The sequence below is a fragment of the Rattus norvegicus genome, chromosome 11 (genome assembly GCF_021556685.1).
Source record: "Rattus norvegicus strain SHRSP/BbbUtx chromosome 11, alternate assembly SHRSP_T2T, whole genome shotgun sequence".
NCBI lineage: Eukaryota > Metazoa > Chordata > Mammalia > Rodentia > Muridae > Rattus > Rattus norvegicus.
Genome location: NC_141544.1, coordinates 22,130,476 through 22,662,839, shown reverse-complemented (window position 1 = coordinate 22,662,839; position 532,364 = coordinate 22,130,476). Strand labels below are relative to the sequence as shown.

Below are 532,364 nucleotides of genomic sequence, written 5' to 3'. Positions count from 1 at the left end.
GCATTCCTTATTCTTCCAGCTTGGTGACCTCTAAAATCATTATGGTTATCACACCCATACAGCTTACATGTTTCACCAGATTAACATCATTTGATCACATACGGTATATCATACCTGCTGTGATAGATAGATAGATAGATAGATAGATAGATAGATAGATAGATAGATAGGTAGGTAGATAGATAGATAGATAGATAGATAGATAGATAGATAGATAGATAGATAGATAGATAGATAGAGATAGAGATTTAGAAAACATCAATTTTCAGGACAATCCTGACTTTACATCTCAGAATTTGAATAACTCACAGTCACACATTTTACTATAACAGAAAGTCATTAAAGTATACACGAAAGCCAACTTTTAAATGAGTTTTAACTGCAGCCAACATTGTATATTAACTACCCTCCTAGCTATCCCACTAGTAAGGCCTCAAAGCCTTTTATTATGCAGGTCACAGGCTGATTTAAGGGATTCATGGATAGGGCCTAAAGGTGTTGCATACCAAGTGATGTAGATGGCTCTCATTCTGTCACGTTGAACAGACAACGTTTTGGCTTCTTGATTTAAAGAAATGTGCTGGGAAGAAGCAATTATTCACATTACAGAAAAGAACCCACAAGGATTCAAACTCCTTCACATAGATTCATAAGTCAATGACTGTATGAAAACTCATACATTTAACACACTATATAATACCTCCCAACCTCTGGGCAAACAACAAATGGGTTATTTAAACTCACCCTCTGCTTAAGGGAATACTTTCTTTTAAAGAACAGCTTTTACTGAGGGGGGGGCGGAGAGGTCATAACCTCACAGTCCTGAGGAACTTACAGCACTGCTGTGCTTGCTAGGGGCAGAATGCAGCTCCTAAGTGATGGAGAGAAACTCAGCAAAGAGCCTGAGTGGAGTAGCATGGCCCCAGAAGGAACTGATATGACAGTTATAAATTTGAGTTTTCTGCAGAAAACACTGAGTTATTGAGCTCTTGGTAATTCAGAGTACTAGTAAATTACTTAGTGTAAATATCCTTGAATTTTCTGAGGCAAAAATGCCCAGAAGATGACATCTGAACAAAGTCATTTTATATCATTATATACCAACACAACTAAGAAAAATATACATATTAAACTACTAAACTGCGAGGTCTTCAGTTGTCTGTGATTTTCTAATAGCCAACCTTTATTTCTCTCATTTACATGAAAGTTGCATAATGGTCCCAGTCAGCGTCATCCTTACATGCCCCCTGCACCCCATCACGCCACTGTTAATTGACTGAAAAGTAACAACAATGGGTACCACAGGCTCAAAACGCATAGAAGATTTTTCCTTTGTGAATCTCTTTGCAAGTTCTAGAGTATCCAGTCTCCTCAGCTGTTCATCCATGGAAAGAAATCTTGACTCCTGTTTCTAGACTTCTCTATATCATATCTCAAATGTGGGTTAAATTGATCACTGTCTAAATTAACTGTGTCTTCCATTTTAGTTCTGAAATTTCATTATTTGCCAAGTTTTCTTGGTGCTTCTTTCTATCTTCTCTGTTTGTTTTATTAAGTCGTTGCCTAATCAGAGCCCTCCCTATCTGATACTTGATGAGGACAGAAACATGTTGAGCGTTCACGCCTTATTTCCTTCTAAATTCTCACTCCGTAACACCTTACATGAATCTGCCTATTTTTTCTATCACTCAATTCTCCTCTTAAAAGGAAACAAATCAATCTGTTGATAACATCATTTATTAAAATGCCTTTTTTTGTTAGCCCATGTCTTCCATAATGTGTCCATACCTAACCTCAGAGTATCCCTTCTAATTTGCTTCGAAGTAACTGGGGGTTTTTAATGCGTGCATCGGCAAATTCAGCACAAATCACAGGTTAACCGCATTCTTATAAATTCTGGCCTGCGAACCAAGCCTGTCCCAATGCCTAATTCACTACATACTATGAGCTGAAGAAAAGCTGGAAAGTATAAAAATATGTTTAATATTCAAAGTTACATGAAGTTCAATTTTACACATCCATAAATAAGATTTATTTGACTGTAGCCATGCTTACTTGATTATTGATGTCCATGATTAACGTTATACCACAGTGACAACCAATACCAAGCAGTCTACTAACGTATTTCTCTGCTCTTGAGTTTGATCATGTGCTCTGCCATCTTTTATGGTCTTTTACCAAAGCAGCTGTACTAATCCATAGGATACCATAGAGGGGAGTGCCTGTTAGAATTCTCTTGGGAAGAACACGCTAAGGCTTACCAGTCCTTTCTCTTTTTAAAATTATAGAAAAGATAACTTAGTGAGTTAGATCTCTGTTGATGCAGCTTCTAAAATTGAACCATAATGTTCTTTAGTGATACTCCTTTTTATGAGTTGTTCATGCTGTGGAACACTTCAACAACGGTAACTTGCTTCAGGGACTCACTGGTGGTAAATCTGCCTTTGAGTCACCCATGAGTGTCTCTGCAAGTATGTCAACAAAGTTATCGAGCAGAAACCTCGTCTGTCCGTTGGTGCCCATCTATATGCAAATAAATATTTTCTCATATATCCTCAGAAAAAAATAAGAAAGTCTACAGTATTAAGGCATCCGTATCTGGCCTTTTACTGAAATTTTGATAGTTTCTGCTTTATATGAAACAAACTAATGGTGAACATTCACATAAATTAATAGAGGATAGATGGATGTGTGTGTGTGTGTAGATAGATGATGCATAGATAGATAGATGATAGATAGATAGATAAATGTTTTCTTCCAGTTATTCAGAATAAAAGATTCTAGTCACATTTTCTTAGTATACTTAATTATTAAAAATAAATATTGTTTTATTAAGCTTAGAAAAATTCTTCTAAAAACCTGTTTCTGCTTTGGATTTAGTGGGAAACAAAAGGGAAATATGAAGAGACAAAATGAGAATGTATAGCTCAGGAACAAAAGAGGAATTTAGCAGGCAGGGATATGATAGGGGCAGTGAGGAATCGTTTTTATAGAAATAGGTAGAAGGAAGCAGAATCAGACACTATATAAAAGTACGGGAGTGACCAGTGACACCTCTAGCCATTTTCTGCCTGCTGTCTCTCGTCTCATTAAAGAGAAGCAAAAATGCAATTATTGCCTCATACCTGTATGATTTAATTATATTAACAGAAAATCTGCATACCACCTCTAATTAAAGCAATAAAATTCTCCTAAGTTATAGCTGAGGAAAAAACCACCTCCCACCCCCCAAAAAATGTCTAAGTCCCAAATCTGCCATTGGTAAGAAGCATGACGCTGAAGCCCATAGTGTCAAGGCCATGCTGCCTACCATTGCTTTTCAACCATGTGCACTACATTCAAAAGAATCTCTTTGGGGCTTTAGGAAACCATGTGCTTTAAAAATTACTGTGTAATAGTGTCACATCAGAATGCAGATCACCTCTTAAAGGCCTCAAAAGCTTCTGATGAAATGCAGATGTTGATGTATACAGACGATTCTCTTGTCAGTAAGAGTAAAGGAGACTCTGCTGGCATGGGAAAATGTACCCGGCTGGCATTTATAAAGGCTGCGTATTGTGATTAAACATTAATAGTGACTGACTTATTAGATTCCTTCCTTTGGCATAACACTATAGTAAAGGTATACATAGCATCCTTATTGCTATCATAAACAATTGAAGTACAGACACATTTTAAGTAATGACCCAAGTTACAGCCTAGGCAAGGAGGAGTTCCAGAACATGGACAAAATGGTACAATTCTGCATCTGTTCTGTTAACTTCTTTGCTACAGTGACAAAATCTTTCTCCATGGAAATATACGAGTAACTCATTCTTCAAAGAAAATGAATTACTTTTCTTTGGTATAACAAGGGTTCGAATATATGAGAGGTGACTAAATTTGATTCTCAAAGACAAAGCCATGTACCATTCTACTTAAGAAGCACACAGGTGTGTGTGTGTGTGTGTGTGTGTGTGTGTGTGTGTGTGTGTGTGTGTGTGTGCATGACTACTCACTCACAGTCAAGGTGGGAAGAAGTGACTTTGTAGTCAGAAATATCCCCTGGAGGCTTCTCAACCTTCCAGTAAGTAGAAACCATCCCTGTGAGCAGCCTCCTGCTTTAAGCATAGAAGAATAGCTTGAGGTTCATAGAGTGTCTCTCCCTGAGCAACACTTCCATCCGTCCTTGTGTACACACAGATCATGGTACTGTTAACATAAAAGGTGTGCTATAGTTAATGTCCTGTCCATGGTGCTTAATGAACAAATACCCTCGAGTAGCCTTGGTTCGTGTAATCCCCAAGCACTGATGAACGCCGAGATTGAACTATCTCTTCAACCTTATTACTGTCTTTAAGTCGATTTCAAGATATGAGGTCTGTGGAATGAAGAAAAGAAACTTCACTGCTGCTGGCACGACATTTGTCAGTGACCTGCTGTGGATATATTATCCGGAGATGCACTGCTGTTCACAGAAGAAACACACTTCAAAAGACAAATGCTAGAATTACATTGTAATGTTTAGACACTCTTTTCTTGGAGGTCAGTGTAAGGACAGCAAGTAATTACACCATATCACGGGGCTCTTAATTACAGAGGTGCATATTATCTCTACTCAATAGGGTCATTTTTATATTACAGCAATTTCTCATCTCTAAGAAACACTTTGCCTTGCATCAGAATTCTGAAACCTGAAGTCGTTATGTAAATGTGTCCATTTAACAAGGTGATGCCCTCCCCTTAAATATTGCTCTTAACGCTAAAATACAATGCAAACATGAGGCTCCTTTTAAGGGGAAAAATTAGAGTGATTTTTTTTTTACCATGGCTTGGAGGAGCAACAGGAAGAATGATAATAATAATAAAATAACAATAAACCTTTTCTGTGTTTTCCACAGCTGTTAACATGAAACACATTTGCCCGGGTCGTTTGAGATGCCCGCCACACCTTCCTGACGAGTGAATGTGTTTCCTCTGAATGGCAGCAATCTGACATTCTGCCTCCCTACTGCCACACCCAGCACGCTGGGACTTAGCAAGCCCTTAAGATACACAACCTTCGACTCAGCTGCTTAGGAAGTTTTCCTTACAAGTAGCTTCTCTTGTGATCCCATAACTTACATTTCAAAGCTCATTTTCCCATGTTTTAGCAGCATCGGCGTGTGAAACACTCATGAAAACACAACCATGTTCTGGATAAATATTTCTACTGTGCCATCAGCTGTAGCAAGGAACATGACAGCGATGTATATTACAACTCCTTAATAAAGTATTAAAAGGACAAGCCTGTGTGTTTCCATAAGCACACACACGTGTGTGTGTGTGTGTGTGTGTGTGTGTGTGTGTGTGTGTGTGTGTGTGGTGTGCTCGCCTGCATGTTTGTGCAAATTATGAAATGGGATCTCAGCCCTCGTTTTAGATTGATGCCTTTTTCTTTCTTCACCGGGATAGTTTTCTTCCCATAGCCCTACATTGTTTAACATGAACATCTGCAGTACTCACCAGGAATACAGATAACCCCGACTGTCAGTCTTGATAGTCAAAAAATTGTTAATCATTAAAAGCACCATGGTACATTTACCAGTCTCTAATGTATTGTTTTTCTGTCTCTCATACAGTGTGGAGAAATTTGTAAACCAGCTTGCCTAAAAGACCTCTGAGGATGTCGCCACCAAAATGGCTGTCCACATAAAATTCGAAGCAACCTTGCCTGCACTTAGAATTAAATGCTCAAAATTGTAAAGTGCCATGTGTGCAGTCAGTAATCAGTGGAATATCCCTTTCTCCTGAGCCTCCATTTTATTTAATAAACAAAAATAATCTGTACTTTAGAGAAAAATCAATCTCAAAGTACTTTCCAAAAATATACTCCCATAGACCTCTAGATGGCGAACTTTAGCAAATTTTAAAGCTGGCCTGAATTCTCAGTTTCTTACTGATGCTGTGTGATCCACCTAGTGAAATGATTTCCGGTTTAATAAGCTACTCAATTGTATCTGTGCGTTTATGGAACAAAGCGTTAAAAAAAGAATTGTATTTTTTCTAAAAATTAATCTTTTTCTTTGTGTTTGCCTAATTGTGACAAGACGGTGCCCCATGTTCTCCATCCATGGCTCTTTGGTATGCTAGATGGCCTGGAAAACTTTTACACGAAAGGTAATTTCAACTGACTTCTTAAAATCAGCTATTCCCTTTAATTATAAAGATTAGTTCCAGCTTTTGTTAAAGGATTTTAGCGATCTCCAAGGATAAGCACAAAAAAATCCTTTGAGACATTTAAAGTAGTAGTGGTGTGTGTGTGTATGTGTGTATGTGTTCAAATGTGACAAGAATCCTCTTTAGATGCCTTTCACAGATCAATACCCAATGTGAAAAATCTCCAAAGAACATATAGATATATAAACTTTTTCCTTCGGCTCAGATCCAGCTGAAATCATCTGAGTCCTGTGTCCTAAATGAACGGTGTCTTCAGCCACAGGAAGCAGGGAAGAACTGCAGCCATTGTCCACACTATTTTGAGACTCACTTGGACTGTTCTGAACAACCATTAGATAGGAGATTCCTTGTGCCTGTTCTGTGTATTTTATTAGTCTATGGTTCTTGTGGGGAGCGTTCTCAGCCCTAGTGGCTTAACTTCCTTTAGGATGAATGTGTGTGTGTGTGTGTGTGTGTGTGTGTGTGTGTGTGTGTGTGTGTGTGTGAGAGAGAGAGAGAGAGAGAGAGAGCACACGGACGTGTTGTATAAAATTTCAGAATTTCAGGTAATTATAAAATACTATGGCTTCTGTAAGCTTTATCAAACAAATATGTTTGATTTGCCTCTTCTTACTCCTTTCTATCCTTACTGACTTTTCTCTCCTCTCACTGTTGGAGCCCAGTCTCTCTTTCTCTTTTTCCCATTTCATACCACCAGAGTTCTACTATTCCCCCCTCAAGGCAGACCATGCTCCTGCCCCACCTCTGCTACATGTGAGCCCTTTATATGTTCCTTGCTCCTGTGGTTAGTCCATGATATATACTCACATTTGAATATTTGGAGTTAGCACCTCAGATGAGGAAAAATATGGGACATAGTCCTTTTCTGTTTTTCTTTTCTCCATGGTGGGAGAAAATGGTATGCAGGCTGCAGAAGGAAGGGAGTAATTAAACAGTCCCTACCAGTGCACCTCTATGAGAACCAACAGTGACTGGTATGGTAAGCTGTCCCATCTGTACGGTACAATCAGTGACATTCACAACTGGGGAGCAGTGCATAACTGTCTCCTGGACTTAACACCCATTCACTGATAGGAAACCACACCTGGAGTTGAACGATTTAGTCATCTTCCTAAGAGTTTTGAAGTCATGGAGGCTAGAAAAGAATCTACTACTACCACTTTGATAGAGCACAATTCCCTGCTGCCTTCTAAATATTATCTTTATCCTCACGGATGAATGGAGCTGTGATGCCTCATCAAAAGGAAAAAGCTAGCTGTCTTTTTTGGAATACTCAGACCTAGTAGGGATATTTTCATCAAGCCCCTTCTCTTGAGGATCAGGGAACTGCCGAATAGGAGGTGCAAGGATTAGAGGGACCAGAATGTAATGCTTGCTTTCTAAAGATACAAAGGAAGAAGAGGAGGTAGGCTTGGAGTTGGGTGGGTGAGTAGGAAGGAAAGATCTGCAGGCATTTGGGGAGGGGAAACTGTTGGTTATTAGAATAATATTGTATAAAAAATGTTCAGTTAAAAAAAGCTTTCTTCACAGAGAATGAAGACCATCAGAGGGAACCACAACTAGACACAATGCAGAGGTCAGGAGATGGTGGGAGCCCAGCCCCAGCTGATACATCAACCCCACAGGTCCTACATCTATGGCTCAGGAAACATTACAGAAAAGGGGGCAGAAAGGTTGCATGACCCGGAAACCCAGTATATCTACAGTGAAACAGATTTTCTGAGAAAGTGGATTTATGAAAAACATTAAACCACTGGCATTTATCAACGTACACATAACCCAAGAAAGGGAAGTTATTATTTGAACCTACCATTAAATTAAAAACCATAGGCAATTATTGTCTATTGGGAAAGGAATTAACCTCTCCCAGGCATGAGCCTCCTTATTGTCCAAAATAGTCAACCTTGATACTATACACTCACAAGCAATGAAAAAACTCTCAGCACATTGTATTTATATATTTGTGCATATATTATTACTGTATACACTATAATGATAGCTTACATATAATATATATGCTACAATAATAATCAAAGGAAACTTGGTTATCAACTTGAGAGATGGGAAGACACGGGAAGGGGTTGAGGGAAGAGAATTTGGGAGGGAGAGCAGGGATCTAAATGTATTTTTAGTTAAAAGTATATCTAAAAAATAAAAATAAATGTTCATAAATTTTAAAATTTACATTTATTATTTTTTTAACTTTCATTTATCATTCAAAGTGTATGATATACATATAGGTAGATGTGCAACAGAGGTCTTAGACAGGTCAAAGGACAGTTTTCTGGTCAAAGCCAGGTTTTTCCTTGTACACTTATGTGCATTTGGGGGATTGAACTCTGACACTTAGACATGTATGGATAGTGCTTTTATTCACTGAGCCATCCTGTGACCCTGAATATATGTTTATAAAATTCTGACATGTCATTGGGCAGGGATGGTCCATGTCTCTAACCAACAGTCAGGAAACAGATGGCACTGGAGTCTCTGGTCTTCAGAGTTAGTTCCAGGATTGGTAGGGCTACACAAAGAAATATTGCCTCAAAAACAAACAAACAAACAAAAGAGATTAAAAAAACATTTTATTTATTTTATGTATGTGAGTACACTGTTGCTGTCTTCAGACACACCAGAAGAGGGCACCAGATCCCATTACACATGGTTGTGAGCCACCATGTGGTTGCTAGAAATTTAACTCAGGACCTCTGGAAGAACAGTCAGTGCTCTTAACTAATGAGCCATCTCTCCAGCCCCTAAAAAAGTTTCGTATATGTCTAACTCCACAGCTATAACTATTCCTTAAGTTCAAAAAAGTAAATTTGATTTTAGTATTACATAAGTAAGTATTATTGAATTTAACAAGTCCTGTTTTTGTTCATATTAACAATAATGTCAAAATAAAGGATGCAGATATAGGTAACAGAAACATACTATTTTCTCAATGAGTATTTGAATAATAACTCAAAAACTAGCAATGGATTCAATTGATCACTAGATGTATCAAATAGAGGAGAATTCAATTTTTCTCCCCTATATATTATAGTTATGAGAATGATATTTATGGGATGGATACTGATCACAGTTGGGCATCTGACTCAAATGTTGCAATAAGGCTTTTTTCAGATTACAACTTCTGATCACTAGACTGGGTCCCCATGGTGTTTATTCTTAGTGGCCAACTTGACTGGGCCTGTTGTCAAGTAGGAGACCTCTGGGAGGATCTGTAAAGGTACTTACAGGAAAGATTGGCTGAGAAAGGAAGACTGTCTCCAGGGATAGTGGCGACTTCACCATGGGGATACATGGGTCTTGGGAAATACCTCTGCTTTTTCCTGCCTGTTATGGTTGTTTGCCTCCTCTTGGTGAGTAGCTGTCCCCATCACTGCAAAAGACTGGGAAAGTGTAAAGGTGAAGAGGGGAGAAAAGGAAGGGTAGATAAGAAAGTGAGGAGAGAAGACTTCAGTGGTCAGTATGGTTGCCAGAGAACTGGATCTCTTTTCCACAATTTTGGTTTGGTTTGATTTCAGTGTTGAATATTGTACCCTCCGTCTACTACTGAGCTTCAAGTTTTGTTTTGTTTAAGTAAACCTTCTTTCCTTTCCATCAGTAAGACATTCTCAAAGCAATTCATTAAGTTGCCAACTGGCTTAAGCTTATTCAAAGTGTTTTGAAAACCAGATCAAGAGAACCTTAGCTAATAATATGTGTTCTTGTCATTATATCTGGGGACTAAAAGAAATATAAAATATATAAAATTTTAGAGTTAAAGTAAGTTGTTAGTTTTTATTTAAATGTTAGGTATTTACATAATCTTTAAAATGTCACAAAATATAATATGAATATAAGTAATATATAATCTTTTTACAATATCCAAGCACATTAATTTTTACTTACAATAATAAAATGGCAAGTTTAACTCAAGTGACTTCAATACAAAGAACTGTGATGATAAAGTGAACTAAAGATTTTCTTTCATTTACAGTTATAAGTATAAGCAATTTATTTTGGGGAAGTATATGTGTATTTACTCTCCACAACCACACTAACATGGAGATTACTTTTATAGTTCTTAAAAGATATTTTGATTAAATCATGCATATTATAGTGAAACGGGAAAGAAAGGTGAAGCCCTGCCCGAGGCTCAGCTCTCCTCACTCTGCTGCTTGACCTTTCAGAAAATGTACAACTCACTACCACATTCTTTTCTAACAATACACTTCCCTTTGTCAACACAAAACGTTGAAAAGTTCTCTATAAATGCTTTTAAGGTGGCTAGAGAACTTCGCTTAATTTTGCGTGATCCAAAATGATTTCCTCTAGGGGCTCCTAAAAGCCCGAAGCATGGAGGGACCAGCATGAGAATCCAGACAGCTCATTAGAGTCCCTAGCTGGTAACGAGAGAGGCATCCTTTTTTGAACTTGATCACTTTATTCGTTTACATTTCAAATAATACCCCCCTTCCTGATTACCCCTCTACAAGATCCCCATCCTATCCCTCCCCTTGGCCTCTATGAGGGTGATGCTCCACCCACCCACCCTCTCCAGCTTCCTCATTCTAGCATCCCCTATGCTGGGGCATCGATCCTCCACAGGACCGAGGGCCTCCTCTCCCACCGGTGTCAGATAAGGCCATCCTTTGCTACAGATGTATCTGAAGGCGTGAGTCCCTCCATGTGTACTCTTCTATTAGTGGTTTAGTCTCTGGGAGTTCTGGGTGGTCCGGTTAATTGATATTGTTCTTCCTATGGGGTTGCAATCCCCTTCAGTTCCTTCAGTCCTTCTCCTTGCTCTTCCAATGGGGTCCCTGGGCTCAGTCTGATGGTTGGCTGTGAGTATCTGCATCTGTATTGGTCAGGTGCTGGCAGAACCTCTCAGGGGGGCAGTCATACCAGGATCCTCTCAGCAAGTGCCTCTTGGCATCAGCAATAGTGTGGGGAAGAGAGATCCACTTATTAGTCACACCTAAACTCTGACCATACCTTATACTTTACATGTACATGATCTACTATTTCCCTATTTTTCCCAAACAAGTTTGAATATGGTTTTATTAAAATCCAAAGTCTTTAAAAATGTCAATCAATTCTCCTCATGTTTTTCAGCTATTCTCTTGTTCTTCATGGTAACAAAGGACACTGTCCCAGTTAGAGGGGAGCTATTTATGCGTTTCAATCACTCTCGATGTATATAGAATCCTTACCGTGGTACTATATGGGGAAATTACATATGTAGATACAGATTATATTTCCACCAGGAAAATGTACATTACACCAGAAAGTTTATTACCCAGGTGTTTTGTTCAGAATTATGCTGTTACATAAAGTGATTGACAGAGCTTTAGGAATTTTTAGAACCTTAAAGAAAGTGGGTCAAACTTTAAGATGTGAACTATCAAAGAGATTAATCTTTGAAACATAAGATTACTGCCTAATGCTCTTTCGATGGAAAACGTAGACAGTTTTCCCATTACTGCAGTGGTGTTCAGAATAATTTATGTGACTTAACTGAACTATACATTAATAGCACTAATGATACAAATTTTCCTGTTTCCCTGATTTTTGTTGCTCTTTCCTAGGCTGTTTTCTTTGTGGCAAAATATTCATAAAATAAATATTGGCAGAAAAGTGCCACCAGATCTTTGTACACAGAGGCACTTAGCTGAAAGCTGGAATTGTACAGGTTGAAAGAGTAAAAGACCATGGGAAGAAAATGAAAAGCACGCAGCCCAGATCTAATGTGCAGTTCTTGGACTGTCACTTGCAAGAAATCAGCTTGGAAACAACCTGATCACCTGAATTACAACTTCTTAGCCTAAGATTATACTGACAATACGTACTGTGGGGGTGTTGTCTGATTACCTTTGCTGAAAGGCATCTTATATGAACATGTGAGCAGCAGCATCTTGCCTTGCCTCACCTCTGGCAGCTGCAGGGAGAGGATTCTCATCTGTCTACCAAGGCTTTTTTTTTTTATTAGCAAACCCAGAAAGAACTCAGATGCTCTGAAATTGCCAAGGCTGATATATGACAGGTAAGAGGTTTCTGTTTATAATAATGTGTCATCAACAATGGCAGCCTGCAGCAAAGAAGAAACCGATAAATACAATTCAAAATTTCTGTGTCGTTGCATGTTCATCTGGGCTCTGCATTATGTGATGTTTGGAGACTCCCCCTCCCACTAGAATGACCCAGGGCATTCCTCTTTCTACCTCCCCTTTGAATGGAGCATCAATTCCTCACTAGCAAGAACACTGCTAATCAGATTTTCTAGTCTCATAAAACTTAGCAATATAGAATGTAGTAAAATTTTGGAGCCTTTAAGTCACTATCCAATCGTGTCTTTTACTATGATTTCAAATAGAAGACAGTTTACAACTGACTCATGATCATGTCTTTAACCAACTTCAATTGTTGTGGAACACAATATAAAAGAAAAAATTTGTATTTTCTAAGTAGGCTTACATGTCAGTGTCAGGTCACAGGTTTCATGAAATTCAAAGAAAAGAAATTTCGGTTGAGCATTAAAAAAATGAAGTTTAACACTGAATATTGCCTAGTTTGGGACTATATTGCTTTCAGCTCTATTTTTAATTTAAATTATTTTGTTTATTTACGTTCCAGTCATTGCTCCCCAACACAGTTCCTTATCCCCTTCCTCCACCTGCTTGGCTCTGAGAAGATGCTGTCCCCCTCAGCAAGCCTCCCCCTTCCCTGGGATCTCAAGGCTCTCTAGAGTTAAGTGTATCTCCTCCCACTGAGGCCAGCTGAGGCACACCTCTGCTGTATACCTGCCAGGGGCCTCGCTCAGACCAGCTTGTGCATGCTCCTGGTTGGTGGCCCAGTATCTTGGAGCTCCCTGGGGTCTGGGTGAGTTGAGACTGTTGGTCTCCCTATAGGGTTGCTGTCCCTTTCAACCTCTTCAACTCTTCCCCTAATTCAAACATATAGATTCCCAACTTGAGTTTAATGTATCTGCTTCTGTCTCAGTCAGCCGCTGGTAGGGCCTTACTGAGGACAGCCATGTGTAAGCGCATCCTATTTTTAGCTTTACTTTCTTCTTGTTCAGAGTCCCTCTCCATTTTTAAAGATAAAAATCACTTTATAATAATCAATTAACAAATAAAACTGTCCTAACAGCTAGATTAAGGTACCACTCACTTCTCCAGTCCCCAACTCTATGCATGGCAATGAATTTCTATTAGGTTCTGCTTTTCTCCCTTAACTCAATACTATCAGTGGGACATTCACACAATACTGATCAAGGTAAACTTCAAGAACCCTTCCGCAGTATATCTATTAAGTGAATATAGTAGAAAAATTATTTAAAGGATAGTTATTTTAAAAAATGAAAGAATAGAAAACAACTATCTGTATATTCTCTTTCCTGCTTCACGGATCATTTTTCCTATATTCTGCCCCTCCTCCTCACCTACCCTTGCCCTTTCTTGGTCACCTTACTAAATGTTATACTATACTGACACTTATTTCTATTTCTACACGTAAGTAGAGCTATGTGCCCGTCATATTTCACCCACCTAAGTATAAAATCAACCAAACTGTCTCCCTCCATCTCATAATCAATTTCCTATCTCCAGCCTTCACTTGTTTTTTAATAAACATTTACTATACTTTTGTTTCCCTTCATTATCCTATTATTACATTTATGAGATAAAACTAATTTTTAACATAAGCGCTAGAGAGATGGCTCCAGGGTAATGTTCTTCCTGAGCAAACCTACCATCCTGAGCTCTACACCCGGAACCCACATAGACGTAGAAGGAGACAATTGATCACAGAGTATTGTACTTATATCCTCACACCAAGGAATGGGCATGTGCAATTCATCTAACACTTGATAATGGATAGATTGGTAGAGAGATAGAGAGATAAAGAGAAAGACAGATAGAGTGATAAAACTTAACTGATAATTCTGAATTACTCAGATTGCCCTCTTAACTATCGCTTTATTTTAGCTCAATTGTCTATCAATAGACTCCTTTTACCCAAATACTGCCATAATGGATCGATTTGGGGAGTCAGTACATCAACAATGTTGAGACATTGAGCATTAGTGATCCTATGGCAGACCAGTAAGTTCATCTTATAATGCATTAATAATGTGAAGAATGGAGAGAAAGAAAGGAATGATTTTCCAACAGAATTTTTGAGAACCATAATTCGCACGGAGTTTCTGGAATCAGAGATGACGAGCTTAGTCATTGCTTGACCTACAAGCCTGTGTAGCCTCTTCAAGATAAAATATAACAGGTCCTGCTTAGAAGCCAAATATTAAAATAAAATATCAAAAATACAATTGTGATGAAAAAGGGCTTTTCAAGTAGGATTCTTGAATTGCTCACATCCAAATTATACAAAGGAAATTTGGGGAGCAGAGAGCCATCCCAACTAAATGCCTAACAAAACTTAAATCTGGAGGGCATTCGAGTTGGTACCGTGCTTCACCACCAACTAGAGCAATTACAGACCAGCAGAGCACCAAGGAACAGCAGTAGTTAATTGGGAAAAAGATAGCCAAGTAACCTTCAAAGCGGTAAGTATACCGAGCCCTAAATCCCTGTTGTCTCTGATACTTTCTTGTCAGTCTCCCTCCTTCTACGGTTCAACAAATCTGAAAGGAAAAATGTTCAGAGGGGAATGGATTTCAGGGATGTTACTGTAGTACAGAAACACTCTGAGAGGGATCGCTTTCTTATCACCATCTCAGAACACTGGTCCCAGTGAGAGCAAAACATGTAGAAACAAAAAATAATGGATCAAAAGCAGCCAGCTTGAATGTTGCATGAACCCACAAGCTAAATGTGAGCCTGGATCTCCAATGCGACTTCTGAAGAACTTTTACAAAGCTTTTGATTATCACTCAGATGTATTCTGAAAATATAGCCAGTAATCTTAACCATCGGTGTTTAGTTTTAGCATTCTCTAATAGGATATCACAGGGGCCAAAGGGCATGCTCTGTCTGACCTAGAAAAACACCAGAGAAGAGAGCGTTACTATTGAAGTCCAGCATCTTCCAGACATAACATTTCAATTATTCACCAAGGTGTATGGTTTTCTGGTAGACAGCTTTATTCCAGAAAATATAGACAACATTCATCCCTCCTGGCCTTTCAGGTCAGAGACTAGTAGCTAATAATAGAGGACTGGAGTGAATACTCAAAGTCCGTATGTTTTTTTAAAAGACCTGAATCATTTCTAACTAAGTAAACAGCTTGCAGAGTGGGCCTTTGAGTTTATGAAGAGGCCACTCTCTAATTGTAATATAACACACTAGGTAAATAAGCAAGATGTGTTTCAAAGAATCCAAACTGCTCAGGGTCTCCTCCTGCTGGTACACTTCTAACACCTTGGCATTAGCACACACCTTCCTCTGAATGGAAGAGAACAAAGAGAAAGAACAAACGAGATATGAGACAAAAAACAAAAATGCCCTAGGGTTGTTCTGAACTCCAGCAGCTCAGCATAGGTGAAGGATTAGCTTCATCAGCACAGTGGGAAGTTTGCAGGCGCACAGGTCTGTGCCCTAGAAAATGCCTCTGAAGTCTATTGCTAATCAGACTAAACAAAGAATTTTAAAGAGCAGATGACGTTTTGGTTTTTTTTTTTTTGTTTTTTGGTTTTTGTTTTTTTTTAAGTGGCATGTTCTGTGTGAAGAATATTACGTCACCTCACCTGCTCTGGAATCGGTATGCTGGCACCATGTACCTGTCTGGAGATTTCTCTCCCGGCAAAACAAGACTGGAATTATTTATGTTTTCATTGTGTCACATTACACGTAGCTACAACGCATAATAATTGGAAAAAAGAAGCCTCAGGTGACGCAGATGGTAGTGCCAATTGTTTAAGGGGGGAAAAATCCTGATCACAAGCTTTGCATTAAAACTACTCTGACAAATGAAATCATCATAGGGAGAAAATGGAACTGTGATTGAATAACAATTCCGGGTTCCTGTCACCTTCCTCCATATCGAGATTCATCTCTGCCATTAAAGTAGTTCCAGAGTAAAACAAGGACACTGTTTGTTTCACAGGAAAGAGATTAAGCACTGCCAGGGAAGAAAGGAGAATTCCCTGAACATTTATGAGGGATCTGGTTTAGAAAATGAAGATACACGCGTTCGCTGCCTCTAAGTACCCTTCTGTACCCATCATGCATGACCTGTCTCTGTGTTCTATCTCTCTGCTGTGTGGGAAGAGTAGCTGCAAGATAATAGAGGATCAGAAGAAAAAGGGTGGCTACTTTAAATGTTTTTCCATTTTCCCAAGGCCGCCATGGAAGTGTCAGCTTATATAAAAATAGCAGATACATAGAGCATTTAAACAACCTTTTCTGAAATGTTTATGGCTGTGATCTCATGTTGAGGGTGTCATTTGTATAACCTTAATATTTAAGATGTCTCTGCTGCTCTTTACTTCCTTGCCCTTTCTATTGAACAATGACACAGTTGACAAGGAGGGCATCAAATACAGCTGCCAAGTGTGATGCATAACCCAGAGGCTTTGCAAGCTGAGGGCTCGTGTGGTGCTCACCCTGCTGCTCATAGCTGCAGATACCCTGGGCAGTACGAGTCTCTGGGCTTGGCAATGTCTTTGCATTGCACACCTAAATCAGCCTCTATTATGTTTTTTTTTTCTCTTTTCTGCCTCTTGGCTTCTAGAGAGCTAAGCCAAAAATTTCCCTTTGTGAGTCTTTCGAGGTTTTATTGCCTGCCGCTCCCAGTCTGCCCCTTTCTCAATCTATCATGAGCTGCTTGGGCATCTTCCTGTCTCCTCTCCTCTGCACGTGACTTGCTTTAAGAGGTTCCTTACAGTTGCAAGCCTGCTATGCTGGCTGGCAGGCTGAGCAGCCGTAGGATTTCATTTTTAGGGAGTGTTTGGCTCTTGATGTCCCCTTTGATAGAAATAGAGCTCTGAAAAATTCCAGCCAAAAAGGGGAGCATTCCATGCAAAGCCTTCTGAGTAATGGAGAAGGCTCAAAGGAGATTAATGAACTAATCCTGCCAAGGAACTCTTCCCCAAGTGGACCCAGAGTGAAAAGTTGACATCGGTGACCTGCTCTAGTGCTTCATTTCTCACCATTTTGAAGGGTGGTCTTGGGAAAGGAGACCACACTTCATCACCTTTCAAATTTTTACAAACTATGGTAGAGCAAGAAGAAGGGCTCAGTGAATAAACAGATTTGCTTCGTTAGGCCTGGTGCCCTGAGTCTGATCCCCAAATCTCATGAGCGCACACACACACACACACACACACACACACACACACACACACATTTAAAAAAATATGCAGTTTCTTTTCTCAGCTTTTACTATTATTATCGTTTAGTTGTCAAAAAGCTCACAAGCTCTTAGAATATATTTCATAAAGACAACTTTTACTTGCACATCTCTAAGGATTGCCCACAACCATGTTGAGTGACTATTGCAGTGTACAGAGGGCAATATTTCAGTTCTGCTCCAGAAAAAGCCACCTGTCAGTAATTTTTGGTGTTCTGCTGGGTCCTTATTTCACCAAGTTATTGTATATGTGGAATATCTTCTGAAAGTTGTAAAGATCTCTACAATCTTTTGAGCTAAAACAGGTTCCCCAGAGGCCAAATTTGTATTCAAATAGCAGTCTTCATTTTCTCATTTCCCTAGGGCACCCTCAGGAAAAACATTACCTTTAAAGCTAACCTATAATCTATTCATGCCTTAGCATTAGAGAAATGTCTCTAACACATCTCCTCAGTTGTCACGCATATGGCAAATCCATTAATACTAACAGATCATAACTGTTTATACCCATTAATTTTGGCCTGCTAATTACTGAAAGCATAGCAATAGAAGGACCTGAGAGCTGTGTCTGAAAAGACTCCTGTTTGAGGTTGAAGAGGATCACTAGGATATAAGACATGTATTAAAATAGTTATCAATAACATAGGCAGATAGAAATCCAGCTGGTGAGACTATGAAGGGAATCCAGGTTTCAAAATTATGGATAAACAGATATCATGGTAAAGGCCCTGATGAGAGTTCAGGCCCACAAGGTATAGTGAAGGTGTGTTTTTATACATCTGTAAGGAAGAAGGAAGGCTACAAGTAGTCAAGGTATCCAGAATCCTCAGCCAGATTTTAAGGAGTACTCCAGTGTAGGAATGTACACTTCTGACCTTGAGGAGGAAGGATGATATCCAGTAAGTGTATCAACCATTCGGAGTTAGAAATGTGCAGCTACCAGCAACTGCCAGTCACCATTTGATGTCCCTTACTTGGGGCACTGAAAAGGATACATTCCATTCTCATGGAATCTGAGCATCCTGTGTTGGGAATTTACGTGCAGATTTGCGGTAGGAGGCATGTCGTTTTTCTGAAGTGGCTGTAGCTATAAGAAAGAGCCCGAGCTGCTGTCTGATCTGGAGTCTAACAGTGTTAAGACTATTCATACTCTCCCTGTAGTCCTAAGCATTGTTCTATATCATGTATGCTCAACATCGATATGTGCCTTATTTATCCAGGATCGTTGTTAGAAAGATCAATAGCATATGACATATGTATTAGGACCATAATATCACATCCAAAACTTCATACCATCAAGCAATGAACATAATCTGATTGAATGAGCAATGGTTCACCTGACCTATATGAGGCTTATATGGGATGTGGATGTATTCGTTCATTCTTCTGCAGTATGATTCTAATCCCTAAGTGTCATCATACATCCATCCCTGCATCTTTTTTTCTTTTTTGAAACACATGGTTACATAGGGTCCAAGAATCTGAGTTCAAAGACCCTCCTTAAGGTATGTGGCATGGCATATGAATTAAGAGAAAAATAAACAATAAGTTCTACAATAAGGGAAGTGCATTATGTTCAACACTCAATTCTATTATGTTGTAGTAAGTCAGTCATTGACCCATTATGTAAGCACTCATATTTTATATCAGAGGTCTTATGTTTATGACAGATCAATTCAATTTCTGTTTCAAAATGTCAGTAATTAATTATTTATGCTGACTAATTTTAACTGTTAACCTGACACCTTCTAAAATCACCTGGAAACAGTCTTACTAAAGAATTTCATAGATCAAATTGGCCAATGGCTACCTGAGTGGGATTGTCATGAATTGGATTGGGAAAACTCAGCCCATCGAGAGCTGCACCATTGCCTCCATAATATAGTCCTGGTTACTAAAGATAAAATATCTCATAGCTTCAAGAAAAGGTTTCAAATATTTTTTCTTTCTTTCTGCTCTTGACTGCAGAGCTGATGGGATAGCTGCTTGAGTTCTTATGTTGGCTTGTCTCAATGATGGGGTGTAAACAAACTCTCTCTCCCTTAATTTTCCCTTTTTGTCAGGATACTTCATCACATCAACAGAAATGACTCTAGAATGTCATGTTATTTTGAAAAATTATTTTGAAAGATCTCCAGAGTAGGTTTCTTGTTTTGCTTTGTTTTGTTTTACAGTTTTGACTTTTTGGTTGGTTGGTTGCATGCTTGATTGCTTGGTGTTTGGTTAGCCAGTTGACTGATTAGTTGGTTAGTTGGTTAGTTGGTTGGTTGATGAATTTTTTTGTTTATTTATTTTATGAGTGTGTATGTATACCTGTTTGTGAGGGTGCCATATTGTGTATGGGTGGCCACAGAGATGAGAATATGAAATCATATCTCCTAGAACTACAGTTATAGGTAGTTGAAGCCACCTTATGTGACTTTAGGGAAATGAAGGCAGGTCCTCAGAAAGATCAATAAGAGCTCTCAATCTCTGAGCCTTCTCCTTAGTATAGGTTTTAATTTCAGGCTAGTAAAAAAAGAACGATAATGATCACACCCATGAGCTAATGAAAGAAAGAGGTGTAGGATAAAAAGAGGAAGAAAGAAAGAGAGGAGACAGAGGGGAGAAAAGAGAGAGATGACTTAAACCTAGAAATGCATAGTGCCTGAAGATGTTTGATTAGTATTGCCTAATGTGAGATGGAGACTCTTATTTAAACAAAGGAAGTTTCCTTAACCGTAGATTCAGTTTGAAATTTCTAAGATTCTTTTTGTCCGTAGCACCAGATTTAGCACTTTCCTGTAGAAAAATCAGGAAGTGAAAGATTGTCAAACACTTACTAATTAAGATAGAGTTTGTTACATAGTTACTCACCACAGAAGACATCTCTCTTTGTGAACTCAGAAATAAATATCACACCAACTACAAACATAAGTGTCAACAATATTGACACCGTGTGTCCAAGTAGTACAACAATTGCTTACACAACAATCACAGGTGAAGTCTGTTTAGTTGATTTGCTGTGGAATATTATAATGATAAGGACCATAAAGCTGAAGCAGAAAGCCTAGGGAATCAGAATTCTTGAACAAGATTAATTCGACACTTAGTGGCCAAAGGCAATCATATCACGGCTTCCATTTCAGAATGGAACAGAAATACTGAGATCCAAACCCAAGATGGAGCTTTGTGAGTAGGATGTAAGTAACGTGATGTCTAATGACTAACCAGCTTGTGTTCATTGATTCTATGATCATTATCATTGAAGAAATGCATGACCCCTTTTTGTACTTCCGCAGATGACTGATGCTCAATGTGATACCTTTTTTGTATAAGATATTAATTCTTCAGTCAAAAGTCATTGGATCTTTGTAAGCTATCTATCAGTCAACTAATTTTGACCTCACCACTTATCTCTCTGAGTCAAGGATTTCCATCTTTATCAGTATTCACAGTATGTGTTCATATAGCCCTTAATACATTAAAACTAGACCTCCAGAATGTGAAGTCAATAGGCATATATACATATAGTTAAGTAAAAAGAAAATACTGTTTGATGTTTTTAATGACTGAGCTTCTCTGGTGAATTTTGATCTTAATAAAAACATGCAGGTTTTTATATAATATTAAATCCATATATTTAGGAAAACATATTTTTATTAACCAGAAATTTCAACTTCAAGTAATGTATCTTTCTAATTACATAGCATAGGTCAACAGATCCTCCAGGTAATCTTTGAAAAGAAGAAGAAACAATTTGTTTGTTCTCTGATCTCTCATTTATCTTTCTTATGTACTTTATTACTGTGGGGAAAATAGTTAAATGAGACAGAATTTTTGCTAAGATATCCATTTCTCTTAATGCTGAGAACAATCTTGACTTCTCACCAATACCTTGATTATATTAGGTATCTTCCTGACAGCAAATCACAGAAAGGGAGAAGAAGAAAACAGTAATCAAATTATACACTGATATTGAATTCATGTGGCTCCAACTATCCTGAAACAAGGTCATTAATTAAAATAAAATATTACATGCACCCACATTGTGCAAATTGACCACAAAATTAGAAAAAAAGCTTTTATCATTGTAAAAAATATTATTAATACTTGTTTTGGTTTTGACTTTTGTGGTTTTACATCTGAGAGATTGGAAATCAATGATATTGTGTTTATTATTATGATTTTATTTTCAGGTAATAGAAAACACGGCTCAAACAAGCTTGGCTAATCAACATAATTACACTTTTGGGACTAAGAAGTGTTTCAGATAGTTAACTGCAACTCAAAATATATTTCTCAACTCATCTCCCTTGGTGTTTATTTCATTCAATGGTAGCATCTCACCTCATGGTCAGCAATGTAACCCAATGGCTTGCAAGAAATCTTATATTCACAATCCTGTTCGACATAGAAGAACACTTCTACTACTGCCTACAAATAGATGACCTGAGACACAGATTGTGATTGGACTGGTTAACTCACTAGTTAATTTCTGCAAACTGCAGTTCCCTAGAGGTTGATTATATGCTATCTTTGTATCTTATAGTTGTGTCAGCTTTCTACAACACATGATAGACACAGATACATGAAGGAGTGCTCATTAAAACAGGAAAATGTGTAAATAGGAATGAAGAAATTTAGAAGTCAAGGAAATTTACATTTTGAGCTCAATGTCAAATGTATACACCAAACATATAAAGATATAAAGGAAATCTATATGACATATTGTAGCAAAAACATGTAAGCAAAAACAAAAAATAGATGAATAGGATCATTACAATTAATAGAAAAGCTATACAACACAGAGTGCAATAATAAGATGAAATCTTTGAAAATGATGACTCTAAGAGAAAGTTAATATTTAATACATATATGGTTTGCCACTAACTCAATAGACTAAACAAAGAATGGAAGAAAGAACAAAAGAAAAAAGAACTAATCTTATTTTAATATTGAGGACTTGGACAGATACTTCTCAAAAGAAGACATGCAAATACTCAATACATATATGAAATATGCTCATTATGACTAATTATGAAGGAACTGAAAATTAAATCCATAATGTGCTATCACTTCATGCCCATTAGAATGGCTATTATCCAATTGTGGAAAGATAAAAAGAACTGGTAAGGATTTAGAGAAAGGGAAGCTTTGAACACTGCTGGTGGGAATGCAAATTAGTGTGATCATTATGGAAAATAATATACACATTTCTCACAAAGTAAAAATAGAACTATGATATGATCCAATAATGCTGTTTTGGGGCATGTATCCAAAAATGAAATAAATTATTTTGGCTAACTGATCTAGTGCACTCCTGTGTTTTTTTGGAACATTATTTGTATGGAATCAGCCTAAATGTTTATCAGTGGATAACTGATAAGTTTATAAGGACCATCACACAAAGACACACACACACACATGCACACACGCACTCACACACACAAGCATGCACACATATGCACACACACACGCGTGTGTGCCCTACAAAACTATTCAGAGTAAGAAGTATGTCAGTCTGTGATGTATAATCCAAGGGAAATTATGTAAGGAAAAATAATGGGAGATATAAAAATGAGAGATATATTTTCTTCATATGTAGAATCTATAAAATTTAAGTTCATAGAACAGAAAACAGAATGAGTAACAAAGGCAGATGTTTGGCAGATAATAATTACAATTTTTAATAAATATGAGGAATACCTTCAAGCGCCTGCTTCATAGCATGGTTAATATAGTTATACTGCATTTTGAAAAAACTCTTGTAGATTTGAAGCACTCTCACCATCAAAAATTAGAATTATATGAAGCAGTGATTATGTTAATTACAGTACTGAGTTATAAACTGCTGCATAGATATTTCAAACTACTGCACTGAACATATATATACATATATATATATACATATAATTCTTAATTATCAATATAGTTTAACTTCTATTTGCTGCAATGTATTTGATAAATATGTGTAGGACACAGTAAGAAAGTTATTTTTTTTTGAGATTCTTCCGTATAAGAAAACTACCTAGATATAGTCAGCTAATATCTGTGCTAGATATCACCAAGTAAAATTCCATAGCACTTTTATCACAATGAGGAAATCCTGTGCTACCCTTACTGTCCCACAAGTCACAGCAAGCCGTTAAGTCCATCTTCCTCCTTTATCTCCTGTGGCGTCTGGATCCACTGTCTAATATTACTTAACATGTTCTGTCAACCCTCTTCTCTGCAGCACTAAGATATTAAATAATAGTATCTGGAGGAACCTGACTCCTCACTAACAAGAAACAAATGGTTGGCCCATCTGACAGTACTGAGGTTGTGATCCAGCTTGAAGAGCAGGACTAAAACTAGAAAGGAAATATCACAGGTTAGTGTATTTGTGCATCTGCATTGTAGTGTCCTGCTGCTTGTTGTCTGATCCACATCTTATTCCATTTTGAACTGAATTTATTGAGAGGTTTACACTTGGATTTGTTCTTAAAGACCTGCTGCTGATCCCCTAGTAGGGACTAACGTAAAAGTCTAGATGCCCTCTTCAGTGCATTTAAATGGCCTTGGAATGTTTTCATTTGTCTCCAAGTTCAGGGAGAAATTTGTTCTACTCTAGGTAGCACATAAAATTTACAGGCTTTTGAAGTATTTCCTTTGTTTTTTTTCCAATGTCACCTATAAATTAGGTAAAGTGATATAAGTTTCTTCTTGATCCCTTTTTCAAGATGGACTGGCATTTCCCGATATTAGCAACTCTGAGCTGAAATTTTTTTAAATGTTCACCTCATAGAATATAGACTTCACAAGCAAAACAGTCAAACTGTTCTGCACATTGAGTATGTTTTACATGGACACTAACTTATTCTCAAGCCAAGGTTGATATTATAAAGACATAAAATAAGGAAGCTCAGCAATAAAATATATGTATATAACCAACAGCCTTAGAAAAGAATTGGAGGAATGAGGGTTTAAAGTAAAGTTTTACACAATCTGTTAAATGTTTTTATGAATTACTAGGCATTCTAACCTAACAGAAACCTGGAATCTATGCTAAACAGCTAAAAAAAATACTGCGTTTAGATTAATATTTTATATTATGGAATTTAATTCACCTTCAGAACTACTCCTTTAATTATTACCAGTTTGTACATAATAAAAGTGAAAAATGTAATGTGAGTTACAGTTACCAGTTTGAACAGTGAAGTATTCCATTGCTTAATCACAATATAAAACTGTTTATTTATTTATGGTAAGTATGGTTGATTTCAGAAGAGTTGTTGATATTAAAGAACATTAAATTTTTTAAGGGGTTGAATACTTAGGTTAAAGAACAAGGCAGCAATGGATAAGAATAGTCCATAGTACACTTTTATAATTAATATTAATCTATTGGGGTCCTTCCTATTAAATTGCCCTTAATCCTATTAACTCACAGTGGAAGCCCATATAGTTGATCTAGGTATTTTGCTTTTGTTTACTGATGCAGTGTTCTGGTCCTTTGTTCCCTCATGTGACTGAAGCACTCTTGGTAGCATTACAGACAGTGACCCTCATTAAAAATTTACTGAAGCCAATGGACCTCCAGTTTTAATCTATAGTAGAACCACCGGAAGAACTGCTCAGTAAGTCTGCAGAGTGCCCAGTGGGTCTACAGTGTGCTTAGTATGTCTTCAGTGTACTCAGTGTTTTGCCTTTGTACTCAGGAGATTCTGCTGCTCTTATTTGGAGAACCATTGCCATGAGCTCATAGAAGGAGACATTTTTCATGTTGGAAATATTCTAGATCTCCACAGTATCTGAAATCAACACCTTCCTATATTAAACAGAGAAATCTATCAGGCCAACTCGGCTTCATCTTTCCTAGTGGGGTTCACTGAAACGTTTGTTTTCACCATATTGAATTTCAGCAATTCCCTTTATCCAATGCTATAATCTATCCCTTCTCTGTAGCTATTGATCCTGTGGGTGCTAAAAAACTATTGATCCCCTAAACATATCTACCTAACATACTTCCCAAAATCTCTCAAGTGCCATTCAAACTTGTATCAACTAATTTGCATTATCCCCAGACTAGATGAATAAAATTTCTTTCTTTTGCCTGCTGAATGCTACAAGAAGAAAAGGTACAGAGCATCATAATATCCTGCTTCCAACAAGTCCGTCATATTTTTCAACAGTACAAGAAGCTTATCTAAGCAGTTTCTCGCTTGGTCTCTGAATTAAAATATTCTGTATTTTTCCCTAGCCCTGCTTCATATCCTGGCATATTCAGGGAAGAAGGCCAGTTTATTGGATGGCTGTATATACCAGATGACAAAGCCATCTTCCACATTGTGCTTTTCCTTGTAATTTAAATCTCATTGATACCAAGTCCTATTGATTCTAGCTACAAAACATGTCTTCATCTTTCCACATCTCTCCTTCCCACAGAACCATTCATAAGAACATTCATAGGTACTAGAGGGTCAAAGAAATTTTGCATTTCTCACTCAGCTTCCTGACTCAACGACCCAGTTTATAAAACCTCAGAATCGTTTGGTGAGGCAGCATGATGGTATAGAATCACTGGTCCTGTTAGGCAGTTGCATGGGTAATGATCTCTTCATTCTCCAAAGCCAGAGAAAGTGGGATAAATAAATCCAAATACCTAAATATGATAGCTGAGGAGGTGCAAGTCTCATAGCTCTAAGACATAAATGTTGGAATCATGTAATATTGTGTACCTTGTATTAAAAAATACAGCACAATCCCCAGAAATTTCTTAATGCCAAAAGAAATCCTTCATACACTCCACAGAATATGGGGCATGTACAACAACCTGGCCTAAATATAGACAAAAAGATCTGTCATCCAAGATTTTGCTAAGAAAGAAAGAGATTTTGGTAGGAGGATAATGGAAACCAGTCCTAAATTTTTGATATGTGCCATGAATGTATAAAAATAGGTAGAAAGAAAATTTTTATTGAGCTAAAATGGCCTTTATATTTAATTACAAAGTTATTTTACTTAATATCTGACACTATTCTGCCTTTCATTTTCCACTCTCCGTTAAAATATTATGACTTGTCATTTTAACATAAGAGGATTATAAGGTGATTTCTAAAAATATACCATAGGTTATCATAAGAAGCTTGGGTCAAAAACAATGTGATTATGTGCTAATATTTTTAGAACAAAGTATTTAACTCCTCATTTCTCTTAGGCCAAAGATGATAGTAGATTGATCTGTGCTACTTGTCAATGTCACAAAGTAACAAAAAGAGTTCTCATTTAAATGTATTAAACTAGCGTTCTTGCATTTTTATATATTAAAATTATCTTACAGCTTTTCAAAATATGTAAAAATAAAATATTAACAAGGGATAAACATCTTCTAAACTGTGGTCCTTTCTGAAAGTGCAAATAAGAACTAAATAAACTCTGTGTGACTGTGGGTTCCTAAATTCCCCAGCCATTGTGCTATTGTTTTCTGTTATCAAAAATGGAAACATTAACTGTATGCATAACGTGTTTACTCCTTTGCTAAACATATGTTACAAACTGAAACTTGAACAAGATAGAATTCTTGCCATCTTATTAAAACTGGCTTCATAATCTAAGAGGAAACATTAAGCTATAAAATATTCATTGTGCAAGCTGTGATGTGTTCTTTATGTTTTGGAAGAGTAAGTCCTGTTTGCTGTAGTCGTGAAGGAGCCTGCACAGGAGAAATTGTGAAGGGTGCCTTCGTGAAGAAGTAACTGCAAGACCATACTCTGCCTTAGATTTGTCCCTCTTTTCTCCTTACAGATTTCAAAATGACTGTAGAACATGTGTGAGAAATAGAATGGGACTGACCAGTATGACTCAAGCTCTCTCTCAGGTCCTCTGTCCTAAGAAATTATATGTCCTTTAATGATTTATCAGAATGATTCAGACACTCCCTGAATGTAAAACTTAGCTACATTTCCGGGCACACCAAGGGAAAAAAGGCAACAAATTAGTCACAGGCTATACAACATCATCATTTACTACTTGTTGTAGTCATTGTACCTTAATGACTTCATTGAATGAAAATAATCAGTAGAATGTGAGTTGATCCTTATGCTTCTTTTCTATCCCTTATGTAGACAATTGTGCTAAAATTCGGGGTAATTTAAGCAGAATGACATGGTCCCATAGTTTTATGCATAATATTCAATATACGAAAAAGTTGTTCATTAAAATAATTTCCATGTTTATTATTTTGTTAGTAGAAAAGTTAAAATGGTGAAACTAATCTTTGAATATCGTTGAGATTATGATTATTTCCATCTGGAAGAGAGATTAAAAGAACAATATCTGAATAGCCATTTATTTCCAAATATTCCCATACACCGGGAGTCTGATTAGATTTTACTATAATTATCCAGATGTTGAATATATGTAAAATGAACTTTAAAAATAAAATTAGTGACTGACACTGAATGAGTCAGAGGTTAGGCCAGCAGTGGCAAAAGAAATGCCTTTGTAGAGACATTTGTGTGTTTAATGACACTGACTCTCATTATTGGTCACAGACTATCATGTACTGGTATAAAGTAACTGTATACTGGCTCTCTGCCACTGGCCTTTCTACGTTCCTTTTCTGATTAACTGTTCAAAAATTCTCTCACACAAAAGAGTTTGATCATGCTCAGAGTGAGCCCTCCCAAGAGAACTGTCATTTTAAGCCGTTAATTAAACAGAAGATCCTTTTACTTTAGGAGTTTGCAAATGTATTCAATAGAAAATGGAGGAAACCTTCCTGAGGAAGTGATTTTTCCAATATACCTCCATCAATGTAAACCTGTGAACCAATCTACTCTGTTTATTCTCCTAAACACATATGACCCCTTACTTTGCAAAACTGCATAATTCTAATCTTAATTCTTGCCATTGTAAGCACCATAACTGCCACTTTGTTACTTGGACATTTGTATTTTGTCATCCAAAGAACAAAGGAACAGGAGTAAACGTGTATGTGTTACTATGAACAAACCAAGGTGCATATATATATATATATATATATATATATATATATATATATATATATATATATGAAGTAATTATGTGAACAAATTATGTGTTATGATTTGAATGGTAAGTGTCTCTATACATTTATAAAGTACATTTTCTAGCTGTTGGAGTTTTGATAAATGTTTGGATTCTATAGTCTCTGACTTACTCATTGGATTAATCTCTGGACAGATTCATTAGATGATGACATTATTGGGAGGCTGAGTATGGTCCAAGAAGTACACGAATGAGCCGTGCAGCTACACAGCTGTGTGTAGTTTTATCCTTCCTGCTGCCATGAGGAAGCTGCTTTCCTCAGCAACACGGCGCTCATAGTGCTTCTCTGCCTCACCATGCACTCACAGCTCACTGAGGTGGACTGAAGCTAGGAACTGAAATGAACAGTTCTCTCTCTCTCTCTCTCTCTCTCTCTCTCTCTCTCTCTCTCTCTCTCCCTCCCTCCCTCCCTCCCTCCCTCCCTCCCCTCTTCCTTCCTTTCTTTCTTTCTTTCTTTCTTTTTTCTTTCTTTCTTTCTTGGCAATGTATGTCAGGTGTTGTGCCATGGAAAATAAGCATCTGGCTAACACCGTTCATGAAAGGAGACGGTTGTGGAAATATATTCTTTGCATTTTAGATATACTGCAAAATTCCATGTATACTCCCAATGCTTATAGCAAGTCATTCTGATAGAATGTGTGAGGTGGTAAGTGCTCCATCTGTCTGAAAGAGGATGGAAAACTCTAGCTCTCCCTGAGAATATTTACCTAGTGATTTAGTCCTACTAGCTATTGTTGAGAAAGTTAATTTCATGTGAGGCCTTCAGTAAGTACTATTTGATGTTTTGAATGAGCAACACTCTTCTACTGGGCCAGCAAGCTACTTGACTGACAGCTAACAAACTCTCTCTTTTCACTTGAGCCCTGAGCAGGAAGCTGTCAATTAGGCAATCTCTTCTTTGACAACCAGTTCAACTATTTACCATCATGGCAGCCTGGTTGTTCAGAACATTCCATAAAGTTTCTTAGGAAATGCCATGTCAATTGCATGAAACACTATGACTATGATTTCACTAAAGTCACAACTTCTACTTTATTAAACTACATTCAAGGCATGACCCTTATGACAACTTGCACCATCTCCTTGAGACTTTACATTGTATATGACAAGCCTCGGTTGACCACACTGCATCAACTCTCAGTCAGGACCCATTCATTTGAGGCTCAATAAAAAGTTTATGCTTAATGTATATATGGACTAGCCATTGATGTAATAAGAAGAAACTCACAAATTAGTGGGGGGGTGGTGGAATAGGAGGTATAACAGAATGGTATCTACTCTACTTCTGTAAGCAAGCTTTCTTTCTTTTGGTAGTTAGTCCAGGACAGCTTATTTCACCCTTTGCTGACCATACCTCCCCACATCACATCTCTAAATGATCTCTTAACACCTATAGGTGGCCTTTACCAAGGGCAGAGAGGATTTAAGGGCTGACAAACAAGACCCTTACTTTGCTCCTGTAGGCACTGGGTGTGAACAGCCAGAGGTTGGCTGGGGAGTTACTCTGGAAGTTATATAAACCTCTGCTCCACAGAGCTGCTGATGTCCTTGGTTCAAAAAGCTAAAGAGTTCCAGAAAGCAACTGAGAGAAAGGCTACAGAATCTGAGAAGGAATGAAGAATTGCTGAACAATGTGTTAGAGGCAGTGGAAAGCTAAATCTACAGAAAGCAAGTAGCTGTGAAGGTCAGAACTGCAGCTCTGACTCACTGGAAGAGCTCCAGAGATCCACCAAAGGTAAAATTGGAGGGTATTAACATTCAAACCCTGGAACTAGAATTCTACTTGTCAAGTCCAGGGTCTTTGGCATTTCCAACCTAGAACAATAAAAATCTAACGGAAACTGCTAGGGCTGTGTGTCTCTGTCCTTGAAAACCTGGCACAATGCACCCTTAGTTCTCAATGCCTAGACTCCAAATGGCTGTTTCTGTGCACTTGGAACTGTGAGTCTCTGGTTCTAGGACTTACAGATTTGACCTATAGGACAGTATTAACACCAAGTGCTACCCAGCTTGTTGCTGCAAAGCTGAATGGGACAATAATGGAGTGAGGACAGCAAAGAGAAAAGTTAGGATGATCGGTTGGGCTGGGCTTTCTCTGATGGAGCATCAGCCACTGTAGCACAGCAACCCAAAAGCTTAGCCAGTTTACCAGTCTACCGTGCAGCAGAGGGAGAGGGCTTAGCTAATGTAAGGTCTCTGTAGGGGACTACAGTCTCAGGTTCTGCTGATCCAGGGGAAAAAAGCTGCTATTGTGAGTTTTTACATACACTGTCAACACCTGCACAAGGACCAGATTTGTCTCTTCCCATGGGTCTGAGTCATTAGAGTCCTTGTCAACAATCCGCATTCATTCATTAGGACTTTTTCTACTTACAGACTGAAAATCAGTCCATAAATGTCAGAGCCCAAAGAAGTTTCTCCTTGTCTTTTTAAAGAACAAAAGAACCTACATTCATCTCTTTGTCCCAGTGGTATAGCTGAAGCAACTCATATTTCATGTTTATTATTTCTTAAAATAGATATGTTTGCAAGGTTGCCATGGAGATTAGCAAAAACTTAGTATTGTTAATATTACAACTGTAGAAATTACATTGGTTCATATATATTACTACAGTTTCCTTTGGAGAGAAAATATGATAAGCAAGACAAATAAGTGAGTCATTAATTCAAGGGAAGAATAAAAAAAAAAACAAGTTATCATAATGTTAGGACCTGATTTTAAAAAGCTGTTAAGAAAAGGCTGGGAGGTGCCTTTTGTTCAAACTGTCTCTAAAATCCTGGGTGAAAGAAACTGAGACAGTATTTCTAAATACTTCCTTCCAAACTCTACATGGAAATCATTATTAGGACATTTGTCAGTGGGAAAAATATCACTTCACAGCGACAAAACAAATGCTTCTCAAGAATTCTCACCTACAGCTTCATAGAACACATCTAAATAAGTCAGTAGTGTGGGTGGGTTGCTAGGAAATACTGCAGTTTAAAGTGCATATGTGATGGCTCAGAAAACTTGGATTCATCTAGAAAGTAAATTATAAAATTTAAATGGACAAACCCAGCCGTAAGCTTGCATTTTAAGACACTGAGAAATGTTATAGTTGTACAGAATAACACAGTAATAAACTTATAACAACCACATGCCTGTACTTAAACTGACAATAATAAAGCCAGGAAGATCTTTTCGCTCAACAAGAATATTCCTTGCCATCCCTTGATTTAGTTGCATTTTAAATATCCTTTAATTTAAGCAAAAAAGCAGAATGCTTCCAATGCTCTGAGCACCACAACTGTTTCAGGGATGCTAAGTTATAAATTAACTAAACTCAATTATTTTTATTCACTTTGCTAAGTATTTCAATTACTCCTCCTCCTCCTTGGGAATTTACTCTCTCCAAAATATTAATATAAAATAAGATTCACTTCAAATGTATGCATAGGAAAATAGAAATAGCTTCCTAGCTACCCATTTTGAACATACTCTAAACATGGGATGAGAAATCCAAAGGTACAGTTTGGATAAAATTAATTAGAATTTGGGGTGCTGGGAATGACACTTTGGTCAATGAAAGGCTTCACTTCCAAGCACAAAGAACTGAGTTCCTTCCCCAGAGTCCACAATAAGATAAATGCCAGAAGTGGTGGCATTTGCTTGTAATGCCAGCTCCTGGGAGGTCACATTAGTTGGGTCCCTGGGACTCACTGGCCAACCAGTGGGGCCTGCTTGATGACTTCCAGGTCAACCAGAAAAATTTGTCTTAAAGAAGCAAGGTGACAGCTACAGCGGGAAAAGCAAGACTGTCTTTTCTCATCCACGTGCACCTCCATACACATATATGCACAAGAGACACATATACATGTACTTGCAAGATGAACGTTCAAATGTGCACAAATAATTAGAGTTTTAGTAAATAGTATGTATTCCCTTCAACTATAAATGAATACAAGAACAGATGATTCTTTCTCATCGGATGGTTTAAATGTGATATTTTCCTTTTCATTCAAATTCCATTTTATGGCAAGGAATGAAGTATCCCTTCTACAGAAGACAGCACTGATTCCATGATTCCAGCCTCAATCACCTTAAGTCAATTGTCTTTTCAGTCTATAACAGGTTTCAATGAAGTTAACGGCTGAGGCCATTCAGAGTAAGGTGCATAAATCCATATGGAAACTGATCCAGTGAGCCTTTTCTAACTTACCTGGTAGAAAGCGACAAGATCGACAGACTTGCGCATGCGTACAAATTTGCGTGAGCTGTGCCTGTCAAGCTGGAAGTATTTTCACAAATACTGAGCTTCCCCTTAAGGCATTGACAGTTATTCCGTTTCCTTCTTAACTCAAAATAGTTAACCAAGTTATTTATTTCTCTAATTTAATATAAACATGCAAGAGAAAGAAGCTTTAAATTTTAAATTAATTTTATAGTGCTTCTATGACCTTAACATTACGTCAAGAGTACACAATTATGTTTGTTGAAGACATGGAAATAACACACTCTGGAAAACCATTCAAAAACAAAAAACACAGCATAACAAACAAACCCCAACTGTGCCTTAATGCTTTGTTGCTGGTATTTCATTGCTAATTTTGAAAACTGTGGTGAAGCCCTTTGGAAATCCAGACTTCTTTGGAACTCAAGAATAATTTTCAACCTCTACTTTTGTAGTTCATCAACCTCATCTGTCACGTATGTGTCACTGAAATCAGAAAAGCCTTAGAAGGCAGAAAAAAAATTAAAAACAAATTAATGTGGGAAGATGATATAAATCAAGTGGCAAAACCAGGAGTGAGTTATCAAAGGATCTTTCATCAGGAGGGAAAGCATTTGCCTTTCTCTCAAGAGGAGCCCATTATGTGTTTTTGTTTGCTCTATTATCCTTCAAGTGGCATATTAAAGAAATGGATTTGTTAGGATTTAGAATGTGTTTCACCCTGATAGGAAAAGTAGTGGGCACCTCAGATTTAATTTGAAAAGACATAAACTTTGAAAGACTATGCAGACCCTGGGTAGTAATGAATGTGAAGAAAAACAAATATTATTTTTAACTTAAGACATGAATGACTTTTCCCCATAGGAAAAATACGACCATGCTATATTTATTCTCTCTGCAGTCCTCAGAATTTATTTAGCTAAATATGGTGGTTTGATGTCTCTGTTTTATTTATGGATAATGCTTTGTTTATGGAGAGTGGAATCAAACAATTAAAATAAAAGGATTGCATGTGTTTCCTCTGCTTGCTTTCCTTGGGGCAAACCACATGGACATACCAATTGGTTTTAACAGACTCATCTGCTAAGCAATTGAAGGAGATCAAAGGTAGAAATTTAGGCATAAGGGATTACTTACATTATAACTTTCCAACCATTGTATCTGTTTTTCAGTAGAGAAATATAAACACCTATTTTATACTCTTCCAGGAAGAGAGTGATTGGGCATAAGTATGATATGTGTGTCATACAGTGATACAAGGCTTGGTTTTTTGCAAAAGGAATGTCTAGCTATTTAATTTATTGTAAGGTACCACAAGCAGTATAGACATAAAGTACTATAGCAATAGCATGAATGTCCCGGGCTTGAGCTCTCTCAGTGTCTCAAAACTTAGGCAAGAGAGGGCTGGAAACCATGGAGTTTGGGCAAGTAGAATAATGAGTCAGCAGGTAATGGATATCACAGGAAGTTTTACCCAGAGGTCAACTTATTTTTGGCAAGATCCTTAAGGATCTTTTCTAGTGGCTTAGGTTGAGGGGTAGTCAGAATTGGAGAGCTGGAGATAAGAGAAATTGGTCAATGGGTAATTTTCTCTGACTAATTAGTGGGTTGGGGTGTGTAGCTTATTATCCATGAGGTAACAAATGAAATTTTGGAGTGGCTATACCTCATGGGTAAATAAAAAGGGTCAAATAGGAACAGGTGGTTGTTTACAAGGAACCACTTCTGGAACACAACTTCCCCCCCAAAACTACAGGGCAAAGGTAAGATTCAACAGCATCAGGCATGACACCACCTCCCCAACTTCTGCTGTTAGTCATTCCTGTCTCTCCTACATAGATGCCAAGTAGAGTCAGATCTACCATAAAAAATGGAAGACAGACCAGGGGGTAGGATGGAGGGAGAATGACATTTTAAAGTCTTCAAGAAGCCCCACTTGGCACAACAGATTATGAACTGAGATTGAACATTTAAAGTTCAATCAGTTTGGGGCAGAGAATATGTTTCAGAAAGTAAGTATATTTTGTTCAAGCGAGAGAAACTGAGTTTGCATCCCTAACAACCGCATCAAAATGTAGGTGCAAAGAAACAACAGGCTTATGGCTGTTACTCCAGGGCTGAGTCAGGAGATAGGCCAAGCTCAAGAACTTGCTGACCCATTACCTGAGAGAGGAAGTTATGGGTTTAGTGGGGGAGCAGATCACACAAAAATAAGGTTTAAAGTCATAGCAGAAGCCAAATAGCAGACATTGACCCCTAGCCTCTCACGCTTCCTAGGGTAAGACACCAGCATACACACATGTGGTATCCCCCTCCCTCCCCTCCCTCTCCCCCTCCCCCTTCCTCCTCTCCTTCCATCCTCATATTATAAAAGTAACTTAGAGGGAAGTGTAGGACCAAGACTTCCCCTCAGCTGTGCAGAGTGTTATTCCTAGAGCATGACTGGTTTTTAAAACTCTGAATACTGGAGACACCTGAGGTACCCTGGCAGCAAGGTGTCTGGTAGGGAAAATATACAGACTGTTAAGTGTATGTTTGAACCTTTTTACAGCAGGTGTTCGCTGAGTTTCTCTGGCCTGAATAAGAACACAAAAGGCACATCTGACATGGCACTGAGCAAGCCCACGCCAATGGTTTTTATTATGTCTCAGCCGCTCAGGATGAGGAGGCATGTTAAATTAAGTAGGTGGTGATTTTTCCCTCCTGGGAAATGCTCCATAAATTTAAACTGTATAAACCTTTGAATTCTTTGTGGCTCATTGTCTTAATCAAGAGCACCACTTAACCATGTTATGACTGGGGAGATGGCTCAGTGGAAAAAGAGCTTAGGGCTCAAACTTCAGAACGTGAGTTCTGATCCCTGGTGCCATCTAAATGATGGTTATGGGGGTGTGATTCTGTAACTCGAAGTTGAACTGGTCAGCCCCAGGTTCAGGAAGAAATGCTTGCTTGAAAATCAGGTGAATAAAGCAAGACAGCTGACCATAGAACTCTGGTGTTCACACATGCACACCTTGGGCAAACAGGCACACAAAAATATATGTACATGTAGGCATGAAACACACACACACACACACACACACACACACACACATATGCACGCATAGTCATAAAGCACTATGTTGATGACTTGGAAGTTTATCCTGTGAGTTAATAAGCCAATAAGAGCTCAAGAAAATAGCTATTCAAAACAGAACAGCATGTATTATTCCTGTTATAGAACACCACTATCAAATATGGAAAAAATACATCATAAATTACATAATTAATTTTGTATGGCTGAGAAGAAAATGGTTCTGGTCCTAAGTAATACGATGCTGATAACTCTCATTCAATTTCATTGTTTAAGAAGAATGAGACCTTTTATCACCATTAGGATAAATTAGGAGTGGAATCGAGTCTGTGTCTTCTGTAATTTTGCAGTAATGGTGTCATTTCTGACACACTTTGTCTCTGTCATCAAGGTAATATGATTTGTTTCTTATTTACATTTCTGAGCGAAGGTAAAAATAACAAAGAACTGCAGTAGTAAATTCATCATCTTCCCACATTACAGTGAGCCTTGGTTAATGCTAAGGGGGACAGAGAAGAGAGGCTCTGCAAACCAGATAACTTTCGCCTTTCTTCTTCCTTGGCCTCATTTGCTGGGTGCTATTATTCTGCATTCCATAAATTAAATGTAATTACATTATCGTGTCATATCTATTTCTCAGAATGTTGAAGTAGGTATTGCAGTTTACCAAGAAGTCTACATTGGTCCATGGGAGGTGGGAATGAGCAAAATATATCCTGATTTCTAGATGCCATTATCAAGGCTCCATTTAAACACACAGTCTTAGAGAAGGGACAGTTATCCTTAAATTGCACCAGGAGCTAATGGAGACCACCACGGGGCCACCAAAAGGCTCACAGGCAGTGATATTTAGAACTTTCCCATTATCCTTTATTCAACAGTATTCACAATGTCCATTCTTTTTTTTTTTTATTAACTTGAGTATTTCTTATTTACATTTCGAGTGTTATTCCTTTTCCCGGTTTCCGGGCAAACATCCCCCTAATCCCTCCCCTCCCCTTCCTTATGGGTGTTCCCCTCCCAGCTCTCCCCCCATTGCCGCCCTCCCCCCAACAATCTAGTTCACTGGGGGTTCAGTCTTAGCAGGACCCAGGGCTTCCCCTTACACTGGTGATCCTACTAGGATATTCAATGCTACCTATGAGGTCAGAGTCCAGGGTCAGTCCATGTATAGTCTTTAGGTAGTGGCTTAGTCCCTGGAAGCTCTGGTTGCTTGGCATTGTTGTACATATGGGGTCTCGATCCCCTTCAAGCTCTTCCAGTTCTTTCTCTGATTCTTCAATGGGGGTCCTGTTCTCAGTTCAGTGGTTTGCTGCTGGCATTCGCCTCTGTATTTGCTGTATTCTGGCTGTGTCTCTCAGGAGCGATCTACATCCGGCTCCTATCGGCCTGCCCTTCTTTGCTTCATCCATCTTGTCTAATTGGATGGCTGTATATGTATGGGCCACATGTGGGGCAGGCTTGAATGGGTGTTCCTTCTGTGTCTGTTTTAATCTTTTCCTCTCTCTTCCCTGCCAAGGGTATTCTTGTTCCCCTTTTAAAGAAGGAGTGAAGCATTCACATTTTGATCACCCGTCTTGAGTTTCATTTGTCCATTCTAACCTTGGGTGAACGGTTCTGAGTCAGAAGCATCATTTTCTCTCTCCTCATGTAGCATCACTCTTGAAGATCCAATAAGCTCCGTCCTCCCTCAGGTCTCCTCTAAAAGCAGCCACCTCTTCGTACCACCTGCAGCATAGGCGAGCAAGTAACAGCCAAGCAAATGTTCTTTCTCCTCCTCCTCACTTCCAACCTGGCGAGTCAGCTGAGCACAATCTGGTGGATCAGGCTGACCTCAGCTGACACTCTCCAAACATTTATTTAGCACCATGCTAGATGCGAATAAAAATAAAAATAAATAAAAATAGAGCCCGAGGCCTCCCAACACTGACAATGTATTAATCCACTTGAGAAGACTCTCATAAGTGTATTCACACTGAACTGTTATTAGTTGGCAAGTGTTAGCTCCATAAGGTGTTATTACAACAGGTTCCTTAGCAACCCAGTTCCTCCTCCTTCCATGTTCTGCTTGTAGCTGAGGGAGAGTCTGACATCCTGGGGTATTGCTCTGCAGAAGGAGCTCTGGAGCAAATCTGTCAGAGAATTATAAAGTTGCCCAGCTGAAGCTCTGGAGAATCACCTGCCATCCTATTTCACTGTGGGCCTTTTAGAGAATGGGCTCCCAGAAATGTCCCTTAACAGATTTTCTGCCAACTGAGAGGGCAAGTGTGCACGTCTGACCTTGGAGCCCGAAGCTTCAAGAGACTCATTTTCTCATTAAGGGTTTTATTCCCTTTAAAAGCACCATAATGTGGCTTGAAAAACTGCTTTCCTTTAAGAGATTGTTTTTCAGCCTGATGTCCTCTGCAGAGTAATGGCCACAGAATTTAAGTTCAATGGACAATGATCCTAAAGGGCACCATTGCAAGTGTTCAAGAGAGAGGAATTTTAGGTTGGAAATTAAGTGGTCTACTGAGTGAGTTTCACCTTTCCCTGAGTACCTAGGTGAGAGAAATCCTGAGGAAAATCCATAGCAAGACCGCTTAGATAGGCTATTTATAGCATCTGTGCATTTCCAAACTATAGTAGTCTGCATATAAGAAAGTGCAAGTATATAATTTGTTTATTGGATCAGTGATATTTTTAACAATAAACTGTAAGAAATTAACACTGTCATCCTTAAACAACTACATTTCATTTAGCACAAAATCACCCATGACTAAAAATAAAATGCAGATTTTATTTACCATCAAAAGATTATGACCTACTCTATATTTCGGCAGGGTAATATTTATAAATTTGTGTTTAAGATATATGAAACCAGACTTCAGTTCTAGTTAATTTTTATTTGTGAAACTTAAGATTAGATCGATGGCCATTAAGTGTAAAGACCATTTTGTCTTCATTTGTTCTCGTCTCCAGAAAAGTAATGACTTAATGATAATGTCAAGAAAACAAGAACAAGCCATGTGCTAGACTGTCTTAATGTCATAAAATGTCTTGCATGCTGACTAGTATGGAAAATCCAGTACAAGGTTTGGGATGCCCTCATCTCCATCACTCAAATAGGTGAATGCAAATGCTCTAACTGGATGTCCATATGGCCCATATCACCGCAAGAACAAAAATGATGGGTAAGCCAGGCCCAGACGCCAGAAATAGTGGAGGTATTGATGGACTATAAGCCATGTTTTTCTGAGAAGGCCTTGGGGTGGCGTGAGGAATCATGGCAACACTCATAGCCATTTACAACAAAACTTGAAGCTTCTACCCCTCAGGGCTAGGAAAAAGAAAAAAAATGTATGGCTATATATGAATATAAATATATCCTGAAAAGTAAAAGGTATTAGACTGAAAACCATCTCTTTACTGACAGACGATTCAACTCACACTCTTACAAAACTATTGTTGATCATGTCCTGGGGAGGAAGAAGGACCTCAACTTTCACCAAGGGTTTTCCACCAAACAATAATGTATGTCAAGATTAATATTGTGTGGTCAGTATACAGTAATGTTTTTGTTAACTAGTAAGGTCACCGATCTTAGAGATGTGAAGGAGGAACCACATGTGCATTGAATACAGAGCTAAATACTTTATCCAGTCTGCTTCTAGCTCTCAAACTTTTATTGTTTCTAAACACCTGCAACAGGAAAACCCAATTTAGTCTGAACTCATCTGTTACGGTTTGTCCTGATGCTTTTTGAATTCTGATGTTAATTCTGCTTCTTGAAGAGAGGTGGCACCTAGACGAGCAGTTGATCGCAAACTCAGATGATCTCATGTAAACCTTCTGGTCCATAAAGGCTAGAGCTTATGATATTAGGCTGTGGAGGGGAAAGGTGGGACGGGAGGTTCTTTGAGAGAGGGGGCAGGTAGGGAGAGAAGTATGAGAAGGGAAGAAGAGAAGACAGAAAAGGAGGATGAACCACGCAGCCAGAAGAAAGTGTAAGTAGCAAAGGGTCTCATGGCTAGGGAATAAGTTAGTATGTGCTAGTTCTGACCAATCTAGGCATATTGATTATAAATATAATAACTAGATTGTGTATTTTTTGTACAAGATTATTGGGGTTGGAAATTACTGTAATATTCACCTAACATCATAACTTGATATGAATGCTGCATGGCCAGCAACTTTATTCAGCTTTTAGGGAGATGTGTGTGTGTGTGTGTGTGTGTGTGTGTGTGTGTGTGTGTGTGTCAGAGAGAGAGAGAGAGAGAGAGTCTCTTAAAAATCTAAAAGAAGTTCTTTGTCCTATCCTAAGTGACAACCTGACCAAGAAGTTTAAAAGAATGGTTTATAGATCAGAATCTCATTTGAAACTTTGAGTTAGAGTTGGTTTTGTGTTTAGGAGAGTGGAATACTGTGAAGTTAAGCAGCTTTGTGGTCTTACAATTGACATCAGTTAGGAGCACGACTTAATATTTTTACTGGTCGCCACTTAGGGATATAATCTTAACCTACCACAATGAGCTGCTTCTTATATAGATAATGAAAACGTATAGATAAATGATCAAGTTTACACTAACATATTAAAAACACCTATATGTAAAAATGAGCAAATATAACATTATGAGAAGCAAAACCACAGCCTGTTATATATTGACTGAGAACTATAAGCCCAGGAAACTATATTGGATAAAAAAGAAATCAAGCAAGGACTCCTTGTCTGTTGTAGGAGATACATAACCTGTGAGAAAAGAACCACTGAAAATATACACATCTGTGACATTATACAAACTCAAAAGGTAGTTAGAAATATTTGTGTATATACATATACATGCATACATATAATAACATTTTTTAAAAGAGGCTATAAATTTGAAGAGCATGGAGAGTATATGGGTAGGCTTAGAGCAGTGGTTCTCCACCTTCCTAATGCTGTGACACTTTAATAAAGTGTCTCTTGTTGTGGTAATGCCCAACCATAAAATTATTTTTCTTACCATATTAAAATTGTAATTTTGCTACTTTCTGAATCATAATGCAAAGTTATAATGGGTAGGAGACCCATGGGTTGGAGACTGCCAGGTTTAGAATGGGGAGAGGAAGGGGTAAATTGATGTAATTATATTATAGTCTCCGAATTATAAACGAAGTAATATGATATATTAAGTACATGAAAAGAAACACTGTCAGGAATGTATGTCTGGAATCTTTTTTGTCAGGTCCACTGTGGCAAAGACTTTGGCACGGAAGTAAAGAGAGCTAGAGTTCTTGTGGATCTCAAAGGGAAATGCAAATCTGCTTTCACAGCCTTCCACCTTGGAAATGCCTTTACACTGACAGACAAATCCAGTTGGCTGCTGGAGTTCCTTCCATTTTACAATTTTTTTCTGACTGTAATGCAAATTTTGGAGTTAAACACTATTTTTTCTTTTTTCTTTTCTACATAATATTGTTATTGATTATTTTGAGGAATATCACATCATGCATCCTGATCACAATCACTTCCAAGTCCTCCCAAGTCGACTCCCACCCTTGTGAACCCCCTCCCCCGAAAATACTCACATGCTCAAACTCCCAGTGACCAGACCCTTAAAGAAAACTGAATCCTTCCTCACCCATACGCCCCACCAGAAGCCATTAATTATGGAAAGCCAAACTTGAGCATCCTTATCACAATTCATAAAGACTATTATTAATGTAGAATGGCCATCATTCTCTGAAGATAAATGTCAGAACGTGTAAATGTCCTCACAGAAGTCATTGGAAGAGAGCATGGAAAAGAAAGCAGAATGCCAATGAAAGAAAAGAACAAAGGAAAAAAGAGTGGAAGAAGGAGGGGTTAAAGGAAGAAAGTTTGCTGCTAACTACTCTCCAGGCTTGATAACATACACTGAAAATATGCAGCCCAATAATTTATGAGAATTACAGTAATTTAAGACATTAAGAAAGAAAATAGAGGAAAGGGAAACATTTTTCAATGTGATAAGAGAAGCAAAGATCAGTTTTACACAATGATTTGTTATTAAGAAAGAAGCTGAAATAGTTACAGAGGCCAAACCACAGGCATATATATGGGAAAACAAAAACAGAAAGTAGATAGGTACTAATATCAAATGAGTTTTGTCATGATGTGTTCCACAGTGGGAAGGGGCTAAGGTAAAGTAACTATGTGTGAGGAGAGGATAATTAATCAAACATTTTAGTTTCTGAGATAAATGATGGTCAAGACAACTGATTATTTAACATACCTTCTAGAAATTGATATCCAAATTTTTCTGTGACTTTCAGACCCGAGCCGTCAAATTAGGAAGGAGAATTCTTAAAACTAAGCTGAGTTAGCTGTTGAAGTATGCAAGGGTGCATTTCAGTTGACTTTACACTGTTACGATACTAGAACTCAGGTTCCAGAACACTGATACACTGTCATGGTCAAACGTGTACAGAGAAATGTTAAATCTCTATATCCACAGACCAAGAGATGATCAAAAAAACAAGCTTGTTTAACCTTGAGGTGATGCTGGAGTTGATTTATAGGTAGACATTAGGTGATTTGCATCAGATAATAAAAATGAATTCAACAAGATTTAAGAGCTCCTCTCCCTTTAACTTATACAATGGCTCTTCTCCAAAGAGGGCTGATGAGATTCTAACAGCAAGTTCTTACAAGGCTTACAAATCAGCTAAATGGACTTTTTTAATCACTATAAAAATGAAGCATACTAATACAGATCAGAATACCAATTATTTGATCTGACAATTCTACCAAAGTACCTAGATCACAAACTAGCCAAATGCAGTGTAGAACTGTTGACAGCAGAAAAATGCCTTTGTGTCATGATCATTTGTGGCTTGTAAACATTATTAAGAAATCAAAACATACTCAGTGTTTAATATCCTACCCTACTTGCCAAAGGTTTTGATATTATAAACATGGTATGGCTTCATATGGCTTTGCAAGTTAACTCCATGGACCTATTTTACTGCAGGAAACTTTTAGGGTCACTCTGTTAGAAGACAAAGATGCGAGACTGGACCAAGTTTTCCAGGGAGAAGAACCAGCCCTCTAAACTGTTAATCTAACTTAACGCCTTGATATCTCCAGTGCAGTGATGACTTGCTCTCATCTACCTGGTTTCTATTACTTCTAATCATTGGAACTCTACTCTTCTCTTAAAGTAATTCTAGTAAAATTTGAACCAACCTCTATTGCTCTAAGGAATGAGAAGTAGGCTACACTCATTCAAACACATTTACAGTACGTGATTCAAGGACAGGCATTCGACATTATCTGAAGTAGGAAGGTGACCAGCAGACCCTTCCAAATCACTGGAAAAAGAAGCTCAATTGATAAAGTATAAACCAACAAATAAGTGACTCTAACCCCTGATAATGAGTTTGAGCCAAGAACTTCAAAGGTCTTAGATCTCAGTATTGAAAAAAAGTCAACCAAACAAACAAATAAACAAATAAACAAAAGCCAACCAAATGTAAGAGCTGGAAAAATATTGAAGGACACTTCCGAAAATAACTCAACAGGCAATAAAGCACATTAAAAATCATGTTCCACTCCTCCATTGTTGGTGGGATTGCAGACTGGTACAAGCATTCTGGAAATCAGTCTGGAGGTTCCTCAGAAAATTGGACATTGAACTGCCTGAGGATCCAACTATACCTCTCTTGGGCATATACCCAAAAGATGCCCCAACATATAAAAAAGACACGTGCTCCACTATGTTCATCGCAGCCTTATTCATAATAGCCAGAAACTGGAAAGAACCCAGATGCCCTTCAACAGAGGAATGGATACAGAAAATGTGGTACATCTACACAATGGAATATTACTCAGCTATCAAAAACAACGACTTTATGAAATTCGTAGGCAAATGGTTGGAACTGGAAAATATCATTCTGAGTGAGCTAACCCAATCACAGAAAGACATACATGGTATACACTCATTGATAAGTGGCTATTAGCCCAAATGCTTGAATTACGCTAGATCCCTAGAACAAACGAAACTCAAGACGGATGATCAAAATGTGAATGCTTCACTCCTTCTTTAAAAGGAGAACAAGAATACTCTTGGCAGGGAAGAGAGAGGCAAAGATTAAAACAGAGACTGAAGGAACACCCATTCAGAGCCTGCCCCACATGTGGCCCATACATATACAGCCACCCAATTAGACAAGATGGATGAAGCAAAGAAGTGCAGACCTACAGGAGCCGGATGTAGATCGCTCCTGAGAGACACAGCCAGAATACAGCAAATACAGAGGCGAATGCCAGCAGCAAACCACTGAACTGAGAATAGAACCCCCGTTGAAGGAATCAGAGAAAGAACTGGAAGAGCTTGAAGGGGCTCGAGACCCCATATGTACAACAATGCCAAGCAACCAGAGCTTCCAGGGACTAAGCCACTACCTAAAGACTATACATGGACTGACCCTGGACTCTGACCTCATAGGTAGCAATGAATATCCTAGTAAGAGCACCAGTGGAAGGGGAAGCCCTGGGTCCTGCTAAGACTGAACCCCCAGTGAACTAGACTGATGGGGGGAGGGTGGCAATGGGGGGAGGGCTGGGAGGGGAACACCCATAAGGAAGGGGAGGGGGGAGGGGGATGTTTGCCCGGAAACCGGGAAAGGGAATAACACTCGAAATGTATATAAGAAATACTCAAGTTAATAAAAAAAATCATGTTCCTCCTTATCATTTACTTTAACTCTACTCTCTAACATTGTTCTTAGGGAGAAGACAGACTTATGTGGTGGAGCTGAGAGAAGGAGGCCCTATACAACATTCCACATTCTGTTCCTATTTGTGCCACCTAACAGACTAGTGCAAAATCCCTGGCCCCAGTTTCAAGATAAGGCCTCAATCTTAAAATCAGAATGTCTTAACCTTGAGGCAATGTCATGTCCTGAGAGAAAGACAGTCAGGATATCAACCATAACTACATCTTCAAAGGACTTACCAAGTTTTGGTACAAATAAACATGGAAATTGGAGAAGAAACAAATTTTAAACTCAATAATTTAGTGGGCACAATGATGTGGGTAGGATAGAAGAAGGGTAGAAGCTGTGTTTCCCATGGATCATGACTTGCCCTTGGGAGGGTACTCTGTTTCATTCTTTTCATGCTAACTGTCTAGGGATTTTAGAATGTGTCCAAATTAAAATTCCCCCTTTTGTCTCCATTTTATCCACCTTCCCTCTTTCCTTACCTTAAGAGGGTAAATGAAAGGGAAACAGAGAGTATTAGTTTTGTGATTAAGAGTTTCTAAGATGAAAGTTGTCCTGGCTGGTTTTGTGTATCAACTGGACACTAGCAAGAGTCATCAAAAAGGAAAGAGCGTCAGGTAAGGAATGCCTTCCTTAGATACAGCTGGGAGGTCCTTTCTCAACTAGTGACCAATGGGGAAGGGCCCATCCTATTGTGAGTGGTGTCATCCCCAGGAGGTAGTCCTGGGTTCTACAAAAAAGCAGTCTGAGCCATGTAAAGCCAGACTCTAAGCAGTGCCCTTCTGTGGCCTCTGCATTAGCTCGTGCCCCAGGTTCCAGCCTTGCTTGGACTTCCTGTCCTGACTTACTCCAAAGATCAGGAAGTGTGGGCAGAATAGACCCTTCCATCCCCAACTTGTCTTTTGGTCTTGATGTTTTGTCAAAGCAACAGAAGCCCTAAATAAGAGAAAAGGCAACATGAATTTCATTCTGCACTAAATATTTTGATTCCTCTAACCCCCTAGGGATACAGAAATACTGTTATTATTGTTTTTTCGGATGATAGTAGAGGATGACTATCAAACCACTGTCATATGGTATTAAAATTAAAAAAAAAATTAAAAAACTCAATCACCTGTTTGGGTAAAAGGTAATTTAAAGAAAACTCATGGTAAGTTTTGTGGTAGATAGAAAGTCCTTAGACCTTGAGAAAATGTTAATACATAAGGACATATGTCTTTAAACATACTGGACACCTCAGACTTTTGTTTCCGAACATCTAATTTTCCCTCAGTGAAAAAAATGAAAACTGGTATACAAAATAAGGTTCTTTGAAGTGTGGGGAGAAAGAAAAATCGAGCAAATAACCAAAAGATCATAAGGCCTCTAGGTCTGAGGACAGAGCATTGTGGATAATATGCTTGTCACATGACCCATGACCAAGAACTGGATTTCAGGTCTAGCACCTTCTCATGAGTGCCTTGTTGACCGGGTACCACACTTATAATTCCAGTAAGTGGAAGGCAGAGTTTTTAACCATAGTAACGGTATCTCTAATGCCAGTTTCAACTGAAAGACCATGTGCAGTTAATATGTTTGAGAGCAACCAAGAAAGACTCCCAATATCAGTTTTGGCCCTCTAAAATACATCATTGCTAAGATTCGGATACACACACACACACACACACACACACACACACACACACACACACACGAAAACAATAAAATTAGACTATCTCATGAACTGTGCTAGTTTGGTAGAAAGCAAACTGAAATCTAGGGAACCACACTTCAATCCTCACATCCATTCCTACTACATATTTTCTATAAAAAAAAATCTTGAGATGTTTGTGTTCGCTGCTATAGAGAATTATCTCCATTTTTTGTTTAATTGAATAGGATCTGTCTAAATTAGTCAAACTGACTTTAAACTCACAGTTTAACACAAGCTAGACTTTAGCTCACTGCCTTCTGGCTTCACCCTACTGAGTATTGAAAGGATTTAAATTGGAGTGGTCTGAAAATAATTCCTGGAAGTTATCACGTTTTCCCCCACTGAAAATGACTTGAAAGAGGTAGGTGAAAATTTCTCAGAGTGGGTTTATAAAGCAAAGAGATTGCAATCACGTTTCCCTATTTCTTACTCCATTCAGGGTATCAAACAGCATATGCATAGTAACTAGCTAGTACTTGGTCATAACAGTGAACAATAAACTTTCCAGTTTCTATTTCTAAATCTTTCCTTAATTCTAATTTGTGACATATTATTAGTGTAAGAAAGACTGACAATAATTTTGAAGTATGTGCACATATGCTAAAGTTCTTTGGTATAGGTTAAACTATGCATTTATTTTATCATTTTTACGTGGTTTTGAAGTTAAAATACTGCACATTTTGAGGACACTGAATCTGACCTTCTTGTTTAACTTCTGGGTGTTAATTCTTGGATAATTGCATCAAATAAAATGACTCTTCCCCCATAGAATATATCTAAGTTCAGTACTATGCTTACCACAAAAGCAGATGGATGGATGAGTTATTAGTAGATATCGATAATCATTAGTAGGTATAAATAAACAGGTTTAATAGTATGCACAAAAACTTTCCATATTCACTATGTCATACAACACTGATGGTAAGCAATTGGAAGGTTTATTATAAAGATTTATTTAAATAATTTACTATATATTATCTACTAAATAGCTGCTTAGTCATTATGGTTTATTATTTTCGCAAAGAAAAATGTGCACTGTTATTTCCTATTTTAAAAGTAGAATGATTATTAGGGATTAGAAAACCTAAATTTTAGTTTGCCTTCTAAAATCAGTTAGTTTCATTCCTCTTAATAAAATGTTCCTCCTCTGCGGGCCACAGTTTCCTAACCAGAGAGTTGGAGCTCTGCTATACTGTTTTACTAAAACCTACTTTCATTTTAATCTTGCATGAGTTCATTTTCTTAAATTCATTTCTAACAAAAGAACATGTGTAAGGCTTTTAAAAAAAACTGAGGAGATAATTTATAGTCACCAACTCAGGTTAAGAAACAAATGTTTTCCTAGACATTGAGGTAATGAACTTGTGCAGAACAAGTTAAAACCAGTTGGGAGCAGTTACCACTACCAAAGCGTTGTTCAGTGTGTATTGCCACCAGTGCTGTTTAAATGAGTAGGCTCAATGCTGGGACACAAAGGAATTTCTGTAGACTTGCATGAGTTGCATCTCAAATAAAAATGATAATTATTAAAGCTATATCTACTGCGAGCTATCTGTTCCATGTGTAACTTTCTTGGTGTAACTGTACTTCCTGCCATTTTTACTGCTGAAGGAGGTAAAGCTGAATGTTAGAATGAGCGTCTTCCCTGTCATGCTCAGATCCAAGTCTTATTGTCGATGGCCAACGCTGCAGCGGCTGGAAAACCTCCTTGGGAATCCTGACAGCTCCTGCTTCTGGGCGGGTTTCTAACAGATGGCCTACGTTTGTGAATTCCCACTCTTTACTTTAGCTCTTGTCTTTTCCACGACCAAAAGGAATCGGGGAGGCTGTGTGAGGCCAGAATATCCAAAAGATGAAAATATATCTAGATTAAGATTGTCTTTCCCACTGACATATAAAACCTTAGTACCTCACCTCAGATTACAAAATGTTTCCCAGGTGGGTTCAAAAGACCAGATATTTTGACAGATTCAGTAGCATGGCACTCAGGTCCCAGGGCCAACGGAATGATATTAAGGCTTTGTTTGAGATACAGTAACAGTCCTTCACAATTGATCACACAATACATTTAAGTGAGATTAAAAACTGTCCAAGGAAACGGTAGGAAATATTAATTGATGTGTCCTTATGTCCTCTGTAATCATACACCTGCCACCATGACTGCCACCATGACTCTATATTTAGGACAGCTGCGTTAGCATTATTGTGAGCCATATAATTTAAGTAATGTATGCTTATTTCATACGTCACATTTTTGTCTGGTTAAAGCTGTATTTGCCTATAGCTATACAATAAGTACAAAGCTAAATAGAAGTGGAAATTATTTTGTGAGCTTCCCTCTAACTTAAAAAAAAAGTGAAAAAGATACCTTGGGACTTATTTTTGAGACACAGATTCTTGGAATTCTTTATTCTTTTATCAGTTCTGATGCCCAAGGGAAAATCTGTACAACAGTCTTCATACGTCTTTAATAATGAAGCAAACTACAGTAGCTTAGGTCTATGTAGCAGCTAAGAAACACAATTGAATGTAGGAAATGCCTGAAGAGTTTGTTTTACAGAGCTATAAATCTATCAACATCCAAGGGATAGGTTCATTGCTGTCAAAGACAGCAAGGTGACAAGAGATGGAAACCATTTCGAGATAATTCATAAGGAAATCTGGGGCAGATTTCCCATGAAGCAAATTACTTCCTTGTACCCTTGAGAGCTCTGGAATTCTCCCTTGCCATTTTTGTGTAGGGATTCATACGCTAGAGAACTTCTCCTAAATATCACTTTCACCCTTCTTGAAGAAAGAGAAAAGAAAAATGTGGAAACAATTCTTAGAAACTTTCTCCAAGTGAAAGGTCTCATCTATGACCCAGTTTACGAATAATCTCCATTTCAGACAGAAGACCATGAAGCTTGACTTAGCAAATTGGATCTTGAAGATTTTGCTTCTAATGACACTTTGCAACACCAGGCAGCACTTTATATGCCTTAGCCAGCAAAGAACAGTGACTAAAGGCTGCTATTAAGCCAGCAGACACATTAAAGATGACAATAAAAATAATTGTATCGAAAGCATCAAATAAACATTGCAAGCATAATTTCCATATGGTCCTGTTTGGGGAGTCTCAGATTGATATTTATGCACTATCCTTTGATACTTAAAATAATCTCAGTCCAAGAATGCAAAGGCTAGGTACTCAGATTTAAAGAGTTCTTTCCTGACTGATCTTTCAAAACATTCATCAGCTGAACAATGTGTAATTTCAGTAAAAGAAAAGTAGTTTTCTGCAGATTTCCCAATCAACAGAATAGGGCGCCGTGGAGTGTTGGACTAGTAGATCAGTTCTGTCCTTGGCTGGGGCAACTCAGGAAAGCTACTAGAACAGGATCCTTATGAAAGTCCTTAGCTAATGAGCTTTCTAGTTTATTTTGTCGATGTCGGGTTCAAAGTCAGGGCCTTGTGTATGCTAGGCAACTGCCTTTTCTCTGACCTAAGAACACTGCTACTGCTTTCCCTCTGACCTATAAACCCAGCTGCTGTCGTTCCCAGTTTTAGGACTCATTATAGATCTACAATTTACATATAAATTGGAACATGCCCATGTCAGAGCAAAATTCAATTGAAATTTATACAGATATTGCTCAGAACAATCAATCCTTATTTTTACTATGTTTAACTGAAAAAGTAGTTCATGCCCAAGTGACGTGAAGTAATTAGGCAATGAAGAAAAGAGTAGAGGATTCACTGTCTTACGTATTTGATTAGTTCAAATGAACTAGTTCTATATCCTTATTCCAGAACCTCAGCAGACACTGTTCTTAATAAAGGCACTCAACAGCCGTTGTTTTAAAGATATAGCACACATATTTGATTTTGTAATCTAGACCAGTGTAGAAGTAGAAAATTAGAAGGGACATGACTGTATTGACAGGCCATCAAAGAACAGCAAGAAATGACAGCCTGCCACGAGGGGCAAGAAGAGCCATAAAGTAGACAGTGTGATTGTAAGAAGTAAATACAACACACTGACCCAAGACTGAAATGCATAGCTGCTTGAGGCAAATGTCTTCCCAAATAATTACACTAGCAAACACAGTACAATAGATAGGAACAATAATATGACCCCATGTTATCCAATAAGCATTAAATTATAGACCTTGTTTCAATCAGGCCAGAAGTACTTAAAACACTTCAGATAAGTATTCCCACCCAAATTCATTATTTAGAGCATTAGCAATCCAGGTAATTCATTTCACAGAATATCTTATTCTCAGTCGTGCCAGAGCACTGAAACCCAGCAGCAGTAGCAACAAAATATGAGACTCAGTATCACTGATAGCTGCCGATGGATGATTCGGTTATCAGAAAGCCAAAGCAGATCACTTATCTGTAAACCTCAAAGTAACACACTTCCTCAAACTGCTCATAGCCACACTGTTCAATGTCCACACAGAATTTCCTGCATATCCGCCCCTCCTCGTCAGTTTTTCGATTATGGTGCTAGTCTAATTAAAATTCCATGTATCGAAATATTTGGTACTAGAAAGAAAAAAGCCACCAATGGCTCAGGAAAGATGTGTATTTCTTTAAGCAGTAGTATATACAGACAGACGGAGCACCATGCCTCCGTAACTCAGCGGCTGTGATCTTCAGCAGCTGCCTTCCTCCCCGACTAACTTCCCTTATGATTTCGGCTGTGCCAGGGCTTCTGTATCTACCAATGAGGGGGGCTAACAGCGGGAGGGAAGCGAGCCTTACTTTCCTCGATCCTTGCCTTAAGTCATAATCCCGGCTCTTCCAAGCACCATAATCCTGCTGCAACCAACCAGAATCTCACAGAATGCCATTCGGTTCTCCGCTTAGGTTTGGGGAATGGTATCAGTCGTTAGGTGACACAGGATGACGACGAGACAGTAGAGCAGATACTGAAGGATGCATGGAATGGTTTTGGGAGAATGAACAGATATAAAAATAATGAGGTTATATTAGGAGGATACACAGTAAAGGGAATGTTGAACAGCAAGAAATGTTTATTTATGTATGGAGGTGGACATCTATACACAAAAGGTTCTTCTTTCTTTAGATTCCTCCTTTACTATAGTCTTTCACATATAAAATTCACTGTATTTAATAATTTAAACTCCTTTGATCTCAGCAGTTGAAATCCAAAACAACCAAATGAGGAGCATCGGAATATTCGCTAAGTATTTACTACCTCATTTTCCAAGACAGTGCACTGTCCCCAAAGGGAAGTATATTTTTAAATATTTTTATTTATTCTTAAAGAATTTCAGGGTTGGTTATAGTATCCACCCTACAACTTCTCCCAGATTATGCCCAGTTTCCCTACCCATCAAACACCATGTTCTTTTTGGCTCTGAAAGGTGATGTGAACAAAGGCACTGACAACTTCGGCGTCTCGTTTATGTTGGCTGACTACTTCTGACATAGGACTTTACTCCATTCTGGGATATTTTCTGTCTAAGCTTGTACAAGTCACGTATACTGTCACAGATACATGTGTATCTGCCCTTTTGAGTTTGGAAAGGTGCATTTTCTTTGAAGTCACCCACTACCTCTAGCTCTTAAATATTTCTGCCTTCTCTTCTGCACAAAGTCGTGAGCCTTAAGGAGAGAAGTATGATGTAAACATCCTATTTATCACTTAACATTCCAGAGTGGGTTATTCTCAGCTAGATAACCAGCTGTAGATTTCTTTGTTAATTAGTATCTAGTGCAAGAAAGTTCTTTGATAAGGGTTGAACAATGTATTGATCTTTGGGTATAGTAATATGTTATTAGGAGAAACTTAATTTCTAGTTTCATTTAGTATAGTGATAATACTTACCTTAGGGTCTATGACCTACCTAGTTTCCAGTCCTTAGCCTCACTGGCAATGTCAGATAATAATTCCAACTCATTGCAGAGAGAGGCCTTAAGTCAAACTTTTAAAAGCAGTTGTTTGCTTCTGTAACATCTGTGCCACTACTGCACCATCAGTATATTTTGCAGGCTGGTTGTTATTATGATTTTTTAAAGTTCATAGCTAGATAAGACAAATGATTACTTTCTACATCAAGTAGCATACAGAATGCATTTCAGCATAATTGTTATTGACCAATAGGAGTGAAGCTTCCAATTTTATACCAGGTAGATTGTTTTTCTTGTTTGATGATGTAATGCTTTGAATATGCTTGGTTCAGGGAGGGCAAATTCGAAGGTGTGGCCCTGTTGGAGTAGGTGTGTCACTGTGGGCATGGGTCTTAAGACTTTCATCCTAGTTTCCTAAAAGAAATAAAATATTCTGCTAGCAGCCTCCAGATGAAGATGTAGAACTCTCAGCTCCTCCTGCACCATGCCTGCCTGGATGCTGCCATGTTCCCACCTTGATGATAATGGACTGAACCTCTGAACCTATAAGCCAACCACAATTAAATATTGTTCTTATAAAAGTTGCCTTGATCGTCGTGTCTGCTCACAGCAGTTAAACTCTAACTAAGACCTAACAAAGTTTGTACCAGGTACTGGAATATTGCTGTGATAGGCCTGACCAGGCTTTTGTTTGGAGGAATGTGGATTTTGGGACTTTGGAAGCAGCTTTAAGTGCGACTTAATGAGCTATCCTAGTCGGAATATGGAAGAAGGTTGTTGATGTGAATGGTTTGAACTATACAGACCTGGCCCAAGTGGTTTCAGTGAAGAATTTCAATATGTGTCCTAGAAACTGTTACTGCGGTATTTGGGTGAAGAATTTGGCTACTTTTGCCCTTGTCTGAAGAGTCTACCTGAGGCTAAGGTGAAGAGACTCAGATTAATTGCGTTGACAAGGGAAGTCTCTACAATGCTCAGCAGAGACTTTGTTCTCTGGTTAGGTCACAGGAAAACATTTTGAACAAGCACAGTAAGCTTAGAAAGTAAAAAATAAAAAAAAATTATGGTTTGAGTATTGAGGGCACCAGGAAGTGAAACGGAGCTGAGTCCTGTGTTCTGGGAGAGAGCAGATTAAGGCAATTGGACATAGGGGCAAGATCCCACCCAGCTAAATTTAGATCCAGGCATGGTGATACACAACTTTAATCCCAGGAGACAGGCATGCTGATCTCTGAGTTCAAGGTCAAACTACATAGCAAGACCGAGAACAACCAAGCTTAGTTGAAAAACAGAAAGTTGGTGATAATGTAATAGAACAAGAGAGTAATGTTCCAGCCCCAGCAAGCAGTAGAACTCAGCAGCTTCAGCCATGTGACTCTGGCTTTAGAGCAAAAAATCGAAAGGACTATGGGAATAATTGATGGTGGTTAACTGGAACGAAGAAATTAGCAGTGATTAAGAAGAGACCAGCATCACTGAGGTGAAATCTTCTGGGAAGTGTTTCCTGAGAGCACAAAGAGTCTGTGTTCCAGAGAAAGCCAAGGTTGCACCTCTTGCAGCAGATGTACTTGGCAAATGTAAGAGTCACTCGGGTGGTCCTAGTTTTGAAGCATAAAGGTTCATGAAGAGCAGCTTAGTCTTGCCACTGTGAGAGGCCATGAAAGGCCATTAGTGAAGGTGCAGCCTCAGTTGTAGTTGATGGCCCAGAACTGAAGGAGTCACACAAAAGAGTTAGGCTTGGCACCATGAAGAAAGGCTATTGGTGACACGCAGCAGAAGACCCCAACATATTGTAAATGCCAATACCATGGGATGATCACCAAGAACAGAAGCAGCAATGGAGTGGATTATCCTGAGCTTAGAATGCTACAGAGTACAGAGCTGGAGAAGTGATACAAGCCCTTCTGGGGAGCCTAGATGACCATATGTAGATCCCAGACATTGAAACAAGAAGCTGTAACATTCAAGTTGCCTTTGAGCCCCCAAGATGTTTGAGATGCCAGAGCCATGGGCTATCTGCTGAGGAAAGCTGGTACCAGGGAGTGGAACCAGCCCAGGAGAAAGAAGTTTGTTGTAGTCAACAAAGATGAAAAGGGAGATGGAGCTCTGAAGACTGCTTTGACATCAGCCATCGCTATGCCAAGTTTGGAGTGTGCCAGCTGGTTTCCTGTCTTGCCTTGGGAATTACAGTTAAGTGGATGAGTCTCAGAAGAGACTTTAAACTTTGGACTTTTAAAGTTGTTCAGACTGTTAGAGACTATGGGGACTTTTGAAGTTGGACTAAACGTATTTTGCATTATGCTAGGTTTAGGTGTGCTTCTCATAGATTCATGTATTTGAACAAGCCTATGGGGGCCAAGGGGTGGAATGTCATCCTTTGAATATTCTTGGCCCAGGGAGTGGCACTATTAGAAAGAAGGTGTGGCCTTGTTGGAGTAGATCACTGTAGGTGTGGCCCTTAAGACACTCGTCTTAGTTTCCTAGAAAAAATATTCTGCTAGCACCATTCCGATGATGATGTAGAACTCTCAGCTCCTCCTGCACCATGCCTGCCTGGATGCTGTCATGTTCCCACCTTGATGACAATGGACTGAACCTGTAAGCCAGCCCCAATTAAATGTTCTTTTAAGAGTTGCCTTGGTCATGGTGTCTGTTCACAGCAGTAAGACCTAACTAAGACAGATGACGCAAGTATTTGATGACATTGGTATTTTCACCAATAGGGTCTTACTGTCAAGTTGGATAGGGAAATAAATAGCATTGACAATATTTGGGGGATATATACAATCCCACTGGCAAAAATACTCAGAAAAAGATGTACAGCATTCCTGGTACCTGGAATCTCATTAGGTAGACTGCTGTCTAAGTGTGGAGTATTGTGCTCCTCATTATGTGGTAGCTCTATTTGAACTCCTTTTGCGTAGGTATATACTTTAGAATGCTTCTTTAAAAAAAGACATTTGTGTCAATTCTCCCCTCCACATTTTCCCCTCTACCCTTCCTTACCATCATGTTCCACATTTCAAATTCCTGCTTAATTCTATTCAATTCATATTTTACATCACATTCTACTTCCCAGAACATTTTTTAATGAGAGCACCCTTATTTGCTTTTCTTCTCTGTTTGCTCTTTTCACAGAAACTTACTTTTCTGAAGCAAGAAGGTGTTTAATGATAAGAGTGTGACTCATGCGCTGTCAGTCATAGTTCCTACACCCTTCCCTAAGTCATGATTGGTCCAGGTTGTGGCACCTGGCCAGAGGCAGAGCTCACTGCTTTCCGAAGAGTTTAATGAAGAATTTTGGGAAAGCATAGTGAGTGGTTGAAAGCTGGTTTAATTTCTTTATAAAAGATACTGTGCTTGTCCATGGTTTCATCTTGTGGCGAAAACAAGGTTCAAAAAATAAAGCCAGAATATGCACAGAAAGAACACAAAGATGTAACACACACACACACACACACACACACACACACACACACACACACACACAGCATTTTAGCACCTGAATCTGATTCTTGTTTTTTCCTACAAACATTATAGACCTTCCCCTTTACTTGGATATGAAGCTCCCAGAAAAAAAATCTGTATGGGCTAGGTACTGCCAACTTGCTTTTTCAAAATGACATACTAATTTATATTACTGCCATATTTCATCAAATATCAGCAAGCACTTCTTTGTTGAAAACTACATGATGGATAACTCAAAAATGCATATAGAAACACAGAAAAGTACTACTTGTAACAAAAGATCATCCGGTGGAAGAAATATAGTCTCTGGGGTCAGGTACAACTGAATTAAAAAAAAGAAAGAATGTCCTTCTCCTTCTTGCTAACTAGTCATTTAAATTTTGGACAGCTGCCTGAAAACCAATCCCATCCATTATACAAAAAGGCATATTAACACCTAGCCCGTGTCTTGTTAAAAAAAATAGCATTTAATTAACATCCTTCTACATAAAGAGGTCTGCTTTATTTACTTAAAATTTGAACAAAAATTGTGATAGCTACAAAACTCATATTCCTAAGTTGTCCCTTAAGAAACTCAATTTCTCCATAACTGATTTTAAATATCTCTTTAGCATCTAACTTTCTGATAATGTTCTCGAGGTCCAGACTTGTAAGCATCATTGTCTTTTAATCCAGTTAAAAGTGAAAACTTATTTCAATATGAAAAATGGGTAGCTCTTAATTTTAAAATTCAAACAGAAAATACAATAAATAGCACCTTAAAACAAGATAAGTAGTAATTTTGACATAATTCTATCAAATCTATCTTTACTTCAATGATATTACCAATGCATGTACAAAGTAACAGACCATCATAGGATTTTGGTATTCCAAGAAAACTAATCTAATTTTTATATTCCCCATGTTTCCTTTGGAAATGCTTTGCTGCAATAAATGTCATTTGGGAGAATTTAAGAGTACAGTTAGGAAAAAAATTCCACCAAATTGCTTTGCAAGTTTCGCAATTTTACATGTATTGTAATGTATACAGCCATTCCCATTTTATGCATTAATGAATTTTAATAGTATAATCAAGAATCTGTAAGACATCAGAATTCCTGTATTGATAGATATGGCTTTGAAGGTTTCTCCATTTAATTTGCAAGCTATATAGAAAATATTCATTAGTATATATTCTTGTGGTTTGAATTATTTTAAAGGCTTAATGAATCATTTCAGCAAGTTCACTTTAATTCAAAGTGAATACTTGATTGCTTTCCTTAACTTTTAAATTTATATGTATGCTCACATCAGGAAAGTACCTTAATTATTTAAAGCTTCTCTTAACATATGCAGATATAAAACAATAAAGTTTTGAAGGTGGAGACATTTTATAAATCAGAGGAGACTAGAATAAAGGGATAGGAGTGGCATCATGGCTGTCTTTCATTTTCTTCCATGCATCTGTCAGCTAAAGGTCACTTTTCTGGTCAAGAAAACTTGCTAATCCCTTCTGATGAGAGAATCAAGGGATCATGTTGAGACTTAGGCTTTCGTAAGGAAAAGAGTATTGCTGGTAGCACATGTAAATATGATGCTACATTCAATCTGGTGTTTCACACCATCCAGCAAACATATAGCCCACAAACATAGAATTTTAACAGTTGTCTTCAGTTTTCTCACTTATCTAATATTTTGTAAAAGAGGAGAGCAAAAGTCCTACATCCTAAATGCATTTGTAATTCATCCACAATAATCAACCAGAAAGTGCTGTAAATATTTATTATAGAAGAAAAAAAGATCATATTCTGCATAAAACTAGAAATATATTGGGAACAAAGAAATAAATGATATATAGAAAATTGAAAGGAATATTAGGACTGTGTGTGTGAAACTTGTTCTGGGGAGACATAAATATTTGTTTGTTTGTTTGATTGACTGATTGTTTTGTTTGTTTTTATTTCTTCCAGAATGGGAACCAATGAAAAATGAAAGTGATGATTTCACCATGCTCTAACTTGGAAAACTAGTAGCTTATTTGGGTTACTTACAGAAAGATGAAGAGAAGTTACTTGCAACAGATGTATGACAAAGACAGCTACATCATGGACCCAGAATACACAATGCCAATCTTCCTGGCATGATAGACATCAGTGCAACAGTGGTGTGATGGTTAGTTCAACTGAGTATACGATCTGCTCTGTAGAAGGGATTTCATACCAGGTACTGTGAACCTGATCAAAAGCCTACGACTGAGGATACTACAGGCTTTAAAGGGCCACCAACTGCTGCTGGTCAGTTAAATAGTAATACTGTTAAACTGCATTCTCAATATTTTTTTGCTCATCTTCATGAATTTATGCTGTTATCAACTTTGGTCAGAGAAGCTTAATGCTGAATTCTGGATATGACATATCCATTGGATATATGAACTCAAAACAGCTGTGGTTAACTGTCCAAACATGCACACAATACAGTCATTCAAAAATGGGGAAAAGCCACGAGGGCTGCCTCTGGCTGAGGGGCTATCAGTAGTCAATGACTACTGAGGGAAAACATTAATTCTCCTTTTGGGACGCAGCCACTGTTAAGCTGCTCACGATTTTGTGAATGGTCATACACTCATGTACATTTAGGTAGCACTAATTGAATTTAGAGGTTATTAAATACAACAAAAATGTATACAATAAATAAAGATGGGAGGAAAACAGGCTGAGAAGCACCCAGCGGTTGGAGGGAGGTAGTGATAGATGGATATGGTCAAAATACTCAAAGAATATATAAACTATATTGTCAAAAATTTTAAAATAAAGATCATTTTACATGGAAAAATGTTTATATCTCTTTGCATTTAAACCTTACTCTTTACTGTAAAAAGCACACACATGTGGGTGTCTCTGTAAGTGGAATCCTATCCATGAGGAAGCTTACTGTTTCTACAGCCACTGGGTAGGGACAGTTAGCGTTGATTTGCAGAACGCAGTCAGCTTGCCAGGTGTGCTTTGCACCACTCTCATACTGCATGTCAGATAGGTGGAGGAAGTCAGTAAATTATAGCATGTGTTTAAGAGTGGAGATCTGCTTTGTTGCTATGAGTACTGAAGTCATTTCTAAGTGGTTTCAGTGAAGGAAAAAGCCTCTAGTAGTCACTATGAAGTTATTGACATTAAAACAAATTTAAGTACAAGACAGCAATAATGGATTTGAGAATTTCAGAGGAGGATTTTAACATTTCCTTTCAGAAGTTTTTATGTAGAGGAAGCAACAATTGTGGTATCAATTCTTCACAGTATTTTTTCCTTTTATTTCCTCTCCCTCTACTCTTCCCAGTTCCTTCCCACTTCCCCTCCCATTCAGATAAACTCCTTTTCTGTTTCTCATTAAGAAACAGCTGTCAAAGAGATAATAATAAAATAAAACGTAATAAGACAAAAACCAACACATTGGAATAGGACAAAACAAACATAAGGAAAAGAGCTCAAGAAGGGCACAAGAAGCAGAGATGCAGAGACCCACTCGTTGACATGCTCAGAGATCCCATAAAAACACTGAACTGGAACCCATGCTGCATATACTGAAGAACTGTATGAAAGAAAGGAGAAAATATATAATAAAAATATAAGAATTAAACATAAAAATTAAGATAGAATTTTAAAAAAAGAAAAAGAAACAAAAGCCCTGACAAGTTATTATGAAACATGGAACCTTCAAATATCCTGTTGTCTTCATTTCTTGCTAGCTATCTACTGCTACCCATGCAGCCTACCCTTAAGAATAGCTTGTTTCTGCAGTAATACTGCCTTGAGGAAAACTAGATTTTCCTTTACAAGTGGTTATCAATCAATGAATGCTTCTACATTGGGAGTGGTGTGATGTGTCCTCTTCTCCTTTTATCTCTAAGACCACATCTGGGGCAGATATGTGCAGGCGTGTATATGGTGCTTCAGTCTCTGTGATTCAATATGTGCCTTGTTCCTTTTCATTTTGAGGTCCTTGTTTTCTTGGTGTCCTTCATCTCCTCCATCACTCTTTCTGCCTCATTTTCTACCAGGCTCCCTTATTACTGAGGGGAAGGATTTTATGAACACATCCTGTTCAGGTCCCAGTGTTTCCAGGTCCCAGTGTTCCAAGGTCCCTCATTCTTTGCATGATGCCTTGCTGTGGGTCTCTGTATTTTCTCACATGTGCTACAGAGTTAAGCTCCTTTGATGAAGGCTGAGGGAGGCACTGATCTGTGGAAATATCAGAATGCCATTGGGAGTCATTTGATTATATTTTTCTTTCTTTTTAATGATCAGTAGTGTTTGCATTACCCTAGATCCATGGTTTATTTACTCTCAGGTTGTAAATGTTCATTAATTCCAGAAAGCTCCACCAACTGGTGACAGTTTTCAAATACACGATATTTATTTATTTATTTACATAGCAAACACTGCTCACCTCCCAAACCCCCTCACAGAGTCCCTTCCTCCATCCTCCCTCCCCTTTTTCCTCTGCGAGGGTACCTCTCCCATGCAGGTATCCTCCCTCCCGGGCACAACAAATCTCTGTGGGGTTAGGTCAATCCTCTCCCACTAAGGCCAGACAAGGCTGCCCTGTTGGGGATTGGACTCCACAGCCAGACAACAGCTTTAGGGACAGCCTCGCACCAGTTGTTAGGGAGCCCACATGGAGACTGAGCTGCATGCCTACCATATATGTGCCAGAGCCTCAGTCCAGCCCATGTATGTTCTTCTGTCTGTGGCTCAGATTCTGAGAACTCTCAGGAGTCTAAGAAGTTGACTCTGTTAGTCTTCCTGTAGAGTTCCTATCCCCTTCAGGACCCTCAGTCCTTTCCTAGAGGATGGAGCCTCCCAGAGGACAATTATACTAGGCTCCTGTCTGCAAGCATAAGGAAATATCATTTATAATGTCAGAGATTGGTGTTTTCCCAATCTCTGTGTCTCAAGTTGGGCTGGTTATTGGTTGACCATTCCTTCAGTCTCTTTTCCATCATTGTCCCTGCATTTCTTTTAGACAGGACACATTTTCAGATGAAAGAATGAAATGTCCTACAGTGAGGAGAGGGAACTTGTAGCGCCCACCTCCAGTAGAAAGACTAGGAGGGATGGGGTTGCCATCCCACAATCAAAAACTCTGGCCCAGAATTGTTCCTGTCTGAAAGAACTGCTGGGACATAAATACAGAAGAGCCTGAGGAAAAGAAGGTCCAGTGACGGGCCTAAAGGGGGATCCAGCACAAGGGGAGGCCCCAAGGCCTGACACCATTACTGAGGCTATGGAGCACTCACAAAAGGAAACCTACCATGACTGCCCTCTGAAAGACCCAACAAGCAGCTGACAGAAGCTGTTGAACCTTGTGACTGAATTAGGGAAAAGCTGAAAGAAGCTGAGTAGAAGGATGTCCTCATAAGAAGACTAGCAGTCTCAACTAACCCCAATATCTCTCAGACACTGAGCCACCAACCAGGTACCATACATAAACTGAGATGAGGCCCCCAACACATACACAACAGAGGACTGCTAGGTATGGATTCAGTCAGAGAAGATGCACCTAACCCTCAAGAGACTGGAGGCCCCAGGGAGTGGGGAGGTCAGGTGGGGTGGGGTTGTGGGAGTGGGAACATCCTCTTGGAAATGCGAGGAGGAGGTATGAGATGTGGGAGGGGGATAAAGGGATAAAGTCTGGACGGTAAAAAATGATGAAAAAAAAAAAGAAAGAAATGTTCAACTGCCTTAGTCATCATGGAAATCAAATCAAAATGACCCTAGATTTCATCTTACACGAATCAGAATGACTAATATCAAAAACTCAAGCAAGAGCAAATGCTAGTGAGGGTGTAGAGAAAGTGGAACACTCCATTGCTGGTGGGACTGCAAATACATGATCTTCAAAGGACATATTTCATTCAAACCACCTCAGGGGAAAGTGAAGAAGCCATAGATTCTTTCCAAAACTTGCCAGAACTGGAAAATCAATTTTCAGTATGTTTATTAGCTATGGAATTTGATAATGACATTACTCTTCAGCAAAGATTGATTATATTGATTCTTTCAATTGATTAAAGTAAATGAGAGATGAGAACTGAAGAAAATAGCTAGAGATTTCCAACAGGACTATAACAGAGAAAAAAAGAAGCTAGAAGCGAGTGTGTAGGATAAAAGTCAACCCCAATTCAATGTTAGCCTTGGTCATGGTGTCTCATCACAGGAATGGAAACCCTGAGGCAGTCATAGTATTCTCTTACAGCAATGGAAGAGTAATCAATCCACTTCTTTACCACACTCTCCCATTCACAGTCATCTTAGATATGTTTAACTCTCTTTGTCCTCTGCCATGCTGTGTTCATGACTACATTTGTGTGCTTCCCAATGTTACTTCATCTGTTCTAATTCATGGTGATTTTTACATCCATGAATATAAGTTCTACTCTGTGTGGGGGCCAAATTGTAACTGTATCAACATACGGAAATACTCCTGTCTGTTGTGATGCTGCCTTTTCAGCTTTATACCTATAATCGTTTTCTTGTTTTGCCTTTTAAATTTTGGGCTATTTGAGGAATAATTTCATGCCATTAAGATATAACCCATTTCTTAATAAATTGATGCTGCATTTATCAAGGAGTTTTATCAAATCATCACTCTCTATGATATTCTTTAAATTGCTCAATGACTTCATGCCACATCTTCCACAACTCTGTTGTTTGCTAAATTCAGCTTATAATAATGACATCACTAATACCATCGAGGTCGAAGAATAAATGGACAATGATTACACGTGGACATTAACATCCAGACAGTAAGTTTAAATGCTTTGATTCATATATCTCCATTAAAAGATAACCCGAGTAATCTCAGCCTTAAGCCTCAGGAAAGTGAATTTAATTTATGGTTTATATGCAAGGAAAGACCAGAAACTAGTGTGTTCAAGTTTGTGGTAGAAGGCAATATTCCTAACCATCATCTGAAGGTCAATCATGAAAAAAACTGTAGCTCAATAAAAGAAATTTTAAAAATGAATAATTTTTAAAGTGGTGCATAACACACCGTTTCGTTGCAGTTAATTTTATTTTCCACCTCTTTCCTCTAAGACAGTCCAAACATAAGATATTTTAATTCTTTTCATACCCTGAAAAACACTTTTATGAAAAATTAAGTGTGAAAGTGACTTAGGTTCAAAAGATATGCAATTATCCCTATGCTTCCAACTCGTATTGTAGAAAAGCAGGACATACTGTGGAAGCAGCAACCTCTTTTAGGTGCACGACAGTACCACTGCCATGACGTCTGTTGCTATGTTTTACTTCCGTTGTCTTCAATGGACGAAAGTCTTCAGAGGGAGCGCTCTCTTCTTTCAACTGCAAAAGGAAATATCCAAATCTGTCCAACCCTCTGAGTTCAAGGCACTACACAGCTAAACCACACTTTGATCTCAGTATTTTGGGACCAGTGGTCTTCGCTGGAAGGACATGAAGAAACAGAGACGGCAAAAATCTGAAGAGGTAAATGATGTGTATAAGCAAACATCTACTGGGAATATCATAATTTTATCCAAATTAATTGAGACTGTTCTATGTATAATTGTTATAAAGTTCATTCTGCTTTGAAAAACAAAAGGCAAGATATGGCATATAATTCTCGAAGATTCAAGTTGTAAAGCTGTATAGTAGGGAATCAAAACATACATGTGTTATGGTAGCCTTCTAATCATGAAATAGTTTTAAATAAAGCTGTTTCTGAAGCATGTCACATGCTTTGAAGTCAGAGGAAGGGGAACCTAGAAACACGACTTGAGAAGTCCTTCACAATTGCATTAAGTCCGACCTACACAAATATGCTAGATACTTTCCAGAACCATCTTCTTCATGGTCATTTAAAGTGAGTTGTGAGTCAGAGACTTCTAGTGCAGAAGCAGATCTCAACTTCTAAAGTGGAGAATGTGAGCTGGTCAGCAGGTAACAGTGCCTAGAATTCAGTCGTCTCACAGGGGTTGCCTCGTATGTTTTAGTCCTTGAGTTCAGTCAACACACACACACACACACACACACACACACACACACACACACACACACACTTTCCTTTAAGTGATTCCAGAAGAATAGCAGATTAGAAATAGCAGATATGGAAATGATATGTGTATCACAGTGCTAAGCTAAGAAAACAAGGCGTAGAATCAACTCCCAGTTTGTGGTTCAGGAAGAACCATCTTGAACCAGTCAAGTTATGTGACAGAAGAGCCATCTTGATTAAGTTCAAGCTATATGACAGTAAACATATCTGCAATTTGTTTTAGTTCACTCAGCCAAAGTCCTCAACCTATTAGGCCTCACTGTCGTCTTTTGTCGACTTTGTTTTTTTTTTTTTGTTTTTTTTGTTTTTTTTTTTTTTTTTTTGTTTTTCCCTGTTAAGAGCCGATCTGTATTCTTACAATATCTAGATAGGAATTTTTCTATTTGATAAAAAAGAAAGAAAATCATGTAATAATAGTGACTGAAAAATCAGAAATAAAAAATCAGAATAATGTAGTGTGTATCTGGGGGTGGGGGAGCTTTCCACACACAAAGAGTAGACGATTCTGCAGCCTGACATAATTCTTTGAAAAAAAGATATAAATACATGCGAAACTGAAGAGGCACCCTACGGTTGTATGAATTTAATTACATGTTTGAACTGAAAGATAAAGTATTTGACATTGATGAACGTTTGTGGAGCACAGACATAGAAAATTTCTTTTTTGCACAAAGAATTGTTGCTACTCTTAGTAAACTTATTTTCTATCACTCTATCCATAGTAACTATTTTCAATTCGCTGAAATTTATTTTACTGTCCTGTCTCAGACAACTTCTTCAACAACGCTTTTTCTACCAAGAAAAGGTCACCTTCTTGATTTATGTCTTATGCAGCCCTATTATCTCCCCAGGAAAATTTCTTCTCTCCGTTTTAATTCTCAGGTAGCTAAGGAATATGATTTCTTTTTAAAAACTTCATGAAATTTGGCTCATCCGTAAGTCAAAATGATACGTTGTAATCCATTAGATGAGGCCAAACAACTTCTAAACAATGCTTTCAGACACATTCCCTCGTTTTCTGTAGAAGCTGTTATAAGCCACTCCCAGCCCTTCATGAGTGAGAATATTGACCTTCCCTATTCTTCTCTGTGGCGTGGTCTCTCCACTTTATTTCATGGTGAAGAGAGAAGGCTTCCGTCTCAGCACCCACCCCCACTCTCTGCTCTGTACTAGAGTCTGAGTCATATTTAGTCAGCTCTCTCCTCCTTTCTAGCTTCTCTTTCTGAGTGTATACAACCTCCCACTTTCTTTGGCAGTATCTTCTCTTCCACAGAACATACAGTTTTTTCTTAATAAGAGGGGACATGATTTTTTTTCCTCAAGGAGTTTAAACTTCATTAACAAACCTTAATACTATATCCACATTTGCTACCCATCAACTGTCAAGTGTCTAAGTCTTCTCATATCCCAGCACTCCAGTGTTACTTTTATTCCCAAAGATTTATTTGTCCTCTAAATGGAAAATATAATAACATTGCTTTTTGTGACAGAGTCTTCCTATGCAACCCAAGATTTCTACAAGCATTTATTTCCTAAGCTCATCTACCCAAAAGCTGGGATTAAAGGCATATACTGCCATACCTTACCTGCAAGTTGTCTTTACTTAGGATTTCTCTTATCTCTCAGCAACATTTTTTTCCATCTTTATTAACTTGATTATTTCTTATTTACATTTCGATTGTTATTCCCCTTCCTGGTTTCTGGCCCAACATCCCCCTAACCCCTCCCCCTCCCCTTCTCCATGGGTGTTCCCCTCCCCATCCTCCCCCCATTACCACCCTCCCCCCAACAATCACATTCACTGTTCACTGGGGATTCAGTCTTAGCAGGACCAAGGGCTTCCCTTCCCCTGGTGCTCTTACTAGGCCATTCATTGCTACCTATGAGGTTGGAGCCCAGAGTCAGTCTATGTATAGTCTTTGGGTAGTGGCTTAGTCCCTGGAAGCTATGGTTGCTTGGCATTGTTGTTCATATGGGGTCTCGAGCCCCTTCAAGCTCTTCCAGTCCTTTCTCTGATTCCTTCAATGGAGGTCCCATTCTCAGTTCAGTGGTTTGCTTCAGCCACATTTCTTACTATTGTATTATAGCTCTCCCAGATTCTGTTCTAAAGTCTCATTACCTTGTTACTGAACTACATGTTAGATAATTTATATGCTACTGTATGCTACCATGAAGGCTTCTCTTACTTGTTCATGGACGTATTTGGAAGAGTCTGAGTACAGAAATTTCTACTGTTAGTTTTATTTAGCTCTATTTTTGAGGACAGAACCCAAATTTCCATTGTATCTCTAAACCTCCTGAAAACCGATTAGCAGTTTTCCAGCCTTCTGAAGTCTTGTGCCTTTGAGGTCCACAGAGCTTACAGTAGTTCCATCTTGGCTTCTAATTTTTCTATTACTTCTAATCCTGAAAATTGTTAGCATCCTCACTTTTTACACTTTTTCTTTCTCAACCCTTATGTCCCACCCATTGAGGAGTCTAATTAATCAATGAGATTATCCCTCATAACAGGGCCTAATATCTGAGTTTCAGTTTTCATATTTTAGTTAAATAATACAAATTCTAAACAGCAACCTATTTCATATTTCATTTACCATGATGTATTAGATAGGTAGTACGCACAAATATTGACTAGCCACTAGCTATTTAATTGACAATTTATTATCTGAATGACAAGTGGGCATCATGATTAGCAACCAATACCATAACTTCCTTCAAAAAACATTGGTGGCTGTTCATGATGTCTGTATTTCAGTTTATGCACAGAATGTAGGACATGAATAACTACTTTGATTTGACCCCTATGTGACATTTTACAAAAGTAAATAACAAGAAAAGTCAACCATGAAAGTCAAGAACCATGAAAGTGTAGTAATGAAAAGTGCAATGGGATCATGCCGGAATTCAAATCCTATGCAAACGATACTATAGAAAACAAGTGTACCATGAAAAAGGTGTTACGCCCCATAGTTAAGAGACTTGCACCAGTCTCCCCCATGTGAGGTATATACACATAAAGAAAGTGAATAGTGAAAAATAATGTGTGATGAGGTAGAGAGGAAGCGATGCTAGGACAAAATGCTCCAGTAAAGGAATTCTGAGAGCTATCACACAGCACTACAACTTCATGATATAAAACAGCGATAGTTGTCTCCAACTAAGAAGCAATTGTGTAACTCACAGCGATATAGGGAAGACATTCTTTTGTCTGAATAAGCTATGTGATGAGAAGGCAAACGCTGTTCGGACTCCACCTGGCATACTTTACACAAAGGGGCAAATAGGTTAGCAGTAAATGGGTTTTGTGCAAAGAGGTAAACAGGTTAGCAGTACTTCCAATGTTTCAAATCACTGTGCTATACAGGAAAGAGATATCCGTGCAGCTGTTTTTCATTTGCTCATATGGCTACAAATGGCCAGGAGTTTACTTATTTGAAGAACTATCTTAAACGTTGTAAAACAATTCTTGTTTTTCTTGATTGCTACAATAGCTAAAACTGCTTTGCCTGGTTTTGCTCTCACAGAGTCATCTCTGTTTCTTTATTACTCTGCCAAGTGGAAAGTGGGTGTAGTGTCCACTCCTCAGCTGTCTGCACGTGTCTCATGCAGTACACTGGTTGCTTTCTCTCAGCAGCTTCCTTACTCTGCTTGGAGAAAGGGCATCAGCAGATGGCAGAGAGGGACTCTTGCCAGCAGCTTCTAGACATCCTCCTGAGAATTACCCATTTCTGTGCTGCAGGCAGCAGCAAGCATCAAGAACAACTTCCAGCAGTGTCTGGGCATCGGCCTGAGATCCACTGACTTTGGTGCCAGGAGTGAGTCCATGACCAGGAGATATCTCTAAGTCTGACATTTCCAGAACTTTGCAAAGCCACAAATAATCTTTTGACCTTTGCTTTGACAGTTCTTTAACATTTGTCTCTAGGTCCTTATCAAGTACCCTACGCTTGGAATATTCCTTGTGCTATCCGTTTCCTGATTGCTCCTGACCTAGAGGATTCGGAGTCAAAAGTACTTCATGGATGAAGAACTATGTAGGCATAAATTTTTGTGCTGTTCATATCATCTGGTTACATCGGAAGTCAGGAGCAGCCTCAGTGAAAAATGAAATGTTAGTCCCTAAGACAGAATGACTAATATTTATTTACCTTATCATTTACAGTCACCATTTACATAAAGCCTACTGAAAATATGGAAAACCAAATTGATCTTACGTGAATATCAAAGAGGTGGCAAGAGTAATTGTGGAGAAAGATGCTACATTGGGATTAATGAATGAACTTTCTCCATTCACAGAGTGATCAGAAGGGTGCAATGCCTATATTTAGACCGAAATAACAAGTTATCTCATGTAGCCTTCGGTTTCATGTACCCAAAATTCGGGCCCAAAACTTGAGTCTATACGTTACAACTTAAATTCACAGCTTTAATTATTTTCTTCAATAAGAAGTTACAGGGTATTGATCATGTATATATTCAAGATAAGTGGTGTATATATTTAAAAAAGTGGTCTGAGGATTTAAAGAACAAGGCCTAAGAGAAGATATTTAATTATGCAAACAAGGACTTAAGAGAAGTTTAATTATCCTATTGACAAAAGCAACTGTGGACCCTTTAGGAGTGACTAATTCATATCCTCACCTATGTAGTTCTGCTAAAACTTCCATGGCCTCAGGGTACCAGAATTACACTGCATAGCTAGTTGTTCAGAATCTGAAATGGTTCCCCTTTGAAGAACACGTAAGTGGAAGAAGAGGTTTAGAAGCACCACTCAGGTGTGCACCATTACATAATGGATAAAGCTGGACCATATCTCTTGACTTAAGTGTCAAGTCTTAATTCAAGATGGGATCATGGGCAAAGTACTCCTGAATCACAAGTTCCCCCTCCCCCAAAAAATTGCACAGAAAAATTAGCCTTGTATTGGGTAAAGGAAGCGCTAGTGAAGTAATAAGCAGGTGAAAGTGTGTGGGTGGGTGGGTGGGGGGATAAATGTTGAAATGTTTTGAAGGAGGATCTGGCAGTCCCTTTGAAAATTGGAAATAGTTCTTCCTGAAGACTCAGCTATAGTGCTCCTGGGCATAAACCCAAAAGATACCCAACTGTACCACAAAGACATGTGCTCCATGTTTATTGCAGCCTTATTTGTGATAGCCAGGAACTGGAAACAACCCAGATGTCCCTCAGCTGAAGAATGGATGTAGAAAATGTGGTTCATTTACACAAAGGAAAACTATTCCACTATTAAAAACAAGGACATTGTGTACTTCACAGGCAAATGGATGGAATTAGAAAATATTATCCTGAGTCAGGTAACCTTGACCCAAAAGAAGATGCATGGTATATACTCACTGATAGGTGGATATTAACCAAAAACGTACAGAATATCCATGATATACCCTACAGACCTTAAGAAGTTAGACAAGAAGGAATGTCCAAGTGACGATGTTTAATTCCCACTTAGAAAGGGGAACAAAATAATTATGGGGGGGTAGAGGAGGTGGAGAAGGGAGGGAGAGGGAAATAGCAGGGACAGGATCAGGTATGAGGGGAGACAACAGAGAGGCCCAGAGGGTCAGGAGAATGAATGGACATAGCCAGTTGCTGGGGATGGGCACCTCTAGGAAGTTGGGGACCTCTAGGAGTCCCAGAGACCTGAGATGGGAAATCTCTATGTGGATGCCTTAGCAGAAATGCCCAACAGTGGGGATATGAAACCCGAAGGGTCCACCTCCAGTAGTCAGACAGGACCTCTAGTGGAGAGATGGGAACACCAACCCACCAACAAAACTTTTGACCCAAAATTGCTCCTGTCTAAAAGAAATGCAGAGACAAAAATGGAACAGAGACTAAGAAATTGTCGACTAGTGACAGGCCCAACTTGGGATCCATCTCATGGGTGGGTGGGCACCAATCCCTGACTATTACTGGATCTATGTTGTGCTTGCAGACATGAGCCTAGCGTGACTGCTGTCTGCAAAGCTCTACCCAGCAGCTGACTGAGACAGATGCAGATTCTCACAGCCAGCCATTGGGCAGAGATTCAGTAACCCTGTAGAGGAAAAGTTAGGGGAAGGATTGAAGGAATTGAAGGGAATGGCAACTCTATAGGAAGACCAACATGAGTGCCCAGAAACAGCTACCAACTAAAGAGCATACATGGACTGGCCTAAGGGCCCTGGCTCCTTTTGCAAGTTAGCAGAGGACTACCTGGTCTGGCCTCAGGGGGAGAGTATATGCCTATCCTGTATAGACTTGATGCCCAAAGGGTGAGAGGATTCAGAGAACACCATCTCAGAGGCAAAGGAGAGGAGGGGTGGAAAGGGGGAACCAGGAAGGGGTAGCAACATTTGGACCTGACTCCAATCTCCTGACTCCAGCATCCTGCTCACTCTGTACTTCTTATGAGGATCTCCCAAGTCATGTGAGGATAGATCACTTCAAGTGTGATTTTTAAGGACAGTTCAGTTTAAAAAGATTTCTCTTATACTGCAACTATTTATTTTAATTTCATATATATATATATGTGTGTGTGTGTGCACGTACATATATATGTATATATGCATATATTTAGAATTTTGTATTTAAGTACATTGTATTGTATAATCTGTCAGAAATAAATCTAGTATCCTGAGATTAGTCTTTAAGGCCATTTTGCAGTGTAATGTCTAAATCATATACTAGCTCTATTTTTTTCTTGGTAGACCCATGAGCTTCAACTTCTCTGGAATACTAGTTTCTGTTGGATGAATCCTTATGTATTTAGGGAGTGTTCTACGTAATTTCCTACTCCTGCTATGCGACTGTGCTTGCTTCCTATCTGACCCCTTCACTCTTACTCTATTCTTGAACAGCCAGGTCTTCGATTTCTCTATTGAAATTATTCAGTTTCATCAGTAAGTGAATGATATATGTAGTGTTGGACTGACAATTCATAACAAAAATGTCTACATACATTAGTAAGTGTCTGAGTACTAGAAGTTTCTGACATGAAATAAATACAGAACATAGACAGTTTATAGATGTGTGACTGGGCTAACATTGTCAGAAGTTGAGTATCCCATTTTTCCCCCTCTAACCTTTACTATGTAAAGCCATGCTATGGTAAAGACAGGGATCTCCAGACATTTTGTCCATGTTCAAAGAAGCAAATGAGGTGGAAATTGACTGATATTGGTAAATGCCCCAGCTCTTTCCCTGTAAACGGCTTGAATAACAGTAAAAACTAACTTCCTTTTCGCATGGAATTTCATTGTGTGGCTGCAAACATGCTTTGCCACAAGAATAGTGGTTCTGTTCTTAAATGACAGAAGAATGGATATTAGACATATAATTTGTACATTTTTCCATGAACATAAATCTGCTTGCTTCATATCAACTGAGGTCAGGCCAGTACACTCTTTCATGTTTCTGTTACTGACACTAGTAACAAGAGTCTCAACACATTACGTTACACTACATATATCACTCACTTACTGATAAAACTGAATAATTTCAACTGATAAATAGAAGGTCTGGATGTGTAAAACTAGAGTAAGAGTAAAGGGGTCAGATAGAAAGCAAGTGCACTAGCATTAGCATATAGCAGATGAATGAATTATTATAGCAGTATATTTTATAAGTTTGATCAGGATATTGGAATATCGGGATAGGTCCTAACATTCTACAAGGACTGGTACAGTGAGAAGCATTGGGATTGGACAGGTGAAACAGGAAATGTTTTAATGGGGAAACAAAAGATAAAATGCTTGAATTACCCTAGATCCCTAGAACAAACGAAACTCAAGACGGATGATCAAAATGTGAATGCTTCACTCCTTCTTTAAATGAGGAAAAAGAATACCCTTGGCAGGGAAGGGAGAGGCAAAGATTAAAACAGAGACTGAAGGAACACCCATTCAGAGCCTGTCCCACATTTGGCCCATACATATACAGCCACCCAATTGGACTAGATGGATGAAGCAAAGAAGTGCAGACCGACAGGAGCCGGATGTAGATCGCTCCTGAGAGACACAGCCAGAATACAGCAAATACAGAGGCGAATGCCAGCAGCAAACCACTGAACTGAGAATAGGTCCCCTATTGAAGGAATCAGAGAAAGAACTGGAAGAGCTTGAAGGGGCTCGAGACCCCAAAAGTACAACAATGCCAAGCAACCAGAGCTTCCAGGGACTAAGCCACTACCTAAAGACTATACATGGACTGACCCTGGACTCTGACCCCATAGGTAGCAATGAATATCCTAGTAAGAGCACCAGTGGAAGGGGAAGCCCTGGGTCCTGCTAAGACTGAACCCCCAGTGAACTAGTCTATGGGGGGAGGGCGGCAATGGTGGGAGGGTTGGGAGGGGAACACCCATAAGGAAGGGGAGGGGGGAGGGGGATGTTTGCCCGGAAACCGGGAAAGGGAATAACACTCGAAATGTATATAAGAAATACTCAAGTTAATAAAAAAAAAAAAAAAAAAAAGATAAATGTAGGTCATTCCTAAATCCATTTCAATGGCTACCTATCAATAAATAACCATTCCTGTTCTCTTTAATGATATGGATACAAAAATAAGTGGAAATTAGATAAAGCCCAGATAAGTACTTGCTTTTGTCATGCATAGAAAATTCATCATTGTTTCTGACATATTTAATGTTTTACACATTACAAGGAGAGTAAATATCCTCCTTTTGTAATGGTGTGCAAAACAAAAACAAAAAAACTCATGAATCTTGCAAACCCTTGCTGTACACTAATGAAATATCAAGGGATATTCCAGGAGTCCTCATTACCTCTAAGTGGATCCTCAGCAACCAGTCCCCAAACAGAAAACACCTAACTGCAAGCTCTACTATTACAACCAGAGCCATCTGTAAAACATTCATTTATTATCTATATCTATCTAGTTATGTATCTATCCATCCATCATTCATTTACTACCTTACTCCAAAATTTATTTTTATGACTTACAAATACCCTATATTGATTCATATTATATTAAAATGTATAAGTATAGGCAATAGCAACAGGGCAGGGGAGATTAATCTAATAAGAAATAAGAATAAATAGATCAATCTATGTGATAGGTAACTAAATGAAAATCCACCATGACATCTCACTTTCTCCTTAGGAATACACTATTAGTTTGGTTATAAATTTTGATATAAGGCAGGGAAAATCATTCCTTGTAGAGATGTAATTAAATAGCAATCAGGGTAATTCTGTGCTTAGGGAAATAAAATTTGTCACAATGACTGTAAGTGCTGACTACTAGATTAGGTGACTTACAGGATACAATGAAATCACAGATACACACTCACTCAAACACACACACACACACACACACACACACACACACACACACACACACACCCCAAAAACCATACACACAAGAATTTTTTTGTAAAGGAGTTACAGGTCTCTTAAACATAGGATGAGATCAGTGTACCTTCAACTTCATGTATTCAAATCTTTTAGTCAAATACAATGTTTGTCAAGGAGTTATTAATGTTTTCAGTGGATCAGGATTAAGCTAAATAATATTTTAGAAGCTTGGCAAACGCCATGCTAAATGATGTTGTTATTAGCAGTGTCTTTAACTTGTATCTTGAGTCAGTGAAGTACAGCGCATGAGAGCTCCTGAACTTAGCTGACAATTTGGGATGGCAGCATGCTATGTTTTCATTACATCTTTATTATTTTATTACTCTTATGACTTCCCTGATGCAGCAAGGCCCATAGTCTCCCATTGTTAAAGTCATGACAGTGTTGGAGAGCTTTAGCTTGTCATGTGGGACACAAGGGAGAGTTTAAAGTACATAAACCAACTCCAAGCCCAAACTTTGTCTTCAAATTATTTTTATTCTTTCATGTGCTTGGCTCTGTATATTCCAGATAGCACAGCACGCTCCGCGATAGAGAGGGAATCCTGCTCCAGGTAGCAATGTGAATCAGAATGCGTTTTTAAATTGTTGCTCCATAATTTAATCTTCACTGCTACCTGAGTTAATTTTTAGAGAATACCTACAAATAATTTGTCATTTCAAACAACTCCTATTGGGTCAAGCTCTCATACTCCCAAACCATTTTGTTTTAGGGTTAGTTTGTTTTCCTGGAACAACAGATGTAGTTTATTTTGCATGTATTTGCTCTGTAAAGAACTGGACATTCAGGTATCTGAATATCTGTTTCATATTTTAAAAATGCCTGCATTGTGCACCTTTACTCATTTGCCACTGGTGCATACCTGATGTCTGCTTTCTCTTCTGGAATTGTATGTAGGGCGGATATTACATGCAGGGCGGATATTACATGCAGGGCGGATATTACATGCAGGGCGGATATTACATGCAGGGCAGATATTACATGCAGGGCGGATATTGCATGCAGGGTGGATATTGCATGTAGGGTGGATATTGCATGTAGGGTAGATATTGCATGTAGGGTAGATATTGCATGTAGGGTGTAGGATTAGCTGTAGTATTCATGTCCTTTGGTTTCTCCTCCTTCCCTCTCCCCCTCCTCTTTTTCTTTCCTGTGTCATTTTCTTGCCTAATCTAGTATTTTGCTGAATAGTTCTATAGTAATTACTCTTTGGTACCATTACCTAGATTTTAAATTACTTAGCTTTGAAATACATAGAAGTACATACTGCAAAAAAAAAAAAAAAGAATATGTAGTGATTACCATTTATAAAAAGTAAACTTTAAAATTACCTAGTATAATAGTGTGTGGATTTATCCAATCAAATTTAATACCTTAAGTGCAAGAACAAATTTCTGAGTAGAAGGAATTCTTCTTGAAAGTCATATCCATGCTTGCCCAAGCCTTCAGTATACCTCCCTGCTGCTCTGTGGGTTTGCGAGAAACATAATCACCCACATAAACACATCCATCTATAATCTTGTAATAGATTACATATTTCACCATAATCCCTCTAAAATGGTTGCACCAGAGAGCCATGATGGACATTGCTTCTCATTTTTACACATGGTTTTCTCAAGTCAGGTTAGTGGTATAGGACACAGTGGCTGTAGACCCATCATCAGCCTCATCAGCAACTTACCATGATGACAGTATGCACACTTAGCAAGCCAGGCAAGGGTTTTCTACTATGAATTCGCCCACTGAGGGTGCCACTCAGCTTGTCAGAAAGTAATCTTACACTCATACTGGTGCTGTTGGAGGAGGAGGGCAACATGATACTTTGTTCTTCTCTTTCTTCTTCTTCTCATGTTTTCAATTAACACTGCCTCCTAATTTCCACATTTCTTTTAGTATGGCTTTCTCTGTTTGTGGTGCTCAGCTTATGATGGAGATAAGGTGTGTGTGGTAAATGCATCAGGAGTTCACATCATTGAGAAGACTGACTCTCCCCTTCCTAGGAGCCATCAAAAACCAATAGCACCTCAGCTAGTGGTGAGATTCTATGACTGCCTTCCTTATTCTATCCTTGCATTTTGTCTGGTTGGAACATTCTCAGGTCTTGTACGTGCTTTCACATTGGTTGGAAGTTCCTATGGTCAACTACCCAGGTAATTTAGCTTTAGTGTTGGAAAACTTGGTAAGTGATATTTCTGGGTATCTCGACTACTTACAATGTTTCTTCTTTTTCTTTCATGAAGATCCTTGAGCCCTGGGAGGAGGAGTTGATATGTGTTTGACATTTAGGGCTGGAAGTGCTTCTCTCTTATAAGGAACAGGGAAAACCTCATTTAGCATTCATGTGCATGAAAGGCACATGAATGGATGATGTATTTTCTCCTGAATATACCTACTAAGTTAATAGCACCAGAAGGAAGTAATGCATATTTATTTGAGAATTTATGAAACACTCTCTCCTTTCATTCATTGTTCCCATTTTCCCAAGTGTGGCCATTGGATTCCAATCTGTATTCATTATAAGTAATTCATCCTCTTGTTTTTGGGACTCGTTTTCTGCTCCTGTGGAAGCAGAAGATTTACCTTGTACACTCTCACCCCAGCTCTCAAATTAGCCAGGTCTCAAAGGGGTGCTGGATGCTATGTCATTTAAAAAAAAAGTCTGTGATTTCAGAGTTAACAAACTAGGACTTAGCTCTTCTGACATTTTCATTTCTATGAACATATGTACAACAATCAAACAAACACCAAAAACCCAACAAATCAACAACATGGAGGCTGAACGTAAGGTAGAAATGGGGACAGCAGAATTCATGGACTACTCTTAAGTTCTTGAAGGAAACTGCTAGAGTAAGCTAACACTGTATGTAGCTAGTGGAATTTTATGTTGAGAAACAATCCACATTTTCAATGACATGCTCTCGGGACACTTCCCTGAGTCTCATCATAAGTGTGGAAATCAGAATCCTCATGGTTTCTGGGTAATGACAGGAGCGTCCATGTTATTCTGAAAGACAGCCATACCTAGGCATGAGAAAGCAAGGGCTGGGGCTCCCAATTGGCTGCTTTCTCCTCACCACTGCTGTGCCTGTGGCCATGCTGCTGGCCTGACATTTAAATGACAAAATCAATTGTACATGAAATAAACATTGAACAAGAGATATACTGTCTCTATCTCTCTTTTTCTAAACGAGGCAGTGATTAAAACAGAAATGTCAAGCAGCAATTAAATATGAAGCATGATACTAAAAGTAGATTAAAACAAAATAGGCTGAGCAATAAAGAAATTATCAGAGCTAAGGAACTAATGAAAAAGAACTACATTTTTTTTTTAAAATATTCTTGCAATGTTTTCCTATACAGAAAAGTATTGCAAATGCCTGTAGATCCACCAACCACTTCCACCAACCATAATAATTTACCTTTCCTCAGTTTTCCTCTGAAACATTTATACACTTCTGAGATATTGCATCATCCATTTATGAGTATGCAAATCTAAACCATACACGACTATCCTGGTTAACTATAAAGTACTTATCACATCATTAATTCTAATTCTTTATAATATCACAAATCTAACACTAATTTTCATTGTAAGACCTTCTTAATCAATATTTGTATTTTCTTGAATATCTAAAACCATCTCATTCATAGAATATTGTAGGATATTGTTTTACATTTAGGACTAAATGTGGTATATGGGAATTCCTCTTATGTAGCTTGTAATAGGTGGCATCTCACTCATTTTCCTGTCATATACTTGCTGACAACTTAGGTCAACTCATTACAGATTTTGCATGTGTCTGTTTTCTCATAGTGAAGTTTAATCTGTTCCTAACATCCTTATATATGTTTAGCATGAAGAGGAAATCCATCATAGTTTATGTAGCTTTTCTCCAACTTGCCTCACATCAAAAGAGGCAATATTTCTGTCCTGTTAGTTATGCTCAGAAAAGGAAGGGAGTGTTAAATTTTTTTCCACTGAAAGTTTCTCCACCTCCATTTGAAGATGGGCAAATTTTAAATGAGTGCAAACATTTACTGCCAAAATTTGGACCTCAGAAAAATATGAAGGTAACAGAAAAGCTCTCTAAATGAGTAAGATTAAGAGTTTAAGCAAAGGAAGAAAGACTGAATAGAAGTCAAGTGCATATCTTTAAATGATGAATGTAAGTAAGAAGCATAAACAATGACCCGGTATTCTCCTCATGGCAGAGACACAGGTAATAGTCGTGACAGTGACAGGCTGAGTCCACGAGAAAGCAACCTCAAAATGAGGCGACAGAGCAAAGGAGAAGGGGCAAGGTAAGCACATCTTGAGAAAACCCAAATCGTGTGTGGCTCTATTAGAAGATGGAGTTGAGGTAGACCCCACCCTGGGAACTGGAAACCTTTCTCAAGGCAGTGTGGCTTGCTGCCTCCAGTTTGAATTCAGATGCAGTGAAAGAACACTAATAGAAAGGAGAAAGGAAGCTTGTAATTTCTGATAAAAAAATCTGTCTAATTTAATGGGGGAAATGGCATGGAAGACCACAGAGCTAAAATGAGCAGCAGTCTTGGGTAAGAGGACAAAAATCGCCATTTTGCTATACTTGGAAGTACTCAGATTAAAAATACACAGAACACCTTGCTATAGGAAGTGATAAGAATCAATACATGCACAGTATACATTATGGCTAAAAATCTCTATCTGTATGAAAATAATAGATATTCTCATGAGCTTTTGTTTTTTGTTTTGAAAAATGATGCCCACTCGTGTTAAGAAGACAGGGGACTGAGTGTCACTCTGTGCACATATGTAGGAACCACATATCAGTTGGTCAGTTTTAGCCAGATAGTCACAGTATAGCTTGCGGTATATATGTAATAAAGTTGCACACACTGTTTCCTCATGCATCTCATTAGACTAGATGGGATATGACAGCAAGGACTCAGTAAAAGGAATTCCTAGTGGGTGGGAAAGAAGCAATACATATTTCAGTCCCCTTTGTCACTGTAAAAGAAAAGTAAGCACACATGTGGAGGTGAAGTTCTCCAGGGTATAAAGACTTTGAGACCTATCCTACACGATAGGAAACTTAAAACATCAATAAAACGACTCAATGAGATCTGATAGTTGCAATTAAACCAAAGATACATAAAGTGCAATTTGAATATCATACTTGAAATCAAATGATTTGTTAGTTCGATATGAATGCTGGAGCCAATGAGCTTATGTATGTTTGGTTGATTTCCTGATTCTATATGTCGCCCTATGTATATTAAACTATTCCTAGATATGGAATGGACACACATGTTGAAAAAGCCTATGGTTCGTATATATTCAGAATTTCTATGCATATTAGACAAGTCTGCACATATCATTTGAACCCTTACCAGTTGATTTACATTGCTCTATGGCCAAGTCAATCGGGATGATACCATGATACCTCTTGTTGAAGTTTGCTTTAAGTCTTGCTATAAATACTATATCACTGGCAAGATTGGGGAGCAAAACTTTATGTTCCAGCCTACCTTTAAGAACTTAATATTGGTATTTAAGGTTCAGTGTTTCTGAAGAAAGGGTGACTTTCCAGTCTAAAGCATGACAGAGCAAGCCTTCTGCGTGTGGCTTCTATAGATTTCTTAAGCTTCATTCTTCTCTAGTCTATTCTAGGCTGTGAGCAGACAGGCGGAAGGGAAAGATTACACTCAACAACTGGATGCTGTATCCCTCTGCAGGAGCCAAGCTATTTCCCTAGTATTCCGTTTATACTGACTATTGATTTCCCTAAACAGGCTGGGCAGGAATGCTTGGCTATACATATCTCTTGGCCCTTGGTTCGATTCTTTCTCTATTTAAACCTAGAGCTCAGGTCAGTCCACCAAAAATAGACTTGGGGTCACTGGAGACCTCCATCCATTCTGCACCGTGTGTCCAAATTGATTACACTTCTTCTCTCTGCTTATCAACAGCATTTGCCATTACTTTAGTTGGCATGTCAGGGTGAATCACTGATACTGGCCTGTCAGGGCTGCCAGGCCAGGGCATTTGTTCTAAATCTCTGGGCATACAAGAAGTCTATTACATGAGGGACCTGCAATTAATGGCTGGGAGTTGAATTCAGGTCTTTTGATCATTCTGACACACTGCTATAGGAAAATACAGTGCATGCTTCTCTGTATGAGAAACTGTGCATGGTGGCTAGCCTTCTCCCTGGGCCATCAGAAGTGACAAGAAACAGTGTGTCTTACAAGCAAACGCCCAGCATTGCATACTCTGTAACAAGAGCATGTGTATCATAAAGTGCCTTTTTCTTCATGTACATAAACGTTGTCTACATTGCATCCTTTGTGCCAAGTTCAGTCCAATGTAAACTTTTAAATTATAGAGGAAAAAAAGACCCCTTAAAGCTACTGTATCTAAATTTCTACACTACAATTAAGAATTTTTGCCCTAAAGTGTAAATGTTTTTCTGCAGTTCTCTGCAAACCAGCCTTAATAAGATAATAGAGCAGAAAAAAATTAGTAGGGAGTTCATTTGATTTTTCTTTTGCTCCTCAAAAGCCTGGCTTTAGTAGGAAAATTTATCTACATTTCAATTTTAATGCACAGTGAATGATACATGAACTGCACTGAATAAAGGACATGACATTGGCTGTGCCTTAGATTTCTATTTTCTTTCATCAGAATATTCTGCCTCACAAAGTTCATAGCTCAATGCCTGGTCCCTCATAAGGAATAGATAAATGAACCCCAACAGTCTGAAGAACTCAAGTTCAGGGCATGCCTCAAAGTAGGCAGAAAAAAAAAAAAAGCAATGATGTGCAAGGCGCAAGGCCAGCCAGAAGGCTGCTTTGCTGTTTTTCTTTCTATCAAGTTTATCTGCTCTGGTTCATTCTATACAGAAGAGCAATAGCAAAGCTATTTTACCTTGCTTTGATGGCCAGATTCAACGGCTGCAGGACCAGAAAGAGTGAAAAGAAATCTGCCCGAAAGCCGAGAACAGGAGAGAAAAACACATTACCCGTCACTGCTTCCTCCCTGATCTGTCTGCACTGGCCTGTGTACTGTTTAAAGAATAGGTTTCGGATTCAGACCACCTCCTGTATGATTCGCATAGCGATGCCTACAGCCTTGGTGGGTGACACATTTTGAATTGATACTACTAAGGAAGGGCTCGAATCAGAGCGGAGGGCGGGAGGGGAGGGCGGGAGGGGAGGGCGTGCATTCTTTGACAGTTGTCATAAAAAGTCAATTTGTTGCCACTGGTGCCTCTTTTGAACCAGAGGAACATGGCGACTAAATCCCTCATTTTATGTTAGAGATGAACACTTAGCCTAAAAAGAGGGCAGTGCGAGAGACAATGAATTTATGGAAAAGACAATATGAGCCGCATTGACTGTCAGCGGTCAAGTGGTACAGACTGAGAAACCCCGTGGAACGTACCGTGTCATTCTCATCTATTAAAACCATGGCTTTTCCTGAGCAGAAGAATATCAACCTAAAACATTAGTAGCATCAGGTATGCATTTTATTTTGGATAGTAGAGCCGTTGCTAGGGGACATCTGCTACTGTTAGGCTATGGTGCAAATAAATAGGAAGTTATCTCTGTTTTCTAGGACGTATGAAGTTAAAGGAGCAAGAAGATGCATTCTGGAAGATAATGAAGACAGGCTATTCTCATTTTTGATGTTGGGAATAAGAACATCATGGGAAAAGCATTACAAGGCACAAAGTGTGAAATTCTATACCTGTCGGTTGTGAATTTTGGAAACATTTAGCCAATAAAAAGAAAGATAGGGATGCCAGTTGCTCAATATAAAAGACTTACAGAGAAATATACTAGACAATTACCGGTTCTCTAAAACTGGTGTACCAAGACAGAGAAAGGGAAATTGTATTTAGTTTAAATGCTTAATATTTCATCTAGTTTTTTTATTTTTCATAATCCCCACCTATCCACATATCCACAGCTATTCTTGGTCTCCTGGAGCAGAGGGCAACGATGAATGGGTAAATAACTTAGACTGATAAAACCTAACTTCACACAGGGAGCCATACTGAATATAGAGAAACTTTAGCTATCATCACTGTGGTCATTTAAACTTTTCCACAAGCTCACGGGGAAAGAACAGTGTTTTTAAAACAAATGAAATGAAACAAATGAACAACACCTTCTGCAGACCCAAGGCCTGCAGCTAGGACTCAGTTGTTGATATCCCTGCTTTGCAAGCAGGAGGGGTCCCCAAAATTTATGGGTATGGTTGGGAAGGCAGAGACATTTAATTCCCTGGGGTAGGGTGGGGTCACTGGTCAACTTATCTTATAGATCCTGTAAATGGTGACTTCTGATGAAATACACCCCAGGCTGTACTCTAGCCATTCCATACATACATATGAAAGTGCACCCATACTGGAATATGTGCACATGTACATACAAAAGCACACACACATACAATTCCTGATGCAAAAAGGTCATCTTCCCTTATATACAACCAAGTCAATAGTCATGAATCTTATAGTAGTACAGGTCATGTCATAATTGCATATCATGTTATTATCCCTAGCAGCTAGCAGCTACAGAACACAAACTATGGCAGCACAGATCCTAATGCATTTATATAAAGGAAAAACACCAGACAACTTCAGTCAAGAAGTTGTGTGCACCACTATTAACTGTCCATGTCGAGTCTTAGGAAACCAAGCTATTAAATTTTTACAACTGCAGACAGGTAACATGTTTGAGACCTAGATCTCTGAGGTTTCACTCAAAGTTGTCTCAAAGAATAATGAACTAATGGCTAATGTACAGGTTTAGATGCAAAAGCAAGTCTATTGCATACATAGTCATTACTAAGTTTAAAAAAATTCTTAAATATAATAATGCTCATTTCTGTGAATGTCATCCATGCACAGGATATTTTGGTCCCATTTACTTCCCTTCCCCAACTTCCAAGCACTTCTTACTAGTTATGAATAATCAAGCTAAAACAAAATAGAAACCAAGAATTCATATTCATAAAAATATAAAAGGACTACACATTTCTCAGGAACGCATCATTACTTGTCATGCATAAATTACACATCAATTATTTGAGACTCAAAAGGCAAGTTTCAGAATTTGGACTGAGATAATGCAGCTTCTAAAGGTTCTGATTCAAAGCAGAATCGCTTAGATATCTAAATTCATTAATGTGGTTTTCGCTTCATAGTTGATAAATAGTGTATGTTTGAACGCTGTGTAGGGCTTTTTAGTGTATGTGACAGCATGTCCATTATCATGTTCCTAGAAGCCAGAAGAAAATGCTAGGGGCCTTCCTCTATCACCGTTCACCTTGTTTTTTAAGACCCGGCATCTCATTTATGAAGCCAACTCTTTGGCCAAAGGTTAGCCACCAACTTCCAGGGATTTGCCTGCCGTCTTTGCGTGAAGCGTGTGTTACCGGTGTACACAGTCACCTAGTTTTAATGGGGGTTCTAGGGATTTGAACTTTCACTGTCTCTTGTTAAAGGTTTTAATTTTTATTTTTAATTAGGTACATGTGCCTACATGTAGGTATATACATGTAGGTTGATTAGTCTTGGAGGCCAGGAAATGATATTGGAAACAGTGTAGCAGGAGTCACAGGCAGTTCTGATGTGGGTACTGCCAACTGAACTTAGGTCAGGTGTAGTACCCCATTAAATAATTGAACAGCCACTGAAGAATTCCCCCAACCTCTGAGCACAGATCTTCCCATTTCACAAGTGCTCTGGGCCACTGGGCCAGCTCCCAGGACCCTGGTTACTCTGATTTTAAGTTACACAATGCACCCACCAGAGAGAAAAGCTGCCTGATCCATTCTATATATGTGAATCTACATGGAGAACACATCAGGGCTGAAATAAAGCTCACTAGTATTTGTTGCAAATCATTCCTTATAATAGCACAATAAAAAGCACATTAGCCAATGCAATTTGGCATTTTTTTTTATTGACTGAAATGAAAGACATTTTCAGAAATGCTACAACGACCACTTCAAGCCTTCAGAAGATTGAAATATCAGCGTCTACTGGAACCGTTTATGAACAGGAGATTACAAGATAAAACTTAATGTAAAATGAGGCACAGATAAGAAATTTATATTCTCTTTTATGAGATTCTTATTTTCATATTAAAGCCACATATTTAATATAGCATTTCTAAACACAATTACAAAAGGTACAGCAGAGAAACAAGCTCAGTACCACATTGTTCATACCAGTAGATATTAGAACAAATAAGGCCACCAAATATCTACCTCAAAAAAACCGTTTTTACTACAGCCCAAATTATCATGCCTCATGAATAATTCAAATTTAAAATTAAAGAATCAAATACTTTGCCAGTAAAGTAATATTTAAAAATTATCATGTGTTACACTTCATTTGCAAATCCTAATTTCTCAAATGGCTCTGAAATAGACGTTGTTAATATTTAAAGCACATCCCCCCTTCTACTTCATAAGCAACTTATATGTTTACATATTCCAATGTTGAATTCCAGCCTGATGTTTTGGCTAGACAGCCGTGTTTTGCAAAGATCGCACATTATCAACACTGTGATGAGGCTCAGCTTCAACTCGTCCGGGAGAGATGGGCTGACTTCAGGTCTCTTCAGTTTGGCAGATCCACGTTCTGAAGGATGAGAGCCACTCGGCTTGGAATGTACACCTGTTAACACAGTCACAACGGTGTAATTAAAAGAAATGTGGAACACGCTGTCATAACGGCAAAGTGACATATGTACCATACAGTCTCTCATGCGATTAGGGTCACAGTAATTCATCTAATTCTACCAGCCATCCGAAGGCTCAAGTTCATAGTTGAAAGTTTTGGCAGCAAAGGCTATTACAACAGTAACCACTAGAGGGCTCCAAACTATTTACAAAAGATGAAGTTCCTTACAGAGATGAATAAATGGCTCTCTTAAACTACATTTCACTATTAGTTGGTGCACAAGGGCTGTGTGCAGTTCACAAGGTTGTTGTGATTGAAAGAATAAATACAAGAATTAGGCACTCAATAGGGTTAACCCAATTAAAAAAAAACGGAATAAGAAACAAATTACGGGACCCTTTCTTGAAGATAGGACAGCCCTTTACAGGTTGCTATCTTACTGCAATCTGCCCTTAAGGTCCCTATCACAGCCTCTTGCTACAAGGGGTCTACAGTCCTCTGAATCTTCCCTCCCCTCCTTCCTTCCTTTTTCTTTTTCTTTCCTCATATCTGTCCTCTTACCTGTCTAGGACTGTAGTCCATGCGTTAGGATCCTAATTACTGAGTTGGACTAGTAGGTAAGGCTCTGGCACAAACAATCTTATGTCAAAGAACAATCTAGATTTCGACCTAGCACCAGAAACCAGATAGTTTACACTCCTCTCCATTAAAATCATCCTGAGAAGATATTGTCCCATAATACAGGCGACAGGGACCTGCCAATTCATACTGGAGGAGTTGCCGTGGGACACATTAATCAGGCTGAGGACGAATAATGATCAGTTCTTGTCAGTGTATCGCACAGTGATACATCAGAAGAGTTTCGCTCAATCTCTTATTTGGATTCTAGGCAATTGTGGTAGCTACTGTTTGATTCATAGGTTCATAGCGATTTATTGATAGAATATCAATGATAAGTATCATTTGTAAGGAGGTTTTTTTTCTTTGGATCCTTTCATATTTTAGCTAGTTCAAATTTAAGAATCGAAAACAAGAGAATATAAGAACTTTAAGATTGCGATATATGCATTGACTTTTCCATTTTGGCATTAAATGATCAAAAATGAGAATTAAACAGTGATACTGAATGTTGTGTGTAAGGAAGTTTATGGCCGCCATTCTAGTTGCAATACTAACTGTTCAAAACCCTTCTGTTGGTAATCATATAATAATATTTTAACGGGGATATTATATAATTACACTTCTTGCTGCACTGTTGATTACCACAAATATGTTTATATTGCTTTGTGTTATATTGTTGTGTTATAAACAGCAGAAAAATTCTATAAGCAAGTGATTTTTCCCCCATTCTGGCTACTTAAGAATTTTTTGAGCTTTATTTTTTACTGGGTTTCTTTGTATGTAAATTGAGTTTCTTAGTCATTTGAAAATGACTGCCAATTATACTAAAGACTGAAGATAATCAGTGTTGGTCCTTATGAGATCATTAGAAATGTGAACAATTTGGGGCCTCTTGCTAAAACATAATGCCTAAGTACGGGCTCTGTAAGTCTCATCTCCCTATTTAAATTCCAATGTGTCTTTGATTTCTATTGCAAGAGGAGAGACACAGACAGAAGTGGGTTTAACCATAACTGTTTAAGTATGTTTAAATATAACTTACATCTTGGTATATATATATATATATATATATATATATGTATATGATTTATATGTTACAGACCATATGTGTTGTAAAACATATCTGATTAGACTTTCAACCTTACACATGTTACAGTGAAGGCAAAAAAGAGCAAATGAAACAATGTAATATAGGACTATGAACTTCAATGTCTAGCCTCAGTCAAAGTAAGTTTACTTTGTGTCATTTATGAAGTGTCAAGTACTTGCAACTCTACCAATGTTTGTGGCTAGCTCAAAAGTCTTAATTATTACAGTAACCCCTCCTGTGTCTCAAAACCACATGACCACATAGTGAGCCCTTAGGTCAGCCTGGTCATGTTATTTTTCTTTAGGATCATCAAGGAGTTACTTATATAATTTTGGAAAAGAAGGTGTCTAAAAGTTGCAATGACAACATTAAAAAAAAAGACATAATGCTACACAGGGCATTTTGAAAATATATTAGAGAGTGTCAAATTTAGTGACAGCCCATTCAGATATAATATTGACAGGATGAAAATATTCTTCACTGAAATATAGGCCAGACCTCTTAGTTAATATATTTCTTTTAAAAAGTATCTGTTAACATAATTTTAGTCTTCATATACGTGTGTTAGTTTACAAAGTACTTTCTAAGAAAAAAGTTTTAAGTAGGTCTCATTTTGTATTTAGAGCAAGGAGAAAACACACACATACCCATACGTTATAATTAACCCATATTTATCAATTTAAATTCTATACATTATATAATTTTATACAGGATTATAACAAGCACTTTACCCACTAAACCACTTCCAGTTCCTCTATAAAGGATCTATACAGGATTATACACAGGACACACTAATTTAGAAATATTAAGGAAACAAAACTCTAAGAATTTAAGTGCTTTTGTTTTTTAAAATAAGGAAATATTTCCATAGATCGTGCCAAAGACATGCTCCAGCTGTATTAAATTGTAGTTTTAATATTTATAGAAGAGTGAGAATACAAAATACATGCGAGATCTTCCATTTAAACTGAACCCTCAGTCTCATAAACTGAACCCTTATGAACCCCCAGATTTAGAATAGGTGTCAACAAACTCCTTGTTGGGAAGGAGCCAAGCTGACAAAGTAATTAATGCCCAGCATCCTCCTGAGGCCCATCCTCAGCATGACTGTTGTCTCTGTGGTTCTAAAGAAGCCTTGAGTCCTTGTGCTTTCCTTTACACTACGGAATTTGAACTTAGGAGTCAGAGAAGGAAAAGGGGGGTCTGTTCACCCAGCAAGGGACAGTTCACACACATAGTAGCAGCTTCTATGCCAGAAACTAGACTATGGAGAAATAATCACGCTAAATCATCGTGGAAGAAAAATGAAGCGTTCCCAAACCATCAGCTCGGCAGGGTGGAGGAGGTCCGCCCTACTACTTCAGTAGCTCTTCCGGTGCCCTGACTCTCCGATAGCGGTTCGGTGGTGGTGTGAATCCAGTTAGTTACCTCTGCTTTTCTGGTTCTCAGTGAGGAATCGCAGGCAGAGCCTGGGCAGTACCTGCTGATGCTGCAGGATGCAGGTGTATTTTAAGATGCCTCTGAGCTCTGTTTGTCGCTGTCTTTGAAAACAGATTTGACACCTACTCAGCAGATCCCGTGGATTACTGAGCTTGCACATTAAGCTTTGGCAAATGCTGTGAAGCAGTTATGATGGGCAGAAATTTCATGGGATGAGGGAAACTTATAGTTACTTTTCCTTTCATTATTCCAGGACTGCTGTACATAGAGCTGGTCTTATTGGTATGAGTCCTAGTGCACCGAGGGTCACTTGCAAGCACTTAATTGGATTCTAGCACACAGGAATCACGTTACAAAGGACTTCTGACTCTAATGAGGCATTCCTGTAACAGATGCTTTTGTTTGTGTAATTTCCTGTCCCTTGCCCTTTGCCCTCATTGCTTAATGGATAACTGGCAAGAAGGAACTTGTTTTCATATATATATATATGAAATCAAATGAATCATATATATATAATATATATATAATATATATATGTATATATATTTGGGTTTCTTCCAGTGATCACTTTATCTGGAACCTGATCTTATAGACAGATGCTTTCTCAAGCATCTCTAGTCTCTGAGAACCAGGCTCTGTGGTAAGAAAGGCAGGCTCTCCATCCCCTTCCCGACTGAGGTGGCTCACAGTTGTATTATACATGGTCCTTAGGACCTTTGGTATTTCTTCTGTGGTGGTGGTTGAATTACTAAACCTCCGTGTGTATGTGGGTGGGGGTCCCCATTCACCCTGACAACTCGGAAGCTGTGACACGTCTGCCCAATCACTTCAAGCAGTGCTTGGGAAGTAACCTGGTTGCCACCAACACTGGCTTGTTGACCAGATTTAATTATGTCAGAATTATTTTTCTCCCGAGAAATTGAATGAATGCCAAAGTGTTCTTTATCTACACCAAGAACAGTTGGGTGCTTATCCATGAAAATAATTCCTTCCAACTTGGGGAAGGTGTTTGTATCTAAACATTCTCAAGGCACTGACTGTCTTGATATGTTCAAGATATTAAAATGACGTAATGTGTCCGTACATGGCCATGAGGACTTAAAGACAGGGAGGAGGTCCTCTGGCAGTTGTTGCAAAGTCTGGCCACGCTAATGGGTTTGGCCTTCCTAAGAATCTCTTGTCACAGAGAGAACAGCACTCTATGCCCTCATTAACAATCGAGGAAAACATGGGGCAGGGGAGATGGCTCAGTGGTTAGAGCACTGGCTGCTCTTCCAAAGGTCCTGAGTTCAATCCCCAGCAACCACATGGTGGCTCACAACTGTCTGTAATGAGATCTGATGCCCTCTTCTGGTGTGTCTGAGAGCAACAGTGTACTCACATTTAATAAATCTTTAAAAAAAATGAGGAAAACAGGGGAGGATGTAGTAAATTACTAAGGTGGTCAAGTGGCAGCCAGAACACTGTATTCCAGGTCTCGTCCATGGGATTTTTTTTTCCTCATCATTTCCGCATAGCAACAAAGCCCTTGCCCTAGCAAAATTCTGTTCGGGAATGGGAATGTTTGATAAGTCTACCTATAAAAGACGTTTGTTAAATCTTTCAAACTCCTCCTGTCAAATTCCAGTGGATGAAGTTCCATTTCACTGGGACAGGCTGCAGCTTCTCGTGTTCCTCCCTGGGAGCTGAATCATCTCTCCCATGCCCTCGGGAGTCTTTTACCTTTTCGATTATTTCACATCTTTTAGGTAATTTCCTCACTCACTTATGGAACTATTTTTTATCAATCTTATTGCTCATGTCAAAATGGAATGCCCTGACAGGTTATAACAGTAGTTCTTCAAAAATGTAATGTGATAGTATGTGTGAGCCCTCTCTCTTAACCACAAGGAGACATTTTCCCTCTTTCCCCTACATCAGGGCTATCAACACACTCACACACACACACACAAGCACAACAGCTGGGTCTGCTGGCCAGTGAGCTAGCATCACTCCTCAACTTTCATCACTGCTGTCCTTTTATGTATTTTCTGGCTGACTGCTCTGCATAGGATAAAGTATTTTACTAAATTGGGGACTTGTGCTACTTCAAGTGGGAGGGTAGAATATGAATATGAAACCCAGGTTACCATACATATTTCAAGGCTTAGCTTATAAACTTTTTGAAAAATGAGTTAGAGAAAGGATTAAAGGAGCTGAAGGGGCTTGCAACCCCATAAGAACAACAATACCAACCAACCAGAGCTCCCAGGGACTGAACCATTACCTAAAGACTATACACGGGCAGACCCATGGCTCCAGCTGCATATGTAGCAGAGGATGGCCTTGTTGGGCACCAATGGGAGGAGAAGCCCTTGGTCCTGCCAAGGCTGGACCCCCAGTGTAGGGGAATATCAGGGTGGGAGGCAGGAGGCAGTGGGTGAGTGGGTGGGGGAACAGCCTCATACAAGAAGGGGGAGGGGGATTGGGATAAGGGGTTTATGGATGGGAAACCAGGAAAGGAGATAACATTTGAAATGTAAATTAAAAAATCCAATAAAAACTGAATAATTTATAAAAATGTGCTTATTTGATACGATATATCCACATGTTGGTCTGCTATTTCCTGATGGTGGGAGTGTAAGAAAGCAATGGAGGGGTGCATGTGTGTGTGTGTGTGTGTGTGTGTGTGTGTGTGTGTGTGTGTCTGTGTGTGGGGGAGGGGGAGGGAATGAGAGGGGAGAGGGGAGTGTAAGAGAACAATGGAGGGGGGTGTGTGTGTGGAGGGGGAGGGAAAGAGAGGGGGTGGGGAGGGAGAGAGGGGGGAGGGGAGGGGAGAGGCGGGGAGAGAGAGAGAGAGAGAGATGCAGAGAGAGGGCAGATAGAAAAACAGGCAAGATCAGCCAGAAAAAGGAAAAGGAAAGAAAATATGATTTATATGTAACCTAAGCCTACTATCTGGCCATAAATTAAATGCAAAATCTCCCCAGTCTAACATCTTGCTAAACTCTGCATCTTCTAAGAAGGGAAACAGTATTTGAAGGCAGCATCTTATCACCGACACTGCAGTGTAACAAAACTCAAATGATACAAAGCTTTTCTCAGGTGCATGAATAATTGAGAGAATTTATAACTACGAAGAATCCAGCTCTCAATTTACTAGTTGACAGAAAAGATATAAATCATGTATTTCTTCAAGATGTTTTAAATTAAACTTCATTACATAGACAATAATGTACAAATCCACTTAATGAAATATACTGCAGAGAAAGCAATAATTAAGTTGTTACATAAAGAATACACACGGTTGTAATAAAAAAATAAAGCAAATCTGTCCCCTCAAGCCCAGAGAAATAACCTTAAATTCTATCAGCATTTCTTCCAAATATACTGACATATCCTTCAGTCTTATTATTCCTAAGACCCAGTGTCTCTCACTACCTTTTCCTGATTTGCTTATCTTTTTGCTCCTGTCCCATTACTATTTAAAGAGTTGTTTCTTTGAACAAAACCATAACTACAAAATTAAAGAATTAAGTTAAAATGGAATGAATATAATCTAATGACTCTTACTTACCAAAAGGGAATAGGGGCGCCCATTATGTTCAAAAGCCTCGGCAAAGTAGTCGGTGCTGTGGTCCAGTCTCTGATGTCCTCCATATTCTGCTGCATCTGAATCTAATACAATTTTGAACGTATAGCCGTTAAGGAATTCACAACTGTATAAATGTGGAAGGAGACATCATAAACACACTCTAAATAACGTTAAATCATGATTTGTGCTGTGAACTTGTTCCTTCTCAAACACTGAGGAAGTTCTCCTGCTTGAAAGAGTTTCAAGATCTAGCATCCCGCCCCAGGTTTCATGTACCATTGAGAGATCACGCAGCCTGGAATCCCTACTGATGAGAATCTCCTTTGCTCTGGAAACAATCCATCCACTCTCTGATATTTTCCTCCTCTCTGAAGAGAAATGGGGCTCACTGGTAATATTTCTAGCTAGAAAAATCACAAAGAATACACTTACTAAATAGTTGTGATATGTAATCACTTGGTTAGTTACATCTGTTCATTAAATGCATTATAAAAGACACACATACATGCATAAACTGATCCTCATTTGGAAGACTTTTTTATTCCTTCCTTATTTTCGAATTCATTACTTTGTTTTTCAAAACATGACCATCAGAGGAACAAACAATGACATGAACAAAACATGGCTGGAAGATGTCTCAGTGCAGCCTTACCCCAACTTTCTGGTTCTAGACAGCACAGGCAGGTAAACTGATGGTTACTGCCACCGGTGGATTTGCGCACCAACCCTGGAATCTGGCATAAATTAATAGCCATTTCCCTCTTTACATTACTGAAGATTACATAGGATCTCCAACATATTATCCCAGTGTCCTCTCAGACTAACATGCATTGTTTCAGAGTGAGTTATCAGAGTGACTACACTTACAAAAGACAACTAAAGGCTATTTTATTAACTGGAAATATCTAGAAATAGTACTTGGCATTAAAGTCCACAAGTAAAAATTTCTCAGTACTTAGAGAGTCTGTTTTTTATCTAGCCTTATTCTGAATACAGATAGTACTAAGGCATTTCAGTTTTCTTTTCCTGGTATATAAATCTTCAGTACCAAGAATGCTTGTACATTTTTCATGCTGTAAAAAAGATTCTAATAATCGTGCATGTGAGAGATGATCAATGGGCCATCATTTTTATCCTTTTGAAACCTTGGTCTGGGTCAGAGATGCAGATGGACACACCACAGGAAATCTGCTGTAAGCGGTGACTCTGTCTAGATCAATCCAGGTCAGTCTCCTTGGATTCCCCCTGATGCTAACCATCAGGGTTCTAGTATGCTCAAAGAGGTGGGGTGGTGAGGATTCAAATGATGTTTTCCAGGCTAGAATGTACCAGCGCTAGAAAGTACCAGAATGACTTAAGTCTACTAGGAAGTGTTATGGGGAAATATCATTGATGAACATGACTGACTGTCAGCACAGTAAATCAGGGAAGCATCAAGGGATGACCAAAATAAAGTCTCCTTCTGTTCTCCATTCTAGTACACCGAAGAAGTTGCTCCATGTCTAAAGTCACAATTTTGAGAAGAATGCCCCAGAATATGTTTTTCATAACTATTGAATTAAATTACTAACAAATGACTGGTTAGCAAGAGGAATTTTGGTAAAGGCTATAGAAGGCAAGCATATCTTCACCATCGATAGCTCTCATCTCATGAAACTTCTGTGATTTTCTTACAAACTTTTCCACTATGGCTCCAAAATGGTAGCCACGATACAAGGGTTTCTCTGTGTGGACAGATGCATTATTTTAATGGACAGAGGATCCGTATGCGTCAGTCACTGTCTGAGCACAGACTTTTTGTTTTCGGTTGTTGTAATGCTAATCCACTGAAAAATTCAACAGTACACCTTTGCTTTTATATTTTCATAATCAGGGATACAGGAAGAACAGGCATATTTTTTTCTCTTGGAAACCGAAAGGAACTAGCATAATAAAATTGGTGTAGTCCACTTTATATCTGTGTAATTTGAGCCATAGTGGAACAGCTTGTAAAAAAAAGACAGAGACATTTCTAGATATCAACTTGCCTTTTTAAATTTTTTTCTCTTCTACAATTTTTAAGGAAAGACATCTGTATCCACTTTGGGAACTCCCCAGCTTGGTCTTTATCACCTGGGGAACAATTTAGCTTCCTTAAGGAACTATAGTGCTTAAATTCAGAAGTTTCTACAACCTGAAATACTAAGGATAAAGACAGGGAAGTCATTTTCTACTTGTTATTTGCTATGGCACGTTATTCAATCATCCAGAAACAGTCCCTGTACCAGGCTTAGCTGAAAACTTGGCCAAAGACCTTAAGAGGAGCTTATTAGAGCAAGTGACTTCATTTACTTACTTTAAATATTCTCACGTTCAGGAAGTCCCTTAATCTCTCTTAAAATCTCTCTCAAAACATATAAAAAGGATTTTTAAAAAAAAAATACAACTCAAGATAATTTTAACTTATTTTAAACTACCTTCTTAATGTGCTTTCAAATTGCACGAATGTAAACCTAATTCATCAGGGCATATCCTCAGTCTCCAACTGTCCACAACTACCACCCCACACCAGAAGAAGTCCCTTCCAAGATGTTCTACATAAACCATTTAAACTGATCCTCTATCAGATGCTAAACTGCTGATAGTAAGCGTTTGCCTTAGAAAAACAGGGAGTAAATTATTTTTACTATCTCATTCGTAGCTGTTTTTATAAAATCTACAAGACAGCAAGAACGATATACCAATCACTAAATACTCTTAGTTTTACACCATTCACACCCGGTTGTGGGGAGGACTAATCATGCATGTGAACATCTGTGACTAGAGACAAAAGACATGCAATGAGAGAGATTGGGGGAGTAAGAGAAAAGGGAGAGCTGCCAGTCTGTACATAAAGGGGGAAGGAAAGCAGGACAAGGCGTTAATATGTAATTTGCTGATTACGTCTGATGAACATTTTAAGCCAAACATGGTTTGACTATCAAGGAATTCAACCTAGAAGTCAGAACTCAAGTATAAAGGTCACCCCCCCTCCCAAAAAAAAAAGTCTGGGGAAATAATAAGGAGGTTAACTGTGGCCAAGGATAAGAAGGCTGGTGCACACTTTGTGAGAAGAAAGTGGAGGAGGACAAACTGGTGAGTGGTAGGGGTGGGTGTCAAGCAGGGTCAAAGGTGGTTCTGATGCTCCCATTCCCTGCAGCTGGTTATCCAATTCACGGGCGATCCAAGCCAAATAGTGATGAACGCCGTTTCTTGCTCAATTCTAAAGTTGGGTCCAAGCACAAATGAGCCGGAGTAAATACAGTATGAGGAAATTTAAAAAGTCATAAGTGGTGGCCCTGGAAGTTAGTACACTTGAATGTAAAAGATGGATGCTTTCAACATTGGGAACAGTTTACTGAGTTAGGTTAGATCCAATCTCATTCTCTTAACCCATCACTTGTGAACCATTTTCCCCCCTTGCTTAATTTTAGAAAATGCAATAAGAAGAGAATAATAGAATTTTAAATAGAGATTTCTCTTTTCTATGAAAAAGGGAGATGAAATAGGTTCCTACCAATTTGGATAGCATTTTAAAATATTATGACTTCTCATTTTAAATTCAAGAGCTTCCTAAGTATTTGATATATCTATCAACAGGTTGAAGTAGATAAGAAGTTTTAAGCATTATTTTATAATCTATGTCCTTAAATTTAAAGCAAGGAAGAGCCTATTCTGAAAGAGGCCTACACTAATAAGATTAAGGAACAGCGAAGGCACGAAGACTCTCAAATTGAATGGCTCTTCAAACACTTCAAAAGCTGCTGTGTTTGCTCAGGCACTTGATAAAGTGTCTGTTCCAAGTGTGAGCGTTTTGATGTAAGAAGAGCTATCATTTATATCATTCAGTGCCAAACTCACTTCACTCCCATTGATAGGGCTGAGGAAATTTATTTGTAAGGTACAGCCCCTGTGATTTCCAATTCAGTGACAGAAAGGGGGGAGGGGTCCGTCGATGATTTAATGACCATAAAGATGCCATAGCCAGTAACTTAGCATATATCTTCGAAAGTAAGAAATCTCATCTATTTAAGACAAAAATTTTATATATCTGTAGTAAAGAGAAACACATTACTGTGCTCTTCCTTGTAAGACATCCCAAATGAAGACGTAATAACATGTGAAAACATATAATAGGGCATTCATTTGAAATCATTTGTCTCATATCTAATTCATTAATGAACACACTCATTTGATGACCATTATAATTAACTCAAGTGAACTGAATGATATCAAGAAAGAGACTCTATACTCAAGAGAGAAAAACAGTGTCAAGACTCTAAGATCCACTCTAATTGAAGTAACCCTGAGTAATGAAATGTCTGGTAGAGTATAAACAGTTATTGGGAGGCAAGGAAGGTTGCAGGATCTCAGTAGTCTGAAGATAACCACCCAGGTTTCCCCATAATGTTCAAATACACTCTCCTGCTTTACATTTGTCAAGCTGAACTTTATCTGTTGACATGCACAACCCATAAAATCTAAGGTGATAGGTATATAAGGTCTTCATTTTATAATAAGTTACATTACAATTTATATGAAATAAAATCTGTATACATTGCATTAAAATGTTGTAGAAAGGACAACTTTACTTTTATTAAGCAGAGAGAGAGTAAAGGTTTGTGATGTGTTACTGGTATGTGTCACACATGTGTCTGTGTAGGGCGTGATGCATTTAGGCATTTCTATCTTTCTTTTTTAATATTTAACTCTTGCAACAGTGTTCTGATATTTTAACTACTTTTGAGACCTTTGATGACAATTGACAGGTATGATCTCATTTCCTTCTATAAAGTAAGCATTTACTATTCTCTCTCTTGGGCTTCAATGAAAAAAATCCTCCAGCATCCTACAATTTCTGCACTTTATCTTAGCCAAAAGACCGAGAGGCTATAGCATATCATTTCCAAAATGCTTGTAGAAGAGGAATGTGAAAACTAAATTGGAAATTTACCTCTAACTATGCTCAATGTTTTAAAAGATAATACATGTAAAGTGCAACTTTCCTTTGGGGGATACTTTCTTAGTCTTAATAGCGCCAACTAATTACGGAGTCCTAGCAAGAGAAAGAGCCTCGTGCATGAGCCACATAGACAATCACGTTTGAGAACGGCGTCTTTATCCAAAGTTTAAATGACAACTGACAGCCAGAGCTAATATGTGCCAAAGTGAAGCACAGTCCTAGTCTAAGCTGGGCTGTGCTTGCTTCATCAACAAAAATAAACTCCAATCCCTGTAAGATCGATGTCTTAGACATTTCTAGATACTGTGCAGTATGAATATCAATAAAACAAGCTCAAAGGACGTCTTGCTCAAATGTCATTATCTTCTGTGTTAATTAACGGATGAGTATGCTTTGTGAAATGCATTTTCATGCAGAATCTTAGTTTACTCTCGAGTATGCTTAAGGACGCACATCAGTAAATAGCAGATTGAAAGACAATACAAAATACGTAGGGCTACACAACTCTGTATAAAAACGGGGAAAATATTCTAAATACTCTACAGAATGTTTCTCAATAATCTATTTTCCAACGTTTCACTGTCGTGGAAGATTATGTAAGTTTTAATAAGGTCACCGCTTTTCAATAGCTCGAGAAAGGAGAAATGCAACAACAACAGCAGCAACCACAAGCGCCCACATTTCTAGCCCACATTCTCTCTGGAAATATGCCCTGTGATACCATCATTATCTGCATACTTATAGATCCAGCTACCTAATGAGCAATACCAATTATTTGGAAATGAAAAAGAAACATAAGTTATTCTTGCCTTCAAATCAGAAACCATATTATCAAGCCCAGTTTGTACCATGTACAGAAATTCTTAAAATACCAAATATATAGTGCCTCTGAACTAAAAACTAATTTTGATTTTGACCCCACGTTAAGAGTGGCTCAGTGGGAAAGCTTTCTAGGACAGCAAAAGGTATGAGATCGTATCCCTTGTATCTACTAGTCAACCTGGGTGTGGCAGCGTTCATCCATAATTCTAGTGTTATGGGGAGTCTCAGTGACCCAACCAGGGACTCCCTGATGGCACCTGGCCTAAAGGTCAAGCTCCAGGTTTAATGAGAGACCTTACAAAATGATGAGACAGGGAAATGGGCTGATGAAATTCCTGCAGGAACCTCTGGCTTCTAATGCACTTGCTCCAGTGCATGAATCAGATATGAATAGGCTTCCTGCTTATGAACTTCCCCGCAGCAAACTTACTCTAACCTTACATTGAAAAAGTCTGCAACAAAGTTGAATACATATGTACATAAATAGAAAAGATGCTTTGGCGCTTAAAAGTTTCTGAAAAAAAAAAGAAAAACGAAAAAAACAAAACCAGACAATTACAAGCACTAAGGTGTTATCACCACAGCCATTCAGACAGCCAAAGACAGGAGGCTATCTTTGCAAGCTCTCTGTGGGCTTTCTATCCGACAACCTGCTCTGAAATCAGTTCTGCCACCACTTCCTGCTTCTGAGCTTTACTTACCGGCATGAGCTTCCGGTTCTCTTTTGCAAATTAGGTAGGAAAGGAGACATGTTTGTCAGGGATTAACCTGGAGCAATCTACCCGAGTGCTTAGCACAGGGAAGCTGCTGAAGTAGCTCCCTGTGGTCGCTAAGGCTATCACACAGTGGGCAAGGCATACTGTTCTCTCAGAAGAGGGAAACGGTCAGCATAACCTACTTGTACTTTACCTGACACTCATCAGCAATTGAGCCAACTCTTTCCTCACAGGGGTGCGATTCTCTTCGATTTCTTCCTCTCTAACTAGAATGAGTCTAAGGTTTCTCTTCTCGTATACAAAACTTCTACAGTCAAGTTTTATCAACCAGCACACACAGATTTTTGAACATTAGATATTTAAAACTTTCACTTTTTTAAATTGGACAATGGTCTTCAACTTTCTGAAGACAGTGAATCATTTTAGAAAAGCCTATTCCAGCCACTCATATCCCAAACTAAACATGGCCCTACACTTTCTTGCTTTGATTTGTTTTAAGGATTTTCTATTGAAACTGTACTGATTTTTAAAGATAATATAAACTTTAGAATACTATGGATTTGTTATCTTTCTCATCATTTGACTCAGTCTCTGTGAGACGTTTCCATATTTCTTTCCTGGTTGTTGAGGATGGAGGTAATATTTATGAGCCCATCTTTTCCTTGCCTTCTTACCATTGCTCCCTGGATTCCCATTCTCAGTTAATGCTTGTAAAACTCCCCACTGCTTTTTCTACAAAACAACAGCCTGGCTTTTCTTCCCTCATGGTACTGAATTCAAATTTTGTATTTGTATAAAGAAGCTATCTACTCAAATGCTTGGCAAGTTTTATTTCATTATCTGTAAGGCTTAAATGTTTAAAAGTATTCTGTAACCTTTTAATAGATTTTTTTTAATAGATATCCTTTTGAGGTAACTCACCATAGTAAAACAAGTACATGTTAATGTGAAACTGTTAATTCTCAACAGAATAACTGAGTTGTATGAATCTTGGAAATAAGAGATTTTACATTATTCTTAGTTGATGGGGATAAATGTTAAGTTTATTAAAAATATGACAGGTGTAAAGAGCTTCACCAGCTTTGTTGGTTAGCTTTCTTAGTAAGTAATTAAACTTAAGCACAGAATTTCAAAAAGACTAGACAAAAATCACATTTTTTGACTAGGCAGAGTCAGAATATACATGCTGACTGTATATTTCTATCATTCTCCTTTAAAGTGTATAATCATCAAAATTCTTAAAAATGCTAAAATTCATTATTGCATCTATGGCATATAATGTTTTTTATTGTGTGAAGTAGCACAGAAATATATTAATCTTTTGTCTTCATGTTTCATTGCTCTAAAGAGACACCATGACCAAGGCAACTCTTATAAAAAAAAAAAAAAAACATTTCATCAGGGCTGGCTTACAGTTTCAGAGGCTCAGTCCATTATTATCATGGCAGGAAGAATGTGAACCTGCAGGCAGACATGTGCTAGAGAAGGAGCTGGGAGTCCTACATCATGATCCAAAGACAGCCGGAAGGAGATTCTCATTCCACACTGGGTGGAGCCTGAGCATAGGAGACTCAAAGCCCACCCCCACAGTGACGCAATTCCTCTAACGAGGCTCCACCTTCGCCAATAAGGCTCCATCTCCTGACAGAACCACTTCCATTGAGTCAACCTATTCAAATTAGTAACCACATTTCCATTAGTAATTTTCCAGAATATCACTATTTACTCTTACTCAGCATACTAGAAAGCTGATTGATTGAACCGGGGTTGAGCTAATAAACTATGGTGAAGAAATGTCTAGGTGTAATACGTGTGCTGGAGCAGGAGTGTGTACATGTCAATCATCACCCTAGTGATTACCGAGAACTTATGGGCATATAGCCCACACGTAGCGACCATCACACTAATTTGTGGAGTCAAAGTTCTTAATTACCAAGTGTGTATATTTTAAAAGTAAGACAGTTTAACTACATAAGTTTAAACAAACATACACTTGTGAGTTTTATAAAACATTTCCATGGGTATGGTACATTTGATACAGTAATGCTACCTTAAAAACAACCATAATTTTATTATATAGAAGTTGTAAAATAATACACATATCTGAGAAATACACATATCTGCTACATTACTTCTAAAAAATACATTCATTTGTCATTCATAATGACAATGTTTTAGCTATGATGGTCAAACACATGTTTACAACATTTTAAATCACCCAGAATTCTGGCATATTTTGAATCAAGATTTCCACACACATTTTAATCATCATTTTCATATTTACTTAATACACATGGGTCTTATTTAGACTTAATTATCATGATGTTTCAACCCCAGAAGTTTGTTACTACTTGTGTTATTCTTAAGGTAGGTTAAATGGAACAGCCAGCAGACAAGAATCATTATGAAAAAAATGTATACGGGCAAAGCTATTTAGGTCATAAAGTAAAGTATATGTCATTTAGTTCTCTTAAATTATATATATACTTACTATGTGAGGCTCTGAATCAGTAATGCATAAGCCAGTAAAGTGTGGGCAACATGGAGACCAAAACTTCTGCAGCTCATGGAAGAATATGAAAAAGAGCTAATAAAGAAAGCTTCTGAGACCAGAATTATTACATTTTACCTCTTCATAAAGAATCTTTGCGGGTTGGGGATTTAGCTCAGTGGTAGAGCGCTTGCCTAGGAAGTGCAAGGCCCTGGGTTCGGTCCCCAGCTCCGAAAAAAAAAAAGAATCTTTGCTGTATTTAACAGAACGTTGGACCCTAAACCCCTTTGCCCTCTAATAATAAATGGTGAGCTTGATTATTTGATGTCCATCTATGAAGCTGAAATAACCTTGGCTTTAATATAAAATTGAATATAATAATTATGCTCTTAAAATTATTAAATTATTTTAAAATATGTTTAACACTAGTTAACTTATTTCAAACTATCTCTCATTTTCTATTTTTTTAAAATAGCATGGTTTTCTTAAAACATTTCAAGACTACATTTCTCACATACAGCTGCAACTGACTTGTATGTAATTTTTCATAATGTAAATTTATAAAACTATGTTGTTGATTCCAATAGTTCTATTTTCTATCTACAATATCATGGCATTTATATACTTAATTGAATTCCTTGCGATAAAGTTCAACTCCAGTACACTTCACAATACATTTAGGTATCAAGATACCCACTCTAGATGATATTTACTTGTCTTTTCTAACAGCAAATTCTTTTACTAAATTACATATGGATAAGGGACAGTGGATATCCTTATATTGTTCTTAGAGGAAAATCTTAAATTAGTTTCTCTTTATCCTTTTTTTTTTCTTTTCTATGAGTTTTTCTATAATTTTGTTTTATGGTTACCATGACATTTGGAGAAAGCATAAGCACATATTTCAACTGTAAGCACAGCAGCCAAAAGTACTTACATAGTACGTTATGACATACTCAAGAAATAAAAAGAAATAAAGTGATTCCCACCAGAGAGATAGCCTATTTCCAGGAATTAGAACTAACACTCCCACAAGCCATTAACAGCTACCAAGCAATCCCTATCAATTGTCCTTTGACATTATCCATATAAATATAAAAAAAAAAATCTTAACACGTATATGAAACCACAGTATATCTGGAATAGACTACATCAACCTGAGAAAGAACAAAATTGAAGCCATTAAACTCTCCGGTTTCAAAGCTCATTATAAAATTGTAGTGATATTATTACAGCATGTTAATGGCATAAAAACAGATATATAATCCAAAGAGCCAGACCAGAAAGCCTGGGGACCAAATCACATAATTTATCAATCATTGACAGTGTGCCAAGAGTACCCAGTAGAGAAGAATTTATCCCCAGTCATCTGTGGTGGGGAAGCTGGGTGCCCTTTTTGAAAAGAATGAAACTAAATGTGTTCAACATCACGATTCGGGTAACGGTAAGCAACAGTGGTGCAGTAGCACACACGTCATCGAAATGCTATCACCGAAAGAGTCCAGTGATAACCATTGGCAAGGATTTGGAGCAAAGTGCTGTGGCTACAAGTTTTTATATCTAATGTGGAAAATGTAAATATGACTCAAAGCCACAATTTTACAATCTCACTTTTAGGTATATAGCCAAAGTAAATTAATTCAACAGTTTGAAGAATATGTAGATGCCAAGAACCCATGCAGAACTGTTCACAATAGCTAAGAACATGAAACAACTTCAGTGTCCGAAATGGAATGGATAAAAGACACGGCGTTTATCTCTAATGGAGTGTTTGACATAAGGAAACTCTTTGCAGTAACGTATTCCCAGGAGCTATCATGGGAAGGGAAAGGAGCCAGCCACAGCAGAGCAAACACTACATGATATCATTTACATAGAGAAGCTAAAGAGCTCAATTCCTAAGAAAGACAAACAGGGATTGCTGTGGGCTGCAGGGCAAGCGGGAAACAGGAAAAATGCAAGGCTTTTGGTCAACAAACTCCAGAGGCCTAAGGCACAGCATGAGGACTCCACTTAGTAAGGAGAGTTGAGAGTAAACCAACCATGGGTCTTCATTAGAGGCGCTCCCCTCACACAGGCACATGGACATGCAGCAGGTAACTGTGCAAGGTCAAGTCTATGTCAGCTGACTGAAGCAACTGTTTACCATATATTTGTGTATTAAAATAGCATTTTGCATACTTAAAATATATACAACATTAATTTATCAGTGATACTCCAATAAAGTGGGAAACACTTCCCCTTCATGCTGAAATGTCATACTAAACGTTGCAAACTAGGATAACTTAAGACAGCCAGCTTCCAACTCCCCCGCCCCAAAGAGAATTTAGTCAGAGGAACCATTAACTTTTACAAAGAGGGTTGGAGAACACAATATTATCATTCTAATTAGTGAGCCACACTCTATGTACAGTAACTGCATTTCTGTAAGGCAACAAAAAGATGATTTGTTATCCAAATACAAAACTGTGCTGAAATAGAGAAACTCCATTAAATTTCATATATTCACTTACCAAGACTTTGACCTTTAGAAAGTTATGAATCTTTCTGATCCTCATATGTAGATTAAGGATAAGAACAGCGGGCCTGACCAGCCTTACCGACACAATGTGAGGGTTGAGTGGGCCAATGTAAATGGAGCTCTAGGAAGTGTTATGGAAATTTAACGTCTGACACTAATTTAAAATAAGCACAGAGACTTCTTCACCAAGGTAAGTTCTATTTAATTTGAATAAGCTGCAAAGGTCATGTTTGAGTTCTATGTCTGAAAATCACAGTCCATGCTTCCCAAAATTCCTTAACATTCCTCCATCACCAGTCATCTGTACAGATGTGGGCTAGTAGAGCAGAGGGAATCCCATCATAGTGTGAACTGTTGAATCTATGAGGATCTATGATTTCTTCGGGGCAAGGATGGCAAAGAAGAGAATTAACGAGGACAGACTTGGGTAGAAGGGGCTATTTCATAAAGAAGTTGGGGAAGGGAAAGAAAGTCCACAATATGATGCTACAGTATAGAGGAAGGCATGCGATTAGAAGCAAAACTGTAAAAATAGCAAAGGAATAAAAAGGGGCTTGGGAGAGAGCAGACAAGATTCAGTTATAGTTCTGTAAAGGAAGGGAGAGGAATTGTTATGTGTTAATAAACTGGGGAATCGGGTATGGAAATAAAGAATTCAGTCCATAGTGAGGAAGACTACTAGTGAATCCAAATATTCTAATAAATACAACATAATACAATAAGTTCACTACTCCCAGGACCTCCTCAGAACATTGGTTTTTAAACATCACACCAGAACGAGTAGGTGCTTTGGTAATGAACATACTGACAAGAAAATCAATTTTTCTTAATCCAAACAGGGCAGATATAGACCAGAACCTCTTAGACACTCATATATGAGACGCTCTTCTAGCATAGAGATCAGATTTATTAATAACTAAGTTAACAAACCACACATCTGGAGGCTGTAACAGTTACACGTGCCTTGGGGACATCAGAGTGCATTTTCTGTTGGTTATGTACTGTGGGGTATGTAGATGATTCCTAAGAGTAGTTTGTTCTCTCTGTGAGCCTCCCTTTTAGAAGTTGGTGACAAGCACCTCCCTAAATCACTGATAGTATAACAAGAATAAATATGTATTGCTTTTAAAGGATATTATATTTCTAAACTAATTTTCATACAGAAAAGCATGAAGTTGAGCATAGGAATCTAGATGGAGCTCTTGTGTATGCATCTGTATGGCCAGGTGATATTCAGTGCATTAGAGACCCATCAGAGAACAGTTCTTGAGCATATCACAGCACTGCAGTAAATATTCAGAACAAAGCAACCCCTCACTCCCCTATTATCACACCAAACCACAATTTAAAAAAATGTATTTACCCATTAAGTCATGCTTATTCATTACTGCCTATAGTCACATGAATATATATTAAGCCAGCCTAAAAATGTTGCATTAGTTTGTGTCAGGACTGTTAAAAAGTGTTTAGCAAAAAACACTTAGACCCCTAAGAAAAATTTAAAAGTAATATTGTTATCTAAAGACTGAATAAGGGAATGTGGTCAACTCAAGCTGTGAGCATGTATTTAAAACTAAAGATGAGAAAGAACTGCATTAAATAGTAAATTTCTGTTTGCTTATGCTCTCCTGCTCATATAAAAAGCAAGATAAGGTGATATACAGCTACACAAGAGGAAAGATGTGTGCATATGTTCTTAGTCACTGTCATGCGTTTCAGCAGGAATCCTTGTCTGGATGTTTTGCATTTTACCCAAACATTTATAATCTGTAAAACAAAAATCTAAACTCTATTTCTTTAGAAATTATTCTTTACATATTCTGTATCGTCTTAATGCAATGCAGCGTGTAGGTAATCCTAAATTAACTCCTTCGCTTTTACTTGTTTCACGAAGTCCTGGTTCTATATCACAGTGTTACATAACCACACTTCAAAAGCTTCTCTAAATCAAGCAGCACAGCCCTTAGCAGTCACATTCCGGTCAGCCATCCAAATGACCTTATTTGCTCATTAGAAAAGGGATATACTGGTTGCAAATGTCATACTCTGAATTTACACTTTGAAAGGTACATATTGCAGCAGTTTAATAAAAATATTTCTAAGATCTCAGGTAAAACTCAAGTATTTACTCATCTGTTCTCTTAGCTGTAACAATTTTGATTTGTGCTCATATACGCCTCAGGAGCCACGACTGTGACGGCTCCCTTCAGCATCTGACCTTGAACAGTTGGAATGCCATTTGGATAGGGGGATGCTATGACAGAATCATGACTACCTCCACCCTAGCAGCATACTGACTTAAAACCCTGTGACTGTTCTGGTGGTTATGCTTTCAGTATGATATTCATTAGCAGGCGATATGCCTTAAAACAATCTTTGAGGTTCAAAGTTGGCATGCGCTATTATACAATAGACTTGGATGTAGTAGAGGGGTTGAAATATACAACCATGGTGCATCTATTCTACTGCAGAGTACAGAACAGTAATGGAAAATGACCTGAATTCCTATATTTTACTTTTAAAAATGTTTTGTTACTTTATGTAAACACAAAGAAAAAGGAAGAAGTCCTTGGAAAGAATATAGAGGGGAAGAGGGGAACATGACCAGGTATTAGGTGGGGGAACAGGACTGAAGTTCTGAGGGCCAGCAGAAAGAATGGAAACAGGCAACCTTGGAAGATAGAAGGTGGGGATGGGGGTGAGCTCCAGAATGTACCAGAGACCTGGAAGATAAGAGACTCTCAAGACTTCAAGACCTTAGGTGAAATGCCCTACAGTGGGAAGAGGGAACTTGTAGGACCCACTTCCAGTAAGAAGACAGGGCATCAAGTAAGGGATGGGGTTGTCATCCCACAGTCAAAAACTATGACCCATAATTATTCCTATCTGAAAGAACTGAAGGGATGGAAATGGAGAGGAGCCTGAGGGACAGGAGGTCCGGCAACAGGCCCAGAGTGGGATCCAGCTCAAGGGGAGGCCCCAAGGCCTGACACTCTTATTGAGACTATGGGGTACTCAGGAAAAGGGACCTATCATGACTGCCCTCTGAAAGACCCAACAAGCAGCTGAAAGAGACAGATGCAGATACTTACACCAACCAATGGACAAAGCTGCTGACCCCTTTGGTTGAATTAGGGATAAGCTAGAAGAAGCTGAGGAGGAGGGTGTCCCCATAGAAAGACCAGCAGTCTCAACTAACCTGGACCCCAAGATCTCTCAGGCACTGGGCCACCAATCAGGCAGCATAACCAGCTGATGTGTGATCCCCAAAACATATACAGCAGAGGACTGCTGGGTCTGGGTTCAGTCAGAGAAGATGCACCCAACCCTCAAGAGACTGGAGGCCCCAGGGAGTAGAGAGGTCTAGTGGGGTGAGGGGTGGAAGAGTGGGGACATCCTGGTGGAGACCGGGTTGGGGGTATGGGATGTGAAACAGCGAGAAGGTAGACCAGAAAGGGGATAAATTCTGAACTATAAATAAAGATAAAAAAACAAACAAACAGAAAACAAAACAACAAGAAAATGCTGGAGTTGATCGTGAGTTGGGAAAGGAGAGGACTGGGAAAGCATGTAGTATGTCACTCTTTATTGGTTCAGTTTTCTAATACAACTTGTTTTCTCCAGAAATGTAGGAATGTAATTTTTAATATTATAGAAATCAATAATCATCACCAATCTCACCATTGCTATCGTATCCAAACACATGTGGAAAACATAAAAATAAAAATATATGCACCATATGCACCATGAGACAACTAGACAAGCATGGCCTCCGTGGTTAAACATATTGCTTGGTTTTACCAGCACAGCCAGAGGAAAACCCTCAGGTCCTCACAGGCTTCTTTACTGGTCTGCTACATGCAGCCAATGCAATTTCTTTCACAAGGTACACAGGGACATACGGCTAAATACTTAAAAAATCAGTAGGCTCTTGGAAGATGTACCACAATATACAACTTTCTCTCATATTACTTAGAAAGTGTCCCCCCACCCCCATTTAAGTTATAGATTAGAAAGAACAGGTTTTCCTTCGGAGCTCACAAGTTTTAATTTTGATTTGATACTCACTTGATAATATTCTAGGTGAAGAAATGAAACAGGGATACAGAAAATACAAAGGGAATTGATTTTTCCTCTTTGTAGATGAACAAAGTGAAATCACAAGAAAAATATCACACACTGGGGAAAATATATCCTCCCTTTCTAAGCATGAAATGTGAAACGTGCCTGTTTACCGCGCATACTTAGGTCTCAGCTTTACATCACAACACTGCTACTCACTCTATTGAGGAACCCTAATTATTGGAACACTGGACATTAAGTGTAAAAGTGACAACCAGTGTGCATGCATAAGCAAAGGCTTTTGCTGATGTTTTTGTTATTCTTCTAGATAGAAGAAGTGTTCATCCTTTCATAATAACTATAAAGATCACATTGAAAATCTTATTGATACAAATAAGACTTACTTCCCAATTTTCCAAATCTTGTATTATTGTGAAAAATAGCTAAAAGCATACTTAAAGTTTTCTCCTCGCTTGCTCCTGGCATTATCTCTCAAATAGCTCCATTTACAGCTTCCTGGGAAGAACCCACAGTGAATTCTCCAAAGATTGAGCCAGGTTGATGCCTTGCTACATAATATGCAAGACATACAAGTTTAAACATTGACAGTGCTGGAGAATTCAAACATGTTACCTATAACATATTGGTACTTTGTAGTGACAGAATAAATTCAAGTGACTTTTCCAGAAATGGGATCAGGAATTCAGAATCTGAAGTTTCTTTACTTGATGAATACATCCAGTCTTGACACTGAAGAATCTTTACAGATTCAATTTACATGTAGAAAAACCAATTATCATAGACCATTTTGGTAAAGACAGAAATGTAATAACAGAATCTTAATTTATTCATACTTTCTATATCTAAAAGCATGTTGTAACAGTTTAAAGGTGAGTAAGTAAAAGTGAGGAAAGGTCAAAATCAAATGAGATTTGCAAAATGTGATGGATTATAAAGAGAACATTAAGCTTGGAACAATAAGAAATTTGAAGAAGAAATCTCTCTGTGCTTAAGGAACTTGGCAGAATCTTAACAGATTAGCAGTGGAGAACTGTGGAGGAATTTTAATCCAGGAACATGGCTACTCTGACAAGGGATCATACCAAAGACTGTCTACATCTGTGTGACCCAGCTGAAATACAGACATGCCTTTAGTTCCAAGAGACAGAGGCAAGCAGATATCTGAGTTCAAGGCCAGTCTTGTATAGAGCAAGTTTCGAAAAAGAAAAGCTTAGGTCCAAAAATGGTGGTGCATGCTTTTAATCCCAGCACTATGGCAACAGAATGATGCAGATCTCTGAGTTCTGGTCAGTCAGTTGGGAGTCACTGCAGTGAGTGCAGTGAAAAGAATTGAGTTTGTTCATGAGTTCAACAGAGACAATCGAAGCCGTCTTAGAAGAATCCAGAAGATTAGAACATATTGTCAGAGGTAGTTTGAGGTTAAGCACAGCAACACAGTCAGAAGATGAGAGAAGACAGTTTGAATCAGTCTGCTTGGAGAAGAGTTTAGGCCAGAATAGGTAAATTGAATCTGACAGCTAGAGTTCAGAAAGAGCTAGAAAGGATGATCTTAATGAAAAGCAAACATCTGAGACAAAAAGCACCCCAGGTAACTAAAAGTTACAAATACAGAGAAGCACCCACTGAAGAATTCCTTTACCATCTCTTTCAAAAGGTTAGAAGGCAAACACTAATACCCACTGTATGGTTTCGTGGTCAATGTCACATTTAGAATTTTGAGTTAAAATTATTTTCTAAATAAAGCTTAAGAGATAAGATATTACACTGGGGCATCTGAAGAAAATCTTTCATTGAATGAGAGAGTACAATGGGAGAATGTATGATGTGGTTGCTGTTCGTAGAGACTATGACACTATAACTCCATTCATCAAACATCATCAGTCAGCATGGTAACGTAACAGGTGTGGCACCTGGCCCCACTCGTGCCTGTCCACATTTGTAAAACTAAGCTGCTAAATCTGACAGCTTCAGATGATCAGAGTCAGGCTGATGCCTTAGTTTGGATGGAGATAAAATTTACTTTTTAAAAGTAAAACTGACTAGTTCATGTTGCTGAAGAATACTTTGTGTGCTACTGGAGGAGAAAAGTAACCATGGGTATCACCTAGCTTCGAACTCTGTGACCACCATAGCATTCTGCCTGCAAAATAAACTGGTGCAATGGTGGCACAAGTGTTATGAAGTAGACAACCAGGATTTATTGTCTATAAAGCTCACCGGATGAGATAAAACTCTTACCTGACACTTCTATAGTAAGCAATAACCTGAGACTAGATAGACAAGAGGACTAAGGCTTGTTCTGCTAAAGGAACATGGTGATGAATTGACGCATACTGAGATATTGCTTTACCAATCAACTGAGTATTGTTCAAGAATCATCAGAAAAGTTTATTGCAGTAGTTGGAACTTAGTACAGGAATGCACAACGAACAATATGCAGAGACTGAGAAACTTTGGAGCAGTAAGCCCTAAATGTTCATGGAGCGCTACATGAGATGTCTTATCAAACTCCTCTTCTCAAAGCACAGAAGATTCTGAGTTCCAGAAATGGTAGATAGCTCTAAGGAAATAGTATCTTCTAATCAAGAAGGACTGAAAACTCACAGAGGCTGTAACAGAACACAGAAGTCCTGCACAAGTTCACAAAAGACCACTACCACCACTCTGCATTGAGAGGGTAAACTAGACACAAAGTCCCACCCTTAGCTACAGAGGTATTTTCAATTGTTACCTGCTAGGAAAGGAAAAATCAGTCCCCTCCAGTGCATTGTCACCTGTTATAGAAGTCAATGTCTAGGGCAGGACTCATGCCCAGGGGAAGTTACCCAACAAAAAAAGTGGACTTGATAGTATTTTGTGAGGTTTTGTTTATTTGTTTCTTTTATTATTTTTGTCTTATTAGTTTTCTTGTTTATAGGTTATCTCTTTGGGCATTTTGTTTTGTTTTGTCTTGTTTTTTAAAGAGAAAGAGGAGATGAGAGAGAGAACATCAAGTTAGGTGGTAGGAAGATCTGGAGTGAATTAAAGGAGGGGAAAGAATATGATAAATATTTATTATGTAAATCATGTTAAGATAAAAACTCAAAAACATGAAACTTTAAAATTCCCCTTACAAACAGTCACAGAGTCCATTCTGCTTCAGAATGAGCTCCATGTACCGTTTTTTATTCTGTTTCCGGCACCTTAGTTCATGCCCTAGTTATACTTAAGGTATTCTGCAATAGCCCATGATTAACACCGGAACTGGAAATCTCTCTCTCCATTGAGACTCAAGCATGACAACTTGCCATAGTACATACATTCTTATCAAGTAAATTCCTAGTTCAGAAGCCTTTGACAATGTGTCATAAAAATGTCAAGAAAAATGCTTAAACTAATTAATATGGCTTTAAAACAATCTTCTATTGCATGATGTGGATGGTGCTGTTAGCTTTACCTCTTAGTACTTCTATTGTGGTCACCATTCTTCAATTACTCTTTAGGACTGCCTATTATCTAAGGATGGTCTATGCTCCAACCACTGGGCTGGCCTTCCTTATTTTACTTTCTTCTTCTTCCTAATGCCCTGGGTGTAGGCCTCTCATTCTTTCCTCCGCTGTTTTACCCTGTCCTTGTCTTGTTTTCCCACGAACACTTTTGCTTCTCTCCCATTTATTGATATAAATAAATATCTGTCCTATCACACTTTTGTTTTATATATCTCTGCTCCAGTGAGGGTTGGGCAGTATAGCAAAGGTATCAGAAAGGACTGAAGCAGAAGCCATGATAGCTGTGAATATAAATTAGGAGACAGCATCGGAAATATTCTCCTTGTTCTGTCTCTTGCTCATTGCTCTCCTCCTGCCTCGCTGACAATTAGGATCTAAAATGTGAGTCATGCCCTAAATTTTAGAAGAGACACTGAAAGAAGATGGGGCATTGAATTATATCCTCCCTAGACAGAGAAGTAGGGTAAAGAGATGATTATCAAGGCTGAAGAGATGGTTAAGAGCACTGACTCTTCTTCCAGAGGTCCTGAGTTCAAATCCCAGCAACCACAAATAACAAAAACATCTAAAATACACACACACACACACACACACACACGAGAGAGATGCTTATTAGCTGCAACTATGAAGGTTTTTATATAGAAAAATGAAGTGCTAATTAATTGCTTATTAGAACAAAAATTTCAAATTTTCAAAATTCAAAAATTCAAAAATTTTCAGAATCTCAATTTCAGAGACTAAGCAAAGATCATGAATTATTTAGCCCAAATATGCTAGGCAAAGTTAGTTACCACAAGTCCCTCACTTTTCAGGTGAGGAGGCTGAGTTCAAAGTGGTATTTGGTCTTTTCCCATATGCTTATATTAGGAAATATTACATTATAACAGGCATATTCACTGGCAGAGAAAAGGATATTTCCCTGGCATGGCTGTCCCGACTCGGTAGTCCGTATAGCTCTTGCTTGGGTGGAAGTTGAAAATAAAAAGAAGTCCTGCTCTCTCAAAGGTGATTGTCTTATTGCCTTCGTGCTTTTCACTCACGTAGGCCTGCAACGATATCACATTACATTCACGTCACTCTGAGATGCTACTGCAAGCAAACGGTTTCCGTCAGGCTTCTCTTGTCATTCTTAATATGCATTGCTCATTATTACGCCGAAAGGAAATCTCTCAGCTCTACGGTTTTTGAATGTTACAGTTTCGACAAACAATATTAAAAGCAGCTTCAAGAATATAAAAACTCCACTGTTCATGTTCTACCCCGAGAGCACAAACAGAGGATCCAGTCAGTGCTGTGGGTTACTTTGGAGTAGCAAACATAGCATTTGTAGGACATAGTGTTTGTGTATATCAGACATAAGGATAAAATGCATTTTCCAGAAGAGTTTGTTTTAGCAACCAGATTAGTGAAGTAAAGTAAATACAATTATTTTTTCAAAGTCACTATAGCATTACATCCAGTTTTGAAATTGTTGTTATTCTAAAAATCATACTTTTTTTTTACATAACTCTGCAGACTGTCCATCACAAGGTAAAGTCCACTGCGGAATATTTCTTAATAATATGAAAAGGTCTAAAAAGTAAATTACATTTGCACAGACCTGGATCCTTGTTGCTAGCTGTCTTTGAAAGCCCTTGCATCTTCTGCTCACTCTCACCTAAGTCTAGAACTGTGGATTTAGTGCCATGTTGACCAGCAGCATGCCATAGCAAGTTAGCAGTGAGAGCTATGGCTACAGAGCAAATACTTTGTTCCTACTGAAAAGAAGCATCCTGTGGCCCTTTGTATCTGGAAATGGCGTGGCTAATAAACATGATTAAAGCATACACATCATGTAGCCTGTCACACTGAATATACAAATACCTTTGTTCAGTCACTAAACGAACCATAGGTGCCAAAGAACAAATTTATCGACAGTAATTTCAAACAGGACCAGCAGGAAGTAAACGGATTTGAACTAGCACATACCTACAATATGCTAATTTTTGCAAGGAGGGGGAAAAGGCCCATGTAAAATTTGCACCTGTTAATTACATTTTTCTCAAATTATGGAAAACTGGGACTTTAATAACAGAGGAGAATTCAGACTTACGCAAAATACCAAGCAACATGCAGGTATAATGGCATCTATTGAAATGACAAGTTAGAGACTGGTAAAGAAGGGGAAACTGGAATTTAAAAAAAAATAAATAAAACCCTCCATGTTGTCAACGTAGTTTCTCTTCGACAGCATAATTATTTACACAAAGGAAAACCAGTCAAAACAATTAAGATGTTTCCACAGCAATTTCCAAAATGGGTTTCATGCAGAGTGTCTGGCATTTATTTTTAACCAATTGAAATGAAAATTACTAAATTTAAACAACAACAACCAACTAAACAGGAAAGTAAGCAGGGCCGGCTATACGCCTAAGACTTCCATTATCTACTGGGGAGAATCCTGTGACATGTTTTGACAACCTACAGTACATTACAGGGCACTACACACTTGACTAATGGAGTGCCGCGTAGAAGGTCTGCATGCAGATGTAAACCAGTTGCCATTCCGAGCACGCCCGGCCCTGGTGACTGAAACATCACATTAGAGTGAAGATCTTACCTGCGGAGCCGAGAGCCAACCACATGTTTCTTCCAGTCTGTTCATATCTCTGTCAAAGTTATTCAGGAACTTATAACGAAGAAGGTCGTCATCGGTTAAGTTAAACTGCCTTCTGGCATAATGGTAACTCTCATTATTTCCCTTCCTTGGGAAGTCCAACCATTCAGGATGCCCAAACTCATTCCCTGTATGAAAACAAATAAAACATTTCTCAAATGCAGAATAGAAACAGGAACATCTCTCACTAGTAGAACACTATGAGTCCATACTTCCAAACTTATTTAAAACTAAATCTAGAGTGTAACTCATTAGAGAGGCCTCTCTAAACAATGGAGGCATCTACTCTACAAACAGAACTTACCAAGCCTGGGGAGAGTCTCAGGGAGGAAGAGCACTTGCCGTGCAATCATGGGTATGTGAGCTCAATTCTCTAAACCTCAGGCATGGCTGCATGTGTTATAACCCTGGCATCACAGACGGGAAATGGGCAGATAATTAAAGTATACTGGCCTGCCAATGTAGCCAAATCAGAGTGCTACTGCTTGAGTGATAAGCATGACTCAAGGAAGTAAGGTTGAGAACAATAGAGGAGGACACAGATGTGCTCCTCCTGCCTCCATTTGTATGCACATACACCTATATACTCACATGCATTACACACACACACACACAACACACACACACACACACACCACACCATACCACCACCACCACTACCACCAGCACCAGTACCACTATCAGTACTACCACCATTACCACAAATACCACCACCACCACCACCACCACCACCACCACCACCACCACCACCATCACCACCACAACCAACAACAACAACAACAGCAGCAGCAGCAGCAGTAACAAAACCAAGAAGCATCACATTCCGACTCTGAAACCCCGTGGTTCAGCTTCAGCTGACTAAAGCATGAAGATCATTCTACCACACTACAGTCGGCACACATGTTGTAAATTTTTGTACGTATTCTTTTCTCAAGTTTCCTGGTCACTTTACACATGTATCTATAATTTGGTGCGTGTGGGTGTACAACTGTGACACATGGATAAGAATTAATTTAAACATTATTTCTTCCTATAGTGATGAGAGTCAGAAGACAAATGCGATTTAAAATGATCTATCAGGGAATTGCTTTGCATAGTGAACTTGGTTAAGAAATTGTGCAGTTTACATTGAACATTATAGGTTTAGAGTAATAAAAGTAATTCTGCAAAATTGTATTATTTTCCTCTAAATGAAAATACTTCACATGCTGTGTTCATAGAATACCAGAGGAAAGATATGTTTCTGTCCTTATGAGCCAACTCTAAGATGCTCATATAGACAAGAGGCCCCCTTTTGGTACACTCAGAATCCTTCTTCGGGAAGAATGCGTATCAGTTGAATACACAGACACAAGGGGACATCCACACCTCACCTCCCACCAAGGCTCAAGGATCATCTCAGAAGACAGGAGAGAAAAATTAAAATACCTGGGGAGAAACACTGTATTACAGACAGGGCTGGGGTACTGCACTCAAAGTCAAAGCCTGTTCGAGATCAAAATAGTAAGCTGGACTGGAGGGGCCTTCACCCTACAGCGGAGCTACAGAAAGGGGATGGCTCTCAGTGAGGGAGAACAAGTTCTTCTTCAAGGGTGTGGACTCGAGCTCCAGCGAATGGTCCCATATCCAAGCTACATGAGAGGCCTGACTAGACACATTGGGTTATTAAATTAAAATCCCAGTCAAATATTTAGGATCATGATTCAAATTAAAATTGTCTTATCCGTTGTAACTTTTATTTATTGTATGTTATCAGACATAAATTTGCTTATTTAAAATACAAACTAATAAACCAATAAGCATACTTATTTAATACAGAACATGGAATCAAATTTCAAATAAAGAAAAATAGAGCCCTTTTTAAAAATGTGGTGACATGATAAAACTCTGATTAAGTAATCACATATTGATCTCAATTAGAATTATATCTGGTTGTCAACCTTCCTAATGCAGCAACCGTTTAATATAGTTCTCATGTTGTGGTGATCCCCAAACATAAAGTCGTTTTTGTTGCTATGTCATAACAGTAATTTTGCTACTGTTATGAGTCAAAATCGAAACATCCGATATGCAAGATATCTGATATGTGACCTCTGAGTAAAAGTCATTCAACCACTAAAGGCTTGAGACCCACAGGTAGAGTCCTACTGATTCAGATCTTCTGGAAAATCTTCCCCGAAGAGGCTTTAAAACAAACAAACAAACAAACAAACAAACAACTGCAACCATCAGAAAGCTGTACAACAGGAAGAGCAGCAACAGCCAGAACAAAAACATTTTTAGAGAAACCTGTATCAGTGACTTGACACACAACGTACTCCACAGGGTGGGTTTGGATGTCATCACAGTTGTAAATGTGCCGACCTGCAGCAAATGAAGTTTGATGCAGACAAACCCAACATGAAATTTCATACTTCTTTTTTTATTTGGTTCAAAGTCATAGACACAAGTGCAAAATAAATGGAAGTAAATTATGTGGAGGCTCTGAAGGTGACCTTGGAAGAGCAGCAAAGCATTCTTAGGCTGCCCTGCCAAACCTGCAAAGTGCCTGTTAGGAGTCCCAGCTCACAGCCTTAATGAAGAAAAATACTATCATTACAGGAAGGTAAAAAAAATGTTTTCCTCAGTTGTGGTCTACAAATTATTTAGGAAATATGGCACTGCTCGAGACAGTACAGTGAAATATGAACATCGAAATGACCTGATAATGAGGGGCTGGTGTATATTAAAAATGATGAGGAACATAAATGTGTTTTTTGTGATGGCCAAGAAGGTGGTGAATTTATTTTAGAATAGACAATTCTACGGGCTGGGAACAGCATGGTCTTAATAAGCATTTGAAGTTTACTCAATGGAAAATGCTACCCTAAACCGCACAAGGATGCTGTGTCTGGGCGTCATGTGGCATGTGGTCACGCCCTGTTCAGTTCCACAGGTAGTCAGAACCTGGGCTCAGTAGGTGCTGGGGACGCCCGGTCTCCTAAGCAATACACCTCAGGTGCAGTCCTATATACACCGTTCTTCAGTGGAAATGTTTTCTCCATACTTTCTAGGCATTTTAGCCTTCAATGTATTTGAAAAAGAAAGATTCTATTTGAATCTTGGGAATTAGGAATATGGGACACATGGAAAATTTTTCTAAGCAACACGAGAAAAAGAAAATAAGACAGAAACATTTTTTAAAACTGCTGGCTGGTTCCTTCAACAGATAAGAGGCTTAGGAAAGTCACATTTGAAATTACTGTGGGACCCAGAGGCAATGACTGCGACACTTGAGAACAGTACTTTTAGTCCAAACACGCATTACAAGTAACCAGGCAGTCACCATCAAAGCATCTTTCAGCTCGTTAAGTTATGATTATGATCCGTAGTATAGCACACAGGATGTTACCAAATTCAAAATGAAGGCAAGAGAACAATTTTTGAGTTCTCACTGGGGACAATTTGTTAAAAAAAAATCGCAGTTCATGTCATGATTCACTGAGTTCAACGGCGCACCAGACTTGAGTGTTTTGAGAAAAGAGATGACTGACATATTTGGCGAAACAACTTTAGAACAAAATAGGCAAGCAGGTGACTAATGCTGCTACAGTTAATGATTCTAGAAAATTCAACAAAGTTCTTTCTCTTCTTTTCTGTTTCCTTGGTACACGTTCCCATTCATGTCTGGTTAATTGTGAAAAACCTCTAAGCACAAAATTCCTATTGGGATTCCTTTCCCTGTGATTAATTTTTTTTTTCTGTTTGATGTAAAGGTCTAAGCTATAAATTGACAAGAAGCCAGCTGGTAGAGTGATGGAATTCAAGACAATATAACTAATGAAAAGCCCCAGTTCTGTTAGCTGAACATTTTGATTAGCAGGCGTGTGTATTTTGTTTTTCTAAACTGCAATGCATACTAATTTTACCTAGGAATTAATTAACGTCTACAGTGGCCTCAGTGCTCTAGGATATATATATATATCCCCCTCCAATACACAATTCTTTGTTGTTCCCCAGTTTATGTACATATGAAAATAATACACAGTCCTAATGAGGGGAAAAATTCTTTCTACTTCTTTGCTTAACTCTACTGAAAACTATCTTTTAAAAGAGCCTTCTATTTTAAACTACTTTATACTTCTGGCCTGTAATGAGTGGGTTCTTTACAAAGGGAAAAAATACAGGATAAAAGTTTTCCAAACTGGGCGCTGACAGTTCCCTTTGTAAAAAAATAGACTTGCAATTCCTACCCTCCTTCCTGGACAGAGAGCTGTACGCTCATGTGTGCTTCCTACAGCCAATGGTTCCTTTTAGCTCTGCGCTGGCCATGTGCACGACTCTAATTGATGCTTATCTATTCAATACTGTTTGTAAGCACATGTAGCATGCACCAACGCCATCTCTCTCTTAGGCCTAGAAGCTAAGGAGTAGGAAAGACAAAGTGGCTGGTCAAAAAGATGTAAAGGATCAATGATAACTATAACAAAAACAGTGGGAGAGAATAGCAGACACCCTACCGTGAGCAGGGATTCGGTGGAGAGAGGCTGGTTTGCATATTGGGAGGAAAAGGAAGACTGTTCAGCATTACGTCTTACAGAGGAAGGCAGTCCTCAGAAGCACTCTCAGAATTGTAGGAAATTACCTTTCTTAAGCAGGGACCCAAGTCTCTGTGGTCTAGGCCCAGGAAAAGCATAGAGAAACAGAGGAATGGATACATAAATCAGAGACGGAAGAGGATATAATAAGGCAGGAATGAAGAAACTTGATTTCCTGGGCAGAAGAGGAAGACTTGGAATAGGAAGCTGAAGTCCAGAGGGACGGAAGCTAAGCCAGTGGAACTAGGAAACTGAAAGCTGAGCTCAGGGAAAGGGATATCCCACCAGTAAGGATGCCCACCATGCAAGCACTACAGTGGGCATCCAAGTTGAGTAAAGTCTCATGGATGAGAATAATTGATTAACAACAGCAGATACCAATGAATATATCTGAGAATACACCCACATTACTGAAGAGTGAATCAAGAGACATAGCCATGCTGAATTTTCTATTTCTTCATTCAAGATATTCCTACAAGGACTTAAATACATACCGGACAAGGGTGACTCCCAATGGCAGTCATAAATCACATGCCTTCTATTTTACTTTATTAAAATAAAAAGAAGACTAGTGCCCTACTTAGTATCCACAAAAATTGTAATGGTGACTATAAAACTAAAATGCTGTGCACAACAGATAATACATTCTAGCTCTTTGTCCACCTAAAAAGAGGGTGGGCATCTGGAACAAATGCTGGGCGATTCCCCTTACACTGTCTAAGGATGGAGTATTCATTCATTTCCATTAGCAGAGTGGGATCAAGAGCCTGTGGTGTAGTGCTGAATGCTAGGTGTGTAGTAGCAAGGTGGTTCCATTCTGTTCTTCTGCACTGGCTGATGCTCTCATACCCCTGATCAATTATGCACAAAAAGTCCAGAAGGGATTGTAAAATGGGCTGTAGGCATTTGTTACACTATTACCAATTCAAAATTATTTTTGGACTTGGTCAAACCTATGAGTTAGGCAGATGCCAGTAGACAAAGTAAACACTTAGGTTAAATGTCTGAGAACGAAGTTTGTCAAAATACAATGAACTAACCAACAGAAAACAAAAACATAGCAGCACCTGACCGATACAGATGCAGTTACTCACAGACAACCATCAGACTGAGCCTGAGGACCTCAATGGAAGAGCTAGGGGAAGGACTAAAGGAGCTGAAGGGTTGCAACCCCATAAGAACAACGATATCAATCAACTAGATTTCCCCAGAGCTCCCAGGGACTAAACCACCAACCACAGAGTACACATGGAGGGACCCATGGCTCCAGATACATATGTAGCAGAGGTTGGCCTTATCTGGCATCAATGAGAGGGGAGGCCTTTGGTCCTGTGGAGGCTCCATGCCCCAGTATAAGGGGATATTAGAGTGGTGAGGAAGGAGTGGATGAGTGGGTAGAGGAGCTCCCTCATAGAAGCAGGAGGGGGAGGGGAGGGGGGATTGTGGAGGAGAAACCAGGAAGGGGGATATCATTTGAAATTTAAACCAAGAAAATGATTAAAACAAAACAAAACAAAAAACAAAAACAAGAATACCTCACAACCAGTGCTCGTAAGTACAAAATCAGATTAACTTTGTATTATGTATCGCTACAGTAGAACGAGCACAGCCATGCCTGCAAGCAAGGAGTTTTCAAAATGCTACACTGCAGAACTATTAACAGTGAAGGGTTACTATACAGTAATGCTGTTTTACTCACCAAATGGAAAACAATTCTAATACATGAGATCTATGATAATTAAAAGATATTAAATAAAAGCAGTTAAAACTTCCCAAGGGCCTCCAACATATGCATGTGTTACAGCGGCAGTTACTTTAAGGCTAACAAAAGTTATTCAATACAAAATCCATTCCATTTACAAATATTTTCTTTACAAATATTTCAGAAAGGTAATTAATGGGACCTTCTGAAGCCATTCAGGCATAAAGCACGTGGGCTAGCATTCGACTTTGATGTCTGCGTTCCATTCACTGTATTCCACCCCCAGTATGTGTTTCAAACAATAGACACGTAAAGCTCCCATGAGTGTGCAAGTGCTAGGAAAGATTAGGGGACAAGAGCTGTAAATAAAGCATATGGATTACTGCCCTGTCCTTCCTCTGCACTTTGCCTGCTCTGGGGCTGTTGCTGTTAATAGTATATGTTACGGCTGGTTAGTCTCCAAAAACCTTCTATTTGCTTTGGTTTGGCAGTCCTGGGGGCTGTACCTCATGCTTTACACACAAGCAGGTACACAGGTCCCCTCACTCAGTATGTCTTTGTCAAAATCCTGCACAAGGCCTCACTGCCTCCCTTTGGCTCACACTGCCATTTGATTGATTTATCATTTATTTGGGTTTGGTTTGTTTTAGTTTTCGTTGTTTTTCCTTTACTAAAGCAATCATTTAAATAGCCATTGAGTTTTTTAAAAATATTTATTTATTTTTATTGGATATTTTATGTTTACATTCCCCCCTCTCCTTGCTTCTATAGAGATGCTCCCACTCCATTGTTTTCTTTTTAATACAAAGATTGGTAGCGATTGGAAAGGAATCCTCTGACATATTTTAAGTTTATTTTATATTGTATGAATCATAATACCACTGGAAAACAATAAACCATGCAAAGAATAACAAAGTGGTGGGAGAAGAGGACACTACGATACCCTTTGCTGAATTCAGAACGTTGGCAGGTGAGCAGAAAGTACCTCAGGAAAGCATTCCCAAATGGCTGTCTTGGAAGAAAGGGCTTTAAGTATCTTGCAATAAGGCATCTACTAAACGATTCTACCTACTCTTAGGTGGCACGGAATAGTAGGAAAAGGAGAATCATAAAATGAAGGCAAAATGCTTGACTGAAAGATACACACACACTCTCACACACACGCTCAGGGATGTGGGAAGACTGTGTTTTGTGGTTACTACCATTTTAAGTTTAGACTCAGAGGATTACTAGTGGAGTTATGCTGTGCATATCCGGGATGAAATGCTACCACTGCATCGCCATTACATCTTTGTGAACACGTTGTCATATACAGCAATGGAAATCCCCAGTCATCTAATCTTGCAGTGTTAAGCAATGCCATACAAAAGGAAGTGGTAAAATACTGGAGAGGGTGGGGAAGGCTGGAAAGAAAACATTTCTTTCAAAACCAATACCTATTTCTTTGAATACTCATTTCACTTCAAGGTAGAAGAGTGCTTCTCAAAGAATGTTAGGATTTTTCCTGCTCAAGCTTGGCTGGACTGTCCTCTTCCATGGCCTTTCATCAGTGGGCAGTAATTCTAATACAGACTTTCCTGTGTCATATATAATATTTTATACCACATGACATAATCGATTGACCTGCAGGGGTGTGCCATTCTTTGACATTTCTACTGTCCAGTGCATGTGTCATATATAATATTTTATACCACATGACGTAATCGATTGACCTGCAGGGGTGTGCCATTCTTTGACATTTCTACTGTCCAGTGCATGCTCCTGATCAGTGTTGGTTGGGGACTTGCATATCAGCTCTTGCTTCATTTTGGGTTAGCAATGCCAACAGAAATAAGAAAGTTCGAAAGCAGCAGGACATCTGTGAGCAACGCGACTCCTCTTCCCTTAGGAAGAAGGTCCTTACTTTAGACATTGCCCTTGACAAAATTCTCGTGAGATTTTTAACAAAATATGATCTATCAACCAGGCTTGAAGGCTATTAAGATGCTAGACTGAAAACAACATAAACACTCTTAATATTTTCAAGATAATTGCATTGAAATCATCATACATAAATCATACATAAGTCTCCCTGAGAGGTGAACACAGCATGAACAGAAAGAAATAGCACTATTCTCCATTTGAGAAAACCATAAAATCTCCAATAATGTATTTCCACAAGGGACAACATTATAAAAGAGAGAAGCTGTCAATGAGAAAACAGCTCCTATAATGAGTACTTTGCTTGGTGGTGGGTTTGGCTTTGCCACTGTCCAACCATTTCCTTCAAATGTATCTCTCACTTCTATTTGAATAACTGGGATTTCTTACTTGTCAATTCTTCTTTAACTCCTAGTACACAGGACCAGTGCCCATTAACCAACCAGATCCTGACCCAGGAACCTCCTTCTGTATCTGCCCCCAGTTCTTTGACTTGTGATTGCTAATCATACTGCCTAGATTTTTGTTCTATGTTCATCACTCGGGTTAGATATCATCTCCTGTGATGGAGATACAGTTCCTTTTCACTTAGAGAGACTTAATTTCCTTTTTCTAGTTTGAAAAATTACTTTCTTGACAAAGAGGTACTTTCCCTAGCCTGTAGTGTGGTTTCCAGTCTAATGGTGGGAATGTGGAATTGAATCTTCCAAGGAGAACCCCCCATTCCTTTTCTTTCCCCCTGAGCCCATGGATGTTTGGAAACTTAGACCTGATGATGTAAACAGGACTGTATCTCGGCTTTGTGTCTGGGATCCATGGATGTGAATTCATGAGAACTCATATCATTGAACTGACCACATACTGCTTAGAGACACATCTAAATATACTCTTACTCTTCTCATTATGAAGAGGAAAATTTGAAGGGAAATATGATAAGGATCATGAATCAGAATTAATATTAACTATAACTAACATTTATTTTATGTAAAAATCGATGTTAAAATTTAAACAACGTAAAGAAATATATTCAGAAATAAATGTAGTAGAATGCTTAAAGAGTAAGGAAATATCCAAGAGACTAATTAATTGAACTAAAAAGAAGAAATCAGCCTCCAGAATTGCACCACATTACAGTAGCTATCTGGGGTCCTTCAGAGACTGAAATATGAATGTATTTCTGGAAAAAAATGAACATTTTACTCAAAGTTTCCTCCAAACTTCTCAAAACTTTACAAAGGATCATTAAATGTATCATGTGTTTGGGAGTAGAAAGGAACTTTTAACATTCCAAGTGACAGATGTCAAGACTCATGAGTAGCTAAATATTCATAAATTGGCAGACATTCTAGACTATCATTAAGCAATATATACATAAATAACTTAATATTATTTCTGAGATCCATTAAAATTGACCCCTTATGTGATTAGTGGGAGGGCAGGGTAGGAACACTAAGTGTGATGTCTTCAATGAGATGTCCTCCATAGGTCCCAAGCACTTTAATAATGGTCCCTAGTTGGTAGCCACTTGGGAAGTATTAGAAGGTATAGTGTTGCTTGAGAAAGTTGTCACAAAAGGCAGGCTTTTAGGTTTCAAAGACTCATGTTATTCCCAATGTCCTTCCTATTTTCTGCTTACAGTCCAAGATATGAGCTCTCAGCTTTTGTCCCTGCTTGATGCTAGTTCCACACACCTGCCCTGATCCTAAGCTCCTGGGACTGTGAGACCCTTCTGTAACTTGCTTTGAACCAGGTGTTTTATCATATCATTAGTAGAGTGACAAGACACTAAGAAAGAACTTATTTACTGCCAATTCTACTGTACAATTTTATGCTGTTTAATACATTTCTAACATTACTGGTGTAGTCTCGAAAATTTGTCTACAAATTTAAAAAAGGAAAAATCAAGTATACAGTATGGGAGTTAAATATAGATATAAAAATAATAAATTTCATACTCAATAAAATTCTAATAAGTTCAGGCTGTATGATTTTTGTTGTTGTTGTCGTTGTTAGTGCTATAGGTACTATAATGGATTGAAGATTTTCTTTGTTGGTTGGTTGGTTGGCATTTTGAGACATGGTTTCTCTGTGAAGCCCTGCCTGTCCAGGAACTCAGGCTGACTTTGAACACAAAAGATTCACCTACTTCTGACTCCCGAGTGCTGGGACCAGTGTGGCACCAGCCACGACAACCTGGTAACTAGTTTTTGTTTTTGTTTTCTTAAGCATAAAGAGTTATCCCAAATTTATCACTTACTCAATACTGTAATTCATACAATTGCCTTCTAGTACAGCAGACACAGTGATCCACTCTTTACCAACGATGAATAAGAGTTAGTGTGTCAGAGCCAATACATCTAGGAAGGTAAGGACCCTGCCTAGTATCTGAACTCAGAAGGCAGAGGCAAGGGGATTGTTGCTTGCAGCCAGCTTGGTCTACACAGTGAGGTTAAGGTTAATATCAGACTTAGCTACAGGATGACACCCTCACTTTAAGTATTAGAAGGGAGAGTTAGGGGTAGACATCAGAGGTCAAATGCCTGCTGGAGAACTTCATCTTTGATAGCTGGATTCTAGCAACCCTAAAGGAGCACCAATATCCTTAAAGGAAAAGATGTCAGTTCTGGAACCAATCGCTATGTAGTCACTTCAGTATCCAGGTAAGAAGGTCAGGTAGGAAGTTATAAAGCTTATATTGACGATTTATAAATCAAGGTTACACTTTGAAATATTGACTTGGGAAGTACTTTAAAGAAATGATCAAAATCTAAAATAAGTGAACTTTCTCCAAAGGGGAGAGTAAGGTAGTCACAAAAGAGGCTGATGGTTCTGATGAAACAGGTACAGTGTGAGAGAAGCCAGAAAAGGAGGAAAAGGAGACTAGGCAGCCATAGCTAAGAAACAAAGTAAGTAAAAAGAAGAAGATGGGGTGTAATCAGCGAGACCAAGGGGTTCATGGACAGGCTGCAGAGGTTAGCAAGCAGTACAACCTTAGGAAGTAAAATGTCTGACATGTAGATGAGCAGAAGGAAACTTTCAAAAGTTAGAGAGGCGAACAGAGAACAGACAGTTGGTTCTGACACCTTTAACTACATAATGAAGAAGACCCAACGGAGGGGACACAGATAAATATTAACAAGTTCTAAGGATCAGAAAAGTGTGCATTCTCAAAAGAGATTATAGTATCTCTGGTAGTTTCTAAGATTAGTTTCCCAGTTTCTGTTTGTAATTTTCATAATAATTGAAACACATAATTATCAATTAAAACATATGAAGTGAAAAGAATCGATTCTAGCTTACTGCTCATAGTGCATCCTTTAACTGCATCGAGAGTAAATACATTTGTTGTTTCATTAAATTATGCCTTAAAAAATACCTTTATTATCTCCATCAAATTCAAAGAAAAGGCTGTGTGTTATTTAAAAAATATGGTGGCCCAGGTAAGAAAAGAGCAGCATTACCAAGTGTGGCATACTATAAAATATGCAATAGTCATAATTATCCCTTCTAAATTACAATAAAAAAATCTTTGTCTTCAGTGCGTTCCCTTTGATGTTATATCTCCTCAGGCAATCCTGGGCCTCATTTAGTCAATGGTAGCTTATATTGACAAGAGAAAAAGAAGAAAGCAAACAGAATAAAATAATTAAGTTGGAAGTAGGCTAGTATTCATTTCAAACTTGTTTTTAACTTTCAAAGTATTAAAACCTGTATTATTTAACTTTCAGCTACTTTAGAACTATTTTCAATAGAATATTTATGACACACAACGAAATGTTCATTCATTAGAAGTGTTCTCAAAGTCGGAAGTGGGCCTTCATGAAGTGATCAGGGTGATAACAGTATGTGCAGTAGGTTTCTCACACATGGGGTTTGGCCTTCTTCCTCCACCATTGGCCCGATATACTCTCTTGGCCTTCCTCTGTTGACCACTCAATCTACCACTGTGTTCTATCTCCACACAGTTCCTATGACCTGGTGTATCCCAGCTTTCAGTACCATAGGAAAATCAACTCTACCCTCAGAACCTAAAAGCAAACAATGCAAAATATGAAGATAAAGTTCTTATTTCATCTAATAGTTCACATCTGCACACAGAATAAGAAGACAAGGACAAAAGTCTAGGCCATGCTAAAAGAAATCTACCCAGCCACTAAGCTTAAAAGCTGAACAGTTATTCTTGTAGCAGACTTTTGTACACAGAATGTAACACCCAATCTGAGAAAAGGACAAGATGGTAAGTAAGAGCAATGTAGGGGCTTTATACTTTCTTATTCATTACACGTCCTTTTGGGATCCCCCAAATCCATGTGTAGTTCCAGACATTTTCAGCTCATTATTTCCACTCCATGAAATTGTACTATTACATATAAATTCCATATGTTTACATGTTAAGGATGTCTGAAGAAAGTACCCTCCTCCACCCAAGTGTAAAATGCTGTCTTCCTGGAGAGTTCTGTTACTTCTACTGAGCCTGAATCACTATGGCATGGTTTAGGAAACCATAAATAAATTCATGTGTTAGAATTAGCTGTGCACATCATGTAGCATTTGAAAAAGGGTCACTGCTTATATCTCTGTAGAAACACAACATCCAGCTCTCTGAAGCAGCTCCCAGGAAATCCTTGTTTGAGAATTCGTGAACTCTTAGCGTCCACAATGGGGACATCCTGATTATACAGACAGAAGAATAGATTCAAGTATTCTTATTTATCTTCTTGACATTTACTTGGCCTTTTTAAAGTAGGGGAGCACATACTTAGGAGGAAGGGGAAGAGGACCAACATGGGGTTTGGGAAAGATAGAGGAGACCAACTCATTCTCTTACATAATAAGCTTCAAGAAACCTTCAGATTTATCCTATGTTATGCCTTTACAAAGTCAATGCACTGATTTTTAAGATATTCGAGGGATAAATGATTTTTTTCCAGTGGGTAACCATGAAGTTTGTCCACTACATCTAAATTTTAAAATCTATAGTTAGTCATAAAACCAGCTGATCCTTAATCATGAAGTATACAGCGATTCTACAATAAAGTAAAAGGGTAAAAATACAGAATGTAAAGTTAATTGCAGTAAATTATCTCTTAAGTGACAGAAGTGCTATTTTTATAAATCTATAGATAATATGTTGGAGAAAACCAAGGATTCTATGTGGTCGGTTGATTGGAGGAACTGTCACATAGGCTGAGTCATCCAGTGAGAGGGAGAACCAACAAAGTAACTGGGGGAGGTGAGCTCATGATAAGTCACCCTGTGCCTTCTAAATACTGTGAAATTTTAACCCATGACTCTGGGAACTTCTTAAAATCTTTGTGCAGACTATGAACACTTTTTTAAAAGATCATAAACTTTATTTTCTCATCTTGCAATTTGATCATGGAAGAAGCTCAGTCAATCCCCGTAACCGACAGCGATTTCCAGTATGTTCATAAACTCGAACAATTGTCACATGGGCACTGTTAAAAACATCATAAGATTAGTGCTGTGTCTGTGCATGTGAGTGCAGGAATGGCTGTCCCACAGCTCTCCTGTGCAGGGCAGAGGACGACTTCAGTTTTGGCTCTCTGACTGCTGTGGGTTCTTTGTAATGAGTTCACGTTGTCCAGCTTGTGGAGAAGCAGGTTTACCCACTGAGCCACTGCAGTGGGCTTTACTAAAACCGTGTAAAATAGTGCTAGGTAAATGATGCACAAATAAAGTTGAAAAGATATTCCTGGGCTACATGTCAAAGCCAATACATTTGCCTAGGAAAATCTGAAGTGGACTTATATTTTAAGATTGCACGTATACGCTTTTAAGTTAATAGTTAGATATAATCTGCTAAATGCATTTTGAAGGACAGAAAATAATTGTATCACAGGCATTACAATAGTGCTGCTCATACTTTTAAAAGTTACAATTATTTCACTTTTGCATTTTGTATTTATGGTTTCTATGGGTACAACCTACTTTAAGAAACGTGACTTATATAAATTGTGTTTACAAAAAACAAGTTAGGATTTTTGCTCTACTACTGAATTCTTTAAAGAACAATACATTTTACCATTCAAATTAAAGACAATGTAATTTTTTTTTCAACAACCTAACAAAATACCTACTGGAAGCAAATCAGGTTCTAAGTATCTTATGTTGTTGACTGTGGTAGGCCCAGCTGTTCTCTGTGGTACTGGAACTAGGTATGCCTTGTACATTTCCAAGAATAAAAGGAACTCAGACAGGATTCAGGAGACTGTCCACGAAACCCACTTCCTCCACTACGGCCCTATCCCCTACTGGTTTTCCTAAAAGCTATCAGAACCAGCACTCCCAGCTGGGGTCAGGTAGTGCAGCACATACATTCGATGGGGACATTTCACATGCAAACCACATAGCAAAGCTTTGCAACAGCTACAGGACATTTTTTTGGTACATTTAGAAATAGAACTCTTACATGCATAGACAAGAAGTACTCCAAGATCTGGTTATTTTGGATATAAATGTGCAATGGAAGTCTTTTAAGCAACGTAGTCCAGCTTGTACAAGATACCTTAGATAGCATAAAACTATAAAAATCTCCCTCTCACTCGAGTCAAGAAATAAATAGTTGCTGGTAATTGCATGGTCCAGGAAAACAGAATCTTTTCTTCATAATATTTATGGATGTCTAAAATGAAGTGAGTATATAACTCATCTAGGGTGGTAGGATATGTCCTATCACTGATGTAAGGAAAGAACTTAGATATATACAGTTTTAACCAAATTTAAAATTATCCTGATGGTAAAATCTCTTGCAGCAATGCCTAGTTTGAGATGACTACTCTTTGAATTCATCTTTCAGGGTTTTAATCAAGTAACTTATCTAACCAGTCCATTTTTCTATGCTGACTTGCTGTGCAACCATTCCATAACTCCCCATGAACTAGCCTTTGTTTCTATGCTCAAGTTCAAAGTTGTTTATCACTGTTCACATTCTAAGACAATAAATACCTCACTCTTCTTTACCTACTTAATCCCATGTAGCCACTATGCCCATGCTTAGTGCACAGATTTGGCTAGGAGCTGAAAGAAATGACATGTTAAAATCAACCCCTCCTTGTCAAATTGATATTATCAAATTGAGATTCAAATCACTTTAATTGTCTCAGACTTCACAGGAAAATACATTCTGATGGAGAAACGTTTTCTCACTTTGTTAGGAATGAAAAAGAAAAATTACTCTGTCTCCCAAGGAACCCAGATAATCCTTCACTAGTCTTCGATGAGAAATATACCATGTCACTTTTACCTGCTTTTCTTTATTGGGTTGGAGGGTTGGAGGAAAGAGGAAAAGATATAGTATAACTATCTAGGATTTTAGAAGCAGAAGCTCACCTTCTAAACTCCTTGTTTGCTGTTGGTGAGTTACTCAGTAGAAAGATTTCTAGACCATAATATCTGTGTTCAGGACATGCTTCCCAGCATTCTGTAAGGTGACAGACTTACAGCCCAGTAGCATGAGCAACATGCAATTAGTCACACTGAGAAGCCTGTGCAGCATTACAACCTGACTGGCTAATACTAAAGAGCCAGGTATCGCCTTTCAGTTAAAACTTAGACTCCTTAGTCAATTCTCTTCAGACGGAGATCTATGTTATTTGATTCTCTTCCAGAAATCCATAGAAAGGGCTAGAGGGAAAAAGATGACTTATGAAGAGTAACACTGAGGGGAGAACAAAAACAAGTGAGAGATTGCAACGTCCAGTGCACACCAGACACATGGAACCTCGCCCAACAGAATGACCCGGAATTGGTGGAAATAGAAAGCATGTTCTACCAGTGAGATGAGGTCTTACTGAGGAGGGTTCTTGGTCTTAGATCAAGTGTTACTGACATTACAACACAGATCTAGGGATTCAGCACTAGTGATGATCACACAGTGGAGTAATTTATCTATTTTCATTTCTGTGGGTAGCATTGTCACCTGTCCTCAACACACAAACCTTCAGAAGAGTAAGGCACGAGGAAGACCACATGAGTTGTGGCAGAGCCTCTGCATTTGCAAGAATCTTCTACAGGATTCTGAACCTCAGGGTTTGCCAGCAAGGCTTTATGGCTCTTCTAAAATATTAATAAATAATAGAATGTTGTTAACATTTCTATATACAATAAAATACATAGTGCCTCTGACACTTTACATCACAGAAGTCTTGTTCATAAGTTCTTGGGCCCTAGAATATGTCTCTTGAGAGGTGATTCGACCATTAGGAGGTAGGAACGGTGAGCAGGCCCTAGGCACTGCTCTGTAGACATGCCTTTGGTGGAGAATGGGGACTTTGACCTACTCTACACTATTTATTTTTAGCAGTGAAGTGACTGGCTTTACTTTGCTATGGAGCCTCAATCATGATGTTTCTGTCTAAATGTAAACCAAAGAAATGGGCTCCCATTGATTATTAACCAAAACTTTTAACACTAGGAGACAAAATAAAATTTTGCTATTTATAAATTGCAAAATTTATAGATTTTGATATAGTTACTGAAATTTGACAGATAAAGACTCTTTTGGCAAATGCAATAACTGACAGAGGGAGATGAAAAGATAGTATGTCCGTTCTTTTAATCTAGGGCTGCAAGGATAGTGTACTCGCATTCATAGGCATATACAATACAATTAGCACTAGATATACAAAACGTGTAAAAAAATGTACAGTATGTCCTGTAAAAAAGGGATAGCCAGTGTGCATATGCACAAGCATGTCTAAAAGGACAAGATTGAGTTTTCTTTTTCTACTTCTCAAGGTGAAATAACTGGCCAGGGGGAAATACCACAGATTTAAATTGAGATGCAAGCATGCTCTTTACCTTAGAGCATATGCTGAGATCTACACCTATTTGACCACTTGGTTACATTAGGACATTTGCTGTGCCATCTCCAGAGTTAAACTTCAGTGTGCAGAGATCTCATTTTAAGGAGGGGAGGGGAAGCCAGCCCATGAAATGCTCCTGTGCTTGGGACTTTCCCTTCCTGAAACCTAAATGGTGATAAGATCATATCCTTTCTCAAGGACAGAGACAAACGTTCAACACAGTAGGTTTCAGGTTTTAAATCTACAGCATATGAAGAATAATAATACATTGCTTAGTACGTTGTGTAAGGAAAAGCAATTTTATTTCTAACAAATTCTGCACTGAAAATAAACTACTGAGGCAAAACTAATAATATCCCTTCGCTCCTGACTGGGTTTCTTTAGTGCTAAGTAAAGGAGGATTGTGTTCCTGAGACTAGGGACCAAGGAGTGGAATGTCCTCTCTCAATATCTAGATGATAACATTTTCATACTGGTAATGTGTTCAACGTGTGCTATTCGTTTTTAGGAATGAAGTAAAGAAAATATATGTACAACATGCTTTTCTAATAGCTGGAGTTAAGTTTCTTTTATTTTTCAAAAGTGGTTATCATCAGCAAGGAGTTAGAAATAGAATCTTATTTGGAATGTGTACCTAGCACATGGAGACTTTTCAGTACCGAGAAAGAGGAGAAAGAAGATATCCCATGAGCAGGTTTCTGCCTCTAGACCAACCTTCACATTTCTTTTTCCCTTGGTCAGCACCTCCACAAAAGAAGATCATTTGGTGGGCTTTGTGGATTCTGAGATATCAGGACCCCACTCACATGGACCCTGGATTTCAGTGGTTTCAAGCTCTACTGCTTCACTCTTAAAAGTACAATAATCATGGTAGGTTCTCATCAAATGCCCCCTGAAATGAGTTTTCGGTGTGCTGTGAATCAAATCTGGCCCATTTCTTTTAGGTCTCAGCTATTTAGAATATGTGCTATTTGTGTCTCTGAGCATTTTAATGGCGCTCCAAGTCATGTGCAACTGCTCACACTGAGAATTTTGCCATTTTTCACAGTTCAGCTTTATAGACTTCTAGGAGTCATGTTACGTTTAGTAATCTTGCCTCAACAAGCTAAGAGAAAATGCCAGAAATTAGCACTCCTACTGTTCAGGAGAGTGTATTTTCTCTTCCTATAACTGCTTCAATTCCAGCACTTAGCAGGGAGACATTTAAATTTTTATTGTATTCCCTTCTATCAGAAAAAAAAAGAAGAATTTATAAGTTTGGCACTAAACAATCACAGAGGGAAGATGTGAAGTAAGGGTCCCACATTTTATACTGATGTCTAATGCCGCCATCAATAAATGCAGCCTGACACTTAGGACAAAACCCATCTACTTTCCCTGTGGCTTTGGGAGAATGTAACATACTCATTAAAAAATGTCCCACAGAATTTTCAAATGTCAAAATACAATATAATCATACGGAGAAAATCCTTCAAATTTAGTAATGGAAATTTCATAATACTGCTGAGAGAGAAAATTGCCAGTTTGTAATTGTGCCTCTTTCTCCACAGGTATCACTCATTACAGAACAAGAATAACATCACGATAATGAAATTCCTAAACAAGAAACATAGGGACGCATATCAGATGACCCACATTATAAACAAAGCGCTCCTCTGTCAACATTATTCTACCTTATAAACAAACCAATTATATATACTCTTTACATAGAAATATACAAATGTTTTGTGAACAAATATAAGGGAAATGCAAAGCTTGAGATACAAATTTATATACCAATAAAGGTACGAAGACTCTCAATAATACTCGGGAGCAGTCCATCCCATGATGCCTCGCATACCAAGGGATGTCAAAGCTCCGCCCACTGGCTTGGACATTTACTCACAGCTGAAGTTTTTCTGTTCTCTGGTCTGTCCCAGGTTCCCTTTTCCTCACAGAAAGCCTTCCTATTTGACAGGTACCAGACAACTCTAATCTCTGATCAACTGAAGCCTTCTAAGGGGAAAGAAACATAAGCAATGCTGACTCTGTGTTGTCTGAATTAGTCATCAAGGGGATGTGCATGGCATACAACACACCCCCTCCCCCCACTCCCAGGCCTGTCTTCTGCTATTTTCACTTTTATAGATGTCTCTTTATGGTCTCTGTTCTTTTTCAGACATCTTTTGTCTTCTCTATCACACTCAAATGATGATTTCCCTGAGCTATGACCATGACCTCCACCTTCACAAAATTTCCCTCTTAGCTGCACCTGAACCCCTTTTCTTCATTGCTTCAGGTCAAAGTAGTACTTCTGTACGAATACTAAGATTTCTACACACATTTGTGTACAATGTTAATTATAGCCTTTTTCTTCTATGTTAATCTTTCATTCCAAAATACATACATACATACATATATACATACATACATACATATATACATACATACATACATACATATATACATACATACATACATACATACATACATACATACATACACACATAAGAAAGAAGAGAAAAGGAAAAAAAAGCAAGCCTCCTTGAGTCCCATTGGTTTACCACTTGCTAGAATGTGTTTTGAAGGAGCTGACTTTCGCTCTTACGCCCATTCCAGTGTCCCTGTTGCTCCTTACCTCTCAGAATCCCAGTTCAGCTGGGCAGAAGCAGCTGTTTTGACTGACTGCACATTTGAAATTTTGTCATTAGTGAACATGACACTACAGTTCAAGTGTCTTTTCTTCCTTTCTCCCAAATGCCTTCTGTTTCCCCCAATGGGTCCCTCATGTTTGGGCACTGTTGCTCCTTAGGATCTTGCTCTGTGCTGTCATTTACTCTTGGGCAATGGGTCTTAGTTTTCTGATCTTGCCTCATGGCTATATCATGGTTCTAGCTGTAACTAGATTACATCTCTTGGCCTTGGTATTCTCTGAATTCCATTTGCGTTTGAATGTGGCTTGGTGGTTGTGTGTCTAGAATTAACAGTCCTTGATTACACAATAATCTGACTCCCCAACACTTTTTCCCAGTTAGTAAGGGAGTTACTGGTTGCCTCAGGCCAAATCTTAATTGCTGTTAGTCATATTTCCAAGCAAGTAGCTAGGCTGACTGACTCATGGTTCCTCAAAACTCAGAAGTTCTATCTTTGCTCCGCTGTCTCTTCTGATCTCATCATTGCTCCTAACTCCTCCTCCAACCTCCTCAGCACTACCCGTGTTCTCTCTCGACTCATTCAGGCTACCTTCCCCAAACCCAAACTGGATCTCCAGTTTCTCAATGCAATTTAATTTTGAATATAACGCCTACTTCTGTAGTAGGACTTATATCATCTTTATAAATAAACTTCTGGTCACCTTCCCAACTAAATGCTTTTATCATATACATACTAAAGCTCCATCTTAAAATTATACTAATTTCTTTTTATGTCTAGTAACCACCCAAGAGCACTACCATTAGGCCTGTTATCTATCTGAAAAGAGGTGTTCTCTGGTTTTTGCTTCAAATGAGTTGGCTCCTTTTTCATCAGCTCTTCCCACAGTATCTTCTTCCACGAAAAGTGATGGTGTGTGTAAGTTGCTATTTCAAATGATGCCTGTGTTACTAAAACAGTCTATTCACACCCATTACTGCGACTTGGACTAAAACCTTGATTCTTCCTTTCTATATTTCGGTCTCACAGGCACTTTCTTCTGCAGCAGCTACCTGAACCATCTCTGCTTTGTAGCGCTGATCTATACTACCAGGCACAATCAGAAGGGACCACTTAAACATGTTAAAACAAAGGGCATTCTGTGATAGGTCTACAGCACTTGACTTTTAGAAAACCTATGTGTGGCATTTAAAAAAAAAATGTCTCCACTCCAAATAAATTACCTTTACAAGAAGAGTCCCCAGTACTATTTCTATTTGTCTCAAGTCCTGATGGTCTGTAGGTGACACAAGAATACTGGCTGGTTTTGTGGGTCAACTTGACACAAACTGAAGCTATCACAGAGAAAGGAGCCTCAGTCGAAGAAGTGCCTCCATGAAACCCAGTTGTAAGGCATTTTCACAACAGTTGTCTTTGACATCAAAGGGGTTGTCTTAGTCAGGGTTTCTATTCCTGCACAAATGTCATGACCAAGAAGCAAATTGGGGAGGAAAGGTTTTAGTCAGCTTATACTTCCACACTGCTGGTCATCACCAAAGAAAGTCAGGACTGGAACTCAAACAGGTCGGAAGCAGGAGGCCTTGCAGAGATGTTACTGGCTTGCTTCCCCTGGCTTGCAAAGCTTGCTCTCTTATAGAACCCAAGAGTACCAACCCAGGGACAGCACCCCAATGGGCTAGGTCCTCCCCCTTGATCACTAATTGAGAAAATGCCATACAGCTGGGTCTCATGGAGGCATTTCCACAACTGAGGCTCCTTTCTCTGTTGTAACTTCAGCTTGTGCCAAGTTGACACACACAAGCAGCCAGTGCACAGGTAAAATGGCAGCTGAGAGATCCAAAGGAACTGTCAACTTTGCTTGTGGTTTCCCTTCCTAAGAATCCTCAAATCAAATCATATGTGGAATCCCTTCATACTCAGAGTAACTCACGAAAGGAACCTGGCCACTGGATTTTAAGTTTCAACGAATAATAGTATGTAATGAAACTGGTAAGGGGCTATTCTGCAGCTGTGAACCTGAAAGTGTTACCCTTTGTGGTCTCTGCCCACCAAGGTGATTTGAGGAATTCTTGACATCTTTGATGTTTTCCTTGTACACCTCTCTGTAAGGCTGGCTTCCTCTATGTGATGGTGACTGGTCCTATTCACGCCAATGGTGAATGCACTGTCAGTACCGTGGCTCTCTGGAGGAGTTACCTCCAACGGCTGAGTCGTCAATGCCTCTCTTAGTAGTGCCTGCCACCTTGCCCTTCACTTTGAGGTACAGACTATATGGAGTGTCCTGAATGTATACATGTCACAGAATATGTCTGTGGGGGAGGAGGTCCTGGCAGGCTATCTGATTGTGATAGTGGCTCCAGGGACACCGAGGAACCGTGAGCCTAGGAGCTCTTGGACAGGGAGGTGAGTGGAAAATTAGAAAGCAGCTCTTTAATTCCATTCGTTTCACAAAGACGGTCAAACTTTGAAAGACCGACTTCTGATCACTTTAACTTTGTCTATTTTTAACACTTTTTGATACATTTTTAAGCTTATAAACTTGTGTGTGTGTATGTGTATGTGTGTATGTGTCTGTGTGTGTATGTTTTGTGGGCGTGTGCAGTACAGATCAGGCTTGTGGCAATCAGAAATCACTTTTTCTTCTTCTATTATGTGGGTTGTTGGAGTTAGGAGCCAGGTAACTGGGCTGTGGCAATCTCCTTTACTTGCTGAGTCATCATGCCAGTTTAAATTTTAACAAGTGTGTGTGTGTGTGTGTGTGTGTGTGTGTGTGTGTGTGTGTATGTGTGTGTGTGTGTGTGAAATTATTCATTCGCACTTTCATGTTCTGCATTAGTGATTGGCAATTTGCATCTGTTACTCCTAAAAGAAATTAATACTGGGATTTCTGACAAGTGTTGTGTCTCAAAAACATACTGGCTGGACATCCTAGTTTGCTACACCTTTAAATGTAGCACTTTGGAGGCACAGGCGGGATTTTGGTGAGATCAGTCAGGTCTATGTATTGAGTTCTATCATAGCCAGGCCGACTGAAAAATCTCTATCTCAAAAGAAAAACAAAATAAATAAACAAACAAACAAACAAACATATAATGAATTAAAGTGTCAGATCTAAAATAACGCTCACGGTCAGGGTTACTTAGCATTGCACATGAAAGAGTTTATTGGAGGCGGATTCTGAAAGGTTCTAGATGCTTTCAGGACTGTTTTCTGTTTTTCAAAAAGAAAGCCCTGCATTCCCAGGGAAGCTTTCCAGGGGAAGGTTAGGATTTAGTCTCCACAGCCAGAATTCCAGAGAGCCAGAGAAATGAACTCTGTGTCCACGTAAGGTCCTGGAGTGTAAGTGGAGCAGTCGCTCCTGGCCACAGCTCCCAGCTCCAGAGCATGGAAAGCTGTTCCACACAATAATTCTCATCTAGAAAACAATCGGCATTTTTGTTCATTACTTTTTTTTCATGAGACAAAAAGTAAATTTTGAACACTAAAATTCAAATGTTACTAGGCACTCCCTTTCAGTGGTAAATTCTAATTAAATTCAAGAATAAAGCATTCAATTGGAGAGAAATGTTAAAATATGGAACTGAGACTTACCCTACAAAATCTTCCATGTGGAAGATTTGTTCTTCTTGTTCAACACACCCCTGTGACCAGCAAACGAGGAGCCCACAGCAAACATTCGATTTTGTTCAAACAATAAACATTCCACACAAAATTGGGAGTCAAGTGTTATAACCCTCTGGTGTGGTTTGAATATAAACAGTTTCCCTTGGGTGTGTGTGTGTGTGTGTGTGTGTGTGTGTGTTTTGTTTTTGTTTTTGTTTGTTTGTTTGTTTGTTTTTTCTTTTTTCTTTTTCGGAGCTGGGGACCGAACCCAGGGCCTTGCGCTTCCTAGGCAAGCGCTCTACCACTGAGCTAAATCCCCAACCCCTGGGTGTGTGTTTTTGAGTACTTGGTCTCCAGGTGATCCCCATGCTGGTCATTGTGCTGGTCACTATGCTGGTCATTGTGCTGGTCACTATACTGGTCACTGTGCTGGTCACTGTGCTGGTCACTATGCTGGTCACTCTCCTGGTCACTGTGCTGGTCACTCTCCTGGTCACTGTGCTGGTCATTCTGCTGGTCAGTCATGAAGATTATAGAGCCTGTAGGAGGGGAAGCCTTGGACTTTGGGATTTTCTAGCTCACCCTATTTTCTCCTCCAACTCCTCCTTCTCCTCCTTCTCTTCCTCTAACTTGTTCTCTTCCTTCTCCTCCTCCAACTCCTTCTCCTACTCCTGTTGCCTCTCTCCCTCTCTCCTCTCCCCTCCTTTTGGTATGCAAGCCCTCTCTATTTCATGTGTGTGCTTGAAAATGTGATCAGCCAAGTTCTGGTTCCTAACACCATGCTTTCCTTGGCTGTTGCCAAGACATTCCATCCCGAGGATTGTCCCTCCAAGCCTGAGAGCTAAAATAAACCCTCTCTACTCTGAGATGCCTTGTATAGAGTATTCTATTACAGCAGCAGAAAAGCAACTAGACAGAAAAAGGGTGTTGAGGCAGTGTTTTTTAACACCTCTAATTCCTGAGTATAGGAGACTACCAACTGGACCAACACTAGATTTAACTTCGAACTTCAGTTAGGATGGCAACGGTAGGGGTTTCTAAAACACTATAAAAGCAACCCATAAAAACATAAAAGTAACTGGATATATCAACTTGTTTATATATGGGAAATTTTAAATGAAAAAAGAAAACGCACAACTCTATTTTGTTTTTTGGAATGCTCTGTGAAAATAAATGTTTTTAAAGGTAGGTATTAGACTTTTAAATTCAAAAGAGTATATAATCACGAAATCAACTATTTAACAGAAAAGCCATCCGGGAATTTTATACAAGGTAAAACAGAGGAAAGAAATGGTAAATTTCAGGGTAGGGTCACTGTCTTAGAGTTTTACTGCTGTGAACAGAAACCATGACCAAGGCAACTCTTATAAGGATTTAATTGGGGCTGGCTTACAGGTTCAGAGGTTCAGTCCATCATCATTAAGGCGAGAAAGCACGGCAGCATACTGGCTGACATGGGTCAAGGGAGCTGAAAGTTCAACCTCTTTTTCCTAAGAAAGCAGCTAGCTAACAGAAGACTAACTTCCAGGCAATTAGGACAAGGGTAGCAAGGCCCACACCCACAGTGACACACCTACTTCAACAAGGCTAAACCTTCTAATAGTGCCACTCCCTGGGCCAAGCAGGTACAAGGCATCACAATCATGGAAACAAAACAGAAATTTTGGAGTTGACAAATGCTGTTGTTGTTGTGGGTTTTTTTTTTTGTTTTGTTTTTTTTCCCCCAGAAGTTTTTGCACATGGGCTCCTTGGTTATATTTTTAACTTAATTTATTTCTTGTTTTCCTTTTCTACGTCAAAGAGGCAGAGATTGAACAATGAATGAACAAATGTAACTTTTTTGGATTAATTATGTGAGAAGGAAGAAGTCAATAGGCCCACTTGATCCCAGATTTTGTTGGGTTTCCCAATTATGCAAGAGTTACTCGGTATCCTGGGAAATGTGTGTTTAAGTGGACAGCACAAATTTTGAGCTTCCTGGATCACCTTGATATATTACAGTGGTAAATCCTGCTGACTCTGCTGATTTGACTTTGCCAGATCAGGTGTTTTGCAGTTGCTGGTGGTGGTGGTTTTGTTTTATGAAAAATTTGAATTATTTATGCTTTGAGGTAGATCCAGAGATCACACGCCCCATTAAAATTTCAAGTCAAATGAAGGTGTGCTCATTTAACAATCACTCTTCTGTAAGGCTAGACTCTCTGACAGGAGCCAGTGCCTCCTCAGATCAAAGGTTTCAGAACTAGTCAAACATGACAGTCTCTGTCACCCTGCATCTCTGTTTCCACAGATGGTGAAACTAAGGATGAAGCCAAACCAGGGGCAACGAAGGTAAGACCCTTTAAAGGCAAACTGACAAATATGTAGTTTCGACCCCCCCAAAATAACTGAAAAACAAAAATATAGTTTCCACCAAAATAAAAAAAAAACAAACAACAACAACAACAGAACAGACAAAAGCCAAACATTTTGCTGAAAAATAAAATAGGCTTTCATAAAGCTATGAGATGTTTGTTTAAATGAAGAAAATGTTTGGTAATACAACTATTTGGTATTAAAAACACATTTTAAATTAGAAAGTGTTTTTATATGAAAAACCACGGAGACAACAATAATATTTTTATCATAAAATTGACACTTAAAACAATAAATTTTCATTATTATTTCCCAATTAATGATTAAATATTTCTAATCTCTTCTAATGTCTTCCCCAGATTCTGTACAGATTCTGCAGATCAAAACTCAGTTCTCCTTCTAGCATAGTAAGCATTCTAAACTACTGCCTGATCTCTAGTCTCTACCTTGTTTTTTAACCATTAAATTTGGCTAAAAAAAAAAAAAATCAGACAAACAAAACCCCCAAACACTGTAAATCCTTTTGTCTAATAAGTTTTTTTGTTTCCTGTTTGTTTTACATTTAATGTTACCAATGAACTCTAATTTCAAAAGAACCTTCAACTGCCTTCAACATTTACTCTGACTTTAAACATGGCTTTCCTTAATCCTCCCAGTCCAAACTGTTTTGGTAGAAAAGGCTCAAAAACAAAGTCTCCTAACTCAGCTGGATGCTTGCTAAACACAGTGTCCTCGATTATTTACTGTCTCACTGCGTGTAGGGCATATCCACATATGAAGATACTTTGAAACATGAACCTGCAAAGAGCCAATTTGCCTTCTCATGTGTGCACATTTGAGTTCACGTATGTGTGTGTGTGTGTGTGTGTGTGTGTGTGTGTGTGTGTGTGTGTGCGCGCGCGCGCGCACGCTTGTGTAAGAGAGAAAGAGGAAGAGAGACAAAGAGGCAGAGAGTCACAGAGAGAGACAGAGACAGCACATAAATGATGTGGATACACTATAAAAACACATATGTTTTGGTGTTCTATATGATTGTATCCTACAGACACATAGATATCACCCAAAAGATACATAAGACATGTCAGCAGTTCAGCACAATCTGGCTTTGCCAGTAAATTTAAACAAGAAAGGCAAACTCTGACCTCCTTATACATAAATCTAAGGTTACCTTAGTAGAAATACTCATTATATATTGTATATGGGAAAGGTGATATTTAAACTTGATATTACTGACTACAGACATGTTCAAATATATTATACAATATAAACTGGGAAAAGATGAATGTCTTCTTAACAAATAATTATTACCATTTCTTTCTATGTAGACTTTCAGAAATTAGCAGTCTTAGAGACCACTGAAAGTATCTCCTTCATGATCAACTTTGGGCTGAACTTCTCGGTCTGATAACAAACTAAGTTTAAAGAAGAAAAACCTATCATCACTGCCCTCCTTATGATTTCAAATAGCATATGAGAGGAGGAAGTAGAGAAGCCCATTAAGGAAGCTTATCTCCTTTTGGGAATATGTGCTATTTTATAGATTTATTCATTTAATCTAGATGTATTGATTGATTGATGATTGATATTTTATGTGTATGTATGTGTGGAGAGGGTGCATCCATGTGTACCACATGTACACAGTTGCATAAGGAGATCAGAAGAGAACATGACCACAGTTACAGGCAATTTCAAACTGTGATTTGGTTTCTGAGAACAGAACCAAGTCTTCTGCAAGAGGTCCTAGGAACTGCTTTTAATGCTAGGTCATCTTTCTATTCTCTCTATTATTAATATTATTTTACATCTAGTGAGTTGGATGATTTTTTTTTCATTACACGAATATGGCCTGCATAGCCTCTCTGGCTCTGGATAGATAGGAGACATTCCTACCTGCCTCAGAGATTATATGATCACAAGGATATTCTACCCCAAATGAGCCTGTCAGTCACCTTGACAGGCAAATATTGCTCAGGAAAGCTGTCTATTATAGAGACTTCAAGTAACATGATATACCTGACTACATTAGAAAGACTGGCAGAGAACTTTCTCTTTTGCAAGATATGAATAGGTACCCCTACGATCCACTCCCTGGACTCGGCAGCTTGCAGATCCTTCTGGCTAAGTGTGGACTCAAAAAAGTATAAGGTTTTACTTTTCCTAAGACTGGCTAAAATGCTAAGGTTTTTTGCTTGGAATCTCAAGCATTCTTGTGCTCTCTGGATACACTCACACCCCCCCACCATGCAGTTACATATGGACCAGTTGAGTCGGCCTGCATTCATGACCTCTATTTCAGAAGTCATACCCTTTCATCCCATCCCTCTCCTCCTGCTGTGGCTAAGATCTCCAGTTCTTCTGTTCTTTTGCACTTATCTGTAAACTCTAAATTGTCCTTAAGCTTCCTTCTAAGTCTATTTTCAAATTTATCTGAGACTATGAACTGGCAAGAGTCCCTGTTCTCGGTGACAATCTGATATCTTGAAATATAAATGGATTGGATGGCTTAGAACAACTCATATTACTCAACGGACCTTTGAAAAAGATTCTGCAAAAAGTACCCTTATATGAAATTAAAACATTATGTAGGGCCCATACATTGACTAAAATAACTAATAATAGGTGAGTTGAATATGGTTGCATGTTTGGAGAGTTATGCATTAATTTTTCTCACCCCACTACACCCCAGGAAAACCCTGTGAGACAGGCACAATACATCCAGGAAGAACTGACAATACAGCATAAAGATTTCTCGTCCACAGTCATTCAACCAAACACCAAGAAGACTTGATTCAAAGTAGATCTTTTTTAACCCTCTAAGCTATTCCATCATTTGCCCCACATTTGCAGTTAATGTACAAATTGAGCAAAGTATAACTATTCTGTAATATTCTCAAGTTAAACACCATGAGAACGAACAAGGGCCCAGCTGCGGCCACTTCCTAGTTAGACACCATTAAAGCTTTACTGCAAGAGCTGGGATAACAGCAGCTGCAATTGGGGTGAAGCCTAATTTAGCATTCATCTAACCTCTGTCCCCAGACTGCTTGTGACCGAAGGTTTGGCAGAAAAAGAAAAGAAGGGAAAACAAAATAACATCAGAAAAAGTGAGATGCTTCTTTATTTTATCAACACTTGCTGGTGATTCTTTCATAATTGATAACACGATATTTTTTTTGGAACCCTAATCTAGAAACATTGTATCCAGAAAAACATGGAAAGCAAGTGGGCGGAAGTGGAATCTCCTAGGATCCTCAGACAGAGGTGGATGTGATGAAAAGCAGAGCACATATCCACATGCTCAAAGACCAGCGAATCATTGTACGGTTTTGTGTTCACTGGCTTTAATTGTTTTCCTAAGACTATATTTTGATCATACTCATGCTTCTGCCCAACTCCTCCCAGACGCTCCCCCCCACATCCCTACCCAGCCTAAGGTATGTACTTTGTTTTACTAAAACAAAATTAAATCAAAATCCAGTCAAAAAAATTGAAAGAAAAAAATTATCAAACTAAAATGAGACAAAAAACATACAAAGAACCTGGAATCATTCAAATTAAACGTACTATTTTCTAACTCTACCAGTGGAGAAATAAAAACAAAATGTGAATAAACAAGTGTATTCCTTCCAAATCTAACAGGTTTTCTATAACTGCTCCAACTAAATATTAATTTCTTAAATGTTTCAGAAATTCCTAGGTTTGTGCGAACAAGCTGTGTTTTCAGATCAAGAATCAACGCTGAACAAAACAAAGCAAGACTGAATCGCCATACAGAGTTCTGTCTTAGGACAGCGGGGAGAGCTCTGCAACCTGCTGCGTAGGCCCAGCTCACAGCTAGGCGAGTACGATGTGGATTCTATGTACATGTGCTGAGAACGAAGTTTATCAAAGACGCCACATAGTCAAAACGCACTTCTGTCAAGTCGCATGCAAGGAAATTAAGAAGAACTAGCATGGTGGGGCACTTAATAAACACAGTTACTAAGCAGAAAGACACAGAGGATAGAGTCTATTAGTGTAGTAATCCCAAGCAGAGAAAGAGCGAAAGTCTTAGGGTTCAGATGAGAAAGAGCCAGTGGCATTCAATAAACTGAAACGAAGTGTAGCTGGCAGAGCAGAGCAATCAGGCAAGAGACCCAGGGGTGGTGATGGGGTTCTGCTCTGTCACTCAAGGCTAACAGGTCCCCTAGAGGACACAGACACTGAAGGCTTTTGAAAGGTACAGGGACATGATGACAAAATAAAATAATAAAATATTTAAAATTATGACAGCAAGTAGGAAAATATTAACTTTTATAAATGTTTTTACTAATAGAATTTAAAAGAATTAAGAGATTATGGTTTAAAAGCAGAGGAATTCCATACTTAGATAAGGCACTAGATAGACTGATTCTTTTAATAGATTCATTAAAAGTAGAAGCTATCTGTTTTCAAAGAAAAAAGTTAGAATTAATTAAAATTAGAGAAGAGCTCTTGACCTTATATAAAAGAATAATTTCAAAGTTACATTTCCTATCACACGTATGACCAATTAATCAACCTTATAGAAAGGTACATGTTAGAAGCAATTAGTTGTTTATTTTGTTACAATTTACAATTTCATGAACAGGGTTTTTCCCAGAGGAAGAAACACTTGCCTGTCTTAGGTTGAGCACAATTAATGTGTTAAAATGACTGTTTTGGAAATATGATTAATAATCTAGGAACAGTAACCAATGTCCCATGTCTGCAGAAATTTCTCTACTCTGAAAAACAGTGAGAAACAGGGAGTGGTTAACCTTAGAAACCTTCTGGAGCCTATGTTCTAACTTACAGCTCTCAAATAAGAGAGGATATGGAATGTCCCGAGATTTCATGTAAAATTCTCAGAAAGACTGAATATCTCTAATGTGCAGAAGAGTATTTTTTGTGGAAAAACAAGTCAGGCTCCTAGACTTTTTTTGTAGTTTTATTGATTGCTCTACAAACAAGAAGCCTGACTCTCCTAAAACCCAAACTCCAAACACTCAGATGTTTGCAGTACAGCAAATGATATAGAAGCATATTAGTTAATTCTCTTGTTTTATTATTCAACATTCTTCAGGTAAATAACCTTATAACATCTTGTTGCTTTCAAAATTAAGTATTTTGCCCTTCACAAAGTCCCTTGGCCATGCCTTTCACTCTTGGGACAAAGAATGTTCTGAGCAACCAACTCAGAGGAAATCCAAACCACTTGCCTGACACATTGTTATTTGAAAACCACAGCTTTAGTACGCTTAATATTAAAATACAAAGATGAAAGAAGAATGAAGAAATTCAAGACTGTGGTTGAACTGGGGAAAAGGAGGAAGCTGAGGAGGAGGGCGACCTTATAGGAGGACCAGCAGTCTCAATCTGAACCCCAGAGATCTCTCAGACACTGGATCACCAACCAGGCAGCATACACCACCAGCTGATATGAGGCTCCCAACACATATACAGCAGAGGACAGCTGGGTTTGGGTTCAGTCAGAGAAGATGCACCTAACCCTCAAGAACCCTCAAGAGACTGGAGCTCCCGAGGAGTTTAGAGGGATGGGGATGTGGGACATCATCGTGGAGTCGGGGATGGGGGGGATGGGGAGGTGGGGGCAGTGTATGGGATGTGGAATATGAGGGTAGATCGGGAGGGGAATACAATCTAGAATGTAAAAAGAAAAAAAAAGAATAATAAAAAAATAAAATATTTTAGCATTCTGATTGACAAAAATATTTAATAAAATTCAAGGTTATATTTTTTAATCTGAAAAAACCAAATCACAATATTCTTCATCATTGATATTCGTTAACATTTTAAAGCACAGATTTAGTTTGTATATGAGTCACACTTACCCATAAAATTGAGATAGCCTTCTCCACCAAGCCCGTGAGTGATGAGTCGAATCATCTTGTGAAGCTGTATTCCTCGATCAATTACTGGGGTGAAAGGCGCCAGAACGCTCATGTTCGTGTACATCTCGGCGTCCATCAACCAAAATGCCAGTGTCTTGTCACCAACCAGTGCCTGCAAAACCAACTCACTGATGTAAATGTGGGGCACGGGCGGTGAGACTACGCGGTCATAACTAAGAGTAGCATAGGCGGGGTTACTCTTGATGTTTAGGACAAGTGACGCATTGATGCGCTAGGCTGCAGAAAAAGGGTTTCTGACAACACGAACTACTTAATACTAGAGGCTTTGTTTTTTAACTTTATCTGCATTTATTTTATGTTGAATTTAATCCCGTGCCATGAGTTTTTGTTTCTTTGGTTTCTTCTGGGATAGGGCTGGAGAGATGACTCAGTGGTTAAGAGTATGGGCTGCTCTTCCAGAGGTCCTGAGTTCAATTCCCAGCCACCACTTGGTGGCTCACAACCATCTGTAATGAGAGCTGATGCTCTCTTCTGGTGTGTCTAAAGACAGCTACAGTGTACTCATATAAAATGAATAAATAAATCTTAAAAAAAAAACAAAAAACTACAGACAGTTAACTAATGAAAGTGCTCATTAACGGCCATACTAGAGAAATCTGAAGTATGGGTCTCAGTCGCCGTACATTATAACAAGTTTCACGTTGGAATTACTCAAATGTCTAAACCTACTATGCCACTGAGCTATTTTATTTACATTGGTTTTTCTGAAAGATGAATACAAGATGTACAGAGATTCCTAAGCAACATGCCTTTCCTCCTCATGTCCTTACGTGTACCTGTCTGCTTTTGTAATCCCGATTCTGTGAAAGGGTTTTGATGACTGTAGTTTTTCACAGGGGAAGATTAGTTTCAAGTCAAGTGACCTTGTTACAATGCATACCACTGGGACAATCTCAGATACTGACCCTTGGGAATCGTTTACATACCCATACATACTTTAATATGTATGTTAATCTTCGTAGATGTTCTTAGATACTTAATAGTTAAGAATTTATGGAAATATCATCTAAAACCCTTTACCATGTATTGTATGTATTTGTACTTATCCACTGTATAAATATTTGTTTGAATGGCATTTTATAAAGTCATTGAATCAGAGCGCATTTGGTTCACTTTGACATGCCTGACCATTTGTACTCCTTAAAAGAATAAACAAATCCTTCAGAAAATCTACACCTCTTCCCAGACATGCTAAAAAGCTGACAAATCAAAAACTTTCATTTTCCCTTTTTAACTCTAGCCCAATGGCTTTTATTTATTCAAATGAATATTCCTGCTACATGTTGATAACTTGCAGTGTGCTGAGATTTCTACATGTCTGCAGTAGAATACCAATGAAATCAGTTTTAATTACACTGCTCTATAGTTGGTGAGAAGCTCCCACGCCCCGCTTCTCGCCCTCCACTCCTCAAGCTGTGGATCTTTCCTGGGCTGTGCTCTTACAGGTATGTATTCAATCTGTTACGTCCATCACAGAACTTACAACTTAAGCTGATAAGAAAGCAATGGCCAACTTGGAAGTTGCAAATTTAGTATAGGTAGGGCCTACTTTGCACTTCAACAAATTTCTACTTAAGGTTTTAAACAGTAAATATTTTTAGGTGCATAATATCACAAGTACTTAAATAAGTGACATTGGGATAAACATGAAATTCAGCAAGGTCAGCAGTGTTGAAGTTTAGTGTATGCACAGGCGACAGAAAGAGGTAGAGTGTGAGGCAGGAACTTTGTCAAAGGTCGATTTGCACATTCTTAACAAGAGGAGAAAACTGTGAAGCCATTATTTAGAAAACATGCCTAATTATACTACAATAACAAAGACATGTATTACCATAAGTTTCTTAATATAGAATTCTCCAAAATTTCAAGATATTTATTGCATCCATTTATAACCTATAAAATGGAATTTCTATATTTTTGATAAAATGGTAAAATTGATCCAGGCACAGTGATAAATGCCTTCAATTCCATTACTAGGGAGGCAGAGAAAGATAGAGCACTGTGAATTTCAGGCCAGCTTGGTCTACACAGTAAGTTCCAAGACAACTGGATCTGCATAGAAGAACCAGCCATGCAAACATAAAAGAAACTAAAATTGTTAAATGGTGTCTTCCACCCTGACTTCCTATAATTATTGAGAATTGTACGAGCAGTGACAGTATTCAAAGGTAGGGGTACAAGATGAATGGGAACATATTTTCTGCTTGCCCTAATGCTTGTCTGGAACATGGAGCACAAGGCAAGTAAGTCTTCCATGTTGAATTGTGGCTTCATAGAGAACATGATACTTGAGTGGGACCCTCTCAGGTGAAGCAGGTGAGAGGCAAGTGGAAGACTGAAAGAAATGGGCCTTTCCGAAACAGGCACAAGTTCTATAGTATGGGATAGAAGGCGTAGAGCTGGGTAAGGGAGGACATGGGTCCTGCATGGGTGCCTTTGATTGGCAAGCCTCAGCCAACAGTTCTTTGAAAATAGCGCATGCTACAACAGAGAGGATAGGCTAAAATGAGACAAGTACCATCTGGGTGATCAATGATGGGTGGAGACTTCTGTGTTTGAAGGAAAGGTGTGAAAGAAGAATAAGTTTAAGTAGAAACCTATCACATAGATTAAAACCACTATTCTTCTTATGACAAAAAATAGTTAATTCTTGCAACTTTAATGTGGCCAGCTGTACTGCAACTGAGAAGTGTAATTTATAGACCTGCAAAGCGATTTTAGGATGTTCTCCAAATGTGAATTTATGTATGTATACGCATGCCATGCACAAACATGCTCTAATACTCTACATAACTATAACTGTTGATAGTTAGAGATGCAACAGAATACAAAGAGTAAGAGGGAGATAAATATTGATGTGGAAGAATAATGACTTTACCCATAGACATTTACCTGATCATGGCTCTCTGCATAAGCCACGCATTTTTCAAGGTGGCGTCGATTGGTGAGCGTATACACTATATTGCCCATGTTCCAGTCTTCATCTTTGAATTCCTTAAGTAACTACATACAAGAGAGAAAACCAACTTCTAAGAAACACAGGTATCCATCCATACACATGAGCCTCAATCCGCAGGCATCCATATTAATCTAAACCATGTGACATAGAGATAGAGTGATGGCATCTTTGCTTGTAGTTGTACCAAAAGTAAAGCTTTATCTTCAAATGACATAAGCACCCAAGAGAAGTAAAGCAAATGGCAACTGGGCCAGGTAGTTATCTACCCATAAGGTATGAATAAATGCAAGGTTTCATTTGTGTTTGCTATATATCAGTCTATAAGGATTATCCATGTATTGAAAGAATATACCATGAATGTATTGTGCAAGAAATATGAGGATTTTTTACATATGTTTTAAATCATACTTTGCGATCAATACCACTTTTTTATTATCTGTGATACCTGCAGAACCATGATTGGCAGTCAGTTCTGGTCCACTTTACTGTTATGTCACACTAGGTTTTCCTATAATTTAACACACTAGAGATGCACTTGTTACATTTTTAGACTTGAATAAAAATGCCTTAGCAGGAACAGCATTGTATTACACTCATAAACAATGATAATTAAAACAATTATTCCAGAGTGGAAATGCTAATTATCCCAAAATAGTTATTATCTTAATAGAGCACACTGATTTTCTTTCCACTTCACTTTCTTCAGTGTGGCTTCTGCCCTTTGACCCTGCTGTGATGCCCCTGACCTACCGCAGACCTCAGACGGTCAGCTCTTGGGTCAGTAATTGCTCTTTTTAGATACATACTTCCTGTACATGACACTGCTGACCCTCTCCCTCGTATCAATTGCTCCCTAGTGGAGTCTACCACGGCGTACTTGATGTTTTATCTTTCCCAAACTCCATGGACATCATGCAAAACATTTCCCTGCCTAGCTTCCTCAAGGGAAGCTGCTTGAGCTTGTGTTCTAAATGTGCTTTCTCTATTATTCAATATATTCTTTCTGCTCAGGCCAACTCTCTGTTCAAAGGATCAAGAAAACTTGCTTCTAGGCAAAACTTCAAGAAGGCTGCCCGGTTCCCGTTGTCTCTGATTCGTGTCTTTGTGTCTGTCCTCATCTTGAGTGTTTTGGTATCTCAGAAGAGTGTGCTATGATGAATGCAGTCTGAGGATGAGATCATAACTGAGCAATGCAGCCAGTTTCCAAAACTGTGCCCAAATGGCATATAAATAGAAAACTAATGAAAATATGGGTAACAGAAAAATGTAGTGAAATCTCCAGAGGATTTTGTTATGAGAACGTGCTAATGCAGGAAATTACAAATTAAATCGTTCCATGTATACCACATTCTGTAAAATACACATAGAAGTAGAGACCACAGTAGTCATTGCTAGGGATTAAGGAGCGATTGGCAGTTGGAATAAAATGGATGTTTACAGAGACAGCATGGGCGTATTTCACAGCTGACCTGGACCAGTGCAGGTACATTCGTTATGGCATTGTACAAATTAGTAAATTTAGAGGAACTTATTACAAATCAAACATGAATTTATAGCTTTATCGGCACAAAAAAGCATAAGTAAGCAGAGGATGGCCTTGTTGGGCATCAATGGGAGGAGAAGCCCTTGGTTCTGCCAAAGTTCGATCCTCTATTGTAGGGAACAGGGTTGGGAGGCAGGAAAGGGGTGGGTGGCTGGGTGGGGGAACACCCTCATAGAAGCAGGGGAAGGGGGATGGGACTGGGGTTTCTGGTCAGGAAACCAGGAAAGGGGATAACATTTGAAATGTAAATAAAAAAATTCAATTAAAAAAAAGCGTAAGTAAAATCTATGTTTATATCACAAAAAAATGACACTGAATACACAAAGGATTTCTAGTAGGATGGGCAGAGAATAAGTTCCAGCAAATACATATGTCACCTTTATTTTTTATTGAATATTTTATGTATTTATATTTTAAATGTTATCTCCTTTCCCGGTTTCCCCCCCTCCCATCCCTCCTCTCCCTACTTCAGTGAAGATGCTCCCACTCCCTCCCCCACCTCACCACCCTGGTGTTCTCCTATACTGGGGAAACAAGCCTTCACAGGACTGTCACCTGTATCTGAGAACTTTGGTTATTTAATTCTGATCAGAACAAATCAAACCAGATATAATGAGTATTCCAAATACTTATAAATACTTAAGAAAATGGTTAAATTATGATATTTCAATAACTGAGTATTAAAGAACACAAAAGGAGCATCTTATCACACATATCTGTATGCATTATGTAAGGCGATCTAGCAGTGCTGTCTCATTCATATCGTTTGATCAGCTGATGGTAAAATCCACATGTATTCTGAAAAGACTTTTCCACTGCTCTAATATATTCCTCTGTGTCGCTGCTATTTGCAGACAATGACTGTCATCTGTTTATTTAAAAAGAAATGAAAACTATTTTTATGTGTTTGGTGTTTTGCAGGCAACACATGCCTGTGGACTGCATGAATGCACTGTCTGCAGGAGCCAGAAGAGGGTGTTGGATCTCTTGGGGCTGGAGTTGCAGACATTCACTCACGAGTCACCCTTCGGTATACGGAACTGTATGTATCCAGTCCTCTGGTAGACCAGCAAATACTCCTAAGGATTTAGCTTTTTCTCCAGGCCCTAATTAGGTTTTTAACAATGCAGCTCATAAAATCAGAGAAAAGTCACTGTATTCAAAGATTTAACGATATCTTAACTCTCTAGATTTATGAACTAAGGCCACAGATTTGGTGATGCAGAAGCACATTTGAGTAGCTGCATAAAATAGGAAATGTCATTTGCCTTCAGAGGGTTCCTGAGTTCAAGATGACCATATCTTAGGCCTTAGATGCTCTTCTTTCTATTTTCACAACACACTATTGTACAGAAGGTTCTAGAAGGTTTAGTAGACTAATTTTAAAGACTTAGAGAAAGAAAACACTGTCAACATTGTAACAAGATTATAAGCACTATGAGCTATGATTGACTGGGAAATAATTCCACGCCGATCAATATTTTTGATATATTCTTGAACCTAGACAAAGGATGGCGAAGAATTTAATAATAGGTTACAAAGTAGGATTTGGCGCTTAGGAAAGAAATATTTCTATACAAAAGACTAGAAGGCTTAAGAAGTTTGGGCTGACAACCTTATGCCAAAGGAAAGAATGTGAAAAGACAAACATTTTTTGTATAGTAACAAACTTAACTCATCTTTCAATGTCCTAAACCACAATAATCATGCAACCTAAGACACTTTGTGAAATACTTGTGTGTAGACCTGCTATAGTTTAAAGAATTATTAAGTGGCGCCAAGTTGGTATGACCTTAGTATTAGAGCTCAGGTTTACATAACCTGCCTAGAACAGAAAGGATAGCAAGTAATAATGCCAATAACATCCATCATGGATCCCACGAGTTCTTCAGCATCGCGAAACATTTATATTACTGTGGTCTCTTGGATGTAGTTCATATGCATTTAAGGGCTCATTGGGAAATTACAGTTGCTCATAGAGATGTCTTACTCCTTATTTTATTCAGACCATGATTATAGGCATTTGTTTTTCAATGTGTGCTTATCAAACCTAAGTTTATATAATGCCTTTAGTCCTTTAGGAAACTCATATAAATACACACACACACACACACACAGAGAGAGAGAGAGAGAGAGAGAGAGAGAGAGAGAGAGAGAGAGAGAGACAGAGAGAGAGAGACAGAGACAGAGACAGAGACAGAGACAGAGACAGAGAGGTACAGAAACATACAGAGAAAAAACAAAGAGAGAGACTGATACAGAGAGACACAGAGAGGGAATAAAGAGAGGGATGGAGGGAACCTAAATAGTTTCAATTTTTAGAATAAATAAAAGTATATTGAGAACAATATGTAGCTGCTATCTAGCTTATTCTATTTTACTGTTTAACATTTTGGTAAAGATTACTGAATAAAGGTATAAGTTGTCCCAGATCTGGTGAGTGAAAGAGCACATTCCACAGTAAGTATAAGAGATTAAGTAATTTCTACATCATTACAGGATTATGGATAGGAATAAGTGTTTTCATAAAGTTCAATGTGCTTTTAAGCACAGACTATTGCAGTTTCACTGATGTACACTTATAAAGCAAAATTCTACTCAATATTTTATTAATATTAATTTCTCTTGCCTGGATAATAGACATGTGAAAGCTTTGGAATATTCCTTCAAAATTTTGAGAACCATCTTACTAAAAAAAAAAAAACCCACAAAAATCATGCATATTCAGGAGAACTAATAGTTTACCTATGTCTACAATTAATGATCATGATTCATAAATAAACCAAACAACAAATAAATTTGTATATGATACATGGAGATGAGAAATCTTACTTGGATCCATTTATCCGGAATGGCCATTGCTAATCTGTAATCAAAACCACCTCCTCCCTGGGACGTTGGAGAACAGAGAGCCGGCATCCCTGATACATCCTGAAATAAAATACATTAGAATGATCAGTCTCCACACAACTGTCATGTCAGGAAAGCTTAGGGCAAAGAATTGAATATAAGAAACAGAGACATAGATTTCTGAGTCCTTTAATAAATATAAATATAAAAGTAGATATAGTGGTAAATTCATATCTTAGTTCCCAATAAGACTTCTGTCTAATGTTTACACTCCAGTACCACTTTCATCTAAAAGGCTTTTTGCTCCTTTCATTAGTATCATTCTGAGAACAGAAAATAGCAAAAGGCTTTTCAAAAACAGTTTAATGTTTAGGCTTAAGAGAAATGAATTTTTTTTCCTACAAGGTTTACCAAAAAACAAAATTCATATGCAATATATCTGATATAAATCTGTGTGTGTATGTGTGTGTGTGTGTGTGTGTGTGTGTGTGTGTGTGTTTGTGTGTATCCTTGTGAGTTCTACTTTCTTAAGAAATAGAAAACACAGCAAACATAGAATGAAGTAAGGCAGCTTCACTTCGGTGGGTTGTACTGGAAAGGGTCACTGAGATCAGCTCCTGGATGTTTTCATTAGCAGATACAGAAGCAAAGGCACACAGAGGTGAAGGAATCAAGAAAGATAGGGATTTATTAATAGTGGAGTCATGGTTCAGGCATCGAGCCTGTTGACAGAGTGTTTTCACCTGTCGTGATTCCCCTAGACTACCGATAAGCAAATATTAATCAAATAGACAACTGAGCTGAAAAATTGGATAGAAGGATACAGTTGTACCAGAAGATACTTTCGTGATAACTACAGCAAAATCCAGGCCAAATACTATCATTCTAACTCATTCTAGATTTCAAACAAATCCTTTTCATCTGTTCATTTCTGTGGCCAGGCTCATTAGCTCTTAACCACCTCTTCCTTAGACTGCATGCTTTCAAATGGACTTCATCTCCATTTACAACTGTTGGCACAATAACAAACAACATTCTATGAGTTCATTTTGCTTGTATTATATAAGATAATAAAGTTCAAAACACAATAGTAAAAATAGGATTATAATATTCGCTATTATGATTCGAATTCAATGATCTCATCAAGCTTTAAGCATTTGCTATACACCTTCCTACCCAGTGTTCTATTTTCCTACTGGATTTTGTAAGATCCAATAGTTGAAGAAGCTGCTTTTGCTAGCTAAGAATCTTGCTTCACAGATAGCACAAAAAAGATACTCAATAAATATTTGCTATGTGAGGGGCTTAAAGTTGCTTGGTGGTACAAGATAATGTATCTTTATCAAACTTATCTACATGCATAAATGAGGACATAAATAAACATACCTACACTTACCATGAAATGACAATAGGTACCAGCCCGTATATGACAATTGACAGAGACAGTAGAGAGAAAGACTTACACCTTCCCACCAGGGTCCCCTAAATCTTTAAACTCTATATATTTTGTCTCCTCTGAAATATGTATTCTCTAGGCTTGTGATAAGCTGTGTCATCGTTCAAATTCTTCAAATTTTATAAAATGATGTCATGCTCTGAAATCTGAGATAGCTAAAATACTATTGTTTTGATAATCTACTCACAGAAAAGCTTAGAGAAAGAAACAATTGAGTACTCTGGGCTCCTAACTAATGGATCTCTTAATTAGGATACCCCAATATAAATACATGTGTGATATGTTGAGAGACAGCCATGGGGAACTAGCATGCTCAACCATAACACTGGATTTCTTTGTAGTTGTTTAAAACTCAAGAGGGAAACATGAGGAACAAAGATCAACAAGGTAGACATTTTAAAAGTCATACTTAGCTAAACAGGAGTGATGGTTTTACAAATATTATGGGTGTTTAGTTCAATTTGCTGTTAAAAAAATGGGCTGTAAATCCATTAAATATCAAACTCCTTATTAGAAGCTGGAGTTACAGAAAAATACTTTGCAAAGAGTTACACTTTGATCGAATGACCTGTAAAGAATGATCTGGAAAGATTGCTAGCATCTAGGATTTAAATTCAAGTTAACTTTGCTTGAGAAAACAGTTGTAAATTTTGTATTAGATGTACCTTTTGAAGAAATAAGGTGTAAGGAAAACAAGGACATCGATTTGTCACAATCCCTAAGTCAGAATTCTAAAAAACTATCTGATAAGTTCATGAGTTATTCCAAGTTTTCTTTTGAAAGTGAAGTGCTAGTGCCCACTTTTTAAAATGTGAAATTATATATGTATGATATATATTCATAAATACATAATATATAATATACATATATAATTTCACATTTAAATATGTTCACACTATAAAAGATACATGTTCACTGATAAAGCATATAAGAAGAGTATGTGTTTTAAATTAATACAAATCTAATTCTTTAAAGATCTAAAAAGTACTATTCAGTTCTGACCAGGATATTAACCAATATAAAATATTTTAATTAATAAAATAACTGTACAATGGTGGGCCTTTACTTTTAACATTTTTATTATACTTGTTGTTAGTAATAAATTCATATTACTCGGGTAAATTTATATAAAGCTCCATCACTTACACATTGCACATTTCTTTAAAAAAAAAGTTCATGAAGATCAATTCTACATTTCGACGAGCCTCCCATTAGACAGAAAAGTCATGTATTGAAATTGAAGCAGTTTTCAATTTGAGTAGAGTAAATTGAAAGCACATCTTGTTTAAAAAAAAATCTAAAACCAAGTAATATAAAGTAGGCTAAAGTCTGAGAGTTTCATTGGTAGAAACACTGGTAATCAGGCAAGAGCTCCCTGGATGATGAAACTATTTTACCTGAAGTGAGTGGAAAGATCAATGTAACAATTTTACCTTTCATGTTCTGAATAATTGCTTCTTTTTCTTAGGTATTCACTTTTGATTTGTTCTGTCATTAATTGTTTGTAGTAATCTGTCACATATATTATCTCTGATTTGGATTGTCACAAATATAATTGACATAATATTTTTTGATGTTTGACAGATAAATTAAAATACTGTTTTTTAAGAAGTAAGGTGAAATTTAAAATGCCCTGCTGTGAAAAGGACTTGGAACACAGCAGAACCATCAGCTCTGAGCGGAGCCAGTGAAGTAGCCAGTGGGAAGAGCTCTGGGTGTTCTGTAGTTTTGAACTTGTGTATTAATTCTCTGTCACTCAGAAATATCTTCTGAGGCTATTCCCAAATGGCATTTAAAAGGCAAAAGGCCTGACAGAAATAGAAGAGTTTTCTATCTGTAGTCTAACAATAGAGTTACATGAACTGGCTGGATACTGTGGACCCGAGAAATGATGGACAGGAAGAGGGCTCTAGAAAAAATCCATGCTACAAGAAGGACACTCATCCCAGCAGATAGGAAGCCAGCAGGACAAGTGTACACCTTAATCCTGACTCTTCAACATCAGATTATTATCATATACGTCCACAGCTATGCTTTATATAGAAAAATGATCAACATGCTAAATTCAATTTTAATAGTAATTCCTACTTAGAAGACTCTGAAAACCAAGAGGGATTTTAATATTAAATCTAAATTAGCAGAAGCATTTAACAAACTTCTTAATTTATCACATTTATCACCAAGAAGGGAATCGCCAATTATGCCTAGACTGAATTATGTCGTTCCAGCACAGCTTTGGGACAGTTAATCATGGACTTTTAGTAATCACAAAGAACTAGGGAATATTTGGCAGCCTGAGAGCAGTAGCATAAACAGGGAAGGGAAACGCTCAGAAACGCGGGCAGGTGGTGACCCATGCCATCTCTAACGACTAAACCGGAAAATAAATAAATAAATAAATAAATAAATAAATAAATAGACAGATGCACATTAATATTTAATTCTTTTCACCACTGAAGGTCTCGGGGTGGGAGGACCTGAACGCTGATCAGGACATTTTACTTTCTAACCACTGGCATGTTCTTTCTAACAATGGAATAGTGACAAGCAATTAGTGTGGATTATCCCCTAACTAGGAAAACAGTGGATTCCAAATAATGTGTCATCCTTACAAGCCAGTTGGATCCTTGTCAGGGCATAAGTCCATTTTTGCAATTACTGATGACATGAGTCTAGCTATTCAAGTACTGTATGCTAACAAAGTATCCCGTATTAAAGGAGTCAGACAGGAGGACAGCGATAGAGACTTACCTCTGCTATAGTTATCGAGTCTGGGTACATCGTGTGCGTCAAATGATTTGCCAACATGAGGTAAACCAGAGCGTCTTCATCTACTTGGAGTCCAAAATATTCACTGTAGTCGCCTGAAAAACCTTGACCTGATACACGAGAAAAAAATGAAAATATATTATATAAATATGTAAATGTTTATCTGTGAAAACATGCCTCAGATAGGCAGGGAGGCATTACTCTAAGGAAGTGCAGTGAAGCTACCACAAAGAATGTAGTAACTCGGGATTTCAATGCCCAGAGATCAGAAAATCCTGCAAACCAGTTTCTGTTTGAAAGAAACAAAGCGAAGAGCACATTAAAGATGTGATTTAACTCTAACTAAATTCCACAGCAGTAAGTAAGGCGACACTGAACCTGACCGGTATACATCAGATTTACAATGTGTCTCTACCCTATCAGGAAACAGAAAAATAGTGGTCCCTGAAACAGTCAGCCATGGGTAGAGGAGGGCCTCAGCGGGCCTACCAGTCACTACTCAGCTACTCGCTGTGGGCAATCCAGAGAGGACTCATTCCCGGTAAGTCTGTGCCCGCACCGACAGGCTGCTAGCATGGGGAGGAGGTAAGAGAGCAGCCGAGGAGCTTGGTCAGAATGCACTCTAGACACAGCAAAGAACACATTTAGCTACAGATACTTTTTTGATAAAATGCCAATGTTAGGTTCTAGGTGGTCCCTCAGTGATAAATCAGAGGAAGTGTGAAAATCACATCGAAAACTAAGCATTATTGTTTACGTTAAAATGGCTGTGATTTGTACAATACCGATTTGCTGTGATGATGAATAAATTAGGCCTAAACTTCTTACTGCCTCCTCTGACCTACTTTTTATTTAGGTTAGCATGATTATACCATCCGCTATGTATTCACAATTACTCTTATCTTTGTACTAAATAAAATGAAAACTTAATACCCATCTTTCTCCCCTCCTCCCTCCCCCACCTCCACTCCTGGTTCCATTGTCCTAAGCACTGTGTTTTGATCCTTGTTTTGTCCTGTCCATCTGCTGGGTTGTGACATTTAAGGATAAGTTAACATGCGATTATAAAAGGTTATGCCTCAAGCTCTTCAACATAGACACCTTAATAATCATTCTCTGTCAAACTTCCGACTTACTGACAACATCATTCCTTCCTTTCCAGGACAAAATGGACAAAAAGTGTGTCAGCTTAAGTCAGCTGAAAACCTTTAAAAAGCTATTTATTATTACTGTGGTTGTTTCAGGGGGATCGTTAAGGGGAACAGAGGGGCAGAGGACAAGTCCACGCCATCGCTAACACAGGCCCATCAGACTTGCACCGGAAGCGCTTCTATCCGCTGACCCATCTCCCTGGCCCGAGATCACACTCCCATGTAGGTGTGCAGTGTTGCTCAGATCAATCCTGTGTGCGCTGTTAGTAGAATATGCCTGCGAGTTAGGAGTGCACGGACTGGGGGTGCTTTTCAAAAAATTCCTGAATTGAAAACCTTGACTTTCAATTAATTATATGGCAAAAATATAGTAGAGATCAGCACATCCGTCATCCTGGATGTTACACAGCTTCTTCAAATATATGTGCTCTAAGACTGAGAGTTCGCAGCCTTCAGCTAAAACCCCTATTTTCTCCAGCTCCCTGCCCCTGACGATCTTCAGCCATCAAAATCATAAGCTTCATTTTGTTTACCTGTGAATTCTGAATATATCGCTTTGCTTTGGGCAACAGAAGAACATAAATTCAGACCCTTTTTTTTTTATCCATAAAGCAACTTCCTTTTTCTTCCTAGATCTCCGGATGAATTTCTCCCTGTGTTTATAGATTAAATACTTCATTCATCCTTACACTAATGAGTTCATCACTTCTCTTTAGCATCTATCTGTCCACTTGCTTTGCATTAACATTCTTAAGGAAAAAATATAAAGTGACTCAGAGTTCTTTTCCTTATGATGTCGGAGGTTCCCAACTCATGGAACATATTTTACGTAACCCATCACTTTAGTGCATTTCCTCAATATCTCAGCCCTCCTGGGTCTCCCGGCCTTCAGTAGAAGCAGTTTTAAACTCTGAAAGGGTCTCTGCCTTTCGCCATGTTTGTCTTTGTCTCCTCAAAGACAGTTTCTCTCTAAAATGAGAGGCAGATATAGGGGAAGCCTGGAGTGTGATGTTGTAAAAGTTTTTCCTACTAGCTGTGGCAGTGTCATGACTGAGAGGAAGCAGCAGTGGTCTCCAGTTTCTGCCCTCTCCCCCACAGAAGACACCTGTCAAGACTGATTGTCCATACATTTTTCCTCATCTTTATTTTCTTCTTGGCAGTATAGATCCTCAAACTTTCTACTATTTTCATTTTCTTAAAAATAGGATTTTTTCATATGCTCTATTCTGATAATGGTATCCACAATCCCAACTCCTCTGGATCACTCCTACCCTCTCCTCCCATCCAGACCCACACCCTTCCTGTCACAGCTTAGAAAACAAACAGGGGAATCATTGTAAGATAAAAGAAAACGAAGTAAATTAGAATAGGACGAAGAGCAAAGGAACAACAAGAGGGAAAGAGCCAAAGATAAGCACAAGAAACTCACATACATGGATGCACATTCACATACACGGAGAGAAATCCATAAAAACACAGACTCCGAAATCATAACATACACACAAAGAACCTGTAATGTTAAAAAATGCTGTGAGAATACATTATAAGACAAAGAGCTTTTGAAGATGCCAAAGAGCTGTGTTGGGCATCCATCTTTAAGCTATAAGTCATCTCCAGTTAGTAATGACTTAAAAACGAAAAAATTCGTTTCCTCCAATGAAGTTCTACTGGGGAAACAAACCCCTCTAAACAAACATTCCAATGGCCAGTCCTAGATGAGCAGAATGTATTTTTAAAAGTGTACAGTAATGCTGGGTGTGGGAGCCCATAGCTGAAAATTTGTCACTCTGCAAAAGGCTGAGGGAGAAGATTTGTAGTTTGAGTTCAGTCCAGTATATCTAGCAAGACCCAGTCTTAAAAACAAAAACAAAGAAAAACAATATTAAAAAAAAAAACAATTGTCTCTAGATCATGTATTTGGGGGAATTGGGATTCTGAGTTTAATTTTGTGCAACATTCAAAATGATGGCCTGATCTGTCCTTCAGTTTAATTAAAATCAAATGAATGGTGTGTGTGCTTTCTCCATGTAAAAAGAACAGAATGTCCCCACTTATCTTTTTTGCATCTATTTTCATATAAATGCTAAATACATCCCAAATGTGCTGCAGTAAACAGTTCCTTTACATTTATTTTTAAAGCCATGTATTATTAATCCTTTATTCCTAAGAGAGATACGAAGATGGAAAGGCATCTGTTTGCTTTCCCTCCGACTAAATGGGAGCAAAATGACTCCCCATAACACATAAACATAAACACATAACACATAAACTCAACTAACGCCGAAGCTGCCAGCCACAGCCACAGCCGTCTCTGTCGGAGAACCACAAGGCAGCCCACAATTTAAGAAGGGAAAATAAACCCATCCTTTACACCTGCAGCAGGCACCTACCCATGCCATGGTGATGATACAGCATGGAGGTGACACCGTCAAAACGGAAGCCGTCAAAGCAGTATTCCTCCAACCACCATCTTATGTTCGACAGAAGGAACCTTAAGACTTCCCAGCTGAAATGTTAGAGAAAAACATAGTTAAGCATAACGCAAGCCAGGTTTTCCTCAGTTACACATCACTTGTTCAGATGGTGCGTTAGATTTAGTTATGTATCCCAAGTGTGATAGTCAAGAAACACATACTGCGTACACAAGAAAACGCCACGCCATTTGGATAATAGAAGTCGTTGTAAAATGAGAGATTGTTAAATGCCCTTTAGCTAGAAAATCATTCAAAATCTGAGGAAAAGAACATGGAAGAGGAAAGAATTACAAGTCATGTGCCTGCGTGGTCCCGTTCAGCGGTGTCCTCTTAGCAACCAGAACGGCTGCTAGAGCTGATACAGCTAAAAAGAAAATGTTACTTATAACTCAATTTTAATCAAGATTTTTTTCATCAATTACACCATAAGAATTAGAGGTGGTTACTTTTTCTATTCAAACAATTTTTTTATTACAGGTTGGAGAAATGACTTCAATGGCTACCTTTCCAAAATCCTTGGCTGAAACTTCAAGCAGCTATAATAACAAAGAAGAAATAAATGATAAAGAGAAGGACTTAATCACATGATAAATAATATTGCATTTACCAGACTGCTCTTTTATAAAGGGAAAGATGAAATATAATTATAAAAATATTCACATTTTAATAAAGTATACAATAAAGAGCTACACATCTATCGAAACGGAAGGAAAAAGAACTGTATTACTCAATTAAAAACTCCACATGAAGCAAATCTATTTCAGACAACTAAGGAGAGGGCAACATCAATTAGTATTTTCGTCAGATGCTCAGCCATGGTTGAGTTCTCTATCTTATTACAACTGAAGTTTTAAGACTTTAATACCTCATTTAGTTTAATGACAAAGCTGTAATTGTATATACAAGTCTTTAACACAGCTCAAATTTATGTAGTTTTAAACGTTCTTCATAGTAAAGCACGATCTGACAGAAGCAGAGATTAAGCCATCACAATCAACCCCAAAGGTAGAAAACTGACCTTGGGAAAAAATGAATGCTGATGCTAATACCCGAACTTTAAAAACTTACTGGATACTTGAAAAATATTTGGAAAGGAAAACCCAGAAGTATAAGCCATGATAGTTGCATGAAGGAAAACCTGGAAGTTCAGGAAGCTTAGGTTAAATATGTATAAAGGTAAATTTCAATCATATTTTATTAATCCATGTTCATTTATTTTGTGACTACATATACACATGTGGGCTTGGTGTGTAAATCCAAGAGGAATTCACATATGGGCATCATGTATAATACTCAATTGATTTTCCATCGTAAGTTTTTAGATCAGGTTTTGATTTGAGTGAGCATGGCTTCCATAGTCTCATATCAATGAATGCTTAGTCCCCAGGGCCTGAGAAGGCTTGAGACAGACTGGGATGTGTGGTCTTCAGAGGAGGGGTTTCACTGGAAGCAGGCTTAGTGATTTTAAACGCACTCAGCATTCCCAGTTAGCTCTGTCTGCTGCCTGCTTGTGATCTAAGCGTTGACTTAGTGGCATGCCTGTCCACCTGCTGCCATAGTCTTTGCCATGTTGGTCATGGACTCTACCCCTCTAGAACAAGGAGCCCCAGATTAAACACTTTCTTTTAGAAGTTCCCTTGGTCCTGTTGTTTGGTTATAGCAATTGAAAAGTTACTAAGACAAATAAGATAGATCACTGAACATGGAATTTCCTAGAATACTTAGCGAAGCAGCCAAGGGAGCCCTCCAATCTATGCCTCACTAGGGTTAGGATTACAGCCGCACATTCTGGATTGTTACTTGGGTGCTGGAGATTAACTCTGGTCCTCTTGCTTACAGAGCAAACGCCTGACTGACTATGCTCTCTCTCTAGCAGACACAAAGAGATAGTACAGCTCTGTAATGATCACATTATTTTATATAAGAATATATAGATCTACTTTTTGATGCTTTAAGTTAATTTAATAAGTTAGGTTTTTTATAGGTTTGGGATTTACAGCAAAGCTAGAACGGGGTCATGGAGACATTTCCTAGATACCTTTTTCCCCCATATGTGTCTATAGCTATTTGAAAAGAAGGTTCAGGGGCTGGGGATTTAGCTCAGTGGTAGAGCGCTTGCCTAGGAAGCGCAAGCGCAAGGCCCTGGGTTCGGTCCCCAGCTCCGAAAAAAAAAGAACCAAAAAAAAAAAAAATAAAAGAAAAGAAGGTTCAGTGCTGTATGAAAATTTCAAAAGATTTGAATAGGTTACAGTTTTGCATATTAATAAGTTTGAAAATGCAGTTTTCAAAGCACATATATGTTTAAAATAATGTCATTACTTTTACTTTGTTGAAAGATGTATTTATATGTAATTCTGTGTGTCAGAAAGTGTGTGTGAATGTGCATGTGAGTGTGCCTGTGTCTGTGTCTGTTGCTCTTGTCCTCCACAAAGAGGCTAGTAATGACTTCAGACCTCAAGGAGCCAGATTGTTGTAGAGTGTCAGACTTGCAATGTGGGATCCACAGGGTGGTGCTAATAATTGTAGAATGAGAATTTTTAGACACTGAGACATGTCTCCAGCCCACATTTTCTGTTTGAAACTAAACACATTTCTTTATTAAAAGATACCTCGGGGCAAATATTTATTTAAATGATAAATACCCTGACAGATGTACACAGATATAAAACCAAAAAAAAAGACAATACCAACTGTCCCTAGGCTTATCTGACATTCACTATTCTTTATGTGAGGTGGGGTACAGAGTACTTTATATTTTTTTACAAAAGTTTAATTTATGCAGAAAACAGTCAATGCCTTCTAGGTCTTCTTAGCTTTCATCACCCCACATTCCTTATGCTAAAGATTTCTACTTATTTACATGACTGGCTTATACTAATGGGCATTAACTTCATATAATGGAAAAATAGTGAACTGGGTAATTTCAAAGATAAAATAGATTCATAACAAATAAATGCATCATAACATCTAGGAAGATAAAAGAAAATGAAAACCTGATCATGTGATATTGTGTTTCAGAGGCAAGAAGAGGGAATGGATGTGAATTCAATCACTGAAAAGAAAGCAGTTCTCTAGCTCAGGGTTTTAACTAAGGGCAGAAGTAAGAAACGTCCCCTTGATTCCTATCTATACAGTAGTTCCCCATTCATCTCTTGACCAAAAACAACAATAAAATGCTTTAACATATGAAAAGGAATAGCTATGTCTGGGTGTGACAATGTGCATAGACACTGTATTCGCATGGATTAAAAAAGAAAAGAAAAGAAACTCTGTATTGTGATATTCAAAACTAAGCAAATGACAACTGGGTATCAAATTAGAAATCTTCAAAGGGTAAATTTTATTATTTAGGTTTCTAAAGTACAACTAAACCAAAGCAAAAGAATCATTATCTATCTGAAAAGAATAAATCAAATTTGTATTGGCTTCAAAATAATGTCATTATACTTTAAGAATCATTGATTAAAATGAATTTTTTCATCTTTTACAAAATGATAAACACAGAAAATAAGCTCAAAAGAAAAATCTCAAACAAATATTTAAAGTTAAGTACAGAAAGCAGAAAGCAAAAGTCAAAAAATCAAGTCTCTGGGGAGTACTGGATAGCTTTGTTGGTAAAGGGTTTGTGGTATAAGCAAGAAGAGCTGGGGTCAGTACCAGAGCCAATATAAAATACACAAGTCTCATTGCACTGATTATATCTTAGATGATGGGGCAAACACAGGAGATTCCTATGCCTTAGATTCTCTCTATATCAGGAGATACAGGCCAGGGAAATAGCCAGGCACAAAGACAAAGACAGAAGATAGCCAAGGAAGAATACCTGAGGGTTTTTTTTCTAACTTCAAAGTACATGAGAACATACATATGTAAAATCTTCATACTAGTGAATACACACACACACACACACACACACACACACAGGAAAGACAGACAGACACAAAGGACTGTTCAATTTCTATAAAACATGTTCAACAAGATTATCTTACTAATATTAGATTATTAAGACTAGATTGTTAATTATTGACACTATATTATTCGAAGCAGTTAAACGAACACTAATTGGTTTTATATGACTAAAATTTTACAAATAGCTGGCCACTGTTGCATGAGGAAAGAGGTGCAAAGACACTCGTATATAAAAAAAAAAGGCAAATCTTAAAGAATGTCCCATACTGTGGTCCAGATGTGTGTAGTATCTTACCCTGACACATTGAGACAATGTGCTTGACTATAAACTCACTGGCCTGGTGAAACTAATTTGAAATATATTGATTAAGCTCAAGTCAGTAAATCATGGAATTAGAGAACTTCACAGAGAGAATCAGGGGGAGTAACGAGTCTACAGAGCAAGTACCCAAGTCCATACATTTGTATGCACAGAGTGTAAGACTCAATGTGGAAACAGTCAGATCATGGAGTGTTACCATGGTACCAGGATGAAGATGTAGCTTTCTTGATGTTTGACTTTAACATGTAAACATTCAATTTGATATAGACAATGCATTTGCTTATTAGATAAATACATTTATCTCAATTCAGAGCCCAAATAACATTAGAACGGATCCAGGAGTTCTCAAGACTACCTGCTAAGATCAGAGAGTGACAAAAGAATTTCGGTAGCAGATTTGGAATAGAACTACACCTATGGATAGCCAAAAGTTTTGTATCATAAAAATATAAAACAGACTCAAGAGGGGAAATGGTTTGCATGGCATCATACAAGTTAAATCAATAATCAAATATGTGCAGGTTATCTGTAAGGACCCACTATTACAGTACATATCAAGTCTAGACTTTTATAAATAAAAAAAAGCAGGTTTTCAACATAACTACATTGTTGGAATATACAGACAGATTCTGTTACCAGTCCTAGAAACAGTAAAAGCCTTCCTAAAGTCTGAATTTCTAGCCACTAACCCGGGGCTAGTCTTGGCAGCAGGTGTCTCTCTGAAAACAATCCCAATTATGTATTATGTGATTTTCTTCTGTGTATGAGACCAGACCCTAACTTTGACTAGATCAGTATTAAATAATTAGCGATACTACTCTGTGTGGAAAAGCAAGCATAATTTAATATCAGTTTGAAGCTGCGAGATATCAAGAACAACCAAAGGGAGTTTAACTATCCAGGTGAGGTCCTGAATGCAACTTTTCAGTGTTCACATGGACAGTGAAAACATTAATGGCACACAGGAATGGACTAGTTTGTGAAATTTAAATTCTGCCTACTCAGTGGACCATTAGGACAAGTTGAAATGAATATGTGAGGACTGACAGTAAAGATTTATGAAGGATGACTTAAACTATGTGTCTAGGAATTTCAAATTTAGTAATGAGAATTTCTATTTTTCCCATCTTTTTGGCATAGATAGGCAGGGGTGGGGGGAGTCATGATGTATTCCAAACTCTTACCAAATGATAAATGCTTCGTTGTGTGCTTTCTGGCTACATAAATGGACTCACTCTTCTCAACTTAATGGTTACCTTGAGTCAAAGAATAAAAAGTGTCTGGCAAATGGTATGATGAAAAAATCCAATTAACTTTTTCTACCTCAAAATGTCATCAGACAGCTCGTAACTCAGTTGATATATCCAGCTGACTAGGATCCCATAAAAATATAAAGCAGAATTTCTCAGGCCAGTATTGTTTTCAACATATAAGGTCAAGTTTGATTCTTAGATTATTCTCATGACGTAATGCTTTTAACCCTGCACTGATAAGCCATGGTGATGAAACATAATGTCTGCACCATTGCAAGAACTAGATGGTGCTCTTTAGTCTGTGCCCAAGGTAGGCCACCATGAAAACACTAGAGAAGGAACCAAATTCAGTTATTGATCTCAAATACTACACTATTGATACATGAACTAGGAACTAATCTTACCTTCTCTCATTTGAGTGACTCCCCACCATTTCACTTAAATGAAGATTAAACATGGTTTTAGATGTTTGTTTTAAATATTTATCTTAAAAATCCAGAAAAATATACAGGAACAAAGCGGATATTCTTGTTACTCATCAGCTACTAAATGATTACATCATAGATGTCTCATATTTAAACTCAATACATAGATGATGATATATACATCTAAGAATTGCTAGCAATCAAAATAACCAGAATTCCAACTGGTTTAGATGGTTGCAACAGTCAGTCTCTAATCAAGTAATGAAACTTATTAAGGAACTTTTTGTCATGCATTGATAATTCCAATATTAAGATTTTTACAAAATATCTGTAAACTCAAAATTGTTGATTGTCTCGCAGTCTGCCAATAAACTTTCTAATGAAATAAAACACAGCCAATTTTTCTTGGCAAGCAAGTATAATCAGACATAATGACATTGATTTAATTAAATCACATTTTGTAAGTCAAATCTATTTGCCTAATGTCCTATTTATTTGTGGTCCAGAATAATGTATAATATTTTCAAAATAAGCAACTAGGGTCAACAGATGTTACTAAATGTACTAATATTACATACTAATAAATGTAAGATGTTATTAAACAGATGAATCACACAAAATAAACAAGGAAAAGCAATCCATTCATCTTAGCTGTTCTTCAGGTCGTATGCCTGCACAGCTATTAAAGAATAAATCATAATAACATGAAGCAAAATCCTTGATGTTCTGATTTGCATTTAAACTTCAAAACTGAGGGGAATGAGTGGACTTGAGGAGAAAAGGTTCTCTGAGATTGTTCTCTTTCTTCGTAGTATAATATTTTATTATTTGGGAATTTGATACATTCCCACAGAGTATTTTAATAGTATTGACCCAATATCACCCACATAGTTTTTCACAGATCTAATTACCACCCTCCAGCCCCCTCAACTTCCTGTCCTCTTTTATATTTTTATAATTGGCCACGTCTAATTGGAGCCACTCATGTACTCATGGCTGTGGGACCACCAGGGGAGCATGGTTCGTCTTCCAGGGACCACGCCCTGAATGAAAACTGACTGTTCCACAGAAGTCATAAACTGGGAGCAACTCCTCAGCTAGGGGTGTAAAGATTACTTTTTATTCATATGAAAGGTAATGCAGCCCCCAAAACAGCCAAATTATAATATGATATTACTGTAATAATACTCTTAATATACCACCCTTGACAAAGGTGTATCTAAAAGCATACCACTTTTTTTTAATTAAGAAAATACATTGATGTGATTTTCTTATGTTTTGTACGATCAACTCAGTAAGAAAGACAAAAAAATGACATGACTATGAAGTATTGATATACATGTATTACTAAAAATGTCTAATACATACTTTGGAAGAGAAAAACTCATACTAAATGATGACTGGACATTTCTAATTTGTATTTATCATCTGGTTGATAAAAACTACCAAAGAGGTTTGTAAGATTATATCCAGTGACCCCCAATGATGCAAATTTATATCTAAAAATAATAACTTTCACCATAGAACTAGGTTATACTTAGCTTATGATAAGTAGCACCGAAATTGTTTCTAACTAAGTGATCTGAAGTCAAGACAGGCATTCTCTTTTTGTTTGTCAGTTACCAAGACAGATTTACATTATATATGTTTGGCTGACCTAAAACTTCATATGTAGACCATTCTGGACTTGAACTCACAGAGATCTGTCTGCCTTTGCCTATATTACTGCTGGAGTTAATTATGTGTACCATCACAACAGGAATGCAGGTCTACTTTAACAAATAAATAAATAATATAGAATATCGTACTGTTTAATTTGTTTCCTAAATGTTTCCATCTAAACATATCATAAAAATACTCAAAATATTTTCAAGTTTTCTTTTTCTATAATATATATTATCTGCCCAAGAAAGATTTAGAAAAAGAAACTTGTAAGATGCTGCTTTTGTGTGTACATGTGTATGTTGTGCACACATAACTGTGTGAGCATGTTTGTGTATACATGCATATGTTGCATGCCCATATGTATATATGATAGAATTAACAATACATCAACAGGGGAAAAATAAGAGAAAGCTAATCTCCTGATAGAAAGAGGCATTGTGAGTCAAAAGCTATCCACTCTATTAATGAATGAGTGCCCAGGGTGATTAAGACATTAATATTTTTAAACACATGCATTTAAAATGAAATGCCCTACATTGGGGAGAGGGAATTTATTGAACCCACCACCAGCAAAAAGACAGTATATCAAGTGAGGGATGGGGTGGCTATCCCGCAGTCAAAGCTCTGACCCATAATTCTTCCTGTCTGAAAGAAATGCAGGAATGGAAATGGAGAAGAGCCTGATAAAAAGAAGGTCCAGTGAAAAATCCAAAGTGAGTTCCTTCTCAAGGGGAGGCCCCAAGACCTGACATCATTACTGAGGCTATGGGGCGTTCCTGAAAAGGAACCCATCATGACTGCCCTCCAAAGACCCAACAAGCAGCTGAAAGAGTCAGATGCAGATATGTGCACCCAACCAATGGAGAGAAGCTACTGACCCCTCTGGTTGAATTAGGGAAAAGCTGGAGGAAGCTGAGGAGGAGGACAACCCTGTAGGAGGACCAGCAGTCTCAATTAACCTGGACCCAGAGATCTCTCAGACATTGGATCACCAACCAGGCAGCACACACCAGCCGAGATAAGGCTCCCAACACATACACAGCCGAGGACTCCTGGGTCTGGGTTCATTCAGAGAAGATACACCTAATCTTCGAGAGACTGGAGGCCTCAGGAAGTTTGGAGGTCTGGTGGGGTAGGATGGGGTGGGGACATCCTCATGGACACTGGGAGTGGAGGGGTTGAGAGGAGGTATGGGATATGGAACAGTCAGGGGGTAGACCAGTAGGGGAATAAAATCTGGAGTGAAAAAATTAATTAATTAAAAATTTAAAAAGAAAAATAAATAAAATGATTCCTGTCATTTATATTCTGATCAAAGTTTGTTGCAAAAGGAACAAAACACAATATTTATTATGTGTATTTTTCAACACATATTTTTTAATACAATAGATTTAAGGAACTAGGTAGACAGCTTAGTTGGTAAAGTCCTTGCCAAGTAAACATGGAGTACTAAGTTCACATACCCAGCACCCGTGTACAGGGCCTGGCGCAAAGGCAGAGAGGTAATGGGTTACTGTCCTTACCCTTCACCCAACAAACTCTGAAGCCAGTCTCTAGCTTACTGCAAGAAAAAGACATGTACATAATATTGAAGATGCTGAGTATTTCATAAAAAAGCTGAATGCTGCTGTAAAGTGCTCTTTAAGTCTTTTTTAAAATCCCCTCTAATGAATGGAATAGGGGAATTTCAGGGGACAGAGATGGGATTTGTTGTATGATAAACCACATGTAGTTTAGTCTTTCTGTGGAGAGGAAGTGGTTGGGGCATTTTTAAATAGCTGGCTACACTTCTTTTTCCTCATGATAATTTGTTATAACTCAGTAGCATGACCTGTCCCTAGAAGGTAGTTAAAAAATTTTAAATGCTAAGGCATTGTCAAGGTTCCGATGATTCAGACCTGTACTATGGATTATTAAGCAGGACAGACTGAGCTTTCTGCAAATAGCTTGAAAGAGGAAGCAATTTCTGAGCACACAGCTAGTACCACGTCGCCTCTGTTTATCTTCACATTGATAAAAGACTTTATGTGGATCTTGTAAAACAGAACCAGATCTCCTTCTGGGGAAGGCCTGCCTCTAGGATGGGCAAGATCCTATAGGGATAGTGCCAGAGTATCACCACAAAATAGAGAATACATGTGGTTAGAAACTACTTAGTCAGAACGTGTAAGTCCAGGGGATGATGGGCACAGATGACGGTGCTTGGGGTGTGTTTCCAAGAGGGCTCACAGTATGTAAATAATTGACATTGGTGTTAACATGACTGTCTGGGATTGGCTGAAATCCACAGGGTTCAGATTCTCTGGATTACCTCAGTTGACCTTTGTGGAGGTTTTATCTGTAGAGTAGCTCTTTGCCTTGTCATAAACTTTATTAGGGTTTGGGGTTTTGTTGTTTTGTTGTTTCTCTCCCACTATTTAAAGCTGACTAGAAGGGTTAGTTGTGTGTTGAGGCTAAGTTCGTCGGTTGGGTTGGCTTCTTAACATTAAGATAGCTGAGTGGAGCTCCACACCTAGACCTCAATGATTTGGTTGGCTTCTCAGTGGAGTCCAACTGAAGTTGTCTAATCGCCTCTTCTCAAAAGTTCAGGAAAACAGCGGTGCCACTTGAGACCTCGTACAGGAGGTGTCCTCATGAGTCTGTTACTCATGATTATTTTATTAACTGGATTTTAAAAGACTTTTAGCATTTCACAACAAGGAAAAGCCACAGTTTGTGGCATCCTATAGTTTTACATTGTGTATTTCTTCCTTTTAGGGGAAAACCTACCTAGTACCAGCTACCATATGCACAAACTGCCCAATGAATGGGTCAATTCTCCATAACCCTGGTGTAGTACAGAATCCAGACATTACCACTCTCCTGTGTTACTTTGACATGGGATTGGTTTTGTTTTTGTTTTTTTTTTAATACATTTTGGCTGCAGTGTTGGTTGTATAATATACTTTGATGGATCATCTCTACTTCTGTATTTGTTTATTTGTTTGTTTATCTATTTATTACTAGACCTCAACCACAGTCTTCTCTCCCTCCACTCTCTTCCTATAGGATGTACTGTATGTAGTCATGCACTTTGTAATAATATATTAGAAATCTACTGATCTATTTTGTACTTTTTCTACTGTTGGATACTTGTAATCAAAACTTTACTGTAGGATATTGAATAAATGTAGTCTTATTAGAAAAAAAAAAAAGAGGGGAACAGAAGGATCCCCAGAGCTTACTGAACAGCAAATCTAACAGAACTGATCTTCGGGGTCTGTGAGAGAACCTGTCTCAAAAAAGAGGGAAGGGGGCACTGAAAGACAACTGGCATCATTCTGAGCCCTCTGCAGTTCTATAGATAAGAGCACATACGTAAGGACACAAGTACACATACATGCACACACATTCATACAAACACCTGTGCCTGCATATGTGTATGCATACACACACACACACACACACACACACACACACACACACATTCATGCACACAGGGACACTCACTTTTAAGTCTTGGGAGAACTTTGTCACCATCTTTTCCAAAGCAAGCCAAGCTCAGCTTCTATATTTCATTAAAGTTATAACATTTAATCAGACAGAGCTGAGGTGTTCTGTGGAACATTACAGGGGCACTGCTAAGAAAACATTGTTCTTCTTGGGATGAGTACTAGAGTAGTTAGGTACACACAGCCAACATGAAAATGTGTGCTTTTCCAATCACTATCAAAATCCTCAACTTTGTTGTAAATTGAAGTTGATTCTCACTTCATATAAAAATAGGAGAAAGTAACTTGATTATGTATGCAGAAAGACATATTTTTACCTAGTAATTAGCTTTTACAGGCTCATGTTAAAGGTAAAAGTTGGAGGAAATTAAATATTCATATACATTTTCACTTTTCATTTCACTTTACTTCTAAAAAGAATAACATATTTAAAAGAGCTTTTACAATATTTTCATTTTAGAAATTTCTCAACAGGGTAATTCCGTATTATCTTATTATGGTATAATTAAGTACAAAATGATTATTGACTTATATTTAAGGAATTCCACTTCAAAAGAAGGATTGGCAGAGATATATATGGGTCAAAACGGCATCCACCCATAAGACATAAGAATTTCTGCAGAACTCTTGCTCGCTCATTGGACTGGTCTGTTTCTAAGCTATTTTCCTTTCCTCTTTTCTTATCTATTTGTTTTATTTTTATTTTTGATCCCATTGAGTGAGTCAGTGAATGGGTGTGGGGGGTATCTGAGTGTGTGTGTGTGAGTGTGTGTGGGGGGGGTGTTAGTATGGAGCTGTAAAAATACAGATATTTGGGACCCTAGCTTGATGTTTTTCAAGAGAAAGTTATGCCTTATTTCCCTTTATGAAAATAATCTTAGTAGTTCTAATACACAAAGAAAAAATACTGAATTAAGAATACAAACCATATTCCAGCAATTTTAATGAAGTTCACAGGAAAAATTGACCTGTCTAAACCTCAGAGGCATGATTTTTGACAGAAAGTATGGAGTTCGGTTTCTCTATAATTTTGTATAATCTCTTGTAGTTAAATTTAGATGGAATTCAAACTCAGAAACAGTTTCAGAATACGGACTAAATAATATGACTTAACATGCACCCAGAGAATTGTAAACAAAAATATTATCATATAAGAGACAAACAGCAGGTTTCTCTTCTGCCTTTCTCCTACTGTGTATCTACCCATCCCTGAACACCAACATAAAGTTTTCCCAAGATTCTGGGCATCCTGCCACTTCAAGGCAACCTTTATGAGAGCGAGTCCCTGTTTCCTTCCTCATGAATGCTGTGTGATGGGAACTGGCTTCTGTGCCCCTTTTGTGTTAATTTAAGCCTAAATGATCTTCCGTAAATTAATAATGCACATGCAGTATTAAAAATAGATGCCAAACAAAGGCTCTTTGAAAACACAGCCTCAACCAAGAAACAGGGAAAAGAACTGAAATTACATTAATTACGATACTTTACAGAGACATAAGGAAAAGAAAAGAAAATTGCAATCAACAAAACTCCTTGGCTCCTGAACTAAATCAAACATGAATGTGAGCATCATGGGAGGGAAAGTGACAAGAGTGTCCCTGATTAGTCAATGTCGAGTTTAGAGTGCTAACCTCATGAAGAAAACTGAGTAAGAGATAAGTTAGAAATTTTGAGTCAAAATTATCTTCTTTACATTACAATCGGAATTAAGAATAAAAGCCACATTGTAGCAATTTTTGCCAAAGTTCACAGAAACATATAATCTGGCTAAATATCAGAAATTTGATTTTTGACAGGAGATGTGGAACTCGGTTTCTCTATAGCTTCGTATAGGCTCATGAAGCAAAAGGAAAATCATTAAACTCTTCCCTATCTTATTTTCCTACTGATGAACACATCTTTCTATTAGAAGTTTTAACACACATGGACATTCATGCAAATATACCTTGCAACTAAAAACACAGTAGTATGTCTACACCGTGGATAAAGTCCACACCGGCCTGCATATATAGCCTACACTGGGTGAGAATGTTTATGATCAAATATTGAACATTTCCCCAAATGTTTCCTTAAGTCTCTGGTGGAGAACAGAAGGACAGAGCCGTGAACATTCAGGGTCCTGGAGGAATCTCCGGCTTCTTTTTGTTTGTTCCATTTATAAATTTTGCATTTGCACATTGCTGCCTAGATTTTCAAACAGCTCTGCCATGATTAATTTTTAAAAAATCATCCATATTGATCAAATATAATCAAGAACATTTACATACATAGGATTTCTATATCAAGGATCTTTCCATGGGCAAAACAGAACTTCCAAAATCCTGGAATTACGTTAAGGTGGAACTGGACAGTGTCAACAGAATAAATACTACATCTAAAAAATAAAGCCATGAAGCTGGGTTCTTTTCTCAGTCAACATGTGAAGATGAATAGAAACGATAGTGTGTCTTTAACAACTAGTTTGATCTGATTGTGTGAAGTTAAAATAGTGATATATATAACAAACGCTCTGTAATGAGTGCTTTTGCATGGCTAATTATGTAATTCCCATGATGACTCTCACAAGCACAAATTATGATGAGGGCCAGTAAACTTCTCTTGTACAAGCAGTAAATAAACATCCTAGGTTTGGAGGACTACTGGACATCTTGACTTATACAATGACTCAGCTCTGTAGATATCGAGTAAAGGAAGTCACGAGCTAATATAAAGTAGCAAGTATTTACAAAAGCAAGTCACAGGCCAGACTTGGCACAAGGGTCATGTAATGTGCTCTCCAGGCAATACCAATTTATAAATTGTACCAGTTTCAATGTTTAGTTTTCACATGGTACATATATAGAATGTGATAAAAACTGAATTTGGAAAGCAGTTGACTAAAACACAAATCTACCAAGGCACACAGTTTAAAGAAACACAATAGTAAAAGGTGCAGAGGTATATTCTGGAATAAAAATAAACTATTATCAATAAATAAATCAATACATTAGAAACAAGATAACTTTAGAAATAATAATAGAGGCTTATGTTGTTCAGTACGCTGGGTCATAAGGTTAAAAATAGACAGTAAGTCCTAAACTGAACAGTCCTTACGGGTCTTGTTTCTTAGAGTTTCATGGTATGCTTAGCACATATGTGTGGGTGTGTATATATATATATATATATATATATATATATATATACACACATATATATACATGTTTATATATGTGTGTGTGTGCATGTTGTATATTATTATATGTGTATATATTATATATTAATAATATGAATTATATAAATAGTAATATATATATAAAATATTTACTATATATCATGAATTACCACAGCTACACAGAGGGTATTATATATAGTGATCTGTATCAGTCACCTTTCTAGTGCCATAAGCAAGATGACTTAGAGAAGGGATGGTTTATTTTGAACTCATAGATCCAGAGGGTAAGGGTCTATCCCTCTAACAACATGGACGTTTGGCATGGGTGGCAGGAACAAGTGACAGGTCACTTTTGTAACAAGAGACAGAGAAATCACACTGGAAAAGTGCACAGTTTTGAAACCTCCAAGCCAACCCCTAGTGGTATTACTCCAGACAGACCTCCCATCCGAAACCTACTCTTACAGTATCACCAGCTATAGATCAAGTATTAAGATGTCTGGGAATATATGAGAAACATCTCAACAAATTACCATGCTATCTATGCCCTGGATTCTTACAAAAGTGCAGTGCATGCCCTGGTTGTGAATAATGATCTCTACTTGGCGTGCTCTGAACTCACGACACACTCGCAATGGTATGCAATGCCTATCATGCTAAACAGTCACTTATCGTTTGCAATAGACTCCAGTTCACGGACTCACTAGCAGGGTCCATGCTGATCTGGTTTTCATAGAGTACTCTGAGAGTAACTTACCCACGAAGCGCGAGCCACAGTGTTTCCTTTCTGTGCCTGGAGCATGACGGAGCTCCTCCCACTTACCGAGTCTGACCAGCTATCACTTAGGCTAGAATTCTCTGTACTTAGAGCAGAGTCCCACTTTAATGTCAATCATATCTCATACCAACTCTATGTATACCTAGTTTTCTACTAACCCCAAGCTTTCACTCATGATTTATCATGTGCATATATTACAGTTACTTTCTGTTTATCAACATCTTCCTGTTTTACACATTGATACATTGCAGTCTTCTTTCAAGTAATAAATTTGTGCTAAGCAAACAATTATTTTAGTTTGTCAGTGACTTTATTCCCAGAGCGAACAGAGCACCTGTTACCGAGACAATACAGTAAATACCTGCAAAATGAAGAAATGACCAGAAGCTAGAAATAAGGCTTTTCACATTCTATCATAAAAGTTGCAACACTGATGTTTTCAGATTATACATTTTAGTTTGGAGAATGCTGTGCAAGTACACACACACACACACACACACACACACACACACACACACACACACACACACAGTACTTTACTGAAAAGGAAAGAAAGATGAGTTTTGTTTTGCTTGGTCTCTCTTTTCTTTTTATTGAGATCATTATCAACTATGGTTATCTAAATGTGGAGAAACGTCCTTTGCCTCTGAGGAAGATGGCATTTAAACAGTATTGTAATGCATACTAGAATTTTATTCACTTTTGCTTAATTTTCTTATTCTAACTTTAATTACTTAAACGTAAGTATTTTTATCTTTAGCTTACTTAATAAGTGAACACATGTTCATAGAACTTTGTTTTTCAAAGTGTGCACTCAGCTTAAAAATCACATCCATCGAATTAATTTTTTATTGGCTCCGCAATCCCCTTAGGAACGAAATCTGCTACTTTTTCCAACGTTAAGTCTTGTTCCTAAAATTTCAGCAAGTTCCAGTGGTTATTAGATATTACCATGTCCCTACACGAACAAGCATCCACAGGGTGTTCTGGTTCAGTTTATAGCATTCTTGGGTGAAACCACTGTTTCCACTAAGCAAGACACTGTCCAACTATTTGGCATCTAGTCCCAGAAGCACTGCTTGAGGCTAGGCAGGGCGCCCAGGGAAAGCCTAGAAATCCTTAAATTTCACAGCCTAAAGTCCACCTGTGCCTTTTTAACTTACAACTCCCCTTATAGGATACTGTATTTAAGCGTATACATTTCAGTGCATTTAAGGAGGCTGCCTATTTAGAGTGGAGAGATGGCTCAGCAGGTCAAGAAACATGCAATCCAGAGTGAAGAGAATTCAGCCCTGCAACCCACAAGGAGGAAGGAACAAACACCTCCCTGAAAGCAGTCCTCTGACCTCCACATGCCAGAGATGGTAACTGTGTACCTCGTCCATCCACACACATAAAATAAATCAATAAAATGATTGAAAAGGAAAAACTGCTTATCGAAAAAAACAGTGTCTTTCTCCCTTTCAGACTTGTTTTCCAAAACTATGCCTTCAATACTTTTTCTTCAAGCTTCTCTAAAGGTCAGTGGTCTGTCTTGTGATATTTTCTGGTTTTAACTGACATGTTGAACAATCAGTGTGAACATTTCAGACACCTCCACAGCATGAACTCCGAACAACACCCAGCATGAAAATAACTGTCAGTCACAGGACTTCTTAACTTGGTAATGTGACCGAAGGAAGAGGAGAAAACTCCCATTTTCAGAGGGCCCAGAACATAGTAGGTGCTTTTCCCATGAAGTTATACTTATTGGCCCACACCACCGTGATAGGAAGCAGGGAGAACAAGTATGTTCTCACCCCTTTAAGGTCTACTTGGACCAGAAAATTAATTTGAAATATGACATAGTAGATTACATTTAAATTTTGCATGAAACAAAAGTCTTCCCAATAGGATAAAGATCCAAAGAAGCAGCATGGAACCATGAACGAGTTGGGCTCAAAGAGATTGCGGGCTGTCAAACAGCATATATGAGCAACGGAGAAAGCAATGGAAAGTAAAAGGTATTTATGGTTGCATGAACATATTGTGAAGACCAGGGCTCAACCTTAGACACCATTCCTCTGTGTGTGTGTGTGTGTGTGTGTGTGTGTGTGTGTGTGTGTGTGTGTGTCTGTGTGTCTGTGTGTCTGTGTATGTATGTGTGTGTCTGTGTGTGTCTGTGTGTGTGTGTGTGTGTGTGTGTGAAAGTGTGAGCACACATTTGTAGCATGATAAACCTGCGTGCACATAGGCCGTAGATGCCAGAGACTGGCATGGGTGTCCTGTTATACTTTAACTTACTTGTTTGAAACAGGAGTTCTCACTAGACCTGACCAGGATGAAGCTAGGTTAGCTGACAACCCAGTTAAGAACCCGGATCCACCTGTCTCTGCCACCCGCCACTACAGATGGGCTTAGATTTATGCCCAAATACCCAGCCTTTACATGGTTTCTAGGATTCAAACTTAGGTCCTGATAGTTCTATACAAATGCTTTTTCACAAAATTTATATAAGTCATTTTTAGCATGGTACATTTTACACAATTCTCTAGCTCCCCCTCTCTGATAATAAACCAAGAACATTTTTTGCTTGTGGCATATGGAAAGCAATACTCTCTTGGGAGTTCTAAGTGGTGAAGAATCAGGGCCTTACTTGTGTCTGCTATTTTCCGGGTGTTCTTAAGCGTGAAGCCACTGCGTGACAAGATGGAACACTGTGGATTGGTAAGGCCTGGATGCCTTTAACAGAGTCATGTTGTCTAATTTTAGATTTTAAAAAAAAAGCTCGAACAAGAAATATTGGGTAAACAAAAATTTGTGTTTACCCAAAATGACGTGGACAAATAAGAAAGAGTTTGGGACAATGGTCGTGCTCTACCTGACTCCCGTTTCAAAACGTTGTTTGGTCTCAGACAGATCATAAACCACAAGTTCATACACCACTGGAATCATGTCTTCAATGTTACTTCCTAATTTTTTTCCTCTTTGGCCACTATTTTGCAAGTTGCATACACTTCAGTGAAATCAGTGAAGCTCTATACCACAGGAATCTCCTGGACCATACAGCAACCTCCCTCACTTTGCACTTTCTGGAAACTTCTTGCTTGCAAATGTTTGCTTTCAATTTATAAACTCTCTTTCCAATGCATCCATTGATACTGTGGGACGACTATGTTAAGCCTCCTTAGAAAAGATGTGGATTAATTTAAGTGTTGGAGACTGTGAACAAACACATTGAACACAGAACAGCATCCAATAGATCATGTTGGGCACTCCTCTGGTTACTCTCGTTTAAATCTGATCCTACTTCATTCCCAGTCAATTATGAAAGGAGTCCATGAGGAGAACGTAAGAGAAGGCGGGTTAGTAAAATGCTGTTCATGATACAAAGGTTAGAAGATTTGGAAATGGGCAAGTAAATAGAAATACTCAGAAAATTAGTATATTCTAGCATCTAAGTATACCATAAACAATAATTAAGATTGTGATATATATAAACTCCTCGCACAGTTGCCTGATGTTTCCAGATATTATAATGACATATGCTGCATTCCAAACCTCTTTCTTTAAAATTTAACTTCTCTGTAGAATAAGAGGAGTCTCACCCCAGCAGGAGAACTCTGCTCATGAAGCTAGCTAGCCCTTCCCACAACACCACACAAGCATAGAACATGTTGACCTTTCACCTTTCACTTACCATGTTAATCAAAGAATTATTTTCATACCCTTTGTTTTGTAGAACGTGTTAGTCTTTGGTAATAGTTTTTTAAAAAATGAACCAAAGTGTGCCTATTTTAAAGATGAAAGAGAAGAGTATCTATCTAAAGACAAATGTGTTCTTGTAAAAAAAAATTATATAGAAAAGGCCTGCATTTGTTTTTAATAATTTATAAACACTTCACAAGAAAAAATAATTCTTTGAAGCTTCATGATCTTATTAAAGCAAGAAAAAAATGATTTAGATAAACTGAAGGTTTTATGTCATTTTTTTTTTAAAAAAAAAAAGAGTGGTCTTTTTAGAGACAAATTTTTGGTTGTGACCCAGAGAACTCTGGAACATTGTCACATCACAGTGGTATTTAAGAGCAGGAGCCACGATGTCTCCAAAGCTCTGGGGGTTTGCTGATAACACCTGTGACTGCAATGGCTGCCCATGAGAAGATCCTTTCTCTTCAGTGGCTACCACTGAGTGCCCCAGGGGCCAGCGGTGACCAGATGGTTTTTGATACAGTGTGAACTGGACGCACTGGATGAAGAGCCCTGGCAGTTTCACAGCATCGCTTGTTAACAGCCTAAAAGTGGTGCGCCTCCCCCTCACCCGCTCTTGATGTCAAGGTGATATATGATTGGACGGTAGAGAGTGGGGCGGGGACAAAGATTCTGAAAGGAGGGAGGAGGAGGAGCAAGGCTGGAACTGATAGAAAATGTTCCCTTTTAATCTTACCACAACACCAATCTCATTCAGATTGGGGTGGGAGACAGAATCCAGTGACGGTCTCAAGGAATCAAGTTAAATTAAGTCATTCATTTAACAGAATCTAAGCATATACTGAGGTTTTGAAAAAATTGAAAAGTAGTCTTTACATTCCTTTCAATAATAATTACAATGTATCCCCACTGAAGAAGGACTTTTCCAATCCATTTGTACAACACTCTTCAGAAGACAGACCACCAGCAAATATAAGCATATGGCAAGTACTGTAATACAAATTGTATTTTAAGCATAAAATACAAAACCCAACATGATGATATGTCTCTACATGAGGCAGTGGCTAAGAAATTTCTGACTCAACCTATGAAAAGTTAGTACTTTCTGGTATATTGCACCCTGACATTGAACATTACATTGTATTCGAACCCTAACATTGAAAAAGGATAAAGGCCATTCAGAGACTGCCCCACTTTGGGATCCATCAATAAGCAGATAACAAACTCAGTCACTATGGCTGATGCCAAGAAGTGCTTGCCAACAGGAGCCTGATATGGATGTCTCCTGAGAGGCTCTTCTAAGCCTGACCAATACAGATGCAGAAGCTTGCAGACAACTATCAGACTGAGCACAGGGACCCCAGTGGAAGAGTTAGGGGAAGGAGCTGAAGGGGTTTGCAACCCCATAGGAAGAACAACAATATCAACCAACCAGATCCCCAGAGCTCCCACCAACAAAATAATATACATGGAGAGACCCCACGGCTCCAGCTGCATATGTAGTAGAGGATGGACTTATCTGGCATCAATGGGAGGAGAGGCCCTTGGTCCTGTGAAGGCTCAATGCCCCAGCATACAAGAATGCTAGAGTGGTGAGACAGGGGAATTGGGTGGGAAAGCACCCTCATAAAAGCTGTGGGGAGTGAGGAATGGGGTAAGAGATTTGTGGAGGGGAAACTGGGAAGTGTGGCAACATTTGAAATAAAATAACTAGTGTAAAAAAAAAAAAGGAGTTCTATCCCAAAAACATTCTGACAAAAATAGAGATAAAGTAAATAAGCAGACATTTATAGTCTACTACAAAAGCTGCTTTGAAATCTGTAAACAAAGCATCTAGTACAGATGCCAAAGACATTTAGATAAGGCAAAAAAGAAAAGAAATATAGATAATTTCAAATTTGTTATGAATAGAAAATTATAAACATCTATGGCAAAAAGAAAAACAATCGAGGGAAGATGGAAATTGTCTGAAAATGGAAGCAATCCTGCATAATAATTCTGGAAGACCCACTGGTGGGGGGAGTAGTCCTCATTACAGACTTCCACAGGTACCAAGCCGAGGGACCCTAAATGTAACACGGAATTTTATCATGGAGGGGCTTGCGCACACACATGAAGGACTAACTCCTGAGATCAGTTTCAATCTACTGAAATGTTCTTAGATGTGGTGAAATAGAGAGGATCAACAAAGGAATAGCCTCGGCTATGTCACTGAGGGCCTTCTGATGTCTTGAATCTGAATTTCCTAGGATGAGACAACACTTAGACTGGTAAAGATTGTGTCTCACAGAAAGAAGTAACATGGAGTAAGAAATGAGGGTGGCCGAAATATAAATAAGTAAGACACCATTTACAAATGCTATTTTGATGCAAAACAAATTTAAAAAGTCACACTTATCATTTTGTCATCTCACGCAAGGATCAGAAAAGTTCCATTTGTCTATTTTTCAGGAGGGGTTTCCTAACTTAGCAAACCAATAATGCTGAAGTCTGAAGCACTCCTTGTTACATTATTAAATACTCAATGAGAAACTGAATCTTAACAATGGCACAGCAACAGCTCACATGTACTTAAAGCATTCATTCCATAGAACCTGCATTCTTCATGTTATCTCAGTCTACATGAACTGGACCCAAATGGTCTTTAAACTGTATCTACAAATACATAAATTCTAGGAGAATGCTCTATTATTTTTCTACTTAAAACAAACACATTGGTACCAGGCCTTATGCTCAATCCACTTATTCTAAAAACAGAATAGAGGGATTTAAATTCCCATGTGCAGATGGTTCGATAATGTTATGGCTATCCTAATGAACTAAAGTAAACAATTAGATTATTTTAGAATTTAAATGTATCATTTGGTATTTTCATATTAACATAAATTGTAAATTAAATTAATTTTGGCACTTTTATATGTTAATCAATTTAAAAATATAATGATAAAATTTACAAATCACCAAATTCATCACTTCAAGTATAGGTAACATAAGTCAATAAACTAATGACAGTATATAAGACTAAATAAAATTTTAAAGGAGATAACTATAAACATAATTATTTAAAAATTATCCTCTAGGTTAGAGACAGTCACATTTAAAAATTCTTTAGAGACTAATTAAAGTAGAGTTATCATTTCTCAAACATGATCAAGAGAAGTAAATTTAGCATTGTCTGTTTATTTTGACATTTTAAAATGCATTTTAATATGAGAAAAGAAAACAGCATGTTGTATTCAAAATAAAGTTTTTTGTTATACTGCCTTTAAATGAGTCTCTCAGGGGAAAAAAAAACTTTTGCATGGTTAGTTAGAAAGCATAATAATAAAATGGCATCAACATGAAATGCTCTTAATTTATGAACTAAATGTCTTCATACTTTGGACAAACTAGACTATATTCTACAGTTGGTTATTAAAAATAAATATTTCTTATACTTAATTTTTACTTAGAAACTCAGGACTTGAATAAATTAAAACTGAATAATATGTAGCAATGATTTAATAGATTGTAATACTTATGACACCATAGAACTGTGAACATATTTTCAAAAAAACGAAAAAAAATTGACACCTAATCCTCCTTCCAGGCAGATATCTTCATCCAGGGCCCTGATCAATGTCTCCATGATCCACCCAAGGTACCTACACTGTTAGATACAGACAGGTCCCTCATTCAATTCCTAGGCTTTGTCTAGCCACCCCTGCCTATACCAAAACTAATTTCTAAGCCTCAGCAAGAATCGACTAAAAGAAAGCATGTTCAACCCCTTTTTACTGGGCAAACTGGATATCCATATGCAGAAGAATAAAATTAGATCTTTATCACCCTGCACAAAAACTAACTCCAAATGGATCAAAGGACCTAGACATGAAACCATAAGCTGCTAGAAGATAACATAGTATCCTCCATGATATAGGTAGAAGGAAGAACTTTTTCAATAGGATTGATTATATTTGTCCAAGACTTAAGGCCAATTAAGGTCAGTAGGACTTTATAAAACTGTAAAGCTGGGCCGGAGAGCTGGCCAAGCAATTAAGAGCACTGACTGTTCTTCCAGAGGTTCAATTCCCGCAACCATATAGTGGCTCACAACCAACTCTAATGGGAACTGATGCTCTATTCTGGCATCTAGATAGAACAATAATATACATAAAATAAATAAATCATTTTTAAAATCTGTAAAGCTTCTGAATATCTAAAAAAAATTATCTAGGTAAAGAAGAAACCTACAGGATAACAGGGAAACTTTGTCATCTCTAAATCTGCCAGAGGATTCCAGAATATATATAAAGAACTTAAGAAAAAAAAAAGAGTGGTCCACTTGAAAAATGAACGTGGGACCTGAAACAAGTTCTCAAAATTAACAGAAAAAAAAAAAGGAAGAAAAAATTCAAACAAACTAACAAAAAGAACCAATGCATATAAAATAACTAAAAATATTCATTATCCGTAAGCAATTAGGCAAGTACAAATTAAAATAAATTTACAATTTCATCTACTCTCAGAATGGCAAAGTCAACAAGTTAACCAACAAGCTGGAGGGGCATGTGGGGAATAGAAAGCCTCATTCCCTTAGATAGAACTTCGGTAAACTGGTAAGGCCACTATGGAAATTAACATGGAGAATTCTCAAAATGCTTAAAACAACAGCTAAAACCATTACAAAACTACCTATTGACCCAGCTCTAGGACTGCTTGGCATATGACAAAAGACTCTACAACCTGCTCCTCAGAAACTTCCTCAGCCAGTTTCATTGGTGCTCTATCACAAGAGCTAGGAAATGGGGAAAACTAAATACCCTTCCACTCTGAGAAATGAGAAAGAATTAAATATCCTTCCACTCACAAATTTCAAATGAAAATGTGATATATATACATTATGCAATACCATTCCACTGTTAACGAAAAGAAAGCCATGAACTTTGCAGGTAAATTAAAGGGACTAGAAGTATAGAAAAGATCATATTTAGTGAGATAACACAAACCCAGAAAGACAAATGTCATATAGTGTCTCTCATAGGATGCTCTTAACTCTAACCAATCTTCAGTTGTGAGTATGTACTCTGGAGTAACTGCACAAACCAGGAAAGAAAACAGGACCGTGGCAGGGAGGTAGGGATAGAGAAGCAGGAGAGATGGAAATAATAGAGTCTGGGTGATCTGATCAGAAAAAAAAAATGTGGAGGAGTTCTAACTAGAAAACAGGAACAACACTCAAACTAATAGAAGAAAAACTAGGGAAGCATCTGGAACACATGGGCACTGGAAAAAATTTCCTGAACAAAACACCAATGGCTTATGCTCTAAGATCAAGAATCGACAAATGGGATCTCATAAAACTGCAAAGCTTCTGTAAGGCAAAGGACACTGTGGTTAGGACAAAACGGCAACCAACAGATTGGGAAAAGATCTTTACCAATCCTACAACAGATAGAGGCCTTATTTCCAAAATATACAAAGAACTCAAGAAGTTAGACCGCAGGGAAACAAATAACCCTATTAAAAAATGGGGTTCAGAGCTAAACAAAGAATTCACAGCTGAGGAATGCCGAATGGCTGAGAAACACCTAAAGAAATGTTCAACATCTTTAGTCATAAGGGAAATGCAAATCAAAACAACCCTGAGATTTCACCTCACACCAGTGCGATTGGCTAAGATCAAAAACTCAGGTGACAGCAGATGCTGGCGAGGATGTGGAGAAAGAGGAACACTCCTCCATTTTTGGTGGGATTGCAGACTGGTAAAACCATTCTGGAAATCAGTCTGGAGGTTCCTCAGAAAATTGGACATTGAACTGCCTGATGATCCAGCTATACCTCTCTTGGGCATATACCCAAAAGATGCCTCAACATATAAAAGAGACACGTGCTCCACTATGTTCATCGCAGCCTTATTTATAATAGCCAGAAGCTGGAAAGAACCCAGATGCCCTTCAACAGAGGAATGGATACAGAAAATGTGGTACATCTACACAATGGAATATTACTCAGCTATCAAAAACAACGAGTTTATGAAATTCGTAGGCAAATGGTTGGAACTGGAAAATATCATCCTGAGTGAGCTAACCCAATCACAGAAAGACATACATGGTATGCACTCATTGATAAGTGGCTATTAGCCCAAATGCTTGAATTACCCTAGATCCCTAGAACAAACGAAACTCAAGACGGATGATCAAAATGTGAATGCTTCACTCCTTCTTTAAATGAGGAAAAAGAATACCCTTGGCAGGGAAGGGAGAGGCAAAGATTAAAACAGAGACTGAAGGAACACCCATTCAGAGCCTGCCCCACATGTGGCCCATACATATACAGCCACCCAATTAGACAAGATGGATGAAGCAAAGAAGTGCAGACCGACAGGAGCCGGATGTAGATCGCTCCTGAGAGACACAGCCAGAATACAGCAAATATAGAGGCGAATGCCAGCAGCAAACCACTGAACTGAGAATAGGTCCCCTATTGAAGGAATCAGAGAAAGAACTGGAAGAGCTTGAAGGGGCTCGAGACCCCAAAAGTACAACAATGCCAAGCAACCAGAGCTTCCAGGGACTAAGCCACTACCTAAAGACTATACATGGACTGACCCTGGACTCTGACCCCATAGGTAGCAATGAATATCCTAGTAAGAGCACCAGTGGAAGGGGAAGCCCTGGGTCCTGCTAAGACTGAACCCACAGTGAACTAGTCTATGGGGGGAGGGCGGCAATGGGGGGAGGGTTGGGAGGGGAACACCCATAAGGAAGTGGAGGGGGGAGGGGTATGTTTGCCCGGAAACCGGGAAAGGGAATAACACTCGAAATGTATATAAGAAATACTCAAGTTAATAAAAAAAAAAAAAAAAAAAAAAAAAAAAAAAAAAATAAAAGATTTGCAAACTCCAAAAAAAAAAAAAAAAAAAAAAACAGGAACAGATAAATTTAGAAGGAAGGTAAGAAGGATGTGTCTGAGTCATAAAGAGTCACACTATTAACTATCTACCTAAAAAAATTTAGTGCATACAAATTAATGTGTAAATATACATATATAGTTTAAGTAGGCTTTTCTTAGCTGCCCTGTGTTCTGCCAAGAACCAAAGACCATCTAATAAACATCCTTAAGAAGCATAAGAAGCTCTCTTTTGAGTTGTTGGTCAGGGTTGTCCAAGAGACTTCCAAGAATTGTACAGACTATTACTATTGGTCTTGGTTCCCATAAGAGATGTAAAGTAAGTTCTAATTTTGTATTGCTGAAGACGCCATGCACTTCAGAGGCACATTTAGAGACCCAGAGCTAGAACTGACCTAAAGGCCTCTTCCCTGAGGATTAGCTTTCATGGTTCCAGAAGGTACCACACAAGGTTCCAAAGCAGAGAAGTGATCAACAGATCCAGGCTGTTCTGAGACATGTGAACCACAACTATGATCAGAGTGGCCTGATAACCTAGAGGATACAGTAGTGACAGGCCTATTTTATAAGTGGCAGGCATCTCTCTAATTTGACATAAATCTCACTCAATAAAAGGATATCATGTCTGGTACTGAGATGCACGTCAACTGAAGCCATGGATCTTGAAGGAGAACTTATACTGCTTTATTAAAAAAATATCAACTCTGCAGGGGAGGGGGCAAAGATGAGGATTTCCTATAGTGTTGCTTTTGGCCCAAATTCAAACACATAGATTATCTTAGTTAGGGTTTTACTGCTTTGAACAGACACCATGACCAAGGCAATTCTTATAAAGATAAGATTTAATTGGGGTTGACTTACAGATTCAGAGGTTCAGTCCATTATCATCAAGGTAGGAACATGGCAGCATCCAGGCAGGTATAGTGTAGGAAGAGCTGAGACTTCCACATGTTCCAAAGGCAAACAGAAGACTGGCTTCCAGGGCAGCGAGGATGAGGGTCTTAAAGCCCATACCCACAGTGATACACCTACTCCAGCAAGACCACACCTTCTAATACTCCCACTCCCTGGGTCAAGCATATACAAGCTATCACACAGGGCATATGCACAAACACACACCCATTCATCTCCCGATAATGTACAACGCTCACTTAACTCACACATCCCCAGTTTTTTTCCCTTTGTTGCCAACAGTCTGTTTTAATGCACAACACCATGCAATCTTCTTTCTACACCATCCAAGCAACTGAAGCATTGGTCTTGGTCTACAAATAGTAAGAATAGCATTTTATCTCTAAAATACTGACTGTTTTCCACATGGAGGAATTGCCATGTGAAACTGTATTTGCATGACTTTGGAACCTATATTTGTCTCTGGCAGTAAAAACCAAAACCAAACACGAAAAAAGCTATCGAACTAGACACAGTGTGTAGAGGGAAGATAACCTGAAGGACAAGAGGACACAGCAGATGTCAGGCCATGTTTATCAGAGCTACACATGATTCTGCTTGGAAAACAACTGCCACAGGCCATAGTCTACCCTGAATGGTTCACACTTGTGAGATGCACATCAAATTCACATTTTAGAAAGCTCTAATCGGGCAACACTATGAAGAATTTGATGAAGTGAGTATGTTTGAACCAATTGTATTCCAGCCTTAGTTTTTAGTTAATTATACTTCTTGCTGTGGCTTATTAATTAATAGTATTTAACAGATTTGACCTGAAAACTTATGGTTGCTTTTGTTGCTATTTATTGGTATTGTATTTTATGAAACCTTAAGGGAAATGAGAAGCAGATGGCCATTGAAACATTTACTAAATGACTCCAAAAATTATCCTTCTCCTGGCTATAAAGAAGTCATGGGTGTGATTTATGCAAAGTAACAGCTTTGTGAATCTTTATGTAAGACTGCTCCAAACACCAAATTCCAACAAAACAACAGTCTACTGGAGCTTCCCGCCATCGGACATTCTCCTACTCCTACAGAAATCCCATTCACACACCACTAAATGCAATTTCCTTGGTCCCAATTCCTGAAAACCAATCAAGACTGTCACCTTATTCCTTCACTGAAACAAATTTCTACCCTATTGGAGGACAATTCTTCAGTCCCCCTCAACTGAGTGGACTTAGATTTTTTTCAACCCAAGTGCTTGCTTTTGTGCATTTTATTTATCAAACAAACAAACAAGAACAACAAAATCAGATGGAAGGGCAAATGACAGCCTTAATTTACTACCTGCTGTCATTTCTCCCCTCGTCTCATACATAAACAGTTATTCTGCAGGGTTCTCCAGACCACTTTTGAAATGTTTTGCAGTTTTTAATCAAATTCTTAACATAAATTGATGTTAATACACAGACTTAAGACACCAAAATGAAACGGGCAAATGAAAGTCTCTTTAACATGCTCATCTTTTCTATATCTACGCAATATTCCCCTGCCTCTTAATTTTTTACATAGTAAGCAGCAGTATCTTTTCAGTAAATTAACAACTTTCAAGCATTAAAAAAGCTGCTGAAACAGTTTGCCATCAAACAGATAAACAGTAAAACAGAAGATTACACAAACTCCTTCCAAGGGCCTATGGGGCTTCATGGTCTGACAATTGACAAGTGCTTTGGCAAAGAGAAATTCTTTCTTTACTTCTTCACATCTCCCTGGCTGTTTATACACACACACACACACACACACACACACACACACTATATGCTCTCTGGATAACACTCTCTTTGCTTGATAACAAAATCTTGCTGTGCCACCTACGAGTCTCAGCCTTCAAAGTCCTTCTGTTTCTGTCACCCAAGTCCTAAAACCCAAGACATGCACCACGATCCCGGCTAAAGCTGACAGTTTTAGTCCCTTCCTGATATTCATCTTCATGAGAGAGTTGGTTTCAAATTCACTATTTTTCTCATCCTCATCTGAAATTTGATTTCATAGTCTCTATTTTTCTCACTCGATCACAGGGATCTAAGGGTGGATGGCTTATCTGTTTTCTTTTGTTATAAAATTCAGTTTCTAGAAACTTCAAGTACACAATATTCAAATTTTGTTCACTAGTGCATCTGTTTATCTTTAATATATTATTATCATAAATAAACTTCTTTGGCATTAATATTTGTTCCTAAAACCCTGATCCTAAGATGCGCCTTCAAAAGGCAGACTACAGAGGATTTTTATACACATATATTTTCTATCCCTAATTCTTTCTTAAACTTTCCAATCCTGCAGATTTTACTGTTTTCATGTAATCATGTCCACTAGCTCCCATTCCACAACACCTTCTCCATAGTTCCCTTATTTACAAAGGCACTATAGATTAAGCACGCAAATCTAAAGGTGGATGTGAATATATATATACATATATATGTAAATATATGATTTTTACATTTGTTTGTTTGAGTAACTTTACTCAGTACCATTTTATTTTAGTTCCATTTATCTGCATATTTTATAACTGCATTGCTTACTACAGAATGAAATTTAGCTATGTATATATGTCTCATTTGATTATCCATTAATCAGTTCATGAATAATCAACTATTCTCTGATTGACTTTGAAGCCTGCTTCACAAGAAGGAATTCATACTTGGTATTTAAGCACTCATGGGTGACTAGTCTTAGATCTTAGTGACAAACTTTCTGCTGTGGTTTCGCTAAACTGCCATGCACCAAACAAAGGCATTTATGTTTACAATCGTTGAAGACTCCCCTAACTTTATTCATCAAAGAGGCCTCTCTTTGCAGTGATTATCAGAGACCACAGACATGACTGACTGCTTATCGCTCAGAGAATAAGTGACAGCTGAGGGCCAAGTCCAAAGTAGGACATACTATCACCACTAGGGTTTGGGAATCATTGCTGAAGAGAAGACAGAAAGAACATATGAAGCATGAGGAAAGGGCAGAGGCCATGAATACTGATTTGGGGGAATGGCAGACCCAAGGTACTCATAAGTTTAGCCACTGTGGCTGCCTACAATGGGCCAACACAGAACCAAGCCATTAATGCTTAAAATGGATTCTGGAGGGGCTCATGGGACCCTGCCTTCCCTTCCTTGCTAAAGTACTGTGTACTGGCGGTTCTTGGAATGGGACAGTCATTGCTTTAGTTGTGTTCTCACTGAAGAACCTATCAGACTCCGATAGATCATTTCCTACCCATACTAAGGCAGATGATCTGGGTCAAACTCAGTGACTACACACCTGAAAACAAGTGTGTATTAGCAAGCATGTATAAGCAAACTGTCAAAAAACAAACTTAATAAGTCATAAAATTTTAAATGTAAACTAACAAAATATTCTAAAACCTATTTCAGTGAAAAAGTGTAAAGATTTCTATAAATTCAAAGATATCTAAATTTCTCGGGGCACTGAAGATTCTTTGTGTGGACAGGATGATAAGCTTTTTTTTTTTTTCTTCTTGTGGAAGCCATTTTCTAAGCAGCTACATAGAACAAGGAGCTGTGATGAACCCAGATGCTATGGTTATGACACAAATGAGCTGGAGTTCCATTTTCTCTAACTGGAAAGAAAGAAACTCAGCTATTCAAGGAGTATCAAGTCATAGAAGTAATGAATTTCATGTATACTCAGATGAATACACATTGGAGAGGTACTTTCTGACAGACACTGAGAAGCTCCCTAAAAATAATACTGTAAGATTGCTAAGGTCTGGGCTGGGGATTTAGCTCAGTGGTAGAGCGCTTACCTAGGAAGCGCAAGGCCCTGGGTTCGGTCCCCAGCTCCGGAAAAAAAAAAAAAAAAAAAAAAAAAAGATTGCTAAGGTCTATATTCTAACTGGGAGGACTGGAGAGTGTAAATGTACCTACATATTTATTCATGCCTCAAATCTGTATATGAACATGCTAAGGCCTACCTGAGTCTGAGAGATAAAATAGGAAACAAGACAGATATGATACTTGCCTTGCTGAAGGCTACATTCTTATTTTGTGTACATGAGAAAAGTAAAGGAATTCGATTCAAAGTAACACAATCCAACTATTCACTAAATATATATGTGAATATATGAAACCAGAGAGTGGGGACAGCTTCAGCAGAAAACAAAGATGAAGTCCAGATATGAAAAATAAATTCTAGCATTCACCTCTGTATTTGACATGCTCTGGCAGAGCCTCTCATGAGATAGCCATATCAGGCTCCTGTCAGCAAGCACTTCTTGGCATCAGCAATATTGTCTGGGTTTGGTGGCTGTATGTATATGGGCTGTATACCCATGTGGGTGAGGATGGGATCCCCATTGGAGGAATTAGAGAAATGACTGAAAGAGCTCAAGGGGCTTGAGACCCCATATGAACAACAATGCCAACAAACCAGAGCTCCCAGGGACTAAACCACTACCCAAAGACTGATCCATGGCTCCAGCTGCATATGTAGCAGATGATGGCCTTGTTGGGCACCAATGGAAGGAGAAGATCTTGATCCTTCCAAGGATGAACCCCACCCCAGTATAGGGGAATGTCAGGAGGGTGGGAAGGGGTGGGTAGTTGGAGGGGGAACACCCTTATAGAAGAAGGGAAGGGGGATGGGATAGGGGACTTATGTCTGGGACACCGGGAAAGGGAATAACATTTGAAATAAAAATAAAAAAATCCAATAAAAAAATAAATAAATAAAAAGAATTAAATACTAAAGTAGAAAAAGTAGAAAAAATAACTTCAAAGTAAAATTATAATAATTGTTAACAGTGAAATGAATTTATGGTTATAGACTGTAAGAGAAACAGATTTGAGTTCACAGCAACAGCAATAAAGTCTAATTGTAAGAATTAAAATACAAGAAAGGACAAATTTTAAAGACTTCACAATAGTTCTATGTATGCACCATGTTAACCAGTATTTTAAGGAAAACATACACGTGCACAAGAATTCATGTCACTTTCGTCCTTAGGTCACAGATAGGCAGGGATTATCCTTGCAGAGATATCTAGTGACAATTCTATACATTCAGCTCAGACAGCTAATTACCTGTGTCTTCAGCTATCAGTAAGCCAACCTCCGCTACTTTATCCTGCATTTTGAGCATCAAACTCATCCGATTTTGATTTGCTGACGATGTGAGCCGTGTGTTTACCATCTAGATAATGGGGTCTATCACAGAGGGTTCGAACTTCTGTATGAATGAATTCGTTGCGGAGGAAGTGGTGGGTCCAAGAAGACAGAGCATATGAGAGATGTGGAGAGGGTGATGCCACACGGAACATTGTGGAATTCAACACAAATGCAAGAGCTCTGGAAAACCTGAAAACTTCTTAAGTCATATCACCATTTGGGAAGAAACTGAGGGAAAAAATACTAAGCAAATTACATGCCACATTAGTAATCTTTTCTCCATTACTGCCATCACAGTTTCCCTATGATTCTACCATATTTATAAAATGCAAATGCATAATAGGTCTTTAAAATTCATAAAAATCATTTTTCATTATTTATCTAGGCTATACATCCCCTCAATGAAATCCCGAACTTTTTAAATATGCACGAGGAAGAACAAGTGCTGTTATATTACTTGAAGCAGAGTGTGTTGGTAAATTATTTCCTGTTTAACCAGAATGACTGAATCATTCTTTCTGAATCACATATGTCTGGGTCATTTGCCAGAGAAAAATAGAATGCCAAAACAATTAAATTTATATGTTTGCTGACTGACAAATCGGTGTTTATTATACTGGCTGTTCCATAAAACTGCTGGAGGCTAAGGGTTAATAAATGTCAGTGGACATTTTTGCTCACGTTATATGTTTATCATCCATTTCCTGAGAAATTGAAATGTAGTGTTTTATAAAGCACACACTTTCGTGCTCTGAGTCCACTGCTAGTAAATTTATTGAAAAATAAAATGGCATTTCATTCAACTAGCTCAATAAATTGATGTGTATTTACCCAATCTAATCAATTACAAAGCCATTACCACAAAAGCCTTCAGGGTACTTGCTCAAACGTACTAATGTGTCACACAACACAATGCACACGGAGCTACTAAGCCCTTAGCAGGAGGTTAGGGTGACTACTGAAATGGATTCGTAAATGCTTTTTATATTACTATGAATTGAAATTCAAGGACTGACACCCAATTTCACTACTGCACAAGTTAAGCATGATTGGAACAACAAAAGTGTATAGATTCATATTTCCAGTGTAAATAATTTACTTTTAAATATACATATATACATGCATGTATATGTAAATATGAAAAAATAAGATATACAAATATATTTTTGTATAGCTTAAATATTGAAAAGAATTATTTGAGTAACCATAGTTGGTGAGGAAAATATAACTGTTCTGCTCACTTTACCCTTAACCTTATACCTTAACACAGCTACTAATTAATTTTTGTCATGCCACTTGCATATATTTATCTTAAGCAGTGTCACATCACTGCCTCAGCAGGACCAGTGGGTCTCCATTTTACACTAATTTCATGTAAACCTCACATACAATTTTCCTGAGCCTGCAGCCCAGCAGTGAAGCAACAGAACCATGTTCCATGCTGGGGGCCCTGTGAGCTTCTCTCACCCACTTTATGACATGGAGGGGTTTGCTGCATGAACTCATTGATTTCTCGGTGTGCTACAAGCTTTCATGAAAGTCCCTGAATTCTCTTGCCATAAGGTTTACTCCTGGAAAGGGTATTTCTAATAATCCTTCAGATATAACCACACGAATTAGGCAAACAACCGAGAGCAGATGATGGAAAGGAGAAACTACTGCTCTGTCAAATCAATGGTAAGGAATTACAAGGTAACTGCTAATAACATCTCATCAAATAGCAACACACAGCTCAGGAACGAGTGCTTTACTGGGTTAAAAAAAATGTATAATACACAGAAATACTTCGCAGTGTGGACGACAGCCATCATCAGAGAAATCCGGAAGAGCACCCCATAAGAATAAAGCAGACCCTAGCAAGCGCAAGGCCCTGGGAACGTTTGGTCCACAGCTCCAAAAATAAAAATAAAAATAAAAATAGAACAGACTTGTTTGTTGGTTTGTTTCGGTAAGAATCCCATCTTAAAGTTATCACCCAATCCCATTATTGGGAAGTCAGATTTTTTTTTATTTATAGTAAATGCTTTGACAATACAAAACATGCTTTCAATTAGAACAGAGAGAAATACTACAGCATTCTAAATCCAACCACAGTGATACACTCTTTTAATCTTGGGATTTGAAGGCTAAAGAAGAAATCCACTGAGTTTAGGTCATTAGAGGTGCATAGGAAATTCAGAGCTACCCTGGCATACATAGAAAGACCTTAATTCAAAGAAAATAGGATCCTAAAAAACATCTGACTTCCAGTGCAAAGTAAGAAACTAACTCAAAACTAACTCATAAAATGACTTCAAGACCTGAAAATATTTAAATATAGCACAAGGATGCCTCATTTATTCCACAATTCAGAATAAATTAGTCCAGGGAAATAAACCCTTTATAGAAATCCTTACTGAAACTGGATAGCAGAGTTGAAGATGCAGCTTGCTGGTAGAATGCTGGCCTAGCATGTCCTGCGTTTCGGGATAGAAAAAACGAGTGAGCAAACGCTGACTTTAGATCATTAACATCACACTTAAAACATTAAACAATCTAACTACAGGTGCTTTTAAATTGCATTTAATCTTTTCTTGGCACCTTATGTACAAATTTTGAAAACAATTTTGAGTTTTATAGTGACTCAGGTTCGTTATGATCAATTATTATCCAACGCTGTGGTCTAATGATGCCCAGAGGGACAATTGCAACCTGCAGAACTGTTTGCTGCAGCACCTAAGTGGCCTGGCTGTGCTGTGCTGTCAGTTCTGCTTTCTAACCTTGATAGGTTTTCCCTTTCCCACTGCTCTCAGAGGCCACTACTCAATACTATTAGCTGGGGGTCACAATCGGTCATTTCAACAACTGATTCTCACTTTGAGCCGCCACCTAGAAGAACTTCTCATACCTTAAAAGCATCAGACCTCCATGGACAAAGACCCACTGCCATTGTGTCGCAAGCTTTGATGTTATGAAAACATGCCATTTCTTGCATTTATAACTTTAATAATGCATCCCAGGACTAAGGTGGCTTATAAGTCTGACAACAGGATGATTTCCACGGTGACATCCTGAGCATAACTTAGAGTCTACGATATTTGTGTCAATGAATCTTTACAACATTATGAGGTACGAAAATGATCTAATTACAAATTAAAAAAAACCTATTTTGGTTGAATGGGGGCTGATGCTAACAGTAGACACTGTCTGCAAATCAATATCCACATTTAAAATAAAATAAAAGTTTTTCAACTTTGATGTACAGTACTGAAAGTTTCAAAGTGAATCAACGTTAACTGTAGATGTCTTGGACAGGCTCCTAGGTGGTTTCCGGTTGATGTAAAGAGAAAGTTCATTTACTCATTTACTAAAATCAAGCAGTATTGAGAGTTGGCTCAGCGATGAGGTTCTGCTAGTTTAGGTTTATAATATTTTCCTTCCTGACACAATGGAATTGAGCTACAATACTATAGTTAAGCCATAAATTATTATCAGCTTCACCACATTTGACTCCTTATAATTTAATTGGAAGTCTGGGAGAATCATATAATCCTGTGACCCAAAGCACACACTGGAGTCCAAAGATAGGCCTATTGTGCTGGGAATTTTATCAATTTTATACAAAAAAAATTCCTTTGTATTAATAATGATCTCAAAATTCTAAGTGTGTGACATTAAAAATGGAGGGAACTCATTTAAAGAGTGTGTTTTTGACTTTTCTTAAGTGAAAAGTGAGGCTAAATGAGACCATGTGTTCTCATGGAAAATCCTGACTGGCACTTGCTAGCAGCAAGGAACTCAAACCAGGACTGTTTGTCCCAAGTTGCGAAAAGGCAAGAGCTGGCCATGCTTCCCCACGCAACCTGCTGTGTTTAGCAAATGTCTGAAAGCACAACTCCACTATAATATATATATATATATATGTATATATATATATATATATTATTCCTTGGTTAGACATCTTAAGATACATTATTTTATGTAGTCCCATGGCACATAAAAAAATATCATCCTTATGATCTCTCACAGAGGAAACCAAGATTCAGGTGTAAACCATGCTTGGTTCAACCTGTGGGATAAAGATAACCAAACCAGCAGCCATAACATTACATTATGGTACATCTTTACCAAATTAATTGTTTTCATATATATTATTGCACTGTTCCTACTATTTGGAATAAAAGTCCCCTTTTCTTCTTTTCATTCATTCCAGCTGTAAAGAATAAATCAACCAAAGAAAGGATGGTGATATGACTTCGTGGGGAAGAACGCAAGCTCTGTAAGGAGAAGGACCTTAGTTGAGTCCCCAGAAGCCACACCAAAACTAAGCACAGTTACATGTACACAAGATCCCAGCACTGGCAGGTAGAGACACATCACTCCTGACAGCTCGCTAGCCAGGTAACCGAGGTGAAATAACAGGATCCCATCTCAGTGACAGACGTATCCCAGAGCAATAAGGAGAAACAAAGGAAAGTATGTGACATCCACCTTTGTCTTCAGCATGTGCACCGGGGCCCACATGGGAAATGCGTACACACACAAAAGATATCCTTACAAAGTTAATTCGTAACACCACCATAAGTCATGCTGGCAAAAACTATGCAAGAGAAGCAGAAAAAGAGAGTCAATAAAATATTATGTCCAACTTAAATGAAACATAAGCACTATGGACAAACCCTTAACCTTCAGGTTCAACATATATAGGCGCAAATGCTCTACTGAAAATATGAACAAAATCACCAATAATTATATGCCCATAGTCTTATACAGTTTTCATCACGATGTTAAAGAATCAGGAAGGGATAGGGAACAATAGGGGTCTGGAGAAGTTATCTTATATCAGATGGTCAGGGATATACAAAAACACCCAATAATACAAAGTTAAAAACACTCAAGCAATATGATTAGCTTCATCATGTCCAAGATGAGCCCACCTGGACAGCTAGCCAGTCTCCATTGCTAGCCCCAACACAATGCTAAAAAACAAGGCCTTGGTGTTTTGTCACCTGAAGTACTGAGAGAGGATGCTAGCTAGCTATAACAGGTCCCAAATTTTACTAGTACTTTTACATGCAGACTTTTTAAAAGGCTTTCTTAAGCAAACACCTACTTTTGTCAGGTACTTGGAGGAAGAAGGGTTGTAATATATAAAGGGGTAATGAAATGCATGGGAGGCTACTAGTTAAAGAAACTAAAGAAGCAAAGATAGGCCCAGGAATGAGTCAAGAGAAGGCCAATAAGATGTCTAAGGCATTGGAGAGGAAGAGTGAGGAGAAGAGGTACGGGAAGAAGCCTGTTGACCTAAGTCTGATCCCCAGAAAGCACATGGTAAAAGGACACAACTGTTATCTGATCTCCACACATGCCATGGCACATGTGTACACCTGTTCACATGTGTACCTTCAGCAACAAAATGAATAAAATAAAAATGAATATTAAAAAAAGATATACAGGGATGAATGAAAAAAAAAAAGTCCAGAGGTGCACACAACCTTCAACCTTACAAAATGTATCTAGGGAAGCCAGAGATTAGAGAAAAAATATTTCTGGTCACTAACCTAAATTAATGGAGGAGAAAGCACTCAAAATGAACAATTTCGTATTATTTATGAACCTTTTCAAATTTATGAGAAACCTATATTTTCTGAAAGTAAGCGACTCAGTACAACACAGTTTATTTATCTGCCTGGAACACTAAGGAAATCATTCAGCTAGAAAACCATGAAATATCTCTTTAGAGCTTCAAAGCTGCAATCCAGACTCCAGAAAATAGACATGCTTAAACAAGTTGTTCTGTTACACGCAGATAAAAACAGGGGAAAATTGATTTCTTTTCCTACTTTTTACCTGCTTGTTTAAAAAAAAAAGGTCACAAAAAACCCTAGATATCATTATTATTATATACTCCACAAAATTCCCTGACTTAAATGGATAATCACTTGAATACAGGCCTTGAAACTATTTTCACAAGCACATGCCTTGTCTTAAGCTGAAAGTTGCTTTCAGGACAGTGGGCAGCATTTTAGTTTTATGACACTGTCCTACTTTTGACAGAGTTCCTATTTGGGAAGGAGATATTACAGGTGAGTGAGCCTGAAAGGCTCATTTGCTCCCATGGTATCCCTGTGGACCTACGTTGGAGACGAGTGAGGAGTAAATGAGACATATAACACCAGGGAAAAGGTTAGCCCGACACGGTAAAGCTTCACCCTTTGCTGCCTCTGCATCAGTAGAGACCTTTCTGCTAGGCTGTGTAATCTCATGAAGCCTGGGAGAGACGCTGTATTTCTCCTATTCAAACACAATTCCAGACAGGTTAGCTTGATGGAGAAACTTTCTTAATCTTTTCTATGAAGAAGAATTAGTCTGTCTGAGTTTTGAAGGTAACTTGACTTTCTTTGAAAGAGTAGATTTAACTGTTTTCTTTAATCAAGCTCAAGTGAGGTTCAGACTTCAACAGGAATAAATAGTAAAGGAAAAGGGGCAGAAAAACACTAGATGTGAATCTTCTATACGGTGTAAAGTTATTTTTATCGGACACCAAATAGTCTCAAATGCTATTAATACTAGTGTAAAATGAATTTAACTAGCACTTTAATGAATTTCAATGAAAATTAAGCTATGAGTTACTGATATAAGTTAGTAGTTGTCTTAGTCCTTTGTGGGGCAGTTCGTTTGCTGAAACTACACTGAAAGCTAACTATGCGGAATCACAGGATTGTTCTGACCAGCAGGTGGAACAGAATCTGTCTGTCTAAAATATGCTACATCACATCGATTAAATATATCCAAGTTCTGGTTTATCCCAAGAAATTAAAAACAAATATTTTAGGATTTGGTGACAAATTCTAAACACCCTGAAAATTGCAACTTCTAAAGTGCACAGATTATGACAGATGCTGCGTAAATCTGTCAAGTAAACAAATGAGCAAATTAATGGACTGATCACAAAAGGGCTAATTCTAAAAATGCATATCTCTCTAGCTACTCCTTGTTTAATGTATAAAAGGTTTTTATGTGCGCTGTATCAGTCAGCTCCTTAGCATATTCCTCTCCAGAGCAGTAATTATGTGCCACTTTAGTAGTACGTTACCCACATTAGAAACAAATTTTTGTTTAATCTTCAGAAAGGCCAAAAACCAGGCCTTTGATGACAAAAGGAGTGAAAGATCCTTTGGAGATGGGATGAGGAAAACGGACAAAACCAAGATTCCTGTTACCTGACATGTGAACATCTCCAGTCACTATAAAATCTATGACCAACCCATTTCTTGACCTGAACTGATCAACAGTGGGCAAGTACATTATGGTTATAGGCTCATGATACATAAAAATAGGTTACCAGCCTTTTGCTTTGGGTGTTTATTCATTTTTTTTAATAGTGTAGTTTCTTCCAGGTCATATAGGCCCCATTCCCACCCAACCTTTAAGCTATGATTCTTCACACCTTCTCAGTAAACCGTTTCAGTCAGCTGAAATGGAATCACCCATATTGCATTCCCTGTCACAGTTGGTGTTTCTATTCTTCTGAGACAAAATGACCAGGACAACTGTTATAAAAGAAACCATTTAATTGGAGATCGCTAGGAGTTCAGATGTTGAATACATCACCATCATTACAGGAAGCACAGCAGCACTCTGGCAGACATGGTTTGCAAGTTGGTTTCCAGCCTATGTCTCCATCCACCAAAGATGGAGAAACCAAGATATTACACGACAAAACAAAATTTACACAATATCTTTCCAAAAATCCAACCACACAAAGGATAATAGATGGAAAACTACAACAAAAGGAGGAAAACTGCACCCTATAAAAAGAATGACAAATACTCTTCTTGCAACAAACCCAAAAGATAGCCACACAAACAGAAATCTAACAACAAAATTAAGAAGAAAGAACAATCATTGGTCCACAGTATCTGGCAATATCAATGAACTCAATTCCTCAATAAAAAGATATAGACAGACTGGGTATGTGAACAGGACCCAGCATTTTGCTGCCTACAAGAAACACACCTCAATGACAAAAGACAGACATTACCACAGAGTAAAAGCCTGGTAAACAATTTTACAAGCAAATGGTCCAAAGAAACAATTTGGAATGGCCATTCTACTATTGAATAAAATCAACTTTCAACCAAAAGTTATCAAAACAGACAAGGAAGGACACTTCATACTCAACAAAAGAAAAATTCACCAAGATGAACTCTCAATTCTGAATATCTATGCTCCAAATGCAAGGGCACCTACATACATAAAAGAAACTATACTAACGCGAAAGGAACACACTGCACCTCACACATTAATAGTGGTAGAATTCAATGACCCAATCTCATCAATGGACAGAGCATGGAAACAGAGACTAAACAAGGACATAGAGAAACTAACAGAAGTTATGAAACAAATGGATTTAACAGGTCTCTATTGAACATCTCATCCTAAAACAAACAACATATATATATATATATATATATATATATATATATATATATATATATCTTCTTCTCAATACCTCACGGTACCCTCTCCAAAACTGACAATATAATTGGTTACAAAACAGGCCTCAACAGATACAAGAAGACTGAAATAATCCCATGTATCTTATCAGATCACCACAGACTACGGCTGGTCTTCAATAACAACAACGAAAGAAAGTCCACATACACATGGAAGTTGAACAATGCTCTACTCAATGATAACCTGGTCAAGGAGGAAATAATGAAAGAAATTAAAGACTTTCTAGAATTTAATGAAAATGAAGGCACAAAATACCCAAACTCAATGGGACTCAATGACAGCAGTGCTAAGAGGAAAACTCATAGCTCTGAATGTCTCCAAAATGAAACCTGGCATAGCATACAATAGCAGCTTGACAAAACATCTAAAAGCACTAGAACAGAAAGAAGCAAATACACCCAAGAAGAGCATCCTGCAGGAAATAATCAAACTTAGGACTGAAATCCACCAAGTAAAAACAAAAAGAACTATACAAAGAATCAACAAAACCAGGAGCTGGTTCTTTGAGAATATCAACAAGATAAATAAACCCTTAGCCAGACTAACCAGAGGGCACAGAGACAATATCTAAATTTACAAAATCAAAAATGAAAATGAAGACATAACAAGAGAATCTTAGGAAATTCAAAAAATCATCAGAGCCTACCTAAAAAGCCTATATTCAACAAAACTGTAAAATCTGGAAGAAATGGACAATTTTCTAGACAGATACCAGGTACCAAAGTTAAATTAGGATCAGATAAACCATTTAAAAAGTTCCATATGCCCTAAAGAAACGGAAGCAGTGATTAAAATCTCACAACCAAAAAAGCCCAGGAACAAATGGGGTTAATACCAATACTGTCTAAACTATTCCACAAAATAGAAACAGAAGGAACATTACCCAACTGGTTCCATGAAGCCACAATTACACTTATACCCAAACCACACAAAGATCCATCAAAGAAAGAGCACTTCAGACCAATTTCCCTTATAAATATCAACGCCAAATTACTAAACAAAATTCTCACAAACCAAATCCAAGAACACATCAAAACGATCATCTATTCTGACAAAGGAGGCTTCATCCCAGAGATACAGGGATGGTCAAAATACACAGAAATCCATCAATGTAATGCACTACATAAACAATGTCAAATAAGAAAACCACATGATCATCTCATTCGATGCTGAGAAAGCATTTGACAAAATTTAACACGTCTTCAGGTTAAAAGTCTTGGAAAGATAAGGAATTCAAGGTCCATACTTAAAATGGTAAAAGCGATATACAGCAAACCAGTTTCCATCATCAAATTAAAAGGAGAGAAACTAGAAGCAAGCCCACTAAATCAGTGACTAGGAAAGACTGCCTACCTATTCATTATAGAATGCAAAGTTCTAGCCAGATCAATTTAACCACAGAAAGAGGCCAAACGGATGCAAATTGAAAAGGAAGAAGTCAAAATATCACTCTTTGCAGATGAAATGATAGTATATTAAGTGGCCCTTAAAATTCCACCTTAGAATTCCTACAGTTTATAACAACTTCAGCAAAGTGGCTGATATAAAATTGACTCAAACCAATCAGTAGCCTTCCTCTAATCAAAGAATAAACAGACTGAGAAAGGAATTAGGTAAATGGCACATTAGTCACAAACAATCTAAAATATGTTGGCCTGACTTTAACCAAGCAAGTGAAAGATTTGTAGGACAAGAACTTCGAATCACTGAAGAAAGAAATCAAAGATCTCAAAAGATGTAAAGAACTCCCATGCTTATGGATTGACAGGATTAATATAATAAAAATGACCATTTTGCCAAAAGCAATCTACAGATTCAATTCAATTCCCATTGAAATTCCAACTCAATTTTTCATAGAGTTAGAAGAGCAATTTGCAAATTCATTTGGAATAACAAAAATTTCACATTAGAGAAAATTATTCTCAAAAATAAAACAACTTCTGGGGGAATTACCATCCCTGACCTCAAGCTGTATTACAGAGCAAAGGTGATAAAAACTGTATAGTATTGGTACAGAGATAGGAAGGTAAATCAATAGAATAGAATTGAAGACAAAGAAATGAAGCCACACACCTATGGTCTCTTGACCTTTGACAATGGAGCTAAAACCATCTAATGGAAAAAAGATAGCATTTTCAACAAATGGTGCTGGTTCAAGTGGAGGTCAGCATGTAGAAGAATGCAAGTTGATCCATTCTTATGTCCTTGTACAAAGTTTAAGTCCAATTGGATCGAGGACCTCCACATAATACCAGCTACACTGAAAGTAATAGAAAAAAAGTGAGGAAGAACCTCAAATACATGGGCACAGGAGAAAATTTCCTGAACAGCACATGAACAGCTTATGCTCTAAGATCAAGAATCGACAAATGGCACCTCATAAAATTACAAAACTTCTGTAAGACAAAGGACACTGTCTTTAGGAAAAAATGGCAACCAAAAGATTTAGAAAAGATCTTTACCAATCCTCCATCTGATAGTGGGCTAATATCCAAAATATACCAGAGAATCAAATAACTCCATTAAAAAATGGGGGAAATGAGCTGGAGAGATGTCTCAGTAGTTAAGAGCATTGACTGTTCTTCCAGAGGTCCCAATTCAAATCCCAGCAACCACATGGTGGCTCATAATCATCTGTAATGATATCTGATGCCCTCTTCTAGTGTCTTTGAAGACAGCTACAGTGTACTTATATATAATAAATCTTTTTTAAATATGGGGGACAGAGCTAAACAAAGAATTCTCAACTAAGGAATATTGAGTAGCAGAGAAACCCCTACAGAAATATTCAAGATCCTTAGTCATCACGGAAATGCAAATCAAAACAACCCTGAAATTCCATTTCATACCAGTCAGAATGGCTAAGATCAAAAGCTCAGGTGACAGCAGATGCTGGCGAGGATGTGGAGAAAGAGGAACACTTCTCCATTGCTGGTGGGATTGCAGACTGGTACAACCATTCTGGAAATCAGTCTGGAGGTTCCTCAGAAAATTGGACATTGAACTACCTGTGGACCCAGCTATACCTCTCTTGGGCATATACCCAAAAGAGATGCTCCAACATACAAGAAGGATACATGCTCCACTATGTTCATAGCAGCCTTATTTATAATAGCCAGAAGGTGGAAAGAACCCAGATGTCCTTCATCAGAGGAATGGATCCAGAAAACGTGGTACATTTACACAATGGAGTACTACTCAGCTATTGAAAACAATGACTGTATGAAATTCTTAGGCTAATGGATGGAACTAGAAAATATCATCCTGAACACAAATGGTATGCACTCACTGATAAGTGGATATTAGCCCAAAATCTCAGATTACCCAACATATAATCCGCGGACTACATGAAGCGCAAGAAGAAGGAAGACGAAAGTGTGGATGCATCAGTCCTTCTTAGAAGGGGGAACAAAATACTCACAGAAAGAAATATAGAGACAAAGTGTGGAGCAGAGATTAAGGAAAGGCCATCCAGAGACTGACACACCTGGGGATCCAGCCCATATGCAGCCACCAAATCCAAACAGAATTCTGGATACCAAGCAGTACATGCTGACAGGAGCCTGATATAGATGTCTCCTGAGAGGGTCTCCCAAAGCCTGACACATACAGAGGCCAATGGTAGCAGCCAACCATTAGACTGAGTACAGGGTCTCCAAGGAGAGGTTAAAGAAAGAACTGAAGGAGCTGGTGGGTTTGCAACCCCACAGGAAGAACAACAGTATCAACCAACCAGATTCCCTAGAGCTTCAAGGGATTAAATCAACATCCCAAGAGTACATAGGGATGGACTCATGGCTCCAGCTGCATATGTGGCAGAGGATGGCTTCGTCTGGCATAAATGGGAGGAGAGGACATTGATCCTGTCAAGGCTAGATGCCCCAGTGTAGGATAATGTTAGGGTGAGGGTGTGGGGAGGTAGGACCAAGTGCATGGGTGGGTCGGGAAGTGCCCTTATAGAAGCAGGGGGAGGAGGAAATGGGATAGTGTGTTTTTGGAGAGGAAACTGGGAAAGGAGATAACATTTGAAATGTAAATCAAAAAATATCCAATAAAAAGAAAAAAGAAAAGAGTTTTACATCTTGATTGGTAGACTGCAGGAAAATAAAATGAGACACAGGACCTTGTTGAATAGAATAACAGGAGATTTACTCTCTCTTTCTTTCTTTGGGATTATAATATAATTACATCAATTCTCCCTTCCTTTTCTTCTTTGAAAACCCTTGCATATATCTCTCATTGCTCTCAAACTCAAGGGAGCTTCCTAATCAAATATATTTTGCAGCATGTCCTAACATGCACCTCTCTCTAAGTGAGCCATGAAGTATCACCTTGTTACTTGAGTATATAAGTTAATTCTGCCATTCTCCTTACAAAATGGTGAGTCCCCATCCGAAAATTCAAAATGGAAAGACTCTCTTAATGTGAACTGTTGAAAGTGTCAATGTGTTGTCACGAGTGGAAAAGTTGACATGTGACATATGATACAACCACAGTTAACAATGTGTCAAATCTAAGCATCCAGAGATGAGAAGGGAATAGGAGATGGGGAGGGCCATGTGAGTGGGGACTGCCGGGCGGGGTGGAGGGACGGACGTGCCATCAGGATATAAACTAAGGAAATAAATTGATGGGGACAAAATTGGTTACATTCCAAAGACATACCATAAAATATTTACAGATATTTTTTAAATTTTTAAACCTAAAAATAAGAGAGCCAAATGCCCTAAATCATCTCAAAGAAGGATATTCATATGTCCTAAATAAAAATAGTTTCCTTAATAATAGAACACAAACTTTGGGTTCACCTGTATGTTACATATAACATTAGGCGTTTTAATCCATGTCCTGGATGCTTAGTTTTTAAACATACTGCTTATTATGGTTGTGTCTTATGCTTATTAAGTAATACATCAATGTATAATAACCATTTAAGATTTATCATTATGCACTGTTTTAGTTATGATCTTACTGCTTATGTACATATATGCTAAAATTATGTTAAGAATACTTGCATTTATATTTATATCAGCTTATGTTATGAATGCAAGATTGCTTTGACATCAAAGATAATCAACATAATTCATCATATTAATGAATAGGAAGAAAAACCATACGTTATATTATCATTGACCAACTTTGAAAACTAAAAAATACTGTAAACAAAGACCTTCTGCATTTTCTTCCACACCAACCTTATAGAAGAGGAATCATTAGGTTAACAAGACCTAAATCTTACACTGTCTGATCTAAGGGGCATTTTATTATACATAATCATGATTATAGAAGAAGAAAATTAATTTCTATTTGCTTTTTCTTCTCGAGGAAGCCCAATAACTTAGGATACACTTAGAATATCATTAGTAGTGGTCACACTATGAACCCGTTATGATAGAATGTAGTTATACTAATTTCGCATCCACAAGGAACTGTAAGAGGTTAATGATCATTAGCTTGACTGTGACAGCCACTCAGAGATGCAGAATCTTTTCTATGTAAATGATATTTAGCAAGAAGGGCAGCCGTTTGACAATTTGATAATGACAGTTAAGGCTCAGTAGGTACTTAACTTCAACCAATCTTACATGGCTCTCTCCAGTGAGTTCGCAGGATTCCAGAGGAGCGTGTAAGCAGAATACAGAATTGAACTTCCCACGGTACAGTCACTGGTTTTCATTTCTGGGTACTCTTGGAACTTGTGGGTGACCGATCTATCAAAAAGTTCTCTGTACCAACCATAAACGGACAGCCATTTCCCTGCTATGAACTGTCATTTGTAATTTAGCAGAGTTACAAGGCAGATCCATGGAGTAGACAGTAAATTAAAACATGGGCAGCTCCTGATTGGAAATTTATTCATAGCAGGTAATAGTACAGTCAGGATTCTCTGGCATTACTCAGAGACAGATTTAATTCGGATAAGTTAGCTGATGGCACTTGAATCAGAGATTATAAATGGTGACAGGTTGTGACATATAGATGAGATGAAGATGAGCAACATCGCTCTGCAGAAGTGACTCAATATAGATGAGTTTCTTGAGCAGTCACATAATCATTTTAAAATTCATTTTAAAGTCTTTAGAGAACAAGACTACACTTTAATTGGGCCACATGCCACTTATATATCTATTTGTCAATAGATTGTAACATTAACCAACTGATCAGAGAAAAAGAGTAGAAAATAAATTATATTTAAAATATGGAATGGAAATTGTCATTTCTGATTTCATCTGAATAAGGCATAGACACAAAATCATAGACAGACTAGTTATCATATGAAGAGAGCAAATGTGTGGTATTGAGTTTTATACAGCTATATGCATGAGAGGGATATGCACTTATAGAGCAAGTTATGCATATTTATAAAAGATTCTCTTTATTTTGGATTTGTATGCCTTTTGCATTTTCTAATGTAGAAGTGCATTATTACATTGCCTTTTTTAGATATCATTATCTATACTGCAGAAACACGGTAGAGATAAACAATTTTCCACATGGGTGGGTATCTTAATTACCTCTTTTGAATTTGTGAAGTAGTCTATTAATTGTGATCAAATCTTGTTATATGCGGAGATTTCATAACACGGGTTTTAAAATTCCCTGGTGTTTCCCACTGAATAAGCGGACCACCACCCTCACCCCGTGAATCTGACAGACCAACCATTCACAGCAGAAGTGATCCTGGGCTAACCACTGGAGCCAAACTATATGAAAAACCTTTATGAACATTCTGTCTCTTAAGAAAGGCCCAAGGAGTACACGGGGTGGCTCATGGTCATGGCTGATGCCTAGCATCAACTGTCAGTTATGGGAGAAAAATCACACTGAACATAGATGTTCTACTTATAATGACAATGTCGCATGGGATACAACAGGAAAAGTTTGTTAAGTTAAAAGCACGTGGTATCTTAAGTGGCAAATTTGCAGACGGTTCATCAAATTGCAAAAAATAAACTAAAGGAAAACACAGCAGAGTAGACTTATGAATGTTAAATGTATACAAGTGGATTTAGAGTAGTGATAAACTATATAAGCAAGAATTAATAGAAGGTAGTAAATGTTTGTGTAGCAATTTCCTCTTTTATGTTAAAACATTCCATCTTGGAAGGAAACATCTTAAGATATACAGGACACAAAAGGAAAGTGAATCCACTGGATATTTGGGGGCAGAATATTTACAAGAAGGTGAAACTACAGGATAGTGTAAGTGGAAGGGAAAGATTCCATCTAACAGAGAAGCTGGTAAGTCAGGAAAGAAATAGCTCAAAATAGCTTCAGGAAGTACCTGAAACTGACAAGATTCATGAGGTTCCTTCATTCACAAATAATATATAAGCTGAGAATCACTGTCAGACAAGCTGAGCTGCTCAGAAGAAGCTTAAAACAAAAAGCCTGAAGGAGCAGGAACCAGGCAAATCACCCAGAGAAACAAAGAACACCTGAGCTGTCAGGAAATGATGCTCTCCACAACTGTGAACATTTCAGCTGATTACATTTAAATAGCATAATTGGATAAAAATAGAAAACTCATAATGTTTTCAATTGATATTCATTACTTACCATAAGTGGAAATATAAATACTTGATATCATTTATTTTGAAAGTAGCAAAGATTCTGGTATCTAATATTCAGGTTGAGTCTCCCTAGTGTAAGTTGTTGACACCCAACAATCTGAAATTCTTTGAATTTTGATGCTACAAATTGAAAATTACACACCCAGTCTCATGAGATAGGTTAAAATCAAAATGCATCCATGCTAAGATACTCTACACAATATCTGAATCCTTAATCAGATAAAAAAAATAAAATTTAATATGTGTGTATGTGTATGGTAGAAAAAAAATTAATATTTTAAACACTAAAACTTAGTTTATTCATTCCTGAAATGGGATATGTACAAAATAATCTCACTTTTGCCTAGTAATGTAGCCATAAACAAAACCACGGAAGTACTGCTGACATCTAAAGACAGAAAGTGTGAGTTTCAAGTGGCCTACTTAAAACAATAAATATTTCTTTAATAATAGATTTTTCTCTGTTCGATCCAATGAGATAGTTATTATTTAATGTTAATGATAAATGTCTCAATTAAAAGTTTTACTGCCAATATCATCAAAGTATTTTAAAAAGACATATGACAAAGTTGAAAGTTAACGTAATATGCCGTAAATAGGTGTACTGTGCAGTAGCTACAACTTCTCACATAATGTTTAGGAATCAAAGTGAAAGCATGAAAAACAGTTACAGAACACACACAAAATTGGTTATTGAAAATAATTGAAATTGACTGTAGACAACAACGATGAATTTCATGTTATATGCACTTACCTGGAATAGATAAATAATCTACTGTCCCAAAGATCATGGGTTCCTCTGGGTCCAGAATGAAAGTAACAGGAATCGGTCCCATCAAACATGTTTAACCCGTCTTCTGAGTTTTTAGAAGCATGGCTGTGTACCACGTCCAAGAGGACGACAATGCCCATCGAATGTGCTGTGTCGACAAGTTCTTTCAGCTCTTCAGGAGTTCCATAACGGCTGAAGGCCAAGGGTGCAGAGAAGTATTACATGACATTGAAACCAACATAATTGCACATCAATGCCTATGTCACAATGTTAAATATTTTAGACACACAAATGCTGTACGATGCTACTTATACATACTTGAAGGTATAAAGTACATTAAAAATATTAAATAAAAAATTAATGAACCAAAGCTATTAAATGGAACTGAAATGCTAAACGGAAGTTGCATTTTGGATTAAGAAAATAATAAAACTCTATGTGTTCATCTTTTTGGCTTGTGACGTCTATAACTAAACCTAGCGAGTCATGGTCACTGATGTTTTCCAGCTGCTCATCCCTTTGACGGCATACAACTGAACTGGTGCTAATGGAACCTTAGAGTTCCTCTTTCATCAAAGAGGTATGTCCAATCTGCGCTTGTTTCTAAGCCAAAATGTCCCTAGAATTAGAGGGCTAAGAGAATGAGCCACATTTGACCATGCAGAAGAAACAGGTATTTTGTAAGTAGTCTCCATATCCTGATCTATCTGTAGTAGAAAACAAATATCATTTCCGGAACACTTTCCTTCTTCTCAGGACAATCTCACAGTACTATTTTCTCAACGTTGCCCTCTACACACATAACTGCCCTTGATATTGTTACAATCTCTCCTGCCCATGAGAGGACATAGAAATATGTAGCAGAGGCTGTGAACATATGCTGTTCTGTGACACAGGGCAATGCTTAACATACAGCAAATCTCACCATGAACAACTCAACTGGCCAATTAAGAGCTGCCACTTTATTTTTTCTTTTTTTATTTATTATTTTATTTATTTACATTTCAAATGCTATCCCCCTTCCCAGTTTCTCCTCCACAAACACCCTATCCCTTTGTCCCCCCTGCTTCTATGAGGGTGCTAGCCCACCCAACCCTCCATTCCCACCTTAGTGCCAAGCATTCCCCTGTGCTGAAGAAATGAGCCTCCACAGGACCCCGGGCCTTCCTCACATTGATGCCAGACAAGGTCATCCTCTGCTACAAAAGCAGCTGGAGGCATGGCTCCCTCCCACATGTACTCTTTGGATGGTGGTTTAGTGCTGAGAGCTTTGGGAAGGTCTGGTTGGTGATATTGTTGCTGAAGGGGGTTGCAACCCCATAGGAAGAACAATAAAATCAACCAACCAGAACCCCCACCCCCAGAGCTGTCACTTTAAAAGGTAAAACAGATCCTGTTACCCTCTAAAAAAACAAAAACCCTAAGGTTATAAAGATGAAGGAAGACTGGGGTCAGAAGGATCTTTCTCACAGCATTAGGTTCGCCTGCGGCATGCTCCCCATTGCTTTTTTTTTTTTTTTTTTTTTAACGATAGCCACATTGAGCTGGTTCTTCTCATTGAACAACATTCTCAATAATGTGCAGCCTCGCATTTCATTCACGTTTCTTTCATTCTGTCTTTGCTCATCAAATATGGATTAAAGTGTCTATCATTAGCCATGAGAATGATATTATAATATTCTCCATAGGATAGAGACTGCATATTGAAGATTATGAACATCACTGTTTTGGAATATACATTAGAACGGGGAGAGAAACATCAACAAAATATGGAGAATAACATAGCGAATCGTTTTTCCATGGCAAAATGAAAAAAAATCAAAAGCAGTCATCTATGAATGGTTCTCACAGGTGATACTGAGCAACAAGGGAGCGAGGGGAAAGACGGCATATCTACCAGGAGAGTGTTCAGCAAAGTGTGTGTGGATGCAGGAGCAGACAGGATGGAGGGGGCTAAGAGGATACGAAGACGAAACTTGACATGAAGTGGCATTGTCCAGGGAGAGAAGGGAAGGGAGGAGGGAGGGAGGGAGGGGAAGAGGGAAGGACAGAGACAGGTAAGGAAGGAAGAAAGGAAGGGGGAGGAATGGAGGGAGGGGGTGAGGGAGAGAGAGAGAGAGAGAGAGAGAGAGAGAGAGAGAGAGAGCGCAAGCCCGCCTGATCAATGCTATCCTATGACCAATTGAAAATCTGTGGTTTTCTGGAAGAGAATCACTGATGGAGAACCTGAGCAGGGGATTCATAAGATTTAACATTTTTCTTCAAATGCTTTACTTAGGCTACCATGCAGAAAATGGATATTTGAATCAAGGCAAATTTAATGAAGACAAAAGATTTCAAATGACCAGTGAAGAACTACGGAAATAAACCAAGTGAAAGACTGGCAATGTGGACCAGAGGAGGAGGACTGGGGCAGGTGAGCAGCCAGATTTAGGATACCATATGAAGTGGCAGACGGCTAAGGTTTAGAATAAGCAGAGTACAGAAACGGACATAAGCGAAATAGAAAAGTATAATGCGAAGATCTAGGCTTGAACAATTAGGAAATGGAAATGTCACTTACTGAATAAGAAAAGTGAGGGGGAAGGAGCACAGAGGATATGGTGGGACATTTACTCAGTTAACATTAAAGACGCCGTGTATGAGACATATACAGCACGGAGGAACATAACCTACATGAACTACAAACATCAGCTTGGGAGTTTGCACAGAAATGCACTAAAGTCAAAGGAAGGGATAGAAACTGAATGGAACAGAATTAAAATGTTTCCTGTTCCATAGAGAGAAGCAGGTGGAGGACCAGAAGGAAGGAACAAAGGAGCGTAGGCAAACAGTGAGGAGAGAGGCAAAAGGACTTGGCTGGGTCAAGTGATTCTGACTATTAGAGTAACCAAGAAAAGTTGCCATGTGTCAGGTATGAAGGTCACCAGTAGCTTTAACAAAAACACTTTTTAGTAGGGAGTGAGAGCTTACTGGATAAGTTCAGAAAATAACAGTTACAAAGCACTTAGAGACAATATACATGTGTATGAACGTGTGTGTGTGTGTGTATGTGTGTGTGTGTGTGTGAATGAGTGTGTATGTGTGTATATGTGTGTGAATGTGTATGTGTGTGAATGTGTGTGTATATGTGTATGTGTGTGTGAATGTGTGTGTGTGGATGTGTGAGTGAATGCATGTGAATGTGCATGTATGTATGAGTGTGTGTGTGAGTGTGGGGGGGGGGTCTTATGCAAAGCGAACTACAGGGAGATGTAAGAAAATTCGTTATTATCTCCTTCTAGACTCTTATATATTTAAAGCCACTTCTAACTTTATGTCTTCAGCTACACTATTAATACAATTTCAGTCCACTTCAAGTATCACATCACACTGAACCTACAGTCAATCTGGGGGTATTAAAACAACAATTTATTGTTCGCTGTTACTGAAAGTAGAAAACATTGTATTTGGGTACTAAATTTATGTCTATTTCCCCACACTGTAAGCTGCATGCAGTAGAATTAATGTTGGGTTTAGACAATTCGTGGGATTCAAACTAGTGGCACATGGGACCACTTAGTATAGTCTTTCTCCCTCTAGACCCATATTCTGGGAGATGTAAGTGTGAGATGAGCAGTGTGTCTGTGCAGTCTTTGGGCTTCTACCTTATATCAATTCCGTCCTACCAAAAAGGTGTGAGTTCTTTAGTACTGGCTTAGACAGGACCCAGTTTCTGACAAAGTGCATCCAAAGGTATAAGTTTCAGTGTCTAAGGAGAGACTCATCAGCTGACATCATTCCATGGAATGTCACATTAAATCTAGGCCAAACGAGGCTTTGTGCTTCTGAAGAAAGTCAATGACCTCATGCAAGAAGACATTCACCTTCTATTAACCACTATCCCTAAATGAGGTTACAGAACAAAACTAGGTTAAATGTTAAAGTTCAATTTGATTACATTGACTGGAATACACATGAAGATGAAATATTCGTTTTACCTTGAAGCTGCAAAAAAGCTGGTGACTTGGTACCCAAAGCTGGCATAGTAGGCGTGTTCCATGATCGCCATCAACTGAATGCAGTTGTACCCTAGATGCACAAACCCCAAAGAAAGTCAAGACTACATACGTTTTTAAAAGAATAAAAAAGGAATTCTTTTTCTGAACACGTAACTTTACAAAGAATCTGGGAGCTCTAATCCTCATGCAAAGTCCTACCACTTTGACACAATTTACTTGTCTGACCTTCTAACACAATCGGACTTCTGTCTCTTAGAGTCACATTCTGCCTACTTATTTGAAATGTCTTCATTTTAATAAGCAACAAATGATATGCAAATGTACACATAATTTTGCCTTAGAATATTAAACACGGTAATCTGCATATGCTAAACTTCGGTTTTACTTGTAATATCCATACGGAAGATTATGGGGCTAAATAAAAGTGACTGATTGCGAGACACATGCTTTTCCTTTGCCTCTTTTCATTAGGATTCAGACATTTTAACATATAGCTTGAGAAATATTACCAAGTTCCCTTTTTTTTCAACAAAGTAGCTCTTTTGAAGTCAGGGCTAATGTCAGTGTAGGATTAAGCTAAAGTACCAGTATGTTTCATGTGTACACCTAAACACTGGCCAGACACACAGCCTTTCTTTCTCCATCGGAATCCGTTTTTCTCTTGGTAAATGATGTCACTCGGAAAGTAGGGATTGTCCTTTAAATATTCATAACAGAAGTAGAATTAGCCACAAGTAAATAATTAGAGAAAAGATAGAACCTCTTTGATCTTATAATGAAAATACAAAACAGAAAAATGAGAAAAATCGGGTTTTTTTTTCTTCCAAGTACAGTTTGATCGTTTTTCACATATGATCTGGTTGCTTGGAAAATTACATTCCTATAACACACGTCCTCAATATTCTTATTATTTTCTTAATGTCTAATTCGTATGAACTTCGCAATTTTCTTAAGAAGAACATAAGAGAAGATTCACGAACAAACCATTTAAAAGTATAACTGAACTTCTGCGAAAACAAAATCTAAATTAATTTCCCTCTCTTCAGTCACCGTGTCGCTGATTCTCATGACGGTATTTAGCACATAAAGTATTCTCCATCGGTTACACATGCATGTTTGAGATTAGGAACTTATATATTTAAAGTATTCTCACCACTGGCATGTTGTTGAAAACGGAAAATGATTTGATTCTGTCAAACGTGACAGAAACCCAGGTATTGATTCCTGCTCAGATGCTGGGCACAACTATCATACGACTTAGACAACGAGTTTTCCATTAAATACCCACTGTATACCAGGTACGATTCTTACAGAGCAACACCTCACATTTCCATTGTTGATCTGAATAGCGCTAATCATGCCTTGCTTCCTGTCCCCTCTGTGTGCCCTGCTAGGCAGTGTAAGCAACATTGCAGAGGAGTATCCTGGGCTGCTGAGCCCATATTAAAAGATAGGTATAAATAATTTATTATTCTCTCATAAGGAAAGAACTTCAGTAAGTATTTGTAACATCTTGCCTATCCACCAAAGCTAACAATAAATTTAGTTAATTTTGGTTTCTGAAATTATACTTCAAAATCACAGATAATCAGGACCTATAAATTAAGTGAAACCTTTAACCCTGACTTGCATTTAAATCTTTCCTACAGCTAAAAATTTAACTCCCTGGCAGAAGTGTTACAATTAACTGTACTTTGTCTTCCGTCTAGCTCTTGCAGCAGGTACCAAATATGCTGCAATTTCTTTATGAACGGCATTATCCATAAAAAGAAAAATAATGGATACAAAATCTATTGAAGCAAGTAGTCACCCAAATACTATTCACTCTGCTGCTCTCTGAGGTCAGACTATGTCATGGGAGTCTGATACAAGAACATCTCAACATGTTTCCAATGAGGTCTGAAATGTTTGTGAAAAAACGTCATCCAGGCATGGACACTATGTAATAACTGAGCCAAAACGAATTCCAGACACCTTACAAATACAAGATATTTTTCTCCCTAAAATACGGAAATGGACAAATACAAGATATTTTTCTCCCTAAAATACTGAAATGGACAGGCTATAATCAATGGCCACGGCAAATGATAAAGGTTATCTTCTGTTGGAAAGTAATTACACTTGCATATTTATCTACCATTCGGAAGCCATCAGTTCACATTACTTTAAATTGAAATTGGAATAATATCTTAAATGCTTATGCTCTATCTTATTCCAATTCTCTTTTCTATGCTATCACTATTACAGAGCAATTGGAGAAGCCTGAAATAAAATGCATTTCTATTACATATTTAATCTCGTAACTCAAAAAAAGAGACACTTGTAATTAGCTTTTCTAATAAGAGAACAGTCTCATTAAAATTTTATCTGAATAAAAATCACAATTATTACTTACCAAGGTCTTTGATTCTTGGTAGTACATTGCTGGTAAAATGTTTATAAGAAGCTATCTTTCCTTCATGGGAAGAAATTCCCACATGAGATTCATAAATTCTTAGGCTTCTGGGTTTCTTAGGTCTGGAATGCCTGAACTACAGAAGAAGAAGTTACAAGTGGAATTAAGATGAGAGTTCAGTTGTGACATTACCTACTCAGACATGGGAAACTAAACAGTGGAGAAACTCGGGAAACACTTGTGACTATCCTTCCACACAAAGGCAAGGGACGCATGCACTGTGTTTCTTAATCATCGCCAGGATTGTATCAAGAAACCCATTTGTTCAAAAATAATCCCGAATGGACTCATGCAGCATCACTGACTGGAGAGATTCTCTTTCCTATTTTATTTACCTTATGCCTTAGGAAAAATATAGAATCTTGAGAGGTGCATAAAATTTAATTATTCAATATATATCATTCATTAGCAAGACTGAGTACTACAAAAGCCTGGAAGATTAGTTCTAATATATATATAAAACAGGTGTGAAACATACAACCAAAAAAAATCCCTACCTAATACATTTATTAGTCTGCCATCCCAATGCCCCTGTCATAACTGCACTAATCCATCTTCACATCTCTGATAGTAAAAATATTACATTACTTAAATCTTTGTAAGTTAGAAATTATACCTCAAATACTAATATTTCTTGTTCATGAATAGTAATATTAATTATTAATTAATAATCAATTCATATTAATATTTCTTCTTTAGGGAAATTTACTGGTTTGACTAACTTCAAAAGGGGCAGAAAGAAAATTTGCCTCTATGCCTCATTGCAACATGACAGACTTTGATAAGTGAGATGCCTAATACAGGGACACTACCCTGTAGAGCACTAAGCAAGAGCTGAAGAAAGAATTTGACCATTGTCATAAAAGCAGGTATTTACAATCTGCTGCTCTCACTTTGTAGGGGTTTTCTGGATCCCAGTGTATCCAATCGTAGTTCACGTTGTTGTTCTCGCGAACCACATACTTTGCCCACGGGGAGATGCGGTACAGAATCTCACCACTCTTACTGGTAATAACTACCTAAAAAGAAGAGGAGGCAGTACTGATTTAGAAAAGGCCCGTAAGTCTAAACGAGTCCGCAACCCTTAATGAGCACTGCTTTACACAGGAGCAGAATGAGCTAAGAATTTAGGTGAGTTCCCAGGTGTATAGCCACAAAAATATATTTAAATCCTTTGCTCATCTGCTATTACAATAGGATCCTTAAAGATGTATGTAGATTGTATATTTTATGACCCTCCTGCAATTTCTATGATTGCAAACCAACTATTATAGTAGTCAATTAAACATACAGCATATACTAAAATGACAAGATCATTTGGAAATTGCTATCAGTAAGTCAATCACACAGAGAAAATATTCCTGGTTTGGGACCGAGAAAAAGGATTTATACAGGCATCACCTTTTTTACTCCTTTGTGGGAATAAGTTATAATAATTCAGATGCTGAATGAGTAGGATTGTTTAGTACTTGAAATGTATACACATACAAACACAATTTTAAAATGTTGTTCAACCACAATAAAATACTATAACCAGTAAATACAGTAGTTCTCGACCTTCCAAATTTCACATTACTTTAATGTATTTCCTCATTTTGTGGTTACCTCCCAACCATAAAATTATTTCCTTGGTACTTCATAATTGTAATTTTGCTGCTGTTATGAATTATAAGGTAACTATCTTAAATCTAGCATATCTGATGTACAAACCTTGTGAAAAGATACTTTGATACTCAATGACTCACGGGATGAAAAACACTTCTTTTTTCTCTTCTTTTTTTTTTTTTTTGGTTCTTTTTTTTCGGAGCCGGGGATCGAACCCAGGGCCTTGCGCTTCCTAGGCAAACGCTCTACCACTGAGCTAAATCCCCAACCCCTTTTCTCTTCTTTTATTGGACATTTTTTACTTATATTTTAAATGTTAGCCCCTTTCCCAGTTTTCACTCCAGAAACCCTCTCTATCTAGCCCTGCTTCTATGAGTATACTCCCCAACCGACTCATTCCTTCTCACCTCCCCACCCTGACATTCCCTACACTGGGGCATTGAGTCTTGACAGAACCAAGAGCATCTGCTCCCACTGATGCCCAAGAAGACAGGCCTCTGCTACATATGCAGCTGAAGCCATAGGTCCATCCTTGCATACTCTTGGGATTGTGGTTTAGCCCCTGAGAGCTGTGGAGGGTCTAGTATTATTTTTCTTCTTCTTCTTCTTCTTCTTCTTCTTCTTCTTCTTCTTCTTCTTCTTCTTCTTCTTCTTCTTCTTCTTCTTCTTCTTCTTCTTCTTCAGTTGTAAATTATAAACAACAAAAGAACATCTGGAGGAATCACCATCCCTAAAGTCAAGCTGTATTACAGAGCAATAGTGTTTAAAAAAAATATATAGTACTGGTACAGGGACAGGCAGGTAGATCAACAGAAAAGAATTGAAGACACAGAAATGAACCCACACACCTATGGTCACTTGATCTTTGACAAAGGAGCTAAAACCATCCAGTGGGGGAAAGATAGCATTTTCAGCAAATGGTGCTGATTCAACTGGAGGTCGACATGTAGAAGAATGCAGATCGATCCATGCCTATCACCCTGTACAAAGCTTAAGTCCAAGTGGATCAAGGACCTCCACATCAAACCAGACACACTCAAACTAATAGAAGAAAAACTAGGGAAGCATCTGGAACACATGGGCACTGGAAAAAATTTCCTGAACAAAACACCAATGGCTTACGCTCTAAGATCAAGAATCGACAAATGGGATCTCATAAAACTGCAAAGCTTCTGTAAGGCAAAGGACACTGTGGTTAGGACAAAACGGCAACCAACAGATTGGGAAAAGATCTTTACCAATCCTACATCTGATAGAGGGCTTATATCCAAAATATACAAAGAACTCAAGAAGTTAGACCTCAGGGAAACAAATAACCCTATTAAAAAATGGGGCTCAGAGCTAAACAAAGAATTCTCAGCTGAGGAATATCAAATGGCTGAGAAACACCTAAAGAAATGTTCAACATCCTTAGTCATCAGTGAAATGCAAATCAAAACAACCCTGAGATTCTACCTCTCACCAGTCAGAATGGCTAAGATCAAAAACTCAGGTAACAACAAATGTTGGCCAGGATGTGGAGAAAGAGGAACACTCCTCCATTGTTGGTGGGATTGCAGACTGGTACAACCATTCTGGAAATCAGTCTGGAGGTGCCTCAGAAAATTGGACATTGAACTACCTCTGTTGGCATATATCCAAAAGATGCCCCAACATATAACAAAGACACATGCTCCACTATGTTCATAGCAGCCTTATTTATAATAGCCAGAAGCTGGAAAGAACCTGGATGCCCTTCAACAGAGGAATGGATATAGAAAATGTGGTACATCTACACAATGAAGTAGTATTCGTCTATTAAAAACAATGACTACATGAAATTCTCAGGCAAATGGGTGGAACTAGAAAATATCATCCTGAATGAGGTAACCCAATCACAAAACAACACACATGGTATGTACTCACTGATAAGTGGATAATAGCCCAAAATCTCAGAATACCCAAGATACAATTCAGAGACCAAATTAAGTTCAAGAAGAAAAACCAAAATGTAGATGCTTCAGTCCTACTTAGAAGGGAAACAAAAGGACTCACAGGTGGAAATATGGAGACAAAGAGTGGAGCAGAGACTGAAAAAAGGCCATCTAGAGACTGTCCCACCTGAGGATGCATCCCATATACAGTCATGAAACCCAGACAATATTGTGTATGCCAAGAAGGGCATGCTAACAGGAGTCTGATATAGCTGTCTCCTGAGAGGCTCTGCCAGAACCTGACAAATACAAAGGTAGATGAGTGAAAATCACTTCTAATATATCTCGCTATCTTTTCTGTTTTGGGAACAGAACAAAATAGCATGTTGGAACAATATTTTGCTGCCTGTCCTGTACATTTTGATATCATCATATTTCAATTAGTTATAAGTAGCAGAAGGAACAGACCCAGTATTAGCATCCAGACTCCTACCTTGTGGTCAGTTAACAAAAGAATCTAATGCTTTTGCTGGGGATGCTAACACCACTTCTTAAGGTCAGGCTTTGTGAAAACTACAAAGCAGACAAACTTACTGACTGCTACATAAAAATGGATCTTTCCAAACTCATCAGCCCACTACAATGATGCAAGTCCACTGAGTAGGCTAGAGTCAACTGAGTCTACAGTTTCATGGGGGGGGGGGGGTTGAAAATTATGAGAAAACATAGGTTTTGACTTATTTGGTGCTCTAAGCAATAAATTATTTGTCTTCAACCTGGAAGTCCAAACTTTCTACCAGAATTTTTGAAGTAGTAACAGAAAAACTCACAAGCTTGTCATTAAGATATAATCAAAGGACATCATACCAGACAAAAAGTCACCGAATGCATCATTTGCCCACCTGTTCTGCTTCTCCTTTCTCTAACATATATACCTAGGGACACATATTACTGCAAAGAATGTCAACTTTCATTTTCATTCTCCTTTCATAGAAAAGTCCACGTGATGTGTAGAGAAATCTTTGCACCAAATGGAAAATTATATGATTGTTACATAATAGCTTTCTAATGACTTACCTCCTGGGTGTTCCTCACTAACACAACTTGACCAGGATAAACACTTTATGTTCACTACCTCTTCACAATGTCATTATTCTTAGAAACCAATTAATAGTACTATGATAAATCCAACCAGGAGACAGACTAATAAGGGAAAAGATATATTTTATATATACTGTTGTTTATAGATCCTTTTTGGAGGGAGGACTTGGCTTCCTGAATACTTCCTGTGTTCTAGTAACTTCTGCTCCCTTTTAGCACATTTCAGAGGCTAGTATTCCTGGATGCTGCAGTAAGTTGCCCTTTTCAAGTTTACTAATGCATAGGTACAAAGCTCCACTTGATACTTTCATAGTGAAAATCTCACTCCCAGCTATTGACTATAAAATCTCTAAAGATAATTTACCAGAGTAGAAGTCCAATAAAAAATAATCTTGAGGTTTGTGCAATTTTAAGTATGTAATTAGTTTCATGGAAGCAATCACAGTGTAGCTACAAAGACGATCTGCCTGTCTAATAAGCATTTAATGTTTTTATTAATAAAAAACAATGGATAAGGTCTAAATGTTAAAAACACACTATTGATCCTTAATAGAGAAATATTCTTTCAAATTATGAAAAAATGTTTTCAACTTCACAAAATTAAATGCATAGACTGGGGGACAGCATATTTTACTGTCCATTTGTAGTTTAATTATCACTTTATCCCTTGTATTGATTCTAAATGTAGAAATATCATTAAAGATTACAAATATGTGACCTGTGTAATCACACAATTCCAGGGGTCCCTGCTACTATTGTTTTAAATTTTTTATACATTACCCTGTTGATAACCATTTATGCAATAAAATGTCAAATTAATCTATTACACTAATAGGCATGATAGCATAATAATATTTATATGGCCAATAATTTGTGAAATCATAACTTACAACACTGTTATAAATGTTAATTATTTTAGAGGAACATTTTATTATATCAAACTTCTTATATACCTTATGTAAAGGTCATATTAAAAGTATATTATCAGGATAAAGAAAGGAGTCAATAAAAGAAACCTCTAGATATATAAAAGTCCAATCGACTTAAATAAACTGTGTGGAGTCAAATTCTATGTAGAGAATGTCTGTGGGCTGGAACTCAAATATACAATATAAAAAAGATTAGTGAATGGCCAATATCTATAAATAAATAAATCAAAGATCTGTCATGGAGGGAATATCTTTTGAAATCTTTCTTGCAAAAGAATGTCTTTGATGCACTGGAAAATTGCTGAAATAAGGATTCTCTTCAGGTGGCCAGAAATTCTGTATAAAAACAGACACATGCTCGGCTAGTTATAACAAGCCAAGCGTTATCATATTCTGGAAGATGGTGCTAAAAGTAACTTCAATTTCATGACTGAATATACAGCACATACACAGAAAAAAGCAGATATTAAATAATACTCGGTTTGCCCAAATTAGTCCACAAAAGTCCATGTGAGAAGGAGCAGTCATTTACCAAAAAAGAAAAAACAGAAACAATATAAAAAAACTGTTGAGAATAACAGAAAATAATACTGATTAAAATAACTAGGAGATTCAAGTCACAAAGAATACAACCAAAGTCAAGTTATGAGACAGCTATTCCTTCTTTAATTCCTCCTGTACTCTAACTTTTGTGAGAAATTTAACCTAAATAGTAAACATCACAGAAAATGATGTTATCATATGTATACACATAAGTGTAACATACATTATATATCGCATGCCTTCCAATCATGTGAGGCAAGCTGCAGCAGACAGGCTTCTAAATTGTGAGCTGTTAACCAGTTAGTAGCCGAGTTATGGTGAATTGCAGAAATCCCAGGAGGAACATAGTAGTGACTAAGTTTTGTCCTATAAATTACTCAGTAATATAAAAATAATTTTATCTCAGTGAGTATAGCTAAGCCTGTGCACAGTGCATGCTATGAACATTTCTCATACATGTGTCTACATATGTGAATGCCAATATGCCAAGACATTCTCAGTTTTCCATAGGTGGAAAGAGATCTAATTTCTTAGGTTGACCTCTGAATGGTCTCCTCTTCCTCTCTCTCTGTCTCTCTAACACACACACACACACACACACACACACACACACACACACGGCGCGGGGGTGGGGGGAGATACTTCATGTGAAACATAAAAAGAAAGTGTTGGGCCCTACCTTGGTGTTTCCCTTCCCCCTCGCTGAGCCTTTTAGCCTGCTATAGCAAGAAGTTGTTTACACCCTTGGCAGCTGCTCTTAACCCCTGATTTGGGGCTGGGGTTTTCCATGGCACCCTTCCTCCCCACCTAGCCTTCCAGCTTGTTGTTGTTAAGTTGTTTATGCCCCTGATTGGGCCAGGGACTTTCCACCACACAGACTTTTCCTGTTTTCCTGGTTGGGGATTTTCACCTGCCTTGTTGTTTTCCATGGCTTTTGCCTCTGGTATATAAGGAGATCTCAGTAAAGCCTTGGTGGCATTCTCTGGAAATGGGTGACCCATGTATGTGTTTTCCTTTTAATCCACAGGCCCTTGTGGACTGGGGTAACAGGTTAGCTATGTAGGCGTAGCTGACAAAAAAGTTTTGTTTTGTGGGTTTTGTCATTGTTTTTTGTTTTGTTTTGCTTTGCTTTGTTTGGTTGTTGACATGAAAGAATAAAGATTTTTAAACTATCCCCCACCATCCCTGCTGTGAGGGCTAGTGCACCTCACAAAAGAATAACATCACATGTTATGGGGAAGTAGTCCAGCCATAGACCACCTGGCCTCGAGAAGGCCTAGCTCAGCATAGACCATCCGGCCTCGATAAAGCATGGCCGAACATAAGCCATCTGGCCTCATTAAGGTCTGACTTACCAGTCCTGAAGAAAAAGAGTTGGGGTCAGTTCGCCCCAGAGGCAGGGTGGCCTGGAGTTGGACTGAGCCCAAGCTAGATCATGTGCACCAATGTAAACAAACCAGTGAAATTGCTTGGCTTTGTGTGACTGTTGCCAACTGCCTATGTAAACCTATAAACACCTTCCCCTAATTGGGCTCGGGGTCGATTCCTCTGTCTCCTGTGTGAGATACGTGTCGTGCCCAGAGCTCTGGTTTCTCAAATACACCTCTTGTTCATTACATCAAGACCGGTTTCTCCTGAGTTCTTGGGGGTTGCGTTGTATTGAGATTTGAGAAGCGGTCTTCCCCACCTCGCTGGTCTTTCAGACACAGGGTCTTCCTACCTAACCCTGGCTGGCCTGGTACTTGCTATGTAAACAGAAAGCTAGTCTCAAACATAGAGATGCAACTGTCACTGCTTCCTCATCAGTGCTTGTATCCTGCCCTGAGGTCACCACTCCCTTAATTCCATTTAAAAAGCTTAAAAATAGGATTTAGCTCCATTACACTTCCCGGTACTTTTTAATTCTTGAACCATAGACTTTGAATTTTCCTTTCTCAGTCTGCTATATCTGATCAAAATAATCTTCAGAAGAGTGAACCAGGGGACTCAGTCTATGCTAGGCTTTTTTGAATTTTTTTTTTTTTTTGTCAATACAATTAAACTGAATCTCTTCATTTCAGCCTCAAGCACATTCTTCAGACAAAAGCAAAAAGCAGCCACATTCTTCACCAAATACCCCAAGAAGAATCTTCAGGCAACATACCAAAACTCCTCCCCTCTGAAACCTCTTGACCCAGACCCCCCCAGACCAACTCCTCCCCTCTGAAACCTCTTGACCCAGACCCCCCCAGACCAACTCCTCCCCTCTGAAACCTCTTGACCCAGACCCCCACAGACCAACTCCTCCCCTCTGAAACCTCTTGACCCAGACCCCCACAGACCAACTCCTCCCCTCTGAAACCTCTTGACCCAGACCCCCACAGACCAACTCCTCCCCTCTGAAACCTCTTGACCCAGACCCCCCCAGACCAAATGACCCTCAGCACCACTCTCTTCCATGCTCTACAAAAATGGCCCAATAAGCCCCACTTACAGCACCCCTTGTATCCAAAGTCCTACAATCCACACTCTTCCAAACAAAAGCACGGCCAGCCTCTCAGCAACATTTCAGTCCCTAGTACCAACATCTGTCTTAAGGTTTTACTGCTGTGAAAGACATCATGACCAAGGCAACTCTTACAAAGATAAACATTTCACTGGGGCTGGCTTACAGTTTCATAGGTTTAATTCATTATCATGACGGCCAGAAGCATGGCATCGTGCAGGCAGACATGGGGCTGGAGACAGACAGAAGGAGACTGACTATCTTCCTCAGGCAACCAAGGAGGAGACTCTGATTCCACACTGGGCAGAGCTTAGTCTAGCAGACCTCAAAGCCCAACCTTACAGTGAAACATTTCTTCCAACAAGATCACACCTACTCAAACAGGACAACACTTTCTTGTAGTGCCATTCCCTATGGATCAAGCATTAAACGCATGAGTCTAAGGGGGCCAAACTATCACAACCATCACAACCACCAAGCCCAGCACCAAAAAAAAAAAAAAAAAAAAAAAAATTACTGAAGAAAAGACATTACTTTCTCCTTTATTTGTTTTTTGAGACAAAGTTTCAAAACCAAGACTAGGTCTCTTTTTAACACAGGTTGATTCCAGTGAGTTCTGTTTCCAAATTTCTGACACACATTTATCAAGCCATCTGAATTTTCTAATTAAAAGGAAGAAAATTAGAAATGTTTTCATATATTTAAATGCATTTCATTGTGAACTTTATCTTTCCATCTCTGTTAGTGAGGGAGGTATATAAAGATAGTCACCAAATTACCAAGGTACTGGTGATGGATAAGCGTTCTCCTCTACTTGACTACATCCAGAATCAACCGAGAGGTAAGATCTGGACAGTTCAGTGAGGCCATCCCAGAAAGATTTAACTGCAGAGGGAAGATTCTCTCCTACAGTTAGTATCATGTTCTGGTCACAAAGAGCTAAAGAGGCCACAGAGAAAGGCAGAGGGGCTGATTCTCCTGCCTTCACTTCCTTGCTGATGAACAGTTATCTTATTATTGCTGTGGATGCTGCTACCATCAACCATTACCGATAGTCTCCAGATTCTTCCAGTTCCAACAATGGACTGGAAATCAGTGGCTTCACCGGGGAAACTTCCACACCCTTAGCCCTAGATTGTAAGGGCTGCGCCATCTTGCTTCATGGACTGAGCAGCTACCAGGGTCTCCAATTCACCAGCATGAAGATATCCATTATTGTACCAATCAGCTCTTAATATGTAAGCCATCTCATAAAACACTTTGTATTTTACTGTTTCTGTTCACCTAGAAAATCTTGACTAAGGAACACTTCCTAGATCAAACATTTTTTTTAAAAAATTGCAAAAATTCAGTGGTGATTTTATATAAACTTGGGTTATATTTGAGCTATAAACGATATGTTTTACTGAGCTTCTTTGAGTACTAAATAAACATAGCTGTTATTTTTATAAAAACTAGCTTTTTCACAGTTTGATCCTGATACCAAGGTTCATATATTTTCTCATTTGATTTTATAAATTTCAGTCAAATAACTTTATGTAAGCCATATACAGATTTAAAAATATCCTCATCATATCCCTTGTGACTACAATGACAGAAAAGATTGAGAGGAATGGGTGAGAGGTTAAATGATTAGAGTAAGCCCCTGTCTCATGTTACGCAATACTAGGTACTGCACAGAAGAAAGAATGATGGCATGGCCAGCGACGAGGGGAGTAATTTTTTGATAAAATTATTTTTCTCATTATTTTATAACTACTGTTTAACTCATTGTTTAAGCTTTGTATGATATTTATAAGATAACAAGAGAATATATGGAAGAGATTGCTTGTTTTGAAACAAGCCATGACAAGCTTTCTTTCTTCAATGAAAATTTTAAGAAAAGAAAGATATGTTGCCCAAGTTGGATGCCTAAGAATGTCCAAATGTTCAAATACTTAAAAGACTTCACTAACCAAATTAAAGTGACTAATAAAGAACTTCTTCATAGACTAAACATATGACCCACAAAACATATCTGTAATGCGGTAGCATCACAATAAGAACAAAAAGTAATACCAAACATTAGGATAAAGAATGCCCCCATACACAAGAACAACAACTATTTTCTGGGACAAAATAGTCAGTTACTTTGCCTTTGGCTTTTAGAATTAGACATAAAGACTCATCTTTATAATATAGGAGAAAAGAAACAGAAGAATACTGACAAAGGGAACTGAGTGGAAAGCAGCAGTTGTTTCTTCTAAAAGCAGGTCCTTACTTACAATGGTTTAGAAAGACAAATGTTTTCTTCCTATAAAAATAATTACTCTCCCCCGAAGGCTTACGCCCAGTTCCCAAATCTTTTAACCCAGATAATCAGTATTACAGCTGCATTTTTTTTCCTATCTCTGCTTTTCCACTGAGACAAATATTTGAGAAATAAAAAGACAACTGAGCAGAACTGATAAAATGCTTGGTTCATTTCAAGTACATTATCTGAACAAAAACCTTATAAAGGGAGGCTAGTACAGAAAGAGAAAATCCAAATGGATTATTAGAGATTTAGGAAGCAGGTATTGAAAATGATATCCCTGAGCAAGTGAGGATAAATACACCTAAGTCAAAAGGAAAGGAACAATGCTGAGCTTCTGTAATCAGGTGAAGATTGATTAGGTGTCTTAGGCCACAAAACAAATGAATTACCTATGACATAAGAACAAAGGATTTAAACGTGCGAGGTATTGAAGGATCAATATAGTAATAGAAGAAAAAATCATGGGGGGTAAAAAAAGATCAGTGAGTTTTCATTATTGAAAAAGTGAGTTTCAAAGAGCTTCATCCGTGTGCAGTGAAGGCTGGAATTCTATTAAGTAGACATGGTTGTAATCTGGTATGATGCCAATACAAAACCTAAGTCATACACTCAGAAGGAATAGGAGAGAGGATGTGATGCCATGGACCAGCTAAAGGTTTCAAGAATGTTTTATTAAATGGCATTATAAAAGTCTATTTGATGATAAATTGAATCAATTGAAGAAGGGATAAGATTCTTAAACAATCATTCTAAGTGTACAGGAGTAGGGGGAGAGGAAATGATTCAACCTCTAGGGGGGAAAAAGACAGAGAGAGAGAGAGAGAGAGAGAGAGAGAGAGAGAGACTGAGAGAGAGAGAGATTCCCCCCCCCCCTGAAAAAAATCTACTGATCAGGAATTGTAAGTTTTATAAGCTAAGAAATCTTTTAATTACATATTTAATGTACACTAAGATATATTCCTCAAGAGTGGTTAATGACTATAAAGAAACTAGCTAATGATGGGAATTCTGGATTCCTGGCACTCAGACAACCCTTATTGATGAAAGTCTCAAAGTACTGGTTTTTGACATTGTCCCTATTCTCTTATCCTCTATAGAAAAAAAAATCTATATTTTGTGTCAGCTATAAGTGATATTTTATCAGACACAAGTAGTATCTGTAAGAAGGTTTATATAAACAAGAATAGAGAAATTATTACAGACATAAAATGACAATGGGAAGAAATATTTCATATAGCAGCAAGGAATGACTATGTGGTTTAAGATGTAACTTGAGGATACCTGATGCCCTCTTGTCAATTGATTTTTGTATAATTTCCTTGTGGCTCAAAAGTATAGTCAAGAACCGAAGTGACCCTTTAATAATGGACTCTGGCACTGGTGGCTGTAACAATGAAGATGAGAAGAGGCAGTAATCAATACTAGGATGATCACTGTACAGTTATTCACTTGAAACCTTTCTCATCCAGCTATGCTCAAATTATCAACCATAAATTCCCCCCATGTTGCTGGGATAGGTAGGAAAGATATGATACACAACATAATGTTGTTCTCCAAAATAATCTTTCTATCACTTTTTACTTTCCTATTTAGGATTAACTGATTCACAGGGGAGAAGTTTAATATTATTATTACATTAAAGTCAGTTTGAGCTAACAGCGTGATTAGTAAGAGAAGAAGGAAAGGACAAGAGAGAGGGAGGGAGAGAGAGAGAGAGAGAGAGAGAGAGAGAGAGAGAGAGAGAGAGGAGAGATGGAGAACAGAATGAGAAGAAGAAATACCTTTAAATTTGAATAGTTCAAACAATAATTTTGACATTTAACCTACATTTAGCTGTGGTATTCAAAAAAGCTTCAATTTAAATATAACTGAATATGTCTAAAACATAAAAAGGTGGAAAAATATGCATTATTTCATAAGCAAAAGTTTACACTCTATACACAAATGTTTATTTATTATTAGTTGAGGACATACTTGTGAAAGTACAAACATTTTTATTAAACATAAGCAGAAGTAATAAGCAGCTAAGTTACAAAATATAATTTTTCCTCTTTTTCTCTGACAAACTGTTAAAAGATTAACGATAACAGAAAAGCCAGCTCAACAAGAATCAGAGCACGGCCTCCAGGGCTAGCTCAATGGTTAGCAATTCTAGAGGCTCTTCTGGGGGACCAGAGTTTGGCTGTCAGTGCCCAAGGATTTACCTAGCATGAGCCCTCTAACATGGCCTTCATAGGTAACGGCATCTTGTGTGTATACCGACATGCAAATCACACACACACACACACACACACACACACACACAGTTAGAAGATAAATCACTTAGAAAGAAAAGAAGATATAGATGCCTGTATAGCTTACAGCAAAAAAAAAAAAGCCGCTAAAACATGACTTATATTTTTAAAAATGCACATTTCTAGGGGTAAAATAGAAGAAGGTGTTCAGTTCCTCAATCTTAGAAACACGTTTAATATATTATGAACACAATGACAGATAAAAGAAGAAAAGATCATAAAATAAATTTAAGATATTTGGTGTACATAAATACAAAGACAAAAAGCCTTTGTCCTACATTTAAAGTATTTCTAGAAAATCCAGCTGGGAAACAGAAATTTTTATAGTATCTAACTGTCTAGATGCCGATGAATTGATTACATAGAGCTAAAAAAATTTCAAATTAAATTATTACAGCTACAGAAACTAAATTATTTCCTTCTGGTACTTTAGCTATCGATTGATTCATAATTTTTATTAGGTTTCAGCAATTAATGCCTCTTCGCCAAGCAAACTCCCAGCATCTCTGAATGGACAAGACTGCAGCTGAGAGAAGGCAGAGCTTAGCATCCTATTTTTCCCACTCCGTGGAAAGTAGGCCTAGTAGTAGGTTCTAAGGAAAATCCAGAAGAAGGGAGTAGGCAAATTAAAATGTATGCAGGTGTTGAAAAGAAATGTAAGGGCTCAGTCAGCAGAAAGGATGGAGAACAGAGACTGTAAACCTCAGGAAAGGACTGCCCTACAGAACAACAAACCTAAAGTTCAAAGTTCATGGGCAAAGCAAGTCTAAAAGGAGTGACGCACTATGCAGGCTCACAGGAAGAAATGCTAAAAGCACTGTGGTTCAGAGAGCCAAAGGATAGAAAGAGAAAAAAGTCATTTTGGCAATTGGCAGGCAAGAATAGAAAATTAAAGTCCTGAGAAGAGAGCAACAGGAGGTGGCCAAGGCCAAAAGAGTTTCTGTACAGCCAAGGCTCCCTGCATGGGCCTGCAGTACTCAAAAGCCTGGAAACAGAAAAGAAATTCTTTAGAAGCTACCCATACTGTTGTTGTAATTACTGATTTAAGCATGCGTTCCTGCCTCAGAAACAAGCAGAACGTGATGCTCTCCAGCTGAGAAGTGAGGTGGGGAGGATCACAGACAAATGACAGAATTTATAACTCAGCTTCCACCTGCTTTTAGTATCAATCAAATACTCATGTAAGCAGTCCAAAGTAACATTATGTATTTCCCAGTTAGAAGGGTCTTTGAGTTAATGGTGGCTGTGGTCTTACTTTTCCATGCATCGAATGTTTGCTTGAAGGACTGGTGTGGGCACTCATTACAACAGAGAGCTATAAAAAGCACTGTCTGTAATCATCAGTGCAAAACATTGCAAATCATTGTTTCATTATTGTTACCCCTTCAAACCAGTCCCCTGGACTGCTTATAAATGGGCCGTCAGTCAGTGACACAGAATTAATTGGCCATCACAAACTAACCCTATTTAGCATGATGACACAGCCAATCTACTGTGATACAAACAGGGAAATGCCAATGACATTGATGACAGGCACAAAAAGACCAAGACAGTATTACTATGTAATCTCCAATCTGTATTAATACACCATAACATTATAGTGAATATACTAAAAAGATACTTGAAAATTCAGGAACAATTCACAACCATGTTTCATAATAGTCATAGGAAGCAGTCTCATTATGATAACATCGTGTTTGTTTCTCTAGGCTGACACAGTATTTGCAATCGCATAAGAAGGCTTACTTTTCAGTAGGTTCTGAAGTAATTCATGAAGATTAAGGAAATAAATGAGAATCACCAAAGTGAAGTTAGATACAAATATAATAACCAGCCCCCAGCTCTTGTAAATATTTTCTTTTTACATTATATTTATAGCAGTTATAGCAGGTGATTTTAATTGTTTTAATTTAATCTGAATTACCTTACATTCATATTTTTTTTTAGCTAAACCTTACTCAGTAAAAACCTCAACACTGTTGAACAATTTAGAGGATAAAGACACAGTAGTTTTATCTCCAGATACACAAAGAAATAAGAAGAGAAAGGCAAGGTCGGAAATGAGTGAGCTCCTGAAATCCACTGCAGTGCACACGTAACCTTCTGTTTTCAATAATGTGAAGGCACGGGATTATTGTGAGATATCCAGCTAATTAATAAAATAGGAAGGTGCAAAATATACTAATATGAAAATAAACATTTATAACTTACAATATTCACACCAATATAAAGTGCTGACCAGAGTAAGCAGAAGCCCCTAGTATCGTAAACATCACTCTTGAAGTGGGCATGAGTTCATATTTGATTTGAGTAAATAAAATAATAATTCAATGTTTAAGGGATGCTTGAAACACCAAGTGGGATGGAGAGTAGTCTAATGATATTTTATGCTAATAAATAGCGTATACAGGAAGTAGGGTCAAGAAAAAACAGATTTATACATTCCTGACAAAAAAAGGAGTAGGAAGAACACCCACAACATATCAAAAGTGGATGGGAGGCAGAAGGCTGGGCCCCTGATGGTCATTTTTTATCTCCGCCTTTGTTACTAGTTTAATTTAGTTATTTTTTATAGACATTATGAATTTTTTAATGTCTACAAAGTAAGAACAACTTCTTCTCCTAAAATAAAAATGATAAAAATGAGAGTATGTGAAATAATAAAAAGTTTTCTGGGTTCAAACACCATCGAGTGGATGGAGTTCACCATGTCTGAAGAAATGGACTTGCTCATTTGTGAACTCAGACGTTCTCTTTGCGTCCCGTGTATCAAGATCTCTCAAAGCACGAGAGGGTGGGGAGGGGGTGGTGAGGGGGGCACCTCAGAGAGGGAAAAATGGGATTTTACTTCATCATGATCAGGAAGAAAGGAAGAGTTGTTTACTCTTGATCTAAATGGTGTGCTTGGCTTCCCAAAAGAGGGAGCTGGAACCCCATCATCACAACAGTGACAACACAGCACTTAAATGACACATTCTGCACATAACCTGGTATGGTTCTGAAAGCACTTTAAAGAAAACCTCAAATTCCGAGCTTATTTAGGCCTTTTAAGTTTAATTACATAAAAAGTATAGTTAAATCAATGGAAGACATCATGATCCACAATAATAAACAAAACCCACTTCAGTTTCTTGGTAGAGCATTCAGTTGCAAAATAAAACCAGTATGCAAGTCTTGTAAGTGTTTACATTTTAAACTGTGGGGTTTGCATTTTTAGAGACTGGAGGATTCCAAGACCTCAGATGTTAAAGAAGCTAAAATGAATGGGCTCCAATTATTTCTTGGAAATCCAGACTTACTAGTATTCAGAAGAAATAAAGACAAAATTGGTAATATCTGGCAACAATAACAAAAACTACTAAAAATTAAACGTTGTATCCTTTGCTTCTCTTTGCTGAAAATGATACCCACAATGCTTTGTAAACTAACTCATATCATTAAAATGCATTTTCGAAAATCAGAATAAAATAAAGCTTTTAAGCTAGCTTTAAAAGAAATCCAATGTACTGAAAGACTCAAAGAAAAGAAAATGTCTATAATTAAGAGAATAAACCAAAACCAAGGCATGAAGGATAATAGCAACCAATTCCAGATTCAACTAGATAGAAACAATATCATCATTCTGGGAAACTCATTCTAAAAAGAACTGAAGCCTGTAGGTTAAATATTGACAGACAGAAAACACACACATAAAGTTCAAATGCACAAAATCAGCTTAAACTAGAGCATCAGTGAATACAGCACACCATTGAACAACTGTCTCCTCTTCTTGCCATGAGAATGTAGTTAATAATATAGATTGTTTGCTTTACTTAATCAGAATGGAGTAAAAAAAAAAATCACCAAGTTTCTACACATTTAAAATAGGTCTTAAAGGGATGGAAAGATAGTTCTGTGACTAAGAGAACTCACTGCTTTTACAGAAGACCCAGGTTTAATTCCCACCATGAAAATGGTAGCTCATAACTGTCAGTAACTCCTATTCCAGGGATCCAATGCCCACTTCTGTTCTCCAAAGACACCCAGCACACATGTGGTACACAGACATACATGCAGACAAAACACTCAGACATAAAAAGGAATAAGTCTAATTTTAGAATTGTTTATTTATTTCTAAAATCCTAAGATTTTAGATTAATTTCTAAGATTCCTAGAGTTTCTCGGCTTCTACATGAAGTCAGTGCACAGCAGAAGATAGAGTTTAAATATTTAAGCCACATATGTCCTTAGAAGGAATTTGTCATATTTCTAATTAGCAGAACTTTTTGTTTAAGCTATAAATAATTATATATGCGTTGTAGGACTATGGTCAAGAGTCAAAAATCAAACAAGCTATTAAGCAAATAAAATGTTAAAAATATTCAATACATACAATACTTAAAATGGAGGTTTTCTGTCTCTCTATATACGTTCAACAGTACTAGAAGTGAACATGGATGCCAGACTGGCCATGAACTCACAGAAATTCACCTGTCTCAATGTGTGCTCACACCACAACACTCAGCATTTCAAAATTTTATATATACACTATATATGCTGTATTTTATTACATATGATATATAATGCTATATACTATATATGTTATATAGTATACATTATACATTATATGTTAATTTTATAAATAATATGTATATATTATTGTATATAATATATACTATATATAATATAAAAGAGCGTGTATGTATTTATGTATATAATATATACAATCTGTACATAAAATGATCTGTAGAATACTATCTACAATCTTGACATGCAAATAAAAACATCTCTACTGATACCTTTATATTCATATAATAAACAAGGACTGCTAATATATTTTGAAATAAGCATCAATATTATTTTAATATTCTACTTCACAATAATGAGAAGATGCTTTATATTGACAAGCTATGTCATTCATCGAAATTCAAATATATCAACTCTAAAAATAAATTTAGTCAGAAATGACCTCATACTAATTTCTTGCTTGCAAACTCTGCAATCTTTATTACAAAGATTTTATATACGTACGTACGTATGTGTGTGTGTGTGTGTGTGTGTGTGTGTGTGTGTGTGTGTGTGTGTTTGGTTTGAACAGGTTTGGCGCCCATAGCTTGATCTATAGAGAGTGACACTATTATGAGGTGTGGCCTTGTTGGAGAAAGTGTTCCACTGTGGGGATAGAATTTTAGATCTCGTCCTATGCTCAGGCTCCACCCAATGCAGAATAGACCCTCCTGATGGCTGCCTATGGAAGACAGTCTCCTGGGTGCCTTCCGACCCAGATGTACAGATGTAGAACTCTCAGCTCTTCTGGCCCTTTGTCTGCCGGTCTGCTGCCATGCTTAGCCACATGATGAAAATGGACTGAACTTCTCAAACTATAAGCCAGCCCCAGTTAAATGTTTCTCTTTATAAAAGCTGCCTTGGTCATGGTGTCGCTTCACAGCAATGAAACCCTAACCAAGAGCCTGTGTGTGTGTGTATGTGTGTGTGTGTGTGTGTGTGTGTGTGTGTGTGTGTGTCCTCAGGGAGGGGACAAAGAGAAGGAAGGGGGCAGGCTATAAAACCTCGAGGTCCACCCCCAACAAACCACTTCCTACAGCAGGCCCCACCTCCTCGGGGTTGTAAAACCTAGAGAAGTAGCACATGAGTGTATGGAGCACATTCCGCAGTCAAACAATAACAGACCATTTTGAGCTTTCAATGTTATCTTTACACTGCCACTGGGCATGATATTCAAGGTACTGATGGGGAGAGCAAATAAATTGAGGCTCCAAGGGTCAAACAATAACTCAAATCAGCTCATCACTTCTTGTACATGCCAGTAGCTCCAAACACAGTAAGGCATCAAAGTGAGGAGACGCTATTTCAAAACAGAGAGCCCTTTTATGGTGGTACAAAGTTATCTCTGGAAGCGTGTGTGTGATTAGAACGGACAGCATCTCCCGAGGAGCAGGGTGCTCAAAATAGGCATGTATCACCAAGGTCTTCTGCAGTGGAGAGAGGAAGCCGCCGGAGTGATTCAGAGAGGAGACAATAAAGGCCAGTGCTAAAGATGAAAAGAACAATATTCTGGAAATCCTGCTGAGGTAGAATCTGCTAAATTTCCCGACTGATTGAAAGTGACAATAAAAGAAAGACAAAAGGTAAAAGAACTGCAAGTTTATAGTTTGAAGACACCAAGAGGAAAGTAGACCCTTTGAGAGCAGTAAGTAATTTAGAAGGTTATGTGGGACTACAAGTAAAAAGTAATAATGTCTGTGCTTCTTCACAGCACATCACGTAAAAGGCTGCTTTTGATTGGCAGGGTCTCATTCCCGGGAAATTCAAGGTATTGATGGGGAGAGCAAATAAATTGAGGCTCCAAGGGTCAAACAATAACTCAATGATGTGTACATCGAACTAAAAGTGCATTATTGTTTAAAATAGGTTCCAATGTTTCTCAGTTAGGTACCATCAGTAATATATAATATAATATAATACATAATATAAATATGTATTTCACATATATATGTATATTTATGTGCCACATACATGAATGGATATATTCTCTGCTTTTATATAATTTTTCACACCCTCCAAGTCCATACATGCATTATTGAAACCCACAGATGACAAGCTAACCAATATTGATTTTACTCTTCCAGAAATTTAAAAAGAAAATCTTTTTTTTTTTTTCGGAGCTGGGGACCGAACGCAGGGCCTTGCGCTTGCTAGGCAAGCGCTCTACCACTGAGCTAAATCCCCAACCCCTTAAAAAAAAATCTTAAGGGCAACAAAACGTAGTATTTACTGAATCCTACTTACAATTTTATTTTCAAATATAAATTGCTTTCAACATTAGCTTAATTTAAACTACTATACTCAAGTAATTCTAGTGAAACCATGCTTTTTGTAAACAAAGATTGTTTGCAAACACTACCTAGCACCTATTATGAGTCAAAGAACGTTTGCTTGCCGACATACAACTTTGACATGTGAACTGATCTTAAACAGCACTGGGGCATATTACAGGATGGCCCCCTTTAAAAAGGCATCTTGCATTCAGAATACATTTGTACATTATAGCTGGATATATATAATATAGCATAAATAATCATAACTAAAATTTAGCTAGCAGTTACGGTGTTTTATTTTAAAGAAAATTTCGGTACAGTATGTTCAAGCAGTCACACGAGTCACAAAATAATTGGTAAATCAATACATGATTGACAGCCTTCAGGAGTTATAAGTGAAGACAGAAAGATACTGACCCCAGGATCCAGAGAGGTCAGTGAAGAGAGAATGGGAGCTTTCTTGTTTCTAATAAAAAATGACCCTTGGCTCTTATGCAGGAGTGGAAGCCCAGTGCGAGCCAACACTCCTCCTCCTTGCAAATCATCCCCACTGGCTGCCTTACCATGTTGATTACAACTTGGTGATCACTCACACCAAGTCCTCCAATTTGATTATTCTCAACCCAACCTGTTTATATATTTTTCCAATAGCTCTCCTGTCACTAAATCTTTTCTGCTTGCCTTCAGTGTGCTAACTTCAGTCTCATAGTCTCTTCAATTTCCCTGGCATCTCATTGACATTTCATCTGAGGTTGTAGAGAGACAGACAAACTGTATTCAGGATGTAAGTGATAAAATACAGCTACTGTAATATCATTATACTGACTTGGCGATTATTGGAAGGATTTCGTGAACACCATAGCAATGGAATCTGGCCCATATGAAAGGGAGAGCAAATGCTGAGCTACATATAACCATCAGATTAGACCCTAGTATAAATTCATAAACTATCAGATCTGCAATCATAATGTGTACAACAAGGCAGTCACCGAAGGCTTAATGCAGCATGGTCTCTTGACCTATGCATGGGGAAAGCTAGGTATGTATGGAGTAATGATAAAGGAGCATATTTTTAAAAGAAAATGACTTTATCTCTGTCCTAAAACCCACGGTCTGGGATAGACAAAGCCAAAAAGTACCTTGTCAAAAGTCACACTGTTATCCAGTGCTAGGGAAGAAAGTTGGATGGAGCTCACATTTCTACACACTATGCTACCACCACAGTGCAAGGGAATACTTGGCCAGGGAGCTCCTGAAAGGTCATAACACATGTACGACATAAAGCAAGGCCTCGGAGATGCAGAGTGCCTGGGAGGGAGGTATATTATGTTAACCTGAGTTGTGTACACATAACACAGTCAGCGGAGACAGTAAGATTTCCTCAAGTGCTTTAAACAGTAAACTCCAAGGACATAGGTTGTACTATCAAACGTGTCATAGAAGTAACTGAAACCTCAAAGAATGAAAAATGTACCCAAGTAGAAGAAAAGTCATTACTACAGTTCTTATTTATTACAAATATAAGTCAGAAAGTTGAAAATCCATTGTTTTTTTTACCTTGAAAAATGCTGTGGATATATTAGATGTTTGTAGGAAAAGAAAAAGGATTAGATATGTAACTTGCTCAAAGAAATATAACTTAAAACTGGGAAATATGAAACCACACATTCCAAAGATTTTTAATGCGATCCGATTGCACAATATAATCTGTCATGACATCTAGCCAATGAGACAGTACTAGGACGCAAGTCCTAGAAACTGCCGTTTACTGTTTAGTTTACTGTAACTCTCTAATGTTAAACCTTTAAGATAACTTAGGCATTATTTATTGGCTTCATATAACTGTATGAATTCCTGCATCCTATTCTTTTCTTAGAAGAGGACTACAGAAAACTTCTGGGATTGTTTTCCTTTGTTCTGTTATTACTGTTGCTGATCTTGATTTTCTACAACTAAAATGGCTGTGTCTAATGGGGAAGTAAAATGCAAATATAGGTGGTGAGGAATAGGAAGAGAATATTCAATAAAAATGTCACTACCTTTAGTTTCTCCATTGAAGAAAAGAAACTAACATCTCCCTTCTCATCTGATCTCTATACCTCCTCATTAAAGTTAGCACAGTTAAAATATTATAACTAGTCAAAACAGTCTTCACAATTTTGCTAGGCACCCTGATATCTACAAAAAGTTAAGAAATATATAATATATGATATATATTATATAGATATATATGAACAGTTCCATTTTTCAACGTTCTGTGTCCCAGTCAAACGTTATGTCCCTCGAATAACAGAATCCCTTGAACAGTGATTAGAATGTGACTGTGAATTGGCAGCATCAGCACCACTGGGTCTCAGTTAACACTATGTTCATGGATAATTGTTTAATATAAGTTCCCAGGCCATCCTACCAGAGCAGCTAGTCTCTCGTCTCGGTGATGGAAACACTTATTAAAGTTTGGGAGCTTACCCTTCGGTATACTGCTACACCCACTTAGATGGATGGCTGAGACAGAAGCAAAATCACAGTGTGACTACTTCCTCTTTGACGTAAGAGTTTGTAGCTGGAGGCAAATAAAAGAACAGTTCTCTCTGCATTCCCCCTTCTCTGCATAAGGGTAGAATACAGATACTTCTCTGAGTAGAGAAATCCCTAAGAAGATATCGGAACCTGCAAATAAGCCTCACCCCACTAGTGTCATTCCAAGAGTAGCCCCATGGTGCCTCCCTCCTAAAACCACTCCTATTACTCTGACCTGACTCTATAAGACCTGAATTGCGGAAGATGCTATGCATACCCTATGCGACCACTCTGAATGCCTCTGCTTTCAGGGTTCCTGCAGGCAGCGCACCCTGCACTCATTGGCACAGTCTTATTTGTTTGTTTCTTTGTTTTGTTTTGTCTTTTGACATTTTTCTACCTATCTGTCATGTGGTTAGGGGTGCCCAGCTGAAAATCTTGGACAAGTAAAGATTCACCTTCTCCTCAGCATAGCTTAGAGGGACAAGGGTGAGGGGGAGCTTAGAAGAGTTGATGGGTAAGTTGTAGTCATCACAGACAGTGCTGAGCAGGACAGAAGGTCAATGTCACTAGAGAAGTGGCAAGGTACACTAGACACAGCCAGCTGAAGAACTGTCCTGGCTGACATTCTATAGTTTTACTTTCAAATACACTACAAGAGACAGATTTCAGGAATGTTCTTATTTTAGTAAGGTTCAGTTGACTAGTGCTTGCCTTTGAAATGGTCGGCCAACTTCCCTACTTCAACAGCAGATTTCTTTAGAGAGTGCATCTAGTACTGTGTAAAATACTTAAAACCCTTTTCATGTACTCTTATGACAAGGGACACATGTTGTCTTACACCCTTTCCCTAATATGTTATGTTCCACAGTATGTGTTCAAGGGAAGTGTGAAGTGCTGAATCTCTTGTTAGGGAACGAGAATGAATGCTCCCCCATACTAAAGCACGGAAGGTCCATACACTTCAGTAGTCACCAAAATAGCAACAAAAACAATAGCAATGATAAGTATAGAAACAAAACAGCAGAAATTGTTTGACATGACGTTCATGATCAATACAAAAAGTTATTTCAGTAATTGCGAATTTAGCTAGGGTAAGAAATGGGAACATTCTTACAAATTCGTTTTTTTCTCCTCATTCAAGCATATATATTTATCATGCATGTGTGTGAGTCAGTGTATCTGTGTGCATGCACGACTCTGGTTTGTGTGTGGGTGTGGGTGTGTGTGTGTGTGTGTGTGTGTGGGTGTGTGGGTGTGTGGGTGTGTGTGTGTGCATGCATGCCTCTATGTGTGTGTGTGTGTATGTGTATGTGTGTGTCTGTGTGCATGCATGCCTCTATGTGTGTGTGTGTATGTGTATGTGTGTGTCTGTGTGCATGCATGCCTCTATGTGTGTGTGTGTATGTGTGTGTGTCTGTGTGCATGCATACCTGTATGTGTGTGTGTGTCTGTGTGCATGCATACCTGTATGTGTGTGTGTATGTGTGTCTGTGTGCATGCATGCCTCTGTGTGTGTGTGTCTGTGTGCATGCATACCTGTATGTGTGTGTGTGTGTGTCTGTGTGCATGCATACCTGTATGTGTGTGTGTATGTGTGTCTGTGTGCATGCATGCCTCTGTGTGTGTGTGGGGGTGTGTGTGCATGCATGCCTCTATATGTGTGTGTGTGTGTGTGTGTGTGTGTGTGTGTGTGTCTGTGCCTGTGCTTGTGTCTATGAGTCTTTGTGTGCAGACCAAAGCAATTAGTTCTCTTCTTCTCCCATGTGGGTTTCTGGGACAGAACTCAAGCCATCCAGTGCTGAGGGAGGTGTATGCCTTTAAAATCTGACTCACTGCACCAGGCTCAACTTTCCAAACTCTTAAGTTTTATTTTTATCTCAAATGTTCCCGCTGAGCTTTCCTCTAAATTCAGTTTTAAAGGAGGTTGGCTTATTTTATATACATATATACATACATATTCATACATGTACATGTATGTATATATATACACATGTATATATAGATGTGTATGTCATGTTATATATGTCATATATATATTATATGTCATATATAGGTATTGTGCACATGCCCTTCATTTTAGCACTCCAAAGGCAAAAGGAACCAGATCTCTGAGTTTGAGGCCACCCTAGTCTACAAACCAAGTTCTAAGATAGCCAGACCTACTCAGAGAAACCCTGGCCTAAAAACAAAAAATGAAGGAGACAAACAGAAAACAGATCCCAAGCCATAGTGCTGTCAGTGCTGTCTCTATGTCCTTTGCTTTATAACTGTCCCTCCCATACTTACACAGATTCCACACAAGCAATTAAAGCTTTCCATGTCTATGTCTGTGGGACAGCAAGCACATTCAGACACACAAGCAATAAAGCTTTCCATGTCTATGTCTGTGGGACAGCAAGCACATTCAGACACACAAGCAATAAAGCTTTCCATGTCTATGTCTGTGGGACAGCAAGCACATTCAGACACACAAGCAATAAAGCTTTCCATGTCTATGTCTGTGGGACAGCAAGCACATTCAGACACAATATAGAAAATGGTGTGCTGGAAGGTCAGCGTTCAGCCCTGTCTGACTCCTTTTATTTCCTTAATCATATTCACTAGTTGTCTGAGACTATCCGTAAGATATACCTTATTACCTACAACACTTAATTTCAATTTACAGTATTCACTGTATTAAGCAGTCTTTCATTCTCAAACAGCATGTCCTCTTTGCGGTTCCATGAGGCCCATGAGAAGGTTAATATGATCATACTCGCCCTTCCTGTTCCCCCTCCTTCTGCCCCACATCCCTCCAGCACATTTCCCTCCTAACTTCACATCCTTCCTGTTTCTGTAACTCACTACATCCATTTGGTGCTGTCCATATGTGGAGGGCTGTGGGATCATCCACTGAACCAGGGATGGCCCTTCCCCAGTAATCACACCCTAAAAAGGATGCTATTCCTGCTCTAGCACCTCTCAACTGACAATAGCTAAGAGTAAGGTAAAGCCTCAAGAACTCCACTTACTCTGGTATTTTGACAGGCTTAATCTTGTGCAGGTCATACCTGGATAATCACAGCTGCTGTTGAAGTGATTACTCAATAAGTCCAGAAGAGAGAGAATTTCAAAGCAACGACTCCCTGACTCTAGTTCTTGTATTTTCTCTCTCTCTCTCTCTCTCTCTCTCTCTCTCTCTCTCTCTCTCTCTCTCTCTCTCTCTCTCTAGACAGAATCACTTTGAACTCATCTATAGTCATTGGAGCTGTAACAATTTAGGAACTTTTAGTTTCTGACTCTATCCTTACTTGTGTTTTATGGCTGTTGTGGGCTTTGATTCTATAAGGTCACTGACATCCTTCTAAAAAACCAATGCAATCTCAACTGCACACTAGGACTGCTACCTTTTTGTCTTCCTTTCTCCTGATTCTTAACTTTTTAGAAGGCCACTAACTGACAGGTGTACTTGACAAGAAATAAACTTGACAGAAATCATACATGATATGCTATGTGTGGGAACATATTCATGTTTTAAAAGTATTAAACATGAATTTAAAGTAAGCTCTATTAAAGGTAAGCTCTGCTTTCCCTTTAATGTTCTGGTCTAAGTTGCCATAAAACTAAACACACACTTGTAAAGAGAGACTTCGATACCATCAGATCACACCATGCCAATTTATGTGCATTTGCTTTTTTGAGTTTGTTTTCAATTGCTGTTTTACTGACCATTACTAACAGAGAGATACCAGAAGGATCTCATATTTGTGACTGTTGTCATATGTCCACTGGAAACCTTTACTATACCTTTACTATAAAAACACATTCCAAATTGCTAATTATCATTTAAAGAAACATCTAATACTTGGTGCCTTAATTTACCCCTTAGGTAACAATAAGACTTCTAGGGAAGCATTCATATTAGCACTAATATAGCTCATCTTCAGAAAGTGTTTAAATAGTACCCTATCCATAGTAAGTACTCAAAGGTTGAGGAGGGGAGGGGAGAGGAAGGGAGGGGAGAGGGGAGGGGAGGGGAGGAGAGGGGAGGGGAGGAGAGGAGAGGAAGGGAGGGGAGGGGAGGAGAGGGGAGGGGAGGAGAGGAGAGGAAGGGAGGGGAGGGGAGGAGAGGGGAGGGGAGGAGAGGAGAGGAGAAGGGAAGAGAGAAAGGAGGGAAGAGGAGAGGGGAGGGGAGGAGAGGAGAGGGGAGGGGAGGAGAGGGGAGGAGAGGAGAGGAGAGGAGAAGGGAAGAGAGAAAGGAGAGGAGAGAAGAGGGAAGAGGAGAGGAGAGGAGAGGGAAGGGGAGGAGAGGGGAGGGGATGAGAGGAAAGGAGAAGGGAAGAAAGGAGAGAAAAGGAGAGGAGAGGAGAGGATAGGAGAGGAGAGGGGAGGGGAGGGGAGGAGAGGGGAGGGAAGAGGAGAGGAGAGGGAAGAGGAGAGGAGGGGAGAACAAAAGAGAAGAAAAGGAGAGGAAAGGAAAGAGGGGAATGTTTTACAAAAAGCAATTTTTAAACTTTATCATAGTGTAAATTAGGAAATATATTCTGACTAGCCAATCATAACACATTTGCAACTATGTAACTATAGGTTTCTTAACCAGTGTTTACAAAAAGAAAACCAAAAGAGGGGAAGCGTCAGTGGGCAGTGTCTGCAGAGGTGACCCTTTTGGGAAAACACGTTATCCGCTCCCTGAGCTGACCATGATTAGCTTCCTCATCACAGAGGGACGAATTAGGAAGGTTGCTGTCGTGCACGATGATCACCCACTAAACAGAGTCAAAGCTAACAATAAGATTGAGTTCGCTTCGTGTTTGATTTTCGTCTATCTGCACTCAATTAGAAGCGAGCTATCACAGAAAGCCGCCCGTTAGTGGTTAATTTATAACCACTTCTGCTACCATTGGTGACTCTTTGGAAACAACTGCGGGTCTTCAGCTGAACGTCAAAAGGGAAAACAGAACTACAGAAGCTGCTCCCCCTGCCTCCCTGATGTGGAAGTCCCGGTGCAGGGGGATCGGTTTACACACAAACAAGCTGGAATAAGATTGGAACTAGACATTGAAAAGAGACAGGCGAGCTTTCATCTTCTTTTGCTGTCATTTACTGTCCCTTAAGGAGACAGGGGATTATGAAATACAGTCCAATTTTTTGCTATGTCAAATGCCTATTCTTCAAGGTTTGAGAAGGTATTCAGTAGCTCATGTGTGGTATAGAAATAGCATTTAATCATTACTCTGAGGCAAGCACACCATCACGGGAACTTCCCTCACATTGTCAGCACAAACCACTGGGCAGTCTGATCTCTAACCTATCCAGAATAGACATATTTTGGAAGCTCCCATCTCAACAAGTATTCAACCACGAAACCAAATTATTAGGCCTTGTACATTTGTGAACAGGTGACTTGTTTAAAGCCACCTTCAGTCTTGATTTGAAATAAAATAAAATAAATACTTAAAACCATTATTCCCAAATTTATATGCATTAATTTTGATATTAATCTCTTTTTCTTACGAAAAGAAGGTTGTAAAGGAATATTTGAAAACACAATGAGAATGGCAGTTGTTCGGACAGAAACAGTGGAGGTTGAGTACTATAGTCCCGCAGATATTTATTGTTTACCTTATGGATAAAGAAAGAGGAAAAGACTCCACTAAATAAAAATATTTCCAATCTTTGAGAGTTTTAGTCACTTTTCCATTGTTGTGATAAAACTAAATGATCATGATGACCTGTAACTGAGAAAGTTTATTTGGATTTACAGTTGTAGAGACCTCCCAGCATGCAGTGAAGGGAAAGACATGGCCCCAATCCACATGAATTCTGGCTGGCAGGAGCTGGAAACTGAGAACTTATGACTTAAAGTGGAGTCATGGAGCAGAGGAGTGGACTAAGGCTTTAAACTCTCAAGTGAAGAGTGACTTCCTTCCTGCAGTAAGGCTGGCCTCCTAAAGCTTCCCAAGCAGTGTCACCAACTGGGTACCCAGAATTCAAATGCCAAGCCTAGGGGGGACATTTCCCACTCAAGGCACCACAGTAAAAATAAAGACTTTCCCAGAATTAAGAAGACCAACTGAGGCTGAGGATACAGCTCAGTGGTTAAGCTCTTATCCAAACTTCATGACAACTTCCATTTAATCTCTCTCTCTCTCTCTCTCTCTCTCTCTCTCTCTCTCTCTCTCTCTCACACACACACACACACACACACACACACACATGCATGCATGCACGCACACATACCACATACATTCACAGGCACATAATCTACAACAAAATACTAATTACCCAATTAAAACCAATGATGATATTTTTAAATAACAAGAACCATAGAGAATGGTAAAGATACATTAAACCAAACTTAAACTAATATTTATGTGATAATTATTTTTTTCCTTTTCTGACTGGTGTGAATAGAACTCTTCTAGCACACATAGAAATTCTACTTATTATAAAATACTCTTTAGGATATTATACTACTAAATGCATCATTCCCGGGATATTAATATTTCCATAGAAATGTATACATTCCTTTCACTTTGGGTTTAATATGAAAATATAAAAGTGTTGCCCATTGTGAAGCCCAGTTATTAATGGTGAATATCCTATATTCATGAGCACAAAAAAACATAGGATTGTTCCTACAAATCAGACATTACCAAACCTCCAAAACTTCACTCTGTTAAAAAGTGAAGTTTCCTGATCAATTACAGACAGGATTATAGATTGTTCTATGACTGGAGTAGATATTGGTCACGGCATGAGAGGGAACAGATTCCAGGTTAGAAGGGAAGGGATACTCAGTGACGACGGGAAACTGGAGTTTGAGAATATGAGAAGCATCTCCCCATAAGTACTGCTTCACTCTAAGGTTCTAAAATGGGAAAAGGGCATTCTGCATAAAATGGGTATCGTCTGGACTACTCTGAGAGAAGACCAAACTATTCAAAACTAGATAAACAACAACAACAAGTAGACAGGTATAATTCATATAAAGAATAAAGATAAGTGGAATGCACAAGGCAGAAATGGGGGCTCTGGACAGAGCCACAAGCCATGGAATTCGCAATGGAATAAAAAGCACGTGACATGAGACCAGTAAGTGCTCATTTAGACAGAGCCATACATGGGATTGTGACTGTCAAAGGGAAATGTACCAGCGAATATGAAAGCTGAACCAGGAGCTTAGTATCCTTCAAAAGTCTCATACAGAAGCAAATAGGTCAGGTAATTGCACAAAGCACTTAAAACAGGAGAACAAGATAGAGAGAATCCCATGTCTTAGTCTGATGGCCACTCTGAATAGGGTATGAAAACTGGGAATCCCATGTCTTAGTATGATGGCCACGCTGAATAGGGTATGAAAACTGAGAATCCCATGTCTTAGTATGATGGCCACGCTGAATAGGGTATGAAAACTGGGACAGGAAGTGCGAAGTTTTATTAAAATAGGGGCATTTTTGGAAGAGAACATGAAATGGAAACTGTGTCTTAGGGCACATAGTAATAAAGGGTTTGCTTTGTTTTGTTTTCTTTGTTCTTGTATTGCACTACAGATTCAAGAGAGGCACGGCCATCGCCCCTCCCTTCCTTATGTTCAGAACTTACAGTGAGATACTCCCAATACAAAAATATGAAATGCAATACTTGTTAATTTCTATATTAGGAAAGAAAAATCAAAATAAGGTTGCTTTTAAGTTATAGGTATAAGCATAAAGTACAAATGAATACATCTACTTTCCCAATTATCTTTGCAGCCACAAGGAAAAAGATAAAAAACAGATAAAATATAACATTACTTTATATATTTTACAATTTTTTGTGTTTCCTATCAATATGCTAAGAATTTATAAGCATGCATGTGCAGACACATGAAAGAAAAAAGGGAAGAGTCAATTTTTAACACGGTTTTACTCTCATCTATAGAAAAGAAGCCCTTCTCTGCTACTTTACTTGGGTTCATTAACATTTACTGTATTTGAAATCAAACACAAAGAATCATCATCTCTGTGGTACAGGAAAGCATCTAATTCTACCTGTGCACTCTCTCAAAAATTAGATGTTTCAGGGTCTTAAGGTTGATTAAGTTGAACTGGGTATCAAATGAAGTGAATAAGGATTTTCTGTGGGTCACAGAAGAAAAATAATATCACATATAATAAGTAAGGACATCGCATGGGACAAATAATTTGTAAATGGTCAGAATCTTATGATCACCATACACTACGGGAATTCAATGACCCAGTGGAAGCCTCAAATCATTATTCTACTGAACAGATGTGCTCTCTCAGCTTCCTACATCTTAAAGGGGTTATTTTGAAGTTGAAATTAAAGGACAAATTCCCCATGGTTTCTTTTCTCACCCAAGCAAATAAACAGAGAAAGACGAAATAAAAGAGAAAGAAAGAAAGAAAGAGAGAGAGAAAGGAAGAAAGAAAGAGAGAAAGAAAGAAAGAAAGAAAGAAAGAAAGAAAGAAAGAAGTCATAAATTGCAATGAAATTTTATGAGAATGGAAAGCAGTTAAAAGGATATGAAACCAAACAGGAGGACAAAAATGGCCTAGAGAGATAGTTTATAGCACTATATGATCCTGCAGAGGACCTGGTTTGATTCCCAGAAACCACAGCATAGTTCACAAACAATGAATCATTTGCCATCTTCTGGCCTACATGGGTAGCAGTCATACATGTGTACCTATATAACATATGAAGGCAAACACTCATAAACATACATTTTTAAAAAATAATGATGTAAAAAAGAAAGGCAATCTATAATCTGACTTTACAGAGGAAGAAGCCTAAAGTACCAGCTCTCTAACCACACCAGCAAAGGCTCTGTGAACGACTCAGCATCCAGGAGCCCCTGGCACAAGGAAACAGGACAAATCTAAAGTAAGAACACACGGCAGCTGGAGGTTGCCTTCCTATTAGCCAAACAGGTCAATATATAGCCCTTTGCACTCCCTCAAACAGGAAATTATAGTTTATTCTCTGAAAACTACTGACTGAGGAGCCTCCAGACTCATGGTCAGTAAGGTCAGAAGATGTCTGAATAACCTGACTGAAAGTAGGTAGGCCACTCTTCTATATTTCCTGCTCTTAGCTCCCCACCAATAGACGAGTATACAGCCCTCCCTCTGTTCCAGGGCCACTCTGCCCACTCACTGTAATACACTGCAAATTGCAGCTCAAGAAAAGAAAAACATTACCAGAAGGGAGACAAACAAACAAACGAAACCCTTCCCCTACTCCCATCAGTCCATAGCGAGGCTGCTCTATGAATACCTAACAATGAAACTGACCAGATAGCTAGCAGCATCTGTGGACACAGAACTTACAGGCCTTTCCAAGCTAAATTTGAAATATAACTTCATAATCATTGTGTAGTGAGTACAACCTGTGGCAGGACATACAGAAATTAAAAACAAACACAGAAAGAGGAGCACTTAATAATATAACCTAACTTAAAAGTTGAAGCCAAAAGCAAAACCTTAGAGATTTTGAACATATACCCGGAAATCAAAGCAGGTGAAGGACAAGATCGTCTTTCAAGGGGTAACAGAAAGTCAAAATGATGCACAAGTTAAGAGAAAAAGACAAAATCTCAGAGAATCGATATACAAATATTAGGTATCCTTAAAAGCACAAAACAGGCCCAGGAGCGGCAGGACCCCTGCCAGAGACACCGCCGGACCCTGAAGGAAACAGACCGGATAAACAGTTCTCTGCACCCAAATCCCGTGGGAGGGAGAGCTGAACCTTCAGAGAGGCAGACAAGCCTGGGAAACCAGAAGAGACTGCTCCCTGCACACACATTTCGGACGCCAGAGGAAAAAGCCAAAGACCATCTGGAACCCTGGTGCACTGAAGCTCCCAGAAACGGCGGCACAGGTCTTCCTGGTTGCTGCCGCTGCAGAGAGCCCCTGGGCAGCACCCCACGAGCGAACTTGAGCCTCAGGACCACAGGTAAGACCAAATTTTCTGCTGCAAGAAAGCTGCCTGGTGAACTCAAGACACAGGCCCACAGGAACAGCTGAAGACCTGTAGAGAGGAAAAACTACACGCCCGAAAGCAGAACACTCTGTCCCCATAACTGACTGAAAGAGAGGAAAACAGGTCTACAGCACTCCTGACACACAGGCTTATAGGACAGTCTAGCCACTGTCAGAAATAGCAGAACAAAGTAACACTAGAGATGATCTGATGGCGAGAGGCAAGCGCAGGAACCCAAGCAACAGAAACCAAGACTACATGCCATCATCGGAGCCCAATTCTCCCACCAAAACAAACATGGAATATCCAAACACACCAGAAAAGCAAGATCTAGTTTCAAAATCATATTTGATCATGATGCTGGAGGACTTCAAGAAAGACATGAACACACTTAGGGAAACACAGGAAAACATTAATAAACAAGTAGAAGCCTACAGAGAGGAATCGCAAAAATCCCTGAAAGAATTCCAGGAAAACACAATCAAACAGTTGAAGGAATTAAAAATGGAAATAGAAGCAATCAAGAAAGAACACATGGAAACAACCCTGGATATAGAAAACCAAAAGAAGAGACAAGGAGCTGTAGATACAAGCTTCACCAACAGAATACAAGAGATGGAAGAGAGAATCTCAGGAGCAGAAGATTCCATAGAAATCATTGACTCAACTGTCAAAGATAATGTAAAGCGGAAAAAGCTACTGGTCCAAAACATACAGGAAATCCAGGACTCAATGAGAAGATCAAACCTAAGGATAATAGGTATACAAGAGAGTGAAGACTCCCAGCTCAAAGGACCAGTAAATATCTTCAACAAAATCATAGAAGAAAACTTCCCTAACCTAAAAAAAGAGATAGCCATAGGCATACAAGAAGCCTACAGAACTCCAAATAGATTGGACCAGAAAAGAAACACCTCCCGTCACATAATTGTCAAAACACCAAACGCACAAAATAAAGAAAGAATATTAAAAGCAGTAAGGGAAAAAGGTCAAGTAACATATAAAGGGAGACCTATCAGAATCACACCAGACTTCTCGCCAGAAAGTATGAAGGCCAGAAGATCCTGGACTGATGTTATACAGACCCTAAGAGAACACAAATGCAAGCCCAGGTTACTGTATCCAGCAAAACTCTCAATTAACATTGATGGAGAAACCAAGATATTCCATGACAAAACCAAATTTACACAATATCTTTCTACAAATCCAGCACTACACAGGATAATAAAGGGTAAAGACCAACATAAGGAGGCAAGCTATACCCTAGAAGAAGCAAGAAACTAATCGTCTTGGCAACAAAACAAAGAGAATGAAAGCACACAAACATAACCTCACATCCAAATATGAATATAAAGGGAAGCAATAATCACTATTCCTTAATATCTCTCAATATCAATGGCCTCAACTCCCCAATAAAAAGACATAGATTAACAAACTGGATACGCAACAAGGACCCTGCATTCTGCTGCCTACAGGAAACACACCTCAGAGACAAAGACAGACCCTACCTCAGAGTGAAAGGCTGGAAAACAACTTTCCAAGCAAATGGTCAGAAGAAGCAAGCTGGAGTAGCCATTCTAATATCAAATAAAATCAATTTCCAACTAAAAGTCATCAAAAAAGATAAGGAAGAACACTTCATATTCATCAAAGGAAAAATCAACCAAGATGAACTCTCAATCCTAAATATCTATGCCCCAAATACAAGGGCACCTACATACGTAAAAGAAACCTTACTAAAGCTCAAAACACACATTGCACCTCACACAATAATAGTGGGAGATTTCAACACCCCACTCTCATCAATGGACAGATCATGGAAACAGAAATTAAACAGTGATGTTGACAGACTAAGAGAAGTCATGAGCCAAATGGACTTAACGGATATTTATAGAACATTCTATCCTAAAGCAAAAGGATATACCTTCTTCTCAGCTCCTCATGGTACTTTCTCCAAAATTGACCATATAATTGGTCAAAAAACGGGCCTCAACAGGTACAGAAAGATAGAAATAATCCCATGCATGCTATCGGACCACCACGGCCTAAAACTGGTCTTCAAAAACAATAAGGGAAGAATGCCCACATATACGTGGAAATTGAACAATGCTCTCTACTCAATGATAACCTGGTCAAGGAAGAAATAAAGAAAAAAATTAAAAACTTTTTAGAATTTAATGAAAATGAAGATACAACATACTCAAACTTATGGGACACAATGAAAGCTGTGCTAAGAGGAAAACTCATAGCGCTGAGTGCCTGCAGAAAGAAACAGGAAAGAGCATATGTCAGCAGCTTGACAGCACACCTAAAAGCTCTAGAACAAAAAGAAGCAAATACACCCAGGAGGAGTAGAAGGCAGGAAATAATCAAACTCAGAGCTGAAATCAACCAAGTAGAAACAAAAAGGACCATAGAAAGAATCAACAGAACCAAAAGTTGGTTCTTTGAGAAAATCAACAAGATAGATAAACCCTTAGCCAGACTAACGAGAGGACACAGAGAGTGTGTCCAAATTAACAAAATCAGAAATGAAATGGGAGACATAACTACAGATTCGGAGGAAATTCAAAAAATCATCAGATCTTACTATAAAAACCTATATTCAACAAAATTTGAAAATCTTCAGGAAATGGACAATTTCCTAGACAGATACCAGGTATCGAAGTTAAATCAGGAACAGATAAACCAGTTAAACACCCCCATAACTCCTAAGGAAATAGAAGCAGTCATTAAAGTTCTCCCAACCAAAAAGAGCCCAGGTCCAGACGGGTTTAGTGCAGAATTCTATCAAACCTTCATAGAAGACCTCATACCAATATTATCCAAACTATTCCACAAAATTGAAACAGATGGAGCCCTACCGAATTCCTTCTACGAAGCCACAATTACTCTTATACCTAAACCACACAAAGACCCAACAAAGAAAGAGAACTTCAGACCAATTTCCCTTATGAATATCGACGCAAAAATACTCAATAAAATTCTGGCAAACCGAATTCAAGAGCACATCAAAACAATCATCCACCATGATCAAGTAGGCTTCATCCCAGGCATGCAGGGATGGTTTAATATACGGAAAACCATCAACGTGATCCATTATATAAACAAACTGAAAGAACAGAACCACATGATCATTTCATTAGATGCTGAGAAAGCATTTGACAAAATTCAACACCCCTTCAGGATAAAAGTCCTGGAAAGAATAGGAATTCAAGGCCCATACCTAAACATAGTAAAAGCCATATACAGCAAACCAGTTGCTAACATTAAACTAAATGGAGAGAAACTTGAAGCAATCCCACTAAAATCAGGGACTAGACAAGGCTGCCCACTCTCTCCCTACTTATTCAAAATAGTTCTTGAAGTTCTAGCCAGAGCAATCAGACAACAAAAGGAGATCAAGAGGATACAGATCGGAAAAGAAGAGGTCAAAATATCACTATTTGCAGATGACATGATAGTATATTTAAGTGATCCCAAAAGTTTCACCAGAGAACTACTAAAGCTGATAAACAACTTCAGCAAAGTGGCTGGGTATAAAATTAACTCAAATAAATCAGTTGCCTTCCTCTATACAAAAGAGAAACAAGCCGAGAAAGAAATTAGGGAAACGACACCCTTCATAATAGACCCAAATAATATAAAGTACCTCGGTGTGACTTTAACCAAGCAAGTAAAAGATCTGTACAATAAGAACTTCAAGACACTGAGGAAAGAAATTGAAGAAGACCTCAGAAGATGGAAAGATCTCCCATGCTCATGGATTGGCAGGATTAATATAGTAAAAATGGCCATTTTACCAAAAGCAATCTACAGATTCAATGCAATGCCCATCAAAATACCAATCCAATTCTTCAAAGAGTTAGACAGAACAATTTGCAAATTCATCTGGAATAACAAAAAACCCAGGATAGCTAAAGCTATCCTCAACAATAAAAGGACTTCAGGGGGAATCACTATCCCTGAACTCAAGCAGTATTACAGAGCAATAGTGATAAAAACTGCATGGTATTGGTACAGAGACAGACAGATAGACCAATGGAATAGAATTGAAGACCCAGAAATGAACCCACACACCTATGGTCACTTGATTTTTGACAAAGGAGCCAAAACCATCAAATGGAAAAAAGATAGCATTTTCAGCAAATGGTGCTGGTTCAACTGGAGGGCAACATGTAGAAGAATGCAGATCGATCCATGCTTATCACCCTGTACAAAGCTTAAGTCCAAGTGGATCAAGGACCTCCACATCAAACCAGACACACTCAAACTAATAGAAGAAAAACTAGGGAAGCATCTGGAACACATGGGCACTGGAAAAAATTTCCTGAACAAAACACCAATGGCTTACGCTCTAAGATCAAGAATTGACAAATGGGATCTCATAAAACTGCAAAGCTTCTGTAAGGCAAAGGACACTGTGGTTAGGACAAAACGGCAACCAACAGATTGGGAAAAGATCTTTACCAATCCTACAACAGATAGAGGCCTTATATCCAAAATATACAAAGAACTCAAGAAGTTAGACCGCGGGGAAACAAATAACCCTATTAAAAAATGGGTTTCAGAGCTAAACAAAGAATTCACAGCTGAGGAATGCCGAATGGCTGAGAAACACCTAAAGAAATGTTCAACATCTTTAGTCATAAGGGAAATGCAAATCAAAACAACCCTGAGATTTCACCTCACACCAGTGAGAATGGCTAAGATCAAAAACTCAGGTGACAGCAGATGCTGGCGAGGATGTGGAGAAAGAGGAACACTCCTCCATTGTTGGTGGGATTGCAGACTGGTAAAACCATTCTGGAAATCAGTCTGGAGGTTCCTCAGAAAATTGGACATTGAACTGCCTGAGGATCCAGCTATACCTCTCTTGGGCATATACCCAAAAGATGCCTCAACATATAAAAGAGACACGTGTTCCACTATGTTCATCGCAGCCTTATTTATAATAGCCAGAAAATGGAAAGAACCCAGATGCCCTTCAACAGAGGAATGGATACAGAAAATGTGGTACATCTACACAATGGAATATTACTCAGCTATCAAAAACAACGAGTTTATGAAATTCGTAGGCAAATGGTTGGAACTGGAAAATATCATCCTGAGTGAGCTAACCCAATCACAGAAAGACATACATGGTATGCACTCATTTATAAGTGGCTATTAGCCCAAATGCTTGAATTACCCTAGATCCCTAGAACAAACGAAACTCAAGACGGATGATCAAAATGTGAATGCTTCACTCCTTCTTTAAATGAGGAAAAAGAATACCCTTGGCAGGGAAGGGAGAGGCAAAGATTAAAACAGAGACTGAAGGAACACCCATTCAGAGCCTGCCCCACATGTGGCCCATACATATACAGCCACCCAATTAGACAAGATGGATGAAGCAAAGAAGTGCAGACCGACAGGAGCCGGATGTAGATCGCTCCTGAGAGACACAGCCAGAATACAGCAAATACAGAGGCGAATGCCAGCAGCAAACCACTGAACTGAGAATAGGTCCCCTATTGAAGGAATCAGAGAAAGAACTGGAAGAGCTTGAAGGGGCTCGAGACCCCAAAAGTACAACAATGCCAAGCAACCAGAGCTTCCAGGGACTAAGCCACTACCTAAAGACTATACATGGACTGACCCTGGACTCTGACCCCATAGGTAGCAATGAATATCCTAGTAAGAGCATCAGTGGAAGGGGAAGCCCTGGGTCCTGCTAAGACTGAACCCCCAGTGAACTAGTCTATGGGGGGAGGGCAGCAATGGGGGGAGGGTTGGGAGGGGAACACCCATAAGGAAGGGGAGGGGGGAGGGGGATGTTTGCCCGGAAACCGGGAAAGGGAATAACACTCGAAATGTATATAAGAAATACTCAAGTTAATAAAAAAAAAAAAAAAAAAAAAAAGCACAAAACAGTAGAAAGGGAGGAAAATTGGCAATGACAGAGTACATGAATGTTCCCGAGATGAAGGATCACAAGTCATCAGATCAATCTTCTTAGGCAATGACTGACAGGAAATTCTGCTGTGCTACATCCCTAGCCCAGACCTCTGCATTGCGCCTTCATGCCTACGCGCAGAGCTCCTTCCGATTCTCAGTCATTACTTTTGATCTACCGCATCCTATCCCCAGACTCTTTCCACAAACTATCTACTTCTCTGTTGGCTGTCAGGAAAGAGTCAATATTCTGTCTTCCAGAATGCTAAAACAAAATGGAGGCCAGTTTCCAGATGACACTCTACAGAGCATGGTACAACATGAACTTTAGATCTGGGACTTGTTTCCCGGTCTCCTTTATTTGGGTCGGTCTCTCCTCTCTGGTTTGCCTTCTAAAATCTCATCCTCAAGTGCAGCATGGCACATTCCAGAATATGACCCATGCCGTTACACAGACTCCCATGAAGACGCAGCGTATAACAGTGCATTAACTTTGTGGTCTTGTAAATTTACCTTTAAAAAGGACTGTCCTCTTTCCTTGGAATACAATGGAGGATGAAAATAAATGAATTTAACTTCTAAGGTTTTTTTTCAACTGTCAGAATCGCAAATGTAGCTCTTTGGCTTCAGGTTTCTTTTCTACCATACAATTCTGTAGCATCTGAATATGTTTCATAATTGAAAAGCAGGATAATCCTGCTATGCAATAAGTTACATTTGTCCAAATTTATAAGCAAAAGAACTCCTAAGATGACATTACTGGGAGAGGGGACCATGGGAATTCATCAGGTCTATTTGGAGAAACAAGGTTAGTATATTATGGGCTCAGTGCCCTTGTAAAGCTCAATAGAGTTTACACACATGCACTGTCCAATACCCTACCTTCCTTTTTATCTGCCATGTGACAAAACAAAGAGTCTCACCTTCTGAGGTTAGGGAGGAATAGCTTAGAACATAATAAACATGGCCTCTAGGACTTCCAGCATCTCAAACTATGAACAAGTACATCTCTCTGTGACTAAAGCTATCCATGCTAGGGCATTTGTTATGGCCCCTTTCACTAATAAAACAGGTAAGCCTTTGTAAATGTTAAAGGCCTGGTGCCCAGATAGCTCTAGTGTATCTTCATTACTGACTGGGAAGCAATAGTTAAAGTGCATAAAGATAATAGACAACGAAAATACGTTAAATCTAAGTTGTCATTGCTAGTCTGTTAGTTCTAATTAGAATAGTAAAGGAAAAGGGGGAAAGAGGGGAGGGGAGATGAAAGGAGGAGAGGGGAGGGGAAGGGGAGAAAAAGAGGATGGGAAGAGAAAATAAGAGTGGAGAGGAGAGGGGATGAGAGGGGAGAGGAGGTGGGGTGAGGCAAGGCAGAGGTGAGGCAGGAGGCAAAGCTATGTGAGGCAAGGCAAGGCAAGGCAAGGGCTAGTGTATGGGAGGAAAACCTTCACTTTGCCTGGAATGAAACTGTTCAGTTTACCTTCCTGACCTCTTCACCCTTATCTCCTATGCAAGGGTTGGCCTTGTGTCCTCAGATTCTGACTCCTAGGAGCTTTGGCCAGTGTCAGGCTCCAATAACATATTGGAGATGAAGGGGGAATGAGGGAACAGCTCAGTGTCTCCTTGATTCCTCTGGCTCCATCACCAGAAGGCTGTTCCAAACTACCTTTAGCTCTCAACTGGAGTTCAGTGTCCTGTGGAGACAGTATAGTTCTCCCACGGGGTTTCCAGTTATTAATATTTGCTCTAGTGGCAGAGAGAGAGTTAGATTCTCTAGACTTCTACCTCAGTGGTCTTGTGAATTCCCCAGTCGTTTCCTTCCATGCTCACTTATAAAAATAGCTTTCCTGAAAAAAATACCAATTTAGAGTGTACTGTTTGAGTGTACTGTCTGAGTGTACTGTCTGGGTGTACTGTCTGGGTGTACTGTGTGAGCGTGCTGTCTGAGTGTGCTGTCTGAGTGTATGGTGTGAGCGTGCTGTCTGAGTGTGCTGTCTGAGTGTATGGTGTGAGCGTGCTGTCTGAGTGTGCTGTCTGAGTGTACTATCTGGGTGTACTGTCTGGGTGTACTGTCTGAGTGTGCTGTCTGAGTGTACCGTCTGAGTATGCTGTCTGGGTGTACTGTCTGGGTGTACTGTGTGAGCGTGCTGTCTGAGTGTGCTGTCTGAGTGTACGGTGTGAGCGTGCTGTCTGAGTGTACTGTCTGAGTGTGCTGTCTGGGTGTACTGTCTGAGTGTGCTGTCTGAGTGTGCTGTCTGAGTGTGCTGTCTGGGTGTACTGTCTGGGTGTACTGTGTGAGCGTGCTGTCTGAGTGTACCGTCTGAGTGTAATGTCTGAGTGTGCTGTCTGAGTGTGCTGTCTGAGTGTGCTGTCTGAGTGTACGGTGTGAGCGTGCTGTCTGAGCGTGCTGTCTGAGTGTGCTGTCTGAGTGTGTTGTCTGAGTGTACTGTCTGAGTGTGCTGTCTGAGTGTGCTGTCTGAGTGTACCGTCTGAGTATGCTGTCTGAGTGTACTGTCTGAGTGTGCTGTCTGAGTGTGCTGTCTGAGTGTACTGTCTGAGTGTATGGTGTGAGCGTGCTGTCTGAGTGTGCTGTCTGAGTGTACTGTCTGGGTGTACTGTGTGAGCGTGATGTCTGAGTGTGCTGTCTGAGTGTACAGTGTTAGCGTGCTGTCTGAGTGTACTGTCTGAGTGTGCTGTCTGGGTGTACTGTCTGAGTGTGCTGTCTGAGTGTGCTGTCTGGGTGTGCTGTCTGGGTGTACTGTCTGGGTGTACTGTGTGAGCGTGCTGTCTAAGTGTACTGTCTGAGTGTACTGTCTGAGTGTGCTGTCTGAGTGTGCTGTCTGAGTGTGCTGTCTGAGTGTACGGTGTGAGCGTGCTGTCTGAGCGTGCTGTCTGAGTGTGCTGTCTGAGTATGTTGTCTGAGTGTACTGTCTGAGTGTGCTGTCTGAGTGTGCTGTCTGAGTGTACCGTCTGAGTATGCTGTCTGAGTGTACTGTCTGAGTGTGCTGTCTGAGTGTACTGTCTGAGTGTACGGTGTGAGCGTGCTGTCTGAGTGTGCTGTCTGAGTGTACTGTCTGGGTGTACTGTGTGAGCGTGATGTCTGAGTGTGCTGTCTGAGTGTACAGTGTGAGCGTGCTGTCTGAGTGTACTGTCTGAGTGTGCTGTCTGGGTGTACTGTCTGAGTGTGCTGTCTGAGTGTGCTGTCTGAGTGTGCTGTCTGGGTGTACTGTGTGAGCGTGCTGTCTGAGTGTACTGTCTGAGTGTACTGTCTGAGTGTGCTGTCTGAGTGTGCTGTCTGAGTGTACTGTCTGAGTGTGCTGTCTGAGTGTGCTGTCTGAGTGTGCTGTCTGAGTGTGCCGTCTGAGTGTACAGTGTGAGCGTGCTGTCTGAGCGTGCTGTCTGAGTGTGCTGTCTGAGTGTGTTGTCTGAGTTTACTGTCTGAGTGTGCTGTCTGAGTGTGCTGTCTGAGTGTACCATCTGAGTATGCTGTCTGAGTGTACTGTCTGAGTGTGCTGTCTGAGTGTGCTGTCTGAGTGTACTGTCTGAGTGTATGGTGTGAGCGTGCTGTCTGAGTGTGCTGTCTGAGTGTGCTGTCTGAGTGTGCTGTCTGAGTGTACTGTCTGAGTGTGCTGTCTGAGTGTGCTGTCTGAGTGTGCTGTCTGAGTGTGCTGTCTGAGTGTACGGTGTGAGCGTGCTGTCTGAGTGTGCTGTCTGAGTGTGCTGTCTGAGTGTACTGTCTGAGTGTGCTGTCTGAGTGTACTGTCTGAGTGTGCTGTTTGCTTCCCCCTTGGGAGCTGGATGAATGCACACCTTTATTCATTCAGCACTCAGGTTAGAATGATTTTCTTCCCGTGAGCTCTCTGATCTACTTCTATGTACTTGAGCATCACTACCCTTGTAAGTTTCTGTTGCCATCATACACATCACACAATGAACATATTGCTCATTCATTCTGCAATCCAACAGCACATTCTGTTTTAAATACATGCATAGTATATGTAACTGTTTGTGTGTGTGTGTGTGTGTGTGTGCGTGCGTGCGCACCTGTGCGTGTGCTGTGTTCACTTACACTTCAAGAACAAACAGGTAAGAATAGTACTCAAACAAAAAAGGAAATGTAATAACTATGAAAATTGCTAATTTCTTTTATTTAGATTTAATCATGGTACTATCAGTATATATCTTTAAATAGTGAACAAACTTTTTAAATAATGTACATTGAAGAATAAAGAATATGAATAATATAAATGAAATTATCCCTCAGCTAAGTGGTCTTCCCTGTATCTTTGAATGTTTAATTTATTTTATATCATTTTCTTTAAATATTATTGGATTTAAAAATGTAAAGGTTTTATTTATAATATAAGTAAAGTCTTTTTTCAATAGTTCAGTTGAAAATTTTAAGTGGTTTGCAGAGAACAAAATTATTATTTCAGCAGTAGATAATGCTTATTTTGTGAATGGTTACAAGATAATTCATGAGAGATTTTTACAATAAAAAGGGTCAATCCCTTTGTGGACTGAAATAAATTTTCAAGTCCTGCTTAAACCATAGCTTTTAATTACCAGGAGAGAATACCCAGGGATAACATTAGGGCAAGGGGCCAAACAGTTCCTATCAGTTGACGTTTACAAAGATTTTAATAGTTTTGCCCAAAAGGTACATCAGTTTCCACACATGAATAAATAAATATGTCACTGTTTAGTATTATAGTAACAGCTAAGTGTACCCTTATCATCTGAAATGTCCAAACACTGGTAATAATATCTTATACCGGACTTTCTTTTTTTTTTTTTTTTTTTGGTTCTTTTTTTCGGAGCTGGGGACCGAACCCAGGGCCTTGTGCTTCCTAGGCAAGCGCTCTACCACTGAGCTAAATCCCCAGCCCCTGTACCAGACTTTCTAATTAATTACTCTCACCATAAATTTTAGAGTTTTATACTGAAGAAATTACAGCTTACCTAATATTTATTTAATATGTCCCTGCTATAAACACATAATTGGCTTTAAAAAAAGTTTTATTTATTTATTATGTATATAGTGTTCTGCCTATACATATGCCTGCCTGCCAGAAGAGGGCACCAGATCTCATTATAAATGGTTATGAGCAACCATGAGGATACTGCGGATTGAACTCAGGCCATCAGGAAGAGGAGCCAGCGCTCTTAACCTCTGAGCCATCTTTCCAACACTAAGCAAGAATTTCTAAAAACCCAGATGAGAATGTAAAAACAATTTCTAACCATGAGATAATAATATCTGCCAAAATAATATCAAACGTTTGACACGACTAAGGCAGACCACTTTTGCAAAGGAAGCATAATGTAATATGTAGCACAGACAGAACTTTATAAATGCCTTCAATCAGAGTAAAGAGGGAGACACCCAAGGCAGTGTTGACATAAATCATTCATCCCTGGGATGGGCTAAGTAATCCTTACCAAAATACTCAGGAACGTCTTTTTAATACTTGCATATAGATGAGGCATCTTAGACAGAAAATTTAAATCTAAACACAAAATGCATGCATATTTCATCTCTGCCACACATATAGCCTGAAGACAAGCATTAAAGATTCTTGACAATTTATGTAAGAAACAACATTTCATGGTACGGAATTTTTCCACTGTGTCATCATGTCAACTCTCAAAAGGCTTCTGATTCTGAATATTTCAGGGCTGAAATTTTGGATTTGAAAAGCTCACAAACAGATATAATTACTTTACTACTTCCATAGAAACTACATTGTGAAATTCATTTAATCAACACTTCATTTTAATAGCCAGGGAGGTATCTGGGCTTACAAAATTACCTAAATAAAATAAAGAGTAGTATAATGTTTTTGAAAGAGAGGAAGTCCACACAGTTCTCAGAAGGGGTAAATCTAGGGAACTAAGAAGGAGCCAGCTATTGAACGCGGTCCTTCAAAACTGGCCTTCCAATTGCCTCAGTGGTCCTGTGATGTACACTTAAGACTGAGTTCGGGCCGGGCTTAGCTATGTGCAAATACCTCGTCAAGAAAAAGAAAGAAACAAAGAGAGAGGAGGGAACATACATACCTTCAGTTTGGACCCATGAGGTATTGGGGGAGATTTATTCTGCTTGGGTGGGATGTACAGCTCCCATTTCCCATATTCCAGCTTTTTATATGGATGAGAAAATGGATTCCAACCACCTAAAAACATAAAGACCACGTGATCAAGAACCTCCATGCACTATGAATTTAAAGTAGGATATAACAGTGATGACCTGTAAAACTAAAGCTGCTTAAAAAGTCGTTTAATAATAGTGAAAATACTCTACGATACACTTAGAAAAACATAGGATGGTTCGAAATTTATAAGAAATGCTTTTCTAAGGTAGCAAGATACTTAGAGGGAAAGGGTGCTTGCCACCAAGTTTAATGACATGAATTCAATCCCTGGGGCAAGCACAGTAGAAAGAATGAACCAATTCCTACAATTTGTTCGAGGACTTCATCACACACACCTTAATATGTGTAACCAGAGAGATGCAGACATACACAGACACACACCCATGTCTGCATACATGCACCTAAATATAATTTTTAAATGTAAGTTAAACGTAATTTTAAAATGCGTCTAAAACTTTACCTTCAGTTAACTCAAATTAAACATAAATTTTACCACTTTTCAAATGTACTTTCAAATTTGAATCTATTTACTAGTAAATATAAAGTTTAAAAAGTCATTTTAAATAAATATCAACAAAGAAAAATTATGTAAGAAAGAAGGAACAGTCTAGTCTATTAGATCAGATACATGCATTCCATAAAAGTTGATTGAAATAATTTATATGTACCCAAATTCATGAGAATATGAATTAGTCCAAATAAAATATAGAGAAATACCTCAATTTGAAACATAGAAAATTAACCTCAAATATGGAGCAATGGGGCACTATGCTTCAGATGAGGGAGAAAATCCTCTATAAACAACAGTCAACCCTTGCACAAAAGAAACAACATAGTTGCAATACTTAAGGCAGAGGTGTGAAAGCAACTGGTTATGCTTACTGCAAATAAGGAAAATGGACCAAGACCTTCTCACACAGCCCTATACCATTCACAAATCTGACAAACCAAACTGGAGGATACCTAGGAAGAAAACAGAGAAAGGTATTTGCAATCTTAGAACAGATAGGGGGAATTTCTTTTTCTCAAATGAAGAGTATCCCCAAAACATAATTAATTAAAATGTTAAAGCAAAGACTGGTAAATTTGATCACTAAGACATAAGCTTATCTCTGTAACAGGTAGATGCAATCTAACACCTATATTCAATCACTCAGAGAACAGGATAGAAGCATTTGAAAAACTTAACACAAGGAACAAAGAAACAAACCAACAGAAAAGTGGGCAAAGAAAACATCCAAAAGAAGAGGTTAAAAGTTTCAAAATATCAAACATCCAATAAGGATATACAAACTACAGTACTACAGAAGGTAAAATGACTGAGAACAACTTGGCCCTCAGGTGATACCAACTCAATAGCTCAAGGATGGTATACCCTAGCCAAATTCCCCTAAGTCAACATAAGAGTCTATTTAGAACTGCTCACTGAAGAATTAACTGTACAAACAAAATAATGATAATAATAATAATGATAATAATAATAATGAGGAGGAGGAGGAGGGGAAAAGGAGGGGAGAAGGAGGAGAAAACACGGGAAAAGGCAGGGAAAAGGAGGAGAAAAGGAGGAGAGGAGGAGAAAACACGGGGAAAAGGAGGGGAAAAGGAGGGGGAAAGAAGGAGGAAAGGAGGAGGAGAAATACCTCTTATGTCAAGATCAAGAAATATGTAGAAGGTAATGGGATAGAGATGTGCATGTTGTAAAACTATTAAAATTGAAATGAGAATGTGAAATAACATCTACGATGATTTTCTCTAAGAACAGAAAAATATTAGATATACACGGGGCAGAAAAATAGATGAAACAAGACAAGCAAAATGTTTATCACCTTGAAGCCAGCTGAATACAGGACTTCTCTACCTTTCCAAAAGTGCCAAACTGAAAGTTCATGGTGTCAGGTCTCTGTGCAGAAACACCAGCTTTCTTTACTATCAGTTGTAAAGTGATGGTATCAGGCAAAGGACATCAGGTCTTAACATATTTATCATTCCAAACACAGATTAGCAAACTACTTTCTGGGTTGGCAGTTTTGATTCACACTCCTACCACCTGCACCGGGGAATGCTCAAATACCCATCTCCTCAGGGATTATCATTTTAATAACACGCCATGCCTGTGTTGCTCAGCCAGAAAAAAAAGATTAAGCTCTAGTACCCTAAGGATCCCCTGCATGCAATACATAAACTCCTCTTCGACACATCCAGAACAGAACGTGTACGACACATCCAGAACAGAACGTGTACCATCTTTGAGAGGACTGAGAAAACAGACACGTCATTTTCTGTGTCCCGTGGATCAGATGCACTATCAGCATGAGAGACATTTTCTCTCATCATTTTTCTGGCTGTAACAATAACAGCTGATATACACCGTTTTCATCTCTTTTCAATACAGGCTGTAATTGGGCCACTGATTATTCTCTTTAACCTTATTGTTATTTGGGATAAACTAAGGTGTATTACATTTCCTCCTAAATTTCTTTCATTAATTTCTACTTTGACCGAAATGAAGATAATAGCGTGGCTTGCTTTGAGGTTTAATACAGTGGCAATCACAGCATTTATTTATTTACCAACCTATTTACTTTTAGCAGCTGAAGCCATTCAGTTTTATTGCAATAAATTTGGTAGAGGATTCCAACATGAAAACCATATAAAGCAAATCAAAGCAGAAATGCTCTGCTCGACATATGACTGTGTGCCTGTGCCCCTCTAACCTTCTCCCCTTCTGAGTCTGACAGACCGACTCGGCTCTTTTGTGTCTGACATAAGTGTGTGGTGTGTGCCTGAGTGAGCATATGTGTGCAGATGTGCATGTGGACACCTACATACAAGCAAAACGCAGAGCAGGACATCAAGTATCTTCCTCTGTCTGTCACCCCTTGCCTTATTTGCTCAAGTCATTGTCTCTCAGTGAAAACAGCTTTTCTGTTAAACTGGCTTCCAAGGAAGCTCATGGGATCTTCCAGTGTCCACCCCCAGCGCTGACCTGATAGGCATGCTTGGTCCTGCGTGATTTTGACGTGGATGCTGAGGTTTGAACTCAAATCCTCATGCTTGAACCGGAAGCTCTCAGCCGCTGAGCCATCTCCACAGCCCATAATTCAGTTCTTAAACCTAAGTGCTACTTGCGTAGGGATAAGAACTCAAGGACTTCCCTCTATTCATGTTGGTGAGGTATCATGGGACTAGCGTCTCATATTCCTAAAAGTCAAAATGTCACAGTGAACCCCCTGACCCTCAGAGAACTATGGGCAACTAAGGAATGCCCCAAGGAGCAGCACACCAATGGTCAGTTCAGAAAACATGCAGGTAACAGACTGAGCAGGTTGTGTTCTGTATTTAACAGAATGCTAGATGTAACGTCAATTAATGAAAAAGAAGAGGTGATGAATTTGAAAGCCAATGGAGCGTGGGGTTGGGGTATGTGGGTAATGTTTGGAAGGAGGGAAGGGAATGGGAAAATGATAAAATCACACTGTAATCTGAAAAGTAAAAGAAATGGTTTAAAAGAAAGAGAGAGTCTATTGGAGATTACTAAAAGCTGCCAGGTGGGGTAGGGTCAGCAAAATGAGACAAGGAAAAAAACCTGTTACCCAGATAGAGCAGTTACAGGGTAACTATACAAATATTTCAGAAACACAGATATATGTCAGAAAGCTAGAAAAAATGATTTTTTTTACTTAAAAATGATTAGTATATGAGAAGGCAGAGATGGGTAATGAGACTTACACACTGCACATATACCAAAACATTTGATGCCACCCCATTAAAATGTACAATTTTAGGTTTTTCATATTAGGTAAAGGACATGGTCAAATACACATTTTAGAGTACAGAGGGTACTAATGTTCATACCCATGCAGAAACTAGGACGAAATAAATGAGATAAACGTAATCTGTACTCAAATAGCAGTTAACACCGCACTAGAATTTATAGTATTCCAGTATATGAGCATCATCATGTTCAATAGATCATTGAAATTAAGTAATTTCATTTTATTTATATGATCCTTTTTTTTAACTTTATCTTCTGGCACACTTAAAGTGCTTTAATATATATGATAGAAATTTAGTCTAAAATTGAAGGACCCTAGGGCCTTTCTATAGCCCCCACACCCACCCGCCTCAGGTCAAGGTTGGGCCAGGTTCCAGATTACTGTCCTGGGTCAAGGATAGGCCAAGTTCCATTCTCCACCCACAGGAACATTCTTGAATAGAAAATTCTCAGAACATCCTGACTGAGATTAGCTAGCCAATAGATTTAAAGATCAATATGCTTAGCCAATAAGTTTGAACTGTAACCTTGCTGAGGTAACCAGTGCCCCTAAAAAAAAAGTATAAAAACTGTTTGTAATAGCTATTCAGGGTCATCTTCTCGTCACTCGCCTCCAGGGACTGATTGAGGGTCGACCCCAATGCACTGGAAAATAAACCTCTTGCTTTTATATCAGTATCCATCTCAGAGTCTCAGGGATGTCTCAAAGTAGGTATCACTGACCAACTTCTGTGCTTCTCCACCCTATTGTGTTGATATTCTGTCCCAAAAGATGAGTATGTTGAAAAGTGAGACCTTTGGAAGAAGCATGGGTCACAGGGCAAAACCCAGGGAAGTAAGATTAGGACCCATGTAAAAGTAACTTCAGAGAGCATGCTACTTTCTGTGACAAAGCATGGAGAAATCAACCATCTATATATAACCCAGAAATGGCTCCATATCAGGTCCCAACCATGCTTGCTAATTTCAGCCTTAAAGCCTGTGCGGAGTGCAAATTTCTTTTCCTGATAAGCTGCCTTGACCTCTGGTACTTTGTAGCAGCTCCCTAATCTGAAACACAAGAATTTGGTTTTGACCTAAACTTGATCAGCCTTTCAGTTTCTCAGAGACATTAGATAGTAAGTGGGAAACAAATGGTTAAATTGGAAGAGACATCTCATTTGCTTAGGAAGAATATGTTAAGTGAAAAAAACAGAATAGAGAAGAAAAAAGGGTAGGGGTGCTCACTGAAGAGGTTCAGTAATCACAGGTATGGTATGCCTGTTCCTGGAGTAGTTCTGCCCTTTGTTTCACTGACTATTACAATGAACTTTACTACTCCACTTCAGTCAATGTGTGGAGCCCATTGGCTGGCTCTCCATAGACAAGACAAATTCTACTGTTGATAGATGCTCTAACAGTACTGACTGCAGAATATTCGGTTTATGGTTTTATAGTACTAGAATACAAATGAATATGAGAGCTTCCTCTATACCCTGAAACACAGTATTTCATCTAATTAGACACCACCTAAACTATATCACATATGCAGACATGGGAGAGGTTCCTAGTGATTAGCGAATAGATTGCATAGCCCACACTGTTTCTTGAAGAGAAAAGTAATGGAACCGCTTTGGAAAACAGCCTAGAAATTCACTGTACCCAAATTCAACTCAAGCATATATATCCAAGATATAGGAGAGCAAATTATGCTGATTCATTTTTTGTCAATTTGATACAAGCTAGAGTCATCTTGAAAGAACAAGCCTCAGATTAGGGATGACTTATGGGCAAGACTGTGGAAAGGCCTGTTGGGCTTTTATTTTCTTTATAATGAATGAGGTGGGCCCATCCCACTGTAGGCAGTGCCATCCCTGGGCAAGGTGGTACCGGGTGTATGAGAGAACAAGCTGAGTCAGCAGGAGGAAGACAGTAAGCAGTGCCCCTTCATGGTCTGTGCTCCTGTTTCCCTGCTTGGGTTGCTAACTCGGCTTCCCTCAATGATGGGATGCAATCAGAACACATAAACCGAATGAATCTTTTCTTCCCCATTGCCTTGGTTGTGATGTTCATCATAGCAATGGAAAGAAGGCTAGGACACAGATGGCCACACAAAGCCTTGCATGAATAGTGCTGTGTGCACTATAATTCATGATAATCAAAAGGGGAGACAATCAAATCATTTAAGAGATCATCAAAGGAAATGTTTGCGCTCATATAATAACACATTTGGTCACACGGGGGAATGAGATACTACTGCACAGTACAATGTGGAACCCTATGAACACAAATTATATTAGGGGCAAAAGCCAACCACAAAAGATACATATTATATGCTATTTGTACAAAATATTTATGATAGGCAAATTTACAGGCAAAATGTATATCACTGCTGCCTGAATACTGTGACAATTATAAAATGTCACTTATACTTATACTGGAATTCTTTTGAAATAAAAAACAAATGTTTTAAAACTGAGAATGGTGAGTGTTACTCAAGCTAGTTTTTAATTCTACGAAAAGTAAGGGAATTGTATACTTTAAATGGGTAAAATGCATGCTATAATAATTATCTCATATTGAGAAATATCTGAAAGAAACTGTTAAAAATAATTCAGAAACAATGCTCAGGTAACCTTCCTTTATTTGTTTGTGTTCATTGATCTTTGCCTTGGACTCAAATCAAGTTCTGTCAGAGATATTGTAAAGGAAAGGGCCACATAGGGAGACATATAAAAATTTAACACTAAGAAGATAGCCTGGTCAATAGGTAGAATGAAAAGCCAAGTTTGATGGACAAAGATGTCTTTGAAGAGAAATGACTAAAAGTTTAAAGGCTTGCCAAAGTAGAGCAATTTGAGGATTTAGGGCAAGAGGGAGCAGACAAAAGAGTTTGAACCGAACATAAATACATATAACCACCTTTCCATTGAGGGCACAAGCAAGCTACATCTGTACAGATGGTTGCCAACAGACGCACACAAAACTAATGACAATGACCTAAGAATTTATCTTGAGCTCGTGTGGGGTTTAAGCCTGGAGACCCATACTTAAGAGGCTGAGACAGAAATGCTGGGAATTTGAGGAAAGCCTAGGCTACAGATAGGTTTAAGCCAGCCTAGCCTGCACTATTAAGGGGGGGGGAGGAAAGGAGCATTATCTCAAATATAAAAAGGGAAGGGGAGAAAAGAAAAAAAAAAGACAATAAAACTAAATGTCTTGTATCCTAGAAAGTCTAAACCTTTAATATATACACCAGAAGCTAAGTGACGGAGTAACTATCAGGAAAAAGAGAAAACACTAAGAACTGTAGATCCAGGATGGTGAAGTAAGAGAGTCAACCATACAGATAAACATTATTAACTGTTCAGGGGAGTGAAATTGGCAAACATAAAAAATACTATACATTCAATTTTATGATGAAAGGAGCAGAGGCCCAGAGTCTGTCTTAGACCTAACGATACAGAAATAGAGTTTTATTATGATAACAAATTTATGAAAATTTTACAATAGCAGTAAGTAAGTGGCCTGGTCAAACTGACGGTAACGGCAGTAGTAATGTGTTCTCCTTAGTGCTGGACATTCAATATCTACCCGATTATCTCAAAAGTCCCTCAGAGCATTAGATTTTTCACTTGATGGATAATGAAGCAGGCAAAGAGGGTAGCAAGGCACAAGTCTCAGAGCTTCTGACAGGGCCAGGATCAGACTCATGTTAGCCTGACTCCTGTTTCACTCTCTTCTTACTCTCTGACATACATAGACCATCTAGATCCAGGCAGTATGCATCTCCAGTAGAAATGCAGAAAACATCTGCCTCAGTCAGCGTGTGCTGCAACAACAGATACTGAAACTGGTTTTCTCCTCACAGTCCTAGAAGCCAGGCAAGTAGATCATAGAGCAAGCAGGCCAGGTCCTTAACAAGGCTTCCTTCTTCCCTCAGAGGAGTGCTATCTACATACTGCAGTCTCACGGGGGGAAAACGCCTTCCATTCCTAGAAGCTCTCCCCTCAAGGTCTAATTACATTCCAAAGGCCCCACCTCCCAATGCTCTCAGCTTGGCCATATATAAACAGAGGCATGATAGAGCACAGCAATGATCATAATGCAACGCACAGCAGGCTCACAACTGCATTTTGCCTTTGCACAGTTTCTTGTCTTAGAACCTTACACTCTGGAAAACAAATTTTGCATGTAGATGTGTGTGTGTGTGTGTGTGTGTGTGTGTGTGTGTGTGTGTGTGTGTGTATGTTGTTTGCTTTTCTTTTGTTTTCTTTGTTGGTTCGGCTATTTTGGTTTTTGTCTTATGTTGGTTTCTGCTTTAGTAGGAGAGCTTAATTCTATATGTCTGCTTGCTGTAAGTCAGTCCATGACTGCTGTGCCACAGGAAGAAAATTCAAGTCCACATCTCAGGTGAGGGGTCATACTGCTGGGATGAGTCTTCATTCTTGGCTTCTAAATACATGATACATTGGTTATTTAGGCTTCTCCTTTGAATATCCAACTTGAATTCTTCCTGCAATGGTTTATTTCATATGAGATGATCTCACCCAGGTCAATATTGAGGTCTATGTTACTGAGGGTGGATCTGAACTCATTCCTTCAACAACTATTTTCTGAGTGCTAGGAATACAGGCCATTTTTAACCTTCAATGTTAACAAGTTTTGTTTACAATGGACCTAGCAGTAATCTTGGCATATGGACTTATGGGAGATAACTATAAACTTAAAAAGAGCAGGATAAGAAAGGAGGAAAATGGGAGAAAGGGGGCTGGGAGCAAGAAAGGATGGGGTTGGGGGAAGCTGATATAGAGGCTGACAGAAATTAATTCAAAGACAGAGAGAGGAAAGAGACACCCAGAGAGCAATAGTTCATTTGATCCTATTCGGTAGATTTCTGTCTGTCTCAGCAGCCAGTACAAATACCTGCAGAAGACAGGAGTTCATTATTCCAGAGACAACTGGAGCTGTAAGAGAAAAGACCCTTTAGTTGGACAGACATCTATGCACACCACCTCTGTATACTGCAGAGGGCACAGGTGACTCTGTTCTTTCTCACTCATTTCTGCCACATTTCTAATTGACGTTTTTGCTTTTGTTTCTGTTTTTATATTGAAACAGGATTTCATACTGAATACAGAAGATGCCTTTTTTGAAAGACGGGCCAAGGAAGTTACTTCCCAGGCTGGGGTGACAGATATACATGATGCCTGGTGTTTACTGTGGGTACTGGGGATCTGAATTCGGTTCTCATGCTTGCACAAAAAGCCCTTTGCCCACTCAGCCATCTCCCCAGCTTCTGACTTTAATTTTATTTCCTTCTGCCTTTTCCTTAAGAATAATCCCTGCCTGCATCCGTTCCTCGTAGCTTTTTCAATGTTATTTCAATTATCTTTTGATGTTCTAAGGATTCTGACCATCCCATCTGGGTCTTTTTGTTTCCAACATTCAAACACAATAAATTGGTACAGTGAAGCAAGCTTCATTTCCCACCCAAGTCCTCAGCACTGACTGCCCAGTTTCTTGAATTCTTCCTCTGTTTCTTCAGGTCAAATCGGTGCCCTAAAATGTCCCAGGCTGAATTCATGGTGATTTCCAAATTTCCAACCCCAGTTGCTAGTCTCAGATTTCACCTTACTTAAGTTTTCAGTGAAACATTTGGCCAAGACTCCATAGGCTCCAGTCAGTGCTCCAAAACCACAATGGTGGCTGGAGAAAGAGAGAGGGCAGAGATCTGAAAGCTAGTTCAATTAATATAGATAAGAAGCAGTGTTAGTTAATAGAGCTGTCAACAGGAGATAGGCTGTTCTGGCTTGGCAGACACTCCCACACATGTTCTCCGACACATAGAGATACGTATGAGTAAGTAATAACATAGGTCTTTGAGTGGAAAAAGAATTATGTCAGAAGTGAATGAAGGACAGACAGCCTTTTCTTTATAAATACACTTCAGGAAGGAGAGGTGTGGCAATTCTGTACGGAAGTGAAACAGCACTGAGGGGCCTCACAGAAAAAGGAAATGAAGACAGATTCATACTGTCAAAGAGGCCAGGGTAAAAAGGAGAGAATGCACTGATCTGTAACATCACTTTTTATATTATCTTTTATAAGCACATATAAATACAAACAGCATTGAGGGGAGACACTTGGTGGCCGAAATGTTGCCTTTTGTCTGGCTTCTGTTCTCTCAGAGAAGTCAGACCAAGGGCTGTGATAAAAGAAAACAGTGCATGGTAAAAATAAGAAAAGGATTCCAGAGAGTGTGAGAAAAAAAAATAGATGGGTAGAGAATGGAGAGAGCGGAGTCCGAAGTGTATAATCAATTTCTGTGCAGTTGGCAACCATGAATCTATAAAAGGCAAGCGGTTCCACACAAGGCCCTGTGATTTTTTTCCCCATAGTCCCAGAAGAAAAATTAGACAGTTTGATGTCTGCCATGCTACAGATCTATAGATCAGGGATGGTAGGAAGTCAAGGGTGAAAAGACATGAAATACTCAAGAGCAAAGTAAGGAGTCTATGTAGGATCAAAGAAAAGTAGTCAGCAGTCATGGCACCGAATGTCTGGACCTAGAGGACTCAGCATCTGGGAATAAATGGGATTAGAACATTTAAAAAGCATGCCTGCATAGTGATAGTTCTATTTTTCAAAATATATTTTGATAGAGATTTCCTTTAACTAACAGTGGCTGGGGCTAACTGCACAAGACCTGCATAAAGTCAAAGTGGCCAAAATTTTAGCATAACTGGGAGAAGAACTGAAGCCCTGCCCCTTCCTGAGGGTACCCAGGCACTGCTAGATGCTGAGGGACAGGAAGACCATTTACATTCCCACTGCTCAGCTTTCCATGCTGCTGTGGGCGGTCCCCATACACAGGAAGCGCTAACTGATCTTAATAGATTTGAGAAAGAAAAGGAAAAAAAAAAAAGACATGAACTTGGGAAAGAAACTTGGGGATGATGGTGGAGTTCTGGAAGGGAAATGGGGGTTAGATGTGATCATATTTCACCGTGTAGACATAGGAAACTCTTGAGAAGGAAGTGATAATTTTTAAAAGAAAAAGGGATTTTCAACAATTTTCTTCAATTGTTCACTAGCAGCCCCGTCTCTCATCAAAATATCTTGAGTGCTATTCGCTTTCCTCCCTGTTCTTTTATTGGATGTCTACAACACAGTCACTCTCAGTGATGCACAGATTCATGCATGACAAATGAATATACCACTGTCATAGGCTGAGTTTTATAATCCTGTGTCATACAGCACACTGCTGTAGAACGATGATCATAGCCAACTTGTGCATGAATAGGAGTGACCAGCTAAACTCCCCACACACAGACTAAGCAGTTATAGGAATTGTTTTAGTTCTTACTGTAAGGTATCTAAATTCAGATAAGCATTGTGAGATCCACAAGTTATAATAACCCATAGGACAAAGTTGAGGGTTTTATTTATTCGCTTTTGATTATATTTCCAACTACCTAATTAGGCTAATATAGTCTAGATTTGGCATAAGAAGTTTCTCTCTTAAGATAGATTCTCAATATTCTTTGTTATAAATTCCAAAACAACATTTATAATAAATGGAATTTACATAATCCATATAAATTAAATATATTAGGTATGTACATAAATTACAATTAATCAATATTCAATAACCTAACACAGAACTTCACACAAAATTAAGAAGTCACCAAGTATAAACTGAAATAATGTTTCAATTTCTTATGTCAAATCAGGACAATATTAACCTAATTGGGTAGTTGAAAATTTAATAAAAAGCAGAACTAATAAAAACCTCCACTTTGATAGGTTATCATAAGTTGTATTCTTCTTATACCTTAATAATAAATAAATTATTTGTGCTTTATCAAGTGATATAAATTATTTAAAAGCATAAAATGTATGTGGTTATTTCTGTTAATTTTTTCCAATTAATAAGGATCTATATCAAATCTATAACTAAAAATAGCAAGAGCGTATTAAATGAAAAACTACATGGCTTAAGTGTATTTATTCATCATTTAAGATAGATTCTTAATATTCTATGCTATAAATCCCAAAATGACCTGCATAATATATAGAAATATAACTTGTATAAATTAGATATTATGCATGTACATGTTACCTTTCAGTAGATTATTTCCACTCAACAAAACAATCTTCTATAATGCTCAACAACCTGTTTAGACATTTATTAAATGCTTAATTGTCTCTATAAAAATATTAATGGCATCTAAAACAGACCTCTATACATGATCTGTACATTTAGAGCATGTATACTATGTAATGAATTAGACTATGTTCCAGCTTTTCCGAATTCCAAAATCCAAGAAAAAGATGAATCCCTTTTAAATGAACCAATGTGTTTATTAGATCCGTGGGGTGTAAGAAAACTTCAATTGCTGCTCTGAGTCATGCTGATAGAGGCATAAACTCTCAGGTTAAACTTCTCTCTTTGTAGTACAAGTTTCAATTTGGATTTTAAAAAGCTTGAGGCCATCATTTTTCACATCTTTTCCCACTCCCATTTCAGAAATCAGAGAGACTCAATTTCAGGAAAATACTGTCAAGTTATGTGGAGGCTTAACATGTTCAAGAATAAAGCCAACTGCCATTACAGGTAATTCCATTAGAGAAACATTTTAACTATTTCCTATTATGAATTTTAGCTTTTAATTTAAGAAAACTATATTTAATATAGTAAAATTTGGTAAATAGTCTGTAAACTGAACTACTGATCAAACTCATAAAACTCTTACATTTGAAACAAAACCATTAACCTGTTGTTCTAATTATAGCCGCCTGCTAATGGCGTCTGGCTCTGCTGTCTTGTCGCCATGCTATTAGTTTCCCAGGATCGAGGGCTCGGTTTTACTGCACTACTCTTTGATCAGACTGTATGACTAAGCATCTTTCAGCTTCTCAGCTTTTCTTGAGCACTGAAGGCTACCATACAGACATAATTAGGTTGTATTCATTACCCCTAAAATGCTTGGTGCCATAAGAGTTTTATATTTCTATTCTTTTCATATTGTGAAGTACATACGTTAAGAGAGAGAGAGAGACAGAGAGAGAGAGAGAGAGAGAAGACACACTGGTAATGGGACTCAAGACTAAACATAAAATTCATTTAGCTTTTATGTATATTTTATTCACTTAATACAAATTTTAGTGACTTCATGGTTGAAATGACGTTTCCTGGTGGGAAATTTTCTACTTGTAGATGTTGGTGCTTGTTTTCAATAATGGAGTACTTCATACTACAGGCTTGGGAATGGAGTATGCATTCTTGAACTTCAGTACTCCAGTGACAGAACAATTGACAGCAGTTTTCCCTGGGCCAACCTCTTTCCACAGAGCACAGTGGGACCTCTAGAACAATAACATGTCATCTGTAGATTTGAGAGCTCTGAAAGCCACAAAATCACCGTGGTAGTTTGAATGAGAATGGTTCCCATAAGCTTGGATATTTGAATACATGGTCCCCAAATGGTGGAACTGTTTGGAAGGAATAGGAAATGTGACCTTACAGTAGAAAAAGTGTCACTGGGTTTCAAATGTCTGTGCCATATCCAGTGTGCCTCTGCCTCTCTGCCTCTGCCTCTGCCTCTGCCTCTCTGCCTCTGCCTCTGCCTCTGCCTCTGCCTCTGCCTCTGCCTCTGCCTCTGCCTCTCTGCCTCTGCCTCTCTGCCTCTGCCTCTCTGCCTCTGCCTCTGCCTCTGCCTCTGCCTCTGCCTCTGCCTCTGCCTCTGCCTCTGCCTCTGCCTCTGCCTCTCTGCCTCTCTGCCTCTGCCTCTGCCTCTGCCTCTGCCTCTGCCTCTGCCTCTGCCTCTGCCTCTGCCTCTCTGCCTCTGCCTCTGCCTCTGCCTCTGCCTCTCTGCCTCTGCCTCTGCCTCTCTGCCTCTGCCTCTGCCTCTCTGCCTCTGCCTCTGCCTCTCTGCCTCTGCCTCTCTGCCTCTGCCTCTGCCTCTGCCTCTGCCTCTGCCTCTGCCTCTGCCTCTGCCTCTGCCTCTGCCTCCTACCTTTGCCTGTTTGAAGATTTTATATATATATATATATATATATATATATATATATATATGTGTGTGTGTGTGTGTGTGTGTGTGTACACATAAATGTGTATATAAATATATACATATACATATACATATACATATATATATATATATATATATATATATATATATATATATATGCGCCATCCCTGCCTGTCAGCTGCTATGATTGTCATGGATACCACACTCGGAACAGCAGGTTCAAACGTAGCAGTCTCAGCTTTTTCTCCAGCACCATGTCTGCCTGCCATCGCCATGCTGCTATCCTTACCATGGAACTAATGGACTAACTATACCTCTGAAATCCAGCCCCGGTGAAATGCTTTCTTTTATGAGAGTTGCCATGGTCATCGTGTCTCTTCACAGCAGTAGAATACTAAGACAATATCCCTGTTAGGGTAATAAGCAGAAATACACTACAAGTATGGAAATGCCCACACTAAAACCAGTGTAACTAACTCATAGACTAGAACATGGATGGAGGAAAGAAAGGAGAAAAAAACTTGAAGGTGCAATGGCTGCCACCACAACGACAGTGGTCCTGCTATACCATGAGCCAAAATAAGTACTTCTTCACTTCAAATTCCTCCCTCAGGAATTATGACTACATCTGTGGAAAACTAATTAAAACAACCATGTTCAATCCACTGGTTACACAGAAAAAAATTAGTAAAACTGATATAATTTCAACTGGAAATGTTACTGCTCCATCCAAGACATTCAGAAGTTAAGACCCCATGAGGGAATAGTCTTTGCCATAATAGACTTACTATTCGTAGTTGTCATTTAAACTTTTGGGAAATTCCAAAAAGCAATGCAAAATTAAGGCATGAGAAAACATTTACTCTGAAGGTGCTTCATGGAAGGCACCATGCTAAAGGCACTCAGAAGCAAACTTCCATTTGATCTTACTAGCAATCTAACACTATAGACAGCAAGTTCTTCCTGCAAGGCTAATGATGGAAGTCTGCAACAAAATATAGTGCAGATGAGGATAATCCATCTGCTTACAACAATGATTTCCAATTTTCTGCACGCCTCACATGAGCATGCTTCCTTACTAAGCCTCCGAGAGTGAATGAATCTCAATCTTCATTGAGAAAAGATTAACAACTCTATAATGTTGCAATTACCTTCAGGGTAATGATGGTATATTTACAGGAGATTTCAGCTTGTGATTCCTCATCCTGTGGAGAGGAGGGAAAAGGAGAACAAATACAGACTATTTTCTATAGAAGTCGCTCCTTTCAAAATGAAATGAAAATCGCAGCGAATAGGCTTAGCTTTTGACAGAGTTTGTTTTGATTTAATGTGGACAATTAATGTGAAATACGTTTGTGCTACTCAGCATGGTCCAATCGTAAGAGAAAAATGATAACAAAGTTTTCTTCCCCACATTTGATAAAGCACCTGAAGGAAAAGTAGGCAGGACAGGAAACGAGTAAACAATGAAATGACATCTTCTGACTTTAGAATCCTCAGACTGTGGGGGTAATACTCAGGTATGAGTTGACTGACAGGAACCATAGGCATGATCAGATTGCAGCTGCCAATCTTATCCCATCTCTATCCCTCCTGCTTCTGTCAGACAGGCCAACTGGGATGACCTCAACACCTGGTCAGAACAAAGAATGAAGCCTTGCATCCTGAAATGAGAAGATGCAAACCCAGGGTGGAGGAAGGCACGAGAAGGAACGGTGGTTTGCTACACCACCATTGATGCTTCTCTACTCGCCATCTCTTCTTTCATACAGTTTTTATAGCAACAATGACACTGCATCACAGAGTGTGTGTCAGGTGTTCTGATTTCCTCTACGTAGCCTTAAACCAACGTGGTATGGGACAGTTTGCAATCTGGCCGATATATGCGAACAATATACAGTCTCACATGTGTGCTTTTATGCTTTAATAACTTACTCTGTCATTCACTATAACTTAAGAAGACTAATATTCACCAGAGAGTGCTAAAACAAGAAGCTAGTCTGCTGGTTAATAACATTAAAATATTAGTACATATCAGCAGCTGTGCCACTGAAATATGAGGGGAAGGGAGAAGGTATGGCCTCACTTTATTGTTTTATTCAGAATTGGCAAGTCTAGTTACTTTCTCCAGAAGGGAAATGTAAATTATATCTATCCAATAAGTAGGTAATAAAATTCTCTCAAAAACTTTCTTCATGTATTCACTATAATACTTCAATTAAAATATATTTTTTGGTGACTAAACTTTAGAAGGGATTCATATTAAAGACAAGTCCTGAATACCAGTTAAATATAAACTAATGATAAATTTAATTTAAGATTTTAAACCTACTTCTAACTTAAAGAAAGGTTAACACAATCTACTTTTAATTAAATACATCTATAGCAACTTAATTCTAAATCTTAGGGTTTTGGAACCCAATTTCTTTGTGATAAGAATATTACTGAAACTCATCTGCACTGAATGACACTCTTCCATTCCTCAGGCTTGCTGAATCCATTATCTCTCTCATGGGAATGAATGCATTGCTGTGACGGATGATGAATAAGCTATATAGAACAAATGATGCACTTTTTCATTTAAAAGACTAAAAAGGAAATTCACTTTAGTCTCCTCTCTGCCTAGTTTCATTAAAATCTAAATATAGCTATTCTAAGAGATTTTTTTTTCTAGCTCAGTTCAAGTTTGGGGGAGAAAAATGTCTCATGTATCATTTAAATCAACTATAGATTCCCTAGAAATATACCACAAAAGCTTATTTTCAAATCTTTTGACTTAAAAATAAATGTGTAACTTATCAGCAAACTAAATAATCAAAACACTTAAATGATAATATGAAAAACAAACTACTTACAAGTCTCAGAAAATTAGTCTTAGCATTTCTTCTTACTCTAGACCATAGTTTCGAAAATGTCTTCCAGTCTTTGCTACTTTTCTATTGCTGTGAAGAGGCATCATGACCAAAGCAACTTACAAAAGAAAGCGTTGAATTGGGGGCTCGCTCACAGTCTCAAATCTCAGTTTCTGCACGTGATGGCATTGAGATGAGGAACACGGCCACAGCAGGCAAGCATAGCACTGAAGCAAGTGCTGATAGATTATATATTGAGACAATAGCCCAGAGGTAAGGGAGGGAAGGAGGGAGAGAAAGAGAGAAGGGGAGGAAGAAGAGGTGTGAGGAGAAAGGGGGGTGAGAAAGTATCAGGGAAGAGAGAACCAGAGAGAGGACAGAGAACTAACTGGAAAAAGTGTAGGCTTTTAAAAATCACAAAGCCTGGCTGGAGAGATGGCTCAGAGGTTAAGAGCACTGTCTGCTCTTCCAGAGGTCCTGAGTTCAATTCCCAGCAACCACATGGCTCACAACCATCTATAATCAGGTTTGGTGCCCTCTTCTGGCCTGCAGGTGCATACATGCAGGCAGAAAGCTGTATGATGTATACATAATAAATAAATAAGTGTTAAAAAATAGATTAAAAATCACAAAGCCCAACACCAGTAACAAACCTTCTCCAATAAGACCACACCTCCTAATCCTTCTCAAACAATTCTATTAACTGCAGAGCAAGCATTCATATATATGAGCCTAAGGGAGCCATTCTCGTTTAAACCCCCCACACTTACTAAATTATTTACTAAAATAGGTTCATAAAGATAGCTTTTACAAATGTATTTTTAACTAAAATGTCACATATAGATGCCAAGAAATACTCAGAATAGGAAGAGATGTTCAATATAATGTTATTTTTAATGTGGTTACCATTCATCCACGTACTTACTGGATAAGAACATTCCTACTCTTATTTACATTATAGAATTTCAAATAAAATAGTAACGTATCTGATATATAAATAATACTGTGCCTAAGATGAAGAAAATAGTGCAATATGAAGAAGTAATAAATTGTACCTATGCTACAGTATTTTTAGTTAGAAAATAGTTAAAGCACTTAACTGATACAATAACTCAAAGAAACTTAGGAATCTTTTCATATGTTTTTAAGCTATGGAAAATGTAAGACAAAATGAATTTATAGGATTTATATAGGGTTTAGATGCATAAACAACCCCATGTCAATTGCTTGATGATATTTTAGAAGACTCTGATACATTATTATAAAGCAAGCAATTTGCTTTTGTGGAAGCTCGAAATCCATTCACTTTGCAGCACCAGATAGGAGGTTGGCTGGAGTGACACACAGGAAGTGAGGATGAAGGAGGAGGAAAGGAAGAAGGGAAGTGTTACCAAACGCAGGGGTCACAGCCACCACCTCAAGAAGTAGAGTTTGGAACCTGTCTTCAATAAGTAAGTTAAATGGGACAAATGTAATGAAAGGCAGTAAAAGTAGGTTTACACCATATGGTCACATTAGCAAGAAGAACAAAGAGGTCCAGGGATTCCACTCCCTTCCCCACTGTCTAGTTCTGCCCTGAGATCCTGACAGGAAGGAGACTACTTTAAAAAAACAAGAGAGAAAGGTGAAGAAGCAGGCTGACCTAGGTGTGTCTCTCTGTCTTCTAATGTCTCAACTCCACATCTGTCTCCACCAGGCTCAGGCAAGGCCATCACATAAGCAATAGACTACAGGAAGCAAGTTCCTCCTCTGGTAAAAGGTTTCTCCCATGGATGCCCCCAGGCCTCAGCACTTCCTTCCCAGGAAGCTCCTCTGCAGTACTAATTACGTTCTAATTTCCTGTGGCCCCTTTTCAAACAGTTGTGACATCTGCAGGGAGAAGCACATGCGTCTCTTCATACTGTGCTAGGTCCTACCAAACTGTCTGCTTACAAAGGAATCAATCCACAGAAAAACAGAAACTGAACCTTTCTTCCTCTGAATATACAATGTAATACTATTTAACTGTGAGGTCACTTCCAAAAAGTTTTCTTAAAAAACATGGCTTTAATGGTCTGTTCCTTTAAACCACATTCAGTACAACCCTGGCTAATCTCAAACTCCCCGTGCAATGAACGACTCAGAAGTTCCTCTAAGTTTCTTAGCCTCACGGAGAACCCTGCAGCCTGCATGTTCCTGCTTCCTAAAGTCATTATCTTGCCATCCACTTCAGCACCAAAATAAATTACTTGATGTGTTTGTTGAGTCGTGTTCTCTCTAACTGAAACCCCTACTCTTGAGGAGGTTTGAGACAAAATCTACCTGCTTAGAGAGAAGAAGAAAAAAAGTCAGATCTATTGTCTACTGCTGCCCAGAAAGGAGATAGTTTTGTACAAAATCTAAGGTGGCCCATACTTCTCCAGTGTTCCATTTTGCCACTAGTGTCCCCACAAAGCAGCTCCACATACATAAAGACCAAGGGAGCTGTCAAATAAATTAAAACAGAGAAGGACAGGAAAATGGCACTAACCAAGGCAATACAGAGAGTTACAAACATGTCCCCCACGCTCGCAGTAACTAATTTTCACGTAGTAGTATCCCCAATAGACAAAAGTAGAAACCATCAAAATGTTGATACGCTGAAGTAAATATATCATTTACATATCAATTGGCCACTAAGGGGAAAAGAGGGGGGATTCCACGGGATTAGTGAATGTCACAAGTATGGACTGTAAAACATAATGCTAAGAGAAAGTAGCCAGCACAAAAGTAGTACATGTCACATGAAGAATGTGGTCTGTGGAGGAAATAACCATGTGCTCTATAATTACACCCAATAATATTCATATAACATACTATACATTCTGCAGACTAGTCTTATGTCAACTTGACATATAAACTAGAATTCTCTGAAGGAGGGAACCTCAATTGAGAGACTGCAGCTGTAAGGCATTTTCTTAATTAGTGATTGATGGGGGAGGGCCCAGCCCATTGTGGGTGCTGCCATTCCCAGGCTGGTGGTCTTGGGTTCTGTAAGAAAGTCACATAAGCAGAACCCCTCCATAGCTTCTTTATCAACTCCTGCTCCCAGGTTCCTGCCCTGCTTGAGTTACTTCCCTGACTTCCTCTAGTGATGAACAGCAACACAGAAATATAAACTAAATAAATTCTTTCCTCCCCAGACTGCTTTTGGTCATGTTGCTTCATTGCACCAACAGAACCTCTAACTAAAACACACATACACCTTAAACTGATTAATGTTGTGCTGTAAGACTATCCCTGTACTCTGGTAACTTAAAAATTAACACAAAAAGTGGAAGTGAAAGTTAGGCATCCAAAAACTGACTCTCTCCATGGTCGTTAGGTAGTGACTTCTTGTATAAGTACCTCAATGCTTAAGACATTTTATTCTTTCTCAAAAAATATAGTTATTTTCAGGTTCCTAAAAAATATGTCTGAGGTACTTCTGTTACCAACTACAAGCTCCCAATGTGACTGAATTCATTTTTCTCAGAAATCCATTATGAGAAAAGGGGATTTGGAAATCTAAACAAGAGCTGATAAATCCACATTTTCACAAGAGAAACTGCTAAAACACAATAAAACACATTTTCACACACCCCCACACACACACGCACGCACACACCAATCTGTTCATGTTCTGAAATACATCCAGGTATTTACAGAAAAATAGTTCATAAGAATTAACAATTTAGTTTGTATACCTAGTGAGACCCTGGTTGGAAAAAAATGTTTTTTTTTCCTTTGTGAGTAATTATCAATCTGAGATAGCCTCTGGGTCAGAGACCCCATCTGGCTGAGACCTGTACATGCTGCCCCATTCTCTGTAGTCTCACTGTGTTTCAGACCACACTCAATGCCAGGCTCCCTGTTCAACAGGAAACGGCCAACACAAAGAAACTCAATGAGATTTGGGGAAGATTTTGTTTTGCAAAGCTTTTCGTGGGCATTTTCCTTTACTCACAGATCATTTGTTTATAGAGTATGGTTTCTGATTTTGTTTTTATGGATTTTCTAGGTGTGCCAATGTGCAAGTCTCAGGACCAGTATGTGTGTTTTGTACTTGGAGGCACAGGGCTTTTTTTCTGTTTGGTTTTGGACAGATTTAGACCCCAGTTAGAGACCTAGGTTGGTTTGGTTTTATGGATTTGGGAGGGTGCAAAGGTAAGAAAGAATTGGGAGGGATTGGGAGAAAGGAAACCATATTCAAAATATATTGTATAAAAAATCTATTTTCAATAAAAAAATTAAAATGTAAAGAATTCAAGCTAATATAGAAAAAGAAGGTGGATTTGCGATGTGAATGAGATGAGAAGCCAGCTACAGTAGCAATCTTCAAGGCTTCACAGGAAAAGAAAGAAATGTGTTCTGAGGGAAAATACATGGGTTTGAGGACAGGAGATAAATGCTGTCCACCCTTGACAGGTAAGCCACATTCTATAAGCCCTTGCACAATGCAAAATGATATTAAGACATTTGGTATATATGGCATAAGAAGGAAAATACCAACAAATTAAACTGGAATTTTCTTGTGTCTGTCACAACTGACAGTCTCTTTGTTCAAAGTTAAAATGAATAGCTACATTGTGATTAAGAGGCTGAAAATGTTGATCTATGTTAAAATCTGTCATAGTCCTGGCTCAATGAGACTATTATGAAATAGAACATCGCTCCTCTAAGAAAGCTTGTAATATAATAAAAGAATAATATACCTTTGTGTAAGCAAATGTTAAGTCTAATAAAAATCATTCTGATAGACAAAATTGTTAAAATTTCAATAGACCACTGCTAAAACTTCACTTTAAAAGTTTACAGATTTTACATACAAGTGAAATATCAAAATTTTAAAACTAACATGAAGTGCCATCTTATCCACACAGCATAAAATTTTAAGAGGATTTTTATTAAAAAAAGGCAATATGGTGATAGAAAATTACTACTTATGTCATGCAGTTCAAAATCTCCCTTCAAGCATTAAGGTCTCTAACAGCAATCTTCTGAAATCCTAGGAAGGGTGCATCTCCCCAGATATAATCCCATTAAGGATTCCAACAAGACTCTGTGATCTACCACAGCTGGGGTCTGAATCTCTACATGGAGTAAAAATATTAGTTAAAACAGGACAAGGAAAATACACAGACATGTATTTATACATGTATGAATTTTATCTTTTAAAGAAAAAATAGAAACATAAGCATGTGTCCACCCATCTTCTGATGGAAGGCTAAAGCCATGTTTTTCAGTTGGATCTTCTATAAGGATTGCAAGCCGCCTTGCTTTACAGAAACAATAAAGACAGTACAAAGTCTATAGCTTCCGGTTTCTTTTCAATTACAGTGGAATGAAAGGTGTAAGACATATGGGTCGAAGGGGGAGCGAGGGACAGGGAGCGCTTAAAATTCATTTAAATGTATATCTTTCTCCCAGCTCACCTGCACAGAATTTATTTCTTCCAAGTTATCCTTGTTCAGACTTTGCTAATACCACACGAGTTTATTTCCTGTCATATGCATGCTCATCATTTCATATAATATTATGGTGCAGAATTGTAATGAGAAGAATTATCGTTCATGGGATGGTGGATGGAAGGAAATGTTCACTTCACAATAGGCACAACGTGCAAGAGGTAGACGCGCGCGGACTGCGTGCATGTAACAGGAAGGAAGAAACCCACTCCCCGTGCTTACTGTTCTGTGGGAGTCACTGGACACTGCTTAGAGTGTGTCTGTAAACAGAAGTAAATACGGTAAATCCAATAAACAGTAGCGGGCTAAAGAGCCAGCACCAAGGTGGAAAGCGAGAGGAGCTACTGAAAACTTTCTACAGAATGCCTTTTTGCTGATTGCTTATTTTAGAGTCACACTCATTACAGAGGACATTTGCCAGCAGGGACACTGTTTGGATGAGCGGCGCTCTAAAGCTTTCCTGACCTACCTTGCAATTTGCCACCCCTCTGCCAAGCAGTTCCCACAATAGTCCTAAAACCCTGCTTTATAGAAACATCAAAACTCCAGTAAGCAAATTGAAGGTAAGCCATGTGACAATACACAGAAACTCACAGGAAGGGGAGTCGAGACTGTGTACCAGGCGAAGAATTCCTTTGAAGATCTATTGGAATGCATAAGTCATAAACCAAGACACTTCCAAACAATCTACGTAGAGCATTCTCCTGCCCTCCAACTCTCTTCCCTCAGAAAAAGAATAAACTCAGAAACTATAGTGAAATCTGCTAGATTTATATGCGATATACAAAACTGTGATTATTTCTGGGATCATATATAGGCATGGGCTATACAATGACATTTCAGTCAACAACTAAAATCCTCATGTTCCTGTGTTCCCTAAGAGAATACAGTATCTGATTTCAGAGTCTCCATCGGAGTAGGTACATGCTATGGTATCCCCATGGAAACAAGATAATAAGAAACAAGAAATGATTATAACAAACTGTGGGCTGCATTCTTGTCCTTAAGGGACAGGCGACCCTAATCTATTGAGCATCTCCATGGAACAGTATTCACCCTCTAAGAATGTCATTGACGTCAGGCTGGTCTGGATTATGTGATGGAGGCAAAGTTCAAATCACATTTGACTCCTAAGTCAAAGCCTTCAGAGCCACCCCAGGACGCTTCCACTGACCTTCCTCTCCCCCCACCCCCAGGCCCCATCTTTCAGGAGATCAACAATGTCCCAAGGAGATGTTTCTCCAGTATCCTAGATTCTGTGATGAATCAGACACGCTGGGCAGAACCAGGGCGGACTACTGAAGCCAATGTGAGTGGACGAGGAAGGCTTTGTCTTTATAAACTATTCAAACGTTGGAGCTATTCACAGGACACCACACTGCAGTGAGAGCTAACTGTCACTGTCTTAGATTAGGGGAAGGAAGCTAATACAAAAGCATGTGGTGTCAGGGTTGCAGTGTTCGATTATAAAATACTTATAGACTCCTGAGGCTGCAGAGCGGAAGAGACCACCAACACTGCTCACCCCTGCCCACATCCCTGGCCCAAGAGGAAACTGTATAAGGCCTCTGGGCTCCCGTGGGGGAGGGCCCAGGAGCGGCAGGATCCCTGTGCCTGAGACACCGCCGGAACCTGAAGGAAACAGACCGGATAAACAGTTCTCTGCACCCAAATCCCGTGGGAGGGAGAGCTAAACCTTCAGAGAGGCAGACAAGCCTGGGAAACCAGAAGAGACTGCTCCCTGCACACACATCTCGGACGCCAGAGGAAAAAGCCAAAGACCATCTGGAACCCTGGTGCACTGAAGCTCCCGGAAGGGGCGGCACAGGTCTTCCTGGTTGCTGCCGCTGCAGAGAGCCCCTGGGCAGCACCCCACAAGCGAACCTGAGCCTCGGGACCACAGGTAAGACCAAATTTTCTGCTGCAAGAAAGCTGCCTGGTGAGCTTGGGACACGGAAGCAGAATTTCTCTAGGAGGCACGGTCTGTGTTTACCGGAAGTCCCACACCCGCGGATCCCGGCCCGCAGCAGCTCTCTGCTCCCAGACCCGGTGAGAGAGAGACCCAACCGCCTGGTCAGGTGGGCACTCCTGAGGCTGCAGAGCGGAAGAGACCACCAACTCTGCTCACCCCTGCCCACATCCCTGGCCCAAGAGGAAACTGTATAAGGCCTCTGGGCTCCCGTGGGGGAGGGCCCAGGAGCGGCAGGACTTCTGCGCCTGAGACACCTCCAGAACCTGAAAGAAACAGACCGGATAAACAGTTCTCTGCACCCAAATCCCGTGGGAGGGAGAGCTAAACCTTCAGAGAGGCAGACAAGCCTGGGAAACCAGAAGAGACTGCTCCCTGCACACACATCTCGGACGCCAGAGGAAAAAGCCAAAGACCATCTGGAACCCTGGTGCACTGAAGCTCCCGGAAGGGGCGGCACAGGTCTTCCTGGTTGCTGCCGCTGCAGAGAGCCCCTGGACAGCACCCCACGAGCGAACCTGAGCCTCGGGACCACAGGTAAGACCAAATTTTCTGCTGCAAGAAAGCTGCCTGGTGAACTCAAGACACAGGCCCACAGGAACAGCTGAAGACCTGTAGAGAGGAAAAACTACACGCCCGAAAGCAGAACACACTGTCCCCATAACTGACTGAAAGAGAGGAAAACAGGTCTACAGCACTCCTGACACACAGGCTTATAGGTCACTCTAGCCACTGTCAGAAATAGCAGAACAAAGTAACACTAGAGATAATCTGATGGCGAGAGGCAAGCGCAGGAACCCAAGCAACAGAAACCAAGACTGCATGCCATCCTCGGAGCCCAATTCTCCCACCAAAACAAACATGGAATATCCAAACACACCAGAAAAGCAAGATCTAGTTTCAAAATCATATTTGATCATGATGCTGGAGGACTTCAAGAAAGACATGAACACACTTAGGGAAACACAGGAAATCATTAATAAACAAGTAGAAGCCTACAGAGAGGAATGGCAAAAATCCCTGAAAGAATTCCAGGAAAACACAATCAAACAGATGAAGGAATTAAAAATGGAAATAGAAGCAATCAAGAAAGAACACATGGAAACAACCCTGGATATAGAAAACCAAAAGAAGAGACAAGGAGCTGTAGATACAAGCTTCACCAACAGAATACAAGAGATGGAAGAGAGAATCTCAGGAGCAGAAGATTCCATAGAAATCATTGACTCAACTGTCAAAGATAATGTAAAGCGGAAAAAGCTACTGGTCCAAAACATACAGGAAATCCAGGACTCAATGAGAAGATCAAACCTAAGGATAATAGGTATAGAAGAGAGTGAAGACTCCCAGCTCAAAGGACCAGTAAATATCTTCAACAAAATCATAGAAGAAAACTTCCCTAACCTAAAAAAAGAGATACCCATAGGCATACAAGAAGCCTACAGAACTCCAAATAGATTGGACCAGAAAAGAAACACCTCCCGTCACATAATTGTCAAAACACCAAACGCACAAAATAAAGAAAGAATATTAAAAGCAGTAAGGGAAAAAGGTCAAGTAACATATAAAGGGAGACCTATCAGAATCACACCAGACTTCTCGCCAGAAACTATGAAGGCCAGAAGATCCTGGACTGATGTCATACAGACCCTAAGAGAACACAAATGCCAGCCCAGGTTACTGTATCCAGCAAAACTCTCAATTAACATTGATGGAGAAACCAAGATATTCCATGACAAAACCAAATTTACACAATATCTTTCTACAAATCCAGCACTACAAAGGATAATAAATGGTAAAGCCCAACATAAGGAGGCAAGCTATACCCTAGAAGAAGCAAGAAACTAATCGTCTTGGCAACAAAACAAAGAGAATGAAAGCACACAAACATAACCTCACATCCAAATATGAATATAAAGGGAAACAATAATCACTATTCCTTAATATCTCTCAATATCAATGGCCTCAACTCCCCAATAAAAAGACATAGATTAACAAACTGGATACGCAACGAGGACCCTGCATTCTGCTGCCTACAGGAAATACACCTCAGAGACAAAGACAGACACTACCTCAGAGTGAAAGGCTGGAAAACAACTTTCCAAGCAAATGGTCAGAAGAAGCAAGCTGGAGTAGCCATTCTAATATCAAATAAAATCAATTTCCAACTAAAAGTCATCAAAAAAGATAAGGAAGGACACTTCATATTCATCAAAGGAAAAATCCACCAAGATTAACTCTCAATCCTAAATATCTATGCCCCAAATACAAGGGCACCTACATACGTAAAAGAAACCTTACTAAAGCTCAAAACACACATTGCACCTCACACAATAATAGTGGGAGATTTCAACACCCCACTCTCATCAATGGACAGATCATGGAAACAGAAATTAAACAGTGATGTCGACAGACTAAGAGAAGTCATGAGCCAAATGGACTTAACGGATATTTATAGAACATTCTATCCTAAAGCAAAAGGATATACCTTCTTCTCAGCTCCTCATGGTACTTTCTCCAAAATTGACCATATAATCGGTCAAAAAACGGGCCTCAACAGGTACAGAAAGATAGAAATAATCCCATGCGTGCTATCGGACCACCACGGCCTAAAACTGGTCTTCAATAACAATAAGGGAAGAATGCCCACATATACGTGGAAATTGAACAATGCTCTACTCAATGATAACCTGGTCAAGGAAGAAATAAAGAAAGAAATTAAAAACTTTTTAGAATTTAATGAAAATGAAGATACAACATACTCAAACTTATGGGACACAATGAAAGCTGTGCTAAGAGGAAAACTCATAGCGCTGAGTGCCTGCAGAAAGAAACAGGAAAGAGCATATGTCAGCAGCTTGACAGCACACCTAAAAGCTCTAGAACAAAAAGAAGCAAATACACCCAGGAGGAGTAGAAGGCAGGAAATAATCAAACTCAGAGCTGAAATCAACCAAGTAGAAACAAAAAGGACCATAGAAAGAATCAACAGGACCAAAAGTTGGTTCTTTGAGAAAATCAACAAGATAGATAAACCCTTACCCAGACTAACGAGAGGACACAGAGAGTGCGTCCAAATTAACAAAATCAGAAATGAAAAGGGAGACATAACTACAGATTCAGAGGAAATTGAAAAAATCATCAGATCTTACTATAAAAACCTATATTCAACAAAATTTGAAAATCTTCAGGAAATGGACAATTACCTAGACAGATACCAGGTATCAAAGTTAAATCAGGAACAGATAAACCAGTTAAACAACCCCATAACTCCTAAGGAAATAGAAGCAGTCATTAAAGGTCTCCCAACCAAAAAGAGCCCAGGTCCAGATGGGTTTAGTGCAGAATTCTATCAAACCTTCATAGAAGACCTCATACCAATATTATCCAAACTATTCCACAAAATTGAAACAGATGGAGCCCTACCGAATTCCTTCTACGAATCTACAATTACTCTTATACCTAAACCACACAAAGACACAACAAAGAAAGAGAACTTCCGACCAATTTCCCTTATGAATATCGACGCAAAAATACTCAATAAAATTCTGGCAAACCGAATTCAAGAGCACATCAAAACAATCATCCACCATGATCAAGTAGGCTTCATCCCAGGCATGCAGGGATGGTTTAATATACGGAAAACCATCAACGTGATCCATTATATAAACAAACTGAAAGAACAGAACCACATGATCATTTCATTAGATGCTGAGAAAGCATTTGACAAAATTCAACACCCCTTCATGATAAAAGTCCTGGAAAGAATAGGAATTCAAGGCCCATACCTAAACATAGTAAAAGCCATATACAGCAAACCAGTTGCTAACATTAAACTAAATGGAGAGAAACTTGAAGCAATCCCACTAAAATCAGGGACTAGACAAGGCTGCCCACTCTCTCCCTACTTATTCAATATAGTTCTTGAAGTTCTAGCCAGAGCAATCAGACAACAAAAGGAGATCAAAGGGATACAGATCGGAAAAGAAGAGGTCAAAATATCACTATTTGCAGATGATATGATAGTATATTTAAGTGATCCCAAAAGTTCCACCAGAGAACTACTAAAGCTGATAAACAACCTCAGCAAAGTGGCTGGGTATAAAATTAACTCAAATAAATCAGTTGCCTTCCTCTATACAAAAGAGAAACAAGACGAGAAAGAAATTAGGGAAACGACACCCTTCATAATAGACCCAAATAATATAAAGTACCTCGGTGTGACTTTAACCAAGCAAGTAAAAGATCTGTACAATAAGAACTTCAAGACACTGAAGAAAGAAATTGAAGAAGACCTCAGAAGATGGAAAGATCTCCCATGCTCATGGATTGGCAGGATTAATATAGTAAAAATGGCCATTTTACCAAAAGCAATCTACAGATTCAATGCAATCCCCATCAAAATACCAATCCAATTCTTCAAAGAGTTAGACAGAACAATTTGCAAATTCATCTGGAATAACAAAAAACCCAGGATAGCTAAAGCTATCCTCAACAATAAAAGGACTTCAGGGGGAATCACTATCCCTGAACTCAAGCAGTATTACAGAGCAATAGTGATAAAAACTGCATGGTATTGGTACAGAGACAGACAGATAGACCAATGGAATAGAATTGAAGACCCAGAAATGAACCCACACACCTATGGTCACTTGATTTTTGACAAAGGAGCCAAAACCATCCAATGGAAAAAAGATAGCATTTTCAGCAAATGGTGCTGGTTCAACTGGAGGGCAACATGTAGAAGAATGCAGATCGATCCATGCTTATCACCCTGTACAAAGCTTAAGTCGAAGTGGATGAAGGACCTCCACATCAAACCAGACACACTCAAACTAATAGAAGAAAAACTAGGGAAGCATCTGGAACACATGGGCACTGGAAAAAATTTCCTGAACAAAACACCAATGGCTTATGCTCTAAGATCAAGAATTGACAAATGGGATCTCATAAAACTGCAAAGCTTCTGTAAGGCAAAGGACACTGTGGTTAGGACAAAACGGCAACCAACAGATTGGGAAAAGATCTTTACCAACCCTACAACAGATAGAGGCCTTATATCCAAAATATACAAAGAACTCAAGAAGTTAGATCGCAGGGAAACAAATAACCCTATTAAAAAATGGGGTTCAGAGCTAAACAAAGAATTCACAGCTGAGGAATACCGAATGGCTGAGAAACACCTAAAGAAATGTTCAACATCTTTAGTCATAAGGGAAATGCAAATCAAAACAACCCTGAGATTTCACCTCACACCAGTGCGATTGGCTAAGATCAAAAACTCAGGTGACAGCAGATGCTGGCGAGGTTGTGGAGAAAGAGGAACACTCCTCCATTGTTGGTGGGATTGCAGACTGGTAAAACCATTCTGGAAATCAGTCTGGAGGTTCCTCAGAAAATTGGACATTGAACTGCCTGAGGATCCAGCTATACCTCTCTTGGGCATATACCCAAAAGATGCCTCAACATATAAAAGAGACACGTGCTCCACTATGTTCATCGCAGCCTTATTTATAATAGCCAGAAAATGGAAAGAACCCAGATGCCCTTCAACAGAGGAATGGATACAGAAAATGTGGTACATCTACACAATGGAATACTACTCAGCTATCAAAAACAACGAGTTTATGAAATTCGTAGGCAAATGGTTGGAACTGGAAAATATCATCCTGAGTGAACTAACCCAATCACAGAAAGACATACATGGTATGCACTCATTGATAAGTGGCTATTAGCCCAAATGCTTGAATTACCCTAGATCCCTAGAACAAACGAAACTCAAGACGGATGATCAAAATGTGAATGCTTCACTCCTTCTTTAAATGAGGAAAAAGAATACCCTTGGCAGGGAAGGGAGAGGCAAAGATTAAAACAGAGACTGAAGGAACACCCATTCAGAGCCTGCCCCACATTTGGCCCATACATATACAGCCACCCAATTGGACTAGATGGATGAAGCAAAGAAGTGCAGACCGACAGGAGCCGGATGTAGATCGCTCCTGAGAGACACAGCCAGAATACAGCAAATACAGAGGCGAATGCCAGCAGCAAACCACTGAACTGAGAATAGGTCCCCTATTGAAGGAATCAGAGAAAGAACTGGAAGAGCTTGAAGGGGCTCGAGACCCCAAAAGTACAACAATGCCAAGCAACCAGAGCTTCCAGGGAATAAGCCACTACCTAAAGACTATACATGGACTGACCCTGGACTCTGACCCCATAGGTAGCAATGAATATCCTAGTAAGAGCACCAGTGGAAGGGGAAGCCCTGGGTCCTGCTAAGACTGAACCCCCAGTGAACTAGTCTATGGGGGGAGGGCGGCAATGGTGGGAGGGTTGGGAGGGGAACACCCATAAGGAAGGGGAGGGGGGAGGGGGATGTTTGCCCGGAAACCGGGAAAGGGAATAACACTCGAAATGTATATAAGAAATACTCAAGTTAATAAAAAAAAATAAAAATAAAAAAAAAAATAAAATACTTATAAACCAATCTACATAATCACTGCATTTCCGGTCAGTGCCTCTGAAACTGTGATGCTGCATCAACTATCCTTCTGGAGACGTTGGAATCGATTTTAGACGGTGCATAAAATTAGGAAGACAACATGAAATCCAAACAAAAACCTTTCCAAACTGAAAGTGACTTCAATATCCTTGGCAAGGCAATACTCCCATGCTAAACAGCATTGCGGGGACCATTTTGGGGTTGTTACCACACCCGCTAGCAGCCTACAAGGGTGCCCGTTAAAAATGAGTGGCAGAAAATGAAAAAAAAAATTGTCTTACTTTCCCTCAAATAAAGAAAACAAATGTACTTTGTAAACTGGGAAGTTCTTTTGTCAAGAAGTTTTTAGAACACAGGTGGCGGGCCAGCAGGATGGCTCCCAGGTAAAGCTGAATGTTATACAAGTCTGAGTACCTAAATTTGATTCCCCAGATCCTAAGGTAGAAGGAAAAAACAGATCCCAGATGACTGTAGTCTCATTCAGTGCAGGAGACTTCATCCAGAGACACCAAAGGAGCCAAGGCAGCTCCCACTGAACTACATCAAGGTGTTACCGTTGCCTGTTATTGTTGGTGCTGTTGTTATGGTTGGAGACAGTATCTCAGGAAATGATCCAGAGACTCAAGACTTTCCATCTAGAACCACAGGTGTACACTGCCACGCCCAGCTCTTTAGTGACAAAGGCAATTACGACCTCACACAAAGGAAGACCTGAGACCGTGTAATGGAGTGCAGAGAAAAAACATTATCCTCCCCCACTTACTAAAAAATAATTGGTTTGAGTTTTAAATATCTCTAAAGTAGTGTTTAGTCTTGACTGCTTTTAATCACAAATTAAAATTCGTATTGATATCCTACTGCAATTTAAAAAATGAGGTTACTTATTAGATGTAATGGTCCTAGCTACCTTAACTATTAAGCAAATTTTGGTTGATCAAATATCGTTTGGGTGAATGCTATCTCCAGGATATGAAAAGCATTAAAATTAGATAGTATAATTTCATAAAAGGTGGGATTTTAAAACTCAATTCAACACAAAAGGAAAAAGTTAACACAGGACTTCTTCACATTAAAATACAGATGACTACAGAGCAATGTGGCTAAGTAAAGGTTCCTGTCACCCAGCCTGACAAGCTGAGTTAGATCCCTGGAACTCACAGAGTGGAAGGAAAGAACAGACTCCTTCAACTTGTCCTCTGAGAAACACACACACACACACACACACACACACACACACACACACACACGCACGCACGCACGCACGCACATATACACACACACCACATACACACACTAACAAAAAGAAAAGCATTTTTTGAAATATGTGTCACATAGTTTTAATTTCATTTTACAAAAAAACCTTTGAATCGTTGTGCTTTTAACAGTTGTGTGTACTTAACTTAAAAACAGTACTTACACATTTTAAATCTAATTATTCAAACACCACTGGTAGCTTTAATAAATCAACATTTGTAATAACTATAATTTCAAAATGTACAGTTTCTTACTTATATTTTGATATTTATAATAAACTATTCTATTTGTAAATACAACAGAGAATAAAATACTAGTATCATTTTAGTTGAAATTCTTACATCACATTTGGAAGTAGGAATGATATATAAAATTTAACCTGAGGGCCAGTAAAAAGGTACAGTAGGTAAGAAAGCTTGCCACCAATCCTTTGGACCTAAGTGGTAGCAGTCCCAGGACCCAAGTGGTAGAAAAGATTCGACTCCTACAACAAACTTTCTAGCCTTCACAAGCACGCACACACATTCCAACACACATGCAAAATAATACGTGGGGGGTGGCTCTAAACTTGAATCCTCTCAATGAATACTCACAATGTAAAGAATGGAAATAGCTTTCTACTTAGATAAAATTGAGTGCAGGGTAGGTGGAGCAGAAGAGGAAGCATAGCTTTGAGCCTAGCATGGATGAGAGCCAAAGCTCAATTCTCAGCTCGGAATTAAAAAAAAAAAAAAAAAAAAAGTAAATGTTAATAGGAGATCCAGTACCAAATATGGCTATTGAGAATAAGAAATGAGGTTAATTAATACTACTGAGACACTGAATTTTACACTAATTTCATTTCCATTCATTTTATTGTTTTATTAAATTTAATATTTAAAGCTGTTATTCAAGTCATTTACTGAGAAAATTTTAACTAAGTGGAAAAAAAATTCCAGGTTTGTGAATCTATTGTTAACAGGCAATTTTGTTAAATCAAAACACGTGCTAAGTATTCCTCATGAAATGTCAGCATCTGAGATCAAATTTGCCATCATCAGGTTTCAAAAACAGTACAAAATGAGGATAAAAATATCTCATTTAATGAGTTTTAAAACTAATATATATTAATTTGATAACACCTTAGTACATTCGCTATACAAAATATTATAAAAACTCATTAAAGTGTTCTTGTACTTTATACTATTATGAAAAATCTTGAATTATACAAGGGTAATGAATTTTATTTCTCCTAGACAGTACTGCTTTTGATGAAACCTCAGACGTCTGATAAAGACTTTTTTTATTCTTTTGATTTTCAAGACAAGGTCTCACTATATATCCCTGATCTGGAGCCCTCTATGTAGTCCAGATTGGCCTCGAACTCGTAAAGAACTTCAACCTCTATCTCCTAAATGCTGGACTTAAAGGCACGCTGTAGGGAATGAGTAGAGTCTTGAACTAGTGAAGTCTTGAGTGACTGTATTCTTTCAAATGAGCCAGTCATGTCAAGAATGAATGTCTCAGATACATGTGAAACTGGACAGGGCATATGAGTAAGGCTCAGAGCAACTGGCAAAGACTCCCTCTGGTCTGAGTGTAAATGTTGGCAACAAAGGCAAGAAGAGGTGCTGGCCAACGACAGACCAACGTGCATGAAACCTAGCAACTGCAGCTTCCTCCTCCTGGAGGACAGCAGCCTGACCTTGCATTGTACCGAACAAACATAATGACTGCCCAAGTGGCAGCAGCAGTTGACACCACTCCACGAGAGCACGTATAACCCACCTGACCCCAGCTTCTCTGTGCATGAATCTCGTCTCTACCTTTGCTTACTCCTTCGCCACTCCAGTCGGATTTTCAAGCATCCCTAGATCCAGATAGCCTGGATGACCACACTTGGCTTTGTACATTTCTTTAAGCTATAACTTACATGCAGAGAAAAAAAAACTACTTTCTGTTTATAGTTCTATACAGTTTGATTAATACATACAGTCACATAATCACCGATGGTGGTTTGAATGAGAAATGTCCCATAGGCTCACATATTTGAACACCTGGAACCCAGTTAGCAGTGCTGTCTGAGGAATTATCAGACTTGAAGGATGGAGGGAGTACATTCCCGGGGACAGGTTTTAGAGGTTCATAGCCTCACCCCTCTTCTAATTTATTCTCTCCCTCCCTCTCATCCTCGCTCTTGCTCTGCTCTTCTCTCTGCCTGTGATTGAAGGTGCAATCTCTCATGTTCCTACTCTAGACATCTGCTGCAACCCCTCCCCCATAAATATGGACTCTCCACCTGGAATTGTGTCTTAGTTAGAGTGCCATTGCTGGGAAGAGACACCATGGCCAAGGCAGCTATTATAAAGGCAAACAGTTTATTGGAGCTGGCTTACATGTTCAGAGGTTCACTCCATCATCATCCTGGTGAGATGCATGGCAGGATCCAGGCAGACATGATTTTAGAGAGGGAACTGAGAATTCTACATCTTCATTCAAAGGCAGCCAGGAGGAGACTGTATTCCTCAGGCAGCAGGATTCCACACTGGAAGAGCTTAGGCATAGGAGACCTCAAAGCCAAGCTCCCCTTCCCACAATAGAGACACACTTCCTCCAACAAGGCCACACCTACTCCAACAGGGCCACACCTCCTAATAGTGGTTCAAGTAATCACATGAGTCTATGAGGGGCAAACCTATTCAAACCACCATAAACCACCAAATAAACTCTTTGTGCTGAAAGTCATTTTTGATGATGGCCTGTAACGCAGCAACAAAAAGGAACTAATACACCAGCATAGTAACTGTGGTTTAAAATACTTTTATCATTTTCAGATAGTACCCTTGTGCCCTTTTCCCCTGATAATAGTCTATTTTCTCTCCCTATCCATTTGGCATTTCCAGAATGTCTGGAATAGATTAATACACCATGCAAAACATTCTTGCCCGACAATATCAAATCTGAAGCATTATACTCCTCTATGGTACTAAAGATTATAATCATTTTCATGTTCCTTTTGCTGATATCAAAGACTTTTTGACAATGTCTGTTTGATCCATTTATTTCATTTTCAAAACATAGCTTTCTCCCTTCTTGTGTATTAGTACTTGCTTATTCTCCAAGAATAAAGCATGGCAGGCTCTCTTACAAGGGATTTTTTCTTGGGGGCTGAGGGTGGCTTTACTTGGTACATTTTTGTTTTGGGAGGCTTTTCTTCCTTTTTGGTTCTCCTTCCAACTATTAGACTACAAGCTAAGAAGTCTTATTTCTTAATATTGTGCTTTGCTTGTAGTGTTAACTCTGACTAATGCAGGGATGGCAAAAGAAAAGAAAGATGAAGATGATGAAGAAAAACAGCATCTAAATGATCGAGGTCCCTATGTAGTAGACTGTCTACTTTTACTGAAGACTCAGAAGCAATAAAAGACTGAAAAAAAAATCCAAGAAATGTGATATCAGCTACTAACTGCAAAAGCTCTTGAGATTACCTATGCCAATATTTTTAGCAATATTATGTCTTTTTTGTCAGGACACTGCAGCAATGTTGAGTAAATTTACAGTCCTCTTTCTAACACTATTTTTCTCACACCCTGTTATTTTTGTGTACTGTATTCTAGAAAGTAAAGATTCATGAATACATGTATTGCATAGCAGAAGCAATTAGACCAAATGAAGTAAAATATTTAGTGAATACTATGACATTAGCTGGAAAGTCAGATAACTATTTGAATCATTAATATTAATATAATTAAACATGCAAATTAAGTCTTCATGACAGAAAAATAAAATATTAATACCCTCAATGCTTTCAAAATACTTACTGAATTCTCCAGTAAGAAAAACTCCTTCTGCTCCTGGGGCCCATTCTTTACAGTATATGCCACCATCGGAACATCTGTGGATGCCAAATGACTCATAGCCTCTGGAGAACTTATCAATACCACCTTCATTCTCTCCAATGTCATGCAAAACCTGGTTAAACTTCTTATACCTTTGAAAGAGCACAAAAGAAAGAGAAGAAGTTAGAAATTTTGTCTTCCAATGAAAAGAAAGTAACATAGTCAAATCAGCAAAAAAATAAAATTACTTTTCAGCAGAGCTGTTATAGGGCAGAAACTTTGGCAGACATCTAGTCTCTTTTTCACAGCTACTCAACTGTGTCTCTGAAGTATGAAGGAGGTCACAAATAATATGTTAATGAAAAGCTTGCTTGTTTCCGATAACTGTGTCTTTAAAACTATGGTGGGGTGGGGGCGGGTTGAATTTGATCTGTGGGCTGTAGTTTGTCTATCTTTAAATCATCTGACCATTGAAAGAACAATACCATGTCCAATCACAAAAGCCAGTAGGCATAAAGTGAAACTGACGATTCCCAAACTGAGATAGGCACAGCAAGCATTTGGCTGCTCCTGACGCTCCTCTAGATCCTCAGGATCCCAGAATCACTCCTGATGCATTCAAACATAAATACAACAACAACAACAACACCTCTACTTCCTTTCACTAATTCATCTTTACATCTGATGCAAACTTGACAAAAGGAACCAGAAAAATAAAGGAACAATGCACAAAGTAAACTGTCTTACGTTTGTAAGACTCGAAGTGAGTCTTAACTACTGTGAGGCCCCCCAAGTGAGACGCAAGAACAGAGTTCAACGCAAATGCAAGAAGTTTATTTTTCCAGCACATAGGGGTCGACCCTCAATCAGCCATCCATGGCGAGTGACTAGAAGGCAACCCTAAATGGCTATAACAAAGTTTTTATACTTTTTAGGGGTACAAGTTATATCAGCAAGGTTACAGTTTAAACTTATTAGCTCTGCATATTAACTTTTGACTCTGTTGGCTAGCAAGCATATGATATGCACTGAAACTCTATCTGGGACCAGAGCATCAGGTGCCTATCAAGACATTCTGCGGTTTTTCAAGAATGTCCCTGCTCCTCCAGAGAACTGTGAGTGGAGAATGGAACTTGGCCTAGCCTTGAACAGGGGCTGGAAGCTGGTACTTGGCCTAATCTTGACCTGAGGCAGTGGATGTGAGGCTGGCAAAAGCACCTAGGGTCCTTCAAAGGAACCCCAAACCTACCAACTTTCTGCCAGGCCAAGCTTTGTAATAGCACTTACACTTCAGTAAGAACTAGGGTCCTTCAGTTGGGGTTACAAATGTAGACGTGAAACACATGACCAAAAGCAACATGGGGAGGGAAGGGTTTATTTGAGTTCCAAATCACTGTTCATCACTGAGGGAAATCAAGCAGGAACTCTAACAGGGCAGAAACCTGGATACAGTTGCTGATGCAGAAGCCAATGGAAGAGTTTGCTCAGCTTCACATAGAAACCAAGACCACCAGCCCCAGGAGACCTCACCCACAATGGGCTGAGTCCTCCCACATCAGTCACTAACTATGGCTTCTTCCTCCTTGATGACTCTAGCTTGTGTCAAGCTGACATAAACCTAGCCAGCACACGGATCTTCCATGCAAAAAGCACAGGTGTCAGAACTGTAGCATGACTTTCTCTCCAGTATCTCCTGTAAATATGGGGCCTAGAGAGATAGTAATTCCCAGAAAGATATTGTGAGACTACATGGAAATACACACAGGGAATATACAAAATCTGAGAAGATAACAAAACAAACAAACAAAAGATGAGCAGAGTTTACCAGACAGAATCTGTATACATTTCATAAGAAACAGTGAGTGAATTTAAAACTGACCCCAATTTGTGAACTAAGGCACTATATGACAATAACAGAATTCAAATATAAATAAAGACTAAGGAATGAAATGGGGACAGATAAGTGTCTGGTTCCAGGAATAATCGAAAGGTAACCTGGGGCAATGATTGAATGGATATATAAATAAAAGGCTGGGCTGTGCTCTGCAAGAGTTGAGCTATCTGCATAGCTGTCCAAGAGCCTAGTAAAGCAGAGCACAGAACTGTGAGCTTGTAGACCCCTAGTGGTTCTTTGACCACTCCCAAACACGCCTTCCTCAGGGCCCTCTCTCAGTCAAGGCTAGTCCTTGGCAGTTCCTTTCCTCAGCCTCCCTTACAACGCTCTCATTTTCATTTATAAAATGTGAGTCATACTTTTTTAAAAAAATCAGTTGCCCATGCTGCTAATGGTTTATAATATTAAATGAGCTGAACATTCTTATATAACATTCACAGGAATTTCACTAGGTATATAAAACTATGTTTATAAACCTAGATTTATGGAACTGAAACCGTGTGAAATGAGGCTTTGGAAGTAACCTGGCTTTCTGACATAGTAATGGGCTGAGATCACACTAATAAGTGATAAGACAGCATTGCAAATTAGCAAGAAAAAATTGCATATCTAATAACCCGTTTGCAACCTGTAAGCCTGCCATTAAAATGTCATCTTTGACAACAGTCATTTCTAATATGATCAAAATTATAAACATTAACTACAGAGAAATGAAAATAAATAAATAAAACCAATTAGGTCCAAATCTTAACCTTCTGTTCCATTCCCTACTGCAAGACCAGCCAGTATGGACAGGATATACCTGGGGTGAGTATGGGGATTCTCAATGTTCTTTGTTAGAATAATCTCATATCCTTTAATTAAATTTCAAAACTGCTTTATTCAAGTAACTTCCATTTTAGAAATGTATTCTTTAGATATTTTCCACAAAAAGTAAGAACACCTAGACATATAATCATGGCGCTGTTTTATCACCAAACTATGGGAAACGATCTGTCTACAACGGAAAACTAGTTAAATAAACTTACAAAAATATTCACACAGTAAATGGCAAGAATTGCTCTAATTCAGACCAAATCCCATTAAGTAATAATCAAATAATAGAATGACTAAACAATACAAAACAACTAACAAAAGAAATCAGGATTTGGGACAAAAAAAATTACAATTCTTCTCTAGGAAGAAAGAACACGGTCAAACAAGGGCTGATGTGCAGAGAATGCCAGACTCTAATTCGCCACAGTCCTTCCCCAGAGACACACACTGGCCCCCTTAGTAAAGCTCTGAGGGTTTGGTGCCTATGGATGAGGCGCTGAACACACTTACAAAACACAAGATGACACAAACATGCTACTGAGGTTTGCCTTACAGGGGTAGCAGCGACAAGAAGACAGAGCTCACTGAGGAGAGCAGCCCTGGACCCACTGCGAGCCTGGATCTCTATTTCAGGCACTTTACTCAAGACCAAAAAAAAAATCTCAGTTTCCTGTGAATTTAAATGGTAGCAACCACTTCAAAATACTTAACATGATGATCCAGGCAAAGGAATCAGGTTGCAGAACTGACAGGATACAAGAAAAATCAAAACAAACAAAAAAATAAAGACAAAACCTCTTTAAACCTGAAAAGTTTCTTTTGAAAATAAAAAAAAAAGACTCATATACTAGTGTATGTACTTCTTCGTGTGCATTTCTTTTTCCTGGGGACCCTTTTTAGATGAAATTCATTTATAAGGAAAATGATTTAAAGCAAATGCCATTAAGGAATTATCAGGCAACAAACAGACCAAACGATATGAAGCAACAAGCAAAAAACAATCAGGATTTAGGTCAAAAAAATAAATTATCATAATAAAAATAAAAATACTAACGTATTTTTTAAAAGACACATATTTCCAGAGGTTAAATACATATCATTATTTCATTGTTAATCTACATATGAATGATTAAAAACATTCTTAGGTTTAAGGTGTTATTTTTTTCTAATCATTCTTATAAATTTGCTACGATACTGTTCCAGTGCTCCATTTGGTAAAGTTTCAAATGGAAACAGGATTATTGCACTCTATTACTTTCACCAAATAGTTTGCCTCCCCTCAAGGTCAGCCCCTTAGCTTCTAATACTGGAATGCACACTCCACTTTGAAATCACTATGGCTCAGAAAAGGAAGTGCCTGGAGGTACAGAGAGCTCATCATGCCTGTGCCCTCTCAAGCTACAGTCGGCTCCCTTAATATCTTTTCAATGAATTTATAGGATGCTTAAAAACTAGGTCAAATTTTGGTAACCAAAACTATATTATGATGTTAATACAGGACCGAGCCTTTTGAACAGGCATGAAAAATTACTGTAAATACTATTGGATGCAACCTATATCAATTAACCTTTAAAAAAAAAAGGAAAAAATAGAGGCCCATAAATGTACATTATTCAAGATCAGGAAAAGAAAACCGATAGGATGTAACTCGATTGGTCCCAAGAGGTATCTTCAATAACATCTCAAACTAAAATCATCTGTCCTTAAGAAGACAGAGCCTGTGCATTACTCCTATGCTATTCATCTTACAATTAGAAGTAACACACAGGATAACAGCAGCTTCATCTCTAAAAAGAATCAGTCCAGGTTCATTATTTTAGCCTCTGTATGTGACCTTGAATAAGCCACTTAAAGTTCTCTTCTCTTCCCTCCCTGCCCCTGTTCAATGCAGAGAAACCTCATAGGTCATGGGGATCAATAAAGGCACAGTGGGGTCCTCCCACAGCAGCCAGCAGACACTCAATGCTTCCTGGCTGCACCTTTCCTCCAAGTGGAAATGGCACTAGTCTTTGAATCATAGATAGCAGTTTCCTTTCATTTGTAAGACCTGGTTAAACTTTAATGTACATGTTAATTAGGGAATATTTATGTGTTGATCCCAAATTCCAAATGTCTCTGAGAATCTATTCCAGAGAAATAAACACACGTGACCATATAGCATGGTCTCGGTATTCCTCAGTATGACTGTAATATACAGGTTTGGGGTAAAATCTGAGTTAAAGACAAAATTGATTGAATGAATTAAACCCATAGAGAGGCTACTCTAAGGAAATAAAAGAAAATAGGAATGTGGAGAGGGGTAAGGGAATTGACTAAAATTTGATCCCCAGGATAATGACTTATATCAGATCCTATATTCATATTGATGCTCTAATTTCAGACAAGGTTCTGAATAGCACAGTTGTATCTTAAAGAAGAGTTCAAGACCTAAGTGAAAATGTAGAACACATGCTCAAGTGTAGGATGATGTCATTATGCAGCAAGGCGGGCCCAGGATAAGGCAAAGTCTATCATTAGATGAGAAGGAATGATAGGCAAGGGAAAAGTCTAAGAAGGAGAGGGGACGAGGAGCAAGGAAAGGAAGATGGAGACAGAGAAGGATGATTCCGATCCAGGTGGTCTAGGTCATTTTTTTCTTGTCTAGATGGGCGGTTTCTATCTTTATTAATTGGCAGTGAATTTATTCTGTGGTTGCATTGTAGACTGAGAATTTAACATATAAATCTAATTGTTAAACTATAAGTTTCTAGAGCTTTGATTTTACCAGACTACAGGGGATATGAACAGTTTCTGGTAGTGGAGAGACAAGCTGTCTCAGTTCTAGAAGCCTTACTAGGCTATAGCATGCCTCAGGCTAGCCTGGCATGGTACCACGCTAGAAAAGCCCTCTGAACTAAATGTGTGTCAGGCCTGGTAACGACACATAACGGAGAATGTGGGAAAGCAGCCGGCAGAGAAACAGCTGGATCCCTTGGCTCCTGTGGACCCCCTCAGAGTGGAAACTCACTGGTACCTGGAGCCACCAATCAATTTTTTTATTTTTACTTCAACAATCAAGTCCTTATGCATGAACATAGAAATAAGAAACTCTTAGGGGAAGTTCCTTTCTCAGCAGCTCAGATTATGAGATTTGATTTCTGTTTTCTGCTTCCTAGAGGAAATTAATTATCTATCCAGGGAAGAAGCAAGCACAAATGCTCAATGGCTGGAGAGAGGGCTCAGCAGTTAAGAGCACTGACTGCTATTCCAGAGGTCCTGAGTTCAATTCCCAGCAACCACATGGTGGCTCACAACTATCTATGATGGGATCAGATGCCCTTTTCCAGTGTGCATGGAGATAGCTACTGTGTACTCATATACGTTAAATAATTAAATAAATCTTTTAAAAAAAGGTAGTGGCTCGAGAAGAATTTTTAACAGGTAACAGGAAAAGACTGAAAAGGCTCTTTGAAGCAAAAGAGCTTGGAAAGATCAAGAATTCAAGTAAACCCATACCTAAACATAGTAAAAGCAATATACAGTAAACCAGTAGCCAACATCAAACTAAATGGAGAGAAACTTGCTTCAACAATCCCCTAAATCAGGAACTTGACAAAGTTGTCCACTCTCTCGCTATGAGCAATCAGACAACAAAACAACAAAAGGGACTCAAAAGGATACGAATTGGAGAGAAAAAAAGTAAAAACATCACTATTTGCAGATTACAGGATATTATACTTAAGTGAACCCAAAAATTCCACCAGAAAACTCCTAAACCTGATAAACAACTTCAGCAAAGTGGCTGGATATAAAATTAACTCAAACAAATCAGTAGCCTTCCTCTACTCAAAGGATAAACAGCCTAAGAAAAAAATAGGGAAAGGAAACCCTTCACAATAGTCCCAAATAATATAAAATACCTTGGTGTGACTCTAACCAAGCAAGTGAAAGATCTGTATGACAAGAACTTCAAGCCTCTGAAGAAAGAAATTGAAGAAGATCTCAGAAAATGAAAGATCTCCCATGCTCATGGACTAGAAGGATAAATATTGTAAAAATCTTGCCAAAAGCAATCTACAGATTCATGCAATCTCCATCAAAATTCCAACTCAATTCTTCATAGAGTTAGAAAGAACAATTTGCAAATTCATTTGGAATAACAAAAACAATCAGGATAGCGAAAACTATACTCAAAAATAAAGGAACTTCTGGGGGAATAACCATCCTCCCCAGAGCAGTAGTAATAAAAAACTGTATCATATTGGTATAGAGACAGACAGATAGACCAGTGAAATAGAACTGAACACCCAGAAATGAACCCACACACCTATGGTCACTTGATCTTTGACAAAGGAGCTAAAACCATCCAATGGAAGAAAGATAGCATTTTCAGCAAATGGTGCTGGTTCAACTGGACTTCAGCATGTAGAAGAACGCAAATCCATCCATTCTTATTGCCCTGTACAAAACTTAAGTCCAAGTGGATCAAGGACCTCCACATCAAACCAGATACATTCAAACTAATAGAAGAGAAAGTGGGGAAGAGCCTCAAATACATGGCTACTGGGGAAAATTTCGTGAACAGAACACCAATGGCTTAAGCTCTAAGATCAAGAATCAATGGGGGTTGGGGATTTAGCTCAGTGGTAGAGCGCTTGCCTAGGAAGCACAAGGCCCTGGGTTCAGTCCCCAGCTCCGAAAAAATAAAAAAATAAAAAAATATATATTAAAAGAATCAACAAATGAGACTTCATAAAATTGCAAAGCTTCTTTCTGTAAGGCAAAGGACACCATCCTTAGGAAAAGATGGCATCCTAAAAATTGGAAAAAGATCTTTACCAATCCTACATTCCATAGAGGTCTAATATCCAATAGATAAAAAAAATTCAAGAAGTTAGACTCCAGAGAATCAAATAACCCTATTAAAAGATGGTGGACAGAGCTAAACAAAGAATTCTCAACTGAGGAATATCAAATGGCTGAGAAACGCCTAAAAATGTTCACCATCTTTAGTCATCAGGGAAATATAAATCAAAACAACCCTGAAATTCCACCTCACACCAGTCAGAATGGCTAAAATAAAAAAATTCAGGTGACAGCAGATGCTGGCAAGGATGTGGAGAAAGAGGAGCACTCCTCCATTGTTGATGAGATTGCAAACTGGTACAACCATTCTGGAAATCAGTCTGAAGGTTCCTCAGAAAATTGGACATTCCACTACCTGAGGACCCAGCTATTCTCTCCTGGGCATATACCCAAAAGATGCTCCAAAGAACATCAACAACAAAGAAACATGTTCCACTATGTTCATAACAGCCTTATTTTTAATAACCAGAAGCTAGAAAGAACCCAGATGTCCCTCAACAAAGGAATGGATACAGAAAATGTGGTACATTTACACAATGGAGTACTACTCAGCTATTAAAAACAATGACTTTATGAAATTCATAGGCAAATGGAAGGAACTAGAAAATATCATCCTGAGTGAGGCAACCCAATCACAAAAACACACATATGTTATGCACTCACTGATAAGTGAATATTAGCCCAAAAGCTCTTATTACCCAAGATACAATCCACAGACCACATGAAGCTCAAGAGGAAGGATGACCAAAGTAAAGATGCTTCAGTTCTTCTTAGAAGGGGGAACAAAAATATTCATAGGAGGAGATATGGAGACAAAGTTTGGAGCAGAGACTGAGGGAAAGGTTATCCTGAGACTGCCCCAACTGGAGACCCAGCCCATACACAACCACCTGACCCAGACAATATTGCAGATGCCAGAAGTGCACACTGATAGGAGCCTGATATAGCTATCTCCTCAGAGGCGCTCCCAGAGCATGACAAATATAGGGAGGATGCTCACAGCCAACCAATGAACTGAGAATGGGTTCCCAACTGGAGAGGTTAGAGAAAGGATTGAAGGAGCTGAAGGGTTTGCAACCCCATAAGAACAGCAATACCAACCAACCAGAGCTCCCAGGGACTAAACCACCATCCAAGAGTAGACATGGACAGACCCATGGGTCCAGCTGCATATGTAGCAGAGGATGGCTTTCTTGGGCACCAATGGGAGAAAAAGCCCTTGTTTCTGCCAAGACTTGACACCCCTACACCCACCTCAGTGACGGAGAAAGTCAGGGCAGGAAGTTAGGAAGGGTTGGGTAGATGAGTGGGGGAACACCCTCATACAAGAAGGGGGAAGGGGAATGGGATAGGGATTTATGGATGTGAAACTGGAAAAGAGGATAACATTCAAAATGCAAATAAAAAATATCCAATAAAAAAAAGACAAAAAGCATTGAGTCAACAATTAAATTGATTCAGGTGTTGTGTTGATTTGAATGAAAATGGCCTCCATAAACTCCTATGTTTGAATGGACTTCAGTTGGCAGAACTGTTTGGGAAGGACTAGGAGATGTGACATTGGTGGAGATGTGTCTTGGGAGCGGGCTCTGAGACCTCTAAGGCCTCTGGAAGCTCCCAGGGCTCCCTCTGTGTCCTGTCGCTCCGGCTGCCTCAGACATGCTCTGTCTGTTCTGCTGTCATGCTCTCCAACCCTCGGAAACGATAAGCACAAAATAAGTTTTCTATATTTGCCTTGGTCATAATGTCTTCTTACAGCAACATTAAAAAAATAGTTAATATAGATGTTTAGCAGAAATTTTCTTTTTATAGGGAAAAGATCCACAATACACAGAAGTATCTACATGTTGACCTTGCCAAACAATATTTAACCGCTTAAGACTGTAGAATGAGATCTAGTAATAAAGAAAATTGAAAAGACGAAAAGAAAAAAAAAGACTTTAGAATGAGTATTTTGTGTCCCTCAATCAAATGCAAATGTTTAACAAGAAATAAAGCCCCAATACTTCACCTTCCACAATGCTGGAAATCATAGGGATACACCACCACAATTAGCAGAGAAATGTTTAAGAGTAATAATTAGAAGGGTGATGTTTGCTACTATGGGTCTATAAATTAATGAAATCTTTATTAAACAAAAAAGTTGAAAGCACTGGAATTCTGTTATACAAAAGTAATCATTGAAAATAATTTAAACTTTGACTTTATAGTGCATGTTGGCATGAGTCAGCTTCATGTTACTGTAACAAAAGACCTGGGGCAGCTAACTTTAGAAAAAAAGATCTATAAACGGATATCTGTAAGTGGCTGTTTATAACTGCATATAATTGGGATATCTATAGTATACTCTACAAAGGCAGGCAGCATCACAGAGAGCAGTGAAAAGACTGTTAAAGTCAGATGACAGAGAAAAGCAGTACAGAACACTGCCTTCTGCATGTGTCTTCCAAAGCAAAAATGAGCAACAGAAGGGTTAGGCCTGTGCAACACCTGCACAGACAACAATCAAAGTGAAAACAGGAAGGGCAATAGCTGTGAATAAAAGGAGACACAGGAAGGGAAAGGAGAATAAGAGAGAGTTGGAGGTGTGGGGGATAAATATGGTCATCAAATATTGCTTACATGTATCAATTGTCAAAATTACTTTTAACTAAATTAAGTCAAAATGTCTGTAAAGGGAAAATGTATTTAGCTCACAGCTTTAGAGTTTCAAGTCTAAGACTAGACAGTCCTGTTAGTTCATCCTCTGATAATGAACAAAATCATTGCTCACAGAACTCCATATTTTATCTGTCCATATTAGCTTTATAAGGACTATACCAATATGGTTCCTTATTTTTCAACGGGATTCCTTGTTTTTCAGTGTCTCTCGTCGAGGGAAATGCATGAATTTTTAACATTCCATTTCAATTTCAGGAATGTTTCCAATCTTCCACTATAAGATACACTCTTGACTTTTACCTGGAAATGGCAGATTGGAACCATGTCAGCAGAGGTGACAGGCAAGTAGTCACCTGCTTCTAATACACTTGCTGAGCATCTATTTTCTGTGGCTGAGAAGAGATAAGACTATGTGTGTGTGAAAACAGCACAGGAGGAAGCAATGCTCTCCCTAGGTAAAGTGCAGACAGAGGCAGGGATGGCTCAGCTGCTAACAGGATTGCTGTGCTCCATTAAGAGCCTGAGTTTGCATCTCTATAACAAACAGAAAGGCTAGTCAGATAGTGTGTTTATGGAATGCACCAGATCCTAGGCAGACATGGCAAACTATGGCAGAGTGATCCCAGTCAGCTCACTGGACTGCTAGCCTCGACTACTTAGGGACAAAGAGAGATCCTGTTTCAAACAAAAGCAAGGTGAAGAAAGATACCAAAGGTTATGCTCGGATCTACACATGTGCCACAGTGACAGGCGGGAGCAGGTACATGTATACATACAGATAGCATTCATGCACATATTTTAAAAGATTTTTTAGAAAGGGAAAGAACTGGTCAGAATGTAAATTTCACAAAGACAGGGAAAATATCTGTTCCATAATCTAATTATTATAAGCACCTAAAATATTGAAACATAGTAAGGACTCAGTTTGGAGATTTTAGTGAGTACATATTCTGTGCCATGATATATATGCAATGTTGATGGAATAAAGTTAGAATCCAGACTAGGAATATGCCCAAATTTAAAACAAAAGCCTTCATCTTCACAGCATAAATAATTTGAAACTGTGATACGAAAACCTATGTATTAAATATACAATGGTAATATACCGAAATAAGCTTTTCCATAAAATAACTAATGAACGCACTGTTAGAATGATAAAAAGTATTCAAGAAGATTGCTACATCTGAGGTTAACACAGAAAAAGCAATACTTTATTAAGATATAAGATAAAATATACTGACTATACAAGATTATCTGCAGATTCCTTTATAGTATTTCCTATTTCCTTCCTAAAAAAAGAAAAAAGAAAGGAATGAACGAAGCAACGAAGGAAGGAAGGAAGGAAGGAAGGAAGGAAGGAAGGAAGGAAGGAAGGAATTAAGATAGAAAGATATTTTTAAAAGAAGCAGAAAGTCAGGTGTAGTAGTGTATCCCTTTAATCCCAGTATTCAGGAGAATATGTAGAGAGATCCTGAATTGAAAACCAATATAAATATTTTTTTAAAAAATAAAAAAGAAACAGGAAATGTCAAATCACAAAAATCTTAAACAATTCTATTATAATGATTTTAGCTTTCCAAAATCAAAACATTAATTCAATTATAAAACAAATGTTATATTCCAAAATATAACTTTTAACAGCTCCTATTCAGAGGCAGTGAGATGTCTCAGTCAGTGACAAAACTCAGAGGCCAACCTTGAACTAAATTTGATTCCAGGTCCCACAGGGTGGCAGGAGAGAACAGATAACCTCATGTTCTGTATAGTGGCACTCATGCACGCTCCTGTGGCACGTGGGTTCTCTCCTGGTCTCTGTCCCCCTCTGTCTCTATGTGTCTCTCTTCCTCCTCCTCCTTTTTCTCCTCCTCCTCATCCTCTTTCTCCTCTTCCTCCTCTCATCCTTCCTCCTCCCTCCTCTCCCCCCTCCTCCCTCCCTCCCCCTATCTCTCTCTCTCACACACACACACACACACACACACACACACACAAATAAAATAAATAAAAAGCACAGGACCCCAACAAAGAGTTAAAGTCTTACTTTCTGATATTGTGAAACAAATGTTATCTAAATAATAATTTTTCATAATTACCATACAGTCAAACTTATTTTTAAAAATAGTCCCTTGCTTATACCAAAATAATGTAAAATTTTTAGGAGGAAGAAAAAGGAAGTCCACTGAAAACTGTTGTCCTTTAACAGGTAGCATTGCTTGTTCATAGTGTTGGAAACTATATAATCACTGCTTTTCTTTCCTAATCCTGGCACACAGCCATACATAAGGGAAGGCCAGAAACCACTGCTGAAATCCTTTCAGGTCTAAAATCTCCACGTTTTAGTGAAATATTCATATTTAATTCATAATTACTAAATAAGGTCCACTTGATATTGCTTAAAAAGTCATCTAGAACTCACTTCTTTTCACTATAAAATATTTATTGTTATAATTCTACTTATTGAAGGTAAATGCTATATACATGGTTGAAGAAACACAGGGAAACACCTACTATATAGCCATTAATGCAAACATATTTTGACTTCTAAACAGATTAATTAATTATAATAAATTAATAAAATGTAGGTAGAAATTAATTTTAATCACTGTGCCTTGTCTCATGGTCCTGAGCAAATTAATAATGTATTGTCCTTGCAGTTTACTAAGGTATGATTAATGGTCAATATTAAAATTCTTGGAGTCTTCTGGCAAAGTGAAAACATGATTGCCTACCTAGAAAAAAAAAGATTCTCTGACTGCAATAAATCAGAATTACTGAAGGTAAACCCTTGGAGATGGCCCATCTGGTCAGTCCAGGGAGCACCAGGAATTGTCACAAGCAGAAGCTGCCAGTCTCTTTCCCAGCCCCTCTTTCGAGTCACGCTCCTGTTCACGTCTCTGCTACATGCTCAGCTGATTACTGCGGAAAAGGGCAGCGCTGTAACTGTTCAAGTGACCTTTCAGTTTATTTTCTCTTGTGTAATCTGAAACACGAGCTAACACAGTCTTAGGCTACTGATTTCTACAAAGAATTGACTTCATGTTTCAACAGTCTTGGCTCAAATAGCAATGTGCTCGCATGTGTTCAGGTTTCCTTGTTTGGAAATCCCACAGGAACGGCAATCCGTATACACTAGAGACTGAAGCCCTGGGTCCTCTACTTAGCAGACCACAATCTGCGGGGCCCCAGAGAGTTCATGGCCATCCAACTTGGTGAGAGGCAATTCCAAGCTCCCATAATAATCCTGTTCAAATCTTGGTCTTATGATGAATTTAGCCGGACCAATGAACAGATTAAAAACAATCGTGCATACTTTTCTGTCTTTTGATAGGAATGAAACTTTACTTAAATGCTGTCAAAAACTGTATACTCACCATAAAAGACAAAGCAGAGATATTTTAATGAGCCAAACGGCATATTCCCTAGACCTAACACCAGCCATATAACCTTAAGGAAAACAGGCATTGGAGGCTTGTGGTTTCTTTTTCTTAAAATTGAAATGCCACATCCAGGTCTAACAGCATCTAACCCATACTCCAAGCTTCCTAATTCTTAGTTGTATAGTACATTGATCCAACCAAGAAAGTAAAGAAAATATGCATCTCAAACCAGCTGGAATATCATGCGCATGCAGCGCGCGCGCGCGCACACACACACACACACACACACACACACACACAATTTTATAAACACTATTTCCCTTGAAATAAAATGTAGCATATCAAGCATCCAGAGAATGTAAAAGAGAAAGTAAAGCATCCAGAGAAAGTAAAACCATAAGAATATTCTAGGAATGGAAGAAATAAATCCCACAATGTTTTGTGAACAGCACTTTCCAGAGCCCTCACTTTAGTCTAAGCACTGTTGGCAGAAGCCACCCATGTCCACTTATTAAGCTTCGGGATGAGTCAGAATAGGGAAGAGATCCTGGGAAAACTAAGGAAGGTAAGCAGTGTTAGCCAAGCTCCTGAAGTAGTTAGTAGGCTGGTGAAACTGAAATAAATATGGGATTTTGCCTCCAGAATATTTGTGCCTTATAATATCAGGTTGTACAGTTTGTGGTTTTCTAACTGACTTAACCTTCTGTAAAAAATTACTCACTTAATATGCTTAAATGTTTCAATAAATTGAATGAGGAAAAAATCTGCTACAAGGGTGATACAGACAGATAGATGACAGATAGGTAGATAGATAGATAGATAGATAGATAGATAGATAGATAGATAGATAGATAGATAGATCGAGAGATCGAGAGATCGAGAGATAGATCGACAGACAAACGGGATCAAAAATAAAATCATCATGAATCTCACACAAAGCATGAGCATGCACTATTAACTAGGTCAATAAAAAGTCACGAAGTATGGTTGCCACAGTGCTGATGCCTATAATTGCCCAAGAACTCTATATTGGGAAGGGATACCATAATAAGTCCGAATAACACTGAAAAAGGGGGACACTACTTTTGTAACCGTTTGACATACTGCTTTAATACTGTTTTCATAGTTGATACCTAATACTTTAATAGCTATACTTAGCACTACTCAGACAGTGTCTGAACCTATTGTTCAGAAGACTAAAACCAACAAACACTAACTTTGTTCACATGCTATCAGAAAGTTAGTGTGTATTGGCATTTACCTGACCACACTCAAGAATTTACTAAGCTACAGTCAGTCAGCCGTCGGTTTGAACTTTGGGAATTTTTTTTTATTAGAAATAGTATCAGTGTACCAATTTTCACTTTGATAATACCATGGACACACCTTACTTTATAATACACATCAAAAAGGCCAAGAAGGTATATTTTGATACAAATACATTGACATCCAATGGGAAAATACATCTTTTAGAACATACAGTGAAATACTAAAGGCCTACCAAAAAAATTAAACTGTTTTTTACCTTTACAATGGACAATGAAGGTTTCAAAATTCTGTCTGCTGCAAAACTATAGATATTAAACAATGTTCTTATTCATTTACTCACCATATATATATGTATGTGTGTATATATATGTATGTGTATGTATATTTATATATAGAGAGAGAATTCTTTTAAGAGATAAAATTTCAAGCTTTACACATATATCTATAAAATGCAGATTCTATCGCCAATTCATATGTCTTGAATGCACATCTCCATAAATATTACTGTACAACTAATGACATAATACAGTCCAAACACAGTAGCCTTGAAAGCTACTGGGGTAGCAAAATACATACTCTGCTTTTAAGTTATACCCAAGTTGGGATTAAGAATAGGCACTCCAATGCTGTCAGGAAACACTCTCATACAGTTGAATAACACAGCGTGGATAGAGAATAACATTTAAAATTTTGATTTACCAGATTACCAAAAGTGCCTGTAATAAATTACCAACTGTAACAGAGATCACATGCTAGAAACAGATTTGGCAAAAACTCCAAGTTAAATTCTATTCAGGTGGGGTTGGGGATTTAGCTCAGTGGTAGAGCGCTTGCCTAGCAAGCCCAAGGCCCTGGGTTCGGTCCCCAGCTCCAAAAAAAAGAAAAAAAAAAATTCCATTCAGGTAGTACCACATTCACTTCTTAGCAAAGCCAAGATTAGTAATTCAGTAGTCTTTTCGACATCAGTTAGAATTATAAATAGATCAAGAATACTTGTACTCGTGGGCAACAATTTTCCACCACTGTGTTTCTAAAGTATACCGACAGACCTCATAGTAATATTGACAATTAGTACTATGCCCTATTAATGACAAAGCTAGAATTCCTATAGCCTTCCCATAGCTCAAGGCCAACTTTCCCAAGGTTAGGTTCACAGAACGCTAAGTCCAATCTTCCAAAACTGTACAACCATTCAATATTATGAATTCCTTATTGATCTTCTGAAATGTTCTCTGCGGTAGAGGTAAACACAGTGACCAAAAAACCAATCGGAGAAGTAAAAGGCTCAGTCATCTCAGAAGTTACAGGTCATCATCCGGGAAGCCATGACAACAGCACAAGCAGGAAGCTGGAAGCAGGAACAAGAGACCACAGAGGAGTGCCGGGTACTGCCTTGTTCTCCATGACATGTTCAGCTTACTTTCTGCTACAACAGACCATGTGCTCAGGGGTGGCACTGCACACAGTGTGCTGGGCCTGCCGACAATCATTGACAATCAAAAAAAAAAAAAAAAAAAAAGATGCCCAGTGACGCAGTGACACACCAGGGACCAACTTATTGGAGGTCGATCCGCAGTTGAGAGTACCCTTCCCCCAAACTGACAAAAGCTAAGCAGCACAGATATATGTGTACTAAGGCCAACAGGATTGTGTTTGCCTATTTGTTTTCCATTTTATATTTCTGCTTTTTAGTACACAGTTCATTAAGGTAGTGAGTACCAAGAAAAGGTTCTGTCATCAAGTTTGATCAAGAGATGCCTGAGAGGGGAGACATTGTCTTCATTCGGAGTCATTGCCCTGAGAGTTTACATTATTGAGCATTTCCTATGCATCCAAGAAGATGCTAAGTGCTCCGTGAGCACTAGCTTACTTAATTCTCTTACTGCTATATGGGAATGAATTCTGCCTTTCTGAAATTATAGAGAAAGCCGAGGATCCAAAAGTGAATGTATTTGACCAAGAACCTCAGAAAAATTATTGGCAGCAACAGAACTTTAAAAGAATCTCTTGAACTTTATGTTAAAGAATCTTTAAAAATAGTAGTTCTCATAATAGTGACTTGTAACAGTGATTAATTCATCTCAATTTCAAATCACTTTTAATAATTCTCAAAGTTCTTATGGGAAAATTTAGCAGCTAGAATTAATACTTCTGCATAATGAGTTCTAGTTACGGAGCACTGTCCATGCATAGCACAGACATGATTTTATTGAATATGTATCTGACATTCATACATGAAATATCAGGAAGTGTTAGAACTATATTTAGTAACATACAAGGTTCATCTATACCGCAACATGAGAGGTGAATTAAATTCAAAGGCTGTTGTGTATTTAGATTATAGATACATACTACGGAAACAGAGTTATCTGAATAGTTTATGACAGACTATAACCTAGCAAGCTTTTTCTTTATTTTTATCTCTATTTCCTAGTTTTCCAGTACAAGCATGCAAAAATAAGAGCATGAAATAAATTACATAAATATTTCTATCATTTTTAATGTTCATTTTAACAAGTTTACAGTTTAAAGACTAAGCACATTTTTTATTGACTACTTTAACAAAAAGCTGTTCAAAGAATTGTAATAAAAACAGTGACTGTGGGGTGAAGAGATGGCTCAGGGGTTAAGAGCACTTACTACTCTCGCAAAAGATCCTGGTTCAGTTCCTAGCACCCATAAGAAAGTTCCCAACCCGCTGTAAGTCAAGTTCCAGAAGGTTCGATGCCCTTATCTGTTGTCTAAAAGTTTATTCTGCACACACACAGTCACATATGGGATGGGTGTGAAGACCAACTGCGGTTCTGTATTGTTGGCTCCCTCACTCTCAGGTGTCGGGACAGAGTGGCACACCCAGCACACACGGGCTGAAAGGATGAAATAGAATGTGCCACTGGTGGTGTCTGCAAGATCCCAGTCTGGCTGGGAGTGGGGAGGGAGGACGGGGGCAGGCAGAGAGGCCTTCTATGACCATCTTCAGTGGAACGGCTCTCTTAGAAGATCTTAGTTTATTGGGATAGGCTTGTAAGCATACACATTATTCCGGGTGGAAGAGCTCCAAGTATGAACTTTGGAGAGTGGGAAGAGATTTTCAGAGTAAATGAAAAGCACTGGCTAGAGTTTAAAATGTTCTGAGAATGCCTAGGCCTTAAGGGTAGGCATTCCAGGAACGCCAGGTATTCACTACATGCAGGGAAGGTTCTTATCTGGAAAGAAGAAGTTGACCTTGTAAGTCTGCTAAGGACTACTTGACCTTCCCCAGGTATAGGGAGTAGGGGCGAGGGGGATGTCAGGATCCCCAGACAAGGTCAAGAAGGGGAAGCCCTGCTGGTAAAGGGAGTCTTCCATTTTGAGCCAAGCTCAGAGGAGTTATAGGGTCATGGTAGACTGTGACCTTAACTCGTACAGATACACATAAAATGTAATTTTCAAAGTTCTAACTGTCATAGTTTAAGAGTATGATTCACTACCATGCATGGTTCAAAGCAAAGAGATAAGGCCTGTGAAAACTCAAGCCTGCTTGATTCTGCCTGTGTTCACTTCCCCCAAGCCTTTCGACCATCTATTTTCACCCAAAGGAAAGCTTTGTTCCCAAGGCCTGAGTCTAAGCTCATGTGCACACACCACCTAGGTGTGTAGATATTCCTAATGTCGAATATGCATAATCTCCTTAACACTCAGATCGAATGTGGCACCTGAATATTAGGAGACACCGGGAATAAAATATCCCTTGAACTTTTCTCTTGCATCATCATGCCCCCCAGGATATAACACGTAAAGCCCTATGGATTTCCTGAGCAACTCTCAAAATGTGAACTCCACTTCCCCGAAGACATGCATAGTCTCAGCTTTAAATCCGGGAAAAGAACATAAACAAGGCTGCGACAGCGACAGGACAAGGGAACAGACCGTTTTATCCACCTCCCAGGTTTTCCTTGAACAAACAAATAGTGAAGTGTATCTTAAATTACTTCACTGCCTGTTGCACATAAAAAATCCCCGTGACAGATCTATTTTATCATTGTCTGCTTCAATGCCTACTTCCGCTTCTTCTTCTGACTTCAGCAACATTCTGGAAACCATCCTTACAAACAATAAATACTAAGAGATCAGGGGCACTGAAGCATGATGAGCTCATTCTCCTCCGAGGCTGGTTACCACCAGAGTACACAGGCAGGCTCTGCATCCTCAAGAGTAACATTGTTTCTATGTAAAACTTTCCCAGAGAGGACCGAGGCAGCTGTGTAATTATGCATAGAGCAGCCAATCTATCTGCTCACCTCTTGCTCACCTGCTAGGGAGAGCATTTGGCATTCCGCCTCACAAATCCACTTCAGCATCAAAGCTGGAGATGTAGTTGTGTGCTCCCTCCTTCCCCTTCCTGGGCTGTTTGTATTTCTAATCCTTCGGAACACTGGGCCTCCCTTTTAACTTGTTCCCAGAGTCAACCCTTGAGTAATAATTGTATCCATCAAGAACTGGACGGCTTAACAACTGCAGAGAAAAGGATGCTGGATATTTTTCTCCACCAGACTTCATCCTAGGCTGCTGCACTGGTTCAGTGAGCATGGCTGTAATTGAGAGAAGCCTGAACGCAACAAAAGATTTATTCGACGGGAAATATAAATGTATTCCCTTAGAATATGTTATATAGGGCATTGCAAGAAGAAATAGATCTAAAACCACATTAAAGTGTGCTTCTCACCATTTCCTTATTCTTTTTCTTAACATGGAAGATGAAAATGCTTTCAATTACATTACATTCATTAACATACTCTTCCCCACTTATTTCCCACAGCTCTGTGGTGTCAAAATGGATATTACAAATATATTATTTCAACAGTCATCTTTCCTCAAATCCTTGTAACCAAAAAAAGAAAACCATGAGTCTTATCAGAATAATAAATAAATAAATCATAAAACTTTTCCAGAGGAAAATGATTGCAAAATTTCCTTGTTTGGTACCTTTAGTCCCTGTAATAGTTCCAAAACCTTATGGAGCCATTACAGTCAGGGAGCAAACACTTATTTAATGACTTCATTGAATACATAAAAAAAACGTACAGTTTACACTGAAAGCAAAAATTAAATTTCTTAAAAGAAAGCAAATCTGAGTTCTGGGGGAAAGGGAGTATGTCCTCATGTATAAATGATCAAAAGCCAAAGACTGACACCAACCCTAGACAAGTGTCTGTAAATCATCGTGTGCAAGGAACGCCATTTAAAACTACCCTCCAATGGCCCTCTCTGCATTTGACTCAACTGGAATGTTAGCCAAGATCATAGAATGTGAGATGCTTGCCAAGACACATGCTACCGAGCTCAGTTTCTGGAGACAGTGCTCAGGAACAGGCATATAAATACATATATTTTCCTATACATACTCCAAACTGTTTCAAATGTTTACTCAAAGGTAGATAGATAGATAGATGATAGATAGATAGATAGATAGATAGATAGATACATGGATATAGATATAGATATAGATATCTTCTTACTGAAGGTTAAACTTATCAAGAGGAATTTATTCTTCTTTCCTATTTATTTATTTGCTCTTTTTTAGGAAACACAATGAGTCAAATCAAAAACTCAATTGTATCTCATATTCTAGATTTGGTAAAATTTCAGTGTGTTTATTTCTAATACAATCATATTTCTCCTCTCATGGTTACAACCTCTGTCAATACGTCCCCTCTAGAATTTTTTGCTTTTGTTCGGTGAGGGCTATTTTATTAACACTGATGTTATTTCGACTCCTTGCTTGCTTGCTTTACTAAAAGTGACCTCAGGACACTCTGAGACGCATTCAGACTATATATGAAAGTGTCCCATCTCTAGACGAAGGCTTTGTTTTCTTTTCAAGATGTTTCAACCAGAACAAGCAGAATGAGAGACCACTTAAGGGGTTATACATAGAAGAGCTATATAAGGAAGGTGCTAGGCAACACTGGGATACACTGCACAAGCTTATAAGTGCTGTGTTGCCAGCCTGTACCAACAAAGCCATTATTCCAAATGTCACAGCCTTCACTGTTCACAGCTGAGGGTGCTTACTCAGTTAGCTGTTGACAACTTAAATAGTCCTGCCTAGCTACACCCTGTAGTAATGAAGAATGGAGAAGTAAGTTTATAGCTAGGATGGGGAGGGCTGCAAATTGTATTCTCTTGCATAAGGAAGAAATATGGCCAGGGTAACATTTAACACAACTGAGGAAATGACCAGGATGTTTGATTTCTCTAACAAAAAATACAACATAATTAATTCCTAGGCAAAACTTCCTCGTAGAAGTTTTACAAACAGCTCATGCTCAGTCACTTCAACAACGTATGGCACAGCACCCTTCATAGAAAGGCCACGGGTCTAACCCATTTGAGAACAAACTAAACAGTCACAGAAGACCGATTTATCAGGGGGAGATCCTTCATTATCAGATGAATGCTGGTGGATCTGTAAGCCAACAGATGGTGATTTACCAAGTGACAAACTGCTTAAGTAGCAGCAATGCAGACTTGCTAAATTTAAATGCTTAATTTAAATGTTTACATTTGAATGTTTACAGATAAAGAATTTTAACTGGCTACCAGGCTGCAATCAACAGGTAACACAAACACAAAGGTCTTCAATAGACTCTGGTCAATTTAGGAGGGAAAAAAAGCTTGTAATAAACTTCAAGTTAAAGTACAAAGAAGAGTAAGAATGTCAACATAAAATAAAACCCGGGGAAAATATAAGAAAAATGTAGACAGTGTGCTTCGAAGCTCTTTTTGGATGATGAATTCATGCTAAATAAATTGAAGTGACATTTGGTTTCTCATAACTCCAGCCTATCCTGATGGCCTCCTAAGCAACGGATTCTTATGTAGCCTTCTTTCTCTAACACTGACACCCAGCCACACACACACACACAAAAAGATGATTTTCAAAGATGCTGACACAGTCACTATTTAGAATCTCATCATCCAGTTAAGTCCAAATAGCAATTACTCTCCCAATTACTGCCTTTATAATAAATAGTCCTTTCCTGATGGTATCTATTTTATTTGTATATATATTTAGAATCATAAGTATTATAAAGCACTGCAAATGAACCAAGCGACTCAACAATACTAAAGAGGAGAGAGGACAATGTCAAATTGTCTGAATTTTAAAATGTCTCTTGGAACAATAATCTGGTCCACATACATATTATAGAAACAAAAGCAACTGTCATCTTAAACATAATTAAATGTATCAAAAGTAATTTAAAGTTTGTAGGAAAAAAAATTAGTAATTTCTGCCGTAGGAGCTGTATGGGTAGGCGTGCAGCAGAACTACGACAATGCAAGAAAAGCTGATTTATTCTAATTATATTCATAAGCATCCTAATTGCCCTGACCATACATCTATTCTAACAAAGATGGATAACGGAATAATACAAAATCACATCGCCCAAATTTCTCCTAAATATAAAAGCAGGGAAAATACTAACAAAAGAAACTAGGCAGAGAAGATGAGGCAAAGAGTAAATAAGCGGTCTAGTGTAGTGTTGAGACCATTAGGTTCCCAAAATATAGGAAGGGAATATGCAGCTCACATACGTTCTAACTCCTTAAAGAGAAAAGGAGTTCCTAAGAAAAACAAAACAGGGACCAAGCCATGCAGTTCCCTCATTACAGATCTCTTCACAAGCAGCCTCGAGAACCCTCAGAAAGCCAATAGAGAAATACTAGTAATTATAAACTGAGTCTCGGGCTCATCCACAGAGATGGGCCTGTTCCAACTGTGCTATGTTCGACCCACCTCTCTTTTTGTCTCAGGCTACCTTGTATGAAGACTGGGGTAGCTAGTGTTAGGTTTTGGGTAGGGTACCAGGTCTCTGACAACACTCAACGACAAGGTGACTTACATGTCATCAAAGTTGAGATTGTACAGTTTTTCGCCTTGGAAAAGAAAAAGAACATGGGCCAAGAGGCAAAGTGAGCAGGCTGTCAGGCATCCTTCACATGTTCCTCGGTCTCATTTCCCATCATCGCATGCCAGGTCTTCTGCCCTAGGAACACACCCCTGAACAGATCATATCAATAGACTTCCAGCTTTACTAGGGCCTGGGAAGGGAGAGGAACACTAGTTCTCCACACACCCTTCTGGCAACTGACTTCCAGAATTACATGAACAGCTCTCCCTCCTATCTTTCAGCACAGAAGTGATAACTCAAAAAGTAAGTCTTTGAAATGACCCACTGCACCATACTAAGATTACTCTCCTAAGTAAACTTACTAAAGACTGTTTCAGTGTGTATCATCTGTTTCCTTTTAACATCCTGAAGATGTTATTTATCCTCAAAGATGCTTTAATTTCTGTTGGAATGCCTGTGAGAACAAAAACAAAGTAGCTCACACAACTGGAGGAGCAGCCCCTCGCACTGTTACAGCTTGGCTACACAGTAGCACAAGAAGAGCATCTTCATCAATAGGTAAGACCTTGTTAGAGCAGATAGGTCCCTCTGAAAAGGACATCTTTCCCCCAGAGCTCTCCTAGGTTTGTCTATCTCTGTTTGTCAAGAGGGAAAGTGGTTTGCTTTCCTACATGCATCTCCCCATAATTGTCAAACTCACTAATCAAGGCCTGAAAGTAACAGACCTAAGCCAGGACTGGCTGAAGGGAGGACAAAAGGAACTCTCCTTCCTTTAGGTGGTATAATCCAGACATTTCATTGCAGTGATGAAACATATTAATATACAAAGCTGCCACTGAGCAGTGCAGCTGTCTCTTACCATACCTGTCCAAGCGCTTCAGAAAACCTTTAAAGGTGATATGTGGGAGGAATTTGGGGACATTTGTAGCAAGCAGGAAAAAGCTTCAAATGCTAAATCGCCAAACTTAAAGGGTGGTTCTGGTGGGAGAATCAGAATGCAAAGAGAAAAAAGACTTTACTGAGCGGGAACACTGTTCAGAACACGATTAGAGGCCATCATGTTAAGTTTTGGAAATAAACACTTGTGCATTTAGCTAATGCCCTGGAGGACTGTGCATAACTAAGTTTAAAGGTGACAGCCTCACAGAGGGAATTCCAAAGCAGCAAGACATTCAGACTTTCCCATGAGTATTGTTAGTTAGGCTTTAAAACACCAACTGTGAGACTTGGAAACAAAAAAATCAGAACAAAAGATCTTTGAAAATTGCTCGGAAAAGAGACTTTTAAGTTGGGGCCGGTCAAGTTGTGGATGCTGAAGAGAAGATCCGCAGTGAAAGGATGTCAAATACTTCAATGCACAGGGACACAGATTCTGTGGAGTCTCAGGCATTTCCCAGATCCCAACCATGGCTGCTTCCTTCTCTGGAACAAACAGCAAATGAATATTGGGAATTTTTCCTATAAAACTGATTATCTAGCATCATCTATTATTCTACTAACTTGATTCTACTTGTGCAACGGCATTAGACACAGTGAGAAACAACTTAAGATTAGAAGCATTAGGTTATTTCTAAAATAATTTTTTATGGTTTTACATAAAATTGATTAGGCTAGAGATGTTTTGTTTAAGTACTATGTGAATTTTTGTGAGTATACATGTATATAATATATATTTAATTTCATATATTTACTGTCTAGTTAAAGACCTTCAATTAAAAGAAATCACAATTTTAACATAAAACTCAACTCAAAAAGCTATGAAGAAATTCATATATCAGAAGTTTGATGCTAAGTTGATTAAAGTTGGAGTGTGATTTGTTTTTTCTCACATACAGACCAGCCGTTAGAGGAAAGTAAAACCTAGATGCTGAATCAGCACTTTTTTATGTTTCTAAATCCAGGTTTGCAATAACCAACAGCTCAGAGCTTAGCGACCACCTTCTCCCATTGTGAGTCTTGCTAAGACCTTTGTCTAGACTACTCACTCCTGCCTGGGGTCACCAGGTCCAAAGGTGTCATTATGTCTAAGGATATGCTGGACCTGGATGACAGGTCCAAGATATTCAGATGATTACATCCCAAAGTACCACGTCTTGATGAAGAAAATAGTCATGTTATCATTAAATCATAAAGATGTTCAGTGCTCTTACTAATTCACACACAAAGCATGAGATTGATTGCCCTACTATGATTGTCCTCTAAGACCCATCCATAAAACTAGCCAGTCATGTGTGCAACAACTGTGTCCTGTCTGTACGGAAGTATTTCATGGCTCTTCCCTGCTCCATAGCCCTTATATTGAGGTGGCGTGGGGACATACACATACTAGTTAAGGAGTCAAGGTAGCCTCGTCTGTGCTTTCACCAGCAGACCATCATGGTCACTGAGTACTATAAAATAAGGAAGCCTCTCTCACACTAACTATGGCCACCTACACAAAAACTACAAAAGGTAAGCCAGCCAAAATTCTCATATAGATGGGAATGTTACCCCCATATGCCTCATTTAGAAGCGAATGGCAGTTTATATAACTACAGGAGAGAAAATCATTTTCCCTTGAAGGTGGCGTCAGTGGGAGTTTTCTAGTGTTCTAGTGGTTGGCCCTAAAACTATCTCCATATAAACAGAGCCAATGAGAGTTATTGAGTTATCAAAGAAGAAGGAGGAGAAGGAGGAGGAGAAGGAGGAGAATGGAGAAGCGGTAGAAGAGAAGGACGAAATGAACTTAGGAGGGAAGCTATTGGGAGGAGTTAGCGTAAGTTGGAAAGACATGGGGAAGAGAACTGTATATAATCATATTTCAACATATGCACATTTTGAAATTCGTAAAAAATAAAAATTTCAAAAATACTAAATCAATAGGATGTTTGGTAATCTCTATTGCTGTTCCCTTCAGACTCTGCAAGATTCTGAATTCAGCCAGGAATGTAGTACTAGCTAGCCTTTTTGTCTTTTGTTAATGAATGGCAACTTAGGGCTCCCGTTTGGTCCCTTTAAATAGCTTACATTCCATAATAAATCATGATGGAAAACATCTAAAAACTACACGCATCTTTCCGCCATCAGGAAATAGAAAGAATGATGTTTCTAGAAATAGAAAGAATGGGGTTTGCTAGTTGATCCCCTGGACTCACAGTGACACAAATGCAACCCTTATTAAGTTTACTGAGGGGCAGCATAGGAACACACATCAATGATTCCAGCACTCAGGAGGCTGAGGTAGAGGACTGTGAGATTGGTATCTGCTCTGCATACATAAGCAACTCAACCTCTAAATAAATAAATACATAAACAAACAAACAAATAAATAAATAAATAAATAAATGAAAGGTCCAATTCCACTTTTCTATCACACTTGATCTCACGTGCATATAAATTTCACCTAAAGCCTGCGAACATACTTTATTAATTTTTATAGGCATGGGCATGTTCCTAGTAAACAACAGGATTTAAAGTATTTATTTATGGTAGGTATTCCATGTCTCCTCTCATGAAAACTCAGTCTTCCATTATTACAGAGCTCCTGTATACAAGTCAAGTTTCTGTTGAACCTACCTAGAATTTCTACCATGAGAAATAAGTAAAGCCCCATTAATGCTGCCAATCTACTGCATTTCTAAAGACATTGATCCATCAGCTACCAGCACAGAAGGCTCTATTTGCATCTATAGACTGCCATGCCACACTTGAAGCCTATCATAAAAATTACAGCTATTTTACTCTTGAAACCTAAGCTCTGCCAAGGCCGTTACACTCTAGAAAAGCCATGATGGCCACTGAAATCAAGGTGCCTATAAGTTTGATGGCAGCATATCCCTGTGACATTCCCAAGACTACAGCTGCCACCAAGGTCTGTCTCCCTCGCACCAACATATTTCTCTATTTTGGAATCAATGACAGATCTTCTAGTAGCTCACAAGGATTGGAGTGTGGTAGAAGAGAGCCCAGAACATGCAAGACATATGCTACCAGTGTGCCCACGTCTCCTTCCTTCTTTCCTACCTAGTGATCATTAGGAGTCTCAAAGAGATTAAATGATGGCACTGTTGAATCAAGTCTCACGTAATTCAGCAAACCATATAAACCACTTCAGCATGCTCAAATACATTAAGTCCAGACTCCAGTAGACAACACTCAGACATTCTTGTCTCAATTTATATTATGCATACTATGTGTTATACGATAGTTTTATTTTGTGTATACTTTTCCATTCTGTATAGTTCATATCTTAATTCTTTCTCAGCACCAAGAAAATTAAAAAGCAATAAAATCAACAATGCATACCACTCATTTCAGTGTCCAGTGCCTGCCAGGAAACACAATTCTCAAATAAATATTCCTCTAAAGTTAGTTTTCAGGATAGTCCTGGCACAAAATGACATGTGGTGCCTTTGTCAGATATGAAAAACTGTGACTTTTTTAAATAAAACCTTCCCAAGGCAAAGCCAAAACTCAAACCTTGTCCCAAAGCCAAGCTCCACAGTTTAATTATTTAGTACATTTTTGGTACTGTTTTCACTTTATACAATGCATGAAACTATTTTTTAGATAGGGTCTCTCATTGTATAGCCCAAGCTAACCTAAGATTTGCATAAATCTTTTGCCTCAGTTTCTGAGCTGCCCTCTGGGCCTTTGACTCCTTTTTACAGAAATCACTTACCCAGAATAGTGTATTGAAAGTTTTCTTGATTAATTTTCTACAGCTATCCTCTGGATTTGTGGACATTTAAATATTAGATGTTGCATAATTTCCCACAGTTCAAGGATCATAAGCATGGTAGTTAAGACTTTTTCACTACTGTGAAAACAACAGATCTAAACAACTTAAGGGGGAAATGATTTAATTTACCTCACAGCTTCCTGTTCTCAGCCTACAGCTGACTGGGTGTCTGGCTTCAGCTTCTGGACCCTGAACCCTGCGGATGGTAAACAGGAAACAGACCAGGTAGGGAAAAGGACCATGATTCCACCAGCTGCCTTCTCCCGCTTAACTTCATCCAGAGTCACAGCCCACTGGATGGTGTTCCCTGCGCTCGGGGTCAGAGTGGCTCTCTCGATTAATCCGTGCTGGTGATGTCCAAACAGACAATCTCATAGGAGAATTGTCTGCATTAATCTCCAGTATGAACCCACTAAGTTCCATGACAAAGACTGAGCACAATAATCAAGTCTAATGAAGCTGATATACAAAACCATGATTTACTGCAGCTCAAATATGGACTTGGTAGCTATATTCTACCACCAAAATACAAACGTGGAGACGAGGAAGCAAGCAGGGTAATGCTGGAGGGATGCTTATGTGATCACTAGACTACATTTGAAGATGGACTGTCTTATTTTCAGCTCATCCTGAAGATAATCAGAATGAGTTATCCTTCTATAGAAAGCCTTCCGTCTTTGATAACCACTTGCAGAAGAAGCAAACACTCCTTACTGTTAAAATTGGGATAAAGGTAAAAAAAAAAATTAATGTTAGCTGAAAAGTTTTAGGGATTTCATTTTCAAAGACATAGTGTTGAAGCGTGTTTATGAGATTTGTTTTGTCTCTTTGTTGACAGTCTAACTTTATAAGTCCAGTTTGGTTTCAAAACCATAAATCTGCTGCTGTCTCTACCTCTGTCTTAGTTAGGGTTTCAAAGGCAGCTCTTATAAGGGACAACATTTAATTGGGGCTGGCTTAGAGGATCAGAGGTTCAGTCCATTATCATCAAGGTGGGAGCATGGCAGCATCCAGACAGTCATGGGGGCTGTAGAAGCCGAAAGTTCTACATCTTGATCCAAAGGTAGACAGGCGAAGGCTGTCCTCAGGCAGCTAGGAGGTAGGTCTCAGAGCCCACCCCCACAGTGACACACTTCCTCCAACAAAGCCACACCTCCTAACAGTGCCTCTCCCTGGGCCAAGCATTCAACCATCACAACCTCTCAAGTGTGCAATTATAGATGGGTCCACCATGCCAGCATTGATTTAAAGAAAATATAAAAGCAGCATTTTGGGGTGAGAAGATGGCTCAATGAGTAAGCTGCTTGCTGCCTGCACAAACATGCCTGCATTTGGATGCCCAGCACCCATGTAAAAGCCGAGTGGGGCAGTGCTCTTCTGTAACCCCAGTGCTATCCAGACAGACAGGCAGATCCCGTGGGCTTGCTGGTCAGGCAATCTAGCTGACACAGTGATTGCCAGATTCATTGAGAGACTCTTCCACAACGAATAAATCAAAAGCAATGGAAGACAATACCAGATATCAACATCTGCCCTACACACACACACACACACACACACACACACACACACACACACACACACACACACGCAAGCGCACACATTCACAAAAGCATAGGTAGGTAAATGTAGTAACGAAGGCCCAGCCCTCCTTGGCTAGCAAAAAAGTGGATAAGCTGTGGAGGAATGTGAGTAGTCCTTATAACCAACTACACACAGTTTTGCCCTGACAACTTGAAGAGGTCTTGCACAGGCAGGAACATGCAAGTTCACAGGCCCGTTCCCAGGCTTCAGGAGACCACAGGCAGCAAGTGACTCAGTAACTACTGAGGTGAACTGTTAGAATAAACAGAATGTTATCACGGCATTAGTTAGCTTACAAGTCTCAGTTTGAGGTCAGGACTAATTAGCAGCCTTTGGCTGGTTATTACAGCAAGTTCTTTCTATTTCATTTTTCTTCTGCCTAGTGCGTTTACAGAAAAGGAAAATCAAAAACAAATAAATAAAAACAAGCATTTAAAAGCAACACGAAACCAAATAGGGCATGACTGACTGTTTTGGGTTGTTTCTTTGTTTACATTGTTTTGTTTGTTTTTTCCTTCGCCAAATGGGTGGAGAGCAGATGAAGCTTCCACTCACAACTGAAGCTCCCATGGCTTCTGAAAAGGCTGACCTTGGACCATAAGCATGCACCGTCAGTCATTCAAATATACACTTAAGTCATTTTCAGTTTTAATCTCCTTAATCTCCCATTGTTAGCTAGCAGAAAACGAACCTTAAAGGTCAGAGGACAGAAATGGAACCAGAAGAAAGTTAACAGGACAAAATCCCTGACACAGAGCAGTTAGCACAAAATGATTGATAAAATACAATGATGTATATTTGGCTCTGAAGTGACTAGTTAGCTTCCACAATGTTATACAGAAACTACACTGTAGGGATGGAAAAAAGTATTAACTTAGCAAATACATTCTGTAGCCTACACCAATCCTGACAGCTCATGGTGCAGAACACCAGCATAATCCCAGTGAAATCTAATGTAAATGACTCCATGAGAAGAAACTTAAAAATAGTCTTATCCCTAAGGTTATCGAAATGACTAATTGTTCATATGACACCCACTTGTGTCTGTTCAGTTTTGACAGCATTGTATTTATTATCATGTTATGTAAGAAAACCTAACGTGCTCTTAGAATACCATTTTCTTTTTAGTTAGTTCTTAACTAAGCATCACATACTTTCCCCTTCTTTAAAAGAATGTCATTGGAATGCCTTCCACTTAAAGAAACAAATAGCTTTATTATTCTTCCCAAGGAATGAAGTGTATCTTCAGCTACTGTATATGCTGCTTAGCCTTGTTTCCCAGCAACACAGACATCCCTGGGTCCTGGTCTTTCCATTCTGAAAGTGAAGGAGTCTGAGAGATTTATTCAACTTGGTTTTTAGCCTGTAGCAGTCCTCAAATTTACTGGCCCTAAATAACCCTCCTCCCTAATTTCTGTTACACAGCCTTTAGTACTAAAGGTGACTAGATTATTCCATCAAGTCATCATCAGGCTTGAAAATACATGAGGGAGTCACAACAAACTTCTAAGTTGCTTAAAATTATCATAAAACACACACACACACACACACACACACATGCACACAATTTGTTACATACATGATTTGTTTAAAACAAAAAACGTCGTTTTTATCAAAACAGAAAATTCATTGTAACTATCATTAAAGAATATCATAAGAAGTCAAGTGGCTGGGCCACTTAGTTATTAGACAAAGGTCAATGCACAAATCATTTACCAGAGAGAGAGAGAGAGAGAGAGAGAGAGAGAGAGAGAGAGAGAGAGAGAGACAGACAGACATAGGTCACATAACCCCAAACCTGGTTTCTGTTTACTCAGTCGTATACTATTTCACAGGTCAATGATTATACTTAAATTTTAAAAGAGTGAAGATAAACCCACAATACCAGGAAATGGCACTTATCAATAACATCTCTCTACAAACATCTCTTTGAGATTATAAAATATTAAGTACTTAACATTTTAATACTGTCCCTGAATTTATGTGGAAAGTTTCCCTTCACTTTCAAAGTGGTTAATAATAAATAATAATTAGAAGCACTAAAAGCTTGAGAAATATTTACTTTGACAAAATGTTCGATGATTTTTAAGGACAAAGAAAACCAATTCAGACCTGGCATTGCCGTGAGAAATAGAGCCTCAGACCTGGCATTGCCATGAGAAACAGAGCCTCAGCAACGTTTAAAAGCTGAACAGAACACACTTGCACACACGATGAACCCGAGCACTTGAGGAGAAAGAGGTGGAGCAGCAAGTTTGGGTCCAGCTTAGTCAACAAAATGAATTCTAGGCAACCCAGAGCTACATACCATAACTTTAAGAAAAATAATAAAGTGTAAATTGCTTTTATAATTTATCTTTTATTTTAAAAAATTTCAAACAATATATCACACTCTTCCCCTCCCACATAATTAAATATATTATCATATTCTTTCCCCTCCTTTATAATAAATATGTTTATCATATTATTTCCCTCCTGAATCATATTTATCGTATTTTTCCCTTTCAGTAACTCTTCTGAGATCCTCCCCATCTGCCTACACACACACACACACACACACACACACACACACTTATGAACTCCATGTTCTTTCTCGCCATCGATCTAAAAAGAAAACAATATCAATAATTAATAATAGTGATTCAAAAATATCAATACAAAACATAAGTTTACCAAAAGAAATGGAATCTGTTTTGTACTGGCCAAATCCACCTAGGCAGGGGGCCTACTCTGAGGTGTGGCTGGTATGTCCAGTGGCATTCCACTAGACAAAACAAGCTGCATATTCCACTTGAGGTAAATCAATGACTGTATTCCCATATGCCAACCCAGACGAAAACTGAGAGGAGCAGCCATAAATTTCAAAGCAAACTACATCCATCGACAAGAGAAGGGCTCTTCCTTGCTCCTTAATACTAGGCTCACTATCCTAAACAGAGAAAAGCCCTTCCCTCATGTCTGTACACAGAAATAAGCACAGTGGATAAGAGGCCAAATTCCAATCAAGATAAAGCGTGACGTCAAAGCTACACAGACAATACGCATCTAAAATACACACAATCGTGTATTTATAGCCTACCCAAGTTCTGACTTTAGCATAGCCTCAGTTCTCTACATAGGCATTTCCTAAAATCTCTTGATGACATCAACGGCTGCTTCAGCATCTCAACATGGAAACAGGGCAATGAGAACAAAGGCCTCGTTGTCCACGCTCTTCCTTATTGGGCATTGTCTAGCAAAAATCTAATTCTCTCTAGATTATTTATTATCAGAGTCTATCTCAAAGAATGGCTTTAAAATCTCCCTTAGACTTCTATCTCATCTTAAAAAGAAATCAAACCTAATCCATGATCTTGGAGCTAGTGATGCAGACAACTTATTTGACTAACCTGTAGCCTTAAGAAGACCACCTTAAGACTATCTAGTGAATGAAACTATAAAAATGGTGGGGTTGGTAACTGTCAATGAATCAGTTTCCCTTTCTAGTGTGGCTAATGTCAACTTGGAAAATTCTATCTTTCAATAAGTAGAAAGTCCAAGTTCTATTTATTAACTAAATATGGCATACACCACCACAAGAATAAAAATAAAAATAAATAACATTGTTGCCAACCAGACATAATGTCAGCAAATCAGCAGCATCCCAGCATTAATTTTGTCTTGAAGCAATCAGTTAAGGCATCCAAAGTAGATCTACTTAGAATTTTAACAGTGAAGGTGAGTGAAGCCAGCAAGGGTAGAAATTACTGGCCTAGCTAGAAAACCATGTGGGCCCTGAGGCAAGGAAGAGAAAAAAAAAAAAAAAACAACCGGTTTTTTAAATAGAAGAATGTTCTGAAATAGAAAGCATGTTAAACAGTATTGCCGGAGGACTGTAGGAAATGAAAAATTACACTAACTGCATTGGGAGCAGCAACCCGATAAAAGCACAATGCACAAATTACAATCTTCTTCGCAGTTGTATTAGACAGGAGAAAGGTTAAGCTGTGCGTGTGTGGGGTTTGCCCACCACAGGACACAACATGATTGAAGAATTACTCTCAAACATTCCTAGGGACACCCAAACAACTACAGTAATAAATATTTCTAGGTTTTTAATATTACAGAACAAGCTGGACCAGACCCCTAGTCAATGGATATTTACAAAACACCCCTAGAGTGGAAACCTCTATTCTAAGTGCTAAAGAAAACACCGGAAGACAAAAATGTGCTCCCTAACCATATTCTTCTATTCTTAAATTCAAGGCACACATGTAGAAGCCAGGGATGCTAGGTAAGTCAGGATGCACTGCCAGGCTGGACCAAGGCAAACATAACATTGAAGAGAGCAAAAAGCAGCCTTCGGGTAAGAGCATGATTGATAGCTACAGGTCAAATACCCATAAACAGAAATGTTTCCGGTATCATTACAGGGTGAATGATGAGGTATTAGAAATAGGTGACCACTAAATGCAAGTACGAACACTGATAAATTTTTGATCTAGAGGAAACAAGCATATGTCATGAAGAAAAGGTCATAAAATACATGACACCCACGTGTCCAGCATGCAGGAACCTACTAGGACGTAGTCACTATTTTAAGAGTGACAGAGAAGCAATCTTTCCAGCCCTCCTCTCTGTTAAAGTCCACTGTGGAATAATGCAAGTCATAATGAGTCACCATTGCTCTGAAGCAAAATCCTTGGGACAGCAGAGTTATGAACAGCTGTCATTTGGCCTAAGTGTAAGTGAGGTTGGCATGCCCAGAAAGGTCTTCAATTAAACAGGGGGGGGGGGGCACATTCTTAGTCCCTTCATCAAGAACTAAATCTTTACCAGGTTTACTTTGGCCCATACTTTTGCATTATATTGTTTGTGATTTTTGCTTTATGGGACAGATATAATTCATTTAATATGAAATGAATCTGGCAATAAAAATCACCTTAATTAATTAAGAGCCAGATTAGCTGGCTCAAAGGATGGAGGGGAAACATGGCTACCCACTTACCTCCATCCAGTTAATTTCGTGGGATTGTTCTCTGTTGATGTTTACCGATACCATTCCTTTAAATCTTTGAGTATTAAAAAACCAGGGTTCAATAACTGGGGAGTCTCTTAGGTAAAACTGTAATCTCTGTGGGTCTAATTACCTCTATTGCAAACACAAAGCCAACTGAATCTTGCTACTTACTTAATCTTTATCTTCATTCTCCTTGTGGGGGTCATGCTAACTCTCCCTAAACGCCCCTATGCCTGACATATAATCTACACCCTCCCTGTGGAGCGCAGTAGCCACTAGCACCTGCTACAGAGCCCAGATGTGATGTAAGGAGAAAACAAACTGATTATGAAGACCAAATTTGTAAAATATAAAGTATCTGACCAGAATTCTGTTAGTTACATGTTGGGATGACATTTGGAATCCAGTGAATTACATAATGGACATTTAAATGACTCCATTTATTTTGCCTTTGTGACTACTAGAAAATTCTAAATTGTACACATGGTTATATTATATTACCAATAGACAAGGCTGGTGTAAGCAAGAAACTTAAGGGAAGCTAAGGACGAAACACCAGACACTTGTTTGTGTCCCTAGAATCTACCTAGCCAAGTGACACTAGGCTTAATATCCCCCTGACTCATTCAAAAATGGAGTACCTTAGCTTAGTTGGAAATTGCTCACTGCCTCTAAAAATAGTCAACTCTCATTTCCAAAGTGTGCTTGTCTAGAAGCTTAGCTAGAAGCATGCTGGTCTGTCATTAGATATGATTTGCAGTGTATTTTACAAGCTTCAATGCTTACATAATGTGGCAATTCTTAGACAAGCGCATTTTGCAACTGAACCCTTTTTTTGAAAGGAATCTTCCAAATTAAGTAACAAAACCCTGTATAAGGTCACATGATACCTTGACTAATTATTTTAATGAAGATTAATGACTTATCTAGTGCTTTGAATCTCAAGTCTCATCAAATTGTCCACATCCTGAAAGATCCATCCTTCCTTTTAGAGAAAAATAATTCTAAGAATTGAAAGCGCAGTTCTTGGTGGTGCATGCCCCTTCTTTAGCAGGACCACTATGCTTTCGTCAGTAGTACACTGGGTTTATTCTCCTGCCTAAGTTCTCGTCTCTAATTGAGCAGCTGTCAGGCAGGGAGCCCATTGTATTTGCACTTGTTATGTCCTGTAGAAAAATGCTGGAGACAAAGAGAATGGTGGGAATAGGTTTCCAAACCAAATTAATGAGCAGACCACGACTCAGGTGCCTGGAACACAATTTCTGGGGAATGTGTCTTCTGTGCAAGTCACCTTTTATATGTCACCCTAAAACTCCAAGAGCAATCAGGAAAGTCATATTGAAGAGGCAAGAAAAAGCAACTTGGATCGTGCCCATGATGGCCATGATGGAATCCCTTTTCCCTCCCATCAGGGTTTGAAAAAGTCATTATTTTCCTGAACAAAACACCAATGGCTTACGCTCTAAGATCAAGAGTCGACAAATGGGATCTCATAAAACTGCAAAGCTTCTGTAAGGCAAAGGACACTGTGGTTAGGACAAAACAGCAACCAACAGATTGGGAAAAGATCTTTACCAATCCTACAACAGATAGAGGCCTTATATCCAAAATATACAAAGAACTCAAGAAGTTAGACCGCAGGGAAACAAATAACCCTATTAAAAAATGGGGTTCAGAGCTAAACAAAGAATTCACAGCTGAGGAATGCCGAATGGCTGAGAAACATGTTCAACATCTTTAGTCATAAGGGAAATGCAAATCAAAACAACCCTGAGATTTCACCTCACACCAGTGAGAATGGCTAAGATCAAAAACTCAGGGGACAACAGATGCTGGCGAGGATGCGGAGAAAGAGGAACACTCCTCCATTGTTGGTGGGATTGCAAACTGGTACAACCATTCTGGAAATCAGTCTGGAGGTTCCTCAGAAAATTGGACATTGAACTGCCTGAGGATCCAGCTATACCTCTCTTGGGCATATACCCAAAAGATGCCCCAACATATAAAAAAGACACGTGCTCCACTATGTTCATCGCAGCCTTATTTACAATAGCCAGAAGCTGGAAAGAACCCAGATGCCCTTCAACAGAGGAATGGATACAGAAAATGTGGTACATCTACACAATGGAATATTACTCAGCTATCAAAAACAACGAGTTTATGAAATTCGTAGGCAAATGGTTGGAACTGGAAAACATCATCCTGAGTGAGCTAACCCAATCACAGAAAGACATACATGGTATGCACTCATTGATAAGTGGCTATTAGCCCAAATGGTTGAATTACCCTAGATGCCTAGAACAAATGAAACTCAAGATGGATGATCAAAATGTGAATGCTTCACTCCTTCTTTAAAAGGGGATCAAGAATACCCTTGGCAGAGAGAGGCAAAGATTAAAACAGAGACTGAAGGAACACCCATTCAGAGCCTGCCCCACATGTGGCCCATACATATACAGCCACCCAATTAGACAAGATGGATGAAGCAAAGAAGTGCAGACTGACAGGAGCCGGATGTAGATCGCTCCTGAGAGACACAGCCAGAATACAGCAAATACAGAGGCGAATGCCAGCAGCAAACCACTGAACTGAGAATAGGTCCCCCGTTGAAGGAATCAGAGAAAGAACTGGAAGAGTTTGAAGGGGCTCGAGACCCCATATGTACAACAATGCCAAGCAACCAGAGCTTCCAGGGACTAAGCCAATACCCGAAGACTATACATGGACTGACCCTGGACTCTGACCTCATAGGTAGCAATGAATAGCCTAGTAAGAGCACCAGTGGAAGGGGAAGCCCTGGGTCCTGCTAAGACTGAACCCCCAGTGAACTAGACTGTTGGGGGGAGGGCGGCAATGGGGGGAGGGTGGGGAGGGGGGCACCCATAAGGAAGGGGAGGGGGGAGGGGGATGTTTGCCTGGAAACCGGGAAAGGGAATAACACTCGAAATGTATATAAGAAATACTCAAGTTAATAAAAAAAAAAAAGAATAAAAAAAAAAAAGAAAAAGTCATTATTATGTCTTTCGAACCAATCTAGGAACTTAGTTAGTTGAGTTAATATATGGACTGCCATGTACCCTAGAGTGAGTTATATTGTAGAACTTCTCACCATATATAAAGGTACATAAAGTTTTGCAACTTTTGTGAAATAAGTGTACTAACAGTTCTATTTCAACATCTAACCAAGTTCTTTGGAAATTGATGTGCTCCAATTGCTAGCAGTATTTCTAGAACAATCAACCCTGATAAACATCAAAGTAAATAGTAAGACTGAAATAAACCAAAGGCCAATTTCAGTTAGATAAAAAGAAGCTAATTTTGGAAAATATTGATACTGCATTAGTTAAGAATTAACAAATTCACTCTTACAGTTACAAACATCAGAAAAAGGTTGAAAGGATTAACCTGTCATTTAGATCTAGTGAAAAAAATAACTGAGTAAAAGATTTTAAAAATATGTATTTCTTATATTTATCCCATTAGTACATAATAGAGTCAAATAAAACATTCTAAGCATATCACATAAAATCTTAGAACACTTTAAAACAAATTTAGATTATAAATTAAAGTCTAAAATAAAATGAGGGCTACATAAATTTTCAACAACTAGAATATAAATCAATAATTTCTGAAATGACAGAAAAGAAAATTAAACACCGGAAAAACAATAAAAGTACCCATTTGAGATTAAATTATTTATTTCTCAGATTTTCCTCTGCATCCTAAAGTTTTTAGATATGTTAAGATACCAAGCGAAACGTGTTTAATGTCATTACAAATAAGGAAGGTGATAGAATACTTCATCCCCACACTGTAATTAAACCATAATGTATATTACAATTATAATTGCATATATATTTTCAGTTAGGGTGGAGAAAAGACCAGCATGCTATAACATAAAATGAGAATCCAAGATTCATAGTCAATAAAGTAAGCTTAGCCTAACCCTTACAACAAAAAATAACTCACACTGAAAAGCCAACATTTTTAAATGCACTACGTAAAACCATTAGAAAACTAACTTCAGATCTTTAAGACTAGGAAGTGTCTTCATAAGAACAAAACCAAATATAACCCATTAAAAAAAAAAAGAGTTCAAGAAATTGTACTTCAAAATGAAAATGGGTTCTGGGAATCATTGTCGTAATTGTTGTTGTTGTTGAATTTCTTGTTGTTGTTTTTCTGGCTGAAACCACAAGCCACATTCTGAGAGAAAAGATTTCTTAATGATAATATGGAATATGTAAAAATTCTCAATTTTAAATACTTGTTTAAAGGAAGGAAAACTAACGTAGTTTGAAAACTAAACAAAATACATAAACAGGCATTTCATCAAACAAAGCATATAGATAGCAAATAACTCAATGATAATTTTAATGAACTCTGAGAAAAAATGCCAATTAGAAGGATGAATACATATACATACACCGTAACTAATGGGGGGCTAATAAAATATTGTGTCAACCCTGACAAGCACGCAGCCGAACTGGGTTGCTCATAAATGATAAGACAGAAACAGAAACGCTGGGAAGAGGTTTGACAACTTCTTATAATGCTAAGCATGTAGACACATGCTTATTATAGAACTAGCTTGCTTTATCTCAGACAAACTCTGTACATGAAGGTTCACAGCATTTTAGTGAAATAGTTCGAAGACCGAAAGATAATCCAATGACCAAATGACCTCCGACAGGTAAGTGATAAACAAACTGGGCGGGTGGCCCACCCACACAATGAAATAGTACTCAGTAGCAAGAAGAAACAACGCATTGTTACATGCAATTAGGCTGCGCCTCAAAGGCACGTGCTGAGGAGGGAAGAAGAAATGTCAGTCTCAAACGATTACATATAATATAATAGATACAGTTTTCTCAAAATGAAAAAAGTTATGGAACTAGAAACTAGGTCAGTAATTGTCAAATTTAGGAATGGCGGGACAGGAGTAATATGAAGTTTATGCATGAGGGATTTCTTTGTGGTCACAGAACAACTCTATATCTCCACTGCGGTGCCAGTTTCATTAATATATACATTGATAAAACCATGAAGAAGTAGACACACACAAGAATAAGCATTATAAAACTGAAGAAACGTGAATAAGGTCTACGGGTTGCACCAACCTCAACTTCCTTGTATTGGTACCACACTACAGTTATTCAACAGAATACCACAAAAGCAAGCCTGGTGAAGGGTCCTGGAGCTTCCTTTGTGCTGTTTTTGAAACTTCCTGTGAGCCTTTATTTGCTTCGAAGTGAAATGGTTTTAAATACAATTTGTAATTCTTTCATTAAATGTCCTAGGAGTTTAAAACCCCTGCTAACCTGTTACATTAAATACTGTGTTTTGATAACAGTATTTTCTAGTCATGTCTTCCTATTTCTGTGTGGTGTTGTCCAGCGACTTGTGCTTTGTACAGCATGGACAGTAGATAGCTTTTCCTGAAAGCCACAAGGAGGAAGTAAAACAAAAAGAGATCTCCAGTGACTATATTTCTAGCAATGGGGAACACAGCTTCAAAACCAAAACCAGGCCTGCCACCTGAAATGGTCCAGAGGATGAACAGCTCTCACAGGTAACAGAAACACAAAAGAGCAGAAGGAATAGAAGGATCAAAATGTTGGGAGCTTGTTTGTTCTTGATATGCAAAGACAATGGCTGGGAAAGGGGACTACAGAAATATCAGCCAGGAACTCACTGAGAACCTTCAGAATCCTGGGATAATGGTGAGTCTACCTGAGGGAAGAATTGCAGAAACTAATTAATTAAAGCAGGGACATCTCAGGTACTAGTGACTAATTAATCTACAGTCTCTAACAATAGAGAAGGATAAAGGAAAATTGACCCCTTTCTCTTAGGAAGAAAACACCGGTACGACTCCAGAAATCCCTTGTCCTCTGACACCAAAAGGGAATCTCACCTGGCACAAACTGTCCTTTACTCTGTCATCAGAGATGAAGTCACTGCACTTGCCTGTGACACTTGCCTGTGATGACATAAGCCTATATCTATTTGAAAAGTATGCTCTGACAAGAGTTCTAATTATGCATCACAAGCTCTAAAGCAAAACATAATGATTGACCAGCAAAGTTTCCTAAGTTTGTACATCCATGGTTAGACAACAAAACAATTCTTGGTTAAAGGCTGAGCCCAGGAGTTGAGATCACTCAATGGGTAAAGCATCCAAACATGAAGACCTCAGTCTGAATCCAAAAACCTACGTAAAGCGAGCCACAGTAGCACAGGTGCCGGTTATCTCTGAGCTTCTGTGCTGCTTAGAAGCTGAGACAGGAGGATCCCCAGAAGTTTAATAGGCCAAATCACGTAGGACACACATTAGCCAACAATAAAAAGGTCCTGATTCAAAAGCAAGGTGTCCTCTGACCTCCACATGTACAGTGTAGCATATTTATACCCCCACTTACACACAAGATCATATGCAAGTGTGCATGTATGCACTCTCACATGTACATCACATTCAAACACAGAATAAAAACAGAACATAAATTAACTGACATTTTAAATCCATTCTTTTTCTCTTACAAATATCACGTTTTCCAAATAACTGAAAGATAACCCAACTATCATTAATAACGTGTGAAGCAATTCTTTTAAATGTTTCTTATTTTTAAAGAATACAACAATATCAACCCAACAGACCCCCAGAAACTCCCGGGGCCTAAGCCACCAACCAAAGGGTACACATAGAGCGACCCATGGCTCCGGCTGTATATGTAGCCTTGTGTGGCATCAATAGGAGGAGAGACCCTTGGTCCTGTCAAAGCTCCATGTAGGGGAATGTCGGAGCAGAAAGGTGGGAGTGTGTGGGTGGGTGAGCACCCTCATAGAAGCAGGGAGAGGGGGATAGGATATGGGGTTTGCAGAGGGGAAACCAGAACAGAGGATAACATTTGAAATGTAAATGTGTGTGTGTGTGTATATATATATGGAGAGAGAGGGGGGGGAGAGAATACACTGTCTATGGGAGACAATAGAGCTCCCCAAGACATGGTGTCGATTATGGCAACAAAGAGTTCAGCATGGTTGAGGCCAGGCAGCCAAATGTCTCTACAGTTCTCCAAGAAAGGAATCTAAAATAAACACAGATCAGGTCTCCCAAGTGATGAGCCATATGGTAGTGACATTGGGGGGTCAGGAGGAGGGAGGGGCTGGATGTCGCTCAGGAGTATTTATCCCTAGAAATGATGGACTGTACTCCTTGATCTCCTTGCTGGGGTGTTGCTATAAAATTATTTAAAAAAAAAAAGGTGTCTATTACCCCACACTAGATCCGGCATTGTAGTGCCCCAAAATATCTGGTGGATAGCTTTATCTCAATCAACAAACTCTCTCACCCGCTCTGCTCCATCCCATATCAGGTTTCTTTCCGAGCCTGGTAACAATCTCTCTACCCATCTAGTTCCCAAGGCAGGTTGCCACCATGCCGGAAATACACATCCCAAGTCTGTGGTGGCCCAGTATCTCCAGTCACCACACACTCTCTTGAACTAAAATCGTCACATGAAAGAACACACAATACAATAACCTCTGATCCAATTGATAAGATATAATTTGCTCATCTAGACACACAAAGCCCTGTACACATCCATCCCTTAAGAATATTCATAACAACCTGTAAATGTGCAGAGAGGAATCTTAACATCCACCTCCATGTTCTCTCCGCTGCTTTCTCCTCTTCCCTCAAACTTTTCTCCCTCCCATCCTTCCTTCTCCTCCAATGACAGGCCTCTGTACCTGCCTTCACCTGTATGACATCATCCTACACTGGGGCTCTTCTGTTCAGACTGATGCCTCCTCTTTGGAAAGGGAAAGAGCACTGGGAAGCATAGTGAGTTGGGAATGGGGCATCTCTTAGGCAGAGGCTATGCAACTTAAAACCTTGTTGGCCCAGGCTCACTTCCAGGTAAAGGACCACAGCACTCTTGATTAGCAACTGGTACTCAGGAAGATCAAGATAGCTAGCCTATGTCTGACTAAATAAACACAGTAAATCTACATATCTACACAGTAAGACCATGGATGTGACTTTGCCTGTTAATCTTATGAGGATAGAAATCAAATCCTAAAGTTAAATGTCAAAGAGCAGAAAGCTATAGACCAATCCTTTTGAAAGCCAAAACTTTTTCACCTTTAATTTCTGGGAGAAATTTAACCCTCTACTGCTATAACATTGGCTTTTCTATTAAGTGGAACTAGATGTGTAAGAGATAGCCCCATATTTCTTTAACAGTGTGCCTAAATGTAACCCTTAGGAACTTACTAAAGAAAACTAAGTAGATGGTTTTTACTAATGCATATCATTGGTAAAGCAAATAGTTGCTGGATATTTTTAAAAACTCCAACTGTACTTGTGCAAAATATAAACTCGGAAACTTCAGTCTGAGATTACAGTACTAGAGTATCTGCCGAGAGATGTGTCTCATTGTAGATGACTGTTCAATAACTTCACCAAATATGTATAAAGATTCCATCCCTTTATTTCCTATATGTTAAAAAAAACAGGCTTATTAAAAAACTACCTTGACATCATCCAAGATCAAATAACAAAAAAAAAAAGAAGAAGAAGAAGAAGGCAGGGCCACCAATTTTAGCTTTTTTCTCACTAACAAACAATCATGAATAACATGTTTGGACCACACCTTCATTTTCAAACACTGAAGTGACTCTCTTCCTGTTTTCCTTCTTGCACATCGGTCCTATTTTCAAAGTTATCCTGGCTATTAGTAAACTCAGTGTGATCATCTGTTGAAACATCCAGAGTTCGGGGGGAAGAAAATCCCTGCAGCTGTTTGATGCTCAAGAATATGAACACTTACCAGTCAGATGAAAGAGAGAAGACAGGAGGACAGATCAAGGGGACGGGAGTCTGGGTGTCTGCAGGCGAGCATTTACTGCTTTCAGAGAAAGCAGCTTTGTGCTTCTTATGTCCCGGGACTCATGTTGCCTTCAGCTTACAGTGAACCCGGCAATTACCTCCTCATTTCCACTTGAAATTAAGGATCAAGGTTTAAACATGCTCTTTTCCTTCTCTACTACATTGTGATTAAAACTGCCACCTGCCTCACCTCATTCATCCAATCACCTCCAGGACAAAGAGTGAGTCCCTCCAGAAAGAACAACACAGTTAATTAGAAAAACAAAGAGTAGTGTGGAATGAAGGGTCTGGGCTTGATTTTTTTTTAAGTGCACTAAAGAATGTAACAAAATAAAATGCAGTGAAAATAATATTTAAGCTGGACAGTTACCTAATGGCATCAAATTGTGGCACATTAAGGATCTTTGCATATATCCTTAGTCCTCAAGGGACTTTAAAAAGCACCTTTCTGTGTTTCGTCCACTGAGTATGAAAGTTGCATCCCTGGACTCAAATCTATTTGACAATTATAAGACCTGCGGATCCAGCCTCGTCTGATTCCTAAACTTTATAACACAACCGCTCCATAATGTTTTCATATTAAGCATGTAATGAACCTAAGGGTAGAGTGAAAATTATCTGGATTATTTGTATATAAAAAGCTACACTACTAAGTGTGGAGCCACTGAACAAGGAGTGTCCAAACCCAGTGGGTGTGTCCGCAACACAAACCCTATGCTCCTGGCCAAGGGGGCAGTGCAGAGGGGGACAGAAACAGTCTGCTGCAAGCGTGTGACTTCTAACCACACACAAAGGAGTGTCCAACCCCAGTGGGTGTGTCCGCAACACAAACCCTATGCTCCTGGCCAAGGGGGCAGTGCAGAGGGCGACAGAAACGTCTGCTGCAAGCGTGTGACTTCTAACCACACACACACACAAAAAAAACCTCACACAACAGTATCACTGCCTAAACAGGACCTGAACTAGAACACCACCAAGTGGCATGGCAATGTGGGCCAGGGAAATCTCACAGTGCTCCAATCGCAGATGAAGAGCTACACAGGCAACTGGAGACTACTGGGAGATAACTAGTCTTCCCCAAGGATGAGCCCTTAACTGGCTATCCAATACCAAAACATACAAAAACAAGCTATAATTAATGAACTCAGTGGGTTGTATTTATATAACACTGTGTGTGTGTCTGTGTGTGTGTCTGTGTGTGTGTGTGTCTGTGTGTATAAAACAATAATTTTAATATAAGAGGCCATGAATTTAAGAGGGAGTGAGGGACACGGTAGGGTAGAAGAGGGAGAGGTGGAGAGTGATATATTTTAATTAATTTTTCACCTTCGAAAAAAGTTAGGTTTAGATGAAAACATTAATCGCACACACACAAAAAAAAAATCAAGTTTTACAAGTTAGTTGCCATAGCTACACAGTTACAAAGAATATGCAATAAATAAATGTGAATTATAAAACTGCATGTTTAATGTTGTCTTTTTGTTGAGGTTCCAGGTTCCTTTTACCTCCAACACAAAATGAAGTAGGGCTTCATGCATTAAGCATAAAATCAGCCTGGATTCACAAAAGCAATGAACAAATACTGATGAGCAGATATCACCATGAGAAAATAATTCTGTTCTTCTATGTGTGTGTGTGAGTGTGTGTGTGTGTGTGTGTGTGTGTGTGTGTGTGTGTGTGTGTGTGGTCACTTGCGAGCACATACATCCTAACTTTAAGTGAAGGGAACAGCAAACTTCCATTCATTTAATATCTGTTAACAAAAGCCTATGTTTCCAAATAAGAGCACAATTGCTCTAACCCTCTCTTACACTCCATAAGGACTATGTAATCACATACCTAGGGCCCAGCGTCACGAGAGCTGGAATGAAACCAAGAAGTTATCATGTAAAGAGAGATTTATTCCAAGGTGGTGCAGCTGGCCCAGGAGCCTGTTCTAAACAGAAGTCCTATCATATCACTTCAAGACACTTTGAAAATGAGAAGAGGTCAGGGACTCTTGGCCACTGCTATCAATAATCTAAGAGTGACTCTGGAATTAAGACAGAACTCTGTTGCAAATGAGTGTTCCAGTATAGGAAAGCAGGTCAGCTGCATGAACTCTGGCTTCTCCCTGCCTTCTAAAACCACTGACATTTGAAGTTCTTCAGAATCCACAGAGTAGCTGGGGGTGAGGGGGAAAAGTAGACCAGTAGGTCACATTTAAAAGTCTTGTGCTGGGGTTGGGGATTTAGCTCAGTGGTAGAGCGCTTGCCTAGCAAGCGCAAGGCCCTGGGTTCGGGCCCCAGCTCCAAAAAAAAAAAAAAAGAAAAAGAAAAAAGAAAAAAAAAAGTCTTGTGCTATGAAAAAAAATGTGGGTATGATCCCTGACACTTCAAACCCAAACATTCTAAGCTGTATCCCAACACGTATGGATTTTGTCATGAGACAGAAGCAAAAAATGCACGAAGCAGAAGTCATAGCACATGTAAAACCACAGCCCGATCTGGAGCGCCATCAAAACACACACTACACAGTAAAGCGGCATGTTGGCACACCTTTATGCTAGAATCCATAAGTGTATTAAATGTCTACTTGATATAATGTATTGTCCGTTATTGTATCAAAGATACAAGAAAAGGTCTGCATAATAATTTTCTTGTACTAAGCTAGAAAACTCACTCTTACAATAACCAACAGAATTTATGTCTCTTCTTGACATCCTGCTTTCTATCCAATGACTTTCCTAAACTGTATATACAGGTAATTATAAGAAGGAAATATTCAACATTCAGTGTTAAAGGAACATAACTGTGAAAAAAGATACCTTGCTCCTAATTATTTTAAAGACTTTTTAGTATCCCTTACAGAGCAGCCCCGCCCCATATCTTATTAGAGGGAACAAACTGAGATTTGTTGAGCGATGAAGGATCTGAGATACACATAGAGATTAGATTAGAACAAAGAACAAGGAGCAGACAGTGCAGATGGGCCTAGGTTAACAGAAATGAGGGATTATTGCAAGGGTGCAGGCAGAATAGTGTCCTAATTGTCTTAGTTACTTTTCTGCCACTGTAAGAGAACAGTGTGAACAAGGCAGCTTATAAAAGAAAGTTTACTTGAACTTACAGTTCCAGAGGGCTACCAGTCCATGATGGAGAAGTGGAGCGATGGGAAAAGGAACAGGGAGTGACGGGCTCACAGGTAGAAATGCAAGCACAAAGCAGAGAGAGAGAAAACCAGAAGTAGGTGATAATTTAGCCATACAAAGCCTGTCTATAACCATGAATGCTAGGCTGTACCTATTGTACCTCCTCAAACGACAGCATCATCTGGGACCAAGGATTCAAACAGTGGCACGTCTGAAGACATTCTCATTTAAACCAGGACAATGATCACATACACCTATTTCAACATTCAGTCATCAAAATTGGGAAGGAAGAGGGCAGAACAGATGGAGTAGGGCGAACGTCTGAAAAGGAAGTAGCAGCTTGGAACCTGTTCTCACACCTGTCTAGGTGCACAGCAGCTTGCAATAAAGTAACAATAGCCATGCAGATTCGCACATAGCACATATTCAAAGAGGCAAATGACGCAATCGCTAAACTGAGAGATGAAGGGAAAAGTACTTGAGAACTTATCAGGGATAGAAGATGGCTCACTTGTTAGGGTGCTCTCCTTGTAAGCATAGTTCAATACCCAGAAGCCATAGGTAAAAAGGCAGATGGTGTGCACTGTTCTTGTTAGACAAGCCTCGGAAGACAGACAAGCAAACCCCAGGGGCTCCCTGACTAGGCCAGTCTAGCCTATTGAATTCCAGGAATGAGAGAATCATTCCAAAAAAGGCTAAATACACACACGAACCCATTCATCCCAACACATGATCATACATGCATGAAGAAAATGCTAGGTTTCATGACTGAGTTGCTCATAAATGAAGATACTACAAGCAAGATGGGGTATGAAAAAAAAAACAGCTTTGAGGTGAAAATCTGTACCTTCAGATTATGTACGCTGGGCTTTATAGGCCCCAGACTGAGCCCGTTAGAATAATGTATAGACCAGCACAAAAATCTAGAGCGAAGACAGAGTTTTAGTATCTTCAAGAGGTTGAAACTACAAGGAAGATTTAAATGTCTAAGGAAAGAATATTATGCAGAAATTAAACAGCATATAAAAGAAGATAAATACATGGCGAATAGGGAGTCACCCTGGATGACTTATACCATATGGTCTGAAGGATACCAAAGTAAAACCTACAAAAGTCATGGAGGAAAGGGAAGACCATGGTTACAAGGAGCCAAGAAAGCCAGTACTATACAGTGCTAATGAGAAGGAATATATATCATAAATTATCAAGACAACGTTTATGGATTTCTTTTTTAATTTATGTTGTTGTTTTCAATACGTTCTCTTCCCTCAATGTTTATGAACTTCTTCTGAACAATTTTAATAGGAGTTAAAGAGATGGCTTAGTGGATGAGAGAGAGCACTTGCGAGCACCAGCAGGGTACCAAGATTCAGTTCCCAGCAGTTCACATGGGAAACAACTGTCCATAACTTCATCTTCCAAATTGTGACCTCCACAGATACCCACACACAGCATTCACTGACAAAGACACACTACACACACACACACACACACACACACACACACACACACACACCTCCACAGATACCCACACACAGCATTCACTCACAAAGACACACTACCTACACACACACACACACACATACACACCTCCACAGATACCCACACACGGCATTCACTCACAAAGACACACTACCTACACACACACACACACACACACACACACACACACACACAAACACATATACACATAATCACATATAAAAATAAAAAGAATAGTATTAGTAAAGAAAGATTAATCTCAGTAGAATATTGCCAGGTATTATGCCAATTTTCATAGGCAAGCCAGAAAAAATATGTATCCTAGTAAGATGATGTTTGAAAAATGAAATATCATAATATGCACTGAAATAGTATATAAAGTTTAAACAAAGGATACTCACTGGTAATCAAGCATTGTATGTATCTGACCAGTGCTCAAAATGTCAGCCCTCTGTTTAGACAAGGAAATAAGCCAAACCAGTGGTTCTCAGTGTCTCAGGGACTGAGACACCAATCAGTAACAAAATTACAGTTGTGAAGTAGCAATGAAAATAAACTTAGAATTGGGGTCTGCTAAGACCATCGGAAATATGAGTTTTCCGGGGGTCACAACCAAAAGGCTGAGAACCTCTTGCTTGGAGTAACATCTCAATAGGAAGTGCTTGCTGCTAGGAAAAATAAAAAATAAAGAAAATCATAATTTCACTTTCTCTTTTTCAGGCTACAAGAACTGAAAAGGAAATTTCAAAACAAATCCTTCATAATCCTAGATCAGTGAATGACTGCTGTGAGGAGAAGCCCGTGGCCAACTCCCAGTGCCATATATAAAATGTGAGCGAGCAAATACGATCACTAATGAGAACTGACTGGAGTACATCAGCGGCTTTACTGACATTAGAAAGCGCCAAGTGGGGGACGTCACCACAGGAGCTAATCAATGACAGTGACCATACACTAATCAACTTACTTTTCACCCTTACGATGCAGGCAACTCACTCTGCACTAGATTTGGAATTATCACAGAAAACAAAGAGAACCCCCACAACAGAATTTCAAACAGCAATTTTGATGAGGAAAGAATTCAATGATCTATCCATGAGAAGAAAATGTCTCCCCGTCCCCACTCTTACATATTGATAATTGTGCCTCAAATTTTCTGCAGTATTTAATAAGCACGCTTTGCCACTAAATGGCTGTCTTGACATTTTAGGCCAAACACAAGCAGGTTACTTAAAATAAACCAAAAATGAAATGTACTAGTATTGTGGCTTTGACAACATATCCAAAATGAGATGGTTTATTAAAAGTAAAAACGTATCTCCTCACAGTTTGAGAGACTGAGGCGTCTAAAAACAAGATGCCCCTGGGTGAAGCTGTGAAGTGCGATGGGTGGGTGCCTATCCTGTGAAAGTGGTCACAGACGCTGTGTGTTCGTGACAGCCATAGAAAAGCCATTTTCAAAGACAGACTTTTACAGTATGGCCCGTTTTCTTGCTCTAACAGCTCTAGTCCTCTCTTCCGTAATGTTCCCTGAGCATTAGAATGGGTGTCATGGATGTCCACAACGTCTGCTTTTTGATTGGCCCACAGCCCACTCCCAAAGGATGTTTCCTTAACCAAGGCTTCAAGCTGACTATGGGTATAAGGGCTTTACCTCATACCTGCGGAAGGAACCCTCATGGCTTAGCCTAGTTCTTTATACAGCCGTAGCACCTAAAATGTGTAAAGGACACATTCAAACCATAGCAATCAATGGCCGTGATGACACTATGAAAAAGTTTTTATTCTCCAATGGCTAACAATACAAGTCACCACTGCCAAATGCCAAATTACTATTTGACATGCCTAAATGGAACATGTGTGCTGGAAAATGGTAATTACCCAGAACCAAGGACATAAGTAGAAACCAGGTCACATAGGAGCCATAAGGACCCGCTGGGCCAGACTTTTCACCAAGAACACCGGATTCCCACACTTCTTTATTCTGCCCTTTGTTCCTCTCATTAATTTTGACAAACCATGAAAGATGACTGTAATTGCTTCAATCCCAGTGGAGTTGAATATGAAGTACGCACACACACACACAAAAGGAAGTGAATAAATGGTGTTTGTCTGCTTGTGGCCAGTGGAAACTGGAAACAGGACACAGGCAAAATATTCCCACAACCCTTGCTTTAGAAATTTCTTACAGGTCATTTTACAAATCACACAAGTAAAATCATAATAAAATTAAGCACCTCTAACAAAGCTGGGCATTAACTTTAATCACCTGTTTTAATTTGTGTGCTCATTATAACAAAATGATTTTTATATTAAATATATATTAATATATATTAACATATTAAAAATATGGTGAAAATAGACAGGGACAGAGCTGAAAGTCTTTATCACATTCCTTTCTATATTGTTTTCATTTTGATCCATGTAAATATATTTCATACAAAAATAGATAAAATGTTTGCTTTTGTTCTAAAAATCACTTGTTTCAAAATCTGATCAAGTCTTTTAACTTCAAGGAGTACACGCTAATTATCTCAGGGGACACAGGCCTAAGTATTCTGAGTGAAATGTTGCCAGACTCCTCCCCAGTACTTAATGGAAGGTCACAATTACATGCTCCAAGAGAGCATCAGCCCAGCTGGTTGCTTTTTGGGGGGTGGGAGGCTCCTCTATTAGAATAAGTAAACTCTGGAGTGAGCTGCTTATAATACCTACCATTTTAGAATCTCAAAAATAGCAGTTTTCTCAAAAGTTACTTATGTGAATATGTTTAATAACATGACAAAGCTAGGATGTGAGCTTTAAGGGTTTTTGTGTTTTCAAGTCACATCAACCCATGTTCATAATTACCAATGTCACTAACTAGTTCGATGTTTTCTGTGATTTAAAAAAAAGTCTGTAATCTGTTGCCAAGGTAGTTTTGATTTTTGAAGTATCTAGGCTTTAAGAACGAAACGAGTATCACAATATGACTGCCAACAAAAGACTCGAAATGGACTCGTAACTACTGTAGTTTATATATTAGCTATTTTAATTTTCAAACTAAACCTGAGCAGATTCTAATAAGTGGGAAGCCTAGTGGGAGAGGAGCTCAAATTAAAGGCTTTTTACTTGGGCTCTGCAAGTTGGCTATCCATGCCCTCTTCCCTCTCCTGGAAGGTGAGGTCAAACACCCGCTCAACTGTCGCTCTTCTATGTTGGTTTAAGCCAGAAGAGATCTGATCAACGATTAAAGTGAAAGATTAATGCACTCACAAGAGCAAACACTAGGGTGCAAGGTATTGAAAGACTGCCTGAAAAGACTGCAAAAAGGCTGATCGGAAGTAGACTACAAAGTTTGAAAGGCACAATCGCACACGCCTTAGGTCACGTCCACTGCAACTCCCAGGACCAGAGAGCGGCCTTTGAGTTCCAGAAGCGGCTGCGTGGCTCCAGCGCTGTTTGTAACAGCACGTAGATGAGGGCGCGCGGCCGGGGACTGCGCGCGAACGGGGCGGACGTGCAACAAGAAGTTTACACTCCAGGCACCGGGAACCCTCCCGGAAGCCTGAGCCACGCCCACCACATGATTGGCGCGCGAAGGGGGCGGGACAGCGCGGAGGGGGACAAGGGCGGGGAGGGAGCGGGGCGGCTGGCCGCAGGCAGAGGGCAGTGGAGGGGTCCCCTGGTACCTGCGCTGGAAGTCTGCGGCGTAGGGCTTCAGGTACGGGTCAATCTCCAGAAGTCGGCCCAGCTCCGGCACATCGGCCAAGGCGGCCTTCAGTTGAGCTTCGGAGCCCTTCTCCTCTGCCGCAGGAGCCGCCGGCGCCGCCATCTTCGCCGCAGCCCAAGTAGCCGAGGCCCGAGAAGGTCGAGTGGCCCGTGTGGTGTGCGAGCGGCAGGGCGGAGCCGGGCGAGCCTAGGCGAGCCGCTGGGGACTTGCCCTTTATAGCCGCAGAGCGGGCCAGGGTGAGCCCGGGACACACGTCCTCAGCGCGGCCCCCGCCCACTCACAGGGCCGGCCCCTGGAGCCCTGAACAGTGGTGGCTAGTCACCGGGAGGCGGGTCTCACCATTTGCTCTCCCTTCCCCTTCCTGCCTAGTGGTCACCTCTCCTCAAACACCTGCTCTCATTTCTGAGATTTTTTCCTAGGGATGATGGTTTTCAAACAGTAGAAAATTCTCCAGGACAATAGTTAAATGTAGATAACGTGGTGAAACTATTGAGAATCTTAATGTCATTTAACAACCCTAGTGCCCTAAGTTTAATGTGTCTCATGAGTAACCAAGAGAGTCTTTGAAGGTTGCATGGATATATACATGGATAGCCCGATCCCTGAAGTCACAGCAAAAACAAGAACTTTCCTGGTTCCCCATACAGAAATCAGAAAGGCATTTATGTTTCCGCAAGCTATTCACCACAAAAACTGTCTGTGAGACATGACTGGGAGAAGGTCAGTAAACCGTACTGCACTCTCCTGCTTAATAACACTGATAAAGCAAGAACTCTTCTGCCCAAGCTCCCAAGTATAACTACCTTCTGAGCTTGCAGTCCAGTGGTTCCTTTTTAACACGGAATGGAGCCTGATGAAATAAAGGATCACTAGGTAAAAAGTTCTTGACAAGGCATATGACGGGAATTATATCCCCAGAACCCACGTTGTGGAAGGAGAAAATCAGTTTTCACATATTTTTCACCCCTGGCACGTATATACTGATACACAGGCATACGTACACACACACACACACACACACACACACACACACACACACACACACACACACTTTAAAAAAGCACAGATTTAGACACCAAGGGAAATGAATCCTGCTACTCCAGAGTTCGCAGGCTACCTCTGTATCTTGGTGAAATGTGCATTCTGAGTCTGGGATCCATATACCAGAATATATTTTTAACTACTTTCAGGGGATACTGATGCTGCCAGGTTTACATAATTAGACTAGCTAAACTCTACGGTATACATCAGATAATGTCATTAACAATTTAAATGGCTTGCCAGTTCACTTAGAGTGAAATATGAACTTGGTCTTTCTTAAAACATTATACAAACTGTAGTTTGTACTGCAGTGGCATGGACCTTCTGAGAGAAGGTCATCTGAGAGAATTCTGAGAGCACTGAGATTTCTACTTTGTTGGGGATTCTCTTCCTTAGTTTGTTTGTTGCTACTTTCCTTCCAGTCATCACTAAGACAGCTAAAATCAGAAGCCCATAATTCTTTCTGAATAAACTACTTCAGCCCATTCTCTCTATGCTAAAGTAAACACAATGTAAGCTTCGTGTTCATCTTTAAAAAGCAAGCTTTATTAAGATCGGGGTCCTAGTTTACCTTGTTTTATATGCCAACCTCTTGCCCACATAGTACAGCTAAATGGGACTGTCATAAATATCACATAAGCCCATTTCCAGTGGAGCAGTTGCACCAGAATAAATACTGATCAAATGTACCTCTTTTAGTTCTGGTGTTCACAGAATACCATTTCCTGCTGACATTTAGGTTGTACTGCACTAAGACACAGCCATGGAGGAATAGCATTCGAGTCAGTGTTTCTGGAATGAGGAATTGAGGAATTCAGGGCAAAGGAGTAAAGGGAAGAAGAGAAAGGAAAGTAGCCTCAATCGTGTCCAGAGAAGCAGGACAGTGCCAGGAAGTGAGCTAGTGCTGGGTACCTGTTTGGTCTTGCAGATCTGTAGTTAGAGGGATTTGAGGAGAAAACTAAGGATTTGATTTGTGTTTAAAATACCCTCCCCAAGGATGCACCTAATCCTGACAAGCCAGTGAGGAGGTTGATACCCCAGGAGGAAGGCTCCCCTTTCTCAGAGAAGAAGGGGAGGGGGAAAGGGAGGAGGATCTGTGTGAGGGGATACGGAGAGAAGGGGGAGGGGCTGATATTGAGATGTAAAGCAAACAAACATTTAAACTACTTAAAATGAAAACAGTGAAATACCCTCTCTGGTGAATGGTCCAGCAGAGCAGAGGAACAGAAAGTAGAGAATTAGGAACCAGCACTGGTGTCTAGGAGACAAGATGATGAACTAATACTAAGAGGATAATGGAATGAAGATGTGGAATTTATGATAAATGCCCAAGGAATGCAGAAGTAATTTATATTTTTTTTAAGCTTCACAGGGGTGATGCAGTAGTGTACCACAAACTTGATGATGTAGATCAACAGAAATCATTTCAATTACTGTCCCACCTGAGCCTTGCAACCTCCCCAGTCACTGGCTTTGCCCGTGTTTATATTACCAGATTAGTCTCTTCTCTATGAAGTAAGTCTTCAGTCCAATCGGAAAGCAGGTGCTTGCACCCATTAGTCCTGCCCTTTTGTCACCAGTGTGCATAACTGGTATGCTGGTAGTATGACGTGCGAGATCCAGCTTAGGAAGAATATTAATGACAGCTGTTTTTCCCCAGTAACTATCTCCTGCCTTCTGGCACACAAATGGCTGCAGGATGGAAGGGACTCTGTCTTAGCCTCAGCCTGATTTCTTCACGTCACATAAGTAAGTATGTGCTGTCTTCAGCACTAAGAACTTCCTGTCTAGTTCCAACGTGCAGCCAATAGCAATGGCCATGACCCTTATGATTTGCCAACCCTGAGATGTCTCTAGCCAACAGCTAGTCAAGAGATAGCCCATCTCTGGCACTCTGATATTAAATTTTATGGCTGGGAGACTCTTCCCACCTGCACGAGTTGCCCTAGCTCGACCTCTTCTCCTTCTTTTATCCTCCTCCCGGACGCTTCTACAAATCTGTGTGGCACCCAGAGTCCAGCATCATACAATAAAATGTTTTCACAAAGGGTGAACTTTGTCTCTGAAGTTTCATCCACTTCTAGAAATTGCACATTGGACTTGGGATTTAACAACTAAGGGAATACTAAAATTTGGCATGAGGAATGTCCAATACAGCCTGACAAGATCTTATGACTTGTATCAATTACTTCTGGGGGAAAAAAAGTCAATATATAAATAAAGCTATGTTGGAGACCACAGCATGGATAAAATTGTACCTTAATACTATAATCTGTGATCATGCTCCACACGGTGCCATGCTTTCTCATCCTAGAGCTGATGTATGTACTTCTCCACCCAAGAAAGGGCAGGTTTGCATGGGGGTGGGGGAAGAGTGAGAATCAGAGCTGTGTTCTTACCTGCTAGACCTGCAGTCCAAGCCAGATTCCTAGATCGAGCAGGCTCTGGGTCAAAACCATGGCCTTTACCTCTACCTCAGCCATGTTTGACTGCTGAAAAACGTTTAGGGGTGGGTGAAAAGTTTTTACTCCCTATAAACTTTCTTGCAGAATCAAAATGTGTATAGCATATGCTTGGGAAACGATTGTACAACACAGGACAAAAAGTACTTTCCCCTGCACTGCTTTTCCTTTGCTTAGACTCCTACTAGTTTTCCCACTTAGGTACTGCAGCTAGAAAAAAGTCTTGTTTGTCATTGACAAGAGCTAAGTAGACTCTTTTTTTTTGTCTACTTTTCCCTTCTTTTCTCTTGATTTGTTAGCAGTTTCAGAACCTGATTTACTTGCTATTCTAAATCACTCTTATCTGTTGCAACCTCTCTTACCCCTTAAAGATTGTATCCATGATAGGGGTTCAGCAAAGCCACTAAAGCCTCATCTCAGTCCTTAAATCCCTACTCCTTAACTGTACCGGAAGCAAAGTCCTAGCAGGCCTTTTGAAGTAAGCAGCAAACTTCTCCTCTCACTGGCCATTTCTCTGAATAATCCTTGTCCATCCCCCAGTAATCTCCCAGTTCTTGGAATTCATGGGAGACCTGCTGTCAGCGAGAGCTCCTGTCTGGAAGAGCTCCCACAACCCAGTCCATCAGAGAATGGCTGATTTCATACTGCCTCAGTTTATAATCCTATCAAGGAGGAGTGCTAGTGACCTTGCTCAGATTTCTCTGCTTCCAGGGAATCTGTACCAATCACATACTCTGTGTCCCTCAGATGTCTGAGTCACACTGCAAGAAATAATTAAAGCTCTGTTTGATACTCAGAGTGAGGAGATGGATCTCCAGCAGTCATAAAAACCAGGTATGATGGTGTATCTGTGCCTGTAAACCCAGCATGAGGTGGCTGGGAAGAAGGGAAACCCCAGGCCCACTGTTCGGCCAGCCTTGAAGAAATGTAGAAATGCAGAGGTCCATTTTCGGGGAAAGATTCCATCTCCAAAAATAAAGTGGAGGTTATAGAAATCTGGCTCAGCAGTTAAAAGCACATCCTGCTCTTACAGAAGACCTGAGTTCAGTTCCAAACACCCACGTCTGACTGCTTACAACCACCTCATCTCCAGCTGTAGGGGGATATAGCGTCTCCGGACTCTGTAGGCATTTACAGGCACATCATACCCACAAACACGCATGCACACAGACATATTTTTAAAAGATAAAAATAAATCTAAGACAAAGTAAGCTGGAGGGATGGCAGTAATTAAAGCCATAGCCACTTCCCAGTACCAACACAGTGTCTCATAACCATCCGTAAATCCAGTTCCAGGGTATCTGATGCCCTTTTGACCTCTGCACACATCAATGTACATTCATATATGGGGGGAAAAGCTCATACATAAAATAACTTGAATCAAGTAGAAAAGCAATTGAAAAAGACACTATATCAACCTCTGTCCTTCACCTGTGCCTACACTGATACAACCACACACATGCTCACATGGACGAGCCCTAATTCAAGCAGTTCAGATGTACTGAATTCCCCGACTGTTACATTTTCTTGCACTCTGTCATTGAGAACCCCATCTGCATGCAGTATTGGTGATTATCTCTACCTCTGTATTAGAAATCAGACCTGAAGAGATATCTCCCACCTTCTTTCTCCCTCCTTATTCTGGTATTCCCATGGGTTGCAAATTTTTGGATCCCAGGAATGCATCTAGTACAGACATAATTTGTACTAACACCTTTATCTCCTCCTTTCTCTCTCCTGACCTCCATTTTCCCAACCAAACCACAGGGTAATGCAAGAGGGAACAGCTGTATGTCTTTTTCCCATTGTAATTACTTCCTTATATAGGCAAGATCCTTCTGTGCAGACATGACCTACAGCAATGCATACAACTGACAACACAGCCTGCTTATATTCTTGCCTCAAAAGTAATCCCTTCAGAAATTGTAATGTCTTCTCTAGGCCATTGGCCATTTCAGGGAAGGGGACAGCTACTCAATCATGTAGCTGATCCATTGCATAAAATAAAAATGCTAACCAACATGGTGTAGTGGGATATGACCACCTTGGGATTTCCCCACAAGGGTGATCGATTATCAAGTAGTTCTACTTTGGTTACAGGTCTTATCACTCACAGAAAGCATGAAACTCCCATGACAGCAATTAGATAAACCAACACACACAACATAGGGCAAAGGGCCACATCAGTATGGATGAGCTGCAGTCAAACAGATCAACTTTCGTGGCACACCTTATCAGAAACCACAGAAGCCATCTATGTAAGACTTCTCTGGAACTCATCTTTGGTTCTGTCCTTGCCTGTTTGTGCAACAGTTATTTTTCATAACTTGCTTTGAGGAGATTGGAGAAATTTCTCTTTACCCAAGGAGGCGAAATGATGACAAACTCAATGAAACAATTGCACCTGATAATGTGTAGTTAACCTCTTTCGACCTGAATTTTCCTTCTAACACCTTCTGTAGGCCTGGATTTGTAGATACATATTGCTTAAATTTGGTTTTATCATGGAATGTCTTATTTTTTCCATCTATTGTGATAGGAAATTTTGCTGGATATAATCTTCTAAGTTGGCATATGTAGTTTCTTAGAGTTGTTAATTATTAATCTACCCAGGTCCTTGCTGAGTTTTAACATCTCCATTGAGAAGTCAAATATTATTCTAATAGGCAAAATTCTTGACTTACCACTGCTTAATGCACTGTGGATGATATGGGCTGTGACTCCGTCCTGGGTAAGACAAAGTAAGCAAAGATAAGATGATTCCATAAGAATAGTGGAGCATCACTGAAGCAGGGCACAAAAGTAAGAGATACTGCCTTGGTGTCTGGGATAGTTTGTATGGGCTTGGCCCAAGGAGTGGCACTATTTGGAGGTGGCACTATTTGGAGGTGTGGTGTTGTTGGAATAGGTGTGTCACTGTAGTTGTGGGCTTTAAGACCCTACTCCTACTTCCCTGGAATTCAGTATTCTGCTAGCAGCCTTCAGATGAAGATGTGGAATCTTCAGCTCCTGATGTACCATGCCTGTCTGGATGCTGCCATGTACCCACCTTGATGATAATAGACTGAACCTCTGAACCTGTAGGCCAGCCCCAAATAAATGTTATCCTTGTAAGAGTTGCCTTGGTCATGGTGTCTGCTCACAGCACTAAACCCTAACTAAAAAAGTTTCCTTGACACTAGTCTTTGCTTGCCATTTCCCAATTTGTCTATGTTGAATCTAAATATTTGAGTGAAGCTATGATTTTATGTTCACAGGGTAAATAAGACAAAAAATCAGCAGAACTAAGAAACTTATTGCTAAGTATACCACATATATTCTTACCAGTGGAATTTTGTTAGTAGGATGGTTAGGAAGTTTGAGATCTAATTCCATCGATTTTGCCTGCAAAATGCATAATGTCCTCCTCCTTAATAGCTGAATAGTATTCCTTTGGGTGAATGAACCACATTTTCTGTATCCATTCTTCCGTTGTGGAACATCTGTGTTGTTTCCAGCCTCTGACTATCAATAACAAGGCTCCTATGAAAATAGTGGAACACGTGTCCCTGTGACATGGTGGGGCATCTTTTGGGTATATGCCCAAGAATGGTATAGCTGTGTCTTCGGGTAGATCTATTTCCAATTTTCTGAGAAACTTCCAGATCGATTTTCCAGAGTGGTTGTACCAGTTTACAATCTCACCAGTAATGAAGCAGTGTTCCTATTTATCTATATCCTCGACAGCATGTGCTGTCTCCTGAGTTTTTGAACTTAGTCATTCTGACTGGTGTGAGGCAGAATCTCAGGATCGTTTTGATTTGCATTTCCCTGATCACTAAGGACCTTGAACATTTCTTTAAGTGCTTCTCAGCCATTCCAGATTCCTCTGTTGTGAATTCTCTGTTTAGTTCTACATCCCATTTTTCGACTGGGTTGTTTGGGGTTTTCCTCTGTTACAACTGAGCAAGGATTTCAAGAGGAAAAGAAAAAGTGTTAGTTTAAAAAACAAACTGTGATCCGATTGCCTGATTTATCATTTCCGCCATTTAAAGCATTGGGAAATCACTCAACCTCTGTGTCCCTTGACTTTCCAAAATGTGTTCTTTATATTTGAATGTTTGGTAACTTAATACATTAGTAGGATAATATCTAGCACACAGTAGATGCTATATGGGGGTTGACTGTGCTTTTAGTAGTAGATAATGACTGTTTTAAAAATCCATAATTTTCAGCACTGTATCAACTTTTCGGTAGGATTTATGAGTTATGATTCCTTATGTCCATATTAAGTTTGGCAGAGTCAGGTTTGCTACATGCTCCCTCTATCAGCTGCCAAGCCTCTCAGAAAACTGGGAAGAAAGTTAATGCTTAAATACTTAAATGCCATGTAATGACTGTTCTCTGTGATGTGAATTTTGCCACCTGAAACCAGAGTGAGGCAAACAACTTTTCCTAAGTTGGCCTGGAAGAGTTCTTAGAGGACAGTGATTTTCAATTACTTTTGTCACAGGTTGAATGAGAAGCAGTGACCTAAAGGTGAACAAATCCTCCGAACAGCAGGGTTTCTCCCTTAGAACTGAACCAATTTTCCTGATTCTAAAATGGCAATTTTTAGTTCACTCCGTTACACTTTTCCTTATGCCTGTGTATTATCTGTGGTGAGAGTTTTGTACCTGAAATTTTCAGCACTTCTAGACTTTCCCTTGAAAATTCTGCAAACATTTTAGGCACAGACTAATATGAGAATGGATGGATAGCTGAGCTTATCAGTCAGGTGCTATCCTGAGAGCCAGCTGCACTGATTGCTCAGACTGATAGCTGTTGATGCAGTCTTCCTCCAGCCTACACACTCGTCCAGCAGGTGTGTTCTTGTGCTTGTGTAGGGTCTTCAGTGCACTTATGGGAAGACCTCAGGCATAGAAAGCACTGAACAAGACAGCGTGCTCAAGAAAGGTCTAAGTATTTGAACCCAGGTACAATTTCTGTAGAGCCGATAGTCTTCAGAACTGTTTTGTAATGGCTGTCATATATGAAAAGAAATTCAAGTGGTAATATAGAGTATTTTATAATCATTTAAAATTTTTATGCATATTTTTAATTTTAATTATTCCATATATTTTTATTAAAATTATGTATTTGCTTTACATCTCAATATAAGTCCCCCCTCTCCTCCCAGTATCCCCTAACCCAGATCCTACCCCTATTCATTTCTCCCGTTTTCCTTTGAGAAGGAAGAACCGCCCCCCCAGGTATCACCCCCACACACACACCACTCATCAAGTCACTGCAGGACTAGGAGTCTCCTCTCTCACTGAGACCAGATAAAGCATCCCAGTTAGGGGAATACAACCCACAGGAAGGCAGACAACAGATTCAGGGACAGGCCGCACTCCTGTTATTCCTGTTATTGGGGCACCCACATGAGGACCAGGACGCTCATATGGTACGTATGAGCAGGGGCCTAGGTTCAGACTGTACGTGCTTTTTGATTGGTGGTTCATATCTAGGAGCCCCCAAGGGTCCAGATTAGTTAACTCTGTTGATCTTTCTGCAGAGTCCCTATCCTATTTGGGTCCCAAAATCTTTCACCCCAACTCTTCCATAAGATTACTCCCTGAGCTCCTTCTAATGTTTGGCTGTGGGTCTCTGCATCTCTTTCCATTGACTGCTGGATGGAGCATCTCAAAGGAAGTTAGGCTAGGCAAGCGTAAGAGAGCATCATTACTAGTGTCAAGGATTGATTCTTGTCCGTGGGATGGGTCTCAGTTTGAAGCAGTCATTGGTTGGTCATTCCCTCCATCTCTGCTCTATCATTGTCCTTGCACATCTTGTAGGCAGGACACATTTTAGGTCTATGCATAAATTTTAAATAGTACTAGTATCTAGTAACATTTGGATGAAGCTCAGATTCCTGGAAAATCAATCTAGAAGAAACCAGACACCTAAAAACATGGGTTCAAGTCAATGGAGAGAATCCCTCACATAAAGTTAAGACACAGAGCAAAACGATAAAAGCTTCATGTAGGGAACTTGGCACAAAGTATAAGAACACAGTCTGCCACTGTTGACTTCCACTGTAGCAGTCGAATGAGTTTGTTTGTTTGTTTGTTTGTTTGTTTTCTGTTTTGTCATAAAACACTGCCTAAAAGCAACTTAAGAAGAAAAGAACTAATTTCTTCATACAGTTATAGTCCATCAAGAAGGAAAGTCGAAGCAGGAACTCAAGGAAGGAACCTGGAGGCACAACCTGAGGCAGAGATCATAGACAAATGTTGCCTACTGGATCGTTCTCCACGGGTTTCTCACTTTGCTTTCTTTAAAACCCCAAGACCACCTACTCCTCACAGATGTGGTACTTCTCACAGTGGGCAGGGATTCCTGAATCAATAATTAACCAAGAAAATACCTTACAGACTTACCAATAAGTAATCTCCTAGAAAATGGTTCTCAACTTTCCTAAAGCTGCAGCCCTTTAATGCAGTTCCTCATGTTGTGGTGATCCCCAACCATAAAATTATTTTTGTTGATATTTCATAACTGTACTTTTGGAGATAGATGTTTGCCAAAGGGGTCGCAACCCACAGGTTGAAAACCACTGTCTGGAAGCATTTTCTCGATTGATGATCCCTCTTCCTAATTACATCTAAATTGGCATTAATTTGACAAAAATCAATTTGACATTGATCACTTTCCAAGAGGACCAAATATATCCTAATTCTCAGAGCCAGTGGCAGTTCCCTTATTTATAAATAAGAGTGTCATTAAGGGGATAGCATCTAGATGTGCAAGAAATCTTACATAGCCGTATAGGAGAGCATAGAGAACATACAACAATGTGACTGAAACTAGTGATTGAAAAGTCAAAAGCCCAAGGAAGCAAAGTAACTTCTCCTCTGGAGCTTCCAGAGGAGGAACAGCCTTGGCAACAGTTTGACTTCAAACTTTGGGCCAGAACTGTGAGAGAATAAGTTTCTATTTTTTCAAGCCACCTAAGTTATGGCAATTTGATTTGGTAAACTGCAAGCTAACACATGTTTTCACATGAGACTTTCAAATGAGTTAGTTTATGATGCTTGTAAGATCATCACCAGGAAAAAACTAACCCAACATAACTCTAATTTAGGAGAGCCGGAGATGTTGAACTTGGCTGTATCTTGTACATTTTATACAAGAGAACCATCAAGTTCTTTCCCATTTGTTGAATTGGTTGAGTACTTAAGAATCAGCCCAAGCCTCACATACGCTATACAATGAGTCTCTCACTGAGCAACATTTTGGCCAAAATTGTATTTCAAACTACATTATTTAATGCAAAAAAAGAGAGGACGACCTGAATTAACTTTAGAAAGCAACGTTTTGACTGGACACTAGATAAAAACAAAAAGAACTATAGATAAAACTGTTCTGGGCTGACTGAATTTACGAAAATTTATTTATTTTTTCCCAAGTTGGCTGGGAGCACTGAAGACACTTCACTTATCTATCATGGTTGGATAAATAAGTGACTAAATTATAGAAAATCAGCACCAGGTTTAAGTTACAGAAACACAGTAGGTGGAGTGTAGCAGAGGCAGTCTATGATGAATTAAACGGACATAAATATACACATCTGTGAAATACAAATGTGTGCATATGAAAAACAAATACTGAAAACCATGTCTTATATGTAAATGTCAGTTTGCATAATACATAGATTCTTGATGTCAGTCTTCCAAACAGCTGGGAAAACAAAACAAAACAAAAAGCAGAGATGTTCATCTAGTATCCCACTGTGGAGTTTTGATTGAGAATGGCTTCCTTAAGCTCATATATTTGAATATTTATTCCCAGGTTCCTTAAGCTATTTGAGAAGAATTAGGAGGCGTGGCCTTATTTGAGTAACTGTGTAACTGGGGATGGGCTTTTGGGTATCAAAGGCCCATACCATTCTGAGTTAGTGCTCACTCAGATCCCTTCAGATTCTCCTTCCTTCCCTTGCCCATCTCATGCCTGTGGAACAGATATCACTGCCTCATTACAGGCTTGCCTGCCCTCGGAGATACTCTGCACCTGATGTTCATGGACTCACCCTCTGAAACTCTAAGCAAGTCCCCAATTAAACTCTTTTTATAAGTTGCCTTGGTCACGGTGTCTCTTCACATCAATAGAAGGGAAATAAGACAATAGGAAATATACTCATCTTTGTTTCTAAACATCATTTTTAGTCAAAAAAAAAAAAAAAAGAAAAGAAAAGAAAAGCCGATTCTGAGGTCAGGTAAAAATAGGTAAATTAATATGATAAATCCAATCTTAGGGTTCCTTCTCTCTCTCTCTCTCTCTCTCTCTCTCTCTCTCTCTCTCTCTCTCGTCTGTGTGTGTGTGTGAGTGTGTGTGTGTGTGTGTTTGCTTATTTGGTTTTGTTTGTTTTTTTTAAAAAAAACAATTTTTATTTTTAATTTAATTTATGGAGAATTTCATATATAAGTCATTCTGAACCCTTCTACCATCAAACCTCTCCCATACCCCAATTTCCTCTCAAATGTATAGCTTCTTTATTATTATATGGGTACACACACACACACACACACACACACACACACACACGTAACCTGCTGAGTCAATTCATTGTTGCTTGTATGCATATACATTTAGGTAGATCACTTGGGATTGAGTAACCATCAGGGGACCTATCCCTTAAAAAGGCCAATTAAGCCTCTCTAGGAAGCTTGAGCGAGTGTTTGATGTTTGGAAAGGGTATAAATGATGCACCACAGGCAGTGGATGAATCTGTGTGGTATCAGGTCAACTTGCCACTCTTTCCTGGTCATCATCTGTCACAAGAAACACATCAAAGAACTTCTGATGGTATTCCAGCACCTTCCTGTTGCTTCTGTGGACTCAGGCTGAGCGACAGCTTCTTCTGGATCAGACTGCCATTACTGATTGCTGAATGGCGTTTGTGACTAGACCAAGCTAGCGCTGCTGATTCCTGTGAACTGAACTGCTGATATCCTGACAATGCAGATTGGATCCAGTCCACGGAACTATTTCTAAACAGTTCCATGTTCTCCTTTGTCCTATTAACGAATCCACTAACTCTGGTGGGTGGTAGGCTAGAAGGGAGGTTAGTGCATTTAAGTATACTTATTAAAGAGGGTTTTGGAAAATGCAAGCCTACACATCTTTATAGAAATGACTAGTTAAATAAAATAGGAGTGTCTTAGTTAGGGACTTACTGCTGTGAACAGACACCATGACCAAGGCAACTCTTATAAGGACAACATTTAATTGGGGCTGGCTTATAGGTTCAGAGGTTCAGTCCATTATCTTCAAGGCATGGCAGCATCTGGCAGGCATGGTGCAGGCAGAACTAAGAGTTCAACATCTTCATCTGAAAGCTGCCAGTGGAAGACTGAATCCCAGGCAGCTAGGACAAGGTCATTAAAGCCCACACCCATGAGGCCACACCTCCCAACAGTGCCACTCCCAGGACCAAGCATATACAAGTCATCAATCACAAGGAGATAAAGGGAAAATCTTCCTTTCTTAAAATTTTCCAAATAATTTGTACTCTCCCTTCTCAAAGAAGTGGTGTTTAATCTCTTCTGCTTGAATATGGGTTAGACTTTGCTACATACTTTGAAATAATAGAATGTGGAAAGAGAAACAGTGGAGAAATCTTTCAGAATAGACATTAGCCCATCAAGGTTAGAGCAACATCATACTTGGAGTTTATACACTCTTCATACCATGTGATGGAGGTAAGCATTTTTCCTTTAAGATACTCACTTCTAAGTGGAGTTTCTAATCACGTGATAATGTGCAAAGGTAAATTGCGAAATCCCTGTCCATTACACTTAAAGCCCACCAAGAAGACAGAAGAGTATCAGTGGTCTATACAAATGTCAGGTTCTTTATTTTGTTAAATATGCATGTAGCAATTGCTAGCACAAGAAGTTGGATAGAAGGCATATGAGAGCTCTGTATTCTCTTGAAAACCTTTAAGTAAAAATTACTGCAAAATGCATTTTAATTATGCTATCACCTCTGTTACAATCTTAATGTTTACTGATTTTGTAGAGAAATTAAAATCGTTCATTACAAATATTGTATTGTCTTTATTTCTAGAAGAAAAAAGTATAGTACTTGCTATCTATTCCCCCCAGTGATATTCAGCCCTTCCTCAATCTGTGCCTAATGTTTAAATGAAAAACTATAATAATATTTTAATGCTGTAGTTAATCAAAACTTCCTGTCTCTTCTGGTGGAATTAAGTGTAATGGATTTTCTGAGCTTCTATTAACTCTTTGAGTTTATAAGGCTGCCACTTAGTTATCTGGTGGCAGTGTTCAGAGAAATTTAAAGGAACTGCTACAAGTACCTAATTAATCCTTACAAAGTTGAGATAATCTGATTCATTAAAGGAACAATGTGTGCCTGGCACTGAACTAGAAATTTTTAATTACCATTTTGTACTTTGCGATAACTTGATCTTCAGTTGGGGGAGGGGAGCAGAAGAAAAGTGACTGTCTCTAGGTTACATGCTAAAAAGTTTAAAACATGGACTTAAATGAAATATAGAAACAGATAAGTGTCCTAAATTGTAAGAATTAATTTCTGACATTTGAGCTCATATTTCCCAGATTATTGATTCTGAAATTAATTTCAATAAGAACTCCCCCACTTTTTTTCCAAAAATTGCCCCACCTAGGGATCCCTCCCATCAGCAGATACCAAACCCAGTCACTATTGCTGATGCCAAGAAGCCTTTACTGTTAGGAGCCTGTTATAGCTGTCCGTGAGGGGCTATGCCAGAGTCTGACCAATACAGATGCATCCGCACAGCCAAACATCTGAGTGTAGTGACCCCAGTGGAGGAGATAGGGCAAAGACTGTAGGAGCTGAAGGGGTTTGCAACCCCATAGGAAGAACAAAAATATCAACCAACCAGACCTCCAAAGCTCCCAGGGACTAAACCACAAACCAAAGAGTTCTTATCGGGGGACCAATGACTCCGGCCAGATATGTAGCAAAAGACGGCATTGTCTGGCATCAATGGGAGGGGAGTCCCTTGGTCCTGTGGAGGCTCCCAGGGTAGGGGAATGCTAGGGCCTTGAGGCAGGAGTAGGTGGGCTGGTAAGGAAGCACCCTCATAGAAGCAGGGGGTAGGGAGCTTGTGGAACAGAAACTGGGAAGGGGAATAACATATGAAATGTAAATAAATAAAATGACCAATAAAAAAAAAGAAAAAAGAAGACAAAAAAAAAAAAACCCTCCCCATTTTATCTATGTAACACTGAGGTTTTGCTACCGGAAACAAATTTTTGTAGCAGTGAATTGTTTAAGCCAATGAGAAGTTTAAAACTGATTTTTTTTAAAATAAGAATTAAGCCTTCTACATGTTTTTTAAATCTTTATTAACTTGAGTATTTCTTATTTACATTTCGATTATTATTCCCCTTCCCGGTTTCCGGGCCAACATCCCTCTAACCCCTCCCTCTCCCCTTCTCTATGGGCTTCCCCTCCCCATCCTACTCCCATTACCACCCTCCCCCCAACAATCACGTTCACTGGGGGTTCAGTTTGGCAGGACCAAGGGCTTCCCCTTCCACTGGTGCTCTTACTAGGCTATTCTTTGCTACCTATGAGGTTGGAGCCCAGGTAGTGGCTTAGTCCCTGAAAGCTCTGGTTGGTTGTCGTTGCTTGATGTTTCCTATTTTCCACGATTTGTATTAGGATATGTTAACCACTAAATAGTATACTATTTAATTATTTTTTAATAGTTTACTATTTAAAGAGCATGTAGTGAAATCTAGGACGCTGTGCTTCATTTTGAATGCTAAAGGGTTTCTTATTCTGGGAAGTTATTGCTTTTGCATAAAATTAATAACGTGAACTAATAATGTAAGCTTACCTGTCTGTTGAAAACTTGTCAGAGTTAAGTAATCTTGCAGGTATTTCTGCATACCTCCGTCCACAAATGCGCAGTAAATTAACTCTCATTTGGGAGGGTAGCATTTCCTAAAACAATCGAATTATTTCACAAGGTTTATCCTTCCACCTATCTCAATATTCTATTAGTTACACTGTGCTTTCAATCCGAAATAAAAAAAAGTTGTTTGACAGAGACAGCTCAAAACGTTTCCTCGGTGGAATGAAGTAGAAAAAAAAGTCTTTAAGATCTAAGAAGAGCTCTAATATAAAGGGATTTTGGGGAACAGAAGAAGGGTGCACGCCACTGTGAAGATATCAGTACTCATTAAAGGACAAGACATTGCTGCAGTGTTCAAGTTTGTATTTTTCCTTACTTTTCTTTGTCCACATGGTGGGAAATACATTTCTTACCCATTAAAATAAATACTTGGCCAGAGTGTGTGTGTGTGTGTGTGTGTGTGTGTGTGTGTATATATATATATATATATATATATATATATATATATATATATATATATGGTTGTGTCAATAGTTAAGAAGTTGATTCAATATGGGAACTGAGAATTTTGTTTTGTTTTGAAATAGGCTCTCTATAGCTGAGGCTGGTTTTGAACTTGAAATGATCCTGTGTCCTCAATCTTCCAAATGTTGAATTACAGGCATCTGGCCCGATTTTCTATATAATTATGTTTAGTTTCTAAATCTTCCTAAATGCTCTCTTGATTATTAAAAGCAGCTAAGAGTTAGTTTCTAGCTGAGATGGGAGGACTTAATATCAACCATGAAATAATAGGTACTGGGCATCGTGCAAAGAAGGTTTTTCCAAATAGAGAGGAAATTAAGGAAGCCCTGGCAACATTCAGGCCACAGCTCAGGGAAGAGGATCTGGAAGATGCTTCATGAGATGGAAGCTTGAGTGTGGAAGAGACAACCTAGAGTGCATAACGCAATACCACAAAGAAGATATCTGCACAGAGAAAGACTCTCAGATATGCCAAGGTTCCCTACTGAGTGTTCATTGAAATGCTGTTCAGTGTGTGCATTGAAGAAACTACCACAACCTTTCAAAGAACCATACTGAAAAATTAAAAAGAATGTTCTTTATATTTATACAGAGCCAATAAAAAGTACCCATTCTCTACAGCTAGATAGGAAAAGCTGTAATTTATATACCATAGGATTTCATTTTCAGAAAAGTCTTTTCTCTAACCCCAGGAATAGTTAGGCTTAGAAGAGCCAATTTCCAGGAACTACATAGAAAGTTACAACTTTAAGACCCTACACTATCTTTCTCTGTGTAAGTTAAGTACATACAAGTTAGAAGTGCTTATGGAAATATGAAAATAGTCACTCAACCAAAACAGTCCATGAGGTCTAGTAGTCAATCATGTTGTGAAGCAGGGAGACACAATGGAGGGGGCCATCAATCAAAAACGACTCAGAACTGACACAGGCGTCAGAATTAGGAGAATCAAGGACAGCAAGGCGTTAGTATACCTGAACTCCATAGGTCTCAAAAGTTAAGTAGACATATTAAGAAAATAACGTCATATTTATAGAGGTAAAAGATGCAGTAGTATCTGAAAGGGGAAAAATTAGGGCATGGAAAAAGCAACAAAATTAGCCAAAATTTAAGAAAAATAAATCCAAAGCATGATGAATAAATAAGCAGATATGTGACTTCATAAAGGTTTGTGTTATTTGAAAAATACTCATTTTAAAGGATAAGATAGTGAGAAGGGCTGGGAGCAATTTCTGTGAATATATATATATATATATATATATATATATATATATATTCAGAACCAGATTTCTAGATTTCTGTCAACTTACTACAAGCTACAGACATTTGGGAAGAAAAAAAAAAAAAACCTCAATCATGAGAACATTCAGCCAAATCAGCCTATGGACAAGCCTGTCTGACATTCTTAATTGAAGATTGTTATGGGAAGGCCCAGATCATGCTGAGTGGTGATGATCCTGTCTGGATGTCCTGGGTTCTGTGAGAAAGGAGGATGAGCAAGCCAGTAGAAATAAGCCCGTGAGGGGCTGGGGATTTAGCTCCTTGTTAGAGCGCTTGCCTAGCAAGCGCAAGGCCCTGGGTTTGGTACCCAGCTCCGGAAAAAAAAAGAAAAGAAAAAAAAAAAAAAAAAGAAAGACTCTCTGCTCCCAGAACACATGGGAGAGAGATCTCACCGCCTGGTCAGGTGGGCACCCCTGAGGCTGCAGAGCGGAAGAGACCACCAACACTGCCCACCCCTGCCCACATCCCTGGCCCAAGAGGAAACTGTATAAGGCCTCTGGGTTCCCGTGGGGGAGGGCCCAGGAGCGGCAGGACCCCTGCGCCTTAGACACCGCCAGAACCTGAAAGGACAGACCAGATAAACAGTTCTCTGCACCCAAATCCCGTGGGAGGGAGAGCTAAACCTACAGAGAGGCAGACATGCCTGGGAAACCAGAAGAGATGGCACTCTGCACACATCTCTGACGCCAGAGGAAAACACCCCACGAGCAAACTTGAGCCTCAGGACCACAGGTAAGACCAACTTTTCTGCTGCAAGTGAGCTGCCTGGTGAACTCCAGACACAGGCCCACAGAAACAGCTGAAGACCTGTAGATAGGAAATACTATACGCCCGAAAGCAGAACACTCTGTCCCCACAACTGGCTGAAAGAAAACAGGAAAACAGGTCTACAGCACTCCTGACACACAGGCTTATAGGACAGTCTAGACACTGTCAGAAATAGCAAAACAAAGTAACACTAGAGATAATCTGATGGTGAGAGGCAAGCGCAGGAACCCAAGCAACAGAAACCAAGACTACATGGCATCATCAGAGCCCAATTCTCCCACCAAAGCAAACACGGAATATCCAAACACACCAGAAAAGCAAGATCTAGTTTCAAAATCATATTTGATCATGATGCTGGAGGACTTCAAGAAGGACATGCAGAACTCCCTTAGAGAAGAAGTAGAAGCCTACAGAGAGGAATCGCAAAAATCCCTGAAAGAATTCCAGGAAAACACAATCAAACAGTTGAAGGAATTAAAAATGGAAATAGAAGCAATCAAGAAAGAACACATGGAAACAACCCTGGATATAGAAAACCAAAAGAAGAGACAAGGAGCTGTAGATACGAGCTTCACCAACAGAATACAAGAGATGGAAGAGAGAATCTCAGGAGCAGAAGATTCCATAGAAATCATTGACTCAACTGTCAAAGATAATGTAAAGCAGAAAAAGCTACTGGTCCAAAACATACAGGAAATCCAGGACTCAATGAGAAGATCAAACCTAAGGATAATAGGTATAGAAGAGAGTGAAGACTCCCAGCTCAAAGGACCAGTAAATATCTTCAACAAAATCATAGAAGAAAACTTCCCTAACCTAAAAAAAGAGATACCCATAGGCATACAAGAAGCCTACAGAACTCCAAATAGATTGGACCAGAAAAGAAACACCTCCCGTCACATAATAGTCAAAACACACACGTACAAAATAAAGAAAGAATATTAAAAGCAGTAAGGGAAAAAGGTCAAGTAACATATAAAGGCAGACCTATCAGAATTACACCAGACTTTTCGCCAGAAACTATGAAAGCCAGAAGATCCTGGACAGATGTCATACAGACCCTAAGAGAACACAAATGCCAGCCCAGGTTATTGTACCCTGCAAAACTCTCAATTAACATAGATGGAGAAACCAAGATATTCCATGACAAAACCAAATTTACACAATATCTTTCTACAAATCCAGCACTACAAAGGATAATAAATGGTAAAGCCCAACACAAGGAGGCAAGTTATACCCTAGAAGAATCAAGAAACTAATCATCTTGGCAACGAAACAAAGAGAAGAAAAGCACACAAACATAACCTCACATCCAAATATGAATATAACAGGAAGCAATAATCACTATTCCTTAATATCTCTCAACATCAATGGCCTCAACTCCCCAATAAAAAGACATAGATTAACAAACTGGATATGCAACAAGGACCCTGCATTCTGCTGCCTACCGGAAACACACCTCAGAGACAAAGACAGACACTACCTCAGAGTGAAAGGCTGGAAAACAACTTTCCAAGCAAATGGTCAGAAGAAGCAAGCTGGAGTAGCCATTCTAATATCAAATAAAATCAATTTCCAACTAAAAGTCATCAAAAAAGATAAGGAAGGACACTTCATATTCATCAAAGGAAAAATCCACCAAGATGAACTCTCAATCCTAAATATCTATGCCCCAAATACAAGGGCACCTACATACGTAAAAGAAACCTTACTAAAGCTCAAAACACACATTGCACCTCACACAATAATAGTAGGAGATTTCAACACCCCACTCTCATCAATGGACAGATCATGGAAACAGAAATTAAACAGTGATGTCGACAGACTAAGAGAAGTCATGAGCCAAATGGACTTAACAGATAGAATATTGTACCCTAAAGCAAAAAGATATACCTTCTTCTCAGGTCCTCATGGTACTTTCTCCAAAATTGACCATATAATTGGTCAAAAAACGGGCCTCAACAGGTACAGAAAGATAGAAATAATCCCATGCGTGCTATCGGACCACCACGGCCTAAAACTGTTCTTCAATAACAATAAGGGAAGAATGCCCACATATACGTGGAAATTGAACAATGCTCTACTCAATGATAAACTGGTCAAGGAAGAAATAAAGAAAGAAATTAAAGCCTTTTTAGAATTTAATGAAAATGAAGGTACAACATACCCAAACTTATGGGACACAATGAAAGCTGTGCTAAGAGGAAAACTCATAGCGCTGAGTGCCTGCAGAAAGAAACAGGAGAGAGCATATATCAGCAGCTTGACAGCACACCTAAAAGCTCTAGAACAAAAAGAAGCAAATACACCCAGGAGGAGTAGAAGGCAGAAAATAATCAAACTCAGAGCTGAAATCAACCAAGTAGAAACAAAAAGGAACATAGAAAGAATCAACAGAACCAAAAGTTCGTTCTTTGAGAAAATCAACAAGATAGGTAAACCCTTAGCCAGACTAAAAAGAGAACACAGAGAGTGTATCCAAATTAACAAAATCAGAAATGAAAAGGGAGACATAACTACAGATTCAGAGGAAATTCAAAAAATCATCAGATCTTACTATAAAAACCTATATTCAACAAAACTTGAAAATCTGCAGGAAATGGACAATTTCCTAGACAGATACCAGGTACCGAAGTTAAATCAGGAACAGATAAACCAGTTAAACAACCCCATAACTCCTAAGGAAATAGAAGCAGTCATTAAAGGTCTCCCAACCAAAAAGAGCCCAGGTCCAGACGGGTTTAGTGCAGAATTCTATCAGACCTTCATAGAAGACCTCGTACCAATATTATCCAAACTATTCCACAAAATTGAAACAGATGGAGCACTACCGAATTTCTTCTATGAAGCCACAATTACTCTTATACCTAAACCACACAAAGACCCAACAAAGAAAGAGAACTTCCGACCAATTTCCCTTATGAATATCGACGCAAAAATACTCAATAAAATTCTGGCAAACCGAATCCAAGAGCACATCAAAACAATCATCCACCATGATCAAGTAGGCTTCATCCCAGGCATGCAGGGATGGTTTAATATACGGAAAACCATCAACGTGATCCATTATATAAACAAACTGAAAGAACAAATCTACATGATCATTTCATTAGATGGTGAGAAAGCATTTGACAAAATTCAACACCCCTTTATGATAAACGTCCTGGAAAGAATAGGAATTCAAGGCCCATACCTAAACGTAGTAAAAGCCATATACAGCAAACCAGTTGCTAACATTAAACTAAATGGAGAGAAACTTGAAGCAATCCCACTAAAATCAGGGACTAGACAAGGCTGCCCACTCAATCTCTACTTATTCAATATAGTTCTTGAAGTTCTAGCCAGAGCAATCAGACAACAAAAGGAGGTCAAGGGGATATAGATCGGAAAAGAAGAAGTCAAAATATCACTATTTGCAGATGATATGATAGTTTATTTAAGTGATCCCAAAAGTTCCACCAGAGAACTACTAAAGCTGATAAACAACTTCAGCAAAGTGGCTGGGTATAAAATTAACTCAAATAAATCAGTAGCCTTCCTCTACACAAAAGAGAAACAAGCCGAGAAAGAAATTAGAGAAATGACACCCTTCAAAATAGACCCAAATAATATAAAGTACCTCGGTGTGACTTTAACCAAGCAAGTAGAAAATTTGTACAATAAGAACTTCAAGACTCTGAAGAAAGAAATTGAAGAAGTCCGCAGAAGATGGAAAGATCTCCCAAGCTCATGGATTGGCAGAATTAATATAGTAAAAATGGCCATTTTACCAAAAGCAATCTACAGATTCAATGCAATCCCCATCAAAATACCAATCCAATTCTTCAAAGAGTTAGACAGAACAATTTGCAAATTCATCTGGAATAACAAAAAACCCAGGATAGCTAAAACTATCCCCAACAATAAAAGGACTTCTGGGGGAATCACTATCCCTGAACTCAAGCAGTATTACAGAGCAATAGTGATTAAAAACTGCATGGTATTGGTACAGAGACAGACAGATAGACCAATGGAACAGAATTGAAGACCCAGAAATGAACCCACACACCTATGGTCACTTGATTTTTGACAAAGGAGCCAAAACCATCAAATGGAAAAAAGACAGCATTTTCAGCAAATGGTGCTGGTTCAACTGGAGGTCAACATGCAGAAGAATGCAGATCGATCCATGCTTATCACCCTGTACAAAGCTTAAGTCCAAGTGGATCAAGGACCTCCACATCAAACCAGATACACTCAAACTAATAGAAGAAAAACTAGAAAAACATCTGGAACACATGGGCACTGGAAAAAATTTCCTGAACGAAACACCAATGGCTTATGCTCTACTATCAAGAATCGACAAATGTGATCTCATTAAACTGCAAAGCTTCTGTAAGGCAGAGGACACTGTGGTTAGGACAAAACGGCAACCAACAGATTGGGAAAAGATCTTTACCAATCCTACAACAGATAGAGGCCTTATATCCAAAATATACAAAGAACTCAAGAAGTTAGACCACAGGGAGACAAATAACCCTATGAAAAATGGGGTTCAGAGCTAAACAAACAATTCACAGTTGAGGAATACCGAATGGCTGAGAAACACCTAAAGAAATGTTCAACATCTTTAGTCATAAGGGAAATGCAAATCAAAACAACCCTGAGATTTCACCTCACACCAGTGAGAATGGCTAAGATCAAAAACTCAGGTGACAGCAGATGCTGGCGAGGATGCGGAGAAAGAGGAACACTCCTCCATTGTTGGTGGGATTGCAGACTTGTACAACCATTCTGGAAATCAGTCTGGAGGTTCCTCAGAAAATTGGACAATGAACTGCCTTAGGATCCAGCTATACCTCTCTTGGGCATATACCCAAAAATGCCCCAACATATAAAAAGGTCACGTGCTCCACTATGTTCATCGCAGCCTTATTTATAATAGCCAGAAGCTGGAAAGAACCCAGATGCCCTTCAAAAGAGGAATGGATACAGAAAATGTGGTACATCTACACAATGGAATATTACTCAGCTATCAAAAACAACGACTTTATGAAATTCGTAGGCAAATGGTTGGAACTGGAAAATATCATTCTGAGTGAGCAACCCAATCACAGAAAAACACACATGGTATGCACTCATTGATAAGTGGCTATTAGCCCAAATGCTTGAATTACCCTAGATGCCTAGAACAAATGAAACTCAAGACGGATCATCAAAATGTGAATGCTTCACTCCTTCTTTAAAAGGGGAACAAGAATACCCTTGGTAGGGAATAGAGAGGAAAAGATTAAAACAGACACAGAAGAAACACCCATTCAGAGCCTGCCCCACATGCGGCCCATGCATATACAGCCATCCAATTAGACAAGATGGATGAAGCAAAGAAGTGCAGGCGGACAGGAGCTGGATGGAGATCTCTCCTGAGAGACACAGCCAGAATACAGCAAACACAGAGGCGTATGCCAGCAGCAAACCACTGAATTGAGAATAGGACCCCCGTTGAAGGAATCAGAGAAAGAACTGAAAGAGCTTGAAGGGCCTCGAGACCCCATATGTACAACAATGCCAAGCAACCAGAGCTTCCAGGGACTAAGCCACTACCTAAAGACTATACATGGACTGACCCTGGACTCTGACCTCATAGGTAGCAATGAATATCCTAGTAAGAGCACCAGCGGAAGGGGAAGCCCTGGGTCCTGCTAAGACTGAACCCCCAGTGAACTAGATTGTTGGGGGGAGGGCAACAAGGGGGGAGGATAGTGAGGGGAACACCCATAAAAAAGGGGAAGGGAGAGGGGGTTGTTTGCCCGGAAACCAGGAAAGGGAATAACACTCGAAATGTATATAAGAAATACTCAAGTTAATAATAATAAGAAAAAAGAAAGAAAGAAATAAGCCCTTGAAGCATCCCTCACACAGAGCCTCTGCATCACTTCCTGACTCCAAGTTCCTATTTCGACTTTCTGCCCTGACTTCCCTGAATGATGGAATAAAAACTGTAGGACAAAATAAGCCCTTTCATCCTCAAGCTGTTTTAGTGATATTTTATCAGAGCCATAGGAACACTAATACAACTACCATTTAAAAAAAAAAAACAAACAAAAACACCTGCCGAAATGCAGTAGTTCTGAGCTTACTCTACCTCTACACCACAGAGTACTAAGGAATCATAGAATAGACAAATCAGATTGTAGTTTTAAATTCATATGGTATGAGTTACAATAGCAAGATATCTGACATAAACAAAAGGAAGAAATGTTTTTGGATCGTGGTTGATATTTTTTTTGGGGGGTTCTTTTTTTCGGAGCTGGGGACCGAACCCAGAGCCTTGCGCTTCCTAGGTAAGTGCTCTACCACTGAGCTATATCCCCAGCCCCGATATTTTATTCTACATTGTTATGGTAAATATTGACTATCGACAAGAATCACCTCCAATACACAGCCCCGCTTGTATCTGTGAAGTCATGTCAAAGAGTTTACACATATGGTGAGAAGGATACAAGACCAGAATGTTTGGCAGAGTGGTCAAGTAGTATTCTACTGAACATTATTCCAAGTCCTTGAAATATGTAGCTTATCATAGAGGCCACTTCCTTTATCTCTTCCTGACATGAGATGAAAACCGTTGCTAGGGCGAGAGCACTCAGTTGTGGTCTTAAGTCCTGATTTATTTAGACCTACAGCTGAATTCCTCACACTTCATTTCAAACCATTTGCTTTAGGTATTTGGTGACAATAACTGGAAGTGACTAGTTAACAATTTTATCTCTCAACTGCTCTTCAGTTTCTCCACTTTTCTCCAACTCTACTGCCAATTATCCAGCTCTCATTCCCACCACTGTGGCTTTATCCAGAATACTGCAATAGCTTCCTATTAATTCCCATCATTCATTCAATCTAGCCTGTCTCAAGTTCATTCTAACTCCCAGGGATGCTAAAAATAGAAAAAAATCAATACAATAATTTCTTAAGACCCTTTAGTAGTTTCCCATTTTTCTTACACTAAAGTCTAGGACTTTTCAAATGGCTTAAAAATAAATGTCTTCCCTGAGTATGAGTGATTCTATCTTTATCATCAACATAATTCTTTGCCTACTTCACAGTCTTTTGATTCTTATTTATTACTTTGTTGTAGTAGAATATTGTTAGTTGTCTATGACCTAGGAAGCCTCAAGGAGACTAAATTTTCCTTTAGCTAGAAGTTCAAAATCATTTCCAAATTAATATATAAACAAACATATTTTAATATTCTAATAAAAAGGCAGATATGCCAAATACTAGATCACATATATAACACAATTGCCTTTTTCTCTATGTCTGTTTCCTCTGATACTATAAATGCCACAATGGGTGAAATGAAGTCACTTTTATTATTGTATTCCTAATGTTTGGTCAAGCTCAGGTTTTCAATAAATTCAGAAGCAAAGGGAGGCAAGAGAAAAGAAGAAAAAACAAACAAGGAGAAGGATGGGAGGAAATTGAAATGGAGGAGGGAGGAAAGGAAGGAAGGCAGGAAGGAAAGAGGAAAAAAGGAAGGAAGGAGGGAAAGAAGAAAGGCAGAAAGGAAAGCAGGAAGGAAGAAAGGCAGGTAGGAAGGACGGACAGACAGAAGGAAAGAAGGAGGGAAGGAAGGAAGGAGGGAAAGAAGAAAGGCAGAAAGGAAAGCAGGAAGGAAGAAAGGCAGGCAGGAAGGACGGACAGACAGAAGGAAAGAAGGAGGGAAGGAAGGAAGGAAGGAAGGGAGGGAGGAAGAAAAGACAATAGGAAGAAAAGAAGACAGGAAGGAATGAAGGAGAATAAATTCCTATTATTTGCTATGTGGCTCTTAGAAATTTCTCCTTGAGGTTAGGTGAATGTTTCCCTAAACCGAAGCTTATTCTTGATTTTAATACTAGAGTTCTAACAATACACTGTGAATATGTAGACTGTCAACCATGTAGATAACATCTCTCATCATTCTCATTTTTCACACCTGCTTTTCTATCTGTACTTACTTGAATTTTCCCACAAAAGGACAAAAGTATTAATTCTTTAAGAACCAGCGATGAATGCAAATCATTCATTTCACAAAGAAGAGTCCCAATTTTCATTCTTTGACCAGCTGGGTGGATTATGATACCAACTTTTTAATTATTAAACCACTTTCCCTTAGGAGACGAGAGAGAACACAGAGCTCTAATAAGGACTGTGAGCTTAAACCAGAATAATTGGGTACCCTCTTTCCTTTATATTTTGGAAAACTAAGAAAATTGGTATTAAGAAGGATGAATGGCACAGGGGACCAACCTCTTCTCTCTCACGTTTTTAAAAAGAAGTCATCAAATATCTTTAAAATTGTTATGTACTTTTTGAATAGTTCATTTAGTCAGGGATAATATAATAGTACTAGATCATGAGAATCATGTGTCAGCTTTCAGATATCTCTGATTGACTGTCCCTGATTATCTAAAGACCGAATAAATAAAATTAATTCCACAGCAGTGAGAGTATCCAAATTCTTTGACATAAATTGGAAGGAACCCAAATACAGGGCAAAAAAAAAAAAAATAACTGTATCCTAAAATCAAACAGAGTCAGCAAAATACTTCCAGGTAGATTTATTTCCAATGCAGAGGAAGATAGAGGGAAGTTAAAATAATCCCCTGGACAGGAAGTGGGAGAGGGAGATTGGGAGAAGGCCCTATGATTAAGAGCAACACTGCTTTTGCTGAGGACCCAAGTTCAAGTCTCAGCACACACATAGTGACTCATAACTCCAGTTCCAGGGTATCCAATATCCTCTTCAGGCATCCTCTGATACCTTAGATATTTTTGAAACTACAAATTATATGAAAGGGGAAAGTGTGTCAACATCATAAGCTAACCACACTTCACCCGGCCTGTGCTGCCATCCATTCATATTCTTGATCTATAAACAAGGAGTACATTTTGCAGCTCAGCTTAAGTGAAATTAGTTTTTCTTTGATGCATATTAGTCAGAGTTATCTAGAGTAACAGAACTTAAAGAATGAATATGTATATATATTCATTTGAATATATTCTGTATATGAATTAATATATGGGATTTATTATAATAACTTACAGGCTGTGGTCCCAATAATCCAAAAATGGCTACCTATGTGTGGAAGGTCCAAGAATCCAATAATGGGTCAGTCCATGAGGCTAGATGTCTTAGATGATCTTCAGTTTACATTAGAATCCCAATGAAGGAGGCTCTAATGCCCGTGAAGGAAATCAGTTGCTAGTGAGGGAGGGAGGAAGCAGGCAAAAAATGTTTCTCTCTTCCATGTTCTTCATAGGGCTTCTAGCAGAAGGTGTGGCCCAAATTGAAGGTGGATCTCTCTTCCCTCCCTTAAAAGATCTGGATTAAAAGTGTGTCTTCCTACTTCCAATAATCCAAGTAAGCAAAAAGAGGTGTGCCCAGTCATTTTGGGGTTTTTACTAAATTCCAATTGTAGTCAAGTTAACAACCAAGAAGAGCTCCCACATGCCCAGTGACACTCCTTATACTCAGGTGTACAATGGAGATTATAACTCCATTATATATTATAGATTATACATATCCTGGTAGCTTGTGCTTGTGCTCATTGCCACATTTTTCAATGCATGTTAAGCCTGAACATTTAATTTTTTACATTTTGCAAAATGTCTGCATAACTTACAACCTGAGAAACAGAGAAAGACTTATGTTTTAGATATATTTGGTGGACGACTTATAACATGTAAGTCTCTAGGAATATTAGAAATTGAGAAAGGGACAGCAAATTCTGTTTAGATTAATAAAGGCTACATGTTCCAAAGGAGAAAGAAAATCATTCCAGAGTTATCGACACATAAATGATGGAAGTCCGGAAAGAAGAGAGATAGAGAGATAAGAAGATATAAAAAATACAAATATAATTTTATCTTTATGTGATCATTTCACACATATTTATGTGCATATATGTGTGTGTAGATATATAAAGTAATGTGTGCTGGTAAGTTAGAAAGAACTCAAAAACAAGAAGATAGAGGGAAAGAGAAAGAAAGTTAAAATGATGTCAGTGTCTAAAAATACAAACTAATTTTATTCTTTTTAAAGATGGCAAGAATAACTATGAAGTCAGGCAAAACACTAAAGGATTTATGGTTTGGTTTGTTGCTGTTGTTGTTGTTTCTTTCTTAACTGAGCACTTTTTTTAAAGTTTACATTGAGTGATAACATAATTAGTTGAGTCAGAAGATGCCAAATAAAAATGAAAAACCTAACACATCTGTATGCGATTGTCTTCTCAGGGAATTCTTGTGGAATCTTCCTGTCAAGGAGCATATGTCAGAGTATTTCCTCCTGAATAAGGAAGACAGTCAAACTGGGACCAAAAAAAAAAAAAAAAAAAAAAAAAAAAAAAAAAAAAAAAAAAAAAAAAAAGAAATGTTTGGTGCCCATGAATTACAGAGGAAGGAAGAGCCTTGTGTAATTTAACAGTGACACACAAACCCCCAAGAACTAATCATAAAGACACCTCTACTTTATCTTCTGACAAATGATTTTTAGAATGCAGCACATTATTTTATAAATCACTATTAATGAAAAGTCACTTTTAGTATGTTATGCTATAACTGAGAAATGATTTACTACAATAAGCCCTTGATTGCTTGTTTATATTTCCACAGCCCCAATTAGCGAGATTATTAACATATTTCTTCTTAGATGATGCTAAAAACTTCACAGCTATTCAAAGGAACTGCAACTTATGAGATTCATCATTGATCGATCATACATCTTGCCAAAGACTCTGCTTAGGGTGTAAGACATCAAGAAACATATAGTACAACCCATGGTCAATCTTAACATCCCATCCTTGGGTCCAGTGCACAACTGTACCAACGTACAGTGCTTACTGTGTCCAGGGTGCAAGCAACTGGCAGTTGGTTTGCTAGCCATGATTCCTCAGAAGTGATGCATCAGATCCCTGGCCACAGTTCACTTTCTACTTTATAAAAGAAGAAGCTCATTGTGTGAAGATATTACTTCATTATCAAGCCTTGTAGTTGGGGTTTTGCATATGGTGTCAAACCCATTTTCTCTACTGATCAGTCACCTAGAATGATTTACATGGGAAGAAGAAAGAGAAAAGGGGATTTTGGTTTTTTTTTTCTTTCCTAAGTAGCATTTGAAGAAGACTAAGCTTTCATTTTATTTATTGCTTCAACCAATTTCTCCTGCACAGTAAAACAAAGATTCAATTTTCTAGCAATACTAAGACTTTTACCAGCCAGTGTAACATTTGTAAAACCAAAGTGCTTATTACCATTGATTGATTGATATATGTTTTGCCTTTCCCCATCTTTATCAATGAGATAATACTAAATGAGACATTCTAAAGTCCCAAAATAAAAAAGAAAGCTTTCAACTCCAGATAAGTTAACATCCATAAGTGTACTAAATGTTAGTAGTAAATGTTACATTCTGTTTTAATATGACAAAACACATTATGAATATTAAACCAAACAAGTTTCACATACATTGCTAATTTTTGTTAAAACTAATGAAGCTTTCACATACTTTTAACTATTTTTGAACTAGTGTTTATGACAATTCTTAGCCCAAATTCTTCTTGAGTGCACAATGATATTTGGAGTGAGTTTCTTCTTGACTTGGTGGGATAACAGAAAAGGACCAGGTTTACCTTTGATCAGCTTTTGTAAATTATACTTGGCATTTCTAAAAACCTATTTAGAAATAAGAGTATCACAGCATCTTTATCCACACCTCTTGAATTTGTTGAGCTAATTTGTCAACAGAGCTATTCCTTTTTTTTTTTTTCTTTTTTCTTTTTTTTCGGAGCTGGGGACCAAACCCAGGGCCTTGTACTTTCTAGGCAAGCGCTCTACCACTGAGCTAAATCCCCAACCCCCAGAGCTATTCCTTAACCTGTGACTTAGGAGTTTTGAAGAGCATTGTTCTTGAACAGCACTAGATGAGAAGACGAATGATTAATCTCTGATTTCTCTGTGGCACAGCTTTTAATTGGAAAATTCTGATTTTGATAAGGAAAAACAAAAGCATAACAGAATAATGATATATATATGTTAATTAATTAAATTGACCTAAGCTCAGTGTTTTCCATGAGGTTGAGTTTTGTAGACAGATGTCCGTAACTAGACAGTACAAAATTTTCCTTTGGTACTAACATAACTCTTGCTTCAAGGACTGAATCTCAAACACATTTTAGTACTGTATTCATTTTATCACACATTGATGGTGCTTGGATTTAAAGACTGCTAACAATTCAGTTGCAATTTTCTCAGTAATTTAAAAGAGCTTTGTGATTTTTGCTATTGAAATGAGGAAAGAAATATATCAGAGCTGTCATAAATCTTTCATATCCTGGCACCCTGTCCCCCATCTCAGTCCACAGATCTTTTATTAAATTCCACTCTGGAGGAAATATGAATAGTCATTGAAATGGTTTCTCTGCCAGGATTTGAAAGCTGATCCACTGAAAAATGTTCCCAGTGTATGTTAAGTGAACACCAGATTCTCTGGCATAAGAAGAAGAATATGAGACTATGACACAGTTAAATTTAGAAACAGGATTAAAAGGAGTGCCTGGCTTTTCAGTCCAAGGTCATTCACAGACACATGCTCAAAACTCCCATAGGATTCCATCCCAGAGAGATTCTATTCACATACGATGTAGTCCCTGATCAATTTAGCTCATGAAGATTTTTGAAGATGTATTTGTTAAGTGTTTTCTGTATTCTTGAAAATATGCTAGATGCTTTCCTCTTTACCTAGTGAAAACAATGACATCATAAATTATAATATTGGTTAGTATCCACATAGTTACTAGGGAAAACACAGTGAGCTAAGTAATTTCAGTTCCTTGGTAAGCTTTTGATATTAGCAATGAAGAAATCAATACTTACAGAACTTCAGCACCCATCAAACTTAGCTGCTACTTTTACTAAATGGAAGGATGAGATTCCTAAGTCAGGGATTTCTTTGTTTGGCTTCTTTGTTTCCAAAGACAATATTCTTAAAATAGTATGGACAGAAGTTTTGCAATCAGACTTTGCATTTAATTTTTTTAGACTTATTTTATTTTTATGTGTATGAATGTTTGCCTGTGTGTGTATATGAGCACTGAAGAAGTGCCTGCTACCTTGGAAGTTGGAAGGAAGTTTCAGATTCCACACAAATGGAGTTACAGAAGTTTGTAAGCTACCATGTGGGCACTGGGAATTGAAATCTGTCCTCAGTAAGCCAAACACTTGCCCTTAATTATCGTGCCATCGCTCCTGCTCTCAGACCTTGTATCAATGGCCTTGTTTGTGAATTCAGGTGTTAGTGCCATTGTCAGTTCTGATGCATTATAACGATTAAAATATGTGAATGTGTATAAAACACAGTTTATAGTGATCATTTCAGTGTGCAAGCATTGACACACAATCAAGAAATATCAGCTGTATGTACTATTATCTAATGATAGCAAAGTTTAAAGCTGGTGTGATGGGACACACTTGTAATTCCAGAACTGGAGAAGTTCCAGAATTAAAATCAGAACTATCCTGTATTCAAACATAGACTGGCCTACGTATCTTAACAATTATATTCATTTCTGCATTTTAAAATAAGTATAAAAATAATTACTTTACATCATTATTTTATTTTCAGTTTCCCCAACATTTAAAAATTACTACAACTATTTTACTTTCCCCTCCCTATTAAATAGTTCAGAATAGCAAAAATGTGAAATATTAATGCAAAACATTACTCAATTCCACAACTTGGATACATATATACATACATATACACATATACATACATATACATACATGTATATGCACATATGGCTGTTTCTCACACAGCATCCACAAGATGCATCTCTGGTCTTTGGAGTATTCTTCTGATTTCAAGATGTTCATCATCCCAGAGAAGGTAAGAAGTTACATGAAAAGCCATGTTGATCTTTGTTCTACTCACTGGAGATCTTCAGAAGCACTGACACAGTATCGCTGAAATGTAGCATGCATCTGTTTCTCTCTTTCGTATTTGCAATGTGCTGGGGAAGAGGTTCCAGTGCTTGAGACTGTAGTCTTTTCTTCTTCATTTGTTTTCTTTTATTTTTATTTTGATTAGCTAATGATTGGCTTTATATACCATTTACTTCTTCCCTTCCTTCTTCTCCACCCAGTTTCTCCTTCTCTCCTTCTCAGAAGAGGGGAGCCCTCCCATGAATATCATCTAGTCTCGTCACATCAAGGTGCAGTAAGACCAGGCACATCTTCTACTGAGGCTAGACAAGGCAGCCCGGTTAGGGGAAAGGGATCCAAAGTCAAGCAAATTAGTTAGACAGCTGTTGCTCCTGTTTGAGGAGTTCCACGTGAAGACCCAGCTGCACAACTGCTACATATGTGCAGAGGGTCTAGATCCATCCCATGCAGCCTCTCTAGCTGGCGGTTTAGTCTCTATCAGTCCAGGTTAGTTTATTCTGTAGGTTTTCTTGTGGTGTCTTGATCTCTTTGGCTCCCTCAATTCTTCCTCTCCATCTTCCACAGTATTTCCCAAGCTCCTCTTACGATTTCGCTGTAGGTCTTTGTATCTGTGTCCATCAATTACTCGGTGATACCTCACTGATGACAGTTACGCTAAACTCCTGTCTGTAAGTATATCAGAATATCATTAATAGTATCCGCGGTGGGCTCCCTCTCACGTCATTGGTCTCATGCTGGGCCAATCATTGGTTGGCCCTTCCTTCAAATTCTGCTCCATCTTTACCCCTGCGAGTGTTGTAGGCAGGACACATTGTGGGTCTGAGGTTGTGTGCCTGGATTGGTGTTCTAATACCTCCAACAGAAGTTATAGGAGACAGCCAGATTAGGCTCCATATGATAGGAGTCTTGGTGAAGGTCACCCTAATATGTTCCTGGGAATTTTTGTTGTCCTAGATTTCTAGCTCATTCCACAGATGGGTTGTCTTTCCCAATACTCTCTTCCTCTATCCCCTGGCTTATCTCATCCCTCTTGTTCCCATCCACAACCCCTTCCCAACCCAATATCCTCCCTGTACCCTCACAAGCCCCATGTCTAATCTATTTCCTTTTCCACCTGTCCTTGCTATTTAGCTTCTTTGGGTCTGTGTTTTGTAGTGTGTATCCTGTACTTTATGACCAAGATATACTTATAAGTGAGTACATACCATGTTTGTCTTTCTGGGTGTTGGGCAACCTCACTGAGAATGATGTTTTCTAGTTTCATCCATTTGTTGACAAATTTCATGATATCATTTTTTTAAGACATTTGTGTTAATCAGGGTTCTCTAGAGACACAGACCTTATAGGTAGTCTCTATACAGTAAGGGAATTTGTGATGACTTTTAGTCTGTAGTCAAACTCCCCAACAATGGTCAACAGCAGCTGTGAATGGAAGTCCAAGGATCTAGCAGTGGCTCAGTCCCGCAAGGCAGGTAGGCAGGTGAAAATGAGAGAGATTCTTCATTCTTCCAATGTCCTTATGTAGGTCCCCAGCAGAAGGTGTGTTCCAGATTAAAAGTGTGTACCACCATGCCTGGATCTGGAACTTTCTTTGTCCCAGATGACCTTGAACTCAGAAATCTCCTTGCTTTAGTCTCCTGGGCTTCATAGTCACTATGCCTCAAGAGGTTCATGCCAAAACCCAGGTCACAAACTTGTATCTCCCAGCCTCAAGATCAGAATCACAGGTGAGCCTTCCAATTCTGGATTGTAGTTCATTCCAGATACAGTCAAGTTGACAACCGGGAATAGCCACTACAACAATTCAGTATACATATTTTATTTAAGTGTTTTGTACAGTGACTTTATATGAATGGGACTGCTTTTCTACTTGAGCCATTGTACCAAAGCAGAACAACTTATAATACGAAGTGTTAAAGATACAAAATAAAGATACAAAAGCAGGCACACTCATTCTAGTGAGGAACGTTAAGTAGAGTTTTATATTTTTACAGTCTGCAATTATGTTTAGGGATCATACACATAGATCACTGATATGCGTGAAATACATAAATTTGTAGTAAAGCCTTGTAGTTACAAAAAAATGGTACCAAAGAATGCATAAATTTAAAGTTTATTCCACCTTTCCATCATATACCTCAACCCTTCACTGATGTTACATGAAATAAAAAAAAAAAAAAACAAAAGCAAAACGAATGAAAAACTAAAGTCAGAATCAACTAATGCTATCAAGGAGGGAAGCAAATAAATCAAAATCTAGCAGCCATCAGCAAGAAGACAGCAAGTCCAATGCTGTGACAGGAAACAGAAGGTTGCTAGAAAGCTACACTCAGACTCTCACACCAACAAAATCCGCTTCTGCGTGGAGTGGAACAAAACCAGATCTTTTCCTGCTAAGGTGACAGAAATGCACGGTCTTTTTCAAATACTGTGGAAAGGCAAGTGTGTGTGTGTGTCATGGTAATTCTACCCGGCTGTTACAGAGCAGGCCAGGAACACATCTGCTGGTTCTACTGTGACAAATACTGTAATTCTTTGATTGGGATAGTGGACACACTAGCAAAAATTGGGGATGGAGCTGGAGAATGAACACAGAAGTACAAGACAAAGGTGAATGAGGCTTCTCTTATATCTTAGCATCATGTGAATGGAATCAACTTCAGTACAGTCAAGTCTGCTTTGATGAGGCATTAGCTCAGCTCCCAATCATGACTGTGATGCAGTCTCCTGTGAGAATACTCAGAAGGGGTCCTCTTAAACAACAAACCTATATTTAGTGGTAGAGCCACTCTTCCTACCTGTGTCTGCATGGGACTGATAACCAATCACTATCTTTGGAGGAAGTCCTACCCTTTCTTTGTATACACCCCCTACGTGCGGGACTGCATATCTGTTTTCACATTCAGAAGTCCATATTGCTATCCTTTTGTCTTTAGCTCTGACATTAACAACAACCTCATACACATCATCACTGTAGTCATTAAAAGATTCTCCACTAAGGCACAGCAGTGACTCTAGCCAAATGTGATCGAGGTCACTTCCTCTCTGCTGCTTGTTCAATGTAATTTTAGACATCGTCCTCCCTGTTTGTATTTCTCATATTCCCACATAGAATCAATGCCATCCTTAAAAAGTGAGTAGTCACAACAAGGTGTTAAATTACTAAATAACTGGATATAGTTGTATAGAGCCCAAAAGTCTTCAATAATATCAAACATAGAGATGAATTGAAGGTTTGTTTCCCAATTGCTTTTATCACTTAAAAAAAAAAAAGAGTGCCCACCTGTTCTGTAGAGAGTGTTAAATATAGTGTTCTGTGTTAGCAACCTCCTGATTAAACTCTGTTTTTTTCTTCTTCTGCAGGAGGGGGATTAGTGGTAGGGGTGGTTTCTGGTTCCAGGTTCCACAGTCGTCATCTTAGATCGATCTGATCTCAGGATGTCATTGTTTTTAATGGTTGAGTAATACTCTATTGTGTAAATGTACCACATTTTCTTTACGCATTCTTTGGTTGAGAGAACTTTAGGTTGTGTGCAGTTTCTGGCTACTATGAACAAAGTTGCTATGGACATAGATGAACAAGAGTCCTTGTGGCACCATCTCTTCTGTCACATTTATGTATTCATGTTGAAGTCTGATCCACTGGGACTTCAGTATTTTGCACAGTCATAGATATGGATCTATTTGCGTTCTTCCACATGCACACCTGCAGGTAGACCAGCATTATTAGTGAAAGATGCTTTTTCCCATTATATAGTTTTGGCTTCTTCGTCAAAAATCAACTGTTCTTAGGTGTGTAGGTTTACATCTGTTTTTCAATTTGATTTGATTGGTCAACATGTCTGTTTTTATGCCAGTACCATGTGGGTTGTTATTATTATTATTATTATTATTATTAATTATTATTATTATTCTCTAGTACAACCTGAAATCAGGGATGGCGATACCTTCAAAAGTTCTTTTAGTGTATAAGACACCAACAGTCACCTTCATATCTTAACCACACAAAGATTCAACCAAGAAATTATGAAGGTGACCATTGTGTGATTTATATATCAACTTGACTATGGCTTCATAAAATAAATTTGGAAATACTCCTGTTTCAGTTTTGTAGAAGAATTTGAGAATTTTTGACATTAGCTCTTCTTTAAACACCTTGTAGAATTCTGCACTAAAATGTTTTGACCCTGGGTCTTCTGTGGTCCAAAGACTTTAAATTACTGCTTCTATTTCATTAGGGGATATAGGTTTATTTAGTTTATTTACCTGATCTTGATTTGGTAACTGGTGTCTATCAAGAAAATGATCCATTTAGCTTAGATTTTCCAATTTAGTGGTGTACACATTTTTGGAGTAAGAATTAGTAATTCTTTGGATTTCTTCAGTGTCTATTGTTATGTCCCCCCCTTTTAATTTCTGATATTATTAGTCTGGATATTCTTTCTCTGCCTTTTAGTTAGTTTGACTAGGAGTTTGTTTACTTTGTTGATTTTCTCAAAGAACCAGCTCTTAGTTTCATTGATTTGTCGGATCATTCTCTTTGTTTCTATTTTATTGATTTCAGCCCTAAATTTAATTATTTCCTGCCATCTATTCCTCTAGGGTGTGTTTGCTTCTTTTAGTTCTAGGGCTTTCAGATGTGCTGTTAAGTTGTTAATATGAGATCTCTCCAAGTTTTTTATGAAGGCGCTTAGTGCTATGAACTTTCCTCCTAGCACTGCTTTTATCGTGTCCCAGAAGTTTGGGTATATTGCATATTCATTTTCATCGAATTCTAGAAAGTCTTTAATTTCTTTCTTTGATTTTTTTTCCCTGACAAAGTGGTCATTGAGTAGAGTTGTTCATTCTCCATGAGTTTGTAGGGTTTCTGTTTTTGTTAAAGTCCAGTTTTATTCTGTGATGGTTTGATAAAATACAGGGGATTATTTCAATTTTCTTGTATCTATTGGGACTTGTATCTGTTTGGACTTGCTATGAGGTGCTGAGAAGAAGGTATATTCTTTTGTGTTTGGGTATAATGTTCTGTCAGGTCTATTTGAGTCATAGCATCTGTAAGTTTCATCACTTTTTCTGTTTAGTGTCTGTCTGGATAGCCTGTTCATTGGTGAGAGTGGGGTGTTGAAGTCTCACACAAATGATGTGTGGGATTCAATGTATGGTTTAAACTTTAGTAAAGTTTCTTTTTTTTTTTTTTTACATTTTTTTTCCTTTTTTTTTTTTATTAACTTGAGTATTTCTTATATACATTTCAAGTGTTATTCCCTTTCCCGGTTTCCGGACAAACATCACCCTCCCCCCTCCCCTTCCTTATGGGTGTTCCCCTCCCAAACCTCCCCCCATTGCCACCCTCCCCGCATAGTCTAGTTCACTGGGGGTTCAGTCTTAGCAGGACCCAGGGCTTCCCCTTCCACTGGTGCTCTTACTAGGATATTCATTGCTACCTATGGGGACAGAGTCCAGGGTCAGTCCATGTATAGTCTTTAGGTAGTGGCTTAGTCCCTGGAAGCTCTGGTTGCTTGACATTGTTGTACTTTTGGGGTCTCGAGCACCTTCAAGCTCTTCCAGTTCTTTCTCTGATTCCTTCAACGGGGGACCTATTCTCAGTTCAGTGGTTTGCTGCTGGCATTCGCCTCTGTATTTGCTGTATTCTGGCTGTGTCTCTCAGGAGCGATCTATATCCAGCTCCTGTCGGTCTGCACTTCTTTGCTTCATCCATCTTGTCTAATTGGGTGGCTGTATATGTATGGGCCACCTGTGGGGCAGGCTCTGAATGGGTGTTCCTTCAGTCTCTGTTTTAATCTTTGCCTCTCCCTTCCCTGCCAAGGGTATTCTTTTTCCTCATTTAAAGAAGGAGTGAAGCATTCACATTTTGATCATCCGTCTTGAGTTTCCTTTGTTCTAGGGATCTATGGTAATTCAAGCATTTGGGCTAATAGCCACTTATCAATGAGTGCATACCATGTATGTCTTTCTGTGAGTGGGTTAGCTCACTCAGGATGATATTTTCCAGTTCCAACCATTTGCCTACGAATTTCATAAAGTCGTTGTTTTTGATAGCTGAGTAATATTCCATTGTGTAGATGTACCACATTTTCTGTATCCATTCCTCTGTTGAAGGGCATCTGGGTTCTTTCCAGTTTCTGGCTATTATAAATAAGGCTGCGATGAACATAGTGGAGCATGTGTCTCTTTTATATGTTGAGGCATCTTTTGGGTATATGCCCAAGAGAGGTATGGCTGGATCCTCAGGCAGTTCAATGTCCAATTTTCTGAGGAACCTCCAGACTGATTTCCAGAATGGTTTTACCAGTCTGCAATCCCACCAACAATGGAGGAGTGTTCCTCTTTCTCCACATCCTCGCCAGCATCTGCTGTCACCTGAGTTTTTGATCTTAGCCATTCTCACTGGTGTGAGGTGAAATCTCAGGGTTGTTTTGATTTGCATTTCCCTTATGACTAAAGATGTTGAACATTTCTTTAGGTGTTTCTCAGCCATTCGGCATTCCTCAGCTGTGAATTCTTTGTATAGCTCTGAACCCCATTTTTTAATAGGGTTATTTGTCTCCCTGCGGTCTAACTTCTTGAGTTCTTTGTAGATTTTGGATATAAGGCCTCTATCTGTTATAGGATTGGTAAAGATCTTTTCCCAATCTGTTGGTTGCCGTTTTGTCCTAACCACAGTGTCCTTTGCCTTACAGAAGCTTTGCAGTTTTATGAGATCCCATTTGTCGATTCTTGATCTTAGAGCATAAGCCATTGGTGTTTTGTTCAGGAAATTTTTTCCAGTGCCCATGTGTTCCAGATGCTTCCCTAGTTTTTCTTCTATTAGTTTGAGTGTGTCTGGTTTGATGTGGAGGTCCTTGATCCACTTGGACTTAAGCTTTGTACAGGGTGATAAGCATGGATCGATCTGCATTCTTCTACATGTTGCCCTCCAGTTGAACCAGCACCATTTGCTGAAAATGCTATCTTTTTTCCCTTGGATGGTTTTGGCTCCTTTGTCAAAAATCAAGTGACCATAGGTGTGTGCGTTCATTTCTGGGTCTTCAATTCTATTCCATTGGTCTATCTGTCTGTCTCTGTACCAATACCATGCAGTTTTTATCACTATTGCTCTGTAATACTGCTTGAGTTCAGGGATAGTGATTCCCCCTGAAGTCCTCTTATTGTTGAGGATAGCTTTAGCTATCCTGGGTTTTTTGTTATTCCAGATGAATTTGCAAATTGTTCTGTCTAACTCTTTGAAGAATTGGATTGGTATTTTGATGGGGATTGCATTGAATCTGTAGATTGCTTTTGGTAAAATGGCCATTTTTACTATATTAATCCTGCCAATCCATGAGCATGGGAGATCTTTCCATCTTCTGAGGTCTTCTTCAATTTCTTTCCTCAGTGTCTTGAAGTTCTTATTGTACAGATCTTTTACTTGCTTGGTTAAAGTCACACCGAGGTACTTTATATTATTTGGGTCTATTATGAAGGGTGTCGTTTCCCTAATTTCTTTCTCGGCTTGTTTCTCTTTTGTATAGAGGAAGGCAACTGATTTATTTGAGTTAATTTTATACCCAGCCACTTTGCTGAAGTTGTTTATCAGCTTTTGTAGTTCTCTGGTGGAACTTTTGGGATCACTTAAATATACTATCATGTCGTCTGCAAATAGTGATATTTTGACCTCTTCTTTTCCGATCTGTATCCCCTTGATCTCCTTTTGTTGTCTGATTGCTCTGGCTAGAACTTCAAGAACTATATTGAATAAGTAGGGAGAGAGTGGGCAGCCTTGTCTAGTCCCTGATTTTAGTGGGATTGCTTCAAGTTTCTCTCCATTTAGTTTAATGTTAGCAACTGGTTTGCTGTATATGGCTTTTACTATGTTTAGGTATGGGCCTTGAATACCTATTCTTTCCAGGACTTTTATCATGAAGGGGTGTTGAATTTTGTCAAATGCTTTCTCAGCATCTAATGAGATGATCATGTGGTTCTGTTCTTTCAGTTTGTTTATATGATGGATCACGTTGATCGTTTTCCTTATATTAAACCATCCCTGCATGCCTGGGATGAAGCCTACTTGATCATGGTGGATGATTGTTTTGATGTGCTCTTGAATTCGGTTTGCCAGAATTTTATTGAGTATTTTTGCGTCGATATTCATAAGGGAAATTGGTCTGAAGTTCTCTTTCTTTGTTGGGTCTTTGTGTGGTTTAGGTATAAGAGTAATTGTGGCTTGATAGAAGGAATTCGGTAGGGCTCCATCTGTTTCAATTTTGTGGAATAGTTTGGATAATATTGGTGTAAGGTCTTCTATGAAGGTTTGATAGAATTCTGCACTAAACCCGTCTGGACCTGGGCTCTTTTTGGTTGGGAGACCTTTAATGACTGCTTCTATTTCCTTAGGAGTTATGGGGTTGTTTAACTGGTTTATCTGTTCCTGATTTAACTTCGATACCTGGTATCTGTCTAGGAAATTGTCCATTTCCTGAAGATTTTCAAGTTTTGTTGAATATAGGTTTTTATAGTAAGATCTGATGATTTTTTGAATTTCCTCTGAATCTGTAGTTATGTCTCCCTTTTCATTTCTGATTTTGTTAATTTGGACGCACTCTCTGTGTCCTCTCATTAGTCTGGCTAAGGGTTTATCTATCTTGTTGATTTTCTCAAAGAACCAACTTTTGGTTCTGTTGATTCTTTCTATGGTCCTTTTTGTTTCTACTTGGTTGATTTCAGCTCTGAGTTTGATTATTTCCTGCCTTCTACTCCTCCTGGGTGTATTTGCTTCTTTTTGTTCTAGAGCTTTTAGGTGTGCTGTCAAGCTGCTGACATATGCTCTTTCCTGTTTCTTTCTGCAGGCACTCAGCGCTATGAGTTTTCCTCTTAGCACAGCTTTCATTGTGTCCCATAAGTTTGGGTATGTTGTACCTTCATTTTCATTAAATTCTAAAAAGTTTTTAATTTCTTTCTTTATTTCTTCCTTGACCAGGTTATCATTGAGTAGAGCATTGTTCAATTTCCACATATATGTGGGCATTCTTCCCTTATTGTTATTGAAGACCAGTTTTAGGCCGTGGTGGTCTGATAGCACGCATGGGATTATTTCTATCTTTCTGTACCTGTTGAGGCCCGTTTTTTGACCAATTATATGGTCAATTTTGGAGAAAGTACCATGAGGAGCTGAGAAGAAGGTATATCCTTTTGCTTTAGGATAGAATGTTCTATAAATATCCGTTAAGTCCATTTGGCTCATGACTTCTCTTAGTCTGTCTACATCTCTGTTTAATTTCTGTTTCCATGATCTGTCCATTGATGAGAGTGGGGTGTTGAAATCTCCCACTATTATTGTGTGAGGTGCAATGTGTGTTTTGAGCTGTAGTAAGGTTTCTTTTACGTATGTAGGTGCCCTTGTATTTGGGGCATAGATATTTAGGATTGAGACTTCATCTTGGTGGATTTTTCCTTTGATGAATATGAAGTGTCCTTCCTTATCTTTTTTGATGATTTTTAGTTGAAAATTGATTTTATTTGATATTAGAATGGCTACTCCAGCTTGCTTCTTCTGACGATTTGCTTGGAAAATTGTTTTCCAGCCTTTCACTCTGAGGTAATGTCTGTCTTTGTCTCTGAGGTGTGTTTCCTGTAGGCAGCAGAATGCAGGGTCCTCGTTGCGTATCCAGTTTGTTAATCTATGTCTTTTTATTGGGGAGTTGAGGCCATTGATATTGAGAGATATTAAGGAATAGTGATTATTGCTTCCCGTTATATTCATATTTGGAAGTGAGGTTATGTTTGTGTGCTTTCATTCTCTTTTTTTTGTTGCCAAGATGATTAGTTTCTTGCTTCTAGGGTATAGCTTGCCTCCTTATGTTGGGCTTTACCCTTTATTATCCTTTGTAGTGCTGGACTTGTAGAAAGATATTGTGTAAATTTGGTTTTGTCATGGAATATCTTGGTTTCTCCATCTATGTTAATTGAGAGTTTTGCAGGATACAGTAACCTGGGCTGGCATTTGTGTTCTCTTAGGGTCTGTATGACATCTGTCCAGGATCTTCTGGCCTTCATAGTTTCTGGCGAAAAGTCTGGTGTGATTCTGATAGGTCTGCCTTTATATGTTACTTGACCTTTTTCCCTTACTGCTTTTAATATTCTTTCTTTATTTTGTGTGTTTGGTGTTTTGACAATTATGTGACGGGAGGTGTTTCTTTTCTGGTCCAATCTATTTGGAGTTCTGTAGGCTTCTTGTATGCCTATGGGTATCTCTGTTTTTAGGTTAGGGAAGTTTTCTTCTATGATTTTGTTGAAGATATTTACTGGTCCTTTGAGCTGGGAGTCTTCACTCTCTTCTATACCTATTATCCTTAGGTTTGATCTTCTCATTGAGTCCTGGATTTCCTGTATGTTTTGGACCAGTAGCTTTTTCCGCTTTACATTATCTTTGACAGTTGAGTCAATGATTTCTATGGAATCTTCTGCTCCCGAGATTCTCTCTTCCATCTCTTGAATTCTGTTGGTGAAGCTTGTATCTACAGCTCCTTGTCTTTTCTTTTGATTTTCTATGTCCAGGGTTGTTTCCATGTGTTCTTTCTTGATTGCTTCTATTTCCATTTTTAATTCCTTCAACTGTTTGATTGTGTTTTCCTGGAATTCTTTCAGGGATTTTTGCGATTCCTCTCTGTAGGCTTCTACTTGTTCTCTAAGGGAGTTCTTTATGTCTTTCTTGAAGTCCTCCAGCATCATGATCAAATATGATTTTGAAACTAGGTCTTGCTTTTCTGGTGTGTTTGGATATTCCGTGTTTGCTTTTGTGGGAGAATTGGGCTCCGATGATGCCATGTAGTCTTGGTTTCTGTTGCTTGGGTTCCTGTGCTTGCCTCTCGCCATCAGATTATCTCTAGTGTTACTTTGTTCTGCTATTTCTGACAGTGGCTAGACTGTCCTATAACCTGTGTGTCAGGAGTGCTGTAGACCTGTTTTCCTGTTTTCTTTCAGCCAGTTATGGGGACAGAGTGTTCTGCTTTCGGGCGTGTAGTTTTTCCTCTCTACAGGTCTTCAGCTGTTCCTGTGGGCCTGTGTCTTGAGTTCACCAGGCAGGTTTCTTGCAGGGGAAAAGTTGGTCCTACCTGCAGTTCCAAGGCTCAAGTTTGCTCGTGGGGTACTGCCTAAGTCCTCTCCGCTGTGGCAGCAACCGGGAAGATCTGCGCCGCTCTTTCTGGGAGCCTCCGTGCACCAGGGTTCCAGATGGCGTTTGGTGTTTTCCTCTGGCGCCTGGATGTGCACAGAGTGCAGTCTCTTCTGGTTTCCCAGGCGTGTCCGCCTCTCTGAAGGTTCAGCTCTCCCTCCCACGGGACTTGGGTGCAGAGAACTGTTTATCCGGTCTGTTTCCTTCAGGTTCCGGCAGTGTCTCAGGCGCAGGGGTCCTGCCGCTCCCGGGCCCTCCCCTACGGGAACCCAGAGGCCTTATACAGTTGCCTCTTGGGCCAGGGATGTGGGCAGGGGTGGGCAGTGTTGGTGGTCTCCTCCGCTCTGCAGCCTCAGGAGTGCCCACCTGATCAGGCGGTGGGGTCTCTCTCCCACGGGGTTTGGGAGCAGAGAGCTGCTGCGGTCCGGGATCCGCCGGTGTGGGACTTCCGTAAAGTTTCTTTTATGACTGTGGGTGCCCTTGCATTTGGAGCATAGATGTTCAGAATTGAGATGTTCTATTGGTGGATATTTTTCTTGGAATTTTATGGATCTGCAAGACTCTGCTCAATTCTTCCAGACTCTTCTTCATTTTTCCAGTCCTGTGTACAATAGCACCTGGAGACCCTGAGGGAGGAAATGGAGGATGCAGAACCATAGATAGACACTAAGATGCATGCCACAGACATGTGTTTCTTGTATGCCGCACAATAATGAATCCTGTTTTCGCATTCATTCTGAAAGTCTATATCTTCTTATTGGGGAATTAAGTTCATCAATATTGAGATATATTAAAGACTAATGATGGTTAATTCCTGTTATGATATTGGTGATAGTAATAATAGCTTGCTCTCTCTCTCTCTCTCTCTCTCTCTCTCTCTCTCTCTCTGTGTGTGTGTGTGTGTGTGTGTTCTTTTGGATTTACTGGTATGACTTTATTTATTTGCTATGATTTTTTGGGTGTAGTAAACTTCCTTGAGTTGGAATTTTCTTCTAGTATCTTGGGTGGGACTTTGTAAATATATACTGCTTAAGTTTGGTTTTAACATGTTTTCTCCATCTCTGGTGATTGAAACTTTTGCTGGGTATAGTAGTCTGGGATGGCATCTTTGGTCTCTTAAAGACTCCAAGTCATTTGCCCAGATTTCATTCTAATAGGTGTGCTTTGATGTGTAATTGGCCTTGAGGCTTTAATAGTCTTTCTTCATAAGGTTAGATTTAAAGTTATCTTCTTTTTTATTTTTCTGGTGCAAAAACAAGAGGTTTATTTTCCATTGGGGTAGACCTTCAATATACTTCCTCAATGCGAGTGCCTAGAAGCTAGATGGTGACTCTTAATTGCTATTCCAAGCAGTTTTTATACTTTTTAGGGGCACAGGTTGCATCAGTAAGGTTACAGTTCAAATTTATTGGCTAGGCATATTGGTCTTCAAATTTATTGGCTAGCAAGCACCAGTCAGTACATTCTGAGAATTTCCTACTCAAGAATGTTCCTGTGGGTGGAGAACAGAACCTGACTTAGCCTTGACCTGAGGAGGGTGGGTGTAAGGCTGGTGAAAGCCCCTAGGGTCCTTCATTCCCCCTTTTCCTTGTACAAGCTTCAATCTTGGAGCTATCCTCAGGCGTTTCTGGTGACTAACTTATGTTCTTCAGGTCCTATTCTCAGGGTTTCATATTGTTGGCACAAGACCATCAGCTGTACTGCACCTATTCTCTCTTTTATGAAGGCTATAAGCTTGTTCAGTACACAGGGTCTAAAGGTCAACAACAGCAGGAGAACAATTAGGGGTCCTAAGAAAGTGGATATGAGGGTGGTTAGCCAAGGGGAGGAGTTAAACCAAGACTCGAACCAGCCCTGGCTCTGTTCTTTTTCCTTCTGTTTGGCTAGCTCTTCTCTCACCTTGGCAATCATCATACCCCAATTTTTACAACCTGAGTCCCCAAGTTTTTTTTCTTTAGCCATCCCGTTGTTGCTTCTTTGCCTTTCTGAGTGAATCTGATTAGTATTGGGTTACAGGTGGCATTTGTGCACGGATGTCCCAATACCCTCGGTCGCCCTGGTAGGGCACCCTAGTCTTATAATTTCTTTTTACCATGATCAAGACCCAGGAGGAGGAGGGATTCCCTAGGTGTCTCCTGTAGTTCTGCATCCCCTGGCAGCGCAATAAAACTGATCTGGACCCCTGCGTCACTGAGTACACATCCTTTTGTCCCTTCTGCCTCCAGCCCAGAGCCCTCTTTCTCCCATATGGGTGGTTTGTGTCCACCTTAAGGTCATCTTTTTATGATTCTGCTGTGTTAGGATTTCCTGGACTTAGTTCAGTTAGGATAGCTGAGCCATCGTGGTGTCATATTGGCTCTTGTCCTTTGTGTTCTTAAGCTGGCCTTTAGACCCTTGATGCTCCCTGTTGCCCACAAGGCCTGCAAGAAAGCAGGCAGAGTTGTGGCTCAAAAATGGGATGCAAAGGACAGGGTTCAGTTCACCATGGCTGGACATGCCCTAAGGGGATCTAGTAGGCATCCTAAGATTCCTACGTTTACTTTCAGCATTTAAAAATTTTAAATTTTATTAAAATTATTTTCCTATAACATGTTGTAGTCATATTATTTCCCTGCCTCAACTCCTACCAGATCCTATCCATCTCCTTATCCACCCAACTTCACTTTGCATTTTTTTCTCTCTCTTCCCCCAAGCAAAACAACAACAACAAAAACACAAAAATCAAAACAAAACAAACAAAACACCAATAAGATACAATATACTAAAATAAAATGAAACACCCTCAAAAATTATAGATTTTGTTTATGTTGGTCAACTATTTTTGGCCATAAGACTTGCCTTGGAATGTGATTGAAATAACAAGTTTCACTACAATGGAAAAAAAGGAAAAGGAAAAAAAAAAGCAGATTTTTTTTCCTTTCTAAGCAAATACAACTTCTTCATCAGGGGTGGTTGTGTTCACTTTCTCATCTCAGTGCCTGGATTTTTGTCTTATTCCTGAACTTATTCAGGTCTTATGTGTGAGTTCAGCCCTGATAAGTCTATCACATGTGGGTTCTTTGAAGACATCCACCATATCTGGCTCTTCAGCTTTTCAACCTCCTTTGTTCCTTTTCCTCATACGTCTCAGAGCCTTGAGAAAGGAATTTGATAAAAACATCTTACTTGGGAAATGTTCTGTAGAAGCCAGGCAAAATATACTTTATCAGGATAACTGTCTGTCTTCAAAATGGCTGAGCTCAAATGGCTGAGCTCTAACAACTCTTTCAGAAAATATCTTTTTAATGCTGACCTTCTTCTCAGCTTGAGATACTTAGACTTTCGTGTACTTTCCCTTTGCCCAGCCTCTGTCCCCCAGTCACCTATGCTGCTTGCCAGTATCTGACCAATTTGCAGAACATATTTGTAAGGACGTCACCTCGTCTTTTGAAATGCCATTTCCAACACCAGCTTACTATTAGAAGAAGGCTTTGAAAGTGGAAAGAAAGATCACCAAAGCACTCTGTCAGGAGGTGGCTCTTAAGTCAGCTTCTTTCACTCTGAACAGCAAGGAACTGTGACCTGCTAGAATTACATTTTAGTGATGATTGTCATATAAGACAACATTAAATGATCTGTTCAGTCAATAATATTTACTTTCAAAATAGTAGTTGGTGCTGTGCATAAGTGTACTGTAAAAATGTCTAGTGCAATTCACAGAAATACATCTAATATCTGGTCATCTATTCAAATTTGATTGTCTGGTTTCTTTTTCCTTCTGCGAAGTCCATATGATGAGCTTTGGTCTACGCAATTGTGAATAAAAGTAACATGAGTCCCTGTGGAGCCAGAACGTGTAACTGTCAGAGTTAGACCTTTATGAACTGTCTTTCCTGATGCCAGAGTGATTGACAGTTTTCCAGGATGTGGCTGCACTGTCTACCAGCCTTCTGTCTGAAACTGAGATAAAAGCAAAATTCTCTGCTGGTCTGACCTGAACATATAGAACAAGCAAAATAGCAACCATTACTAATAGTTCCAGGTTTGCTTATTACCACAGCACAAACATTCTGTGTCAACACATGGAAACCTCCAGCTAGTCACAGAAACCGCATGGTGAAAGGAGAGACCTAGTTCTAGCAAGCTGTCTCCAGACCTCACTCATGCAGTAATATAAATAAATAAAAAATTAGACTTACACATGAAAACGTGGGATAACTCAAAGAGAAAACAGGTACGGCTTAGATGACATTTCCAAAAATTGGATGCTCAAATCTCAGTGCTGAAGATCAAACTCTGAAACGTACATGTGCTAAGTTAAGTGAGACACTGTTTCATAGAAATTTGGATATTGAATTGGAACATGCTTTATGAATTAAGTATTTGGCCACCTGGAAGTCAGTACTCAATGAATGCCTAATGTCTTAAATCTTATGATATGATGTAATCTGATTATAACTAATACAATTTTTATACTTACAGCAGTGGTTCTCAACCTTCCCAATACTGTAAGCTTTTAACACAGTTCCTCATGTTGTGGTGACCCTAGCCATAAAATTATTTTTGTTGCTACTTCATTGGCAGAGCCATTGACCAGCATGCTCTACAAGTTCCATTCCATAAGACTGTGTGATGAAGGTCCAGTTCGGTTTTGGACAAAATTCATCTATGCAATTGTTTCTAGTGTTCCCTGTTTGCCTCTTTCCTATACTAATAATAAAAACACTGGTGTTCTGAGATGGTCTTGGAGAGATAAACAGGAAATATTACCTGTGTCAAAAGTAAACTTAATAAAACCATCATGCAGGATGTCTTTACCTTGTCCCTGGAGGCTGGGACAGAGGCCAAGACTGTGGACATGTAGGAAACACACACACAAAACTGGGGACATTTCCTGCTTATTCTGTATGAATAATATCTGTCTAAGTTTAAAAAAGAAATAACATGCAAAAGAAGAGAGTCTAGGTTAAACATTAGAAGTCCTGCTGCATCTTACTAGAGTCTGTGAGAACAGGGAGAGTAACCTGGTAGAGACAACAGTGTGGCACCCTCCTTGCCCACAATGGCGGAACCAGCATAGAGCATGTGGAGAGATATGCACAAGGCTTAAGACTTTAAAAGGCTTAAAACTGGTTATAATTCAGTTTGTTACAGTTTTTGCTTTGTTCATTGAAATCAGAGGGTAAGATCCACTTTCCCTCGAACTTCCAATAGTCTACTACGTATAACTGAGCAGCTTTGACAGGAAGGAGATTAAAGTTCCTCTTCTACCCCCCATCCCAACCCCGCTTAGCTAACATTTGTTTCACATACACAGGATATGCGGCCACTGAACTCTAGACTACAATCATTAAAAGATATTTAGTTTTGTTTCCCTTTAATAATTATGTATCAGAAACTCTTTAAAATGCAAACAGGAGATGATGTAATCACTCCTGTAAGAAATAGAAGTAAAGAACTGGAAGAGCTTGAAGGGGCTCGAGACCCCATATTTACAACAATGCCAAGCAACCAGAGCTTCCAGGGACTAAGCCACTACCTAAAGACTCTTCATGGACTGACCCTGGACTCTGACCTCATAGGTAGCAATGACTATCCTAGTAAGAGCACCAGTGGAAGGGGAAGCCTTGGGTCCTGGTAAGACTGAACCCCCAGTGAACTAGACTGTTGGGGGAGGGCGGCAAGGGGGGGAGGATGGGGAGGAGAACACCCCTAAAGAAGGGGAGGGGGAGGAATTAGGGGGATGTTTGCCCGGAAACCGGGAAAGGGAATAACACTCGAAATGTATATAAGAAATACTCAAGTTAATAAAAAAAAAAAGAAAGAAAGAAAGAAAAAGAAAAAAAAAAGAAAAAAGTAAGTCCCGTGGCCCTGAGAGAGCCGCTTTCGATTCTGTGATCTATCTCCAGAGTGCGAGCACAGACAAGACATCCTCAGGAAAACATTCAACCTGGTGCTGGCCTGTGCAATTCCTCTCCACGTCGCCCTTCTCGGGCCCTGTCCTCTGCTGGTCCTGAGCACTCTGCAACTGTAACTTGGTTATTGTTGTGAATTGTAATGTGAATACCTGTGTTTGCTAATGGTTTTAGGCAACTCCTGTGAAAGCCCGTGACACACAGGTCTAACCTAAGCAGTCATGACCCAGAGGTTGAGAACCACTGAATTAGAGGAAAGAAATAGAGTCAAGTGTTGTGTAAATAATCACAATTTATGCTTAGTCAAAATACTGCTTCTTTAATTTTCATGGTAGCTTATATTACAGAAATTATACTGAAACCTAACAGAGAAAACTTTGATTCAGCTATATATATAATATCGTTCCTTCCATAGAGTAACAAGTTCTGGTTTTATTCCTTGCTTTGAGCAGAATTGTAGTTCCTACAGACCTCATTTTCTGCTGTTTCTAATGGAGTGCTGTCACAAACCCACCAGATCTGCCTAGTTCCCACATCCGGTGTTTCAGCCTATGCTGGGGACTTACGGTGCTACCACACTCAACCTCTAGGTTTATGCCAGGACATACCTACCTCATGTGCTCATTATTTACAGTCCCTCAACACAACATCCAACCTCCCCATCCAGTTAGAGCTATCCACACATATTAAGCTTGGACCAGAATGTACATTTTGCACCTTAACCATGTCCCCTCTGTCCACCTAATTTCATTCCACCCAAACCATTTCAAATCTTAGGTCTAACCTACTTATATATGCTTTTGTCTGCCTAACATTCTCTGTTCATTTCAAAGAATTAACAAAGATCTCACCAGAAAAAATATTAAGAAAATAAATTGAATATCTCCTTTCAAGCCAAATCTTTCTGCCTGCAAATGAGAATTAGATCAATAGTTTTCAAGCTGGGCGTTGTCACCCCCTAGAGGGTCACATATCAGATGTCCCGTGTGTCAGACATCTACATTACAATTCATAATAGTAAGAAAACGGGCTGGAGAGATGGCTCAGAGGTTAAGAGCACTGTCTGCTCTTCCAGAGGTCCTGAGGTCAATTCCCAGCAACCACATGGTGGCTCACAACCATCTGTAATGAGATCTGGTGCCCTCTTCTGGCCTGCAGGTGCATACATGTAGGCAGAGAGCCGTATGATGTATACATAATAAATAAATAAATGTTAAAAAATAATAATAGTAAGAAAACATTTACGAAGTAGAAACAAAATAATTTTATGGTTGTGGGTCTCCAAGACATGAGGAACTGTATCAAATGATCATGGCAGTTGGAAGGTTGAGAACCTCAGGATATACCTCAGATAAACCCCAGGATATAGAATTTTAGAGAATAATTATTGACTTATGACAGAATCCAAGGAGTTTAAAGAAGACATAAAACAGTTTGATGAAGTTAAAGAGAAAAATGCAGGGAGAATAAATGCCTGATTGGTGCCCAATAAAACAGAAACAAAATCTCATGGAAAGGAGAAAGATAATCTAGAACTTGAAAATATTATTTAATAAAGCAATGGAAACATAAGAAAGAACTTAATCTGAAATGAAGATGAAGTTGAAAAATATAAAAAAACATAAAACAACAAATTACCCAACTAGAAACTCAAAGGGGAGCTCAACAGGTAGAATGGAGCAGGGAGAAAACAGATTAACAGAACTCAAAGATGAAGTAAAGAATCTAGACCAAATAAACAGGAAATACAAAAACATATAGAAAAGGAACATTCTGGAAATATGAGATACTATGGGGAAAAAACCCTTAAGTTATAGGCATAGATGAGGGAGAAGAACCCATAGAGTGAACTGGAAGTGGGTCAATGCTATACACTGTTGAAGCCCATCCCCACTGACATAAATCCACCAGTAAGCCTCCTTCTATAAACTCCATAACTTCCTCAAACAGCACACTAACTTGAGACCAAGTCCACAACTATCTGAGCCTACAGAGGACATTTCTCACCCAATCACCACACTTTAATGGGTTTCATGAATTATAATAAATCATAACAGAATGTTCGATGAAATATTCCATTTTGGGTAATTAGGCCTAGACCAACATGAACTTAAAAATAAGGTTATTTGACAAAAAGGATTGATCGTGACTTGTTTCAGAATATACATCCAACATTTTAGTCTTATGCTTTGATAAATAGATTAAAGAAAACCCATTTTTGTTTTTATTTGCCTATTTATTTTTAATTATTTGTTGCATTGCTCTCCCCCCTCCCCGAATCCCTTTCTGCCCTCTCCTTCTGAGAGTGTGGGACCACCCGCAGATTATCCCGCCACCCTGGCAAGTCAATTCTCTGCCAGAATAGGTTCATGCTCTCCCACTGAAGCTAGAGAGGACAGCCATGACGACTGAGCACTTGTCTGATACGTGAGCACTGGGGAGTCTCATTCCAGCCCGTTTCTGTTCTTTGGTTGGTGGCTCAGATTCTGAGAGCTCCCAGGGGTCCGGGTTTATTGATTTTGTTGGTCTTTCTTTTGTTTCCCATCTACTTCTGGGTCTTCCGTCTTTCCCCCAGCTCTTCCATAGGTATCCACGACCTCCATCTAACGTTTGGCTGTGGTTGTTTGCTTCTGTTTCCGTCTGCTCCTGGGATTTCTGCTCACACAGAGAACAGTTATGTTAGGCTCCTGTCTATAAGAATAACAGAGTTATCATTAAGGAGGTCGGGGGTTGGTGTTTGCCCATGGGATTGCTTTCAAGTTGGGCTGAGTATTGATTGCCCTTTCTTTCGGTCTCTGCTCCATCCCTGCATTACTTTTAGATGGGACACATTTGGGGTGGACAGTTGAGTGGGTGGATTGGTATCCCTATCCTTCCACTGAGGGTCCTGCCTGGCCTCAGGAGGTGGCCTCTACAGGTTTTCTATCCCTACTTTGCATTTAGGCAATGGTCACCCTCATCAACTCCTGGGAGCCTAGCCCATCCCAGGTCTCTGGAGCTTCCTAGAAAATTTCCCCTCTCCTCCACCTGAGGTAGCTGAAGATTGCAGTTTATTCTTTTGACTCATTGGTCCTCCCCCTCTCTCTCTCTGCACCCGTCCCTGCCTTCCCATTCCTCTCCTTCTCCGCTCTCCTGTTACTGACCTCCCTCTGCCTCTAATGACTCTTTTGTTTCTTCTAAAGGGGATTCAAGCATCTTTGCTTAGGCCTTCCTTATTTAACTCTTTGAGTCGGTGGGGTGTATCATGGGCATTCTGTACTTTATGGCTAATATCCACTTATCAGTGAGTACATCACCATACAAGACCTTTTGGGTCTGGGTCACTTCCCTCTAGTTCCATCCATTTGACTGTAAAGTTCACGACGTCCTTGTTTTTAATAGCTGACTAGTACTCCATTATGTAAATGTACCACATTTTCTGTATCCATTCTTTGGTTGAGGGACATCTGGGCTGTTTCCAGTTTCTGGCTATTATGAATAAAGCTGCTATGAACATAGTGGGGCATGTGTCTTTGGGGAATGGTGGAGCATCTTTTGGCTATATGCCCAGTCTTCAGGTTGAACTATTTCCAGTTTTCTGTGAATATCCCAGATTGACTTCCAGAGTGGAAACCTTTTTTTTTCTTTTTTTTTTCTTTTTAGCAGAAACTTTGAATTATAAACTGGAAGCCAGAAGATTGGGTGCAAATATCTAAAGATACTATCAATTATTTTCTAATGTAGCTTCGTGTGTGTGTGTGTGTGTGTGTGTGTGTGTGTGTGTGTGGGTGTGGGTGTGTGTACACATATGTATGAGTAATATGTGTATGAGTAAGGGCATACAAGTCCCATGCCATGACATATATGTAGAGGTCAGAGGACAACTTTCAAGAATCAGTCCTTTCCCGATCACTTTGTGTAAGACAATGCCTCTTCTCCTCAGAAAAACCAAGGTTAGCCAGCTAAAGAAACTGCTTTAGTCTGGCTCAATTTCCCTCCTAGCATACCAGGATTATAGGTGCTTTACCTTGTCTAGTTTGATGTTGGTTCTGAAGACCTGAACTTGGATTTTCAGGCTTGAATGCCAAATGCTTTGTGACCCAACTGAACTCTTTTTATTTAACCTTAAGGCATGTTCTTAAAACTTTATACTACAAAGGTAGATTAAAATACTGTAACTAGATAAACAGGGTTGTGTGACAAAACAAAATTGCAGTATTACTATTTCTGTAATTTGTTTCTATGGAAATTTAAAAGCATTTGTTAAGTTCTATCTGTAGCTAAAAAGATACTTAGTATATTGTTATCAATTATCTAGGATTGTGAAAATATAATAGTAAAAAATGCAAATATATGTAAAATAAAAACTTTGCTGTTTTCAGTAAACAAATTTTTATTTTCTTCGCAACATATCAAATATGACAAAAATAAAGCAATGAGAAAGGACCAAGCATTTAGCCATGTGTTACTCTTGTATGATCTACAAAGTTGAGAATCTGACTATAAGTAATAACTTTAATCTGCTGACATTGGAACAAGTTTTAAATAGTTTATAATGAAATTATCAGCGTGGAAAATGCAAAAGCATTAATTAATCCACAGCAAAGAAATAAAAATTAAATTATAAAAGATAAGAACAGCCAAACTAATCAATTACCCTTTAAAAGTTACATTTAAAGAGCTATTAAGATTTATGTTAAGATAAGAAGAATAAGTTCAGATGTGCTATTTCATTGTAGGACTATGGTGGTTAATTTCATAGTGAGTTTTCAAAATAACTTGAAGGGAGCAGTTTAAATGTTCTCATAAGGGAGAAATGGTAGAGTATGAGGTAGTGACTACACTTAATGGGCTAGCTTGATTATTTTATGATATACAGATATAAAACATCACACTATACTCTTCTCTCACATACATATAATATGCTATTATAATATATAATTATTATGTCAGCTAAAAATGTATAGGAAAAAATTGAATTTCCTTGCACTTAATCATATAAAGACAAAAATGTAAGTATCAATAAAACCAAAACCACAGGCGATTACCTAGAGGGCCATGCTGGTTTACATGTATATAATATTTAATAGAAATCTAGACTATTCTTTGGCACAAATCCAAATTGTAGAAAAGAATTTATCTAGTACTCAACAAAATGATGGACAAAGAATATGTTAATACTCGAGACTAAAGTTCAGTACCCAGTAGAAGTAACTAGTTAAGCTTAAGTTTTAGATTTTGAACATTGGATTGGGTTATTTCATACCAACTTTATTTGGTACTCATAAATGAGGAGTTAAAAAACAGTCGAAGTTGAGGTTGAAAAAAGCTTGGTTTGCCTCCATTGCCTGTTTCTTGATAGTCAAGACAAAGATATACTTGATCATATGACTCTTGGGACTTTATAGTTCATTGTAAGTGAAGGGTTCAGGGGTTACCTGTAAGAGAATGGGGGACAAGGGACACAAAGAAGGACTCCAAGACAAAAATCTTGATCAAGGCGACAATTTTATTTTTCCCCAAGGCTGAATATATACCAAAACAGGGGTAACAGAGGGAGGAGGAGAGTAAGAAACATTTACACAGGCCCAGGACACAATATTCGTGTGGTCAGAGAATCGGCTGATGTTGACAGGATGTTAGAAAAGTCACAGGTTTGTCATATCTATTAGTCAGCAGGATGTTGGCTTTTCAGAAGGATTACAGGTCATTACCTTGGGTATCTTGATGTATCATATTATTATTCATTTTGACCACCAGATTTGTATTAGTCTTCTGCAACTGGCTGGGGATTTTCCGTGAACCTAGTCATACTTAATTCTAACCATAATGATAACATCAACAATGGAGGACTTCAAGGGCATCGCTCCCAACAGTTTATCAAAAACAATAAGATTTTTCAATTAATAATTTCATAGAAAAACTATGACTAGGTGTTTTATATGGGAAACACTGATAATGTTGCAAAATAGCAACATTTGGTAATTGTTAACAGTATATCAATATGCCACAGAAATATGTTAAGAGTACAGCAATGTGACATATCAATTCTACTGTTAAGTCACCCACAATGTTGATACAGAGGGCAAGAACATGTTAGCTAGTAAAGGATGTTTCCCTACTGGTTTCCTTTTTGTTCTTACTTCAGAATGACACAAAAGATTCTGAGACGAGACTGAACAGGAAAAAAATTGTTATGGGGTAGATAATAAGGAGGAAGGAGGAGTAAAACAGAGATGAACTAAAAATCAATCATATTGCATATGGAAAATATCTGATGACAGTAGAGTTGAACTATAAAATATAAGATTCAATAACATGTGTAGAATTTCCCATGCATAAAATTAGAGCAATAAAGTCAAAGCATTATTAGTAATGAGGAAACTAGATTTTCAGTGCAACTAACTGCTGAGATGATCTGAAGGTAATTGGTCATGAGGATATTTAGCATTAGCTGTTCATTGTCTATTTTAAAAATTGCTTTACCAGAATTAAATTATGGAAAAATCATTGTTTTATTACAGCACATCACTGTGTGTCTTATTAAGGAAAATATAACTAGTTGAGACAGACTAGAATATTTCTTCATAACAATAGCATCAAAATTAGAATCTCCTCATTGCTCAATCACTGGCATTGACACACACAAGTCTCGGTAAATGCTTTGTAAAAAATATTTATGTGTGTATGGGTGTTTGGCCTGAGTGTATGTCTGTGCTGCATGTGTGTGCAGAAGTGACAAAGACAAGAGGAGGGGAATCATGTTCCCTGAGACTGGATTTACTCAGAGTTGTAGGCTGTCACATAGATCCTGGAAATTAAACACAGGTCCTATAGAAGGAATGGCCTGCATTTTAAAGTGCTGAGACATCTCTGCAACTCCTATTCAGCAAATAATTTTTAATGAACAAAACAATTCACATGTGACACGCATTTAAACTCTAGAAAAATTCAAAGTATTATCATCTTTATGAAGACCATGATAGGAGTATAAGTTCGGGCTGGAGCAATGGCTTGCGAGTTAAAAGCACTGGCTGCTCTTTCAGCGCTCTTGGGCTCACAGGTGCCTGTAACTCCAGTCCCAGGGGATCTCAGGCCCTTTCCTAGCCTTTGATGATACTGCATGCTTATAGTGCACAGATATCCAAGCAGGCAAAACACCCATAAGCACAAAATAATAAAATAATGTTTAAAATAAGTATAAATATACTAATAAACACAGTAACTATTAAAGAATATACATTGTGACATAAATTGCATGCAAGCAAAACCAGAACTCTGTATTATACATTCAATATATTGCAAACTATAAGCTAATTGTTAGTGAACATAAATTACAAAATGCAGCCAACAATTTGTATAAGTTATTGCAGGTACGGAAGAAGGTTTGAATAGGTGACTTACTTTAGGAAATTTTCCATATATCATGTGCCTTAACTTTCTCCTATAACAGTTGAAAACATTTAAATACTCACTGAATGCTATAGAAACATTAAAATACCAGACGACTTTTTAATGAATTGCCATTGGAGGAGCTTAACATTTAGAATTTTAATCAAAGTCTCCAAGCAAGAAGCTTGAGACTTCCTTTTTTTAGACAATGTTAATATTGTTTTTCTCTGTGCTCGAAGAGTTCCTATAAAAAGCTTTGAAGGGTAAAAGACTCTGAAAAGAACTAAGGGCACTTCTTCTGAGGTATGTGTAGGAAGCAGAAATATAATGGCACAATCATATTCTTCCGTCCTTGCAATAATTGGTGTTTATGTGCTTATTGTATGGTTTTGTGTTCTTAAGCATTTGCTGAAGGAAACAGTTTCTTATCCACCTTTAGCCACCTGACTCCTTGCCTATTGTCAGCAGCTAGGACTTTGCTTTAACTATTATGGAGTAAATTAATGACAGTGCTATTTGGGCCACTGAGAATGAATCAATGGAGAAATTCTGACACGTTTAGTTAGCATAATTATTTCCTACCTAAGTTTTTATGTTTTAAGGACTCACTAGTTCATTCCCTCTTTTTCTTTAGAGTGGAAGAAAACCTATAGATGCCATGTTAAGAGAAAGAAAGCCAGATATAAAATACTCTTTTTTCATTTGTGCATTTTTTCGATCATTAAAATAACCTGTCAATATGCCTTCTTGAGTGACAAAAACACCTTATAATTTATAATCTAGGATAGTCATTTGAGCCTTTGAATTTAATGACCCTACAACTAAACTGAATTTGTATCTTGTTCAAATATTTTCTATGAGGGCATCAGTTTGTTGACTATACTTTAAAAAAAACAAAAACAAACAAACAAAACCTTTTTACTTGTAGCAAACACCATAAGTTTCTAAGTTACATAGTGGGACATATATATTCTTACCCATATAACAAATAAAACTTTGGAATAGTTTTTATGATAGGATATACAACACACATTATTTTAAGGAAAATTATAGATGGTTGAGGAAAAAATACAATAGGAAGATGATTTGCTGTGCTTAACATAAAATATTTTGAGTTAAAGCAGAAAGAGAAAAAGGTACAGACATCATTCTGTATATTGTTAGGATAGAATTGGTGAATCTTTATTAAAGGGCAAGATCAGACTCTTAAAGAGAATTATCATCTAAAGTAAAGTACTACTTAGGTGCAGGGAAAAGGGCATAAAAACACCAGAGCAAGCACACATAGGGCAGGAAGTGCACACATTAGAAAGAATCTCAGGGTTAAAAATAGGCACTTTCCTGAAGCAAATGAAGAATTAATCAAAAGAGTGACATCTAATTACAGGGAAGTCCTGGGCTAACAAATATAGAGGTCTAAAAAATATAAGAAAATTAACATTTAATCTGAAAGGGTTAAAGTTTGCCATGATTATCTTAGAAATTGAAATGGAAATGTTCTTTCCTGGCCATAATGAATCAACCCTTAGGTCTGAAGCTGTTAGCAACCAAGGACAAAGGCAACTCAATAAAACCACATGGATTTTTTTCCTCTCATCATTCCACTTGTCTAGCGTCATACGACCAAAAGTGAGTTTAGAAATAATCCAGCACAACTCCTCATTTCCCAAATAAGAAAACTGACATACAGGGACATAATAAAATTTCCAGTCACCTGGAAATGCACACTAAACTCCAGTTTAGACTGAAAGTCTGCCCATTCCTGGCGTGGTGGTCTGTAAGTCAGAGATGTGCCCAATCGCATGCCCAGGTCAGCACGAACAGCAGTTTCCATCTTAAGACGGTAACTCGTAGTTGACAGTTTTGGGTGGATCAGTAGGCACCCATGTATGTGTAAAGGCACAAGCAGGGCCTTTCTAAACAGCATGCAGGAACCACACTTGACCAGATTGTCTCAGTGCAGAGGAACCCTCTGAATTCCGTGTGTTTTGAAGTCATCAGAAGAAAGCGGTCCAGGTCCAGACCCAAACACCTCTACAGATAGTTGGTTGCTTATCTTGCAACAGTCAACCTTTGTTCTTAGAATAGCAGTTTAAAGATGTTTTTGTTATTTTGATCTCTTTAATATGTAGGGTTTTTTTCACCCTATATTTAAGGATTCTTACTTGTTATGGTGTATCTGTCTCTTTGTGTTTCCACTGGTAATTCTCATTCCTAAAATGACCAATTTCTTCATTTTTAATTGATAATTTCGTCAAGAGCTGGAACACATACGAGCTGAACCATTTCTGAGATATAATGAAAAATAACCAGTCAGGGGAAACTGTGTGCTGCTGTCAGAGAATATTTCACTGTCCACGAGGAAGTAATAGAAAGAGGAAGCAACCGGAAGTTCCACACCCGCGGATCCCGAGATCCCGGCCCGCAACAGCTCTCTGCTCCCAAACCCTGTGGGAGAGAGACCTCACCGCCTGGTCAGGTGGGCACTCCTGAGGCTGCAGAGCGGAGGAGACCACCAACACTGCCCACCCCTGCCCACATCCCTGGCCCAAGAGGAAACTGTATAAGGCCTCTGGGTTCCCGTAGGGGAGGGCCCGGGAGCGGCAGGACCCCTGCGCCTGAGACACCGCCGGAACCTGAAGGAAACAGACCGGATAAACAGTTCTCTGAACCCAAATCCCGTGGGAGGGAGAGCTAAACCTTCAGAGAGGCAGACAAGCCTGGGAAACCAGAAGTGACTGCTCCCTGCACACACATCTCAGACGCCAGAGGAAAACACCAAACGCCATCTGGAACCCTGGTGCACGGAGGCTCCCGGAAAGAGCAGCGCAGATCTTCTTGGTTGCTGCCGCCGCAGAGAGGACTTAGGCAGTACCCCACGAGCACACTTGAGCCTCGGAACCTCAGGTAGGACCAACTTTTCCCCTGCAAGTGACCTGCCTGGTGAACTCAAGACACAGGCCCACAGGAACAGCTGAAGACCTGTAGAGAGGAAAAACTACACGCCCAAAAGCAGAACACTCTGTCCCCATAACTGGCTGAAAGAAAACAGGAAAACAGGTCTACAGCACTCCTGACACACAGGCTTATAGGACAGTCTAGCCACTGTCAGAAATAGCCGAACAAAGTAACACAAGAGATAATCTGATGGCGAGAGGAAAGCGCAGGAACCCAAGCAACAGAAACCAAGACTACATGGCATCATCGGAGCCCAATTCTCCCACCAAAATAAACATGGAATAATTAAACACACCAGAAAAGCAAGATCTAGTTTCAAAATCATATTTGATCATGATGCTGGACGACTTCAAGAAAGACATGAAGAACTCCCTTAGAGAACAAGTAGAAGCCTACAGAGAGGAATCGCAAAAATGCCTGAAAGAATTCCAGGAAAACATAAATAAACAAGTAGAAACAAACAGAGAGGAGACACAAAAATCCCTGAAAGAATTCCAGGAAAACACAATCAAACAGTTGAAGGAATTAAAAATGGAAATAGAAGCAATCAAGAAAGAACACATGGAAACAACCCTGGATATAGAAAATCAAAAGAAGAGACAAGGAGCTGTAGATAGAAGCTTCACCAACAGAATACAAGAGATGGAAGAGAGAATCTCGGGAGCAGAAGATTCCATAGAAATCATCGACTCAACTGTCAAAGATAATGTAAAGCAGAAAAAGCTACTGGTCCAAAACATACAGGAAATCCAGGACTCAATGAGAAGATCAAACCTAAGGATAATAGGTATAGAAGAGAGTGAAGACTCCCAGCTCAAAGGACCAGTAAATATCTTCAACAAAATCATAGAAGAAAACTTCCCTAACCTAAAAAAAGAGATACCCATAGGCATACAAGAAGCCTACAGAACTCCAAATACATTGGACCAGAAAAGAAACACCTCCCGTCACATAATTGTCAAAACACCAAACGCACAAAATAAAGAAAGAATATTAAAAGCAGTAAGGGAAAAAGGTCAAGTAACATATAAAGGCAGACCTATCAGAATCACACCAGACTTTTCGCCAGAAACTATGAAGGCCAGAAGATCCTGGACAGATGTCATACAGACCCTAAGAGAACACAAGTGCCAGCCCAGGTTACTGTATCCTGCAAAACTCTCAATTAACATAGATGGAGAAACCAAGATATTCCATGACAAAACCAAATTTACATAATATCTTTCTACAAATCCAGCACTACAAAGGATAATAAAGGGTAAAGCCCAACATAGGGAGGCAAGCTATACCCTAGAAGAAGCAAGAAACTAATCGTCTTGGCAACAAAACAAAGAGAAGAAAAGCACACAAACATAACCTCACATCCAAATATGAATATAACAGGAAGCAATAATCACTATTCCTTCCTTATATCTCTCAACATCAATGGCCTCAACTCCCCAATAAAAAGACATAGATTAACAAACTGGATACGCAATGAGGACCCTGCATTCTGCTGCCTACAGGAAACACACCTCAGAGACAAAGACAGACACTACCTCAGAGTGAAAGGCTGGAAAACAACTTTCCAAGCAAATGGTCAGAAGAAGCAAGCTGGAGTAGCCACTCTAATATCAAATAAAATCAATTTTCAATTAAAAGTCATCAAAAAAGATAAGGAAGGACACTTCATATTCATCAAAGGAAAAATCCACCAAGATGAACTCTCAATCCTAAATATCTATGCCCCAAATACAAGGGCACCTACATACGTAAAGGAAACCTTACTAAAGCTCAAAACACACATTGCACCTCACACAATAATAGTGGGAGATTTCAACACCCCACTCTCATCAATGGACAGATCATGGAAACAGAAATTACACAGAGACGTAGACAAACTAAGAGAAGTCATGAGCCAAATGGACTTAACAGATATTTATAGAACATTCTATCCTAAAGCAAAAGGATATACTTTCTTCTCAGCTCCTCATGGTACTTTCTCCAAAATTGACCATATAATTGGTCAAAAAACGGGCCTCAATAGGTACAGAAAGATAGAAATAATCCCATGCGTGTTATCAGACCACCATGGCCTAAAACTGGTCTTCAATAACAATAAGGGAAGAATGCCCACATATACGTGAAAATTGAACAATGCTCTACTCAATGATAACCTAGTCAAGGAAGAAATAAAGAAAGAAATTAAAAACTTTTTAGAATTTAATGAAAATGAAGGTACAACATACCCAAACTTATGGGACACAATGAAAGCTGTGCTAAGAGGAAACCTCATAGCGCTGTGTGCCTGCAGAAAGAAACAGGAAAGAGCATATGTCAGCAGCTTGACAGCACACCTAAAAGCTCTAGAACAAAAAGAAGCAAATACACCCAGGAGGAATAGAAGGCAGGAAATAATCAAACTCAGAGCTGAAATCAACCAAGTAGAAACAAAAAGGACCATAGAAAGAATCAACAGAACCAAAAGTTGGTTCTTTGAGAAAATCAACAAGATAGATAAACCCTTAGCCAGACTAACGAGAGGACCCAGATAGTGTGACCAAATTAACAAAATCAGAAATGAAAAGGGAGACATAACTACAGATTCAGAGGAAATTCAAAAAATCATCAGATCTTACTATAAAAGCCTATATTCAACAAAACTTGAAAATCTACAGGAAATGGACAATTTCCTAGACAAATATCAGGTACCGAAGTTAAATCAGGAACAGATAAACCAGTTAAACAACCCCATAACTCCTAAGGAAATAGAAGCAGTCATTAAAGGTCTCCCAACAAAAAGAGCCCAGGTCCAGATGGGTTTAGTGCAGAATTCTATCAAACCTTCATAGAAGACCTCATAACAATATTATCCAAACTATTCCACAAAATTGAAACAGATGGATCACTCCCGAATTCCTTCTATGAAGCCACAATTACTCTTATACCTAAACCACACAAAGACCCAACAAAGAAAGAGAACTTCCGACCAATTTCCCTTATGAATATCGACGCAAAAATACTCAATAAAATTCTGGCAAACCGAATCCAAGAGCACATCAAAACAATCATCCACCATGATCAAGTAGGCTTCATCCCAGGCAAGCAGGGATGGTTTAATATACGGAAAACCATCAACGTGATCCATTATATAAACAAACTGAAAGAACAAAACCACATGATCATTTCATTAGATGCTGAGAAATCATTTGACAAAATTCAACACCCCTTCATGATAAAAGTCCTGGAAAGAATAGGAATTCAAGGCCCATACCTAAACATAGTAAAAGCCATATACAGCAAACCAGTTGCTAACATTAAACTAAATGGAGAGAAACTTGAAGCAATCCCACTAAAATCAGGGACTAGACAAGGCTGCCCACTCTCTCCCTACTTATTCTATATAGTTCTTGAAGTTCTAGCCAGAGCAATCAGACAACAAAAGGAGGTCAAGGGGATACAGATCGGAAAAGAAGAAGTCAAAATATCACTATTTGCAGATGATATGATAGTTTATTTAAGTGATCCCAAAAGTTCCACCAGAGAACTACTAAAGGTGATAAACAACTTCAGCAAAGTGGCTGGGTATAAAATTAACTCAAATAAATCAGTTGCCTTCCTCTATACAAAAGCGAAACAAGCCGAGAAAGAAATTAGGGAAACGACACCCTTCATAATAGACCCAAATAATATAAAGTACCTCGGTGTGACTTTAACCAAGCAAGTAAAAGATCTGTACAATAAGAACTTCAAGACACTGAAGAAAGAAATTGAAGAAGATCTCAGAAGAAGGAAAGATCTCCCATGCTCATGGATTGGCAGGATTAATGCAGTAAAAATGGCCATTTTACCAAAAGCGATCTACAGATTCAATGCAATCCCCATCAAAATACCAATCCAGTTCTTCAAAGAGTTAGACAGAACAATTTGCAAATTCATCTGGAATAACAAAAAACCCAGGATAGCTAAAACTATCCTCAACAATAAAAGGACTTCAGGGGGAATCACTATCCCTGAACTCAAGCAGTATTACAGAGCAATAGTGATAAAAACTGCAGTGTATTGGTACAGAGACAGACAGATAGACCAATGGAATAGAATTGAAGACCCAGAAATGAACCCACACACCTATGGTCACTTGATTTTTGACAAAGGAGCCAAAACCATCCAATGGAAAAAAGATAGCATTTTCAGCAAATGGTGCTGGTTCAACTGGAGGTCAACATGTAGAAGAATGCAGATGTTTGCCCGGAAACCAAAGAATTTTTATTAAGTATTAAATAAATAAAAAAAAACTGAAAAAAAATCAGAATTGAAAAAAAAAGAAAGAGGAAGCAAAGAAAGGTCATTTTTAGGTCATAATATAAGATGCAGGGCTTTTAAAATGCCCCACACAAGTCAGGTAAATAGTGCACTGTATTAAAAGAGGAGACATAAATACAAATGGGCAAGTGGTATGCTGGTTTCTTTTGCTTTTAAGCTTTTTTAAACTTCTAGCCTAATCAGGCTATATTACAGGAATTGATGGTAAGACAATGTTCTCAAGTTCAGTGCCTCACTCTGCATTAATTCTTAGATTCTTAGATTTCATCTATTTCAGCCTCCCCCCAACCTCTGCAAAGTTAGACTGTGTTCTTGACACAATTAATCACACACATAGACATATCGGTGTTCACTGAAGCAGGTCTCTAACAAGCCTCCATGGAAAATCCCTGCCTAGCTTCCTATTTCATCCCATCTGTCAACACCAGACTCAGTCTGCAAAAGCTTTCAGCTTTCACTCCATTTCTCAGGAATGCTGATATGAGGTGTGAGAACCAGTGAAGGTACAGGATCCAGACCACTCTGTCACCAATTTGTCCATGTTAAGCTGTTGTGGTGATAAATTTCGGGAGCCACATAACTTTTATTTTAGAAAGAGACTTTTCTGGATAAGAATTCAATACAGTCTTAATAAGATTTTAATTGGCATCGTGTGTGTGTGTGTGTGTGTGTGTGTGTGTGTGTGTGTGTGTGTGTGTGTGTGGTGATGGCAATAGCAGTTAATATATTAAGCATGTTAATTGAGTGCTCTATGACCTGCATCTATTTCTCCATGGATCTCTCTCTCTCTCTCTCTCTCTCTCTCTCTCTCTCTCTTCCTTTTCTTCCTCCTCCTCCTCCCCCTCTTCCTCCTCCTCCTCCCCCTTGCCCTTTTTTCTTCTTCATCTGCTTTTCCTTGCATCCTTCAATTTCTACTACATCATTCTACTTCGTTGTGGGATTTGGGAAGGAATTATATATTGAAAATACACCAAAATACTAACAAAGATGCTTTCCTACATTTTATACTAGCTACCATTTCTGCATTGGACCCAGCTGCTCCCATATGCAGCATATAGGCACCCAAATCCCATGGGGAGAGAGCTGAACACCCAGAAGTGCAGACATCCTGAGACCACAGGACAGACTGGCACTTCTGCACATCTCTGCCCACATCCCTGGTCCAAGGGGAAGCTGCACAGTGCTTCTGGACACAGGAATACAGGGACAGTCAGCCGCCAGTACCTACAGTTCTGGTCTGCACCCAGGATGGAACTGAACCGGCCAAACAGCTCCCCGCACCCAAATCCTGTGGGGGAGAGAACTGGACCCTCAGAAGCGTGGACACTCCCGAGAAGTCAGAGGAGAATACTCTCTGTCCAGACCCAAGAGAGAACTGCAAAGTGCCAACTGTGCCCGCAGGATGCAAGGACCTAGGAGCAATCAGGGCAGGACACTTCTGATTCCTGCCCACACCTAGAGCTGTCAAACAGTCACCAGGAGCGCCTACACCTGAGAGCAGCGCACCTGTTCTCAGGAAAGGCTGAAAGAAAAGAGGAAAACAGGTCTACAGGAGTGCTGACACAGAGGCCTACAGCAGGACCAAGTCACTCCCAGAAACAGCAAGACAAGCAAACACCACAGACTACCCAATAGCTAGAGGCAAGCACAGGAACCGAAGCAACAGAAACCAAGACTACTTGGCATCATCAGAGCCCAGTTCTCCCACCAAAGAAAAGACTGGTTTTCCAAACACACTGGAAAAGCAAGATTTAGATTTAAAATCACATTTTATGATAATGATGGAGGACTTTAAGAAGGACATAAAGAACTCCCTTAAAACCGGGAAGGGGAATAACAATCAAAATGTAAATAAGAAATATTCAAGTTAATAAAGATTAAAAAAAAAGAATTACAGGAAAACACAAGTAAACAAGTAGAAGCCCTTAAAGAGGAAACACAAAAATCCCTGAAAGAACTACAGGAAAACACAACCAAACAGGTGAAGGAATTGAACAAAACTGTCCAGGATTTAAAAATGGAAATAGAAACAATAAAGAAAACACAAAGGGAGACAACCCTGCATATAGAAAACCTAAGGAAGAGACAAGGAGTCGTAGATACAAGAATCACCAACAGAATACAAGAGATAGAAGAGAGAATCTCAGGGGCAGAAGATACCATAGAAAACATGACACAAAAGTCAAAGATAATATTTGCAGCATATAACAATTTGGACCTGATCTAGAGCACATAGGATTCATGTGAAGTGACATACATAGTTAATATTGATATATTCCCAGAAAGAATAATACATGTAACATACATTAACCTTTAGAAGAAACCCTTTCTTTCCTTAATGAACATTTATATAAAATCATGCTATTTAATGACAAGAAGATAGAGGATAGTAGAATTTTTCTTTGGCAATCTACTGTGATTTTTTTTCCCTTTGTTTTGTAGTTATTAAGTAAGATCATTCAATTCACTGTTTGGACTCAGTTGTTCTGTCTGCCTGTGAGATAACATTCTTCATAAGCAGGATCTGGTAATTTAAAGAGACAAAGGCTGGGCTTGTAATTCAGTTTTACAGTTGAATTCGGTTGTTAAAAGTGTTGTAACTTGATAAAGTAGAATTTATTTATGCCAATGTATTGGAGGTTGGCTCTCTGACATCAGGAAAACTTCTGCTTTTCATATTTTGTTTCAAAATGGATTATGCTTATATAAATCGATTCTTTTACAAGTTTACAATGTAAATATTTAATATACTTACAATATAAATGTATCAAAATGTATATTTTCATACAAAAATATTTTTTAAAATCAATTAGAACTTTCTTGAATTTGATTATTGCCTTTAAAGCTCAAGCAAAAACATATAGTTTTACTACAAACAGATACTTTGATACATCTATATTAAACCCATTAAAAGAAAAGGAAAAACATCTGCCAGTTAGATGAAAAACTTAATATCTTTCTTTAAGAAAGTTGATTTAAAATTCTGTACCCTAGTACAAAGCGAATAGAAAGGCTATATTTCATTTATTTGTATAGCCTTGTATAACAGTTGTTGTCTTGAGACAAGTTGGAGAGGGAATTGGTGATTTTTCTTTCTTGTATACTTTCATAAACACATTCAACCTTTCCTATAGCAGTCAGTTTTCTTCTTCTTCTTTTTTAAAGTTTTATTTTTGTATTTTATATATATGAATACACTGTAGCTGTCTTCAGACACACCAGAAGAGGGCATTAGATCCCATTACAGGTGGTTGTGAGCCAATATGTGGTTGTTGGGAATTGAACTCGGGACCTCTGGAAGAGCAGTCGGAGCTCTTAACCACTGAGCAATCTCTCCAGCACCCAGTTTTCTTCTTGAACTCACATATGTAACTGTGGATGTCTTTTTCAAAGCTAACAACTGCTTCTTTCAGCCTTCACCCATTGATAGAAGAAGAAGAAGAAAGACAAATGATAACAAACTTCCCAAGTCCAGGAGTTGGCAAAATGAAGCAGGATGCTGTATCATCCCCAGAACTGTAGACAAGCTATTTAACAGTTTTCTTTTCTTTGTTTTTTTTCATTTCCCTTTATTTTGAAATAAGTTCTCCTTAAGTTGAAATTGATTATTCTCAGTATATTTCCCAAGCTGCCCTCAGACTCAATACCTTACTACCTCAGCCTTTCAAGTGCTTAGACTATGCGCATGCATCATTAAAAACTATTATTCAATACTTTTATTTTCCTATTCTTTAGATAGGAAAAATACAATTATATTGTGACTCACTGTGCACTCTAAATTTTGTACATGTTAATTCATTTCCATGCCTTGTTTTTAAAATTTTTATCTGTTGATAATTATCTGGTCTTATTGAAGAGACACAATGATATTAACTTAAAATTGATACAAATATTAATTATTAACTAAACATTAAATCTCTACTGCATCTAGGATCTATGCACACGCTACTTTTAGTGTATGATTAGAATGAACCACAATTTTATTTCTAAACATATTTTAAAAGCAGTGTAGCTGGGCCTGGAGAGCTTACTCAGAGGTTAAGAGCAATGGCCGCTCTTTAGGATGACACAGGTTAGATTTCAGGCCCTTACATGGGATTTCACAATGTCCCATGCACACTTGCAGGAAAAATACCCATGCACATAGAAATAATGATATCAATAAAGCTGGAAATAGCCCAGATGCCCTTCGACAGAGGAATGGATACAGAAAATGTGGTACATCTACACAATGGAATGCTACTCAGCTATCAAAAACAATGACTTTATGAAATTCGTAGGCAAATGGATGGAACTGGAAAATATCATCCTGAGTGAGGTAACCCAATCAGAGAAAAACACACATGGTATGCACTCATTGATAAGTGGATATTAATCCAAATGCTCGAATTACCCAAGATAAAATCCACAGACCACATGAAACTCAAGAAGAAGGATGACCAAAATGTAGATACCTCAGTCCTTCTTGAAAGGAGGAACAAAAATATTCCTAGGAGGGGATATGGAGACAAAGTTTGGAGCAGAGACTGAAGGAATGGCCATTCAGAGCCTGCTCCACCTGAGTATACAGCACGTTTATAAACAGCCACCAAAACTAGATAATATTGATGAAGCCAAGAAGTGCATGCTGACAGGAGCCTGATATAGATTTCTCCTGAGAGGCTCAGCCAGAGCATGTCAAACACAGAGGTGAATGCTAGCAGCAAACCATTGAACTGAGAACTGGGTCCCCATTGGAGGAATTAGAGAAAGAATTGAAAGAGCTGAAGGGGCTTCTGAACCCATATGAACAACAATGCCACCTAACCAGAGCTCCCAGGGACTAAACCACTACCCGAAGACTACACATTGACAGACCCATGGATCCAGCTGCATATGTAGCAGAGGATGGTCTTGTTGAGCATCGAAGGAAAGAGAATCCCTTGGTCCTGCCAAGACTGGAACCCCAGTGCAGGGCAATGTCGGGATGGGGGTGGGAAGAGGGGTCGTTGGGGAGGGGGAACACCCTCATAGAAGGGGAGAGGGATGGCCAGGAATCCAGGAAAGGGAATAACATTTGAAATGTAGTTTAAAAATATCCAATAAAAAAAAAGAAAGGAAAAAAAAAAGAAATTGTACTTGAACTTAATTTAGGGTACAGGCTTTTTATAGGTCATTTATTTATGAGAAGATGTGAGTTTTTTTTAAAAAAATAATTCTATGTGGGATTTATAAAGATATTATTGTATGGAAAGGAGTAAAGCAAAAAAGAGATCAATAAAAACTAAAGACAAAACAAACCTTACTGCATTTGTGTGTTTTGTTATATACACTTACACTTGTGATCCCTGCTCCTTGTGTAGCTGGGGTTGTAGGATCAGTATTGGAGCTTAGCATGGGCAACATAGCAAGATCCCCATCCCCAAACAGGACATAATGTTGAAATAATTTCCCCTGCAATACTGCAATATTTCCACCTCTCTCCCCCCACCCCCGCTGGATTTTCTTGTTATCTGTCATGTTACAGACAACAGAAAGCATATTTCTCCTCTGAAAACAGCTTCAAGGTAGCAGAGCCCTAAAATGGAGAAGGCTGGAGGCAAAGGAGGAACATCCCAGCTCCCCAGACCACGGACAAGAGGCTTACCAACCATCATATAAGTCCAGTGTTAACTGAGCCCATTTTTATTACTTATCCAGGGATGTCTTTGAGACTTTTGAAAGGCTTACTTTATCACAAGCTAAAAACATACAGTGTCTTTTATTCTAACAGGATACCCTCAACCAGCTTTCTCCTGACACTACCTCATTCTTCCTACTCACAAGGGACTTTAAAGAACTCACTCTTCTTTCCTAAGGTAGGTTTAATGCTTTTCTTTAGATCCTACCACACAGTTAATGAACATTTTGCTCTAACTCCATTCATATTTACAAGCTTGCCCATCTCTTCTCTAAACCCAGCAATTTCTATTCCCCACTCTCCTACCCATTGACGTTTCCTTCTGCAGCTGTCTTAGTGTAGTAACACTCTGCACTCTCTAGTCGCTTCTCCATTTCCTGTGCTAGTTCAAGCCCATGCTAGTTGTTTCCTGCTTTATAATGCTACAACTCCCTATGAACTGTCATCATTTCTTTTCTTTTTTTTTGGAGCTGGGGACCGAACCCAGGGCTTTGAGCTTGCTAGGCAAGTGCTCTACCACTGAGCTAAATCCCCAACCCCTCCCTACGAACTATCATGGGATGCATCGTTCATATCATAGACTCTCTCTGACTTAATCTTCCTAAGCAGAGCTTCATCAGGACATTGCCTCTCTCCAATAGTCTCACTTCTCAGAAGATGAAGCTTAGAGAATTAATATTGTCTGTGACCAAGAGTCACCCCAACATCCCTATTCTTGCTCCTTAACACTACATTTAAGGAAACAAAGGCCCTGCGACACCGAACACTATTTGCTGCTCCTGTTTATTTGTCCATTCTGGTCCTTGTGTGACGTTCAAACTTTGTCTTTGATTGAGCTTGCTGTTTTCTAGAATTTTCCTTAAAATACACAAATTTCATGACACTCATGTACTGAGATATTCTTAACTAAAATTTCTCTCCCTCTTCATTGTGTCTTTAGGGTACATTGTGTCCACATCCCCGCACTCCCTTTTTTCTGTATACATGGCTATGTTTACATTCCTTAAATATATTGTAAACCTCCTTTGGACAACCATCAAAACCACTCCTATAGAACTCGATCCATACACAATAATTCTTTGAAAACTCAAGACATTACATGGTGTCACAGCAGAATAGGTTTCCGACAAGAGAATCAGATCTTGAATATGGATAGAAGGATTCTTTTAAAAAAATCATGAAATATCATACATTATACAAGGCAATTTCCCTGAGTGAAGGTTTTCTTTAACAGAAAAAAAAGTCCAAGTGATTAGAAAGAAGTTGCACTGCAGAGATCTAGAAAAATGGGAGCGTAAAGAACTGTAGAGATGAAGTAGACATAGGATTCTGCTGGAGGTCAGCAGACCTACCGGTAGCCTTGTCTTAACCTCCCAGAGGTTGAGGTTTTTATTATAATTTTTATGGGCTTCTGTTGGCATTACATACAATTAGCACTTAAGAATCGTTGACTGCTGCTCTCATCTAGCATTAAAACCCTGTGCCTATAAAGAAATAATGGGTTCTTCTCTGGTTTCGAGCAATTAGTGACATAAAAAAAAAACTGTACTTAGGGAAGATAAAAAAGAAATCAAAAGATTGAAAAAAAATCACTGAAAATATAAAATCTTAGACACTGTACCATTTTATATAAGTGAAAATAGTTAATTTATAAAGAGATCTGTAATCATATAAATAAAACAGTAGTATTCATTTTCATCAGTCAATCATTTACTGTGTAAATGTTGAAAATTACTAATAAAGAGCCATGATTGTCATTGAGGAGGTCAGGAGTGTTATGCAGACCCACACTCAAACCAACCCATACAAATGAGGTCGGATCTTTGATTTTTAAATACCTCAAGGCAAAAAGCACAGTCTTTTCCTGGCTCAAATAGATCCAATTACCTCTAATGACCCTGTTACATTTTATTGAATATCTGTGATGCAGGTGCTTTTGCTTAAATCTAAAGTTGGGTTTTATAGCATTTTCTGAGAACTCATGGGCAAATGAAGAAAAATTAGTAGACTCCCTTCTTCAATACCCTTTCTAGTATTGTGTGTTTTCTACTGTGAGAAATATAATGTGGCAGAGACACACAGATGAATATGATAGCCTCGGATATCAGTGAGTGTACCAAAAGAAAAGCTATAAAAAACACCAAGTGGACTTTGAGCTACTGAAGACCAAACCCAATGCCTCACCCATAGTTAGCAAGCACTCCACCCCTGGGCTACAGCTGAAGCCCAAAATGACCTTCAGAAGAGAACCTGACCTAGGACAGAAATACAAGCATTAATGGTGGAGGGCAGCACACACAGAACCTTAGGGGTTTCGGGAAAAGTTTGTGAAGGAAATTGTATTGAGGCATTAAAGTTAAGTTAATAATGGGAGAAAATGCTGTAAAGTCATTTGAGTTATGAATAACAGCAGATAAGGGGCCTTGCAAAGCAACTACATATTTTAAAAGCTGAGCAAACCCAGGCACACTTGTCAAGGTGAAAAGGCTAATTTGCCAGGATGTTAAGAGGATGGTAGAGAAAAGTAGAGAGGTAAATGGCTCAAAACTGGTTTTATTCTGTAGATAAACTGGGAATTACTCAATATATTGTTTTGTTCAGTTGCGTGCAGTCTTGCTAAATTTATTCTCAGCTATCCTAGTATCCTTATTTTAGCCCAGACACTCCTCAAACTAGTTGCATTATTTCTGCCTCGGCCTCCATCCTAAATTTGCAGGAAGTATAGGCATTGGGCACAATACCCAGCTTCACCAAGGACTTTCACTAAGTAGAAAAACTATCGTGTCATATATATCTCTGCCTTCCATAGTAGCCATTGTACTTTAGACATAGTAAATATTGTTCATCAATGCTTAGAGAGTCATGCACTAAAAATACACATTAAAAACAAAAACCCTACAATATAGCAGGCTTTTATTTCTTATCACATTGGGCAGTGGTGTCAAGAATCAAAGGGATTGATTATTGAAACCTTCAGCCAGCTCTGGAGCGGGTACACAAGGAAGGATTTGAAGGAGTTTTTCATTGACTTCACATTTTAGTATACTTGAGTTCTTCTTGACATTAGATTTACTGTTATTACATAACAGGAGATTATGTAACATAGTTTACAGTAGAGCATAGTTCAAACCACATTAGAAAAGTATTTTTCCTTGACATGTAAGAGAAATGTTACATTTCTGTTACTGGCTATGACTTGCACTAAAGTCATGCCAGAAAAATTTATTTCTAGTCATCATGAATAAAAGGTCCTTTCAAACAATGTAATAGTACGTAATATTTTACATGTCATTCTCTTCATTTGCTTGTTCTGGGAGATACAGTGCAAGGGCTCACATATGTTAGCAATGGAAGCAAATGCTAAATGTTTGCTTAACCTATACTCAATATAAAAGGATGTGAGTTTGACCTATATTTTAAAGTTTTAGCTATTGTTACGTGTAGTTCACGATATCATAATGACCAGGTGAAAATTATTTAAGTTATGTAAATACACTTGTAAATTGAAAATAGTAAGTGCCTATTATAAACTATTGAGAAAATTCAGAATATTACTGATTGTTTCTTCTTGGCTGTAATTTGTACACTAGAGCTCTCCTCCAACAAGGTCCTTTGTACATTTGCTTTCCTACAGGGTAAGTGGACTGTATTTTCTTATTGCATTTATGTTGAACTTGGCCATTATACCCACATCAGCCAATAGTATGTATTCAACCAGAATACTCGCATGACTTTACATGTACTGTCAAGCACTTGATTTTGGCAGCTACCATGAGAAGAACATGTGGAAGTAGAGTATGAACACACGTGGAATGAATAAGACTACTCCCATGCCTAAGAGTCCAGTTGAGCACAGTTGAAGCTCAGGTTAGACCCACTGAGATTCTGTAGCCTAGGTGCTAGACAGCTAACCTGGTGAGTGGGAAGGATGGTAATTTCTGTAAGCCACTTACTTTTTTTGGTGTTGCCTATTATCCATTAAATTTCAGAGTGTCTTTGACTAATATAAATATTAGTTTATGTTTCTGAAATAATAGTAAGTAATAAGGTGACAGATTTACAGGGTTTTATAAGAAATCAATTAATTAAATATTCTGATATAAGGATGTCTAAGTAAGTAACTCAGGAAGATCATGAGTTCAAGAGATAGATAAGTTATAAGATCCTTTATAAAAAAGAAAATCATATCAGTAATGATTAAATTTGGTGGGCAGAAGTACAATATTCTCTGGAAACTCTGAAATCCTGTAAGAACTATAACAAGGCTCATATTAAAAAGCCTTAGGACACAGAGCTTTTTTTTTTAAGTACAGGAAAGTTTTACATCAGTTTTTACTCCTTAAAATAACATTTTTTTTTTAAATTTCCTTTTGCTATCTTTAAGTACAGAATTTTAAAATGGCTTCCCTATTTAGCTAATGCATCACCCTGTCCATTGTAATCTCTTTATAATTTAGTTGTAAAGGCCTGTGGAACAGTGTACAAATTAACTTTATCCTACTGAGGACCTGATTAGCATAAGTGGCCCGAGATATAAGTATCTGAAGAAGTTTTGTAACTTTAATACTGTGTACAAAAGTTTCTCAGGGAAAAGTTCTGATGTCATACGAAGATATGTTTTGGGATTGGAGTCAATGGAATGAATTTTCCAATTTTAATGATGGCCCATCCTATTTAAATAGGCTCATCTGACTTTTTTTTTAGCATGAATATATATAAGTATATATGAAAGTTGTATAATTATATGGTGAATACTTCCACTTCAGATGTCACATCTTGTCAAAAGCCAGGAACTATGAGTAAGTGGATGAAAATACTTCTGTTCATAAACAAGTTGCCCTATTTTACTTGGCCTACTTTTCCAAAGGAGCAATTTTTTATACCTGGCATAGCAATTATTAAACGATAAAATGTTATCTCCCACTTAGATACAGATAAACAAAACAAAACCAAAAACAACCAAAAGAAGACCACCAGTCCACTAAGATTAGTAACTAAGAAAACTGAAACCCAAAATATTTCCCACATCCCGAAGTCAATCAATGGCAGAAAAGGGTGGTTAAGTCAGCATTTGTGTTATGTATTTATAAACTTCTGCTGAGGGGGAGAAAAAAGACTCTTTTTAAAAAATATTTTCAATGTCTGTTTTGTAGACACTTGTTAAGGTTTTGCGTTACAGTTTACATCTGATGTAAAACTGAGTCAGTCTTGCCTATTTTTAGATAACTCTAATTTATGAATAAAAATGAAATCATGATAGAAATATATAGGTTGAAATCTACTTGTTTACTTAGGTTCTAAATGTCATGGTTTACATATATATATATATACATATATATATGCATATATATGTATGGTTATAAGTCAATTCTATCTGTTCTCCAAGTAAGCACAAATATTTACTGAATTTTTAATTAAATTAGATATAATTTTTGGAAGTAAAGTTTTACAGAAAACAAGATGAGCAAAGAATGCCAAAAATTGCTTCAGCTCTTGCTTTACAGGTTATGGAAAGCCCTTTATTATTTCCCGGGAAGCCTCTGTGTATGCACAAGCTTTCTGACATAATCACAGACCTGTGGAAAGCCCAATTAGCTCTTCAACTTGACCAGTGTCTATTCTTTTCTGAGAAGCAATTCTAAACAATATTTCACCAAGCAGGATGTTCTCCACATTATAGAAAGCTTAGGAGGGCTTTAGTGTCATTTTATTTGGGGCTTTATAATGACAGGCATGTCCTGTCACAAATACCAGCTTTAGAGAAAATCTACTGCATTAGGTCTGGTGCTTTGCCCACATTTAAAAGATCAATTGCCAAGGTAATGGAGAGGAACTGCACATACGGAGTGTCGTAAGTGGAGAGCAGATGAGAAATAACATATTAAAAATGTATGCATTGTAGACATTTAGGGTTGCATGTGAGTTTAGCATTTAATTTGCATGTGGTCTACACTGTGCCCTACCGTTCTAAGATAATAATCATCTCCTCAACTCTCTTACAAACTCCTTGAAACAAACCTTGTATTTTTTCAAGTCCTTGATTCCACAAACAGATCTAAGCCTAGAGTTGAACACTTATTAAGTAATTATTGATTCTTTAGTTATAAGTTAAGTTTTTAAGTCATGCAATTTAATAGTATTCCATTAAAGAATACAATGGTTAGGGGATCCCAACTGATATGACATAGGTATGTGTAGGTCAACATTATTAATTTCTAATTTTAAGGTTACTTTACTCACTGTAACAAAGCAAAGCAAATTAACAGGTCAACTTTAAATGCAGTTAAAAATGTTTCTTTCCATTGCAAGTGTGGTCTGTTTTCTGCTCTTTATTGCCTTCTATTCCTTTGGCTTTGTGTGTGCGTGTGTGTGTGTGTGGGGGGGGGTGAAACATTGTATACTTTTTGTAGCTGTATTCTTCATTTTCAGAAATACACATGTATCCCATGAAGTATGAATACCCTTTCTCCCAAAGTTTTTCCTCCCACTATAATTGATGTTTGGAAAAAAACATCATACTGTTGTCATAACCCTCATTGCTCTGACTTCCTACAGGAAGATGAATAAGTCAAAGAAAGATATAGTAACACACAGTTAACATGACTCCATTGCATTCAGAGGGAAGATAAGTGATACCAGGGATGTAATGTGCTGTAGACCTGGATTTTGTTGCTAAGCTCCAAGCAGAGAATAGCTACAGAACAACTAGCTTTTCTTCTATAGATCACACCACATCCCACAAAATTTTCTAGATTTGTGCATGTGCATATGTTCATGTATTCTGTACACAGGTTGTTGTATCCACTTGTGTGTGGAGATCAAATGTGTAGAGATAGTTTTGTCAGTGCTGTAAAGAACAAAAACCACTAAAACCAAAAAACCTCTGATCAAAAAACTTAACCAAGGTGAAAGAAAGACAGACAGACAGACAGACAGAAAGAAAGAAAGGAAGAAAGAAAGAAGAAAAAGAAAAGAGCTAGGCATGTTGGCACCTACAGAGGCAGACAGACCTCTGAGAATTTAATGCCACTCTGGTCTACAAAGTGAGTTTCAGGACAGCCAGAGACCCTGTCTCAAAGAGAAAAGAAAAGAAAACAAAACAAAACAAAAGGAATGAAAACAAAAGAAAAGAGAAAGAAAAGGGAAAGAAAAGAGGAGACAAAAAAGAGAAAAGAAAATAAGAAAGGAAAGGAAAGGTAAGGAGGAAGAGGAAAGGAAGGTAGGAAGATAGGAAGATAGGAAGGCAGACAGGCAGGCAGGAAGGAACAATAGGGTTTGCTGGCTCATATTTCCGGGGTTCTATCCATCAGGGTAGAGACACTGAGGCTACAGAGGCTTGAGGCAGCTGGTAATATGGCGTCTAGAGACTGGAAGCAGAGAACCATGGGTGCTGGTGCTCGGCTGGCTTTTTCCTTTCTACTTAGCTCATAGAATAGTGCTGCCTTCAGAGAAAGCAGGTCTTCCGTCTCAGTTAAACTCGCTTAGAACTGTCCCGAGCCACGTGTAATCTAGGCAACACCTTTCAGGCATGTCCTGAGGCTAACCTAATCTAGTCCTAGAGGCTTGTCTCCTGGGTGGCTCTCCCCTGTCAAGTTGACAAACGATATTAACCACCTTATTTTTTGAGACAGTCTATCTCATAGAATTTGCAGTTTACCAGTCTGAACAGACTGGCTGGGGAGCAAGGCCCAGGGATCTTCTTGTGTCCACCTTCCCAGTACAGAGACTACAGGCATTGTTGACCTATCTGACTTTTATGTAAGGCCTAAGGCTCCAAACTCAACGCTTGCTCGGCAAGTGCTTCCCTGACTGTTTGCCCCAGTCCATTCTAGAAATCTGTTCAGTTGTTAGTTCTATATATTGAAACGGCATGGCTTTGTCTTGGAGATGGATAATTGAGTTGAGCTGTAGCCCTGCTTGTGTCTGATTACTTTAGTCCAGTTGAATTGTTTCTGGAAAACACAGGTTTCCTTTAACGGGTCTTTGGCAGGTGTTGTTATATTCTGTTGAGACAAAGAAGGTGTTTAAAGTTACGTTTTCTAGGTTGTAAACTAATCTTACACAACCTTATGATAAAGTATGAGCCATACAAAAGGAATAACTATTTCTTTTGAAAATAGTGTCTGGAATATTACTGAAAAATAAAAGGTTCCCTTGGTGTTTAGCTTTTTTTCTCCATTTCATGAATTGTTAACAGTCTCTGGACAAAGATTTTTTTGCGTCACTAATTTTTGAACAGCTTCTACAACTTTAATGTACAGTGCATGCGTATTAACTAACGTTCTTGCTTGTCTGAGAATTCCACGTGGCTTATCGGTGGGCTCACTGGACATCTGTCAATGAGAAGTGAGTACCCTTAGCACCAGTGAGCTCTCAGGGAGCTTCCCGTGCTTATCTTTAAACTCAATAAATCAGTCTACCATCCAAACGGGCATTGCAATTTATCCTGTCTAGTCAGGAATATGATGTCGCAGAATCGCACTTGCAGCACAACTGTAGCTTTGTAATGCAGCCCATGTTTTGCTAATGTGTTTTGAGTTCCATTAGAGTCTCATCTTTGTCTCCCAGTGCCATATGTTATTGGGCTAGAGCACACCTCTCAAGCAAGAGGACATAAAAAGGAGTAAAATTACATCGTGACATATGCTATTGGTTACATCCCAGCAAACAGGCTTCTCTTCTTCTTGCTTCCTAATTGAAACCTAAATTTGTTCATGTCTGGGGAAGGTGTGCTCTGCATAGACAAATCCCTCCTAGCCTGAGGAATAGGACATGAAATGTTTCCGTTATAACCTCATTCTGCTGTCATTAGGGATTCCTACAGAGTCTGGGATTTGACTGAGTTCTGGCCACGGACCTCTGGGAAAGGTCTCTTTCTTATAAATGAAATATGCTTGAGGAGAAAACACCTCAGTCCCTCTTCACTTTCTTTCTTTGGATGTTATGAAGATTTTATGCATACTGCTGCTAAGGGGCTCAGGATGAGGAGGACCGGTGACATTCGAGTATGGCGAAGCCTGAGGTTAGCAAGAACTCAGGTACTTTAAAGCGTTGTTAAGCAGCCAAGACAGTTCTTAGATCTGCTTCTCTCTGGACTTCCTGAATGTCATAATAAATGTCCTTATTGTTTAAGATGCATTTAGCAGGGTCTTCTGTTACTTACAGACAAAAGCATTCCAACTGATAAAAGAAGGTAGTTTAAAAATGCAGTTCATACCAGTGTGGTTGTTTCTTTCACAGACAGGGAAGAGGCAAAGAAAAGAAAGGGCATTACTGGTTTACTAATGAGCCTTTCTACATCTGGCAGTTTAGAATTTGAACTGCATTTTCCCTACAGAAATGTTACAAATGGTGTCCAGGTTCCCAGGGTAAGCCCACAAAGCCCATTTAAGCCAATAATGCTACAAAATCTGTACAGCCTAGTAGAACCGAATCTCCTTGAAAGACAATGTTTCCACTGGGAGAAAATAAATTCAGAAAAAAAAATTATCAAAGATCCAGCTTGATAAAACTTAAAGAAAATCAACCTAATAGCAATAAAATTAAAGACATTTTCTTTTCCATGATGAGATAGTAGGAATGTCTATTAGAAGAATCTGTATCCCACATGATATACAGCATCTGTTTATGGGAGTTGGCCCAAGAGGTCAAAGGCGAGATGGACACCTGGCAGCAAGGTAGACATTTGGCAAGGGTGACGTTTACCTGTTTATCATTGGTTCACTCTTCTGTGCCACGACTTTCTGTCTGCTCTCTCCATCTTTAGCACTGTTGCTTCTGTTTATAGAAAACCCCTCTTTTTTGCTATCCTCACAGCATCAACCCCTAGTATATGTCATCATCATATCTGTGATCATAGCATGCATCCTAACCTCTGATCACATTGTTAAAATAAGAAATAATGGAGATGCCACTATAACAAATATTCTTAATATTTCCTCTAGATCTAGACTCTAGATTATAATGATTACTTCTTCATTAGTATCTTTTTTTCCCATTGCATTTTTGCAACATAAGCCTGAGGAGTCTATAAACTAGGCTGCAAAGACATCAAGCATGCATGGTTCCACTGGGCTTACCACAGCTCAGTGCTGCTTCTGAGAGACAAGTGGAGAAAGAATCTCAGAGGAATATAATTATTTGATTGAATATTTTCTTTTTTCTCCTTTAAAGGATTTATTTGTTTAAACTTGTTTTGTGTGTGTGCTGTGTACATGCTTGCTGCCGTGTGTATGTAGAATTCAGAGGACAACCCTCGGTATAGGTCCTCACTCCCAACTCTTTAGAGGCAGAATCTCTCTGTTGGTTTTTTGTGCTTTATGCCACAATTACTGGCTCTTGAGATTCCTTTGTTTCTTCCTTCCATCTGTAATTTGGGATTACAGATACGGACTACTGTATCTGCCTTTGTAACATTGGTCCCAGGAATTTAAACTCAGGCCCTCACCCTAGCATAGGAAGTAATTTATTCAGTGAGCCATTTCCCCATTATTGAGCTTTTGTGGGGAAACCCTGCTAATTAAGGTCATAGTCTATCATGTCCCCATAGCTTCTCTGAGCTGCCATAAAACGGAAGACCCCTTTCTGACCTTGTCTGATCCCATGCTCTCTATCTGAAAAAATGTCTTGTAGCCTTGGTGAGATCATAGGTTCAGCTTCCTTTCTCCCAGTAAGAACTTGTCAAGCAAGCACCTGGAATTCCAGAAATGCCTCTCGAAGCAAATGAGGCATTCTTCCACACCCTAAACTCTAGGCAATGATATTTACCCACCCTGGAGATCTCTACCTCCTTCTCACAAAAATATATAGACCTTGATTCACCCCAAATGAAAGCGAGCTGACTCTCCAAAGCTGATCCAGGAAGTTTGCCAATCTGTGGCCTGAACCCTGTTCTTTAACTCTGCCTATCTAGTGATAGTACAGTAAGTGACTTGATCTTTATGTCTACTGTACTTTTATTCAGTGAATGAACTCAACATCATGGATAGTTTTTTGTCCCTTTCTTATAGCCATAAGCTAGGGTAAATGTTGCCTTCCCTCTTTAGTAAATACCACTGAGTGAAATTCACTCATTTACTTTCTTCATTCCCCTCACGAATTCCTCCTAGGAGTCTTGAATGTCAGCAGAATTCAGTCAGGGCTGCTGCTTCCCACCAAATGGCTTACGTTAATTTGTAATCTAAAGACGAGGTTTCAGAGATTTTGCTGCCAAGGGTTCCTTATGCAAATCGGGGCACCTATTTCCAGAGCTCCAGTTACTAAGAGTTAGGTTCAGCCTGCTAAGTCTAACTGGAGACTTGTTCAGTTAAGAGAGACTTTATTCCCCACATTTGCATAACTGTGCGACTGCAGAGTTGAGAAGATCAGCTCAAAGATGGCTTTTTTACCTCTGCCTAAACAGACAAGCAGCTGGTATTCTGCTCAGTAAAAGGAATTAAAGCCCTGCCTCTCCAGTCATTTCCCCCTCCCCCATTGCACTAGTGTTTTATGATGTGCAGCTTCAAAGCAGTCTTTAAGAGCAGAGTCTTTATCAATTGCATTCTGTGGGAGATTTTACTCTCCTCTCTCATGCTCTACCAAATGGTGGCTAGTGCTGTGTAATGCTCCTATTCTTTGTCATTTCATCTCTGGAAGTCTTTGTCTGCCTTCCTCATGCATGCTGTGGCTATGCGAGCAGGGTTTTAAGGTCTCTTTGGTAGACGGAACCCAAAGTAGAAACAGCTATCCCACTGGGTGGAAACAAGGAGGCATGTCCTTTCCTGCATGGTACATTAAACAGTCATTCCGGGGAAGCAGTGCACCAGGTGTTACTGCTTAACTCTTTCACGTAGTCTGATCTCCTGCAGGCACATGTGCACACGTGGGATTTCTCAGATATTTCTAGAGCACTTTGTTAACGGATGGGAAAGAGAAAGACGTAGGGATTGGAAATTGGATTTAAAAATAGCACTGCTTTTTTCTTACATTTTATTCTCTCCTCAGGCTTGCAACGCAAGCAAAGTTGTCACTCCAAAGTGAATAAGAGATAGTATATGCCAAGCTAAACATGAGAGGGCATGGCCAGGGAACACACATCCACGTTACTCTGAATGGCACGATTTACTGTTACAAGAATGTTTACTGTCATAGAACAAAAGAAAGCCATACATCAGTGCATGTACCAAATATGCTGGTGGGTATATTGAGTTGCAGCAGAGAGAAATCTCTTCTATGGGTTTCAGGTACCATGCGACAATGAAATACTTTTGGATTTAGATGTCAGTAGAAGGCAATGTTCTGCTCAATAATACAATTATAAAAATCTCCTCAACACTTCCAAAGATGTCAGGTAAGATACAAAAGTTGGTGATGAATCCCTAGTAAAAGGATTAAAGATGTGATTTTGCTTCTCTGTCTGTAACATACTGTCCACATTCAGGAAGCTCCAGTCAGTCTGACTTCCACATACTTGTAGCTTCTTCGGAGCACTCATTCCCATCTATCTCTCTGAAAATGCAATAACATCTAAAATTCAAATGCGCATTTTCCATCTTGATTACTCTGTGACCATATCAATTCTCACGATGGCTTGGAGTCACTGAGGTTAGAAGTCCCAACATTTCAGAACAGAACTTTACTGTAACTTTCCTTTAGATTTTATTAATGCATAAAAAAGACTAAGTACCTTGAGGTGAGGATGAGAAAGACCAATAACAAGAAAGAATGGGAAAGGGTTGAGTTTGAGATCACACTGCCCTGATGGGAACTGTTCAGCAGAGCTAGGAGGATTGGCTTGGTCAATCATGTCCTTCCCTACCGATGTTGACTCTACTGTGGTGAAGAAAGTCGGAACTTAATGAATCCCAGGAAATCTCAACATTTCACAACACAGAGAATGGAGGAGGTGAGAGTTCTTGTCCATTATTATTATTAACACTATTATTAAACTTAAAGTAGATATTTACCTAGAGCAATTTATTAAGAAGGTGCAAATATTAATTCACTCAAGGCTTTTGGGGTATTGTTTTTAACTAATTTATTTTTCAAGACACCGAAAACAAAGTCCATTCTAGCTAAGGACAGCAGAAGAACATGTTCTTAATGTGTGAGTTGGGACCCCCCCCCGCCCCAGGAGATTCAATAACTGAATGCAGGAGCTCCAAAACATGGGAACAATAAATGGTTTCTGAGTGCACAATGACCACAAATTGAAAACTAAACTTGGACTGACTCTAACCTGTACGTGTCTGGCAGCGTTGATTTATGTTACATTTTCTGTCTTCCTTCCACCCTTGGTCTCAGCACACCATATGTGTGCTCTCCACAACACGTGTGCCCTGCACACATCACGATGGTGCAGTCTGGAGGATCTCAACTCATATGCCGCATGATTGTATGCTTTGAATTACAATGTTCCATCATATGTAACTTTGTCTGCTCTTACAGAAACTTTGTGGTTGAATTATGGAAAACAGGGGCATTGAAGATTTTTCTGCTTATTCCTTAGCATGTAAGTGCATACTATCATAACTTTTGACTGTACCGTTTTCGAATACTTGATTTTTAGAAATTGTTCTTGAGTCATTGACAGATTTCATTAAAGAAATAATTAAACAAGGAGAGCAAGGGGATGAAAAGAAAGTACTCGATGGATTTCGACTTCTGAAATAGTCCTACACATTTCCCTGTTTGACACTAGGTATTTATGTAATGTGGTGCTTTTAGCATTGACTGCTATAAAATAAAAATATCAATCAACTCTGAAAATTACTGAAGATGCTCTGTGTGCTACTGTATCAAGTAATCAGTCAAGAATCTACTCTTTATACATAAGTAATCAAGCATATCCAACTCAGTAGCATGTTGATTTTTTCCACCTTTAACATACAGTAAATTATATGTATATCAAAAATTGGTCTAAAACAGTTTTCTTTATGATTTTTGATCAGTAAATTTTATACATTTTTACCTGTATGCTTTCAGTTACATCAAATTCTTTGAATAGGGGCCTGAAGACATCAACCAGCATTTAAGATCACTTGGTGCTCTTCCAACGGAACCCAAGTTCTTTTTCCAACACTCATTTTGGGTGGCATATATACACACCATGGTATATATGTAAAAATAAATCTAAACACTATTTCCATTGTGAAAAAGGTTGGAAGTAGAAAAAGGTTAAGAACTCTTAATCTATCAAAAGCAATCAGAGACCATCAGCCACGGAGAGACCTGAGAAAAGACAGTAATGGCTAGATCCTAAAACAACACCCAAAAACCATAGAATCGGGGCACCCAGAAGTTATTCCCTCTACTATAGTCAGAATTGCTTCTGAATAATGAGACAACTGATGCAGCTGTTTGGTTCAGAATAGCCACTTCTGCCAGTAACATATCAGTAAAACGATTTATTAGTAATATTGATTTTGTAGTTTATATTTGCCATTTGACTAAGTTGCAAATTGCTTATTATATTAGTATGCCTGAATAGGAAAACTAATTGTACCTGATTGTAATTGCAAGAGAATCTAGGAATTTTCCTCCTTATCCCACCAGGCTTTCCCCACCAAGAGTTGGAATGACTGTCAATCAAGACTCAGTACTCTGTTGTACCACACTGCTAAAGGAAGCAGACTTTTCCAAAAATCCTTTTCAAAATGGATAAGATTTTAGCAAAACTTAATGTGTAATAAATGAAACATGAATCAAAGCCCAAGGGAGTGTGCTGGAAAGTTGGCTCAATGGGTAAAGTGCTTGCTGGCAAACATGAAGACCTTCATCTGGATTCCCATTTCCTGAATAAAAACTGAACAAGGTAGCATGTGCTTGCAATTCTAGCACTAGGAGGCAGACAGGAAAACCCCTGGAGTTTACAGGCTAGCCAGTCTAGCCAGTTATTTGAATTCCAGTTTCAGTGAGATATTTCCTCTCAAAAAACGAACAAACACAAATATCATTAAGAATGGTAGAAAACACCTGTGTTGGTAAGTCTTTTATCAACTCAACAGAAACTGGAATCCTCTGAGAAAAGGGAACTCAAATTAAGAAACTACGTCTATCCTATTGGGCTGTAGGCATGTCTGTGGGACACTTTCTTGATTAGTGATTGATTTGAAAAGGTACCACCCACTGAAAGTGATGCCATCCAAATCAACTTGTGCAGGGATGTAAAGCCACAGAGTGAGCTATGGGAGCAAGATATAAAAAGATGGACTGTTGTAAAGTATAAGCCATATAAAACCTTTCTTCCCCAGGCTGCTCTTAGTCATGGTGTTAAATAGAAAACAACTCTGATAGGCTAAAATCAACCTCTACCTTTCACATACACTTACATACATCTATACACCACACATTAATACACACACAAAACACACACAGGCATTTGGTGTGTGTGTGTGTGTGTGTGTGCGTGTGTGTGTGTGTGTGTGTGAGAGAGAGAGAGAGAGAGAGAGAGAGAGAGAGAGAGAGAGAGGAAAGAGAATATTTTTAGCCCCATCTTTAAGTGTTGAGTCATTATAAAAAGTAATTAACTAAAAACATAAACAAAAACAATTCCCATTTTGGTGGAGCAGTGAATTCTAAAATTACCTGTTATAACATCTAGCACGATCCTAACAAGACAACGTTCTACACTGGTATTCTTTGTGCCAGGCCTTCTGTTCTTGTTCTGTCCCTTGTCATCTCAGTGAGGCAGTCATGTTGTTGGCATGGTATACAAACTCATTTGGAATCTTTTCCAGGCTTTCCCCAGCCTTATTCTTCAACAGTCCCTCCATATATGCTCCATGCTTGAAAGGGTACAATAATTAGCTGTTGAGACTGGGTTTGCTCCTGAACTTTGTAAAATGGATAACCTCTTCCCAGAAGCCTTTCTTATCTTAATATTCCGTCCAATAACACACTGTTTTCCCAAGACCGGAGAATATCTTTTAAAATAGTATTTACAATATTGTGATTTTATTATTATTTTTATTCATCATTTTCTCTAGTATACATGCTATATCCTCTTTGAAGATAGACCTGTTTTATTCCATATGTTACCTCAGTACTTGGTAGAGTATGAAACAAATTCATTGAGTGAATTTGGGTTACATTTATGTAAGAGGACAAACAATGAAATATCAAAGATATAAATAAAACGTGACTAATAAATATTACAAAATGTTAAGTATTAATGTAAACACATGAGATAGAGAGAGGCTGAGGCTGGTGTTGGAGCTCATGAAGGACGAGTTACCTCTCCTCCCAGTATTCACTTCCTTTTGTGAATTTCCTTCTTCCATTCTTAACGACTCTTTGGTAAAATATAGTGAACAGTTAGTTGACTTCTTGAACTGTGTCTCTGCTTTGATCATTTACATTGTTTGCTCTGGGGAAGACTGTCCTCCATTTGGTAAAGATACACACTCTGTTGCACACATCCATCAGGAGATGGCCTCATGAGTTATCCATCTTGGAAGTGGTTCATTGACTGTGGGAGGGACTCTTATGACTACAGTGAGGACAAGAATCTGAGTAAATATCATGGAAAATTCCAATCTATAATATAAAACCAACCTTTTTCTGAATCCCTCAAAGGAAATGCATGACACTTGATATTCTGAACCACTACATTCAGTGGTATGATAACTTGTAAAATAATCACTACGAGGTCTCATCTAAAGAGGTTTTAAAAGCCTCTTCAAGGAGATGACAGCTGATATGAGCAGAATGAGAAGAAATTGGCTGTTGACATTTCAGAAGTCAAGTGTTCAGCTTGGGTACCAGTGGATGCTGCAGCAGCAGTGGGGTCTTTGAAATATTAATGAAGAGAATATCAGTGAATGTGGCAAAATTATATGAGGAGCTAGGATGGGTAAGTAGGGCACAGGTTTTATTTTTTTTCTTCCAAGAAAACAGAAACAGAGGGTCATGTAGCTTGCCTTCCTTTTCCTTCCATCCGTCCGTCCTTCCTTCCATCTTTCTCCCTCCTTTCACCCCACCTCCTCCTTGCCTTCATTTTGAAATTGTACATCTAATGCTATTTTATATAGAGATGGACTTAAAGGAAGAGTCTGAATGTGGGAGAAATAAATAACTCCAGAAATCAGAGATAATGAAAATTGTCTTTAACTATGCAAGAGGGTGAATTTTTTTTTTATTTATTAACTTGAGTATTTCTTATTTACATTTCGAGTGTTATTCCCTTTCCCAGTTTCCGGGCAATCATCCCCCTAGTCCCTCCTCCTCCCCTTCTTTATGGGTGTTCCCCTCCCCATCCTCCCCCCATTGCCGCCCTCCCCCCAACAATCTAGTTCACTGGGGGTCCAGTCTTGGCAGGACCCAGGGCTTCCCCTTCCACTGGTGCTCTTACTAGGATATTCATTGCTACCTATGAGGTCAGAGTCCAGGGTCAGTCCATGTATAGTCTTTAGGTAGTGGCTTAGTCCCTGGAAGCTCTGGTTGCTTGGCATTGTTGTACATATGGGGTCTCGAGCCCCTTTAAGCTCTTCCAGTTCTTTCTCTGATTCCTTCAACGGGGGTCCTATTCTCAGTTCAGTGGTTCGCTGCTGGCATTCGCAAGAGGGTGAATTTTTATCCAAATAGCAGCTGTTCTGTAGTAGCAACGAAAACAGAGAGGACCCCAAGCACTTTCAAACCCTGACCTGCCAACTAGCAGACCAGCAAAAACAAGCCTACTTCTTCTAGTTGCCTCTGTTTTCTCAATGAAATGTTCAGTTCGATTATGAACTAAGGTGAAGATGTGGGAGGCTTGAAGAAAAAAATGAAATAGCTATTTGTTGCATGCCTGAAAAAATTGAACGTTCAGTTGGAGTCTCTATTGTTTTCTACTCTAGGGAAAACAAACACTACCACAAAGAGAAAACCAAGTTGATATGAAGTATTTAGTGCAAAAGTAAATAAATAAATAAAAAGAAAGAAAATTCAAAAAAAGCCTGGCTGGCAGCAAGGGAGGATCAAAGGGTGAAGAGGGTGAAGCGGGGAGAAACTGATCTTATTTTATTCCCCCTAGAGACCTAGTATTTTAGACTTAGAGGGATCAGTACATTTAGACAAAAGCAAACTCTTTGCAGGTTTTGTCTGTCCTTTGTAACCTCGGTTGTTGTTGCTGCTGCTGCTACTGCTGTTTGGTACAGGAATTCATATTTATAGAATGCACTCATCCATTTTGTCTTTGATCCCCAGTGGAACTAAGGGGTGGAGCCTGAAGAGTAAGACTCTCACTCGGATAGGAGGCGCTGAGGAGGCTCTCCTGGGATTGATGCTCACCACCATCGACCCAGGGGATAGCGTACTTTGGTGGTGTTGTTTTATTTTCTGTTGTAATTTCTTCATTTGTGTATGCAGAGATGTGAGGGCGGGGAAGTGAGTGAACAGAGGAAGGCCAGAGGATGACTTGTAGGTATGACTTTTCTGCTTCGGTCATGTGCATCTTGGGAATCAAAATCAGGTCACCAGGCTTGGTGGCAAGCACATTTATCTATTGAACATCTTGCTTGCGCAAGTATCTACATTGTTTAATGTAGTCTTGAAAATATAGGTAGTATGAAAGAGATATGAGAGAATAAAGTATACAGGATTTTAGTAATTCCTCCTACTTCAGACTCTATTTACTATGTAGATGACCCTGATGTGCTTTCTAAAGATCAGTTACATATAAGGTATCTGCCATCACTTAAGCTACTGAAGGGTGGTAGAGTGTACAGTGTCATAGTATGTGCTTAAGCTCAACAAAGTTCTAATATTTCAGACTATTTGACCATTGGTTTTGTCACTTATAAAATGGGATGGCATATTTTTCAGAATACATTTCATTTAATCCTTGAAATAACTGAGTCCTTACATGTAATACTTTTAGCATTCAATCAGATGCATAATAAATATACAATAGTTACAATTAGTCAACACAAACACACCTTGTTCACATATGAAGAAGAATTCATCTTATCCCAATACATTTTAAATAAATTTCTAAAAGATTTATTTATGTTATTCATAAATATTCAGACATATCAGAAGAGGGCATCAGATCCCATTACAGATGGTTATGAGTCACCATGTGGTTGCTGGGAATTGAACTCAGGACCTCTGAAAGAACAGTCGGAGTTCTTAACCACTGAGCCATTTCTCCAGCCCCCTTTAAATAAATTTTAATTATAGCTTCAACCATACCCTTTCTTTTGAAGTCAAACATGGTTTAGAAATTAAACATTATAGTCATAATGTTTACCTCTTTCTTACCTACAGACTATAGAGAGTGTGTGTGTGTGTGTGTGTGTGTGTGTGTGTGTGTGGTGTGTGTGTGTATGTGTGTGTGGTGTGTGTGTATGTGTGTATGGTGTGTGTGTATGTGTGTATGTGTGTGTGTGTGGTGTGTGTGTATGTGTGTGTATGTGTGTGTATGTGTGGTGTGTGTGTGTATGTGTGTGTGTGAGTGTGTGTGTGTGTGGTGTGTGTGTGTATGTGTGGTGTGTGTGTGTGGTGTGTGTGTATGTGTGTGTATGTGTGTGTGTGTGGTGTGTGTGTGGTGTGTGTGTATGTGTGTGTGTGTGTGTGTGTGTATGTGTGTATCACATTTCTCATGGGAATGATGACATGGTCTACTGGAAAATATGACCCTAGTTGTGCTCTCATTCTAATAAAATTAATTAACAAATTACAACTCTAGGATCTCATTTTGTACTTTAACAGTAAACTTTGAATTGGTAGAACTAAAAATGTTAAATCCAAATTAACTCTAACAATCAAATATTGAATAATTTCACTCATATTCTTCCACAAGTGAAATTTCATGAACATCAGTAAGTTCCTTCATTAATAGCAACCTTCCACTTTTACTAAATGCTTCAATCATATTTATGTATTTATAATCCCCCCATGCCTTGATGAACAGGTATGAATTCTTTGGAGAGCAGAGGTGGACTAACCGAAGAGATTCTTGTGTTCCAGCACAGAAACTGCTCAACAGTGGAAGTGCCTCCTCAAGGACTACAACACATGTCTGTGTCCGGGTACCAGTTTGCAGGGTGAGTCACTGTGTCCAGCTACCTTCCTGAGACCATCAGGCTCTGCCTACACTTTCTCTTATCTTGAAGACTGACTAGTAGTCCAGCCTCCACTCCCAACCCCTCTCTCAGATCAAGAGAGGTTGGTACCCAGGGCACATGAAATGCAAGCAGCAGTCTGTAGATACAATTACACCGAAGGGGAAGGATGAGTCTAAGAAAGCTTCTAAGAAATTTATGTGAGAAAAAAGAAAAAACATAATGCCTAAGTTGCTTTCATTTTTAGAAAGCTTTTTCCCCCCTCTATATTTAAAGACTGTATTATGTAGTCATTCATTCTGTAAATTAAGCCTTTTGATTTCGAGCAGCATTGTGCAAAGCTGGCATATTGTACCTATTTGCAAAGATAATATATTAGTGAATGCTTTTGTTTTCTTTGCCAAAATTGCCAAACTGTGTCATGCCATACAAAGAGCATCTTAAATGTTACCAAAATAGAAAGCTTTGTGTCGGCTACGAAAGCTCAATAGATGATACAGTTACTTCAGGTGTGCAAAGATATATGGAAATGGGGGAAAACAAAGAAGAATTCTCCTCTGAAGAAGCTATCAAGTGATGGAAAAATTACCCAGAGAAACTAAACTTTGAAACACAACTGTTGGACTGAATATACGTGTGATGGAACAAATATTTGAGGAATTATGCCAGCCACACCCTTCCTTTTCTTGCTTCAAAAGCAACCAGTGAAACATCATATTGACAGAGGTTACCCAAGATGGACAAAATATTCTAGCAAGTCACACGGCCTAATCTAGGTGTGGAAACTGTACTTCGTTATGTATGTATTATAATATTTAATATCTAAGTAATACGAATTATAGTATTGCATGTAGATAAATAGTTGGCATGACGCTTTTAGATTTAAGTATTATATATAAGTTTTAAAAAATAGGAGGTATTTGGCGAAATGACTGCTAAGCAGTTTAGCCCTCGCTTGTCCAGTGTGCACATGCGCACTTGCTGAGTGGTCTGGCGGCTTGCTATCTGGCAATTACATCTGTATACTGCCTTGGAGTTCATACACCAGGTAGAATTCATTACTTCACTGAGAATTCTCTAGAGACACTAGCAAGGCCTCTTTTAAGAACACTGTGAGGGGGAGAAAATGTTTAAACCCAGAATATGGAGATTATATTACACATGAGGAGATCAAGAACGTCAACTATATAAATCCACATCAAATTTCTGGAGGCAACTCTAGTTTAGTGTCTGTACAGATTTTTAATGCACTGACTGTGTGTGTTTTATGAAAGATACTTTGGTAGGGTGTAATGCTATATTCTGAATATTTTAATCTATTTGGCATAAAGGCCATTTCTGATGCTCACAGAAAAGCATCAAGCATTTTAAATGAAACATACCAGTTATACTGCTTGAGTGTTCTAGAAGTGGACTCAATATCCTCTGTTATACTAATATTTATCTTCAGTAATATCTGAAGGGAGGGTGAAGAACAAACTCACACCAAAAAAAAAAAAAAACCTGCTTTCAGGGAGGCTAGCACAAAGGTAGCTGACAGACAGAATTGACAGGCAAGGGAAAGAATATTTCAGTCACCAAGGGCAGAGCTTGCAGAGACGTTAACCCCCACAGGCCTGGATGCAGTTTTGTGAAACCTTGGCTGGCCAGAGGCCATAACAGTTTTCATTGTGATCGACATCTGTGTGTTTTGCTTGGAGCAGTGTCCTACAAATGCCATCTCATGACAGGAAAACATTGCACCGAGGAGCCCTGGCATCCTGGGTCTCGGACTTAAGTTGCTTTGTGTTTTATTGAAGAACAGTCATTGATAATGTCTCCTTGTTGTATCTATGACTACATTTCTGTCTCTGTTCTTATCTATACCTAGTCTAGAAGTATCTCTTAAACGCATAAAATATGTCATGGATATGCAAAATAATTTTTAAAAAATATTTTGTTAAACGCTAGTCATATAAACAAAAACAGAGAGTGCAATTTATGATGGGTGATGACTAGAAAAGATGTCCTGTTTCTATTTATTATAATGTGATGTTTGCTTTTATTTTTCCTCTCATAATTATCCTTTGTTCCTTGAGCTGCAGTCTCATTTATATTAATTTGCTTCCTCCTCTAAATATGAAATTTAATTTTTGTCCCCTGTCCAGTGCAATTGGAACACAAGTGAGTTACCTGTTAACTCTTTATATTATTTACGAGATCCCCATGTCTCTGAGTCTAAGGAAGGAGCCAGCGTACCAGGGTAGCTCTGTTTGTGAAGATTCAAAAGCAATGAAGCAAGCTATTTCCCCTGAATGCTGTTATCCATGACAAAGAAGCTAACTGCTTAATTCCAGGGGTCTGTTATTATTTGTAAACTGGTTTTTAAATAAGGACACTTACAGATGCCTCTTGCTCCAGATGGTACCATTTAGCTGCCTGAGTTACTCATGAGTGGTTTTCTGCTTTCGTTTTAAACAAATACTTAACACAGCAATTCTGTTATCGAGAAATTCCTTCTCAAAATTGAACAAAATCCCGAAGTGCTGCATGAAGTGGCAGCACAATTTCCTTCAGCATGGGACATTCGGGTTAAAAGTAAATGGAGCCTGACGATAGGAGTCTCAGTCGAATGGGGAGGGGGTGCTTCTCAGATGCCATTGGAAGGCTGACTGACAGTCTTTGTTGACTATTTGCTGACTGACTGCTAGTTTGTGACCATAGCAGGACACACACACACACACACACACACACACACACACACACACACACACACACCAAATCCAAACAATGTAAACCATCATCACCATCCTTTAGGCAGGATTTCCTTCAGGACTCACTAACTAATATACTCTAACACTATTTCTGATGTGAATAAATACTACCAAAAAAACCCAAAAGAGCCTTCTATGTCTGGATTTACTCAAAGCACTGGATTAGCCTGAGAGATGGCTCAGCTGTTAATGGCTAGGCTCACACCCCAAAACAATAAGCACATGAAGAGAAACCAGGATATCAGGTTTTATCATGAAACACTTCCCTGCTGTTAAGATGCTCATCTGCCTTGTGAACTTGCATGATGTTATCTGGGACCAAGATTCTAAACCCATTCTTGTTGGGAAAATGTACTGCACTGGCTGGTTTTGTGTGTCAACTTGACACAAGCTGGAATTATCACAGAGAAAGTAGCCTCCCTAGAGAAAATTCCTCCACAAGATCCAGCTGTAAGGTATTTCTCAATTAGTGATCAAGGAGGGAGAGCCCCTTGTGGGTGGTACCATTCCCTGGGCTGGTAGTCTTGGTTTCTGTAAGAAAGCAAGCAGAGCAAGCCAGGGGAAGCAAGCTGGTAAGCCACACCCCTCCATGGTCTTTGTGTCAACTTCTGCTTCCTGATCTGCTTGAGCTCTAGACCTGACTTTCTGTGGTGATGAACAGCAATGTGAATGTGTAAGCTAAATAAACCCTTTCCTTCCCAACTTGCTTCTTGGTCATGATGTTTTGTGCAGGAATACAAACCCTGATTAAGACATGTACCATGTAACATGCTTTGGGAAATGTCACTTTAACCTCCATCATGCTAATCATATTGAACTACATAACCTGAGGACCAATTCCACAGTGTGTGTGTGTGTGTGTGTGTGTGTGTGTACATTTTATTTCTGTGTCTAAAGAGCCCTGTCTCACATACGTGGCACTCAAGGCTTTTCAGAGATGTATCTCAATTAATTTTCCCAACATTTTTTTTCTCAAAACTACATTTGTCTTCCTTACATTCTAGCCAGAATTGAATTTTGTGTTATATCTTTTTTTTAAAGGTGTTAACAGTAGACATTTGTGGGGGATCGTGATTCTACTTGATTTTACTTTTAAAAGAGTCTCCAAAATAAATTTATTAAAATTTAGTACATTGATGAAGAATAAGCAAAACAAAACAAAAAGTGTCCATTTCATGAGCACAGAGGATACTAGTGTCCTATCTCTTCTATGGGACATACACTATAATTTTATTAACACGGTTTAAGCTGAAGCTATATGTAATTTTAATACTATTTCTGCATTATTTTAATGACATGCAGACATGTCATTAAAATGTCATCCTAGTGTTAGAGACATAGCTGAGTGCTAGATAAATCCTTGACTCTCATCCTACCAGCCTCGGACCTGTTATATGATCTTTTCTCATCTATCAAGTGAGAGCACCAGTAGCATCTTCCTTGAGTATTGTGAAATGTAAAGATGGAAATCTCTAGATCAAAGGTATTGGCGTGCATCTTTCTTATTTCTAGAAGCATAATCGAGTGTCTTCTCTATTTAGATGAAAATGGGAGTAGGACTGAAAATTAGTATATGGGCACAGATTTTCAGTGTTTGCCAACTAGGAACAGACTCACTTTATTGAAACGATGCTAAGGTAAATGATAATTTGTATTTCTGTTTGTATTGCAGAGAATACAGGATAATTTGTTTAAGCTATGTGTGCCTTAAGAATCTTTTCTCTAATATTTCTCTTGTTTATTCCGTTGAATTCTTTCATATATTTGTTATCACTTAGCCCTTATTTTGGTAAGTTAGTATACTAAATGGAAGCAGGAACTTGCGAGTGTGGGACTAGAAAGAGAGCAGGAAGGGGGACTTTGATCAGGATGTAAAGTGAGTAAAAACTTTAAAAATATTTAAAAAACAAGTTCCAGACTTTCATATTGAACTTTTTATTTCATATTTGTGGTGAACTCAGTAATAGCAACTATATCAATGTCTTGATAATCAATGTCTTGGTTTTTGTATTAACATTTGAAATAACATCATAAATTAACACTTCTATTGATAAAGAAGATAGACTTGTTCTTAGACTCAAGGTGCGTAGAGATGTTTCCCATCGAGCAACTTCCCAGGTCAAGATCCAAGTGAACTCTTAGGGACTAGTGTTTGTTGAGGCTTATTGTGGTAGTCATGAAGCATGCCTTCTGTCATGGACAGTGTGGTGTGAGTCGTGGCTGTGAAAGTTTCATTCCAAGTCCTGAGGCCAACTATATGACTCTGTGTTGCTCTTCATACATTTTTATTTAGTATTTTTGGTGTATGGATGCTTTGCCTGCATGTGTGCCTATGTACCTGTGTGTGCTTGAAGAAGGCACACCACCTGGGACCACCTGGGACCAGATTTCCAGACAGTTGTGAGACACTATGTGAGTGCTGTGGATTGAACCAGGCCCTTTGGAAGAGCATTGGCACTTTTTTACCACTGAGTCATCTCTCCAGCTCCATTTGGAGATAATTTGTACTAAGGAAGAAAGACTTAGCTTGTTATGGGGGCATCATTCCATTCACTGGGTTCTGGACTGAAGAAAAAGGAAGACAAGGGATTGTTTGCTGAACACCAGGATTCACCTCTCTCTACTTCCTGTCTGTGGTTGCAGTTGTCAACTGCCTCACACTCCTGCCCTCATGGCTAGAACCGGGTTCACCACTATCTTCCATTATGGAGAATAACCACATGCTCTGATCCAAATTGAACCATTCCTTCTTTAATTTGTTTTTGACAAGTATTTTGTAGTAATAATAATGAGAGAAGCAACTGATACACACTTCAGTATTTGACAAGACACCAAACACTTATTTTTCAGATACTGAGTTCATGTAATTCTTCAGCAGAAATAAATTTGTCACTCATTCATTCATTCCTTTATCAAGTATCTGAAAAAAAAAACCCTCTCAGATTAAGGAGGAATAGAGACAACCTTGCTGGCATAAAGCTATATTTTCTCTCGTTAAGAAATGAGTTACTAGGGGTTGGGGATTTAGTTCAGTGGTAGAGCGCTTGCCTAGGAAACGCAAGGCCCTGGGTTCGGTCCCCAGCTCCGAAAAAAAAAGAAAAGAAAAAAAAAGAAATGAGTTACTAGATAAACAAATAAGCCAACAAATTCAGCTTTTCTTTATACTTTCCCAGAATTGGAGTAGATTTGCTTTGTTCCCTCTGCTAACTCAATTTACTAGCACAGCCTATGGTTACTTCTTGTCAAAAACTGCTTAAAGCTTTGAAGATACATATTTTTAATTTGTTAACAAGAAGAAGACTAAAATGAAGTATCAATCTTTAAATATATAGAAAATTTAATCATCATTTTAATTTCACTGTCACTAACATGTATGCTTCAGAAACAGATCGTCAAAATTGTTTCCATTTATTAGGACAAAGCTGATAGACCTTAGTGATGAAAATTGTTACTAGATTAAATTCTATGGATTTGCTGTCCACAAATTGCCTAAGGTATTCAGCGTTAAAATGCATTTTGTCATTTTGAAGAAGGAATTCCTTCATATTAAGGCAGAATGGCATTCCAAGATAGTTTCTGGTATTCCAGTTCTGTAGTACTATGGACCAAGTTGCAAACTTATATATCTATGGGAATTTAAATATGACTATTCTTGAAAGGTAGTGACCAAACCAGAAAATTTCCAATAGATACCTTTTAATTCTCTGTTCTATAGGTATTTTAATATTGCCATTTCCAGTAAATGAGTTCTTATGAAAAATTTTTTTTTTGGTTCTTTTTTTTTTTTTTTTCGGAGCTGGGGACCGAACCCAGGGCCTCGCGCTTCCTAGGCAAGCGCTCTACCACTGAGCTAAATCCCCAACCCCGAAAATTTTTGAATATGCACAAAACTGGCCATATGGTATAGGCTCCAAGATGGCTTTTCATGACTAGATATTTGAGAAATGAATGAATCATACCTGTCTCATTCCTAAACATTATTAATTTGTTTTGAGCAATTAAACATTTATGATTGATTGAAAGGTGATTGTCAAAGAATGTCAAGGATGCAAACATTTCCTGAGTATTTTAATAGATTCACTCTGTGTTTCTCAAAGAAAAACTCCTCTGTGCAATCTGAAGAACTATCTAGAAGAGAAATGCTTCCAGGTACTAATAAGTGAGTTTCGTAAAAGCATAACAAACAAAAGCAAAAATACAAATAATAAGAAACAGGTAAGCAGATGGCAAAATTCATCAAATTAAGCATTTACCAGCATTCAGCAGAGAGGATTGGGGTACCTTGATTGAAAGAGGAAAGAAAGGTAACATTATCAAGCCAGGGCTTAAACCTCCCAGCAGCAATCTACTCCAGTTCCTGAAGAAAGGACAGAGCAGTCTTTAAATCAGTTCCTGCTTCCTGTTCTTACTGCAGTTTTAGACCATGAGGGACACAAGAGCAAAGTCTTTTGAAATGGTTTACCTTCTAGCCTGCATGAAGGATGCAGGGCTTTTAATAGCCCAAACTGCTTGCTGTTTCTCCCTTTCCACATTACAAATCCAGAAGGCCCTCCTGACCAAAGAGGAGGAGTTTTAGAGAAAACCACGAGGGCCCCCTTACTAGCAGAATCCTCTTTAACAAGCTTAAATAGTATATGACAATTTACTAGTATAATGCATATTTCAAGAACATTAATAACCTCAGAGATAGAGAGTGTGGTGTCATGGTATGTAGGAAGTTGTGTACACGAGTTTTCCTCACCATGTAAATAATCTAAACAAAGGAAGAAAACACTTTTAAATTTAAATTTTTGTTGTAAAAACAAGTATATTATCAAAGCACAAGCATTTTGCACTAATAAGAAAAGACATCTAGACTTCTAACATTAACTAATTTGGACCATTTTGAACCACAATTTAAGTAGCTTCCCAGGAGCACTCATTACCTCTGTGTTGCTGTACTTATTACATATTGGTGGTAATGGTTGCAAGACCCTATAGATGGGATTCCATGGTCTTAAGTACAGATTTAACTACCTATATCATCATCACAGCTTTGATACAACCAGGTTTTTATGTGGCTGGTTAATTTATCAGAATATGAAAGTTTTTACTTTGAGATTAGCATATTAAAACTTGATGTTTCAAAAGCTGGATAAAGTGGAAATGTGAGTCAGCCTCATGGCTATATGCCTATTGGTAATTCATTTGACTAATTACACAATGATGGCTGCTTGAAGCTCTACAGTCAAGGGCATCAATCATAGGCAACAGTCTTGCACCTTTATGAAGAGTTGCCTTTACCACATCACTAAGACTCTTTCTACTCTTACTGTGATGTCTATATACTCTTCAGTTTCTGATTCTCCTGACGTATCATCTCCACATTGTTTAAGCTGAATCTCTACAAGATACTAAAGTATTTTGACAGTTATAATGAAATTGCAGAAAAAATACTTGCATATTCAAATTACTGAAATGACAGCTTTATTTTTAGCTAGTTTATATTTATGGAGGCTTCTCAAATTTTTACCTAACGTAGACAGATGGGGCCATGAATTCTGGTGCGATTTTCCACTTTGGGCATTTATTGCTGAGATGCCTGCATGGAGACAAATCTCTAAACTTGGTTTCCCTTGTTCTGCAAACATGGCTTACTTTGTTAACTTCACACATTTCCCCTACCAAATATAGTTACGTCAGGAGCCAAGGCAGCAGACTTTGAGGAAAAATGTGGACACACTGTTTTGCTTGCTTTTCTTCCTTCTCTTTTTTCCACTTTCTCAAAAGATGGTGATGTACAAAATGTTAACTTTTCTATTGGTTTCCTATCTATTTTGGAGAGGACTTTAGCTGGGCTCTGTGCTTGTCTTCACATGTGTAAGCTTTCAACACTAGCAAAAGACTAATGTATGTACTTTCTACCTAGTTGATTTTTAAGCAGTGTTATATCCATTAGAACCAACAAAACATAATTTCAAAAGTGAATTCTATAATAATTGATTTGAAATTATGAGGCTAAGACCTATCAAAAAAGATACTAAATAATCAATACTCTGACTCAATATGAAAGCAAAGTACAAACAAAATCCTCTCTATTTCTGGGTCTCAGTTTATTCGGCATGTCTGGCATTTCAGTAAAACAGTGGGATTTTTTGGATAATAACAAAAGTTTTGTGTTCCCATTAGAAAAGTTCACCATTAAAAAGTCTGTAGCTCAGAGTGACTTGGGGTGAGGATTGGTGGTGGAGTCCTTTTTAGAACACTTAAGCCCTGGATTCAATGTTTAGCACCTTATATTGGCATTCTTGGACACACATACATAAACATATGTTACAAACACAAAAAGTCTGCTCTTAAATTGACCTTAAACCTGCCACATTATGTTTGAATCTAATGATAATAATTTCAGGTATTAAGGACTAAACTTATCCTTCCTATGGCATATCTTCAAATACTTGAAGAAATATCTTCCACTTATCCAGTAGTTTGCTGGATCTACTTTATATCAGATCACAAAAATTAGTTTTCAAAAGTTCAAGAAATCTACAAGCTGGTTATCAAACTAGCCTTTATTAAAATTAAAATGATACAAATTTTAGTCATAGAAAATATATCAAAACTGAAAGCAGTAGAGAGCTCTTCACTTCTTGATTATTTTATTACCCTTCACTATTATCTATAATTAACATTATTTATACTTATATTCATTGTGGAAATAACTATGTATTATTATATACTTATAGACTGAGGTTTGTATCCCCTCCCAAATTTCATGAATTATAGAAGATCTAATCATCAATATAACCAGATTTGGATGTGAGTCTTTGGGCTACCTGGATAACCAGCATGAATTCCTCAAGAGAGTGCTTAGACCCACTCAAGGAGTTTATTTGACTCCGTTAGAATATGCCATTTAGCTGCTGCCTCTGTCTCTCTCTGAAATCAAGCCTTGTTTTCCAACAATGGATGGGCCTCTGAACTGAAGGTACTGAATGCTAGCCTAGCTTTCTTCCTCACAGAGAAATCAGAGATCCTAGCCATTCTTCACACATAAAGCATATGGAATGGTGTTTCATACCCTAAAATGTATATGTTGTAGTAATTTCCAACTCCAATAAATGTGTATAAAAACATGCAATCCAGTTATTATATTTATAAGCTATATTTTGTTCAGATTTTTTCTGAAGGTTATTTTCCTTTAGTCTCTGCATCATGTGATATAAGATGGTTATTTTTATACACTCTTACTTAAGATGTCTCTCTCCTAAAATTCTTATAATATTCATAATATTCTTCCACCTCAAGGCCTAGTCATGACCTTTCATAGACATCAAACTCTCTCCCTTAATAATTTACATTTCTAAGGGTAATTAGAATCAATTTCCTTTGCATAGACCTGTCTTTCCAGTTCTTTGTTCGTAACACCTTTAACACGTGAAGTGAATATTTTTTTTCAGACAACTGCACATTCCTACACAAATCTACCCAGAACTTTAACACAAAGGTTTGGATGCTCCATGGAGAACTGCTGCTGTTGATTTGCACATTGCTTTGTTGCATATAAAGGCAGTTACTGTTTTAAATACTGGTTTTGGTATACATAAAAAATTTGTAAAAATTTAAGAATAAAAAACCTACTTACTTACCTATCTACCATCCGGACTTTTGAAAGTGGACAATATTGTCAATTAAAAATGCACCATAACATAAAATGTGGAGAGTAGGTAGCACTTTTCTGGCATCCAGAAAGCCCACTTCTTTCATTCTCCTGGACTGCAACAAATAATGGCAAAAGAAAATATATTAATATAAATGTAACTGATTATTAGATTTTATTACCACATGTTTTATTAGAACATGAAGGTAAAGAACGTCCTATTCTCATTATGTTTGTCAGTGGTCAAAGCAAATGCCTGGTAATGCTCTCAGCCTGACTTCTTCATTTTAATAACGGCCTGGATAAATTTGAGCAGGTCTTAAAGAGTCTAAGAATGGTACGGTGGCTGACTTTGATTTTTGTTATTTTATAACAGGCTTAGATTTCTGGTAAAATTGAAGTCACTTTTTTTATATTCACGTTATTCAAAAATTAGTAAAGATTATTCTTTAATTAGATAATACATATCAATAACTGGAAGCATAGTCTCCAATAAGTCTATTTTCCGGTAGTTAAAAAAATAATAGGTATGTAAAACATTATAGAAAATGGGTTAATTTGCATTTTCATACCTTAAAACAATCCTTCAGATTTTTCAAGATAAAAACAATTGGTAGGTTATTTCTCCACTGGTGAAACAAGCCAATTCAAGCCAGATTAGATTATTTTAAAGGCAGGGATTTTGGGAAGCTATTATCAGATGGGCCAGTTCACTGGGCCTAAGGACTGGGGCCAGGGAAGTTGCTATGGGGAAAACAGAGTGGGTAAGGGAGAGAGAGAGAGAGAGAGAGAGAGAGAGAGAGAGAGAGAGAGAGAGAGAGATTGATTATATAGGAATGGCAGGCCAGCTCTTGAGCTAGGAAGTTCAGAGTTGGGGGCAGAGTATTCCAGGTAGGGCCTGAGCAATGGTAGGAGAATCTGGAGGCCAGGTCTGTTTTGATACATAAAATATGTACTTCGGTCCTTTGTCCCAGGGTCTGAAATGAGACAAATATTTCCAAATTCAGAGGCAAGTAGGTCTCTGTGAGATGGAGGCCAGCCTGATCTACAGAGTATTTATAAGACAGTCAAGGGGATACAAAGAAATCCTCTCTCCAGGGAAACTAAACAAAACATCAACAAACACCAAGAATTGCCAGCAACTCAGGTGCTGGATTCTGCAGAATAAAACAAAAATTAAATCAATGGAGAGATGGCTTATTGACTCAATGGACAAAGCACTTGATGTACTTCTGAAATCCCAGAATTCCTAAGGAGAAATGCAAGGCAGAGACAGGAGAATCCTGGAAGCTCATTGGCCAGCTAACCTGCCACCCACAGGGGCAAAGTACAAAATGACTTTGTCCTATCTAATGTGAAATGCAAGTGATACAGCAGAAATGGAAGATGGGATTCAAACTGAAGCTTGCGGGTGGGCAAGCTGTGAAACCTCAAAACGCCAAAAGCTTTCTGGAGAGGAGAATAAAATAAAAGTTGTGACATTTTAAATTGACACAATAGATGATTTCCTAATTCTGAATGATGATTCTATATGAATTCCTAAAATATATTATTATTATGCTCTTTTATAATAAGACTTCTATTAAATACTTTCTGATAATCAAAACTACATTGAAAATTCTGCAAGTCTTCAAGTGTTACCAGTTAATTGTTCCTGAGATAGCAAGACCGCATCTTCAACTTAGAGGGCATTCCGAAGTTGTAAAACCATAAACCGAAGGTTATAAAAAGGAAACTAACAATTTACTATAGGTGCAAGGACAGAAGTTAAAATATTGACTGGGTTTCTCTATACAAAACTTGACTAATAACTTAGTCACAAAAAAATATGTTTTTTAACTCTCCATGAACCTTTAGAGAAGGAGAGATGATAAATGTTTGACCATATATTCTTAATGGATGTGCATGTAAACAATCTCTGTTGTAAACTTCTTATTCAATTTATGATTTATGTGTACATTTGTGGTGAACTTTTTACAATGAGATCATGAATTCTGAAAGATTAGTAAGTGCTGAGGACTAAGAGAGGAAAATGAACTTATTAAAGCAGAACCGAAGAAGAACTTAAAAGTAAAGGCAGAGCATTGGGAATACGGCATTGGGAGTAAAGACAATGTTACTTGCATCAGAGCGGGAGGAGAGGACACATTTAGAAGGAGAATGCAGAGTGGAATAATTTAGAAATTATTAAGCAACATAAAAAAATTAAGAGAGCAATATGTAGAATGGAGAGGGGAAGAGGAAAAAAAGAAGAAGCTGCAAAGAAAGCAGAAGGAACAGACAGGGTTCTCCTTACTATGTGACAGACAGGTCTTTTTTATTTTTTTTAAATAGTAAGGCAGGCTTAGTCTTACTAAAGAGAATAAGAAGGAAAAGACTCTAGCAATTAATCCTTTACTTAATCTCTTGCTTTTTACCAAGAGGTGCTAAAATGCCAGAAACTTCAGTTTCTTGGCCCAAAGAACTCAGGCAGGACAGCATAGTGACTTAGACTTAAGATAGGTAAAACTTTTATTATCAAACAGCAGCCCTAAATATCTTACCCCAGCTGATGATCTTTCCTGTCGGCCTACCATCAAGAAAGAACCCAAATAGAACAGTTGGGGTATGGCCAGCAGCACATGAAAAAATGTTGCATGTGCATCTTTGTGCATATGTCAGGGTAGTGTGCAAAGTATTAAGGAAAGCATGGTTAGAAACAAGAAAGAAGAAAGGGATAGGTTATGCCTTTCAGTATAGTCCAAAAATAAAAATAAAAGAAACCCACCACCACCAACAAATTCCAGACATATTTACAACACTACATGTCTGGCCCACTCTGGCCCTGTGATTCTGCAAACCACTCCATTTGAGGTGGGGATTATAAAATAGAAATAAAACCCAAATTATTCTATCAATTTAGCATGGCTCAAGATAAATATGTCTTCTTAGAGGTGGTCTTTTGGTCAAGTGAATAGCAAAACTGGAACATTCTGTCTGCACCAAGACCTGAGATTCTATTCTCTTTATTTTCTTGACCAATTAATTTTTCAGTGTCAGACACTGGAGGCTATCATCTGACTTCTATTGGGCACACTGGCACATATCATGCACACACATATTCATAGGCATCATACACAAACACACATATGTTGTTGTAAAAATATAAAAATAAAAAAAAATATGGTTGTCTTTTACCCCGCTAGGTTCGGCTCCGTGGTGCCCCAAGATATCTGCTAGATAACTTGGTGGAAACACATCTCAACTCCTCGGCGGTCCAGAGTCTCCTGTCGCCACACACTTTCCTACACTCAAACCATCACATAAAAGAACACACAACACAATAATCTTTGACACAATTGATAAGATATAATTGCCCACCTAAACATACAAAACCCAGTACCATCCATCCCTTAAGAACATTTGTAACAACCTGTAAAGGTACAGCGCAGAATCTTAATGTCACCCGCCATATTGTCCTGCTACGGCCTCTCTCTCTCTCCTGTCTCTTCTCCTCTCTCTCCCAGTCTCCTCCTCTTCCTTCAAACTTCTCTCCCACCCATCCTTCCTTCTCCTCCAATGACAGGCCTCCTTCTATCCTGTACCTGCCCTTCACCTGTACGAGATTCTGGTGAAGTCACCTGAGTTCTGAGTATGCGACTAGGGAGCTGTCCTTGAGGCAGTGGAATTAGCATCAAAATACAGATAACTTCAGGGCAAACCACCACACACATATCCACACACACACACCCTGAGCACTATTCTTTAATATATAATGTCCCAAGGGCCAGCCTCATCTTGAAGAGAGTTTCTGAGGAAAGGATATCAGGGAGCAGAGAAACCAATGACTCAAAGTCAAATAGTGGGTTACAAACTGATCGCCTCTGTTCTATTGGAGACTGCTAGACACAGCTTTCCAGATAGCTCTCTGCTTGAGACCCAGGTTTCTCTTGTTATTTCAAAACCTCTCTGGCTCATTTCTTGCAGATCAAAAGACAGTATTTTATTTACATAAGATCTCAGGTATTAGCCCAGGTTCCCTTTTTTATTGTCCCATGAATCAGCACCCAATGACCCTAACCCCTTGATTCTTAGGAACAGCAAATACACATTTATTTTTAATACTGTAAAAGACCTTAGAAATTTGCCTGCCTTTGTTAAGGACAGACTAAACAAGTAGGGTGGGTGGGCCTCACCCTGAGATTACCATTTCCTCCATGCCTGGGCTTTGTCCCAGGCTGATCTTGAATTCAGGAATCTGTTTGCTTTTGTATTTGCTTTTGTATTTTTCTTACAAGCAGGGTTCACAGTACAGCTGTCTGTGCTCCTCTAGGTCCATAAAGCTCCATATACAATTGATATTGTATCCTTCTATTTTACAGAGTTGAGAAATTTTAGATTTTGAACTCATATTTTCAGAGTTCTTTCCCATAGCCTTAAACATTGCCCTGAAGTTCTCAGCATTTACCAGTTTTGCTAAGGACATAGACACACCCTCTCCTTCTAGACTCCTGCCATCTCTGATTATCACGGCTTCATTAACCCGGGCAGAGAGAACTTCCCCCAGAAGGAGGAAGATAAAGTAAAATATGCAAACAAGTCTTACACCTGGCAACTGTCGGCGCTCATGGAGGCCTCTGCCCTGCTGGCTCTGTTCCAGGGGTAGGAAACCATGTCCCACTGTCCCATCCACATGGTCAAGCCGGACTCAGCATTAAATAGATGCCATCATAAGTAATTAATGTGAACAAAGTCATCAGGAGACAAAGTAAAGACATGGAACATCAGGAGAAATGCCATGCAGAGCAAAGGAGTTGGGGGATACCCATAAAATAAGAGAGTGAGCTTTCGGTGAAATTGGGGTGTGTTTTATTAATGAATATATCTGAATCAGTTGTTCTATGAGATAAATATGGAAGGACAGTTGGCAGGCTAAGACTTGAAGTGAGTCTTAACTACCGGGACCCCCCACCCCCACACCCCAAGTGAGACAGGAGAACAAAGCTCTATGCAAACTCGAGAGTCGACCCTCGTGACTCAATCAGCCCCTCGTGACAAGTGACTAGAAGGTGACCCTGGATGGCTGTAACAAGCGGATTTTATACTTTGTAGGCAGCAAGGTTACAGTTTAAACTTACTGGCTAAGCATATTGGCCTTTGAATCTATTGGCTAGCAAGCATATGACATGCATTCAAACCGTATTCTGGACCAGAGGATCAGATGATTATCAGTCAGTACATTCTTCGGCCTTTCAAGAATGTTCCTGCTCCTCCTGAGGACTGTGGGTGGAGAATGGAACCTGGACTAGCCTTGACCCGAGGCAGATGGGTGTAAGGCTGGTGAAAGATCCTAGGGTCCTCCAACAGTATGTGGAAGTACAGAAAGATGGCAGAATAGCAGGCTGACCTCTGACCAGGCTCTTCTGACTTTCATATTCTCTGTTGAGAAGGCTGGGGTAATTCTGATAGGTCTGCCTTTGTATGCTACTTGGCCCCTTTCCCTTGCAACTTTTAATATTCTTTGTTGTTCAGTCAGAGAGATGCCCCTAATCCTCAGGAGACTGGAGGCCCCAGGAAGTTTAGAAGTCTGATGGGGTGGGTGGGGTGGGGACATCCTTCTGGATACTGGTGGTAGGGGGGAAGGTATAGGATGTGGAACATTCAGAAGGTGGACCAGGAGGGGAATAAAACCTGGATTATAAAAATAAATAAATAAATAGATAGATAGATAGATAGATAGATAGATAGATAATTCTTTTAAAAAAAGAAGGCTGAATGAAAGCTACGTAGACAATAATGACTTCAATGAAATGTAACAGCCAGAAGAAAATCTATGTAAGGTTTCAGAAACGGCAGTAGTAGTTGAAAAATAATTCACATTCAGCCATCTAGATAAAAATCTTATCTAAAATTATAACACATAAATAAGAATTCAAATAAATCACTCAAGGAAAAAACACAATGCTCAAACTCCTAAAAGGAAAAATTTTAGACCGACAGGAGCCGGATGTAGATCGCTCCTGAGAGACAAAGCCAGAATACAGCAAATACAGAGGCGAATGCCAGCAGCAAACCACTGAACTGAGAACGGGACCCCCGTTGAAGGAATCAGAGAAAGAACTGGAAGAGCTTGAAGGGGCTCGAGACCCCATATGTACAACAATGTCAAGCAACCAGAGCTTCCAGGGACTAAGCCACTACCTAAAGACTATACATGGACTGACCCTGGACTCTGACCTCATAGGTAGCAATGAATATCCTAGTGAGAGCACCAGTGGAAGGGGAAGCCCTGGGTCCTGCTAAGACTGAACCCCCAGTGAACTAGACTGTTGGGGGGAGGGCGGCAATGGGGGGAGGGTTGGGAGGGGAACACCCATAGGGAAGGGGAGGGGGGAGGGGGATGTTTGCCCGGAAACCGGAAAAGGGAATAACACTTGAAATGTATATAAGAAATACTCAAGTTAATAAAAAAAAAAAATCTCAGCTGAAATGTTCAGTTTACTTACACTAGCATTTTTCCAGCATTTATTAAGAACTGTTTTAGGAAGCTGAGCTTGTTTTCCCACCTCTTTAGAAGGCAAAAGCAGGCAGATAATCTGAGTTCTGGGCCAAGCAGGACTTTGTATGTAAGATTCGGTCTTGGAGGGAGGAGGGGGGAAGGAAGAACTTGTTACTAACAAAGTACCAACTAGACACTTTTAGGATTTCAATAAATTATTCTCATCCAAAAAAAAAAAAAAGATTTAGAGTGTCAACTGACAAGGAGAAGGTAATAGCATATATATATATTGTGAACATCTTAATCAGCATAAAATTTAATTTTATTTTTTAACTTATCATTTTCTTTATTTTCACATAAAGTGTGCATTACTGCTGTGAATTTAAAAAAAGTAGGAGTTAACAGTAGTTTAAGTAAAATTCTAATTCTGAAACTGACACTCCACTGAAGATTGACCCTTTGTGTACAATGTATGATGTAGGCACTACAGTCTGGGAAATCTAAGAGTGGAAAGAATTGCTTTTGGTGAATGAAAAACCTACAGGATTTTTTAGAGGATGGGAACAAAGTAGTTGTGAAATGACTGACCATACTGTTTTCACTTTGAAGAGCATTGTAGGCCTGAGATAAGCAAACATGGATGTGCAAATGTAATTTCTATTCTCCTATAGAAATTATTGTCTTCAAGGTTTACTGAGGTCTGCTAACCTAGGCCTAGTCCTGGAAGCTTCTAACCTCTGTACAATCTAATCTAGATATAGAATGTTTTCAGTCTCTGAGACTTACTGCTAGATAAACTCACCCTTTCTTGTTCTTTCTAAACTCTGGGTGGTTGGTACAAATAAGTTGTTCCAGCTCAAATTTCTCTCCAAACTGACTGATTTAATCAGAATTCTCTCTCAGCCTTGGACTGAATTGCTTTGCTTAGACACATACTAAGTTTGGCAATATGTTTTAATCTCTTGGTTCCTTCTCATTCTCTGGCTCTTTTTGTCTTTACCCTTTTTTCCCTATGTTTTGTTCCCTTTTCAATCTGTCTCTGTAAAGCTCCCCTAACAAAACTGTCTCTTTCCTCTCTGTACTGCTCCCTCAATTAGCTTCTCTTTTCTTTTTTCTCATGAGAGTTAGGCATGTACGATTCTGTCAAATCTTTCTATGATTCATCACATTGTCTGCCACTCAATTAGATATCACTTTTAAACATGGGCATGTCCTTCTACAAACCAACTTTATCTTCATTTTTTGGGATTACACGTGTTCTAGGGCATGTCTGCATTCCACCCAGTGGAATTAAAGGTATGTGCTAAGGGCTAATCAAAATCTGAAATAGAAACAGATATTTTATGTAAATAACACAAACATGGAATTCACTGTGTGATCAAATACCTTTCACCATAGAAGGGTTACCAATGGGCAAACTTATGGTTTAGATATTGCCCTGGAACATAGGTCAGATTTTAGCTGTGGATGACAATTCCTGGTAAAACAGTCTCGATTTCCAAAGGCTGATTGACTGATTAAAACATCAATGATGTAGAAAGCTTTGAGTTTAATTTCAGTTTCTCTTGGGCTACCATTAGCCTAAAAAATAGCCATTCTCCATGTGGAACTTAACGTATTGTGACTGACAGATAAAGTAACATCTTGAAAAACAGATTAATGAAAAACATTTGAAATGTTTTAGCTTAACAAACCGTAGTCCCACCAATCAAAAGGCTGTCTAAGAATGCTCAAAGATAGAAACTGAGGATTACATCTGTTCCTCTGGGCTGTAAACACCTACTTAATGTTCCCAACAAATATATGAATTTTTATATACATACAGTGGAAGTAAGCACACCAGTGTCTTTTGGAAATGCCTTAATTTTTTACTTCCTTGTTCTGCTACTGTAAGAATTTCATAAACATTTGAACAGTGACTTTTGGATAGCCTTAGTCTGTGTTCATGGAACATGGCTATTAATATTTGGGTGAAGAGTAAACAATCACTTATGCTCCATCGAGAGTTGTGCTATTGTATCAGCATATGCTACGTTTTCTTTTTGTTTGTTTTTGTTTTGTTTTGTCAAAACTATAGGCGATAGTCTTTTGGGAAGAGGGAGACTGGATTTTAACAGAGCCTTCATGTGAGAGTCCTGTTAGCAAGTCTATAGGGCACTTCTTGATTAATATGATCTGACTCAATCCAGTGGATATTGCGCCACCATAAACAGGGTGTTCTGAGTTGTGTAGACAAGCAGGCTGAATAATCCACAAGGAGCAAGCAAATCAGCAGGCAGATAAGCAACATCCCCCATGGCCTCCGTCTTAGTTCTTCGCTTTGGATTCCTGCCTTGAGTCCTTGCTTTAACTTCCCTCCATGACAGATGCTAAATCTGTGGTCATGGTCCACAGTACAGCAGTAGACACCTTATATAATATACCTTTTCAAGTGTGCTGCAGGACCACTAATACCCATACATTGCATGTCTTATAGTATGATTCTGCCACCACCAGAGATTTTATCTTTCCAAACAGTGCATTTATATGCACAACAGCAAAAAGAAAGTGTGTTTCAGTAGAAGACAGAACAAGTAAAGCTGTAGTCCTCGATTGAACAGAATAGTACTGACAAGTTTCTTTATGAAGTGTTGGAGAGTGTAATTAGAGAAGAGCATTTCCTCGAGTCAACATATCTCTCTTTTTAAATCTAAGCTGCTTTCTGTGGGAGCATAACTTCTCTTTTCATGGCTGCTGGGGAAGTTGAAGGAAGACGGATCATTCATGGCAAGAGGATGTGCTATAATGTGCATATCTTCCCAAACGTTAAAAACTCATTTAGTTTTAGAAAGAAATTGTCTTCCCACAATGAAAACCTCCCAGGAAGTCCAACTGCTTATTTGTTTGTTCTTTCAAGTGAAACAAATCATCATTAAAAGGTTCAGCTTCAAATTAAGACCTTTTAGAAGCTTAGAGGGACTTGCTCAGAGAAGTTCAAATCCCTTAGAAAATGGCTCATTGCTATCTCTGCAAAAGAGAAAAATAGCTACTGATGAGATTCAAATCATTCTATCTTCTCATTCATTAATTTAAAACATAATTCATAGGCCATTCTGTTCTAGAAATCAAAAGAATTATTTCTTATTGTAGCCCTTCATTTTTTATCATTATACATTCACAATGTCCAATTTCACCCCACTCATTCAAAATGGCGCTTAAAGCAGGCAGGAGAGATTAACTCCAATACTTACATTTGGCTTTAATTCATAGCTTTATAAAGCCATTTACTAGTCCAAATATGTATTTACACAATAGAATATGATGAGTCATTTTAAAAATATAAACACACTAGTTTTAAAAATTGCTTAAATATGTACTTCTGCCTGGGACTTTCTCAGGATATTTCTATGTGAGTCAGAGAAGTTACTCCCTAATATTGAAGTCACACCACTTCTCAACACTAAACAAATAATAAAACAAGAATGATCCAAGGGTAGAGATACCTCTCAAAATAGTAAAAATATTTTTCTCTTTTATCTTTCTGGAGATTCCACAGTAATAAAAGCACTGGCCCTCAGTTCAAATAGAAACACCTTCAATCTATTCTGACTATGCTTTCAATAGTATTATAGGATTGCTGTTTAAAGACTCTACTAGTGAAACTCCTGGGAAGATAGTTTCAGAAACTAATACTATTCTCTTTCTGTAAAGAGAGAGATACAGCTTAAAAGCCTTTGTTCTTGGCTAGACACTCGCGTCACTACACTACTAGGCTCTCTTTGCTTCTAAATAGTCTGTTGTACATTTTTTAAAAAAGTACTTGAAATCTTATTTTCTGTTGGAGTGAGGTGAAAAATGAGCACCGTTTGGAACTACTGTGAGTGTAATCATATGCTTGAGGCAGACATTACTACCTTAACATATCATTGCCAGTTATGAATCTTATAGAAAATGAAGCAGGAGTGAAAAACAACTGTAGACATCTGTACTTACAGATAGCAGAAAAGAAGCCATTGTGGAACATATATACATATGCTCTTCAGTCTTTTATTAATAGCATCTCCTTATGTAATAGGGTAATTGCATCTAAATATTGTATCAACATATACCTGCTGAAAGTGTTATATGCTATGCTTCTGTTTTGAGTATATTGGAGAATTTCTATAGAAACCTGTTTAAAATATTTGATCATAAATAGACCCCCAATTCTTGTTCTCCTCATCCTCTTCTTGTATAAAGTAACAGCTCCAAACCTTGTTTTTCTGAGGAACAGGCTTTTATCGTAGAATTGTATGGAGAGCATTCTGAGAATGTTTTCTAGATAAATGGCTGTTGGGAATGAATGAAGTAAGATTGGGTAGAAAAAAAGGCATATGAGAACCTATGGAAGCTGTGGGGTTGGAATTGCATTTAAGACTCCTGTGATACCAAGGAAATGGGAGACTAAGCAGTGCTTTGGTTTGGAGTCGGAGGATTCAGTGTTTAGGTTTCTGTAGTCATTGAAACAGAAGCTGGACTATGATGTCAACTTTGAGAGGATACACAGAAAGGCACAGGCACAAGGGCTCTCAGAGGCAGGACTGAACTCCTGACTGGAAGGGGAAGATCAAGCTTTGGAATGAAGACTACATTTATGCTCCCTCCCTGATGATGGGACCCAAAACGGAATATTAGGATGCTAATCCATGGTCTTCTCAGATTGCTGACTCTCTGAATGAAACACAGTTTCTGTCTTTTTTCTCTGTGATGGGCAGCAAGGTCATTTACATATACACTATAGAAATGCCATCTTGAAGCATAATGAGACAGAGCAGGAAGTCTGGAAGGGCCCTCCTTTCACAAAACCTTAAGAAATTGGTATATAATAGTCAACATAGAGAAAGGCTGGAAGCACTGCCTTTCCCTGGCCTAGACACAGGGGATGACAGATGCAGAAGCAGTCCAGACTGACTACACGAAAACCTATGGCTCATAATGCTACAGCTCACACCTTGGATAGGTATTTAAGGTGGTGATGAAGCATGTAATGCACGAAGCTGTATGTAAAGCTACATGTAACAGAGCATGTCCAAAAAGTTGGTATTATGCAAATGAGCTGCAAAACCTGTGTCTGTCCTAAGTAATATGAAGACCCTTACTCTCTGTGCTGTGGGTGAATAGTTTAATTCTCATCTGCTCAACCCCACCTCCTAATACTAAGCTAATCAATCATTTCTGCTTCATATTTGCCTCTGCTCAACTCTTTTCAGGACCATAAGAACCCAGAGCTCCTCTATAGCAAAGACCTGTATATCAGCCAATATCAATTAAGTGCTTTTTAGAAATCATAAAGTCATTATAGAAAGCTTACAGGCAAACTTGCTTTCTTGTACAATTGCTGACCCATGTTTGTTTTATCTATATCAGAATGATATAGATCGAAAGCAGTTATAAAATCTAGACTGAATTTATCATTAAGCAAAATTCAACAATATTTAGGCTGGTGTTCCCTTGTTAGAATCTAGGTACATCCTGGAAAAACATTCTTACAGGCCTCTGTGTAATTTTGTATCTGATGTTAGACATATAAAAGACCAACATGCTCAAGGTATTTAGGACATAACATCAATAATAATAACATTGCTGAAAATATTAGCCTTCCTAACATTTGCCAGCTTCTTTGTTATCTATTTTTGATAGTTACAAAATGGATAGCACTTATTACTCTTAAGTTTTGGAAAATAATTTTAAAACATTCCCAAGGCCACATTACTAGAATAGCAGATTTGGAGTTTAAATAGAGGCTATATTATTATGCTAAAGCTTGAGTCATGGCTGAACAATCTTTCTGAAGTATACAAATTACTGGACTAAAATGATCTCATTATTTATTATGGAAGCATCCACTATATTGCTTGAAAGTCACTAAGGTTTTTTTGGAAACAGTGTTCTTTTAGTTTGACTGTAACCAAAACCTGTCAGAAACAAGTAAAAAGAAAGATTAAATTTTATTTCCTACATTCCAGTCAGTCCAGGATAGGAGGATAGGAGTTTTTCATGCCCTGTTGACCAGTAAACAAAGAAAGGGACTGAATAGGAAAGTATTAGGAATTTTGTAAGTTAGAAGTGATATAGCAGCCATTATTCTCTATAGATTGTGGTAATTAATCCAACTTAGTCATAGAGGTATTTAGGTCCCATATTTCTCTCTTCCACAATGCATCATGAGATTCCTTGCTGAGTGTTGACACCTGAATGCCAGTAACCAGCATTACACAAGGTTTTGGATGAAACGCAGAGAATGAAGTTTCTGGTAAATATCTTTACTAGCTACTTTTTCATAGTTCTGCTTCCCATGGTGTCACCTTCCTGTGTCTGGTCTCTCAGGTTGACCAGTTGGTCTTCTAATTTTTCCATCTTTTCCCTTTTTTGTATTATTATCTTACAATTATGAGAAGTCTAACGCCTAAAATAAAGCCTTTATCTTATGTTTACAATGTTTTTGCTTTGGTTAGTGAATTCTGACTGAGACAGAAATTAGTGCTTGGAGAAGGATGCTACAATAATAAAATCATAAACCACTAGGTTTTAGAATCAAGGAAAGAGTCTCATAATACTTGTAGAAAGCCCATAAAGTTTTAAAGAGAACTTTACTAGAAGATGTTTTATGCATTTGAATTGAAAAGGATAAAGACAATTCAAAGAGAAGAGGAGGCATTGAATCTCAGCTTTCTATAGGTATAAACTAAGATGAGATATTTAATTAGATAAAAGTCTGGAACGTGTTCTCAGGAAATGGAAATTTCCTCAAAGAGTGGTGCCAAGAGCCTAGACAGTACATGGTGCTGAGAACTGTGGACCATAAAAACACTGCCAGAGAGGACAGAGGATTATTAAATCAGAAACATTCTACATTCTGGGTGATGTTGGGAAATATAAACACATGTTGTTAGCTGTGTTTTGTTTTATATTTCCTTTCCTTTATGTTTCATAGCTATAGTTATGAAATTACTATGGTCTCTTATTGAATCTCATTCCCATTTTTTGTGCATATCTATGATCATTGTGTTTCTTTAATGTTGATCAATGTTGGTTAGTAGTGGGTCATTATATACCTTACATGTTTAAGTTCAAAAGTCTTTAAGGTAAAGCATGTAGAATCTGACAAGCCTCCCTGACAGAAAACCTAATTTAAATGAGAGCATGCACTGTTAGTCAAATCTAAATCTTTCCATGAGTGGAAATATATTTGAGGGATCTCATGTAGAAATTAATACCTGTAACATATGGGGAGAATATTAATTATATATAGCTATCAAGCTATTAATTCTTAAGTCTAGACATGCATGTACCTTTCATGGAGGGATGGGATAGAGTCATGATCTTTTGTGAATCCTCCTTTAATCCTTAGATGTAGAACAAGCTATATTGGTCTAGTTTCTGACCCATTTCATGACAGACCTGGAGGGTTTCCTTTTCTCTTTGTTAGATCACTAGCGTACTTCTTTCTTTAACAACACGTCTGGAGAATAAGCTCAGCATCCCAACTAATCCTCTCCACCCAGTAGGTCTGTGAATGGGATCTCCTTGTAGAGTGTTGCTCCAGCACTGTAGAGGAATATACCTTCATGAGCGGTTCCAATTAATACTGCCTTTAAAAAGCAAAACATCCCCATCCACCCCATGATGGAGCAAATTGGTTTTGTTTAAGGCAATAATCCTGAGCTTACTCATTATACATAACTGAATGACATAGAAATAAATACAGCGGATCGATATAAAACCTTGTATAAAAGCAGGAATATTATATTATATAGGACATGACTTGGTATGTTGTCCTTTCTTTCCTTAAACTACTCCTACCTATGTGGGAGGCTTTGAACGTGTTCCCATGTATAGATGCTAAGGATTATGAGAAGGCCCTGGTACTGCATATGTTAATGAAACTAACAGAGAATTAAAAAAATTTTTGGATGGCCCTCTGAAATTTAAGTGAGGAAAGCTTTTATTTCTATTGTTTTACTTTGAGAGTGATATTATGCACTTAACCTGCAAGCTAGGAACTGAGCCTGGGTCCTTTCTAAAAGCAGAATGCACTCCACTGCCTAGTCACTCTCCAGCCTCTGCTTGTTTCTTTTGATCACTTCGTGTACATGAATATTAAAGTATCTTTTGGAAACTAAGTAGAAAAAACTTAAAGTAATAAAATAAATGAAGTAGAAAATAAATCTTTAATACTGTGGAGGGATAGGGCTTCTAAAACAACACCATGTAAAGATCTAATACACTAAAGGTCCTGAGATGTCATTGACTGGTTGTAGTCAGCACTAAATGAATACACTTAAGAAAACAACAACCATGAAATAGAGGCAAAGTGATAAAGTTGATTTCAAAATAGATCAGCTACCATTTGACTAGGGAGTGTGCATTCGAAGCTGATTGCTTGTTTACTTCCTTCCTCGGGGACAAGAGCATATGTAAATGGCAGACATAAGGAAATGGGGAGAAGGAAGAAGGATAGACTTTATAGAAACTACTAAAAAGGCAATAATGAGGAATGATTTAACAAAATTCAAAGGTTTCAGATCATTTAGAGCCTGGAACAACAGATGGCAAATATAGTTCAATTCAGACAAACATTTAAAATGATGCGAGGCAATGGAGAACTGCAAAAGAGGCAGTGGAAACACATTTCAATGGACCAATCACCCAGCATGCCAGCCAGGAAATATTCGAAAACTTTTTAAAGTCTCAGCTTAGTGCAAAGAAACAGTCTTTTTAGGTAAAGACCAGAATAAAGAAACATTTCAAGAATTCATTCTTGTTTTGGGGGAGAGAAAAATAAGATGAAAGAATAACAAAATTACCTAGAAAACAGATAAAATAGATAGTTCATGCAATATGAGATCCTTAGTCATGACAACAGGAGATTCAATTTCCCTAGGAGATGAACATCACTGTAAGTTGATGTTCTGGTGCAAATAAAGCATATCCCCACTGTCCTTGGTTTGGGAGTGCTCTAGAAATTTTAGAAGAAGGGATTTATTTGAAGGATTCACTAGATTACAGATGACAGAAAGGTTTTTGTAGTGCTCTCCTTCCTTTTTTTGCTACTGATATGTCTTGATGTTTCCATTTCTTCAAATCATCTCTTCCATGCATGGATATCACATTCATAATATCTCAGAAATGCAAAACTAAGTCACCAGGGACACAACCCTCTGAAACCATGACCCCCCAAATGAATCCTCCATTGATGTCAATTTTGTCAAAATTGCAGTGTGTTGGTCTGGGTAATGAACAGCATCAATGTGTTTGTAATTCATTGAATGGTAAACATTTTAACATATTACATAAAACACGGTGTCTCAAATTGCAAGGAGAACTGTTTTCCATTGGAAATATTGCATACTTGGAACAGTGGTTCTCATCCTGTGAAGTTGCAACCATTTTGACAAACCTCTACCTCCAAAAATATTTACATTACTATTCACAGCAGTAGCAAAATTACAGGTATGAAGAAGCAACAAAAATAATTTTATGGTGGGCGGTCACCACAACATGAAGAACTGTATTGTAGGGTTGCAGCATTAGGAAGCTTGAGAACATGTGCTCTATTAACTGTGAGTTGTTTACGCTATATAAAATTTGCTGGAGCAACGAATGTGGATATCTCTTTACTTGTGTCTTTGTACCTAGGTAAATATTTATTTTATATCATTTTTCACAGAGTAAGTGATATATAACACAGAATATAGAAACCAGACAGCTAACAGTGGGATCTGGAAAAAAGCACTTTTATAACTGCCCTTGGTTTTCTGCTGAGAATATTAGAAGGACACTATGCTTTCTCGTCTTTTTCTAAAAAGGTTCCTTTGCTTGAAGGCTGTTCAGGGGGCTGTCCCCACAACTCCAGCATAGATGCTATTCCCTTCTTCTAAAAATCTTTGGGACTGGATCTCTGGATTTTTACTTTAGAATTGGATTATATCTAGTCCCCAAGCCTATCTCATAATTGATATTAGGGTTACCACTTTGGGAGTAGGGAGGGTGTTATCAGTTGCTTTCATAAGGGCTCTACTGAAGCATGTTAAAGGAAAATTATTTCCCCTGATCAGAGAAATGGAACTTGCTTCTGGCCTCAATTCAGTGAAAAATTATTCCTTTTGTGAGACAAAGTATTCCCCAAACATAGCAGCCTATCCTCTGTGGTCACTGTGGCTCTACCATAGGCCCTGTGAGGTTAGTCATCTTTTTGTGTTCTAACACAGGAAGGCGTGACTCTTCTTCTGTCTCTTTCAGATGCTGGCCTTTCTTTCTTTGGCTTTCAAGCCTTTTCTTCTCTGGTGCTAACCCCTTTTGCCATGGGATAACTCTTTCTGTGTCTGTCTTCATCTCACTTCTTCAGACAACTGCTAATATCTACAGCTTGCCTGACCTGTAATTTACCACTTAAACTTTAATAAAACTATCCTCAAGCTTCCTTCGGAGACTGCTGTTAAATTCTTTCACCAATGAGTCTGAGATCCCAAAGAGGAAACCCTAATTTCCCTAGTAACATAAGCTCATAACACACAAAGTGCTATTTTCATGTATTTTCAGTAAATATCTCATTGGGGTATCTTTGTCCCAGATTTTATATTTCATTTAGACACAATAAATTTGTAATTCTTTATTCCTTCTACAGTCCTTTCAGTATGACAATCACATTTAAAAAATTCTTTTACCCTGACTTAGCATATTGAAATCATTGGAGACATCTAAACCTCTCATCTGTAGAGATGAGTGTTTTCCACATTAGCCATGTACATTATATGTTTTTGAAATAGCTTAGGTGTCATAATGTTCTTGTATATGTAGACTTTGGACTGGGTTTAAAACCATCCTATCAGGAATATGTAAAATTAGTCCACTGGAAGGGAAGGAAGATATAGGCATGCATTTGGAAATTCAGACTTAAATCAGGATAAACTTTAAATCGAGGTTTATGTAACAAAACCAAAAGTATAATAGTAAATGAAATAAGACATAAATGTTGTCTTGAGTCCAAAGATTAAAAGTGAACATCTCTATAGCACTTCTAAAATTAAGATCTTCTTTAGTTCTTCTTGGTAGTTTTTTAACTGTCTCTAGTTCTTCAAATTAAAAAGATAAGGGGATTGACTTTTTAAACTTGAAAGTGAACTTCCTGGGTAAGGTGGACTATGCAACTTTCAGTGTGTAGAGTTGTAAGATTTCACAACAATATCATAAACTTTTAGCAGAGTATGAGTCTTTGCTTTATGTCTTATCCATCTGCCACATGGGAATATTTTAGTATACTGATAATAGCTTGCATCTATGTATAGTTTAAAACTTACTATGTGTATAGAGACTGTGCCATATAGTTGTTGAGGCATATAGTTATAGTATTTTTGTCCAGCAAACAACAAAAAGGAGTGATAACCAGAAACTTTATTGTATGATTTTAATCACACATATATAGACTTTCTACATAGAGATTTGTTTACTTCAAAATAAAGTTAGTTTGTTACATTTAAATAATTTTTCTTTCCAGTTGGCAAGGGGTTGCATGTAAAATTTCCCTTCATTATTAAATAAGTAAAAGATGTGATTCTAACTTTACTAAAAATGGGGCTCCTGTCATTCATTTTCTCACCCTCTGTGTTCAGCACAGTGTTACAGATGGCAGATGAACAAATATTTGTGGGAAAAGACACATGCACCACAATTTCATACTTCCCAATGGGTCCCTAATTACAATCAAATGATGAAACCAAATTAAACATACACAATCAAAGCAAAATTAAAGCCACTCATTTATTTTTCTTAAAATTTTATGTAAACAAATTTTATAGGAATAAAGAGAGGGTTACAAACCTCAAAAGATGTGAGACAGTTACACTTTGAAAAGATCACAAGTCACTGAACTCACAAAGGAACCGAACGTTATATTTAGAAGTAGACTTAAAACATGACAGTTCATGACATGGTATTTATTAAGGAGCACACTTCACATACGGGACATGACTTTTTACTCTCTATGCTTTGCTCCACACCTTCTTTATATAGAACAAACAAAAGTGCTTTTGTACATGACATTGTGACAGGGATCCTCATTTAATTCTCTGATGTATTTATAGAAAAGGCCTTTCCACTGTATAAGTTACAATTTCAATATTAGTACATGTCAAATATAGAGTTGGCATCAGAAATACTTGCTTTCCAAAAATTCGTTCAGGTTTTATTTTATTTTTATGTTTGATTAAAACCCTTCCTACAGGTAATGTTTTCACTCAAGCACTGGAAGTGTTTCTTAAATATCCTAGTTTATAACAATTATTGAGCAGAGAAAAATTACTACATAGAATTTTAGGTTAAATGTTTTAGGATAATTAATAATGACTCGTTCCTGTGCATTAAAAAAATTTTACCTTGTGGAGGGTTCAAATGTTAAACAATGCTGCCTTTGAGTAGTGGTACTAGAAAGCAAAAGCCTAAGAGACTTGGTGCTTCAAAAGGTCTTCATACTATCAGACTAGAAGTTCCAGAAACCTGCTTGACTTTGCCTACTGATGCTACTCTTCTTTAAACAATGATATGGTTTATAATATGCCTGACTTTAAATAGGACCATGCATTCATTCAGCAGATGTGTGGTGGGTGAGTGACTGAAGAGGCATCTGCTCAGTTTCATAGAGATTCTGCAATGAATCAAAGAGACAAGTGTATTGTCTCATGGAGCTTGAATTTCAACAAACATGGAGGAAGAAACAGCTATGGAATATTAAAGTATTGATAAGTACCATAAAGGGAATGAAAGCATGGAAACAATGATATAAAATAATGAGTGAGCACCAAGAAGGAATTATTGAACTTTGCATTCCCAAATTCTCTATGACCAGGTCATGTGAAATCAAGGTTTGGGTGGTAACCATCGGGTAAGAAAGCTGGGAGGGCTTGGAAGAAGAGTGTTTCAGGTAAAAGAGACAGTAACCAAATCCTGAAGGGATTTACTATTGAATCTTGAATGTCATATATATCTGGTATTTAATTATTATCTAATAAAAAATAACATACTAGATATAAAGAAAATATAAATGAACTGCTATTTCTATCAAGAGTCTAAATAAAAATAGTTGGGTTTGTAGTTAGATGCTCTGTGAATAAAGAAGAAAAATGCCAGCACTACTAACAATGTTTTCAACTAAAATGGACTCAAATAAGGAGTGTCATTTAACAGAATAGTTTCAAAAAGTTACAGTTAATGAAATTAAAAATGCACATGATGTCATAAAACATTTCTGTGGGTTTTTAAGGAACCAATAGGAAGTAGATATCTTTAATAAAATCTCATGAATTATGACTTTATATTTAATTATAGAAACAAAGAAGGACCAAAATGTTGTATAATAAAATGTTGGTGAAGTTAAATATTCAGGTGAATATTCTAGCAGACATAATTATAATTATCATAGAAAGCAAAACTAAAAGGACTATCTAAATTTCTTCTCAAGCAATGATTATTAGGAATTCTTGGAAATGTACTGGAAAAACATAAGCTGCTTTTGTTAAAAAAAAAACTCAGAAGACCTAAACCTTAATATTTTAAGCACAAATTTATTAATATAAGAAAAGTATTAAATAATCCTATAGAAGCTAATAATAATTTTATTGATGACTTATGTGTATGTGACCTGAGAAACGATGTAAGCACCTGAGGAGAGATGACTCTCAGTGGTTCTTTTTAATAAGTTTAGGTAAAATGGAAATTGAGTATGTAATAGGGCTCTTATTTTACTTCTATTTCCTGTCTTCAATGCATGGAAAGTCAAAATGATGCTTGCAACAACACAACATGAGCCAATCTATGAAATTTAATGTCCCAAATAAGATTCAGCATGCCTGAACAAGAATACACTGAAGGAAAAGTTACTGTAATTATGAAACTTACAGCCATTAAGTAATTTATGTTGTGTATGTTCGCTGCCTCTTTTTATAAACTCTTAAATAAGCAATCTTAGAAAATAATTTTCTGGGAAATGACTGAGATAACCAGAGATAAGAAATTAAAATGAATTATTTGGCAGCGACTGGATGATAACATTGGATTCAGTTCTGCAAATGAAATTGCCTCTGTATTGTAAGCAGCTAGAAAACACTTTCTCAAATGATCAACATCTATTTCTAAAATTGCACTTATGGATAATACGCAGAGTTCCAAATGATCACGGACTTTCCTTCCAAGAATCAATCCAAGGAGAAATCTTCAAACAAATAGGCACCTTTTAATAAGTCAAGTTCATGCTGAGAACTTGAAGGCAATCATAAGAGATAAAGAGTCCAGGCAAAATATACAATAAATAACTCCTACAGAACTAGAAATGTGCAGGGTTCCAACTCTTCAGCAATCCACAGGGTGTTCACAAATATATTTAGAGGGCAGGGTTTTCAGAGCTAACATAAAATCTAACTCATTATCTTCCTGTATTTCCTCTTATAAGAATTCGGAACAGAGGGAAGCTAGAATAGCGGAATTAATCTAAACTTCTTTCCCATCAAAAGTTCATTACAAGTGCCCTTGGCTCTGTTCTCATCTCCTTCATCCCTGCACATCTCTCCTGCATGACTTCAAAGAGAACTTTCCGCACAGGAGAGAGGAAAGGGAGGCTGGGGGATGAGAATGGGGCCACCTCTGTTAAAAGAGAGGCTTAATTAAGTACATATTTGAAGAGTGCCTTTGACATTAAAAAAAAAGCAGTAAGAAAATTCAGTACTATTGACATTGAATGAGAAGCCCTTGGTCCTGGGAGCAAAGCCTTACAGAGATTAAGGGAACAGTTTATATTCTTCTCCTCCAGGCAAGCATTATTTTTCAATGGGTTTCTTTATTGATCTGTCATCCTGAGAGAATCAGTAAATCTAGCATCTGCATATCGATTCCTCGTTGGTTTGGAAGAAGAGGAAAGAGAAAGTAAAAGATATATCTTTCTTAAATCTGAATAAAAGTACAATGTGTGTGCTTCTAAATGTAAGCACATTTCTCTGCAAAGGGGTTATAAAACACACGAAAGTTGGTGGCAAGGAGATTAACTGTGTGGCAAGAGGTTTTTATTTTCGTTTGTTTCTTGGAGATTTAACTGGTGGGTATTAGTAGGGAAATGACCAATTTTAATGTAAAGCATGTGAGAATTGGAAGTACAGACTGAGGCACCATGAGTCCACAGACATCAAACCCCAGTGTGAGAAGCCAGACCGAAATACAAGTCATCTATAAAAACAACTGCTTGGAAGTCTCTAATGCCCATAATGAAAGGATTGAGAATGAAAACCATGGAAAGGGGCGATCTAGGTGGGGATTCTTTTTTTGAAGGGAGCTGTGCTGGGCTCTAAGTCTCACTATCCACCCCAAAGGCAAGCTACAGGAATCCTCCTTTCCCAAGATAGAAAATGAAGGGCTTCACTGAAAGTATATAAAGAGCTTTGGGGTGCAATTTGGAGAACTCAATAGCCTGCTATTTGAAAAATGCCCTGACATTCTTCACAACAATGCCAGGATTCTCTGAGGTGGAGTGGCTGAGAAAGAGAAGGGAGTTTGCTTATAAAATAATGGCATTCCCAGTAGGGGAAGTGCAGGAAACACTTTCCTGAGCAAGAGAAGATAATGAGGGCAGGAGGGGCATTTGGGAGACATTTTTACATTCTGGTTGGCAGGACTCCAGGAGAGGCAAAAGGAAAAGCTAGAGCCTATGAACTGAGTGGACGCTGGCAATATTGCTTAGGTGAAATCAGCATCTGAAGATAGGCTATTGGATAAATATGCACAACAGATATCCGCAGGGAAAGCTAATCTACAATGAATCACAAAAGTTTAACTATCTTCTAGGCCAGTTCTCTCTCACGTTGTCTTGTGATAGTACTTGTCAGAATAAGAACTTCCCTAACTGCCTTCGGCCTCCACTTAGGAACAGCGTCAGGGACAAGTTATTTTGGGAAGATAAGAGTGAAATAGAAAGATAAAGTCCCTCCATTGTTCAACTACCAAATAGCCAATCTACAGCCAGGCGTTGGATCAGAAGATAAAGTTTCAGGGTCTACTTTTGACTATTGAAGAAAGAACATTGTAATTTCTTTCCAAAAAACCAAACAGATAACAGCAAAACAGAACTCTAAGTAGGCATAGTGACAGACTCCTAAATGGTAGCCTAGGGAGTCTGTTGGAGTAGGGTATTAGGTCAAGGCCAACAGGGAGGGGTGTTATCTCAAACCAACACACACAAACCGCTAATATTAGTTTTGATTGATAACTCATAATTGTGTGCATTCATGGTGTGATGATTTTTAAGACATGTGAAGCCATATATAGTGCAATAAATCAAGGTACTGACATATTCATTAACTTACTTAACTTTCACTTTTTATGATGAGGCATGAAATTTGCTCTCAATGATTTCAAAATATACAATACAATATTGTTGATGGTGATTATCTTTCTGCATAGTAAATCTATATTTTCTTGTCTATTTGAAAGACCTATATTTTCTTGTCTATTTGAAACTTCTCTTTGAGCCACAGCTTCCTAATGCCTATGGATGTATATACTGCATATTTTATGGATTTGTTTCTTTGCTCATGGACACCAGATTACTTATGTTTACCACTGCTCTGAACAAATACTTGAAACAAAGCAAAATTTTATTTTTTAGTTTCAAGGCCAACAGTCAGTCACAGGACATATGATGGTGAGGTAGAGAAGTTCATATTAGGGGTTGGGGATTTAGCTCAGCGGTAGAGCGCTTGCCTAGGAAGCACAAGGCCCTGGGTTCGGTCCCCAGCTCCGAAAAAAAAAAAAAAAAAAAAGAAAAAAAAAAAAAAAGAGAAGTTCATATTACAGTTGTTAAGTGACAGAGAAGAGGTGATATAAAACCAAGCTATTGCAGAGGACAGTACCCAGGACGTTCCTCTAATGACTTACTTCCTCTACCTAAACCGTACCAACTGCCTCTCACTGCCTACTGTCATTGCCATCCACATTATTAATCCATCAGAAAAGTAATTCATTTATTAGTTCAGAGGACTTACTCTGCATGGGTAAACCCTCACAGACACTCCCACAGGTGAAATTACTAAGCGCCAAAGGATTTTCTAGTCCAATCAATTCATAATCAAAATTAACTGTCTTAGACAGATATGTTGTTTTCACATTTTGGTTATTGTGAATGATGTTTTTATGAACATTAGTGTTCACATTTCTCTTTGGGACATTTATTCCACTTCTTCCGGTATATGTTCAAAGTAAGATTGATGTACCATATGTTAGCCTTTCCTTTTAATCCACTTTTGGAGGATTCTTCATAGTGTTCGAAAGTATGATTTTTTGAAATAAGATCATAGTTGTAACATAAACTAACCAAAGAAGTCTCTGTTATCTAAAAGTGATAAAAAAGAACACAAGACCTTCCAATCTTCTATCTAATATCAGTGTTAAACTCTCTCTAATAGAAAGAATTAGGGCTTGTGATATAGCTCCCTGATAAAGTACTTGCCTGACATTTACTCCTAAGTCTCTTATTCTCCACATATTGTGCAGATTGAGTCTCTGGGTTAATCTTTCATCCACTGCAAAAAGAAGTTTGTCTGATGAGAGTTGAGGAACTCATGAATCATTAGGTACAGAGAAAATTACTTAGGAGTTGGCATAAAACTACATTCGTTTAGCAGAATAATAGTAATATGCTCTCCCCAAGGCTCATGACACACCCAGCTATTGGTTCTTGGTCTTATTAATGGTATCAAACACAAGTTCTGTCTTAAGGAACTGGCCTACGGTATAATGCAGAGTGGTTCATCACTAGCATAGCATTTACTTTACTATTGCACCAATGGGTACATGTTGTTAGGACACTCGACATTGTTGCTGGTAGATTTCACAGCTGGGCAAGACTGTTGGCTAGCAATCAGAGCACGTTCCAGAACCAGGAAAGCTCACCAACAGAAAAAAAGATTTCTCCATGCTCGATGACTCAGGAGTCTGTTGTCTTGAGAGATAAGACCTTACCAAACACATTTTGAAGGGTAACCAAGAACAGTGGAAATAGAATATAGTCTTTAGAGATCAATGGCACCAGGTACTGTATGTTTTATGTTTGGATTTGTAGTTTATCGTGTCTGTGATAGGCACTATGGGCTCCTCAGTTATAGAATAATTCTACTTAAATTTTTAAAAATAAATTAATTGTGTGTAGAAACCTTCTCTTATAATAGGTTCCCATATGACTTTTTCAAGGTCTTTGGTGTTAATTACCATTCCCCATATGTAGTGACTATTACTGGTTGTCAACTTGACTATATTGGGAATGAACTACAATCCAGAATTGGAAGGATCACGTGAGATCTTGATCTTGAGGTTGGGAGATACAAGTTTGTGACCTGGATCTTAGCATGGAGATCATGAGGCATATTGGGTATGAATCCCAGGAGACTAAGGCAAGGAGATCTCTGAGTTCAAGGTCATCTGGGACAAAGCAAGTCCCAGATCCACCTTTAATTTGGGCCATACCTTCTGCTGGAGACCTACATAAGGACATTGGAAGAAGGAAGACTCTTCTTTGCCTATTTGCCTTGCGGGACTGAGCAACTGATAGACCCTTGAACTTATATTCACAGCTGTTGTTGACAATTGTTGGGGAGTTGGACTACAGACTATAAGTCACCAACAAATTCCCTTCCTACATAGACTACCTATACATTTTGTGACTCTAGAGAACCCTGACTAACATAGAAGTTGGTACTGGGAGTGGTTCTAGAGGAGCAGAAGTGATGAATCTTTTAAGAATCTGGAGTTGGATTAATAATTCACCAGCACCTTCAACTACTGAAACCTCTCTAGATACTCTCTCTCCTGGGAGCTCATAGAATATTGAAGGCCCATGGTGGAAACTATATTTCAAACTTAAAGAAGTTAATGCCTCTGATTATCTTGATCCATCCATTGTAACTGGTGATGAATTAGATGATCAAGTGTACAAAGCTTTTTACAAGTTGTCAGAAAATTGAAAAATGATTTTGCTGGCTTGTTGCTTTTAGTATTTCTGGAAAAATTGATGGAAAAAAAAGAATGAGCTGTATGATAAAATCTAACAGCTCCAGATGCAAGTAAACAATCTGAAGGTTTCTGAGTGTATCCTTGAAGAGAATCTTCTCTCCAGCAGCCATAGAGCTCGAGTTGCAGAAAATCAAACTGAAGCCTTCATTATAAGGTTGGCTGAATTACAGTAAAAATTCAAGTCTCAGCCTCAGGGTGTTAGCAGTTAAAGTAAGGACATTAAATGGCAATGAATGGGATTCTATAAATTGGGATGGGGATGTATGGGAGGAAGCTGAGAATTTTGAATCTTTAGATTTTCAAGGGTTTATCTCACCTGAGGAAGTACTTCCTCATCAGCAGTAACTTTCTCTGAAGAAAATGCCAGATGAGACAATTCTGATGTTTCTCAAGGTCCACCAATAGTTTCTTCTAGACCTATAACCAGACTCAATGCAAAACAGGCCCCTAGATGGGAGGTAGGAAGTGTAGTCCATGAGGAAATGAGCTACTTAATGAGTTTGCTAATTCATTCAGGCAAAGTCTGGGGAATATGTGTAGGAATGGATTTTAAGGGTGTGAGATAATGGTGGAAGGAACATTAAACTAGATCAGGCTGAGTTCATTGACATGGGCCCTCTGAGTAGAGATTCTAGGTTTAATATGGAAGCTTGTACAGTTAAAAACGGTGTCAGAAGTTTGTTTGAATGATTGGTTGAAGCATTTATCAAAAGATGGCCTACTGAAAAGGAGTTGGAGATGCCTGTTATCCCTTGGCTTAGTGTTGATGAAGGGGTTTTTAAGGCTCAGGGAAATTGCAATGCTTCCCACAATGGGAGGGCCTGAAGATGTGCCCTTTATGAATCCTATAAGATGCAAACTGGTGAGAGGGGCACTAGCACATTTGAAGAGTTTTGTTCTTGGCCTTTTCCTTGTGCCAGACCTTAGGGTAGGAGATGCTGCTGCTCAATTAGATGAATTAAATGCAATGGGTTTAATCGGGCTCCAAGGTAACAAGGGCCAGGTGGCAGCATTGAGTCACCAGAGACAAGGTGATCATAGTTATTGTAATGGACAACATAGACAAAACCATGTTTATAATGACATAGCCCATAATAATCAGCACAGGAGAGGTGAAATTTATAATGACATGACTCATTTGGACCTTTGGTACTGAATTAGTCATGACGTTTCCAGGCATGAAATAGATAGGAATAGGAAAAGAACTGCGTATCTGTTTTATCTATATAAGCAGACAAATTCTCAAATAAATGAAAGAAGGGCTACATTGGATTGTGGCAAAAGGCAATCTGAGCCAGTAAATCAATTTCTAGACTTGAGACAGTTTGCAGACCCAGAACCCCTTGAATGAAGGGGTGGCCAGGTCCTCCTGAGGGAGGATCTTGATAAGACACCTAAAAGTTTTGCTGTTAGCCTTTTTCCAGTTCCTCCTCAGAGGAGACCTATGGCCATTTATAAGGGTAACTGTACACTGGGGGAAAAGAAATAATCAGATTTTCTAGTGTCTCTTGGATACTGGTTCTAAATTGATGCTGATTCTGTGGCCCTCCATTTAAAGTAGGGGCTTATGAAGGACAGGTAATTCATGGAGTTTTGACTGATGTCTGACTCACAGTAAGTCCAGTAGGTCTGCAAACACATCTTGTGGTCATATCCCCAGTTCTAGAATGTATAATTGGGATAGATATACTTAGAAATTGGCAAAATTCTCACATTGGTTCTCTGACCTGTGGAGTGAGGGCTATTATTGTTGGAAAGGCTAAATGGAAGCCTTTAGAGTTTCCTCTGTCACAGAAAATAATGAATCAAAACCACTATCATATTCCTGGAGGAATTGCAAAAATTTACTGCCACTATCAAGGACTTGAAAGATGCAGGGATGGTGGTTCCCACCACATCTCCCTTTACCTCTCCTACCTGGCTAGTGTAGAAGACAGATGGATCATGGAGAATGACAGTTGATTATCAAAAACTAAATCAGGTATTAACTCTGATTGCAGCTGCTGTACCAGATGTAGTTTCATTTCTTGAGCAAATTAACACATCTCCTGGTACCTGGTATTCAGCTATTGGTCTTGCAATTCTTCTCAGTGCCTCTTTATAAGGACCACCAGAAGCAATTCACTTTCAGTTGGCAAGGCCAGCAGTATACTTTTACAGTTTTGCCTCTGAAAGATCCCCGAAGAGAGACCCTTATTCAAGTCTTGGGAAATCGCGGACCCCAGACACAGAGAGACCATTTTGGATGTAATAAGCAAAGGCGAGGTTTATTACGGAGATCTATTACGGAGATCTCTGGGCCGACACGTATCCCGCGCAGGAGACAGAGGTGTCGACCCGGACTTTTAGAAGCAAGGGGTTTTTATAGGGTGAGGAACAGGGGGATGGGGAGAGTCGGTGCGGCTATAAGTGATTGGCTCATTCAAATACAGCAGTAAGATTACAGCACAGCAGAAGAGTATGTGCTGACTGGAGCGTACAGGATTTTAGAAGCCAGGGGCTTATCAGGGTTTGAAGGACATCTGGTTAAAGTGTGACTCTGAGTAAGCTGGGGGAGGTGCCCTCCTGCCAAATGGTTTATGAGTCAGTCCTGATAGCTTGGGCTGGTTCCTGCATTCCTTTTCTTTATCTTTATGGTCTGTTAGTCCTAGCGGCAGGGCTGCCTGGACTTGTCTTGGCTTGTTTATTATAGTTTAGCCCTGAGTCTGTGGGTTTTGAAACTTATTCTTTTAATTTTATATTTTTAAACCTTAAATCTGAATAATTTTCCTTTCAGCCTCAAGAATATATTATCTCTCCTTCCTTGTGTCCTAACTTAGTTAGAATGGATCTTGATCGTTTGTCTCTTCCACAAAATATCTGCTGCTAAGAATGCTCCTGTAGTCTCATGGGGTGTTCCCTATGATCGGCTGACTGAAGAAAAGAAGACTAGGACCTGGTTTACTGATGGCTCTGCATGTTATACAGGCAACACCTGGAAGTGGACAGCTACAGCATTACAACCCCTTTCTGGGACAACCCAATTGAAGGAAAATCTTCACAGTGGGCAGAACTTTGGGCAGTACGCATGGTATTACAGTTTGTTTAGAAGAAGAAATGGCCAAATGTATGACTGTTTACTGACTTATGAGCTGTAGCCAATGGATTGGCTGGATGGTCAGGGACTTGGAAAGATCGTGATTGGAATATTGGTAGAAAGACATCTGGGGAAGAAGTATCGGGATAGATCTCTCCAAATGGGCAAAGGATGTAAAGATATTTGTGTCCTATGTAAATGCTCACCAAAAGGTGTCTTCAGCTGAGGAGGAATTCATTAATCAAGTGGATAAGATGACCCATTCTCTGGACAGTCAGTGTCTTTCCCTAGCCTCCCTGTCATTGCTCAATGGGCACATGAACAAAATGGCCATGGTGGCCAAGATGAAGGTTATGCTTGGGCTCAACAACAGGGACTTCCATTCCTCAAGGCTGACCTGGCTACAGTTGCTGCTGAATGCCCGATCTGCCAATAGCAGAGTTCTTTAGAAGGCAGTATATGCTTAGAATCAGTGTAAAGTTTCTCTCATAACCAAGATCCATGGATCCAGGAATCAAGGAGTGGAAAGCAAATAGTTCTACTCACTATCACTTCTAGTGACCCCCTAGGAAAATTTTTGCTTCCTGTCCTCACAACTCTAGGTTTTGCTGACCTAGAAGTTTTGGTTCCAGAGATGGGAGTGCTCCTACCAGGAACCACACAAACATTCCATTGAACTGGAAGCTCAGACTTCCCCCTGGTCATTTTGGGCTTCTAATGCCCTTTAACTGACAGGCTAAGAAAGGAATAACAGGTAGGAGGGGTGATAGATTCAGATTACCATGGGGAAATTGGATTGCCTCTCCACAATGGAGGTAAGAAGGATTATATCTGGGGTGCAGAAGATCTTTTAGGGCATCTCTTAGTACTACCATGTCCTATGATTAAAGTCAATGGGAAACTACAACAGCCTAATCCAAGCAGGATGACAAAGGACACAGTTCCATCAGGAATGAAGGTATGTGTCACTCCTCCAGGAAAAGAGCCAAGACCTGCTGAGTTGCTTGCAGAAGGTAGAGGAAATACAGAATGGGTAGTAGAGGAAGGTAGTCATAAACACCAGCTAAGGCCACGCAGCCAGTTGCAGAAACAATGATTGTAAATTAATACGAATGCTTCTGTTTTATTTTGTTAAGAACACATTTGTCTTCCTTCCAATTTCTTTAACATCAATTGGTATTTAAGTTGAGATACTAAAAGAATGTTCCTAAGGGACATTGCCCCATTGTAAATTTATAAATGAACTTGTGATTATATAAAGGATAGTTATATCATGTTAGGCATATTCATGACCTTGTTATTGTTTCATGTGGACATAAGATTTTCTTTGTGTCAAGTTGACAAGAGGTGGATTGTAGTGGCTATTCAGCTTGACTATATATGGAATGAACTACAATCCAGAATTGGAAGGCTCACCTGTGATCATGATCGTGAGGCTGTGAGATACAAGTTTGTGACCTGGACATTGGCATAGAGATCTTGAGGCATAGTGGGTATGAATCCCAGGAGACTAAGGCAAGGAGATCTATGAGTTCAAGGTCATCTAGAACAAAGCAAGTCCCAGATCCATCTTTAATTTGGGCCATACCTTCTGCTGGAGACCTACATAAGGACATTGGAAAAAGGAAGAGTCTTTTTTGCCTGCTTGCCTTGTGGAACTGAGCAATTGCTGGATTCTTGGACTTTCGATTACAGCTGCTGCTGATGATTGTTGGGGAGTTGGACTACAGACTGTAAGTCATTAACAAATTCCCTTACTATATAGAGATGACCCATAAGTTCTGTGACTCTAGAGATCCCTGACTAATACATACATACATACTTCTACCCTACCCTCCATCTCCTACCTAATTTAACACTTCTTGTTCCATTATACCACATTTTTTTCAGTCTTCTCTCCCTTGTTAGACTCTTCTTGGTTCCTTTCTAGTTTTCTGATTTATTTGGGGTCTCCAACTTAAATGCACATATGTAAATATTCAATTAGCATTTGTGTATGAGAGACAACTTGTGACATTTATAGTTCTGAGACTCACTTATCTTACTTAGATTATTTCTAGCTCCATCTATTTACCTGTGAATTTCACAACTTTCTTTTTATTTACAGCTACAGAATAGTCTGTTGTTATATGTCATTATTTGTTTATCAGTTGATGGACATCTAGGATGTTTCCATCTTCCGACTATTGTGAATATAGCAGTAATTAACATGGATGAGCAAGAATCTTTGTAGTAGGGCATGCAGTCCCTTGGGAATGTGCTCAGAAGTATTACAACTTAATTATCCAACAAGCCTATTTCACAGCATTTAAGGAATCTCCACTTTGATTTGCACAGTGTCTACATCAGTCTATACTCCCACCAGCAGTGAATGAGCAATTTCTTTAGCCTTCATCCACACCAGCATTCGTTGTCTTTTATCTTCTTAGCCATTAAGACTGAATCTCAAAGTAGTTTTAATTTGCATTCCCTTGATGGATAAGATATTGAAAATTTTAAAAATATTTCTCAGGCATATGTATCTCTTCTTTTACAAATTATCTATTTAGTTTCACACTCCATTTATGGAGTGAGGGTTCTTTCTACCCCTCCCTTGGTATTTAGTTTTTTGGTTTTTTGTATACATCTTAGATACCAATTGCTTCAAGATGTACCACTGGCAAGGTTGTTTTTCCCTGTTCTCTCTGCTGTCTCAGTTAACATATTGATGGTGTCCTTTGTTGAAGATTTTTTTGTTTGATGAGACCTCATTTGTTAATCGTTGGTCTCAGTGACTGTGCCACCAGAGTCCCGGTGAGAAAGCCTTTACCTATGTCCATTAAGTATAATCCTTTTGTCTCCCCGCCCCCATTTTGTCTTTTGACATATTTAGGGTATTGGGTTTTATATGGAGGTCACTGATTTATTTAGAGTTAAATTTTGTTCAAAGAGATAAATATCTAATTTTATTCTTCTACATATAGCTATCCAGTGTGACTGGCATCATTTATTGAAAATGGTATCTTTCCTCCAGTATGCATTTTTTTACCTCTTTTTTCAAACTCAACTAGCCATAGGCACAACATTATATTCATATCTTCAATTATATTTCATTATTCAACATGTCTGTTTTCATGCCAGTACTATGCTCTGTTAACTACTATAGCTCTGTCATATAACTTGAAATCAAGGGTGGTGATACCTCCAAAACTATTTTTTATTGTTCAGGATGTCTTTGGCTGTCATATTTTCTTTCATTATTCATTCATTCGCTTGTTTGTTTGCTTTGTGTGTATCTGTTTCAATCTAAAATTTACGATTGTTTCAATATTTCTGAAGAATTTTGTTGGAGTTTTGATAAGAATTGATCTGAATCTATAGATTACTTTGGTAAAATGTTCATTTTCTGAATATTAATCATCAGACCATGAGCACTAGAGGTTATCCTGTGTTCTCTCATTTCCTTCTTAAAAATCATAAAGGTCTTGTTGTTTAAGGATTATACTTTCTTAAATAGACTTAGTGTGTTACAAGAGCTTTCAGGAAATATCTGGACTCTTCCCAGGAGAAGTATAGTGCCACAGGGCACTATTTCCTAAGAGTTTATCTTTATTCTCTTCTTTTAATCAAAGCATTGTTAACTCATGTTTTAAAACTCTCTTGCAAGCACAAAACTATAGTATCTAAGTCAATTTGCAAGGGGTAGAGTAAGAGGAAACCAGAGAGCATTCCTGCAGAACAAAGCAGAGCTGTGTGTTCTTACCATTGTCTAAATTGAAAGTCTACTGAAACAAAACAAGACACAAAGACCCACAAAATAACTCCCTAAGAAATACAGAATAATGACAATTTTATCTTAGGGGTCAGTACGTTTTATAACCTTTGCTGTGTCAATTTTTCTTGGTTGACTTAAAAAAAATAACAAGCTTGCTTGACAAAATACACATCTTCTGCTGGCTTCGTTAAATTAAAAGTATGAGGGAAAAGAAAAGCAAAACAACAGGAAATAAAAAAAAACCTTGAAGGCATTTATAATTGCCTGACTTGTTTGAGTTTGTATACAGCATATGAAACTCAGGTGGGCTTTCTGCAGTCTAAGTGACTACGGGATTCTCATCTTCAACACATACATTTATTTCTTTGAAACAGTATATAATACCTACAATTCCAAGTGTGAAGGGACATAGACAATGTCCTTTGAAAACACCAAAGGACAATGAAGTCATCAAAGGTTTTTGTAGAGTAACAGGACTTCTGTCAAAGTGACATAGTTCTTCGGTACTACGAAAATATTTCCCATCCTGTTTTAATATGTTCGCTGAAAGGTCTAGAATCAGTGGGAGAAGCTCCCCTATGGAATCTTCTGGAGATGTGATGAGTGGGACAGCAGTCAAACCATTGATCATATAATCAAAGTACATTTCTTCTTTAGCCTTTCTCTTCAGTACTGGAATATATTCTTCTATGAGACCCTGACAGTAGAGTTCATATTTTTTCACATCCATGAACCATCATCTGGTCAGTCTCTACCATAGTATCTAGTTGGGGTTTCCATTAGACTACTGCCCTCAAACTATTTCCTCATAATCACTTCTTAAAATCAGTGCCTTTTTTCTTTAGTATAATCTTTGAAGATGTCTGAGATCACTGAGTATAGGCAAAAACAATAAAATTAAGGTTACTACTAACAAAGACAGTGTTTATAAATGCTTTAAGTGTAGACTTTTAGCTTTGGATACAGTGAAACTTCATCATACCACATTTTGTTTGTCAAACACAGCCAGGTGTCCAGTGTCTGTGACATTTTCTCCAAATCTGGGTGGTGATTGTTTCAGCCATCCAGCACCACTGAGACTCATGTTTTTCATCCTCCCACTCTATTTATTCAAAAGAGTGTAAGCCCCTGTGTGTCTTGCACACCACTGTTCTAATTGTGAAGGTCCAACAATACTAACACCTATCGACAAATTCTCACCAATACACATGGAGAGATTTCCACCACTACACATGGACAATTGTCCTTTTCTATTTCTTTTTTTTTTGTTATTTTTGTTAAGTTGCTAAATAATTGTGATGCTGTCAGGTGTTCCCTGGCACCAACATTCCCAATACTGGAAACTGATATGGAGTTTTTTTTTTTAATGATCTTAACATCATCTTTGGGACTTTGCTGTAGATCACTGTGTTGAGCCCTGATGCTGTCTTCATGAGAAAAGCTCCATGAGTCACCTGGAGGTGATGCCATAAAAGACTAGGGTTGTTGATGGTAGGTAATTTGGTGCTCTTCAGGAGGCCAGGAGAAAGATTTACTTTTTAAATTTTCTACTATCTCTTTACATTGCCAGGCTGAATACCAAGCTCCCACCACATAAACCTTCAAGGGAACAAATTTGTCCATATTCCAACCATGGTATTCTCTTCTATTGCACCTTGTACTTGAAAGATTATATGTAAGCAAAATCTGCTGTTTGAATTAAATAGCCTACATTCAGAACTATTTTCCAAATGAGTGTTTTACCATATCCCCCATCCCAACCATAGCACAGAAGATTGTTGTGGTTTGCCCTGAAGTTACTGTATTTTGATGCTAATTCCACTGCCCCAAGGACAGCTGCCTAGTCAAGGACTCAGAACTCAAGTTACTTCACCATAACCAACTCTCCATTGAATTTGTAAAGTACTGGTGAGGGGCAGGTACAGGATAGAAGGAGGCCTGTCGTTGGAGGAGAAGGAAGGATGGGTGGGAGAGAAGTTTGAAGGAAGAGAAGGAGAGGAGGGGTGAGAGGGAGAGACAGGAGGGAGAGAGGAGAGAAGCCGTGGCAGGACAAGATGGCAGGTGATGTTAAGATTCTGCTCTGTGTATTTACAGGTTGTTATTAATGTTCTCAAGGGATGGATGGTACCAGGCTTTATATGTTTAAGTGGCAATTATATCTTACCAATTGGATCTAATATTGTGTTGTGTGTTCTTTTATGTGAGGGTTTGAGTGTAAGAAAATGTGCGGCTGGGATGTGTTTCAGCCAAGACATCTAGCAGATATCTTGGGCACTGCGGTGCAGACCTAGCGGGGTAAAAGACACCGTTACTCTTTATTATTTTTATATTTTTACAACAACAGAAGATAGGGTTCACATGAAAGAAATATCCACATAGACACATGGCATATTAGTGGCATCAGCTATTTGAAATGAAAGGGACAAGAGAGGTCTTTTATTTAAAAACACTACAACATGTAACTTAACTATTAGAATTATGAAATTATTGCATTATTACTAACATTATTGTTTAAATTTGGTCTTATTCTGCCTATTAGTAATAGAACACCAATAAACCTGGCTGCTTAAACAGTTTTGGTATTATTTTTTAGAAAGGAACCTATTGCTATACTAGCATATTAAGACATTATTTTTAGAAAGTTTCAGGGCTTGATTTAATATCCACAGTTCTATTAACAAAATTTGTTCTTCCCTTACTCGCCACTTAAAAACAGCAATACGAATCATACTAGATGTGAAGACTTCTTTGAAAGGTGGAAAATACAAGCACATGACATGCTTCTAACCATAATGGTTTACCTAAGGCCAGCTGGGACCCATGGATCTTGTCATGAACGTCCAATATTAGATAACTGGTTACTGTGACCATTTATAGCCCTTCAGTTTAAAACTCTGAAGAAAGAAAAGATTTACCTCATAAGAACTATTATATAATCATTAATGTAATGTGTTAATAATTTAGGGAATCAGACATTTTCACTTTAAATATTATAAATTCATACATTTTATGCTAATGTGATATGAATTACACAAATTATATGACATGATTTCTGTTATCAATACCACATTTGTCCAGTATATTAATTTTTAAAACTATTAAGAGCTCTACATAAAATTAATTGCTATACTCGCATATACAGTAGTACATTGGATCTGAGAATTGCTGTCTTTAAGATAACTTTTCTTTCAACATTTTGTTGAAGTGGAATTTTTATTCATTTCTATTGCAAAGTATTTTTCTTTGTAAAAATAGACTATCCTATGTGCAAATTCTAAGCTATAATAAAAGAAGATTCCATTCTTACATTCCACATAAACTTTTTGATACACTTCTTCCTTCTAAATTTAATTTTATTTCTGACAATTATACTTCATTTTGAGTATAGAGTATAGCTTTTAAGAAGTTTCCTGTGTACATGGATGGAACAAGAAATATTATCCTGGGTGAGGTAACCCAGATGGGAAAGGATATGCATGATATCGTATGCACTCACTGATAAGTGCATATAAGCCAAAAGTACAGAATACCCATGATGTATCACACAGACCCTAAGAAGTTAAATGAGAAGGAAGGCCCAAGTGACGATGCTTCAGTCTCACTTAGAAGGGGGAGCAAAATAATCGTGCGAGGCCGAAAAAGTGAAGGCCATGAGTGGGAGAGGAGAGGGGAGGGGAGAGGGGGGGGGGCAGGACCAGGTATGAGAGAGACAGGAGAGAAGCCCAGAGGGCCAGGAGAATGGAAACATAGCACCTCTAGGAAGTCCCAGAGACCTGGCATGGGGGATGCTCCCAGGACTCAATGTGAGTGACCTTAGGTGAAATGCCCCAAAGTGGGGATGTGAACCTAAAGACACCACCTCCAGTAGTTACACAGGACACCCAGTGGAGGATGGGAACACCAACCTACCTTCAATAATGTCGACCCAACATTGTTCCTAAGAGGGAATGATGAAGGGACAAAGTTGGAACAGAGATTGAACGAATGGCCAGCCAGTGACCAGTCCAGTTTGGGCCCCGTACTATGGGCAGGAACCAAACCCTGACACTATTACTGATGCTATGCTGTGCTTGCAGACAGCAGCCTAGCATGGCTGTCCTTCGAGAGGCTCTACCAGTAGCTGGCTGAGACAGATTCAGATACTTACAGTCAACCATTGGATTGAAATCAGACACCCCTATGGAAGAGTTAGAGGAAGGATTGAAAGAGTTGAAGAAGATGGCAACCTCATAAAAGAATGACAGTGCCAACTAACCCATACCCCTCAGAGTTCCCAGATACTAAGCCACCAACCAAAGAGCATACATGGGCTGGTCCCAGGCTCCTGGCACATATGTAGCAGAGAGCAGCTTTGTCTGGCCAGAGTGGGAGAGGATGCACCTAATCCTGAAGAGACTTGATGCCCCAGGGAGGGGAGATACCCATAGGGAGCACCCTCTTAGAGGTGAAAGGGAGGGGACATGGGGGAAGATCTCTGTGAGAGGAGACAGGGAAGGAGGGCAACATTTGGGATGTAAAAAATAAAATAATTAATAAAACATGTTTCCTGTCCTTTTTTTTTTCTGTTTTTTTAACTAAATTGTGTTTTTGTTTTCGTTTTGATTTGTTTTTCTTTTTAGGAGGACATTTGAACCCAGTTGTTCCTTCTTTTTAGTATATAGTGAAAGATACAGTTTTAAATTAGCTCAAAACTCAACAACAGGATCTGACTCAGGAAGACAAATTGTTAAAAATGCAGGAGAACTGATTCAGAGACACTGACCCTCCCGTTTATCACCGGACTGAGTAAATGAGTGATGGGTTTTGTTCTGCCCCTGTGATGTTTGTTGAAGTCCCCTCTGTTCCCTCCAGCCATTGTGTCCTACAGAGAGTATTCCAGGAAACCGGACCGCCAAGCTTAACCAGATGTGTTTCAGATGCAGATGCCTCATCAACTCTGACAAACATTTACCCTAAAGGACAATCAGGATCTGTTCTCAGGAGAATGAGAGCTTGATCTTTCCCCTCATTCAAACCCTAGAGTCTTAAGAACAATCCTGTGACTTTGAGAGTTTCCCCTTGTGACATTTTTGGTATTTCCTTTTGACATTCCCCCCCATCTCCTGGAGCTTGTGACTTCTTCCTTTAAATAGCCCTTCTCCCAGCCACTCGGGGGGTCGACACCTCTGTCTCCTGCGTGGGATACATGTCAGCCCGGAGATCTCCATAACAGATCTCCGTAATAAACCTCGCCTTTGTGTATTACATCCAAAATGGTCTCTCTGTGTCTGGGGTCCTCGATTTCCCGAGACTTGAGTAGGGTCTCTCTCTTCGGGGATCTTTCAATAGCACAGTGCTTTGTGACTACTTAGGCAAACTTAGTTTAGAGGAAACTAATTTTAAGGAGGGAGTTCATGAGTGCTTTTTTTCCTTATTCAAGTAACCTAATATCTCTACAGATGTTTGGTGGCAGGCACAATCCTAGATATGAAAGATGCTTTGCTATGCTTGTCCCTGGAGAATTTATAATCCATTTACAGTGATTTGAAAGAATTATTTATAAAAGATTTAAAATGAGTGGCTATGATATACTGTGGGACAAGTTCATAAAGGGAAGCAACTATGATTGTAGGTGTTAGTGTGAAATTCTAGCAAGGGAATGGTAACTTCTAATTATTTTAGAATAATTCAAAATGATTATTTTTATTTAAATTTATTTATTAAATTTATTAAATCAAATTACATATTTTTAACCTGGTAGAACTTTTAAAAAATGATTTACAAAACTATTCATTTTCACCTGATGGTTTCTGGAGGAAGGAGTGTCAGGAAGAGAAGAGGGAGAAACTCAGGAAATCTTTGAAAAATTAAATAGCAGTAATTGTAAGAAGATCTAAGATTAATTACTTGATTTCATCAGATGGGAACCCAACAGGAGGGCACAGGTTTACGTCATGCCATGTGACTGAGGTAATAAGTGTACAGCACAGGAAATCCTTGGGTAATAGCAAAGATATGTTCTTTCAACCTATGTTCTTAGCATGCTTTGCTAATTGTATCTGCAGTCACAGAAAATAAAGTCCTACACCTCCAAGATTTTGTCTCATTCATTTTGTAGTCCATTGTTGAATTACCAATATGTTCTTTCTTTTATGTTGATCCAAATTATAATGACTATGTTAACCTATCAGTATCTAGAAAAGTTGTGAATTGAATTTGTGTGCCTTAAAAAGGCTTCATTTCTGCTTTGAGATGATATTTAAAAATGTATGTAAGAGTTTCATTCAGCACAGACTGCAACATACACTGAAATCACTCTTAAAAGTAGAACTCTGTCTAATTCTCTTGAGTGTCATGAAGTAAGTTCTTTAGTTTGAACTTTGGAAAGCAGGACTATTTGTAAGTTAAGTATTGCTATACAAGACATCATTTGGATCAGTGCAAATGCTGATGTGTTGTACTAATTTATTAGCCTGATAGAAGCCTTAATATGTCATCTTTATAAGGCATTCTGTGCATGCTGCATGATTCTTTAATTTAGTTGTTTTGAATAGTTTATCACTGAACTTGAGACTCTTCCGATAATAGATCTGGAAACAAATGTGTATGGTAGGTAGCATTGGTAATTGGTAATAAACATGCTGATAAGAAAAATTATGACTAAAATTCTGGGGAAAGAGCTACATTCTTGAAACTTTGTGGTTAAACATACAATGCACTATATAGCTCATCATAACTGTTTTCAGAGGACGGCTCCTACGACCTCCACAGATTAAAAAAAAATTGTGCAATTTCCTCCTGTAAAATTGTGTGGCATTTGCAGATAGACTCTGCATATATCCTTGTGTGTGCTTTACATAATCTTTGGAGTACATGCAAGATCTAATATAATGTCAGTGCTGTATAAATAGTAGGTATACAGAATTATTTGAGGGAGTGATGGGAAGGAAAGGAGGCTCTATACATTCAGTATGGATCAGAGTCCTAAGCACATAGGACAACAAGGATTCTCAAGGTGGACGATGTTCAAGCTGGAGAGAACCTTAGGGTGCATGTGATGCTGTGATGCAAAGAGGCGTACCCACATGGGCTTCTGTCCTGTAGACTCAGCTTTGTGTTCGGCATGCAGAAAATTAATTGTCCCAAATGCTTGGCTCATGATTGGTTAAAGAAATAGAAAACACGTGGATATGAATGTTATGCTGTATTTAAATTAACTTATATTTACACCTTTGCTTTTTCTCATAGCATCTATCTCATAGACGTTCATTCCTCTTTCGCTTCATTATGTAATATTCTTTCTGGTAGATAAACTTAAAATAAGGGTTTCCTCTTCAGATGACATCAGTAATAAATAAACGTCCTTGAGTCCTCAAATAGGCTAACTAGTTTATCGGGAGGAAGACTTGTTTTTATTTGCTGGTTTAAGAACGGTTGTCATCACATTGTGTAAACTGCTAAACTCTAAAGTGGGAGTCTCAGCTCGGCAGGTCGCGATTTACTCATCGATAACAGCCCCATACCTGTCAGAGCTGCCTTTATCCTAATGTGTCTGTTTCTGCCAAGAATACCAGTCCCAACATAGTCTCTCTGATTTCCACTGCACTTCCTGTGAGCATAATGGTCTGATCGGCTTAACAAATGCAATTGAGCACTATCAATATGAGAGTGATATCGTGTTGGTCACAAAAGTTCAAAGATAAAGTATATTCCATAGTTTCAAAGACGTGCCTGTTAAAACCCATTTTTTTAGCATAACTAATGTACAAGGAAATTGGTGGTAAGTAAGTAAAGGATCATAAAAACAGGAATACGAGAGCGGATGTGGTACTGGCTTTGAGTACTGCTGCTCTGCTCTCACTGCATCTGTTTAATTTCAGCATCTCAAGATGGCCGCCGAGTAATTTAGTGCACTAGGAAAATTACTTGTATATTTTTATTAGATATTCATTGTGTACTTTTTGTTCACCTATAAATGTAATAACCACAGTGCACAGGTACTTCAAAGATTTATTTTTAAAATTAAGTGTGTGTTCTACACATAACCCTGCCCGGCATAGAAACATACTATGCAAGTATCCATTACTATTATTAGTAGTAGCCTTATATCAAAGGATAATGTATATACAATTCTTACAGGGAAGCATGTTCCATATTATTGGAACCAGTCAAACTATTAATAATTGCCCAGATCATTTCAAGATAGCTGTGCGATATTTTGTGAAAGTAAAAACCAAATTAAATCTGAACAAACAAAATGCTTATGCACAGATGGGTAATAACCAATGTAGTCAGACAAGTTTTCATCAACTTAAAGAGAGAAATATGTTATGTCTTTGGTGGAAAGGTTTATTTGTATTTTTTATTGTAATTTAAAACAAAGCCTTGTTGTTCTATATAGTGTAGGCTGGCCTCAAACTCAAAATCTTCCTGCCTCAGCCCCCTAAATGCTAGGATTTCAGGCTTGTGCCATTACACCCAGCTAGGAGAAAAATTGAAAAGAAACTGGCTTAGGATATGGGCACTTGTTACACAGCAGAGCGAGAGAGAATGAAAATCACCAGATGCGGTAGCGTTTCAATGCTCTGGCTACACAGGAAAAACAGATTTCAATATTAAGCCTCGGTCAGTTGCTGCATGTTGGTGAAATAACCACAATTATTCTCTGAAAAAATTGCAAGGAGAGCAATTTTATAGATAGGATATGGTAGTGCCAAACCCCAGGCTTTGTTTTTTGACTAAGGTAGCAAGCAAAACAAGTCCCTTGTCCTAATTAAGATTCTGTGTTGGTGTTCGCATCAACGACTTGAAAGCCAAACCCATGGTGACTTGTCTACATTACAAAGTTAAATGGATTCTGATAAAGGACAGTGGATTTTTGTAATCTTAATGTTTATGTCTGTCCAATTTTAATTTCACAAGTATTTTTTACAGGAGGTAAGAATCAGTGCAGTATTTGGTAAGAGGTATGCAGCATGTATTAATAACTGTGGTACCTTCTATTTTAGCTTGATAGGAACATCTCTCAAAGGTGTGGTGATTTCATGTGGCAGGGGCAACAGTCAGTGTTCTTATAATGTATGAGAAATTACATGGTTTATTTAAAACAAAAGCAAGCATAACCAAAACAAAACGGGAAACTTGTTTCTCAGGGGTCTTGAAACTAGAAAGTTCAAGATCAAGGATTTGACAAATTTGATGTTTGGTAATTCCACATTTCCTTATTTAAAGATGTGACTACAGGTTCACCTGGACTCTTTCCGGGTTTTCTTTCAGGTTCTTGAGGGTTTTCTGCCCTTTCCCCAAAAGTTGTACCAATATCGTGTATTTTAAATATTATAACCTCTTATTCTTCCAAACAAAATCAGTAAGCAATCAACATGCGGAGTACTTGCTTGACAGACAGTAGAAACTTAGCAACAAGGACTTGATTGTTGGGCAAACACTCCACGTCCTGGCAACACGGAGCTCGAGAAGACCCAGGCAGTCATTCCAGAACACATACCCTTGACTTGAACCTCAAACAGTGGGAGCTCAAACCTTTTGTGCCCAGAGCTCAGCAAGGGAAGACACTTGAAATGAACAGAAACGGGTGGGGAAACACGGGAATGAGAATCTGGGAGCACAATCAAACCCTTTTCACTAATGGGGAGTAAACACTGGGAAATAGTGTGAGAGAATATGAGGCTGAAAGGGCCGGTTGAGGTTTGAGTGGTTAGGATAAAGAATAATAAAAAATAAAGAGTGTAATTTTGGTAGTAGGGTTTGTGATTAACACAGAGGAAATGCTTCCCCAGATCTAGTAATCCGCAAGGTGACTGGTAATTGTCCCGTTTCTTCCTTTGCATCCTTGCCAATCTAGTGCCTCAGGAGTTGATAGGTTGAATGCTATTAACCCCAAGAAAGAGCTGTTTCTTTAGGTGAACAGTTACAAAAGTAATTTTTATAAACATTTTCATTTATATTTGTAGGATATATATATCTTCGTGTAGGATATATGTGTGCTTGTGTGTGTGTGTGTGTGTGTGTGTGTGTGTGTAAGAATAAGCACTTGCCACTGTAAATGTGCAGTGAGCAGAGAACAATTTCAGTTTTCAGTCCTCACTTTCCACTTTGTTTGATGTAGGGTCACTTGTTGGTCACCTCTGCCTATGTCACACTAACTGGCCCATCAGCGTCCTGTGATTTTTCTGTCTCTCCTTCCCTTCTCACCATAGGTGTGCTGGGATTGCAGCTCGTGTTGCTGCATGAGTTCTGGGGATCTCGATCTGGTTCTCATGCCTGTACAGAAAACATTTTATCCACGGAGCCATTTCTGCAGCCCAGTATGGTAGTTTTTCAATCCAGGCTTAAAAATAATATCAAATAGTCGAAGAAAAGCTACACTTTAAAAATCCTGCTTGTGAAAATGGATAAGCAGTTCTGTTGATAAAGTGTCCCTTGCAAGCAGGAGGGGTCTGAGTTGGACTTCCAGAGTCCACATAGCTAGTGCAAAAGTGTGGTGTGCTAGTCAGCAAAGCACTGGGAAGGTGGAGTCAGGTGGATGACTGGAATTCACTGAATGCCAGCTCAGGAGACCCTTTCTCAAGTAGTGCATGGCTTCTGCAGAATGACACAGTTTGTTCTCCAGGATCCACACACTCGGAGGTGCACAAGTAAATACAGTTGAACACATGTGCATCCTCCACAATGAGCATTCACACACACACATACACTCACACATTTACACACATGTTTATACACACACACATACACTCACACATTTACACACACATACACACACACAAACACACATTTACACACATGTTTATACACACACACACACATACACACACACATAAGCAATTGAACTACCAATTGGGTCTTTTGTTTTTGTTTGTTTGTTTTGATATTATTTGTTGTTTGTTTGTTTGTTTGGTTGGTTTTATCAACTTGATGCAAACTATAGTCATATGGGAAAGAAAACTTCAATTGAGAAAACACCTCTATGAGATTGGCCAATTGCCCGCAAACAAGATTCTTGAGGAAATGTTCTTGAATAGTGATAGCTGAGGAAGGGTCTCACTTACTAATAGTGGTAACATCTCAGGCATGTGCTCCTGATGTTTTAAGAAAGTTAACTGCGCAGGACTGGAGGGCAAGCCAGAAGAAAGTTCTGCCGTGCTTTCTGCCTCAGCTTCTGCCGCTAGGTTTGTTTCTTGAATTCCTGCCCTGGCTTTCTCCGTGAAGGACTCTATCAGAAAGCTAAGCCAACTAAGCCCTCTCTTTTGGTCGTGTATGCTTATAACAGTAGAAGGCAGAATAAGACATGAAACTAGGTCTTTATTCACACTAGTGCTCTACCATTGAGCTCTTGATCAGGCCACATGTCAGGAATAGTTCTACCAATCCTCTGAACCATTTACCCCTTTGAAAATCCTGGGTGACTGGGGCTTATGGCCAGGAAACTGGGAAAGAGTATAACATTTGAAATGTAAATAAGAAATACCTAGTTAAGAGAGAGAGAGAGAGAGAGAGAGAGAGAGAGAGAGAGAGAGAGAGAAAGGAAGAAGAAGATGAAGAAGAAGAAGAAGAAGAAGAAGAAGAAGAAGAAGAAGAAGAAGAAGAAGAAGAAGAAGAAGAGAAAGAAAATCCTGCTATTCTGCAGCCATTCCTACTTCCTGGATGAATGACCCTGTGGCAAATAAAACAACCAGAGCTTCCAGGGACTAAGCCACTACCTAAAGACTATACATGGACTGACCCTGGACTCTGACCTCATAGGTAGCAATGAATATCCTAGTAAGATCACCAGTGGAAGGGGAAGCCCTGGGTCCTGCTAAGACTGAACCCCCAGTGAACGTGATTGTTGGGGGGAAGGGTGGCAATGGGGGGAGGATGGGGAGAGGAACAACCATATAGAAGGGGAGGGGGAGGGGTTAGGGGGATGTTGGCCTGGAAACCGGAAAAGGGAATAACAATTGAAATGTAAATAAGAAATACCCAATTTAATAAAAATGGAGAAAAAAAAAAAAGCCACCAAGGGCAGGCCTGTGTCTGCTTCTCCATCGGGGTATGGGACCTGTTGCAAATCAGGCTAGAGTGGATAGAGTGAAGGGAAAGAAGCTTAGCCTAGCCAGGTATGGGGGTGCAGGCAGGATCTTGGTTTGTGGGGAAGGTGAGGGCAACACACGCGCGCGCGCACACACACATACACACACAGAGAGAGAGAGAGAGAGAGAGAGAGAGAGAGAGAGAGAGAGAGAGAGAGAGAGAGAGAGAGAGAGAGCTGGAAACAGCTTTGGAGGGCTGCTTCTGTTTATTGGAGGGGAACAAAAGCTATTTAAACCCTTGGGGTGTGAGCAGGGACTACCAGGATGAGTGTAGACCAGGCCAGAGTGCTAGGGCTATTCATTTGCATGAGGAGAAATTCCAGGTACTCCTGGACACGGACCTCATAACGGGAGAGGAAGTTTAACCTGGCTACCAGCTACTTCCTCCTCTGTGGAGGCAAAGGTGGGGAGCATAGAGCTATGGCAGCCAGGAAGTGCAAGACCAGGGCAGGGTGGGGGAGATGGGGGTGGGGGCTGTAGAGTGTGGGGAGCAGTTCCACTCCTGATGATCTCAGGTTCGTATTTCCAGGGTTTGCTCATAACCCGACTCCACTCTTGCTCTAAAGCCACTTCTCCTGGTCCTGTGGATTCCTGGCCCCACAATTAACCTTGATAAAAGTCACATAACCAGAAGCAACAGCCACCGGCTCAGCCAGGGTGGCTCCATGGCCTCTATTCCAGGAGGAATATTGTGGGAAGATGATGTTTGACTCAGGAGAAGCCAGCAAGTTTGGTCATAATGGCTGGAAATAGATTACAGTTGCTGTCTACTTTTATATATTTTAATTGGTGAAAATAATTAGCCTTTGTCTGAATGAGTAATCTCTGCCCTATTAGCATGTTTTGTTATCTACAAGTATAATAAATCATAACAGTGAATGTGAAGTTACTATTTCTGTGTCCTAAAATCAAATCATAACATTTAATTATTTTTAAGTTCATGACATTATTTTGAAAGTGTAATTAGTTACAGTTTTTTTTAACTCTTATTCTAATACTATACTTTTTAGTCAGTTATGTAAGTGTTGTCCTCTTGGGTTGTATCAAAGGCTTAACTTCAAATGCAGCATCATGGCCAGTTTGTTAGTTCTCTGTTCTCTATACATTCGTGTTGATGAGAAAAAGTCATTGTGAATTCTCTGTCCTATGTTCAAATACTTAAGCCTCGTATATAAATCCTGTTTAGAAGAAGGGGGGGGGGGGGATAGGAGGTTTATGGACAGGAAACCGGGAAAGGGAATAACATTTGAAATTTAAATAAAGAAATATCCAATAAAAAGGCAAACAAACAAACAAAAAACAAAAAGCAAACAAACAAAACCACTTACCACCCTTGCAGAGGGCCTAGGTTCAGTTTGCAGAACTCACAATCATTTGTGACTCCAGTTCTAGGGGATCTGACCTCGCCTTCTGATCTCTACAGGGACGAGGCTTGCACATGGTGTATATACAGGTATGCAAGCAAGCAAACAAAGGAAATCCCGTTTTCAGTGCTATCGTTTAAGAGAGCTGGAGCTAGATGCTAGATGCTGGATAATTTAGCTCTACTTTGAAAACCATAATCTGTGTGCAAACTCCACCGGCCTATGCCAGAAGCACAAATGACCATGTAGTAAGTAGAAGAACTATGCAGTTTATAGATCCATTAACAATCTAATTTTGTGTAAACCAAACCTTCTTGCAGTTTTGGGAGCTTAGCGCATAAAGTAATAACTGACATTGGCTTCCTTCTGTACACTGATATACACAAGGTTCTGCTACTATAGAAACTTGGGTACTTTCATTTATTGCTAACCATAGTGGTCAGCAAAACGGTCTAGCTCTTTAAATAAGCTGTCTTCTTTCTGAATGAAAACACACAGAGAATACATTTTAATTGTTTTTAGCTATTCTTTTCTACAGATAACGATTCATCAACTTGTTGATTGTTATTTGAGAACTTGTTTACTCTGTTCCTGTTTCTGTACGTGCCAGTGCATTCACCTCTTGAAATATATTCTCCCATGAGAGATATCAATAACTATTCCAAGTAAAACCTTGAAAAATTACTTGAATTACTATGAGAAAAATTTTACCATACTGATGATTTTTGGCAACAGCCAACAACACCCTTGTGATAATTAGTGACAGTGTTCAAGCAGTGTCTCTCTCTACCTGAGCACAATAGGTATGTTAAGACATACAGTGTGATTTTGCCACATAAAGTTTATTTCTGTTTTAAAATTTTATTTGTGCTTTACCACTGCAAATCATCGCTATGTATTGCAGAAATTGGAGGTCAACTTTAAAGTTAAAGTCTTTTCAGCATGGTGAAATGAATATAAACTTTAAGGGAAATGTCAATTTTATTCTGGGCAATCACACTAAAAAATGAAATCAAGAATAGCACATTTTGAAAATTGAAAAGGAAAATAGAAAAATATATTCTTTTCTTTAGTATATTGACTTTTCTATGATCCTGAAGAGCTTATTATATGTTAAATATTTTCCTTTCTTTCTTTTCTTTTTTCATGAAAATAACATCCTTGCATTCCAACAGCTGATGGTCAATTTAGTTTTTAGAACCAGTTGTTTCATTTCTGGGTCTTCTCTTTACACACAGGCAAGAAGCGATCTTCAGTGGAACCGAATGCCATTAGTCGTTGTATAGACAAGTTGGTGTGAGAGCACAAAATATGATTTAGACAGACAAGCCTTATGTAAGAACAGTTAAATGGATGAAAAGGGACTCAATTAGGCAGTGAGTTAATGGGAAAAAAATCCTCAACAGCCCTTGATTTCATGGGCATTTTATTGTTTTGTGGGATAATTATTTAAAACACAACGTATGTAGCTTGGCTTTTGGAAAAGCAGAGAACTGTGTGTTGCTTGGCAGAACTGAACAGAGAGCAACGAACTTGGCAAAGGGCCGTACGAGGACCGCTTGCACCTAGAGGTCTTCCAGCTTTTGCTCACCGTCTTTCCTCAGCACATTTTTTTTTAATTTGTCAGCACCTTCTTAAATGAAGCCTTCCATTTAAGGCTACGGTGCGTCCTCCATTTGAAAAGTTGCAGATTTACAGTGTGTTCAGTTAGCCGGGGAGAAAACAGATGAGGCCGACAGGAGAGCAGAAGAGAAACGAAAGGTTGTGTAACACTGTTGGAGAATTCCAGAATAGAGTCCGGGTTCCCAGGTCTTCACTCAGGCCCTTATGAGCCAGAGTAGAGAATTCATTTAAACCTGTGGAGGTCCAAATTCAGCTCCTTAAAAAAATGCTAGAAAGACGGCTGGTTTTATGGGATCACTGTGTGAAGGCTTAAGCACGCGCGAGACATGGGTGGAGTTAGTAGTAAGAGATGGTGCTTAGGTATCGGTGTGTATCTAAAATAAAATGCTTCAAAAGATTAGAGGTAAACTGATGGGTCATGACTGCTAAGGACAGAGTCATTTTGGTTAGGTGTGTGTTTAGTAGGTTGATTATGCTTCTATGAATTTATGCGTGGCACTAATTAGATGAGAGAGACAAAGAGTGAGGGGAAGAGGGGAGGGAGGAAGGGGAGAGATACAGTCAGACAGCCAGAGAGCCAGAGAGACTGACAGAACCATCAATTTTCAAGGGGGCGGGGGTTCGGAGTGCCAAGAATTGGAGATGTGTGTGGTGTGTGTGAATTTGATTGGAAAACACTGTAATGGGTGAAATTCTCAACGAGCAAATAAAGATAAAATATAAAATAATAATGAAAATAATATTAAAGCTCCTGAGGTAGGTAAGATGGCTTAGTTAATAAAAATGCTTGCTTCTAAGCCTAATAATGGGAGTTCAATCCCCATGACCCACATTTTGGAAGAAGAGAACTCTTGCAAATTGTCCTCTGATTTCCATTTGCAACATTTGCACACATATGCACATCGTGTGCGCGTGCTCATGCACACACACACACACACACACACACACACACACTTACATACACACCCAAATTAAAGACAATCACATCACAGTTGCTAGAGTGTTCAAGCCATGATCTATGGGTCACTTGTACCCTAGTATAGCCATGAATGCTCCCAAGGAAAACAAACTTTGGAGATTTCATTTATGGGTTTTCTTTCCCTCTTGGTACCTACACTCATCAAGCATGAACCTTGCATATGGCAGTCACATGTATCATGCAAGAAGGTTGCAAGAAGTCCTTATTTACCTGTGGCAGAAATTCGTCCTTACAGTGATGCCATCAAGGAGAGCTATGTCGCTCTTTGTAGATATTCTTGATACCTGAATGATGTAAGTAAGGTATTATAGCTACTGACACAGCATCGAAAGACAGCAACCTTTTGAAAGGTACACTATTTAGGGGGATATAACCAGTATTTAAAGTAATTGAAATAGATTAAAATAGTAGAAAATCTTGGGATAATTGGTGTGTTAGAAACTTAATTGGATGAAACTAGACTTGGAGAGAGTGAGGTGATTTGCCAAGTAGCAATAGTTAAGACAGACAGGTATCTTAATAGGCATGTAGGTATGGTTCTGTAATCTCAGCACTTAGGAGGCTGGGGAAAGAGGATATTGAGTTTAAATTCAGGCTTGGCAACATAGTGAGACTCTGTATCATAGAGCAAACACACAAACAAACAAACACAAAGGAAACATAGACTAGGGAAGATAGATTCAAGGAAATTCCAATAGCAGTTTTATACTTAAGGTTCTAGAACTGTTTGACATGAATACACTTAGTCTGTTAGGAAAAAGACTACACTACCAGATTTTATTGAAGGGAATGAGGAATGAGCTGACATCTTTCCCCTCCCTCTATTTAAAAACACTTGCAAATAATTGAAACAAAAATATTATACCAATATAGGATGACACCTAACTGATTAATGTTCTCTAGACTTAGCTGCTGGTAGTATTTTAGGAAGTTGAATATTTCTAAACTGGCATTTGCCTGCTTCTTGATTTCTGTTCTTGTTGTTCAACGAATATTTATAAAAGTACTTTTTTTTTGAGCTAAGTACCGAACCCAGGACTCTACCACTGACCTAAATCCCCAACCCCTTTATAAAATTCTTAACAGTCTCCATTATTAGAGAGGGTGCTTGAGTTATAAGGAAAACATGAAACACAAGATCCCTTGTCTCTTGGAATCAACTTTTACTTGGGGTAGAGGGATTAATTAAGAAGTTTAAAGAGCCGGACGGAATCAGACTATAATAAGGGTTGTGTAAGAAAGCATCGGGAGCTTGTTAAAAATGACAGGTGGTCTAATGTAGGGAGTGGTGATGCCGAGAAACCGATGTTTAGTTGAGTTTGCTTGAACATAAGTACGAACTTTGAATCTTCACACCTGACACTTTATAACCTGTTTCTTATGCCTCAGACTTCACATAACACTTAGAACTCAATCTTAGTTTTTCTGCACAAGAGGTACAATTTATCCATGGTTTTCACCTTTCGTCCTTATTATTTCCTTTCCAGTTTCTGCAGACACAGTCTGAGCCCCCCCTTCTCAATGAAATAAGTTACAGACAGAGCGGGACTTAGTTTACTTGCCTTTATTTTAAAAATAAGTCTGAAAATGAATGAAAGAAAGAAGACAAGAAGTGAGTCTGCAAACTAGCCTTCTAAACGTAACATCAAAATAATCAAATAGTTAAATAGGCTTTATATTCAAAGAAAAAAATACTAATTAATCTTCCCCTGTCCTCCTATAGGGAAGTCAGCCAGAGAAAAAAGCAACCAATTCCTCTGGAGAGAGGAGCAGATCTATTTGGAGGGGTGTCCTTGCTGAAGGCAATGCTCACTGGCAAGAAAATCCTGGGACTGATTCCATGATTCCACTTAGGTGTACCAGCTCTTAAGGGCTAAAAATGAAAGCTTTGTTAGCAGAGAGAAACACAAACAACTAAGATGAGAGAGAGAGAGAGAGAGAGAGAGAGAGAGAGAGAGAGAGAGAGAGAGGGGGGGGGGGGGGGGGGGGGGGGAGAGAGAGAGAGAGAGAGAGAGAGAGAGAGAGAGAGAGAGAGAGAGAGAGAGAGAGAGAGAGAGACTGGCTAATGGAACCATACCACACCGAGACAGTTTTCTGTCAGTGGGTTTATGGTTTGGCCCTGGATATAACTGGAGAGACTGTTTTCCTTTGAGCTCAGAGCTGGTGAGATGTAACAGACAAACAGTGTCTGAGCTGCAGGAACCCCCATTTGCTGATAAGGAAAGGATGTACTATTTGTGTTAGAAGCAAATGTCTTCCTGGAATTCACACACTATGCACTGTGCTGACTGCCTCTCCTTCATAAGATACCTCGTCCTTATGTCACCTGAGGAAACAGCACGTTTAAAGAAATTCTGCACATGAGAAGCAAAAATAGAAAGCAAAAAGCTGGTGTTCTCTTCTGCTCACGCCCACAACACCGTATGTCTCTCTGGTTGCTGGAATGAATGTCTAAAGCTGTGTCCTTATGAATGCTTCTCTTCAGATCATAAACCTTTTAAGGATCCTCTTTATCTTAGTGTTAGTTAGTGTCCAACCTTACCTCAGAGAAAACATTGGATCTACGGAAAAATGGGGAATGACTTGTTAATGTTATTTAAAATTCACATATCCATTCCTCTTGGGCTTTTTTTCTCTCCCTTTCAAACAAAATTATCATTGTGCCTGCCAGTGACTTTTTCTGGGTCTGGTGACAATACTCACCTATTAGTAGCTTTGACCAAGGTTGGTCATTCTCTCCAGATGAAAACATTCTGTTTGCATGTTATTACTACAGCATATACTTGTTTCTCCCCAAATATCTCTCTCTCTCTCTCTCTCTCTCTCTCTCTCTCTCACACACACACACACACACACACACACACACTTCTTAAAATACAAATATAAGCACTTACAAGCTCAGTCTGTATAACATTATAGTATTTATATGATATCAGGTTGTCCTTGATGATCAGAGAACGTGGTATATCAATATAGTTTTATTTGTAGTTTCTTATTGCCTAAGGATGCTGAACTTTTTTCCCCAAATATTTATTGTTTATTTGTATTTTCTTCTTTGAGAACTGTATTCAGTTTATTATCCTAGTTATTAATCAAATGATTTGCTTTTTGGGATTTAATTTTTATGTCTTTATAGCATGTGGATAAAAATGTCCAATCAGGTGTATAGTTGACAATATATGTCTCTCCTTCTATAGGAAAACTCTTCACTCTGGTAATTATTCTCTTTGTTCTGCATAAGCTTTTCAATTTCATATATGTCTCTATGCCATTTCTTAGGATTATTATCTATGATGCTGGAGTCCTTTCCACAAAGTCCCAAGTTATTCTTTTTTTTTTTTTTTTATTAACTTGAGTATTTCTTATATACATTTCGAGTGTTATTCCCTTTCCCGGTTTCCGGGCAAACATCCCCCTTCCCCCTCCCCTTCCTTATGGGTGTTCCCCTCTCAACCCTCCCACCATTGCCGCCCTCCCCCCATAGACTAGTTCACTGGGGGTTCAGTCTTAGCAGGACCCAGGGCTTCCCCTTCCACTGGTGCTCTTACTAGGATATTCATTGCTACCTATGGGGTCAGAGTCCAGGGTCAGTCCATGTATAGTCTTTAGGTAGTGGCTTAGTCCCTGGAAGCTCTGGTTGCTTGGCATTGTTGTACTTTTGGGGTCTCGAGCCCCTTCAAGCTCTTCCAGTTCTTTCTCTGATTCCTTCAATAGGGGACCTATTCTCAGTTCAGTGGTTTGCTGCTGGCATTCGCCTCTGTATTTGCTGTATTCTGGCTGTGTCTCTCAGGAGCGATCTACATCCGGCTCCTGTCGGTCTGCACTTCTTTGCTTCATCCATCTAGTCCAATTGGGTGGCTGTATATGTATGGGCCAAATGTGGGACAGGCTCTGAATGGGTGTTCCTTCAGTCTCTGTTTTAATCTTTGCCTCTCCCTTCCCTGCCAAGGGTATTCTTTTTCCTCATTTAAAGAAGGAGTGAAGCATTCACATTTTGATCATCCGTCTTGAGTTTCATTTGTTCTAGGCATCTAGGGTAATTCAAGCATTTGGGCTAATAGCCACTTATCAATGAGTGCATACCATGTATGTCTTTCTGTGATTGGGTTAGTTCACTCAGGATGATATTTTCCAGTTCCAACCATTTGCCTACGAATTTCATAAACTCGTTGTTTTTGATAGCTGAGTAGTATTCCATTGTGTAGATGTACCACATTTTCTGTATCCATTCCTCTGTTGAAGGGCATCTGGGTTCTTTCCATTTTCTGGCTATTATAAATAAGGCTGCGATGAACATAGTGGAGCACGTGTCTCTTTTATATGTTGAGGCATCTTTTGGGTATATGCCCAAGAGAGGTATAGCTGGATCCTCAGGCAGTTCAATGTCCAATTTTCTGAGGAACCTCCAGACTGATTTCCAGAATGGTTTTACCAGTCTGCAATCCCACCAACAATGGAGGAGTGTTCCTCTTTCTCCACAACCTCGCCAGCATCTGCTGTCACCTGAGTTTTTGATCTTAGCCATTCTCACTGGTGTGAGGTGAAATCTCAGGGTTGTTTTGATTTGCATTTCCCTTATGACTAAAGATGTTGAACATTTCTTTAGGTGTTTCTCAGCCATTCGGCATTCCTCAGCTGTGAATTCTTTGTTTAGCTCTGAACCCCATTTTTTAATAGGGTTATTTGTTTCCCTGCGGTCTAACTTCTTGAGTTCTTTGTATATTTTGGATATAAGGCCTCTATCTGTTGTAGGGTTGGTAAAGATCTTTTCCCAATCTGTTGGTTGCCGTTTTGTCCTAACCACAGTGTCCTTTGCCTTACAGAAGCTTTGCAGTTTTATGAGATCCCATTTGTCAATTCTTGATCTTAGAGCATAAGCCATTGGTGTTTTGTTCAGGAAATTTTTTCCAGTGCCCATGTGTTCCAGATGCTTCCCTAGTTTTTCTTCTATTAGTTTGAGTGTGTCTGGTTTGATGTGGAGGTCCTTGATCCACTTCGACTTAAGCTTTGTACAGGGTGATAAGCATGGATCGATCTGCATTCTTCTACATGTTGCCCTCCAGTTGAACCAGCACCATTTGCTGAAAATGCTATCTTTTTTCCATTGGATGGTTTTGGCTCCTTTGTCAAAAATCAAGTGACCATAGGTGTGTGGGTTCATTTCTGGGTCTTCAATTCTATTCCATTGGTCTATCTGTCTGTCTCTGTACCAATACCATGCAGTTTTTATCACTATTGCTCTGTAATACTGCTTGAGTTCAGGGATAGTGATTCCCCCTGAAGTCCTTTTATTGTTGAGGATAGCTTTAGCTATCCTGGGTTTTTTGTTATTCCAGATGAATTTGCAAATTGTTCTGTCTAACTCTTTGAAGAATTGGATTGGTATTTTGATGGGGATTGCATTGAATCTGTAGATTGCTTTTGGTAAAATGGCCATTTTTACTATATTAATCCTGCCAATCCATGAGCATGGGAGATCTTTCCATCTTCTGAGGTCTTCTTCAATTTCTTTCTTCAGTGTCTTGAAGTTCTTATTGTACAGATCTTTTACTTGCTTGGTTAAAGTCACACCGAGGTACTTTATATTATTTGGGTCTATTATGAAGGGTGTCGTTTCCCTAATTTCTTTCTCGGCTTGTTTCTCTTTTGTATAGAGGAAGGCAACTGATTTATTTGAGTTAATTTTATACCCAGCCACTTTGCTGAAGTTGTTTATCAGCTTTAGTAGTTCTCTGGTGGAAATTTTGGGATCACTTAAATATACTATCATATCATCTGCAAATAGTGATATTTTGACCTCTTCTTTTCCGATCTGTATCCCTTTGATCTCCTTTTGTTGTCTGATTGCTCTGGCTAGAACTTCAAGAACTATATTGAATAAGTAGGGAGAGAGTGGGCAGCCTTGTCTAGTCCCTGATTTTAGTGGGATTGCTTCAAGTTTCTCTCCATTTAGTTTAATGTTAGCAACTGGTTTGCTGTATATGGCTTTTACTATGTTTAGGTATGGGCCTTGAATTCCTATTCTTTCCAGGACTTTTATCATGAAGGGGTGTTGAATTTTGTCAAATGCTTTCTCAGCATCTAATGAAATGATCATGTGGTTCTGTTCTTTCAGTTTGTTTATATAATGGATCACGTTGATGGTTTTCCGTATATTAAACCATCCCTGCATGCCTGGGATGAAGCCTACTTGATCATGGTGGATGATTGTTTTGATGTGCTCTTGAATTCGGTTTGCCAGAATTTTATTGAGTATTTTTGCGTCGATATTCATAAGGGAAATTGGTCTGAAGTTCTCTTTCTTTGTTGTGTCTTTGTGTGGTTTAGGTATAAGAGTAATTGTAGATTCGTAGAAGGAATTCGGTAGGGCTCCATCTGTTTCAATTTTGTGGAATAGTTTGGATAATATTGGTATGAGGTCTTCTATGAAGGTTTGATAGAATTCTGCACTAAACCCATCTGGACCTGGGCTCTTTTTGGTTGGGAGACCTTTAATGACTGCTTCTATTTCCTTAGGAGTTATGGGGTTGTTTAACTGGTTTATCTGTTCCTGATTTAACTTTGATACCTGGTATCTGTCTAGGAAATTGTCCATTTCCTGAAGATTTTCAAATTTTGTTGAATATAGGTTTTTATAGTAAGATCTGACGATTTTTTGAATTTCCTCTGAATCTGTAGTTATGTCTCCCTTTTCATTTCTGATTTTGTTAATTTGGACGCACTCTCTGTGTCCTCTCGTTAGTCTGGCTAAGGGTTTATCTATCTTGTTGATTTTCTCAAAGAACCAACTTTTGGTCCTGTTGATTCTTTCTATGGTCCTTTTTGTTTCTACTTGGTTGATTTCAGCTCTGAGTTTGATTATTTCCTGCCTTCTACTCCTCCTGGGTGTATTTGCTTCTTTTTGTTCTAGAGCTTTTAGGTGTGCTGTCAAGCTGCTGACATATGCTCTTTCCTGTTTCTTTCTGCAGGCACTCAGCGCTATGAGTTTTCCTCTTAGCACAGCTTTCATTGTGTCCCATAAGTTTGAGTATGTTGTATCTTCATTTTCATTAAATTCTAAAAAGTTTTTAATTTCTTTCTTTATTTCTTCCTTGACCAGGTTATCATTGAGTAGAGCATTGTTCAATTTCCACGTATATGTGGGCATTCTTCCCTTATTGTTATTGAAGACCAGTTTTAGGCCGTGGTGGTCCGATAGCACGCATGGGATTATTTCTATCTTTCTGTACCTGTTGAGGCCCGTTTTTTGACCAATTATATGGTCAATTTTGGAGAAAGTACCATGAGGAGCTGAGAAGAAGGTATATCCTTTTGCTTTAGGATAGAATGTTCTATAAATATCCGTTAAGTCCATTTGGCTCATGACTTCTCTTAGTCTGTCGACATCACTGTTTAATTTCTGTTTCCATGATCTGTCCATTGATGAGAGTGGGGTGTTGAAATCTCCCACTATTATTGTGTGAGGTGCAATGTGTGTTTTGAGCTTTAGTAAGGTTTCTTTTACGTATGTAGGTGCCCTTGTATTTGGGGCATAGATATTTAGGATTGAGAGTTCATCTTGGTGGATTTTTCCTTTGATGAATATGAAGTGTCCTTCCTTATCTTTTTTGATGACTTTTAGTTGGAAATTGATTTTATTTGATATTAGAATGGCTACTCCAGCTTGCTTCTTCTGACCATTTGCTTGGAAAGTTGTTTTCCAGCCTTTCACTCTGAGGTAGTGTCTGTCTTTGTCTCTGAGGTGTGTTTCCTGTAGGCAGCAGAATGCAGGGTCCTCGTTGCGTATCCAGTTTGTTAATCTATGTCTTTTTATTGGGGAGTTGAGGCCATTGATATTGAGAGATATTAAGGAATAGTGATTATTGTTTCCCTTTATATTCATATTTGGATGTGAGGTTATGTTTGTGTGCTTTCATTCTCTTTGTTTTGTTGCCAAGACGATTAGTTTCTTGCTTCTTCTAGGGTATAGCTTGCCTCCTTATGTTGGGCTTTACCATTTATTATCCTTTGTAGTGCTGGATTTGTAGAAAGATATTGTGTAAATTTGGTTTTGTCATGGAATATCTTGGTTTCTCCATCAATGTTAATTGAGAGTTTTGCTGGATACAGTAACCTGGGCTGGCATTTGTGTTCTCTTAGGGTCTGTATGACATCAGTCCAGGATCTTCTGGCCTTCATAGTTTCTGGCGAGAAGTCTGGTGTGATTCTGATAGGTCTCCCTTTATATGTTACTTGACCTTTTTCCCTTACTGCTTTTAATATTCTTTCTTTATTTTGTGCGTTTGGTGTTTTGACAATTATGTGACGGGAGGTGTTTCTTTTCTGGTCCAATCTATTTGGAGTTCTGTAGGCTTCTTGTATGCCTATGGGTATCTCTTTTTTTAGGTTAGGGAAGTTTTCTTCTATGATTTTGTTGAAGATATTTACTGGTCCTTTGAGCTGGGAGTCTTCACTCTCTTCTATACCTATTATCCTTAGGTTTGATCTTCTCATTGAGTCCTGGATTTCCTGTATGTTTTGGACCAGTAGCTTTTTCCGCTTTACATTATCTTTGACAGTTGAGTCAATGATTTCTATGGAATCTTCTGCTCCTGAGATTCTCTCTTCCATCTCTTGTATTCTGTTGGTGAAGCTTGTATCTACAGCTCCTTGTCTCTTCTTTTGGTTTTCTATATCCAGGATTGTTTCCATGTGTTCTTTCTTGATTGCTTCTATTTCCATTTTTAATTCCTTCATCTGTTTGATTGTGTTTTCCTGGAATTCTTTCAGGGATTTTTGCCATTCCTCTCTGTAGGCCTCTACTTGTTTATTAATGATTTCCTGTGTTTCCCTAAGTGTGTTCATGTCTTTCTTGAAGTCCTCCAGCATCATGATCAAATATGATTTTGAAACTAGATCTTGCTTTTCTGGTGTGTTTGGATATTCCATGTTTGTTTTGGCGGGAGAATTGGGCTCCGATGATGGCATGCAGTCTTGGTTTCTGTTGCTTGGGTTCCTGCGCTTGCCTCTCGCCATCAGATTATCTCTAGTGTTACTTTGTTCTGCTATTTCTGACAGTGGCTAGACTGACCTATAAGCCTGTGTGTCAGGAGTGCTGTAGACCTGTTTTCCTCTCTTTCAGTCAGTTATGGGGACAGTGTGTTCTGCTTTCCGGCGTGTAGTTTTTCCTCTCTACAGGTCTTCAGCTGTTCCTGTGGGCCTGTGTCTTGAGTTCACCAGGCAGCTTTCTTGCAGCAGAAAATTTGGTCTTACCTGTGGTCCCGAGGCTCAGGTTCGCTCGTGGGGTGCTGCCCAGGGGCTCTCTGCAGCGGCAGCAACCAGGGAGACCTGTGCCGCCCCTTCTGGGAGCTTCAGTGCACCAGGGTTCCAGATGGTCTTTGGCTTTTTCCTCTGGCGTCCGAGATGTGTGTGCAGGGAGCAGTCTCTTCTGGTTTCCCAGGCTTGTCTGCCTCTCTGAAGGTTTAGCTCTCCCTCCCACGGGATTTGGGTGCAGAGAACTGTTTATCCGGTCTGTTTCTTTCAGGTTCCGGCGGTGTCTCAGGCGCAGAAGTCCTGCCGCTCCTGGGCCCTCCCCCACGGGAGCCCAGAGGCCTTATACAGTTTCCTCTTGGGCCAGGGATGTGGGCAGGGGTGAGCAGTGTTGGTGGTCTCTTACGCTCTGCAGCCTCAGGAGTGCCCACCTGACCAGGCGGTTGGGTCTCTCTCTCACCGGGTCTGGGAGCAGAGAGCTGCTGCGGGCCGGGATCCGCGGGTGTGGGACTTCCGGTAAACACAGACCGTGCCTCCTAGAGAAATTCTGCTTCCGTGTCCCAAGCTCACCAGGCAGCTTTCTTGCAGCAGAAAATTTGGTCTTACCTGTGGTCCCGAGGCTCAGGTTCGCTCGTGGGGTGCTGCCCAGGGGCTCTCTGCAGCGGCAGCAACCAGGGAGACCTGTGCCGCCCCTTCCGGGAGCTTCAGTGCACCAGGGTTCCAGATGGTCTTTGGCTTTTTCCTCTGGCGTCCGAGATGTGTGTGCAGGGAGCAGTCTCTTCTGGTTTCCCAGGCTTGTCTGCCTCTCTCCCAAGTTATTCTTAATCATAATTTTTTGTTGTTTTGAGACAGGGTCTCATGTAATTCAGGCTGGTCTTGAACTTATCATGTTCTTCCTACACTTTCTGGGTGTTGGAATCACAGGCTTGCACTATCATTCCTGGTCTATTCATGCAACTTGAAGTACTTTGACTCTGCTCTTCTGTAAAAGTTTTTACATGTTTACTTGTAAAATTATTGCTATTTTCTCTATTGGAACTCAAATATATATATTAGACAGTCTACTAATCTTTTAAATTTGTCTCTTTAGTAAGTGGTATTGGGGAAATTGGATAACCCCAGGAGGAATAATGAAACTAGATTCCTATCTCTCATATTGTAAAACAATCATCTCAAAATGGATTAAAGACATGAGGTCTTAGACCTGACACTCTGAATGATTAAAGGAAAGTAGAGAGGGAGAAAATGATGGAAGGCGGCAGAGGCGAGTGGATCTCTGAGTTTGAGGCCAGTTGCTGTACAGAGTGAGTTACAGAGTAACCAGGACAGTGGACAGTGAGGGCTACACAGAGGAAACCCTGCACCCAAACACAAAACAACAACAACAAAAAGGTTTCTGTTCAAAAACGAAAATTAAACAACAAAAGTGCAAAGTTCTAGCCTACAAATGAGCAATAGAAACAAACATGCCATGCTCACCCCCCCTCTCTTGTGTGCATGTGTAAGCGTGTGTGTGTGTGTGTGTGTGTGTGTGTGTGTGTGTGTGTGTATGCTTGTGTATGCTTGTGTATGTGTTATATATAGGGCAAGTATGCCCAAGAATGCATGGGGGCCAAAAGAGGACATCAAGTGGTTCCTTTTTTATCACCGCCCATCTAATTCAGCCTGGAGTTCACTTGTTTTGGTAACATGGCAACGTGTAAACCCTGGCACTGCTCTTGTTCATTCCCCTTCCCCAGCTGTAGGATGGTAAATTTGTAAATCTACCCAGCTTTTTATAGGCGTGCTGAAGCTAGATCTCATGCTTATGCAGTAGTGGCTTATCCAGCAGGCCACCTCCTCAGTGATAATGCAGACTTTGAGATGTACTGTAGAACTAGCCGGTAAGGAAAGAAAGAAAGAAAAGAAGCCCAGCTAAACATGCAAGCATAATTGCTATTATATGACATTGCTATTTCATTCCTGGAAGTGTGCGTTAAGGGATCAAGCCAGCACACAACCAAGATACTTACATAACTGTCTTCATTGCCAGGACTATCCATAAGGCAAGATGTAACCGGCCTAAAGGGCTCTCATCAGAAGAACAGTGAAAGAAAGTGTAGTTCATATTCACAGGAGAAGGTTATTCATCCATTAAAAAAAATGTTAGCTCCAGGAAAATAGATCAACGGATGACTATGTTATGAGAAATAAGTCAGTTTAACATTTTTGTCTTATATCTGGAAGTAAGCTCAACTAATATAAACTAGGAGGGGTGTTGTTGTAAAAATACAAAAATAAAAAAATGTAGTTGTCTTTTACCTCACTAGGTCCAGCACCATGGTGCCCCAAGATTATCTGCTAGATATCTTGGTAGAAACACATCCTAACACCATGGCGGCCCAGAGTCTCCTGCCACCACACACTTTTCTACACTCAAACTGTCACATAAAAGAACACACAACACAATAATCTTAGATCCAATTGATAAGCTATAATTGCCCACTTAAACATACAAAGCCCGGTACCAACCATTGAAAGAACCTAGCTCGAGTCTCAGGATGGTGCGCCCCAGGAAACACCGATCCCGGATGAGCCCCCAAATGAAAGACTTTCTAAAGTCGCGGGAAATCGCAGACCCCAGACACAGAGAGACCATTTTGGATGTAATAAGCAAAGGCGAGGTTTATTACGGAGATCTATTATGGACATCTCCGGGCCGACACGTATCCCTCGCAGGAGACAGAGGTGTCGACTGAGACTTCTAGAAGCAAGGGGTTTTTATAGGATGAGGAACAGGGGGATGGGGAGAGTCGGCACGGCTATAAGTGATTGGCTCATTCAACCATAGCAGTGAGATTACAGCACAGCAGAAGAGTACGTGCTGACTGGAGCGTTCAGGATGTTAGAAACCTGGGCTGGTTCCTGTATTCCTTTTCTTTATCTTTATGGCCTGTCAGTCCTGGCTGCAGGGCGGGCCCCGCCCTGCCTAGACGGTGTTTAGCACTGAGTCTGTGGATTTTTGAAACTTACTCTTTTAATTTTATATTTTTAAACCTTAAATCTGTATAATTTTCCTTTCACCATCTCTTAGGAACATTGATAACAACCTGTAAATACACAGAGCCAGATCTTTGAGTCAGCCTCCATTGTCCTGCCACAGCTTCTCTCTCTCCCTCCAGTCTCCCTCTTTTCCGTTCCGGTCTCCTCCTCTTCCTTCAAACTTCTCTCCCGTCCATCCTTCCTTCTCCTCCAATGGCAGGCCTCCTTCTATCCTGTACCTGCCCCTCACCTGTATTTTACAAATTCAATGGGGAGAAGGTTCTGGTGAAGTCACCTGATTCCTGAGTAGCTGCCCTTGGGGCAGTGGAATTAGCATCAAAATACAGATAACTCCAGGGCAGACCACAACAGAAGGGAACAACTATGGAGGGGAAATTTGAAAGAGGGAGAAGTAAGACAGAGTAAGCAAGCGAGGTATGACTCTGATCAAAGCACATCACTTGCATCTGTGTACATATCCAGTGGAACCCCTTTGTACAGTTAATGGACAGAAATCAAAATAGAAAAGTAAAAACACAGACGAATCACTAATTTGTGGACACTCTCCAGATATGCTCATGTAGTTTGTCTGTTATGAGGCTCAGGATAGACATGCTCCTATTTTAGAAATCCTTTCCTCGTTATTCAAGTAATAGGTAAGAACCACTGATACTCAATGCTGTGGGTCAGTAGATGGAATATAATATTGTAAAGTTTTAAAGACGTGTTTTAGAGACAACAGCATTTATGTTACCTGAAAACATGCCAGAAAAGCAAAACAGAACCATAATCTTTGGGAGGAGTCAATGATATCTATTTCATCAAAATATCGACTACATGCAGAAGCCTTGGAATTCTTAGCATCATGACTAGAGGTCTTAACCAAAGAGTCCACGTGGAGGGACCCAGGCCAGCTGCATAATTAGCAGAGGATGGCCTTGTCTGGCATCAGTGGGAGGGAAGGCCCTTGGTCCTGTGGAGGTTCGATGCCCCAGCGTAGGAGAATACTAAGGTGGTGAGGCAGGAGTGGGTGGGTGGGTGGGAGATAACCCTTATAGAAGCAATGGGGAGCGAAGAGGGGAAACTGGGAAGGAGGATAACATTGGAAATGTAAATAAATAAAGTAACCAATAAAAAGAAAGACTAAGGATGGTGTTGGCTTCTGGCTTAGATCTAAATGTTAACTGGTTCTTTGTATTTCTAACACCTAAATCAAACAGGTCAATATCTCTGATCCCCAGTTTCCTTAGCTGCTTAAATGAAAACAGAATCAGAATGTTATTTACTGTTCTGACAAATTATGGGAAGTTTTGTGTAAATCACAGAGCCCATGCCCGGTGTTCAGTGCACAGTAAATAATACCAAGAGGTCTGTGTTTCAGAAAGAATAATGAGGAGGGAGCTGAGTCTACAAATGAGCCCAGTTTTAACGACCTGGCAACAACAATTAGATGAGTAAGAGACGGTATCTGAGAATTGTCTGAGCGTATTATGTTTTGGGAGGTTTAGCAGCTCATATTGGAAAAGGAGAAAAATGGCCCCTTCATCGAATACTTTAAAAATTGCCTCCAGGAGTCCAATCGGAAATAATTCAATCTATTGCCAGACATGCAGTAGTGATGTAGAAAATACTAATATTTCTTACTTTTCTACTTCATTTAGAGGAAGGCAGCCTGGCTTAGCTTCACTGGTTTAACTCATCTTTGAATGTTTAAACAATGCCATCGGTTCTATAAACTACTAATGGAAGAGGAAGTGATCTGAACTTTGGGCTTAATGGTTTCCTTTTTTTCTTTTTTAAGTTAGATGTTAGTCTCTCTGGTAGAGATACAATCTAAAAGCAAATTAATGCAGCGATGAAGAAAATGACCTGTGTTCAGAGAATGGTATGATCCCGGTTTACCTGTGTATATCCTGTCAACATTGCTGAAGAATGTTATCTACTTTAAAGTACACTGCCTAATTTTATATTTCTATATAAATAACAAAATTGTACACCAATAAGGGATTTTTGGTATATTGGAAGGTATGCTAGGTAATGCCTGATGCATTACCACTGAAATTATCATATATCTGCGGGAGAGAATTGAATACAAGCCTAGTTCATTGGTTTATGTATTATATCCTATATAAAGCTTATGTGATATGTAATGCATGCACACACAGACAAACACACACATGCACACACACTTAGGGATGGTTAGATAGCACGAGAAACTGTCAGTGAAGATGGAATATTGGATGAAAACCATTTGCCAGGAAATATTGTGTATTTAGTTTTATGTCAACTGACAGAAACTAGAATCACCTGAAAGGAGGCAACATCAATTGAAAATATCTCCACTAAGGTCAGGCATAAGGAATGTTCTTAATTAGTGGTTGATGGTGGAAGGCCCAGCCTATTGTGGGTGAGACCATCTTGTGATTTCTTTCTAACCCTAACCCTAACCCTAACCCTAACCCTAACCCTAACCCTAACCCTAACCCTAACCCTAACCCAGACCACCTGTTTGATTTCTTTTTTTTTCTTTTCCTGTTGTATTTTGCTCAAGATATTTTTCCCCAAATTAGTTGAGAACCATGATGTTGAGACCTCAAAAACAGGGTGACTGAGCCCAGAGGGACAGGGAGGAAAGGACTGCAACTTGCTCCCAGGGACTGGGGAAATTTGAAAAATAAAAAGAAAATGAAAAAGAAGGTTGAATCCATCGGTCTTCTGTGCTAGTTTTCTTCCCCTTCATCCTCATCGTCATCTTCTTCACCTTTGTCCTCGTCTCCTTCTTCATCAATATTTTCCAACCCTCCTTCCTCTTCATCATAGTCATCATCATCCTCTTCCTCTCCTACTTCATTATCCATATCGGAAACCAAATAGTACTGCAAGGGATTTGGCCAAATATCATCTTTTATGACCTCTCCTAACTCGTCAACACCTGCGTCAGAATGGTCAGTAAACCAGGTAAAGAAGCTCTCTGGCTCTTCACGCTGCCTCTTCCTGCTGGCCTTATTCTGCATTTGACTTTTTCCATTTGATTTCTGTGGACTTCGAAGATGGGTCACCGCTCTCATTCAGATGAAATTCTTTGGAGAGAACTTTATTTTCAAAGTAAGGATTTTCATCAAAATAAAAATCTATTCTGTAACCTGATTTAATGTCTTCAAATTCGGTTACTTCAACTCTGGTCAAATAATGCACGGCCTCCTCATCTTCCTCCCCAAGCAGTGCAGACACTTGTGGATGGTTGACAAATGTTGTTACCCCAAAATTTGGGATTTTGGCGATCAATTCTGATCTCTTCTGAAAAAAAAATGGTTGGTGGAGTTTGTTATATTTTTGTTCTACTTTCAAAATTTCCTCACTGGCTTGTTCATTAAGTCTGTTTATTTCATTTTGTACTTCATCAATATGTTCAATTGCTTCTTGCTGTTCTTTTTCTCCCTTTGGCAGGTCGGGAGAGGCTGACTTGTCCTCCAGCTTTGGGACAGCAATGGGTCTGGGTTTCTTGGGCTGAGGCAGGACCGCAGATTGCTGCTTCTGGACCATGGTGCAAGGGAGGTGGCCAGGAGATGGAGGCCAGAGCCCTGATGTTCACAGCAGGAGGAAACTCGCAGGAACTCCCCTGTTTGATTTCTTGTCATTACTTTCTTTGATGATGAACAGTCATGTGTAAGTTTAAGCCTTTCATTCCCAAGTCTAATCCCTTTCATCCCCAAGTTGCTTTGGCCATATTTTATAACAGAAATTTTATCATTAACTAGGATACAAGGATACAGGATATATTTCACATGCATACTTACACATCTGCATGCTGTTGTATAGTATCCAAGAAAAAATATTAAAAATTTACACATCAGCCTCAAACTTGTCTGTTTCAATATTTCTCATGTACTCAGGATGAAATAGTTTACCTGTCACTGGACTTTTCTAAATAAGACTTTAATCGTGCTTGGTTTTTAGTTTTGTACTTTTTTCTTTTTGAGAAATGGTCTTATGTAGTCGAGGTGGGACTCAAATCACTGTGTTTGAGGGCATGGCCTTGAACTTCCCTCTACCTTCAGAGTGCTGGAATTGCAGACCCATCCTAGCACATGAACTTTTTGTGGTGTTAAGTGAGAGCTTTTATCTAGGCAAGCACTCTACCCATTAAGTTACATCCCAAGCCTCAAGGTACATGGTTTTATGTTGACATTGTAGAATGTGAATCTGTCTCTGATGCTGAAACAGTAGCAATCAGTAGGTTACAGGTTGCTGCGAATTGATGGACTTCTCTCATCAATTCATTGAAATCACTTTGAAATGGACAAATATGGCAGGTAGGAATAAATAAGCTACTTTCAGCCTTAAATAAAGAAGCCTTACTTTCCAGTTAATGGAAGTGCATAAGAGACCCTTGACTGACAACATTAAAAAAGATATTTAAACATTCCTACTAAGTCTCAGAGAACATTATAGAAGAGAGAGTAAAGGAATGTAAGAGCAGGAAGGAAGGAAGGAAGGAAGGAAGGAAGGAAGGAAGAGAGGAAGGAAGGAAGGAAGGGATAGAGGAAGAAAGAAAGGGAAGGAAGGCTGAAAGGAGGGCTCTTCTGGACAAAACGCAGTCAGTGTAATCATAAAGTCGCAGCTTCTATAGACGCCTGGATTGGACAGGCCCAGAAGAAGTCAAGTATGGATAGAAGAGCAGGTAGGGGCCCCTAGTGATCAATGGTGACCTGTTGTAGAGAAACATGGAGTCATTATCTTTAGTCATATGACCATTGGTGATGTTGCTAAAGTAAAAATTACTTGTAGGTAGTAATTTGACATCATCTCCTTCCCTAAGAGGTAATTCAGTTGAGAAGGTTAATCACCTAGCCAAGAGACTATCCCTTCCAGAAGGTGGATCTATCTTAAGCTATACTGAAGACATAGTAAAAAGACTTATTTCTTTAATTAGATACTATATGTTTCCTTTGCATGATTCCTGATGCTACTGTAGTCCCTGTAAGCCACCATGAGGTTGAGTTTGCCTAGACTTCTGAGTCAGGACTCAGAAAGACATTACTTTTCCTTCTTTCTCTTCTTTTTATTTAAAATGAAAGTTCTAGAATTTTATTCTAGAATTTAATTCTAGAATTAAAGGAAAAACAGGGTTTTTTTGGTTTGTTTGCCTTTGGACTTCTTCACTCTTCCCTACAGTTCCCCTGCCTGCCATATAACTGATGTCCAAGATTGACCTTCTCAATTGGAGTATCTCTTAGGGGAGGAGACGACGGCACATTTCTTGGTTTCCTCTTTTCTACTTATTCATTTTTGTTTTGTTTTGTTTTGTTTTCAGGCAGCACTGAAATCTATAGCTTTCCTGCCCTAGGAGTTTTCTTTTAAACTCTAAAAATAGACCTTGAGCTTTTATTTGACTATGTTCTAAAATTATTTTATTAATGAGAGTAAGAACTCCAGAACCCAAGACTAGATATTCTAGATATTATATGGTGATGCTGGCCATTCTTCCCAAAAATTCTGGTAAAATTCCACTGGAATACAATGGGTATTTCCAATCCAGTGGTCACATCAATCCAGATTAAACAAAATTGTTCACAGAATCAAACTAAAGGTCTTGAATCTGGCAATGGAAAGAGGGAGAAAGTTATGATTAGGTTGGTAGAAATAAATTGGGGGTGGGGTTGTGATAAAAATACATTATATAGAGTTGTATAAAACTGTCAAAGAACAGAGTTTACAAAATTGGTAAATGGGCAAATAACATGAGCAGGTTTAATGCATTTAGATGATACAAAGAGATAGAATCTTAGTTTATGAATTTAAGTGTCAGCAATGGGTGGCTGTGAAACTTCAATATGAATTCTAAATCAGGCCTCCAAAGAAAGCAATTAAACCTTTTTTCTTTCTAAGTACTTATGCCTATCTTCTGAAGAACGTTGGTCACTAATTTTCTCTTTTAAATTTGTTCTTAAAAAGAGCATTATAGTTTGATTTTAATCTGGTTAATCTTCATTTTCAGCAGATAATTGAAGATTTATAATACTAGTTACTCTGCTAATCAATAAAAAAAATTAGGTTACCATAGTAATAACCTGTAAGATTCATGTGGTTTTTCATCTGATCTCCTTTATCAGCTTCACTGACTTCAGATGCTTTCGGCTCTCTTCCACTTTGCATAACTACTGCAAAAACACAACACAACACAACAAAACAAAACAAAGCAAAACAACAACAACAACAAAAACGCAAAATCCCCTTGCTAATTATACAAGTCTGTTTGAGAAAATTTGTTTATAATATAGACCAAGTGCCTTGGATGCTTGTGAAACTGCCAAGCTAGAAATAATTTAAAAGCAGTTTTGAAAAGACCTTGGGAATAACCAAAAGTGGTTACAGAATATTGGATTAAGTAAGTGTGGAATTAGAGTTCCACTAATTTTCAGAAAATCCCTTGAAGAAGCTCGGCCACTTGATGAATATGCCATTCTGGGATAATCTATAGGCAAGATCACATCTAGTCATTGGGAGTCTGTCTGGGTATTTCAGATCATGTAAAGTACATTTGATTTTTACTCCCTTCTTACTTGAATTTTGCTACAAATAACACATGCTCTTTATAGTGAATCAGCTGATTTAGTGTTCTAGAAAGTTAATGAATTTCCTATGTTCTTCTTGAGCTGTTGAATCTCTTACTAGTTGTTGTTTAAAATTAGAATGATTTTTATTATTATTATTTTTTTTCTTTTTCTTTTTTCTTTTTTTCAGAGCTGGGGACCGAACCCAGGGCCTTGTGCTTGCTAGGCAAGTGCTCTACCACTGAGCTAAATCCCCAACCCCGATTTTTATTATTTTAATATACCTTCACTCCTGTCCAATTTTTCAATTTTTAAGTTTACTATGCATCTGTTTTAAAGATCTTAACTGACATAAAAATTATCTGGGCTGCTGCACAGCCATTCAAAAGTAGACAAGGCTCTGTCTGCTTCACAACTATAAAATCCATTGAAAGTAACTGTATTGCTTGGTTTGGTTCACTTACATTTCAGGTAAGGAGACTGAAAAGGAAATGTAAAAATCATTATATTTTCTTTGGGTTTGAAGACCCACTGAGTGCTTGGCCCTAGTAGGTCTGTGATGCATATTATGTTAATTAATTTATTTCCTGGTAGTGCAATAAAATGCCACAAAGTGTATGACTAAAATAGCAGACATATATTTTTATCACATGGCCAAAGCTACACAGGAAAGCAAAGTTTTGACTGGGTTGGTTCCTAGTGGAGGCTCAGAGGACCCCTCAGACATCTTGGTGACTGCCAGCAGTTTTTGCTGGTACATTTATCAGTCACTCCAGGCTGTTCCCACCTTCTGCTGTGCTTTTCTGCCCTTGTGTCTTGTTTACCACCCTAGTTGGTGTCCTGAACTTGGGACAGTGGAGCCCCAAAATGTGGCAGGCTAAAGTCTCATGCAATTGCTGACTTTATTCAGAGCATGAGAAAATGTGTACCCTAAGGATTAAGGAAGATAACATAAGTAAAGCTTTCATGAGTTCAAGCTGTACACAATCACAAGGACAAGCTGGGTGGCAAAACACCTTTTTCTATATAGGCATATGAATAACAACAGTCAAATCACTCCTATCCTCTATACCTGGATGGAGCATGGTAAACACATTCTATGAACACCCATGTTATGGAGGATCAGAGATTGCAAGACACTTTTCTTGTTTATGTGGAGTTTCCTCACAAGCTGTCAGACATCCCTCATGCAGCGTCATTCATGGACTCAATTCCAACAGTGTCTTTCTTCTCTTAGAAGATTCCAGTTATACTAGATAATAGCCCAGCTTATGGACTTATTTTACCTGATAACATTAGTAAAGAATCTTTTTATGGCCAGGAGTTATTATTTCACTCTCACTATCTTACATATGTCATATTTGTGTCTGTGTCTTATATATGTATTCTTTTTCCTCTTTGATAGAGAATATATCTCTATCTGTCTATGTATCTATCTAGGTATGTATGTATGTATGTATGTATGTATCTATCTATCCATCAATCCATCTATCTATCTATCTATCTATCTATCTATCTATCTATCTATCTATCTATCATCTAAAACAAGACCCTGTCTTATCACTCATAGCTATTGTCATCCACATATAAGAAGCCAGTTTGATAGACGTGATAAGACAGGGTCTTGCTGTGTAGCTCATCCTGGCCCCAATGTCCTACTATTTGCCAAAAACTAGCAATTTTTCTGCTTAAGATTCTCAAGTGCTGGGATTATAGTCATGCATCAACATGCCTTGCTTCAAAATACCTTTTAGGAGACACAATTAAACCTGAAGCAGCAACTGTCTGGTGTAGTTTTATTATATAGTTGGGTTATTGTAAAGCGCCTTCAAAAACAGGGACAGATCGGTTATGAACTGGTTAATAAGGTCATTATCTATCCATTTAATAGAATAGAAGTTACAGAATGAAAGGTATTTGGGCTATTTTACTATCAATATACAGACTTGATAATTCCTTAGCAAATTTTATTTCTTGATTTTAGACTCTGATCCAGTCATCAAATGTATACACTAGCTAGTTACACAGGAACAACTCCCTTTCAAGACAGGATCAATTCATCTGTAGAAATTTCTGGAAGAATTAGGCTACAAAATAACTTGAATTCAACATCGTCAATTCTTATGTGTAAAAACTCTTGTAATCTGGGTCAACGTTGTAAAGCATCCAAAGGAGAGGCAGAGGACTCCACAGAAAAGTTATTTCTTGGCATTTACCAATTAGTTGATTAACATGTAAATTTTATTCAAAGTTATATAAAATATGCATCCATTATTTCTCGTTCATCAGATTGAGTTATTTTTAATTTTAATAAGATGCAACAATAATTAAGTGATCTAAAATATATAATTTAGTGCTCAACTAATTGATCAGCAGCAAAGACTCCCTTGAGCATGAGGTTCTAGGTACAAGCTTAGATACAAGGGCTGGCATACAGTAGGCAGAAAAAAGTAAAAGCTTGTACATGTTGCCATATACTAGAGAGAAAGGACAACAGAACCCTAGGGAGATGAAATCAGTCACAATGTATTAGTAGAAAGTGGGCAAGGACTTACACGTTTCTTTATGTGCATGTGTAACATATACCTGCAGGAGTGCTATATACGCCCTGAGGTTAGTGTGGTCTGGGATCTAGTTAAGTATGAATATGGGATCTAATTGTATGTAAATGTCAATAAGATTTTGGATTTGCTGCATTGATATCACTGAAATTGGTAGATATTTTATAACTTTGGAGAGAGATGCCTCCTTGATTCTCTAAATGAATAGAATTTCAGTACAGTTTTGAAGTTTAAAAACTTCTCTCTGGATTTTTAAAAAATTTATTATTATTATTATTCTGCTAAGCCAGTAGGGGGAGGTCACACATTGCTTTTTGGTGGGCTTCAGAAATTTTGATGCTGTTTCTTAAGTAAATTTATCCTTTTGTTTTAAAATTAATCTACAATAGAGTACTTCTGCTTACGGTTTTCATAAAGATGCTGGTATTGTTTTTTTAAAAAACAAATTTTCTTAAATTAAGGTTTCCTATTTTCTTAGTTGAAAACATTATTGAAATACTCCAACATTCCTGGTAAAACATAATCATATTGTTGATGTTATTCATGATACCTTCAGTTGCATAAGTCTATTTGTGATATTGGAGACTTAATGACTGATTTTAAGTGGCCCTATAAAAAATTATGGAAACACTCTCAGCCACTTTTTGGTTAAACAAACAAACAAATAAACAACAGGCTATTTTGCTGGGTATAGTAATTCACACTTCTAATCCCAGCACTTGAAAGTGTAAAGTAGGGGAGTCACTGTGAGCTTAGGGTCAGCACAAGTATATGTGGCGACAATGTAGCCTACACTGCAAGAGCCTTGTGTCAAAAAAGCAAGTTAATCTGATATTTACTATTGCAATCTTTACATTTTCTTTCTTTTTTCAGTATAAATCATCAAAAGAAATGAGATTTTGAAAATTTCAATATACAAAGAAAAATAGCTCAGTGAAAACAGAAAGCACAATATGGGAACTCGGTGGCTATTGTTCCTGAGAGGATAAGAGCTGATGGTATGACGTTGTACATATGCTGCAGGAAAAATACAGCAGTACTCTGACGGCTAGGAGCAGAGAGATCTAAGTTCTTGTATTGTGCAGTCTCGCCTAACACAGAACGAAGGATAACACCATTCCTCTTGTGTCATAGTTTCTCTACGCAGGTGGTCATGTTCACTGGTCCCTCGTTGTCAACCCTTCACGTTTAAACGTCTGAGCATTTGTACAAATCGTTACAGTCTTGTGTCACTACAGCCCATTGCAATACACCCAGCTGATAATTTCACAGCTACACATAAAAGGTCACAACAAATTAAACATTGGAAATAGAAATATCTTACTTTGCAGCCTGTGTTCTGTCTAGCCATGAGTAAGCTTTCTAAAGAAATGACAGTTGGAATGACATCATCTTATGAGATGAATTTGTCCACTTAAATTTGAATTTATTTTTTGAAGTAACTGGTCAAATAGTATTAGTGTTGGGAGTAAAAATTGAACCGTCATGATTATTTTGTTGACAGTCACATGTAAAGATTTAGAACACAGAGAAATATAATAAAAAAGAAAAATATTGGGAACTAAAAAGACAATTATTGGTAAATGTCCATATCTATGTCTACTATTATAAGAACTTCTTTGGAAAATATTACAACAACTGGCCCTTGGAAGAAGATTCTACAGTGTTACCAAATAAAATCACATGACTAATCAAATAACCATCTTCATTTCACAGAGAAGATATTGAGTTATGAGACTTTCTTCTATAAGGATTAAAATAGAACTCTATTTTTAAAAAAGAATATTTTTCCTAAAAGTTTATGTTTAGGAGCTAAGATTTATATCTGAGAGACACAGTGGTTATGCAGGAGGTCCAGTGAAAATGTGACCTAGATTACACTTTTACACACACACACACACACACACACACACGAGAATGGAAAAATAAAATGATATTTAGATATTGGCAATCATATTGACTCATCAGCAACATTAAGAACCAAACAAGACATAAAATATATTTACAAAATTGGAGCAGAAAAATTAGAAAGTATTAACTTTGGGAGAATAAAATTTAACCTGATGTACGTATTTACACATTTCTGTAGAAGTAACAACTGGAAATGAAAACCAAATACAATACCAAACTGAAGTAAACCACACACACACACACACACACACACACACACACACACACACACACACACACAATTTCAATTTAAAGGGTTATCTTTTACTAAATAATAAGTTCTATTTGTAACCCCTTGATTTTTTTTTTATCATGGCTCAAAGAAGAGTATGGACCAAAAGCATTCAAATACCTGTATTTCATATATCTATATCTATACCTATCTATCTATCTATCTATCTATCTATCTATCTATCTATCTCTCTATCTATCTATCTATCTTATCATATGATATATACCATATACCACACATCATGTGTTATGTTATATGTTATATATAAAATATCATATGATATCATATATTATATTACACATAATATATGTATATTGTGTGTGTGTATTTCTTTGAATATTTGTTTTTTTCCTAAAGTTTGGAATTATGAAATACATTATGGCCTAAAAGTGTTATGGTACTAGGGACCCGAGAGGTGGCTCAATGATTAAGATCACTGGTTTCACCAAACTAGATAAGATGGATGAAGCAAAGAAACACAGGCTGACAGGGACTGGATGTAGGTCTCTTCTGAGAGACACACCCAGAGTACAGCAAATACATAGGCGAATGCCAGCAGCAAACCACTGAACTGAGAGTGGGACCCCCGTTGAAGGAAACAGAGAAAGGACTGAAAGAGCTTAAAGGGGCTTGAGACCCCATATGCATGAACAACAATGCCAACCAACCAGAGCTTCCAGGGGCTAAGCCACTACCCAAAGACTATACATGGACTGACCCTGGGCTCCAGTTGCATAGGTAGCAATGAATAGCCTAGTAAGAGCACCAGTGGAAGGGGAAGCCCTTGGTCCTGCCAAGACTGAACCCCCAGTGAACGTGATTGTTGGGGGAGGGCAGTAATGGGGGTAGGATGGGGAGGGGAAGCCCACATAGAAGGGGAGTGGCAGGGGAAGGGGGATGTTGGTCCGGAAACCGGAAAAGGGAATAACAATTGAAATGTAAATAAGAAATATCCAATTTAATAAAGACGGAGGAAAAAATGAAAAAAAATTACTGTTTAAAAAAAAAAGAACACTGGTTTCTCTTTCAGGGGACCTAAGTTCAACTTCCAGCAGTCATTTAATTGCTTACAACTGTATGTAAATATAATTCCAAGGGATCTGACACCTTCTGACTTCTGTAGGCACAAAACACATATGTGATGCACAGACATAGGATCACATATGCAGGTATACATATTAAGCTTTAAACAAATCCTTGTAAGAGCTGTGGTACCAGTTTTCCTTGTTAACAAGGATGTACTTGTCTCATTTGTGCTATTTGGTGCCCATATTTCACTTTCAGGCTTTGGATACTACTGAGGCTTTAATAAACTACCAAAATTTCCTTAGTGGTACCATAATTTACACTATACATTCAGAACAGAATATAATATGAAAATAAGTATCATTTGTAACACAGCATCCATTACAAGACATTTATAAAAGTATGAAGATTTTTAACAGTGAGGACAACTGTCTAGCTATAGAAAATCAATGACTATTAATAGCTTCTAACTATAAATTGCTCTAATAAAGAATCTGTATATTTGTTTTCAGATAGACGGCATGAAATGGAGGCTAATATCTCCATTTTATGAATTGGGAAGTGAAGAAGGGAGGAACAACAATGGCGCAAATCACAAAAGGAATGTGAGCTGTGAAATTTTAGATTCATCTGTGTTCCCAGGAGGCTCTCTACCTTATCGCCTCTCAATGCTTCCACATTTTATGTTCTTCACCATGTGGCTTTTATTAAAGTCTTGTACTTCTTCAAGAGCTACTGCAATGGCGTGCCATTTCCCAACGTCACATAACTACCTCCTTTGTCCTCCTTGTTTCCTGTGAATCATCCAGTTTTGCCTCATTGCAAATTAGAATGGTTTGGACAGGGCTTGGCCCTTTCACCGTGAACCAGGATGTGAATTGTAAGATATTCAATTCACTTTTCCAAGCTGTAGAAATGCCCACACGCATTATTAAAGGTTAGATACTTGTTAGACACTCTGGAAGCATTTCCACGATTCTGTGTCTATAGCCCAGTGATCAAATGATCAGGTCTGTTTCTTTCATCATCACAGCATGACCTGAAGAGCTGCAATCGTTCCCTCTCTTTCTGAGCTTAGGCTGTGATTAATTTGATTGCCTTCCAAACTTGTGTTTTTCCTCTGTGCCCTGCCTAAATATTGGCACAATACAATTGCAGTAGGTTCCTTGTTCCGTTCTCTCTTAAACACTTCGATTCCAGGCCACTTAATCCAGACATGTAAATTGTGTGACATTCAATGCCAGTGAACAGTGTAAGCCAAAAGCCTTAGCTAGCATAGTTCTATTTATTTATTTATTTATTTATTTATTTATTTATTTATTTATTTATTTATTTATTGGTTAACCTGTTACTAGTCCTAAATTGTCACTGAGCATGCTCAAATAATGATATTATTAACACAAAAGGAAGGCAAAGTTACATGATTCTTTAAGAAACATAAAATTTATGCATTTTAAGACTACCATATGTTATGTCACCTTTATTGCAGTATCAATCTGATCTTCAATCAGGGTGATTTTCTGTGATTACATTTCCAGATTAAGCTATTGCAGTAATTAAAGGGAACCATGTTCATTAGAAACCGTTTATTTAGTGTATAACATTATAAGGCTGTTAATATGGAAATCAGAGGAGGAAACAGATAAGATAGTCACAAATCTTAGTGTCAATGAAAATATAATTTAACAGGAGGATTACGCCTAACTTATTTCTGGAACACATGAACACTGTGAGGCAGAGATGGAAATGAGGTATCTATAGGCAAACGAATGACAAAGATGGCCGGCAAATCACAGAGCCTATGACGGAAGCCTAGCGTAGATTCTCCCTCAGAGTTCGTAAATAGAATCACCCCTGCCACTTCAGTGTTCTGCCTGCTTCAGTGCTCTGATGTTATATGATTCTGTGGTTTCAGGCAGCAGTCCATGGTATTCTCTCTGAAAATACCACAACACCGTATTATTCATTAATACTCACCTTTGGAGGAATCGAGTACAAACTTGTATTGAGGCACTAGCGCTGTGAAGTAAAGTGTCACAGTTTAGCAGCTTCACATAATGTCCATGTATTATTTCACAGTCCTGCAGATCAAGTGGCTAGCCACAGGTTAGGTAATCCTTTTGCTCATTTATGAGAAGGCTGAAAACAAAGGCTTGACTAGGGAACAAATCAGCTTCGAAACTTGGTCAGGTCACCGACAAAATTTGTTTTCTTCTAATTATATGATACAGGTTCCTGCTACACCCTTCTTTTTTAACTGTATTTGACTGGGGTCTTTTTTCAGCCTTGTGTTTAGTACTGCTTCCTAACCCATGAGCGCACAACATGGCTATTAGCTCAGGAAAATATCTAAGACAGTTTTACTTAATAATGTAAATTAAGAATGCTAGCAACACACCGTTACCTGTCAGTTGTGGACACTCACAGGTTTCACCTACACTGAAACAGAAGCGATCACACATGAATATAATAAGTCAATGCTGTTCATGGGGACAGGGTTGATAATAGTATAAAAGTCACAATTTTAGTAACGAATATGTTTACATCAGTATGTATACATGTGTGCACATGTGTGGATGCATGCGCACATACATACATACACACACACAGAGAAAGAGAGAGAGAGAGAGACAGAGAGACAGAGAGACAGAGAGATTACTTAGGTAAACAAATCTTAATATTATTTTGTCTCCAAGCATGTTAAAATCAAGTTCTAAGGACAGACCATGAAGTTCTGTTTTCTTGGAAAAGGTTAACCCCTACAAAATTATCTCAGATACCATGGGTGTTTGTGTGTGTGTGTGTGTGTGTGTGTGTTCCCTGTCAAAGAGGCTCTTCAGCTTTTCAATTTTCTCAAGTTATGCTTGAACTGACTTTCCTTCATTATATCAGAAAGGATATGTTTAAACCATTATGGAGTAGTCCTGAAATCAACTTAACATATCTTTAAAAACCTAAGAAAGAAGAATATAAGAATTATAAGACTGAAAAGGAGGAAGATTGTAACTATCTACATGATTATTGATAGATCTTTAATTTTTTTTTAATGAGAGATGCATGTAAAGACGATGAAAAAAATGTACATGAATTTGGGAGACTTTACGTACAAGTAGAAAACAATTTCAAACCATTATATCTATTTCTATTTACCCTGAAAATATTTAGATGTGGTGGTGCAGTAAAAATTGAATGCATATTAATATTGCACCGCATTTCAGTTAATAATATGTATTCTGGGTGCATTAAATAAAAAATATAAATTTCAGTACAAACTGATAAGTGACAGACTGTGTCCTTCCATGTTCGTACCTTGAACTTTGTAAGGCTTTTCCTGGATTTATACTTTGATTAGATGAAATAGACAATTTGCAGAGTTAAAATTAAAATGTACATACCAATAAGAGGGTCAGTCTGCAAGGGTTGCTTTCTAAATTTTATATCCCCAGACAGCCATCAGGCAGCCAGCAGAAAAATGCATTTTGAAGCCATGGAGTCTTCAGTTTTTATCTCTGACATTATGTTGAGAGTCGACAGATGGAAACACAGCAGCAGACAGGCAAAGTGGTGCCAAATGAGGCACATATATATAGCAGAGTGGTGCCCTACCCAGGTGGTCATCTCCTCCTCTCCAGAACCTTTAACATGGCTCACTCTACACTTGACTATGCTGTAGTGATATTGACATGTTCTTCAGTCATTGGCGAATGTCAGTGGGCTCTTGGCTCTCTGCGTAGGGAACTTTGGTATGCTCTCTGCTCTGTACATATGTCCAAGCTGGCAGCCAGTTGGCATGGCTGCTGATGTGTCTCTATCTGTCAGATCTCCTCATCACCTTTGGGACAGAAATAGACGATATGGGTATGTCAGCAAGAATGTTATCATTGGCCGGGGAAAGATATCTAGGGAAATTAAAATTTAGCGATATTTTTAAAGTCACTTCAAAAATTGCCATCTAAACTGGGGATCCATTTATCTTTGGGAACATGGTAACAAAATCTAATTAAAGGTGAAAAGATTTTTTTGTTATCATTTTTGGCAAGATTTTCATAGTAGGCAAAGAGTGAAGCAAACTTTGAACGAATGTGCCCCAAAGACCAAAGTGATGGAGTGGGAGTAGACCTGGCCTAACAAAGCAACATGGAGAACATTCAAGCAAAAATGATTACATATTAATTGACCAAAATCACAATTATAGATGCATTAAACTGAATACTGAGGTGTTTTAAACATAACCACGTTTTACACAGTCTTAGGATGATGTATGCATAGATGTCTACATTTCATATGTGTTCTACTCATTACCCACCTAACAGAAGACACACAAGTCATTTGTGCTTCAAATATATGAGATAACCTTGAAATAATTAGTTGAGCTGGCTCCATTTTAAATGAGCTTCTCCATCATCTTTTCACTTCGGTGATGCTATATTTGATTGTTAGATTCATTAATCCACCTATTCACATCAACAATTATTTACTGAACTCATTACCTCCTGTCCAACACTTTAAGCAATTTCTCTGATTATGCTCCCTAATTAATTTCAGAAAATCAAAATCTACTCACTCAACACAGGAACTTGAGAATCATCCTTGACTTTTCCTTCACTCGCCTCTCACAAGCAATCCTCTCTTAATCTTCTTCAGTCCATTTCCTTCACTTCACAGACAAGTCATCGTATATAAAAGTCAACTGCAATGTTCTGCTCCTTTGGATTTCAACAGCCAAGCATAGGATGGAGTCACGGTGACTTCAGATGTAACAGCATCTTGAGATAGATTGTGCTATCACAAAAGGATAAATAGTAGATTCTTCAGTAACCCGTGGGACATATGTTATGGAACAGCAGCAGCAACAAGTTCAAACTCGGGCACATGTTTTTCATATTGTATTGGAGTGGTGGAGATGGGCAAGAATTTATTTAGGTATCAAAGAGCCATCAGGATACAACCCTTCATTACCAGAGATGCCGAGAATGCACCGCAAGAACCTAGGCCACAGAATCAACCGATGAGAACTCACTGGGGCTCAAAGAGATTAGGGAGCCTCTAGCGGTCTAACCTGGGACCTCTGAATATATGCTATGGTTTAATAGGTTGATGGTCTTGGGAGAATCCTAACAGTGGGAGTGGGGGCTGTATCTGACTATTTTATCTACTTGTAGGACCTCTTTCTTCTTATTGGATTGCCTGTCCAGCCTTGGTGTGATGATATGTACCTGGTCTTATTGTACCTTGCTATGCAGTGTTTGGTTAATGTCTCTGGGAGGCCTGCTCTTTTCTAAGGAGAGACAGAGGGGTGGTCTGAGGGAGAGGAGAGTTGTAGGGAAGAGACTGGGAGGTGGGGGTGTGGAACTGTGGTTGGAATGGAATATATAAGAGAAGAATGAAAAGAAAAATAAAAAAGACTAGGAAAAAATCTTAAGCAGTGCCAAAGTGGCATTTCCAGGATGAGAAATCAGAAGAGTACATTACAATGGGTTCCCGAACAGCCGGAATCCAGGATTATATAGTTTTTGTCCAATTTAAATGAGAAAGGTTTTTCTGAGTTTCTGTTTGATTGACTGAATAATAAACCCTACCCCACAATGAATAGTAAAGCTTATGGTTTAACATATTGGGAATGAGTGATTACACTATTAGTTATTTTTTTGTATAGCAGGTACAGCTCTAGGTCCACCCCAGGCAATCAACCATGTGGGGTCACTGTGGGGCTGTAGAGTCCTTCTGCGTCCAGTGTGCTCCTTACCAGTTAGTTTCCTGGTCCTATGCTTTTGTGGCACAGACCCTTTAGCAGTTTTCAGACTTTCCTGAGATTTACGAGATTCACTCACATTTTATGCATGCTCCTCTCTTTGTTCAATAATCACTGTAATTCTACTCTGATTAGTCTTTCATTATATTTGTTCTTGTCTTTAGAGAAATTAAATATTTTTATTACTTCTTTGAGAGTTTATAAAGTTGTGATGTAAATTAATTGTGTGACAATTGTATGAAAATTAATAAAAAAAGTTGCAATGCATTTTTAACATCACGCTCAGCCTCTAATACCCCTAATATGCCTAAGAGCCATCCTTACTTCCTCTACCCCTCTTAACTTTATGTGTTTCTTCCTTTGTATGAATATCCCATCATATCCAATTTGTGCTATTCATAAACTCATTGGTATTATAGATTTTAAAGGTTAATTTTGTTTATGTTTTGCTTTTAAATTTGTAAGCCTTAGTCTAGTATTTAGCATATGTAAAGAAACAGCAAATGCTTGATTAATGAATGAATCACTAAGTCTTGACTAACTCAATGACCTTGTGAGCATTAACTAGTTTAGGTTCAATATTTTCTTTCCTGATACATATTTCTGCATGCTGAATGGGATTCTGGTTCTCACATTCTTTTACCAAAGTCTTGGAGGCCTGAAGAGTGGGTAAACCATTTACAACAAGGCCAAGCAAACATACACCTAATTAGATATAATGGTACTACCTTATAGGAAGACAGGGGTTAAGAAAGGAAAAAAAAACCCACATTTACTGTGTTAGTGCATCAAGAATTATAGGTTTCAGGAGTGGTGATCCACACTTTAAAGCCAGCCCTTGGGACGCTAATGCAAGTACTGTAGGCAAAGGTTATCTCTATTGTTCTGTTTAGGATGAACTGCAAATGTGTGTTTTAAACTTTACAGAAAGCACTAAGGAAATGGAATTTGGATAAAGATAGAAAGAGGAAGAATGACTGGTAATTTGGGAGCATAAGGGTACTGTGGAGGAGGCCAGGTCTTAATGGGATTTTGAAGCAGGGGACTTTGGAGAGCTAGACAACAATATGGCAAGAGTGACAGCATGGTGGCACAGGAGCGCTGATGGTATGGGGAAATGAATGTCAGCCCCAGAAAGCAGGACAGTGGTGTCAGAAAAAAAGATTTAGTCTTGTGAGAGCCCAGAGGCAAAGTGAATCTGCCATTTGACTCCTGTATTCCTACCAACTACAGGCTGACTGCAGCAGACACAGATGGGATCCTCCTGAATGAGAGTCTTGCATGGTGGAAAGAAAATGTGTTTGCGCGTGCTTTATGACACAAGCAGCTGAGCATTCACCCAGCCTGGAATTGTAAATCGGGAAACCTTTAGTGTTAGGGATTTAAAATATTTAACTCTAAATACGCGATCATGACACAAAACCCCAGTGTTTATTTCTCATTCAGTTTTTCTTAAATGATAGTTGGAGAGAATATGCGATACCCATAGTACAAAGAGGAGTGAAGAGTATCAGGGGGAAAAAAAAAGATCTCCATGGAGGATCTCACTTGATGACTCCATTTCAAAGACGAGATAATGGGAGCCAAGAGACACTACTTTTATTTTCTTGATGGATGTTTTCTACATCATTGAAGTAAGCCGGTCCAGGGTTCTAGTTTCGACATTCAGGGTTGGATTTTCTTTGTTTGGTAGGGCATAATTCTCATGACAGTTATACTCTTGCCACACTTGTTTCTCTGCATCAGGAAATGTGTGGTCAAAACCTACAACATAGGGGAGGGGGATGATAGGGAAAAATATCTTACCCCTAGCCGTTCATGACAACTCATGCCTATAACTTCATCAGGCAGGAAGGTGAGACAGGAAGGGGGATGAAGGTACAGAGCCAGCCCGGGCTACAGTGGGAAAATGCCTCAAAACAGGTACATCAGCAGATCTTACCTATATAACTGTCATTATTTAGAGACAAAGATATGGAAGCCATGATGCTTTGTGTGGGAAGGGATAGATGTTAATAGTTTATGCATGACTTTAAAATATGAAGTCCTACTGTTATTCTATGGGTACAGAGATGGTGTACAATAGCAACCTAGAGTGAAGATTGTTTTAGAGAACCCATTTCCCAAGGTGCAGTACATGGAGTGTCACATAAGACATCGGATTCACACAGGAGCTTATTCCAAACAGAGATCTCACGGTGACCTAAGTGGACTTTTGGTTTGGACTTTATAAGCTCTCCAAGAGATCCATGCACACAGCATAGTTTTGAAAAAATCATTGTTAAAAAGCACAGACTTCCTTCTTTAAGGAACCTGTGCCTACTTGAGTGTATACTACATCAAATCAACCTCTTATGAGGCTTCAGGTGTAAGGGTGTTAAAAATAGGATGAAAGACCTTCATGTGTTCATATCAGAATAAGAAATTTTCATTTATAAAGTTAAGTTATGGGGCTAGAGGAATGGCTTAGACATTAAAAATGTTATTACTCCTGCAGAGGACACAGGATTGGTTGCTTGCACCTACATCTGGGAGGTCAAAACTGCCTGGAACTGCATTTGCTGGGGCTCCCCACCACCTGGATGTTCCTGCTATACATTGCAATCATGTAGGCACATGCAATTATCAAATTTCAAAGGCAGGAGAAATGAAATAATAAAGTAAAAATAAATTAGAATTAAATTCAGGTTTTTGTTCTGGTTATAAAAGGATTAACATTTGGGGCAAGATGCTAATTTTTTAATGTATGCTGGACGCAATGGTAATTACAGGAGAAGTGAGGCAAGGTGAGGCAATGTATGTCCCCCATGGCTCTGAGGGGAAATGATGCTGGAGCTTTGCAATCTAAGCGCTTCAACATCACCTGTAGTTTTGACCTGGACAAACCTGAGCATTTGGGGTACAAGGGATGTATGACAAACTGCCATTTGTTCCTTCAGTCACAGACACCCACTGCTTAGTGTGCTAGAAGAATTCAAGATGAACTGGAGAAGGTAGAGCGTACCATGGAAACGATCACAGAGCTGGTGGTTCGCCAGTGGCCTCCAGTCAATGGCAGATCAAACAGAATCTAAATTCTCTTCAGGGCTCTTTTGTTATTGGCTACGTGGCCTCCACTGAACTACCTGTTCTTCTTGTTTGTTTATTTTGTTTATTTAATTTCATATTTCAAGTGAGGGTGTTGAACAGGATAATCCTTATGGACTTTGTAGCTATTGAACATAATGTTTCTTAACAAAGTTAGAAGTGAGAAAACAACACGAAAATCTGAAGTTCACCAGGTCTGAGCTAAAATCAGCAGTGACCACTGATATGAGGTAGCCTGTCTGCAGGTCATTTTCATCTGCAAAATGGAGTCATATCTCAAAACTTCAGGCTTATGTATGCCTTTTGAATGGTCTGAGATATGAAGCTAGTAGTGTATCACCTGGCATGGAGAGGTATCAGTAAGTGGGAGCGACTATCAGGATGGCTTTACTGGCTGAGGAAAAGCTCATCTCCTAGGAAAGGCATGCCAAATGGGATGCTCAAGTTACTGTTTGCATTTTTCACCCGTGAAGGTGTCCATGAATTGAAATTAGCACTGTGTGGGAGCCTCATGGGATTCAAGTGTTGCTAAGGCAACCACTAATTTCCAAATCAGGGTAAATAGTTTCACAGAATGTACAGTTTCCTTTAACAAATTGGATTCCAGCGAAGGGCACACCTTTCTGTCCCCCGCTGCTCTCTACCCAAGTGAAGGTTGTCCACCTGCAGCTGTGTGCACCAGGGCTACTTTTATCTGTTGCCAATGATGCTCTGAAGGTTACAGACAGAAACAGCCATCCCTGAGGTCTATCAGCTTTCCCCGTCTTACCTTTGTAGTTTCTCAAGTTGGAGTCACATTTCTTGACTCACACGGTAGGTCACTGAAAGAGCTCCTCGGCACATTCATGTAATATACTTCCAAGCAAAGAGGCCATGGGGTTTACAGTCATCTGACTCTGCTCCCCTTCCCCATTCTGCAACAATCCTTCCTCCTCCTGCACATGCATAGGAATTCCTGCGGAGAAAGAACCTATTATTAAGCCAGCATTGCTTCTCTGTCTACATTCTTGTGTTAAATTAGTCCCCTTCATTGTTATACATAATAGGCAGCTACTTATACATCAATGAAAACTCAGTGCACTGCTGTGGGATTATTTCAGTCCTCAATGAACCACACATTCCTGCCATTGTTTATGGGAGTGATTTTTAAGTCTCTCTTGCTTCCTTTTAAATCTTTTCTTGGAGAGGAATGGCCAATCTTCCTCATGTATTTAGCATATTTTCTCCTTGAACCGCTTTACAGAACGGGTGCCATTAACAGTGGCATCTTTTTTTTTCTTTTCTTTTGCAGCAATTCTTAGTGTTGGCTCCTGCTTTTAAATATGCCAGCAGCAAGAACCATCATGGAAGCATGTTAATTACCTTCTCTGGAAAAAAAAGGAAGGAAGGGAGCTAGGGAGGGAGGGAAGGAGGAAGGAGGGGACGGAAGGAGGGAGGGAGGGAAGGGGGGAGGGGAAGAGAGAGAGAGAGACAGACAGAGACAGAGACAGAGAGACAGAGAGAGAGACAGAGAGAAAGAGAGAGAGAGAAAGAAAGAGAAGAAAAATTTGGTCTCAAGTTCAGAAATAGCCTTACTAGCCTTGCTAGATTCTTCATAGTTTATTTTGGGAAAGGGCTTGTCCATCCACCTTCAATAAGGTTCTATTTGTGTTAGAAAATGTTAGGCCCCACATGCGTGCTGCTTCTCTGTGCATGTAACATAATGCAGTATAAGCATTATTATACAGATCAACGCCTTTTTCCAAAAGTTGAGAGCCAATGACGTATAGAACGTTCTAGAACATATTGACCTATACAGCAACACTTCTTAAAGAAGAAAACATACTAAATAAATTGAACCGAAATCTTACGATAAGAATATTTAATTGGAAAGCCCATCTATGACTGCAGTGTTTCTAAGTTTGTAAAAGGGTTAGAGAAGCAGAAATGGACAAAACCAAGAATACAACATTGTGTATGAGCTGAAGGGGAAAGGGGGAGAAGATGTTAACATCAGAACCCAGACCAAAACTGCGGGAACTTGGGATCAGACCCAGCCATGGAAGTTCAGCTACCTAAAGTGGGAATAGAATGGAGACATCCTGAATCCTCCCTCCCTTCTGCCTCTAACTCATTTGTCAGTGGGTAAGTTGGCTTGATAAAAGTGCCTGGCATAGGTGGCCTGATACAATTTTTTATGAAGCAAAACATCTTTCCTTGTGTTAGGAAAAAAAGCCACTTTAACAAAATTACAAAGTATGTAACATACAAGAGATTATATACAGAGCATATTTTAAAATCATAATGATAAAGTGAATATTCATGTATTTACCCCTTGTTTAAGTTGAAGAATTTACTCTCTGTCACATGCTTTGCCTTAAGCCTTGGCCATTAGATTCGTTGTTGTCTGAACACAGGACATACAGACTTTGTAGATAGCGTGTGCTACCGCACTTCCCCTGACTCCCATGCACTTGTATTGATGCATACACAGACTGGTACAGTGAATACATACTTGTATCAGTGCATACACATACATAGCAGTGGATTCTTGGTTTTGCCCATTTCTGCTTTTCTAATCCTTTCTGATGTTTTCAGCTCTCTGATCATTGAAGGCATTTATATACCAATAGTAATTACACCAAATGTCAAAGTTTTTCCTAACCACAGCCAGCACTTGATTTTGAGTATAAAAGATATAAGTGAGAGACATTTTATCTAATGTATCTAAAGCAATTTTTCTATACTTTCCTATAGTTGAGTACTCTTGTCTTGACACTTGTCAGGCATCATGCAAGCAAATGTAAACATTCCTAATATCTACTTAGAAAACACTTGCTTTTGTGTAGATGAAAATATTCCTGTGGCTCATTATGCTCAGTCCTTTCATTTAAATAACAAATTTAAAGGTGTCTAGTTAGAAGGAAAGAGAAGTAAAAATAACAACAGCAACAACATATGACTCTGAAGTGACTTAGAAGGACAGTATGGTGTTTGAACAGTGAAACCAAGGTCATGACAAGGGAAGTGCTACACACCAGACATAAAATTCAATGCATAAAGACAAGATTAAGAGAACAGTGGGGAGAAAATGCCAACAAGACTAGCTCTACCACCTTTGCTTCAGCATAATAAAACTCTAAGCATACATCTCAATGAACAGGAGCAGGAGGGTACCATTACTGACCTGAACTGACAGAGAAATAGTGCATTACATGACACTTCCATCCTGTGATTCGGTTGATCTGAATAAAGCTTTTTATCTGATTCTGAAGATCCTGCCTCCAGAGAATGGTTTCTCGTCGAAGGTCATGGAAAATAAAAAGAACCGCCCAGAATGACACTGAGGTATAAACAAGCAGAACCAGAAGTGGGAGTGTGTCATTTTATTGCCAGTGAACCGCATGCAGATATTTGATAACTTGAGAAATTCAGTCTTCAACTGGTGCAGCTACATGTCTCCCCCAAGGACTAGAAGATAATCCTAGTCCAGGCCTGTGTGGCATGACCAACTCTTGATAAAGTTAGTCAATCCCAGTTGTGACAGAAGCTCATCACAGAAAGTGCCAAACCAGTACAGGACACATTTTCCCTGATCAAGAAGATTATCACACCTGTTATGCTCATTTCTCATCTAGATTTTGACAACACTGGGTCTGGCAAGTTCAGAGGACCATGTGGAGGTCTGAACTAGTTGCATGGTTTGCATTTAATATGAAGGATATATAATGACAGGCGTTATCAGTATCTGCATTCTGGACACTGCTCTGCTCTGCTCAGCATTTTCTGGACTGCAAGATTGAGTTCATGAGGCCGTATGAGGAGGTCTGGGCTTAGATGTATACCCAGTCTTTGGGTAGGCTGGGAGGGTATGCCTTCTATCTGATGGCTTCAATGTGGTCCAGCACGGGGCTCTGTGTGTGAAGATGAACACTATCTTATTGTTCAGGTATACCATAAATGTCACTCACAAGGTCTATAAATGACATCCTAGATGTACAGGCCAAGAAGAAAGCCAACCTGTAGTACTATGGTGAGCAGTCCTTCCTGGCTATTATTCATGATAAAGAATAGTTTTGATTCTAGCAAAAAAAGGGGAAAAAAGCCTAAATTCTTTGTATTTCATATTTATTTTAAACCTCAAGATAATGAGAAACAAATCATTCCAAAGTGGAAACTCATTAGTATTTACTCATAATGTGAGCTAAGTCCGACTTGTTAACACTGATTCCTAACCTGAGACATACAGAAGGATAAAGAAAATACTGCATAGCTTAATACATATCTGAAGAAATGAAAGGCTGATACTAAGGTGTCTAAGAAAAGGATTTTCTTGGAGAAATTCATTATCTTCTGGTAGCATTCTTGCTATCTAGGTAAGAGAGCCGTAATATGTTTTCTTATGCTATATTTTAAAATTGAAAAGCAGCAGTAAAATGCTTTAGGCCACCTGAACCTATAGTTATAAAGAATTCAGTATTCAATTTTTGAAAATACTAACAGTCAAGGCTTTGTCCTGGTGGTGAGTCTAGAAGCATTGAGAAGGGATGTGGCCATAGGATGTATTATAGGAAATACTGTCAAACTGAAGGATCTGTAGACCATACCCAGCTTGAGAAAGAGCTGTGTGGCTGCATACTTTGGCTGGAATGACCAAAGAAGGTGAACAAGGAATCTGTACCAAGTATATTGCTCAATGTTGAGGAGGGACAAGCAAGAAACACCATAGAGGAGAATCCTTATGCCAGATGAGCTAGATGTCATTGTTTTTGAGGCCAACGGTTTAGAAATCAGTCTGGAGGTTCCTCAGAAAATTGGACATTGAACTACCTGAGGACCCAGGTATACCTCTCCTGGGTATATACCCAAAAGATGCTCCAACATACAATAGAGACACATGCTCCACTATGTTCATAGCAGCCTTATTTATAATAACTAGAAGCTGGAAAGAACCCAGATGCCCTACAACAGAGGAATTGATTCAAAAAATGTGGTACATCTACACAATGGAGCACTACTCATCTATCAAAAACAATGACTTCATGAAATTCATAGGCAAATGAATGGAACTAGAAAATAACATCTTGAGTGAGGTAACCCAATCACAGAAAAACATACTTTGTATGCACTCATTGATAAGTGGATATTAGCCCAAAAGCTCAAATTACCCAAGATGCAATCCACAGACCACAGGAAGCTCAAGAAGAAGGAAGACCAAAATGCGGATGGTCCCACTCCTTCTTAAAAGGGAAAAAAAAATCCATAGGAGGGGATATGGAAGCAAAGTTTAGAGCAGCAACTGAAGGGACGGCCATTCAGAGCTTGCCCCACATGTGGCCCATATATATACAGCCACCAAAACTAGATAAGATTGATGAAGCTAAAAATTGCATGCTGAAAGGGACTGGATATAGATCTCTCCTGAGAGACACATCTAGAGCATGTCCAATACAGAGACAAATGCTAGCAGCAAACCACTGAACTGA

The 532,364-nt window shown here is 38.7% G+C and overlaps 1 protein-coding gene, 1 long non-coding RNA gene and 2 pseudogenes across 2 annotated transcripts; 1 reads left to right on the top strand and 3 right to left on the bottom strand.

Moving 5' to 3' along the window:
• Nucleotides 1–82,931: 82,931 nt before the first annotated feature.
• On the bottom strand, nt 82,932–345,593 carry Gbe1 (1,4-alpha-glucan branching enzyme 1). Its single transcript, NM_001100502.1, is given in 16 exon segments — nt 82,932–83,672; nt 90,386–90,503; nt 110,421–110,551; nt 112,105–112,289; nt 143,630–143,801; nt 146,603–146,713; nt 151,045–151,143; nt 155,270–155,397; nt 158,829–158,944; nt 207,395–207,604; nt 211,393–211,483; nt 213,809–213,944; nt 214,762–214,887; nt 258,342–258,457; nt 294,073–294,242; nt 345,324–345,593. Coding segments are annotated over 16 exon segments (2,109 nt in total). The 5' UTR covers nt 345,467–345,593; the 3' UTR covers nt 82,932–83,615.
• Nucleotides 177,971–197,898, top strand: LOC102549549 (uncharacterized). Its single transcript, XR_015632892.1, has 3 exons — nt 177,971–178,223; nt 194,760–195,022; nt 197,677–197,898. It is a non-coding gene; the product is annotated as an uncharacterized LOC102549549 (long non-coding RNA).
• A 34,457-nt stretch (nt 345,594–380,050) lies between the features above and the next one.
• Eif4e-ps10 (eukaryotic translation initiation factor 4E, pseudogene 10) lies at nt 380,051–380,708 on the bottom strand (annotated as a pseudogene).
• A 127,749-nt stretch (nt 380,709–508,457) lies between these two features.
• On the bottom strand, nt 508,458–509,344 carry Set-ps11 (Set nuclear proto-oncogene, pseudogene 11; annotated as a pseudogene).
• Between the last annotated feature and the right edge of the window lie 23,020 nt (nt 509,345–532,364).